The sequence below is a fragment of the Grampus griseus genome (assembly GCF_964374135.1).
Source record: "Grampus griseus genome assembly, chromosome: 3".
NCBI classification, from domain to species: domain Eukaryota; kingdom Metazoa; phylum Chordata; class Mammalia; order Artiodactyla; family Delphinidae; genus Grampus; species Grampus griseus.
In genome coordinates, this window is record NC_139019.1 from 65,317,454 (window position 1) to 65,856,957 (window position 539,504).

General features: G+C 37.0%; 3 protein-coding genes across 6 annotated transcripts; 2 read left to right on the forward strand and 1 right to left on the reverse strand.

The window, feature by feature from the left end:
* Window positions 1–64,752: 64,752 nt before the first annotated feature.
* On the forward strand, window positions 64,753–65,058 carry LOC309820175 (cytochrome c oxidase subunit 6A1, mitochondrial-like; the record flags this gene model as incomplete). The annotated part of the gene is made up of 1 exon (XM_082650768.1): window positions 64,753–65,058. The coding sequence occupies one exon, from the start codon at window positions 64,753–64,755 to the stop codon at window positions 65,056–65,058; it is 306 nt and encodes a 101-aa protein (XP_082506894.1).
* A 68,241-nt stretch (window positions 65,059–133,299) lies between these two features.
* TMEM167A (transmembrane protein 167A) lies at window positions 133,300–169,049 on the reverse strand. Its single transcript, XM_082651024.1, has 4 exons — window positions 168,953–169,049; window positions 149,579–149,688; window positions 145,176–145,210; window positions 133,300–137,488 (listed from the first exon to the last, which is right to left on the reverse strand). The coding sequence occupies exons 1-4, from the start codon at window positions 168,953–168,955 to the stop codon at window positions 137,418–137,420; spliced, it is 219 nt and encodes a 72-aa protein (XP_082507150.1). The 5' UTR covers window positions 168,956–169,049; the 3' UTR covers window positions 133,300–137,417.
* Window positions 169,050–169,156: 107 nt separating this feature from the next.
* On the forward strand, window positions 169,157–449,032 carry XRCC4 (X-ray repair cross complementing 4; the record flags this gene model as incomplete). Of its 4 annotated transcripts, none has more annotated exons than XM_082651921.1 (8): window positions 169,157–169,246; window positions 196,331–196,479; window positions 203,266–203,441; window positions 281,730–281,896; window positions 289,091–289,243; window positions 290,133–290,230; window positions 332,466–332,613; window positions 426,363–426,997. In XM_082651921.1, the coding sequence occupies exons 2-8, from the start codon at window positions 196,341–196,343 to the stop codon at window positions 426,472–426,474; spliced, it is 993 nt and encodes a 330-aa protein (XP_082508047.1). In that variant the 5' UTR covers window positions 169,157–169,246; window positions 196,331–196,340. The 4 variants fall into 4 exon arrangements, with proteins under 4 accessions (XP_082508047.1, XP_082508048.1, XP_082508046.1 ...); XM_082651922.1 differs by lacking the exon at window positions 426,363–426,997 and adding an exon at window positions 448,926–449,032 and having other exon boundaries at window positions 169,242–169,359; XM_082651920.1 differs by having other exon boundaries at window positions 169,242–169,359.
* Window positions 449,033–539,504: the final 90,472 nt, after the last annotated feature.

Sequence of the window (539,504 nt, forward strand, 5' to 3'; positions counted from 1 at the left end):
AAATGGTTGACTGGATAACCAATGCCAAGCTTAAACTTATTATTTTTGTTGATATGCTGTTTCTTCTCCTTGAAAACTACTAGGATAGTCTTTCGCCATGATATGCTGAAAATCTATGACAATATGACAATTAATCTGGGCTCTAATACGTGAGGCACTTCTGGATTCACTGGACTTATTTAGTCTGAAGACTTTTGTCTTCTACTCTAGGATATCTCTGTTTTTGTTTCCTCTCTTCTATCTTTTCTGTTCTCTTTCTAAAATTCCTATGAACAGGCTGTTGAGCTTTTGAATAATTATATATGTGAATATATATCTTAAAGCTTTTTTCTCATATTTTCTTTTAGCCTTTTGATTTTTATTCTAGAAAGTTCACTCAATACTCTCTTTTAACCCTTCCATTTTTTTGCTTTTCTATTTTTTAGCTTCAGACAACATATTTTTAAGTATCTAGGGATGTCTTTGGTCTCTGATTTTTCTTTTTCATTGCATCCTGTTTTGTTTTATGGATGCAGAATCTTCTCTGACTTCTCTATATTAATTAGAAATGTTTTGGGGTTTTTTTCTGAATTAACTCTATCTCCTCTAGGATCATGTTTTCCTATTTGTTAATTTTGACCTTTCTCTTTTTTTGTTGCAGGGTTTTCTCATGTTCAGTGTCCCTTGTTTTTCATTTATAGTTAAGCACGAGGCCACAGAAGAGTCAGTCTCTCTGGGGTGAGTGGGGCTAGTCAACTGGCCAGCTCTCACACCAGAGGACTCTAAAATGACAGAACAGAGGCATTTGCTCCAGTGCCCTTCCTGGCTGTCCTGGTTCTCCTTAGATTGTTCATTCAATACGATGAGAAAAGATCTTCCTCCTTTTTTCATTGGTGGGTTTGTTTGTTTAAGGAGTGTGTGCCTAGCTTCCAGGAGTGCTGTGTGCAGGGGAAGGGAAGGCTGCAGCAGGGTAGTCTATATTCTGTACTTCAATTCACTCCCTATTCAGTGCCCCCTGCTTCACCCCTACTCTCCACTATCCCTGTGATTCTACGAGCCACATTCTCTAGTGCTGGGAGAGCTGATGAGTTTCCATCTGACCTGCAGCTCTCCCTCCCCTTTCAGCCTTCAGCCTCCTCTCTTCCACATCAACAAATCTCAGTCATCCTTGCCCTTCCAGGAAAGTATTGAAATGTCTGTTCCGATGATGATGGCTCCCTTCCCATTCTCTTCAATGTTGAGAGTTTATACTTTCACTATTAATGTTCAGACCCTGCAGTCTTCACTAACAGAATGTGCTGAATGTTGTGGTTTGGCTATTAAGACATTTTATGTCGGCCCTTTTTTCTCAAAATATACCTCTCTTCAGCCTTGCAGGACTGAAGATATTCCTTTCTGGTTCTTCCACCACAGTGTAATGAAACCGGAAGTTCTGGAGTGAGCCTTAGTTCTGGGTGTTTTTAGGAAGCTCTGAGTGACCAGAACATGCAGCTGGGGCTGGAAGGACTGCTCTTGCTGGAAGCACAGAGGAGGCAAGCTGTAGTCCATCTCAGTGCTGATAGGTGTCTCTGCGTGACCTATTTCAAATTTTCTGCTTTGGAAGACATTTTTGAAAGACTTACTTGATAATATATTAAGTCATTAACTAAAGTTGAGAGAGTGCCATATCAAGCTCCTGAAGTGTTATCATCAAGTTCTGCTACTTGTCACGTGCAAGTAACTGTGTATGTAATAGTTATGGGATCAGGACGTTGCCGACTCCTACTCCTCCGTGGTGCAATGGGACAGAAACGCCTCCTGTGACGCACGTCCACTAGAATGCAGGTCTCTGTGGGCGCTCATGCAATAAAGTCATGTTATGTCACTTTTAAACTTCCCATAAGGAAAAGTATGTATTTCTAAGTTAAGCATCTATCCCAGTTCAATTAATCCTGCCAGTAAGTTACCAGTATGATAAGTGCCCCCCAGATACTATTAGAACTGTTCATTTTTAATGTGCAAGTGTATAAAACTTCTTGAAGCGTGATTGTGTCCCCTTGGCCAAAAAGCTCTGAGTTCCCTGCCCATGCCCCACTTTTACATTAAAGCTGCCACTCCTTGGAAGATACGTTTTCCCAATATGAAAGAATTTTGAAATTCTAGTGTGTATCACCTGATGAGTTTATTAAAAATACAAAATTCTGGGCCTTGAGCTCAGAAAAACTGATTCAGTAGATGTGGCCCAGGAATCTGCATTGAATAAATTGTGCAGGTTATTCAAATGCAGGAGATATTGAACCTTCCTTTGAGAATCACACTCTGAGGCATAGAGGAGAAAGAGGCAGATTAATTAACAAGCCAGTGTCTTTTGATAAATACTTGAAGAGGAAACAGAGCAGAGAAAATCAGTATGTAAAGGTCTCTAAAGGACCTGAGTCCCACTAGAGCTAAATAGATGGTAATTCTTCACATTATACATGTAAATGAACAAAAAAGATACGGAAATCATTATCAGGTTAATTTCATTTTTTAAAGAAAAACTCATTCACTTAAGTAAAGAACTTTTAGTTATCAAAATGCCAAACTTTGAAATGACAGTATTTTCATTTGCTTTGTGAAACCCTAATTCTACAGAATCATGCTTCTTCTGCATGCAGGATTGACGTGTGTCTCCCAAACACAGAAGACACACAACCTCAACCTGCCCTTTTAAAATAAATAGCAGTTTTCATACTTGTCTCTTCCTAAGAATATCTCTTAGTCTCTGAACCTCTATGTGTTTGCTCGTTGTGTCAGGGCAAACCTCAGACTCAAAGACAAAAGTGAACAGGTGAACATGTTGAAACTGGAGGCCTTTCTTTGCTGTCAACTATTTCACTCGGAGGAAAGATCACCAAAGGGGGCTAAATGGTTGAAGACAAGTATTCAGATGAAGTCAGTATTACATTCAGGCCGCTCTATTCTTTTTTTAAAGAACCTGAGCTATTTTTCACTATGTTATCATAAATGTAGGCAGGTAGAAACCTGCAGACTCAAACTGTGAGGGAAGTAAAAGTGACAGAAGTATTTGTTAGATACTTAAGTAGCTTGGCCCATCTTCCTCTAGTGTATATCCACCAGACAAGCAGTTATGATTGCTTTACAGATATTAAATTCTGCAGGAAAGTGACTCATTCTGATTGAAAAGCCTAGCATGATGGGGCCCAAAATAACCATGGCCAGATGCCAAGTGAAATTTCCCCTAAACATGACTGTCTTGCCCATTTCCACAATCCCAGACAAGGGTTGCTTCAAATCGATTCACCCCCCACCCCATCCCTCTACTGGTTAGAGCAAAAGTCCTTGACTTACCTTCCCAGTCCCCTAAATTGTCCCTTCTAGCCTGCATTTCTCATCTGGCTGTAAGTTTGTGGCCAGTATTTAGTGGCTGACCTGTGGACGGACTTAGCAAAGCTCAGATCTGCTCATCTTGCAGTTTTAAAGATATTTTGATTCCCAAAATGATTAGCTTCTTTTTATACATAGAAATGTCCTCAATTACTAGGCTTGTCACACAAGAGGGAGGAGAAAAGAGAGGAGGTAAAGGGAAAATAAAGGGGTCCCTGGAAGATGTCTGCTGTGAGCCAGCACTGGTTCTGCCTATGAACCCTTCACCCTCCTCCTTCAATAGGGTTTGGAAATTGGTACAAGTCTTTCCATTCTATTATTTACCTTGTGATTCATATTTTTTTTAAAAAAAGGATCAGTTTACCTATAACATATTGTGACCAAAAATAAAACTAAAATCAAGAGAAGTTTGCTAGTTGACTTATATTTTATAGGGTGATGAGAATATACTATGCCTTATGCCAAGTGAGTATCAGTGTATCAACCATCTTCATTAATTAAAACTGCATGTACTGATGGCCCATTCTGTGCCAGGCACTGAGTTGAAATAAAGGTCCCACTGTGCTCGCTTTGGCAGCACATATACTAAAATTGGAAGGAAACAAAGATGATTAGCATGGCCACTGTGCAAGAATGGCATACAAATTTGTGAAGCATTCCATATTAAAAAAAAAAAAAAGCGGTCCCACTGATCATTACATACATATCACCCAAACTTAAAAAAAAAAAATGCAGTCTTAATTTCTACATGCCACTTGAGTTTATTTATTTTAATTTTTATAAAAGTTTTTCATTTCTTGCCCTTTATTATCACTAAAGAATATTTTCAATGTTTTCAAAATCTTCTATGATGGTTCATATGTCATCAGACTGTGGTTGGTACACACTGGGATGGAACTGCCATCCAGGGGCTTAGAGTCTGGTTGGCGAGAGAGATTAATCAAAATATGATGATCTAACGCAGTAACCATGTCTGTGATCCTAAGTTGAGATTTCACCTAATAAGTAATAACAATAATTATTTCCTCATTTTTTTCCTGGGTATTAATGGTCAACTTTAGAGAGATGCTGTATTAGTACAATAACACAAAACACTCAAAATATCTCCATTAGATTTTAATTTTTTTCTTTTAATTACAGTAGAACATAGGTTTAGCTTTCTTCATTTCACAATACTTTAAATTATAATACATCTAATGAATGAAAGCAGGTGGTTCTCCCTGGCTCTGTGATTGAGTTTTCTGGGCCCAGGAGTAGAAACAGGCTACCCTGTGCAGACAGCTGACAGCACCACAGCAAGTGAAGCTGAGAAGAGGAATTGAGGAGATAATTAGGCCTATGAGAGTGAACCAAGTAGTGTCAAGTAAATAATTTAATTCTAGCCTTTTTTCATTAATATTAAAAAATTAGACGAAAGGGGAGTTTTGGCTGTCTCCTTCTAGTACCCATAAATTACATGTGTAGCATTAAAAATGTCTATTGCTGGTCTAGGCTTTTAAAAAGTAGCTCAGGGATTAGATTAGCCATAGGAGGTCTGAGACTAATACCTAGGATTCTGACTCCTAAGGCAATGTTTTTTCACTACCATATACAATAGCCTGATCGTCAGCAAGAGATATCTTGCTGAAAGGGACTTTCTTATAGGACATAAAGGCAAATAATGATCTGTTCTGGAATGCCCAGCAGAATCCTTTAGCTTTAGTCTTCAAGATTCAAGTGTGAGCAGCTGTCAAAAAGAGCGAGTTCTCAGCAGAAACAAGGGCATGGGCACAGGGCGAGGCAGTGGTGGGAGGGGTAAGGATTGTCTCTTTCTTCTCCCCTGTCCTGCCCCAGGCCAAAATGTTCCCTTGACTCTCATTTCAGAATCAGAAGTCAGAGGCAGCACTTGTAGAATGGCTGGATATTCACAAAAGCACTGCTCTTCCTTTCAGTACCCATCCAATCTGAAAACCAGAATGATTGTAATCTTTGATCTCTGGATTCAGCCACGGGGTTTAGAAACAGCTGTACGTGAAGAGAGACGCTAAGCTGATCAATTATTTTTCTAAGTCATTTTCTAACAGTCATATGAGAAATCTCATGACAAAACCCGACACAATTTAAACACAACTTTAAAAATTGCTTTCAGATATTATTATAAAAACACATCAGTAATTAGTTGATAAAACTAACAATGTAATAGGGAGGTCAGAAATTGAGTTTTTACAATTAATAATAGAAATCACAGAAAACACACCATTCAAAGAAGGTAAGTGCTATTTAACACATTTTTCTCCTTTTCTGGAAATGAAGGATGACAGTCTCAGAACTTCAAGAAGTAGAGGTATTTCTGTGAAAAACAATCAATTAGATGGGTCAAATTAAGCTATCAATCATTTACATCTAGGTATTTCCATTAACATTTACAATCTGATCAAAGTTTTGGCTCTCCAGCTGGTCCCCATAAATTATATTCACAACACCCCAAATTTGTAAAGTGTTCAGTCTCAATTAAAAATAATTTGAAATTAAATTGGCAAGGGTGTGGTGGGTGAGGATTGAAATGCAAAGCAGTGCAGGCCAGAGGGTACAGTTAAATTTGAACCAAAGCCACAGCATCTTGTTATAAATATGCTTAAAATGTAAAGTCTTTGTCTTTGCCAAATGATGTGGGAAACTGAGAACATTCTGTGGGGATAATTGAAAGAAAGTAAAGAGAAATCCAAAGTTACCTTTGATTTGAGGTATTCAGAAAATGCAAAGCCAAAAAGATTTTTGATTTTGTTTTGGCTTGAATTATCTAAACATAATTGCTATAAATTTCTCCACTTCAGTTATTGTGTTTCCCTTAGAATAAAAGATACAAGGATACTATTTAGAAGCATGTTTGTTGAACAACAGCTAGAGTGAATTAATAAGTATAGTCTATACAAACACGTAAATCCCCACAATATTTCCTTTCTTCTTCTCACTTCTTTCTTGAGAATATCTGGAATTTTAATTGCCAATTATTCTTTTTTAAAGTAATCAAATACTATTTACATTTAACTATAAGTTCTATAGTTTTCCTTGCTCACTTATTATTTTTTTAACTCATAGTTTTTCTTAGACTCATTTTTTTAGTTTGCTGTAACCTATCCTCTAGAAATTCTTTCTGAGAAATTCTGTGGGTGGTAAACTTCATGACTTATAGGTCTTAGCATTAGTTTGCATTCTTGATTCAAAATTATTTTCCCACAGAAATCTTGAAGAAATTGTTTCACTATTTTCTTGCATTCAGTGTTGCTGATGAAAAGTCAGCAGAACATATTGATCTAGCACCAAGTAGGTAGGTTATGGAATTTAAACAATGAAAGAGATAAAGGAGTTCAGGGTTTTTACAGTGAGTGATTAATCTGAGCAAGGAGTGAAGGGTGGACAAAAGGGGGGTGATGAGAGTTTGAAAGTGGTAGGATCAATGGATTGGACTTCTTGACAAGGTCAAACGATAGATGGAGTGGGCATACAGAGGAGGTTTGATTGTTAATTTTATGTGTCCATTTGACTGGCCCATGATACCCAGATATTTGGTCAAATGTTATTCTAGATGTTTCTGTGAGAGTGTTTTTGGATGACATTAACATTTAAATTGGTAAATTTAAGAAAAGCAGATTTGAGTAAAGCAGATTGCCCTCTGTAATGTCTGTCGGCCTCATCCAAGCAGTTGGAGGCCTTTGGACTTGAATTGCAACATCAGCTCTGCCCTGGGTCTCAAATCTGCCAGCCTACCCTGAAGATTTGAGACTAGCCAGTCTCCATAATTGCATGAGCCAGTTCCATAAAATCTCTCTCTCTCTCTCTTATACCTATCTATCTATCTATCTATCTATCTATCTATCTATCTATCTATGTATCCAGGTTCTGTCTATTTGGTTTCCCTGGAGAATCCTGACTAACACAATAGGTGAGCTGGAAGGAAACACAGAAAGTCATGGTCAGAAGGTAAAATTGAGGATTTCTGATTGAATTATCTGAATAAATATATGTAATCTCTGATAGATTAAAAACATTAGTGAAATTTTTCTAAAATGCTTAACCCATTCACAGGGCATTAATAAAGCAGAGGGAGTGTTTAGTTATATGCAGTATCCCATTTCCTTAGGATGTACTTAAGGTTAAGCTCTGTTCTTAAGGTTATACTTCAGATGATAAAAATAAATAATAGTAACAGTGTTAATGGTGATGACATTGGTAGCAATAGTGATATTAACAGCTAACAATAACAAGTGTTTTGTCTATGTCAGGCTCTATGTTAAGCACTCCAAGTGCATTACCGCATTTCAATTTCACAGTAATTATGAGATAAGCACACTAGTTAGCGTTATTTTAGAGATGAGGAAACTGAAACGTATAAAGTTGAAACAAATTATCTAAGACCATATAACAACTAAGTGGTGATGTGGTCCTGGAAACCAGATCTGCTTTATCACTCCACTTACCTCTTTGTATATTTAACTTGGACACTAAGGTAGAATAATCTAGAATCACTACCTTATTCTTCTTCCCTTCCCCTCTACAATATCTTGCTCACGTGTTATCCTGTCCTCAGTCTTCTTCCTGGACTCTAGTGAGCCCGTGTCACTAACTAGATGCTCATCCTCGGGCAATTCACATCAGCCATGCAGACCTCGCCGTCTCATTCTACAATGTGAGGCTATCTTGGCCTCTGTGCCCCTTCTTGCCCCTCATCTTGTGAGCCTGTGCATTTGCCTAACATTTATTTCAGTAGCTGTACTTGTTTTCTTTCACTGCGTAACAAATCACCACAAACTTAGAGGCTTACTACAACACAAAGTTATCATCTCAGTTTCTGCGGGTCAGGAATTTTGGCAAAATGTAACTGGATGCTCTGTTCAGGGCCTTACAAGACTGAAATCAAGAGTCACCTGGGGCTGTGAGCTCATCGGAGGCTCGGGTCCTCTCCCAAGCTCACCAGTTGTTGGCAGAATTCCGTTCCTTGTGGTTGTAAAGTCCCTGTTTTCTTGCTGGCCTGTGGTCGGGGATCACACTCAGCTTCCAGAGGCCACCTGCAGTTGCCTGACATGTGGCCTCTCCACAGCCACAGTTTGTGTTTTCGAATCCACCAGGAAAATCTCTCTGATGTGTCTCCCTGTCTTCTAGAACCTCTATTAATACGGCTCATCTGATTACATCTGACCCACCCACACTCAAGGAGAGATTTTTTTTTCCCCAAGCAATATGATTTAGAGGGCCATCCATTCTGATACATGTTGTTTTTGCTCATTTATTTTTATTTGCTATATTGAATCCCATTGTAGGAACATACCAGTCATCCTTTGGATCTTAGTTCACACATTTCTTCAGGAAGGACTTTTCAGATCTGACAAACTCCCCCCAACACCTCATTGCCATGTAAATAGATAGATAGATAGATAGATATAGATCAATCAGTTCCCCTGATGAGGCACTCTCATAGCACTTGGTGGTTTTCTTTGTAATGCATTTTTACTACTCATCGTTATTTGGATTACTTGGTTAATTTCCCTCTTCCCCACCAGTTTATAAGCCCCATGAAAGAAACAATCATGTTTATTTTGCTCACTATCATGCCCTCAGTTCCTAGCATGAAGGAGTTCAAGACATATTTGTTAAGACTGTTCTGGTGCAAACGTTTCTAACAGCGTGGTTCTGATAGAATTATATGGCCGTGGGCATTGGTGAAATGTGGAAGAGCACTTCAAAGTCAAACCCTCTGTCAGTGAGAGCAGGAAACTGGAGGTTGGTGCACACAGGGCAACAGACTTTGGAGCTGCAATAATGCTGGGTTCCTGCAGTGGAGGGACAGTCATTGCTTCTCTTTTCTCCGTCAGTAGAGAATTAAGCGTGTGTTTATGGGGCTCAAGGTTATTTTCTTTTGAGAGAGTTAACTGATGGAAGGTCAAATAAAGCCACAAGTTTTTACTTAAAGAAAATAGAGAAAATGAAGAATTACTTTAATTATGAACAATGTGTCAAAAGACATGTTTCCGAAATTAATCTTTTTTGGGAGTGTAAAAATTCTTCCTATAATTCATTTTAACTCCTCTTAAAAAAGGAGGGGGCTACGTTCTACCCAATCCTTCTCTTGTAGACACACACACACACACACACACACACACACACAGTGTTCAGTTAGCTCCCGCTCAGATTACAACAAACAACATGAATTAATTACAGGCATTAAAGCTTTTCTTTCCAAGGTGTTTGTTTTCCAAAGATTAGTTTTTTCCGTTAGCTGCAGGAGGTACCCCTTTATGGTTAAAGAAGAGGCTCATTCTGGAAAGTGACTATAAAAGCCTTAGCACTGCTCCCCTCCTTAAAAACACCCCAAACCCAAGAGGTCAAGGGTCAGAAATGTTACACATCCAATTGTGTCTTTTAAAGACAGCTCAACTGAAATTCTCCTGGAGAAAGAGAGCAGAACAATCTTGGAATGGCTTGACTGTTAACATTTGTTCTTAATATATCAAAATTCTCCTACTCCTGTTCACAGAGTTTCTGAGTATTCTGTGAAGACTTTTCAGTTGAAAATCAGTCTGATCCCAGTAGTAGTGGAGGATTTAAAAGAATGGAGAAGGTGTTCCGTTGGATTTCTTTTTTCCCTTCAATGTAGATTAGTGAGAAAACCCTAAGACGTTGTTTCTTACAGGTCAGGGTTTGTTTGTTTGTTTGTTTTTCCTTCTTGGTCTCCCTAAGGGGAATGTGTTGGTAGGGGAGGAATTGTAGAAAAACAGGAAGGAGGAAGCGAAGTGTGGGAAGAGAAGGATCTAAGATTGAAGATGTTAAGTGTAAAGTGAAATTGTCAGGATTTAAGTAGCTTCATCTAACTAACCTGCCATGAGCTCTGTGTGGTGACATTATAACGGTCCTGCAATCTGAAACCCAGGAAAGGCAAGGAAAAACAGGGGGAAATTTGAGGTTTCCTATACAATAAATTCTGGCCAAGAGTCAGAAGCTTTGAGGGTTTTGCAGTCATTTTCAGACTGGTCATGTTTCTTTTTTGTTTTAACTTTACATTCATGCAGATTTTCTGGAAGTTCAAGGAGAGAGTTCACGATATATTGGCCTTGGCTTCAATGATTTGTGATAAACAGTAACCTTCTGCAGGATTTAACAACGGTGGGACAAAGCACACTGTAAAGAATACAGGGTAACTTCATATAGTATTAAGGAGTCATCGACATAAAAGTCCATGAAATGTTAGGTCTGTGAACAATGGCAGAGCAGAGTAGCAGAAAAACAGTTACTGAAGATAAGTGGCTAAACCTAACGCTGGATGTAAGGCAGGCAGCAGGGGATACAATGTCAAAAGAAGCAGGTCATAGATCTCTATCTCTTGTCTCAGCAGAGGAGGTCAACCAGATGTATAAAAACAACTAAGGATTTGGAAAGAGAACAGTGGGTCCTTTCCTTCTCCCCACATGCAAGGGAAATGGATGTAGTTTTAATAGAAATAAGTGAGGAATAGATATTCCCAGCTCCCCACATACCAACCCATTGTACTGACACTGATGATTTGCTCAGGGTCAGATGAATATCTTTAGAAGCTCTTAACATGGAAAATATTATGAGGTCCTTCCCACTGGCAATTTAAAACAATACCTAAAGAGTGAAACACAACTTGCAGGAATGCTGAAATTAAAATAGCCTCTTTCTAGATCTTTTTTTATAAGAAAAATAGCTTTATTGAGGTGTAACTGACATACAATAAACCAGATGTGGTTTTTTTCTTGTTTTGTTTTGTTTTGTTTTTTGCGGTACGCGGGCGTCTCACTGTTGTGGCCTCTCCCGTTGCGGAGCACAGGCTCCGGACGCGCAGGCTCAGCGGCCATGGCTCACGGGCCCAGCCGCTCCGCGGCATGTGGGATTTTCCCAGACCGGGGCACAAACTCGTGTCCCCTGCATCGGCAGGCGGACTCTTAACCACTGCGCCACCAGGGAAGCCCAAACCAGATGTTTTGATTGCAGAATCTGGCTGAGTTCACTGGAGCTTGACTTCTCTTATTGGTGTGGGGCTGGTGGCTCAGCTTTGTTGGTGCCCTGGGCCCACAGTGAGTCTGCTTGTTGGTTGACCCACCCCTGGACTCCTTCCAGATCCAAACAGGGGCTGGAGAAGGCAGAGGGAGAGGACCGGGGCACAGGAACAGAGCTTACACTGGATAACTGTGGAAAGCCTTCCAGAATCATCTTCCCTCTGAAGTGGCCACTGGTCCCAGACCTCAGCCCTCCTGGCCAGTGAGGAGGGTGTGAAGCAGTCCTCTTCCCCACATGGGCTGGGCTGCTGCATCTGAGGTGGGGTGAGCGAGGGGAGAGCCCTGATAGTGCCATGGTGGTCACTTAGCAGTTGAACTTCCAGACTGCAGAGTCAAGCCACTGAAGGGAAAATGTCTGTACTTGAAGTAATCATAGGCTTTCTCCTCTAATACCAGCCTGTCCTGCCAGAGTGTCAGCAGCACAAAGGGCCCCAGTATTCTTCCTCCATCACAGAGTACATGGCACATCCCCCTGCCGCTTGGCTCCCAGCTCCCTGTCTGGACAGGAACACAGCTGGGCTTTCATCTAATAAGGGGCGGATTCAAGCTGATTACTTTTGTTTGGCCTTCACTGAAGACAACAGAGCAGGAGGCATTTTACATTTGCCTTGTATTCGAAGCCCCAATGCAGGAAGACTCAAGAACATTTTCTTCTCAGAGCAAAGGCTCCTAGTGAAAAATCGCATTAAGAAAATGCTCAGAATTTTGTACAGAAGGCATGTATTACTTGCATCGTCAGAAAAGTAAAACAGGATTCATTTAAAAGAGGCAAAAAGAGAAAATCATCTGAATATTTTCAGTAATTGCCCAAAAGATAAATTGCTCTCTTTTCCTTACTCTCTCCTTGGTAATATCCTCTACCCCCATGGCCCCAACATTCACCCATAGGCTGATGGTTCCCCAAATCTATATCCTCAGCCCAGTCTTTCATATGAACCCCAAACTCATATGTATCCAACTGACTGTTTGTTGTCTCAATATATAAATATATCACAGCTTCCTCAAACTTAACACCTGAGACACTGAAATTCTTTCTTCTTTCATGACCTTCCCCAAATCCTCACCTCCTTCTATATTCTTTCCTTATTTATCATGCACTCAATCAATAATCCAGTTGTTCAAGGTATCCTTCTCTCCTTTTTTCATTTCCCTTTAACCTAGCATTTCCTGTATCCCATCAATTTTCTCCTTCTGGTAAAATCATACTTTCCTGTATAATAATACTAACACTTACTTAGCACTTGTGTTGTTCCAGATACTATTCTAATTGCTTTGTATGTATTAATTCATTTAACCCTCACAATGACTCTAAGAAGCAAGTACTATTTTAATGCCTATTTTACAGCTGAGGAAACTGAGTTACAAAGATGTTGTATAACTTGCCATATAATATCATACAACAGGTAACTAAAGGAGGAAGGGCTCAGACCCAAGTGAGTAACGCCAGGGCCTATGCTCTCAATCCCAGTGCTGTTCTGCCTTCTCAAATTATTTATTATATACATTATATACATATGTATTTACATATACACCCTCCTCTCCATCCTCACCGCTTAGATAAAGCTCTGACCATAATGTATCTGAACGATTCCTCCTCCAGAATTAAGTTCCTAAACCACAAATGTGCCACACGCCTGCTTAATCTCAATGGATTCTTAGGAATGATTCTCCATCATTTTCTCAACTGGTCATTCTCACAGATGTGTTGCTGAATTTGAGGCAACATGCACATGTTTTGCCTTATTGGTTCACCAGGGCTAATACTGTGGCAGTGACATCTGTCACACAGAACACTGAATTGAAGTGATGATGAAATGATGGAGAAGGGATGTGAGTTGCTAAGTAGCCTAGAGAAATGTTAAGTTGGGCCAAGGAAAGCACATGTCCATGGAACACGAGGGAACTTTGCCATCTCTGTATAATCAAGGCAGGATGCAGTTCTACTCAAACAGTTGACAGAAAAGATCTGCCATAAATATGGAGGCAAGTTCATTTCTCTCAGATGCCACCAGAAATCCAGTGTACAAACAGATGTGAGAAACTCAGACCTGTTAGGAAAAGCAAGTCTAGAGGATAAAGTTCAAAGTCCTTCTCACATCGACAATGCCATTTGTCTATTCTCTGGTCCCATCTACCATCACCCCACTTCTCCCTTCACCCCAAACTCTGCTCCAGCTGTAAGGATGTTATGTCTGAGCACATATTCGTCCTTCATGCCTCCCCGCCTAAAGATTCTATCTCCTCTGCCTAGACGGCCCTTTCTTGTCTTTCTGGAAGGTGTGTTTTTGTTTTTTAGGGTTTCACTCAAAGATCATCTCCTGTGCCTCGCCTACATTTTGCACTGCGTAGATAAGCTACTATTCTCCCCTATACTGTGTTCATATACTCACCTAAATCAAATTCGATTACAGTGTTCCACAGAACATCGTAATCGTTCATTCTTATGTCTCCCTCACTAGACCGGGAGCTCCTTAAAAGTAGGGTCTTTGCTCTGGTCATCTTTATATAGCAATTCCAAGCATACTGAATAACATATTGTAGATGCCCCATAAATACTGGAAGGGAGGAAGATACACTGTTTCTAAACTATTTAGTGAATCAGGTCACAAATGTGTTGTTTTGGCTGAAATGACCTGTATAGCACATTCTCTTTGAATTTATCATTTTTATGCTACGAAGGAGAAAACACCAGAAAGCTTTATTTCAGCTAGTTGTCCTTTTTCCTCAAATAACATGGAAATACCTATTATAAAAAGTGCCAGTGAAGGGCCAGAGATGCTTTAATGGAATCTGAGGATGAAGGGAAGGAGTTTCCGTGTGCCAGCAACTTAAGATTTTCCTGCTTCAGCTGTCCTGCCAGAGAGTATAATTCGGGAACTGATCTCAAGCTGAGCAGAGGAAAAAATTAGTTGCTTCATGAAAATGGCCAAATGTTATCAACAGCTATTTTGTGAGAGGAGCTGTGTCAGGAGCCATCCCCAGGTAAAATGGACTTCTGCTGAATTCCAGCCATCTGCAGGCTTAGGAAGCCTCACAGTACATCTCCTGAGGGAGCCTTTTCAGTTTTGTGCTTTTTCTGATGCTAAGAAATCAGACCCTTGTGATTTACTACAGGGCAGTTATAGGGATGAAGTCAACTATTTCCTAGGAAATCTGGAGACTGAAATGAGAAATTCAGAAAATATTTTCTATGTTAGAAAAATATATATCAGAAAGCTTGAAAAGTAGAAAAGAAATAACTGCTTAATAAGATGTAGAGTAATGAGAGTCTGAAAATCCTTTTGTTTCCAGTATATTTTTGAAATATCTAAGCTGTATTAGTTTTCTTTTTTGCCTGGGGAATTACAATATTGTGACTGTGTAAAAGAGTATCATTCTAAATAAATATTGTTAATTTCATTGAATATATCTTTGAAGGTTTAGTGTTTTGATGTTTGAGGTCTCCATAGCCTATTATAGAGAAGGAGTATAGCACAGAAGTATTAAAGGGCTCCAAGTAAGAAATGCTAGAGTCTGGCTTTATCATTTACAAATTCTGTGACCTTGAGCAAGTCATTTAGTCCCCGCAAAGTTTCAGGTACTTCATCTATAAAATAATGTTTTAATAGTGTTTTTAAATTAATTTATTTAATTTAGTCATTTCTGGCTGCACTGGGTCTTCGTTGCTGTTCATGGGCTTTCTCTAGCTGCTGCAAGCGGGGGCTACTCTTCACTGCAGTGCGCGGACTTCTCATTGTGGTGGCTTCTCCTGTTGCGGAGCACGGGCTCTAGGCACGCGGTCTTCCGTAGTTGTGGCTTGCGGGCTCTAGAGCACAGGCTCAGTAGAAGTGGTGCACAGGCTTAGTTGCTCTGCGGCATGTGGGATCTTCCCCAACTAGGGCTCGAACCAGTGTCCCCTGCATTGGCAGGCGGATTCTCAACCACTGCACCACCAGGGAAGCCCCTATAAAATAATTTTTAAAGATATCCCTACCATTCCACTCTCTATGTTCCTATCTCAGCTCATAAGGTGGAAATTGACCAGTACTTCTCAACTCATAGGCAATTCTTTGAGGCCAAACACAACTATTTTCTCTGCATTTTACTTTTCCTTCCCCTGAGAGGAAGAAGAGATGTAATTGATTGATGCAATTAGGGAGAGTCTAGTATCTATTAGCCTTGGTTCCTTTTTCGGAAGGGATAATGCCTTATTTTTTTCTGTTTAAATGTGGCCACTTTTTCGAGGTGGAAGGCTATTATCTTTGTTTTCAATTGTTTCAGAATCAAGAAGAAGGGATGCATAATTAACTGCTAATCTCCGGGGATTCCCAACAATAATACTTGTGATGTTAGTTGCAGATCAGGAGGGCAGAAGGAGCAGCAAACCTGCCATTGCTCTAAGGACTCGATGGAAATCCCGGTGATTTTAAGATATAATACAGCAGTACAAAAAAAAAATAATCTTATTAACAGAGAAGTTAGTGAGGGGTTAGAGGTGGTAACATCAGAACAGAGACTCTAACAAATTTTTGAAAATCTGAAAGGGTATAAAAGGCAATTGACATATGAAATAGAACACAGCAAAATGCAGGTCCAAATCCACTAATCCCAGACTGCAGTGGAGATGGAAGTGGGAGTCAGTTTTCGCATTGGAGGCCCCAGGCTGAAGGTGGCAAATAAGGAAGAGTGTGGGAGAGAGAAACAGAGCAAACAAAGATTATCTGGAGGTCTGTGAACCAAATCACTGCCCGGTGTACCTCTTGTCTCTCCTTCCTCGCACCAGAAATAGAAGGTCAAGCGACCTAAATTGCTTGAACTGCTAAGGCTTGTGTTGTGGTATACAAGTTTGAAACCTCTTTGTCCTAGCATTTAGAGAAACTGCAACCTATCAGCTGATGTCCAGATCACTCACCCTGAATCACCAAATCATTTTGACACACCCTTGTCCACATACATAAAACTGTCAGTCAAATTTCAATGTAGTGGAGGGTGCTTTTTGGGAAAAAAACCTATTCACACACCAGCAGATGACACTTATACCAATCACTTAAAGAGCCTCATTCTTTTTTTTTTTAAATCAATTTATTTATTTATTTTATTTATTTATTTTTGTCTGCATTGGGTCTTCATTGCTGCACACGAGCTTTCTCTAGTTGTGGCGAGTGGAGGCTACTCTTCAGTGTGGTGCGCAGGCTTCTCATTGCAGTGGCTTCTCTTGTTGCGGAACAAGGGCTCTAGGTGCGCGGGCTTCAGTAGTTGTGGCATGTGGGCTCAGTAGTTGTGGCTCATGGGCTTAGTTGCTCTGAGGCATGTGGGATCTTCCTGGACCAGGGATCGAACCCGTGTCCCTGTATTGGCAGGAGGATTCTTAACCACTGCACCACCAGAGAAGTCCAAGAGCCTCATTCTTTATTCTTAAAGTGGTTGAATAACAAAAAATATAGGAAAACTAGAAGCACAGAAGTAAAAGGACAAAATAATAAAACAGAAAATTCAACTTGGCAGAAAACAGAAGAGTTTAATAACAGCACTTGTATAGCACTTGTTTGATGTCAGGCATTGTTTTAAGAACCTTATATATATTAACTTACATATTCCTCACAACTGCCTTGCCAAGTATGTATCATCACCATCCTCATTTTACAGATAAGGAAACTGAGGCACAGAGAAGTGCGGTGAGTTCCCCAAGGGCATCCAGCTGGTACATGGTGGAGGCATGATTCTAACAGGGGAGCCTGGTCCCAGAGTTTGCTCTCTTAATCAGTCTGCCCATTCTAATTAATATCCTACTGTGATGTGAGAAGACATTATATTCATGTAATAACAATAGAATGCAATATTTTAAAGGAATCTCCCCAAAAGTTGTCTAAAGATACAGAGGCAATCATGAGCAAGAGATACTGCAGCTCCAATCTATTTGCCCAATTATATTCACAAAGTGAATGTACAGACATTTTAGAAAAATTATGAAGTACTCTATTTAAACCATCCTACACAAGTGGAATCCATCCTAATATGGAAAGGTTGCCACAGAAGGAAACACAAATTTCCTTTGTAAACCTTTGCAATATTTAACAACCCATATTATTAAGAAATTCTTCTTTATATCTAACCTAAATCCCTCTCGCTACATTTTTAAACATTTCCTTGTTTCCTTATTTGGTGGAGATGGAGAACAGCTGGCCAGCATTTTGCATATTTCACCTTTAGGCCAAAATAATGACAGTTGTTTTAACTCTTCCTGGAAGGCTGTGCTCTCTATCCCTTTATTCCATTTTCGTAGATCTCTTCTGAATCCCCCTTCCATCTTCTCTGCATTTTCGATTCACCTTTAGGGCCCGTCTGGGAATTGAGCAATGCGAAAAAATTAACTCAGTCCTTTTTCAGCATTATCAACACCAATTTCTAATTTGTAAACAACACTGTTAGAAGTACTTGAATTCACACTGAGTCATAGTGAGTAAGTTACATCCTGAGAACACGGATAATGAAAGAGAAATTATACTGACGCCTCCAGGACATGGGAACATTATTAAGGGGCAAAACGGACAAGAGGGCAGCAGGAAAGAGCAAACCGTGGGTGTAGAGCAAGGACAATGAGTTGTGTTGGATGGGGCTCTGCTGAAAGTGGGAGCAAAGCTACACTCCTATGTCCTGGGTGTGTGTGCTTAGGGAGGGAAGCTCTGTGTGTGGTGAGACAACTGGGTCACTTCCCTGGGGTGATAGCATCTGCTCACAGCAGATGGGAGCTGGCAGAGGTGGGATGAATGAGCCATTTGAATGGGAAACACCAGTTCTGAGGATGACTCTGTCTTCCGGCTGCCAAGGAGAGGGCTCTGCTCCTCTGTTGGGGTGAGAGCAGGTGTAGACGGTGGTGGTGTGGAGAGACTCGGATCAGCCAGGCAAGGGCCTCCGTGGAATCCAGGACCAGTAACACCTGTGTTTGCCCAGCACAGGATGGCCAACAAAGCACTTCCACATTCTTGATTTATGTCACACTTCGCCCTGTGATGTTAACAGGCCACACATATTATCACCGCTCTACTGGGAAAGAGAGGCACGCACGATCACATGACCAGAAAAAAAGTGAGGAAAGCCCCTTGCCTTTTTGCCTCCTACTCTGGTGCTGTTTGCTCCACACCACCCTACCTTTCCTGCGAGAGTTCTCAGGGCAGGTATCAGTGAGCATTTTGTTGAGATTCTTCTGTAAGGAAGAGGGTGCCGCTTAATTAGCTAAAGACTTCTGGTACCTGAACCCAAGATGTGCAAAGGGCATGCTCCATAAACACTGAAAGGAGGTAATAATTAATATGATGAAATGGCAAGGAGGAGGTAGTTGTTTCATTGGCACGTTGAATGGCAGCCTGTAGACTCCCCCCAAACAACTGATTACCCTCAGGAGACACCGTTTACTCTGGTTCAGGATTGGACGAAGCTACCTTAACCACTGTTATACTCCTTGGTGAATAAACACTGAACAGAAAGAAGACAAGTTCTTTAAATACATGTGCTCTTTAATCATGTAAAAGAATATATTCAAAGAATTATTAACGTTATTTCCTATTCACAATACCCTAAAACCAAACATTATCCCCATCAGGGTAAACTGTGTATATTGAATTGTTCATCAGTCAAGTAAGAACTGAATACTGTGTTGAAACCAAAGCAAAATTAGTTTTTTTTTTTCCCCACGGTAAGAAAGGGCTTCTTCTTCCCACTCCCAGAGTTTCCACACAGATTAGAGAATGGTCTATTTTATTTTAACAAAGCTTTTGGCAAAATGTTAACCAGCCACAAATGTGGCCTCCAAGCCCAGGCACCAAAGAAACTGATACTGTTCCTTTGAGAAATACATAGTTTGTCCAACAGGTGAGAGAAAGTAGAAAACCCTAGTTTGTAACACGTAGTAAATTAGTAAATCCAACTATCCCAATTATAGTGTGAAATTTCTCATAAAGCAGCGGCCGTTAAGTCACGTTACACAATATCTCTTTTTATTTTTACCATATTTTGTGATGCTTCCCAATGTAAATTAATGACTAGCTTAGTGTGCTCAGTTGTTTATTCATTCAATACTCTTACAGAAACATGGAAACATTCGGCCTGTACAGGTCAATTAGACCACATGCAACCGCCAGTAAAGAGCAAGACAGATACATCTGGTCCCTGCTCCACAGGGCAGTCATATAGGTGGCCAGATCCAGCTCTTCCTGCCCAATCAGAAAGAACAGCTATTAGACATCTTGGAACCAACCATGGAAGTATAACTATGAGCGATAGAATAGAAAACTCATTCTAAATCCCATGAGGCTATCCATGGAAAAGTACAGACATTTTTTGTTTTGTATTTGACTTCATAGTTCTGCCATTTTAATCAAAAATATATTCTTGGTCCTAAGAATATAACTTCTCTAAATGATATTCCTTATTCTGTACAAATGTTCTTCATGTATTCTGATTACTGTAGGCTTAAAACTTCAATCATGAGATGATGGTGTTTATGGTGGTTTGTGGACCTACGTTCTCCATCTCATATATGTCTGAAGAATATTCAGTCTTATTTGCTCAGGGCGTCAATAGTTATAATCTGTCTACGCAGTGTATCAAGGCATTCATTTATCTTAGTTCAGGGTATAAATAAGGCCAGGTAGTATGTTTGGTCCCTCTAAGAGTCATTCATGCATTTTACACAGTGACAAACTCCTGCTTGGTCACCCTTGAACAGACCACAGAGGGAATTGGGCATCTTTGGATGGTTCATTCCAAGACCTATTGCCCGCCAATGAAAAATGAGCTCTTGGGATCCACTAAATGTGGATTTTGTTCTATTATGTTCATCTGTAACCTTCTAATCTGCTTGTGTAGCCATTGAAATGTTTGCCCATTTCACACAGCCAGTGACCTCACAAGGAAGGCCCTTGGAGGGACCAGGAAATCAGTGTGGGTCCAGAGCTTCCACAAAGAGCCATCTTCACTGGCTGCACCACTCCCCTGTCCTGGCCTGGACTGGGTACCCTTTTTTGAACTTAGGCTGGGATGGCAGAGTTTCTCATCCCCTGTGATTATTTTTCTACACAGCTTTTATTAACTGAGCAGAGCAGAGAAAAGCAACTTGCATTACAGCCAAACTAATATGTGGTAGAAATTCCCTGAGGGATTAAGGTGAACATGCTGTCCCCTCCCTCTGAGAGACAAAGTCAGGAGAGTGACAAATCTGAGTTCTGCTTCATTACGCAAAATATACAATCCCCAAGGGCCTTATCTGAAAGGAATCTAAAGACTAATGAAATATCTTAAAATTCCACCCTATAAATGAAGAAACTGACAAACCAAGAAGTTAGCAAAGTGATTAATGTAGCTCAGTGGTGGAATAATGTATTAGCTTCTTATTACCATGAGCTTAAAATACAAATTTATTTTCTTAGAGTTCTGGAGGTCAGAAGTCTAAACTGAGCTGGCAGCGTTGTGTGCCTTTTGGAATCTCTACAGGAACTTTTAGAGGCTACTGGCATTCTTTGGCTCACAACCCCACAGTCCCCCTTCAAAACCAGCTACACAGCATTATCAGGTATCTTTCCTCTCTGACCTCTGCATCTCTTGTCACCTCCCCTTCTCTGAGTCATCCTCTTACAACGACCCTTAGGGTTAATAATTTCCCGACTCAAGATCTTTAACTTAATCATGAACGCAAAGTTTCTTTTACTGTGTAAGGAAGTATATTCACAGATTTTGAGTATATGGGGTGGAGGTCGGGGGGGGAGGCAGGATATTATTCTGCCTACCACAAATAGCAACCAAAAAGTCTAAACCTCATTAGTGACTAAGGATCTAGCAAATACATGTGTTAATTTTGTTTTAAAAAGTTTAATAATTATTTACTAGATCTGGAATACTGTGATTGACAAACATGGCAAAGCAAATAATAGACCTGAAATTCTCTTTATTTACTTTGCAAAGGTATATTTTAAATGTAATTCGCAAGTAGAGAAGCCTTCTTAAGATCCTTAGAAAGAAAAAAAAATTAAGAATAAAACTGTGCTGACATATAGGAAACAAAGACCTCATAATCCCAATATTTTAAAAAATGATCTTACAAATCAAAAAGAATGGGATGGGGCTTCCCTGGTGGCGCAGTGGTTGAGAGTCCGCCTGCCGATGCAGGGGACACGGGTTCGTGCCCCGGTCTGGGAAGATCCCACATGCCGCGGAGCGGCTGGGCCCGTGAGCCATGGCCGCTGAGCCTGCGCGTCCAGAGCCTGTGCTCCGCAACGGGAGAGGCCACAACAGTGAGAGTCCCGCGTACCGCAAAAAAAAAAAAAGAATGGGATGAACAACACAATAGAAGACATGGATAAAATGAGCAATTTACATAATAAAACACACAAATAGAAAATGCATATATAATAAGAAATCCTGTTTTACTTCTCAGATTGGCAAGATTAAAAAGATAGGTGAAAATAATCTTTACAGTGGCCTACAAGACCCGCATGATCTGCCTCCTGTCCCTCTCTCTGATCTGATCTCCTTCTCATCTCCACCTCACTTGTTTGCTCCAACCAAAAAAAGATGCCCTTTCACACACTGTAATAAAACAACCTTGCAATATCTACTAAAACTCAAATCTATATACCATTTGACCTAGCAATGCACTTATAGGAATTTAACTTTCATAAATATTTACACAATGAGGTTATATTACAAAAGTGTAACTAAAAAAACTTGGAAACAACCTAAATGTTCCTAACTAGAGATTTGGTTAAATAAATTAATATAGGTTCATAAAACAAAGTACTATGTGACAACGGATTTGAGTGGGTGCATGTGTATGTGTGTGTGTGTAAAATATTTCTCAAATATACCGGCACGGGAAGATTTCTGAATTGTGTCATTTAATATAACTAGTAACATGTCTATTTTAGTCCTTCAGGCTGCTATAACAAAAATATCGTAGTCTGGGTGGCTTATAAACAACAGAAACTTATTTCTCACATTTCTGGAAACTAGAAGCCTACGGTCAGAGTACCAGCACGGTTGGGTTCTGGTGAGAACCATCTTCCAGGCTGTAGGCTGTCCGTCTTCCCATTGTCTGCTCACACAGTGGAAAGAGAGATGAGAGAGCTCACTGGCATCTCTTTAATAAGGGCACTAACCCCATCCATGAAGCCTCTGCCTTCATGACCTTATTACCTCCCAAAGGCCTCTCCTCCTAATACTATGTGATTAGGGGTTAAGATTTGAAATTATGAATTTGGGAGGGGTACACAAACATTCAGTTCATAACAATGTATGTTATGTATTATATACTTATTATACTTTGTATTACTTACAAAACAACTGTATCCTAATACACGTCCTTTCCAAAATACCTGAAAATGGCTGTAAGAGGAATGAATATTGTTTCCCATTTAGCTGATTACTGACATATATAAACTGTCTTAGTCCATTCGAGTTGCTCTAACAAATTGCCACAGAATGGGTGGCTTATAAACAACAGAAATGTATTTCTTACAGTTGTGGAAGCTAGAAGTCTGAGATCAAGGAGCCAGCATGGTCAGGTGAGGGCCCCCTTCTGAGTGGCTGATTTATCATCATATCCTCACATGGCAGAAGGGGCTAGAGATTCTCTGGAACCTCTTTTATAAGACACTGCTCCTATTCATGAGGATTCCACCCTCATGACTTAAGCATCTCCCAAAGGCCCCATCTGGTAATACCATCACATCACTTTTGGGGATTCGAATTTCAACACGTGAAGTTTGGGGGGACACACATATTCACACCATAGCATAAAGCCAGAGGAAACATTTCTTCAAATCATTTTTTTAAATTTTCCCTTCCAGTCAGAGAGAAAAGACCTAGCAAAAACTGGCTTTGTCAAAATATTGGAAGAACTCATTCCTTGTAGTCTCTGTTTTACTAGTCAAAGTCACCACCGTCTGTTATACACATTATACTCAAAGCCCTTTGGATGTTTTTATTACATTACGTATTACATAGAGAAGACTTAAGCATCCTTAGAATTTTTATAAGCATATGTTCTTCCTTCCTTATGAGGAAATGTAGATCTCATTAAAGTAAATTTTTCTAAAATGAAATGTTTTGATGTATAAGCTTAGCAAGACTGCATCTGAAAGCCACAACTTTTGCTACAATCTTAAGTATGACCAAATTGACCTACAGCAGATTTTATTAAAGACAGAGCAAAAACAACTTTGTCTTATTCTTTAAGAAAACTCAAAGACAGTGGTCTTTGTGTAATTTCTTCTAGTTTTCACATGTATATTATTTTTGTTCTCACTAAAATGGTTTCTAATCATTAGTGTCACCAGTTAAAATTATTTTAAATAACCAAATTCTCTATTTTTACATTTAATGGAGTCATTTCCAAACAATCATTTTCAAGGTTGTTTTTAACTTTTTTTTCCCTGCAAATCCATACATGCCATGTTATAGACAGTTTCCCTCTGGACAACATCCTCCTAGCCATGCATGTTCAGTTTGGTCTCAATGTCCTAAAACAAAAAAAGCACTGTGTAAGGTCAAGTTGAAGCAGATTAAATTTGAATTAGAAGCACTTCTGTATTAACATGGAAGTGTTAGTCATATTTTCCCCCTTCTACTCTTGGAAATCAAAGAGACAAGAAATATAAAAAGAACCCACAAACTCCATTTTGGCAACACTAGGTAGCAGATTTAAATTACAGTCTCAAAAATAAATGTGAAGGCTACCAAAAGCAGCCAAGACCAGGCAGAAGCCACACATAAAACATGAGGAAAATAGCAAAGAGAGTCACAAGATGATCCAATGGCAGCAGATTTCAAAAAACACTTCCTGCAGGTGAGAGGTTCATTGAGAGGTGAGGAAGCTGTATCCATGTTGGCAGAATTGGATGTAGGACCTGTGTGAGTAGGGCTGGCAGCAGAAGTCTTCATGAACACGGTTAATTAGAGAGAAGCAGAGAAGGCAGGGTTACATAAAAAACAACCAGCTAAGCCATATTAGAAGGAAGAAGTCTGTCTCTGAGGAAGCAGAATAGGAGAGAGCACTGCATTAGGAAGCCTGAAAAGCTACAGTTGTTTTTCTTCTCCTATAGGAGCTTTCTATGAAAAGTTGCTCAGGAAAATTCAAATGGTTCATTAATAAAAGGAATTGATACAGTATTGATACAAAGGTTACATAAGAGAAGATATGGAAAATAGCACTAAAACCTTCAAGTACGAGTAACATTCACCAGAAAATGTTGCCACAACGCAAATGAAAGTTGTAGCCAAATGCTTCATTGTGAATTTAAAAATTTAATAAATCAGTTTTCTCTATGAAAGAAAATCATAAAGCAGAAATAAATAAGTAAATAATAAAAATATGGAAGACTGAAGTAACATGATGAATAAGACATCTCGTCAAATCAACTGATAAAGTGCTATATGCAAGAAGAAATTTCTGACTATGGTAAACAAATGACTAACCTTTCTTTATATCATTTAAACATTTTTTCAAACATCTGTTTTATTCATTAGATTATTTAGTTTTCTCAACAAAGAGATTATTTTTAAATAGTTAATATTTCTGTTTGGTTTACCATCACTTTGAGGAATTTGGTGCACCTAGGTCAGTGTTTCTTGAATTTCAGTAATATAACATTTTAAATGAAGAGAAAAGTTCTTGAAGCATTAATGTTAACTATAATTTTTATTATATTCTTTAATTGTACATATACCAAAAAATGAACTGTAAGCTTGTTGTCTCACAGTTGTGCTACAACTATAAAACCAAAGCAGACAAATCAATGTAAACAAAATTACAAAAATGAAAAAGTCAAAATTGAAATTAACAGATTATGTGATAAAGTACATTGTGTGGAAATGAAGTCACCATTCACAAGACCAATAGAGAGTTCACATGCCAACACCTCTGCGCGCCTTTTGAAGATTTAAGTTTCCTTCCAAGTCTTTTTCAATTTCAAATTATGCCTAATGCTGTAATTTGTTCTTTACTTAGTGGGAAGCCATCATTTCTAAATTAAGTTATCTTTTGTTCTTTTTCTAACTAGCACACAACAATGACAAGGTACTTTTTGGTGCCAATAAGAACGTTGAAAAGAATGCAACTGTAAGCACTAAAATCAGATGGTGCTAGTCAACTATAATCATTCAGAATAGCAAACTAAGCTTCTATTAATTTTATTTTAGTTTTTTGTTGAATACAAAACAGAACTTTGAAAGTTATTTTTAGTGTTCTTTCAAACCCCTGTTTGAGAAACATTATTCTAAATTTTTTAGAAACCTAAAAATTCCATATAACCACCTCTAGATAACCATACTTGGTATGTTCTTGGCAATCCAAGTGTGATTTTATAACATCCCAGAATTCTTGCTGCCTGAGTCTCACATTACACACAAGAGTACTGTTTTGTGGCTTGTTATAAGACTTAACATCAGTGTGGAAATCTCAGGAACTTAATGTTTCACCTTTTCTGAGAGTAATAAAGACTCCAAAAACTCAGGGTATGATTCTTTAGATTTGAGGGGGAGTCAATTAGAAGACTTCAAGATTCCAGAATACGTAGTTAGGGGTCAGAGTCTGAACCCAGTGGACAGATGGAGAACTTTGGAGCTGGGAAAGAATGAGAACGTTAAGAACTATAAAGACATATAGTTTTATCTTCAGTACATATTACATACTATAGATGTAGAAGGGGAGATATGCAAATAATCAGTGGTAGACTCAGAGTCACCCCCCAAAATAGATTGAGATTCCACCAGTCTCTTCTCCAAGCACTGAGGCTATAGAGCCTCTAAGCTTTCACAAGGTGTCCTCCATATAGAAAATTCCCCTGGATACAGGAACTCACAAATCACTTGCTGGTCACCATTAAGTTTTCAAAGATGCCTCTTTATGAGAATTATCATGCTCTCTTCTGTACCTCCCAGACTTTCTCTGTCCACTTGTTCTAGAAAGAACTGTTCTGGAAATCCCTTCAAGGTACTGTCTTTTCTGAAGGAAAATGGATAGCAGCAGGTGCTTGAGAGGTGTTTTCCCCATGAGAATAGACGGGAAATATTCCAGGTCTCTCTTCAAAACTATAATAGAATTAAGTTAACATTTAAGGCGTGACTAAGAGCTATAGGCAGAATCAACTAGTTCTTGACCATATTCTACATGTGCTTGTAACTGACTATAAAAAAGAAAAAAGTGTGCTCAGGTTAAGAGTTCCAGGAACTGGTTAGTCACTGCTTTCCATGCTTTGTCATGGAGAGCACTTTTAAGCAATGAGAACAGATAAAAATACTGATCCCAAACCATATTGTTTTTATCATAAAAATATGGTAAAAACAGAGCCAGTGCAGTAAAAGTGAAATAACTATACAAATGTTATCATGCGACTCTGGTTTATTGAAGGAAAACCTCAACAAAACTATCACGTCTAGATCCAGAATCTAGGTTTCCTAGTCATAATGCACTATAACTAACAGAAGTGAGGGTTTATCCCTGCATTTTCTTAAATTTGCTACACTAACTTAGCTTTTTGTTTTTTTTAATGGTGTATCAAAATAGGTTTACTCCCTTTGGGCTTTATCTCCAAATTATGGTATTTAGTTCAGTGCTATACCCAGCCTATAATACACTAGCAATAACATGTGATGTACTGCTAATATCCTGGAGAATTCTACTGGCTGTGTTCTTGAAGCAATGTAGCAACTTAGCACCATGCATGTTGAATAGTTATGGATCACACATGGGAGCAAATATTATCCTGTTACGTTTTGTTCTACTTTAAGTTTTTTCATCATGATGTCTCAAGAAATTTTACTATGAACTGCAAGTTTTCTTCTTTTCCTATTCTAGATGAGGAGATATTGTATGACACAGGTGTTTTCAGATGCATAAGTACACACATATATTTCTCATCGCCACAATCATTTTAACTGTCTGGATGGTATACTACCCCTGCACTTTACTCTTGGAAGTGGTCCTTGCTAACTAAGAAAATAGCTTTGGTTCATGTATTAGTCTGCTAGGGCTGCCATAACAAAATACACAGACTAGGTAGCTTAAACAGCAAAAATTGACTTTCTCACAGTTCTGGGGGTTGGAAGTTTAAGATCAAGGTGTCTGCAGTATTGGGTTATCCTTTGGCCCTTTTCCTTGGCTGGCAGATGGACATCCTCCTGCTGTGTCCTCAAGTGGTCTTCTCTGTGCATCTCTGGTGTCTCTTCCTCTTTCTGTAAAGACACCAGTCCTGTTGGATTAGGGCCCCACCCTTATGACCTCATTTAACCTTAATTACCTCTTTAAAAGCTTTATCTCCAAATACAGTCACATTGAGGGTTAGGGCTTCAACATGTGAATTGCTGGGGGCATACAATTCAGTTCATAACGGTTCATAACCTTAAAGAGATAATGGGCAGGTGTCTCAGTAATAGATAAAAACAGCCACACATTTCTCCTCTAAAGTCTCCAGATCTTTTCATGATATGTATAATCTTAACCCCAGGGTACCGCATCACGTCATGTGTCTTTCCAACCAACGTTATAATGGACACAAACACTTCCAGATGTTCACTGCTGGCTGAATCAGCCTAGAGCTGGATTCATGAGCCCTTTTCATGCCAGAGATTGGAGAAATAATTCTATTCTGTGCTCCAACTGGATCAATGCGTAAGTGGCTGGAGTTATTTCAACTGGTATCATTTGGTCTAACCAAAAATTAAAATATGGCCTCATGAAACAAACAAACAAGGAAAGAAAGTTGAAACTACTCAGGTTAGAGGCTATAGACCACTTGACAGCATGATCTCTGATGGAAGGAATGCTCAGGCAAGCAGATAGAGCATCTCTAGTTATGAGGGTGTTATAATATCACTGTTATAATATCGCTGTTATAATATCACTGTCTAATTATGAGGGTGTTATAATATCACTGTCCTAACAAGTGTCCTTTAAGTTAGAACTGGAAAGTCTCCTCTTGTGAAAATGGAAAGTTTGCTGGGATTATTAAATTTTCATAACATGGTAGAGTTAATCCACTTGTTCTAGAGGGCAGGGACTGGGTAAAACATGAAGACAAGGATGAAATCACTCAGTAGCCTGACTGAAGTCAGGAGAAGAAATCTGCGCTCTAAAATAAAAAATTTTCTCTGAGTACCAAAAAAATGTAAACTCTGTAGACTCCTTCTATCCCTTATCAAAGTCCACTGGAAGATACACAGTGGACAGAACAGGTCAGGAAAACAGAAAAGAACAAAGGCAAGACTTCAGTTCCTCTTTATTAACCACCTGAGTTTCATTTTGAAGTAGAAGAGAAGAGGAACCTCCTCCAAAACAATTTCACCATTGTCGGTGACTCTTCAGATCTCAGCCTGATTCCCTCCTCAGTTCTCTGAATCAGAAAAGAGCCACATAATACCGTGAGTGCAAATAAAATCACACAGACCAGTAGGCTGAATGTTGATTTGGTGTACTTAGGCAGTCCTGAGAGCTCTCAGTAGAAACTGCTTTGATTTTTGACTTTTAGAAAGTTGTTCTACCAAAGGATTATTATGGTAATTGAAATTAGGAATAGAATTATGGTTGGACCCTAAATAACACGATGTGCATGCTAAAGCTGCTATTTAGCTGTTACACTGAACAATTTGGAACAATGGGAGGGACAGGGTGTACTGGTGAGGGCTCTAATTTTAATTTGGGGATTGCCAATTTGTTAGCCTTTCACTGTTTCCTTAAAGGAAATGCAGGGTCTTAAGGAACTTGCTCAAGACCTATATTTAAGTAGAAAATTATGAGCTTCACTTCCTAAGGAGGAGATACTTAACTTTTTCTTTCTTTGAGGGTAGTTCACATTCACAGTTCTCAAAATCTCTGCTACAAAATGAGAGATACTCTATGATAGATCAGTTGTAAGAGCTCATTACTTTGGGAGCAATCCGTTTTACAAGTGTTTGCATAAGCCATTTTTCTGCAAGAAGAGGGTACGTAGGGGTGCTACTATAAAGACATGATTTATAGGCAAATGTATGATAGAAGATCAAGACTAAAATTCGCTTGTCATAAGGCATAATTCTGACAGTTAATTTGCTCTTATCTTCACCTGCAGACATTTGAATGAATGTATATCAATGGCAAAGAGTTGTTATATATCTTCATTAGATGATAAAGAGGATTATTATGATAATTGAAATCAGGAGTCACAAAGAATCAGATTAGAAATTAGAGTCACAAGGAGCAAATCAGTGAAAAGTACGGAACATTTGTTTTGAAAAACAGAATAGGCGTGGCCTGTTATGTTTTCCCCAAATTGACAGTGCATCTCCCTTTTGTCCCTACCTTTTAAAATAATAATAAAAAGAAATACATACATGTTGTGATATTCATACACAACAAAGCTAGGGGAAAAGTCCTTGTTATCTCAGCCTCTGAGAGAGAAGCACTATTAACAGTGCAGTGTGTTATTTTTTCAAATTTATTTTATGTATATACTATCATATTACTATTGCTGTAAGAATGGGAGTATATATAGTACATGTTGCTCTGTGATATTTTGTCACTAAACGTATCATGGGTGACTTTCTATGTCATTTGATGAGAGAGAAATGTACAAATCACAGACATGTACTAATAAATACATTAAAAGTTTTTGGATGGGCTTCCCTGGTGGCGCAGTGGTCGAGAGTCCGCCTGCCGAGGCAGGGGACACGGGTTTGTGCCCTGGTCCGGGAAGATCCCACATGCCGCGGAGCGGCTGGGCCCGTGAGCCACGGTCGCTGAGCCTGTGCGTCCGGAGCCTGTGCTCCGCAACAGGAGAGGCCACAACAGTGAGAGGCCTGCGTACCGCAACAAAAGTTAAAAAAAAAAAAAAAAGAAAGTTTTTGGAACAAACACAGGAAACTATAAACTGTGCTTTGCTCTACAAAGTGAAAGTAGAGATGAGGACAGTGACCGCAAGACTTTTAATTCTCCATTTTGTTTTCTTTTAAATTATTAAAGTTTTATTTATAGCCATGAATTATTTTTATCATAGAAAGCTAGAAAAGCAAGTGAGCAAGAAAGAGAAAAAGAGAAAGTCTAAATTTAAAAGGATAAAATAGAAAAACAACCCAAGTTGATTGGTTGTGATTTTTGTACTAAAAAATAATGAAAGATCAAATATTTAATCTATTAAATCTTTGGCTACTTCTAGAAAAGTCCATAAGCAGTAAAATTTTATCCAAACTCCCAGTGCAAAGCGTTAGCTTTGGTACAAACCAAATCGACACCCCTCTCGTCCTCTGAGATGTGTTTTCATCGTGAGCTGCCCGATCTTGCTTTATTCATGTACTCTCCATGACAGGGAGGGATAATTCTAATACAAAGCATTGTTTTTTTGTGGCCAACCTAACTAATGACTCTAATGAACAGAAGGCCCAGTAAATTCCCTGAGAAGTTTGATTTCTACAGCCTACTTTTGGGTTCTTTTTTATTCCAGGGTAATGCCTGGACCCAGTGGAGGGAAATCTTTGTTTATTTCCTTTGATCTTACTAAGAGCTCATTTAAAGCAAAGGTCCCAACTGGGGACCTGCATGTGAGAACATATATACTAAAAAGTATGATTTCTTGGCATTGTGCATCTTTCCGGTACATTGCACAGCGTCTCCTCTATGAAGACTCCAGGGAGAAATTTCCTTCTGGTCTCAAGAACAGATGAAAGCACCTGAGCAATTGATTTGTTTTTACATTATGGACAACGTGGATTTTCCAATAAGGCCTGTTTCTGGGTTTTATATTATTTAAAATATGTAACCTAGATGTCCCTAGATCACACTAGCCTAGGGGCACAAGTGGGTCACATTAAGATTAACTCCCAGATACTACTGGCTGATGAGCCTCAACCCATTGCAGAGAAGACCCCATGCTCCAAGCATTTCTGCGTATCCCTCAGGGGGAATCACATGTGTTTACATTCATCGATTTTTTTTTTTTTTTTTTTTTTTTTTTTGCGGTACGCGGGCCTCTCACTGCTGTGGCCTCTCCCGTTGTGGAGCACAGGCTCCGGACGTGCAGGCCCAGCGGCCATGGCTCACGGGCCCAGCCTCTCCGCGGCATGTGGGATCCTCCCGGACCGGGGCACGAACCCGCGTCCCCTGCATCGGCAGGCGGACTCTCAACCACTGCGCCACCAGGGAAGCCCCATCGATTTTTAAGTAGAAGAAACCAACTGTGTTAGTTTAAGCAAAGAAAAACAAATTTATTACAAGCATTAGGACATGACCCGTAGAACCTAAGGGCAAGAATGTATCCTTGCCTCAGAAAAGACTGGAACCAGAGATTCCAGTGTCATCAGGATGTTCCCTCATCTCTGTTTCTTGCTGGCTAATATTCTCTCTCTCTCCCTCTCGCTCTCTCTCCCTCCCCTGCCCCCAACCCCTCTCTTCCTCTCTCTCTCTCAGCTTCTCCTGCTGATCCAACTCAGTAACAGAAAATAAAGACAACTGAGGGCTCCCAGGTTTATATTATGCGCATCCAGCTACCTGGAAAGAGACTGAAAAATATTTCTGTGTCCCAATTCTGAATTTCTGGGGAAGGGATTGAGAGCTGATAGTCACAGCTTGAAGAGAGTACTCACCTTTGTTTGCTCACTGTGGCAATGGTGACAAGGACATGTGACCTTGCAATGGCCTTGTGGCTAGGTGGGTGGGAGAGTAGTTCCCAGAGAAGGGGATGAGCAGAGCTATGCTGACAGCAGAAGACAGCTTCGGGGGAAAGAGACTGCCGTCTGGGTATGGCCACCCTGCCCCGTGGCCCCAGAGTGAGCTGCTGGGCTCATGCAAAACTCTGCTCTGCATTGCTCATCTGATCCAATTGCTGAGCAGTTTTAAAAGAGATTTTTTTTTAAATGAAAGCAATATTTACTGAAGATGTGACCTTTGATACTGCTGATTGGTGAAAAACCTTTCTGGAAGAAAATTTGGAAATAGGTATTTAAGAGCCTTAAAATGCAAAGATCTTTCAACCCATTTCTGGAAATTTATCTAAGAAAACAGACAGATATATGTAGAGGTTTATCACATAATGAAATTGTTTATAGTGGAAAATTGATATGATGTTAAAGTGTTATAGTAGTTGGATAAATTATAGCACATTCGTATCATGGACTATAACATCCATCTAAACATACAGTATATTTATTGACCTGGAAAGATGGTTGTGTATAATAATAGATATGAAACAGAACAGAACACACAGCACAAAGTTAAATAGTCATTTCAGGTTGAGCAAGTATAGTTGATTTCTATATATTTTCTCCAGATTGGTTTATTTATGTTTTCTAATTTGTCCTCAAAAATCATGTCACTTGTATAATATTTTTTTAAGCTTTTGAAAAATCACACTAGTGATACAAGTTTTTTCAACACATAAATGTTACCCCAGCATTAGAAATAAATGTTTGTACATCCTTCTTCAAAAAACAGAAAGGGCAGCTCTCATAGTTATAGAGACTATGCTATGTAGCCCTCTGTATATTAATTTCATAGTCAGCATTCAAAAATAGGAGAAGGAGGGTGAGAATAAAGAAAAAGTGCACAGAAATCTAAGGAAAAAACTTCTCCCTTTAACACCTTTGTCAGCTCTCCATCCTTCCATGGTTCTCCAGCAGGGGTGGTACCACTCCTAGGGGCTGTTGGGAGATATTGGGCAGAGGACATTATTGGTTGTCCAGGGACTAGTGAGAATGACTGACATTTAGTGGGTCGAGGGGAGAGAGGCTGGCTACCCTACAAGGCTCGGAAAATCCAGAACAAGAAAGACTTGTCCTGCTCAAATGTCAATCACACCCTCCACTGAGAAACCCTGCTAAACTAAACCTCTCTGAATAAAATCCAAGGCCTTCACTCGCTAACCCCTGCCTATTTTTCTAATCTCCTCTCTCCCAGCTTCCCTTCCTGTTTTATACCCTGCTCTGTCCCACTTTAATTCCTTTTTCCTCTGTTCCATGCCTTAACCATATCAAATTTCTGGCAATTCTCATAGAGTGCCAAGAAGTATTATGCTTCTCAGCTTTCATTTGGTTTAGATTATTTGCTCTGCCTAGAATACTCCTTTCATAAAGTCCTACTTATTCTTGAAGATTCAGCTTAATCATCTCCTTTGTGGAGCCTTTTTTGGATCATAATTCTTCCCCTTTTTTGCCCTCATTGTTACTTCTGTGCATCGCTATTGTAACACTTAAAACACAGTACAGTATTTCATGTCCGTATTCTCCTACTAGAGGTACAAGTTCCTTGTGGGCAAGGAGAGAATACTTCTTCATGGCTTAACCCCAAACAAGAGGAAAAAATCTCACGTTGCTCAACAAATGCTTGTTAGCTGGGAGAAAAAAATGGAAATCAGCTTTTCTTTCTGTTGCCATTGAAAAAAAATAGAAAATTAATTCAATCAGTAAAAAAAAAAAAGTTTGATTTCTGCCTTCAAATTATTTTCCATTTCAATAAAAATAATGTTGACATCTGCTTCATTACCATCGCACAAAATGATTGGGGGAAAGAAAGGCAAGAAAATATATTTATTGGCTCCAAATGTGTCCAAAGGCTTAAATGCTAAGAAATCCACATTTGTGTATGGTATGTGATATATATGTGTATCATTCTATTGGTAGTACAGTTTATTCTATTATAATGTAGACCTGCTGGCAAATGCAAAGCAAGTTTAGGCTAAGAAGAAATTTCAATAATCTTTATGATTGAAGTTCAAGGAACTCCGAGGAGATTCATTTTTACTGACAGTTGCCTCTTTTTGCTTACAGAACATATGCTATGTTATTGTGATCACTGAATTTAGGGAACTGAGCTATAAAAACATATTGAGCAAATTAAAATTAAGAGTCGGGGCCAAAGACAGTGATCTCACTTTTGTTTTATGTGTCTTGATCTTTAAGGTTAAATGTTTTCCTCCTTCTATTAATATAAAATGTTTAGAAATATATTAGTCATTTATTAATAGGGCATCTATTAATTATGTTCATATTTTAGGAAACAAACACAGTTCTCTATTCTTTTTTTTTTTTTTTTTTTTTTTTTTTTGCGGTACGCGGGCCACTCACTGTTGTGGCCTCTCCCATTGCGGAGCACAGGCTCCGGACGCGCAGGCTCAGCGGCCATGGCTCACGGGCCCAGCCGCTCCACGGCATGTGGGATCTTCCCAGACCGGGGCACGAACCCGTGTCCCCTGCATCGGCAGGCGGACTCTCAACCACTGCGCCACCAGGGAAGCCCCAGGTCTCTATTCTAATTAACAACTTGAAGCAATTAAAACATCAGATTTGTGAAGGGTGTCATAACCATCTAATGTTTCAACTGGCTATTTTATTCCACATCAGACACCACTCTTCCCCCTTGAAAATGATATAACTACAATGTACTAAGCACTGTGTATATTACTGTGGCAGAAGCAAAAAATAAGAATCTGAACCCTCCCTTCTAACTGTTCAAACTTTAGTAGAAGGAAGAAAATATACACATAGATAAAGTAAAAAGAGTAATGACAAATCAGAGGAGAATCTTCTGGTTGCAGGAAACGTGAGAACATCTGAGGTAAAAATTGAAAGGTGGATAAGTTTTGGACTGCTTCATTCATGTGGATGAAGACTATGACAGATTCAAAAGAAACAGTCCTTGCAATCATAAAGATTTCACAAATAGTAAATTATTTTATTTGAAAATTAGGATGTATCTGTTCTTTATTTTAAAAATTATGAGTAGGATTTTTGCTTCAGGTCAAAATGGAATAACAAGGACTGGATCTACCCTCCTGCCTGAAACAACCAAAAATCAGAAAATACCTGAAACAATGGTGTTGAAGACACTGAACATCTATCAATAAAATACAAAGATTCCTGAGAGATGGGAAAGAAACAAAGTGAGCAAATTGCCCCAGTTTACTGCCAGGGACCACAGCACAGAGAAGGAGAACTTGGGCGGAGTACTGCAGATTCCCTGAGTTGAGGAAATAATGAGAGTCTGGGGAAATAAAAGCAGCAAGACCTTGAAGGACAGAAAAACAAAGGAGAAAATTTTACAGAAAAAGAACTCCGGAGGCTCTTCAGAGTATCTCCATTGAGTATTCAACAGAGTATTGGTAAGTGCATGCATGAGGAAACCACCCGGAGCTAGGGAAAAAACTACCCCCAAAATAAAAAAGAATAGTACGTGGCACTCACACAGGGCAAGAAGTATTGTCTGTCCCACCAGTCAGACAGAAAAAACTCATAATTCAGAGGGCATCACAGAATACTTAGAATAGTCTTACTAAATGAGTGAACAGTTAGTCCTAGTTTAAACATGGATCTAGTCCTGTTAACAAATCTTAAAATCAAGACCCAAAGGGATCATACTATTTCCTAAGTAACTTAACAGCACCCCAGAACAAACTTCAAGAATATTCATAGGGGGCTTCCCTGGTGGCGCAGTGGTCGAGAGTCCGCCTGCCGATGCAGGGGACACGGGTTCGTGCCCCGGTCCAGGAAGATCCCACATGCCGCAGAGCGGCTGGGCCCGTGAGCCATGGCCGCTGAGCCTGCGCGTCCGGAGCCTGTGCTCCACAACGGGAGAGGCCACAACAGTAAGTGGCCCGCGTACCGCAAAAAAAAAAAAAAAAAAAAAAAGAATATTCATAGGAATATAAAAATGTCTAACGCCAAACACCAACTTGACCTAATTAATATATGTGAGATGTTGCTAAGGAAAATATATATACTTAAATGCCTATATTAGAAAAGAAGAGAGGTCCATCTTGGAAAAAGAAAAGCAAATGAAACTGAAAGAAAATGATAAGAGAGTATGAGAGTGGAAATCAATGAAAACCCAAAGCTAGGTTTTTAAGGTGTTTTTTTGTTTGTTTGTTTGTTTGTTTGTTTTTTGCAGTACGCGGGCCTCTCACTGTTGTGGCCTCTCCCGTTGCGGAGCACAGGCTCCGGACACGCAGGCTCAGCGGCCATGGCTTACGGGCCCAGCCGCTCTGCGGCATGCGGGATCTTCCCAGACCGGGGAATGAACCCGTGTCCCCTGCATCGGCAGGCGGACTCTCAACCACTGCACCACCAGGGAAGCCCCGGTTTGTTTGTTTTTTTAGGAAGATCAAGAAAAGTGAACTTCTATCCAGACTGATTAGGGAAAAAAAGAAAATATAGATATTACTGATACAGATATTACCAATATTCTGACAAGATTTGCTCTTTTTTTCAGTGAAACTGTTACTTCTTACTTGGTAGTACATGCTAAATGATCTTTGAACACAAGTATTTTCCTACTTGTCTTGCCTCTTATTGAAAACAGAAATGTCTTTACGTTTGTGTGTACTAAAAACATTTAAAATATATAACAGATTGTCTTATCAAAGAAACTGAAATCTCCCAGCACCAGGAGATTATGTCTGAAAATGAAACTGCTTATGACTACCATCATTTCAAAAAATAATTGCTCTTCATCAAGTGACGGTAGTTGAAACCTGATTTTTCTTTGAATGTACATATGCTTTACCTCAAAAACCTATGACACGTTACTATGAATTGAAGAAAGTCTTTAAGTGCTCAGACCTCAAGTATAAAAATATGTCCACATTTTCCTCTGATCTTGAAGATTGACCTGTACATCTTCTAACTGTGCTCTAAACATTTCTATCTGTATTTGATTGCTCCAAATAAAAAAAGAAAAGAAAAGAAATCCTCTGAGATTAGTTAAATAACAGGCAATCTGTTTAGGGTTTATTTCCGTCTTTTGGGCTTTGTGAGGATGGAAGAAGCTTGTGATGTAAATTTCTCAAGTAAATATTCCTTGATTATCAAAATGAGATTTCTCACCAGCATTTTGCTTTTAACATCAGAAAGAAAGATGAAGGGAAGAAAGGCGATGTTTATACAGGGAAGCTGGGCAGTTGTTCAGGAATGAGTTCCAGATGCTATGGCCTTGAAGACCTTGGCTTCCATGGAAGGCCTTATGTCTTTCATGGTATGAGAAGCTCAGGAGGATAAATTTCCTTTCAAAACCAAATAACTCAATCTCTTCAATAGTTGCAGCTTGATGGAAGAGGGTTTATTTACCCTGTCAGGTAATGTCAATACACCGAACAGGACCATGGTGCAGGCAGGTTATCGGAGAAATTGGAACATCTCCAAGGAATCTAGATATATATAATATCAATTATTATAGATTCTGCTGCTATTTCATTCATGATGCTAATTTATCACAATTCAAAAGAATGAGAAGTTTTCTCTAAGCTTATGTATGAAAAATGGGAAAATCCAGACTTTTTTGGATGATATAAATCTTCAAAAATTTTTTGAAGATTTTTTCCTTAAAGAAGAGTTTAATGGCTCTATAGGTGCTTGTTAAATAAAAGATTATAATAGATACAAACACATTGAAATGGCAAAGACTTAATCCTATGAGAAACTTTCTGTGAATTATATCTTGTCTACTATGAATTTTGTGTATATTATTAGGTTTAGATGAAACATTCTTTGTGTGACTCTATAATTTTGTTAAGAAGAAGGCTTTCTGTTATCAGTTTTATACTGCCAAATCATGACAAATGTACTGAGCAGTAACTGTGTGTGGAGCACTGACCCTTGAACTTGTAGCTCATCCCTCATCTCTCAGTTTCCACCACTGCTCCCTGACAATTGATTCTCCAAACAAAAACAGTCAGGGGCTTCCCTGGTGGCGCAGTGGTTGGGAGTCCGCCTGCCAATGCAGGAGACACGGGTTCGTGCCCCGGTCCGGGAAGATCCCACGTGCCGCGGAGAGGCTGGGCCCGTGAGCCATGGCCGCGGAGCCTGTGCTCCGCAACGGGAGAGGCCACAACAGTAAGAGGCCCGCGTACTGCAAAAAAAAAAAAAAAAAAACCAAAAAAAACCAGTTTTTAAAAATTGGTTTATTTCTTATTTTATGTTATATAGATCTTTTCTCAGTGGTTTATGTCTACCTTCACAGATTGAGATTCATTCCATAGGGGGATGGAAATAAAGATTTTGAGAATCCTGGCCACATTACTCTCATATTATTTACATTCTGACTGGTTTGCATTTGCTTACATATGGGGCTGGGAGAGGAAAGGGCAGTGTCAATTTGCCTTTAGGTTCATTTCTTCCAACTCCAAATATGAAAGATACCTGTCTCCACATTTGTATTTTAACATGATCTGTTTTGCTATTTTAAGTTTCCTATACATTAAACAGCAAACTTCATTTTTCAGTTCAATCTCCACCACCACTTCCAACTGTCGATTATTGGGCACTTGCTTAGAACTGGAATCTGACCTACGTGGTTTAAATGAAGCAGCTCACAAGTGTCCTGCAAGGTCAAATCCTGGTGGCCCTTTTACACTTGAGGAAACTGAGAGTTTAAGTGGTTTATCCAAATTCATGCATCCTATAAATACAACTGGACTGAACAACCAGGGAACTTTCTTTTGTCTTGGCTGGTAAAGTATTTGTGGCTGGTTAACTGGTTCCCTAACAGCTGGTTAGAGGTTAAAGTTCAGTGCTAATGAGTTGAAAGTCATAAACGGGAAGTTTAAGTGCAGGCTTTCCTGTGATTCATAACTGAAAGTTCAACATTTAACCCTAGGCAGTCAACGTATACTGTTATTCACAAGGAGGACAGAGTGAAGGGTGTGTGGCTTAGTATAATTCCATCACAAATGCAGGAAGCAGTACTCAGAAAACATGTTTCCTGATGAATAGCCAAAATCGTCCTCTTTTTCCAAAAACAACAATAAGTTACATTTAAGCTAGGAAATCATTAATAGTTTTCACTCTAGTAGCCAGGCAATGGAAAAACCAGAGAATGGTTGAGCTGGATGCTACCGGCAGATCTCTCTGGTACAGTCCCTTCATTTGACAGATAAGAAAACAAATTAAAATTCAAGAGCAGGGACAGGGGCAGGGATTACTCGATTATTTCCCCAATGTCTCTAAATCAGAAGTACAGAGCGGAGAATAGAACTTGATTTCTCTGACTCTTGGTTTATGTTTCTTTCTACCAAACTCGGGAGAGGGCATGCTTGTAGCCCCAGCCTGAGCCTGAGAAAAATTATTTTCTGGCTACTTCCTGAATGTGAAGAACACATAACTAACCTGCCTCCAGATGTAAAAGAGAGAATGGAATGCATTGTTTCCCTTAGGGAATGGCCAAATCTAGAGAACACTTTTTTTTTTTTTTTGATTCCCATCGAAAGCCTTTACTTTTCCCTTAAAGCTTATTGAAATTTACATTTCAAATTTTTCTTTCTTTGCCTCATTAGTTCCCCTTTCTTCCTCTCAGAATCCTAAACCACACCATTCTCTGTGAGCAATGATCCCAAAGTTGTCTTTCATGGATAAAACACCAACCAGCCTCTCCTAATGTCTGTGGGCACTTCAAGAACAGTGCCTGTTCCTTGTAGATTTCTTCTCTCTCTTCACATAGAAAATAAAAGAAATTTTCTAGAAAGAGATTGACTTTCATAGAAATACTGATTTCTAGTATATGTCTCTCTGTGTAGGTAAATTCTCCTTTCACCTTTAAATTGTGTAACTTGGCAGGATGTTGACAAAATAACAAACACGGAGACCAGGAAATTGTATAGAAAGAAAAATAAAGTAAAATAGGAATCTAAATATTTAGTATACATATATGATTCACCCTGTTTTCAGCCAGAGTCAACTTTTTATTCTTTGACTAAATTGAAAACAAGTGAAAAGAAAGCAATGTGATGGTGTAATACAGTTAATAAAGTATTTTGTTTATATCACCATCACACTTTTAAATTATACTTTCTAAATTTGACTTCACATCTCCATGTTCCCTAATGAAAGCTGTAAATCAAGTAGTTGTGTAGATTTTATTCAGAATTATAACACTGTACTCTTAATATTACTCATAAGCTTAAAACAACTATGATGGAATTCTTTGTGATTTATTTAGACCAGTGGTTCTCAAATGTAGTGAGCATCAGGGTCACCGAGAGGGCTTGTTAAACACAGATTGCTGGGCCCCCATCCCCATATTTTCTGATTCAGTAGGACTATGTGATATCTGAGAATTTTCATTTGTTAAGAAGCTTCCTGGAAAGGCTAGTCCTGCACACTTTGAGAACCACTGATTTATACCAATACAAGTCTGAAATTCTTTCTTTATGTTGGTGTAAAGAGACACCTTAACACACAAGCAACCTCAGACACAGACCATTTAGCAAGAATCAGATTTGGATTTTTCAAGTGTCTGGAGAAAATGATTGTGGACAATTTCACTTTGCCTCTTTTCAGCAAAGTCTCTTCATCCAGGTGAGCCTCAAGTGACTCCCAGCCAGACTGTCAAATCTAATTCCAAATCCTAGGGTACTTGGAAAATACAATAAAATGTTTGTAAATGCAATTGATCTTGTGACTACATAGCAAGTGTCCTTAGAAACTAGCAGTTCATAGCTCAAATTATGTAAATGCTGCTCAGTGTTCATAATGTGCAAATGAGAAATACTGAAAGAAAGAAGCCCCGCTCAACAGTTTGGTTATTAGGAACTACCTGGGTGGCACCCTTCATTCAGCCTTGTTCTCATCCTGAATGAAGTCAGTCCCTTTGCCCAGTAGTCAAAACAAACATTAGCAAGACAAGAAAAGAAGGAAACAATGAGGAAAGACGTAAATAATTACCTTATAGCTACTTGTAACATTGCTGCAGTTTTTATGCACAATAGAAATAGTCCCAGTTTTTCTTCCATTAAAAAAAAAAAAGACCTGAATCATAAATATAAATCGTGCTCATTTACTTCCTCCGTGACAGAGTCAGCTTCAACTACACAGCTTGATGAGATTTATTGCGCTAGACAACTGTTTGAGATCCATGGAAGCCCTTTGGGGAGCAGATAAGCACAGCCTAACTAGAGAAACACTAGGTTTACTTCGGTGTGGTCTAGTTGGTTACTCATTCTTCCTGGACTATTTCCTGAATGGAAGTAATCTATTTTGCAGTCGGTCTGAGTACCTTTTGTGAGAGACACTCTATGTTCTGAACCTTAAGTGGGAACTTCAGGCTTCACTGCCATCAGGCCTCCCCTGAAAGGCCAGTAACAGCTATGAAAGTACTTGATAATTTAAGGTGAAAAGGCATGATTATGAGTCTCTAAACCCTAAGTGCCAAAAAGCATTTAAACAGAAGACTGACAGGTTTGTCAAGCAGTAATGCATCTGTATTTGCATCTGACCTGAAAGTACTTTCAACATCTGCAAAGAAAAAAAAAAAAAATCAACTGAAGAAAAAGTTTTTTGGAGCAAAAGGTCACCCCAGCTCTTCAGTTGTCACCCAATATTAGACGTTGTTTATAGCTCTGTCTTTAGGGTTATATATTTGTTTTCTTGAAGGATAAAGTAAGAGCAAGAGGGACAAAAAGAATGCATTTCATGTCCTTTAAACTGCAGTGGATCCACAGGCACTGGTTCAAAGATGGAGACTGAGCTGTCTGTCAACTTGGGTAGACATCTCCTCTATCAACACTTTTGTCACCAACTTCCGTCTGGTCTGCTCGTAGCATTTGTAATCATTTCCTAGTATAAGGGGTTGGAAAAAGGTCTTAGTTTCATTACATCAACCATAGGTCAAAGTCTCCGTTGATAAAGTGTGGATATTAGAAGCCAAAAATATTTTAACCTTGGACTTTTAATTTTGTTCCAGCATAATAAACCTATGTATGAAATCAATCGAATGGGTCTAGCAAAGGCCTATGCCAATTAGAGAAAAAAAATTAAACCTTTTCTCTTACTGTTATCTGCCCATTATTCTCAACTGGCATTGTGTCTGTAACATAATGTGGATTCACTGGGTTTAACTGGGAATTTGAAGGTAATCTTATTACACTGTATATTGTAAATGTTGTAAATTGATCAAATATATATGCCTTTGAGCATATATATTTCTCTTAAGAAAGAGAACTTTAGAGTAATTTTACACTATTTTCCAGATATGCTTAAGTCCATTTTCTGTTGTAATTAACATAAGGAGAGCTCTCTTGAAGCTATTTACAGAATGCAATGTCTCTAGGGGTTAGTAAATTGCATGCTTTTGAGGTAATTTCCTAAGGAAGAAGCTTTTATACCTCACGATGAAATCTCCTGGACACCTCCCGTGGAGCTACAGTCGACTTTCATATACAACATAATGACTACATGTCAAAGAAAGAGTGATAAACTGTACCTCTTCAAAGAAATAGGAGCCCATAAGCTTGCTTTCTTTCTTTCAACACATTTAACATAAAGTTAGCCCTCAAAGACATTTGAAAATGTATTTTCTTTTGCAAAGGTGGGTGATTGTTTTCAACATTACAAAGCAACTGTAGCTTCCTTGTTTAAAATGTTTTGTTTATTACTGTTTTGTTGGGGAAGAAGAAAATTCTTCAACAAAGTAAGGATTTTGTAAAAATATAGACCTTAATGAAAAATCATATTATGTTTTATGAAGAAAACAAGCAAAAAAAAATCTCTTGGTCAAAGTTCCCAGGAACTTAATAATTATAGGCTATTTTATATATATATATATATATATATATATATATATATAATTTATATATATGAGCCCAGATCCTATTTATCAGAACTTTGGAAATCTTATCATTCTTCATGTTTTCAACTAGCATCATGATGCAGCTCTGTCCTATCTTCTATCTGTCCTTTCTGCAATGATTTTTAATTTATACTCATTAGTATAAATGAGTGTCACTGCTATTCATGAAATGTTTCAATATCTGAGGGTAGCTTAGCGTAGATACATATATATATAGTTATATTACAGGTCTGAGAGTTTTGTTTTTTAATTACTGAGCTGTTCTAAGCATAACCAAATACTGTAAAAGGAGGTTTTAAGAAATAAATTATCCTGCTAAAAGCAATTTATATAAAAATATAAAATATTTTGAATGACCTTGCTCAATAGTAAATATTTCTAGCCATAATAGAAGCCAAAGAAATAATCATATTTTCTTGGGAAATTAAGTCAAAATAGGATAGGTTTTAGCTTCCTGAAGTTTAAAAAGAAAGTTATATTTAGAAACTGGGCATCATAATAATATTAACTTTCTGTAGTGCTTTTTGAGTTTGCAAAACACCTTCAGATATATTACCTTTTCTATCTTCATAATAGCTTCATAAGACAGACAGTGCAAGTCATCGTTTTCCAGATTGGGAGATTGATGCCCAAATTAGTTACCTGTCCAGGTTTATGCAACTCTCAGCCATGCCTCTGATTCCAGCCAAGTCATGGTGAACACTTGAGTATATATTTTGAACCACTTCCTTCTGCCAGTGCCCATCATCAGATATAAGCTCCTGAATGCTAGCTTCCTTCCAGGGGCTTCTCTGACTCATGTGGGATGTCAGTTTCAAGGGAGTCCACCCAGCATTGAGTTGAACCACCAGAAGCATGAGGGAATAAACACCAAGTGGGGCAATTCTCAACAAATGGGGTAAGGCAGACAATGGATAAAGCCTCTTCCTTTCATGCTCTGTGTGGACAATTCTGAGAAGCCTTTTAGAAGGAGTTTTGTGTGAGCCTTTATAAGGCTCCTGAGAAGACCAACGCAACATAGCATTCTCCAACACCCTTAAAATAGCATTTTCTCCTTCCATTTCCCCTCTGCCTGGTCTCCAACTTCTGTTCACATCCCCAAATAAACTACCCTGTCTCAGACTCTACTTTCCAGAGAGGATTCAAGTTAAAATAATCACCTACATAGTCAGAGTAGGTAGTGGGAAGTAGTACGGTTTTGGACCTCAAGGGAGGAGTAGACATTTGAGATACGTAGTTGGAAATAATTGTTTAAAAATAGTATGTAGGGAATTCCCTAGCTGTCCAGTGGTTAGGACTCTGTGCTTTCACTGCCGAGGGCTCGGGATCAATCCCTGGTCGGGGGAACTAAGATCCCGCAAGATGCGCATCTTGTCCAAAAAAAAAAAAAAATAGTGTGTAAAGCCTTAGGAGTACATGGCAGAAGAAGAGAAAGAAGAGGGAGAATCCTGAAAAGAGAGAAGAGCTACAGACAGAACAGTAGGGAAGAACATCAACAAGAGACATAAAGGAAAAATATCTAGCAAAAGAGAAAGAGAAAGAATAGTCAGGGAAGTAAGAAAACCAGAAGAAGGTAGTCATGGAGGCCAAGAAAAGAATTTCTACAAGGAGTCATTTTCCACCTGGTTCAGTGCTGTGTTCCAAGATGCCCAACATGAAAGACTAAAAAAAAGTAGGAAAGATACAGAAAGGGGAAACAGTGTGCTATACTGGACACATGTTTGGTTTCTGTTGCACTACAGAGTATAGCACATGAGCACACAGACAATTCCAGTGCTTCTTCCCAGTGGCTGGTAGATGAGTTTCTAATTGTGACCTCCTATAGCCTCAAGCTGAAAAACACACTTCACAGTGGGTATCTCTATGTATTTTCCTGAGTATCCTTTACAAAATAAAATGCCAGTTGTCCAGGGAGCTTATCATCCTATATGGATAACCATAAAATGATCTAGAATACCATAGCAAAATAATTTTTTAAGATTATTAGTTTTCTTCTTAAAAGCATTTGCTGCAATCCTACATGTGTGTATGTGTGTGTGTATGTGTGTGTGCATTTAAAAAGTTTGGAAAAACATATGCCAACATAACAGTGGCAATCATTGGGTGTTGGGATTACTGGAATTTTTTAGTTTTAAAAAATATTTTTATTTATTTTCTGAGATTTGTGGGAAGGGTATGTTTTTCTCTTAGAATTAATACAAAAACTATCAAAAAAATTTTAACCTAAATTGAATTATGTAAAAAATATTTCCTTCATAAATTGTTGGCTACTTAAACCATCTCATCTTCAATATGTTGTCAACTCTTCTATTTGCAGCCCAGATAAATGGGGTTTTCTTCCAAAGCAGTTACCTGTAGATGGAAGTTAAAGTGGTACAGAAATGTCTCCCTGCTGGCTTAGTGCAAATAGATCAAGGCAGGAAAACTGCACACTGATGCAGCTCTTGTTGTCTGTGGATTAAAAGATATTACTCTTTATTGTAAATATCTGGGACATCAACTGTGTATTAATTTTCCCCTTTAAGGAGAGGTGTGAAGGGAAACTCACAAAATTTAATCCTAAAACTACCTAATTCTGAATCAGAGGTATTCTCCTTAGAAAGTGATGGTTGGATTTATTTTGGGTTTTTGGTTGTTTAATTTCATTTCTTTAGGCTAACAGATGTGTCAACTTTCATGCTATCATTTGAAATACTGAATGGATTCAACAGAAGCTGGTTTTTCTCTGATAGGAACCTGAAATGTTTTCTCTTTTGAGGGTTTGGAGTATATAAAATTGATTATAAGAAGGAAAATTCTTCAGCAAAAGGCTTTAATATAGAAGAAACAGCTTGCATCTCCAAAGACATAACTTGGAACCCTGCTAAAGATTTGGTGTTGGGTGAACCCTGAGGGCAATAAGAGTCTATCTGGTTTACTGTGCAGGGCACCAAATCCCTTCCATCAGTGGTTTCCAACTCCCCAAGGTTAAGAACTCATTCTACCAAAACTAAAAAAAGACAAAACTCTCTGTAATAGTTGCTGATTAGGGAAATATATAATGTCAGAGAGCTATTATAAATTCATTATGTCTTTGAAATAAATGTTTTATTTTTTAAAATTCCATCAGCATCCACACACATTCGAATATATAAGTCATTTATCTGGGAGTCTAAACAAAGAAAGCATCAAAAATGGAAATTTCCAATTTTTCTCTATGACCATAATTTTTTTTAAATCTCCATTATAATAATTGAAGGATAATTTGTTATAATGCATAATATGCAAGGAAGACATCATGCTGTAGGAGCAAATGAGCAATATTGACAAATGTGGTATGATTCAAACAGGTGAAATGCCCACACATTGGTCTTGCTGTTTGTATATTTTGGCAAGTAACAAATGTTTTAAAGATTTAAACTGCAATGGTTAAAATGCTTATTATTATGCATCTTCTTTCTTAACCTATATAACAGAAAGAAAACCCAAAAGAATACATCCAGAAAATTTGGGGTATACTTGTTTTGAATTGACGTATCTAAATTTTGGAAATGTCATTAATTTGAAAGTGGTTATTTACATTTAGTCTGAATAAACACCCTTCTACTGGGAAGATGTATGTGGAAGGGTAATTTTTTGAGATCTTAGCATCTGTTTTGTTTACTCTTTGATCTTTCCCTCCCCTGCATTGTGATCATGAAGCACAGTGTATCAGTAAAGACCATGAGTAAGGACTCTCAGTCACAGTGCAAAGTGAAATCACCACAAAAGCTTACAGATTGGCTTCCCTAGAAAGTCCAAGCATGGCTAGAACCAAAGCTCAGATGTTGCTACCTATCTCTGCCTATCTCTGCTCTGCTTTTCTTTGGACTGTTTCCATTATCTTGTGGGCTCACACCCCAGCTCTCAGCAGCTCCAGAAAAAAAGCTTCTATCCCCATAGTTTCATCTATCCTAGATTGGGTCTTACTGGCCTGGCTTGGGTCTTCTGTGCATCTCTTACCAATCACTGTAGTTAAAGAGATAAAATACTCTTATTGGTCAGGATTGGGTTCTGTGTCCAGCTCAGCAAAAATTCTTCCCATATAAGCCAAACAAACTAATATTGGGGACGAGTTGTATTCCCCAAGGAAACTAAGGTGCTGTTACCAAAATAAGGAAAAGTTACAGGGCAGACAAAAGCAAATATATTCAAATCTCCCTGTCTCAGGAATTTTTACAGAGATGAAAGCAGATGTTGCTTGAAGACCACATTCCGGCAGGTCCTGAGCCCTTAGGGATCCAGGCAGCCTGGAAGCCAGAGAGCAGTAAGCCTTGCAGGGAGACCAGTGAGAAATGCAGGGGCCTCCTCAGGCTTTGGTGCTACATAAAGACTGAGGACTCTGATACAACCAAGGGGAAGGAAACCCAGTGATGATTATGACAGAATTTCCCATCAGCCTAGTATGTTGGGTGCTTGGTATTTGATGACTAAGATTTATGTGACCACCCATATTATTCAGGAAACAGAAAGTACTTAGAGCATATGGACTCATGCCATCTTTGACAAAACTATGACACTCTAGGAGCCTGTGAGCTCTGGGTTGGAAAGTAAATTCCAGATCCACTTCAGCAGTATTATGCATAAACACACTGTTGTGAAACAGATCTCCAGAACTTTTTCATTTTACAACTCTGAAACTATACCCACTAAACAAAAACTCCTCTTTTCCTCCTCCCAGCCCCTGGTAACCACAATTTTACTTTCTAGTTTCATTCCATTTGTGATTGAAAAAAATACTTTGTGTGATTTTAATCTTCTTGAGTTTGTTAAGATTTGTTTTGTGGCCTAACATGTGGTCTATCCTCGGGGATGTTCCATGTGCACTGAAGAAGAATGTGTATCCTGTTGTTGAATGGAGTGTTCTGTATATTTGGTCTAATTGGTCTTTCCTATTGTTTAAGTCCTCTATTTCCTTATTGATCTTCTGTTTGGTTGTTCTAATTAACCTTTGTAAGTCTCAGTTCCTCATCTGTAAAATGATGAAAAAAGCAGTACCTACCTCACAGGTTGATATAAGGATTAAAAAAGCTACTCCTCATTAAGTGTTAATACTTGACATGTAGTAACTGCTCTTTAATGTCAGTTACTATTATTAATCCCAAAGAAAGCATGAAAAGGTCAGAGTATATCCATCACCATATTTCAAACATCAGTGCAAGATGCTTAGCCAAAAGACCAAAAGGTACAATTAGTTGAATTATTGAAGGACAGATTTGCCAAGCAGTGGAAAAGAGGAATATTACAAATTTCGTTTGTATTTATTGTAACCCAGTTGTCAGCTGGATGCCTTCCTACCTCCACCTGCAGCCATCTACCAATCAAGAAGTCTCCCTGCCCTCACCTATATGTTCTCATCACAAGATTTAGGAATACTTGACATAAACTCCTAATTTTCATGATCCAGAAGGGTCAGAGCCCTCCCCATACTTTCTACCAATTTGTAACAATTTGAATTCTAATATTTTCCCTGAAACTGTATAGGATGCCTTGTTTCAGCCTCTGCTGACCCAGATCCAAAATTCAATTTCTTAGCTGATGTCCACAAAAGATCAATTTGAACTAACAATTTCATGCATTCTAAAACTTTCCTAAAGTTTCACAAGGTCATGGGAAGAGGTCACATCTCACTCTGCCATTTTGCTAGACCTACCCTGTTCATCCTCTCCTTCCTTTGCTCCAGCCTCTCTAGAGTAATAAGCAATCCTTACTCATATCCCTTGGAATGAACTTTTTACTTTCAAGTACAATTATCAAGATATATTTTCCAAGCAAATGTAGTTTTCTTATTGAGGAATTCTATTGCAAATGTTACACAAATAATATTTTTAAGCCCATGACGTTCAGTTAGGCTCCATTATATACTCCCATTCAGGAGACAGAAATTGTGCCCATTCTTCATAAAAGTTATAGTGCAGGAGCGAGACCTTTTTTTTTTGGCCACACTGCTTGGCATGCGGGATCGAACCCGTGCCCCCTGCAGTGGAAGCGTGGAGTCCTAACCGCTGGACCACCAGGGAATTCCCAGGACTGAGACCTTGAGCAGAAATGCTACTACCTAATCTACCACAAATGAAATAACATTACATCACACTGTACCAATAATGAACACCAGGAGTGTAATGAATCTGCAAGAATTTTAAAACTAAATATTACTATGTTTAAAACTCCAAATTATTATGACTATGTAAGTGTTTATAATTGTAGACTTACTTTTATCTCTATTTTCAATGCTGATATTTTGTATAATTTGTATTTATTTCATTAAACTCTGGGGATTGCAACTAAGACAAAGAACGTGATTTTCTGGTCTATAAGAGATTAAGATTCCTTCAAATTATCTGTGTTTCCAAGAGAAGATAACTCTCAGATTACAGAAGTATTTACTTAGAAAGTTAATAATAGATATAAACTCCAGGAAGGCAGGAACTTTTGTTCACTAAAGTATCCCAAGCTCATAGAATAGCATCTGGCAGGAACTCACTTCACTTTGGAAAAATTAATTAACATGTAATAATTTATAGAACTTCATTTATCCAACTTACATTTATTATGTGCCTATTTTATGCATGGCTGCTTCTAGGTGAATTAGACTTTAAATTTATCCAATTTTATTTTATTTTATTTTATTTATTTATTTATTTATTTTTGCTCTATGCGGGCCTCTCACTGTTGTGGCCTCTCCTGTTGCGGAGCACAGGCCCCGGATGCGCAGGCTCAGTGGCCATGGCTCAAGGGCCCAGCCACTCTGCAGCATGTGGGATCTTCCCGGACCGAGGCACGAACCCATGTCCCCTTCATCAGCAGGCAGACTCTCAACCACTGAGCCACCAGGGAAGCCCCAATTTTATTTTTAAGGTCCCCAAATATTGAAACTTCCATCACTTTCTTAGAGAGATTAACAGCTCTTATAGTTAGGAAGCTTTCCCTGACAATTAAATATTTTATTTTTCTTTTTATTCTTTCACACAGCTCAATCCTTCAATTTCCTTCTCAGGTGATCTTTACTGACCTGTGTGCAGCATCTTTTCTGCACTGTAGGACTTGTGCTAAACAAAGCATCATGTTCCAGATGTGAACTCTTGAGTCATTTTGCAAGGAGCTACCAGTTCTCTGTTAAGCACAATAATTAAGTGTAGTTTTTTGTGGCATTCAATTTTTATATTTTTATTGATATAATTGCTACTGAGAATTACCATTCTTTTTTTCCCTTCATTTGGAACTTTTTCAGGATGACTGTCTTTTGTGTTTTCATCAGTATATTACTAAAGCTAATATCTAAAAAACTTCTACAGCTAACGTTGAGGGTCATTTTACCTACATTTTCTCATGTAATTCTCACAATAAAATCTCAGTGACATAAATATTATTATTATGGCCACGATATAGGTGGAGGATGGGGTCACATAGCTATATTGAACTGAGATTTGAATCTGTCTGTTGTGACTCAAACTCTTAACCACTCTGCTGTTGTTGTCACATGTTAGATTGAGTTTATTTACACTTAACTACTTTTGGTTTAATATTCAAACTTCTCTGCTTATTGTTGGTCTATATCTCAGGACAAAATCTTGGGATGGAAAGGTTCTTATTTTTCTCCACACTCGGTACAATAATACACGTTCAATTTGGAAGTAGATGTTTATTGGTAGCCTATCAGGTATCCATTCCTGTCTTTCCCCTTCCTAAGAGCAACCAGATTTTCCTCTGGGGGATCAATCTTCCCCCATTGTGCAGCAAGCATATGGTTTGAATGAAATTGACCCCACTTCCTGCTCTAGGTGTGGACTGTGATATCAATCCACCTGTTCATCCAATCCCTGATGGTTGAGGAAGGAACAGTCATTTAGGTTAAAGTCAATCAGAACATGACATTCATTTGACTTCAGAGACTGGTTTAGCTTGGTCCAGGGTGAAATTCAGGTGTTTATGATATGGTGGAGGGAAGAAAAGCCCTCTCTCTTGCTTTGGATAGTGTCATGAATGCCAATGAGACCTGGAATTGCTGCAACTGTTTGGTTATCATGATGGAGGCCAGTCTAGATAAACCAATGCATAGAGTGAGACTGAGCCAGGTGAACTGATGGGAATTTCAGCCAACTTCCTGGTTAAACCATGACTGAAGCCCACTCTGTACAGATGAACTAATAGTTATATATGACAATAAATTTCTTCTGTCTCTTGTTGCTTGGAACTGACATCATCCAAACGGGTAGAACTACTCTCATTTTTATTTCTTCTTAATTTTCCTTTTCTTTTACTTGACCAAGAAGTTTCTCTCAAATTTCTACTTTTGAAGGTTATATTCTGTGTTGAACTTTGTCCTTGGAATAACATAAATTTTAAAAACTCATTTAAATTAGTTTCTAGATTTCTCTAATTTCATAGTCATTTCCTTTTTTGGTGCTTTATTCACTGGAAATTATTGCCCTGAAGTCCATTTATTAGTGTACTGAATTATCACAGTTCAAGGTCACCGTAGCAAAGTTGCCTCTTAACTTCACATTGCCAATCAATTAGTTCCTGCCAGTAAGCTGTAAATATACTATAAATATTCCTGTCAATCAGCTGTGGATACAATATGGCTTTGCATCCATTCAGACCACAAAAACCATATAATCTTAGTGGTGGAAGGAACCTTAGAAGGCATCTACTCCTGCTTAATTATTTTACAGATTGGAAAATTAGAGCCAAAAGAAATTAAATGACCTGCCTAAGGTCACACAGCTAATGGTAGGTCTCCTGTGATTCCTGGTTCTTTCCATTAAATCATGCCTCCCCATGTGTAATGAAGCCTACCAAAATTATATAAATATAACCCAGTATTTCAGGAGACTAGTATAATTCCATAATGTCTCGTGTAACCAGTGTGCCATAAACCTTGGAAGCAACATAAAAAAGGGCACTGAATTGAATTGATTTTCAAGTCTCAGTGGAAATTAATATAATTTTCTGTGGTTAAAACTCTATTTGAAATTTGACAATCACTGAAGATTGATTTTTAATACATTTTGGATCATAAAGTTGACCTCTTAATGCTAAAAAATTTCACTAAGATACAATGTAGATTGTTTTCATAAAACAACAGAAATTTTAAGTATGAAAGAACATGACTTTGGGTGGACTCTTCTTTCCCTACTTGAAGACAGCGATATTTATATATTAAAATTATTTTTCACATACTTCCTATAGAGCAGATACATTCCTCTGTTGTTCTCCTCATCTGTAGCATGGCTCTCATCAGAATCAGCCTGGGAGAGTTCTAAAATTACAGATTCTCAGATGCATCTACAACCAGAAACTCGGAAGGAGAGCTCAGATATCTGTATTGTTTTCAAAGTTCCTCTGGTGATTCTGCTAGTTGGTCAAGTTTAGGAAGCACAGCTCTATAGCATTCTATAAAATATGTGTCTAGAAATGTTTTACTGTAAAAACAAACAAACAAAAATACTCCAGTGTACAAACACACACACTCATTCTGTGAACAGTGGATGATGACTACAGTACTTAACAAGATAAATAGTCACATCTTCTGTGTTGGTGAAAATAAGCATGCAAAACAAAGCCAAATTTCATTGACTCCAAGATACCATTGACTGCAAGATGCACCATTATTTATGTACCACTTGGGGGAAAGGAAAGTTACTAAGCTGACATGCCATCAGTTGTAACATGCCTTGTGATTTCAGAGATGATAAAAAACATGCATCTTAAAGTGGATGAAGTACAGTAAGTTCTACTCTTGTAATTGGAGTTATAATGGTGCCTGCCAGGTTGAAAGTGAACAAAAGAGGGAGATTAACTTCTAGAATATTAGGATAAGGGGAAACCATATTAATGATCCTAGCAATGCTACTAAGAAATCTCTGTGGATCTTATATGCATCAACTTCCAAGGCTTTTCTGATAACCAGAAATCCATCCTGCTGAGATATGAGCTCGCATGACGTCTTAGGGAGCTTTGGTTAAAATTGATGGTGGGACAAGGCCCTTCATCTACAGATCTGACTCGATGCACACCACCTCCACCCACACCCTGCCCCCCGCATTCTTCTCAGAGGGGCACAGAGAAGCAAAGCACTGAAAGCAGAACATGCAAAAGAAAAAGAAAGTGACTTTTCATAAGGGTGGCACTCAATTTTTATTGTTCATGGAGGTGAGAGAATCTAATTTTAAAGGGTTTCATATTATTGTTGCTTGCACCAAAATTGTAGTTGTATTTTCTGTTAGGCTGCTCAACTTGGTTCCTATAGCCAACTCTAGAAATGCTTTTAGTTTGTCTCACAAAAGAAAAGCCAAGATTTATTGAAAGTTTTTGGTGTTAATAGGTGAATAGTGACTGAAAAATATGGACTGAACTTATATTCTAACCAAAGTAAACCTCTTATCCTTCTCTCTCCTTGATATTCATTGTAAATAATGATGCATTTGGATTTATCTGTCTTCTTTGTTTCAAAACTACCTATACTAATTTCATGGACATAATATCCTTCCTTGTTTATAATATTAATGTCATATATTTTAGCATTCCCTCTGGCTGCCCTGCTGACTCGGTTTCCTTTGGTCCTGAGAATACCGCCTCCCTTTATGCTGTTGGCTTTTCTTAAGTGTGCCTTAAGAAAGGATTTTTTTGGATTGTGCCTTTATGTTTACCATTGGGAGTCCTTATTAGATTGTCTTGACACATCTATTCATGTAGTTTCTTTGGGAGAATGTGGGCACTGCTGTTGCAGTTTGCATGCCACACTGCTTTTAGTGAGAAAGGGGGTAGGGCAAGATATGCCACTAGGCAGAAGCTGTTTTCGTGAGCTGCAGTGATTCCTCCTGTAATCAGAGTGCCCGTTTTCGTTGTCCCTGACTGGAGGCAGACTTTATGTTTAGATTTTGTGGTCCAAGGTAGGAACGTGAATAGAGCTCAACATTCATTTCTACTCCTTACGACTGACTCCAAATAATGATCCTATCCAATGTCCCAACTATGCTTGGCTTCCTCTCACTCTGTCTGTGACCCACCACTAAGTGCTCCCCTGCACTCATCCTGGCCCACAATTTCTCTATTTAACTTGATGTCATCTGCTTTCTAACATTCATGGGTTCATCACAGGTTTCAGTCATCTGAGTTTTATGTCTTATTTTCATGAGCAGTCATATATTTATGCATGTTGTATGTGTAATTTTAGAGGTTTGGTAAAGGAGGGTTGAATGTTAGTTTGCCAGATTGGAAGATTGGAGGAGGGGAAAAGTCAGGGTATTTCCCTTCCGTTTCCTCTGAGTTTTTTTGGGCATCTCTAGCAATAGTTCTGTTTTCTCTGTGGCTTCAATACCCATTTACCCCACGTTTAAGGATCCCAGACCAAGGCTAGACCAATAGCTATATGGTTCTACCCTCTAAGCTCTGTTCCCAGAGCTTGTAAATAGTGGTTTCCTGCTATCATATGCCTTTTATTTCTCTTGCCATCTCCTCTTTTCCTTGTCTACATTTTGATTGTGTGGTAACCAATCACCTGTATTAAATTCCTTTCATTTAAAATGCCTGGGACTTTCCTGGTGGTGCAGTGGTTAAGAATCTGCCTGCCAACACAGGGGACATGGGTTCAAACCCTGGTCTGGGAAGATCCTACATGCCACGGAGCAACTAAGCCCGTGAGCCACAACTACTGAGCCTGTGCTCTAGAGCCCAAGAGCCACAACTGCTGAGCCCGCATGCCACAGCTACTGAAGCCTGTGCGCCTAGAGCCCATGCTCTGCAACAAGAGAAGCCACTGCATTGAGAAGCCCGCTCACAGCAACCAAGAGTAGCCCCCGCTCACCGCAATTAGAGGAAGCCTACAAGTAGTAACGAAGACCCAACGCTGCCAAAAATCAAAAAATAAATAAATTTATTAAAAATAAATAAAATGCCTAGAATGGTTTGTTTTCTTGCTAGTCCCTAAATGATAGAGTGGAAGACCAAAGCACATTCTCAATCACCATATTAAAATAAACATTTAGAAATGTTAATAATATTTTAAGAGCACAGTTGAAATGCTATTTAAAATCATCTAGGAAACCACAGATCTATTTTCTGTACCAGGTCCACAACTCCCTAGCTGAGTAATTTGACAGAGCAGTTGGGACCATTCTGGTCATTACATAGTCTGCCATTTCCAGGCATACCTGCGGCTGTGCTTTAGTGACAATGATTATTGTTTATCTAATACTGTTTATTCCCATTTTTAATTTGCAACCAGAAAAACTGTTTTCAACCTGCACTGCACCTGTTTTTATGTTCAAAAGAATTTTGATGTCAACTCCAGCCAGCTGATGCAGTTTGGTGTTGCCATGCTTGCCATGAAAGACATTACTTCAGCCACCAAAAGCCTTTAATTGTCTACATATTTTAATTTCTTTGGCAAGCACTTTGCCCATTTAACCCAAGAAATCAAAATTCTTGTATTTTCTTTGTCCAACGAGAATTTCCTCCCTGCATTGTCGTCTCATGGCAAGTCAGGAAGAGACAGTTGCCAAGGAGCCACTGTATGCAACTCATATTTCTCCAAGGCCCTGTTCTTCTCAAGAGCCATCAGTAGCTCTTCTCCCAATGTACTCCTTGCTTTCAATTAAAATTTTAGGTTTAGATCAGTAATTACATATTATTTTATATAGAATGATTTAAGATTACCCATTAACAAGTTCAGCATGATGTTTTTTAACAAGAGATTTTTACAAGGCCTAACTTCTTTTTTTCTCATGAATATTTATACCTCTGAACTAAACACAAGAGCTTTAAGTCATCCAGGTGATGGTTTGTTCACAGGTAGTTGTAATTAAAGCAAATCTATTTTTATTTTATTTTTTGTGGTACGCAGGCCTCTCACTGCTGTGGCCTCTCCCGTTGCGGAGCACAGGCTCTAGACGCGCAGGCTCAGCAGCCATGGCTCATGGGCCCAGCCGCTCCGCGGCATGTGGGATCTTCCCGGACTGGGACACGAACCCGTGTCCCCTTCATCGGCAGGCGGACTCTCAACCACTGCGCCACCAGGGAAGCCCTAAAGCAAATCTATTTTAAAGTGACCTTCCATATGTGGACACATCTTGTACCTGAATTATAAACATTCATTATAATTAAATAGGACAGCTAAAATTTTCAGTTTGGATCTTCCTTCTCTAAATTTCTAAAGCAACTCAGATTTTTTTTATAGGCCCTGAGAAAATGCAGTTTGATAACCACATAGCAGCTTTTGAAAAATAGGCCTCTGACAAAGCAGATTCCAAGCACAGTTTCGCTAGAGTTTTAAGAGGACCATCATTTCTTTGTGAAATCACACACACACACAAAAAAAGAAAACCTCAGTCTAAAATATTTCATAACTGTAGACCCTTTGAAGATGGATGAAGAACAGCTACAAGGCAAGAAAACAAAGTTTTCATTTCTTCTGGAACTTAGAATAGCTGCTTCTTCGTTCTGCACAATCTCACCCACTAGTAGTTTCACCCCCTGGTCTGACTGAGGCAAAATAAGTCATAGGCTGTATCTCAGATATTTGTTCTGATGGTCAATGTCTTACTTCTCAAACAAGCTAAAATAAGGCACCATGAACTCTCTACAGAGGAAGTAGACAATATATATCACCTCTATACTGGTTTACTCACCCTTCCCCAGATTTCCATCTGGAAGCACCATTTTCAAGCAAGCATCACAGATATGTGGAGAGCCAAATTGGCTAGCTGTGTAAGTACTTATGCCTCAGAAAACCCTTTTATTCATGGCAAGGCTGGATTCCACTGGGACAGCCAACGTGGGCACATTTAGCATTGGCTTTTAGTCCTGGCTCATTCCTTCCCGCCTGAGTTTCTGAGCCACATATACTTTAATCATTCCAGCACACTGATTCATTGAAAAATAAACACTGAGGCGATAATTCATTAGAAAGCCTGCATATTCTTCTCCTACAGCAAGTTGAGTCTCTTCCTGCCAGAAATTGTCGGGAAAGGAGGTGTGTAATATCCTTATGTTTTGGTTTACATTGGTTCATTTTTCATCAGATTCTCCAAGCTTTGATACCTGTGGCTTAATATTCATAACATTTTGCTTGGATTTTTGACTTTATTCAAAACCCATATAACTTCCACAACCAATTGAGACAAACCAGATGAAAGATTTCAACCACATCCACTCATCAAACCAATTTGTTGCTGTTTTCTTAGGTTTCTTATTCCCCCATCTGTGTGGCTTGGTTCATGTGAGGCCAAATTCAGAAATGGGTGGGAACATATTGGCTAACTAAAGGAGTGTTAATCATTTCCACTAATAGAAGGAACCTTTTTATTGCTACTTTACTGATGGAATCTTTCCCCCAAGGCAAGAAACAATAACAAAATCCCTCCTACCTTCCTGTCTCAAAAGAATTATAATCTGTCTGGGAAACAGCCATCCCCAAGAGCTGTTTACTGAATGCCCTCAGCGGGTGGTACTCCTCTGGAAATAAGCAGCAGGTCAGGAAAGATTAAGCACTGCACTTGGAGGCTCTGGGTTCCAGTTCTGGTCTGCCATTTATATCCGTTCTGACCTTGGAGAAGAACAGTCATCCTTTACTGAACAGCTCAAATTTGCCAGGTATTTTCCATCCCTTTTAAAAATGTCAGTAATGCTACAATAATGATTAACCCCCCCCCCCATTTTATAGACTAAAATGAAATAAGGCACAGAGGTTCAGTGACCTGCTCAAGTACTAATAGCTAGCTAGCAATTTGCAGAGCCAGGAGCTAGCCCTGGGTTTGATTTTTGAGACAACAAAGCCTACTGCCACTTCACTATACTATGACAAGTAATTTTCCTTTGCTGGGTTTTAGTTTTGATTTATTTTAATCTGAAAAAATAAGATAATTGGACTAAAACTTAAAAACCCCTTTGAACATGGATACCATATGATCCTATAATTGAGCCTAAGCTTTAAACGTGTAGAGATTATAGTTTGGTTCAGTTCAACCCAAACAATACACATATTTATAAAATAAATTTGGGTGGCGGTGGGGAGGGGTGGTATGAGATTAAGGGTCTGGTATTAATCTGGGAAAGCTTCCGGCCTAAAGGGTTTTCATCTGGTACAGGCAGGAAGAGACACGATGTAGGATGGCAGATGGGAGGAGGTCAGCTCCAGCCTCCGAGGGTCTCTGGGTAAACACGGTCGGGGAGGATTCAAAGTAAGAGAACATTAGCAGGTCTGACTGGCTGAATGACAGAGTCTCTGGATCAAGGCATCCATGCTGAGGAAAAGGAAAATGGGTCCTTTACTCAGTATTCTTCCCTCCATGGGAATTCAATAAACATTACTGACTGACTAGCTGAGGTGAACTGAACTGCAGAATTGCTTTGAAGCCCACAGTTACAAGCTATAATTGAGAAACTGTCAAGAGATTCAAATTCACGGAAAACCAGGAAAGAATAATGTTTCCATGTTTCAGAGCTTGCCAAAATATAGTTTCCTTTCTGCTGTTCATTTCCTCCCCCGCTTCTAATTCATTTTTTAAAACTTTTCCATCAAGGAGAAGTCTATTTTGTAACTATGCATAATTAATGTTTAGCATCTTTCTTTCTTTTCAAAATGTTGGGAACTGTAACTTTTCTAGTACCCTAGGGGGAAAGGGGCACTAGTTGTAAAGACTGTTCTATTTGTTTTCCCTGATAAAGGACCCTATTAAGAAAGGAATACTAATATCCACAGGATCGCTAGCTACCAAATAACCATAAATAAATGCAGGTTGAGAACTATAGCCCAACTCTGTACAGTGAGTTCTTCCAGTCTTTTTCCTCTAACACAGTGTTAATCGTCGGCTCCTGAGTGGCTTGAAATATGCGATCTTTGAACCTATAAAACAATCATATATACTATATGCCAGGCACCTTTTGCTAGACACTTTATGTATATTACCTTTAATCTTTGAAGCAATTCTTTAAGGAAAAAGAGATGTCAGGGCAGAGTAACATGCCCATGGTGGTAAAGCCAGGTCCCAACGCTGGTCTTTTTGACGTCAATCCCTTTCTCCTTCCCCTCTGCACCTTACAGAAGACAGGTATCGACCAGCAGGTACCTGTGCTTGTCCTTCTGACAAAATCACTGATGTGATCTTTTTTTTTTTTTTTTTTAAATATAGAATGATCCCTTGTATACTTTTCTCTGTATCCACCAGTGGTAACATTTTGAAAAATTACAGTATAATATCACAGCCAAGACAGTCACATTGATACAATTCACTGATCATTAGATTTCCCCAGTTTCACCTGTCATTTCTATGGGTCTGTGTCTCTGTCTCTGTATGTACTAAATTCTATGCAGTTTTATCACCTGCATAGGTTTGTGTATCCCCCTCCAGTCATGATACTGAACAGTTCCACCACTATTAGTATCTCTCCTTGCTCTTTTATGGCCACACTGACTGCGACTGCTGTGATCTTTAATCATTCTTTCAGAGTATCTTTGGACTAGTCCTTTACAGAATCATGTGAAATGTGCCGTAAAGCACAGCCACTTATACCCAGATATGTCCCACACCTTAGTCTGGAAGGAAATTTTCCATTTTGAAGTTAATGGGTGAAATTTTAAAGAAAGGGCATAGGTGTGAAGAACTGTTTACCAGAAAGTTAAAATTACTGTTTAAACAGACCTCTTCGTTAAGCAATAAAGGCAAACCTTGGGATGGGTGAGATCCTGCTACATTCTCACGCAGATTAATAATTGCCTTACAAACGGAGCACAGCACACCAACACTCAGTTGCTCCAGGTGAATTTCCTGCAAAGATAAACAATGACGTGGGCACTACTAAAATCAAATGCATCTGCTTAAACATATATGCTTATATGCCCATAAATGTGTACATATGGTATATTAGGTTGTTTTCATTCGACAATTTTTTAATTAATAAAATTCACTCACAATTTGACTCTCTAAGGAAAACCCAATGATTGATCATCTTCTAGGTTATCTAATTAAGTAGGTCTAAAGAAAAGTTTGCTTTTCTCAAAGGATCCATGTAATATAAATATTAAGAAAAGTACAGAGTGGATTTGTCAGCTAACTCATCTTAAGTGAAGGAACAAGAGGTCTCGGAAATCACAATGATGTGTTCATTTCACTTTGTTGAATAAAAATGATAGACGCCATGGCAATTTCAACAAACAAAGCTAAGGAAACAGTGTGAGGGCAGCCCATGAGGAAATTAGTAGAACATGGAGAACAGTCTTCTTGATCTCCTGATTTTTGATCCATTGCAATTTATTATGTATCTTCATGCTCTTTGAATCTGTGATTCTCTGTGAAAGTTGTTTCTTTGTTCTTAAAGCAGAAGTTAGGTGCAAATACTAGGAATGAGACAGAAGTAAACCGATGTGGTTAGCCCATGAGCTCAGGGCTGAATCCCAAGCTATAAGTTTTTCAAGTCAAAACAAATGTGTAAACTAAGAAAAATGTCTTGGTAAGTGCCACCAACCCAGCTATTCCCACAGGCACTCAAAAAACCTCAGCTACAAAACTACTGCGGACGAGTTGAGTATTTGGAGACGTTAGCTAGGATAGCCTCAGTCAGCAGATAGCATTTGGATCAATAATCACTCCAAAAATAATCACTCCAAACGCAGTCAAAGGCTTCTTACTGTTTATATTAGATTTATTTGTGTATTCGCACACTTACTCTTGCCACTAAAATAGCAAGTCTTTTGTTCAAAGTAGAAAACTGCCATTATTTTATTTATTTCATGCCTTCATGATTAATACATTGTCCTCCTTCTATGGCACCACTAAGAAACTTGGTATGTTCTTTTCTGGCAAATTCTTGAAGATAAAAATTCAATAAAGACAGAAATGTTAAATTTCTTGAAATCAATTTGGACCATTTTTCAGTTTTTTTCTCTATAATTCCTCATTTTTCTTGCTTTTTAAAAAAACATGACACAAAGCTTAGACTCAGAAGAATTTTATTTTCAAATTCCAAAATTTAATTAGAAAACCTTACTTATTAAACAGTAACTGGATATCAGTTTAGAACCATTTTCCCCCAAAGGGCTGGCAGTATACGTGGGAGTCTTTGAAATTTTCTGGCACATCAAACACCTAACACCTTTAGCCTTTCCTTTCAGGGGAAGAACTTGCCCATAGAACTGTTTCACTACAGTTTTATTAAGCAACTAGTGACAAATAATATTTTTATATCAACCCAGGGAGATAATCTAAATACCTTGAATTATTGGCTCACTGTTCTGAAAATGTTAAATATATATTGCCCTCATGTTTTAAAATGTATCCTAAGAAACAGACTTGCCTGGTCATTGCAGTGGACAATCTCTAGAGTGTGGGCCCCATTCACAGAAGTAACTGATATAATTGTCTGATATCTAAGTTATTGGTAACCTCCACCAGTAGCATACAAATGAACTTATTTACAAAACAGAAATGGACTCACAGACGTAGAAAACAAACATGGTTACCAAAGGGGATGGGGCGGGGGGAGATAAATTAGGGGTTTGGGATTAACATATACACAGTACTATATATAAGAGAGGTAGACAACAAGGACCTACTATATAGCACAGGGAACTCTACTCAGTATCTTGTAATAACCTATAATGGAAAAGAATCTGAAAAAGAATAGATAGATAGATGTGTATAACTGAATCACTTTGCTGTACACTTGAAACTAACACAACATTGTAAATTAAGTATACCTCAGTTTTAAAACTGTAATTATAAAGAAGAAAACCAAACCTTCACTTTATGTTACTGGATTAGGCACCACACAATCATGTGCAATAGACACAATCTGTTCCTGCCACTAGCTCCAGAAATAAAAATGACTGTGTCTTCATGTTATCACATATAATGTATGTTAATTCCATCAATGTGATTTGAGTCCTGATTTCTAGTCTGCCTTAGTATAAGAAAAAAAATGAAAAAAAAAATTGTGTTGACCAGAATTCTTTTCAGGGAAGACACTGAAATTCTGCAGAAAAAACTTTCATAGACTCTTGGGATTAAAGGTACAAGTAAGGCTGCTCTTCAAACTGTTCTGCAAGACCAAGTGGAAGAATTTCCTGGTTATATCAGAGTGGTATGGACAGGAGTGGAAATTAAAGGAAAACGGAAGAAGAGGAGAAAAAAGAGTGCTAACAAAAGTCTGTCACTCCACAGTGAGACCCCATTCACCTAATATCTTCCATAAAGTTACAGAACCCCAAGCTGCTTCAGTTCATGTAGATGAATCAGTAAATTTATTCACTTTTTAACTTAGTTATTAAAACAGGTGACAGAAGGGCAGCTGGGACTGCAGGTTTTAACAGAGAAGTGAAGTAGACAAAGAAAGAGGAGATAAACTTTAAATCAAATTTTACTAATACCCCAAGGGGAAAATAGGCCCCAAATGGAGTATGGGTTGCATACGGTTTTTCCAGACCTTTCCAAACACTGCACATTGAACTTCCCAAGCACAATAAATAGTCTCATACTGTATATAGAAAACTATCTCCTGAAGGACACTACCGTTTGCCCTAGTCTCATATGAACTTCTTTACTGAATATTCCTATATCATATAGACTTAACTTTTATGCCTATAATCCTGATATTCTTCAGTTAGATTACAGCAGAGTTATGGACAAATAGAGGTATTTCAGGTGTCCTTTTACACACAGATTTCAAAATAATGTACATCTTTCAAAATGTTTAGAATTTATCATGAATTACATATTTTCAAAGTATGAAGGAGAAGTAAATTAAAAATTCTCTTTATGCTATTACCATGTGGAAATCCCCACATAGGGGCTGATAAAGAGAAATGCTTGTCACCGTTTTTGAATGATATGGGGAAATTAGTCTTGAATAATGCAGATTATTCAGGGTAGTTGGGAATGTTTCTCTGGCATAGAGTATGATCACCCTGCTGTTAAAGAGATTGGAAGAAGCATCAAAGAGTAGCTGGCATGAGATATGGAACTTGAATGACAGGACTATAACAGGCAGAAATGAGAAGATATCATTTAGAAAGAGGGAAGACATGGGGACAAGAAATCAGATGTGTTTGGGGGAAGAGCCTACAGTCCCATTCATCTGTAGGGTGAGGTTCAGGAGTCAGCCTTGGGAGCCAGCTCTTGGCAGGAGTGTCAGTGTTCTCGTGATTGAACAGTGGTCAGCTCCTTCATTGAGCTTTTTATGAAGCAGGCGTTGACAAGAGGAAAGCAGAAAGGAAGAAGTTGGAAGATGCTAAGTGTTGACTACAGCTGGCAAATGGGTGTGATTGGGCTCAAAATTATTAATGTATGACTGTTGCCAGCCTTTCCCATCCACCAACTGGCTCAAGAGGAGTCTTGCTTTTCTATGCCATTTCTTCCCTTTCTCCAGCCACCTAGGAGGCCCTTGTCTTGTCAGTTTCATTCTGTAGGTTCTCACAATCAAGAATGGAAAATAGACAAAAGAGCACATAATCAGAGAGCAGAAGAAGGCCTGTGCTATTGTTATTGGAATATAAAGGAATACAGCAATCTTCAGGAAAACCCCATACACAAGCTGAAAACAGCTTTCTTTTTCTTTTTCTTGTTTTTTTTAAATCCAAAGCAAAGTTAGATAATAAGAACCAGAAGTTTAAGGAATATTCTCTGCAGGGGGTAGCTCAGCACCATTGTAATTTGGACATAAATATAAATTATATTCATTGGTTAGTGGGATCAGGGCTATTATGGTAGGCATAAATAACAGACTGGGGAGATTTTGCTTAATTAGACAAAGACTAGGGAGACATTGAGGGCTCCTGAACAAGGTGGTGATGTGATTAGTATTCTTCTTTAGGAAGAATTATCTAACAGCTTTATCCACATAAATGAGAGAGGAAAAAAATTGAAGACAAGTAAAATCAGATAGACTTTGCAATATGCCAGGTTAAAGGGAGTGAGGAACTAAAAGGGGAGAGTGAGGACAGAGAAGAGAAGATGGCAAGGTATTTGGAAAGCAAGCTCAACAGTACCATTATGAGAGGAAAAGGAAAAGAGATGACAATTTCAAGTTTGAGGCCACAGAAATTGAGGGAATAGAAGTGCCATTAACAAAAGTGAGGCTACCGGAAGGAAAAGCTGACTTCAGGGCAGACACCATTAGGTCAATTTTACATACATTGTTTTTTATGTACATCTGGGTGAGACTGCCCCGTGGACAAATGGAAATGTAAGCTCCAACAGGAAAGGCCTGTGTCTGTCTTGCTCCCTTTGCCCCATGGTATCTCTGAAGCCCAGCATATAACAGGTGATCAATAAACACTGCTGAATAAATGAAGAATGGCTGAAAGTCTACCCAATACTCTGAGTTCTTATGATACATGATTACAGTTTTTCATGCTTGTTTCTCTTTATTTATAGATTCTGCTTTATACACATGCGTCTTAGATCTCCATTTCTGAGTGCCCTCAACCCTTGTTTGTTGAATTAATGTTAGTAGATGCTCTTTAGTCGTAGTTTATGTACAACCCCATTCACAATTCTCATCTGCTTTTAGCATATTCAAATAAGATAAAACTCACTAAATGCCATATTAATATAAATAGAGAAATATACATATCCCTAATACTTAGTTTAAGGAAAGAGCAATACATATAAGTAACTACAGGTATAACTACGTAAATAACCATCAGCATTTCAACATTCGGTTATTCTGTTTGGTTAAGAGCCTACTTGAAGTTGTCAAATATTACATTTCCTTTCAACTACAAAGAGCCTGAAAAAGACTGTTGGGCAACAACCTGGAAAAGATTATTTAAAAGGTAAATATGGGTCCTGGTCGAAGATGGCAGCGGCAGCTGGAGCCCAGGTTTCTGGGCTGCTAGGTCGTTCCCGGCTGTCGAGCCAGCCTATGTCGAGTGGTGCCCACAGTGGCGCCCACAGCGAGGAGGGCTCAGATCGCCTGTGGAAGGCCCTCACCTTCTTCGTGGCGCTCCCCGGGGTGGGAGTGAGCATGCTGAATGTCTTCCTGAAGTCGCACTACGGAGAGGAGGAGAGACCCGAGTTCGTCGCCTACCCCTATATCCGCATCAGGTCCAAGCCCTTTCCCTGGGGAGATGGTAACCATACACTTTCCATAACCCTCATGTGAATCCGCTTCCAATTGGCTATGAAGACGAACAAAGAGAACCTGGACCACTACCCAGTGAAGACCACAGCACTGGTTTGAACCATTACTCTGCACACATGGACCAGAAAATTGTACGGGACCTTAAGCTCACCTCCTTGTATCCAGTGATGACCATTATACTGATCTTCCATCCCTTTGCTTATAGCAGGAGATGGCTTAAATAAATAGCTTAGTCACGAGCTGAAAAAGAAAAAAAAAAAAAGGTAAATATGTTTTAATTTCATGAATGGCTGGAGATTCCCTATACTCAGCAGTAACATATGACTCACATTTGTCCATGGCACAAACTTGTAGAGTAAATACAGATCACAAAACTGACTGTCTCACAAGGCTCCTGTGATACAAACTTTTCCCAAGGTCCTCTCTCTCCTGCTGCAGTGTGTGAGGGCCTCCATAAGGAACATGGTGTTTCTATTTCAGAAAAACTGCACATCCCATATTCTATTTTAAAAGATTTGACAATGTATGAGCAGTGTATATATTTATATTGAAAAGGTCTCTTTGGTCATTATGGATGATTCACTGGAGATGTTCCTCATAAGCAGGGTTTAATAGTAAAATATAAATTCAAAATTTTAATCTGCAGTGATTCGCCCTACCCCTTGGACTGAGATGGCTTCATGAAAGTTAGGGGTTTTTTTTTAAAGGCAAACCTTGAAAACAACATCTGGTGTTGAGTTCAGAAATTAGAACCAGATATGCTTCCTTATCCATATTTCGGTTCACATGAGTAGGCTGCCAGAATGGTGAAAGGGAAAAGGTTTGCTAATTTAATTTTTGTCTTGTTTTTAAAGAAATAATAGAAATATTTTTATGCTCAAAGTAGTTATGGGTCTTTTTAAGTATACAGAACATCCCTGAATATACATAAAGAAATATTAGAATTAATGTAAATTTTAGGTAATAGTTAGCATTGTAACAATTCACATTCAAAGGATTCGCCAAGGGTTTCCTCTAAGTAACAAGAGCTAGACAGTATAAAGGCCTCATAGATTGCTTTTAAAACCAGTTTTCCAAATAATTTATGGTATATGTATTCCTCAAGAAAACTGAGACAGCTAATAACTATTTGATTCAGCTATATTTCGAGCATTAGTATACATCCCATTCAGAATGCCAACATGAAAGAGCAACTAGAATTTTTGTTTTCTAAAACTTCAACAATAACTAAAGGTATGCACAGAAATGTTGGGGATGGTGATTAATAGAATTCTAATTTGGTGTTTATAATTTACCAAGCACTACAGAGCCTATTTTATTTTGCATTTATAATAAGCTTAAAGTAAACCAAGCATATATTGTTATTTCCATTTAACAGATGTTAAAATTGAAATCTTCAAACATAATGTGTTACATAGTTACTTTCGTAGATCCAGTAAGTACTAGAACCTAGATCGTCTGTATCTTAGAGCTTTTTCTATTATTTCATAATAGCTTTCTGCATGATGATAATCCAACAAACTGTATCCCTTATTGGCTGGTATTTGAAACCTAGGTTTTAACTGCACTCAATTCTAGAAAAATCAATCTGAGCGAAACATCAGCATTAAAAAACAGACATACTAACATTGCACTTGGAATATCTGTGTGGTAAGGAATCCATTAGATCCGGAACTCATTACTTTGACAGGATATCTCTATTAATGAATTGTTCTAATTGACTTTGTAAGTATGATTTTTATCTTCTACTTTTTTTCAATTGTTTTACATGTAAGTTTCTCCATAATCTTTCCATTTCAAGCAATTCTACATCATGAAAATATGTCCTTTGTTCATCCAAGTGTAGAAAGGGTATAACATTGTCTAATGCATTTGCTACATCAATAAGATTTATTTTCCTTTTTTGGTGGGGTGGGGGTGAAAAGGCATCTTTTAAATTCTGCTCTACATCTTACAAATGAGAAAATTGAAATGGAATGTTTCCCTTTTTTAAAATAGGGTTTTTCTTGGTGGCATAGCCCTTTGGCTATTCTGTTGAGGTCAAAGTCTTATTCCAGCACTAGATTATCGGGTTTCCCAAAATGAGCATGAACCCTGGAACATTTTGCCTTTTTCTTACTCCCTCCCCAAATAATGGATAGTCAATCCGTCTCTTTATATGTGATTAATAGCAACAACAACAACAATAATAGATGTCTTTCATTATAAAATTTAGTGTTTCCAGGTGTGGAAAAACAGTAAGAAGGGATGAGAAAATTACAAAATAATAATGATAATGCATACTTTTTTTGTACTTTACAGTTAATACAATTTGGCTGACTCCTCAAAATCTATGATGTAGACAGTGAAATTTTTATTCTCTCCATGCTCAAGAGATAAGTAGGGGCTCAGAGAAGATAAATAAGGTGTGCAAGTTGATATGCTCAGTAAATGGCAGAGGTGGATTAAGAATCCAAGCAGCTCTGCTCTGCTACTGATTTGCAGTGTTTATGCTACCAAGTTCTCTAATTCTGAAGCTACATTCACTTTGAATAGCCAGATGAGACAAGTGCAGACCGGTCTGAAATTCAGCAGCTCTGAATTCCTGTCTCCACCCCATTTGGCCTGATTTAGTATTCTCAAGTAGCATGACATCACAGTTAAGTGCATGGGCTCCAGAGGCACCCAGACCTGGCCTTACATCCCCATTCCTCCACTTAGCATCTCAAGGAAGCTTCACAAGTTAGTTTCTCCAAGATTTAATTTCCTCATCTGTAAAACAAAAATTGTTATGAAACTTAAATATAAGAAATGTAAGTCTTGGCCACAATAAGTATTGGATAAATCATTGCTACTAGCACTTCACTTTATGCTGATTTCTCTTTTCCCATTAATACATATATTTCTTGGAGGAAAGAAAGTGAAAACCCATATAGGTTTCATCACACACAAAATGCTGACCACACACAGAGAGCCCTCCCCCAGGCACTTACGTTCTACCTTGGACACCTTGGAAGTATTGCAAAGGTTCTTGAATCCAGATGTACAAGAATAATTTCTTTGAACTGAATAAGTAGTATGTCTTACAGAGCTATGTGACTCTATTTCTTTTATCTCTAGGGTTTTGATCTCATAATAAATAAACTGAAAATTTACTAAAAAGGTTTATTGAATTCCAGTATAGATTTTCTTGATCAACAGATGGTTAGAGCATTACCATAATTGTAGATGGGGTAGGAAAGCATTGCTTTGTGAAAATATCTGACATTATTCAAAAGGGATGGGAATCAATGTTAGCTTTCAAACCTCAATCAGCATGAATTCATAAGTATTTCTAAAGTCAGATGGTACAATTTGATACTGATTCCTAGAGGTGAGAGGATTCCTTTTAATTTATGGCTTGGATTTGTTTCCTTGAATGTATCCCAATGACTAAAAAAAGGATCATGTTTGATGAAATAATCATAGGTAACAATGAATGCCCTGTTTTTTCCTTGTCTCCTTTTAATTCTGTTACCATTCCAAAAATGTAGGATTGGAATACAGTAGTAATAAATGTAAAGGTGAGAAACTCAATTATAATTCCAAGGGACTCATTCAAAGACACCCCAAAATCTTTACACAAATATTAGATGTTGATAACTGCATTAATATACTTATGTACATAAATTCAGAGTATTTCTGTATCATTTACCATGTTCTCAGTCACAAGTAATAGGAAGCTCAAAATGGATTAAACATTAAGGAAACTATTGGCTTTCATAGCTGGAAATTCAGAGGTCAGGTGAACTTTGGAGGAGGCATTATCCCGTGGTTCTGGTTGGGTTCTCCGACAGTTTTCTCAGCTCTGTCCCACTCCTCAGGATGGAGCAGAATAGTTTCAGAAGATACAAACACCACAACAGCAAATGACCACAGCCAAGAGAAGAAAAAAGTAGCTTTCAGAACTCTCTCATAAAAGAGAGAGAACTTCTTTCTGAATCCCCCAGCAAATTCCCCCTCAAATGTGTTTGGTTGAAATTGAGTTGCATGCTCATTTTTGTTCCAGTGTTTGAGGTGGTAGAGTGATGGAATTATGGCCACTCAAGGTCAACTTTCCCTGAGGTACTTGGCTGCATAATAAAAGGGTAATGAATGAAACAAAACTGAGATTCTCTTGGGTAGGAATAAATGGAGAATATGTACCTCTACATAGGCAACGATCAGTGTCTTCTGCCTCTTTCAATATCTACCCATTCATTTTTCTAAGAGGTATTAACTGAGATAGTTAACAATATCTACCCATTCATTTTTCTAAGAGGTATTAACTGAGATAGTTAAGATCCTGAAACACAAATACTCCTTCTGATATACTCTTGGAAGAAAAGTACAAATATTTTAAGTATTAAATAAATTGGCTTGAGCTATGAAATTCTTATATTGCTGGCAAGCAACCATGTCACAAGTCATGGACAAGATTAAACTTTAAGTTTAATGGCTGGGATAAATCCAAGTATAAGAAAGGAGCACTCTGCAAATATGTTTCATGCTCATACAATGGTGCATATCACCTCTTAAAAATGTAAACCAGAAGATTTCATGCAAACTAGCATTAAAGAGGAAAAACACATTTTCTCGTAGAAAGCCCTCAGCTTTGGGATAGGCATTCAGGAGTGGGATGGTATTAAGATTCATATAATGCCAGATGCTACTATGATCCACAAATTAATTTTAACCAGTGATCTGTCCAGAACCCAGTAACAAAAATACTTCCCTGGAAATGAGATTTTACTTACAAAAAGAGTTGTATACCACTGTTTACCAAATGTTTACCGCGATTTTTAAAAATGAAAAATGAAGATTTTCAGAGGTCTAATGAAGCCAAGAGGAAAATAAAGACTTTCTGGAAATGGTATTTTGGATAGTGTTGACTGCGTCAAAGTAGGAAATATTTTTTTTATTTTAGAATTTCTTTTTATTCATGCCCTATAATTGTTCTTAAAGCACTTACAAATCTCTTCCCCAAAGAATTTTGGGCTTTTCGTTATATATATATATATATTTTTTTAATGTGACTTTATTTGGAAATAGGGTCTTTTAATTTATTTAATTTATTTATTTTTGGCTGCACTGGGTCTTCGTTGCTGCACTCAGGCTTTCTCTAGTTGTGGCGAGCAGGGGCTACTCTTCCTTGCGGTGCACAGATTTCTCATTGCAGTGGCTTCTCTCGTTGTGGAGCATGGGCTCTAGGCACGCAGGCTTCAGTAGATGTGGTGCTTGGGCTCAGTAGTTGTGGCTCACGGGCTCTAGAGCTCAGGCTCAGTAGTTGTGGCACACATGCTTAGTTGCTCTGCAGCATGTGGGACCTTCCCAGACCAGGGCTCAAATCTGTGTCACCTGCATTGGCAGGCGGATTCTTAACCACTGCACCACCAGGGAAGCCCTGGGCTTTTCTTTAAAACTAATTTAACTTTGAAAAATTATTGTTTATATTAATTGATTAAGTATTTATAAAACGGGTACTATACCCAGAAATAATTAAAATGCATAGTCCTGCCCTCAAGAATTTAAAATCTATTTGAGGACATCAATCCAAAAATATAAGAAACAATTAATAAACAAGATATGATAGCATTTAATTAACCACTAAATTGTGAATCAAGGCATAGTCATATAGAAAAGACCAGATGAGGAAAATCATGTACTTCAGAAATATTACAGAAGCCTTATTAACATCATACTAACATCTATTGAATACTCACCATGTATCAGATATGTTTAATAACATATCATTTAATCCCACTACAACCCTATACATTCCAATCATTAGCATCAATATTTTACAGACAAAGAAATTGAGGCTTAGAGAGATTAACTTGCCCAAGTTGAAAATTTAGTAAAAAGCAGAATTGGGATTTGAGCCCATATAGTCAAATCCTACCATGTGGTTACTTAGTTACTAAGGTATTCTGCCTCCATGGAATATGACAAACTTGGTGAGCACTTTCAAGACTTAGAGGTCCTTCTAAATCAAGGAGGATAGAGAGAGGTATTTTAGGAAGGAGGACCAATACCAGTGAAGGCATAGTTGCCGGAGTGTCCATGGTATATATTAGGGCTCTTAAAAGAAACTGTGCAGACTGAGTCTAAAGTTTGAACCAAGTCAAAGAGAAGAAGAGATTGGACAAATTCAGTGGAGTTGGGTTACAGAGATTAACAGAGGCATTGATGAGTTTTACAAAACAATTTCTCAATATAAATTAACCGTTTGAAGGACTTCCCTGGTGGCGCAGTGATTAAGAATCCGCCTGCCAATGCAGAGGACACGGGTCCAAGCCCTGGTCCAGGAAGATCCCACATGCCGCAAAGCAACTAAGCCCATGCGCCACAACTACTGAGCCTGAGCGCCACATCTCCTGAAGCCCACGTGCCTAGAGCCCGTGCTCCACAACAAGAGACGCCACTGCAATGAGAAGCCCGCACACCGCAACGAAGAGTAGCCCCCGCTCGCGCAACTAGAGAAAGCCCACTCACAGCAACGAAGACCCAATGCAGCCAAAAATATAAATAAATAAATAAATTTATAAATAAAAAATAACTTTTGAACTCTTTCCTCCCCTCTCTTTCTCTTCCTCAGCTGCATCTTCAAATTCCAAAAGACTTGAAATGAATCACCAGAGACCACCCAACATCTTTCAGACATTTAGATTAAACTCAAAAGCATAGAAGTGTTCATAATAGCTAAAAGGTTAATACTTTTCAAATCCTGGGTCAGCCTACCCCAGGGAGAAAGCAAGAGACATCCTGGTGACCTGGAAAGCCCCCAGGCCCCCAGGTGACCTTCCAGGGAGCTCCTCCACATTCCACATATTTTTCAGTCTAGCCTTGCCTTGTCAGTTCGAAATGGAATGCAGACTCACACCGTGTCAGAGCGGAGGGTCTCCTAAACTGAAATGGAAATAGCTCTAAAACTGGAATAGCTTATACCTGCGTGTTTATAAATACGTGGTTAATCTCTGGGGTAAAAACTGGCCATTGCGATTGCCTCAGGGAAAGATAGCTGGATGGTTGGGGAACATTCAAAGAGAAGAGACTTGCTTTCCTTTTCTCTACCAACGCCTTGGACTTTTTCAATTTTGAAGGCTATACATGTTTATGCAATATGTCTATTGCAAATGAATTAACTTTTTAGTGGCCTTTTTGCCTGTCTCACAATGCATTCAAAGCACCATTGCCAGCCAAATTCCCAAAAGCACAGTTCCCATCACATCCTGCTCCTATCCCAAACCTTCAGTTCATGCCCATTACTAATAATAACTAACTCACAAGGTTCACAAGAATTGATTTACTGACATCTTTTATGTTTCACACCACATTTTGAAGTAGGTTATGCCTCATATGACAAGTAGTAAAATGGCATGTAGTGAATTTAAAAGATTTGTTCAGAGTTACACAGCTAACTGGTAAATGCTGCTGAGACTTGAGCTTTTAATACATGCCACTTTCTGTGATATCATGCAGCCTCTCACATACAGCACAATCAGATCAAACCTCTTTAGCCTACCATTGATTTCTAACCTTCCTTAGAAGTTTTCTCATGCAAATCCCCAACACCTATCCTTTGCTCCAGGTAAACTAGTACTTAAACACTGGTTCCCCAAATAACCTCTCACTCTTCACTGTATCTTTTCTCATGTTCTCTCTTTCCCCTTAGAATGTCTCCCCACTTCATTTGTCACTGAAACTCTTCCAGTTAACCACAAATGGTCCCCCTTAATGAACCTTTCCCAGATTCCCCCAGTTTTCAATTATTCTCTTCTCAATACTTTATTATATCTCCCACAAAACTACATGTTAGTCTTAAATTGTAGTTGAATTGGTGTTTATCTTAACCTCACTACAAAACTGTAAACGTTGAGAACAAAGATCATTGCTATCCACGTTCGTTTTTCCAAATATCTAGGAAACTATTTTCACTTATTAGAGGCTCAGAAACATTTGTTGAATTCAGTTTGATAACTGATTTTTCTGGAACACCAGGGGTGCGTTTTAAGATGAACCAAACTTTGGAGAGAACCTAGAAACTGATTTTACAGTAGAGATCACGAACTGGTAGTTTGTGACACTCTGAAAGACATGTGTGTTGTTAGCACAGGGTTTGTTTCTTTGGGGGTTTAATTTTTAATTTGAATTATTTGCCAGCATTTAAAATCAGAAGATCTCATGTAAAAATCTGAATTTCTAGCTTTTCTTGAAAATGGGAAAATCTAGCAACACTGAGCCTGCCCTACCACATGACAAAATTGGCTACAGTTGGTAAAACCTGCCCGTTTTCAATAAGATGCAGGCTGTCTGGTGTGCCACAGCCCACCATTCATGGTTGTCTCACACCGAGGGGGCTATACTGATTTGTGATACCTGTTGGATGCTATACATTTACGTTTGCAATTCCTACCAGAAATGTTGATCCTTTTTCCTTCAGAAAAAAGTCCCTAAGGCTCATTACCTCTACCCAGAGCTCTACACCTATTTCAACAGTGGCCTGGTGAAAGCAATTTTCTCAACCATCTTTGAAAAAGTAGCTTACCCTCCTCATGTAGGAAAACCTCAAGGAGAAGTTAAGTCAGTTGTTGCATTCAGGTGTATTAATGGAAATACAGAGAAATTCTATACACAGAAAGATAACTGTCGTTTGAACTACAGGATGTCACACTGAGACATTGCCAGGGAAGCTATTTACTAGTGTCCCACAATCGGGGGGAGCAGAATACAATGCAGGTGACGGAATCCCATAGCAAGAAGGGATCTAAAGAAAGGCAATCCAGTGCTTTAATTATTTTTATGATATTCCTACCAGATTGATTTTTTATATCTTCAGCTGTCTGATGAGGGCAAGCCCATTTAAATGTTTACAATTTGTACTTCATAAGCATTCTTTTTCGCATGTAAGGAAAAGATGATTTATTGTAACTTTCCCCCATTAGTCCTTCAATTTCCCTCTGGGGTAACAATAATCACATGTGACAAACTTTTTTTATATTTAAAGACAATTATCATAGTTTCCTCAAAGTCTTCCATTCTTCAGGTGAAACACATTTGGTTTCTGGTTAGTAAGACTGTCTTCACCCTCTGGTTATTTCTTCTCTGGTTCGTTATATTCCATCAAAATTCTTGGTGCCCCAAACTGGCCAGAACATTACAAGTATTTTCTGGTCCAACAGAGCATAGCAGAGAATACTGCATCACTTTGTTACAATAACTTTATTTATGCAGTCTTGAAGTTTAATTAGTTGTTTTGGCAGCTACAAATCTCTGTTGACTCACAGGTGGTTGCAGTCGACTGGAACCGAGTTGCACCACCAGGTTCTGTTAAAGCTCATCTTCACCATCGTGTGCTTCCACAATTAGCCTTCTGGACTTCATATTTATCCCCATTAAATCTCATCATGTTTATATTGGCCCATTAGTCCAACCTCTCAAAGTTTTCTTGGATTTGATTCTAGAACTCTCTCTCCTTGATTTCCTTTTTTTTTAAAAAAACATCTTTATTGGAGTATAATTGCTTTACAGTGGTGTGTTAGTTTTTGCTCTACAACAAAATGAATCAGTTATATATATATACATATGTTCCCATATCTCTCCCCTCTTGCATCTCCCTCCCTCCCACCCTCCCTATCCCACCCTTCCAGGCGATCACAAAGCACCGAGCTGATCTCCCTGTGCTATGCCGCTGCTTCATACTAGCTATCTGCCTTACGTTTGGTAGTGTATATATGTCCATGCCTCTCTCTCGCTTTGTCACAGCTTGCCCTTCCCCCTCCCCATATCCTCAAGTCCATTCTCTAGTAGGTCTGTGTCTTTATTCCTGTCTTACCCCTAGGTTCTTCATGACATTTTTTTTTCTTAAATTCCATATATATGTGTTAGCATTCGGTATTTGTCTCTCTCTTTCTGACTTACTTCACTCTGTATGACAGACTCTAGGTCTATCCACCTCATTACAAATAGCTCAATTTCGTTTCTTTTTATGGCTGAGTAATATTCCATTGTATATATGTGCCACATCTTCTTTATCCATTCATCCGATGATGGACACTTAGGTTGTTTCCATCTCCGGGCTATTGTAAATAGAGCTGCAATGAACATTTTGGTACATGACTCTTTTTGAATTTTGGTTTTCTCAGGGTATATGCCCAGTAGTGGGATTGCTGGGTCATATGGTAGTTCTATTTGTAGTTTTTTAAGGAACCTCCATACTGTTCTCCATAGTGGCTGAACCAATTCACATTCCTACCAACAGTGCAAGAGGGTTCCCTTTTCTCCACACCCTCTCCAACACTTATTGTTTGCAGATTTTTTGATAATGGCCATTCTGACTGGTGTGAGATGATATCTCATTGTAGTTTTGATTTGTATTTCTCTTATGATTCGTGATGTTGAGCATTCTTTTATGTGTTTGTTGGCAGTCTGTATATTTTCTTTGGAGAAATGTCTCTTTAGGTCTTCTGCCCATTTTTGGATTGGGTTGTTTGTTTTTTTGTTATTAAGCTGCATGAGCTGCTTATAAATTTTGGAGATTAATCCTTTGTCAGATGCTTCATTTGCAAATATTTTCTCCCATTCTGAGGGTTGTCTTTTGCTCTTGTTTATGGTTTCCTTTGCTGTGAAAAAGCTTTGAAGTTTCATTAGGTCCCATTTGTTTATTTTTCTTTTTATTTCCATTTCTCTAGGAGGTGGGTCAAAAAGGATCTTGCTGTGATTTATGTCATAGAGTGTTCTGCCTATGTTTTCCTCTAAGAGTTTGATAGTTTCTGGCCTTACATTTAGGTCTTTAATCCATTTTGAGCTTATTTTTGTGTATGGTGTTAGGGAGTGATCTAATCTCATACTTTTACATGTAGCTGTCCACTTTTCCCAGCACCACTTATTGAAGAAGCTGTCCTTTCTCCACGGTACATTCCTGCCTCTTTTATCAAAGATAATGTGACCATATGTGCATGGGTTTATCTCTGGGCTTTCTATCCTGTTCCATTGATCTATCTTTCTGTTTTTGTGCCAGTACCATACTGTCTTGATTACTGTAGCTTTGTAGTATATTCCGAAGTCAGGGAGCCTGATTCCTCCAGCTCCATTTTTCGTTCTTAAAATTGCTTTGGCTATTCGGGGTCTTTTGTGTTTCCATACAAATTGTGAAATTTTTCGTTCTAGTTCTGTGAAAAATGCCAGTGGTAGTTTGATAGGGATTACATTGAATCTGTAGATTGCTTTGGGTAGTAGAGTCATTTTCACAATGTTGATTCTTCCAATCCAAGAACATGGTATATCTCTCCATCTATTTGTATCATCTTTTATTTCTTTCATCAGTGTCTTATAGTTTTCTGCATACAGGTCTTTTGTCTCCTTAGGTAGGTTTATTCCTAGATATTTTATTCTTTTTGTTGCAATGGTAAATGGGAGTGTTTTCTTGATTTCACTTTCAGATTTTTCATCATTAATGGGTAGGAATGCCAGAGATTTCTGTGCATTAATTTTGTATCCTGCTACTTTACCAAATTCATTGATTAGCTCTAATAGTTCTCTGGTAGCATCTTTAGGATTCTCTATGTATAGTATCATGTCATCTGCAAACAGTGACAGCTTTACTTCTTCTTTTCCAATTTGGATTCCTTTTATTTCCTTTTCTTCTCTGATTGCTCTGGCTAAAACTTCCAAAACTATGTTGAATAAGAGTGGTGAGAGTGGGCAACCTTGTCTTCTTCTGATCTTAGTGGAAATGCTTTCAGTTTTTCACCATTGAGGATGATGTTTGCTGTGGGCTTGTCATATATGGCCTTTACTATGTTGAGGAAAGTTCCCTCTATGCCTACTTTCTGCAGGGTTTTTATCATAAATGGGTGTTGAATTTTGTCAAAAGCTTTCTCTGCATCTATTGAAATGATCATATGGTTTTTCTCCTTCAGTTTGTTAATATGGTGTATCACGTTGACTGATTTGCATATATTGAAGAATCCTTGCATTCCTGGAACAAACCCCACTTGATCATGGTGTATGATCCGTTTAATGTACTGTTGGATTCTGTTTGCTAGTATTTTGTTGAGGATTTTTGCATCTATGTTCATCAGTAATATTGGCCTGTAGTTTTCTTTCTTTGTGACATCCTTGTCTGGTTTTGGTATCAGGGTGATGGTGACCTCGTAGAATGAGTTTGGGAGTGGTCCTCCATCTGCTATATTTTGGAAGAGTTTGAGAAGGGTAGGTGTTAGCTCTTCTCTAAATATTTGATAGAATTCACCTGTGAAGCCATCTGGTCCTGGGCTTTTGTTTGTTGGAAGAATTTTAATCACAGTTTCAATTTCAGTGCTTGTGATTGGTCTGTTCATATTTTCTATTTCTTCCTGATTCAGTCTTGGCAGTTTGTGCATTTCTAAGATTTGTCCATTTTATTGGCATAGAGTTGCTTGTAGTAATCTCTCATGACCCTTTGTATTTCTGCAGTTTCAGTTGTTACTTCTCCTTTTTCATTTCTAATTCTATTGATTTGAGTCTACTCCCTTTTTTTCTTGATGAGTCTGGCTAATGGTTTATCTATTTTGTTTATCTTCTCAAAGAACCAGCTTTTAGTTTTATTGATCTTTGCTATCGTTTCCTTCATTTCTTTTTCATTTATTTCTGATCTTATTTTTATGATATCTTTCCTTCTGCTAACTTTGGGGTTTTTTTGTTATTCTTTCTCTAATTGCTTTAGGTGCAAGGTTAGGTTGTTTATTCAAGATGTTTCCTGTTTCTTAAGGGGAGCTTGTATTGCTATAAACTTCCCTCTTAGAACTGCTTTTGCTGCATCCCATAGGTTTTGGGTCGTCGTGTCTCCATTGTCATTTGTTTCTAGGTATTTTTTAATTTCCTCTTTGATTTCTTCAGGGATCACTTCGTTATTAAGTAGTGTATTGTTTAGCCTCCATGTGTTTGTATTTTTTACAGAGCTTTCCCTGTAATTGATAGCTAGTCTCATTGCATTGTGGTTGAAAAAGATACTTGATACAATTTCAATTTTCTTAAATTTACCAAGGCTTGATTTGTGACCCAAGATATGATCTATCCTGGAGAATGTTCCATGAGCACTAGAGAAAAATGTGTATTCTGTTGTTTTTGGATGGAATGTCCTATAAATATCAATTAAGTCCATCTTGTTTAATGTATCATTTAAATCTTGTGTTTCCTTAATTATTTTCATTTTGGATGATCTGTCCATTGGTGAAAGTGGGGTGTTAAAGTCCCCTACTATGATTGTGTTACTGTCAATTTCCCCTTTTATGGCTGTTAATATTTGCCTTATGTACTGAGGTACTCTTATGTTGAGTGCATGAATATTTACAATTGTTATATCTTCTTCTTGGATCGATCCCTTGATCATTATGTAGTGTCCTTCTTTGTCTCTTCTAATAGTCTTTATTTTTAAGTCTATTTTGTCTGATATGAGAATTGCTACTCCAGCTTTCTTTTGGTTTCCATTTGCATGAAATATCTTTTTCCATCCCCTCACTTTCAGTCTGTATGTGTCTCTAGGTCTGAAGTGGGTCTCTTGTAGACAGCAAATATATGGGTCTTGTTTTTGTATCCATTCAGCCAATCTGTGTCTTTTGGTGGGAGCATTTAGTCCATTTACATTTAAGGTAATTATCGATATGTATGTTCCTATTCCCATTTTCTTAATTGTTTTGGGTTCGTTATTGTAGGTCTTTTCCTTCTCTTGTGTTTCTCGCCTAGAGAAGTTCCTTTAGCAGTTGTTGTAGAGCTGGTTTGGTGGTGCTGAACTCTCTCAGTTTTTGCTTGTCTGTAAAGGTTTTAATTTCTCCATTGAATCTGAATGAGATCCTTGCTGGGTAGAGTAATCTTGGTTGCAGGTTTTTCTCCTTCATCACTTTCAATATGTCCTGCCACTCCCTTCTGACTTGCAGAGTTTCTGCTGAAAGATCAGCTGTTAACCTTATGGAGATTCCCTTGTGTGTTATTTGTTGTTTTTCCCTTGCTGCTTTTAATATGTTTCCTTTGTATTTAATTTTTGACAGTTTGATTAATATGTGTCTTGGTGTATTTCTCCTTGGATTTACCCTGTATGGGACTCTCTGTGCTTCCTGGACTTGATTAACTATTTCCTTTCCCATATTAGGGAAGTTTTCAACTATAATCTCTTCAAATATTTTCTCAGTCCCTTTCTTTTTCTCTTCTTCTTCAGGAACCTCTATAATTCGAATGTTGGTGTGTTTAATGTTGTCCCAGAGGTCTCTGAGACTGTCCTCAGTTCTTTTCATTCTTTTTTCTTTATTCTGCTCTGCAGTAGTTATCTCCACTATTTTATCTTCCAGGTCACTTATCCGTTCTTCTGCCTCAGTTATTCTGCTATTGATCCCATCTAGAGTATTTTTCATTTCATTTATTGTGTTGTTCATCATTGTTTGTTTCATCTTTAGTTCTTCTAGGTCCTTGTTGAATGTTTCTTTCATTTTGTCTATTCTATTTCCAAGATTTTGGATCATCTTTACTATCATTATTCTGAATTCTTTTTCAGGTAGACTGCCTATTTCCTCTTCATTTGTTAGGTCTGATGGGTTTTTATCTTGCTCCTTCATCTGCTGTGTGTTTTTCTGTCTTCTCATTTTGCTTATCTTACTGTGTTTGGGGTCTCCTTTTTTCAGGCTGAAGGTTCATAGTTCCCGTTGTTTTTGGTGTCTGTCCCCAGTGGCTAAGGTTTGTTCAGTGGGTTGTGTAGGCTTCCTGGTGGAGGGTACTAGTGCCTGTGTTCTGGTGGATGAGGCTGGATCTTGTCTTTCTGGTGGGCAGGTCCACGTCTGGTGGTGTGTTTTGGGGTGTCTGTGGACTTATTATGATTTTAGGCAGCCTCTCTGGTAATGGGTGGGGTTGTGTTCCTGTCTTGCTAGTTGCTTGGCATAGGATGTTCAGCACTGTAGCTTGCTGGTCATTGAGTGAAGCTGGGTGCTGGTGTTGAGATGGAGATCTCTGGGAGATTTTCGCCGTTTGATATTATGTGGAGCTGGGAGGTCTCTTGTGGACCAGTGGCCTGAAGTTGGCTCTCCCACCTCAGAGGCACAGCACTGACTCCTGGCTGCAGCCCCAAGAGCCTTTCATCCACACGGCTCAGAATAAAAGGGAGAAAAAGTAGAAAGAAAGAATTAGTAGAAGTAGAAAGAAAGAAAGAAAGAAAGAAAGAAGGGAGGGAGGGAGGGAAGAATGAAGGAAGGAAGGAGGGAAGAAAGGAAAAAAGAAAGAAAGAAGATAAAGTAAAATAAAGATAAAATATAATAAAGTTATTAAAATAAAATAATTATTAAGAGAAAAAAAAAAACGGACAGATAGAGCCCTAGGACAAATGGTGGGAGCAAAGGTATACAGACAAAATCTCACATAGAAGCATACACATACACACTCACAAAAAGAGGAAAAGGGGAAAAAATCATAAATCTTGCTCTCAAAGTCCACCTCCTCAATTTGTGATGATTCGTTGTCTGAAGGAGGGAAGGAAGGAAAGAAATAATGAAGATAAAGTAAAATAAAAGAAAGGTATTAAAATAAAAAGTAATTTTTAAGAAAAAACTGGCGGACAGAACCCTCGGACAAATGGTGGAAGCAAAGCTATACAGACAAAATCTCACACAGAAGCATACACATACACACTCACAAGAAAAGGAAAAGGGAAAAAAATCATAAATCTTGCTCTCAAAGACCACCTCCTTTATTAGGGATGATTCGTTGTCTATTCATGTATTCCACAGACGCAGCGTACATCAAATTGATTGTGGAGCTTTAATCCGCTGCTTCTGAGGCTGCTAGGAGAGATTTCCCTTTCTCTTCTTTGTTCTCACAGCTCCCAGGGGCTCAGCTTTGGATTTGGCCCCACCTCTGCATGTAGGTCGCCGGAGGGCGTCTGTTCTTCGCTCAGACAGGACGGGGTTAAAGGAGCAGCTGATTCGGGGGCTCTGGCTCACTCAGGCCGCGGGGAGGGAGGGGCACGGAGTGCGGGGCGAGCCTGCGGCGGCAGAGTCCGGCATGACGTTGCACCAGCCTGAGGTGCACCGTGCGTTCTCCCGGGGAAGTTGTTCCCGGATCCCAGGACCCTGGCAGTGGTGGGCTGCACAGGCTCCCTGGAAGTGGGGTGTGGATAGTGACCTGTGCTCGCACACAGGCTTCTTGCTGGCGGCAGCAGCAGCCTTAGCGTCTCATGCCTGTCTCTGGGGTCCGCGCTTTTAGCCGCGGCTCGCACCTGTCTCTGGGGCTCCTTTAAGCAGCGCTCTGAATCCCCTCCAGGTACGTGGGGGGTTTCTTGCCTTTTGGGAGGTCTGAGGTCTTCTGCCAGCGTTCAGTAGGTGTTCTGTAGGAGTTGTTCCACGTGTAGATGTATTTCTGGTGTATCTGTGAGGAGGAAGGTGATCTCCGTGTCTTACTCTTCCGCCATCTTCCCGGAAGCCTCCACTTATGCTCTCTCCTTGATTTCTGTCTCTGCAAATTTCATGTGTACTCAATTATTTCCTCCAAGTCACTAGAAAATAAGCAGAGCCAGAAAGGACTTTGCTTCAGGTCCTCCTTCCTGGTTTCCAGATTCAAGCTGGTCCCTCAGTATGTTTTGAGAAGAGTCATTTACCTGTCAGTGATCCACCCAACTCTATTGTTAGTTTTTTTTTATCTGTCTTTAAGAATACTGTGGGAAAAGAAATGTTGAATCCCTCAAGTGCACATGCATACACATAAATATATACTTTCCTCGGGAGAGGATTCATAGCTTCCACTGGATCGTCAGAAAGTTTCCTGACCTAAAAAAGATTAAGAACCATTAACTTATTAATTCTCCAGATATACAATATATTAAAATAGTTCTATTTTTTAAATCTCTGATGATCGTTATTTATTGAGTGCCTACGTTGTGCCAGGAAAGCTCTAAATATTGAGATATCATTGTGAACATAATAGACCAATCCTCTGCCGTCTTGGAGTTTAACGTTGGCCATAATGACCAAGATTAATAAGGAAGCCAATAGTATGTTTAATAGTGATTAGTACTAAGGAACAAAAATAATATAGAGTGAGGGGATATGAAGTGTTGAGTGAGAAGGCTGCCTCACTGAGAAGATGACATTTGTGTAAATACAGCAGCAAGTGCAAGGCACCCTGTTAGCAAAATTCTTAGTCTACCCAACGAACAGCAAAACTGCAACAGAGTAAGCCAGGGGAAATAGTAGAGATGATTTAGGAGAGGATTCTGTGTAGGGAAGCCAAAACATTTTTCCGACGTGGAGGGAGTTCCCCCTTAGGGTGCAGCTGGAAATGTGGGAGAGAGGTGTTTTTAGTTGTCACAAGGACTCCGGGACCCTACTGGCACTTAAGGAGAGCAGAGACACTCTGTAGGACTCTTTTGTATGGTGGAAAACTGTTTTGCCCATTGGCAACAATGGCCTTTACTCCGAATGAGATGGGAAGCCATTAGAGATCTCAGTGCAGGAGAGTGAGTGGTCTAACATATTTATCAAGGCTCAGCCTAGCCGTCGTGTTGGAGGTGAAGAAGACCACAGCAGAAGCACAGAGACCAGTTAAGAGGCTGTCTCAATAATCCATGTAAAAGATGATGATGGCTGAACCAGGGTGGTAGAAAGGAGGACATGACAACTGGTTGGATTCTGAATAAATACTTAAGATTGAGTCAACAGGTATGCTGATGCAGTAGAAGGGATGTGAGAGAAAAAGAAAAGTAGAGGATGAATCCAAGATTATAGGCCTGATTAGTATCTATTGTTTGGAAGGATAGAATCGTCATTTGTGGTTGTGATGGAAAACTCAGAGAGAACACAATTTTGGTTGGAGGCGGAGGGATTAGGAAGAAAGGCCATATGGCGTAGCCACTTAGACTGATGGATGAATGCAAGTATATAAGGATTTGTATTGTACGTAGATACAGTTACAGAGAGATAAAGATACAGATATGAGTACTGACATGGAAATAATATAGAGATGGGGATGTAGGAAGAAATCTAAGAGACCAAAAATGTTAACACCAGCTATCTCTAGCTTTTTACTTCTTATGAAGATTTTTCTCTTACATGTTTCCTAGATTATTTACATTAAGCATGTCTTAATTTTGTGAAATGTAAAAATTTTGAATATCTACAGCACTCATTTATGAAAGCGACAGAGCTCTGATGTGATTTTTCTTTTCAGTAGACTCTACTCCTCCCTCTCCAACTGCTTAGGCATCAGTTAGCAATGGACTCCCCACTTGTGAGGCCACTTGTAGGGATTTTAAATCTCAGCCTTACTCTACTGTGGTCATTATAACCATGCAATACATTTCCAGACCCCCAGGATTTTCATTTCAGGGAGAAACGGTGGAATTGTTAGCAGCTGGATCCTCTTTGAAGGAGCAAGCCACACATATTTATAGAGCTTTGGGGGATTGTAGGAGGAGCGAAACAATTGTCACTCAGGTCCCCTTTCCTGGCAGCACCTCAAAGGTTACCAAGTGAGAACAGCAGTGCCCAGCTGCCCTGAAAATCCAGAGAGAGTGAAATTTAAAACTTGAATTGCCTCTCTCTTCTCATTATGTATTATTTGTCAATCATGGATAAAAAGTGGTTTTTGCCCTCCAGCTGCTAGCCCTGGGGTACACATATCACTCAGTGGTGCCACTTTCTTGTGGAACATTGCAAGAAAAATCAATGATTACACCTTTCTTTGAAAGGAAATGTGGTCTTTCTTTTCCTCATTTTTTTTTTTTTCATTTTAACCTGATGGCTTAAACTAAGAAGGCAAGTCACTTGGAAAAATATAAATAAACTTTGTTGTTATGGTGATAGACATCTTAGATATGGAAATAATGTGTATTAGAACACATGCACTTTCCTTTTTCCTATTGGAGCCAACATGTCTGAAATGTACTGAATGACTACAGCCTGGTTGGAGAGGGATACCGTACTCCTTTGTACCGGACCTTGCAAATGAGCAATAAAATGCACATTATCACTCTGTATGAAATTCGGGCCTTTAAAAATAGATTCATTTTGATGCCTGCCTTTCAAGCTTGTTTTACAACATCAAAACACATCGCCCTCGTTTGTACATTTCACTCACTCATGTGACGATGGAGTGCTTTTTAAAATTTTTTAGCACCATTTTAGGACTCAGTAACTTTTTATTGTACTATGCAGGGGGTGAAGATACAAAGCTCAAATACGTTTTCAGTTGATGTGATAAATACACATTAAGCCATACTGCACACAACTTTCTGTCTAATGTTCTTAAACAAAGTACCAAAGCATCATCTCAGTTATTCAAGCATATTCAAATAAGAAACATTAGCATCTGTTTGTTTCTAAAATTTGCACCTTTGGCTTGTATAAAGGAGAAAAGTCCCAATAGAGGCAATGCTGAACTTTTTTAAGATTTATTTAGCCAGGAAAAGTACACTAAAGGCATCAGTTGTCACAGTTTTATTCTTTTGTAAGTTAAATACCACTCACCAAACAATTCAAAATTGTGGTTAAATGTACACATTTTACAGGTGAATCAAAATGCTAAACATAATTGATAACCTACAGTGAAACAGATCCTGTGAAATTAAGATAAGACGATATCATCTCCCTCTCATTCTTTTCTTTTTGTCATAATTCCACCTAGGCACAGACATTGATGCCAACTGGAAAAATCCAATAATGGAAGCCCCAGCAGGTTCAGCTTCCCCTTTCATGCTCTAATTTACATGGAAATGTGAGGTGATCACATATGTCATAAATTTTACAGAATGTAGGTTTGGGCAGTAAGGACAATCCAATAGTTTGGACCCACCTATTTCTTCAAGCTTCTTATTTTCTGTGGGCAGGATATGCACCCTGCAGTAAGCTCAGGTTCAGATGGAACACACTGAACTGACTGGGCTTCTGGCCAAAGCTGTGCATTGCCATGGCATTTCATATGGTTTCCACCTGAGTACTGAAGGATGTCTGTCTGTACCTATGAATGTATGTATGCAGGCTTCCACCTCAGCTGGTTCTGATTTACACCTAATACTCTACAGGATCCCTAGAAGTGAACTTTGGTGAACTTTGTACAAGTTCGACCTTCAGAACAGACCTGAAATCCCAGTTTTGTCTGGGATTCAATTTCAAAGTGAGGACGTCTTTCCAAGGTACGTGTTTCCAACTATTGTTGATTATTTGGCCCCAGTATCTATCATGTTTAATATTGTACATTCCTGAATATCTAGACAGTGTAAGAGAATTGGAACTTAGAGGACCAGCACCATGGAATGGGTGGTTGTAGAACACCTACAGTTTCAATGTGTGTCTCATTAAAGAAGCTTCCAAATACGTGAGGATTTTGTGGTGGTCCATGACAAGTATCTACTAGTTGCTTTTAATGCTCCTCTATTTCTCTTTATACCTCTTTACTCTTCCCAACTGACCCATCAAAACTGAGATAAGTCAGCCAAACTGAATGCTTGCTCTTGCTTTGTTGATTGTCTCTGAGTTCCCAATTTTATGCCTTTGTTCTCCTATCCTTTACATGGGCATTAGTGAGGTTATGAACACATGGCAAAAAGAGAAAGGTATTCTCTTTTTGCCATGTGTTCATAACCTCACTAATCATAAGGCTACATTTACAGCCCTCTTCATCCATGAAGACTTTCCTGACCCTGTCAACTGGAAATAATCCCTCCTTTATCTGAACTTCCATAACTCGGATGGAGTGCTATCATCATCATCATGTATATACATATATTATCTCCCACACTAGACTATAAGATGCTTGAGGGCAGGACCAATTTTAAAATTTTTTTTTAATTGAAGTATAGTTGATTTACAATGCTGTGCCAATCTCTGCTGTACAGCAAAGTGATCCAGTTATACACATACACACATTCTTTTTTTTTTAATTCTTTTCCATTATGGTTTATCACAGGATTTTGAGTATAGCTCCCTGTGCTATACAGTAGGACCTTGTTGTTTATCCATTCTATATGTAATAGTTTGCATCTGCTAACCCCAAACTCCTAGTCCATCCCTCTCTCTCCCCCCTTCCCCTTGGCAACCACAAGTCTGTTCTCTGTGTCTGTGAGACTTTCTGTTTTGTAGATAGTTTGATTTGTACCATATTTTAGATTCCACATATAAGTGATATCATATGGTATTTGTCTTTCTCTTTCTGACTTACTTCACTTAGTATGATAATCTCTCGTTGCATCCACGTTGCTGCAAATGGCATTATTTCATTCTTTTGTATGGCTGAGTAGTATTCCATTGTATATATGTACCACATCTTCTTTATCCATTCATCTGTCGATGGACATTTAGGTTGTTTCCATGTTTTGGCTGTTGTGAACAGTGCTGCTATGAACATAGGGGTGCATGTATCTTTTTGAATTATAGTTTTGTCTGGGTATATTCCCAGGAGTGGGATTGCTGGATCATATGGTAATGCTATTTTTAGTGTTCTGAGGAATCTTCATACTGTTTTCTATAGTGGCTGTACCAACTTACATTCCCACCAACTGTGTAGGAGGGCTCCCTTTTCTCCACTCCCTCTCCAGCATTTATTGTTTGTAGACTTTTTGATGATGGCCATTCTGACTGGTGTGAGGTGGTACCTCATTGTAGTTTTGATTTGCATTTCTCTAATAATTAGTGATGTTGAGCAGCTTTTCACATGCCTACTGGCCATATGTATGTCTTCTTTGGAGAGATGTCTATTAAGGTCTTCGAGGGCAGTACTAATTCATCTTCCTATCACTCAATTGTTAGAAAGATGATAGAGTCACTCAAATGATTTGTTGAAAGAATAATGAATGGATAGATGAATATTCATTATATTCAAATATAAAGTGACAGGAGGACTTAAATACAGGCAATAAGTATCGTAAGAGAAGGTTGCAGTGATAAAAAGTATTTAAAGAGGAAAGACATTTTCAGGGCCCTCACTGTTCTTGTGTAGTGTCAAGTTAGTGCCAACGTCACCACCACTGTGAGCCTCAGAAGGACAAGCACCTCATGGTCCTCATTCAAAGCTACATACCCAGTCCCTATGCCCAGTAACTGGCATATAACAGACACTCAATAAATGTTTTTTTTTGGGCTTCCCTGGTGGCGCAGTGGTTGAGAGTCCGCCTGCCGATGCAGGGGACGCGGGTTCGTGCCCTGGTCCGGGAAGATCCCACATGCTGCGGAGCGGCTGGGCCCGTGAGCCATGGCCACTGAGCCTGCGCGTCTGGAGCCTGTGCTCCACAACGGGAGAGGCCACAATAGTGAGAGGCCCACGTACCGCAGGAAAAAAAAAAAAAAAAAAAAAAAAAGTTTTTTTCAATGAATAACATGTTGAATTTTTAAAAGCAAAGACTCTTTATATAATGTAAGCCTCTGGGCTAGAAAGAGAAATTTTAGGGACATCAGAAGGAGAAGATTTAAAAAAAAAAAAAAAAAAAGAAAAGAAGAAACCTAAAGCATCTTAAGGCAAAAAACTAAAAATGTTTTCCCAATTTTTACCTGTCTGACCTTGTCTGAGCCTCCTTGAGCTTTCAGTTCTCCCCCTGTTCAATGTCAAGTTGATGAGACAGCCACAAATGATAATCTGTGTAAACTCAACCACTCTCTCATTAGCCCAGAAACAGAGTAAAAAAACTGATACCGGCTCTTGAGAGTTCTTCTGTAGAGCACTCTCTTATTTCCAGAGTAGCTCCAAATTTGATAAGATCCAAGCCTTTGGAGGAAAGATTAGCATCAAGCCCAGTGGGGATTTTTAATCACATTAAAACAAGATAACATGTTATCTGAGAGAAAATTAATCCTCACATCTAGGCCATGTTATTTATGCAACTTGACACATGGGTATTCTTTTAAACAGTTATCTGGTCCATTTCATTTCATAGGCTTTATTGCCTTGTCACCTAAATATCTTTAATTTATGAGCATTCAAATGTTTCTTGATTAAAATAAGTAAAAATTTTATTATTTCTTGCTTCATAAAATAAGTCATATAATCAAACTCCTAAAGAGAGCATGTTGACATCATGTTTCCAGGCTTATAACATCAGGTACCCAAAACTGACAACATAAACAAATTCATTTAGTTCTGCACTTACAATTGAATATTAGCTGGAAAAGATCTACAGAAAATTACCTGGTGGCTGGTGCTTATTCATGAAGTGATGAAGAAAGGTGTTTGAATGAACTTTGTAAAACAACTAACTGCTTATTTTGGTATCATATCCTATTTCAAAATACGCAAAACCTTTATTTATGTATTGAACTAGCTATTCAGACCTCTTTCCACAAATGACTTTATTTTTTTTTAACATCTTTATTGGAGCATAATTGCTTTACAGTGGTGTGTTAGTGTCTGCTTTATAACAAAGTGAATCAGCTATACATATACATTTATCCCCATGTCTCCTCCCTCTTGTATCTCCCTCCCACCCTCCCTATCCCACACCTCTAGGTGGACACAAAGCACCAAGCTGATCTCCCTGTGCTATGAGGCTGCTTTCCGCTAGCTATCTATTTTACATTTGGTAGTATATATATGTCCATGCCATTCTCTCATTTCCTCCCAGCTTACCCTTCCTCCTGCCCGTGTCCTCAAGTCCATTCTCTACATCTGCATCTTTATTCCTGTTCTGCCCCTAGGTTCTTCAGAACCTTTTTTTTTTTTCAGATTCCATACATATGTGTTAGCATATGGTATATGTTTTTGTCTTTCTGACTTACTTCACTCTGTATGACAGTCTCTACTTCCATCTACCTCACTGCAAATAACTCAATTGTGTTTCTTTTTTATGGCTGAGTAATATTCCATTGTATGTATGTGCCACATCTTCTTTGTCCATTCGTCTGTCAATTGACACTTAGGTTGCTTCCATGTCCTGGCTATTGTAAATAGAGATGCAATGAACATTGTGGTACACGACTCTTGAATTACGGCTTTCTCAGGGTATATGCCCAGTAGTGGGATTGCTGGGTCATATGGTACTTCTATTTTTAGTTTTTTAAGGAACCTCCATACTGTTCTCCATACTGCATCAATTTACATTCCCACCAACAGTGCAAGAGGGTTCCCTTTTCTCCACACCTTCTCCAGCATTTATTGTTTGTAAATATTTTGATGATGGCCATTCTGACTGGCGTGAGGTGATACCTCATAGTAGTTTTGATTTGCATTTCTCTATTGATTCTCTGATGATTAGTGATGATGACTGTCCTTTCATGTGTGTGTTGGCAATCTGTATATCTTCTTTGGAGAAATGTCTGTTTACGTCTTCTGCCCATTTTTGGATTGGGTTGTTTGTTTTTTTGATATTGAGCTGCATGAGCTGCTTCTATATTTTGGAGATTAATCCTCTTTCACTTGCTTAATATGCAAATATTTTCTCCCATTCTGAGGGTTGTCTTTTTGTCTTCTTTATGGATTCCTTTGCTGTGCAAAAGCTTTGAAGTTTCATTAGTTCCCATTTGTTTATTTTTGTTTTTATTTCCATTTCTCTAGGAGGTGGGTCAAAAGGATCTTGCTGTGATTTATGTCATAGAGAGTTCTGCCTATGTTTTCCTGTAAGAGTTTTATAGTGTGTGGCCTTACATTTAGGTCTTTAATCCATTTTGAGTTTATTTTTCTGTGTGGTGTTAGGGAGTGTGCAAATTTCATTCTTTTACATGTAGCTTTCCAGTTTTCCCTGCACCACTTATTGAAGAGGCTGTCTTTTCTCCATTGTATATACTTCCCTCCTTTATCAAATATAAGGTGACCATATGTGCGGGGGGTTATCTCTGGGCTTTCTCTCCTGTTCCATTGATCTATGTTTCTGTTTTTGTGCCAGTACCATACTGTCTTGATTACTGTAGCTTCGTAGTATAGTCTGAAGTCAGGGAGCCTGATTCCTCCACCTCTGTTTTTCTTTCTCAAGATTGCTTTGGATATTCGGGGTCCTTTGTGTTTCCATACAAACTGTGAAATTTTTTGCTCTACTTCTGTGAAAAAGGCTATTGGTAGTTTGACAGGGATTGCATTGAATCTGTAGACTGCTTTGGGTAGTATAGTCATTTTCACAATGTTGATTCTTCCAGTTCAAGAACATGGAATATCTCTCCATCTGTTGGTATCATCTTTAATTTCTTTCAGCAGTGTCTTATAGTTTTCTGCATACAGGTCTTTTGTCTCCTTAGGTAGGTTTATTCCTAGGTATTTTATTCTTTTTGTTGCAATGGTAAATGGGAGTGTTTTCTTGATTTCACTTTCAGATTTTTCATCATTAGTATATAGGAATGCCAGAGATTTCTGTGCATTAATTTTGTATCCTGCTACTTTACCAAATTCATTGATTAGCTCTAGTAGTTTTCTGGTAGCATCTTTAGGATTCTCCATGTACAGTATCATGTCATCTGCAAACAGTGACAGTTTTACTTCTTCTTCTTTGATTTGGATTCCTTTTATTTCTTTTTCTTCTCTGATTGCTGTGGCTAAAACTTCCAAAACTATGTTGAATAGCAGTGGTGAGAGTGGGCAACCTTGTCTTCTTCTGATCATAGTGGAAATGGTTTCAGTTTTTCCCCATTGAGGATAATGTTGGCTGTGGGTTTGTCATATATGGCCTTTATTATGTTGAGGTAAGTTCACTCTGTGCCTACTTTCTGGAGCGTTTTTATGATAAATGCATATTGAATTTTGTCAAAACCTTTTTCTGCATCTATTGAGATGATCATATGGTTTTATCCTTCAGTTTATTAATATGGTGTATCACGTTGATTGATTTGCATATATTGAAGAATCCTTGCATTCCTGGGATAAACCCCACCTGATCATGGTGTCTGATCCTTTTAATGTGCTGTTGGATTCTGTTTGCTAGTATTTTGTTGAGGATTTTTGCATCTATGTTAATCAGTGATATTGGCCTGTAGTTTTCTTTTTTTGTGACATCTTTGTCTGGTTTTGGTATCAGGGTGATGGTGGCCTCACAGAATGAGTTTGGGAGTGGTCCTCCATCTGCTATATTTTGGAAGAGTTTGAGAAGGATAGGTGTTAGCTCTTCTCTAAATGTTTGATAGAATTCACCTGTTAAGCCATCCATTCCTGGACTTTTGTTTGTTGGAAGATTTTTAATCAGTTTCCATTTCAGTGCTTGTGATTGGTCTGTTCATATTTTCTATTTCTTCCTTGTTCAGTCTCAGAAGGTTGTGCTTTTCTAAGAATTTGTCCATTTCTTCCAGGTTGTCCATTTTATTGGCATATAGTTGCTTGTAGTAATCTCTCATGATCCTTTGTATTTCTGCAGTGTCAGTTGTTACCTCTCCTTTTTCTATTTTCTATTCTATTGATTTGAGTTTTCTCCCTTTTTTCTTAGTGAGTCTGGCTAATGGTTTATCAATTTTGTTTATCTTCTCAAAGAAACTGCTTTTAGTTTTATTGATCTTTGCTATTGTTTCCTTCATTTCTTTTCATTTATTTCTAATCTGATCTATATGATTTCCTTCCTTCTGCTAACTTTGGGGTTTTTTTGTTCTTCCTTTTCTAATTGCTTTAGGTGTAAGGTTAGGTTGTTTATTTGAGTTGTTTCTTGTTTCTTGAGGTAGGATTGTATTGCTATAAACTTCTCTCTTAGAACTGCTTTTGCTGCATCCCATAGGTTTTTGGTTGTCATGTTTTCATTGCCATTTGTTTCTAGGTATTTTTGGATTTATTCAGTGATCTCTTGGTTATTTAGTAGTGTATTGTTTAGCCTCCATGTGTTTGTATTTTTTACAGATTTTTTCCTGTAATTTATATCTAGTCTCATAGCATAGTTGTTGGAAAAGATACTTGATACGATTTCAATTTTCTTAAATTTACCAAGACTTGATTTGTGACCAAAGCTATGATCTATCCTGGAGAATATTCCATGAGCACTTGAGAAGAAAGTGTAATCTGCTGTTTTTGGATGAAATGTCCTATAAATATCAATTAAGTCCCTCTTGTTTAATCTGTCATTAAAGCTTGTGTTTCCTTATTTATTTTCATTTTGGATGATCTGTCCGTTAGTGAAAGTGGGGTGTTAAAGTTCCGTACTATGATTGTGTTACTGTCAATTTCCCCTTTTATGGCTGTTAGCATTTGCCTTATGTATTGAGGTGCTCCTATGTTGGGTGCATGTATATTTATAATTGTTATATTTTCTGCTTGGATTGATTCCTTGATCATTATGTAGTGTCCTTCTTCGTCTCTTGTAACAGTCTTTATTTTAAAGTCTATTTTGTCTGGTACGAGAATTCCTCCTCCAGCTTTCCTTTGATTTCCATTTGCATGGAATATGTTTTTCCATCCCCTCACTTTCAGTCTGTATGTGTCCCTAGGTCTGAAGTGGGTCTCTCATAGACTGCTTATATACGGGTCCTGTTTCTGTATCCATTCAGCCAGTATATGTCTTTTGGTTGGAGCATTTAATCCATTTACATTTAAGGTAGTTATTGATATGTATGTTCCTATTACCATTTTCTTAATTGTTTTGGGGTTGTCCTTGTAGGTCTTTTCCTTCCTGTGTTTCCTGCATAGAGCAGTTCCTTTAGCATTTGTTGTAAAGCTGGTTTGGTGGTGCTGAATTCTCTTAACTTTTGCTTGTCTGTAAAGGTTTTAATTTCTCCGTTGAATCTGAATGAGATGCTTGCTGGGTAGAGTAACCTTGGTTGTACGTTTTTCCCTTTCATCACTTTAAATATGTCCTGCCACTCCCTTCTGACTTGCAGAGTTTCTGCTGAATGATCAGCAATTAACCTTATGGGTGTTCCCATGTATGTTAATTGTTGTTTTTCCCTTGCCGCTTTTAATATTTTTCTTTGTATTTAATTTTTGATAGTTTGATTAATATATGTCTTGGCATGTTTCTCCTTGTATTTATCCTGTATGGGACTCTCTGTGCTTCCTGGACTTCATTAACTATTTCCTTTCACATATTAGGGAAGTTTTCAACTACAAATCTCTTCAAATATTTTCTCAGTCCCTTTTTTATTCTCTTCTTCTTCTGGGACCCCTATTATTTGAATGTTGGTGCGTTTAATGTTGTCCCAGAGGTCTCTGAGACTGTCCTCAATTCTTTTCAATCTTTTTTCTTTATTCTGCTCTGCAGTAGTTATTTCCACCATTTTATCTTCCAAGTCATTTATCCGTTTTTCTGCCTCAGTTATTCTGCTACTGATTCCTTCTAGAGAATTTTTAATTTCATTTATTGTGTTGTTCCTCATTGTTTGTTTGCTCTTTAGTTCTTCCAGGTCCTTGTTAAGTGTTTTGTGTATTTTCTCCATTCTATTTCCAAGATTTTGGATCATCTATACTATCATTACTCTGAATTCTTTTTCAGGTAGACTGCCTATTTCTTCTTCATTTGTTTGGTCTGGTGGGTTTTTGCCTTGCTCTTTCATCTGCTGCATATTTCTCTGTCGCCTCATTTTGCTTAACTTACTGTGTTTGGGGTCTCCTTTCCACAGGCTGCAGGTCTGTAGTTCCCATTGTTTTTGGTGTCTGCCCCCAGTGGCTAAGGTATGTTCAGTGGGTTGTGTAGGCTTCCTGGTGGAGTGGACTGGTGCCTGTGTTCTGGTCGATGAGGCTGGATCTTGTCTTTCTGCTGGGCAGGATCACGTCCGGTCGTGTGTTTTGGGGTGTCTGTGACCTTATTATGATTTTAGGTAGCCTCCCTGCTAATGGGTGGGGTTGTGTTCCTGTCTTGCTAGTTGTTTGGCATACAGTGTCCAGCACTGTAGCTTGCTGGTTGTTGAGTGGAGCTCGGTCTTAGTGTTGAGATGGAGATCTCTAGGAGAGCTTTTGCTGTTTGATATTACCTGGGACTGGGAGGTCTCTGGTGGATCAGTGTCCTGAATTTGGCTCTCCCACCTCAGAGGCTCAGGCCTGACACCTGGCCAGAGCCCCAAGACCCTGTCAGCCACTTGGCTCAGAAGAAAAGTGAGAAAAAGAAAGAAAGAAAGAAAAAAAAAAACTTAATAAAATAAAATATAATAATTAAAATAAAAAATATTATTAAAAATAAAAATATATAAAAGTAATTAATAAAAGGAAGAAAGAACAACCAAACCAAAAAACCAATCCAACAATGATAACAAGCACTAAAAACTATACAAAAAAAACCCAGAAACAAAAAAATGAACAGACAGAACCCTAGGACAAATGGTAAAAGCAAAGCTATACAGACGAAATCACGCAAGGAAGCATACACATACAGCCAAATCAATAAACAAATCTACCAATGATAATAAGCTCTAAATACTAAACTAAAATAAAGGTAAAACCAGAAACAAATTAGATGCAGAAAGCAAACACCAAGTTTACAGTTGCTACCAAAGTCCACCACCTCAATTTTGGGATGATTCGCTGTCTATTGAGGTATTCCACAGCTACAGGGTACATCAAGGTGATTGTGGAGATTTAATCGGCTGCTCCTGAGGCTGCTGGGAGAGATTTCCCTTTCTCTTCTTTGTTCTCACAGCTCCTGGGGTTCAGCTTTGGATTTGGCCCCACCTCTGCATGTAGGTCACCTGAGGATGTCTGTTCCCCGCCCAGACAGTACAGGGTTAAAGTAGCAGCTGATTAGGGGGCTGTGACTCACTCAGACTGGGGGGAGGGAGGGGTACTGTATGCGGGGCAATGCTGCAGCGGTAGAGGCCAATGTGATGTTGCAACAGCCTGAGACGTGCCACGTGTTCTCCCAGGGAAGTTGTCGCTGTATCACGGGACCCTGGCATTGGTGGGCTGCACAGGTTCCCAGGAGCGGAGATGTGGATAGTGATCTGTGTTTGCACACAGGCTTCTTGGTGGCTGCAGCAGCAGCCTTAGCATTTCTGGAGTCTGCGCTGATAGCCGTGGCTCATGCCAGTCTCTGGAACTCATTTAGGTGGTGCTCTGAATCCCCTCTCTTTGTGCCCCCCGAAACAATGACCTCCTGCCTCTTAGGCAGGTCCAGCCTTTTTCACGGACTCCCTCCCAGCTGGCTGTGGCACACTAGCCCCCTTCAGCCTGTGTTCATGCAGCCAACCCCAGTACCCTCCCTGGGATCTGACCTCTGAAGCCCAAGCCTCAGCTCCCAGCCCCCGCCCGCCCCAGTGAGTGAGCAGACAAGCCTCTCGGGCTGGTGAGTGCTGGTTGGCACCGATCCTCTGTGTAGGAATCTCTCCTCTTTGCCCTCCGCACCCCTGTTGCTGCGCTCTCCTCCATGGCTCCAAAGCTTCCCCCCTCCGCCACCCGCAGTCTCCGCCCGCAAAGCGGCTTCCTAGTGTGTGGAAACCTTTCCTCCTTCACAGCTCCCTCCCAGAGGGGCAAGTTCCGTCCCTATTGTTTTGTCTCTGTTTTTCTTTTTTCTTTTGCCCTACCCAGGTACGTGGGGAGTTTCTTGCCTTCTGGGAAGTCTGAGGTCTTCTGCCAGTGTTCAGTAGGTGTTCTGTAGGAGTTGTTCCACGTGTAGATGTATTTCTGATGTATTTGTGGGGAGGAAGGTGATATCCATGTCTTACTCCTCTGCCATCTTGAAGGTCCCTCCCACAAATGACTTTAAATGGATTCTTCCCTGATATGATTTCATTAGAAGTGAAAGGGAAAGTTTACCGTTATTTAACAAACTTTATCTGGTTAGTGAAAATGAAAGGTATAAATGAGATTATAAAGAAAGAGTTTAAGATATGTCAATACCTCAAATACCTTTAACAATTTAATAAATATCATTCATATATCAACTACCTAGCCAGGAAACATTTCTCAATCACTAATATTAAATGAAGCAAGTACAGCCAAAAGCTGTTTAAATCCAATAATATGAAAATTAACATTATTACATTATAACCAAATTACATCCAATGAACTACCAGTTATTCTTATTTCCTTATTATAAAGAAAACTAGTCCCAAAAGCTCTCTGTGTTACCTGGGTTGTTACTATTTATAACTGTAGCAATCAAGCTCCTATAAAGTCACTTAAAGCATATTTAATATCACATTCTCAAACTAAAATTTTACAACATCAATTACCAAAAAGGTGAGAGTACAAACAAATTTATTCAGTTTAGTCACTTATTTTACTTTAAAATGTTCTGCTTTGTGTATGATATGCATTCTAGCAAGCTACTCATAGGATGCATTCTAATTTTCAGATACAAACTACAAAGGCCTGCATAATTACATTTCTGATTTGGACTAATACAGTAAAACAGTTTCAAAATTCTGATAAGGAAATCATTCACTCAATATTTTAGGTAATCATTAATTTTTCACCTGAAGACACAAAGTGACTACCTCCATGATGAGTTCAAGCTTAATCATAGGTTCCAAAGTGTTACGTTAGTTAAAACATGACAAACAACCACAAATCAGCGTTTCTTTTCTACCCTCACTTATTCATGGAAATGCTATCACCAGGCCAAACCTACACTATCACATATTCCCTCTTTTTTGAAAATTAAAACCAATAAAGTAGGCAGAACAGGCACTCTCACTCCATTTAACATATGAGAAATTTGAGACTCGGAAGATCACACAGTTGGTAAACAGCAGACCCAGAGAGCCAGATTGCTGGGGAAAGAATTTGCCAGCAGAAATTAATGAAGCATTTTGCATTCAGGTCAGCCATAACCACTAGCTCTTCATTTCCTATATTTTTCCCAAGAACCCTTATTTGCTGTCCTATGGATCAACCTAATTTGTTTCTACTCTACTCATATAGTAGCATGTCTTCTGTATGTGATCCATTTATTCCAGTCAGATTTCTATTTTCCGTTGTCCTTGGACTCAAGTGTTGGTATCCTTACACAGTTTTGGGTTTTTTTTAGGTTGTCAATAAAAGGTCTTATAAGTTTTTCTACCTTTCAAAGTATCCTGTACCTGAGAAAAATTAGAAGAGCAGAAATAAAATTCAGCCAGGTCAAAAACACATCTTAAGAAGAAATTTGCTTTGTGTACTGCCATTTACCAAGTACTCACTTGATTCCTACCATGTATCTGACAATGATTGAGGGAGTCAGTACCTAACAAGGAAGACATATAATAAGCCAAAGATGACTACATGTACCATGGTGTGTGCTCTAATAGAAGCAACGAGTTAGAGAGCTTCCAGGAGTGGATATGTAACACTGGGGGAGTTAGGGAAGGTTAATAGAGAAGGGTCATTGAAAGATGAAAAGGAATGAGCAAAGAAGGCCAATCCAGGTGAAGAAGAGAGTTGCCCAACCTGGTGTGGCACTTTTAAGAACCTGCCCCTTTCTGGCAGAATGTGATGTGTCCCACAATGTAGAATTTCCCATTGCATGCTCAATTTTACTAAACTTTTCTTCTTGAAACTCCACTTTTCGCCAGCTTTGTATGACCCATCTGCTACTATTCTGTACCTTGACCTCTACCCCGTTGGCTCGATAAAGGAGCCAATCTGTCTTACACTTTGACCCTAGCAATGGTTCATATCTCAGCATAATTGTGGAAAATTCTTGGACAACACCACCTCTATTCAACCCCAAGTCTAGCACCTTCCAATGATCCATAGATCCTTAAATCACTTCTCTATCAAGTCTGCCTCTTCCTCCTGGGCAGGACCTGAAAAATGGTGGGAAATCACAGGATATCCTCCAGAGACAGACAAAAGTTGAATACGGCTAGAAAATGTTTGGGAAAAAACAAATACTAGAGCTAGAAAAGTAAAAACAACAACAGTAATAAAATTTTTCAAGCATTGAGCAGTAGCTATCTGTCATGTCAAGAATTTTTGTGTTATCTAATTTAATCCTCACAACAATTTCATAAGGTAAATCCTGTTACTTTCCCTATTTTACACACGAAGTGACTGAAGTTCAGAGTGGTTCAGTAATTCCTGAAAATCACACAAATGGTAAAGGAAACAGTCAAGCTTACCCACACTCCAGAACCCACACTCTTAAGCTATATGCCTCCCAAATGTAGATCAGGTTAGCTTGTAAAACCCCATTTCGTGCTTCATTAAAAATCTGAATTTGATTCTTATGCAATGAGCCATTGAAGGTTTTTAAGCAGGGGTGTGTTTAGACTTGAATTGTAGAAAAGATCATTCTGGGGACATAGGATAGGATAGAGAGAATGGAGAGAGTTCAAAGAGTGCTGCAGGACCCCATGGTGATGAAATGAGGCCCTCAACTTGTATGGTAGCCATGGCAAAAGGAAGTGACAAGAAATATTTGAGAAGTAACTTACCATGTGTGAATGGTTGAGGAAGGGGAATCAAAGAGCATTCCAAAGTCTTTCATCTAGCTGGCTATTGGTGGCTGTGAACAGTATCAACAAAGAGAGAGAACACAGAAGGAACTGGTTTAAGAGACAGGATAAGGAGTTGTATTACAGCCCACCACCAGACACACTTCCCTCCATGATCAAGCTTGCTTGGTCCAGATTGTTCTTCCAAGTCAATTTTATAGCTGAAAATTTTTTTTTAAATGTAACTTTCTTGGAGATCTTTCAAAGAGTATAAAATCCATGGAGACTAAGAATTTGTGGACAGTCTGTTCTGATGGGTCTGGCTTCACATTCCCTTCCTACTCCATTTTCTAGAATATTTGTAGGCACCACAAAGAGAATCCACTACTATCTTCCAAATCAGCATCCAGGCCTTACAGGAAAAAGCCCACCCAGCAGGTTTTTAATTACCTCTACATCTAACCACCCAAATATCCTCCTTATCTTCTCTTTTTTTTTTTTTTTTTTTTTAAATGCCATGACTCATCAGACCACCAGGTAAAAAGCCTCAGGTCAGCAAGCCAGCAGCGAGGAAGAGAACAGAAAGGAGAGAGAATGGCTCTTAAAGTCTCTTATTTCAAAAAGCTTTTGTAGCTTATTCTTGCAGAGCAGAAAGCAACTTTTGAGTGGTCCCATTTATTGAGATACCACAAGGCTGACACAGTTGAAAATCAGTCCTAATATGAAAATATAAATTGGCTTCCCATGCTGAGAAAAACATTTCCACAGAGCCAAATATTTCATCACAAGAACTAAAGCCTCTGTCTTAGTTCTAGGTCATGTGTCAATAAGAGGGTTGCTTATTTTTCAAACCTTGTGTCATGTCACCCAACTGCACCATCTATAATAATTTTCTGGAGTGAAACAGACAACCAAGACCCTCTCTCAAACACAAATACTGAGGCCAAGTCAAATCAGCAGCTGCTCTGTTTCTGAATGAGCTGTTGTAATTTAAACGTCTCATTCCATTGGGAACTAAGGGAGGTGACATAACCCAGAAGAAGCTCGGAAGTGAGAGTGTTTGTGGGGGTGGCTGAACTATGTGACCTTTAAGGTCACCTTTAAGGTCTGCCCTCCAATTCTGTCTTCGGGAGTCAATGAAAGTACTTCAGGAGTTTTTGGTGCTCAGGACAAGCTCCTTGAGAGTTTAATTTGAAAGAAAAAGAAAAGTGAGGCTACAAGTAGGTGGATATGATGAAAGGTTTTTCTTTACATCATCTTCCATGGAAAGTATTTTTAAGTAGCTAGTTAAACCGTGGATGTCTATTATGCTCTGTATTATGAGAAAAGAGGAAGTTCATTTTCTTGGACCAAATCCATACTGCAATGAAGAGTGCTTGAGCAGCAGTAACGGGCAGAGATCAAGTTGATTCTAGGACTGTGCTTCAACTCAGCTAAGACTATCACTAAGCACTCTATATTCTATTGTTTAAAAAACAAAATAGAGATAGTTAAAATGGACTTGGAACATGATACACAGACTGTCACTTCAGTACTGTGGTGAAATTTTCTCATGAAAGGTGGATCTCAGTTTTTATTCTAAATTGTACACTGAGTCCGTTTTTCTGTTTACTAAATGTTATCATTCAGTTAGCATTCAATAATGCCTAATTTAAAAGATCATATAATTAGCTCAATAGATGCAGAAAATCATCTGACAAGATGATAGGATTCAACACCCTTTCAGGATAAAAATCTTCAACAAACTAGAAATATCATGTAGTCTTAAAAAGAAGAAAATCCTTATTGTTTGCAATAATATGGTTAAAACTGGAGGACATTATGCTAAGTGAAATAAGCCAGACACCGAAAAATAAATACTGCATGATCTCACTTATATGTGGAATTTTATAAAGTCAAACTCTTAGAAGCAGAGGATAGAATGGTAGTTACCAGAGGATGGGGGTGGGAGAAATGCAGAAATGTTGGTCAGAAGGTACAAAGCTTCAGTTATGCAGAATGAGTACATTCTGGAGATTGAATGTACAGCATGGTAACTATTGTTAACTATTGTTAACAATACTGTATTGTACGCTTAAAATCAGCTAAGAGAATAGATCTTAATCTTTCTCACCAAAAAAAAAAGATAACAATGTGAGGTGATAGGTATGTTAATTAGCTTGAGTGTGGTAAACATTTCACAATGTATACATTTATCAAAACAGCACATCGTACCCCTTAAATACATACAATTTTAGTTTGTCAATTATACCTACATAAGGTTGAAAAAAATAATGGTAAGAATGGCTAATATACTTCCACTTAGAATTTGGCTTGTTGTATTATATTCCAGTTTGGAGAGGAGGGTACAGTATAAGATATAACTCTTCTTATTGACTAAACATTCCAAGCAGGGTTTTTACCATTTATTTTTAATATTCTTTAGAGAAAATTTATCAGCGTGATCTTTTAGTTGAGCCAAGAGCATTTTATAGATTTATATTCATTACATTGAACAGTAGTATGTACAATAAATATCTTAGAAATTTTCCAGCTAGTTTAGGCCTCTTATCCTAAAGTTAAGATTGCTATCAAAGCTAACATTTATGGAAAGATCATGATGAGATTAAGAAAGTATTGAGATTCTGTCTTTGTAAAAGCATATAAGGTCCCTGGGTATAAGGGTCTAATTATCATGGTATAAGGTCATGTGCCATATCCTAGACCTTACCATGAACTCTGAATTTATGTCTCAAGTGATATATAGTGCTAATTTCAATTCCAAAGGATCTAGAAGTTACTCATATTTAATCATTTATGTTATATATTGAACCAATTTCTCACCCTCTATGAGAACTGCCTGGGATGTTTTATGAGCCTGAAATTCCCCCATAGGCCATCTAGTGTGTATCCAAGTGTTCTGTGTTACTTGGATCAAGGTGCTCTATTTACAGCCTTTGGAATACCACACAGCTTCCAGTGATTTCTGACCTTCTGTGGAAGTTTGGATATGGGAGTACTTGTCAAATCTGTCTAGTGGACACCCCCTAGACGTGGGGTCCAGTCCTGCTCTGTCCTTGCCCTCCCTTGACCCCCAAATCCAGGATTGCTGGCAGGGTAGTTCATACATAGCTCAGCTTGGAAGTGGAGCACACCCATCCAAGCCTTAAGGACTGCTTTCAAAATGACATTTTGAGAGTAAATTTGGGAATCATCTGAGGCCTTCAGCTGGGACTCTTTTCCAAACTGCTACTGCTGCTTATTTGGTGCGCTCGAATTGGAACAATTTCTCAAGTACTCTGAGGCTGTCTTTGACCACGAGGAGAGAAGCAGAAATGAAACCACTGCCTCCACTGATCTCAAAGACAGAAGTATTCTAACCAGCAGAGATGATTCAGCCACACCAATCTCTTCCTACCTCTTCTGGCCTCTGATCGGCTTTAGTCTTGGGTTCTGGTTTCTTTCTTGTTTGGGCTTTGTTTCTATTTCCTAGCTCTCAGCTTAGCTTGGCCCTTGTTTTTTATTGCTTAAATAGAGCTGTTTAAAGAACACTGAGTAATGGATTAATGTGAAACTGGAGGGAGTTTTTCAGAAACCTGTGCAGAGTATCCTTTGCCCTATTGTCATATTCACCTATTCCAATGGCTTGGATAAGACATTATGCTTGTCAAAATTTCAAACTCTACATGGTAGAATTGATATTAATATTCTTTATATTTATTCAGGGCTTTGCTGTTTTAAAAAGTTTCTGCATATAGTATCTCATTGGATTCTAGGAAGGATGGGTGCAGACGATAAGATAAATTTCAGTTCAGTATGAAAGACAGCTTTCCATAAATTGACCTGTCCAAAAATGAAACAGCAAGCTTCACAAAGAAATGAATTCCAGACAGTGGAAATGTTTGAGTAGATGGTAAACAGTCAACTTTCAGGGATTTTGTAAAAAGATCCTTGGTTTGGGTGAAATCTTGGATTAAATGACACTATGATGAGAAAGAGAGAAAATGAGAGGAGATACATATTAATTCAAATATATTGTCTCGGGAGAGAGAAAAAAATGAGAACACAGGCTACAGTTTTTTTAAAATCTTTGCTAGATTATAGAACTCCCAAATACAGCTTTAATATAGCACATGTCGTTGAGCAATTCATCATTTTTTAGGTTTTGTTTCAAAAGTTCAATAAGAATCTGAAATAGTATAAGCTTAAATCATGGTCTCAGGATTACAACAGGGATGTGTGATTTACTTCTCCTCAGACCAAAATGACCTAAAACTGAAGAGTTAATGGGAATATCTGAAGGGTTAAGTGTAAGTGGGAGCAAGATGCATGTGAAGACTAAAGACACTGCCCGGGTACAGATAGAAGGATGGGGGTGGGAAGGGCAGCTGGCTGTGGAAAATGCTGGGGTGGCCAAAACGAAGAGTGTAGAATTACCAACCCAACATAGGGCCGGGCTAGAATGAGGTCACTGCCCTTTTGAATTAGAAGCAAAGGAATCAAACAAACAGCAGAACTGGTTTGCATTAGTGCTTCCATAGTTGGAAGAAATGCCTCCCTTCTTTCCTCCAAGACCGGCTCCAGTGGAATGTTTTAGTAAAATATTCACTTGGCCTAGTCCAACGTTACCTTAAGAAAAAAATCTTTTTGTAAGTTCTTAGAAAAAAGTTCTTAATGATTGTGTGGTACTGGGATGGGCAGGTAGGGCAAGGGACCAACACATTTTCCTTTCTATTTTACTGAGGTGATTTTTTTGGGGGTGTAATATAATGTAATGTAACATAAATAACATTAAATTCAAATCACTTGCTGTCTTTCATATCTGACTCACATCACACACACAAAAAGATTATGAAAAGTGTTATTTGCTTGGCTTGGGTACATTTTCTATCCTACACCTGGATTGCCATTGACAGGAATGCCAGGCTAAAGATGCTCTTCAAATTTTACCATGTGTAAATGTGTAACTTGGAAAACGTTCAGGATAGTTGCTCACTTTTTTCAGGGGAAACTGATTATAAATTACTAACAATGCTTTATAAAATGATAAGTACCTAGCAATCAGATCTTGTTGTTTTTGTTTTGTGTTTTACCATTCTCCAATAAAAGAAACCAGGGCTTCTCAGAGGAACATCTGATTCTAGGACTAGGACAGGAAATATATAAAATGATCCTGGAACATAGTGCCAGAAAGTAAGGAAGTTCTCAAAAACAAAACAAAACAAAACAACAAAACAAAAAGAATCTAAAAAGACCACAATGATGTGGGAGATGTCAAAGAAATACAGACACCAACTGAAAGCTCTCCCAATAGCCCAGCCAAAGCAGAAATGATTTGAGCAGCCAAGTAAATAAAGTTGTATTGGATAATAACCCAAAGTATAAAATAAATATTCATGAGTCCAGACAGCTATAAGAAAATAGGGTTGGTTAAAAAATAATAATAGGGGCTTCTCTGGTGGCACAGTGGTTGAGAGTCCGCCTGCCGATGCAGGGCATGCGGATTCGTGCCCCGGTCCGGGAAGATCCCACATGCCGCGGAGCGGCTGGGCCCGTGAGCCATGGCCGCTGAGCCTGCGTGTCTGGAGCCTGTGCTCCGCAACGGGAGAAGCCGCCAACAGTGAGAGGCCCGCGTACCGCAAAAAAAATAAAATAAAATAAAATAAAAAATAATAATAATGATAAATTGGGTAAAGAGACAAATCTTTCATGCAAAAATAATTCCAAATAATTTATGAAGCTATTCTGCCCTCAGGGAGGTGGAGCATAATTCCCTACTATTTTAGTTTGGACTACGCATAGTAACTAACTTCCTGCCCAAGTGTACTGTATGGAAAAGGTAAAAAAGAGAAGCTTTAGAGTGTAGAAATCTGACAAACACCGCCTGAACCAAGTGGTCAAGGTTAACATCACAGTCATAAGTCATATGCATAGTGTGTGATGAGAAGGGCACTTTACATCTGTGCTCTTCCTCCCCCAAACTCATAACCTCAGTCTAATGATGAAAAAAAAAAAAAATCAAAGAAATCCCAGTTGAGAGCCATTCTACAAAATGCCTGACTAGTGCTCCTCTGAATTGTGAATATTTTTAGAAACAAGAAAAGCCTGAGAAACTGTCACAGCCAACAGGAGCCTAAAGAGACATGAAGTCGAAATGTAATGTGGTAGACTGGCACAGAAAAAGGACATTAGGAAAGAACTAAGGAAATCTGAATAAAGCATGGACTTCACTTCATAACAATGTATCACCATTGGTCTATTAATTATGACAAGTGTACCATACTAATATAAGATATTAATATTTGGGGAAACTGGGTTCGAGGTGAATGGAAGCTCTCTGTACTATCTTTACAATTTTTCTATAAATCTAAAAATACACCCCAAATAGCTGGAATTGTGCTACACTAAAGCAATTTCTCTGAGATGATTTTTGCTGCCATGAAAAACCACCTACAGAGATAAGAAGCTTTCTTGACTTTTCACGCTTATTAGCTTGAAGATTACATGTAAAAAGGGACGCTGGAGACCCACTTCTTGAAGGACTTGTCAGTGAGAAAATTTAAATGTATAATGAAATATGTGCCACTCTGTAGAGCACTTATACCAGTGCTTTTATGGGTTTACCTCTGAAGTGGAGATGTAGCTTCTTTCATATTCCACTTGCAACATTTTTAAAAGCATGAAAGTGTTCTAAGGCAGTAGTATCCATATTACAGCAAAGCAACCTGTCGAAAAATAAAATAGTGACATATCAATTGTTTGGACTGTAGCAGCTATCAGACAACCAGGGCAAACAATTAACAAGAGCCAGCTTAGTTTGCTAAATGTAAATTTCTTCTTGAAAGATGAGCGAAGAACAGGTTTCAGCTGGTATGGAAGGCAAATGTGTGTGCTTTTTCATTTTGAACAAAATTTTGGCTTTCAAATTATTCTTCCTTGAGTGCATTCTCTTGAGAAGAAAGAAATGAGAGCCACACAGAATGTTTCAGTTTTACATAGCAACATAGGTAGATCTGATCATAAAATTTCTAAATTTAATTAAAGTTTATCACTGTAAGCAAGATAAATCAGTTGCCAGTAAATATGGTCACCCTCTGCTCTGAGGGGCTCTTAGAAGAAAATTATCCAAAAGGAGAGAAGGCCCTGTCTTTTTGTGGAAGAGCCTTGGGAAAAGAGGTTCAGTGAAGAATTTGTCTTACTCTGATGGGTAGAACTGAGCATAAGACGTGAGAAGGGGACAGCATAAAAACATAATTTATGTTACAATTTATAACCTGACTATTCATACAATGGCATCTACACTGGCACTGCAGGAGATTCATCTTGAAATTGTAGGCAGGAACCCAGTAACCAAGACTAGCAGTCTGTGTACCTAACACACACAGGTGAGAAAACAGGCACAGAAAGCCCAAGTTATTTGCAATCATACAGTCATGCAGGGGGTCCTGGACTGGGGCTCTGTGACCTTGGGTTTTTCCTAGGAACGATCCCTGCCTCTTTTACAAATATCAGCAGATAGACCTAACCAGTGTTCTGGGAGACTACAGAACACCTAATGTCAGGTTAATAAAAACCTGCTCACAAAGTTCAGGTTGATTGATCCTGATTCTTTTTTTTTTTTTTTAATGAAGGTGTACTTTTTCAAACGCCGGTAGAAGGCTGATTTTTTTTTTTTTTTATTGAGTGCAGTGACTTTATGAGGTAGGTGCTATTGTCCCTGGTTTACAGCTGGGGAGACTATTACTTTTTTTTTTTTTTTCAAGAAGATGTTGGGGGTAGGAGTTTATTAATTAATTTATTTATTTTTGCTGTGTTGGGTCTTCGTTTCTGTGTGAGGGCTTTCTCTAGTTGTGGCAAGCGGGGGCCACTCTTCATCGCGGTGCGCGGGCCTCTCACTATCACGGCCTCTCTTGTGGAGCACAGGCTCCAGACGCGCAGGCTCAGTAGTTGTGGCTCACGGGCCTAGTCGCTCCGCAGCATGTGGGATCCTCCCAGACCAGGGCTCGAACCCGTGTCCCCTGCATTAGCAGGCAGATTCTCAACCACTGCGCCACCAGGGAAGCCCCGATCCTGATTCTTTTCTTGAAGCAGAAGGAAGAAAAGATGCTTCTACCCTTTCACTGTGTCTCTCACTGAGACCTCAGAGTTAGGAAAGCTCTGTCTGAATGGTGTCACTCTGCCTCAGAAGTTCAATTTGATCAGCTCATATACCTATGCAAACCCCACCAAGCTTCTGAAGCAATCACACGAGGGAGTCTAGACATGTTCTGATGCACACGAAGAGCAGGAAACGTGTCCTGCGCATCTCAGCATCTGTGAGGGACGGATACGCTCACTACCTCTGGCAGAAGCCAGCTCAGCGTGCCCCCTTGATTCCAGCTCTGAAACCCAAGTCCTGTGTTAAGGGCCAGAGGAGGGGGGCTCCGTGCTGCATTAGGCCAGCCCTGCCGTGCACGGCTGGAGAAGCACATCAGTAATAATTTAGCACTCAGCAGCTGCAAGAGCAGGGGTCCCTGCCAAGTGCCAGTCTTTGATTCTCCTCTCTACCAGGCAGTAGCTAGTTCATTTCCTGGGCACCCAGCCACATTTCAGAGAGAGCAGGACTGGTGATGGCTGGGACAGCACAGACACACAGCCCCCTGAACAAGTAACGGCTATGAACCAGCCTGCACCATTAACAGTGTTGAAGAATTGAGCTATTAGCCATAACTAAGAGGATACAGGGAATGATTCATTTAAAGAATTGTAGAGTCAGTAAAAATGTAAAAAGTTCTAAATAAACGCATTATAATAAGCAGAACATGATTTAGAGCCCCAGCTTACAGGGTGGCTTCTAAGGTAAGATCCAATTTTGTTTACATGGATTCTGGAGCTCAACTGGTTTTATAATTAAAAAATAAACAATCCACCATTTCCTGTCAGATCCCAGGGTGGTTCCTCGGAGTCAAAGGGGCATCAATCATTCCAAACATAAGATAATCAATGGATAGGAGTGTGTATGTGGGAAGTAGGGTTTATGAAACAATGGCTGCCTCGGCAGTGTGTGAAAGGCTCCTCGAATTACCACTGCCCAATGGAAAATCTCATTCATATCTTCCCTAGTTTTTCACTGCCAATCTCATCTAGATCAGATCTGTGATTTCAACATCAAGTCCTGTTCGTGGTGGCATTATTGCAGCACTCTGTTTTTATTGGAAATGGCAGCTCTTATTTCAACAGACCCCCTGGCTTCTGTTTGTGGCAGTCTGGGTTTGTGTTCGTTGTCAGCCTAAGGGGTTAAAATTCATTTTAAATTACAGCATGATGGATGCAATCCTTCTTTCCACTTGCTTCAGGAACCATTTGGTAATTTGCATTTAAAGTCACAGACTCTATTTGGGTTTAAAAGCAAATTGTATTACAATTAGACTTTTTTTTTGAAGGTACAAGGAAAAATAAAATCATTATTTAATCGACAGTGAGCTAACCTGGCGTGTTGCTGAAAAGTTTTTGAATACTAACGATAATTCCGTAATTTAAGATAGATGACAATGCTATTGCAGTCACCATGTTTTGAACATCTGTATGCATATTTTTTCAAGAAAGAAAGAACCTTGAATCATCCTGGCCTTAACCTCTTAGAAGTCCTAAGGGATGCTTGAGCCAATTAATAAGGAGCCCCTTCACTTGAAGTATTTGGAAAGCCAGCATTTGTGGTTAACAGGGAACATCAGTTAATCACATATTAGGGATGATTCCTTTGTTCACTGTATAAAAGTGGTTTCTAGCAGATATTCTTATATTCCCATACACAATATTTATCTTCTCAAAGCCAAACAAATTCCAACAGCCAATGTGACCTTTAAATAGTATTTTTTTCTGTCTCTTAGAAAACAATTTAAGGGGTTTCACTGTATTAGTTGAATTTTCCCTTTTTTTCCTAGTCTTCAAAAGATTTTACTTTCATCTTCTTTTGCTTTCTCTCCAGCTACAAAATGTGCTCATTACGGGCCTGTCTGCCAGCTACAAAAGGGAGGAGACTCCTATTTCAGCAGGTCTGAATCTCAATAGCCACTTTCATCTCCCGAGAGTTCAATTCTGCTCTATTTAATAAAACCCAACACTTCAGTTATCAGAGTCATTAGGAGGAAGCAGGATTGGAAGAAGGAAAGCCTTCATTTATTTCAGTGCCATATATAATTACACCATTTATTTCCCTAATGGGGTCTACACTTTTCCACTACCTTTTTTTTCCTTTCAGAATATTTCTAAGGAAAGCTCATCGTTTAGAAAACAAAGACTAAGCAGTAACAAAATTTTAAAAAAACACTCCTTCAGAAACCAAAGTAGTTCTAGTACCAGGCAGTTAACACCAAGTAAGTGTCAGGATGCTATTCAACCCTAAATAAACCAAATCCCCCTGAATATCATTGTCACTTTGTTTATTGTCTTTTCCCTTCAACTAAGGTGAAGTATTTTGATGAGGCAAGTTTCCCCTATGACACAGAATAAAAGGGATTTAAGTTTGATAACTCTAAAGGGCTACAAGTCTCTGTGGACTGCAGATATGACCGATAAAAGTTATAAAATGCATCTCCTGCAGGTGCAATCAGAAATCCAGTATTACATTAGCACATGAAAACCAAGCTCAATTAATTAATTACTTCTAATCAACCGTCCTTTGTTTAAGAAACTAAAAGTTACAATTAATTGAAAGTGCAAAATATCCTGAAAATTATCTGTTAGGTCTATAGGGAAGTGGTTTTCAATGGTTTTCCACCAAGGTCATCCATATCCTGACTCCCCAGAGTTCTGTGAGCTATGAGATAAGCCATCAGCTCTTCCTGATTGATATTAACTCAGATGATTTTAAAAATGAAATCACATCATGCTAGAATTTTTTAAGCAGAAAAAACCCCCAAAACCCATATAGTTTGGAAATTGCTAACCTGGAGCTCATAACCTCCTGAATATATAAGCATAATAGTTTATAGGTATGTGCATACTTTTGGGAAGAGGATCCTTGGGTCAGCTTTCTTAAAAGATTTATGACCCAAGGAAATGTAAAAATTATTAATCTAGTTCATTCTCCATCTCTGCAAGAACTTGCTATATAGTAAGGCTGTATTTTTTTCTAATGTTCTAGGCTAATCCATGATTGATGATCAATCTGCATGCCGTCAGCCAGAATTGTGTAATATTCTCCACATACAGTTGTTGGTTCAGTGCATTTAATGAACAGAATCAGAAACTTTGCAACACAAAGCAAAATGTTCTCTAACTTGCCCTTGGTCTCCTAGGTCAAGAGCTTTATTATAGTCGTATAGATTAATCCGACAATTTTCTTTCTTCAGAAATCATTGCTGGTACTTATTCAATCTCTCTATAAAATATAATAAAAACTAATTTTTGTAACTTTTTCATATTTTTTCAAAGCCTTTTAAAGGTATGCCGAGCTATAATTTCTAGTCTTGATGGACTGAAACCGGAAATGTGAATTTCATTGAGGAGTGAACTGGAAACCTGTAAAGATTATGGATGACATGTGCACCATATGGAAAACATTGTTCAAAATTCAAATTGTCCCTTTCAAGTGTCTCTCACATCTCAACATGGCTTTGTTTTTCTAACATAAAAAGGTCAGATCCCTGGTATGAGGTGTCTTTTGCCTAGATTTGACATCCTGCAGCACCAAGAATCTTTTTTTGTTTTGTTTTTCTACTTCTACTTTTCCTGGTGTTAGTTTACTCCTCATCTCTTCCCCACCTTCCGCATCGCATGTATTCTCCCCTTATTACTCAGCCTTACCGACCAGAAAAAGAAAATAAAACTTGTAATGTCATGTAAAAGTAGACCAAAATGAACTATCCTGACAATTATGTGAAAAACAACAAAATCATAAGTCATTACAATCTATATAGTAAAGTCAAAGTCAAAGATTCCCAGGCATCTGAAAATGAAAGGGAGGGAAAATCTTACTTTTTAAATTTATGTGAAATGTAGGAAGACAGAGAAATAGATTTTAACTGGTGGTCACAAATGGTGGTTTCCTCTAGATTTACTCAAGAAAAGGCTACATGTCTGGTTTAGCTGAAGCTAGTTCCCTGGCAAGAAGAGAATGGAGTTATAAGTGCCTCTACTTTGTATAAATGTATACACTGATTCCAAAACTGATGGTGTTCATGTGTCACTTTACTTTTTCAGTAACACTTCCATTTATCTAGCTCACAGAATTCAGAGTCATATCACATGAAAATGTCTAACCCTGGTGTCAAACCATCTAAGTCTCAGACTAGAGCCACCACTTACTAACACTGTAACTCATCTCTTAATCTCCTGAAGCCTTCATATATTTAGCTACAAAATGGGGATAATAATAGCAACTACTTCACAGACTTTTTGTGAGGTTTTAATAAGATCATGAATGTAAAGCAAAATGTCTGACGCACTCAAGTTTGCCATAATCATTACCATTATTAGTACTGTTATTTTTATTATTATTAAGTTCCGTGCCTTGTGCTCTTATTTCAGAAAACAAGCCACAGTGCCCTTCTCGTTGGGATTCCGTCATTCAGATCATTTTCATCTTAACATCCTTCTATACCAGTGGTTCTCAAACTTCAGCCTGAATCAGAGTCACCTATCTGGCTTGTTTAAAAACACAGATTGCTGGGCTCTATTCTCATTGTTTCTAATTCAGAAAGCCTGGGTAAGCCCAAGGCTTAGCATTTCGAACAAGTTTCCAGGTGGTAATGATGCTGCTAGTCCTGAATCATACTTTAAGCACCAATGCTTCTATATCGGGGTTGGCAAACTTTTTCTATAAAGCACCAGGCAGTAAATATTTCAAAAGCAACCCTGGACAATCCATAGATAAATGAGTGTGACTGTGTTTTGGTCAAAGTTTATTTAGGCACAGTGATACCCTGCATTTTATACAAGGAACTTGAGCATCTGTGGATTTTGGGATCTTGGGGGGGGGGGGGCGTTTCCTGGAACTAATTCCCCCGTGGATACAAGGGATGACTGTATTTGAATTTTATATAATTTTTATTTCATGAAATATCGTTCTTTTAAAAATGTTTTAGTCATTAAAAAAATTAAAAAACATTCTTAACTTGTGGGTCATATGGAAATAGGCTGGGGGCCATTTTTCGCCTGTGGGCCATAGTTTGTCAATCCTTATTCTATGGAGACCCATGTGCTCTTTACCTGCCCAGTCTGAGGCAGAGTCATCGACCTTCCTCCCTGGCTCAGCCTGAGCCTGGTGGTTTACTCACTACCAGTTGGCATCTCACCAGCAGGTTGGATAAATTACTGGTGTTTTAGCCTGCTCACTACTGCCCTTCCTAGAAAGTGCTACTCCTATTACTCTAGCTTATTAGCTGCAGCTTTGGCCTCTCAGAGCATATACTTCAGTATGTGTAGAGGAATCGGTTGTCTCCAGCGCTGATATCCCTCGTCTTTTAACAAGTTTACACCAATGTCCTTTAGGGTGTGTGCTTAATTTCCTCCACTGGTAATGGTCTTGTGATCTGGGTAGGTTAGGCCAATCAGAGCATCTGATTTCCCCTGGTCATGGTCATTGGTTTAGGACCTCATTCTGGCCAATGAAACGTGAAAGGACTTTTGCTGGGGAATCATGGGAAAGGAGTCCATCCTCTCTTCATCAGGAGCTAAGGAAGAGGTCCTTTCTTTCGCTGTGGACTGCATGGTAAGGAAGCAAATTCTGTAATTGCTGTAGCCATTAATGTTATTATGAAAGAAATAAGGGTGAGGCAAAAGCAAAAAATATGGAGGATAGAGCTGAGAAAACTATATGTAAACAACCAGAGTCTTATTCACAGTTCTAGATCACACTTCTGGATCAAGCCACATCTGAATCAATTGGATTACTTATTAACTGTGATTAAGGTTTTTTTTTTTTTTTTTGCGGTACGCGGGCCTCTCACTATTGTGGCCTCTGCCGTTGCAGAGCACGGGCTCCGGACGCGAAGGCTCAGCGGCCATGGCTCACGGGCCCAGCCGCTCCGCGGCATGTGGTATCTTCCCGGACCGGAGCACGAACCCGTGTCCCCTGCATCGGCAGGCGGACTCTCAACCACTGCGCCACCAGGGAAGCCCCCTGATTAAGGTTTTTTATAAGATTCTCTGATTTAAGCAGCCATTGAAAAACTTCATCAATTTTTCCCCTCCTCTTTTCTCTTATGGGATATACTTCAATTAGGCGTTACACCCAGGGGTAAGGGATAAAAGAACAAGTAATTAAACCATTGCTATAATCTTAATTACCGCTAATTGAATGAACCCTTGGTGTGGCAGAATAAGATTGTTTCTTGCAGTCTTTTATATCAAAATGCTATTTGATGGAGTGGATGGATAGTCAAGGCAAAGCTGGCAGGAATTATAAGTATCCTTTGATTCCTTTTCTCATTTGTTTCTCATTATAGAAAGATGACCTATGACTTATTTAGAAACACCTGGGTATCTTGAGGCATCTTCTAAGAACTCTCTTAGAAGGACTGAATATATACAAAGTGCTTGAGAAATAAGAAGCATAATTATGACTAGAGTCATAAGTAGCGTAGATACCACTTCAGTCATGTCTTACGTTTTCCAGTGTTTAAAAAGATAAGTTAGCTGTTGTTTGACTTCATCTGGGTGTCCCTGTCCTAGTTAGAAGATGGGAAGCGTTCAACCAGCCACGTATTCTGGAGGATGTTATTAGAAGGAGCACTTGACAATGAGCTCTTCCTGGATTCTTTAGTGGGTATAAAATAACACTGTGTAATTGTGAGAGTCTGTGGGTAACTTGCATGTCCTTGAACCCCAAGAGGAATGTGTTGGAATAGTTACTTTAGTTTCAAACAACAGAACAAAATATAGCTAATTTAAGCAAAAATAATAATAATATTAAAATAAAAGGAGTAGGAAAGTTACTAGAAAGCTTTTGAGGGTTTTCATGAGGATCTCACCGGAATGCTGCCATTAATGCACTTTAACTCCACTTACTCCAAGACTCACTGTTTCTCCAAACTAGATTTCAGATACCTGGGGGAAAAGAATCTGGAAGTCTCTCCTGGCCAGGTGTCATCCGTACCTGGAAAATTCAGCCCTTTGTGGAGTATTCCCAGAGAAGCAGGAAAACTAAGCTAGGCTGGCAACCAGATAGGGTCTAGCTCAGGTAACTTGTGTCAAGTACACATCACTCAAACTCACCTGATCTTCAGGAAAATGCCCGAGTTGGGGGCAAAGGTCTAAATTCCATAGAAGGAACAAGTCTATTTCTTGTCGAATTCAATCAGACTTAACATGTTTGGTTTTCTGTGGGGGTGTTTTTGTTTGTTTGTTTTTGTTTATTTTGCTAAGGAAAAATTCAGTATTAGGCATACATCTGCATTTTGATGGCCAGGCCACAGCCTGTTCCTCATTGCCTTGGTGTTCGGTACCTCATGTCCATTGAACTGGCAGAAAGATAGAAGCTGTTTAAGATGCTCCTTAGGAAGTGGGTGATGTTAATGAAAGTTTTGAGCCTATTTCCTACCTAGAGAAATCAGTATAATGTATGGTCATCAGTAGCAATAGCAACGGCTACTTATTTACAAATTGACCTCTCCATGAGTCACTTTTGCCATACCAGTAGCAGTATAATACCTGGCCCATCTCTAAGCCTAGCAGTATTTTCCAGTGAATGACCCTGTAACTCTCTCCAGCAACAAGCTAGGTGGACCTAATCCTGATGGTGGGGAAATGATCTGAACTCAACTTCCCGTGGGAACTTGGATCTGCAAAGTCTCCAGGAGCTGAGCAGCTAGTATCTCTTAGATCCTAAACAACTAATGGCTTTTTTTGCTTGGCAGCTGAGTCCAAATCATGTGATTCTCCAACCAATGTTACTTTCAAACCTGACCTATGAGAAGGAAGAGCAACAGGGGTCAAGGTCCCTTTCCTGGAGCACCCTTTATATTAGCTATGCACCAGCCCAAACATGCCCCCCTGAAGGATGTGGGGTAACTAGTTACCCATGGACCAGCTCACCTTTCTGCCTCTACATTCTTGTCTTCACCAAGTAATACCACTCGAGTTAACTCTAAACTTTTTTCCCAACACATAGATATGCCTGAAGTTACATTCAAGAAAGTTGTAGAAGTCAAGAGACTAGAGGTAAAATCAGACTAGATTTGCCCCAGATTTGTTTTCGTTTCTATAGCGATGCTATCAACCTAATGATTGTTAAAATTCTTAAGAGAAAAGTGGTGTTTGGCGGTTTTTTTTAAGGAGTTTAACTTTTGCTCCTGGGATATGTGCATGTGCAGAGAATTGAACACCTTCATAAATGAGAGTGTTCCTTTCTTCCCTTTTCACATATATTTACTTCCAGTAAATCACTTGGGGTGTGAGGATGAGAGAAGACTAGCATATTGATTCGGGTTCTATGTAAAGACAGGGCAAAGGTCTTACAAGTATGATCATCTCATTGTTATTATTCTATCATTATTATTTTCCTTCATGTAGCCCAAATCTCCAAATTCCTACTCTGATTTAGTCTCCACTTTCCAGGTATGCCACTTCTTTACTGTCTCCTGAAACTCCATGGAAGGGAATGGGAAAGCGTAATGACTGGGCACTTTTCATAGATATTTGTTGCTTTGATACCTGCTTAGCATTTGAACCCCCTCCCGGTAGGGCCCTTACTCCCCTACAGAAGTAGAAAGGACCAGATACTTGCTCTACTCATCTGCATGGCAGCCAGGGCACTATCAGAAGGCCTAAACTTGACCAGTAGTAATTGTCACTGGAATAAATTGAAATATTAGCCCCAATTCTTCATCCCATCCTGTGTGTGTGACTTCTGCTATGTCACTTCACAGCTCTTCTCATTAGAGGTGGGATGTTTTTCGTTGTCCCCTTGACTTTGGACTTGCCATGTGACTTGGATTTGCCAACAGAATGTTAGTAGATTTGATGTTGCAGAAATTTGAAACATACAGTTTGGCTTGCCATCTTGAACTTCTGCCATCACCGTGAGAAGAGATGTCAGGCAGCTGACTGATGCAAAAAAAATGAGAGATAAGGAGTTTTAGTGGCACCCAACTTGAGGTTTGGAGCCAAGTACAGCCAAGTATAGCTTAGATCAGCTAACCCCTACCTCACCCACAAATGAACAAAAATAAAATACTGCTTTTTTAAGCCACTGAATTTCGGAGTGCTTTGTTATGCAGCTCTGGTGTGGGAAGAGTTGACCAATACACTCAGCTTGGCACTTTGAATCTATAGCCCATGATGCATAGGGACAGACACTGAAAAATTTATCTCCTCCACAGAGAGACTGTATTCAGGGACAAGTGATGAAGTGCTGAGGACAAGGCTCAGTGTGCAACCAGGGCATTAACTTGGCTGAGATTTTGGCTACCCAGCTTCCCTGTGTTCTTGTTTGATTTCCTTCCCTGGTTTATTGGTCTTCTGGGTTATTCTATGAGATAACAAATATCCTCTCAGTGAATTTATTTTCTGCTTAACTTGGTTTGGGTCAGTATGTAGTGTTTGCAAATAAGAACCTGTCTGAATCAGCCCTTATATTTCACTGGAAGTGGAGGATATGGAAGAGCAGAGAGTGGAACTGGCCAAGAGTGGAGGAAGCAGGGACATTAGTTCATGGGTCCACAGTTCTGATGGCAGGGTGTGGAGAATTTCTGCATAGTGTAAGGTGGAGTTTTTATTTTATGTTTCTGAGAACTTTCAATTATTCCTACTTTCACATAGAGCATGTGAGTAGTAGAGTCAGTGAGTAGGCTTTCTTTCAAAAGGAGTGATCAAACTTTTTCAGTCAGTAAACTATGTTCATCAACAATCCTAAAACTAATAAATTATGTCTCACTGACACTTCTATTCCTTATCTAATTGTGTTTTTTTCACATCTTTATTGGACTATAAATGCTTTACAATGTTCTGTCAGTTTCTGCTGTACAACAAAGTGAATCAGCTATATGTATACATATATCCCCATATCTCCACCCTCTTGAGCCTCCCTCCCACCCTCCCTATCCCATGCATCTAGGTCGTAACAGAGCATTGAATTGATCTCCTTGTGCTATGCAGCAGCTTCCCACTAGCCATCCATTTTACATTTGGTAGTGTATATATGTCAATGCTACTCTCACTTCATCCCAGCTTCCCCTTCCCCCCCATGCCCTCAATTCCTTTCTCTATGTCTACGTCTTTATTCTTGCCCTGCCACTAAGTTCATCAGTACTGCTTTTTAAAATTCCATATATATGCGTTAGCATACAATATTTGCTTTTCCCTTTCTGACTTCCTTCGCTGTGTATGACAGATTCTAGGTCCACCCACCTCACTGCAAATAACTCAATTTTGTTCCTTTTTATGGCTAATACTACATTGTATATATGTGCCAGATCTTTATCCATTCATTTTTTGATGGACATTTATGTTCCTTCCATGTCCTGGCTATTGTAAATAGTGTTGCAGTGAACATTGTGGTATATGTATCTTTTTGAATTATGGTTTTCTCAGGGTATGTGCCCAGTAGTGGGATTGCTGGGTCATATGGTACTTCTATTTTTAGTTTTTTAAGGAACCTCCATACTATTCTCCGTAGTGGCTCTATCAATTTACATTCCCACCAACAGTGCAGGAGGGTTCCCTTTTCTCCACACCCTCTCCAGCATTTATATTTGTAGATTTTTTGATGATGGCCATTCTGACTGGTGAGAGGTGATACCTCATTGTTGTTTTGATTTGCATTTCTCTAATGATCAGTGATGTTGAGCATCTTTTCATTTATTTGTTGGCCATCTGTATGTCTTCTCTGGAGAAATGTCTATTTAGGTCTTAGGTCATCTAAATGTCTATTTAGATGTCCATTTTTGGATTGGGGTGTTTGTGTGATATTGAGCTGCATGAGCTGCTTGTATATTTTGGAGATTAATCCTTTGTCGGTTGCTTCAGTTGCAAATATTTTCTCCCATTCTGAGGGTTGTCTTTTTGTCTTGTCTTTGCTGTGCAAAAGCTTTTAAGTTTCATTAGGTCCCACTTGTTTATTTTTGTTTTTACTTCCCTTACTCTAGGAAGTGGGTCAAAAAGGATCTTGCTGTGAGTTATGTCATAGAGGGTTCTGTCTATGTTTTCCTCTAAGGGTTTTATAGTGTCTGGCCTTACCTTTAGGTCTTTAATCCATTTTGAGTTTATTTTTGTGTATGGTGTTAGGGAGTGTTCTAATTTCATTCTTTTACATGTAGCTATCCAGTTTCCCCCACACCACTTATTGAAGAGGCTGTCTTTTCTCCGTTGCATATTCTTGCATCCTTTGTCAAAGATAAGATGACCATATGTGTGGGGGTTTACCTCTGGGCTTTCTATCCTGTTCCATTGATCTATATTTCTGTTTTTGTGCCAGTACCATACTGTCTTGATTACTGTAGCTTTTTAATGTAGTCTGAAATCAGGGAGCCTGATTCCTCCAGCTCTGTTTTTCTTTCTTAAGATCGCTTTGGCTATTCGGAGTCTTTTGTGTTTCCATACAAATTGTAAAATTTCTTGTTCTAGTTCTGTGAAAAATGCCATTGGTAATTTGATAGGAATTGCATTGAACTTGTAGATTGCTTTGGGTAGTACAGTCATTTTCACAATATTGATTCTTCCAATCCAGGAGCATAGTATATCTCTCCATCTGTTTATGTTATCTTTGATTTCTTTCATCACTGTTTTATAGTTTTCTGAGTACAGGTCTTTTGCCTCCTTAGGCAAGTTTATCCCTATGTATTTTATTCTTTTTGTTGCCGTAGTAAATGGTATTGTTTGCTTATTTTCTCTTTTTGATATTTTGCTTTTACTGTATAGGAATGCAAGAGATTTCTGTGCATTAATTTTGTATCCTGCAACCTTACCAAATTCATTGATTCATTCTAGTAGTTTTCTGGGGGCATCTTTAGGATTTTCTACATATAGTATCATGTCATTGGCAAACAGTGACAGTTTTACTTCTTCTTTTCCAATTTCTATTCCTTTTATTTCTTTTTCTTCTCTGATCACTGTGGCTAGGACTTCCAATACTGTGTTGAATAATAGTGATGAGAGTGGACATCCTTGTCCTGTTCCTGATCTTAGAGGAAATATTTTCAGTTTTTCACCATTGAGAATGATGTTTGCTGGGGGTTTGTCATATATGGCTTTTATTATGTTGAGGTAGGTTCCCTCTATGCCCACTTTCTGGAGAGTTTTTATCACAAATGGGTGTTGAATTTTGTCAAAAGCTTTTTCTGCATCTATTGAGATGATCATATGATTTTTTTCTTTAATTTGTTAATATGGCATATAACATTGATTGTTTTGCATATATTGAAGAATCCTTGCATCCCTGGGATAAATCCCACTTAATCACAGTGTGTGATCCTTTTAATGTGTTGTTGGATTCTGTTTGCTATTATTTTGTTGAGGATTTTTGCATCTATGTTCATCAGTGATGTTGGTCTATAATTTTCTCGTTTTTGTGATACCTTTGTCTGGTTTTGGTGTCAGGGTGATGGTGGCCTCATAGAATGAGTTTGAGAGTGTTCCTCCCTCTGCAATTTTTTGGAAGAGTTTGATTAGGATAGGTGTTAACTCTTCTCTAAATGTTTGATAGAATTTGCCTGTGAAGCCATCTGGCCCTGGACTTTTGTTTGTTGGAAAATTTTAAATTTCAGTTTCAATTTCATTACCTGTGATTGGTCTGTTTATATTTTCTAATTCTTCCTGGTTCATTCTTGGAAGGGTGTACTTTTCCAAGAATTTGTCCACTTCTTCCAAGTTGTCCATTTTATTGCATATAGTTGCTTGTCATAGTCTCTTATGATCTTTTGTATTTCTGTGGCGTCTGTTGTAAGTTCTCCTTTTTTATTTCTAATTTTGTTGATTTGAGCCTTCTCCCTTTTTTTCTTGATAAGCTGGCTAAAGGTTTATCAATTTTGTTTATCTTCTCAAGGAATCAACTTTTAGTTTTATTGATCTTTGCTATTGTTTTCTTCGTTTCTATTTCATTTATTTCCACTCTGATCTTTACGATTTCTTCCTTCTACTAACTTTGGGGTTTCTTTGTTCTTCTTTTTCTAGTTGCTTTAGGTGTAAGCTTAGATTGTTTATGTGAGATTTTTGTTGTTTCTTGAGGTGAGTTTCAATTGCTATGAACTTCCCTCTTAGAACTGCCTTTGCTGCATCCCATCGGTTCTGGAGCGTTGTCTTTTCGTTGTCATTTGTTTCTAGGTATTTTTTAATTTCTTCTTTGATTTCTTCAGTGATCTCTTGGTTATTTAGCAATACATTGTTTAGGCTCCATGTATTTGTGTTTTTTACTGTTTTTTTTTTACCGTAACTGATTTCTAATCTCATAGTATTGTGGTCGGAAAAGATGCTTGATACAGCTTCAATTTTCTTAAATTTTCTTAAATCACAAAGGTTGATTTGTGACCCAGGATATGATCTATTCTGGAGAACATTCCATGTGCACTTGAGAAGAAAGTGTATTCTTGTGCTTTCTGGTGGAATGTCCTAAAAATATCAATTAGGTCTATCTGGTCTATTGTGTCATTTAAAGCTTGTGTTTCCTTATTTATTTTCTGTCTGGATGATCTGTCTGTTGGTGTAAGTGGGGTGCTAAAGTCCCCCACTATTATTGTGTTACTGTAGATTTCTCCTTTTATGGCTGTTATCATTTGCCTTATGTACTGAGGTGCTCCTATGTTGGGTACATAAATACTTGTAATTGTTATGTTTTCTTCTTGGATTTATCTCTTGATCATTATGTAGTGTCCTTCCTTATCTCTTGTAACATTCCTTATTTTAAAGTCTATTTTATCTGATATGACTATTGCTATTCCAGCTTTCTTGTGATTTCCATTTGCATGGAATATCTTTTTGCATCCTCGCACTTTCAGTCTGTATGTGTTCCTAGGTCTGAAGTGGGTTCCTTGTAGACAGCCTATATATGGGTCTTGTTTTTGTATCCATTCAGCCAGTCTTGTCTTTTGGTTGGAGCATTTAATCCATTTACATTCAAGGTGATTATCGATATGTGTGTTCCTGTTACCATTTTCTTAATTGATTTGTGTTTGTTTTTATGGGTCTTTTTTTCTCTTCTGATTCCTGCTTAGAGAAGTTCCTTTAGTATTTGTTGTAAAGTTGGTTTGGTGGTGCTGAATTCTTATAGATTTTGCTTATCTGTAAAGCTTTTGATTTCTCCATTGAATCTGAATGAGATCCTTGCTGGGTGGAGTAATCTTGGGTGTAGGTTTTCCCCTTTCATCACTTTAAATATGTCCTGCCACTCCCTTCTGGCTCGCAGAGTTCCTACTGAAAGATCAGCTGTTAACCATATGGGGATTCCCTTGTATGTTATTTGTTGCTTTTCCCTTGCTGCTTTTAATATTTTTTTCTTTGTGTTTAATTTTTGGTAGTTTGATTAACATGTGTCTCAGTGTGTTTCTCCTTGGGTTTTTCCTGTATGGGACTCTCTGTGCTTCCTGGACTTAATTGACTATTTCCTTTCCCATGTTAGGGAAGTTTTCATCTATAATCTCTTCAAATATTTTCTCAGGCCCTTTCTTCTTTTCTTCTTCTGGGATCCCTATAATTCGAATGTTTGTGCATTTAATGTTGTCCCAGGGGTCTCTGAGACTGTCCTCAATTATTTTCATTCTTTTTACTTTATTCTGCTCCCTGGCAGTTATTTCCACCATTTTATCTTCCAGCTCACTTTTCCATTCCTCTGCCTTAGTTATTCTGCTATTGATTCCTTCTAGAGTAGTTTTAATTTCAGTTATTTTGTTGATCATCACTGTTTGCTCTTTCATTCTTCAAGATCCTTGTTAAACGTTTCTTGTATTTTCTCCATTCTGTTTCTGAGACTATGGATCATCTTTACTATCATTACTCTGAATTCTTTTTCAGATATGTTGCCTATTTCATCTTCATTTATTTGGTCTTGTAGGTTTTTACCTTGCTTCTTTGTCTGTAACATATGTTTTTGTCGTTTCTTTTTTTTTTTTTTTGATTGGTGGGGCTGTATTCCTGTCTTATTTGTTGTTTGCCCTGAGGCCTCCAGCACTGGAGTTTGAAGGCAGTTGAGTAGAGCCAGATCTTGGTGCCGAGATGAGGACCTCCAGGAGGTCTCACTCTGATTAATATTCTCTGGGGTCTGAGGTTCTCTGTTAGTCCAGTGGTTTGGACTCAGCGCTCCCACCATAGGAGCTCGGGCCTGATCTCCAGCCTGGGAACCAAGATCCCTCAAACTGATAAGAAACGGTGTGAATAATTTTTCTCCACTGGAAGTATAACTTATTGTCCAATATGCCAGCTACTAGCCACATGGAGCTATTCAGCATTGAAAGGTGGCTAGTTCAGATTGAGATGTCCTTCACTCTGTTCAGTGGCCACCAACTGGAGCCTTAGTTTCACTTAACTTCTTGGAAAATGCATGTTGTTGCTCACAAAGAGAACAGGAAGGCATTGAGGAAATGTATCGCTTCTTCTAACTGTGCTCCTGGCACTGGAATCCCTGCCTCACCCCGTGGGCGGCCAAGCAGGCCCCTTATCTAATTGTTAATACTTAGATGCCTTTTTGATATGCTAAGAACTCCTAGTGAGGAAGGTGGAATAAATCATTAAGTGAGAAGGAAGGCTTCAATCATTAGCCACAACTTCTGTATAATAGGCTTCTTCAACATGCCATTCATTAACCTGGTTTCAGTAATTAACAGAATTATAGAAAAATGTTTTAAATGTCCAAAGCTATACATAACTGCTACAAAATCATTCATGCTCAGATTTTCTTACTAAGACTTGTCAAGTGCTTCATTTTTTCAAAAGCCTGAAAGTATACATAATTGAGTGGTGTAATAAATACTAAATTCTCTAGTATTGTATTAAGTATGTAATGTAGATGGAGATATGTTTGCCATTATTTTCATAAACCAGAGAGTCAGGAAATTTTATAAAGTTGACATCTTTGTGTCATGTAATTGCAGATAGATGCATATAATTCCATTTAAGATAAAAAAGAATTGAGTTTCATCACTTAAAAAAATAAATTCATTTACTTAGCATGAATTTTACATTCAATGCAAGGCATTTATTTCTGGAACTTGGATCACACTCACTGTGTTGTATATGTAAAACCTTCATTGACTAGTATATACATTTTAAGTTTATTATCTTTTGCCTTTACACAAAACCCTTGGCAGACTAGTCTTAATGCATACATGTTGGAGATAACTGAGTCTGTTTCTTGTCAGTTCTAAATTTAAATGATTTACTTTTCTTGATGGTTGAAAATGCTTGAAGTTGGGGCATTAGGGGGTAAATTCAGGCCATTTGTGCTTCTTCAAAGAATTTAGAATTTACATGATAGATGAAAGGTTACTAAATACTGTTCACATTCTGGATTTAGAGAGGCAAATAGGAGTGCCCATCCTTAAATACATTAAATTCATATGTAACATCTAGTTTGAGAAAATGAGCGTGGGAGGAAGTGGGAAAAAGGGAAGATTAGAGCAACAGATTTGGAGATAAAATGACAAAGACCTTTTATATTCTCATGGGAATGAAACAAAGAGGGGAAAAATATCAATAAAGCAAGTTGCAAAAAAAGTTTGATGGCCTGAAAATAAAGGCATGAAGAAAAAAAGTAGAGCATGAAATTCAAATGTACATTTGTTGTCATTTATTTTATCATGTATGTTTACCATAAAAATGCAGATTTAAAAAATAAAAGGAAAGAAAAAAACACTGTCATTCCTACCCCTAGAGAAAGTTATTCTTAGCATGTTGGTATATATTTTTACAGTCTTTTCCTAAAAATGTGTGTGTGTGTGTGTGTGTGTGTGTGTGAGTGAGAGAGAGAGAGCACACATGCACATACACACACATAGAGGACTTTTTACACTAAGGAATCTCATTCTATCAAGTGCTTTGTAACATATTTCATCACTTAATATATTGTGTGCATCCTTTCATGTCAAAAATCGACTTCAATATAAATACACTTAATGGCTGCATAAATATTCCATTTTGTAGAATAAACAAATAAATGAATTCTATCAAAATATTCTGTAAATTGATCCCTCACAACTTCCATTATTAAAATGGAGCTACAGCCCCCCTACACCCTGAATGACTGAAAAACTGTGGAAGCAGAGGCATCAGTAGGCTAGAGTGCTGTTGCAGCCAGGAGTGCTTTGCTTAGTCTGAAGGATCTACAGCACTCCCACAGCCTCAACTCACTGTTCAGTTTCCTGTGTCTGATGTTATTCAGTCTCTCTCACTTCCCAGATGCCTAATTTCTTTTGCCCAGCCTGGGGAACATCTCTGTTTTTCTCAGTGTCCTGCAATGTTTGATAGAACTGGATTCAAATATGGTACTTCAGTGGCTGATTCCCCCATCTAATGCATGCACGTACTTCACTGAAGACCCATGGTCTTGGGGGAGGGAATAATTTAAAATCCATCCTGTCCAACTCTAGAGAACACTGATAAAATATGAATGTTAAGCTTTTTAACGGTGTGATTTCAGTTGCAGGTAGAGGTGAAGTGGGGAGATACTTCCAAGTGACCTGAAATAATCAGAAGTAAGCAGTCAACTCTTTTGCATACATGTGCCTCTTATCTTGAATAAGAGACCTGTTCATGCAGACCTAAGTGGAACTTTGGAATATCCATTTAACTTAGGTACCTGTGTAATATACATTAATCTTAGAGGACACTGATATGATTTGTGCCATGCTGTCCTTTTAAATATGTCATTACCAAAGTGGAAACAATCCAATAACAGTCTATGGGTTAGATAAATTATGTTGTATTCTATAGCAGAATACTCTCCAATTATTTTTAAATGGTATAATAGCAAAAATCTATAATTTATGTAAAGATGTTCATGATGTATTTTTTTATGTTTTAATTTTTTATTATTAAAATTTTTTAAATTGAATTTTCATTTTATATTATAGTTGATTTACAATGTTGTGTTAGTTTCAGGTGTACAACAAAGTAATTCAGTTATACGTATACATATATTTATTCTTTTTTTAGATTCTTTTCCTATATAGGATATTACAGAATATCGAGTAGAGTTCCCTGTGCTATATAGTAGGTCCTTGTTGGTTATCTATTTTATATATAGTAATGTGCATATGTAAATCCCAAACCCCTAATTTGTCCCTCCCCCCACCTTTTCCCTTTAGTAGCCGTAAGTTTGTTTTCAAAGTCTGTGAGTCTGTTTCTGTTTTGTAAATAAGTTCATTTGTATCATTTTTTTTAGATTCCACATGTAACTGATATCATATGGTATTTGTCTCTGTCTGACTTACTTCACTTTGTATGATAATCTCTAAGTCCATCCATGTTGCTGCAAATGGAATTATTTCATTCTTTTTTATGGCTGAGTAATATTCCATTATATATATGTACAACATCTTCTTTATCTATTCTTCTGTTGATTGACATTTAGGTTGCTTCCCTATCTTGGCTATTGTAAATAGTGCTGCAATGAACATTGGGTTGCATGGATCTTTTCAAATTATGGATTTCTTCAGATATATGCCCAGGAGTGGGACTGATGGATCATATGGTAGTTCTATTTTTAGTTTTTTAAGGAATCTCCATACTGTTCTCCATAGTGGTTGTACCAATTTACATTCCCCACAACAATGTAGGAGGGTTCCCTTTTCTCCGCACCCTCTCCAGCATTCACTGTAGACTTTTTTTTTTTTTTGGCGGTACGCGGGCCTCTCACTGTTGTGGCCTCTCCCGTTGCGGAGCACAGGCTCTGGACGCACAGGCTCAGCAGCCATGGCTCATGGGCCCAGCCGCTCCACGGCATGTGGGATCTTCCCGAACCGGGGCACGAACCCGTGTCCCCTGCATCGGCAGGCGGACTCCCAACCACTGCGCCACCAGGGAAGCCCTCATATAGACTTTTTGATGATGGCAATTTTGACCAGTGTGAGGTGATATTTCATTGCACTTTTGATTTGCATTTCTCTAATAATTAGCAATGTTGAGCATCTTTTCATGTGCTTTTTGGTCACCTGTATGTCTTCTTTGGAGAAAAATCTATTTAGGACTTCTCCCCATGTTTTGATTAGGTTTTTGTTTTTTTGACATAGAGCTGCTTGAGCCATTTGTATATTTCAGAGATTAATCCCTTGTTGGTGGCTTCATTAGCAACTATTTTCTCCCTTTCTGAGGGTTGTCTTTTGATCTTCTTTATGGTTTCTTTGCTGTGCAGAAGCTTTTAAGTTTAATTAGATCCCATTTGTTTACTTTTGTTCTTATTTTCATTACTCCAGGAGGTGGATCAAGGAAGATGTTGCTGAGATTTATGTCAAAGAGTTTTTTGCCTAAGTTTTCTTCTAAGAGTTTTATAGTGTCTGGCCTTACATTTAGATCTTTGATCCATTTTGAGTTTATTTTTGTGTGTAGTGTAAGAAAATTGTCCTAATTTCATTCTGTTACATGTAGCTGTCCAGTTTTCCCAGCACAACTTATTAAAGAGACTGTCTTTTCTCCATTGTGTATTCTTACCTCCTTTGTCATAGATTAATTGACATAGGTGCGTGAGTTTATTTCTCGGCTTTCTGTCCTCTTCCATTGATCTATATTTCTTTTTTTTTTTTCTTTTTTTTTTTTTTTTGCGGCACGCGGGCCTCTCACTGCTGTGGCCTCTCCCGTTGCGGAGCACAGGCTCCGGACGCGCAGGCCCAGCGGCCACGGCTCACGGGACCAGCCGCTCCGCGGCATGCGGGATCCTCCCGGACCGGGGCACGAACCTGCGTCCCCTCCATCGGCAGGTGGACCCTCAACCACTGCGCCACCAGGGAAACCCTGATCTATATTTCTGTTTTGTGCCAGTACCATACTGTTTTGATGACTGTAGCTTTGTAGCATAGTCTGAAGTCAGGGAGCCTCATTCCTCCAGCTCTATTTTTCTTTCTCAGAATTACTTTGGCTATTTGGGGTCTTTAGTGTTTTCATAAAAATTTAAAATTTTTTTGTTCTAGTTCTGTGAAAAATGCCATTGGTAATTTAATAGGGACTGCATTGAATTTGTAGATTGTCTTGCATAGTATAGTCATTTTGACAATATTGATTCTGCCAATTCAAGAACATGGTATATCTTTTAATTTGTTTGTGTCATCTTTGATTTCTTTCATCAGCATCTTACAGTTTTCAGAGGACAGATCTTTTGTCTCCTTAGGTAGGTTTATTCTAGGTATTTCATTCTTTTTGATGTGATGGTAAATGGGATTGTTTCCTTAATTTCTCTTTCTGAACTTTAATTGTTAGTGTATAGGAATGCAAGAGATTTCTGTGCATTAATTTTGTATCCTGCTAACTTTACCAAATTCATTGATTAGCTCTAGTAGCTTTCTGGTAGCATCTTTAGGATTTTCTATGTATAGTATCATATCATCTGCAAACAGTAACAGTTTTACCTCTTCTTTTCCAATTTGGGTTCCTTTTATTACTTTTTCTTCTCTGATTGCTGTGGCTAGGACTTCCAAAACTATGTTGAATAAAAGTGATGGAGGGGACATCCTTGGGTATGCTTTCAGCTCTTCACCATTGTGAATGATGTTAGCTGTGGGTTTGTCATATATGGCCTATATTATATTGAGGTAAATTCCCTCTATGCTCACCTTCTAGAGAGTTTTTCTCATAAATGGGTGTTGAATTTTGTCAAAAGCTTTTTCTGCATCTATTGAGATGATCGTATTGTTTTTATTCTTCAGTTTGTTAATATGGTGTATCACATTGATTGATTTGCGTATATTGAAGAATCCTTGCATCCCTGGGCTAAATCCCACTTGATCATGGTGTATGATCCTTTTAATACATTCTTGGATTTGGTTTGCTAGTTTTTGTTGAGGAGTTTTGTGTCTATGTTCATCAGTGAAATTGGCCTGTAATTTTCTTTTTTTGTGGTATCTTTGTCTGCTTTTGGTATCAGGGTGATTGTGGCCTCATAGACTGAGCTTGGGAGTGTTCCTCCTGCAGTCTTTTGGAAGAGCTTCAGAAGGATAGGCCAGAAGGATAGGATAGGATAGTTTCAGAAGGATAGGATATCAAACATTTATCTCTTCTCTAAATGTTTGATAGAATTGGCCTCTGAGCCATCTGGTCCTGGACTTTTGTTTGTTGGAAGTTTTAAAATCACTCTTCAATTTCTGGTGGGCAGGGCCATGTCAGGTAGTGAGCTGTGAGGTCAGTAAGGCTCTAGACAGCCTGTCTGCTGATGGGTGGGGCTGTGATCTTATCCTGCTAGTTGTTTGGTCTGAGGTATTCCAGCACTGGAGCCTGTAGGCTGCTGGGTAGGGCCAGGTCTTGATGCCAAAACTGCGACCTCTGGGAGAGCTTACGCCCATCAATATTCTCTGGGGCCTCTGTCACCAGTGTCCTTGCTGCCCCAGTAAGCCACAGCTGATTCCCTCGTCTCCAAGCGACCCTCCAAGACTTATAGGTAGGTCTGGCCCAGGATCCTATGGAGTTACTTCTTTTTGCTGGGCCCCAGTGCACATGAATCCTTGTGTGCACCCTTCAAGAGTGTATTCTTTGTTTCCCCCAGTCCTGTGGAGCTCCTTTACTCAAGCCCTGCTGGCCTTCAAAGCCAAATGCTCTGGGGGCTCCTCCTCTTGATAGCAGATCCTTAGGTTGGGGAGCCTGACATGGGGCTTAGAACTCTCACTCCCGTGGGACAACCTCTGTGACACAATTATTTTCCAGTGTGTGGGCCACCCACCCAGTGGGTATGGGATTTGATTATATTGTAAAAGCACCCCTCCTACCATCTCGCTGTGGCTTCTTCTGTGTCTTTGGGTGTAGAATATCATTTTTGTATGTTCAAGCTTTTTTGTTGATGGTCGTTCAGCAGTTATTTGTGACTTTGGTGTTTTCATGAGAGGAGGTGAGCTCAAATCCTTCTACTCCGACATATTGTCCAGGAATCTCCCATGATGTATTGATAAATGGGGAGGCTACAAAATAACATGTGCTATTTTATAAAAATAAATTGCATGCTTTATCTTTACATGGCTATCTTTGCATGAATATCTTTACATGAATTGTTAATGGTGGTTGTTTTAGACTGATAGGATTATTGGAAACTTCTATGTTTTTTCTTTTTGTGTATTTATATTTTTTAAGTTTTCTGTAATTCATAGATTTCAACTTTGTAGTGAGATAAAAAAATTTGAAGGGGCTTATTATACCATCTCTCAAGCAGATGGCTTGTCATTCAGAGGTTGCCATTCTCTTAAAAGGCAGAATCAATAGCAGAAATTATAAGTATCTCCTGCTGAGTGACTCATACTGTGCTAGGGTGATGAGAGGTAAGGGGCAGCTACATTAGCATGTTTCCTTGGATTATCATGAGTAAAAACATTTGGACAGCAGAGAGTAGGGGGAAGTGATTAGCAATTCAAGGCCTAAAAGTTATTTTCTTTCTATTTTTTTCCTCCTTCTTTTCTTTCAAGTTGATGAGGACATTTCCCTTTGCATGGTGTAGCTAATGGGTGAGCTGATTCTTGCTGATATTCATAGAATAGGTTAATCTCAGGATTAGGTTAAAAAAAAAAAAGGAGCAACAAGCACATGCTCCTTGAATATTTCCTACTGAAATAACCACTGTTCAAATCACAGAATGTCTGCTGTAAGTCTTTAAAATGATCGAAGTGAGTCTTTATAGAATTTCTGGCAAGGTGAAATTCCTGGGTACATTTCACAAAGTAGAATTTCCAACCACAGTGGGATTTCCAAGAATATGCCTAGAAGAAAACAAATGAATCTTCATTCTCTAAGAGCTCTTTTTCTTTGTTTAACCAACTGCTGAGAAATATAAGTGGGGGCCAGTGAAGAACAACTTGTACTATGAATACAGGATAGTCATCGGTTTTTAGAGCTGGACAGGCTTTTAGAGATCATCTAACTCAAATCTGAGAAAGATGAGGAGACTCGCCCCAAAGTTTTGTATCTATCATACAGATGGCGGCTCCCTTCTCACCACTTTCCCATTATATAAGTGGAAAAGGAGGACTGCATTCAGTTTCTTAGGCTGAAGCTCTATTCCTTACTCATATTTTCTCATTATGCCTTTTGGCATTTGTGCCACAACTGCAACTACATATGCTTCAGTTGATGGAAGAAGTGGGAGTAGGATTTGTAACATGAGCTATACCTAGATTATGTCGAGAATATTAAATAGAATGTACTCAGAGATATTTGTCCCCTTTCAAAGAAAATTAAGCATAAGAATTCAGTTTCAGTTTTAAATCTCAACAGGTTTATTCTCTGAGAGCCAGTTTCTCTAGATTTCCGTGACATTTTTGGATGGAGCAGAAAAAGTCCCTATGGAATAGATTAGAGAGTGTTAATATGCTTAAGTAGAAAGAAAACCTCTATAGAAGAATTAGTGTACATGACTAGGGTTCTGTGAAGTCTGCTGATTGTACCAGCACCAGCTCACCAGTACATTCCAATGACCACTTCTTTCCTTGTAACTCCATTGGGTATGATTCAGATTGACCAAGATCATCTATCATTTCGTTGGACTTCTTCACAGCCCCTCTGCTTCCTAGCTGAGTTATTTATGTAACATTATTCCACATGGGAAAGCCCAGCTGTTAAAGTTTTAGAATCGGGAATAAGAACAGATTTTTATTAGATCTTTCATCTTGTCTACAGTGTGTTTTTCTTGGTTTAAATAATGATAACAGCATGCTAGCACCTCTGCCATAACTCACTCTCCTGTACGTGTCTTTGGAGGGGAGAATGCCCTTGTACTTCTGGGGTTCCAGAATAAGGCTTTTATAAAACTGAATCTGAAATCAATGTGTGGGATGGTATAGTCACCTGGTGAGTCTGAACTCATATGCCTGGGGTGGGCACTGCAGAGGTAAAAATGATAGAACTAAACTACAGATTGGCGGGAGCAAGGGAGGGATATGAGAGAGAGGAAAAAAAGGAGTTTAGGGGGTTAGAAAGTTTCTATCATAGAAGGAAAGTTGTACTGTTTACAAGAATAAGGAGACCCAGACAGAAGCAGATTTAGAAGGGATAAACAGTTTTGTTTGGCATGTTTTTGACTTGCTGGGAGGCGATCCAAGTGGGTCTTTAAGAGGATGTGAGGCCCCTGTAATGTGTCAGATTGGTTAGGCCATCCTACATTTCCCAGAACTCCATTTCCTCTAAGGTTTGGTTAGAGTGGGCCACAGGAGAGTCTCGTGTGAAGTTTGAGGGCAGAGGTGCAGCAACCACCGTTTTGTTAGCTCACACATGTTGTCCCAGGTGTGCTAAACTTTTTAGCATGAGGCAATGGCTGGGCCTATAACTATTCCACTTTCTCCTTCAGTTTTTCTCTAACCCTTGGCCAGATGTGTGTTTAGCTCCAAGGTGAAGGGCACTGGCTTCTTTCTGCAGGACGTCTCCAGCACCAAGATCAGAGCAATAATAACTGATGGGTTTCAGTCCATCCTGAAGCTTCTAGCCTTTCCTTCCCAATTACCTGCCCTGTGGATTTCAGTTCCAATACGAGATCCAAGGACAGCCTGATAGACACTATACCTGCTCCAATTTTGCAAGCAGGTATTGACTCATCCTTTGCATGAGTCTGCCAGTCTTCTCTATGGCTCAAAGCACTGCATAATTTGGCTCATTTTTCTATCCAACTTATACCATTCTTTGTCTCATTTAGTTCATGCTAGTTTCCTATCAACTTCTCCACTTGCTCCAGAGCAAGTCCCAAGCTCTTTCCCATCTCTGGGTCCTCAAGTATGCTGTTCTTCTGCCTCCTGGCTCATGCTCTTTTCGTCTGCAGGTCTTAGCCTAACCCATCAACTTTATGGACTGGCCATCTCAGACCACTCCATCTAAAATCATCCTTTGTTTGGTGTCTTCAAGGTCCTTACTAGAGGTTGTGTATGCCTATCTATTTTGGTTAGTTGGTCTTCATTAGAATCGAGGTTCTGTGACAGGAGGAGCTGTCTTGTTCCACATTGTATATGCTGATGCTGGCACTGTGTCTGGCACACAGCCAGTTCTCAAAGGATTCTTCTAGAAATAGAAAGGAAGATGTGGAGGAACCTACTTTGTGGGACAGCCATGTCAGAGGGACTAATTTTCCATTCCTTGGAGGCATAAAGATTATCCTGAATTCTACCCTTATTTCTGTTATTCATGGCAAGTCAAATAATTGCCTAGGGATTCAGGAACCATCTCAATAGTTTCCTATGTCCAATTTCTCTTAACAGATTCAATTACGCCTCTTTGAAAGGATGCCTGTGATGGTAATACTTAAAAATAAAAACAACTAGGATTGGAGTTGCCAGTAGTATGAATGCAGTTTTAAGTTATGGGTTTTAAATTCTGTTACTGTATGTTATTTTGGCTTTGATTCACTTAGAGCTCATAACAGTGACCCATTAATAGAGATCTGAATGAGGTTTAGATTACATACTCATAAAACTAACTTTTCTGAAAACTCATCTAACTTTATTACCCTATATTTTGTGTTCTACAGCTCTCTTAATTTCATACTGTAAACCTCTTAAACATATTTTATAAAAGTACTCTCATCACTTTCCAAGATTTAATAGAGGTTCCTCCATTTGTGAATAACATTAGCTAAAAAGCAAGCAAAGAATAAACAATACTTTTATTAAATAAAATCAAAAGGAAAATCCTATCTTGTTTTTCTAAGGCCCTAATGAAATGTTATTGAAAGAGTGTTCTATCTTCCTTTCAATCTCCAAGATCAAATCATTTGGTGTTACCCTGAGTCTGCAGATCATTTTTCTTTAAAACTTCACTACTGCAAATATTCCTTCTTTGAGGCCAGCCTTCTTGAAATCCTTCATGCCTTAAATGTGTCCTTATTTCTTTTTAAGCAGTCTAATATCTTTGCACATTACTTTTCCAGCATTTAGCCTACACATACTACGTGATCAAAAGTGTTGAAGTGGCTCATAAATTAGACGTTTTGGGCAATTTGGGTACAAACCTTCAATTACTACACATTTGCTCCCAGGCTACTTCCCTTGCCAAATAAAGCTCAAACAGTAGTGGTGTCTGGGTATTTTGAAATTCCTAAGTGCTCTCATCCTCTACAGGGTGTGTGTGAAGTGACGTACCCGATTTCCAATATTTATGTTTCTCTCTTTTTTTTTTTTCTCCCAGCAAATCTGTTATGGTTCAGGATATTAATGCAAACCCTCCGAATAGAAAACAGATTTTGCTTTCCTACTGTGTTAAACTCATGGTCTCAAGCAAAGCCATTTTGAATTCTTTTGATCTAAGTTAGAAATCAGAAACTTAGTAATTTTTCTCTATAGTCTCACATCAACTCGTAGTTACAATGGAGCAGTGAGGGAAGGTTATAATATACACTGAGGATACAACTAAGATACTGTTTTTCTATTCGTATATGAAGTACTTTTTGAATTCAAAACTCAACTAAAAATATAGTTGTTGCAATTCACTTGGTTAAGTCAATTATTTCCGGTAACAGGTCTAACGAAGGTTTGTCTGTGTTAACTGGGTGCTGGGAAGATAACAGTAGAAAGACCATGCTACCCAAAGCAAGGTACACAGTACATATATTTTTTTTCATATTTCTCAATAAATGGTATAAATTGGCTAAATAATCTCACTCTGATGGTCACTGCTCACAGATTTTGATAGCTACTTGCCAGAAGGCTTGGGCATCTGAAGGCTCTCAGTTGAGGACAAGTTGAAAGTCACTGTCAATAATTAATTGTCACTTTCACTCAGAATCAGATTTCCACCATCTCTGGAGGGAATTCATGACTTCACATCTAAAGCTCATTAGACTCTTGAAGGCTCACTCAAAGAAACAGCAATATAATAGATTGAACAGCTTTAAGATGCAAAACAATATAAAAATAAAACTTCCCCAAACCAACCTCGACCAGCCATGACTTAAAATGCAGGTAAAACAAATAGAAATATTTCTCTATTCCCATCTTACTCAAAACATGGCCATTTCAATACTCTAACCAACCCCTAAAAAACCTTTCACTCATCTGACAATAAGACAAAACTAGGAGGCTCTTGCAAGTTCATTTTGATTTTTATTACATACCACAGACATATGCACTAACCACAGAGTAGGATGATTTTTTGTACTCTCAAAACCACAGGAAATATATTTCCACCTACCCTTTTTTTCTGATATTGGAGTGGCATTTCAGATTACCATTTTGGGACTGGTTGAGGGCAAAGTAAAAGAAACTGTGGAAGGCAATGTATAGATTACATAATCATGAAGCTATTTTTGGAAGCTAGTAACTTGCTGATTGAGAATAACAGGGCTGTGCAATACTCACAATGCTGATATATTACACAAGTACTTATATTTTGTACATCTACTGTTACTGGATACCAAAGAAAGTAGAGGCGTCCCCAAGAATCTTCCGTTCTTGTTTTCAGTTTCCTATGATCCAGTACTTCTCAAAGGCTTTGAAAGGAGCACATGTCCTTGTTTATTAGAAATCTTTTCTGTGCACCCAGGAAATGTAGAAATTGCAACCACTTTCGCTTCTTATGCACATGTGTGCTTTAACAATCCTGACTACTTTTGGCACTGATAGAGTATGAGCTACTCAGAGTTCCTGAAAATATTTGACCTGACTGGTAAGTTACCTTGGCTTGCCTCTGGAGAGGACAGTAATGTATTATTCTTGGTCCAAAATAAGGTTGGCATGGATATATTTAACCTTGTTTACACATACACCAAGGGAGAATTTTATTTTTATTCTTGAATTTTTTTGTCAGGCAGGAGGAAACATATTGAACTTCAATTCTGAGGTAGATAATAGACAGCAATGAGAAAAATACAAGACCCTCTAGGATCTAACCTCTCTCCACATTTCTAGGCTTATATCGTAGTGTAGTTGACCCTTGAACAATGGGGGTGAGGGGTGCTGACCGTCTGCGCAGTCCACACTCCAGGGATATCCTACAGTCAGCCATCCATAAGCGAGGTTCTGTAGCCACAGATTCGACCAACTTGGGATCGTGCAGTACTGTAGCATTTACCACTGAAAAAAACCCAACCTATAAGTGGAGCTGCACAGTTCAAACCTGTGTTGTTCAAGGCTCAGGGGTACTCCCCAAGTGGCTGGCACGACAAGCTAGGTACTGATGGTCCATAATATACCCCTGGTGCTTTTGCATATTGCTCTTAAATTCAGCTTAAGCCTTGCTTCTCTGGAAGGAAGTTCATATCCCTGACTGAGCTGTCACCTTTTTATTTTCTTCTAGAATCCTGGTGTTATCTCAATAATAAATGCTATCACACTGCACTTCATATAAAATAACCTAATTTCTCTCTCACCCACAATATTATGAACCACTAGAGGGAAGAAACTGTGTACTTGTGTTCAGTGATAATAGATTGAATGCACTCTCTTAATGCCTCTTTAAAATGCTGAAATATAAATATTCTATTTGTAAGTGGTAGGTCTTTTTCACAAAACCAGGCAGAGATCTGTTCATTTTTGACTTTGTGAACTTGAAGAAGTTACTTCACTGAAATCTCAATTTTGTCCTAGGTTAGAACTAGACTGATCTGCATTTTACTAAGATGATGGTGTCTGTTACAAGTTACATATTACTACTTTTCCCAGCATAGGACTGTTTTGAATCTGACGATGTAAGAACATTCAGGATAGTAGTGTCTGGCACAGCAGCATAGGCATTAACAAAATACTGGACTTGAATCTAAACTTTTTTAAGCCACAGAGGGAATTCAGCAGACTATGTCTTCTTTTGATTGAACATCTTTTAAGACTGCCTGGAAAGAAGGCATGCTCCTGCCATTGGCACAGCTGAGGCCAATCAGGAACTAAACATCAGCACAAAACAAATTCCAGGCAAGATGGAATCAAAAGATTTTGGAGCCAGGAAGGAGCTTAGGGAGGGTATTTGAATCTAGCAAGCTGTGGACTTTAGTGCCCATCATCCCATCTGGCCTTGCACCAAGACTGTGTGACAGAGGCAGTCCATCCGATGTTTAAATTGATCCTTAATCCTCTTCTGCATCTTACCACCTCGCCAAGACCACAAAAGGAATATCTGAATATTCTGTGGGCTTAAAACTACCTACGCCGCCCTTTGGGTTAGAGAATAGGATTTAGTGGTAATTCTTTGAAAAAAAAAATACATTAAAGAAAATGCTCATTGGGCTTCCCTGGTGGTGCAGTGGTTGAGAGTCCGCCTGCCGATGCAGGGGACATGGGTTCGTGAAATAAGAAATAAGCTGCTTCCTATTCTGTTCAGCATCTACACACAGTAAAATGTTTATATGTTGCCACAAATTTTCCAAAAAATTATTTCTTCCTCTACTTTCCACCTACCTCCTCTGAAATGCCAACTTAAAAGAAATGTCCTAGAACTGATTATCTAGAATAGTCCTCCCTTTTTCATATTAGATTTGTGTTAGTATATAAAAAATGAGTTGATATAGCTTTTGGAAAGTCTAGTTGGCAGCAGAGTTGGACAACAGATGGCCATTCAAGAAACTAGACCCAGAAAGGTGACTTACTCTGCATGTATATTCTGATAAGAGTCCTATTTTGGGGATACCCTGAAAATCCTTGACCTAATGCAAAGCCCAAGGGACAGTGCAGAGTAGGAACAATTATAACCTGATTAACCTGTTTAAGGCAAAATATACCATTTTAAAACAGCTATAGATAAGCCAGAAATGTACAATAAACAAATATACTGACAGCCAAACAGCAGCTTTTATCTTTTGCAAAAAAAAAGCAGGCAATGTGTAACAAGATTTTCTTACGTTTCCTAGAATTCTAAGTACTTTAAAGTGGTCCTAAAAATAGGTAACTTTCAGTTCCATACTTTGTTTCTGCAGAAACAGCTACTGGCAGGCTCATTTAAAAATAATTCTAAACAATTTTTTTTCTTAAAAAAAAAGTTTATTCTTTTTATCTTTATGGGGAATTAACAGCCGACAATATCAAATTAATACTATGTATAATGGGCAATTTTTAGTTAAGAAGTTTTCCTTCGCTTTGAAACTTTAACTGAATTTTGAAATGTTAACCATAAATGTGTAATAACTGCTCTACTACAAAATTTATGTCACATTTCCAATGTTCCTCTTGCCTCAATGAAAATTACTGAAGGTCCTCCTTTATCATCAAAGCTCAAAGACATTTATGCCATGGCATATGGTAAGTAGATGTGAAAACTGTTTATCATCATGTAGTAAGTTATACAAGATTCTAGTTCAAGTTTATAGGCAAAACATAAACTAGATTTAAAGTGCTGTATTAAAAAACAAAAACACAGTTTGCATTTTGGGGTAATTAAAATGTAGAGACCTAACACTAAAAAGAATGAAAAACGTGTGTAAGATTATCATTCCATTTAGCTCTTTTTTACTCTAAGCATGTAGCCTTATTCCAAAAACAACAGTTAGCTGGTCAAATTTATGCTTAAGACATTTATCCATACTTAACCAGAGGTTTCAGAGACGATAACACCAGTCAGGTATTCTGAATTCTTTTATGTTAAATAGGAACATTTTCTCAATAGCACTCTTAAGTCACTTCTCATTTATCTTCCTCCTTAAGAACTGCATAGCCTTGTTTTAAATAGTTTAAATACCTGTAATAAACTACAGTTTGCTAACAGTAGAGGTACTCTGGTTAATGCTCAAAATGATGTGGCCAGAGGAAAAGCAAGCATTATTAAATATGAATGCAGTCCTTACCAACACGAATTGAACCTTTTTTTTTTTTTCCAATAAAAAAGCTAGTCCAAAAAGTCTCATTCTATAAAGATTTATCGTTTCCAAATCACGGTGAAAGGAACTTAAGTAATTTACCAATTTTGTTTTCTCCTATGTGCCTTAAAGATACCTCACTAAAAACTGGTATCTGACATAATAGAATGACATATGCAGAATGTAATATTGTAGTGACAGTACTGAGGTTGATGTTACAGACATATTTAAGCTCTGAGTATTAAATGGTTACATCCTAATTATTTATATAGAACATTGGTCCAATAACAAAAATAGAGAACAGCAGCTGAAAATTTATGTCATTCAATGTTCAAAGATAAAAGGGTTAACCATTCTTTCCATTATTTTCTGCAGATAAGTCCTTTTTTTCATATTTAAATCTGATTGCAACTGAATTCTGGCATTTTTCCAAGCTACTGTATGAAGAGGATGCTGAAGGCCATCACAATACAGCATACCGCAACATAAGGACTCTTCCGTTCACCTGTTGGAAAAAAGGTAGATATATTCACGTTGATTAACTGAGTGGTTAGCAGTAAGGTTATTACTTACTACAGGAGAGGGGCATATAAAAAACCAAGATAAAATTCTTGCCTATGAAGCCCATATATTTAGGGGCAGGGGTGGGCAAAACAAACTACATGCAACATAAAAGTGAGTATACTCCAGAATGAGCTAAACTATACTGATCTATTTCTAAGACCACCTCCTTTTCATGCCTTTAGAAAACATTTCATGAGCCATTTCAGTGTCACTGCATAAACCCAGATATTAAAAAATATAACACAGAATGTAGGCTAAAGATCCAAATGAAATTATCTCGAAAACTCAATTAAAACCAAAGAAATATTGCTTGTTTTTTCCCTATAAAAAAGGGAAATTTCCACCTATAAAGAGAAATTCAACATACAGTTTCTAGCCATACTTTTTTTCTTCATTGATAGCAATTCATGACAATTATAAGGGGTAAAAAATAAGCATTCCTAGATGAAAATAAACAGGGTGTTCAATCAAACTGCATTTAAAAAATCAACATAACATAGAATGCTTAATAAAAACATATCAGAGAAAACTATTTCTGAAATGGATTTCATATCAAATCTTTTACAGTATAATTACTCTGGGTTAGAGATGTAGAACTTAGAACAACCACTTCTGTATTAGTCAATTTTCACATGTGTTTAAGGAGTGTTTGTTTATACTTGGAGACTTTCCTTTGCATGAAGTAGATCTGGAGTTGGCTTGTGAAACTCCTACAAACAGATCCTGTAATTGTGAGCTAACTCAAACTCATCTTGTTCTTTCCTGTTTCTTCAGTAATTGCAAGGCTGCACAAAGCAACAGGCATTTTTATGCTGCCTTGAGGGCACATAAGAAAGGAAGAAGGAGAAAGAGTGATGTGCTACTTCTAGGAATAATCCTGGGTATGTACCTGGTTCCTTTACAGAGATGGTTTATACTCACCTCACCTGTGTTTTTCTGTGATGTTTAAAATAATCTTTTCTAGTAACTAAGTTCCATATTTCACTAGCAAGTTCAGTTAACTACTTCTGGAAAATGTCAATCTTGACCACTCTTATCAACTAAAACCTTGAAGGTCATCTTCATTTTCAGAGCTTCCTCACTGAGATCATAGTGATACAGTCAAAAAGTTTATATATTTGTTCAATGGCAATATTCACAGAAGACATTACACACATACAAATAAAATAAACATTTGGTGTTTTTCTGAAAGTTTTTTCTATCCGTAGACATTTGATGGACTGCATTCCAGCTAAAGGAAAATCTAGAAAGTGAGAAAATACAGTGTTTTTACAATATTATCTCAACTGGAAAAAAAAAATCTTTTGAAACTAAAAAACACCGTGGTTCCTCATTTTTTTAGCCATGCTGATTCTTTCAGGGTAAAAAACTCAAGTTATCCAACAAAACAATCAGACCAAAATTTCTGGTAGATCTCATAAGGAAGCCTGTCACTCACCACAGGGCTAGACACTCTGTCTAATATAGTCTTCTTAAACACTAAAAGAAGAAACTAATATTGTCCTAAATTTTCCATCTGCTGGAAATTAATTTTTGAGGAAGTTCTTCTCTTCCTCATCCTCCAACTTAGAATGCTATAATTTACATATGGGTTTCATTTTCCCGTTTTTAATTTTCTTAAAAGAGACTGCCATGTGGTAGAGGCTAAACATCTTTGGTTGAACTTGGGTAAGAATGTTACTTCTTGTCTGGTCTTAGGTCTCTATAAGTGAATGTGAAACAGTTGCTGTAATGTGATGTGTAACATGATAAGATGATTTGGCTGGGCCTTTTCCCATTAAAACTGTTTCCTTTCTTTGTGGATATATTCTGTGTCAAGATAAGAGAGGAGCATGTGGTTGAGAAAGCAGCATATCACCATCAACATTTTCTAAACCACTTTGCCAAAATGAAAAGCTAATGCTTTCCACATAATTGGCAAAAATGAATAATTGAACCATTTAACCTATGGTATTCATATAGTCAAGACAGGAAAATGGAAATACATGGGCAAGCAAAAAAGGGCACAGTTTATAATTAGACCAAAAAATAGGTAGTACTATAGGATAACATGAAGAAAGCTATAAACTAGATGTCTGAAAACTTTAGCTATACTTTCAAGTAAAAATTGTGAACAAAAGGATCACCTGGATTGGCTACTAAATGGAGTTGTACATCGTTTTCTAATTTATTACACAAAAGATGGATTTAAAATACCTTAATATTTTATTCATGAGCTAGCAACTTTAATGTTAGTATGACTCTAATCCAGTGATATTCTCTACTTCCTCAAACTGTCTTGCTCTTCCATATGTTCTCTCTCTTTTTTTACTGAATAGTTGACTCAATGTTTCAGGTGTTCAGCAAAGCGATTCAGATAGATACACACACACATATATTTATACATATACTCTTTTTCCAGATTCTTTTCCATTACAGGTTATTACAAGATATTGAATATAGGTCCCTGTGCTATATAGTAGGTCCCTGCTATTTATCTATTTTATATATAGTAGTACATATCTGTTAATCCCAATTTCCTAATTTATCCCCTTCCCTTGCCCCTGCCTTTCCCCTTTGGTAACCATAAGTTTGCTTTCAATATCTATGAGTCTATTTGTTTTGTAAATAAATTCATTTGTATCATTTTTTTTAGATTCCACATATAAGTGAGATCATATGATATTTGTCTTTCTCTGCCTTAATCTCTAGATCCATCCATGTTGCTGCAAATGGCATTATTTTACTCTTTTTTATGGTTGAGTGATATTCTACGACTGCAATGAACATTGGGGTGCATATATCGTTTCGAATTATGGTTTTCTCTGGATATATGCCCAGGAGTGTGATTGCTGAATCATATGGTAACTCTATTTTTAGTTTTTTAAGGGTTCTCCATAGTGGCTGCACCAATTTACATTCTCAACAACAGTGTAGGAGGGTTCCCTTTTCTCCACACCCTCTCCAACATTTATTATTTGCAGACTTTTTGACGTTGGCCATTCTGACCAGAGTGAGGTGATACCTCATTGTAGTTCTGATTAGCATTTCTCTAATAATTAGCGATGTTGCGCTTCTTTTCATGTGCCTGTTGGCCATCTGTATGTCTTCTTTGAAGAAATGTCTATTTAGAGCTTCTGCCCATTTTTTGATTGGGTTATCTCTTTGATATTGAGCTGTACAAACTGTTTGTATATTTTGGACATTAATTCCCTGTTGGTCACATCATTTGCAAATATTTTCTCCCATTCCATAGACTGTCTTTTCGTTTTGTTTATGGTTTCCTTTGCTGTGCAAAAGCATGTAAGTGTGATTAGGTCCCATTTGTTTATTTTTGTTTTTGTTTCCATTACTCTAGGAGTCGGATCCAAAAAAATTGCTGCGATTTATGTCAAAGAGTGTTCCGCCTATGTTTTCCTCTAGGAGTTTCATAGTATCCAGTCTTAAAATGGATTAAACACCTAGATGTGAGTTTATTTTTGTATGGTGTTAGAGAATCTTCTAATTTCATTCTTTTACATATAGCTGTCCAGTTTCCCCAGCACCACTTACTGAAGAGACTGTCTTTTCTCCATTGTATATTCTTGCCTCCACTGTCCTAGATTAATTGACCATAAGTGCGTGGGGTTTATTTCTGGGCTTTCTATCCTGTCCCACTGATCTATGTCTGTTTTTGTGCCGGTACCATACTGTTTTTGACCATACCCTTGTAATAGTCTGAAGTCAGAGGGCAAGATTCCTCCAGCTGTTCTTCCTTCTCAAGATTATTCTGGCTAATCGGAATTTTTGTGTTTCTATACAAATTTTTAAATTACCTGTTCTAGTTCTGTGAAAAACACCATTGGTAATTTGATAAGGAATGCAGCTGAATCTGTAGATTTCCTTGGATACTATGGTCATTTTAACAATATTGATTCTTCTAATCCAAGAACACAGTGTATCTTTCCATCCGTTTGTGTTATCTTCAATTTCTTTCATCAGTGTCTTCTAGTTTTCGGAGTACAGGTCTCTAACCTCCTTAGCTTTATTGCTAGGTATTCGATTCTTTTTGATGAGATGGTAAATGGGGAAACTATTAGAGCTCATCAATGAATTTGGTAAAGTCGCAGGATACAAAATTAATATACAGAAATCTGTTGCATTTCTATACACTCACAAACAATGAAATATCAGAAAGTGAAATTATGGAGACAATCCCATTATGTTCTCTCTTTGTAGTTTACGTGAGGTATTCTTACCAGCCTGTTCCTTAGCGAGATTACCTTTTTCCTTGAGTGACCTGGATCTTGAAGCAAGGAGTTTGGTGTATATATATTTACATTTACCATTAGCTATCAGCATTAGCCCTTGAGGGTGCTTTTTTGTCTCTTTCTCTCCCTCTTCTTGGTTACTTTTGAAGGGCTTAAGATTTCTTCTGTTGTTTCAGGGTTTGCGTTGGGACTCTGCAAATGTGATCTAAAAGCATCAGAAAATACTATCTCTTGGGGAGACTGGCCAAGATGGTGGAGTAGAAACACCCTGAGCTCACCTCCTCTCACAAGCACACCAAAATCACAACTATTTGCAGAACAACCATCGATGAAAAAGACTGGAACCTACCAGAAAAGATCTTCTACAACCAAAGACACAAAGAAAGAACCACAAGGAGACAGGTAGGTGGGGAAGACTAGCTGTATAGTCAAGTCCCATACCACTGGGTGGACAACCCACAAACTGGAGAATAATTACGTTGTAGAGATTCTCTCAAAGGAGTGAAAGGTCTGACCTGAACATAAGGCTCTCCAGCCTGGAGGTCCTGCACTGGGAAGACGAGCCCCCAGAGCACTGGCTTTGAAGGCCAGTGGGCCTTAATTTCAGGAGTCCCATAGGACTTCGGGGAGAGAGACTTCACTCTTAAAGGGCACCCACAAAGTTTCACACATTCCAGGACTCAGGGCAAAAGCAGTAATTTGATAGGAGCCTGGGTCAGACCTACTTGCTGGTCTTGGAGAATCTCCCGGAGGAACAGGAGGCAACTGCAACACACCCTGGGGACGTAGACACTGGTGGCAGCCATTCATAGAGCTACTTCTACCATGGGGACACTGGTGCTAGCAGGCGCCATTGTGGAATCTTCACTCTAGCTTATTAGTGCTAGGACCCAACCGTGCCCTGGCCCAACAGTCTATAGGTGCCAGTACTGGGACACCTCAGGCCAAGCAACTCACTCAGTGGGGACAGAGCCCCACCCATCAGCAGACAGGCTGCCTTAAGACCCCCTGAGCCCACAGCTGCCTCTGGACATGGCCCTGTCCAGCAGGGTCCCAGCACCCAGTTCCCCAACCAGTGGGCAGGCACCAGCCCCAGAAACTCCTGGAGCCCAGCCCTGCCCTCAAGGAAGCCTGTTCTAGCCTCTGGACCAGCCTCACCCATCAGGTGGCAGACACCAAATGCAAGAAAACCACAATCCTGCAATCTGCAGACCCAGCCTGCCCACACCTCCCAGTAGGCCAGACCCTGCCCTGGGACCAGTTGGGACATGGTCCTGCCCACTAGCAGGCCAACACAAGTTTCAGGACACCCTGGACTCCATACAAAACTGTGTCAGGAACCGCTCCCCACCCCTCTCAGTGGTGCTGAGAAAACAGCTACAAAGAATGAAAACAGCTAAAAGAATGAAGTCAGAATAGTTTCTCATACCACATATAAAAATAATCTCAAAATGGACTGAAGACCTAAATGTAGGACCGGAAACCATAAAACTCCCAGAAGAAAACATAAATGGAACACTCTTTGACATTAAATCATATTTTTTTTGATCTGTCTCCTAAAGCAAAGGAAACAAAAGCAAAAATAAACAAATCAGACCTAATTAAACATAAAAGCTTTCGCACAGCAAAGGAAGCCATCAGCAAAACAAAAAGACAACCTACACAATGGGAGAAAATATTTGCTAATGATATGACTGATAAGGGATTAATATACAAAATCTATAAACAGCTCATACAACTCAACATCAAAAAAACAAACAACCCAATTAAAACTGGGCAGAAGACCTAAATAGAAATTTTTTCAAAGAAGATATAGAGATGACCAACAGGCAGATGAAAAGATGCTCAACACTACTAATCATCAGAGAAATGCAAAAATGAGATATTATCTCACACCTGTCAGAACACCTGTCATCAGAAAGAACACAACAAATGTTGCTGAGGATGTGGATGGTGGTGGGAATGTAAATTGGTGCAGCCACTGCGGGAAACAGGATGGAGGTTTCTCCAAACAGTAAAAATAGAGCTACCATATGACCCAGAAATCCCACTCCTGGGTACATATCCGACTAAAACAAAAACATTATTTTGAAAAGATACATGCACCGTAATGTTCAAAGTAGTATTACTTAGTATTACTTACAATTGCCATGATATGGAAGCAACCTAAGTGTCCATCAACAGGTGAATCGATAAAGATGTGGCATACACTCACTCACTCTCATTCTCTCTCTCTGGAATACTACTCAGCCATAAAAAAGAATGAAATTTTGCCATTTGCAACCACATGGATAGACTTGAAGGTTTTTATGCTAAGTGAAATAAGTCAGTCAGAGAAAGACAAACACTGTATGATATCACTTATATGTAGAATCTAAAAAATAAAACCAAGTAGTGAATATAGGAAAAAGTAAACAGATTCACAGATCTAGAGAACAAACTAGTGGTTACCAGTGGTGAGAGGGAAGGGGGGAGGGGAAAGACAGGAGTAGGGGGTTCAGAAGTACAAACTGTAATGTATAAAATAAATAAGCCACAAGAATATATAGTACAACACAGGGAATATAGCCACTATTTTATAATAACTATAAATGGAATATAACCTTTAAAAATTATGAATCACTACGTTGTACACCTGTATCTTATGTAATATTCTACATCAACTATACTGCAATAAAAAAAGAATACTAGCAAATAAAATGCATTTTAATTCATTTACTTACCAATCATTTGAGAGTCTACTATGTGCTGGGCACTGTGTTAAATGTTATTGTATACGTAGTGTTATGGGACAATGTATAGTATATACTGTTATCTAACCATAAACACACTTAAGGTGCTACTAATCTTATTATGAAAAGTTAGAAGATATCCACATTTACACAAAGCTCAAGTATGACCACATACATGGATTCAAAAGATGAAATAGTTCATGTTTTCTAAAAGCAACCAATAAGATTCTATGACCTAGCAGAGGGCAATTAGATAGTTGCTCAGCAAGCCTTTCATTAAATGGAAAAATCATCCTCAGTTATCAAAATGGTACACATTATACAGAATTGCATGCTCTATACTAAAGTATGTGTGCATAAAACTATACACATTTGTCTGAAATCTCCCCAAAGCCAAGAATGCATAGTATTTGATATCTGAATTAGAGAGACTTTTGTCATATTTTCCATCTCCCTGCTAATGAAGTATTATTAGCTATCTATGAAGTCTAGTTTTAAATAGTGTCAGGAAAAGAGTTAGGTGGAACTCTACAAACTACTGCAAAATGCACATAGTTGAGAAGGCTGCACTTTAAAAACTGACATTTGATTTGTTTGAACACAACAAGTAAATTGGCCAACAATTTACAGATGAAGAAGTGGAGAGAGATTATAGATAGATACTCACCAATTCTGGCACACTTCCAAAATATACCCAACAACCTGCATAGAATAAAAAAAAGTATCTACTGTTTACTGGGAAAGGTGAATTATTCAGAACTATATGGAGAATTTATTATATACTAGTATTTTAACTGCTGATGCTTTGCTTTAAACTGAAATGTAGTTGATGTTGAGCCACCACTTATGGAGAAAAGTAGGACACAGTAATAGCTTATCAACCATCAATGTACAGAAACTGTCAGAAACTGAACATATGTTGTCTCACAGGTTAAGCCCAAAGTAAATTAATGTGACAGTGGCAAAAACTTGCACCAGGGCTTACTATTAGAAGATTGATTCCGTCAACTTCAAGTGCTTTACCTTCAAAAGCAGAAAATACATATGCCCATTTAAATAAATGTTAACTTTGAGAAAACAGTAAATGGGAACAGTTGGTTCTGGATAAATTTTTACATTAAAAAATAAAACTCTCATACTGAATAAACTTACTTCTTACTGAATATAGTTCTTTATTTAAATGATCTATAATCATGAACTCCAATGATAGCATTTACATAACTATAACATTAAATAAGGAGGAATACAAAAATATGAGCCTATATTTCAGTGTAATATATTCAATATATTTCAACATATATATTTCAATGTAAGTGGAAAACCCTAGTTTCATATAATTGTATATGCAATTAACTAAATATGCCATTTAAAACACATATACTCTGGAAATAAGAAAAATTAGACTAATATGTCCATTTCAATTCTATGAATGAATATATTATGAATACATATTATATGGATATTCACTTATTTTGCATGCATTAAAAATACCAGCTCAAAAAAAAGGACAAGTCATTCAATGAATAGAGATATTTGGGAAAAAACACACATTGTAGACAACTATTTTGTTGGTGTGACAAAAGAATTATAAATAGTGTTACACATGGTTACAAATCAAGATAAATTAACATTACTTATTAGGATTGGGATAAGAAAATCATAATGTTTAAATTACAGGGAAATTTATAATTTTTTTTTTTGCCCAAAGAGATGGCTGGCAATGAATCACTGTATTTGAATGGTTAAGACTGAAAGAAAATGCTGATTCAATCAAGTTCTATACACTTTCCTCCTTTGAAGTATACAGTGAATTCCTGACATCAAAGCAAGAAGTCTCTTAGTACAGATTAAATGAAATGGGCAAAAATACAAGTTTATTGTGAGGGATGGGCATTCTGACAGGTGAAACAATTTTCTTCTTATAGGAATAAAAAGGACAAAAATCGTAAGCACTCTTGAAAGCAAAGGATCAGGGCTAGATTGTGCCTAAGTTCAATCCTACTTAATTGGTTGCATAACTGTGGGCAAGTTATTTTACCTCTTTTCTCTTTATCTCATCCTCATAGGGTTGTTACAAGGATTAAATGAGTTATTACACAGAAAGTCTTTAGAATAGTGATTAACATGCACTGTGTTCAGTATTACGCAGGCTAAAGGTGTATGTGACATGACTCCAGGTATCACTTACATTGGCTTACATTTCATCAAAAAATGAAAGACAACTGGTTAGTGATCTGCAAAGCCCTGGATGCTTGATTCTAAAAGTCTATTGATTATAAAATGCATTATTGACTTAAAGCTCCTCTGGCTGAGGTACTCAGAGGCAGGACACCTGAAGTTCCTCTGTGGAAAGCTTAGGGCCCCACAGAATAATCTGAAACCACATGACCATAGTCAAGGTCTTTTCAGGTCTTATAGTCTAGAAATAACTAAAAGCCTCATTAGGAAATTGGTATAACACACTTAGCATACTGAAAGCTATTTAAATGAAAAAAATTTCCCAACTTGGCAACTTAAGAGATTAATTGGTACTGCTTTGGCCTTTTTCACATATTTCCCTACCTAGACATTTCTGTAATATCCCAAATGCTAAAAGGAACTTTATTAGCTGGTAAAAACCAATGCAGATATGCTGCTTAGTTTCTAAGGATATAAGCCAATAAGTTTATCTGCTGATAAAACTATTAAGTCTATGAAAATATGAAGCAAGACAAAGTAGCAATCTTTCTTTGCTGCTTTTTAGTTCTATATTATTTGAAGCAGCAAAAAATTAATTTGTTATTTTCAACAGTGAAGTTATCAAGAACTCATTTTATCTAATTGGTCCAGATTATCTTCACTTTAGCATGGAATACTCACTATAATGAAAGGAAAGCTTTTTTTTTTTTTTTTTTTTTTGCGGTACGCGGGCCTCTCACTGTTGTGGCCTCTCCTGCTGCGGAGCACAGGCTCCAGATGTGCAGGCCCAGCGGCCATGGCTCACGGGCCCGGCCGCTCCGCGGCATGTGGGATCCTCCCGGACCGGGGCATGAACCGTGTCCCCTGCATCGGCAGGTGGACTCTCAATCACTGCGCCACCAGGGAAGCCTGGAAAGCTTATTTTGAGTCTCATAAAAATACGTATTACAACAGAACAATGACCAGTAAAAATTTCTTCTACAGAAAATACTTCATATGTACAAGTCAAAATAAAAGGGGCTTAACATTTATATAAATAGAAGCAAAGTTTTAAAAAAAAGCTTTGAAACAGTTGACTATATCATTATATATTTTAAAATGTGAAAATAGGCGTGTTATTTCTTTGGTTTTTATGTAGGAGAAATATACTACTACTCAACCTCTACTGTAAGGTTGGCAGCCCTGAGAACTCCTTTTTTAATGTAGCATGTTATGGATGTGTTCCTGCTTCCAAAGGAATGAGGAGCAGACATTTCCACATGCAATCTACTTTTTTTGTCGCAGCATCAGAAAAGTACAAATACACTGTTCTGCCACGATGAGATTGTTCTTCAATGACATAAACACTTAAATTTCTTATTAGACATTATGTATTACATTAGAAATCTAAACTAATGATCAATGATACTGTTTACTGGATTCTACCATATGCTTTAATTATAAGTTAATCGTTGGGGGTTGCAGAAGAAGGGTAGGAGGAAATAAAACTGGCTGGCTAGAAAGGCTTCAGGCACAACTAAGCAACAAATAAGATTATATAATTTCAACAAAGGGACAAAGTATTGAGTGCTGAGTTCAGAGAAAAAGGTGGACTGATGAGAAGATAATGTCTACAAAGGAAGTGAGGCATTGTCAGAAAAACTGATGGACAAATAACATCTATTTTCACCTTCAGTAGGTTAAATAAAATCCCTCATGCCAATAGAGACAATCAGTTTATTGGAACAGGATTATAGATTTTCATTATTCAAAACTGGTTAGGGGTTCTATTTATATCTTTATAGATGTTCAAACAAACCTATGTAATAAAAAGAAAGGAATAGTAACAAAAGCCAAATGATTTAGATAATAGGATGTTTGAATAAATGTTAATTATGACCCCAAAGATATAATGGAGTTGAAGAAAAGAGAATTATTTCCTCTCATGCTTGAGTATCTACTACCTGGCCTCTTGTAGGGGCTTTTTATTAGTGGAAAAGCAGAGTTTGACCTTGCAGGATCTTAATTTGGCCCTTTTCCTTTCATCAAAAACAAAAAAGGTGCTGGAGATAATTAATTATTCCTATGTGAAGTATTCTACTATTTCATCCTATTATTTCTTAAGATGATTAAGTGAGGTACAGGATCTTACCACAAAAGAATTAAAGACAATTGTGAATTCAAGAAATTAATAAATCTGTAAGGTGAAGAAAGTCTGCATAGTTTTCACCACATGGTCTCTGTTTTTTTACATACTTGTCCTGGTTGAACTCAATATGTATTTCTGTATTAGGAACATGGCACTTAAAAATTTTAAGTCTTTGTGGTATCATATTAAGCTTAAATGTTTTTTAGGTGTGAACATATAATTAAAAGTGATGTGACATGCCCAAGACTGAATTTTCATTACTTTTTTAAGTAAGCTAAATAAATTTCTCCAAAGATGTTTGCTTTATGATACAGATGAGGAGCCTGTATGATTAGACCAGTCTGGGAATGAAGAGGCAATGTCTATATTATTATTTTTATGGACACAGTGCTTATAAGATGTTTAATGCTTTCAAAATATGATAACCAATTTTACTAATATTCTATTAAATACTAAGGCCAAACACTGTCTTTGAAAGTACTAAATTGTAGCTTCAATCTCAGAAAAAAATCTATCACATCTTTTAAAATACACTTTTTTTTTCAGTCCAACACATTTCAGGTCACTTCTAATATTTATATTTTTATTTAGTAAGCTTCTGTGAATATAAAGATTTGGATTTTTAAAAACAGGGAAAAAATAATGTAAAAAGTTATTATAAACTAAATTACATATAGGAATTAAATTATTTAATGACTTTCAGTAACTGACATTCAATATCTCTAAGAACTAATTTGGGTGATTAGACATTATTAGTGACATACCCAGTTTTATTCCTGTCCAGGAGGCTGGGTGCCAAGGATCGGATATAAGCACAGGTACATATAAGCAGCAAGATTGCAGTCAACAGACTCTGAAAATTGAAAATGGCAGACTAAAAAGAGAAAAAGAAAAATTAATGTTAGAAGATAAACTGCACAGGTAAAAAATGTCAAATTCATATTAAGAATCATACTTTTTTCTTCAACAAGGCAAACAGATGTGTCTGAGAACACTTTAAAAGCAAAATCACAAGGTATTTTGAGAGCATACTTTCCTCTCCATTCTTTGGGCTAAGGAATTCAGAAGATGCAACAAAAATTCTAAATTCAAGAACTTAAAAACACTACCAAAAATGTCATGAATCCAAAACAGCTCACCAAAGCTTAACCAATAATTAATAGAGATATTCTAGGATCCCAGACTACTAGGCAGGACATGGGGTCTCCAAGCTCTGCAAGTAAGCTGGTTATATGACCTCAGTTGAATATTGGCTTCTCTAAATCTCTGTTTCACATCAGTAAAACTGGGTGGAGAATGGAGAGACAGACTCAATGCTGGCTCAAGTTTCTTTCAATTCTGAAATTCTTTTAGAATAAGAATGCTTTAAATTTAAGTAATCATGTTCCATTTGTTGACTAATACTACTAGCCTATTAGATTTTGGTGAAAGAAAAGCACTTGCTCATTCACTGCTGATTTTTTAAAAGTCATTAAAATAAAATTTAACACAGGATTCTGTTCCCGAAGAAAACTGTTACATGTTTATCACAATACTCATCCCTGAAGAGTGGACATTGTCTATCAACTCTGAATCTCCAGCACCTATGTGCCAGCCGCACAGTGGGAGCCCAATAAGAGATGATTGAATAAAATAAAACAATTTTTAAAAAGTGCAGGAATACTACTGTACGTATAAGAAAGAATAACATTTCCATTATATACAGGTAGCTAAAATATATCAGTCTCACACAGTAGCCAGCAATATGCTTATTTAGTAAATTCAGAAGTACTTCCCGAGGGGGATCACGATGGCAGAGTAGGAGGATGTGAAGCTCACCTCCCCCAACAAACACATCGAAAATACATCTACATGTGGAACAATTCTCACAGAAAACCAATAGGAAATGGGCAGAAGATCTCCTATATAACCAAAGCTGCACGAAAGACCTCCATGTAAGCAGGTAGGACAGGAAAAGAAAAAAAAAGGCATCAGGATGGGACCTGAGCCTCTGGGGGGGATGTGTAAAGGAGAAAAGGTCCACACAGGCAGGCTTAGGGAACCCCCTTGCCTGCTGGGACAGACAGAGGGGCTAGAGAAGCCTGGACTTTACTTGAGAGGAGTGTGCGCAGACTGGCTTGCTAACAGTCACGGTGAAGGGAGACTGGTGCTGGCACCTGTACCTCACCACACTTCCCAATCAAAGTGTGAATCTGGTGGGGCTACAAATACCTACAGCAGCTAAGCAGTGAATCTTGGCAGACAAACCCTAGGGAAAGACTCCATTTAGCTGCAAGGAGCTAGTCCTGAGGGTCTGGGGTGTGGTCCAGGTCTAACAACAGAGGCACTGTTCCGATGTCAGCACTCCTAAGGTGGGGGTGGGGGGAAAGGGGGTGGGTCTGGGCTTTGTCAGCAGCACCTGGTGGAGCACAGAAAGGCATGTATCTGGTACAAAGCCTCTAGGGAGGAGTACTCAGTGCTCCAGTTCTGCCCACCCCACACCTCTGCTTGGAGTTGGATCTGGGGTGGACAGGTCCTGGGAGAGGCCTGCCACAGAGGCAGTCAAGGTCCCAGGCAGCAGCCCAACCATCTCGATTCATGCAGCCACAGCACCCTGGCCCCCAGCGCCAGCCTACTCCGTATCACTGCCTAGCACTACATCTAGGGCGAACACAATGGAAAAAGGGAAGCAACTTTGGACTGCATGGGAGGCACATAGGTTCACCGTGACCACATGAGCCTCACCTGCTTCAGCGGTCACCTCCTTTGGGACAGGGCACGCACTCAAGGGCAATGGAGCCTCATCAAATCCAACCCTCAGGGCTTCTACTCCAACAACTGGGGAGGAGGCCCTGACTCCAACAGGCCACCGAGCAATGAGGGGGTTCTGCCTAACACCCAGTGCCGGCCCTGGACACCAAAACACCTATCACATCCCCATCAAGGGGATAACAGCCAGCAGACTCTGGGGAGAAGAGGTCGCTGGCATTCATACCAAAACCAGCCCTCACACCAAAAATACTGGACTCACACAGAGTACACATGATGCTCCCACGTTGAAAACACCCCCTCAAGACCACAGTAGAAAACGTTTCTCCTAAACTCAGACAGAAGAAGTTAAGCAAAATGAAAAAGGAGAGGAGCTACTCCCAATTAAAAGAATGACAGACATCCCCTAAAAGAAATGAAGCAGACCTCACCAGTCTCCTAGACCCTGAGTTCAAAAAGAAGATAAGGAAAATGCTAAAGGAATTAAGATTATCAATAGAAATGCAGATCACTGTAACAAGGAACTAGAAACTACTAAGATGAAGCAATCAAAATTAGACAACTCAAGTGCTGAGATAACAACCAATCTAGAGCAATCAACAGCAAACTAAATAACACTTAAGAACAAATAAGTGATCTGGAGAACAGAACGATGGAAATTAATCAGAACAGCTAAAGAAAAAAAAATTAAAAAATGAAAACAACTTACAAGATTTCTGGTATAACATTAACCATACCAATGTTCACATTCCAGTGGTCTCAGAAGAAGAGAGGTAAAAGGGGATTGAAAATTTATTTGAGGAAATTAGGGCTAAAAATTTCCCAAGCCAAAAGAAAGAAATAGATATCCAGGTACAGGAAGCACAGAAGGTCCCCCAAAAGATGAACCCAAACAGACCTATCCCAAGACATATCATAATTAAAATGGCAAAAGTCAAAAACAAAGAGAGAACTCTAAAGGCAGCAAGAGAAAAACAAAGAGCTATATACAAGGGAATCCCTATCAGGCTATCAGCTGGATGAATTCTCTGCAGAAAATTGCAAACCAGAAGGAAGTGGCATGATATACTCAAAGTCCTGAAAGGGAAAAACCTGCAACATACTTTACCCGGCAAGAATATCATTTAGAATAGAAGGAGAGATAAAGAATTTCTCAGACAAGTAAAAACTAAAAGAATACAGCAATACTAAACCTACCCTAAGGTCTCCTCAAAAGAGAAAAGGAGCAAGAATTTATATGAAAGTGAAAATTACAATAGGAAAGGCAAATATATAAAAGGATTGAAGATCATTTAAATAAGACATTACATTGATTAAAAACAAGAAGGGACTTCCCTGGTGGCAAAGTGGTTAAGAATCCACCTGCCAACGCAGGGGACACAGGTTTAATCCCTGATCCAGGAAGATCCTACATGCTGCGGAGCAACTAAGTCTGTGTGCCATAACTACTCAGCCTGCGCTCTAGAGCCCGCGAGGCACAACTACTGAGCCTGCATGCCACAACTACCAAAGCCCACACACCTAGAGGCTGTGCTCCGTAAAAAGAGAATCCACCGCAATGAGAAGCCCATACACCGCAACAAAGAGTAGCCCCTGCTCACTGCAACTAGAGAAAGCCCATGTGCGGCAATGAAGATGCGATGCAGCAAAGACAAAGACAAAAACAACAACAACAAAAATTGTAAAAGCAAGTAGAGATAGTTATGGTCAACATACTTGAAAACCCAGTTAACCACAAAATAAAAAACATACGATACATTCAAAAAGAAAGGAACTCAAGCATAATATGAAAGAAAACCATCAAACCACAAAAGGAAAAAGAAGAAGAAACTAACAAAGTACAAAATTAACTGGCAATAAGCACATACCCATCAATAACTACTTTAAATGTCAATAGACTAAATGACCTGATCAAAAGACACAGAGTGGCAGATTAGATAAAAAATAAGAACCTATAATATGCTACCTACAAGAGACTCACTTCAGGGCTAAGGTGACACATAGACTGAAAGTGAGGAGATGGAAAAAAATATTTCAGGCAAATGGAAATGACAGTAAAGTGGTGGTAGCAATAATCATATCAGACAAAGTAGACTTAAAGTCCATAAAGAAAAAGAAGGACATTAGACAATGATAAAGGGATCAATACAATTAGAGGATATTACACTCATTAACATATATGCACCCAGTATAAGCACCTAAATATATATCAATAGAACACTAACAGACATAGAGAGAGAAACTGGCAGAAATACAATAATAGTAGGAGACTTTAATATCCCACTGACATCAATGGACAGATCTTCCAGACAGAAAATCAGTAAGAAAACAGATGTCCTAAATGACACAATAGACCAGTTGGACTTAATTGACATCTACAAGACACTACATCCCAGAAAACCAGAATACACATTTTTTTTCAAGCGTACATGGAACATTCTCTAGGATAGACCACATACTGGGTCACAAAACAAGCCTCAACAAATTTAAGAGCATAGTAATTATTTTAAGTATCTTTTCTGACCACAATGGTATGAAACTAGACATCAACCACAGGAAGAAAAATGGGAAAAGAACAAACATATGGAGACTAAACAACATGCTACTAAAAAAACCAATGGGTAAAGGATGAAATAAAAGAAAAAAAATCAGAAAATACCTTGAGACAAATGACAATAAAAACATAACCTTACACAATCTATGGGATGCAGCAAAAGTGGTTCTAAGAAGAAGTTCATAGCAGTACAGGTCTTCCTCAGGAAACAAGAAAAATCTCAAATAAACAACCTAACCTACTACCTAAAGGAATTAGAAAAGAACAAACAAAACCCAAAGTGAGCAGAAGGAAGGAAATAAAGATGAGAGAAGAAATAAAGATTAAAAAAAACCCAAACTAACAGAAAAGATCAGTAAAACGAAGAGCTGGTTTTCCGAAAAGATAAACAAAATCTACAAACTCTAGCCAGGCTCACCAAGAAGAAAAGAGTGGGCCCAAATAAACAAAATAAGAAATGAAAAAAGAGAAATAACAATTGATACCACAGAAATATAAAAAATCATAAGAGAATACTATGAACAATTATATGCCAAGAAATTGGACAACCCAGAAGAAATGGACTAGTTTCTAGAAACACACAGCCTGCCAAAATTGAGTCAAGAAGAAACATAATTTTAACAGAATGATCAAAGTGAAATAGAACCTGTAAGAAAATACTCCCTGCAAACAAGAGTCCAGGACTGGATGGCTTCACTAGGAATTTCTACCTAACCTAGAAAGAACTTAAACCTATCCTTCTCAAACTGGTCCAAAAGGTTGAAGAGGAGGGAACTCTACCAAATTCATTCTATGAAGCCACTATCACCTTGTTACCAAAGCCAAAGACACTACAAAAACAGAAAACTATAGGCCAATGCCTTTGATGAATATAGATACAGAAATACTCAAAATGTTAGCAAACCGAATCCAACAATACATTAAAAGGATCATACACCATGATCAAGGGGGATTTATCGCAAGGATGCAAGTATTTATCAATATCCACAAATCACTCAATGTGATATACCACATTAGCAAATGGATGAATAAAAATCACATGATCATCTCAATACATATAGAAAAAGCAAACAAAATTCAACATCCATTCATAATAAAAACTCTTGTGAAAGTAGATACAGATGAAACATATCTCAACACAATAAAAGCCATTTATGACAAACCCACAGCCAACAATACTCAACCCTGAAAAGCTAAAAGCCTTCCCACTAAATTCAGGAACAAGACAAGGGTGCACACTCTCACCAATTCTATTCAGCACAGTACTGAAAATCTTAGCCACAGCAATCAGACAAGGAAAAGAAAAGGTATCCAAATTGAAAAGGAAGAGTAAAACTGTCTCTGTTTGCAGATGATATGATTCTCTATTCAGAGAACCCTAAAGTCTCCACACAAAAATTAGCAGAATAAATGAGGCTTCCCTGGTGGTGCAGTAGTTGAGAGTCCGCCTGCCAATGCAGGTCTGGGACACAGGTTTGTGCCCCGGTCCGGGAAGATCCCACATACCGCGAAGTGGCTAGGCCTGTAAGCCATAGCTGCTGAGCGTGCACGTCCGGAGCCTGTGCTCCGCAATGGGAGAGGCCACAACAGTGAGAGGCCCGCATACCGCAAAAAAAAAAAAGCAGAATAAATGAATTCAGCAAGGTAGCAGGATACAAGATTAATATACAGAAAGCCGTTGCTTTTTTTTCTCTTCGTTGCTTTTCTTTACACTAACAATGAACTATCAGAAAGAGAAAGTAAAAGAACAATCTCGTTTAAAATCATCTCAAAAAGAAAAAAAAAAAGAAAACCCTAAAAATAAATTTATCCAAGGAGGTGAAAGACCTATATGCTGAAAACTATAAAACACTGATGAAGAAAACTCAAAGAAATGGAAAGATGTCCCATGCTCTTGGACTGGAAGAATTAACATTGTTAAAATGGCCATACTACCCAAAGCAATCTACAAATTTAATGCAATCCCTATCAAAACACCCATGACATTTTTCACAGAACTAGAACAAATAACCCTAAAATTTACGTAGAACCACATAATTCCCAGAATTGCCAAAGCAATACTGAGGAAAAAGGACAAAACTGGAGACATAACACTTCCAGACTTCAGACAATAGTACACAAAGCTACAGTAATCAAAACAGCATGGTACTGGCACAAAAACAAACATACAGATCAATGGATAGAACAGAGAGCCCACAAATAAAACCACACACCTACGGTCAATTAATCCAGAACAAAGGAAGCAATATATAATGGAGAAAAGACAGTCTCTTCAATAAGTGTTGTTGGGAAAGCCGGACAGCTACACATAAATCAATGAAACTAGAATGTTCCCTCACACCACATACAAACTCCAAATGGATTAAAGACCTAAATACAAGACCTGACACCATAACTCCAAGAAGAAAACATTGGCAAAACATTCTCAGATACAAATTGTAGCAATATTTTTTTTTATATCAGTTTCCCACGGCAAAAGAAATAAAAGCGAAACAAACAAATGGGACCTAATCAAACTTAAAAGTTATTACACAGACAAGGAAACCATCAACAAAATGAAAAGACCACTTATGGAATAGGAGAAAATATTTGCAATGGATGAGACCTACAAGGGGATAATATCCAAAATACACAAACAGCTCATACAACTCAATATGAAAAAAACAACCCAATCAAAAAATGAGCAGAAGACCTAAAACTAAATAGACATCTCTCCAAAGAAGACATTCAGATGGCCAATAGGCATATGAAAAAATGCTCAACATCACTAATTAGAAAAATGCAAATCCAAACCACAATGAGATATCACCTCACACCCATCAGAATGGCTGTCATCAAAAAGTCTACAAATAACAAATGCTGGAGAGGGTGTGGAGAAAAGGGAACCCTCCTATTCTGTTTGTGGGAATGTAAATTGGTGCAGCCACTATGGAAAACAGTATGGAGGTTCCTTAAAAAAGGAAAAATAGAGCTATCATATGATCCAGCAATCCCACCCCTAGGCATATATCTGGAAAAGATGGACACTCCAATTTGAAAAGATAGATGCACCCCAGTGTTCATAGCAGCACTATTTACAATAGCCAAGCAATGAAAACTAGTCAAGTGCCCAACAACAGTGGATTGGTTTAAGAAGATGTCATACATACACACATACACACACACACACACACACAATGGAATATCACTCAGTCACAAAAAGAATGAAATACTGCCATTTGCAGCAACATGGATGAACCTAGAGAATATCACACTAAGTGAAGTAAGTTAAAGACAAATATCATATGACACCACTTATACGTGGAATCTAAAACATAATACAAATGAATCTATATACAAAACAGAGATAGACTCAGAGACACAGAAAACAAACTTATGGTTACCAAAGGGCAAAGGGACATGGGGAGGGATAAATTAGGAGTATGGGATTAGCAGATGTAAACTATTATACATAAAAGACATAAGCGATAAGGGTTTATTGTATAGCAAAGGGAACTATATTCAATATCTTGTAATAACCTGTAATGGAAAAGAATCTGAAAAAAATATATCTGAATCACTTTGCTGAACACCAGAAACTAACAGAATACTGTAAATCAACTATGCTTCAATTAAAAAAAAAGTATTTCTTGTAAAGTCAGGAGTTAGACAAAAAATAAGAGTTATAAAAAAACTATTTTAAGGTGAAATTGTTACTTGCAAATATAAAGCGTTACCTGAAAAGCCAAAAAGAATCTAGTGAAAAATGATTACAGACCATAACAGAATTAAAACTGAGTAAGGTGGCTAGGCACATATTTAAAATACTTAAATCAACAATCATCAAAATTACAATATCAACCAGTTGAGAAACAAAATGGAAAAAAAGGACTCCATATATAACAGCAATTAGAACAAAACGCTAAAATATATAAGAATAATCTTAACAAGAAATCTGTAATATTGGCATCAAAGACCAATTGACAAAGCCTTAAAACATACTGAAGCATACAATAGTAGAATGGAGTGTATGCCAGGTTCTTATATTGAAAGGCAATACTGTAAAGCTAATCTATAAATTTAAAATGAACCCAACTGCAACAAGTTACTTTTGTTGAAATTGACAACTGATACTGAAATTCATATGGAAAAATAAGTAAGCAAGAATAGCCAAGAGATCCTAAAAAAAGAATTAGCTATCAGAAACTGTCATAATATTTTTTAACCTTTTACACATTTAATGATTTTTATTTACTAACTATTCAAAACATTAAAAAAATTATACATGTTATTTGCCAATATTTTAAGAACCAAAAAATGCTTCTGTACAATGCTAAGTGATGGAAAAACATAATTTCATAATCGGTATATCTGTAGCTATGTAAACCTTTATGCAAAGAGAAGACAATGAAGTGATTATCACTGGAAGGTTTTCAACCTAATTATCAACTTTTCTGGATTTCTCAAATTTTCTAAGTGTTATGATTATGGTCTGAACAAGGTAAAATTGATTTGTAATTACTATTTTAATAGCTGTTCTCTGTGAAAATCATTTCTTCATGGATATAATAAGGATAAAGTTTAATATGTCTTGTTTTTAATTGAACTGGATTTTAACCTTGCATCTGTGAAAGCAAGTAATATATATTTTTAAACTTGAAATAAATCAATAAAAGAAATGGTGATCAACTCTAGAGAGAAATCATAGTATCTCACAGTGCTTATTTTTAAAGGTCATATTTTGAACATGTATATGAATTCGTCGATGAATAGTATTTGATAATAATCTAATGAAATATAAAGCACAGGTTTCCTCCTAGCCAACATAACTAAACATGTATTTGATATCTACTTTGTCTGGAGCATGAGGGTAGACACTGGATTAAAAAAAGTACATAGCAAGACAGGAGACAAGATGGCAGAGTAGAAGGACTTGAGCTCATGTACTCTCACGAAAACACCAAAATCGCAACAAACTGCTGAACAACCATCGACAGAAAATACTCCAATCTACCAAAAAAGATATTCTATATTCAAAGATGAAGAAGCCACAACGAGACAGTAGGAGAGGTGCTTTTGGCAGGTGGGTGACCCACAAATAGGAAAATACTTATATTGCAGAGGTTCTCCCACAGGAGTGAGAGTTCTGAGCCCCACGTCAGGCTCCCCAGCCTGGGGGTCTGGCAGTGGGAAGAGCAGCCCCCAGAGCACTTGGCTCTGAAGGCCAGTGCGGCTTTAATGTAGGAGCTCCACAGGACTGGGGGACAGGACTCGACTCTTGGAGGGCAAACACAAGGTTTCACGTGCACTGAGACCCTGGACAAAGCAGTGACTCCATAGGAGCCTGGGTCAGACCTACTTATGGGGATTGGAGGGTCTCCTGGGGAGGCAGGGAGTGGCTGTGACCCTGAATATTCAAAGCAATCTTGAGAAAGAAACAGAGCTGGAGGAATAACTTCACTCTACTACAAAGCTAGTCAACAAAACAGTATGGTACTGGCACAAAAACAGAAATATAGATTAATGGAACAGGATAGAAAGCCCAGAGATAAACTCATGCACCTATGGTCACCTAATCTATGACAAAGGAGGCAAGAATACACAATGGAGAAAAGACAGTCTCTTCAATAAATGGTGCTGGGAAAACTGGACAACTACATGTAAAAGAATGAAATTAGAACATTCCCTAACACCATACACAAAAATAAACTCAAAATGGATTAAAGACCTAAAGGTAAGCCCAGACACTATAAAGTCTTAGAGGAAAACATACGCAAAACACTCTGACATAAATCACAGCAATATCTTTTTGGATCCAACTCCTAGAGTAATGCAAATAAATACAAAAATAAGCAAACGGGACCTAATTAAACTTAAAAGGTTTTGCACAGCAAAGGAAACCATAAACAAAACGAAAAGACAACCCACAGAATGGCAGAAAATATTTGCAAACCAAGTGACTGACAAGGGATTAATCTCCCAACGTAAACATCCACCAACAGAAGAATGGATAAAGAAGATGTGGTACATAGATATAATGGAATATTACTCAGCCATAAAAAAAGAATGAAATAATGCCATTTGCAGCAACATAGATGGGCCTAGAGATTATCATACTAAGTGAAGTAATTCAGACAGAGAAACAAAAATATTATAATATCACTTATACATGGAATCTAAAAAGATGATACAAATGAACTTATTTACAAAACAGAAACAGACTCACAGACTTTGAAAACAAACTTATGGTTACTAAAGGGGAGAGGTCGGGGGGAGGGATAAATTAGGAGTTGGGGATTAATATATACACACTACTATGTATAAAATAGATAATCAAGAAAGACCTACTGTAAAGCACTAGGAACTCTACTCAATATTCTGTAATAATCTATATGGGAAAAGAATCTGAGAAGAATGGATATATGTACATGTATAACTGAATCACTTTGCTGTACACCTGAAACTAACACAACATTGTAAATCAACTGTACCCCAATATAAAATAAATATTAAATTTAAAAAAAGGACATAGCATGATTCCTTCTTTTCAGTTTATAGCTGACAACAAAAATAACTGATATTCACGGAATTCTTTTTTTTGGTTATCCTATTTATCCTCATATTTGAGGCAGTTGTTATTAATATCCTTCTTTTATACATGGGACAACTGTAGCACACAGCAGTTATAATTGAGTTAGAATATTAAACTTTAAAAACTCAATAGCAACTCATAGCATATGTAAATGATAACTCAGCAATGCTCACAAAAAAAGAAAAAGAAAGAAAAAACGGCCATTTTCCCAAAGAAAAGTCAGGAGAATCTTCAAGGAGAAGGCAGGAACTAAGTCAAGCCTTAAAGGGCTCAATCACATGGCAAAGAATAGAGAGCAGGCTCCAGAGGAGACAAAAGCATGGAAAACGTCCACACAGAATCAGGAATTAGCAAGTTCAGGGAATAATGAGCAGACTTATTGTTTTAAGCAAAGGATTCACTTAGTTAAGTGGTTGGAAAAGAAATTTGCAAAGTAGGTTTATCATCTTCCTAATGGAGTATCTAAATTCATGATTTTGCAACGTATACTTTTTTTATTCCTTGAATGTCTTGTTAAAGAAACATGCTTAAATGAAATGTCTGGGATTGGTTTCTAAATAATCCAGTGTGTATGGTGGGAGGCGTGGGGCTGATGATGAAACGCTAAGTATCTGAGACTTAGTTACACTCTTCTTTCTTCCTTTGTATGTTTGAATTTTTTCAAAATAAAAGATTTTTAAGAGGCACTTAAAAACATACTATTATTAAAGAAGTGGGGTATGTATATATACATCTATCTGTGTGTGAAACCGTTTACAACTGAAAACCATTTACAAGTATGCACTATATGATACATACAACTTTGTTCCTGGGGTTTATAGACCCTTAAATTTAAACAAATAATCTTAGGTGGTACAGTCTTTTATACTCAGTCTCTGGTCAAGAGTGTTTCAAACTCACGGACATTAGCCTACCACTGCTTAGCCTACCTAAGCATTCCTCTTAATGCTTAGCATCTGTTGCCGACTGATAAAATTTTAGTCTCAGAGTTAAAGGAAACAGATGTTACTGTTCTTTAGAAAAATAATTGAGATTTTCAATATGAAAATGTTATTAAAGGGAAGGGAGGAAGCTAAGAAGCAAGCAAACATATTCGATCACAATATAGAGGGAAAGATGATTAAAACAAAGGTGATAAGGGAAGTAAAATTCATTTACTATGTTTTTTTCTCAGATCCTTCAAATCATGCAACCTTTTTCAAGGTACTCTGTGTTTCTGTACATGCTATCTATTTTTTTCAACCTTCTGGTCTCAACTCAAGAGTCATCTCTTCTGAAAAGTGTTCCTTGTCCCTACTCTCCACACCAAGCAGAGTCTGGATCTTTGTACACCTATGTGTTACACACATACCTGCCACCCACCAAATTGTAATGTAATTGTCTCCTCTATTTTACTGAGGTTCTTATCAGTCCCCTGTGCCTATTAAACAAAATAGTGCACAGTAGTCACTGAAAAATGCTGAAATAACAGGAACTTGACAACAATTGCAAATAATGAGCGTTTTAACAAATACAAGAGAACATTTTAACAAATTCAAAAGCACACTTAGATTACAAATTAAAAATGCATGCTATGTTTTCTTTATTTAAGAGAAACCGCCACACATTGCTTTGTATTTATATTTACTTATCAATGATATTTTGGAAAATTCAGAATGAAGAAGCAAATATATTTATGTTTATGATAAAGGACCGGGCTGTAGGGTAAAATAAAGGTCTGAGAGAATTTCTCCTCAGCATCCAAATCTTTTATCACTAACTGGAATTCGGAGAAAGTTCAATTGAGCAGCCAGCCTCGAGGTGCCTGCATATGGGACAGTGTGTGTTTTTCTGAGTCCACTTAATTTGTAAGAGAGACATCCTCAAGAGTTCTGGATGCCTGAGTAGGCAAGCTGGCTGGCAGAAAATTCTTGGACCTCAAATAGTTCTCAAACCTAAGGTTTACCTAATTTTCATCGAGTACACCCTGTGACAATGCCCTGTGACAATGCCAGGGAGTATACAATGGCACGCTATTCAGTTTAATAAATTTAGCTAACTATTAAACATTAAATAACACACATTGGAACTAAGGAGTTATAAAACACAAGACAACTTGTTTCTTCTGGAGGCTGTAGGGAAGAATCTCTTTTCTTGCCTTTTCCAGCTTCTAAAGGCTGCCTGATTCCTTAGCTTTGTGACTTCCTGATCACTCTGACCTTGACAACTTTTGTTATGACTGTCCCGCCTCCCTCTTACAAGGATCCTTGTGAATAAACTGCCCTGTCTCCCCATAATTCAAGATAATCTTCCCATTCCAAAATTCTTAACTTAATCACATATGCAAAGTCCCTTGTGTCAAGTAAGATAACATATTCACAGTTTTTTTTTTTTTTTAAACGGGGTTGGGGAGAGGGGCATTGTCTACCACACCTACATTTCCTTTTTATAAAGAGGTATCCAATAACATTCCCTAGACTCAGGGTTGCCTGTAGCAACATCTGGAGCACATCCTCAAATACGATCAGAATGGTAACCTTTGGGGTCCTGGAATACAGGAGCCCTGCCCTGACCCTAACTGGCAATGAAAATCCCAAACTTTTTTTTCTCCAAAGGCCCCTTTTACTATCCCTCCATATTCCAGACCCATCATACTACTCCTAGCTGATTAGAGCTTCTGATATGCTTCAAATCATTGTACTAAACTAACTTATCCAAACCAGAGGAAATACACTTAATGACTTAGTCATTTTTATAATCAATCTGAAGTAAATCGCAATTTGTTAGGCCACTGAAATAAAAATAATTCAGACTTTCAGTCGGTCACCACTAGATCAAACTGTTCATCAATGAAAGATAGAGACTGGTCAATGCAAAGCTTAGTTTCCAAACATGAAATAACCTCTAGTGTTGACACATCTCTTTAAAATTCTCTATTCTCAAGTCAATTTGAAAAGTTAAGAATATTTATTTCAGATTCAATTTCTATCATTTTATCTATAAAGATATAATTTCTTATTTTCAGAGTCATTCCTGAACGTTAAAACTATATTAAGTATGGATATAAGGGCAAGAATTCAATACAGAGTTTTGTTTTTAGCTGTATAAATAAAAATGCGTCTAAGTAAAAGAATACCCAAAACATTAGGAATAGAGGAAAAAACAGGGAAAAGATCCAAGCAACAGAACATAACAAAGAAGGAAACACTGAGAAAAACAGAAGAAATACACATATTGATATGCTAAACAGTGCTCTGCCCAAGAGGCTAAATTACTGGTTGCTAACTGTAGTTAATCTGCAGAAAAGACTTCGACTAAGCCTCCAGTATATTCATTAGTCCTGGATCACTTGAGCTTCATGGAGCTTATTTACTTATTTTTAGGATTAGCAACACAAATTATTTAACCAATGTATTGATTACGGCCTGCTTTTATGCATATGTCTGGGAGCTTCAAATGTTGACTATGTGGGAAATACATTTTTACTGACATATTAACTAATTCTTCCAGTTTAACTGAATACCAAAATTTTTTAAAACTCCAGACACTAACAATTTTACTTTTTTAAAAACCTACTGTTTTTACACAAAACTAAAGTCATTGATCCCTTTCTGGAGGTGGAAGGAAACCCAGAAATGACATTCCTGACCTAATTGTGATAGAAATTATACAGCACTGGAAATGTGGGTCAGCATTTTATCATTTACAAATCTAGGTCAGGTCAGCATTTCCCAACTAGTTTCTACTTGTAAATTCATATGCACCACTATTATCTCTTAAAATGGAGAACGTGGAAATACAGGGACAAATGTAAGGTAATATGTGAACGTGCAAAGACACCCAACACCCCGTGTGCCCAAGATAAGTGACCACAGGTGACTGAAAAGATTTCTAATAACACACAGAAATAATAACATTTTCTTTTGCACCTCAACTCTGTTCTCCACTGGCAACATCCGTGGTCATTTGTGCCTATTTTCATCTCATTGTCATGGTACCTAGAGTGCATTTGCTATATTTGTGCTGCTTAATTTGAGCTATTTTATGGACACCTCACATCTAAATATGAAGCAACAAGAGTGTCACAGGTATTAACAAGAGAAAGCATACATATAACTATGATTAATAGACTTAAGAAGATGAAGATGTAAATGCTTCACATGTCCTTGATAAATGATTGATAAGAGAAACTATTCTGAAGGAAAAGTGCAAATTCTGCTATGAAAAAAGTACTCTGATCATGGAGTCAGAAAGAAAGAATGACAAAATGGAAAAACCTGCAAAAATATCGAGTCAGGGTACTGGCTACTCATTAGAATCACCTAGAGCTTTTAAAAACAATCAATGCCCAGAAATTTGGACTGAATTGGGTGGGCATATAGTTTCTCAAAGTTCCCTGGGAGTTTTTACTTGCAGTCAAGGTTACAAGTCACTATGCTACAGAAGACCAGAATCTACTTCAGATACCTACCTAATTAGCCTGAGGTAGTAGTTTTCAAAGTGTAGTTTATGGAATGTTTTCATGGGTTTATGCAGTCAAAACTACTTTTATAATGCTAAGAAAATACCTGCCTTTCTACTGTGATGCCATTTGTATTGATGGTGCAAAAGCAATAGTAGCTACAGAATTATCATCTTAACAAACTCCCTCCACCCGCAACCACTGAGGCATACAAACGCTGCTTTTCCTCTTGAATTTCCTGTGGAATTATCAGCATTGTTGTATAATAAAAAGGGCTCAAGATTTGGTGACAAACAGAGCTGTTAAGTTTAAATTTGAGCTTCACTATTTATCAGCAGTATGGTCTTGGGCAAGACACTAAAATCATTCTGCGCCTTTTTCTTCATGTGGACACTGTGGCCAATAATGCAAGTTTTCAATAAAGCTCTGTATGTAAAACACGTGGCAGAGTAGGTGCTTAATCAATATTTCCTTGCAATCCAAACAATTATCTAAACTGGAGTTGTGCTTCACCACTCCTTACTAAGCACCATCAAAATGATTTTATTTATCTTTATCTTTCAAACCTAACTACTATTGTCAAGAGTTAAGGCATTCAATCATCTACTATCACTGTATTTGTTTCTAAACTAGTCTTCCAGATTTTAATCTTCTATGTAAATAGACCCTGCACATTGTTACCAGTTGGTTTTCCAAAATGCACACCATTCTTTTCCCTGCTCAAAGTCTTTATCAGGTACACAAACATCATCAAAATATAAAGGCCTTGAAATGACTTCAATATCTGGCCCCAATCTTTCTTGTCTCATCTCTCATCATTTCACTGCTTAACTTCTATTCCTGCCAGTCCCCAAGCAACTATTCAACTTCATGCACTTTGTGTCCATAACTACCATTTCCTTTATCTGTCTGAAGGATAGAAAATGCTTTCCCAGCTCTAGCTAATGATTCCTTCCCTAATCCCTACTCACTCCTTAATATACAGGTCAGAGTGTTACCTCTTTGGGGATGTCTCCCCAGCAGTTCTGAGCCACAATTACTCTTTCCTCTGTTTCTAACATATTTCCTATGTATCTCAGCTACAAGATGAGGGAAACTATCTCACACCCTTTCTCTGATATTTGATTTAACTATAAAATGGGGGCAATAGATCCTACTTTGCAGGGTTTATGAGCATTAAATGAATATATCTGTAAGTTACGTAACACATCAACAGAGGAAGAAATGAAGACAAACTTCCTCAGGTTGATCAAGCAAAGGCTGGGCACTGGGAATGATTCTAACCCTGTTTGGCTCAGTCTAAAGCCCATGTTCTTTCCACCACACATGTAGTCTCTCTACATCCTAGCAGCTAACATAAAATTTACTTATTTAATACTCTCCCCCACTGTACTGTAAAATCCTTGAAGACAATGAGCACGTTTTACATGACTTTGTATCCCCAGCCTCTTATTCATTTGAGTACCAACTCTGACACTGTGATGTAGAGATTAAAAGACGTAGTTTCTACTTTAAGAGCTCTGCCTAGAGAAGGGAGCAGTAAGGCAACACCTTACTGCTGTTTTCTATGCAAGAGAAACACTGGGGGTATATACGTGGAGTACAGATGTCCAAATAGATACCTAAAAGCAGTAGAAGTAAACAGAAGGTACAGGGAAGGCCTCTTGGGAAGAGACGAAATTAAAAGTATTAATTCATAAATGATATAATTATCAGACTGTTTATGCTTTGATAGTTGTAAATTATTATTGCTGATAAACATTTTATGGTCTGCAAATGCATTTTAAAAAATGGATTCATTAAAATGCAGTAATTCAGATTTAAGTCATTATCACGGGGCTACCTCACAAATATACCAAGTGTAGGTACAAACTCAAAAAGAAACCTCATTGTGTAGCTCTTCCAACTACAATGTACATTTTCTGACATGTGGACAACTTAAGCTCACAGGAACAGGGCAGGAATGAAAAATTAACCACCGGGCAGTTGTTTCTATTTTCCCCCATGTCTGATTGACATGTTATATTTGAGAGCAACAAATCATTACGACATATTTTATCCTCAGTTATGTTGTTTTTATTAACAACAGCATGAGGACTTCTGGCATCTGGACATTAAAATAAGTTTGAGTTCTGGCTTCACTACCTACTAGGTGTATAACCCCCAAGCACGTCAGTCTCCTTGTGCCTGACTTCCATTGCCTGCAAACATATATTCAGTTTCGAGCCTGAAATAAGACAATGCTTATAAACTGATTTTTCAAATGCAGCCTGGCACATAGCAAGTGCTAATAAACGAGAGCTATTATAGTTACTTTGAAAAAACAAGTATGGCCAGATAATTCAAATACTAATAATCTTAAACACAGTATGTCTTGCTTCTAGATAGTACATAAGACAGTAAGGTGATGAAAAGAATAATCTATCTCTGACTGTTCTATGAGCAAAATAACCCAACTTCAGCCTCGAAGAGCATATGCAAGAATTAAGAGTAACAGTCTTTTTACTCTTTTTGAATTGAAAAAGGAACCATATTTTCTAAGTTAAATAACCGCTCACTCATGACACAAGTGTATCCGTCCTATCATGTGGTAGGTGGAGAAAGAAGCTGGCCAAGGAAGGAATAACCCGCTAATAAACTGCCATCTCCTCTATAAATGGTAAACTTCTCCTGGGAAGACACTGTGACTTATGCCCCAGCTATACCCAAAGTAGCTGGCATAAAGCAAACAACAATTAATGCGTTTTCGATTAAATGTCTAAGGGTTTTGTGCTGTATGGGATTCTGCAGGAACTTCTGGGAACACAAGCTCAGCAACTTTTCACTGTAGAAGAGCTTTTTTGTCATGGTTGCTTTTGATACCATAATAAAAGGCATGCGTCTTTTCCCCATAAATATGCTCATAAACGCAAATCTGGCACATGGACCTCATACATTCACCGCGAGGCCTGGTGTAGAGGCTGTTGGCATTTACCGTAACAAAGGTGAAATGCCTGCAGACATAGCTTGGGAGCTTTTTGCTATTACTACTGATTATTACATCTGTCCTCTGCCTATGCTGGCTTTATTTTTCTCAACCTGGAGACGTAAGCATTTTGCGAACTTTTGTGACTTATTTCAAGCTTTTCTAAAAGACCCAAACTATTAAAGGAATCTGCAATAAGACGAAGTAACACATAAAACCTTCTTAATGTGTGGAAGGGGAGGAAGGCCCGAGGCCAGACACACTCCAAGCACATTAAGCTCCTAGAAGAGAAGCCACCTCCGCAGACAACTCCAACCATTAAAATATAGCTCATAAAGTAAAGCAGCATCTCTAAAGTTGAGAGAATGGAGTTGGAGGAACCTAAAAGGCCACTAATTCAACATGTGAAAATTAAGGTGTAGCACCTGGGGTTTATTTGACAGCAGGGAAATAAAAACCTGGATCAGGCCCGCAAAGAGATAAGGCGCCGCAACATAACAAGCGCAAACCCGGGCAGCTCTAATGCCTCAAAATGACCACAAAGAGTCTGAGTAACTGATGGGTTAAACCAAACCAGCGAACTTCTTCGAAACAAGTCAGGAAAGTGGCCTCGGCTTGTGAGGAGGGGTTCCGCGGCCCCGGGGTCTTTCTTGGGCTGCCGGCCCTGGTTCTCCCTGGTTGGACGTGGAGGAGCCACATGGCTCCCGGGCCTGTGCATCCTCCGAGGCCTGGGAAAATCAAGTTAGTGACAGGGTTCCCTAGCCGGGGACCCGGGATCGCCGCCCAACCCTCCAGCCCTTGTGCGGGCCCGCAGCCCCTTCACAAAGCTCAGCCGCGACCCCGAAGCCCCGGTTCTTACCATAGTGAGGCCGGCGAAACCCCAGCCACATCACCCTTCCGGGCCCTGGGCGGAAGAGGCGTGCAGACCCGACTTGCCTTTCTCGCTCCTTCCGCGGTCTGGTTGGGCCTGTCAGGGTACCTCCTCCGGAGCCGCACGTCTCAGACTCTACGATAGGCTCCTCTCTACAGGAAAGGGCGGGGTGTAAATGACGTCATTCAGCCCCGCGGAAGTAAATGACACTCTCATTGGCTGCTGGATGTCTGCCCGTGGAGCGGGCCTTTTGGAGGAGACCGGAAGTGGAGTTACTGACAGGTAGGGTCCGGAAGTGGCGATTGCCTCGGTAGTCCGGTTCTTTTCTTTTTTAGCTTTGTAGAACTCCGCAGCGCGCAAATTTATTCCTGCTTGGATTCCCCCCCATACGATGTGTAAGCTTTTGGCCCTTCTGTTTATGGACTCTTCGGGAACACCTGGGTCCCCTGGGCTTACACGCAGGGCGTTCATCTCCTGGGCTCCCTTTTCAGTTTCTCCCTTTGCACCTGAGAGATTCTTTGGAATGTAAAGCGCCTTTGAAATGCCCTGTAAAGTCGTGGGATTAGGAGGACACTTGAATTCGGTGGGTTGTGTTGAGAAGGTGTTGGATCATTTCTCTAACATTGGCGTTTTGTAAATGGGTTCCATCTGGGGCTGAAACGTACTAGGCCCGTTGGGGTCAGGAAAGAACTTTCTGTGGTAACAAATGGAAAGGAACTGCGTTTCCTGAGTTCAGTAGTTGATTAGGTACTCCAGAGAAGGAGTCCAGCTGCAAGATCAATAACATGCCAACTTTTTCTTTTAATCAGTAGTATTATTCTTTAGCTTTCTCTAATTTTAATAATCCCATTAGATAAGGCTTTATTCTCTCCCACCCCGAGATTCTTTTTAAAATGTTATCAGTTTTTTAATGCTTTGACTTAAAGTGGGATAGAGAAAAAGAGGAAAGGAAACTCACATGAGGTGTTGATTTATGTGCTGTTCTTGGCCAAACTATGAGACCCTTCTATATTTAGGGCAACACAGTGATTAGAACATTTGGGTTTCTCCTGTGATTACATCGTTGGCCACAGCCCAACACGTTTTCTTTTCTTTTTTTTTTTTTAACCATAACTGACTTTACTTTTGAATCTATTGAATTGTGAAGAGTTGGTCCAAACACAAATTTAGCAAATATTTAACTGAGCTTTATTCATGGGATCATGAGAGTGCAGCAGAGGAATAAAGATGGCCTGTTCCTTCCAGAAATTTAATGGGCATGGGAAAGAGGGGAATAAGAAATGTATAAAAACGTACTGTACCCTCCTCCTATCAAAAAACAAGCCATAATGCTCTGGCTTGTGATTGCTTTAGAGTATATCTTGCAAGTCTTGCCATTCAAATTAAATAACCTTGGCTTAGTTATGGAAATTATGTTGTGCAACTCATCAAGCTTGGCTTCTAAAGTAGTAACTGTGTCTGCAGACGTTTTGCTTTCATGTGAAGATTGTCTTCATCTTTAGGAACGCTTAGGGTAATATGTAATACCTGAAGTGCAGCAGGAAACTGAAGTTGTTAGAGATCACAATTGATGTACTATATTTATGGATTTGAATTAATTTTAGGCCATGGGCTCTTATGTACTTCAGCTTCAAAATAGGAAAGAACAATGTCAGTTATTTTAAAGTTACCCATAGAGGAGCCCAAATAGCAATAGATAAGGTTGAACATACATAAATGTGTAGTTTGTTTTTCATGTATCACAGCAAACGAAGTTAATCTGATGTGTGGCAAGATCTCTAGGGCGGTGGTAATTGAGCTATATGGTCATTAAGCACATAAACTCCCTGCTCTTGGTTTCACTGCCAGTGAACTAATATAAGTACTATTTTACACTGCTGTTTCAAAAGTCTACTTTCCATAGCTCTGCTGTGGATTCTCATTTCAAACTATCTTGGATCATTTTCTTACTTACTAAAAATGAAATCTGACTCTATCATTTCCTTCTTCAAAAATTATTCTCTCTCCTGCATCCAGAAGAGTATTTTTAACTTTGGTTTCATGGGTTCAGTAGGATTGTATGCAAAAATAGTATGTATTTATGTTTTTTTGTGGAGAGAATGCATAGGCTTCCCCAGTATTGTAAGGATTAAATGAGTTATTACAAGTAAGTCATCTAGCCAGGTATTGGACATACACTAAGCACTCAGTAAGGGTTGCCTGTTGTGTGCCTGGCTTGCTTTCTTCACTAAATTAAAAACTCTTTGAAGGGAGGGATAATGGTGGAGGGCTGATTGACTTGCATGTTAGGCACTCAATAAAAGATTTTTTTAAATTAATGGTTTTTAAAATTAAATTGGTATCACTTTTATACCACCAGACCACTTTCTTCCCTCTTCTCTTTTTACTTTGTGTCTAGTATTGATAGCGTTGATTATTTCCTTTTATCTGACTTCCTTTTTTTCCCTCATTCAATGATATTCACATATATTAAAAGACAATGGTTTTACTTAACTCGTTTTCTTTGATCCTCAACTAGTCTCCATAGACTGAGGTTGAAGTTCTTTGTTACCTAGTGTTCGTCTTTGTCCTTTTTTTCCTCCCTCTTTTTTTTTTTTTTTTGGTGGTACGTGGGCCTCTCACTGTTGTGGCCTCTCCAGTTGTGGAGCGCAGGCTCAGCGGCCATGGCTCACGGGCCTAGCCCCTACACGGCATGTGGGATCTTCCCAGACTGGGACACGGGTTCGTGTCCCCTGCATCGGCAGGCGAACTCTCAACCACTGCACCACCAGGAAGGCCTTCCCTCTTTTTAAATTCTCTTTCCCCATGGCTCTTAGATTAAGACCCATAAAATTTTGATTGACCTGCATGTTCTTTCTTTCACCTTAAGAAATGCTTCTTTTAACTTTTCTCTACTTCCAACCCCATTTATTTGCTCCTCTGAGCAAAAATCCTTTAAGGAGTTTCTATGCTCCAAGTCCCAATTTCCCTTCTACTGTTCTTTCTTGAGATTCCTTCAACATGGCTGTTGCTCCCCCAAATGCTCTTGTTAGTGTCAGCAGTCAGTCTGAAACTGTGAATTGTTCATTTCCATATATCATTGCTATTTCTTGTCTCCAAGCCTTTGCTCGTGCAGCTTCTTCTGCCTGGAATGTGTTTCCTTATCTTTTTCCTTCCACTCCTAAACCTTTTCCACCTTTTAAGATTTACATCAGATATAACTCAAGGAAGCCTCCCCTGAAATTTCAGGCTGGTTAACGTGCTACTTTTCAGATGAGCTCCCACCCTGCCTCTGCACTTTACAAGCTTGTATAATAATTCTCTTTGGGTGTTTCTATCTCACCAGAGAGCTGGGGATATGTCTTACTCATCTTTGAGATATGAAAGCCTGGTACATAGGATGTAGTCAGTGAACATTTTAATGCATTGATGGCATGCCCAAAGTCACTCAGCTATGAAGCCGTAGAGTTTTGATTTCAATCTGGGTCTTCTGAGTATAAAATCAGTGCTTTATTTGCAATACCTTGTTTTCAAGAAAGAAGGTGGCTATCTTCAAGCTAGTTCTTTTTGTACTAGTAGGAGGTAATTAATGCATTTTATAGCCCTGGGCAGTTTGTTCCTTGTCCTTTGTGAAGCTGATGAGAAAGTGAGTTGTGTCTTTTTCTAAAACACTGGCAGAAATCAGTGAACAGAGGGTTATTATAGTCAGCAAATTTTTTTTTTTTTTTCCCGCGGTACGCGGGCCTCTCACTGTTGTGGCATCTCCCGTTGCGGAGCACAGGCTCCAGACGCGCAGGCTCAGCGGCCGTGGCTCACGGGCCCAGCCGCTCCGCGGCATGTGAGGTCTTCCCGGACCGGGACACGAACCCGTGTCCCCTGCATCGGCAGGCGGACTCTCAACCACTGCGCCACGAGGGAAGCCCAGCAAATTTTTAATATTGATAAAATTGGGCTCTTTCTAGAAGAAAAACTCCACTGAGACTTTCGTTGCCAAAAGAAAAAATCTGTGTGAGAATTCCTAACTGTTGATGAGGCATTCATGCTTTTACTAGATGCCAGTATTGCCAATAGCTTTAAATTAAACTTTTGCTTTTGTGCTATTGGGAAATCCCAGGGTATTTACAAGGTAGTGCACAGATTTTCTCCCAGTGATGGAAATTTGCTCTTAAGATTGAGTTAATGATGGTTAGTTTGTTAACATGATTTCTGATACTTGACACAAAAGTTAGGTACACTAATTTTGCATATAAAACATTGTTTAATTCTAGATAATGAGCCAGACTTTCCAACTACCTTTTATGGCAGGCATTCTGGATTCCAACTTCTCTCTGAATATCATCATCATTGTTGCAGTCTGTAAACCAATCTTTTATAAATTTGTCTAGCTTTTAGCTAACAAAAAAGGAAATAATTTAATTCTATAAATTCTGAAAAGGCTTCGGCAGCTTTCACCCTTAGCAATGGGGTTGAAAATGATGATTAGGCTTGGAATTGCTGCAGTCAAAAACAAGTATTACTTGGAGTACACTCCTGAATTTGTGCCTTGTTTCTTTGAGCTTTACTAACCCTGCAGAAGTGACCAAAATGTTGAAATAAGCAAGGAGTTCAATCTGGTCTTTGTGTGAGAGGATGCTATTAGCTTACTTGTAATTTTGTCTGAACAGTTAGTGAGAATTTTATTGAATAAAGAAAGATCTTGCTCAGTTGGAACAGAAACAAGTGGCTGCCAAGAAATAAGATGCAGCCATTGTTGAAGAGGCTCATCAAAGTGTCCTGACAGTATAAATATTGACATGCTGAGATATGTCAATATTTACCATAGAATTTGGAAGTTGCCAAGTTCCTGTTTAAGAAATGTGACACTAGCATTGAACACAGTATATCAATAAATAAGGAGCATGTCCAAATGAACAGCTGCTCAGAGAAAATCTCAGAGAAAATAGGATAACATCTGTCTAAACTTTAGGGCACTTCAAAAGTTAAATTTAAAAAATTTATTGATGCTTCTTTGATAATTTGTAGGTAGATACATGTATAATATAGTATATTAATATAGTTCTATATGTAGGTTTAACAAGTGTTTTTTTAAAAATTACAGCATGGTTGCAATTTATAACTTTGTAAATTAGTGGTGCTGTGATACTCATCTCTAAAATGAATAAAAAAAAATCTTGCCATAATATTGTGTTTAGGAACCAACCTCTTCATTTTAAGCATTATTCTTACAGAAATTGGCTCGCCACGCCTTAGGTATTACTTTTGGGAACAGAAAGTTTGTGCTCTGAGAATTTAGCAATAGAGAAAACATGAGCTTCTGAAGTTTAACTGTAATGAAGAAATTTGTCCTGGTTATTATCTGAAAACTATGTCTCAGAAGAAAATCTGTAGGGTAATGAGCAAGTAAAGTCAGTATGTTTGATTGAGTATCACAGGTCACTGCTGTTAATTCCCATATGAATATCACTGTAATATAACAGAGCACTCGGTTAAAGATAGATGCTTGAAACCTTTATATCAAGTCATTGGAACCACACAAACAATGTTACATCTATTTTGCAGACTTTTAGAAGGTTAAACTTAACATTCTTAGAATAATAATAGTCCAAGCAGTCCTAGAAGAGCATAAACCATGGGTATTGGAACTGGTCCTCTCACTGCTTCTCTTTTCTGATAGCAAAGATTGATGGCTTTTGTACAGTAATCTAATCATGTTACCATATTGTAATGTTATGTTTATATTGTGAACAGTGAATCCAAAGTACAATTGAGGTCATATATTCTTGCAGAATCTACATTTGTTTCTATAAATAACTTGATAAACATGAAGAAACAGCTTTACTTAGAGGTTCATAAAAGGCTTTTGATCTAATTTCAGTGCATTAAAGACAGAAACAAAAACACAATTTTAAAATTTAAATTGATTGGATCCCTCTTTTGGGGAGGCTTTGCCAATATTTTGAGGTAAGATGTTGAGTTTTAAGGAGAAAACATTAGAATATTAATTAATGATTTTTAAAACTTGGGAAACATTTTTTGCCCTGTAACCAAGACTTGAACCTTTGTTTTGAATAGACATATTATGATTTTTTTTTCTAGAATCATTAGCGCCTTATGCAAAACATTTACCAGTTGTCTTCTTGAACCACCTGTTTACTGGTTATTTCTTATGTAGTGACAACAAAGTCCCAGTGTTTTTGAAATGCCATGTGTTTTGGATTTGATAAGAATGGAAGCATATAAAGCTGAAAATGTAAAACTTCCTGTTTGGTATTGAATATTATGTTTAATAGAGTGTTTCCCAAAGTGTGTACTTATACCACTGATGGAGTATATACATTTGCTTACTTACAACTGTTTTGCACGTACTTTGAGATAATTCACATAACCAATGAATGACAATGAAGATTTGTCCTGAAATATGCCTGATTCCAAAGACTGACACAGGTAGCTTAAGGAAAAAGGAATTTCTTGGCCTCACACCTAAAACATTCACAGTTAGATCTAGATTCTGGTGATGCTGAAATCAGATCTGACCACCCCTCAGTTCTACTTTCTGCTCTCTTGGTTTTGTTCCCAACAGCTCCAGTCTTACAGCATCATAACACCAAATCCAGTAGAGAAGAGTATCTATCCTTTATATGCAAATAAAAGTCCTGAAATTGAGCCTTACTGGCCTTAGTTGTCCTAACTTGAATCACGTGCTCATCTTTGAATCAGTTACTGGGGATTAAAATGTAATGTTGGTTTAGCCCGGGTCTGTGTTCTGCTGGAACTTGGGGCCAAAAGTCAGCTTGCTCATAGCCTGTGGATAAGAATAGCAGATGTGAGGGGGGTCACTCGAAGTTTTATTGCTACCAGTAGGGAGTCTGTATTGGGTAACAAAAATCAACAAATTCTCTCTAAATGTTGGGTGAATGAACAATTTTAACCTGAATTGTGGTGGGGCATGGACCAAGACACTGATGGCATTCTCTGACCAATGTTTAGTGACAGCTAATAATACAGAACTCTTCAGTTGAGAATGGAGGAGGAAAAGTATAAACTAGAGTCATTCAAATTGGGACAGATTAAATGAATTCAGCCATTTAAGTTAGAATCGTTTATTGATTACGAGCCAGGAACTATAATAGGTATTTGACTTATATTGTTTAGATAAAAAAATCAAAGATGTCATGAGTCTAATGATGTGCCATAGGATGGGAAATTTTGGAAAGTTTCAGTACAATTATTACTTCTGGTTTCTTTATTGTGGATATTCTGTGCAATCTTGGAATATATTTATGATTCATATTGAATATTTTGTTCAATTAAAATTTTTTACACATTTTGGCCTTAAGACCAAATTACTATTTTTTAAAATATTTGTTTATTTTATTTTATTATTTATTTTCTTTTTATTTTTTGGCTGCGTTGGGTCTTAATTGCGGCACGCGGGATCTTCGTTGAGGCACGCAGGATCTTTTTCGTTGTGGCGTGCGGGCTTTCTCTCTGGTTGTGGTGCATGGGCTCCAGAGTGCATGGGCTCTGTAGTTTGCTGCACGCGGGCTCAGGCTCTAGTTGAGGCGTGCGAGCTCAGTAGTTGTGGTGCATGGCCTTAGTTACCCTGCGGCATGTGGCATCTTAGTTTCCCGACCAGGGATCGAACTCACGTCTCCTGCATTGGAAAGCAGATTCTTTACCACTGGACCACCAGGGAAGTCCAAAGACCAAATTATTAATGTATAGCTGATAAATATTGAAATAATTTAGGTATTTTTATTATCAGCTTTTCAGTTGATTATGCAAAACAGATTTTTTATCCTTAGTATCTTTGATTCATTATTGTATAATAAAATTCAACAATGCATTATGCACTAGTATCCCTAGTGTAATGTTTATCAGATAGGAGTATTTACTAGGACCAATAATGAGTTCCATACTTCTTTAGATAGGCTCCTAAATTTTGAAGTATTAAATTATATATGTAAGAATAAATTTCTAATAGATGACTTTTTCTTTTTTACAGAAGTACCCTATACAAACAATTATCCTGATGGTCAAAGAACACTTTTTTGAAAACACTTTTCTTTTTCCCTCTTTTTCTTTTATTTTATAACATCTTTATTGGAGTATAATTGCTTTACAATGGTGTGTTAGTTTCTGATTTATAAGAAAGTGAATCAATTATATATATACATATGTTCCCATATCTCTTTCCTCTTGCGTCTCCCTCCCTCCCACCCTCCCTATCCCACCCCTCTAGGTGGTCACAAAGCACCGAGCTGATCTCTTTGTGCTATGTGGCTGCTTCCTACTAGCTATCTATTTTATGTTTGGTAGTGTATATATGTCCATGCCACTCTCTCACTTTGTCCCAGCTTACCAATTTTCTTTTTATACATTTTATTATGGAAAATTTCAAACATATGTAACAGTAGAGAGAATAATGGGTTCCTATTATCTAGCACAACAATTATCAACTCATGGCCCATCTCATTTCATTTATATCTTACTCAAACTTCACTCTTCTTTTCTAAATTATTTTTAAACAATCCCAGACATCATATCACCTGTAAATATTCTAACATGTATCTTTAAAAAGTAAGGACATTGTAGAAAACATAACCACAATTCTATTAACATAGCTTAAAAAATTAACAGTAATTCCCTAGTACTACCAAGTACCTAATCTGTCTTCAAATTCCTCAAATTACTACTTCATAAATTTTAATAGTTTGTTGGTTGAGTCAAGATTTAAATAAGATCTTTAAATTGCAGTTGCTTGTGGCTTTTAAGTCTCTTTTAACTTAAATAGTCCAACCCTCCTCTCCCTTTTGCACTGAAGTTTATTTGTTGAAAAAACTGTCAGTTGCCCCATGAAGTGTCCCAGTGTTTAGATTTTGCTGATTGCATCCCTTTAGTGCCATTTAACATGTTCCTTCATCCCTTGTGTTTCCTATAAATCGGAGGTTTGATCTGATTCTGTTGAATTGTTTTTTTTTTTAGCATGAATATATCATAGGTAATCCTATGTAGAGGTTTATGGCTTTTACCAAGGCAACCAATGGGCTATGAGTTCTTTTTTGTATTGGTTAAGCCAGGGGGTTATGAATTCTTTTCTATTTATATCTCAAAATTTGGCTTTAAGACAGAATTTGTATTAGGAAATAAAAGAAGTCAGAATGTGGGGAAAGGGAAGAGGAATACTTATATATATAGATACGTTTACTGGCCATAAATTTGTCATTACCCTAGTAACTCTTCACTTCTCTAATTTTAAAACAAGTGATGTTAGGAGTTCCTGTCTTGAACAGGAACTGTTCAAGAATGACTCAAAGAATGTTTAGACTCAAAGAATGTTTTTCTTTAGAAAAACATTTTTCTTTAGAATTTCATGAGTTCTCATTAGTAGAAGACGGATTGGCTCTATACTTTGAAAATTCTGTTTGTGGTTAGAATAATCTAAAATAAGGCAGTTGTTCGTAGAGAAGGTATAGTAAAGTTGTATAAAGAACTTTCCCTCTACTATTTGAAGTCTGTACCTGGGTTATTTTGGGTTATACATCGGGTCATGATTTAGATTTGTGTTAATACATTGTGATACTTTGTTCATAGGTTAAGGAAAAGCAATTCAGTACCTTGATAGTATAAAATGAGAAAATTCAGAGAGAGGCTGAGAGCTAAGAAGTAGAGTTAAATATGAGACTCATAAAGAGGCTGTCTAGGGTTGAGACACTTTTAAGGCAGTGTGTTGGATAGACCTAGTTTTGAATACACTTCTATCTTTACTACACCTGCTGAATTTCAGTTTTCTTGTTTTTAGAATGGTTCTGAAGATTAAAACAATATATGTAAAATTCTCAGCACAGTTCATGACATATGCTTAATTCATTTTTGTTCCACTCCCTCACTGACAACCATATACCTTGAGTTTTTAGGATAAATTAATGACTTAATAAAGCGCTATCTGTATCATACATTTTAATTAGCTATATATGTACCTTAATTTTTCTGTGTTTACCTAGTTGTTTTTGTTCTCAGATTATTACCACCTTCTTTTTCATTTTGTCCTGAGTCTAAGAACCTCCTTAGATATTAAACCAGATATACCTGAACTGAATGTTTTCATCTAACTCTCTAACCATGATCTTCATGTCCTAGAATAGTCTAACTTGATTGAATCTTATTGGCCATCAGTTAAATAGATATCTCTATTACAGATAATTTCCAAACAAGGTTTAACCAAAAATTAGGCATTTCCAAATAACAGCAGTTCTGTAAAATTGGTCATGGTCATCATTTGTCTGTGTTTTCTGAGCAAGCAAGCTACCATACTAAAAGACACAAAAAATTTAATATGATTTTGTTTTTGAAAATTTGATCATTTATTTTGATGTACATCTTTATTTAGTTTGGAGCTAGGTCCCTTTTTAAAATCAAAAGCATTTATATCAGTGGGCATCTTCGTGGATATTTTCTGTTATGTTTCATTGGACATTCTTGTATCTTGGCCAAAGAGGAGTATTCATGCAGGAAGAAATGAATTTACTAATATGTGTTTCACTTGTCAATTAAAGATAATTTTCAAGGCATTGGATTACATTGTTGTTGTTTTTAGTGAATCTACTAGTTTATTATTGGAATTTTATTTTATAAACATTGGATTCCTCATATGGACATATTCTTAATATCTCTTGTTTTTGTTTATTCTGGGCCTGTAATTTTTTTTTTTTACATTATAAAATGTAGCAACTTCATATATCATCTTCCATGTATTTAAGGTATCTCTTCCTTACTTTTTTTATTATTACTTTAGTTCCCATCTAGCAAAATTATATACTACCTTGTATTTTAGTTATAATTTTGTAGAACTCTATTTTATCGTGTTCTTGTAACCGGATTAAAAGCTTCTGAGGGAAGGCATTATTCCTTTTTTTTTTTTAATCTGCTGGAGTTCTTATTGGGCTTCCTCAGTGAATGTTTGACTGGTAATGGAATGGACTTTTTTTAACTGGCTTCCCTCAAATTGATGTCAGTTCATTATTTCAATTTATGGAAAAGTTTTGGTTTTGTTCTATGTACTAAGTGACTCTGAAACTAACTTTGAATGGCTTTTCAGATCAGGTTTTTAAATTCTTCATTGCAAAATTAAACTTCTCTTCCACAAAGTAGCTTCATTGGTTACTATTTTATTAATTCTTTGGGAAAAGTGTTTGTTTAAAAAAAATTATTTCTTTTATTTTCTAAAGAATGTGATATTTCCAACTTCTTCCTAATGAGAAAAATCATCACTGATGACTCTGTAGTTTGAATTTTGTTGATGACTTTCATTGTTTTATAGGATGAACATCTCTGATTCAGTGCTATTTCAGAATCTTTTTAGGATTTAGTTTCAAAATTGATGTTTTGTTGTAGTCAGAAAAAGACAATGGATTGATTAATCTTTCTGATTAATATGGTAATGCAAAGAGGCTCTTTCTTAGCTATGTGACCTTATTTTTTTGCTGCCTGCTACAGATATTGGCTGCCAGACACTGCCATTCCACACTGTAGGAGCACAGCCTCCAAAATTCTGATACCTTAATAACAAATGACTTTTAATCTAGGTCAACTTCATTGCTTGCTTTATTCAAATGTTGTAGAGGTCAAACCATAGGAAGTCAGCAGAGTGGTACTAGAATTCTGAAGCTATCAAAATTCCATTTCAGAGTCAGAAGCTATATACTCTAAACTCACTGTTGAGTGATTCAATGGGCATAATTCAGCTCAGGCCCTCTTCCATCGGGAGGAAGAGCTGGAAGAATCTCTCTGAACACGATGATCCTGATATCTTCCCTATATTAGACCTTCTTTCTTTTTTCTCCAGTTGGGGAATAAGATGATTGACAGCTGGGATCCTTGGAGGCTGATCATAACTGCTTTCAATGCTTCTGGACCTTGAAAGGATGGATAGATATTCACAGGTATAGACTAGAGGTAGATATTTTAGGAGAGGGAATAGCGTAAGCAAAAGGGCAGTTGCAAGGGTGGATTCAGAATTCCTACTCAGCCTTTAGGTCTTAGATCTCATTTCCTCTAGAAAGCTTCCCATGACTGGCAGTCTGGGTGTGTCTGATCTGGGTTCCCCTGTTGCCTCTTACTACCTCTTTATGGCTCTTAACCTTAATGTTTTGTAACATGTGTTTATTTGACTTTCTATTCATGAGAGTATAAATGTTCTGAGGTCAGGGGATATGGCTATTTTATTCATAGGTCTATTCCCAGCACCTAGCATAGTACCTGTTGTCTGGCAGGATCTAAATAAATATTTATGCATGACTTGTCATATTTCAAAAGTCACTTATTTTGTGAGAGGCCAATCTGGGCCTCTTTATCCAGTGACATTAGAAAAGACCAGATTTCTCAGGTAAAGTTTCCCTATTCCAAGAGCTTGGGGACAAAAGACTTGATTTCCGATTTAGTAGAGGATATACACCAATAGCCTTAAATAAAGCTGGACTAAGGCTATTTTGTTTGGCACATTAGGGTGTTTTCCAGCACCAATAACCAATTCTCCAGTTCTCCAATACCAACTAGGTGTCCAAAAATTCAATTTAATTCTTACACTGCCTACCTGGAGTTAGTGTCAGTTTTCATAGGTTAAAGAGTTCAGTCCCACAAGACTGCCTTCACTTCAGATGCCAGTTGCAAGTCCCGAGTCATCCATACTTCTGACCTGCCATAAATTGGGGGTTCCCATGACCATCTCCTCAGGTTTGATAATTTACTAGAATGGCTTACAGAACTCAGGAAAACACTAAAACACTTTACTTTTATTTACTGGTTCAGTAAAAAAGATACGGCTGAGGAACAGCTGGAAGAGATGCATAGGACAAGGTATAGGTTAGGGTGCAGAGCTTCAGTGCATTGACTGGGCAAGCCGCTCTCCCAGTACTTTGATATGTTCACCAACCCAGAAGCACCCCTCCCCCAATTTCTTTGTTCCAGAGTTTTAATAGAGCTCAATCTCCAGCTCCACACTCCTCTCTGGAGTTGGGGTGGGGGTGAGGCTGAAAGTGCCAACCCTTTAATCTTTTGGCCTTTCTGGTGACCAGCCACATCCTGAGGCTATCTAGTGACCCCACCCTAAGTCAACTCATTAGCATAAGCACTGGTATGATTGAAAGGGGCTCTTCATGAAAAACAAAAGACACTCCTGGTGTTAGGACTTGTACTCTTCTAAATTGTACAAGGCTTGATTTAAATTTTAGGGGTACAAAGTTTCAATTCAATTTGAGAATGCATCACATAAGGGGACTCAGAATTGAATCTTTTCTTTGATCTTGGAATCTCCTCCCACTAGAGTTATCCACAATATGTTCAGGGATGTGCTTGAAAATGACTCAGACTCAGCAATTACAGCATGGGAGATAAGTATGTAATTATTTGTCCAGTTAGGTATGTTAAGTAATCATGTGCCATTTATAACTTAGTATTATTTGAACCATGTGAAATTGCCATTTTTTTATAGGTTAAAAAATGTGCAATTTCATATGGTTCCTAAATATTTTTGTTTGGCTGAATTAGGTAGAGTCACCAATTGAGGATATGTTGTAGGTTTTTTTTTTCAGGGTTAACTCTCATTTGTACCCCAGTCTTACCATTCATCCCCTTGTTTGCCATTAGAAAATAGGCAGATAAATGGGTGTAGTTTTAAGTAAATGGTGGATTTGTGAGTGGGGGAAACGTATAGTACAAGTCTTGTTTCTTTTCCATGCAAGTGCTTTTAGTTACATTTCAGTTCTGAGCAGCACATTTTTCTAGTAGAAAAGGCTTGAATCTTTTGATCTTTTTGATCAGGCCACCCAAGATGTCTATTCTCTTGATCTGTACATCCCCTGCTTAACCAGTGCCTGCTTCACCTACACCCTCCTCACAGGACTAACCTTCTTACATACGTGCCCCTGCCCCAGCTAGTGATTGTTCACATCAAGGGGCAGTGAGGGGCCGGTGCCCCTCTGCTAGTTTCCCTGGTCGTTGAGGAGCCCACCTGATGTCAGTTTCCCTTATAACTGGGAACCTCCCCCTTCCTACCCCGCTGGAGCGAAGCCTGCCATCACATCCTACCTGCTGTCTGCCACACTTGGTGAGGTGTTGCTCCAGGATCTTGCTTCAGACATGTAAGCTCCCCTTATACATTAAACCACTCATGTCTCTGTTATTGACTCCAGGCTCTTTCTTCGGTCTTGAAGCTGGGCAAGTACAGGCCTTGCAGGCCTGCATGGTGTAGCCCAACAACTGTGTGTAAGCTTAACTGATGGTGTTTCATAGGAACCTCTTCACTCTTTCTGAAATTAAAATATGAGAGAGGGTCAAAGTTTTGAGGCTTAAGAAATCATAATTGTTAAATTCTTAATGAAAAATACTGTTGCTTAAGCTAATACTATATGTGAGGTACTGTCTTACTTCTTCATTTCTGTTAAGTGTCTTTCTCATATGAAACTGCAATCAGAATGGAAGTATTGTTGTGAACATTTAGAAAGTTTCCAAAATGTTAAGTATACTCTCATTCTTTCTGCCAAGGTTGTTTGTAATCAAGAGTGTCCATTTGATGAATATAAAGGAAATCATAGTCTTGGAACTTTGAGTCCAATTCTAGGTGTTAGATTTTATGTGGGAAATTTATTCAGGCCATTTTATTGTTTTTTAATACTCACTTCATTGGGTAAGAGAAAAGAAAGGAGAGGAAGTGGAATTTGAACGAATCACTGAAACTAATGATTATTAATGGTGTTTGTAAAAGATAAGCAGAGGAAATGAACAGTAATATATTTGGAATGCCAGCAGCTGGCATTCCATACTCATAAGAGATAATTGAGAATAGTCTGTAACCATGGCAAAGATACTTTAGGTTTAGACTTATTTTATTGTTCTAATGCTTTATTCCTGAAGCATCAGATTGTTTATTTAATGTCTTCCTTGAATATCAGCTGTATATTATAAGTGTTTGAACAAGTTATACCAACAGTCTTAATTATATTTTGCTCTTACTTAGGTTAACCAACCATCCTAGTTTGCCTGGGGTTGTTGAGAGATTTCCTAGGACATGGGACTTTCAGTGTTAAAACCGGGAAAATCTCAGGCAAGCCTGGACAGATGGTCACCTTACTTTCATTTCAAATTTAATCGAATGGAGAAAATCCTGACATAATTAGAAAGGTATTTAAGAATCCTGTAAATTCTTTACCCTTAAAGTTTAGAAAATTCTAACTTGAAAACATTATTTCAGGAAAGCATTTCTTCTATAGAAGGTTAGTTTTGTTTTAATTGCTTTGGAAATTTAAAGGTAAATTGATTTTGTGGTCATTTTTCAAAAAGACCTTAATTTACCCTTTGGTCACATAGATAACAACCAGCAAATCGACATGCTATTAATAATGAAAATGCTAGGAATAAATTATTAATTAAAAAATACTCAGTGTGGGAATTCTGATAAGATAAACAGGAATTGTCACTGCTTTTAAAGAAGTTCTGAACAAATAAAATAGTCTTCTTTTCTGAAATTGTTACGTGATGTTTGTCTTTAAGTAGCCCAGTCAGTGGCTGTTGTATAAACCTTTCTTTCCTTTTTATATATCCTTGAATTTTTGTAACATGATAAACTTTAAAAAAATTTATCACCACACTTTTGGTTTACAATTTATATTTTTTTCTTTTCCTCGTTTTTAAAAAAAGGAAGGTCAAACAAAATAATGTGATCAGGAATCTAATTACAGACTATTAACAGCATGTGCTGTGTGCTAATCTTTATTCTGAACTCACTTTAGTTATCAGCCTACTTTTCTCAACAAGGGGGCACTTAAGTTAATTGCTTCATTAGAAACATGCTTTTAGCCCTTTCTGATCCATAAGTAGGACTCCTTGGCAGAGCTGCAGAAGTTTGAACACCTGCAGCCCAAGCAGCTTGAAAGGAAGCCATAACTCACTATAAAGGAAAATAAAAGAAGCTCAAGTTCAAAATGGTGTTATCAATGATACAGTGTTGTCACTAACTTGAGCTGACCTAAGAGAATTGGCTTCTGCATTGCTTCTTATCAGCATCCAAAAGGGCATACAAAATTCTTTGTAAACTAATTTAAAAAGTGTCTTGTTTATTCAGAAGCAACTGTGAATGGTATTTGTTCAGAGTCTAGATCACATCAGCCAACAACTTATTTCTCTTCTAAGAGAGAAGCCAAGTATCAAAGACACAAAGTACTAAAGATAAGCTTCTCAATTCTCAACTGTTCTGAGCTCTCAATAAAGCTACTGATGTACAAATTGGGGTGGGACCCAACTGTTTCCACCTGCAGGCTTGTCTTAGATCCTTGGCTCTGGCTGGAAGAGGTGCTGATACTAGTCTGACCTTTAGTGCCCTTAGAAAACAAAACACAGGCTTTCTTATGGCCCTAATCAATCATTCCTTCTGAAAATTCCATCCCCTTTCTTCAAGTACTAGTCTTGGGGCAAAAAACCCATGGCTGACTATTCCCATTTACAGTGCTGGTGAAAGCAAAGAGATCCTTGATTCGCTCTTACGGAATCTTAAAAGACATTACAAGTCATCCTTTTTCCTGTTTCTATGGTGGAGTCTTAGATGTTTTGTATTTGATATTTAATGAGAGGGTGACCTCAGTAAGTAAAAGAATGAAGTGCTTTCAAAACTGGTTCAAATCGTATATTATCAGGAAATTAAGACTCAGTTGATATAAAAAGAACATTTATAAGGCTATTGAGGCATAAAATACTTATAGGATACTGAGTTGTCACATTTGAGCTATTAATATGTTAAGTCCCTAAGCGTGGCCCACAGGTAGCATCCAAAATTTCAAATCTGAGTTAACTAGAATAGAATCTTTAAAATAAAATCGTTTAGTTTCTGTGATGAGTATCTAGAGTTAATCAGAAAATTGGAAAATATTTGAAACATGAATAATTCAAAGATGTTAGAACTAATCTGACCCCTAAATGTCTTTTTTAACATTATTATGATTAAAGCCTTTTATATCATTGTGAAAGTAGGATTTACTGATAGGCATCTGGAATACTGAATTTCAAATTAACTTGTTTCTATAATTAGAAATTTGTCACTTGTTTCAAACGTGCTAAGAAATAACAGTGAAACCAATTGCTGTTTTAGAGTAATTCTAAGTTTCATTAATGCTAAAAATAGCCAGGGTTCTTCCGCCACATTTAAGAAAAAATAATCTGTGTAAGTGTGTGTGTATCTTTGTGTGTGCATATAAATTCTATACAGGCAAAAAACTTCATCAGTAGTTTCCATTACCTTCTTCCCTCCCAGAATTGTGGTTTTGGGCCCATTAGAATTATGTAAGCCTCTAAGTATGCCTTTTTCAATGATTGGCATAGAAAAACAGTAACACATATTTTCCAGTAATTTTCGAATTTAAGAATTGCAGACCATGTGGATAATTTACTGCATGTTAAGTGTATTGACTAATTGATCTAAAGAAAATATTTACAAGTGGATGAAGCATTTCAGAATTAAGTACATCTAGGCAAAGAAGACCTCAATGTAGGAAAAATTTTTGATTAAGTGAAATATTTAAAAATAATTATATTTTTTCAGTAATTATGATGTAAAATCTACAAATTTCATATTTAAAAACTATTAATATAATTGATGTGGCTACAAGTATGGTTATTTTATAACTCTTTTTCTTCTGGGAAGAAGAATAATTTTCTGAGTAAACGTTAGGTAGATATTAGAATTATTGCTAACTTACCAATTTAGAGGTATCTTACACTGTTTTTTTTTTTTGGAATTTTGGAATTTTATTTTATTTATTTTTTTATACAGCAGGTTCTTATTAGTTGTCCATTTTATACATTTTAGTGTATACATGTCAGTCCCAATCTGCCAGTTCATCACACCCCCACCCCACGCCCACCCCACACTGCTTTCCCCCTTTCGTGTCCATACATTTGTGCTCTACATCTGTGTCTCAGTTTTTGCCCTGCAAACCCGTGCATCTGTACCATTTTTCGAGTTTCCACATATAGGCGTTAATATACGATATTTTTTTCTCTTTCTGACTTACTTCACTCTGTATGACAGTCTCTAGATTCATCCACGTCTCTACAAATAACCCAATTTCGTTCCTTTTTATGGCTGAGTGATATTCCATTGTGTATATGTACCACACCTTCTTTATCCATTCATCTGTCGATGGGCATTTAGGTTACTACCATGACCTAGCTATTGTAAATAGTGCTGCAGTGAACATTGGGATGCACGTGTCTTTTTGAATTATGGTTTTTTCTGGGTATATGCCCAGTAGCAGGATTGCTGGGTCATATGGTAATTCTATTTTTAGGTTTTTAAGGAACCTCCGTACTGTTCTCCATAGTGGCTCTATCAATTTACATTACCATCAACAGTGCAACAGGGTTCCCTTTTCTCCACACCCTCTCCAGCATTTGTTGTTTGTAGATTTTCTGATCATGCCCATTCTAACTGGTGTGAGGTGATACCTCCTTGTAGTTTTGATTTGCATTTCTCTAATAATTAGTGATGTTGAGAAGCTTTTCATGTGCTTCCTGGCCATCTGTATGTCTTCTTTTGAGAAATGTCTATTTAGGTCTTCTGCACATTTTTGGATTGGGTTTGTGTTTTTAATATTGAGCTGCATGAGCTGTTTATATATTTTGGAGATTAATCCTTTGTCCATTGATTCATTTGCAAATATTTTCTCCCATTCTGAGGGTTGTCTTTTCGTCTTGTTTATAGTTTCCTTTGCTGTGCAAAAGCTTTGAAGTTTCATTAGGTCCCATTTGTTTATTTTTGTTTTTATTTCCATTACTCTAGGAAGTGGGTCAAAAAAGATCTTGCTGTGATTTATGTCAAAGAGTGTTCTTCCTATCTTTTCCTCTAAGAGTTTTATAGTGTCTAGTCTTACATTTAGGTCTCGAATCCATTTCCATTTTTTTTTTTTTTTGGGTTACGTGGGCCTCTCACTGTTGTGGCCTCTCCTGTTGTGGAGCACAGGCTCCGGACGTGCAGGCTCAGTGGCCATGGATCATGGGCCTAGCCACTGCGCAGCATGTGGGATCTTCCCGGACCGGGGCACGAACCCGTGTCCCCTCTATCGGCAGGCAGACTCTCAACCACTGCGCCACCAGGGAAGCCCTCGAATCCATTTTGAGTTTATTTTTGTGTATGGTGTTAGGGAGTGTTCTACTTTCATTCTTTTACATGCAGCTGTCCAGTTTTCCCAGCACCACTCATTGAAGAGACTGTCTTTTCTCCATTGTATATCCTTGCCTCCTTTGTCATAGATTAGTTGATCATAGGTGCATGGGTTTATCTCTGGGCTTTCTATCTTGTTCTATTAATCTCTATTTCTGTTTTTGTGCCAGTACCATATTGTCTTGATTACTGTAGCTTTGTAGTGTAGTCTGAAGCCAGGGAGTCTGATTCCTCCTGCTCTGTTTTTTCCCCTCAAGACTGCTTTGGCTATTCGGGGTCTTTTGTGTCTCCATACAAATTTGAAGATTTTTTTTCTCGTTCTGTAAAAATGCTATTGGTAATTTGATGGGGATTGCATTGAATCTGTAGATTGCTTTGGGCAGTATAGTCATTTTCACAATATTGATTCTTCCAATCCAAGAACATGGTATATCTCTCCATCTGTTTGTATCATCTTTAATTTCTTTCATCAGTGTCTTATAGTTTTCTGCATACAGGTCTTTTGTCTCCCTAGGTAGGTTTATTCCTAGGTATTTTATTCTTTTTGTTGCAGTGGTAAATGGGAATGTTTCCTCAATTTCTCTTTCAGATTTTTCGTCATTAGTGTATAGGAGTGCAAGAGATTTCTGTGCATTAATTTTGTATCCTGTAACTTTACCAAATTCATTGATTAGCTCTAGTAGTTTTCTGGTGGCATCTGTAGGTTTCTCTATGTATCATGTCATATGCAAACAGTGACAGTATTACTTCTTCTTTTCCAATTTTTATTCCTTTTATTTCTTTTTCTTCTCTGAATGCCATGGCTAGGACTTCCAAAACTATGTTGAATAATAGTGGCAAGAGTAGACATCCTTGTCTTGTTACTCATCTTCGAGGAAATGCTTTCAGTTTTTCACCATTGACAATGATATTTGCTGTGGGTTTGTCGTATACAACCTTTATTATGTTGAGGTAGGTTCCCTCTATTTCCACTTTCTGGAGAGTTTTTATCATAAATGGGTGTTGAATTCTTTCGAAAGCTTTTTCTGCATCTATTGAGATGATCATATGGTTTTTCTTCTTCAATTTGTTAATATGGTGTATCACTTTGATTGACTTGCGTCTGTTGAAGAATCCTTGCATCCCTGGGATAAATCCCACTTGATCATGGTGTATGATCCTTTTAATGTGTTGGTGGATTCTGTTTGCTAGTATTTTGTTGAGGATTTTTGCATCTATGTTCATCATTGATATTGGTCTATAATTTTCTCTTTTTTGTGATACCTTTGTCTGGTTTTGGTATCAGAGTGATGTTGGCCTCATAGAATGAATTTGGGAGTGTTCCTTCCTCTGCAATATTTTGGAAGAGTTTGAGAAGGATTGGTGTTAGCTCTTCTCTAAATGTTTGATAGAATTCACCTGTGAAGCCGTCTGGTCCTGGACTTTTGTTTGTTGGAAGATTTTTAATCACAGTTTCAATTTCATTACTTGTGATTGGTCTGTTCATATTTTGTATTTCTTCCTGGTTCAGACTTCGAAGGTTATACCTTTCTAAGAATTTGCCCATTTCTTCCAGGTTGTCCATTTTATTGGCATAGAGTTGCTTGTAGTAGTCTCTTAGGATGCTTTGTATTTCTGTGGTGTCTATTGTAACTTCTCCTTTTTCATTTCTAATTTTATTGATTTGAGTCCTCTCCCTCTTTTTCTTGATGAGTCTGGCTAATGGCTTATCAATTTTGTTTATCTTCTCAAAGAACCAGCTTTTAATTGTATTGATCTTTGCTATTGTTTCTATTTATTTATTTCTGCTCTTACCTTTATGATTTCTTTCCTTATGCTAACTGGGTTTTGTGTGTTGTTTCTCTAGTTCCTTTAGGTGTAAGGTTAGATTATTTAAGATTCTTCTTGTTTCTTGAGGTAGGCTTGTATTGCTATAAACTTCCCTCTTAGAACTGCTTTTGCTGCATCCCATAGGTTTTGGATCATCGTGTTTTCATTGTCATTTATCTCTAGGTATGTTTTAATTTCCTCTTTGATTTCTTCAGTGATCTCTTGGTTATTTAGTAACGTATTGTTTAGCCTCCATATGTTTGTGTCTTTTACGTTATTTTCCCCCTGTAATTGATTTCTAATCTCATAGCGTTGTGGTCAGAAGAGATGCTTGATATGATTTCAGTTTTCTTAAATTTACTGAGGCTTGATTTGTGACCCAAGATGTGATCTATCCTGGAGAATGTTCCGTGTGTACTTGAGAAGAAAGTGTAATCTGTTGTTTTTGGATGGAATGTCCTATAAATATCAATGAAATCTATCTGGTCTGTTGTGTCATTTAAACCTTGTGTTTCCTTATTAATTTTCTGTTTGGGTGATCTGTCCATTGTTGTAAGTGAGGTGTTAAAGTCCCCCACTATTACTGTGTTACTGTTGATTTCCTATTTTATAGATGTTAGCAGTTGCCTTATATATTGAGGTGCTCCTATGTTGGGTGCATATATTTTTATAATTGTTATATCTTCTTCTTGGATTGATCCCTTGATCTTTATGTAGTGTCCTTCCTTGTCTCTTGTAACATTCTTTATTTTAAAGTCTATTTTATCTGATATGAGTTTTGCTACTCCAGCTTTCTTTGATTTCCATTTGCATGGAATATCATTTTCCATCCCCTCACTTTCAGTCTGTATGTGTCCCTAGATCTTAAGTGGGTCTCTTGTAGACAGCATATAGATGGGTCTTGTTTTTGTATCCATTCAGCGAGCCTGTTTCTTTTGGTTTGAGCATTTAATCCACTCACGTTTAAGGTAATTATCGATATGTATGTTCCCATTAGCATTTTTCTTAATTGTTTTGGATTTGTTTTTGTAGGTCCTTTTCTTCTCTTGTGTTTCCCACTTAGAGAAGTTCCTTTAGCATTTATTGTAGAGCTGATTTGGCAGTGCTGAATTTTCTTAACTTTTGCTTGTCTGTAAAGCTTTTGATTTCTCCATCGAATCTGAATGAGATCCTTGCCGGGTAGAGTAATCTTGGTTGTAGATTCTTCCCTTTCATCACTTTAAGTGTATCATGCCACTCCCTTCTGGCTTGTAGAGTTTCTGCTGAGAAATCAGCTCTTAACCTTATGGGAGTTCCCTTGTATGTTATTTGTCGTTTTTCCCTTGCTGCTTTTAATAATTTTTCTTTGTCTTTAATTTTTGTCAGTTTGATTACTATGTGTCTTGGCATGTTTCTCCTTGGGTTTATCCTGTATGGGACTCTATGCACTTCCTGGACTTTGGTGGCTATTTCCTTTCCCATGTTAGGGAAGTTTTCGACTATAATCTCTTCAGATATTTTCTCGGGCCCTTTCTCTCTCTCTTCTCCTTCTGGGACCCCTATAATGTGAATGTTGTTGCATTTAATGTTGTCCCAGAGGTCTCTTAGGCTGTCTTCATTTCTTTTCATTCTTCTTTCTTTATTCTATTCTGCAGCAGTGAATTCCACCATTCTGTCTTCCAGGTCACTTATCCGTTCTTCTGCCTCAGTTATTCTAATATTGATTCCTTCTAGTGTAGTTTTCATTTCAGTTATTGTATTGTTGATCTCTGTTTGTTTTTTAATTCTTCTCGATCTTTGTTAAACATTTCTTGCATCTTCTCGATCTTTGCCTCCATTCTTTTTCCGAGGTCCTGGATCATCTTCACCATCATTATTCTGAATTCTTTTTCTGGAAGGTTGCCTATCTCTACTTCATTTAGTTGTTTTTCTTGGGTTTTATATTTTTCCTTCATGCAGTACAAATCTGTCTGACTGTTCATGTTGTCTATGTTTCTGTGAATGTGGTTTTTGTTCCACATGCTGCAGGACTGTGGTTCTTCTTGCTTCTGCTCTCTGCCCTCTGGTGGATGAGGCTATCTAAGAAGCTTGTGCAAGTTTACTGATGGGAGGGACTGGTGGTAGGTAGAGCTGGCTGTTGCTCAGGTGGGCAGTGCTCAGTAAGACTTTAATCCACTTGTCTGCTGATAGGTGGGGCTGGGTTCCCTTCCTGTTGGTTGTTTGGCCTGGGGCGACCCAACACTGGAGCCTACCTGGGCTCTTTGGTGGGGCTAATGGCAGACTCTGGGAGGTCTCATGCCAAGGAGTACTTCCCAGAACTTCTGCTGCCAGTGTCCTTGTCCTCACGGTAGGACACAGCCACGCCCTGCCTCTGCAGGAGACTTTCCAACACTAGCAGGTAGGTCTGTTTCAATCTCCTGTGGGGTCACTGCTCCTTCCCCTGCACCCCGATGCGCACACTACTTTGTGTGTGCCCTCCAAGAGTGGAGTCTCTGTTTCCCCCAGTCCTGTCAAAGTCCTGCAATCAAATCCCACCTGCCTTCAAAGTCTGATTCTCTAGGAATTCCTCCTCCCATTGCTGGACCCCCAGGTTGGGAAGCCTGACATGGGGCTCAGAACCTTCATTCCAGTGGGTGGACTTCTGTGGTATAAGTGTTCTCCAGTTTGTGAGTCATCTACCCAGCAGTTATTGGATTTGATTTTATTGTGATTGTGCCCCTCCTACCTTCTCACTGTGGCTTTTCCTTTGTCTTTGGATGTGTGGTATCTTTTTTGGTGAATTCCAGTGTCTTCCTGTCGATGATTGTTCAGCATTTAGTTGTGATTCTGGTGCTCTCGCAAGAGGCAGTAAGAGCATGTCCTTCTACTCCACCATCTTGAAGCAATCTCATTACACTGTTAATTTTAGATTTTTTTCTATCATTCTGGAAGTTTCTCTGCTTCCTTGTGCTTTTTTCTGTAAGATAGTACAGCTCTAGCCTTCTATAATTAAGCATGCCTCTCATCCCCCAGAAGATAGAGAAGTTAGTTTTGTTTTGTGAAGAGTTCTGACAGAATGAGTTGTTTTGATTTTCATATTCATTCGTTAATTGAGAAAAATATGATGCTTTATTTAGGAGAACATAATAGTTTTAAATTGAGAAAGCAAATTAAAATGACTTAAAAATTTGGCTTTTATTAAAACTTATTAGTTATCAATGAAATGTCAATTAATAATTTACCTTTGGATTGTCACAACATAGTATTTATATTGGTCATAAAAATTTGAGGCAATTTTATACTCTTACCTTTTTTAGGGTCACCTAGTAAGAGATTCATGCTATGTGATTAAAGAATAATTCTCTCTAGTTTTTCATCTTTGAAACGTGTGCTTTGTTCCTCATTTTGACTTTTTATAATGTTTTTTCTTTGCATATTTGTAATTTTTAGGGTATTCCTTTAGTTTTGTTAGCATCTATAGCTTAAGTATCTCTTAATGAAGTGTACATGGGCAAAGAATATTCCAGTATTAGAAAAAATATAGTTTTTTGCTTTGAACTAAATAGTATGTGGCATATCGTAGTCTGGTAAGTTTGAGGTCAATCTGGGCAAGATTCTAGAGTGAATTACTGGAAGAATAGTTTTCGAATTAATAGGAAAATAACTTGTAATCAGTAGAAATGAGAGTGGGATCACTAAGAAAAATGTCTGTCTTAATTTCTTTCCCCTCCCCTCCCCTCCCCTCCCCTCCCCTCCTCTTCTTTTCTTTTCTTTTCTTTTCTGTACGAGGGCCTCTCACTGTTGTGGCCTCTCCCGTTGCGGAGCACAGGCTCTGGACGCACAGGCTCAGCAGCCATGGCTTATGGGCCCAGCCGCTCCGTGGCATGTGGGATCTTCCCGCACCGGGGCACGAACCCATGTCCCCTGCATGGGCAGGCGGACTCTCAACCACTGCGCCACCAGGGAAGCCCCTTCTTTTCTTTTTTTTAATAGCACTCCTAGACTTGCAGAGTAAGTAGGTTTTATGAAGGACCATCTTGATATCCTTGTGACTTAAATGGAGGTGTCAGCAGTACACCCGCCTAGTAGTAGTGATTGATGTCTAAGAGAGGCTTGTTTCTAATGGCAAGCCACAGAAGTTTATGCTTGAGCTTGTTCTGCTCAACATTTTACATAAATGATTTTAATACTCAGAAGCAAAGTTTATTAAACTTTTAAATGGCAGGGTCAGCAAGAGATTATAAATGTGCTGGATCACAGTAACAGAATCACTATTCAGTGTAACCTTGACAAGCCAAGTGTATAATATTTGAAATTGCACACCTGCAAAGAATGAACAAAACAAAAATTGAACCTTGTACACATATTCGGACAAATGATTTATGACAAAAGTAACAGCATTGCAGTAGGAAAGGGTAGTCTTTAATAAATAATACTTGGTCAATTTGATATCCATGTGGAAAAAATATATTTTGACCCCTCCTGACAATTGATGTACAAAAATCAATTCCAGATGGATTGTAGATCTAAGTGTGAGAGGTACAATAATAAAGCTCTTAGATAAACATAGGAGAACATCTTGGTGACCAAAGAGTTCTTAAGTAGTACAGAAAAAGTATAACTATAACATACAGATTTTGATAAATTTTAACTTCATGAAAATTAAGAACTTCTTTTCATCCAAAGTTACCATTATGAGAGTGAAAAGATAACTTACAGAATGGTAGAACTGTACATATATCTGTAAAAGGATTCATAATCCAAAAAGTAAAGAACAAAACAAAAAGAAAATTATATATCAGTAAGAACATCAATAAGAAAAATACAACTGAATAAAAACATTAGCAAGATTTAACAGATACTCCACAAAACAGGATGTTCAAATGCACAATCAAGATATGAAAAGGACTCAGCATCATTAATTATCAGGGAAATGTGAATAAACCATTGTGTAATACTACATACCCACCAAAATGGCTAAAATTAAAAAGATGAGAGTCCACCTGCCCATGCAGGGGACACGGGTTCGTGTCCCGGTCCAGGAAGATCCCACATGCTGTGGAGCGACTGGGCCCGTGAGCCATGGCCGCTGAGCCTGCGCGTCCGGAGCCTGTGCTCTGCAACGGGAGAGGCCACAACAGTGAGAGGCCCGTGTACCGCAAAAAAAAAAAAAAAAAAGATGAAAAATGTTTGTAAGGATATGGAGTGATCAGAACTGACATACCAAGTGTTTAAATTGGTACAAACCTTTTAGAAAGTTTTTGGTTGTGTACTACTAAAACTGAACATATGCATATCCTCTGGTGCAGAAATTTCACTCATGGTTATGTATCATAGATATATGCCCAACAGAAAAGCCTGGATATTGCTAGCATATTTATGGAAGCACTATTTATGCTAGTCAAAACCTGGAAAGTACTCAAATGCCTGTCGAATGGATAAATAAATTGTACTATACCCACATAATGGAATATTATACAACTATGAGCATGATCTACAATTCTAAGAAGCATTTCTGAAACATAATGTTCCATAAAAGAAGCCAGACACAAAATAAAATGTGCTGTATGATTATATCTACATGAAAGTACAAAGATACTCAAAATTCTAATCTGTTAGGAAAGTGGTTATTTGGGGACACAGTGACTGGAAAAGGGGTGTTGTGAGAATGAGTTCTGGGGTGGTAATGTTCTGATTCCTGATCTAGGTACTGCTTACATGGATTTGCTCAATTATAAAACTTCCAAGTTAGGTTTTAGATATCTGTACTTTTGCCTGGGTATAATACTTCAATATAAAGTTTTAAAAATGCAAAAAGTTTATTAGCCTCAGGCTGTAATAGCTTGATATAATCCATCTCCATTACAGGGTACTTCTATCTCAGTGGACAGAGTGAGTCCTGGGAGCCCCTTTCTTAGAGAAGATGTGATAGATATGGCCAACTCTTGGGTTCTGAGATTTTCTTTTCCAAATCTTTATGCTACTCTCCTTTTTCATTTACACAGTCTTTCTCCAGACAGAGACTAAGAACTTGATCCAATTTATCCTCACTAATTATAATCAGATTCCAGTCCTGCGATTATTCCCAGATCACTCACACAAGTTCTTGTGACTATTTGTCGTAGAGAAAGAGGTTTTGGGGAAAATGTGATCTTCATATTGTTGGAGATGGTAATTTTTATTCAGCTACACAACTTGGGCAAATCATTTATGAGCCTCTGCTTTTATCTGTAAAAATTGTGAATCAGTATTGAACAGAACTGTGATTTACTGAGTTTGATGGTTGGCTATTATATAGCTTTTTGTTTTACTTGTTTCCTTGGTGCTTTGTATAGCTGAGAGACCAGTACAGAAAGCATCATTATTTGATAGTCACAGTTTCTTGCAAAAATATTTTTTTTCTTTTATAACAGGTGATCAGAAATGGAGAGAAAAGTAAACAGAATCTATCTTGCTTCTGAACCTGATATAATTCATTTTCTACAAGTTGCTTGGGAAAAAACACTAGGATCTGGTTTTGTTATTACACTTACTGATGGTCAGTCAGCATGGACTGGGACAGGTAATGTTAAAAGCAAATTTTTTAAAGAAAAATTTCAATAATGTGCTATTCTTCAGTCCTCAGTGATACTTCAAATTAAAGTGTTTCTTTAATAGATATTGGTTAAAATGAACATGATTGCTTTTACTTGTTATTGCTGTCTGATTTACACACAGATTTGTAATATTAATATTATTTTCTGTAAGTAATATTAATAGAAGGATAGAGAAATAACCATTTGAGTCTTAGTTCTTGGAGTTGGTCAGAGTTTTTAAAATGATCTCTTTATACAAAACATAAATAGTACTTTTTATATATATCTTTTCTTAGGACCCCAGGGAAATATTGGGAGGCACAGGAAGGTGGATTGGCTGGGCCAAGGCTTGGGAGAGTGGGGTGGTGGTGGTGTTCTTTTTATTTCATATACTTATATTGTTGAATTATTTTCCAGTGAACATGTACTACATTTGTAACAAAATGAAGCAGAACTAATAGCCTAAAACTTTGTAAACCAAAGTTCAAACCCGTTTATGGGATTTTGGCTGTTATTTTATGAAATAGACTTTTGCTTTTTTTTATCTTTGGTAATAATCTTTTTAAAGAGGTTAATGACCCTGAAATCATTTATGGGACATTGCAGGTGTAAAGTCAAAATATCTAGAATTATGTTTTACTCATATAGCAAAATTTTGTTCATAATATACTTCTAAAGTGCTTTATTGAAAGATTTAAAAAGCTATTTCTACAGTTATGAAATAGTCATTTCTAGAGTTATGTTGTAAATGATGTTTTAGGTAAAATAATTTTGTCATGTTAATTTATGTGCTATTTGTATCTTCTATCAACTTTTGAAATATTCCCCTAAAATTTATTACTGTAATAATTATTATATCACCTTTTAAAATCACAATACATTGTGAAGTTTTGTTTTCTTCTTGAGTGTTACAAATTCTGTTATACAACGTAGTCAAACTGAATTTGTATTTACAGGGTTTTGGTTTTTAATTACTCATTTTTTTATGACAGAGAATGAGGAATGGTAATATAAGTATTACTGTAAAATAAAGAAATTTCAAGGATAATGTTTGTAGTACCTGTTATGGTATCTATTTAAGCTGTAAATTTCTATGTAAGAGAATTCAGTGGTTGGTTGGTTATTGCAGTGCAGGACTGGAGGAAAATTTGTCAGGTTAGCTCTATGTATGCTGGTGAAGGTATACCCAAGTGACAATAACTCTGTTTTGGGGTAAATGGTACACAGGGTTGAAGACCATGGCAGTAGTCTAATGCCAGTTTTCAGGGAGAAAAGAGCAATTCCAACAGCACAGCCCAGGAGGCAGGTCCTAGGTGATGTGGTTGGTTGTATGTAAGGAATTTATAACTTAGATATTTCCAATTAACAAATGGTTTATTCTGTATAACAAGAAGTTGTGGTCAGACGAATGACCTTGAGGTATTTTAAGAACCTTAATTATCAAAGAAAAATATTAAATTTTGATGTAGTCAGTAAACCTCATTCACCAGGACAAAGAACAATAATACGTTGTTTGAATTTTTTTTTATATCATTAAGGACTGGGAAAAGAAAAAGAATACCGTGGTTAAATCTTAATTTAACCAGAAATTTAAGTTAACTTTACATTTATGGAACATTTTGTTTATGTCATACAAAATGTGCTGGCAGTTGTTCTTAATATTGTTAACATGAATATTGTTTCACTAGCCTACATTCATTGAGAGCAAAGTCCACATCTGATTTGCCAACCACTGTTCATAAGTATTTCTATCAGTACATAGGACATACATGCCTTGATGGATATTCTCTGAAAGAAAGAATGAAAGGATGCCTGAAATATATAAAATTGGTTAGGAAAAAGAAGAAAGGAAACTACTCATTTTAGAGTTAGCATATATTTTAATGAAAACTCCAGTTTCATATTTACTTGTTGGCGTTGATCATAAATGCAGTATGTTTTACCATTTGTTTTTCAGCTAATGAAATTTAGTGTGACAAAAATGTGATATCTAACTTCTGTATCCCTTGGTGGATTGTTAATCTTTTGGCTTCCTGTACTGAACAAGCTTTCAAACAGAAAATTTTATAGTGCACTGGATCTGGTCATTTATTTTCAAAGATATTGAAATTTTAAATCTCACAAATGTTTAATGCCTTTTATTACTCACGTGTGAATTTCAGGGACAAAATACGTAATCAAATAATATAACATTGTTTCCATGTTTAGTTGTCTTATACATAAATATAATTTGGTTTGGCACTTTACAGATAGACAATAAGATAATTAAGAAATTGAAACAATTAAATAATTGAAACATGAAAATGAATTTCCTTCCTATACCTCATCCTGTTTTTTGTACAACTTTTTGATTTCTGCAACCTTCAATTTGGATAATTTTTTTTCTCTTTTCATTTGAGTGAAATTAAAAGGATGTGGGGTTCCTTTTAATCTCCCACACACTAAACTCACTGATTTCTTTTCCATTAGCAGTGTTTTATCTAATGAATGTTTTGGGGTCTAATTATCATGTGGTCTATCATCACTTCAACATTATAGAGGATTATATCACAGGGTTAAGTCACAAAGTGGGTTAATGATCGATGACTGTTATTTGACTTTCATAAGAATTGCAGTCAGCGATAAGAAACTTATATCACCCATCTCTGGGGTAAAGTTCATTGAAGAGTAAATTAAACTTTTTAATGCATTTATTATCAAATAATTATATCCACCTATATTTGTTCTAAACACTGATATGTTTGGTGACCTATATGGAGATTATGTGACAGAGCTCAGTAGAAAAATGATTTTTAAAGAATGAAGTGGAAAAGTGGGTCCGTGATATGATGACTTATTAGGTCTGTGTGTCTTCTCAGCTCTGACACAAACTTAAGATATGCAGTCTTTTGGTTCATTATACATAAGGATCCAAAGTAAAGAATTTTCTTTCCTTACTTACATCTTCACCTACCCATAAATGGTGTTAAAGTGATGCTTTCTTGGATTCTACCTGTCTGAGAACAATTCCTTGCTTTTTGGTCATGTTGGCCTGCTCACTTTTTATGCCATATTATGTTGCTCATCTGTATCCTTGCTGAATTTTAATTATTTTCATGGCTTTTATCCCTGGTCACTGAAGTTTTTAAAGGAGCATTGACTGCTTACAGCTGTGCTTCCTGCAGCACAAAATTCAAAACCGGTGACCAAATTGTTTTTCTAGGATTGAAGTTCTAAATAGGCAGTCAGAATTTCACATTGACTGTTATAGGAAATGTTCAAGTAAATTTTTCTTCTTAAACTAATACCTTTTTTTTTACAAAACATATTTTTTAAAGGAGAGGCACAAATAGAAATAATTTCCTTTCACATGTTTTTTTCCTCTCAAGAATGAAATATTTTGAAACACTAACCAATGCAGCATTCACAGATGGAGTAACATACTAAGAGGGTATCTGAAAGGTTATCTAAGATGTCAGCACTTGAATCAAGGCTCCATAGGCTGGCATTTTTGTCTAATGGTTGTATCCCTCGTGCCTAGAATAGTGCCTGGCACATAGTAAATGCGCATTAAGCATTTTTGGACTAAATGAATTGAATCAATAAATTCCATTAAATATTTTCAGACAGGCATCTTTTCATTGTAATGAAATTTAGAATACTTTTTACTAGATGTTTTATCAGTAGACATACTTTATTATTTTTTTAATATATTTATTTTATTGGAGTATAGTTGATTTACAATGTTGTGTTAGTTTCAGGTGTACTACAAAGTGATTCAGTTATACATATACATATATCCATTCTTTTTCAGATTCTTTTCCCATATAGGTTATTACAGAATATTGAGTTCCCTGTGCCATACAGTAGGGCCTTGTTGGTTAGCTATTTTATATATAGTAGTGTGTATATGTTAATCCCAAACTCCTAATTTATCCCCCCCATCCTACCTTTCCCCTTTGGTAACAATAAATTTGTTTTTGAAGTCTGTGAATCTCTTTCTATTTTGTAAAGAAGTTCATTTGTATCATTTATTTTTTTGCATGTTTTCTTATAAGTTTTTCTATAGTTTCATTAAAGATAGTTTCTACAGATTATTTCCTATTTCTCTGAGAAATAATTTCTCTCTCTAGGTACTTATAACTCTTCAAAATTATCCAAACACAGAATATGAAATTATTCCTCAGATAAGATGCATTTGCCTTCTTACTTTTATGTTTTTTCAGAAGAGCTAATAGGGTATTTGAAAGGTCAATAGATTTGATAGTGGTGATCATCTTAAATATGCATATGCTTCAGAGAGAGAAAAAAATATGTTGAAATATTTTAGAAGCTGTAAAATTACACAAGCATATTTTTATTCTTACCTTTTTTCAAAGGCTGTGTTGAGACTCATATTTCAATATTAGAATTTATCAAAAACTGATCAGGAAAAATATATGGATGCATTCCTGGACTCTCTTCCTCATTGCCTGTCATGGGGCTTCCAGACCCTTGATAGCACATGGACCAACGTTATGCAAAGCTGTTATATTTTTAGGGATTCTTTAATCAAGATTTTATTGTTTCTATATTATTTCATACCAGTGTGTTTTTTTAATATTATGGAAGTAAATAATTTAGCTAATGTCCCATATCTCTGCTTCACCTCAAACCAGAACAACCAGAGAGATATAAGTATGACCCCAGTTTTACCACTTACCTACTTCATGACCCTAGACCATTACTTGATCTCTCTGAGCCTCACTTTTGTCATTTGTAAAATGAGAATATCTATCTTTCAGTGTTGTAAGGAATAAAATAGATAAATGTAACCTTTAAGTAAAAAAGTATAGAACTGTATGAGTCTTTCATCATTGTGGTATCCTGAGTTGATACAGGAAACCACCCAACCATACGTACATTCCAAATAAATATTAGATTAAATCTTGTAATTTTAAAAGCAAATAAACAGACACATTGCAGCCTTTGAATGTAAGAAAGGGAATCCCCAGGTGCCATGTGTGAAGAGGTATCTGAAAACCGAAGTGGTTAATGGGAACTAAAGAACTATAAGTTCATGGAATATCTGAACTAGATACACATCTAAGCGACTGTGGTTGTAATACCTGAGTGGAGTGGCCTGTTGAGACTGCAGGCCTCTTAAGGAATTTCTTTATCTCTAAAGATAAAGAAAGTAACCTGGAAGTGATCCTGTTAATAAAATCTTTAAAAAAACAGACAAAAAAATTACTCTGGCTTGGAGTTGTAGAATCAGAGTAGTCACTAAGGGTTATGAGTAAATTAAAAGTCCTAACAGAAATCAGAATCCTGTCTGTGTTTTATAAGTGTGAGGGTGGGGGGTTTAAATTTGAGCTGTCTTAAATTTGCCACAAGTATAAAAACCAAGTGAAGAAATTAACTTTCAAAACTGGTCCAGAACTGGTGAAACCTGTAGGGACTACAAGAAAGGCCAACCAGCAACCTTCATTTAAAGCCTTAAATGAAGGGCTTCCCTGGTGGCACAGTGGTTAAGAATCCGCCTGCCAACGCAGGGGACACGGGTTCGATCCCTGGTGCGGGAAGATCCCACATGCCGCGGAACAACTAAGCCCATGCGCCACAACTACTGAACCTGCGCTCTAGAGCTCATGAGCCACAGCTACTGAGCCCACGTGCCACAACTACTGAAGCCCGCGCGCCTAGAGCCTGTGCTCCACAACAAGAGAAGCCACTGCAGTGAGAAGGCCACACACCACAACGAAGAGTAACCCCCACTAACCACAACCAGAGAACAGCCCACGTGCAGTGAAGACCCAACGCAGCCAAAAATAAAATAAATAAAATAAATAAATTTATTTAAAAAAATAAATAAGTAAAGTCTTAAATGAAGACTTTCTGCTGTCCAGAGCACTTGATACTCTGGCTAGAGGAGAGTCACGTTCACACCTCACAAAGCAGGAAAGGAAAAAAGGCAGAGCAAGAATGTGTCAGCAGCTAGAAGAAATGGCATTCATACCCTAGGAACCACGCAAAGAGAGTGATCTGAATGAGATCTTAAATATATTTAAATCCTTCAAATATTGAAAAGAAGGGTGTGGCAAGAACAAGATATTATGAAAAAGAAACAGAGGATATCTAAAATTGAACATGTAATCATTGAAGTAAAAATCTCTACGGATGAGTAAAACATCAGCTTTAAACGTACCTAGATGAGAGAATTGGAAGCCAGATATATAATATAACGCAAGCCATAGAGGAGACAATAAATATTAATTCCCTTCCCTTTCCTTCCTCATCGACTCCCTTCATCTACCATTTTTATTGTTGGCACATAATGAGATGAGAAGAATGAACTCCATTTTTACTTTAATTTGACTCTGCCCATGTGAGTGAGAAATAAACTATAGACTATTTAATCTCTTTAATAATTGAGGCAAGGAAGAAAGCTGTTTTAAAATATTGAGCTTATTAATCATTATAGGAAATAATTGCTATGACCTAGGAGCAGGTACATAAGACGGTTGTTTCTGTGGTAACTTATAATCCATGTATTTGATCTGAGGACAGAGAAAGAACACAAGGAGTCTAATGCTTTCCAATGAGATGTGAGACTAAATTAATGTCTCAAAAATTGCTAGTTCAGTTAAAAGGTATAATTTGACTTAAAAATGTGTGGTGCAGACATTGATTTTACTTTTTGTTTAAATTTCTGTGACATAAGTAATAAATTAGTAGCAACAGGTAAATATGTTTATTCTTAGGTTTAGAATTTGTTTTCAAGTAAATAAGGCTTTTATTACTGTTTCTCATAGTTTGTGAATCAGAGATTTCCCAAGAAGCTGATGACATGGCAATGGAAAAAGAGAAATATGTTGATGAACTGAGAAAAGCACTGGTGTCAGGAGCAGGACCAACTGACACATACAAGTTTAATTTTTCGAAAGAGTCTTGTCACTTCTCCTTTGAGAAAAACTTGAAAGATGTTTCAGTAAGTAAAACTTTCCATAATGTTATAATTGGTAAAATGTTAGAGAATACTTATTGAGAAATTATTTAAGTAACTAGCATATTATTCCCAGAATAGCTCAGAAACAAAAGTTTAAAAAGTACTTGGTTTCCAAGTTGGAAAAATGCTTCAAAGTTATAGTCATTAAATGCTTTATGTTAATGAATTGTGAAAAAAACTATTGGAAAATATATTTCATTTTTAATGCTTTAAGACTAAGTATTATTGAGATAATTACACGAATGAGCAGTATGAAAAGTGGCGTCAGAAGTTTTAGACCATGAGACAAGGCTTACTGAAATGAGTTTGGGGAAATACTGATTTTTGAGAAAGAAAATAATATATTTTTCTTTGAATATTTAATAATTATAACCTATTTTCTTCTTTATTAGCATGTATTTGCAATTACAAAATTATATAGATAAGTGTAGTAAGACATTTGATTAGAAATTAAGGTATTTTATTTATATTATCAAACTTAGAAGTATTAAAATAGAAAGAAATAACTTTCAACCCAAGCTTTCTTAAATTTAGAGACAGTTATTGAACAGTTTGTGCCGGAACTAAATTGAGTTTAAAAAATTCTTTTAAAAAAAAATCTTTAATTCAGAATGATTAAAGGGATTTCACCAATTAGAGAAACATTTGAAGCAACAGATGGAATCATTAATTTGAAATATATATTATCCTGTATAGAATAATACAGAGCCTGGCTTCAGTAATTGTTTCTGAAAAATTTAGAATTATTCTGAATTGTTTAGAAGATACATACTTATAGTACTTAGCTGCCAATTTATGTAAGTTTCAATAAGCTGAGGTTCTTAAGATGATAATTTAAATTAGGGTAAGGTTTGAACTGACTACTGAAATTTTGTTATTTATCGCAAAATACTCTTTCCTGTGGCTCAAGTACAATCAAATGATGTTATATACTATGGAACTGCTGACTGTTGCTTCTAATATTTTGAAGCAGATCATTTTCAAATTGGTTATAATACCATTTCCCACTCAACAAGCATATGTATGTAATGACTAACATTATTTCATGCCTCCAGTTTCTGGTTTTCATATGTGTTGTGTTACACTGGTGCATAACAAATTAAGAGTGTGAGAGTACTTTTGGGTACCTGAAAGGCTTTTGGTATCTTTGACATGGTGAAAAGGAGGGTTTGGATGGAGTACTTGACATGCTTAGCGATACATCGGATCTTGCTGCCTTTGTGAAGAAAGTCCTCATGACTTCAGTTGTTTACAGTTGGCTTGGCATGTATCAGACTCAAAAACCGTGACAATAATCCTGAAAGATAGCTTGCTTACTACCCTGATATTAATCAACTTTATCAGAGCCAAAGGCTTGAACCACTAGCTTTTCAACAGGTTTTCTCAAAAAAATAGAAACAGATTAAGAGATTCCTAGTAAGGCAGATGAGTGTTGGTTCCCTAACAAATATGCCCTAAAGCACTACAATGCAGTTTAGATTCCTGCCTCACTATTTATTCACTTATTAATTTGCGTATGAGAAAAAGAAAGGCTACTTTCAGAATGGTTTGTTGAGGAGGAGTTCATGACTTGGCTTACTTGAGAGATATTTTTGGATGTTTGAATGAGATAAAACTTTCAGTATGAGGTGCTACAGTCAGCCTTACGGATGCAGATGAAAATCACAAGTTTATTTGGCCAAATTTCCGTGGGAATCTTCTAGTGCTGTAGAATGTGCTTCTGCAAATTGAATTTCAGAGTGACAGTATCTTTTAAATTCATCTGCTGGCAAAAATATGCAGACAATTGGAAACATGGCAGAATACTTTTTAAGGCTAATTTTGCTTTGGATGACCTAAAACTTTAAAAGGAGTTTGTAATCCATTCCTTGATGACACAGATGTCTGATTGTTGCCAAAAATGACCTCCTACACTTAGAAGAAAAGAATGAACATAGATTCACCTCAAAAGGTTATAGTGAATTCTGTTCTGTTGTTGACATAAGGTTACTCTCCCATGACAAAGAATATTCCATGAGTTCTAAGTACATTAGCTACCAGTTTCATACCTCTTAGAGTCAGGGTTTTTGGGCATTTGTTGTCATCAATTCAAAAAGTTTTATGTGTCTAATTCTGTGTTGAAGATCACTGCATAATTTGAACACTTTGAGTATTCAAGTCATATGACTTATTTGAAATTTACATTTCTATCAAATTTTCTCCTTTTTTTCCTATTTTTAAAAAGGAAATAACTACTAATTTTTATATTCAAGAAGACCTGTTTTTTTTGAAATATTACCTTGTGTTTTAATTGTCCATTTCCAAAGCAATGAAATATTTAATATGTATAATGTGTATGTTGACGTTTATATACATTCTTTTTGAGGGATGGATCCATAATTTTCATGAGATTGCTTTTGAGCTCATAATACTCAAAATTTCATTTTTGCTCTCATTGGCTTTTCCTTACAGATAACATAGACTTCTAATTTTAGCTTAATTCTCATTGGGATAAATGTTGAATGGCCAGTTGGACGCTAACTCTTTTTCTCCGTACAGTACAAACCTCTGGGACCCTTCCTGCTCCATCACCAGGACACTTCAGTTGGCAGTAGATTGTTCTGGATGACAGCATACTCTAGTACAAGCATTTAGAACTCATTATCTCTTCACTATAAGTACTGTTGCCTACTCAAGAGATTATCATGTACTTTGTGTCACTCTTTTCGCTCTGCCTTTTACAGTTCATATGGATTTTGCAGTATATACTTTGTCATGCAAATAATACATCTTAATTAAAAATGTCTTCCTGGGCTTCCCTGGTGGTGCAGTGGTTGAGAGTCCGCCTGCCGATGCAGGGGACACGGGTTCGTGCCCCGGTCCGGGAAGATCCCACATGACGCGGAGCGGCTGGGCCCGTGAGCCATGACCACTGAGCCTGCGCGTCCGGAGCCTGTGCTCAACAACGGGAGAGGCCACAACAGTGAGAGGCCCGCGTACCGCAAAAAAAAAAAAAAAAAAAAAAGTCTTCCTCTTCTTCTCTCATAATTTGCTCTGTTCCTTCAGAAAACATTTTCATTCATGAGCCATGTAAAAAAGACCTAATTTTTTTTATAAGAGTAACCCTGGGGGGAGACAAAATACCTGTATGCAGAAAACTATAAGACACTGATGAAAGAAATTAAAGATGATACCAACAGATGGAGAGATATACCATGTTCTTGGATTGGAAGAATCAATATTGTGAAAATGACTATGCTACCCAAAGCAATCTACAGATTCAATGCAATCCCCATCAAATTACCAATGGCATTTTTTACAGAACTAGAACAAAAAATCTTAAAATTTGTATGGAGACAAAAAAGACCCCGAATAGCCAAACAGTCTTAGGGAAAAACATGGAGCTGGAGGAATCAGACTCCCTGACTTCAGACTATACTACAAAGCTACAGTAATCAAGACAATATGGTACTGGTACAAAAACAAAAACATAGATCAATGGAACAAGATAGAAAGCCCAGAGATAAATCCACGCACCTATGGTCAACTAATCTATGACAAAGGAGGCAAAGATATACAATGGAGAAAAGACAGTCTCTTCAATAAGTGGTGCTGGGAAAACTGGACAGCTACATGTAAAAGCATGAAATTAGAACACTCCCTAACACCATACACAAAAATAAACTCAAAATGGATTCGAGACCTAAATGTTAAGACCAGACACTATAAAACTCTTAGAGGAAAAGATAGAAAGAACACTCTTTGACATAAATAACAGCAAGATTTTTTTTTGACCCACCTCCTAGAGTAATGGAAATAAAAACAAAAATAAACAAATGGGACCTTATGAAACTTAAAAGCTTTTGCACAGCAAAGGGAACCATAAACAAGATGAAAAGGCAACCCTCAGAATGGGAGAAAATATTTGCAAACAAATCAATGGACAAGGGATTAATCTCCGAAATATATAAACAGCTCATGCAGCTCAATATTAAAGAAACAAACAACCCAATCCGAAAATGGGCAGAAGACCTAAATAGACATTTCTCAAAAGAAGACATACAGATGGCCAAGAAGCACGTGAAAAACTGCTCAACATCACTAATTATTAGAGAAATGCAAATCAAAACTACAATGAGGGGCTTCCCTGGTGGCGCGGTGGTTGAGAGTCTGCCTGCCGATGCAGGGGACATGGGTCCGTGCCGCGGTCCAGGAGGATCCCACATGCCGCGGAGTGGCTAGGCCTGTGAGCCATGGCCGCTGAACCTGCGCGTCCGGAGCCTGTGCTCCGCAACGGGAGAGGCCACAACAGTGAGAGACCTGCGTACCGCAAAAACAAACAAACAAACAAAACTACAATGAGGTATCACCTCACACCAGTTAGAATGGGCATGATCAGAAATCTACAGACAACAAATGCTGGAGAGGGTGTGGAGAAAAGGGAACCCTCTTGCACTGTTGGTGGGAATGTAAATTGATACAGCCACTATGGAGAACAGTATGGAGGTTCCTTAAAAAACTAAAAATAAAATTACCATCTGACCCAGCAATCCCACTACTGGGCATATACCCAGAGAAAACCATAATTCAAAAAGACACATGCACCCCAATGTTCATTGCAGCACTGTTTACAATAGCCAGGTCATGGAAGCAACCTAAATGCCCATCGACAGACGAATGGATAAAGAAGATGTGGTACATATATACAATGGAATATTACTCAGCCATAAAAAAGAATGAAATTGAGTCATTTGTTGAGACGTGGATGGATCTAGAGACTGTCATACAGAGTGAAGAAAGTCAGAGAGAGAAAAACGAATATCGTATATTAACACATGTATGTGGAACCTAGAAAAATGGTACAGATGAACTGGTTTGCAGGGCAGAATTTGAGACACAGATGTAGAGAACAAACGTATGGACACCAAGGGGGGTAAGCCACGGGTCGGGTGGTGGTGGTGGTGTGCTGAATTGGGTGATTGGGATTGACATGTATACAGTGATGTGTATAAAATTGATGATTAATAAGAACCTGCTGTATAAAAAAATAAATAAAATAAAATTCAAAAATTAAAAAAAAAAAAGAGTAACCATGGGTTCATAGTTTAGCTTGCTCATACATCTGTTTTCTCATCTATAAAGTTTTGAAGTGATTTCTTGGATTCATTCCAGGTCATCTAACATACTGCAGTTTTATGTTTCTAAAAATAGTCCTAATGAAGGAAAGCCATGAGGTTTGAAAGAAAATTAAACATGATAAGCACACATACACACCCTCCCCCACACACTAGAATCATACATGAAAATTGGCTTTAGGTTTCTGTTAGAATTAAAATAAAGTCTTTTTGCATTTTCTTTCCCTTCCTCTCTCCTGCCCCACCAGCAGATATTGGCTTCGGATACAGTTAGCCTGAAAATTTGATGACTTAAAAAGCATGGAAGTTTGCTTTTCTCTGATGTAATGATCCAAATAGGCAGGCCTGGGTTAATACAATGGTTTTATGATGCAGGGGCCCAGGGAGTTTTTATCTCATTGTTACTGTTATGCTCACCTTTCAGGCAACAAGACTGAGTTAAAGAGAAAATAAAGCACACATGCATTTTCTTTGACTATCACTGTAAAATTGCAAGCATTACTTTTGCTTGCATCCCATTGTCCAGAACTGTCACATGGCTTCACCTAGCTGCAAGGGAATCTGTGAAGTGTGATCTTCAGCTGTGTCCTATGCCCAGAAATTTTCATTACTGTGTAAAAAGGGGAAGGTGGATATTGAGGAACAAGGAGCAATCTCTGCATGTTACATTTTAGGAGAGATTGAAGTGTCATTCAGTCATTTAGAAGGATTCACTTTTATTGTTACAAGGGTCTTTCTCTAGAATTTTCATTATAAATAATTGTTTCAGTTGTTTAAAAAATGTTACAACATATAGTAAGGTATAGGTTAGTTTGTATCTTACTATATGTCATAACTTTTTTTAAGTGGAAGTTAAAAAAGTTCAAACAACCTCTCTATATTTATTTAACTTACATTTCTCAGATATATAAAAATGAAGTAAAATAAGTTAGCCCAAACATTCAAAGTTGTTTTTAAAAACAGCAGTCTAAAATCCTATATTATTGCCATGTGTCCCTGTGGTTTGGGGGACTTTGAAATCAAATGGGTATTTCCAGATGAAATATCAGAATTGGAGCATTTGTTATGGTACTCTGCCAAAGAGTTTGTCAAAAATAGTAATGATTTTCAGGTTTGTGGGAGTATGGGTTGCAAATGTGTTGCTTGAATGCCTCAAAAAGAAATTGCAGTATTCTTTATTTCTATGATAAAAATATTTGTATACGTCTGCCATTTTTGTATTAAACGCTTTATAATTCCTGACCTTTGGGAATGTGGGAACTAAATCAGTAATGTAAGTGGTGCAGAAGTCCTGCTCAAAGTATATGTTTTGTAGTTCAGCCATGGAAAAGACTTCAGAATTATTACTTTAAAAAATTAATTTTTAGTTATACAGTTTTGTATTTGAGAACTCATTTTCCTTTTCTTTTTTCATATTGCTCTGCTTTGATTTAAAGTGTTTTCTTCTTTTATAAGAAACACCTCAGTCATTATATTTTAATTTTTTCAGTTATTCCAGGATTTTTCAGAAAATAAACAACTTAGAGCAAAAACAGAAGTAGGAAGTAGCATGTAAAAACTATGCTCTAAGAGAACTTTTGAGTATTAATATTTGCTTATTATTTTCCAGTTAATCTCCTTTTCAGTTAACATGTACTCTCACTTCATCATGTGGTGTTGGCATCGTCACTCTCTGTATGTGAGGAAACAGTTGCTAAAAGCATAAGCAAGTTCCTAAGGAAAGCACAGGTAGTAAGTCAGGTAGGGTAGAATCCAGGTTTCTGTCAAAATCAAGTAAAACTTTTCTTGTTGTTTAGGTGTAGTGTACATACAATAGAATGTACCTATGTAAAATTCAGTTTTCATTACTCTAGACAGTTCCTTTGTGCCTCTTTGAGGTCAATCCCCAATTAGCCCCTTTCTTCCTCACTCTGCTTACTCTCCAGGTTCCAGGCACCCACTAAACTTTTAAATTTATTTGGACTTATACTGAGGCTCCAAATATGGTCTCTCTTGTTCAGTGGTCTTTGACCACTTGAAAGAAATGTTTATTCTGCTGTTGTTTGGTGGATTGTTCTATAAATGTCAGATCAAGTTGGTTGAGCTTGTTGTTTAAGTTTTCTATATTTTTGCTTATTTTCTATCTACTTGTTGCACCAATGACAGAGAATGTATTCAAATCTGTAACTGTAATTATGGATTGGTTTATTCTCCTTGAAGCATAATCAGGTCTTGCTTCATGTATTTTTGAATCTTTGTTATAAAGTGCAAAACATTAAGGTTTGTCTTGTCCTCGTGATGATTTGATCCCTTTATCATTATGAAATGACCCTCTAACACTTAAAATTCTTTGATCTAAAATCCACTTCCAGCTTTCTTTTGATAGGAGTTAGCATGACATATCTTTTTCCATCCTTCTGCTTTTGACTATTTTTATCTTTATTTAAATTGGGTTTCTTTTAAGAAATATATAGTTGGATTTTGCTTTTTTAATCCAATCTGGCAATCTGTGTCTTTTAATTGGGGTGTTTAGGGCACTTACAGTTTATGTAATTATTGATGATGGTTTTAAAATCTGCTGTCTCTTTCTGTTTCACCTTATTTCCTTGTTTCTCTTATTGTGTCTTTTTTTGGCCTACTTTAGTATTTTTTTATGATACTATTTAATCTTTTTGGTTGGCTTATAACTCATTTTTACGCTATTTTAATGCTTGCTTTAGAGTTTATAGCATGTATCTTTACCTTATCACAGTCTACCTTGAAGTGATATACTGCTTTACAGATAGTTTAAAACTCTTATAGCAATATACATTATATATACACACACACATTATGCATCCATTTTTCCTCTCTTAGCCTTTATGTTATTTTGGTCATACATTTTACTTCTGTTGATATGTATGTTATAAACTCCACAATATATTGTAATACTTTTTGTTTTTAACAGCCAATTAACTTTTTAAATCTATTTTGAAATAATTTTAGACTCACAAAAAGTTTCAAAAATAAGACATAGAGTTCAGGATACCCTGCACCTGGGTTCCCCAATGATAACAATATATAACCATAGTACATTATTAAGAGCAGGAAATTGACATTGGCACAATATTATAAACTACAAACCTTATACAGATTTTGCTACTTTTTACAAGTAATCTGTTTTTTTGTTGTTATGCTTTTTTGTTTCATTTTTGTGTGTTTATAGTTGTATGAATTTTATTACATGTATGGATTCATATAACCACTACCACAATCAGGGTGCAGAACTGTTCTATTATCACAAAGAAACCTCTTTGTTCCTTTGTGCTACCCCTTTATAGTTGTACCGGCTCTCCAATGTAACCCTCAGCAACCACTTATCTGTTCTTCATCACTGCGCTTTTGTTATTTCAAGAATATTACATTAATGAAATCATATAGTATGTAGCCTTTTGAGATTAGCTTCCCCCACCCACTGAGCATAATAATGCCCTTGAGAGACATTCAAGTTGTTGCAAATATCATAATTTATTTTTATTTATTTCTGAGTAGTCCATTGTATGACTGTATCAGTTTGTTCATCCATTAATGACTTAAGAACATTTGTGTCATTCCCACGTTTTGGCTATTACAAAGCTGCTTTAAACATTCATGCATAGGTTTCTGTGTGAATATAAGTCCTCATTTCTCTAGTGCAGAGATTGGCAAACTATATCCTGTAAATCGGCTGCCCATTTTGGTAAAGTTTTACTGGGACATAAGTGTGCCCATTTGTTTGTGTATTGTCTGTGGCTGCTTTTGTGTTATAATGGCAAAGTTGAATAGCTGCAACAGGACATTGTGGTGTGCAATGACTGAAATATTTACTTTTGGTCCTCTTAGAGTTTGCTGGTCTCTGCTTTAAGATAAATATCTAAGATTGGGAATACTGGCTTGTATGACAAGTATGTGTTACCTTTATAAAGAAACTGCTAAACTGTTTTCCAAAGTGGGTGTACCATTTTATATTCCTACCTGAAATGTATGAAAGATCCACACTCTTTCCAGCACTTAGTGTTGTCCGTATTTTTTATTTTAGCCATTCTAATAGGCATGGTATGTATGGTATCTTATTGTGGCTTTAATTTCTATTTCCCTAATGGCTGGGGATGTTGGTTTCATGTGCTTATTTGACATCTGTATAACCATCTTGGTGAAGAGTCTTTTCAAATTTTACCCATGTTTTTAGTTGCATTGTTTGTATTTATTTATCAGATATGTGATTTGCAAATATCTTCTAGTCTATCACTGGTATGTTCACTTTTTTTTTTTTTTTTTAGAGAAATTGCAGAAGAAACCAGAAGTTTCTAGGAGGTTGAAATGAGTTTTTTTTGGTTTTTTTTTTCTTTTAAAATTTATTTATTTATTTATTTTTGGCTGCATTGGGTCTTCGTTACTGTGCGTGGGCCTCTCACTGAGGTAGCTTCTCCTGTTGCAGAGCACGGCCCTAGGGCGCGAAGGCTTCAGTAGTTGTGGCTCATGGGCTCTAGAGCGCAGGCTCAGTAGTTGTGGCGCACAGGCCCAGTTGCTCCACGGCATGTGGGATCTTCCCGGACCAGAACTCGAACCCATGTCCCCTGCATTGACAGGCGGATTCTTAACCGCTGCACCACCAGGGAAGCCTGGTATGTTCATTTTATTAATAGGGTCTTTTGTAGAGCAGAAGTTTTTATTTTTGATGAATGGTCCAATTTGTGGATTTTTAAAATTTTTATGGATTATTCTTTGGTGTCATGTGTAAGGACTCTTTACCTATCCCTAGGTCATGAAGATTTTCCATGATTTTCTTTAAAAAAGTTTTATAGTTTCATGTTTTACATTTAGATCTATCATCTGTTTTGAGTTACTTTTGTTTAGGTTAAGGTTCATTTTCTTGGATATGAATGTCCAGTTGAACTAAGACCATTAGTTGAAAAGACTCTCCTTTCTCCATTAAATTGCTTTTGCCCCTTTATTAAAACTCATTGGCTGTACTTGTGTGGGTCTATTTCTGGACTCTGTATTCTGTTTCATGAATCTATGTATATATCCCTCCACCAGTACCACACTGGCATAATTACTGTAGCTACATTATAAGCCTTAAAATTAGGTTGTGTAATTCCTCTAACTTTATTCTTTTTTTCAATGTTGTTTTAGATAATTTAGTTTCTTTGCCTTTCCGAATACATTTTAAAAGCAGCTTTACTCTATTTACAAAAAAACCACAATTGAGTCTTCTTGTCCATAAACACAGTATTTTTTAGGTTTTCTTTGATATCTTTCATCAGTATTTTGTAGTGTTTATTAGCACACAGATCCTGTACGTGTTTTGTTAGATTTATTTCTAGTTATTTCAGTCTTTCTGGAATTATTATAAGTGGTTTTGTTTTTTTAAATTTGAGTTTCCAATAGTTCCATTACTCATATATAAATATAGTTTATTTTTCTGTGTTGACCTTATAATCCCCAACCTTGCTAAATTTCCTTATTTGTTCCGGAGTGTTTTGTTGTTGTTGTTTTATTGTGTGTGTGTAGTTTTGTTGGTATCTTTTACTTATATAATAATGTCTGCCAGTGAGTATAGTTTTATTTCCTTTTTTCCCCCCAATCTTTATGCCTTTTATTTCCTCTCTTTGCCTTATTTCACTGGCTAGGATATGAAACTACTATGTGGAATTTTAGTGGTGAGAACAGAAATCCTTGCCTTATGCCCCATTTTAGGGGGAAAGCATTCAGGCTTTCACCATTAAGTATGCTGTTAGCTGTAGTTTTATTTTTCAAATGCTCTTTATCAGATTATGGAAATTTCTTTCTATTCTTAGTTTGCTGATGGTTTTATTATGGATAGATATTGAATTGTCTTAAATGCTTTTTTCTGTATCAAGTCGTGGTCATATGAGTTTCCTTTTTTAGACTGTTAATATGGTGGATTACAAAGATTGAGCTTTTGCCTTGCATTCCTGGAATATACTTGATCATGGTGTATGTCTGTGGTACTGGAGAGAAGAGTGCCACCTGATTAGTGCAGGGTGAGAATGGCTGGATGTTAAGTCCCTGCCCACCATTTCCATGGCCACAGCCCCAAGTAGAGAGAGGAAGGGACTTCACCTTCTGAGTTCAGGGTGAGGGTGGTAGACGAGGCTCCACCTACAGCCTCCTGTCTTTAGTACAGGATTGGGATCAGGATGGGGATAGGCATGTTTCTTCTGGGTTCTTAGCCTGAACTGAGAGGGGAAGGGTTTTAGGCAAAAGGCTTCTGTCTTTCCTGGCTACCCTTTTCTACTTACCACGGCCAGACAGAAGTAGTTTTTCTTTTTGTTTATTTGTACCCACTGGTGTTTTCATGTTGCAGGCTTCTTTAATATCCAGGTTGGATATATGAAAGTCAACAAAACAAAACCAACCAGGGAACTTTCTGCCAAGTCTTTCCTCAAGTTCCAAGGTTCCTAGTAAATCTGCTTTCTTTTCTCTACCTTAAAGAATCTTTTAATAGTTGCTTTAAGTCTTTCAGGATTTTTGTTTGTAATTAGTGAGAGTAATAGAATGTAATGAGCTATCTCCATCTTGTCCAGAATCAGAATTCTGAGTTGTCTTCTAAAGTGATTTAAATATTTTGAAAGTCTTTTATATTTACCCACAAATTTACCTCTTCTGGAGCAATTCATTTTTCTGTGTAGATCCAGTTTTCCATGTAATATTATTTATGTTCTGTCAGAAGGACTTTGTTTAATGTTTCTTTTCATGCAGGTCTGCTTGTGATGGATTCTTTCAGATTTTGTGAATCTGCAAAAGTCTGTATTTCACCCTTCTTTTTAAAAGATATTTTCACTGAGTAGAAAATTCTAAGTTGACAGCTTTTTCTTTCAGTACTTTAAAAATGTTGCTCTTTTGTCTTCTGGCTAGTCAGTTGTCATTGTTCGTATCTAAGCAATGTGCCTTCTTTCTCCAGCTTCTTTTAAAATTTTTCTCTTTATCACTGTCTTTGAACAATTTGATTATGATATGCCTTAGTGTAGTTTTTTTATCTTTATTGAGCCTCTTTGATCTGTTAGTTTATATTTTTAGTCAGTTTTGGCAAAATTTGGTCATTATCCAAATAGTTTTTCTGTTTCCCTTCCTTCCTGTTTGGAGACTCCAATTATATATATCAATACATGTATATTATGTTGCTTGAATTTGTCCTATAGCTCCTTGATCCTCTTTTCTTTCTTCCTTTCTTTTTTTTCTCCCCATTTATATTTTTGAATAGTTTCTATTGCTCTGTCTTCATATTCACTGTTTCTTTTGCTATGTGTAATATGCTGTTAATTTCATTCAGTGTATCTTTTATCTCAGAAATTGTGATTTTCATCAAAGTTTGATTCACATCTATTTAATGTCTTTTCTAACTCTTCTTACCATGTACAATCTTTCTTTTACATTCTTGAATATATGGAATAAAATTATAGTCACTTTCAATGACCTTGTCCATTAATTTGGTAACCTGTATTATTTTGGCATAGGTATTGATAGATTTTTCTGCCCTATCATATTTTCTGTGTTATATTTTCTCTTTTTGTTGCATGCTGCTAATCTTTGATTGGATGCCAAATATTGTAAATCTTACTTGGTGCTGCATATTTTTGTATTTCTATAAACTTTTGTTTTGTTCTGGGACACAGTTTAAGTTACTTTGGAACAGTGTAATCCTTAGGGTCTTGCCTTTTAAAGCTCTGTTAAAGAGGACCAGAACATTTATTTTAGGTCCAATTTTATACCCTATTGAGGTAAAATACTTCCAACTCCCTTATCTGATTCCCATTCTTTCTACACAGGGTAATAAAATGAAGAATTTTGCGATTATGTGTAGCATGTTAGCTTTGTCTGTCAATTACAGTACCTTGAGTTAGATCACATGTAGTGATAATGTCTCTTAGATTTGTTACTTATTTTGCCCCTACAGAAACTTTTAAAATTTGAGATGGTATTTCCCTCCTGAGTAGGATGGCATGGTCTTCTAGGTATCATTGCTTCATGCCATGCACTTAAGACACTAAGGTTAGGAAGAAGATTATCAAGGCACCCGAGTTGTGATAATCTTCATTATTTAGTTACTTTTTTTGAATTTGGATTTTCTTTTAATTCTCATGATGCTCCAGCTTTAACTAAGTCATTAAGTTATCATCATTTAAAATTTGAGTCTACTAAGGATAAAGTACTTAAGGTGATTCTAGGCCTTTGACATTCTCACTTTAGAATTTTAAATTTGCAAAATATTTTTAGATCACCTACATTCTTTTTTTTAACATCTTTATTGGAGTATAATTGCTTTATAATCACCTACATTCTCAATACTGTTTTAAATTATTGCATAGAAAAAATTAAAATTAGTTATACTTTGACAACTTGATTTTCTGAAGCTATAAAGACCTACAGTCTTCTTTATCAATTTAATCAAATTACGTTCAGTTGTTTGTTTTCTTAGATAGGCATTGCTTTTTTATTTCTAGAAGAAAACTGTTTATTATGAAATTCAGTCAAGAATCAGATTTTCATTGACTGTTACTATCCTGAAATTGTAGGTAAATAACCAATTGAGAAGATTAATAGAATCTAAAATATTTGAGGAACATCTAAAATCAGATGGTGATGATGATGATGAAGGCGGTACATACTTTTGTATTAGCAGGAAAAATTGTGGAACATAATTGCTAATTAAGTTGATATTAAAACTAGGTATTTTAAAAATGAATGCAGAACAGAAATCTTTAATGTTGATAAAAAATCATAACTAATGTAATAATTAGACCACCTAGGATATTTCAGTGGTTAAGTTTGGAAGAGATGCAGTATAGTATAGCTGTATGTACCTCTTCAAAAAATATTGAATTTAGGAAGTTTATAGAGAGAGAAATACTGTTCAAATGACATTGAAACTATTATACATTTTTTAAAGGCTATACTTTTATACTTTAAAAATTCACTACTAAAACAGTTTATAGCCTACTGCACCTGTGTAACCCATTCTGGACATGCTACTGTCCCATTGCCTGATGACTTGATTTGGATCTCAGGTGTCAGACTGTGGGCAGCTTATTCAGTTGTTTGTCCTCAGTTTTTCTCTTATAGTTCAGAAATAATACTAATACCTGAGTTAGTGATTGTAAGGATTTAATGAATTAGTGTATAGGTGTGTGTGTGTGTATACTTTTTCTAGGACAGTTCTTGCTTATAATAGGCACTTTATAAATATTCGTTGTTATTAATTATTTACTTGGGTGTCTCTTCCATTATACGGTAAAATCCTTGAGGGCAGTGACCATGTCTTAGCTGAGTTTGAAATTCCAGCAAATCTGGGTGTCTTGGGAGTGACCTTTTTGTTGAGAGGAAATGTGGCATAATGGAAAGAACTTAAGATCTTGTCTTGAGTCTTGTATCTATTTCTAATTATATGGGTTTCAGCAAGTCATTTGTCTTTATTTAATGATGAAAAAACTGAGTTCAAATAGGCTAATAATGAGAACACCCAGAGTTTATGGCTGTGGGCAGTAAGATTGATGCGTGTGTACAGATCTTTGTTAACTGTGAATTGTATGGTTTGTGACCTGTCCCAAGAGGCCATCAGGTTGATGCCTTGTATTCAGAAGGGCCTCCAGCATATACTTCTGATATTATCTATAAATGGGTTTATACATTGTCTTAGCAGACATTCTTTATGCCAGTTTAAAATTTTATCCCATTTCAAGCTATATCATTTGAAGCACACTATAAATAAAATCAATTTAAATATGATTATATAATTTTTGTAATCTTGATTTCACTTTTAATGTGTCTGGAGATTAAAAAATTGGGAGTGACTTAGAACTCCCTTGACCTCAGAGAAGCCTTGTTAAACACATGTTATTGTTATACTGTATGCTCTATCAGATGTAAGTTTACTGGTGGATCCAGAGCTTCATTTTCTCTGTTGAATTTTCTGGTATAGTAGCATAACATACATTGATTAAAATTGGCCACATAGTAAATAATTTTATTCAAAACTGGAAGCATGCAAAAAAATAATTGTTTAAAAAGGTATACCATTATAACAATTAAAGATTAATTGCTTTATTTGTGCAACTTCTGGAGAGGATGTGATATTTCTGGCTACAAATGATCCAAAACCAGTCCAATAGTGGAGATATGCCCATGTGACTAGAACCATAATGGTGGATTATAATGATGTTTTTCCTGATTTGTTATGGTTCTTGATCAGTTTATATCTTTTGACAGCTATCTTTTTTAATACTTTAATTTTAGGCTTATAGAGAAAGTGGAAAAATACTAAGGAGAATTCCTGTATATCCTTTATCCTATATTCCCTAATATTCACATTTTATGTAATCATGGTACAATTATTAACAATCAGGACATTAACATTGACACAGTAATCTACAGATCTTATTTGAATTTTCCCATTTTTACCACTCTTAGTCTGCCGTGGCTTCTGTAACAAAATACCATAGACTGGTGGCTTACATAGCAGGAATTTATTTCTTACAGTTCTGTAGGATGGGAAGTCCAAGATCAAGGAACCATCCGATTCAGTTCTTGGGAAGAACCTGCCTCCTGGCTTGCAGTCGGCTGCCTTCTTGCTGTATTCTTATGTGGTGGACAGAGAGCTAGCTCTAATCTCTTCCTCTTCTTTTTTTTTTTTTTTTGAATTTTATTTTATTTTATTTTTTTATACAGCAGGTTCTTATTAGTTATCTATTTTATACATATTAGAGTATACATGTCTTCCTCTTCTTATAAAGTTACTAATCCTATCAGGGGGGCCCTGCCCTTGTGAATTCATCTAAACCAAATTACCTCCCAAACACCCCACCTCCAAATACCATCACATTAGAAGGGGTTAGGGCCTCAATGTATGAATTTTGGGGAGAAACGAACATTTCAGTTCATTATGCTCACTAAAGTTTTTTTCCTGGTCCAGAATAAAAGTGTCTCACATTGCATTTGATGGTCTCCATTATCTTTTAGTCTGTGAAAGTTCTTCAGTCTTGGTTTTCCTACCTTTGAAGAACACTGGCTGGTTATTTTGTCTTATGTTTTCTCATGGTTAGGTTGAATTTATGGATTTTTACAAGAATATCAAAGAAATGATGCTCTATCCTTCTCAGTGAAACATATTATGAGGTACATGTTATCTATCTGCATTATTACTAGTGATATTAACTTTGAATACTTGATTAAGGGAGTGTCTGCCAGGTTTCTTTCCACTGTAAACTTGCTATTTTTTCCTTTTGTTGTTAATAAGTATCTTGTGTTTAAATAATTTTGAGAGTATACAAATACCCTATTTTTCATCATAATTTTTCCCACTAATTTTAACATGCATTGATGATTTTTGTCTCCAACAGTTATTAGTCTGATATATCTAATTATGATTTTCTAGTTTCATCATTCCCTTACTTCATTAATTGGAATTCTTCATTAATTGGAATTCTACTGTAAGGAAAATCTGTTTCTTCTCTTCCATTTATTTATTCAATTATTTATTTATATGAGTGTGTACTCTTATCAGTACATTTATTTTATTCTATGGGTTAAATTGCTCTCATTATTTATTTTATTGCTCAAATTGTCCTCGATTTTGCCATTAGGAACTTCTTCAACTTTCAGGTCTTTTAGATATGTCTCCATTACCTTGAGCCCTTCCTGACTTTCTGGCACCGCAAGATGTACCAGGCTCATCTTGTCTTTCCTGACTCAGCCCTGGAATCAACCATTTATCCAAAGAGCAATAGTTCCTTTTATTTAAGATTATATTTTATAATCAACATGTGGGTACTAGGTGGGCTTCTTGCTACTGCGGTGCCATTGCTTCTGGGTCCCCTCAGTGGACTAGCAGAGCTAGCAAATACATGTGTAAACTTACAAATATATGTGCACACATCTGCATTTCTCCATTTGTATATATGTTAAAAACCTTTCGTTCAACCCAGTGTCACAGAGTTTATTCTAGCCTTCCCCTCTTGCTTATTTGCCACTTCCTCTGGCAGTGAAAAGTCTGGCTCTCATTATCCACAATATGTTTACTTATTTACTCAGTCCTAGTGTAAATGTAAAGTAGTTTCAGAATTGTTTACTTGTATCCCAGTGAAAAACAAATTTTCTAAATATAGTGCACTATTTGTATATAGTTCTTTTTGTCTTTATCCTTACAATGTACATTTAAAATATGATTTTCCAGAATGTCTTAAATTAGTTTTGTGCCTTCCCATCCCTTCAGTGTTCCTATTCCATTTTGGGTTCAACTCACATTCTGATTGATATTATTTATTTGGTTTTTGGGATGTGAACAATTGCCAAGAATCAGCTATATACAAGGTATATTCAGAAAAGGGCTACTTCTCCCTCATCCCTACTACCCTCTTCCCATTCCTATACTTTTTTCATTAAGTTCCCAGCAGCTCCTCTAGGTAACCAAGCTCATTAGTTTCTGGTTTATATGTCCCGTATTTCTTTAGTACAAATGAGCATGTATATTTTTTCACATTTTATTCTTTCTTATATGAAGTGTAGTATGCTGTAAACACTTTTTTTTTTGCATTTTTTATTTTTTCACATAACAGCGTGTCCTGGAAATCACTCCACATCAATTCATAAAGATTTTCCTCTTTCATCTTTACAGGCACTTCGTATTCCATAGTGTGGTAATATAAAATTTTCAACTTCTCTCCTATGTATGAGCATCTAAGTTGTTTCCAGTATTCTGCAATTCAGATAGTGCTGCAGTGAATTATCTATGTATTTTTGCATTGTTGGGGGTTTCTCTTCAGGGTAAATTCCCAGATGTGTGATTGCTAGAAAATAAATGCATATATTGTTTTCTTAGATATTGCCAAATTCCCCTCCAGAAGAGTTGGACCAGTTTGTATTACCATCAGCAACATATGAAATGTCTAATTCCCCAGAGCCTCACTAACAGAACGTACTGCTAAACTTTTTAATTTTTTCCAGTCTGATAGGTACAAAGTGGTACCTCAGTGTTAATTTGCATTTCTCTAATTTTGAATGAATTCGAACACCTTTTTATATGTTTATGGGTCATTTTTATATCTTTTTTTAATATATGGTCTGTTCATGTATTTTACATTTTTTTCTGTTGGATTTTGGTCCTTTGTACTTGAAATGTTAAGAAGTCTTTCTGCGTTAGAGGCATTAGCCCTTTGTATGGGTATTCTTTTAAAGTGTTGCAATGAGATTTATTCAGTCAGTGTGCTTCTTTGGTGTTAAACTTCCCAAAATACTAATCTGAAACAGATAAATATATTAATAGCCTTGTGCTGAAAAAATAATGCTATTTCAATCTCTTTGTGACAGAAATGAATCCGATATTTTGATCACCTCTGTAAGGCCGTTGTTATTCTCTAAATATCTTTTACATATACTATCTTATGAAAAGTGCATATTCTTGTGGGTATGTGGAAATGCCTTATTCTTCAAGAAGTTTTCACTTACCTTCTCCTTTTTTTTCAAAACTGGTGTCACCTTTCTTGTTATTCCTATAGGTCATCGAATTATTTCGTAATTCGATTTACACTGGATTGAGTTCAGTTTATAGCTGCATAAGGTCTGGGACATTGTAATTGTCATATTTCATTCTTTTACTGTGCTTAATAATGAGAATGACCTCTGTATGCCATACATTATGCCACATGCAACCCTGATGATTTTATGAAATAGGTCCTGTTATTCTCTCACTATTATGGATGAGGAAACTAACGTTCAGTGGTGTATAACTTAATTCGGAGCCAAATAGCTAGTGAGTGGCAGAGCTAGTGACTTCAAAAGCATGTGGGCTAATTACCATGCTCTATATAATGTCTCTTAATTTTGGATGTAGTTAATGTGCTCAAATTTTTATTGAATTGATTTATTAAAGTTCTAAGGCATTCACTATATTCCAGGTGTAAAGTTGGGAGGGCCTTGGCTAAAGGAGCAGCAGTAAATGGAAAGAGTCATGGCAAGACAAATTGCACATCCACATGCAACCAGTATATACTGAGCTTATGTTGCCAAGTTTGTAAGGATCTTTGAAGTTTTGTCTGGGTAAGCTTCCTTATTTTTAAAGAAATTATCATTAATTTTGATTACACTGGTAAAATAGCTCATTCTGTACATGGCAACTGGGTAGATGACATCCCTGAGATGCCCATTTCCCTTGTATGTTATTTCAAAATTGTTATTTAGAGATCCCAGCTGTGATTTTATTTTTATTTCTAAGTGCTAAATGTTAGACATTATTAAAATCTCCTTCAGATAAATTACTTGTTCAAATAATTTTTACAAATCCTGTTTAACGTAACTGTTTTTCAATAGGTTTGTTTGTCTATTTGGGATGCAACTTCATTTATATCATGTGATCTTTTACACTTCATGCCACTTAAATATAGAGATTCAAATAGTTATCGGTGACAGAATACTTTTTGATGAAAAGTGACAACCTTTTTTTATGTCATTTTACAGCCTCCTTATAACCCTGTGGAATAGGTATGATTATTTGTTAAGGTGATTCAGAGATTAAATGGTTTACCTATTCCAGTGCTGTTTTGAGTTTTGGAGAATCACTTTTATTAGTGTTTTTTTTTTTTAATTTACCATTATACTTAAGTATAGTAAAGTCTGTTGAACATTTAAATTAAATGAAAATATAGAAATGTAATGTAAAACAGCTGTTACTTAATTTTTTTGGGGGGGAATAGCTGTTACTTAATTTTAAAGATATTCAGTATAAGTTAATATTACAAGTTCACTCAACTTGATTAACTTTTCCTCTTAATTAAAAAAAAATAAGACTGCTAAAAGCAAAAATTTTAACATTATACTGTGGGATAGATATTTACCATTTCTTTTTGCTCCTTATTCCTTCCTGCTCATCTGTATTCTTATCTGGTATCATTTCCTTTTAGCCTAAAGATGTTGCTGTAGCATTTTTTGTAGTGTAGGTTTGTTGACAATGAGTTCTCTTAGTTTTATTTTATCTGCAGTTGCCTTTATTTTGCCTTCAATTTTGGAAGATCTTTTCGTTGGGCAAAGAATTCTAGATAGACTTTTGTTGTTGTTTTAGAAATTTCAGTGTGTTAATTTTCTGTTTTTCAATCTGTTGTTTCTGATGAGAATTTAGCATTCATTTGAATTATTGTTCTCCTGTTTATAATGTGTTTTTTTCCTGGCTTCTTTTAATAGTTTCTCTTTATATTTGGTTTTAAACAATTTGACCATGATATGCCTAGGAGTGGAGTTTAAAATTACTTCACAGGGGTTCCTGAGTTTCTTGAATCTGTAAATTTATGTCTTTCACTAAAATTGAGACATTCTGGCCATTATTTCTCAAAAAAGTTTTATTTACTGTCATTCTCTTTCTTCTTTCCTTCTGAGACTTCAGTTAAAGGGTCTTGAGGCTCTATTTATTTAAAAAATCCTTTTTCTTTCTGTTCTTCAGATTCAGTCATCTATATTGATCTTTCTTCAAGTACATTGTCTCATTTTTCAACTCAATCCAGTAGTTTTTGAATTTAATATTTTTTATTTGTAATATTTCCTTTAGGTTCTTCTTTATAACTTTTATTTCTCTGCTAAGATTCTCTGCTTTTTCATTTATTATCATCATATTTTACTTTAAATCCTTGATCATAGTTATATTGGCTGACTTAAAACCCTTGTCTGCTAATTGCAACATCTGGATAAACTCATGTCAATCTTCATTGATTGTATGTATTCTATTTTTAATATGTTTTTGTTTCTTCATTTGTTGAGAACTTTCAGATTTTGTCCTGGACATTGTGAACAATATATTATAGAAAGTGGATTCTGTTAGACTCATTTGAAGAATATTGAATTTTTTTTTGCCTGTTTGTTTTTTAAGTCATTTAACTTGGCTGTACTCCAACTTCAAATTCTGTTTCCCATGTGGTGGGTGTTAGCTGAAATTTCAGGTCAGTTCTTTTAACCTTAGGAAGGCTGCTTGGAATCTTTCTCTTACATACTTGTTTTGAGGATTAGCAAGAGACTTGAACAGTTTATCCATAGAATTTAGAGCTTCCCTTCTCTGGTTCTCTCCTTTACAGAATTCTTCCCCTTACTTTCTTGCTGTGGTTTCCCTGGATTCTGTCTTCAATTCTATAGGAGAGTAAGACTACTGTTTTCTATTAAATTTTAACTGCTCTTCATGGCAGGGATTGGGGTCCTAACTCAGGCCATAAAAATGAGAATCTTATTCAGTGCAATTTCCTTTTTTTCCAGATTCAGCCTGCTTTTGTTCACTTTCCTGTGCCTTCAGTTTTGTTTTTCTTTTTCCTAAACTATTTTATTCAGAGTGTAATTGTTATCTAGGGTAGGTTTGGTTTTATGGGAACTATTTGACCATGACTAGAAGTAGAGATCTGTACTTAGCTTTTGAGCTCTCCAGTCCCTTATGGTCTTGTGGCTTTTCTCCATATTTCAAAAGAAATGTGTTTATATTGTTGAACTTTACGCTTGTTCAGAAATTGGTGCTCTGGCCTAATTTCTTAGAATCAGTCTCTCTGCTGTCCTAGTTTATGCCTTGTCTAATTAAAGTCATGCCTGTATTTGAAAAGTGGACAATTTCCAGGGAAAGTGAGCAGCTGGTATTGACACTCAAAAGAGTTATGAAATGAAAGTAAGCAAAGGGCCAGTTCGGCTGAACCTCAGGAAAAAATATCTAATGGTGAGATTTGTGAGACTAAACAATCTGGCAAGGGGACTTTCTCTGAGCTGTTTCAAACTGAATTGGAAAAGTCAGAGGAAAAACAAGTAATCAGCCCAGGTCATGTATTGGCTGATGGACAGTTTATATGATCTCATAGTTACCTTTCCTAGTGGCTATTTGACTGTGTGGTCATTATCAAGAAAGCCTTTTAGGTTTTATTTTATTAACATGCGTGTCTGCATTGGGGTGACAAAATGGATTCCTCTAAAAAGTTTATAATTGATAGTAAAAATACTCCTGGAAAGGAGGAAACACTATGATATTAATTTTATATGTTCTTTATATAATTTTTTGATATCAAGGACTTGAACTGTTTATCATTGTATTCCCAACACCCAGGATAGTGCCTGGCTCATAGAAGGAATTCAATAAGTATTAGTATCCTTTGTGTTTTTATTATGCTTACTAAAAAACAAACTAATTTCAAATGAATGTCAGTTATTGAAAGTGACAATTAAATTTGATGTTTTCTATTATTTCTCTTAGTCTTCTCTGTTTCTGTTTCCAACCGTAAGTCCAGAGGCCTGAATTTAAGATGTTTAGGTGTGCTTTGTAGTTTTGGTCACAGGAAAAAGCAAAAGGTTAATTTTGTTGTAACTGTGAAATGCACTGCAGGAAAACAGAAAATCAAAGTTTTTTTGCTGGAAGAGAGAGTATTAAACAAAGTGGTTAACGGTACCAGATATGAAGTCACATAGTTCTGACTTTAAATTCTGGCTACATATTACACTCGCTTGTGACCTTTGAAAACTTCCTTAACCTCTCTGAATCTCAGTTTCATTATCTTTAAAAAATGTGGATAATTAATACGTATTTCATGTGGCAGATGGGAGTTTAAGATGAGATTATTGCATAAAATTATTTAGCATCGTACCAGATACACGATAGGCACTCAGTAAAAGCTGCTATTTTGTGGCAATTCTTCTGTTCATCTTAATCTTCTTTGTAGTTTCTTCTTTCTTGCTTTTTAGGTAATTTTATATTTTAACATGGGACCACTTACTTGCTCTGTGACCTTGAACCTTTTTGGCTTACTTTTGATCCTCAGTTAAATGTTTATGAAATGAGGAATTGAATTAATTCAAAGTCTCTTCCCTTGTGCCATCTCTGATTGATGGGAGCTTCTTGGAGCTCTATTCTTCAGAATACTTCTGGAGCTACTTTCATGGTTCACTAGAGGACATCCTGTAATGATATGAATCTGAACCAGATTTGACATCACTTATCTATTCATAGCCTCAATCTTCAGCTTCCAGTAAAGGAGAATGTAAAACAAGTCCTTAAAGACATGTTTATGTAACTTTACTTTTTTTTTTTTTTTTTTTTTGCGGGCCTCTCACTGTTGTGGCCTCTCCCGTTGCGGAGCACAGGCTCCGGACGCACAGGCTCAGCGGCCATGGCTCATGGGCCCACTGGCCCAGCCGCTCCGCGGCATGTGGGATCTTCCCAGACCGGGACACGAACCCGTGTCCCCTGCATCGGCAGGCGAACTCAACCACTGTGCCACCAGGGAAGCCCGTAACTTTACATTTTTAAAAACAAATACTTATTGAGTGCCTGCTTTATATAATGCCTTGTGTTAGGTACTTACTTTGGGTCTGTGAGGGGTGAAGATATCAGTGAATAAATGACTTTCCCTGGAATAGATAGCTTAATTAGGACATTCAGTACAATAATAATAAAGAAATTGTAGTAAAGACACAAGAAAATAGCAACGAAATTGTATTAAATGTACTCTAAATAGATATGCTTTTTAACAGAATATTTAACAAGCTGTAAGAACTTTAATTCCTACCAGCAAAAACAAGAGTTTATGATATTTTATTTTTGCAGTGTTGTACAGTGAATAGCCCTATCTAAAACAAGAAATTTACTATTATCAGAATACTAAAATATAGTGCATTTTGTATTTAATTATCAGATCGTATAGTTGATACATCAATATGACCATATTGATTTATATTTTTATTTCCTAATGGTTTCTGCAGCCAGGCAGAGATTTGGATCAACCCATTGATGGTTCTTTTTAATGGATCTTGAAATGTGAGAAAAGTATCCACTTTACATAGTATTCTGGTATTCATAGAGTTTATGTTGGGTTCTTGTTCTGTTTAGTTAATCAGGGTTAGCATGTATTCTTCAAATGACTGAACCACATTGAAATGTGTTATATTACCTTATTCTTGGTCTACAATATTTTTATTTTTATTATTTTTGAGATATAGGAAACGTGTAATGAATGTGTCATTGCATGTTACATTGTGTTACATGTTATACTTTAATTAATTATTTTGTGTTGGGTCTTCGTTTCTGTGCGAGGGCTTTCTCTAGTTGTGGCAAGTGGGGGCCACTCTTCATCGCGGTGCGTGGGCCTGTCACTATCACGGCCTCTCTTGTTGCGGAGCACAGGCTCCAGATGCGCAGGCTCAGTAGCTGTGGCTCGTGGGCCTAGCTGCTCCGCGGCATGTGGGATCCTCCCGGACCAGGGCTCGAACCCATGTCCCCTGCATTAGCAGGCAGACTCCCAACCACTGCGCCACCAGGGAAGCCCCACATGTTATACTTTAATAGCAGCGTAATGATTAAAGGCGGCTTGAAAGCAAAATGAATAATTTATTCAATACAACAAGAAACTCCAAATATTTTTTAGTATTCTTGATTATAATTCTTGTTCTCCTTTTAATTTTTTGAAGCAGTGATCAAAGAAGTTGCATTTCTGTGTGATTCAGTATTTTGAAATATTTAGTCCCAACCAAAGTAATATTTCATCAAAAGAGATGTTGTTAGAACTGATTTATAAATGCACTGATATGCTAATCCTCTAAGCTGCTATCTGGCAGGTTGTAAATGTTCTATATAGCAGCACTTTTTTTGGGTTTTGAGTAGAGTGAGCAGAGGATGTTGTTATTTCTATTAATGTAACAGTTTGTTTGGTATACTGTGGCTAAACTGACGGCAGTGTCAAAATGGACCGCCCACAGAGAGTCCAGTGAGGGCTTATTGAGGATTGGCTGCTTAAACTGCTGCCACTTACCCAAATAGCATTGCTGATTCTGTGACTTAGTGCTTGATCTAAGTTAGTGATTACTTAGAAATGAATCTTTCCAAGTGCCTGAGCTGCTAATATTCTATATTAAAAAATATAGGAAGAATCTTCTTTCGTATAAATCTAAAATCTGATAAGTAAATTGAATCTTCAAATTGTGGCTATTCTCTTAAATATTAGCATGGAAAACATCTTATTATTTTAAATAATGTCTAGCTTTCTATGTAATGCTATCATTCTTCATAAAATATTATATTTGTATTGTCTGTCTCTGTGTTTTGCCACTACAGTGGGATTTTTGAGAATATTAAAAAAGCAGTTGTCTCTCTGATACCAATTTTATTTGGTGTCCTTGAGTGATGCACATTCATAGCAATCTATCATAATGAAGTAAGTGTTCTACTTTGCAGGGGAATCCTCTTGGTGTTAAATCTTCCTAAGGATGATGTGGTAGGTCAGGGTTTGAGTGGTAGTATAACTGGTCTAAGGATATAGTGTTTGGAATAGCAGAGGTCACTTGGAGTTCAGAGTGTTTCTCAGGTAATTTAACTAACTGCTCAATTAAGGGAAAAAGGCATGCTCTAAGATGAACTTGTTTTCGTTAGTCACAGAAAATATAGGTACAATGAAGATATTTGTGAGTATTACTACTTACTGAGGGTTTAACATAAATACACACACACACAAGGGCTTCCCTGGTGGTGCAGTGGTTGGGAGTCCGCCTGCCGATGCAGGGGACACAGGTTCGTGCCCCGGTTCAGGAAGATCCCACGTGCCGCGGAGCAGCTGGGCCCGTGAGCCATGGCCGCTGAGCCTGCACCTCCGGAGCCTGTGCTCTGCAACGGGAGAGGCGACAACAGTGAGAGGCCCGCGTGCCGCAAAAAATCAATAAATAAATACATACATACACACACACACACACACACACACACAAGTCCTCGCACTGATGGTATATGAACAGTGAGAAAGATTATTGGACTTGTGTGCTATGATTTTTTTCCAAAAATTATTCTGTGCTCTGTCACACAGCTATAAACTAGTGTGAAGTATTTCTAGGATTTAGTGTGGTTGGAATTGTTACTTTCATGATAAACATAAACCTAATTATTCAGGGAATTAGGTGTTTGTATAATTCATAGTCTGCTGGTCAAGAGAATTTTTTTATATTGAAATATATGTCATTATATAAATAGAGCTTGTGTGTTTTTTTAATATAGTAAGTTTTAAAATAAGATTTGTTTAAAATAAAAACAAAATTCCTACATAAACATTCTTATGTAAACATAAGCATATAGCACTTTTTTATTTTTAATTTTTTAAAAATTAATTAATTTATTTTTGGCTGTGTTGGGTCTTCGTTTCTGTGCGAGGGCTTTCTCTAGTTGTGGCAAGTGGGGGCCACACTTTTTTTTTTTTTTTTTTTGCGGTACACGGCCTCTCACTGTTGTGGCCTCTCCCATTGCGGAGCACAGGCTCCGGACGCACAGGCTCAGCGGCCATGGCTCACAGGCCCAGCCTCTCCACGGCATGTGGGCTCTTCCCAGACCGGGGTACGAACCCGTGTCCCCTGCATCGGCAGGTGGACTCAACCATTGTGCCACCAGGGAAGCCCGGGGGCCACTCTTCATCGCAGTGCACGGGCCTCTCGCTGTCGCGGCCTCTCTTGTTGCGGAGCACAGGCTCCAGACGCGCAGGCTCAGTAGTTGTGGCTCACGGGCCTAGTTGCTCCGCAGCATGTGGGATCTTCCCAGACCAGGGCTCGAACCCGTGTCCCCTGCATTGGCAGGAAGATTCTCAACCACGGCGCCACCAGGGAAGCCCCGCATATAGCACTTTTTAAGTGGTTTGTCTGTGGCCCTCAATGTAGAGAGTGGTAAGTTAAGTGAAAATGAGTTAGTGTAAATTATTGTAATTTATGTTACAATTATAGTGGAGTCTTGAATGAGGGCTAAGTTTTAAAGTCAGTTCCTAAGGTAATAATTGAATGTAGTAAAAATTACCCTCGAAAGTCCTTTAAATTCGTCTTAAGTATAACATCTATGGCACTATCTAAAATAAGTGCAGCATAGGCAGTTTTTTCCTCTAGTGATAAAAGATATTACTGCTTCTTTCACTGGCCACCAGGTAAAATAGTAAAAGCTACCTTTAGTTTAGGTGCTTTGTACTGAAAATATTTGTTTGTATTTTTTTACATAAGCACATAGAGTTGATTTTGTGTATCTTAAGTATGTGTATGATGTAACTTCACAGTATTGCTTGTGGTGATAGCCTAAGGTAAGTATTTATAAAAAGTTGCCAAGAAGAAAGGAACATAGAGGAGCTAAAAAAACAGCCAGAAAACAATTAATAAAATGGCAATAAGTACAAACCTATCACTAATTACTTTAAATATAAACGGACTAAATTCTCCAGTCAAAAGACATAGGGTAGTTGAATGGATTAAAAAAAAAAAGATCCTGCTATTTGCTGCCTACAAGGGATTTGCTTCAAACCTAAAGACACTAACAGACTGAGAGTAAAGGGATAGAAAAAGTTATTCCATAAAAACGGAAATGAAAAGAAAGCTGCTTTGCTAATACTTATGTCATAGAAAATAGACTTGAAAACAAAGACTGCAAGAAAAGACATAGAAGAGCAGCATAATGATAAAGAGGTCAGTCCAACAAGAGGATATAAAATTTGTAAACATGTATACACCCAACATAGGAGCAACTAAACATATAAAGCAAGTGTGAACAGAAATAAAGGAAGAAATAGACAACAATATAATAGTAGGAAACTTCAGTACCCCTTTTACGTCAATGGATAGATCATCCTGACAGAAAATCAGTACGGAAGCACTGGCCTTAATCAACACATTATAGGGGATTAACTTAATAGATATATGCAGAGCATTCCATCCAAAAGCAGCAGAATACTCATTTTTTTCCAAGTGCACATGGAGTATTCTCCAGGATAGATCACACTTTAGGCCACACACAAAAAAAGTCTCAGTACATTTAAGAAGACTGAAATCATATCAAGCATCTTTTCCAACCACAACACTTTGAAACTAGAAATTAATTACAAGACAAAAACTGGAAAAAACACAAAATATGGAGACTAAGCAACATGCCACTGAATAGTCAATGGGTAAACAAAGATATAAAAGAGATCAAGAATACCTTGAGACAAATGAAAATGGAACCACAACTTTCCAAAATCTATGAGACACAGTAAAAGCAGTTCTAAGAAGGAAGTTCATAGTGATATTGGCCTACCCCAAGAAACAAGAAAAATCTGAAATAATCTAACTTTATATTTAAAGGAACTAGAAAAAGAAGAGCAGATAGAGCCCAAAGTTAGTAGAAGGAAGGAAATAATAAAGATCAGAGTGGAATAAGTGAAATAGAAAATAAAAGTAAAAAATAAAGAGATCAATGAAACTAAGAGCTGGTTGTCTAAAAGATAAATAAAATTGACAGACCTTTAGCCAGACTTATCAAGAAAAAAAGAGAGAGATGCAAATAAATAAAATCAGAAATGAAAGAGAAGAAATTACAGTCAGCACCACAGAAATATAAAGGGTCATAAGAGAATACTATGAACAATTATATGCCAACAAATTAGACAACCTAAAAGAAATGGATAAATTCCTAGAAACATACACGTTTCCAAGACTGAATCATGAAGACATAAAAAATCTAAATAGACCAATTATTAGTAATGAAATTGAATCAGTAATCAATAAAACTCCAACAAAGTCCGGATTCACATGGCTTCACAGGTGAATTTTACCAAACATTGAAAGAAGAGTTAATATCTGTCCTTCTCAAATTATTTCAAAAAATTGAAGAAGAAGGAACACTTCCAAACTCATTTTATGAGGCCAGCATTATTCCTGATACCAATACCAGACAAAGACACTACAAAAAAAGAAAATTACAGGCCAATATCCTTGATGGAAATGAATGCAAAAATCTTCAACAAAATATTAGCAAACCAAATTCAACAATATATTAAAAAGCTCATCCACCATGATCAAGTGGGATTTATTCCAGGGAGGCAAGCATGGTTCAACATCCACAAATCAGTCAATGTGATATACCACATTAACAAAACAAAGGATAAAAGTCATATCATCATCTGAATAGATGCAGAAAAAGCATTTGATAAAATTTAACATCTATTCATGGTAAAAACTCTCAATGAAGTGGATATAGAAGAAACATAACTCAAGATAATAAAGGCCATACATGACACACCCATAGCTAATACACTCAGTGGTAAAAAGCTTTAAGGTTTTCCTCTAACATCAGGAAGAGGATGCAGATGCCCACTCTTGCCACTTTTATTCAACATAGTATTGGAAGTCCTAACCATAGCAGTTAGGCAAGTAAAAGAAGTAAAAGTCATCCAAATTGAAAAGGAAGAAGTAAAACTATTACTGTTTACAGGTGGCATGACACTGTACATAAAAACACCAAAGACTCTACCAAAGATATGATTTGAACTAATAAATTAATTTAGTAAAATTGAAGCGTTTAAAATTAAGATACAGAAAACTTGCATTTCTATATACTAACAATTATTAGAATGAGAAATGCAGAAAACAATCCCATTTATAATTGCATCAGAAAGAATAAAATGGGGCTTCCCTGGTGGCGCAGTGGTTGAGAGTCCGCCTGCCAATGCAGGGGACACGGGTTCGTGCCCCAGTCTGGGAGGATCCCACATGCCGTGGAGCGGCTAGGCCCGTGAGCCATGGCCGCTGAGCCTGTGCATCTGGAGCCTGTGCTCCGCAACGGGAGAGGCCACAACAGTGAGAGGACCGCGTACCGCAAAAAACCCACAAAAAACAAAAAACAAAAGAATAAAATGCCTAGGAATAAATTTAACCAAGAAGGTGAAAGACCTGTACCCTGATAACTATAAGACATTGATGAAAGGAATTGGAGGTGACACAGATAAATGGAAATATATACTGTGATCATGGATTGGATGAATCAATATTGTTAAAATGTTTATACTACCCAAAGCAGTCTACAGATTCAATATAGTCCCTATCAAAATACCCATAACATTTTTCACAGAACTAGAACAAATAATTCTAAAATTTGTATGGAACCACAAAAAGATCCTGAATAGCTAAAGTAATCTTGAGAAAGAACAAAGTTGAAGGTATCACATTCTGTGATTTCAAACTACACTACAAAGGTACAGTAATCAAAATGGTATGGTATGGGTACAAAAACATACATGTAGATTAAGGGAAGAGAAATGAGAACCTAGAAGTGTAAAATGTTGCCAATATGTAATCAGAAGAGCTTGGGCTTTGGTGATAGATAACTCCTGTTATCTGTCACCAAAGCCAGCCCATTCACTCAGTGTGTGGCCTAGGGCATTTTCCTAAACTTCTATGCCTCAACCTACTTATAATGGGAACAGTAATATTTCTCTGATAGTGTGTGAAAGTGGTCTAGTAATAAGTTAACAATAGCTACATTTCTGTTTTCTTTTTCTATTTCCCCATGAATGTAACTACAAACACTTTTGAAAAGTAACTAGAATTACATTGGTTATTTTAAGTGCATCTAATTTATAAAGACTTTTTAAAGCCAAATAATTTGTTATTAGTCGTAACACATTCTGTATCCCCTTCCTGCTTAAAATATTTTAACAATTCTCCAAAGTTTTCTGATAAAACTAAAGTTTTTATCATGGCATATGAGGCCCTTCATGATCTGGTGTTCTCCAACTTTCCCTGTCCACTTTCACGAAGAAACTCTTTCTGCTGGTGCTGCTAGTTCTCTCACTATCCTTATCCTGACTAACTGCCAGCACTTTGACACTTATCAACATATGCCCCTTGGTTTCTCAAGCCATCTTACCTCCACCCCGTCTTCTCTTACAGGTCTGAATTCTATTCCTTCTGTGTATTTCCACAACACCCTGTATGTTGACATAGGTATTGTAAATATTTAACCTACCTCCTAAAATGCTGTGCTTTACTTTATTTGAGGTTGTGGACCATGTATACACAATACGTAGCATAAGTATGTGAGATCATTAACCAATCTTTGGCTCAATTAAAATGTGGAATTTTGAAAAATAGAGAAGGGTTTATTTGAGCACTGCTCTGTTCCTTTGAAATAGTTTTTGAGACCCACAGTTTTCAGTTGCACACTAAACTGTGAATTTTTTCATGGACAGTCAAGATTCCAACTATGTCATATTTTTATGTTACAAACAACATTGTTGCTTTTTGAGAACTGGTGGTTTCCCATGAACAATACAGTGGGCTTGAAAATGTCTTCTATGCTTTACTCAGAGGATTTATCACGCTTTTAATTGTATTGGCATCAGAAGATGAAATAATCATCATCAGTAGTCAGTTTTTGTCAGAGCATCTAGACATATTAGTCAGAAGCACTTGTGAGAAACCGATGCACCGCTGTAATTAACTAACTGGGTGTTGCATGGAAGCAGCTGGCAATGCCACAGTCAAGAGATTTCAACCGTGATAGATCTGCAGAGTGGTTTGCTTGTAAATATGGGTGCTATTTTAGAAAAAAAAAATTGAGAACTGCTTTTCTAAATCAATGCTCTAGGCCAGGGTGGCTAAACTAGTCTGTTGGCCAGATCCAGCCTGTCTGCTGTTTTTGTAAATAAAGTTTTATTGTAATATAGCCATGCTGATTTGTTTCCATATTGTCTATGGCTGCTTTTGTGCTACATGGCTGAGACAAATCATTGCAACAGAGAACTGCATTGTCCTCAAAGGCTAAAATATTACTATCTGACCCTTAGCTGAAAAAGTTTGCTGACCTTTGCATTAGATATTTTGCCAGTTTTACAGTTTGACAATTGTAGAGTGAAAAATTTATATCTACGTACTCTAGCAAGGAATGTAAACTCCCTCAGATGCAGGTTAGTAAAATGAAACCTACTTTTGGTTTTTATTATATCTATTAAAAGTATACCTTCAAAATGTAAAAATCATGACTCTCCTATAAATATAAAATGAACCCATAAAAATTTCTACTTAACTCATTAATTAATGAGGGAGCCTATGTTAAAACTATTTCAAAGGAGAATATTATATATATATGTATATTTAATCAGTAATTCTGAAATAAATTTACTAATCCACATAACACTGCATAATATTTTATAGGGCAATGTAATATTTAGATTCATATTTTCTGTGGGTGAAAATGAGTGTATTTGTTCCAGACAAAATTCATTTCTGTGTACAAAATCATTAGCACTGTCACTTTTCTATAACTTACCAAATTATAAAAGAGCCTGTCTAAGACAGTTATGTTTGTACACCTCTATAGAATCAGATAACTTGGAAGGCTCTCTAGAGAACATCCAGCATTCCATTGAAAAGACTGGGAGGTATCTCTTTGCCTATTTCAAAGTCTTTAACAATTTTCCCAATCAAATGTAAGCCAGTTAAAAAATACTTTGAAACAATAAAAATGTAGGAACTAAAATAAAAAATAATGCTATTCACTGTTGTTCCAAAGAAAATGAAATACTCAGGTATAAACTTACTAAAACATGTATAGAATCTATATCAGAAATCAAAGAAGATCTAAATCAGTGGAGAGATATATTATGTTCATGGATTGGAAGACTCTACGTAGTAAAGATTTCATTTCTCCCCAAATTGATCCATAGATTTAATTCACTTTCTATCAAATTGCAGTAAGTTTTCTATAGACACTGTCAAATTTATAAATTTTATTCAAATGGAAAGGCACAGACCCTAGAATATCTAAACAATCTTGACAAGGAAGAATAAAGTGAGAGGAATCACTCTACTTGATATGAAGGCTTGCTATAGGCTACACTAATCAATACAGTATGGTATTGGCAGAGACATAGACACAGATCAATGGAACAGAATTGAGAACCACTGAAAGACCCACACAATTATGATAATTGATGTTTTCAAGAAATGATTTTACTTTAATTCATTAAGTGTTGTAATCAAAGTAGATATAAAGTCCTGAGGCAGGAATTATCAGGGAACGGTCAACTGTGGGTCAGGGAACCAGGAAGTGCCTCAAGAGGTGAGCATAGTAATTAAGATGGCTTTGCTCCACTTTGCATCATTGTTTAAGATTTATGCTAATCTAAAATTAGCATAAATTAGACTTTTTTTTTTTGCTCTGGCTCTCCTTGAGGAAGATGGTGAAAAGAAGTGAAGTGGCAACTACTACAGCCACCTGGGACTGCTCCCCCACCTTTTTTTTTTTTTTTTTTCCCAACTGATTTTGATAGAAGTGCAAAAGCACGTAAATGGAGGTAGGATAGCCTTTTCAACAAATGGTGCTGGAGCATCCATAGGCAAGAAAATGAAGCCCAACCTAAACCTCATACCTTATACAAAAATTAACTCAAAATGGATCACAGGTTTAAATGTAAAACATAAGACTATATATATTTAGAAAAGGTGACATAAGGAAAAATCTTTGGGATATTTTTGGGATCTAGGTATAGGTAAAAAGCTCTTAATCTTGATGCCAAAAGCATGATTCATGAAAGGAGAAATTGATAAAATGGAACTTAAAAAAATTTAAAATACTTGCTTTGCAAAAGACCTGTGAAGAGGATGAAAAGACAAACTATAGACTGGAGAAAATATTTGCAAACCACATTTCCCACAGAGGACTAGTGTCTAGAATATATAAGGAACTCTGAAAATGCATTAGAAAAAAAACCAAATGATTAAATTATAACAATGGATAAAAGATATGAACAGACATTTCACTGTTTTGTTCACTGAAGAAAATATTTAAGTGGTAAATAAGCACATGAAAAGATGTTCAACATCATTAGCCATTAGGGAAATGCAAATTAAAACCACAATGAAATATCACTGCACACCTATAAGAATGACTCAAATAAGAAATAGTGACAGTAGCTGATGCTGGAGAAGATGTGCAGAAACAATCAGGTGCATGGCTTGTGTGCATATAAATTGTCACAGTCACTCTGGAAAACAATTTGGCTGGTTATTATAAAACAAAACATACACTTATCACATGACCTACCAATGATACTCCTGGACATTTATCCCAGAGAGATGAAGACTTATCTTTACACAAAAACTGTTCAATAATGGTCCTAGTAGCTATGTTCTTAGCCAGAAACTGGAAACAACCCATATGTCCATCAACTGGTGAATGGTTGTACAAACTGTGGTACATCTAAAATGGAGTACTACTCAACAATAAAAGTGAATGAACTATTCCTATACACAGCAACTTGGATGAATCTAAAGGGAATTATGCTGAGTGAACAAGGCCAATTGCAAAATGATGCCATTTATATCAAATTCTTGAAATGACAAAATATAGAGATGGAGAACAGATTAGTGGTTGCCAGGGTTTAGGGACAGAGCAACATGAAGGATTCTTATAGTTGAAGAAACTGTGGTAATGGAATGTGTTCTTGATTCTGGTGATGGATACAGGAACCTACACATAAATACCAATATTTAGAACTTAATATACACACAAAAATGAATACATGTAAAACTGTAGATATCTGGATGAGTAGAGTATAGCAGTGTCAGTTTTCTGGTTGTGATGTTGCACAATGGTTTTCCAAGATGTTACCATTTGGGAAACTGGGTAAAATCTACAGAGGATCTCTTTGTACTACTCCTACAACTGCATACGAATCCACAATTCTCTCAACATTAAAAATTGAATAAGAAGAAAAGAACATGGATCTTTCCAGAACATTCTTTTAAACTTAAAACATTTAAAATAAATATGTTTGAAGCCCTAGAACAATTGTACTTCTATATACAGGTAAATATTCTTAGGTATTAAGTTTAAATTAGGAAGGGGGGGAATCTCTTAGTTCCTTGAAAATTAAACGTGGATATATATTTTTTAATTTGAATAATTAGAAATCAATATTTAACTATCATTAACAGCAGTGAAATTAACATTTTCAATCTTTTATAGTTTGGTAACAGCTAATTCATTACTTTAGTTACCAAGAACTATTATATCATATAAAAATTTCTATAAAATATTAGTTATAAGTTAGTATGTTTTGTACTATATAGGCTTAGAAAATAATAATTTTAAGCCATTCTTATGGAATTATAAGTAGTTCTGTGACTACCTGGCTAACTATAGCTCCATTTTGGAGTACTCCTTGGGATCAGTCCTAGTGTCTGTAGTGACAAAGTGCTTTAGCAAGGGAAACGATGCATATAGAAAATATTGTAGTTATGTGTGGGTTTGGATAATTTCTACTGAACTGAATATGTATTATAAAGCTTTACTGTTTTTATTCCACATTAAACCACATATTCAGGTTACATTATTATGTACTGACATTTAATTTTTTCTCTGAGTGGGTTCCTGACTTTTCCCTAGTGGTGCAATTTCAGCAGAAATGTATTAATCGGAAATAACAGTGCACATAGACCCTTGGTAATCAAAATGGAAAAATGTGTGTCACTGGTTTTAAATGAAGTTTTTTTTATTGTTGTTAATAGAAGCACAACTAAAATGAAAATAGCTTCCTTCATTTTTATATTAACTGAAGATTTTATAGCTTTCTTGGGAATAATGTCTGTTCATCAGCTTTTAGAGTTTGATAAAAAATAATATACATTTAAAAACTTTTCATTGATGAGATTTTCTGTAAACCTTCTACAAAGGAAAAGATAATTACTTTTGGATTCAGTTCAGTGACAGTTCTTGTTCTTGACATATCACTTTTTTGACAGCAGGTAAACCTGGTATACCAGGAAGAAAGCCACCTGCATGCTAAATATCATTCTGGTCTCTCATCTTATTTTCTCTAATTGTGACAGTCAGTGGCTATACTATTCTCATAAAATGCTACCTTGTGAAGAAAATACTGTCATGATTATGATATATGTTTTCCATAGAGTTCTGAATCTAATTTCAAGACACTATGTTTATTCTGAAAAGTAAAATACACATTAATGATTGTTTTAATTTTATGAAGACAATTGTTATCTTTTCCATGTTTGCCTGTGTCTAAAATTTATAGTTAGATAGGTAGATACATAGATATAGATATGTAGATATCTTCTTGCTACTTTACAATACAAGGTTTTTGCATATAGTAGGTATTAATTTCCTATGGCTGCTGTAACAAATTACCACAAGCTGGATGGCTTAAATCAAATTTATTCTCTCACAGTTCTGGAGGCCAGAGGCCCCAAATCAAGGTGTCTGTGTAGACAGGGCCATACTCCCTCTAGAGGTTCTGGGGGAAAATCTTTCCTTGCCTCTCCCAGGGTTTTTTTGTTTGTTTGTTCGTTTTTCCAGTTGAAAAAAAACTTGTGGTGAAAAATCATGTAGCATAGTTAACCTCTAAAATCTGTTTGTACGATCAATTTTAAATGCTTCAAAGAAGTCAGATTGGGTTTGTCAGCTCTAGGACCTTGGATGAGCTACTTACCTCTATATGCCTCAGTGTCTTATAAGGTGGGGATTATAGTAGCACATATCTCTTAGGCTAATAGGGAGAATTAAATGAGTTAATTCATAATTAACTATGAGCTATTATTATAATTATTATCTGAAATGTACACAGTTCTTAGGGGTCTACCCTCCCAACTAGAACATAAATACCACGAGGACAAGAAATTTGTCTTGTTGGTACTCCAGAAGCTAGAACAAAACCTGACACACACTAGACCCTCAATAAACACACCTTGTTATGTTGTCTTTTGCCAGCAAACCTATTCTTTTAAAATCAACATTAATATTTTTGAAATTTAACTTTTATTGTATCTGCATATGAACATCTAAATACATTTACTACCTCCATCTGTGTCAGAGTTTCTCAGCCTAAGTAAGCACTGCTGACATTTTGGGCTAAACAGTTCTTTGCTGTGGGGGTGGTGGGAGCTGTTGTTGTAGGATGTTTAGCAGTATCTTTGACGTCTACTCACTAGATGCCAGTAGCAACTTCCCAGTTATGACAACCAAAAATGTCTCCAGGCATCGCTAAATGTCCCTGAGGGTCAAAATTGCTGCAGTTAAGAACAACTGACTTTAATTCAGATGTCTCTCTCTAGCTGGCATTTCCCTTCTCAAGTGTCCTGCTTGACCACAGGAAGTCTTAGTCCCACTAGCTTCCCCTCCTGCAGCTTCCTAGAGAAAGTTTCTCAAACATTGGCATGGTCCCCTGCCTTAGTTCCCTATGTGATAACCAATATGCTTTACAAGGAATTACACAGAGAAAACCACTGAGTGCTGAATATGGCTGTTCTGAATAAACACATTATCACATTGCAGGAGTTAACAAAAACAACAAAAAAATGGTGAAATACATGTAACATAAAATGTACCATCTTAACCATTTTTACGTGTGCAGTTAAATGACATTCACATACATTCACATTATTTTATTTGCCTTTTCTTGCTTTTATAGCTGCTGTTCCTTGTCTTGTGGCCACATCACTGTAGTTTCTGCCTCATCTTCATATTACCTTCTTTGTGTGTGTGTGTGTATGTGTATGTGTGTAAACTCTCTCTCTCACTTATAAGGAGGATAAGCTCTTTCTCTCAAGACCTCTAACTTAATCACGTATTTTGCCATATAAATTAATATTTACAGGTTCCAGGGATCAGGAAGTGAATATATTTGGGGGAGCCCATTATTTGAGACTGTCACAGTAGATATTCATTAAATATTTAATTATAGACAAAATATGGAGTTACTTTTAGGATTATTATTATTATTATTTGCTGTACGCTGGCCTCTCACTGCTGTGGCCTCTCCTGTGCGGAGCACAGGCTCCGGACACGCAGGCTCAGCGGCCATGGCTCACGGGCCTAGCCACTCCGCGGCATGTGGGATCTTCCAGGACCGGGGCACGAACCCGTGTCCCCTGCATCGGCAGGCAGACTCCCAACCACTGCGCCACCAGGGAAGCCCTAGGATTATTTTATGTAAGTGATTTCTTTACGTACCAACTTTACAAATCAACTGGATAAGTCATGAGGTAACTACAAAGTGCCTCTTGGTCCCCTACAGGATATGGCTCAAACTTCTTCACATAATCTTTAAGGTGCCTGTTACTTGGCTTGTGTCTTCATCCCCCTTCATCTCTAATCATTCCCAGTCTTATGGATTCTTATATATCCAGACAGATGCATGTGGTCTACCCAGAAACCACTCTGTTATTTTATTCTGTACTCTTGCTGATGTTCTCAACTGATCCAGAATTCTCTTTTTTAGCCCTTCATGCATTCTTTAAAACAAATAATTCTTAGCTTTAGGGCTGAGAAACAAGGAAGAAAATGGATATAATTTAAACAAGCATATCCAGTATTATAATAATCACACATTTGGAAAAGTAACAGTTTGTTTCTTTGTTTTAAATTTAAATTACCACAGTTTATTTATCCAGTCACCTACTGAAGGACATCTTGGCTGCTTCCAAGTCTTGGCAACTATAAATAAAGCTGCTATAAACTTATGTCCACACAAAGACGTGAACAGGGATGTTTATAGCAGTTTTATCTATAATTGCCAAAACTTGGAAGCAACCAAGATGTCCCTCAGTAGGTGAATAGATAAATTAGCTGTGGTACATCAGATAATTGAATATGTTGATAATGGGGGAGGCGATGCATGTGTGTGGGGGGGTAAATGGGAAATTTCTGTACCTTCCTCTTAATTTTGCTGTGAACCTAAAATTGCTCTAAAAAAGAAAGTCTTCAAAATTTAATTTCTAAAAACAAAGCTTGTCAGATCTTGCTTGCTAAAAGTATGCTCAAGATTTGATTCTCGATCAGACCTCCTTGGGGGAGTCCTCATTAAACTCTGAAGAGAACTTTGATGTATTTCTAAAGAGGGAAAGGATTAAAATACTTTAACAAATATTACTTTTGTCACCTTTAGACAGTTAACAGAATATTACTTTTGTCACCTTTCCCTCAGTTCTTATATTCAAGCAAGTAGTATACAAAACTATTCATTGCTCCATACATACCAGTCACCTGCCAGTTGTATTTACTAGCCTGGTTACTAGTTTACTAGTTTCATGTGATCTTACATGATGTGAAATTGGAAACTAATAAGTTATATGTAAAGTACAAAATAAATGTTTATTGAGTCTCTAACTCTGTCCTCAGTGGATTTCATTCCAGCAGGTGAAGATTCATTTTAAATTAGCCTATTCTAGAATTATTTAGAGTTGAAATCAGGAAGCAGCTCTTAGATGATCATAGTTTAGGCCTTTTTCTAATACATCAAAAAATGCACCTAAAAATGCTGTTGAAGCTGTAAGAATAGACATGATTAGAATATGATTAACTAATAGTAATTTAGCATGTAGAATGCTTTAAAATCATTTACACAATTTGAATGTCAATATTCATTTTGGTACCAAGAAAAACTTAAGAAAATTCGTTTTTAACACAACGATTTCTTTCAAAAATTATTTAAAAACTAGGAACTTCTAGGATATTTTGTTTGAAACTTTTAGCTGTTTTTTCTCTAGCTTTATACAGGCAATATGAACTGTAATCTTCATTTTTTTTACATGTTAATTTTACTCTCATTAGTTAAATGCTTTCTGGAAATTGGTAGCTTTAAAATGGAAGAGTAAATTAAACAAGTTATTATAACTGATAGGTCAGTTGTGAATGAAATATGTTCAGTGCCAGAGAACTGTTAACTATTTTATTTCAAAATTTTTAGAAGGGCAAACTGAAAAGGATATAACCTTTCATTCTGAAATGAGGTCTTCAAGCATCATTTATTTACAAGTATATTCTTCAGGGAATGTAACCTATCTTCTTTGCCTTTTGAATGACAAACAGTTGAAAATTTAAGACATTCATCAAAGCAATTCCCCGGCCAATAATGGTCTGGTCCAGATGGGATTTTCTCAAGTGCTTTGTCTGGGCTAGTTCTCAGATGTGATCAGGCTTAAGTGAAGGGGCGTTCATTGCATACCTAGGGAGATTATTGCATCATTTGATAGACTTCACTTTAAGAAAATGTTTTGCTTTGTTCAGGTTTATATTGTTATTGTAGTCATGCCCTTTAAGCCACTTCTATTTTTTCCTTTTACTCATCCTCTTTTTTGCCCCTACTGCTATATTTACATTTGTTTCAAGGTGATTTATTCATTGTATAGAAAGCAAAAAAATGTCTTATGGAATGATTCACATAGTACATGTGAGTCTTAGGAACTGAATTTAGGTTTCTAGAGGACCTAAATGCTAGTAATAGTAATTTGTACATATTATTGTTTTTAAATTATGTATACTTATAGTATGTTTCATAGATCTTTTTCAGCTATTTAATAAGTAAGAACTTTTATTTTTTGAATTATTTGAATGTTTTATATTTAGGAATACTCATACTTATTTTGATACATGGAATACAAACATGGAAGAGAAGGGATTACGGCAGAATTACTGAAAGTTTCCTAAACAGGCATACATAATGTTATTTAATTTTGAGTATGTATTGTGAAATCATATTATTACTATATTATATAATTATGTAATTATATTATGAGTTTGTGCTAATATCATCTAAAATAAATGAACAAATAAGTTACCGTTGTATTTTTGCTTGTGCGAAATGTACATTTTGTATAGTTGAGTAAATAATAATTACATAACAGACATCTCAGTCCTAGTTACTGTATATGTCTTTACATTATGTATTTCATGTAGTAGCTTATTTCTGGCTGAGGGTTTTATGCACTTTGATTTCTTTTTGTCTCATCTTTCTAAACGTTGTTCTTTTCGTGGATAATATGGGGTACGAGTAGTTTAAAAAAACTAACTGTGTATTCTATTATCTTAGTGTTTTTAGTGTAATTAGAAAAACTTAATAAAAACATTAAAACTAAATGATAAAATTCTCGATGAAGACTGACTAAAGGCCTATAGCTCTGAGTGTATCCTTGGTATTCAAGAATTTACATTGTTGTGCTTCCCAAATTTGTGATGTAAAATAATTTCTTTCCCAAGGCACAAATTCAAATCCTGTATACCGCAAAGGATTTTCTGTGGAAGTTAAGTCACTAAGTGAGAGACTAAAATTGATAAATTGATAACTCAAAACAATTTTGTTTTTTTGCGACCCACAATGTTATAAACAAAAACTATTATGAAGTAATAAAACTATTTCTTTGTGAAAATGGTTATTCACAAGGAAATGAAAATGTGCTGAACTGGCATTAAGAAATAACATATAAAATGTAAAAAATAAAAGTTAGGCAAACTGAGCACCACCATGTGAACATGCCATTTATTACTTAGGCTAGGTAGTTATTCTTTAAAAGGTTACAATATGTCGTGAGCCTTAAAATATTAATATATTCTCAGTGATATACTTTTTTTTAACATCTTTTTTTTTTACATCTTTATTGGAGTATAATTGCTTTACAATGATGTGTTAGTTTCTGCTTTATAACAAAGTGAATCAGTTATACATATACATATGTTCCCATATCTCTTCCCTCTTGTGTCTCCCTCCCTCCCACCCTCCCTATCCCACCCCTCTAGGTGGCCACAAACGACCGAGCTGATCTCCCTGTGCTATGTGGCTGCTTCCCACTAGCTATCTATTTTACGTTTGATAGTGTATATATGTCCATGCCACTCTCTCACTTTGTCACAGCTTACCCTTCCCCCTCCCCATATCCTCAAGTCCATTCTCTAGTAGGTCTGTGTCTTTATTCCCGTCTTACCCCTAGGTTCTTCATGACCTTTTTTTTTCTTAGATTCCATATATATGTGTTAGCATACCGTATTTGTTTTTCTCTTTCTGACTTACTTCACTCTGTATGCCAGACTCTAGGTCCATCCACCTCATTACAAATAAATCAATTTCGTTTCTTTTTATGGCTGAGTAATATTCCATTGTGTATATGTGCCACATCTTCTTTATCCATTCATCTGTTGATGGACACTTAGGTTGCTTCCATCTCCTGGCTATTGCAAATAGAGCTGCAATGAACATTTTGGTACATGACTCTTTTTGAATTATGATATACTTTTAAAATAATCAAAAGTCATAACTGAGAAATACTATCATATACATCAAATTAAGTTCCTTACCGAGATAATACTTTTAGGTAGTGACGAGGTCTAAGAAATTGATGAATCTTACTTAAAAATTAGTTTTTATTAGTTGAACAAGGAAATGTTGAAACTAAGGAGTATCTCTCAGATTTATGTCTTAAACATATCTAAAATCGAAATCCTCAGTATTTATTTGGTAAAATATTAATTATTGTAAAACAACCTATTTTAAGGTAGATATAATCTTCAATATGAAATATATCACTAATCTTATGGCAAAACTTTTGGTTATTTAACTAGCTGGAGATATATATACACACATATGTATTTTCTCTCTTTCTTCCTTTCTTTCTAATAAAATTTATATGCAGTGAAATGCACCGATTTTAAAGGTACAGTTTGATGCCTTTTGAAGATGTATACACCTATGTAACCACCACCTCAATCAAGGTGCAGAACCTCAACATCACCTCAGAATGTTTTCTTGTGCCCCTATCCAGTCAATCCCCAGCCCCTACAGGCAGCCACCCTTCTGATTTCTCTCAAGGTGGAACAATTTTGCTTGTTCTTGCACTTTACGTAAATAGAATCATACAGTATGTAACCTGATACGGCCAGCTTCTTTTGCTCAGCATACCATCTGTGAGATTTATCCAGTTGGTGCCTGTATCAGTAGTTCATTCCATCTCATCGTTGAATAATACTCTATTGCTTTCATATACCACAATTTGATTACCCATTAACCAGTTGTTGGACTTTTACATGGTTACAGTTACAACTAGATTTGGTTTATCTTATTTCTTTAATTGTTTATTTTTCTAATCAATATTTTTAGAGAAGCTGTAGGGTCACAGCAAAACTGAGAGGAAATTACAGAGATTTTCCTTATATGTACAGCCCCATTCCCACGCATGTACAGCCTCTTCAGTGATCAACGCCATTTGTTACAATCAATGAACCTTCATTGACACATCATTTCTCATCCAAAGTCCATAGTTTATGTTAGGGTTTAGTCTTGGTGTTATACATTTTGTGGGTTTGGGCTAATGTATAATGATATGTATCCGTCAATTACAGTATCATGTAGAGTGTTTTCACTGCCTTAAAATCCTCTGTTCCTCTGCCTACTTATCCTTCTCTCCACTTCAGTCCCTGGCAACCACTGATCTTTTTATTATTTCCATGGTTTTGCTTTTTACAGAATGTCACATAGTTGGAATAATACAGTATGTAGACTTTCAGATTGGCTTTTTAAATTAAGTAATATGCATTTAAGATTCCTTCATGTCTTTTACACAGCTTGATAGCTCATTTCTTTTTAGCACCAAATATTATTCCATTGTCTGGATGTACTACAGTTTGTTCATTCATCTACTGAAGGACATCTTAGTTGTTTCCAAGTTTTGGCAGTTATGAATAAAGCTGCTATACACATCTATGTGCAGGGTTTTTTTGTAGATAAAGTTTTCAAGTCCTTTGAATAAATACCAAAAAGTGCAATTGCTAGATTGTGTGGTAAGAGTATGTTTAGTTTTGTAAGAAACCCCCAAACTCTCTTCCAAGGTGACGGTACCATTTTGCAATTCCACCATTCATGAAAAAGTTTCTGTTGCTCTATGTTCTGTCAGCATTAGGTATTGTCAGTGTTCCAGATTTTGTCCTTTCTGATAAGTATGTAGCGGTACCTCATTGTTGTTTTATTTTGTGGTTCCCTGATGACATATGGTGTGGAACATCTTTTATATGCTTATTTGCCATCTGTATATCTTCTTTGGTGAGGTGTCTGTTAAGGTCTTTCCCTTATTTTTAAATTGGGTTGTTTGTTTTCTTATTACTGAGTTTTAAGGGTTCATTGTATATTTTCGTTAACAGTCTTTCATCATATTTGTCTTTGCAAATGTTTTCTCCCAGTCTGTAGCTTGTTTTTTTATTCTCTTGAAATTATCTTTTGCAGAACAGAATTTTTTGTAATGAGGTTCAGTTTATCAGTTATTTCTTTGGTGGATTGTGTCTTTGGTGTTGTATCTAAAAACTCACTGCTGTACCTGAGGTCATCTAAATTTTCTTCTATATTATCTTCTAGGAGTTTTATAGTTTGCACTATACATATAGTTCTATGATCCACACTTTGAGTTAATTTTTCTGATGTGTATAAGGTTTGTGCCTAGGTTTTTTTTTGCATATGGACATCCAGTTGTTCTAGCATGATTTGTTGAAACCAACTGTCTGTGCTCCATTGTTTTGCCTTTGCTCTTTTGCCAAAGATGTTTTTCATTAGTTTTTCAATGTCAGAGACTATGTTTATTTAACCACTGTTCCTCAAACATTTCCATTCAATTATTCTTTTTGGCTAAAGGGAGTGAACTGGGTGTATGGCCTATTAGCTAGCATAAATGCAAAATTTCCTTGAAGTGTATTGCTTTAAATATTTCATATGATGCTTTCTGTTAACATGGCAGAAACTCAGTATAAATTCACAAAGTTAAGAAGAATAGCAGAGAATATCTAAGAAATAGATCAGCTCGGTGCTTTGTGACCACCTAGAGGGGTAGGGTAGGGAGGGTGGAAGGGAGATGCAAGAGGGAGGGGATATGGGGATATATGTATATGTATATGTATAGCTGATTCACTTTGTTATACAGCAGAAACTAACACAACAATGTAAAGCAATTATACTACAATAAAGATGTTAAAAAAAAAAGAAATATCTATACAATTTTTGAAGATGGGAGACAAACGATTTGTAACTCAGTAAGTGGAATGGAAAAAGAGCCTAATTCTTTTAGGAGAGGTTGCTACAGAGGCAAACAGATTCCTAAACAGAAAGCCTCAGGAATTGGAGGTACCAGTTATATACCTCCGAAGCTAAGGGTATAGAACAGTGTTAAAACCATGATAATTTGTTTAAGGCTAATAAGGGACCCTTAGACCACCCAGGTAGCCATGCACCTAATTTTCCCTCTTCTCATTCTCAGAAGAAAAAAAAATGGGTTTACAGATACCAAACAAAGCTGAAGAAAGGTTGAGTGACTTTACTAAAAACATGAGGATTAAATGAAAGTCTCCATAATGAACAATGGGAACAGGCTCCCTTCCCATGCTTAATTGCAAGAATATAAGCAGCCAGTCTTATAACTCCTAAAGGACAAGGATGAGCTGATCAAGAGTAAAGACTCTCAGATATCAGCATGTAGGGGGGTGGTCTTTGAATACAGTGTCTCTGCACAACCACACTATACAGAGACCTCCCCATACAGAGATTTAGTTTTTCACTGTCAAATACAGATGGCTAGCAAAGATTGCCAGACATTGGGGGAAATCCTGTAATATAAAACATAGTGATCAAATCAAATAAAAAATATAAAACAACTTTGAATAAACAGAGATACTGAAGGGGAAAGAATAAATTTCTAATAACTTATAATTAATATGTTCAGATAAATAAGAGAAGTTTGCATTAGTAAGGCAAAGATAGGATATATGCTATTAATACAGAGCTGTCAGAGAAAGGGCAAAGGTCTGGGAAATTAAAATAAGTTTAAAAAAATATTAGAATAGTGGAAGATAAACAAAGGCCTGGGAAATTAAAATAAGTTTAAAAAAATATTAGAATAGTGGAAGATAAACAAAGGCAGTCTTCTAGGAAGTAAAATTATAAGAAAAAGAGAATGAAATGGGAGAGGAAAGAAAATTTGATCATCAATCCAGAAATTGCATTCTCTAGTAAGGGTTCCAGAAAGAAAGAAAGAGGAAAATGATAAAGAAGAATTTAATTTTTAAAAGACAAAATACAAGAATATTTGTTGGATACATGGGACATATGTAACATATATGAAAGTGTCCAGCACAATGAATGTAAAAAGACCCATACCAGCTCACTTATCATTGTGAAATTTCAAAGCACCAGTAATATATTGATGAACTCCCAAAAATCTGGAAAAGGAAGAAAATAGATAGAATAAATACACACTAAACATTGGGAATGAGAAAATATTTGTAATTTTCAATAGCAATACTGGAAGCTAGCAAGAAGTAGACCAAATTTTGAGGGACAATAATATTTAACCGGGAATTCTTTCATAACCAACCAAACTGTCAGTTGTCAATAAGGATACTTGCAGATATTCAAGCTCTCAGAAATTTTATCCAACAAAAATTCCTTCTCATTAAGTTTCTTAAGAGTGTGTTTCACTAAAACAGGGGAGTACACCAAGGAAGAAGGAAAATACAGGTAATTACATAAATAGATATCCAAGGAGAGAAGCAAAGGGAAAGATAGGTTGATGGTGATGGGGTGAAATCCCAGGATAACTGCTTTGTTTCAGCCTTAGGGAGTAACCACCTGAGAGTTGACAAGATGATGGTGGGCTTTAGGAAGGTTTTACCCAGGGGAAAATGTATTGCCTAATTAATGGTTGTCCATGTTGAGAGACATTTATAACTCTGTTGGAGACTTTGGGGATGAATTAGTGATAAGCATGTAGAATACAGGTGCAAAAATGAGGCAATAATTAATTCAGAGAAAACAAATAAAGTTGACCCTTGAACAGTGTGGTAGTCAGGGGCACTGACCTCCTGCCCAGTCAAAAAATTTGCCCGGAATTTTACAGTTGGCCCTTTATATCCACAGTTCCTCCGTATTCCCGGTTCCTCTGTATCTGCAGCTGTGCATCCCTGGATTCAACCAATCTTGGATTGTATAGTACTATATAAGTGGACCCATGCACTTCAAACCTGTGTTGTTCATGTTAACTGTTGCTGTACAAGGAAGAAAATAATAAAACATAGTGTATTATGTAGTTCAGCCGTGAACAGTTTTATACATTGCATCATTATGTAAACACTGAAATGATTTATTGAAAAGTTTAACTGTGGTGAATGAGTGGAAGCAGAGAAAATGAATTAGCGGTGAAGAGTGGTAAAAAGAGTTAAATTCACATCTTGCATAGTGAGGAGATTGAAGAAAGACTATAAAGGAAATAATTAGTGAATGGCTAAAATTGACAAGTTGTGAAAAGTAGCTAAAAGCATGAAAAGGGATGCTTCTGTGGAGTTGGAATCTGGGTGTGGGAGTGGAATGGGGCTTTTTCAGAATAAATCTTGTAGAACTCTTTGACTTTTTAAATTACATGTGTGCATTATTTTCGTTAAAAATGGAATTAAAATATACCCATGACTTCAGTATTCTCTTCCATATTGTACTTGTGATAGTTTAAATATTTATAAAAATTTCCACCTCTCAGAATGCCTGAGTTAAGTGTTCACTTGATGTGCCAGTTGAATATGTGGATTGCTGTGCCCACTTCCTTGGACATAGCCACATACTTCTAATACGATATAAAACCTAGTCTGAGAAGTATAGATTTAAAATTTTTTTTACATAAAAGTTGTGCTGTGAACATTTAAGAACATGAATACATTTTTAATAAATAAAGTTATGATAATGGCCACTAGTGCACGAATGAAAGCTGTTAAGAAAAACACAACACCCCCAAACTTTGGATATTCTGTGATTGAAAACACCAATCTTTGTTTTGAAATTTGTTGTCCATCCAATCAGCTGTTTATCAAGAACCTACATTTAGGTAGATAGTACATTGTATGGTGAAGAGTTTGCTTATTCAAATGCAATTTGGAAGTTTTTGTAAATAAAGATATGACTGCTCTATAATAATCTCATTGTATTGAGGAAGCACTCCCTAAATCTAAATGCTTATGTGGGATTTTTATCTCTTGAAAACAAATTGAGAAAAGCTGACTTCAATAACTTCAAATTTGTGAAACCATGGGATTTCTATCAAGTAAAGGACTAGGACATCATCTTCTGTAACGATCTGTCATGCTTCAGGGCTAGGAATAAATCCATGACAGGAGATGGATTAGATGATCTAATAGTTATTTTTCCATTTAAAAAGAATTCTTGTTTTCTTTTTAATAAATTAAGAAAAACAACCACCCCTCATATGACAGGGATTAGATCTTCTAGACTGTGAAAGAATTATTGTCTATATTCTAGAAGCAATATGAGGATTTTATATTGATAATTAATGTAAAATCATTGCCAATCTGTGAAAGAGACTTTATCTTGAATGTATTTAAAAAAATAAACCAATAAAATTTACCTAATATACACAAAATAACAGTTATTTCATGCAAAGATGATAGTAATGTCAACTACTGTAAAGTCATCATGAATTTTGAGAAACAAAAGAGGAAGGTAGGGGGAAGTAATTTATGAATGGGCAAAGACAACTAGATGTTTGTCTTTTATGACTCATAATGAATATCACAAATTTTTTTTTCATAGGACTGGCATATTAAGCTGGAGAACTGTAATAGATTTTAATTGTAGGAGACAGAAGGGAATGTTGCCCAGTTTTGCTGAAAGAAACTGTGCTATTTTCTTTAGTTATGAAATAGAAAATATGATAATCATAAAGAACTAATCTTGTGTGTACAACATTGAGCAAAAAGTATAAAGTATTTATTTTTTAATTCATATAGTTATGTTCATTCCTTTCATAGTTTTCTTATACCGCTCACCAAATTGCATTACTTCTCCAAGTAAAGATATATATAGTTCTCCAAGTAAAGATATACTTCTCCGAGATATATGACATAGACATCCAAATTAAGAGAAGACAAAGTATTGAGTAGAGTTCCCTGTGCTATACAGTAGGTCCTTATTAGTTATCTATTTTATATATAGTAGTGTATATATGTCACAAACTTAGATTTTTTTTAACATCTTTATTGGAGTATAATTGCTTTACAATGGTGTTAGTTTCTGCTCTATAACAAAGTGAATCAGCTATACATATACATACATCCCCATATCTCCTCTCTCTTGCATCTACCTTCCACCCTCCCTATCCCACCCCTCTAGGTGGTCACAAAGCACTGAGCTGATCTCCCTGTGCTATGCGGCTGCTTCCCACTAGCTATCTGTTTTACATTTGGTAGTGTATATATGTCCATGCCACTCACTCACTTCATCCCAGCTTACCCTTCCATCTCCCCGTGTCCTCAAGTCTGTTCTCTACGTCTGCGTCTCTATTCCTGTCCTGCCCCTGGGTTCTTCAGAACCATTTTTTTTTTTTTTTTCAGATTCCATATATATGTGTTAGCATATGGTATTTGTTTTTCTCTTTCTGACTGACTTCACTCTGCATGACAGTCTCTAGGCCCACTTTAGGTCCATCCACCTCACTACAAATAACTCAATTTCGTTTCTTTTTATGGCTCAGTAATATTCCATTGTGTATATGTGCCATATCTTCTTCATCCATTCATCTGTGGATGGACACTTAGGTTGCTTCCGTGTCCTGGCTATTGTAAATAGAGCTGTAGTGAACATTGTGGTACATGACTCGTTTTGAATTATGGTTTTCTCAGGGTATATGCCCTGTAGTGGTATTGCTGGGTTGTATGGTAGCTCTATTTTTAGACAAACTTAGACTTTTTGATGACATTTTCAAATAAGAGTTTACCTACAGTTCCAGAGACACCCTGACAGGATAAAAAAATAATATTCTTTTAATTCTTAAAATTTGAGTCCCATTGTCAGATTATATCACCTATATTGCACTATGAATATTGCAGAGCTTCTGTTTATTATTGTAAATGCATGATTTTATTATGATTAGAAGTGCATAGAATTTTATATTAAACCGTTATAAAGGCACGTAATTTTATGTTAAATCAATGATTTGTTAAATGTAAACATTTAGAAGAGTTCCTTATATTTAAGACTGTGTTTGATATTTCTCATTTTCAATATGTCATGAGCTAAAATTTTAAAAATAAAAAAGAAGTGGAAGTGGCTCTGAATCTTATCTTCCAAATTTTACCCTATTTCTGAAATTAAAGAAAAAAATTAAGCTTATTAAATAATTACATTTCTGAGAGCCCTGTAAAAGACTAACTTTTAATGATAGGGTATGCCATTTGAATTGTATCAATCAGAGAATATTAAATTATTTCAGGGAACACAAAAGAAAAAGCTCAAGGAGCCTATGCTTGTGATTGTACAGCAGTCAGCTTTCAAATTCATGATCAAATACATAAATCATATTCTATAGATCTTTGATGCATTATTATTAATTATAATTATGTATGTGCAGTGTCTATTTGGCAAGTAGTCTAATCAATTCTGTTTCATTTACTTGTATCTTCCTTGAAATGTTCTAGTAATAGCCTCTTTGTTCCAAGTTATCAAATTTTTTATAACCAAAATTAGATATTAAGTATGTGTAGTCAACTGTCACCAGTGTACCATATAGGATGATTGATAACTTTTGTTTATATTATGCTGTGAAGTTCTTTTGTTTATTATTACTTCAGATAGTGTTCTTTCAGAATTCTAATCAGATGGCATTTTCATGTAGGAAGTCAGATTGCCTGTCATTAGAGTGTTCCTGCTTTTCTTCTCAAGGTATCTTCATGTCTTATCTTTTGGTTGTTTACAGACTGCTGTCACCTCAGTGGCATAAGAGATAGTGTAGACCTCTATGTCTTTTGTCCCCCCACTTAAGAAGACCAAATATAAATTTGATTACTTGGAAACAGTTATTTTTAAAATTTGTCACATGATAGTCTATAAGTTGTCATTTTTCAGGCACTTAATATAGCATTTATATGAGCTAGTATTGTTATAAGTGCTATGTCAGCTAATTTAATAATAACAACAACTGTATGCAGTTGATACTGTTTATTTATTTATTTATTTGACTGCACGGGGTCTTAGTTGAGGCACGCGGGATCTTTTAGCATGCGGGCTTTTAGTTGTGGCATGTGGGATCTAGTTCTCTGACCAGGGATCGAACCCGGGCCCCCTGCATTGGGGACACAGAATCTTAACCACTGGACCACCAGAGAAGTCCCTTGGTTGATACTGTTATCATCCCCATTTTGCAGATGAGGAAGCTGATACACAGAGAGGCACATAGCTAGTAAATGACCATTGTGCCCTCAGTTATTTTTATTTTTATTGGATGAATAATAAGAAATTTTTGACCTTAAAAAGTGTCCCTATGATTACAAATTATACCTTTTAATAGATAAGAATAAAAACAGTATCTGATTAAAGAAGTCTAGGGAATCCCTTTAATACTTATTAATATACTCAACTTCCATTTATTTTATTTCAATTCAAATCAGTTGCAATTTTTTAAACCTCAGTAGAATTATATGCTAGTAGAGCACTGGGTTGCTCCACGTTACTCATGAAGTACTGTTCTTTCCTTCACTAAGCGTATTTGTTCATTTTTCTTTTCTATTAGAAGTATAAAGAACTTTAATAAGTAGACTATATTTTCTATATTGTCCTTGAATGTGGACTCATAATTTCATGTGAATTTGCTACTTTTGGCTTACTTATACCAGCAACTGTTTTGCACTCTTACCTTAAATTCTAGTTTGGCATATGCCTTTAAATCTTATTCAGTCTCTATGAGTAGATATTGAAGTCCAATGCTTATGTATAATTTAAGTTCATTTATTTTCTGCAGTGAGGATGCTAATTTGCTCTTATGTTGGGTTACCCTGCTTGCTGTTGTCATTTTTAACTAAATAGCTATGAACTACTTCGCTTGGCTAAGCATTAATCAGGGGAAAAAATTAAATTAAATTGCGTTTTATTTCCTGTCTTATCTTTGGATTTCTATTTTAATGACAATCAATTTGTAATAGTGGAGTTTATGGAGTTTACCGGTTTCAGTAAACTCACAACCACCTCTTCAGCTGCTTTGCTTATTGACAAAGGAAGGAAGAAATATATGGAAGGCTTTTGCTTAACTCTTGGTTATATACCTACTAAAATGTATCACACATTTTGCCACTGGGACATTTTATAGCTGTCTCCTTTTTGTTTTTAATACACTTTTTTCCCCATGTGAAGACATCTCTAAAGTTACTGGGTTTCTAGAAACATAAATAGAGAACAGATGGCCACTCACACCTTATGACGAATACATTGGGGACAGAGGACTTTCATCACGTCATGGTCAACATGCTAGCTGTCATGTGGTGGACACCTGTGACTGTTTGAAATAGTCCGTGCTGCTGTTGTGGAGTCTCTCAGGTCTGTGTCAGTCCTTTTTATAGTAGCTTATTTTCAAGCAATTGGGTTTCTCAGTTGTTTATTAGTGTGAAAAAAAGAAAGATAACGGAATAAATAAGAGTTAGGAAGTGTCCCAAATAAAGTTATTTTTCTTTTAGATTGTCCTGTAGTTGTGCAAACTGATTTGTTAATGTTGACTGATATCTCATTACTCATCAGCATTGCCAAATTTGGGATCGTTTCATTAATGAAATGATCTTAATGGACACATTGCTATACTTGTATACCTGTGGACAGAGCACTGTAAAACAAAATAAAGCATTGCAATTTAGATTAACTCAGGGAGAAGACCAAAGGTAAAAGTTAAATCATGAATTATATCTGTAGGCTTCCAATATTTATAACTTTAATATCGAAATCATGAACAATCCCTAAGGGTCTATGACAGGACAGAAATGATCAGTAATTTTCTGTAACTATGAATTTTAATTTTGCATCATAGATTCTTAGATGGGAGAGTTGCCTACTTATCCACATATAATATGATATTTTGTTACAGTAGCCTTTGAAGTGTCCAAAACATTGTGTCTTTATGGAAAAATGGTCATCAGATCAGAAGGAAAATTTTGGTGAATATTGAAAATGCTCTTAACTTGTAACAAAACATATCTGAAACACATCTCCTGAGAGCAGTGTGGCTTTGAAAATGTTAGGAGCTATTAGAAAGGTTTATGTTTTGTAAATGTGAATTCCTAAGGTCTTAGAAAATCTAACCATCATGTCAAAGGTCTTCTTGTATGAAATTTGTAAATAAATGGTATAATAGAGGGCATTAAGGTTCTTAAACAAAACAAAGCAAAAACAGAGACAAAACCAAAAGTTACTGATTGTTAACTTAAAGGATAATTTTTAAAAATTACCTGATTCTTAGAAAGAAATTTGAACTGTTTGGAAGTCTTATCCACTCTAGTGACCTCTATATAAGAATTTACTAAACAGAAAAAAAAAATCTCAGTTTTATACTTTCTAAAGTAGAATTTGAAATTCTAGAATATATAGTAATTAATTTTATTCTGTCAGCAGAGCCTGTGAATGAATTTTACATATTTAAGCTGTTCTTCAGAGAAATTTTTGTTACACATGTTTTACAGTAACATTTTCAATAGATTATTCTTTGGAAAAGTCAAAAGTCATTACTTTTTAGATAGTACTGGGATTAAGGACAGGAAATTTTAAAATTTTACACTTTGGAATATATTTTGGGCATGTAACATATTATATTAAAGTATTTCCGTTAAAAAAAAAATTCTTTCGATCTGTCATATCTTCTCCCAAGCTAAATAAGTCTGCATCTATGAATCACATTGATTTTATTTTGTTAAAGACTGTAAGAAATTATTAGGAGTAAACTCATAATTATAGCTGGCAATATAAAACTTGTTAGGAATATGAATTTACTTTATGGAGGACGTATAAGTTATGATAGTGTATCGTCTGATCTGTTTATTTTGATATGTTTAATTAATTTTAAATAGTAATTAAAATTGTTTTTCTCTCAATGCTCTAAATAATGTGAAATGTTAAAGAAACTATGACCTGATTAGGTAAGGGTTTAAGATAATTCTATTATACAATAAAATAACATCCTAGAGCTTTAAAACTTTGAACAAACATGCAGAATTAGTTATCATTTTTCAATTCAAAATGAAAACAAATGTGAAAGTTTCCTGATCCAGGGAATAATGAAATAACCCTCCTTTCTAAATAGGTATAACCTCTGAAAGTAAAATTAGTTTCTGTGAGGAGATATTCTTTCTGAAGTCTCTAGCATTTCTTGAGGTGATATACATGTTTATGATTAGGGTAATCTCTAGACGTAATTGATTTTATTAGATTTATCTTAAAATATTATGAAGAAGACACTATGGAATTAGAGGATTTTATGTCCTGGATAGAAAAACTGGAATCGTGGTAATACTGCATGTTGAAATTGCTGAGGACAATGATGCATAATCCACAGGCCTTTTGTAAATACAAGTGGACAGAGAACATGACCTTCTTGTCATTCACATTTGTGCTGAGCTGAGCACTCAATAAAATACCAAATGATATTCATGAAAGTAATGTGAGTGATCAGAAAATTGTTATATGGATTTCTAGGACTGACCTATGATATGAGCCTCCATCCCATTCCAGGTACATAGAAATGCTGAGACATGAAAAGAGGGGTGAAATCTCCAGGGGACAGAAATGAAAAGATAACTTGAAGCTGGAGTTATGCTGCATTGGCCAGAGAGGTCATTTGGCCAGTATAGTTCTAGAGGCTTGAATTTAATGTCTACATGGTGATAGGATACTAGGGATTCACTGTGGGAGGCAGAGCAAGGGTGAAAAGGGAGGGAGCCTCTTGTGCACATGTCTGAATGGAATCAGTTTATACTGTCCCCACAGCACAGGGATCTCAGGCCAAGAGATTGTCATAAATAATTTCTCAAACTCTTGCAAAAGCAAATGCTAAGCTATATAGAAGCTAGTGCAAAGCCCATGCAGATGGGAATCTTATGAAGAGAATACCCCTTCTGAAGACAAGTTCAAAATAAAAAATTCCAGCCCACATGAATCATCTAACATGACTAACATGATACAGTCAGCAACCACAATAAAAAGGACAGTTATTACCATGAAGTATGAAATAATATAAAGTAATATAAACTAAGCATATTTTAAGTGATTAAGCATATTTTAAAGGAATATGAAACATAATAAAATGGAGCAAAGGAAACGTAAAGACATAGAAAATAGAGGAACAAAGTAAGATGGTAGAAATAAATTGGTAAATCAATTATGTGAATATAAACTCTTATTGAAAGAGATTTTAGATTCTACAAAATGCAAAATCCAACTTTATGCTGTTTATAAGAAAGACATCTAAAACATAAGGATCAAAATGATTGAGAAGAATGATAAAATTAATACACCAGACAAATATTAATCAAAATATAATTTATGAGGGAATTTTATTATTATACCAAAAATATGCCTGAAGCCAATAAGTGTTGCTGTGAATAGGGAAGAACTAGGAAAACATAATAATTCTGAGAACGTATATTCACCAGACAACATAATCTCAAAATACATAAAGCAACAATTGACTCAGTTACAAGTTGAAATTTAAAAATCCAAAATCATATTGAAAGTTTCTAAAACATCTCTCTCAAAAATCAATATATTAAGCATATGAGAAAACAGCAAGAAAATAGAAGACGTGAATAGTGTATTTTAACAAGATTACTCGGATGGATGGATGGATGGGTGGATGGGTGGATGGATAGATAAGCAGATAAGTAGATAGATAAATGGATAGATGGATAAATAGAGCTATCTAAATGGGTAGATGGATAAATAGATCCCTTTATCTAACATTAGAGAATATACACTTTTTTCTTCTTTTTTTTTTTTTTTTCCGCATTACACGGGCCTTTCACTGTTGTGGCCTCTCCCGTTGCAGAGCACAGGCTCTGGAGGCGCAGGCACAGCGGCCATGGCTCACGGACCCAGCCGCTCCGCAGCATGTGGGATCTTCCCGGACCGGGGCACGAACCCGTGTCCCCTGCATCGGCAGGCGGACTCTCAACCACTGCGCCACCAGGGAAGCCCACATTTTTCAATCTTACTAAAGCATGACAATATTTAACTACGTACTAGTCCACAAAGGACTCTGGTAAAGTAGAGAATCAACATGCAGTTCTAGTTTTCTATAAATAGTTAATTATGAAAAGATTGTCTCTGCCACAAATATAAAGCATACACATATAAGAAAATTCATGGGCCAGAGAAGCAATTTAAAGAAAGATTATGTAATATTTAGAATTGAACAGCAGCCAAAACACTGCATATCAGAACTTGAAGCTAAAGAGTTAGCATAGTTTTTAAACGCATATTTTAGCAATGATTGAAGATTGATGAGCCAAGCTTTCAACTCATGCCACATGATCTGAGAAGCAGAGTGTACAACAAAGAGAATCCTCAAGATGATGCTGAAGGGAGATCCAGGATGACTGCACTACAGTTGACTTAGAGAGCATAGGTCCATCTTGGAGTAGGGGTTGGTCAGAGAGCCAAGAGGGATGAATCTGAGGGGGCTGGTAGTGGGTGTGATTATTTGATGTGTTGGATTGTTTTGAGTTAAGAGTTGAAATTTGCCAAACGTAAGTTGTTTTTAATATTTCCCCATTATCATTTAACATCTGTTTTATCCTTCCATTTTTTTAAAGAATATGTTTCAGATTTATGTTCTAATTTTTTGTAAAATAGTCATTTTTTCATAGTTCATTTCCTTTTTAAAATTATGGATGATTTTATGTTGTTTGGCTAAGTTTAAATGTGGTTTAGAATATATGCTGACTGGATAGCAAAGAATACCTCCTTGAAAACTGTTCATATGAGGACAACTCTAAATTTTAAATACTATTTTCTCAAAGATTGATTTTCTTATATTCCTTGATTTGGAGTAGACTTTCACTTTTAATCGAGAGAGAATTGTTTTGTTCTCTTTAGGGAAAGAGAGTTGAACTTTTACAAGAGGATTATGAAACACAAAGCGAGTGCTGTACTTGCTAACATAAAATGAACAAAATGGACACATCGTGTCACAGGCTGCTTGTCTCCCTCAAGAGACAAAGACTAGGCCAATCTGGGCTATCCTTCTATGAAGTTAGAACAGCTGGAGTTTGACATTTTTCTTCTCTACATCTAAAGACTGGATAATGTTCATATTGGATCTTACTTGTCTTTCTCACTTTTGGTCTCCTGTGTTCTTTTTGGCTTGGGATCTTGGTTAGTGTGCAGGATAAGCTTGAGAAAAAAAAAATCTTTCTCATTTCAGGATGAAATATTTAAAATAAACAGGCTGTGTGTTTATTACTGTGGAAACCAGACAGTAAGTATGACTGTAAACAGAGTGATTTCAAAAGACTAAGTGATTAAATGCCAACAGGACTGCAATAATGCTATCATTCTTTCATAACTTTTATTTCTACCGTAATTATTGAAATGCTTTCTGAAATAATTTTATGAAACTTATGTTAATCTTTTGTCATACATACATGATTTTTTAAAGAGTTTTATTAGAAACGTCATTTATTTTACTGAATGGAGAAAATTGAAGGTATACTTGTTTTCAGCAAGTATGATGGCTAGACTCTTCTGAAAGTGTTAAATTCTCAGGAATCACTTGATAACATTTTTCATGTTTGTTAACCACCAGTGAAGTAGTGATTTTGTATCTTGTGAGTTTGCTGCATCCATCTGCTTTCTTCTCCAGTCTTTTCATGGGAATGCATTCTGAAAACCTAGTTGTAACTGTCCAACTCCTCTGATATATAACTTAAGATTTTATATAACATAGGTTATTTCTCATTCTAGTGAATCATTTTGTGCCTAATAGGACATTTGTTTTGGGTAAAGCTTAATGAAAGCAAAGTTGCTATAAAATGAATTCAGCTTGACTCACTCATGGTAGTTGCACCAGCCTTATCTTGAAGCAGTCCCTGTTGTTTCATTCAGAAAAACTGTATTTTCTATATACTAAGTACATTAGTTTTCTATTGTTATATAACAGATTGTCACAAATTCAGCAGCTTAAAGCACCATCCATTATCTCACAGTTTCTATAGGTCAGAAGTCCAGCCATGGCACAAGTGGGTTCTCTGCTCAGGATCTCACAAGTCTGAAATCACAGTGTCAGCCAAACTGCATTTTCACCTGGAGCTTAGATTCCTCTTCCAAGCTCACGTGGTTGATGGCAGCATTTATTTCCTTGCTGGCTGTTAGCCAAGGGTTGTTCTCAGCCCCAGGAAGCCACTCTTATGGCTCCCTCCATCTTCAAATCCAGCAACAGAGAACTTCCTTCAAGTTGACTCCTTGCTCTTCACAAAGATCCCAGTCCATTTTGAGAGCTCATGTGCTTTGCTCAGGCCCACCAGAATAATCTGTCATTTAATTAATTTATTTTAATTTTAATTTTATTTATTTATTTATTTATTTTGCGGTACGCGGGCCTCTCACCGCCGCGGCCTCTCCCGTTGCGGAGCACAGGCTCCGGACGCACAGGCTCAGCGGCCATGGCTCACGGGCCCAGTCACTCCGCGGCACGTGGGATCTTCCCGGACCGGGGCACGAACCCGCGCCACCTGCATCGGCAGGCAGACTCCCAACCACCGCGCCACCAGGGAAGCCCATAATCTGTCTTTTTAAAAGTCAGCTGTGCTATATAACCTAACCTAATCATGGGTGAGACTATCTCATTAAATTCTCAAGTTCTCACATACAAAAGGAGAGGATTACACAGAACATGTACACCAGAGGACTGGAATCTTGAGGTGCATCTTAGAATTCTGCCTACCATTAAAATAATAGAGGCTGTTAGGTATGTATTTCTTCAGTTTCTTTTTTCCATCTTCATATGTGTCTGTATTCTTTTCTTCTTCTAGTTTCAGAAAAGGAAGACTTTTTATTTGAAGTTTAAATTCTTCCTTCCTGGTCTTTCCCACCCCTCCTTGAATTTACTCTATTAGACCTGCATGTGTTCTCACCCTCACACTCAGCTTTACTCTTGTATTTTCATTTCTCCCTGTCTATTTGCTCCTTCCCTTCAACTTACATGTTGCCTGGTCCTCAGTTCTCTTCACTCAAGTGAATCTGACTGCACTTTTCTGTGGCTCAGGTATAAGTCCACTATCTTTTTTGAAGGAACTTGTCCAAACAGCTGATTTTTCTGTCTCTGGTCCTCCCTACTCTCATCTACTACCAGAGGGACATTCTAAAATGCAAATCTAATCACACTATTCTGCTTAAAAATCAGTGGAAGTCCCACCTTGTTGCCTTTACCAGAGGACCACATATGGACTATGGACAGGTTATGTTTGGCCCTTATATGCAGAAAACACTTTAAACGAGTTTCCAAGAATTTAAATCAGGAGCTTATACCTAAAAATACGGATTTCTGGCATCTCTTGAAAAATTAGAAATCTGCGTAGTCTGGCCTACATTTCTACAAGGCGACTACTCCTTCCACTATTATTACTAGTAGCTGCCCCTGTAGGTGGGAAATGCTCTGTATAGTTTTGCCAACCCATCAACTTTATTCATTTACTTTACCTGCCTAGCCCCTGAAGACAGTGACTTTACAAGCCCTGACCTAGAGAATAAAGACTAAATGTCTTAGTATTTATCATTTTTTGTAACATCATCCCATTCATAATTTTCAAATCATGTTGAATCTTAGTTGACTGATTACGTTTCAGTTTCTCCTGCCAGATTATGATTTCCATAAGGACAGGAAGTATGCTTTGTTTATGCTTTCACTCTCAGCCCCTAACAATTTCTAACACATACCAGAAACTCAGTGAAATTGATTTAAATGGTGCTGTTTGTACTTTCACACATAGTGATTTTGTGTGTCCATATAAATTGCTAAAAAGGCAATACAGACAAAAGTAGGTATCAGCTCTCTAGCACTATTGGAAAATCTTAAAGCATACCTTTATGGTCTACCAAAAGTGAATCAATAGAGTCATTTTGATTGACAAAGAATAATCCATTGTAATACTGTTATAGTGGCAGTGATGGTGGAAACCCTTCAACATTTTCAATGTCTTGTTCCTTTTATACTTTCATTGGAGTATAGGAATTTGGACTCCCCTGACGGTGTTTTATGTTCAGAACATAGAGAAAATAGGGCTTCCAGTTAGCTCTTGTTCCTTTCTCTGTAAGATACTGAAAGGCTTTCTCTTTGTTTACATCCATCAATAAATATTTATAATTTTTCGAAGTAGGTTTCTTAACCATTGCTATTCATTAAAGAGCATTTTAAACTATGATTTTTTAAGGTGTTTTGAGAATGATGGTTTTGGTTATTGGAGGTGATTAATAGAATTTCCACTGATTAAAACATGAAATGTAAATGGGATTATTGAACATACATAAATCTAGAAGGATGAAGTTTGTAGTGCTTTGTGTACTTAAATTTTCTTGTTAGAGTTTGTCTCTGCAGATTTTAGTTCTGTTTTTCAGAAATGTCATATTGAACTACTTTAAAAAAATCTTTCTCTCCAGTATCCCACAGAAGCATACTTGCATGGAATTAGAGGTAGATACTCATGTTAAAAAGAATCATAGATTGTTGTTGGCAGTGAGAGGGAAATCATATTTAATCCAAGACAGGGTGGTTCCTCTAGGTTACTCACTGATGAGACAAAAACAATGGAAAAATTTGCATCATTGCTCTTTTTCTCCCTCTCAGTAAAATTGTGAACAAATTCTTTTTGTGATCCTGTTTTTGTGTTGATCTCACAAGTTGAAAACATTCTGGACCGTTCCCTATTTCAATGGTAGTTCACAGTGATGACATGAATTGTCTACAAGAAATTGTTTTCTGCATATGTTCCAAAAACAGTCATTATTTGCGATATTCTCTGGTTTTATTTTTAGATATTGTTTCAGTATTTCTTTATTTTGTTATTTATAATGTTCAATCAACACTCATTAAAAAAAACAAAAACCTGGATAAAGGTAGTTCTTACCCACTTCACGTTTTTCTTTTTTTTAATTGAATTGGCCAAAAGATAATCAGGGCACAGTGGGGGAATTTAGGAAATGAGTTATCTTTAGGACATAACCATAGGCACTATAAGACTGAAATACTACCTATATTAGAGTTTTCCAGAGAAAAAAAAAATATATCCTATATAAAGTATCTATCTATATAAATACAGATATCATAAGGTATTGGGTCACACAAGTATGGAGGCTGAAAAGTCTCACTATCTGGACCCCCAGGAAAGCTGGTGGTGTAGTTTAAAGGCCTGATAGCTGGAGAGCTGATATTGAATTTCCAGTCCAGGTCTGAAGCCCTAAGAACCAGGAGAATCAAGGGCAGGAAAAGATCCATGTTGCAGTTCAAGTTGTCAGGTAGAGAGTGAATTTAACTTTCCTCTGCCTTTTTGTTCTATTCTGGCCCGCAACTGTATGGATGGTGCCCGCCCACAATGGGGAGGGCAATCTATTTTACTTAGTTCAGTAATTCAAATGCTAATCTCTTCCAGAAACACCCTTAGAGACACACCCAGAAATAATGTTTAACCAGCTCTCTGGGCATCCAAATAAAATTGACACATAAAATTAACCATCACACTAGCTGTTGCCAATCTTGATATTGAGAGTCTGATTATGGTCCTATATATTGATATCATACTTAAAATTTCACGCTGCTACTATAATCCCCAAAATGTGCTCATCTATTCTGAGATTGATGAACTTGTGAAAAACATTGAATATAATGAGCATTTAAAAAAATTGAAGTATAGTTGATTTACAGTGTTGTGTTAATTTCTGTTGTACAGCAAAGTGATTCAGTTATATATATATATATATATTCTTTTTTATATTCTTTTTCATTATGGTTTATCACAGGATATTGAATATAGTTCCCTGTGCTATATAGTAGGACCTTGTTGTTTATCCATTCTATATATGATAGTTTGCATCTTAATGAGCATTTTTTTTTTTTTTTTTTTTGCGGTACGCGGGCCTCTCACTGTTGTGGCCTCTCCCGTTGCTGAGCACAGGCTCCGGACCCGCAGGCTCAGCGGCCATGGCTCACGGGCCCAGCCGCTCCGCGGCATGTGGGATCTTTCCGGACCGGGGCATGAACCCGTGTCCCCTGCATCGGCAGGCAGACTCTCAACCACTGCGCCACCAGGGAAGCCCTTAATGAGCATCTTTAATAACACTTCTCATACTATATAACAGGTACCTTTTTATAAGAGTCACTTTGTGGGCAGGAGCACTGTATTATTTCTTTGTACCTTTGATATATATATTAGTATTTGGTGAAAAATTCCTTTAAACTGTTTGTTGGATTAAAAGTGTGAGAATGAACAATTCTTTGAAGTTACATAGTAGTTTTTCTTTTTCTTTTTGAATGTCACTCATAAATTACCTGGGAATTAGGGTAAACAGGTTGGATGATAGTATTATTTCAAATTTTTGAAGTTCAAAGATCAAGGTCACAGCTTGTTGGTAAAGCAACCTCATCCTAGACAGTAATATTTATATTCTGTATATCTTGTTCTGGAATTTAAGTACCAAGAATGCGGATAACATAAAGAAGAGAATTTCAAATTTTAGAGCCATTTTGTGACACATCCCGTTTTTCTTCATATTTTTAGCTTCAGCCAAAAGGAAAATATACATAGGAAGAAAGAAGTGTGTTAAGAAAAACCAGAATTCACATCTAATTGTCAATCTTTGATATCACATTTGGGTCTAAGAAATGGCTATTAAAACCAATTTAATTGTTACCTTTGACAACGTCAAAATTGTAAAGTAGACTTTGAATTTATACTCAATAAAAACAGTTGCTGCTAAGATACAGTGTTGTTAAAAGTAAAAATCTCAGTTAAACAAATGCTAAACAAATAGGAATTTACATTTCAGTTAGCTATTCCAGTAGCTATTCAAGTTCACAAAATCTTTCTAGATTGCAGAGTCAAGGTGGCCAGATTTCTTAAAATCATTAAGAGGAGATCTACACAGATGACCTTTGAGGGTGGAAGTATATTAGGTATATCCATATGGATGAGAGTATTTTGCTTAAGGGGAAGACAAGGACAGAATAAAAAATAGCCTTTTTTATTCCCCCAATAATGCCTGGTTTCTATTTCCTATGAGACTAATGTACAATGAACTGAAATATTAGCTCTGTCCAGTTTAGGAAAACAACCTAACCTTATGGGAGCCATCTTCTATTTATTTGCTTAAAGTTACTACTTCCGTAGTGATTCTAAGGAACATGGAATGTGACGATTGCTGTCACTTAATATATAGAATCCCTTTGGGAAGAGTTTAGGTCAAGTCATTTCAAAAGCAGTTGGCCATCCCCATATAACTTTCTTTGGCTTATGCATTGGCCCAGATAGCAATATTTCAGTGGCAAATTTGAGTTTATCCAAAGCATGAACTTGTAAAAGCTTGTCATGAACTTGAGAAGTGTACTTACCCAGTTTAAAAATTAAATAAACCTGTCAGAGCTCCCTTTCCAATGAGGAGCCCTGTATGTGCACACCAGGCATTATGGCCTCCTTCTTCAATTTATAACCAAACACTGATTTATAAAATTAAGTCATGATAATTTTTAAAGAGTCTACGTTCTGTGGTTTTCTGAACTGGCTTATTAAGGGGAGTGCTTTTTTTCTCCCTTAATATGTTGTAACCATGACAATAAGTGCCAAAGCATTTCTCATAGCTAAACATAAACCTTTGATCTGACCTTTTGAGTCATACAAAGAAAAATTATTCTTTAAAAATTTTATGAAATATTCATTTTGTGTCTGACATTATTTCCCCATTGGCTATGACTTTTCATGTAACCATATATCTCAGTATACACGGTATTTTCAGAATGCCACCCTCCCTTCCATTGCTCCCTCACTTGAGTTTTAGAGATTCATCCCTTAGCACCCCATTGAATGAATGGAGATTACTACATTGTCAAAATACAATAACTGCGATACCATTTGGACATTTTTGGCAATGGGTAAGTGTTCTCATTTGAGATTGCTTCATAAGAAACAGTTCACAGAAGTGGAACTACAATATGCCAAAGCAGTTGATTTCTTTTGGACTTAACTAAGTTTCTGGTTTTAATATTTGCTAACAGCCAGGTGCTATTATATGTAACATGACTTATTTACATAATTACCACAAAACACTTGGTATTTCATCTAGTAATGACATTACTTCATTGAAAACAGTAATTTTACTACTGCAGTATTTCGACATTTTTGTCTGGCTACATTTACACTTTGAGCTTTTAATGGCTGAAAATTCATGGTTGTAGTATTATAGTTTGTATCAATTTTTCTAAAATTAATCTACTAACATTGTAGGCCTTATAAAATACTACTACCCTCTTTACATTTATGTAAAGCAGCTATTCTATCTGATTCATCTTTCCATAATGTAGATTGCCTTGTACATATACATGGTAGGAACTAAAGAAAGAATATTTAATTGAATTTCAAGTTTTCATGTAGAATTCTACAGAAACTTATTGACTGTATTTCATATATTCCTTGTACTACTTTAGTCTTAGATCCAGAGCTCAAAATCTGAATTTATTACAATTAGCCCAGAGAAATATAATTTGATTTATTTCATCACATTGAGTGGTGAAACATATTCTCTGAACATGTCTTTATTATTTTGAGGACATTAATTCATTGACTTCTGGTATCCAACATTGCCATGGAAATCCGGTGCCATTCTAATTCCTTATAACTCATTCACAAGTAACCTATTTTATTGCTCTGTAATCTCTTAGGATTCTCTTTTTGTCCCATATGTTCTGAAATTTGATGATGCCGTGCCTTGCTATGAGTCCTCTTTTGATTAAATGTGCTGGGACCTTAGTAGACCCTTTCCATTTGGAAATTTAAATCTTTCAGTTCATGTATTCTGCTTTTTAAATTCCTTCTCTGTTTTGTTGTCTCTTTTGGCTAATTCTATTATGTGGATGTTAACTCATCCTGTACTGTACTGCTCCTCTCATTTTCTCTCCTATTTTCCATCTGTTTACTTATTTGTGTGTGTATGTGTGTTTGTTTAGCCCAGAATTCCATCCTTTGACACCTCAAGTCAGGAAGAGAGGACTCTACTTGTTCTACATGAGCTCTAGGACTGGACAGTGCCATGTGAGGAACAGTCATACAAACATGGATCTCACCCTATTTGAGTACTTTCTAGTTGCTGCCTGCTTTCTGTCATTCTTCAGTCTTTGAAATAGAGTTTTGTTTCTTGGGTGTTCTTTTTTTTTTTTTCCTGAAGGGTGGGGGGGCGTCAGAGTTTATAATTGTTATCTCCAGGAGGGCTTAGTCTAATACAGCTTACTTTGCTATTAGCTGAACTAGAACTATCTCAATGTTAACTTTTAATTACATTTTTCTTTGTGAGAAAATTCAATTAAATGCATGGTTACCATCCATTGTACTCTCCAGTTCTTCTCAATCTCATTAAAAATAGTTGTTAATTTTTATACTGTACAGGCAGTTTTCCTATTAGGTAATTATCACCTAAAAAAAACTACCTTGAAAAATTTAAAATGTTTTTTAGACCAATAATTTCTTTTTATCTTGTCTGTAGGTCAATAAAGAAATAAATCAAAGTAAATATTACTAGTTTTCTATATAAATATTTTAGATTGGAATTTGGTTTTTAGAGATCGGCCATTAAATTATAATAAGTATGCTTGTTAGGATTCTTAGTAAATATATTTGGATGAAAATTCTGACAGAAGAATTATTTTATTATTATTTTTTAAACATCTTTATTGGAGTATAATTGCTTTACAATGTTGTGTTAGTTTCTGCTGTATAACAAAATGCATCAGCTATATGCAGACATATATCCCCATATCCCCTCCCTCTTGCGTCTCCCTCCCACCCTCCTTATACCACCCCTCTAGGTGGTAGCAAAGCACAGAGCTGATCTCCCTGTACCATGCAGCTGCTTCCCACTGGCTATCTGTTTTACATTTGGTAGTGTATATATGTCCATGCCACTCTCTCACTTCGTCCCAGCTTATCCTTCCCTCTCCCCGTGTCCTCAACTCCATTATCTACGTCTGTGTCTTTATTCCTGTCTTGCCCCTAGGTTCGTGAGAACCTTTTTTTTTTTTTTTTTAGATTCCATATATATGTGCTAGCGTATGGTATTTGTTTTTCTCTTTCTGACTTACTTCACTGTGTATGACAGACTCTAGGTCCATCCACCTCCCTACAAATAACTCAATTTCGTTTCCTTTTATGGCTGAGTAATATTCCATTGTATATGTATGCCAAATCTTCTTTATCCATTCAACTGTCGATGGACACTTAGGTTGCTTCCACGTCCTGGCTATTGCAAATAGTGCTGCAATGAACATTGTGGTACATGACTCTTTTTGAATTATGGTTTTCTCAGGGTATATGCCCAGTAGTGGGATTGCTGGGTCATATGGTAGTTATATTTTTAATTTTTTAAGGAACCTCCATACTGTTTTCCATAGTGGCTGTACCAATTTACATTTCCACCAACAGTGCAAGAGGGTTCCCTTTACTCCACACCCTTTCCACAATTTATTTGTTTATTTTCTGATGATGGCCATTCTGACTGGTGTGAGGTGATACCTCATTGTAGTTTTGATTTGCATTTCTCTAATAACTGAGCATCTTTTCGTGTGTTTGTTGGCAATCTGTATATCTTCTTTGCAGAAATGTCTGTTTAGGTCTTCTGCCCATTTTTGGATTGCATTGTTGTTTTTTTTTTTGATATTAAGCTGCATGAGCTGCTTGTATATTTTGGAGATTAATCCTCTGTTGGTTGCTTCATTTGCAAATATTTTCTCCCATTCTGAGGGTTGTCTTTTTGTCTCGTTTATGGTTTCCTTTGCTGTGGAAATGCTTTGAAGTTTCATTAGGTCCCATTTGTTTATTTTTTTATTACCATTTCTCTGGGAGGTGGGTCAAAAAGGATCTTGGTGTGATTTATGTCATAGAGTGTTCTGCCTGTGTTTTCCTCTAAGAGTTTTATTGTGTCTGGCCTTACATTTAGGTCTTTAATCCGTTTTGAGATTATTTTTGTGTATGATGTTAGGGAGTGTTCTAATTTCATTTACAGCATTTGCTGTAAAGCTGGTTTGGTGATGCTGAGTTCTCTTAGTTTTTGCTTATCTGTAAAGGTTTTAATTTCTCCATCAAATCTGAATGAGATGCTTGCTGGGTAGAGTAATCTTGGTTGTAGGTTTTTCCCTTTCATCACTTTTAATATGTCCTGCCACTCGCTTCTGGCTTGCAGAGTTTCTGCTGAATGATCAGCTGTTAACATTATGGGGATTCCCTTGTATGTTATTTGTTGCTTTTCCCTTGCTGCTTTTAATATTTTTCCTTTGTATTTAATTTTTGATAGTTTGATTAATATGTGTCTTGGTGTGTTTCTGTTTGGGTTTATCCTGTATGGTACTCTCTGTGCTTCCTGGACTTGATTGACTCTTTCCTTTCCCACATTAGGGGAGTTTTCGACTATAATCTCTTCAAGTATTTTCTCAGACCCTTTGTTTTTCTCTTCTTGTTCTGGGACCCCTAGAATTTGAATGTTGGTGCATTTAATGTTGTCCCAGACGTCTCTGAGACTGACCTTAATTCTTTTCATTCTTTTTTCTTTATTCTGCTCCTTGGCAATTATTTCCACCATTTTATCTTCCAGGTCACTTATCCGTTCTTCTGGCTCAGTTATTCTGTTATTGATTCCTTCTAGAGTATTTTTAATTTTAGTAATTGTGTTGCTCATCACTGCTTGTTTGCTTTTTAGTTCTACTAGATCCTTCTTAAAAGTTTCTTGTGTTTTCTATATTGTGTTTCTGAGATTTTGGATTATCTTTACTATCATTACTCTGAATTGTTTTTCAGGCCGTTTGCCTATTTTGTCTTCATTTATTTGGTCATATAGGTTTTTATCTTGCTCCTTCGTCCTAAACAAATTTTTTTGTCGTTTCTTTCTTTTTTTTTATGGGTGGTGCTGTATTCCTGTCTTACTGGTTGTTTGGCCTGACACATCCAGCGCTGGAGTTTGCAGACAGTTGTATAGAGCTGGCTCTTCGTGCTGAGATGCGGGCCTCCGGGAGGCCTCACTCTGATTGATATTCCCTGGGGTCTGAGGTTCTCAGTCCAGCAGTTTGGACTCGAGCTCCCACCACAGGAGCCTGGGCCCCACCTGTGGCCTGGGAACAAAGATCCCACAAGCTTCATGGCACCGTAAAAAAAAAAAAAAAAAAGGATCAGTACAATATCAAAGAATAAAAAACAAAATAAAATTAGAAAGATAAAAAATAAATTAGAAAAGTAAAACTATAATTGAAACAATTGCAACAAGGTAAGATAAAACCACAACAGGAAAAAGAAAAATAAGGTGGGGGGTGGGGGGCGGAGAACAAGCCAGAAGGAGAGATCACTAACAAAGTATAAAAATAAAATAAAATTAGAAAAATGAAAGGTTTATAAAAGAATCAACAACAATGAATCAATAAGGTAAAATGACCCCAATCTAAAAGAGGAAAAAAGAAAAAAAAAAAGCCTTGGCTATAGGGGCAGAGTTTAGGCAGGGGGTGGAACTTAGACAGGGGCAGGGTTTTGGGTGGCAAAGGACCTAGGCGGGTGGAGGGGTGATGGTTGACCATGGGGTGGGGTCTCTGCTTAGGACCTACACAGAAGGGGAGAGGTGGCGTGTTGAAAGGAGGGCCTTTGGAGTGTGGAGTTCCGAGTTCTGGAGTTTGGAGGTAGGGCCCCGGGTGGGGGTGTGTGGGTGGGGTTTAGGCCCAGCGTTGGAGGGTGTCTCCGAGTGTAGAGGTAGGGCCCTGGGTGGGTGGGTGTAGGGGCGGGGCTTGGGCTCTGTGTGGCAGGAGGGAGGCAAGAGGGCAGAGGATTAGGCCCGGGAGCCTAATAGGCTTCCCGTTGCCTAAGTGGACAGGGAAAGCACAGGCCCCATTCCCTTCCGTTCCTCCGCACCCCTCCCCCACTGTCTCCCCCAGGGTCTCCCCGTCGCCGCTGGACCCCTAACCGTGGGTGGGTCCCGCTGGGTGTAGGAACTCCTTCCCTAACCCAGCCGCCCCTCAGAGGTGCTAGTCCTAGGGGTCCGGCCTTTACTTTTGCTCCCCTTCCCCTCCCTCAGGACCCATTCGGCTGGAGGGAGCCTAGGTGGGCAGAGGATCAGGCCCGGGATCTCAGCAGGTTCCTGGGGGTCCAAGTGGGCAGGGGAAACCTGGCCACGCTCCCTTTTGATCCTCTGACCTCCCAGTTCCCCAATTTCCCCCCTTCGGGTGTGGGATCCCTTCCCCTCACGCAGCTGACCCCCCAGGGCCTCCAGTCCCGTCCCGCCTCCACTTCTTCTTCCCCTTCACTCCCCCCACACCCCACGTCCTACCCGGGGACCTACTCTGGGAGTTCTTCCCGTCCCCTTAGATGTCTGTGGTCCCCCACTGGTGCCTGGTAGGTGCCCTAGTTGTGAGGAGGTGCGAATTCCGTGTCCTCCTAATATGCCATCTTGATTCTGCCAAGATGGAATTTTTTAATCCATAGTTTAAAAAGACAGTTATTAAACTTTGTGAAATTTTTTTGAAAGAAATTCATATACCAAACAAAAAATGGACATATTTTTTCTGGATTCCTATATTTTATCATTTCATTTAAACTAGGATTTTAAAATACTTGGTACTTCTATGGCTTTTTAAAGATCACCCCTTTTGAGTTTACTAGTTTATGATAACTGATTTTAAGGAAATGCAGTTATAGTTAACACAATAAGTGTTTATGATTTTCTTTGTTTGTTTCCAAAAATTTCTAATGTCAATATAATGCCTTATAACCAGTCAAGCTGTTTCATCAAACATATATAGTTCAGTGCTTTGGGATTGGGAGGTTGGAGGTTGGCTTTAAGTTTCTGTAATTTTTAACTACGAAAGTCCAGGATTCATAATCAGAAAAAAATGTAAGATTCTGTTGTTTTCGTTTAATTTTCCTAGAGAATGTTAGAGAGACCTAAGCAGTTGTTACTAAACAGTGTAAACTGGTTTAAATTCAGAAATAAATAGTCCATGATATTTTGTACTATGTCCTATTAAGATATATTTCCTAAGTTTCTCATAGTAGATATTTTATCATATTGTAAGTGTTTTTTTCCCCAGTGTTGGCTTGCTTATTGTTTCTATGAGGCCTTAGGAGCTAAGCAACAGCACACAGTGATCCCAGCCCCAGTGAGATTTTTCTCTGTCATAGCCACTCTGGAATGCTACTGTGTTAAAGTAATCAACCGTTTTTAGAAGACAAGTCAATTTCAAACTGACTCGAGAGTGGAGTTTTTTGTGCCGTTTGGTATTATTTCTGTTGTGGCTTATTTTTAAAATCCGTCATGCCCAGCCCTTAGATTGTGTTCATGAATGTCTTATAGGATAAGTCATTATTTTGAATACAGTGGTTATAATTGCTTGTTCACGACCCACTTTCAAATAAATGTCAGTATTGGGATTCTAAAATAGAGATTGCTAACTTTCCCAAATACCATATAATCCTTTTGGTATGACCAAGGAATTCAAAATAACAAAAAATAAGACTACTAAGTAGGCAGTTACATTCATATTTCTACCTACACATCATTTGGGAGTCTTATCAGCTACAGTGTAGGGAGTTTGATTTAAAAATAAGCAATTGGTACAGCTACTATGGATATAAGAGTATATACATTCCTCAATAAACTAAAAATGGACCTACCATCTGATTCAGCAATTCTACTCTTGGATGTATATCCAAAGAAAACGAAAACACTAATTTGAAAAGATATATGCACCCCAGTGTTCACAGCAGCATTATTTACAATAACCAGGATATGGAAGCAATTTAAGTTTCCATCAAGAGATGAATGGGTAAAGGAGATATGGTACACACACACACACACACACACACACACACACACACACACACACACACACACACACACACACACACAGGAATATTACTCAGCCATAAAAAGAGTGAATTTTTGCCATTTGCAACACCATGGATGGACTTGGAGGATGTTATGCTTAGTGAAGTAAATCAGACAGAGAAAAACAAATACCAAATGTGTTCACTTAAATGTGGAATTTAAGAAATAAAACAGATGAATGAATGTAACAAAACAGAAACAGACTCACAGATACAGATAACAAACTAGTGGTTGCCAGTGGAGAGAGGGATTGAGGGAAGGAGCAAGATAGGAGATGGGATTAAGAGATACAAACTACTAGGTATAAAATAAATAAGATACAAGGATATAATGTACAGCACAGGGAATACAGTCAATATTTTACAATAACTTTAAGTGGAGTATAATCTGTAAAAATATCAAATCACTATGTTATACATCTGGAACTAATATGACATTGTAAATCAACTATACTTCAATAAAATTTTTTTAAAAATGAAAACAGAAACAAAAAATTAACAATGAGAAACTTAACCAAAGGATATAAAAAAACCTCTTGATTATATAAAGAAATCCAGTGGTCCTGAATGGAGAAATTACACTGTAATTCATGTTGGAAATAAGTTAATTCCTTATAAAATAACTTGAATGAGTGTAATTCCAAACCAGATTCCTAGTATATTTTTTATGCTTCTTTGTTTGTTTTTAGTTTGTCTGAAATTCTGATATGTGTCACTTTTGCCATATTCTCTTGGTTAGAAGCAAGTCAGAGACCTGCCCACACTCAAGGAGAGGGAATTACATGGGGCCTGAGTACCAGGAGGTTGGGATAATTGGGGGCAATCTTAGAGGAAATGCTGAGTACTCTGTAAACACTTGTTTTCCTGCCTGTAATCTTCTGATGGCTTTTTGTTAGAGTAAGTTCTGAACTTGTTACTGTGGCCTACAAAATCCTATATGATCTACTCTCCTGTCCACCTTTCCAATCTCATCTCTGTTCTCTACCTCAGTTTTTGCAGGGACTTGTTCCCTGACCACTATATCTAAGCATACTTTGCCCTCTAATAGCTATCTTATGACTCATTTTATTTTCTTCATTGAATTTACAACTGTGTGAAATTATTATTTGATCATTTGGCATCATCAACCTCCTCTACTAAGATATAAGGTCCAAGAGAGTGTACACATTTTCTTGTTCACAACAGTATCTCCAATGCTTAACATATAGTACATACTCAGAAAGTCTGATAAATGAATACATTCTATGTTTATCCATGTAAGAATGGGAATACTAATTTGAGTAATATGTAGCCCCTATCCCTTTGCAGCTTTCAGACTAGTATGAGAAAAAAAAGTTAATATTGTAATGCTATGATAATTGTCCATGTTCACCCACTAGACTACCCAAGTGTAACTGAATGAATGTCTAATGGAAAGTACAGAGAGGAGTTAGTTTAGTAGTGAGAGGGATGGACAATGAATTCTGTCTTAGCATTTGAAGTTTCAGGTCTGTATAGGACATACTGGTGACATCACTCCAAAAATGAGTTAAATGTTTATAGAAGTCTGGACTTTAGGAGAGGTACCACCTGTAGATACACATTTGGCAGTTTTCAGCTTATCTGTAATGGAAGCTGTGATTGTGGATAACCCTAAAACTCTACAGAGAAAAAAGAGAAGTAGGTCAAGGGACCATTCCAAGAAATATTACCATTTAGGCTGTAAGTGGAAGACAGAAGCATACTATGAAGATATGATTAGATGAGTATTATGAGATCTAGTAGAGTGTCAGGAAATCCAAGGCAATATTTCTTTTTCTAATATCAAAATTAAAGTAACAGGCAAATAATAGGCAACCCCTGCCTTCTACCTACCCCACTACCCCCAATTCAGTTAACTGTGGGAAAAGCCTTTTAGTTGATTCTAAATCCATGTATAGTAAAAATTTTCATTGTTAATTATAACTCCTAATTAGACCAGATAAGTCTTCTAGTTTTTACTATATTTTCCGTGAACCAAAAGGCTCATCATCTCTATTTCAAGACATAATGGAGAACATTTACAGTCATTCAAAGTAAAAGTAACTTCTGAGATAGTCTTATCACATGGACCTTTGGGCGTTTCATTCTCAAGGATTCTCTGACTCCCACCAATGAATTTTGCAATTATGAATACCAAATAATTCTTAGATGGTACTTAATATATTAAAGCATATAGCATGTCCTTAAAATCTAATAATTTTTAGCCCTATAATTAGAGCTCAGTGTATTTTCACTTTTAGAAGATTGCATTTTAATTGTAAGAACCTATAGGATCTACAGATCTACAACTCTGCATATGCAGAGCCTTGTTTGATCATATAATCATCTTGAGATATTTAAACATTTTTAAATAAGCTTTAAGAAATTTGGTCAAGAAAATAGTTGGAAAGGTGAGATTAATAGCCTCACAATAAAGCTCTCTTATCTGCTTAGAAAGTCCTTATCAGTATTCTTTTCTCAGTTCTAGCTACCTTGGAAGTTAAATGTGACCAGTTATCAACCTAGGTATGTCACTGTTTTAGAAGATTCATTTGTAATATTTTTTATTTAAATCTAAAATAACATTTCAGCAGGTCACAAAACCAAAGAGTTCATGATACTAAGACCTTAGTAAGAAATAGTTGATTCAGAATACTTACAGTTGATGATTAACATAACTAGGCCAAAGTAATACAGTTTAGTTTCTTTTTTACTACATAACTTGACTGATTTCCTTTATTACTAGAATTTTACAACTATGTATTACAACAATGGTATATTTACAACTATGTATTTGTCTACAATAGACAAAATATCCTGTATTACACACTATAATGAATAGGCTTTACTTTTTTAGTGTATACATATCTAGGCACAGCTAAACTTTTTTTTAATACTAATAAATTTAAAAACACATACTGAAAAGAACGGAGTTCCTGTGTGACCATTATTGCCTAGGAATCACATCAAGATATCTTTATTCCTCCTTTTCCTTTACCTTTACATCTTGGTTCCCAGGACAGTAACAAATATTAATTTTGTAAGGTTATTTAGACTACTTTGATAACGTATCAAAATGCAGCTCGTTAGTTGATATATTCTAAGCAGAGTATCAACTCACACCTTGATAATCCTCCTATCCCCAGAAACATGTGGAATGGCCATAAACAATTCCCCTGGAATTAGTGTTTATTTAGTGTATTTTACCAATACTATATATTCTCTTTTATCTGTTTGGCCACTCCAAAGAACCTGATAACTGAGTACATATATAACTTTATACATTCTTTAAAAAAAAAGTATCTTTTTAGGTTTTATTAAACATGTATTATCACAGTATTGAGAGCTATTATGCAATATTTAAACCATGCCCTTTTGGTTGAAATTATACTATTCAATAAAATAAAACGGTTACATCCTTAAACAGATTAAAATATTTCTTAATTTGTATTCAGAGAATCACTGTCCCAATTATTTCCTTTACCCTGCCACATTATAATTGTATTCTCTTATTAATAAGGATCATTGCAATTTTAAAAAATTCAAGTCTTTATTGAGCACTTAATATATGTCTAGAACTGTATAAGACACTGTGGAGACTAAGGAAGACATAAGATAGGGTCTCTGACCTCAAAGAGCTAGAAATTTAAAGGAAAAGACTACATTTCTGAAACAAGAGAAAAATATAGGGAGGATGAAACTGGGTGAAAAATTGTGTGAGACAAACTCTGAAGTATCAAGAACAGAGAAGCCAATGTAGGCTAAAGTAGTTTTAAGAGAATTTGTTCTGGACTTTGAAGTGATGAGTAAGGGGGTGTGGCATTTAATCTTGGATTTAAAGAATTGACAGATAGGTATCCAGAATAAAAGCCTGGCTAAAGAAAATGGATAAGTTTTCTGAAATTGAGAATTTTTAATGCAGATCAGATCAAAGATGCTATCTGTTTTGCTAGCTAAAATAATGACAGTTTAGAGTCAACTAGTGCAACCTACTATGATTACCAGTATTTAAGAAGTTAATTGTTTTCAACTTTTTTTTACATGGAAAAATAAAAACATAGCTTAAAATCTTAGATTATAGACTGAATGAGATGCTTAGTATAGGTTTGTGTACACTGAATTCTCCATACGATCTTGAGAACTAACTACAAAAGAGAAATTTTTTTGCCCATGTCTCTAAAGAAGAGATATACTTTCAAAATGTCTTTAATTTGTGGTTTCTGACTCTGGTGTACCATTTGAAGTCCTGATTTCATATTGCAGATTATTTTGAAATTACAGAACTAATAAAGAACATCTGTGTTAATAGCCTTACATGTCCAACAAAAAACTAAAGCAAAAGATTTTTAAATTGACAAAAACATACAGTGTAACTTTTGTTGGAATTTGCTAGTTTTAAAAACAATACTTTTCTAAAGTTGCCACTTCATTTGAGGGATGGTATAAAGATGGGCTGAATATAGAGTTAGAGCACAGAAATATTTCATGCTTCTCAATTCATTAGGCCTGATTTGAGGCCCTTCTCTAAGTCCAGTTCACATGCGCGTGTGGTCCCTTGCATCTATGAGGTAGACAGGCTGGAACAGAGGTAGTGAGAGTGGAAGGGTACTTCCTGCCTTGGCTCTGAACCATGTGTATACAGACAGGATGGTCCAGCAGACTCACTCTCTCATACATTCCAGAATTTTTCTACAAAATAAGCAGAATATCTCAAGTTAAATATTTTTCTTGGATTGAGTTTTAAATACTTCTTGATTATTTTTATTGTTTGGAATAACAGATGTTCACGCCTGTTAAAGGACCCCAAACTAGTGAATATAATTAGAAAAAATAGAAACTGAAAAATACTTGCCTACTCTTAAGAAGAAATGACATTTTAAGTTTATTCTATACTAAATAGCCAAGAAGAAATTTAAGAATTCTCCTTTGGAATTTTGGATGTAAGGATTTGAATGATATTTTGAAAAAAGTTTCTTGTTATTAGTGATTTAAAATTGTTCCCTTTTTCTTTTGCCATCTAAAATAGAATGTTAGGAGGCTAGACTTGTGTTTATCTGTGCATTTGTATTTTACTGATTACTGTATTCAGGATCAGCGTGTGATCCTGAATATCACACTTTGAAATGGATAATGGATCATTATCCATTTGTCATTTTTGAAACTTCCAAGTGATGAAAAACTCTTTTCTTTCTAAAAATGTCTATCTTAGTCAAAGCTTCCTGACAATTGTGATAATGCGAGAATACAAAATCACAGTGTGGGTTTATGTTTTACTGATAATGTAATCTATTGTCTAAAAATAAAATAAGCTTAATTTTTCTTCTGCATGGACTCAAAGAAGTAATATTCTACAGCTAATCTTAATTTTTGTATGTTTGTTTGCATAAGAGAAGCTTTAAAAGGTTAGTGCTCAAATTTACTTTCAATTTATATATTCTTTACATAGATAAAACTTTCCTATTTAAACTTATATACTTGTTAAATGGACTCATTATATGCACTTATATGCAAATGTTTTTGGCCATTTGATTCTAAGTATAAGAGAAATAAATCAGATGTGACAAATAGTCTGAAATAATTTCAAAATTCTTAGAATTTTTCCAAGTCTTTTTTGGGTAAAGGTTTAATAATAATAATTATACTATTTTAAAATAATAATTTTACTATTAAAATTAGAATTAAGCTCTAATTTAGGTTTTATATATCTATCTACACAACTGGATGTACTCATTGAAATATTGAAATAAAGGACAATTTTTCTTAATCTGATTCCCATTCTTTTGTTAAGAAAGAGAAAGAGGTGAGATAAAACAGATAAAACAAATTAAAGGATTAAGAAGACATTGTGACCTCCTTGGATTTCAAAAAAAAAATACACAAATACATACTCAATTTCTTTGTGACTAAACCAGTACTATTCAGTCCTCTAAAGTGTGCCTATAATACAAGAATATAAATATCTTTTGTTTTCCTTTACATTTTAAGCAAGTATATATAAATGTTTTTCAACACCTAGGAATTGTCAGTGTTTAGGTCTTTTCACAGGGTTTCTAAAATATTAAGTAAAATATCTACCTGTGTTTTCGATCTGAAAATTTAAAATAAATTGGTAAACATAATTCATCCAGAAAAGTTTACTCTGTGGGGTTAAACAACTAAATGATTCTAAATTATAGGAATTAACTGAAATGTTTTATAAATTGCCACTCAGATTGCAAACATTGGATTTTTACTGTAGTGACTTTTAGTTTTATTTGTAAATCAACTAACAGTGATTTGTCTCAGAATTATCAATCACTATTAAATATTTCTCAATCTGTATGTAACATATTTATAGAAATACTCCTTTACAGGCAAGACACTTTAGAAATATTCCTATTAGTGAATGCCATAATAGAAATTACTGATCCAGGAGACAAACAACAACACAAAACCAAAAAAACCCTTTTGTACCCTCAATTTTGCTACCTACTTAATGTCTTTAAAATCTCTCTTCAGAATTATGTGTAGGTTCTGAACCTAATTCTTCCTCTTACTTGTTTGTTTACCATACTCATTTATGTCAGGAAACAGTGTAACAGGATAGTATAGTAGGATCTTGATTTTATTCCTTCAGTATATTAGATAACTACTCTGAACCTCACTTTACTAATCTATAAAATGGATATAACAGTTCCATTTTAGTGATGATTAGATTAATTTGTATTTGTGCTATGCTTGAGTTATACTTCAATTGTAAGGTATGGTGGCTATATAATTATAATTGTCATTTAAAAGCTTATTTTAGTTACAATAATTCTAATTTTAATAATAAGGATATTATAGTTATTAGTAAATCATTGTGTTTCAGTATCTTTATCTACCAAATGAGGAGAGCCTGTGTTCCTTTCAGAATTCCTTAACTATAATAAAATTTTATTACACGGTTTTATTTTGTAGTGCCCTCTAACAGAGGAATTAAGATATTTTTATGTCTTACCTTTATGCAAAAGTACTCAAGTTTGACATGTGACATTATTATTTATAATTTATAGTAATAAATTGTTGGTTTTTGATAAACCTGGTAACAGTCATTACTCCTTTATCTGTTTTTTAAAACCCTATATTTTTCTTAGGTATTACAAAAATTTTTCTCTTTCTTCACAGGTAGCTTCTGTCAGTTATTTGATTTTACTATCAGTACTAACAGAAACCAGAGTTAAGAATCTTCATGTAGGGACTTCCCTGGCAGTCCAGTGGTTAAGACTCTGCGCTTCCACTGCAGGGGGCACGGGTTTGATCCCTGGTCAGGGAACTAAGATCCTGCATGCATGCCACATGGCCAAAAAAAAAAAAAGAGTCTTCATGTATAATTTCTTTCCTTATTCTGAGCATAGTGACTTAAATTAGGTAGTAGCAAACAGATGGTAGTATGCTTATATGGTATTTATGTTGTTTTCTTTTCTGCTAGCAGGTGGGAGAATGACTTACCACTTAAAAAGAATTATTCTTAGGTTATATGTTGATTTATCTGATAAGCTTTAGTAAGAAAGTAGGAAGTTGCCCAGTAATTTTGTTCATTGTATTTATATCTGGTAAGTGAGCTATATTTAAATCTTAAACTTTTTTCCCCTCAGAAGAAAATATGTGTATTTAAAACTGGGCCACTCAATCTTGATATTCTCCCCCAAAGCTAATCATGTTTTCCTTTCATCCTAGTTCAGACTTGGTTCCTTCAATCTAGAGAAAGTTGCAAACCCAGCTGAGGTCATTAGAGAACTTATTTGTCGTTGCCTGGACACCATTGCAGAAAACCAAGCCAAAAATGAGCACCTACAGAAAGAAAATGAAAGGCTTCTGAGAGACTGGAATGATGTCCAAGGACGGTGTGTGCATAATGTGCTTATATCATAAAAACACTAAGCTCTTTATATCATTGTAGCTGTAAGTTAATGATTTATACATTTATAATATATGTAGACTAGCATATATTTAAAATGAAATCTGTCATTAATTGTACCTTTACTTAATGTGATTAAACTAAATTATTGGTCATTATTATACATTATATGAGTACATTAACACTTTTAGGTCCTTAGTATTTGGTGGCCCCAGCAAACTAATAACAATAAGGAGTAATTGGACAATGAGAATCAGAACTCATTAATATTAATCAAAGTTTAGGAAGTTGATGTTTATAAGGATTAATTGACTTCAAATTATAAGATTAATAATGAATAAAAAAGACATGAAATATAAATAAGCATAGTTGATTCCTTATTTGGAATCTTTTTATGAATGGCATCTATTTCAGGTGAAGTTTGTGTTTTGGTTCCTAATAAAGACTTATTTTTGCTGATTGATTGAAAATTCATACTATCAGCATTTTAAAAAGAAGTAATTGTTACTACTGGATAAGACATTGAAAAGCCTTTATTTTCCTGATTTTGCTCCTTATCTTTTAAACGATGAAGAAGAAAGTGACCTATCTTCTCAATTATGCATTTTTCTCAACTATATCATAACCTAGGCTGGTCCAGTGTGTAGCCTGTATTACTCTATTATGTAAAAGATGTTTGAAGGAAATAAAATATATGTTGTGAATATTTGTATCTCTATAAAGATATATTAATATAATATGCATGCATTTGTATATATATACATTGCAGCATTTGAAATAATTATGTAGAATATATAAAATAATAATAATTATTATTACATCCAGTATGTAAAGTAGATTTTTTATCTTTCATTCAAACCAGTTGCTCTAAAACATAAGAACATTTATCCAATTTAGAATCTTTTTAGGGCACTCACTAAGATTGTTCTTTATGGACATTAGTAAGTATATGGGGGAGTGCATGAAAAACGTGAAGGGTTTTTTCATCGTCAATATATGTATGTGAAAATGAGGTTGACTAGAGGATATTGTTTCTATACATTTACTTATATTTATTAATTAATGCAAGGCATCAACTTAACACCTATCACCTAAAACTTGGTTCTATTTGGCTCTCATTTATTATATTAATAAAATATCTTGTTTTCTTTTAGTTCTGAATTAATTTTTATCTCCAATTATATAAAGTAATTAGACCAAATCAAAATTATATAAATGTTAGGAAACCATACAGAAAAATAATTTAACGTTTCTCTTTCTCTTTAAAATTCATGTTCTTATGAATTAATACCAAATATTTGTTCTAGAAAGCATGTTTTGGGGCTCATATCAGTAGTTTGAGTGTGTTTTTCTATTTTATATACAAAATAAATCAAATGAAATGAGACATACCCTGGTCGTGATAAGCCATTATATTAAAAACTCAAAATACCCTCAGGATGATCGGAAATTTGATTCACAAATTGCCCACAAAAATGCAGACTGGGTACTTGGTACTTGAGCAAATTGCTTTAAAATGTCTGCAAGAGGTTGAAAGAGGTATTACCTCATCAGTATTCAACACCACTGCCATAGGATGGAAAGCAGCAGGGAACAAAGATGAGACAGTGGAGACAAATATACCTTGTGCTGTAAAACAGCGTATGAGGGTATATATAATATGTGCCCCACGGATGCTTGATTTGCTGTTTCGGAATTACCCAGAAAATTCTTTTGTGTTATTGTGGCAAAAAGTTACCTATTTGATCAAAAGCATAGCCATGTAGCTTATCACCAGTCTTATTATGCTCTAGCTATTCTTTTTTTTTTTGTAAATACTGGATCACATATCTTCTTCAGGAATTGAAGATGTGTGCCTTTGGAGTGGCCCTTCAAACAGAGGAAACAAAGTCCACTCCAGAGAATTCTAGGCTCTTGGTTGTATTCTAGATGTTGGATTAGTAGATTTATCTATTTTCCAAATTTGGTTTTCTTTCCTATCACACAGAAAGTGGCCATTTTAAAGAGCTGTAAATACACCTTGGTCATGGTCAAGCAGTATTTCCTGAAGTGTTCCCTCTCCAGAGCCTTAGTACACTGGGAAATGAGCAAAGGATTTACAGCTCCTGCTTCCGTAAGGCAGTAGTACTGATCAAGAGTCTTTAGAGAGATTAGAAATAGGATACAAACATACTGAGTTAGGTAACTGACCACATAGATAGTAGAGTTGAGGTCTTCTCATTAGGCCTGGTCACAGTTCAGTTTCTGTGCTGCTTCGGATTAGTCTTATATCAGTGTCCATTCATGATCCAATCATTTCTTCCTTATCGTTTTTCAAGACTATGTGTGCCTGGGAGAGTGGGGGTGTGGGTCACAAAATAGGTGCTGAGAATTCCCTTAGAAGCTATGGTAGATAGGTCTGAAATATATTTAATACACACTAGGATATTATATGAGCAAAAAGCAATCATATACATGATGCTTATACCATGGAAAATGTTTATGATGTGTTGAGGCAAAATGTGAACTTCCAAAAATATGAAGAGTATCTCATTTTTTTTGGTAAAATATGTCTTCAGATAGAGAGTATCTAGAAAGAGAAAATTAAATGATAATAGTGTGTGTCTGGAATTGTGAATTAAATTTTCCTTTACTTCTTGGGAGTATTTTTTGCATATATTTTTGTATTTAAATATGTATCATTATTATAATCAGAGCCAAATCTAAAGCTGTTTCCATTTGGGATGACAGTGGAGAAATAAGGTTTGAGTAAGGAGTGAGGAATTACAGTAAGAGTAAAAAGAATGAGCTTTAACGTGTAGACTTTTAACATATATATTTGCTGTTATTCTTTTATTTGCTATTTAATAATTGCAGTCTTAGCTCCATTTTAAACAAGTGACATTACTGGATTAATTTAATTCTGTATAGTTTAGATAAAGGAGAAGACATTAGAAATATTGTATGTAAATCCTTAGGTCATTAGCTATATTTATTTCACTGGTTTTTCCTATTTAGTTTCAAATAACAACTCTCAAGTTCCACGTTACTGAATAGGTCTTTTGTTTGCACTCAGACATCAAGTTAGAAACTCTCTAGCTTTACTCTGAGTTATAGTTATTAAACCTATAATTGAAGGCAGTTTTCAGCATTTTGAATTGGGTTGACACTCATGGAATCATTAGAATAGAAGAGACCTTGAAAGCTCTTCTACTTCATCTCTCTGCCTTCAAGCTAGGATCACATTATAGCCAGATGAATTTAGTCCAATTTTTAAAGACCTCAAGAGATATCTTCAACTCCTGTTGGTAGCCCATTACATTGTTTAAGAACAGTCACAGGCAGAAAATTCTTCCTTCCATCTATTGGTAATCTGAGTCCTTCATGGTGTACTGAAGGCCATTTCCTCTTGTTCTGTCATCAGAAAGGATGAGGAACAGCTGTTTACCATCTTCTTCAGTACTTAGAGGCTTATTAAATCTCTTTACCACTGCTTGCTTTTCCATTTCTTTTTAGCATTCTTTGTCCTCTGAACTCTGTGAAGATTTTCTTTTGCTGCACAACCCTGACCTGGATATAAATTTGATCAGAGCTGTAAATACAAGGATTACTGCACTGTTTCTAAGTATCACATGTTCACATTTACATAGCTGTTGTTTTATTTTGGGTTATCATTTACTCTCTTATTTTGGATGTTATTTCTCCATGAAATTACCTTGTTTCTGCTCTCATTTTTGTTGTTTTTTTTTGACATTTATTCTTAAATTCTTTGTTTTCCCATCCAGAAATATTTTATTTGAATATTCAGTGTTTTCCATATTTAGTTTTTACTCTTTTAGTTTAGTGTGTTTTTTTTTTTTTAAGTACTGTCATTTGGTCTGAGTTCCTAGATACCTCAGTCCTAGGCTGCTAATTAAACTTTATTGTTCTGTTGTCCCAGTCACTGTTAAAAGGATAAAGCATCATTAGGCCTTTCCCGTTTGATGTTATTTATGGTTTCATCAGGTTTGAGCTTTGCTTTAGAGATGATCCTTGGACCAGCTGTGGTCTGATCTGGTTGTATGTGAGTTCTCCTTTAGTATTGCTAAACTTAGGAATGAATCCCGTATGTCTCACTTACTAATACCTGTTCAGTTCTTGATGTGGAGGGTTGGCAAGAGGCAAGTATCAATAATATGGAAGGCATAGTAACATCATAATGCTGTAAGGGAGGAATGGCATTACAAATGTGATGGGAGGATGGTATGTACCTGTTAGTTACTGAATATTAAATAAAAAGATAGAGTTCTCTGAATTTGTTAATCATTAATAATCAAGAGTAAATTCATATCCTGAAACTATTCACAATAATACTATTTCCTAGCCAACCCCCACTCCCCAGCTTTGTCTAGGAAGTGTTATTCAGTTTAATGATTAGAGGTTTGGTTGTAACAAAATCCTAAAGCTTTGCTAAAACCAAGCAAGGTTAACTCACAGAATGCCATGCATTCTACTGAGTTTGCTTTCCTATCACAGAAATGTTGTTACCTTTGACAGTGTAGCCGTGACACTATCTATTTAGATTAATAATATTCTTTAGACAAAAAAGATATATTTCATTTTGATATCTATTTTTAATTCATGAGTTATACCAAATGTTAATTTTAATAAAGGTTTGGAAATTTGCTTGATAGTTGATAAGTACACATAATCTTTCAATCAAGAATTATTGATTTATATAGAAATTAAATATGCCTTTAAATCAGATAAGTTACTAATTGGTTACTATAGTTATGGATTTACATATTGAATTATTATACAAGATTTTTATTGTAAATTTTTATAACTGATTTTTACTTTGTATATGTTTAAAGTATTTTATTATTGTACACTCAGGTGTATGTTCTAGTTATCTTTTTTTTTTTTTTTTTTTGCGGTACGCGGGCCTCTCACTGCTGTGGCCTCTCCCGCCGCGGAGCACAGGCTCCGGACGCACAGGCCCAGCGGCCACGGCCCATGGGCCCAGCCGCTCCTCGGCATGAGGGATCCTCCCGGACCGGGGCACGAACCCGCGTCTTCTGCATCGGCAGGCGGACTCTCAACCACTGCGCCACCAGGGAAGCCCTCTAGTTATCTTTTAAACTTGTGTTACATTGGAAAATAGTACAAGAAAATAAGAATATAATGTTTACAAACACTTTGCATCTGAAATATAAATGCAGTAACATATCCCAGCTTAAAATAAGCCATCAATATTGGCAGCTTCTCCTCAACTTTGGCTCTGTTTTTTTCCCCACACCTTTTGGAGTACTTCTTTCTCAGAGAGCTTTGCTTATGATAGAGGTACTGCTATATTAATATTTATCACAGTTTTTTTTGCAAGTGGATAAACAATTTTTTAAATTAAAGTTAAGCCTGTATAAAATGTTCATCAAGTACAGATGAGTATGAAATTAAAAATCCTCTATCCTTAGCCTACCCTTGGAGGTAATTAATTTTTAGAATTTCTATTTTCATTCTTTTGGTGATTTGCTACATATACTTATTCACTCTGCTTCTTAATGTTCTGAAATTTAAGATTTACTTGTGTGCTCCCTGCTATAAGATGAGGAATTTTGATCACTTCCCCTGGTCTTGTTTTTCTCCCCTGACCCACATCCCAGGTTTCATTTTAATTTTACTTTCATGCATCTTTTGGTCACATTTATTTATTTTTAAATCCATTAGCCTTTTAGGCAATGTAATTGATTCCCTCTTTATAAAACATAAGCATCCCTACGCTCTTTCATTTATTTTCTTCCTTTCTATTCCTAAACTCTTTTAGCTGTACCATTATGTGCATCACTTAAATATCACAATTTTTTAGAAGCTTGAAGAAGATGAAAAATATTACTGTTACAATAGTGAATAGCTATTAAAGGAGTGAAAAATATAATATTCAGAATCACTGGTTTTACATTTCTTCATAAGATGTCCATATTAACTTGCTCACTTCATTCATTTATCTAATAAATAGCTATTCAACATCTGTTGACTGCCAAACACTATGCTAGGCACAGAGGATAAAGCAGCCAATAAAACATACATGCTCTCTGCCCTTACGGAGTTCACAGCCTTGGCAATGACTATGGTATAAGACTGCTGTAATTGGTCCCAGAAAATATAATGCCATATGTTCCCTTTCATCCCATGAGAGGCCCTAATTCTTTGCATTTCTAGCTAGGTAGTCTCTTGAAAGTATAAGGACGTGTATATCAAATTTTGACATTTTTGTTTCTATTTCACTGAAAAATATATATAGTTAAATAATATATATAATGAAAATACTAGAATACCTGTATAGAACAACAAGTATAATTAACAGTATGGTAAAGAGAAAACCAGGCAGAGCTAAACTCCTTTTAAAAGAATATATTACATGAAATAATTTATATTTGAATCTTTAAAATAGAGGTTTATTCATGGTGTGTGTGTATGCACATATCAAGTATATACAACCTCTGCTAGTTTGCCTTCTTTATTTTATATATATCTGAGAGATTAAAATTAGTACAGTCTCTTGTTAGCTCATTTGAACATTGTAGGAAGAATTATAAATGATAGAGAATTTTATGTTTTGTCTTATATATCTAAACTTTAAAATGTATAGTGTTTCACATTTGCTGTTTCATTAATCTCCTTGGAAATTTCAAGTTGGATAAATATATGTATGTGTGTGTGTGTGTTTGCTGGGTTATAAGATACAACTGGGTATGTCATGTTCTTGTTGTGGAGCAGTTCATAATCTATTTGGGGAGAACTGATTAAGTAAATCACTTAATCACAAAACAAGATCATGGTTGCTATTATAGTAATATTAACAAAGTACAAGAAACATAGGCTATAGTTACTCTTGTTTGAAATTTCTCCCACAAATATGTGCTTTGGAAATAAACCATAGATGTGAATAAGTTATTACATTTAGGCATTTAGATGTTTTAAAAGCTTTTTTGCTGTCAGTTTCCAATTTCTATCCTTTTCTCAGTATGTAAACTACAAACGCTAATGAACAGTAAGTTCTAATTATTTGTTTACCTATATAAAACTTTAAATCAATGAAAACATGTTTAAATGGTTTTAATTGTATTTTTCTTGAAAAACTTTCTTGAAATTGTCTTCAGTATTAGATTGAATACTAAAACAAAACCTGCATGATTTATTTATTTGTTTGTTTATATTTTAGATTTGAAAAATGTGTGAGTGCTAAGGAAGCTTTGGAGACTGATCTTTATAAACGGTTCATTCTGGTGCTGAATGAGAAGAAAGCAAAGATCAGAAGCTTAAATAAATTGTTAAATGAAGTTCAAGAACTGGAAAAGAACATCGAGCATAAAAGGTATTTTGACCTTTCTGTTTTGGGATGGCAGATGCAGACATTTTAGTGCAATTTCTTCCCAAACTTAATGAAAGTTAGATGCCAACTTTTTAGTAATATGAGATCATTTGATAGTCTGGGGTTGGATGCTCTGGTTGTTAGATGCAGTGGACTAGAGAATACTCAACATGATCTCTCCATGCCTGCCCAACTGTCACACCTAGACTTAAATCATAAAACTGGCATGAGATTTACCTAAATAATACTAGTTTAATTCTTAGGCATCACTAAGAAATATATTAATTAAAAGCTTTCATCTTCTGCAGAACCATAGAGTTGGGCACACATTTGTAATCTCGATGTCTAAGCAATGCTTAATTTTAGAATCAGGTGACTCTAAGTGTGAATATGTACTTGATTTTTAAGGAAGAATCATAGGTGACTTATGACTGTGGTATGGCTTGGACAATCCTTAAACTCTCTGTGCCTTACTTGGATATCTTCGTAATAAGAATAAAGGTACCCATCTCAGAGTTTTGGGGAGACCAAATGAAAGGCAGAACTGCTTTGAGATCAGTAAAGTACTGATTACTCTGTGACCCACAGAAGGTAATTTAGAAGAATAGTATTGTGATTTGATAGATAAATAATAAATGATAATAAACTGACTCAAGAATTAATTATAGTGAGAACTAAACCACATTTATATAAGGTAGAAGAGAAACTTGTTCTTAAGAGAGTTAACATATAGTCTTTAAAGTGCTTTCATCTTAATTATATCTATTTCAATATATATTTGTTTAATTATAATGTTTTTCCAGGGATATTTTCTATAATTACTTACTGGTGAATTTGATACCTAGCCAGGAATGAACCAATAATTTATAAGTCTGCCTCTCTCTGTTTCTAGGGAAACTCCAACATGTTCTGAAATGACTACTGACAGAGATGCAATCTATGATGAAAGTACTGATGAGGAAAGTGAAATCCCACCTAATCCCAGTCCAGGTAAAGTAAATACATTTATTTCCTTTGTTGAACATCTCACTTGGGCTTATTATTTATTACTTATTATGATAATAAACCTTAAAGAAAAATGTTATAAAAATAATTTTTTCTACACACATTCTTTAGGGTTTTTAGTCTAAAACCTCAACTACTTAATGTTAAAAATTCATATTTATTATAAAATCCAGTAACTCATTGGCAACAACAAAACAAGCAAGCATGCACATGTATATACATACACACACACATGTACATCAAGGTATACTATTCCTCATTAAACAAAGATGCATAAACGATAAGCAAGATATGTCTTCATGTCAAATATGTACCAGGAACTCTTCTGTGCAGTAGAGAGCAAAACACAAAAATTTCCTCTTTCGTGGAGTTTAAATTCTAGCCAGGGAAACAGACAATAACAAGATGAGTAAATTAAAGTATGTTAGTGATAAATGCTGAGGAGAAAAATAAACCAGGGAAGGATGATAAAAAATGTCAGGGTGGGAATAGGGATGAGGGTTGTGATTTTAGCTAAGGCACCAGAAAAGACCTCGGTGAAAAGGTTTAAGTCTACCTGTGGGAAAGCAGAAAAAGCAGTTAAGTACAAACGCCCTGATGTGGAAGTTTGCCTGATGTGTTCAAGTAATAGCATGGAGAGCAGTATGCATAAAGTGGAAAGATGAAGATAGGGAGTATTAGGAGATAAGGTCAAAGAGGCCAGATAATGTGTAAGGTCTTCTAGGCCATTGTATGGATTTCAGTTTTCAATTTGAGTGATACTGGAAACTGTTACAGAATTTTAACTAGTCAAGTGGCATGATGTGATTTAAGTTTTAACAGGATTAATCTGTTGTGTTGAGAATATAGGATGATAAGTGCAGAAGATAGACAGAAAACTAGTTCAACAGTGATTGAAGGATGAGAGGGCCTTAGACGAGAGTGAAAGTAATGAAGGTGGTAAACAAAGGGCAGATTCTAGAAATGTTTAGAGGCAGCAGGATTTGCTGATGAAGTGGGTATGGGTCATCAGAGAAAGACAGCGGTGATGGTAAGCTTTTTGGAATGAACTATTGAAAGATGCAGTTGACCTAGCAAGGTGGGGGAGACTGCGAGGGGAAGGGCTGGAACTCAGTTTTGGAAACATTAATTCTGAGATATTGAGTAGAGAGATGGATATACAAATTGGGACTTTGGGGGAGGGCTCCTGCTGACAAATAAGATGGTATTTAGAGCTGGCTGAGATCTCAAGGGAGTTTGAGAAGACCGAAAAGAGCAGTGGTCCAGGGACTCAGCCCTGATACACTTGAGTGTGCAGAGGTCAGGAAGATGAGGAGACCAATGCAGAAGACTGAGGGAGCAGCAAATATTGTAGGTGTGGTATCCTGAAAGCCAAGTCGACAAAGTGTTTCAAGGAGGAGACTGATCAGCTGAGTTGAATGCTGCACATTGGTCAAGGAAGATGAGGATGAGCACTGACTGCTGTATTTAGCAATATAAATGTTATTGGGGCTCTTAATAAAACATTTTCAGTGGAATGGTGGGGAATAGAATAGGAGCCTCAAAAAGAATGAGAAGAGAGAATTGGAGAAGAGATAGCAAATATAAGCAATGCTTTTAACAAGTTTTACTGTAAAAAAAAAAAAAGGAAAGACCCAGGTCAAGAGCTCGATGGGGAAGTGAGGTCAAGAGGGTTTTTTTTTTCTCTTAGATGAGAGAAATACTGCCATGTTTGCATACTGATGGGAGTACGTAAGGAGAGAGAAAAAAATGTCCAGGCAGTAGACAGAGGTAAGAATTGCTAGAATACTGTCTCTAAGTAGATAAGATGGGATCAGATGCACAAACGGCAGGATTCATTTAGCTAGGAGCATGGGCACTTCCCCTAATGACAGGAAAGAAGGTAGAATAAATGAACAAAGATACAGGAAAGTGTCTAATTACATTCATGGAAACGTTCTGTTGTTGATTAAATTAGTTGATTGATTAATCTGATTCTAATTAGATTTGAATTGGGTCAGTCATACACAGACTCTCATTTTGCACGTGAGAGTAAAATTTCATTTGGAGGCTATGCTTGGTTTACATTTGTGGCCCATTTAAAATGAAATCCTTTTTTAAAATAATCAGATGTAATTGAAAGCTCACAAAGAAAGAGAATCTGTACTCTTTCCAATTTGAACATTCTGAATTTTTATTAAACACAATGGCCTTTGATTTTGTTCCCTATTCAGAGTATCTCACGAAACTTTGATGTAGATGAAAATTATTTTTGAAGAGAAAGTATACGGTTAAACATGGGTATATGAGAATGGGGTCCTTTATGTGTTGTCTCTTTTAAGCAAAGCTTTACGTTATAATTGTACTCTTAAATTTGGCAAAATTTCTCTTCAAAAATGTTTAAGTCATTGCGTATTTTTTCTATATTTTACATGGAATTTTTTCTTTAACTCATATCTAGTTCACAACATATTTGACCATAGGTCTCTGATTCTAATTTTTTTTTTTTTTTTGCATTTAACTTGCTTTTGGCAAGTTTTCTATGTCAAGAATTAAGAGCATTTTTATTAGAAGTTTTAACTATTCTTTTCTCTCTGCTTCAGCAAGAAGTGTTCATGAAACTGGTTTGCTAAAGGAAAAAAAAGTGAATCTTAGATCTAAAATGCTTAATTTTGCATTAAGCACTAGATTCCATAGATCTGAGGAAAAATATATGTTAAACAACAAAATCAGCCTCATAATTTACCAGATTCTATAATCTATTCTTTTATGGTGACAAAATATATTCTTAGTCCATGAGATTTTTTTTTTTTTAATCACAGTTTAGTCTTTTGGTATTTTATATATTACTACTATGTGTTTGGGGTACAGCAGTGAGAATTTCTTCCTTATTCTGCTGTCTTGACAATAACTTCTTAGAGTACAAGTAAATACATGAATTTATTTTAGATACTGCGGGTTCATGTGTGCTTTCTGTACAATAAAAACTAGAGGAAAACAAATCGATGGGATTTAATACATTTATCTTTCAGAAAGCCATTTCTTTAAATGGCTAGATCTGTAACTTGATAGTAATTTTTATTATATAAATATATTTTCATCATTAATTATTAAAATCACCAGATTTCCTCATGAGTTGTTTACATTATTACCTCATTCCTGCATGATGAAGAGGTTTAGTGAGCCCAGAATCATTTAGTGATTCCACAGTATTCATTCAAGTAAAAGATTAGAATGAATATTGTGGAACCACTAAACAATTTTTATGCATATACCCAGAAGTAGGGAAGGAATATTATAGTTTGTAGGAAACTGATAGGTAACATTTTTATGAATAAGCAATCTGTTTTATTACTTTTTTCCTCCAAAGTTTTTAAATTTCCCTCATCGTTAGGATTGTTGAGGAAATAACTAATGACAAGTAGTTCAATCCAATAAGTGACATCATGTTCATATGTACTACACCATCTTCAAAGGTTTAAGAAAAACCTTTAAAGTATTCACTAACAGTTTATTAGCTAAAAGTAGATCTCTGAAGTATTCTAAAGCTTGAACATCACAGTCGATACCACCCCACGACTACATTTTATGTTTTTCTCTAGTAAGATTTGCTTTCTCTATGTCTTAATTTCCAGAATTTCTAGAGAGGTAGCACTTGTTTTACAGATTTTATTTCCTAAACTGTGACTGAATACTAAAGCCCTAGAGTTCATAGATACTCACTTTGTTTCAGATTAAGATTATGATAGATAAACTAGTTGCTGTGTTCCCTGTTTATAGCTCAATTCCTGGATTACAAAGGAGGATGGGTCACTTTCATTCTCATCTAGTTGGTATTAACTCCTTGTGGCTTTAAGGATTTCCTGATTAGTCTGGACTCCTCCTACCTCCAAAGTTGTTTTTGTTTTTTAATTCAGTGGAAACGTATTGGGTTATTATAGATATTATTAAACAACCTTCTCTACAGGAAATCCTCTGTTTCTTTAGTTACAGTTCAAGGTAATACCTGAGGTCCATTGCTGTGGAGAAACTTCAAGTTGAGCTAGGTCCACTGAATAACAGAACCTCACCAAAATATACAGAGATATAAGTGTAATTGGTATAGCATTTTAGTGACAAAAGGCTACTAAGCAGCAGTGCATGCAAGTGGCCTTTCATTTGCCCCAACAATAGCTGATCTAACCTAAGAAATAACTTAGGATTATGCAGATTTTTATATTGTTTCATAACCATTTTGATACTGCAATAAAAGTAGAATTATGTGAAAACAATTTTTAAATTTATATGAATGTTCTAAGAATTTTGGCAATTATTACAAAGCACTTCTTAGTCTTAACAGAATTCAAAATGCATGTGAATATTTAGGGAAAAATTGGGTTTATTTTATAGAAATAGGATCTTTATGTGAAGCATTTTGAAAAGATATGGTTAATTGGCTCCTACTTAGCCACCACAAGAGGACTTATTTTAATGTGTCATTAATTATTTTTAATATTATTTAAAATTATTTTAATGAATAACCAGTATTTTAAAATTATAGTTATTTCTATCAGAAGTTGACAGATTTATAACATTTAGAGAACAATTAAATCAGCCTTACCAAAAGTTCAAATAAGAAATATACTTATTCTAGAATGTTTTAGCCTTCTTAGCTTCATATTAAAGGTGCACAACCACTAAAAACTGATAAAATAAGCTTTCTTACCACTTTTCTGCATAATTATTAGCCCGAGATTTAGCGCATTAGTTTAATTAGTCCTCCTTCTTAACCAACAGGAAGGTCCCTGTATAACTGCTATCAGTAATTCAGGCTTCTCTTAGTTGGTAGGCTTCCTGAAAGGAAGGGTAATTATAGAATAGCCTTTTTGAATATAAATGAATGGCCATGTCAAACAGTTGATGAATACTGATATAGTAGCTTTTAAAAATAGAACAGAATCCAAAATTTCAAAGTATCAAAGAGCTCGTTGCTTTGAACACTGAATGTCTACTCACAGAGGGGATAACAGCATGTCCTGCCAAAGAGATTACTCAGAATTCAGCTTTGGAATCACAGACGATGCCCTTAATATTATCCAGCTTGTTTATCATAGGCACATTTGTTTATAAATTCTAAGTAAAAGCTTGATTTAGTAGAACCTATCACAAAACTGGAAAAGCAATTTGAGTGTCTTTCCTAGCGATCATGGGCTCTTATACATAAGCAACGTTGCAGAGAAATGATGGCATATATTTGAGAAATCTAGATCTAATATAGTTCTAGATCTTCTAGTACAAGCCCATCATTTTTCAGATGAGGAAACAGAGGCCTAGTAATGTTAAGTACATTACTGTTGGCCACACAGGAGAAAAGAATGAGAAAGTATTTGCCTTCTGTAACAATAGATTGCCCACATTTGCACATTTCTTTTTGAGGTATTGTAAAAACCCTTGGGACTTTGCTAGCACTAAAGAGACTGCCACTCATGCAATAGAATAATGAGAACATTTTTTTCTTCTAAAGAGAAGAAAGATCCTATTTATACATAAATTTTCCATAGAGGTAGTCAATATCATTAGATTAAACAAGCTAGGCTTTATGATGTAAAGCTTGTGGAGAAAATTCCAGAATGTACATATTTCTATTGAGGTCATCCCTCTGTATATTTTTTTAAATTAAGATATAATTGACATATAACATTGTGTAAGGTGTACAATGTGTTGATTTGGTACATTTATAATTGCAGTGTGATTACCACCGAAGAGTTAGCTAACACCTCTATCACATCACATATTTATCATTTCTTTTTTGTGGTGAGAACACTTAAGATCAAGTCTCTTAGCAACTTTGAAGTTTATAATACAGTATTATTGACTGCAATCATTCTGCTGTGCATTAGATCTGCAGGATTTATTGATCTACTAGTTGCAAGTTTGTACCCTTAAACAACTCCCCAATTTCCCCACCCCCAGCCCCCAGTAACCATCATTCCACTCTGTTTTTATGAGTTCGGCTTTTTTAGATTCCACATATAAGTGAGATCATACAGTATTTGTCTTTCTCTGTATGACTTATCTCACTCCCTGTGTATATTAATTGCTTTAGATTTTGACTTAGTATTTTATTTACCTGAGAACTCTCAAATGTCCCAAAGGTACTTAGCAAATTTGTGATAACTTCTCTATACCCCACTATTAAAATATAACTTTGATATAACCTCCTAGGCAACTATTTCTATATTTTTTTATGTTCTTGGAGAGACAAAAATAAATACTGTTAAGAATATTTGTCTCTGGCTATGGGTGATGAGAAGGTTGGCAGAATCTCTCCTCCAAAGGTAATTATGTATCTAAAATTGTCAAAAAAGAAATAAACATATACTTCATTGCTCTGGAAGTGAGCAAAAAGCAAACAGCAATATTAGAAGTATTTATGCTTAAAAAAATTACTGAAATTTAGGTAAGTATTGGGAGTCTGTGGAGTTCTTGCCCCAGCTACTATTGTTCCTGTTCCCCCATCCTCTGTTTCCTGAACTTGATAGGTATGGAGTTCTGTCAGGACCTGGGAGGCCATGAGGACTGGAAACTGTTATGCCTGGACCAAATCGGTCTCACTTAATTATCAGTGGAAGGTGATACCCACATCCAACAGTGTTGTTGGTGGCAGTAATGATCTTGCCAACAGTGGCTAACTGGGTTGGGCCAGTGAATCTAAATAACGTGAGGTTAGCCTGCTCTGTGGCTACATTTATACCATCTTTCTCCAAGTATGTATGACTAGGATTTTACAGAGTATGGCAACTTGACATAAGTAGTCATCTACATGATGTGTCAATGGGTAATACATATGTGAGAAAAAACTATGTGGTCACTTATTTAACTTAAACAATTTTTTTCTTTCCTGCATAATCTCTCCTAGTCTTTAATATGTTAGTGTGCATAACAATGAAGGATAGAATGTATTGTGAAACAGATCGCAAAATTATAAGACCTTGGGAACTTTTAAAATGGGCTTTATTATTCTATGGAACCCAAGTGAGAAACCCTGCTTTATATGGTTTTGACTCGTATATGAATTAGGTGAGAAAAAGGGAAGTATCTAAAGAAAATAAATATTTTCCCATATTTCTGTATGTCCCAATTTTAAGAGGACATGTACTAAACATGAGCAGAAGATCATGTAAATAAGGTTATAGTCTCAAAGTGTAGCATAACCCATGAGAATCATATTAAACCTTAGAACATGCAGTGACTTGCAGGAATTCTGAGAACAGTTTAAAAATGTTATTTTACCATTCTTGTGATAAGAAGCCTGATCTGAGAATGAACTTAGGACAAATGTTGGTTGATATAATTAATGTTAATAAGTGACAGAAACACTACATAAATGCTTTTTAATTTGTTCAATCCAAAGTGAGTTCTTAACCTCTGGTTCTTGTTTGTTTTTGTTTTGTTTTTATAAATTTATTTATTTTTGGCTGTGTTGGGTCTTCGTTGCTGTGCGCGGGCTTTCTCTAGTTGCGGTGAGCGGGGGCTACTCTTCGTTGCAGTGCATGGGCTTGTCATTGTCGTGGCTTCTCTTGTTGTGGAGCACAGGTTCTAGGCACGTAGGCTTCAGTAGTTGTGGCACGTGGGCTCAGTAGTTGTGGCTCGCAGGCTTTAGAGCTCAGGCTCAGTAGTTGTGGCGCACGGGCTTAGTTGCTCCGCAGCATGTGGGATCTTCCTGGGCCAGGTCTCGAACCCGTGTCCCCTGCATTGGCAGGCGGATTCTTAACCAGGACTCCACCAGGGAAGCCCAACCTCTGGTTCTTAAAGAATGTTTAGTGGGGAGATCTTTGAGCCGTTTGGAATTATATGTAAAATTATATGTATGTATGCATGTATTAGTTTGCTAAGGCTACTGTAACAAAGTACCACAAACTAGGTAGCTTATACAATAGAAATAAATTGTCTTAAAGTTCTGGAGACTAGCAGTCTGAAATCAAGATGTCAGCAGGGTTGGTTCCTTCTGAGGGCCATGAGGGAGAAGGATCTATTCCAAAATTCTCTCCTTGGCTTGTCAATGACCATCTTCTCCCTGTGTCTCTTCACATCATCTTCCCTCTATGTATACCTGTGTCCAAATTTCTTCTTTTAATAAGAACACCAATCATATTGGATTAGGACCCACACAGTTGAGCTCATGACTTTATTACCTCTAAATACTCTATCTCCAAGTGAGGTCACATTCTTAGGTACTGGGGATTAGGACTCTAAAATATCTTTCTGGGGGTGGGGATACAATTCAACTCATAACAATGGAAATGTACGTTTTTCTGGAGCAAGGACCCAAACTTTTTATCTTTTCAATGGGGACCATGTTCCAAAAAAGATTCAGAACCATTGACCTAGGAGAACGGAGTTTAAACCAGAAAAGATGGAATAAGACTCATTAAAAGGAAACTTAAGCTTAGAATAAATGAGAAATTGAGATGAAAAGAAGAGAAAATAGCAGTGTTCAGACAGAAGCTAAGTCATCATCTATTAACATTGGACTGGAGGTTTGTCTAGAGCTGCGTTGTTCAATAAAATAGCCATCAGTCACATGAAGCTTTCGAACAGTGGAAATGTGGCTAGTCCAAATTGAAATGTTCTGTAAGGATAAACCACACACTGGATTTCAAAAATTTAGTATGAAAAAAGAATGTAACATGTCTAATAAATTTTGATATTACATATTAAAATAATATTTTAGATATATTTAGTTAAATATAATATTACTTTTAACTTCATCTGTTTATTTTTTACTTTTTAAAATAAGGCTAATAAGAAATTTAAAATTCTCTATGTGACTCACATTGTATCTCTATTTTACACACGTAAGATCTATTTGATCTTAATGTTTAGAAACCTTCCATCTCAGGCTGATTCTGTGGCTCTAGAACAGATTTAGAATATTGTGAAAAAGAAGTCAGATTTTACTACCAAGTTTTTATGAAGCTCTTAATGTAAGTCATGAGACCTTTGGGTGGGTGTAGATGATTGTGGGTGTAATTGAGTATTGTAACACCTAATAAACGCAAAAGGTGTTACACTGTTTTTTGGATTCATTGTAGTAAAACAGATTTCAGAAATCTGTTTTACTACATTTATCAATTTGACCGAGAAAAATGAAGCTAAACATTTTCACTGGCGCTGTAAAACTGCAAACCCCTGTTAAGACAAATGGGTGTAATGCATCAGCAATCTCTAAATCAGCTGAATGTCTATACTGTAATATGTAGGATTCTCGTCTCTCTGTGACTGTGACAGGGATCTCTACCACAGACAGCACATCTGGTTCCTTTAGCCATTTCATCAATATCACCTATAAGCCATATTTAAGATCAAAAGGATAGAGAAGGTTACCAGTGATGAGGTTCTGGAATGTTGCCAGCCCACCAGCATTGACAATGATATTTGCTGCGACTTAACTCTGAGGGCCTGGGGATGTGTGAAGGATGGATATCAGCAGGCTTGCTAAGCAGAGTCTGAATGCATGATGCAGTGAAAGAGAACAGTTACAAGTAGGGTAGGCAAAAGAAATACTCAAACTGAGACCCTAAGTGCCAAATTCAAGCCTTGTAACGCTCAAGAATGCTGAGAAATAGTAGCTGCAAATATATACCTATTTGCACTCAGGATTTTGTGGGGAGAGGGGAAGGGTTATAACTTGGGGGATGACAGAACAAAAAAAACTTAGGGTACTTTCAAGCACAATGACTAGCTATATTAACAACCATATTTTTAAAAAAATTTAAATGCATAACTTGGACTAAGTCAGAGGTTGTAAACTGTTGATCCTTGTTACAATCTAGGTCTCATACTTTGTTTTTCCTCGGTGATATCAGTGTTTCAAATAATAAATTTGAATGCATTTAAACAGGGCATAGGTTTCCTGTTTTCTGTAGTCCTCAACACTTCTCTTAGATCTGGCTTAGTTCATTCATTGATATCACTTGCATGATTTCTGCAAGTATTTGAGTGTGTGACCCCTGGAAGTTGGTGGTTATACTGACAATGAAGACTATCACAATAGTTCTTCTATCTATCATAACTATCATATCATTACTACTACTACTACTGCTACTACTATCACCACTACCACCACCACTACCATGACTACATCTACTTCTATTACTATTACTGTTCTGTTATGGTTCCACTACCATTATTACTGGTAGCATCATCACCACCACCACAACGACTACAGACTCATAGTTATTTTACTCATAGCCCTTATAAATGGGTGCCAGAGTCTATTCTAGGTTTCTTAGATGCATTGTTTCATTTACATCTAATAACAATCCTACAAAGTGTGTACTGTGATTATGACCATTTCACAGCTGAGAGAACTGAGGCACAGAAAGATTAGAGAACTTGCCCAATGTAACAAGCCTAATAAGTTATGGAGCTGAGGTTCTAACACAGGCATCTAACCACAGAGCTCATCTCTGAGAACGCTTCCTGTGCTAAAATTCTTCATGTTCAGTAAATAGAACACTAATTAAAATCTTAGAGTTCTGTGAGTATGATTTCATATTTTCAATTCAAGTATATTTGATGCCTTCATTTTTATAAAATAATTTAAGGCTCCTAAAAATGGAAGCATGGAATATTTGACCTCCTTCTTACTTAATAGAGTGGGCACACATTCTACTAGAAAAGCTATAGCTTGGTGACATTAATGCACCATTAAGATGAATGGGAATGTTCATGTCTCTGTTGGAAGTTGTGTTATGATTTGATGGCAAAGCAAATAAGGCAGGAGAATGGTGATTTATACTCAGTCCTTGTTTAAAAGCCTTGGGTAAAGAGGTGCTAAATAAATATTAAGTAACACTATCAAATGTCCATATGAACATTAAAAAAACATAGATTTATAGTTCTAAGTATAAACTTATTCTATATGCTGTTTATATATTATTTGGTGGATAGAAATTTTAGAATTGTTTTATCTCTCTGATGAATTGACTTTTTCTTATCATTATGAACTCTCCTTATGTCTAGTAATGTTTCTTTCCTTAAAGTTGTCTTTGTCTGATAATAGTATAGCTATAACTTTCTTTTCCTTGCTGTTTACAATGGTTTATCTTTTTCATGTTTTTCCATTTTTTTCAACCTTTCATATATTTAAAATCTGTCATTTGTTAGCAATATATAGTTGTTTTTTAAATCTACCCAGAAAATCTTTGTCTTTTAAATTGGTTTGTTTACTCCCTTTATAGTTCAAGTAGTTACTTATATATTTAGATTTAGATCTACTAAGACACTATTTGTTTATTATTTAACCTTCCCCCTTGTTAATTGTGCATTAACTTGTTAATTATGCATTCTTGTATCTTCTTTTTTTTTTTTGTATCTTTGTCTTAGTGGTTACTCTAGAGGTGGCAACATACATCTCTGACCTATTACATTCTAGTGTAAATTTAACTTTCATACTTCCTAGATAATGCTAGGACTTAGGGCACTTTGACCGCTTAGCCGCATCACTATTTTGCATTATTGTAACATGTATTTGAATTTGTCATATATTCTAGACCTCATAAAGTATTATTGTAGCTTTGAAAAGTTAATATTCATTTATGTTTATCCATATCTTTACCTTTTACTTTGTTCTTTATTCTTTTCTATGCTTTCTGTTTTCATTCCAGATTATTTTTCTTCAACTTAGAGAAATGCCTTTAATATTTCTTTTAGTGTACTTCAGATTTTGACAAATTCTCTTGGTTGTGGTTTTTGTGAAAGCCTTCAGTTTTTTAAGGAATTTTTGCTGTTATGGATTTCTAGGTTGACAGTTGATTTTCCTTCAGCACTTTGAAGATGCCGCTCCATTGTCTTCTGGCTTCTTTTGCTCCTTGTAAACGAGTCAGCTCTTAGTTATATTGACGCTCCTATGAAGTTAACGTCTTTTTTTTTATTCTTGCTGATTTTATCCTATGGCTCTGGTGTTTAGCAAGTTTTCTCCGATGTACCTAAGTGTGGTCTTCTTTTTATTTTTCCTGCTTGAAGTCGTAGAGCTTCTTGAATTGGCAGCTTGGCATCTTTTGTCAGTTTTAGAAAATTATTGGCTGGTAATTTTTCAGATATTGACCCTATCCTGTTCTTTCCCTTCTCCCTTTCTGAGAATACGATTACACTGATATTAGAGTTTTCCACATGTTAGAGTTTTCACCATGTTTCACACGTTTCTTATGTTCTTTTCCATAATTTCAATCCTTTCAGATTTCTGTGCTCCAGCCTAAATATTTTCAACTGATCCACTTTTGTTTATTAATATTTCCAATATTTGTTAATTTGTTCTTTACTTATCTCCCTTTTATATCAGGAGTCAATTAGGGAGGTATTTTAATCTACTATGAAGATATGTTTCTCTCCATTAGGTTGTTAGCTGTTCGAAGGTGGTGGTCCCTCATGGCACCTAGTTCATTCAGTGTCTTGCAACTAAAAGAAATGTAGTAATTTAAAAAAAATATTTGTTTAGTAAATTCAATTATGTGTGTGCCCCATATTGTTTTACTGAAGAAAGATGTATGCAATGTACTTTGAAAGTGTTTTTTCTCCGTTGATGATATAAAAGTGCCGAAACTAGTAGTAAGCATGTTGTAGTCATATACTAAATGGGTTTGTAGTAAACTGTTCATATAATTAAGAAGTAATTGTCTTAAATTATCTATATGTTTTTCTCTGGTTAATACTGTGCTCTGTGACATGCATTTTCAAGATTGTTGTCTAACAATCTAACAGATATTAGCTTGTTTTCCAGTTGGGATGATTTCAGCTGCAAGTATTACAAAGACTCAGTTTTAGGTAGCAACAAGGAGTTTATTATCTCAATAGCAAGTTTGAACATAAAGAATTTCCATGGTTGGATAATTCAGTATGTCCACACTGTCATCAAGAACTCAAGTTCTTTCTATCTTTCTACTCTATTCTCTTCAGGCTTTTTCTTTCATGTGGTAAAATACAAGACGGCTGTCATTGCTTCAGCATATCTATCATATGTTTATGTACATTTCTTCTCAGGGCTTCTTAAAGAATTGCCACAAACCCTTTTCTGAAACCATCACTTGTAGGGAGAATGACATACCTTCAATGATTGGCTTAACTAGTCAAGCCTTCATCCCTAAGGCTCCCCTGTGGAAGGTGAACAAAAAGTGTATCTGTAATCAGATAAGAAGGGATGGTGGAATGGCTATTGGCTAGACGTGGAAAAAAGCAAAACTAAGAGTCATCCCTGAAAAAGTTATATTTTCCATGCCACTGTCAGGAATCCTTCATGCTTGGTGAAGTGGATTGGTCAAGGGATTTCCTAGGAAAGAAACTGGGTATCTATATTTTACAACTCTGCACTTTATTTATTAAAAAGTTCTTTATTTAATCTCAGTTCTGTGATCATTGAAATAATGTATAACAATTTTTGCAATGAAGTATGTCTGTTGTTCATAATTTTGAATGTATGTGGTAGACCAAATGTTGGTTTCATGTTGAATCTCATTGTGATACTACTTTTAGATATGTCATCTTGATTATAAATAACTCGAGAGCAAAAACCAGGGACTTTTCTGCTTCCAAAGTTTCTTTCTGAAGTGGGACTTGAATAAAGGTTTTAAAGAGGTAAAACTAATCTCTAGTCTAAGCCAACACTTGAAAAGCAATTATTGATAATATTTTCAAGAATAACTATAATAAAATCACCATTGCTCAGTTGCTAAAAAGTTGAGTCCACATCTAGGGTTTTAGATGCTGGCCAATAATTAATGAGCATCCATTCATAATAGATATCTACATTTCACTATTTTAAAAAACACTATTGAAAAATTTTCATTGTTTTATTTTTCATTTATAGCATGTAAACTTTGGTGGTTAACTTCCTTCATTAAAAAAAAGAAAAAAATGTTCAGAACTGAGGTGCCCTAGATGCTGGTTTTTCAGGTCATCAGTTTTGGCTACATTCTTTTCCATGAGGCCCTTTATGATATTCTGCTTTTTCCTTTACCTTAAACATTTACAGTCTCTTTTTTTGATTAAGATATATTTAGGCACAATACACCTTACCATCCCTATATTAGCAATATGGGATTTATGTGTGTCAATAATAGCCAAATACTGGCAATTCTGTGTGTTTCAACCGAATATTACAGCTCCCTTGGTGCAGAAAAACAGAGACCAGCTTGATTTGCAGAGGATTTGTCAAGTGCAAATTAGCACCTTAACTGAATCCCAGCAAAAGATAATTAAAATCAACAGAAACTACTCCAGAATTTAAACACTATTGTTCATCCTTTCCATGTCTCTTGATGTAATGCTCCACTGTTTATCATTGGAGGTGGGCTTTATGGCATTGGGCGGGAACTAGGAATGGTGTTGCAATGTAAATGGGAAGTTTTAAAAAATTTGGTGTGTGAGCTGGCCTTGATATGAGGCTTTGACATATACCATGATACTCTTAGGCATTATGATGGCAAATATTGTGATGACTACAAGATGCATTAACTAAGATTATACAAGTCAGGCTGAACTCTTTCTTCAATATATCACTTTGGTGACTCCAAGGTTATTAAAACTGCTGAGGCCAGTAGTGTTAACAATTGGTGATAGGATTTCAGGGATAATTCTATTATTGTTGACCCAAAAGGCCAGTGACGGATTCTGAAGAATGCCTTCCTTTGAATACATTTGTAATGGTTTTTATTTGGAAGAAATCGTTCAATTGAGTACTAACAGGCAGATGAATTTGAACTAGAGAAATATCTTCTGACAAATGACCTTCATTCCCTTAAAACTATTCTAGCAAGAAATATTAACATATTTTTTGCTAAAAATGAGTTTTGTGACCAAATAAGTTTGGAAAACACTGAGTTAATAAAAATTAAGCATGTTTCTTCTAAATTGTTCAGTCTTTAATATGGTAATTAGTATGCACTTTTTACTACAGCATGCACTATTTTCCACATTTTACCATTTGAATGATTAGAAAGTTAATTTATTTCCAACAGAACGTGAGATTATTGAAAATTAAATAAAGTGCATAACAATATTTGATATACTTTTTAATTTGCCTTCCTATACTGGGATTAATTTCATTGATACTAGATTAAGTTTTTAATAAGTATTTACTGAAATAGAGGATCTGTGCATTTATCTTTATTTACTTTTATTGGTTATTCTTTTTCATAGATATATTTGTAGCATACTTGATTTGGAAGTGCAAAATTATGAAGTTAGGTAATATTACTTTTTAAAATAAAAATTTTAATAGTATCAATTTTTGAGAGATTAAAAAATATCAAATTGGTTTAGTTTACCTGACAAAACACTTGGCACTTTCCTTAATAAAAAAGACTAATTTCAAAGGCTAATTAATGTGACTTTCTTCTTGAAAACTCTGAAGGCTTCTTTTCATGACTTTTCAACTGCAGATCAAGACATCACAGGAGATCTTTCTCTGCTGTATTATGGTATAGCTTTCCAAAGTGAAATAAAATTAGACTTTGCTACCATAAGAGTCAGAATTCACGTGAACAATATCTTTAAAACATGGTGTGCAAAGTATTTTATACTTGCTGTAATTTCCATTACAAAGGAGATCAGCAATAATGAGTCATTTCTTTAAAAAATTTAATTGCTTTTTAAGTGACAGCCTTTCTTTTACATTTTATTTTAAACTCAAAGATAAACAAAACAAAAAAATAGCATCTGATAGTTAAATGGAGAACCTCCCATAGTCATGCTGTCAGTTGGAAAGCCTTTATTTTCAAGCCAGTTTCTTATAGCTCAAGTTACAAATAGTGTGATTGGCAGCTCAGTCACTTGGTAACTCAGAATAAGAAGTGTGTCTCTTTAAAAACATAAGATGAAGGTGCTGCCACTTTATTAGCATCTTTGTGTTGCTTCATTCACTTCATGCTTATTTAGGACCAGAGAATTAAAAACCAAAAATTAAATACTTTAAGAACTAATCTGTGTGGCTCACTTAGAAGGAAATTTTGACATTTGAATTCTGAAAAGTCACCCTCTTGTAAGAATTCCTTTTTGCCTAAGGTTGCTTGTGTATTGTTCTATCTGCTTATTTAAATATCACATAAGTGATAACAACCCACATGTTTTAGATGGTACCTCATTTTAGTGCTACTTCTTTATTTGATTGTCAGCATCATGTAAATAAAATACATGTTCATAAGGAGAAGCATAGCCTATTTTAATGGAAAAGATTTAGACAGTGAGCTGCGAGCTCATGTCTAATCTTCCCTTTATTATTGTGGATAAGGATACATGTCCCTTACTTCTGTATCAGGCAGGGATTCTGGAAGCCATGTATCAATAATATATATGAAAGTGTTTGCACTCTCTAGAGCACATGGACTAGTATTATTCTTGTCAATGTTACTCTTTCATTTAGGAGATAGCGTTTTTCTTTGTTTCCCATACTCTTTGTTCTGTGTTCTGAGAGGTAGATGAGTTAATTTTCTGTTATTCCTGCATCACCTAACACAGAGCCTTGCTCAAAATAGAATTTTTAAATTTGTTTATAAAGTGGTGAATGCATCCTTTACAGTATAATTGAATATATTTGACATGAACACAATAAATGCTGTTTACATTGGATTATTATTTTTAATTCATTTTACCTGTCATGTTGTTTAAACGTCATTAGTAAAATTTCACAAATTTGGTCTTTTATTGTTGTTACCTGGCATAACATCAGGACTGCCTCAGAGTTTATTTTAGCATCGTAATATTGCTAAACAAAGCCCAGCAGTTATGACTTTTATTTGGTGCAATTTCCTACCTATTTCAGAAGGATAAAGTATGGTTTATTCAGTTGTTTTTCTCTACGCTTCATAACACTTATTTAAACATTGTGTTATATCAAATTAGCTAAAAGACTCCATTCATTTTCTGTTCTTTGGCTGGTGTGCCACTTACTCACAGATTCATTGACTATGATTGATTATAAACTGCCTGTGAGACCCACTTACATGGATTCGTCATTTGTTAGAGTTTAAATGAGTCACAATTCCCTCTGCTATTGGACTTTACAACGTGTTATAAGGTGTTTTTAATGACTTTCCCTGCAAAATACACTTCTTTCATCTGCAGGTCAGCTTGGTTTAAATCTCTATTTTGTTGGACATCACCCCAAAGAAAACTTTTATTCTTCATTATTCTTTTCTCTCCATGAAATATGTTCTTTCCTAAAATGTTTTAAAAGCCAAAGTGCAAACTAATCATGCTTCCATAAAATATTTTCACATAAAAGTTGCAATATTCTACATCAGGCTTTTACATTTTCTGCATTCCTGATCAATTTTAAAATGTTCAGCAATGCCACCAATTTAATCAGTGGTCTACTTGCCTGAACATGAGCTCCTAAAGAAAAGGGATAATACCATGGTTTACTCTTGCTTCCCAGCATCGGCATAGTGCTTTGTACCTAAGGGATAACCAACATTTTTTTGTCACACTGAATTGTCCTAATATTTCTGTAAAAAGTCTATGAAAAATCTTACTAGGGAGAGCTCCACAAAAGTCTTTAGTAGAACTATTGCCTCAAACCAAAAATTCAAACAGTAGCTGAGCTGTTCCGTTTCTTAGGTGGCTGTGCAAAAGACTAGGCATTAGAGCATTAGGACTTTCATCTGAAACTACTCGTACAGTTTGAGGTTGAATATGTGGAGTTTTGTCCACATTCATCTAGATAACCTCTTTTATGCCCCTTTCATTCTAATATCTAAATTAGGATACCTAGGATTATTTTAATCAAATTCTGTTCAAGAGCAAGGTCAATGAGTCTGGTAAGTTTCTGGTCAAAAGAGTAATGGGAAAGTGAACTAACATTGATTTTGTGCTGCTCTGTTGGGATGCCATGCTGTGTGCTTTACGTAATTTATCTCATTTAATCTTGACCACAATCAATATTAGGCCTTAGAGCTCTCAATTCAAGAGAGGTTAAGTAATTTGTCCAAGGTCATTCACTTAGTAAGATAAACAGCTAAAATTTGAACTCACTTGTGGCTGACAACAAAGTCTATGCTTTTTAATTACTAACTCTGTTATTCAGGTTCTTTTATTGTCAAGTAATAACTAGATTTGGTTGTTAAATCTTATTTTATATGGGTGAACTGACAAGATTTAATGTAAAGAATATTGAAGTCAGAAAGCTATTTTGACATTTATTATACTGGAAAATAAACAGTTACTTAGACATTATTTATTATTTAATTTGATGCATAAAAGGATCAATCTGTAAAGAACCCTTTATAGTTGAATAATTCCATTGTCAATATAAATCTTATTTCTCTAACTTTGACCTGCATACCCATGTGTTCTGTGTCTGTCTGTGCAATAGGCAAATGGAAGTACCCAACCGATTCAATTCTGATTTTCTCTGGACGTGAATCCAGAGAAAGAATAAAAGCCTCCTCTACTCTTCCTTAATCTTCAGCACTATTGCTGTTGTTAATAATTGACTAGAGTCCTTCCTCGGTATCTGTGGGGTATTGGTTCTAGGACCCCGGTGGATACCAAAATCCAAGGATGCTCAGTCCCTTATATAAAATGGTATAGTATTTGCGTATAACCTATGCACATCCTCCCATATACCATAAGTCATCTCTGGATTACTTACAATGCCTAATGCAGTATAAATGCTATATAAATAGTTGCCAGGGTGCAGCAAATAAGTTTTGCTTTTTGGAGCTTTCTGGGATTGTTTTGCCAAATATTTTTAATCCACAGTTGGTTGAATCTGTGAGACCAACTGTACATCACTTTTGAAGCATTAATTTAGTATAGTATAATTGGTTTTTTGCTTACTGACTGCTGCATTAGGGGCAACTCATTCTTCCCCAGAAAAGCACAGATCTCTCTTGAATTTATATATTATCGAGAAACGTTTATTTCCTATAACTTCCATTAAAAAAAATTTTAGTTACCAATAATAATTATTGAGTGATTTATACCGCAATTATTTACAGCACTATGAAACCTAGGATTCCACTGTAGTGCTACCAATACCTTAGTTCTCTCATCAGGGCATTTTTTGCTAGCCTCTTGCATCTCATTTTTCTCCTCTATAAAATTTAAGGAGAAAATTAGATAATCTCTGAAGTTCAGCCAGCTCTAAATTTATGGTTTTCCAATGCATTTAAAGTCTACTGTTTGTTCTACAATATAATGAGGTCAGGGAAAGTCTGTGGTGGCCTAGGAGATAACTATGTAATGCCATTTGGTAGAAGGGTATTCCTAAGTTTTCTTCTACCTATTGCCATCCCAATAATTCTGAAAAGAATTATATAAGTGACTCACTGCTGAAATCACAGCTTTATTTCCCTCCATCTGATTTTTGGAAAGTCCTAAGGTATTTGATAATTCTTCCCATCAGAAATTATAATCTAGAAATATAATCAAGGGGAAACTTAAAATGTATAAAATTTATCAGTCTGGGCTAGAACATTTCTCCTATGTCACTAGGAAAATGTATGTTTTACCTTATTTGTATTGCTAAGTCGGGGCAGGGGATTAATGGAGACTACTATAAGTTCAAAAAGGTTTAAATTTAAACCTCTTTAAATAAATCTTTATGATTTACATATTTATATAGTATTAATTATACCTTTAATATAGTATCCATCAATACTCAATAAAAAATAGCTGAAGCTAGCATTATTATTAATATCGCTATTACTATTGGTAGTGGTCACGGTAAGATGTACCACTGTTAAATATTATATTTTATTTAAATTTTCAAAAAATATCTAAAGAAAATGTTGCCAATAGCATTCATTCTAGAAATTCAAATATTTATTAAAAATATTCCTGGAATTTAATCTTAGTAGAATTTGATGAGATTTATGAAGAGTTATAGTGGCAGTACTCAGAAATAAGAGTTTGCCTCTTGAACAAATAATTTTGATTTTGGGAAAGGATCTGCCAGGCTTCAGAGAAATGTAAATTGTTAGGATAAACAATGAGCCTTCATCCCTGTGGGCCTTTCAGAATTTGGACAAAGCTGCTGTGTGCTAATAATCTTTTAGTGCTTATTTGTATCAGTAGATGTTATTAAATGCTCACAAAGCTCTTTCTTGAGCAAATTCTGTAATTTGCAGATTGATTTTAAATAACACAAAGATAAATATTAAAGGATGATCTATGAAATAAAATAATATACACTAATAAATGCCAGTAGACACAAAGCATTCATCTATGTGTGTATATGAGCAAATAAGAGAGAATTGTATTTACATGAGAGATTTTGCTGATGTTGAAGTAAGTTTGATTTTTCCATGAGTCAATTTATTCTTCATAAAAGAAGCAAGCTTACATCATACCTTTTAGCTATATGGCTCCCAGGTTCATTAGTAATAAAAAAAAAATTAAACCATTTTCTTAGGAAATGTAAAATTTTTTAAGATACAGAATTTTTGAAGCACAGAAACTAGGCAAAATAGGGTTAACTTTTTCTTTCAGAAATAGTTAGTTGCTAAGAGACCACCAATAGATGTAATGATTCCAAGTTTCAGGCATCTCTTAAGTAGGCTTGTATCTCTTTATAAAAGTTGTTTAATTCCTGTTCACACTAGACTATGTCATTAATAATTAAATGCCTAATGATTCTGTTCTCAGAAAATTTTAAATTTTGTTGGGGAGAAGAAAATAGTGTGTTAGAAAGCATCAAATTAATTTATTTACTTCAACATTTGTTAAAGTGCCTGTTAGGTGTTGGGCCTGATGTCTGGCTCCAGGGATGCCACATTGAACAAGATGTTGTTTCTGCCTTTTAGGAGTTTAACTTCTATTTGAGGAAAGGAACAGTTAATTACAATGTAAAGTAACAAGCGTACATCATAGAAGGTACTTAGTATATGGTAAGTGAATGAATGATTAATGAATGAATGTTTAAAATGCTATGTAGAAAGTGCCCTGAGGTAAAGAGGATGGTTTACAGAGATGGTGAGGTTTGAGCTGTATATTGAAGAGTGAGGAGTAAAACTAAAGAGTGAGAAGGTTGAGAAGGTAGTACAGGACATTCCAGGTAGAGAAAACAACATATGCAAAGGCATGAAGGTACTTTGTTTTTTGTTTGTTTGTTTTAAGAAGAATAAAAGAGTAGGACAAATTCAAGGAAGGGAGACAAGTTGTATGTGACTGGCTCCGAACATGTGTGGCAGAGTGGTGAGAGGTGAGCTGGACAGAAAGTCTGAGAGTGTTAGGATTAGACTGACATTTTAGAAAGAAAACTCTGGTTAGAGTGGTGTGGAGGATGGACCGGAAAGAGGAAACCCAGAAGGCAGAGATGAATTAAAAGGGTACTGAATAAAAACAAGAGAAAATGGTGTCCTCCAAAATAGAGGGGGGAGAGACAGCAGGCTGTCGGAGATAAAATTTGACAGAACTTGGTGATTTCTTCCACACGAATGGGAGCATCCTGACTTTTAGGTTTCCATCGTAATTTAGTAGGTAGATGGTAAAGCTAGAAATCAAAACTAATGAATTAAAATTTTCACATACTAAATTTATGTTTGGGAGACCTCATATATATATATATATTTTGGCTGTGTTGGGTCTTCGTTGTCGCGCATGGGCTTTCTCCAGTTGTGGTGAGTGGGGGCTACTTTTCGTTGCGGTGCGGGGGCTTCTCTTTGTGGCGGCTTCTCTTATTGTGGAGCACAGGTTCTAGGCACACGGGCTTCAGTAGTTGCAGCACGCGGGCTCAGTAGTTGCGGCACACAGGCCCTAGAGCACGCAGGCTTCAGTAGTTGTGGTGCATGGGATCAGTAGTTGTGGCACGTGAGCTCTAGGCTTCAGTAATTGTGGCATGCAGGCTCAGCGGTTGTGGCTCATGGGCTCTAGAACACAGGTTCAGTAGTTGTGGCGCATGGGCTTAGTTGCTCCACGGCATGTGGGATCTTCCTGGACCAGGGATCAAACCTGTGTCCCCTGCATTGATAGGTGGATTCTTAACCACTGTGCCACCAGGGAAGTCCCGAGACCTCAGATTTTTCAAAAATATACTGGAAACAGTTGGAATCCTGTATCCAGAAAGCACACAATGGTAGATGCTTGTGCCTTTGTGTGTAGGTGGTTTCTGAAGCTGTGAAAGTGGGCAAGGTCTCTAGGGATAACCAGTACCATGAGATACTGAGAGCTCTGAAACTTACCCTCTAAGGGCACTGTCAGAAAAAACAAAGATTATTTTTGAGGGGTTTCTAAAGTAACCCAAAATAAGTAATACAGATGTGTGAAAACCAATCTTTATATTTGACATCTGGTTAATGTCCCACAGGACTTTCAAAGAGTGATTCATTTACTGTGTTAAAAATTCAGCAATAAAAAATAAAGAAAATAAAAATTTGAGTTGTAAGATTTTTAAGTTAATACATTTGTTAAATTATTGGATTCATATTATTTATTTTAAAATCCAAACAGCACAAGTCTGTTTTTCTTGTAATGAATATAATATACATGTGAATTAATTCTGTGAAATAGAGTAATACTTTCCCAGTGCCAGTTCACTGACCCTTTTTTCTTCTCACCTCAGAAGAAAAGTCTATCTCTTTCAAAGATGCCTTATGCTCTAAAATAAGTCTTTCAACTTTTACTTATACAATAAGAATATATTTCACATTTCAACTGAGTAAACACATTTGTCTGTATGTGTGTGTAAAGCTGACACACACTTTATGAAACACTACTTACGCTTGTTATATCTTATGATCTCTGATATTCTCTAAGATATTTTGTTGTAAAAAATCTGAGTACCGGGCTTCCCTGGTGGCGCAGTGGTTGAGAGTCCGCCTGCCGATGCAGGGGACACGGGTTCGTGCCCCGGTCCGGGAGGATCCCACATGCCGCGGAGCGGCTGGGTCCGTGAGCCATGGCCGCTGAGCCTGCGCGTCCGGAGCCTGTGCTCCGCAACGGGAGACGCCACAACAGTGAGAAGCCCACGTACCGCAAAACAAACAAACAAAAAAAAACCCTTCAGTTTTGCTCTACTTATTTTTAAAATTATTTTTGAATCCAACCTTCATTTACCTCCAAGTGTCTCATATATATGTGAGACATTTACATATATATACATACACTATACTTACCGATATACGTGTGTAGACACACACACACACACACACACACACACACACACACACACACACACATTACACTTAGTCCCTTAGCAGTCCCATCCAAAATCATTTCCTTTGATAATATCAAACACTTATATAACAGTTAATGTGCCAGGCTAGGTGCTTTACAAATATTAACATATTTAACTTACAACAACAGTATGAAGTAGGTACTGTTATTATCCACAGTGAGATTAAGTAGTTTGCCAAGGTTACACAGACAGTCAGCAAGGAAACTGGGTATCTTAAAGTAATTTCTGGGGCTTCCCTGGTGGCGCAGGGGTTGAGAATTCGCCTGCCGATGCAGGGGACACGGGTTCGTGCCCTGGTCTGGGAATATCTCACATGCCGCGGAGCAGCTGGGCCCGTGAGCCATGGCCTCTGGGCCTGCGCGTCCGGAGCCTGTGCTCCGCAACAGAAGAGGCCACAACAGTGAGAGGCCCCCGTACCGCAAAAAAAAAAAAAAAAAAAAAAAAAAAGTAATTTCTGTAACACCACATGGCTGTTTGTATTTGCAAACAAGACACCTCTCTCTCTCTCTCTCTCTCTCTCTCTCTCTCTCTCTCTCTCTCTCTCTCTCTCTCTCTCTCTCTCTCTCCCCCGCCACCTTTGTATATTGTTTCCATTCAAAATCAAACTTATCTTTAAAGTCTGAGATGTTGTATTCGAGTAATAGTCTAGAAGTAGCAGTAGTTGGTAAGTGTTCTGGTTATACACTTGTCTTCGAGGGATAAGAATGATGTTTTAAGGGATGTAGTGTCATTAAGTTAGTTTTGCAATGATGAGAAGGTTGAGTGAATGTTCCAGCAAAACATGAAAATATATTCAGGAGTGTATTGGTTTGCTAGGGTTGCCATAGCAAGCCTGGTGGCTTAAACAACAGAAATTTATTTTCTTACATTTCTGGAGGCTGGAAGCCCCAGATCAAGGTGTCGGCAGGTTTAATTTCTACTCTCTTGTTTGCAGGTGGCTTCCATCTCGCTGTGTCCTCATGTGGGCTTTTTTCTATGTGTGCGTATCCCTGGTATCTCTCTTCTTGTAAGGACAACAGTCATTTTGTATTAGGGCCACTCATACAATCTCATTTAACCTTAATTACCTCTTTAAATGCTGATCTCTAAAATCAGTAGCATTCTGAGACGTATTGGGGATTAGGGCTCTAAAAATATGGATTTGGGGGGGGACACAATTCAGTACATAACAAGGAGTTTCTTATCATGAAAAAAAGGTAATCTCCTGCACATAGTTACCTGGATTGTGGATCAATTTAATGAAAATGAGAGCTAGCAAAGAGATATTGACAGATAGGGCATTGATCCTGAATACTGATGTCAGCAGGATAAAGGAAGCAATAAGTTAGGAAATTGGAAGCACATTTTAATGATGTGGAGAAAGGAATAACAAGACAGGAGGATGTGCTAAATTTGTTAGCCTAACCAGCCTCCCTAGATGCAAGCATAAAGTTGATGTTCAGAGCTCTGCAAAGCTTACATCTTGCTTCATGCCAGACACTGAGAAAGTCTAAATTAATAGAGCAGGGAGTACGTGATAGTAGGGATGTGGCAGATGGAGGCAGGCTCTCAGAGTGTATCTTTTTGAGATAATACCTAAAGTTAAAATGTTTGGAATATGGGTGTAAGTTGAAGATATTATTTTTCTAAAATTCCAAAGATTGTATTATTTTACGATGGTGAATATAGTAGAAAACTGAATATAACTCTCCTCATCATGTACTTTAAGTATTAGTTATTTCTTCCTTATTATGGATTAAATTTTCCTATTGTACATGTTTAGTAATTTTTTTTATTATATACTAGGCACTGCGATCTTTATGTTGTTGGGAGTCTAGAATCTGTTGTCTTCCTTTAAAGAGTGTTGAGTTTTGTTCTGGCAGGCAGTTAATTTTCTGGCAAGCAAGTTTGACCCTTCTCTTTTCTTTTTAAGCTTTCTTAAGGTGGGTTTAAACATTTCAGGAGTATCGTTGAATGCTCAGCATTTTCAGTGTGGTGTTTTACTCTGCCTGTCAGAAGTTCTACATCTCTCAGTATATGTTTAACATCTGGAGTATCTATTCAGCTCACAGCTTTGGCTCATCAGCTATTTTCTGCTGGGCCTCAACAGTCTTGCTGTCTGCACTTGCAGCTTGTTATTCATCCAATAACTTAAGGTGACCCTTGTGGGGGCTCATTTTTGGGGCAGTTATTTCTTTTTCAGTACCCAGCCCCGCAGGTTCCAACTATTTAAATGACACCAGACTCTGATTTCTGCCTCTTCAGTTGAGTGAAATCATTATGCCCGACTTGAGTTCCATCTACCTCCCTGTGCTGCGGCCTGGAAAGTGCCACCAGTCAGAAAGACAGAGTGGTCCTGGGCTCACCTCTTGTATTTCTCTTTTTTCTGGAAGGATAGTCCTGCATTAACTACTGTCCAATATGGAAACCAATTATTTCTTTCTAAGGAATTGAAAACACCTTTAACCTGAGTTATGATAAAATTAAATTCAGCTTTGTAGAGGTTATTTTTTTGCTGAGGTCAGTTTCATATATTAATACTAATATTACTACTGTGTTGAAGAAGTTAAACATGGCTATATGTTAGCAACATATCAAAGATAAATCACACCAGTTTGAAATATTAATGTAAACCACTTTATAGGAACCCCATCCTGAGAAGGAGCAGCATGTAAAAATCACTTGTGTTGAGATAAGTGTTCTGAGAATGGTTCTACTAAAGAAAGTTTGTTTTCTTAGCTTTTGATGTCCTTGGGTAACAAAGTCAACATTCTTCTGTATTTAAGGAAAATAGGTTTGGAAATAGCAACAGGTGTTTTGGTAATAAAAAACTATTCATGGCTTAAATCATTAGGGTGCCCTGTTTTCTTTATTATAATTACTGAAACAAGAGATTTTGAAATTAAACTGTTGCCGTGTAGACTTGAAGAAGGGAGTCTAGGAAGTGACCTTATTGATCTTTGGACCTATCATGTTTAGTATAACAACTTAGAGTTAGTAGATTTTAAAATAATTTATTGTCCAAAAAACGTAAACAAAACAGAAACATGTAGCTACTAGAAACCTAAGAATATCATTTGTATTGTCATCATAGAAATAACATATTAATAAATATAAAATAAATATGGAAAAGTTACACAAATTACTTTCTGAAAGACTGTATAAGTTTTTTTCATGAATGTCAAAATGTGCCAGTTTATTTAAATTTCCAATTTTAAAATGTTAGGTGATATCTGTATTTAAAATGAATGATTGTTTACCTTAAAATTACATGGATAGAAAAAATAATTGAGAGATATTTAAAAATATTTCATGTGATCAGTGAAGAAAAACATATAAATTAATTTTAGATAGAGGTTCAATAAATATTTCCTTCTTGGTCTGTCTTCTCTCCCTCCCCATCATTCTCCTCCATCCTCTCTTCACCCTTTGTGTTTCTCTCTCCCCCTCCCTGCTTTCTGACTTTATTTTAAAAATAAATACATAAATTTGGATCTAATATTATTGTGTGTTACCGTGATCTACTGAAAAAAAAAAGCCTTGAGGCCAGGTCTCCCAAAGTGGTGAGATAGTGATCTGGGTAATCAGGCAGAAGTTCCAGTTACTTCCCTAAGAGATAACATTTGCATTTTGCCAGTGTATCTGGATAATTGCCTCTAAAGCCTGATTTTCTGTAACTGTAGAGGCATGGCATGAGGGTGTGTTCATACCATCCTCCTTCCCAACTTTGATACTTTATGATTTAATTTCTTATTTTTCCTTGTGTTCTTTCTACTTCCCTAAATTCAGGATTCAAGGCAATTGTTTTGAGTGTCATGATGGGCTTGACATCTATGTTGTTACACTGGCAGCCAAGGTCCAGCTCTTGGCAAGGTCTTAAATCCTGAATGATTATAGTGGGAAGCAGCAGCATAGCACAGGGAGATCAGCTCATTGCTTTGCGATGACCTAGAGGGGTGGGATAGGGAGGGTGGGAGGGAGGCTCAAGAGGGAGGGGATATGGGGATATATGTATGCATATGACTGATTCACTTTGTTGTACAACAGAAACTAACGCAGTATTGTGAAGCAATTATACTCCAATAAAGATCTATTAAAAAATAATAGTAAAAAATAAAAGTTTTGACAACATACAATATGAATGCACTTTAAAAAAAAGAGAAAACTTTAAACCTTACAGAATTTCTAGTTGCTGCTTAAACCATTTAAAAAATGTACCAACTGTTAAGAAAGGAAGGTGATTTTTTTTTTTCTCTCTATTTTCTATTCCATTGTTCCTAGATTATTATCCCTTATGGGTAGAGATTGTGTCTATTAATTTTTTTAAGGGCAATTTTATAAAAGGCTGGTATCTATTTAATGCATGGTTTTCATGACATATACATTTAACTAATGATCTATATTAGTTTACCCATAAAGAACAATTACAGGAGTCTGTATACTGGCTCAGCCATTTATTAGCTTTGTGATCTTGGGTACTTAATGTCTCTTGAGTGATTTCTCATATGGAATATAAAGATGATAATAGTGCCTATCTCATAGAGTTGTTGAGATTAAATGAGTTAATCTAAATGAAACACTAGAATAATGTAGCTAGGTATTTGCCATTATTATTAAAATAACAGCTAATTTATTCATATGCTAATATGTCTTAAAGTCTACTGTTATCAGTGTTCTATGTAAGCAATCGTAGATCCTATGTGCTTCCTTATATAAACAGTAAATGCAAAGTATATGCATTCTGCTATGATCACAATGTTTGTCCCCCCCAAATTCATATGTTGAAATTCTAATGCCCAATGTTTGGAAGTGAGAGCTTTGGGAATTGATTAAGTCATGAGGGTGAAGTCTTCATGAATGGGATTAGTGCCCTTATAAAAGAGGCCCAAGAAAACTCCCTTGCCCCTTCTACCATGTGAAGAAGGAGAAAAAAGTCAGCAATATGCAACCCAGAACAGGGCCTTCACCAAAATCTGACCAATCTTGCAAAATCAGAATTTAGAGGCAATTATTCAGATACACTGGCAAAATGCAGTCTTCACCAATCTGACTAGCCTCCAGAACTGTGTGAAATAAATCTGTTGTTATGAGCTACCCAGTTTGTCATACTTTGTTATAGCAGCCCTAACAGACTAAGATACATTCCCATTTTCTTACATAATATTATTTTGTTTCTGTTTGATTAAAAACAATAATGCATTTTCATTTAATAGTCTTATTAGAATTTAGAAATGTGACCTTTCAAAGTTGGTTTTCTACTTTTGAATTTATTGCAATATATATTGCAATATATTTAAATGTTAGTACACAAAGTGACCTAGACTTAGAAATTAGATCACTTAGAACACAATGATCTAGTCTAACCCAATAATTTTTGAGCTTAGGAAATTTAGGACTAGTGGAGTTATTTTTTTAAATTTCACTATTAGATGGTGTCTTAGCTGAGGATTAAACTGTGATCTCCTAATTCACATCTAGTGTACTTTTAACTACTCTGTGCTGATATTATAGGGCTCAAAAAAGGGGGAGAAGGTCTTTGCTGTCCAAATATTTGAACAGAAATATATTTCAAATTGTCTAAAACATCTGATTTGGATGATAAAGTTTGTGGGTATGTATCTTTCTCCTGCCTGGTAACTACTCTCTGTGTCACTACCCTTCTAATAGCTCACAGATTACCATACATATCTAAGAAAGAATTGTATATTGTGAGCAAAGAAACACATGCCTAATTGCTTTTGCTGTGTAAAAATGTACTCTTTTTAAGATGTGAAATATTTATGAATTGACAATAACAAATCTGCTAGAAGATTTAAAGCACCCGAACTTTGGTTCTTTGACTCTACTCTGAAGTTATCATTGGTAACTGGTATTTGAGTTACTCATCATTAGCACTATTGTGCTAATGGATTAACACCTGTTGAAACTTTTCAAAAACATAAGTAATAACCTATGACTTATTGCATCAGAATTTTTAACAGGTGAGAGCTGGGGTTTTACATTTTTTACGTGCTGAGGATTATAAAATGCACCTCCTGTTGAGAGCTACTGCTATAAAAGATAGTTTTGGTGGTTATGGGAAACGATTTAAAACAACCCACCACCTAAAGAAAGTATGGTCCCTAGGTAATCTTTTATACTATTGCTACACCTGTATAGGAATCTTCCAATAATATCATTCCAAATATGTTGTAAAGAACACCAGTTTCTCAATATGTTAATAGGTTTTAGTAGGGAAGTTGGGGATGTAGTCTATAAAGTTTTAGAATTACAAGTTTCAGAAAATACAAGCTTCATATGTTTAAGATCTTCAGAATGTTAAAATAGAGTTGTTTCCCAATTCATTTATGGATTCTTTTATGGTGGACTCCTTTGTATATTCTACATACCAGAAAAACATAAAACAAAAAAGCGTGGGGATATTCAGACTTAAAACTACATTAATTCTGAGAAATATTCCCACCAGAGGGATGACTGTGGGCAGGGGGACGCATTAAGGTTACTGAATAAAAAATGTTGACATTTTCTCTCTATTAATACCAACTTAATTTGCCTACTTCTGAGTAATTATTTGACTCTTTTCAGTCATGATGAGTCAGGATGGAACTCAAAACCTTACCCTTGCCATTCCTGTTTCTGCTGAATCTGTACTCATCCTGAAAAATCATTCTTATAAAATACTCTAAGATACTTTTACTAAACTATTAGAGTTGGCATTAAAGCTGATATCCAAAAATAGTAAGTATTTTTTTTTATGTTTCTGTTGAATCAGTACCTGAACCAGAAGTTTAAACAACCATTTTGTGCTGAGTCCACTCTAAGACAGTAAACATCAGCTTTTACTCAAATGATTTATGAACTCATTACATTTACCTTTTTTTCCTCTGCTCTTTGAATTGGTAAAATAAATCCAATGGCAATTATTTAGACAGTGAGTTTAAACCTCTTTGTATAGTCATCTACAATAATCATATGACCAACAAGAAATGTGTTACTGTCTGTTGAATACTCATTCTTGAAAGTCTCCATTTCTTTCACCCTCGTGTTTCTATATTTTCTCTATCAAGTTATTTGTCTAAGTTTCTGCCCAGTTATTTTTTTTTTTATCTTTGGCCTTGGTTAGGCATAATACTTCTCACTTTTATTTAGGGCATTTACAGTTTTTGGTTTTCTAATTTATGTATAATCTACATGTATTTATATAGATATGGATCCATTTATCTATCTGAATAAACACCAACACAAGTACAGACTTTTTTTCTGCTTCTGTACTTTCCCGGCTGTGTTATGGTAACTTCCCTCTGTAACTGTGTTTCTTGGCTAAGATGTCTGGTAACCATTATTTACAAATAATATACTCTTTTGTACAAGGTTAGAATATTCTCCACAAGGGCATTAAATGCCAACCGTAGTTTAATGTATTAGGTTTTGAATTCAGTGTTTGCTTTATAATGAATATTACAGGCTTTTTTTTTTAGAAGTTATGTTTATGGATAAACAAATCAGTCAAACTTTTATGTTATTTTTTTAAAATTATTTTTATTGGAGTATAGTTGATTTACAATGCTGTGTTAGTTTCAGGTGTATGGAAAAGTGAATCAGTTATGCATATATCCACTCTTTTTTAGATTCTTTTCCCATATAGCACAGGGAACTCTACTCAATATTCTGTAATGGCTTATTTTGCTATCTTTGTTTATGTTTAACTACAAAAGGTTTGCTCTCTTTTAGAGTCTATTTATAAAATCTTCAGTATTTTCCTTGGTGATATTTTCATTCAACAATGATACTTTGAGCACCTACAACATACCAGGCAACATGATGAACTATTTTCCTAAATGTCAGTTTATTTTGCATTAATTATAAACATAAAAAATGTGGGAATACACAGCATTTACATCATTGGAAAGACATTACTTATATTGGTAGTTTTATCATTTTTTTCATTTTATACAAAATTATAATACCTAAAAATTTCTAGCTCTTCATAGTAACAGTTTGTCCATTTTCATTTTTGACTAAACATTATGGTAAGTGCATCTGTGCAAAAGCTTGTTTTATGAATTTCAGGGAGAGTAAGACGCATAACTCTGTGAGGCCCACTATGGTATGATGTCCCTACTTCCCATTTCATGATTAAAATACCTTGAAAGATTGAAATTTGGACTAGTCGTTTATGAATTATAGTGAAGTGGCATCATATATATACTTAATTTAACCTTATTTAACTAAATTTTCTAGATAAATATAGATTTTACAAATGAAGAAAATCACATTTTTAAATAGTTCTGCTGCCTGCCTGCTATTCTACTTAACAAGTATATGTCTACAGTAGTGGATATAATTAAGCCTGACAAGAGTAAATACCATTGTGAAAAACCTAGGAACAAGTATGACTAACTTTAAAGTTTGGGGCTATTGACAAGGAAACCGTAATTACTGATTTAGGTAGCCAAGCAAATAAGGTGATAATGTGACCCAGGAAAGAAAACAATGAAAAATTAATTTGGAACCATAAAGAAATCTGAATAAGGAAGCATCAGAAGAACTGATACATCTTTCATAGAAGGTTAAGATAATGACATTAAACTAGAATAACTAGGAATTGAATCTTTCTGTATTGATGATGTGTTTAGATTATTGAAAACCTGGGGTAATTTTCTTTCTGAATGTAATTTCTCTATGAAACTATGTACTATGGTATTCATTAAGTAGTTTTGCATGAACATTACCATACAGAGTTATATATACTGTGTATTATTGTACTTATTGGACAATTTAAGGAATTTTCAAGGGTAGTTTTGCTTAATTGTGATTGTTTGCCTTATTCACTGACTTTACAATAAAATTTAACCCCACTTTATCTACTTCTCCTTAGGAAAACCCAAAACAGTTTTTCTCTATTTTCCTTCATCTGTGACCTTAACCACTCTTCTATACTGCAGTGACAGAAGGAGTAAAACGTACTATGAAGGCACATAGAAGGGATATCTAATTGACACTTCTAAGGCCTCCTGACAGAGTAATATCTTTACTGAGATATCAAGGATGGGTGTGAGTTAGCCAGTGGGTGGTAGATGGTGGAACACTATTCCTAGAAGAAGATCACATGTGCAGAATTCAGGAGTAGAGAGAGAGGTAGAATGGAACATCAAACAAAATTCAATAAGGCTGTAAAAGTAAGCTGAATCAGGAAAAGTAGGAGACAATAAAGTTTATTAGGAATTTTATCTTTGTCTTCAAGGCAGTAGAAGATTACATGACTTGATCAAATTTGTATTTTTAGAACAATTCTCCTAGATGTTTTGTAGGGAATGAAGTGTAACTGCTTTGGCCATTTATAAGCTATAGCAATAATCTAGGTAAGAGATTATGGACGTACTGGGGATGCAGAGAATTATTAGACAAATTTAAGAACTTTTTAGGAGGTGCTGATTGGATGTGTAAGATGAAGTTTTGGAAGGCATCAAGAATGATTGTTTGGCTATTGGCAAGTTGTAGGGATAATGGCATTATGAAGGCTTTGTCCTGAGACTGCACATTACTGAGCAACATGTTGAAAATGATTGCAAGACAAACTTCATAAACATGTGAAGAGTATACATTCTAACGTGAGGAGTATAGATTCATAATAAACTAATAAATTTCTGAAGTATTATTCTCTTTGTCAAATCAATGCCTAAAATATTTTTTGCTCTTATTTGTTTACTTTTGAGTATTAAGATGAAAGAATATACAAATTATTTGTTTAAAAATAAACACTTTACAGGGTTTTTATTGAAAAATTAAAACTCTGTAAGCATTATGAAACAGTGTAAAATGTTTGGAAATGAAATTTCTGAAGAAAAACTTTCTCATTTGGTTAAAACATTTAACCCCAAACTAACTTAAAAGTGCTTCAAAATGGTCTGAAAGCACATTTCTTTTTCTTACCAAATAATATTAAGGTAATCATTTTTAAAAAGCATAACAACTTAAATTGTAGAATCAGGGCATTTTTTTTTCCACCGGAAATAACTATTTGGTCTAACTTCTCCACACCTGATTTTGTGGATTAAAAATAAAAACCTTCACAGAATTGTTACGGGATTTACACTAACTCATTAAGATGTTGATTAACAGAGTCAGGTTTAGGATCCTTGTGAAGTATTTTGCTAATTCCATGTAAACGTTATCTTAGTTATTTGACCATTTGGCACATATTTTTTCTTAATCCTTCTTAGTGAAAGTATTACTTTAATCACATTTGGTTTGAAAGATAGTTGGCACAACATGCCTAGCACCACAGATCTGGGGATCTCCCTTTTGAAAAGCATCCCACAGTTGTCAAGGGACACCTCAGAAATTTAACTTCATATTTGCTTCTTCATACAACTACTCCAAACTGGCTAAGTGATACCAGAGAGGCATTTACCTTATTGTAAAGGAGTTTAAATAAGTGCAAATATCAAAGTTATTCTAAATCTAAGATTAAGCAAATACTAGCAAAATGAAGTGGGAAAGTCTGTCATGTCACAGAACCACAGTCAAGTTCTTCTTCTTACCCCTGTGAATATTCAAAGAAAGGGTTTGTGCTGCAGGTTAATGACTCTTACCTACCCCGTTCACCAGCAGAGGAAAAAGAGGTAAATTTAATGAGTTCATAAATCATTTGAGTAAAAGCTGATGTTATTGTCTTAGAGTGGACTCAGCACAAAATGTTTGTTTAAAACTTCTGGTTCAGGTACTGATTCAATAGAAACACAAAAAAAATCCTTACTTTTTTTGGATATCAGCTTTGATGCTAACTCTAATAGTTTAGTAAAAACATCTTACGAGTATTGTATAAGAATGATTTTTCAGGATGAGTACAGATTCAGCAGAAACAGGAATGGCAAGGGTAAGGTTTTGAGTTCCATCCTGACTCATAATGACTGTAAAGAGTCAAATAATTACTCAGAAATAGGCAAATTAAGTTGGTATTAATAGAGAGAAAATGTCAACATTTTTTATTTTGACTTGCTAGTTACACTAGTGATCTTGTCCTAGTTCTAACCAGTTCACCTAGAGTCACTGAAGATAATATAATGGTAACACATTATTAAAATAGAAACAAACTGGAAGATTCCCTGTATCATTTCATTAGTTTTTGTATTTCACTTATTTTTGTCCATTTTTTTCAGTTATACTAGTTCAATAAAATCCTCTTGAAGCTATGTAAAATGTCCAGGTTATATTAAAAGTTGGCCAACATAAAAGAGGATGAAAATTTTAAAAAGCTTTAAATCTATTAAGAAAATGCTGGAAAAAAATGTCTTAAGTTGACAGAAGTCCATACCTGACTCATGTACAACAATGAAAGCTTTATGTTGGCTCCAAACATTGCATGATGTAGGTCATAGGCAGAGACCCCTTCATAAAGCTGGTGAAAGCTGAAAAATTGTGGTTTTGTTTTCTGAAAGCTTATTAACCATTAAAATGACTTTCCAGTGTTTGTTATTTTGATTCATAAAATAATATAAATTGAAGGCTAATGTTGCTCTTTCATAAACTGCTTTTCCCTACTAATATTTTTATTTTCTTAATGTTAACTGGACTGGCAGCAGCAGGCATAGCTAATCGATAGTGTAGTATTTTATGTAGATTTAAAATAATATTTTTAAAGTTATTATTAACTCTATTCATACTTTAGAATTTATGCCTATCAACTAATATTTATTGAGGAATTATTATGTATTAGAGACCATGCTCGTCCGTCTTATACCAACAGTGAATTAGACAAGCTCAGCCCCTGCCTTCATGGAGTTTTATAAATATTAGATAAATTATTAAAAGTATGATGAAATCTACTAAGGATGTTGTGGGGACTTATGAAGGACTACCTATAAAGGTAATTTTACAGTTTCAGTTCAGATATGTTGTTCGAGTTCATTTTGGAACATCCTTAAAACTTAATTTTGAAACCTAGTCTTTTCTTATCAGGTTGCTCAGAGTGAGCTAGTCTTTTGATTTTCTCCTTTGGGAAACCTACTTCAGAGCTGGTTGATACTAACAATTATGCTTTCAAAAGAAATACCCATACAAGAAAAAAAATAATAAAACCAAAAACCTGGAATAAGAAATCAAGTTATAATTGGTGTTTCATAATGAAAAAAGAGGAATTAAAGCTTCACAGATTAATTTGGAAAAAATAGTAAAAGGCTGGAAAGTTCTGCCTACCTTAGAACTTTCAAATCCGTGCCTTTATAATTGCTTGTATAAGTTATGGTTTTCTTGCAAAAATAGTTGTGTCTTTCTGCCTTTCAATTATACACTTTTTGAGTACATGGTGATGGTGTCTTTGGGATAGTGCCTGACACATAGAAACTACTCAATAAATATTTGTTGAATAAGTGAAAGAATAAATGAATCCTTAAGATTTCAAGAACTGAGTTCATTTGATATTAGAATTCTTAGAAATATATTTTTAAGTGGATTGTTTTGTAGATATGGAACAAAACTTAGTACATTCAACTTATATTTTTTCTACACTGTGAACACTTCTGAAGCCTGTATTTTATCTTTAGTGGCCCACCCTGCCTCTGACATTGAAAGTATTGGATTTCCAAAGATGACCTTTTGGGTTACCCTAGTGTCAGTAAGTGTTTGTCATTAAGTCTGACGCCCATCTGTGCTGACTTTTGGAAAAGTGTATGCACATGGATGTGCGCACATACATACACTTTTAAGTGTTTAGTGCGATGTTAATTATCAGTTTATTTGGTGATTGCTAATAATAGGTTAGACCATTGACCTTCCGTGTAAGATGGTCATCAGTTATTCAGGTTAGATTGTGAAAGCTGGGTAGAAACTGATTACAGATTTAGAAAAGGGCTGTTTGACGAACGGTGAGGGAAAAATAATGTTTGCTTGTTTGGTCAGATTAGAAATTTACTACCTTAAGATAAGTCACTTTAAGATACTGCTTATTGAAGTATGGTGTGACTAACCTTATCTAAGCTTTTTTTGCTTATCTTTATACCTGTCAGTAAGACAAACTACAGAGGCACATTGGTTGGTTATTTTCCTTGGTGAAAGAAAGAGTATGTTTTTTGAAGTTTCAGATTTACTTAGGGTAGTATTTTAAGGTTTGGATTTTGGTTTTTCCCCTCAATATTTTACATCTTTCAAAAGAAAACACAATGACTTATTGATTCTAACACTTAATAAACATTTATGAAATGAATAAAATAGCAAAAAACAGCCACAGCAGACTGGCTGATCTATATTCATAACAGATGATAGTTCTGTGACAGTTGGGTTATTTTGAATTTGGAAAACCATGAATTTATCTTAATTTTTTAAATTTAATTTTTATGTGCCTAAGAAGCTATAGAAGATAGCCTGAAAGTTCTTCAGATTCACCTAAATGAATCTCAGTACACAGGTGTTGAATTATAATGCTATATACCTGAAACTTACATAATAGAAAATAATAATAATAAACATTTAAAATTAAAAAAAAATGAATCTCAGTTTGATCTTTTGTAAGGACACACACATTTTGTTAATAATACTTATTGCTGATATCAAATATTTCTGAAAATATCAAATATTTCTGACAATATCAAATATTTCTGACACTATGATTTATAAAACAGTTTATATTATCCCATGTAATCATGGTTAATATACATTTTTTCACAGAGGAACTTAGAGATTCTGTAATACATCAAAGGTAAATGGCAGAAATAAAGATCCCAACCCAGGTCTTCTGATTGGATTTTTCCCTATACTTCTTTTGAGTTCCATAAGTAAATAAGTTTTGATTAAAAAAATAAGATACACATTTCAAAATAAGAGTTCAAGTCATCACATTTCTCATGTATAACACTATTGGGTAATACATTAGGAATATAGCAAACTATAAGGCATGGCCTCTAGCTGTTGGGTGTTCATAATCTATTTGGGAAATAGGAGATATATATAAAAAGAATAACAATACAAGATAGTATGTGGAAAATGAGTGGTTCAAGCTATAAGCCCTATAGAGAAAGGAGAGATTGCTATGGATTGGAACTACTAGGGGTGACTGAAATGACTGAAATGGGCTGTGCTGATTGGAAGACATTTAAGACAAGGAAAGTAAGGAACAAAAAAGGAAGATGTAGGAAGCCTGGAGCCCTTGGAATAGTTTATATTCTATGGTAGAAGGTTTGTGGGAGGTATGGTCAGAGAGGCAGGTGAGGGTCATGTTGTAGGGAGATTTGAATGTAGGACTAGGATCTTAGGACCTTATTTTATAGGTGATGGGGAACCACTCAAAGTTTTTTGTTTGGATATGGCATGTTGTAAATAGCATACATTTTTTTTCTGGTCTAAGGACCTGAAGATCAGAGCCTTCTTCTTTCAGTAATTTAAGAGCTAAGGAGCCATTGCCATGAATAACATGTCTCAGGACATTAATTTTTTTGTGTGGGAGGGAGGTGGGTTCGGGGGCTGGAGATAGGTGTATATGTTTGGCGGGGGACCAGAAGGAGAATGGTGACAATCTCCATTACAGTTCCATAGACTCTTTGTGTATATGAAGATATGTATATTATGAAGAAGGAAAAAAAATCCATAGATATGAGATAATAAAGAATTCCTAATAAAATTAATTATAAATCTGAAAAATGATTTTTTAAAATATCAATATTTAGGTGTTTAATCATCAGAGACTTAAGTTTACCAGGTAGTTCAACTCATGGGGCTTAGGCAGTTTAGCCAACAGTGTCATTTCACTTCAACATTGAGAGCACCCAGGAAGGCCAACACTCTGCCCCTCTCATGTCTGAACTACTGCTGCCAAACTCCTACAGTTCTTCTGTCAGATGAGAAGAAGTGTGGCTTTCTGTGGAGCCTCGTTTTACAATAACAAGGCTTGTGTGAAGATTCCCCATTTTCTAGAGGCAGTGAAGCTAATTAGAACTTGAAATTCATCCCACAGCTCTGCCAATCAGTATTTCAGCTGTAGTAAGTTAATTGGCAATAGTTTTTTCTTTTCTTTCTTTTTTCTTTTCCTTTCTTTTCTTTTCTTCTCTTCTCTTTTCTTTTCTTTTTTTAATTTCCTGGAAATGGTGAAAGACACATTGTTATGACAAAGGGACTGATGATAATATTAAAAACTGAGAATTCTGGTTGTGGAATCTCAGAAAAAATCTCCCCTGTCAATATCAGATTCATACTCTTCTGCCTGGATTTGAAAGCTTGCAAATTTATTTAACATGTCTCTCTATCTTCATTTTCCTTCCTCTCTTTACCTGCTGCCCATACTTATCCAGTCTCATTTCCTGCATCTTTTTCTCTCATGAACACTCCTCCAAACAGGCCACACTCCTTCTCATTACCCTTTGAACATTTGTTATTCTTTCCAACTATATTCAAACTCTTCCTCACAGCTAAAATGAGTATGTATTACCTGGTAAACTTAATATGAATTGATTTTTTCCCTTAAAAATGGCATACAAAACTTGAAAGTGAAAACTTTGTCACCATTAAAAATATCTAGGGTTATGAATAATATAGACATTTTGGAAGTTCCATATTTGGCTTTGTGTAGATATAGTTCAGATCTCTTCTTTTGTATATAAAACAGCTTTGCTTGTTTCAAGATCCAGAATCATTGTTCAAGGTATCCAGAGTCAGAATAGAAATAAAGTATACAGCCTTGAGACCAAATAGAATGTGAGGACCAAACATCAGCAGAAGTAGTGGAGAGAGGTGGGATGGCTTGAAATTTGAGGAATGCTCGAGCTGAGCAATTTAACACGTAGGTACCAGATGTTTGGAGTAGCGCCTCATTTTCCTGGTTACTGGCATTGCAGTGTGAAGAGGAAAGGATAAGATGGAATGTTTTCCTTTTTTAAAAGGCTGTATAATTATTATCAAAACTTCATGTTAAAGACATATATATTAAGTGAAGCTATTACAATATGATTCGCTATTGCATGTATGTAGTAAACTGAAGGGAAAACTGTTTCTCATGGTGCAAGCACAAACCAGAAAAGATATATTTGGTTTAACCAGTAATTAAGCTTATATGGTAGTCATTTTTCCTTACGGCAGTGTTACAGAGAGCTACACTGTAACTGTAAAGAGAAAGGAATAAAAATGGTGCAGTAAACTGACGTGAAACTCTTGGTTATACAAAACTCTTAAGTTCTTTGTGGTGCATAATGGTAGCCACCAAGAAGTTTAAACTGTAGGAATAATAATAAATTATCAGATTAGGTTTTCCTACATATACAATTATCAGCTAAATACTTATTAACAAGTAAAGACAAAATAATTCATGAACTTGTTCTATAAGCTTGAAGAAGTTCCAGCTGTGTGTCCTTTTAGGTGTTCCAGTCACCCCCTCATATAAAATGTTCACTTTTGACAAATATAAAGATTCCTGAGGTAGGAATGGCAATTTTTCCTGGCATCAGGCAACAGTAATCATCCAGAGTTCACAACTAGACACAGAACTACTTGAAGATTTAGCACAGGGCATCATCTCTAAGAGTAAACAAACCGCATTGGATTCTTATAGCCTGTTCATAAAATGGTGGGGAGTATCTCTAAAATACTTTAGCCAATTTTTGTATCTTAAATGCCTTTATTTTTACTCATGAGAGCTCATATGCAATATTCATTATGCACATTTTCATACATTGTTTTCACCAATAGATACACATTTTTGTCGTTCAGTATACTAATTAGTAAATCATCAGTTATTGAGATGCAAATAAAATAAGTGCCTCTAGTAGCCCCCTCAAGTATATAGACTTTATTATTAGAATCCCAGAAAACTACTCCTGGTCCGTAATTCTTGAGTAGATGCCACACTCTTACTAATACACACCTTTAATCACATTGCATTTTAAAGTAAATTCTAGGCATTATAACAAATAATATAACCATTTGATGTATAAAATATCCTGTTGGGTGCCAATGCGTAAGTTGTTATCCGGAGTTTTGAAATGAATGGCAGAACTTTTATGTAACTTTATTTTTTAAAAGTTCACCTTACCTTTTAATTTAAACTTAACATTCTTCCCTCATAAATGTCCAACATGTCATTAAATGCAATCTTTCTCCATTTTACAAGTCTATCTACAGTTGAAGCATCCTCTAACTCTGATAATTTTGCTAGTTTTATTCATAGACAAGATTGTACTTTGTTGATTGCTTATGTGATTGAGTAAACCCCGTGTAAGAGCTGACTGGGTAAGAAATCAGAATTATCTTCCTTAGTCACCTCATAGCTTAATAAAAATCAGGGAATCATTCAGCTGGAATACGTTCAGAGAAAAAACCCCTTTTTATTTACCTTTCTTTACTCCCAATACATTTTTAGAGGTTAATAAAATAATGTATAAGAAATCTAATGGAACTTACATGTCTTAATAACTTAAGCAGCTTTGGAAAGTAAAATATGCTTTGATGAACATTCAGTTAATATTTTATCAATAAGTAATTTGCCTACCAGGCAGAAATATTTTTTAATTGTCATAATGATAAAATATAAAAGCAAAAGCTGTGTGATTTGGGCAAGTTACTTAACCTCTCTAAAGTCTTGGTTTCCTTGTAAATAAAATGAAGTTAGTAAGTACTTCACAAGGTTAAAGATTAATAAGATAATATTTATAAAACCCATAGCAAAGTGTCTAGCACATACATTCTCAAAAATGGTAGTTATTTCCAGGGAAAAAAAATCAAAAGAAGCATTTCAAGAGAGTGGTCAGTAGTGTCCAAGTGATATCAGGTCACTCAGAGAAGCCTGGACTGCACAGAATGAGAACTCAAAATGCAGACTTTTCTTCTAGAATGTGATACATGTGTGCCTGAACAACTACTCACTCTGCAAATTAGCACACTAAAATTAATAGAGCTTATGGGGGAAAAAAGTTAAGTTTTGGGCAGAGCACTTAAAGTCTATGCAGCTTTACATTGTTGTTGTTAGTTTCTCCAGTTACAATCCTAATCAAAACATTAACTCCATTAAATCTCTAACAACATTTGCACCAAGCATCACAGTTGGCAACCCTTTGCATCATCATACTTCCTCTTAAACGGAGGAGATAGGAGGTATTGAATGCATTTGATTGCACTAGTTTCATCAAAATTAAACATCTGATTTGAGATACAGGGAGAAATGTCTTCACAGCTCTTTAGGTATAATTGCAGCTTCAGCAGAGAGCTTAACCTTTGAAAAGTATAGGGTTCTTGACTCCACTAAACCAGCCCCTGTTTGTGCTAACGGGATGGACTTGTATAGGATTTTTAGACACTCATCTCCACTTTTTAAGGCCTTTATACATTGCTAAGGTTTTTCTCTTTAATTGGGGTGAAAGCTTGCCCCTGATCACTTTTAAACATTAACAAGCTGGAAAAAAATCATATGAACCAACAGGACATCCAGAGTCCACATTATACTGATATTGTTCATGATTTACCAATAGCAAAGGAGCTCTTCTCTTTTACAGAAACATGTGTTATAGAGAATATACTGTGTATTGGATGGAACAATGAATATTCTGAACTCTCCTAAAGCTCTTGGCAATTAAGTTTTTCATAGAGAATAAAGGAATATAAATCAAGCCTGTTTCTATTGTTGCTTCTGTTTCATGTATATCAAACATTTTTCAGGGTAATTTAATGGTTTAGCCACATTAGAGACATCTGATAGTATTTTCTTACATTTTTCTTGTGCTTATTCCCTACAGTTGGCTAAAAAGTTTATGAAAATTATCTCTGGATCTCTAGAAGTCCCCATTCCTGCTAACAATTACTGTTTTGCTGTCAGTTTGATTCATTATTCCCATAGCAGTATCCCCCCCACCAAACACCTTTTAGAGGTGCCTCTAATTCAGTTTTATCTATGCATTTGAGAAGGTTGTTGCTCAAGATAGGCAAAGACCATTTTGATCAAGTTGTTCCGTGTGTACAATATACTTCAGATTTTATATTGGTATTAAAGTATTATATACTATCTAACTAGCTCACTTCACCAAACCTGAATAAATAAAAAAAATAATTTTGCTATATTTCAATGTTGATACTGTGCTCAAAAATTATATGCATAATTTTGTTTGGTCACATTTTTATGTGATTTTATTTTAGCTGCTGTAAGAAGAGATGATTCCATTATTTCAAGTCCTGATGTCACTGATATTGCACCAACTAGAAAGAGGAGGCAGCGGATGCAAAAAAATCTTGGGACAGAGCCTAAAATGGCTTCTCAGGAGCATCGGCTTCAAGAAAAGGAAAAGTAAGTCATTTTATTCTTTGTCAAATAGTGAGATGACATTTAAAAATCTAATATATAATCTTAAAATTATATTTTTATTTCTGAATTTACTTACAGCTATTTTTAAGAACAAAAATTATGATTTTGGAAATTGTAAAATGTTTGAATCAATTTATTCTCTGGTTTTTGGGTAATTCCTATTAATATTTAAAGCAGAAGTGCTAAAAATATAAGTAAATTTTTTTTCTTGTGGTTTTTATGGATTAATTAGAAATGGCATGTAGGATACTAAAAACATTAGAATCCAGCTTGTGTTCAGTAAAGAACTTCGATCGAATTTACTGCTTTAAAGAGACTCATAGAACATTCAACTTAGCCACTTGATTTGATTATGCTTGGTATTTTTTCAAGTAAAATATCTCTTTGTAGTAATCTATTTATTTCTATTAGATTTTGGAATTATAAACTGTATTTTCACTGTTTTTCACTTTTTGCTTCAGACTGCCCTCCTTCAGTATACATCCCAATTTAGTTGTCATATGTTGAGGTGTTGGGATAACTAACATTTCATTGCAGTAAAACAGTCTGCATTTATACGGAATATTATCAGTTGAATCCAAAATGAATGTACAAATCATTTGTACGTGTGTGTGAGATATATATATATATACCCTAAGATTTTATTTCTTTTTCTCTAAACTTTTGATTAATTTAGCAAATGGTAGTTGAACAATAGCCTTGTGACAGATGATATTACAGACCACTGGTATTCAAAGTATGGAATGAGGATCTGAGGGTTCCCAAGGCCCTTTGTGACGATCCACAGGGTCATCCCTTCTTCAGTTCCATAGCTATGTGAGGCCAGATTTTCTTCGTATATTTTAATTAAAATAATAGGTCATATCTGTTTGAGTGCAGAAGCTAATGAGAATCTAACTGTTTTCATTCAAGCCAGCCATCAACAGATTTGCAAAACATTGACCTCGCAAGATTTTTTGTTTGGGAAATATAATGATTTTTGTAAAGAATATGTTATTCATGTTATCATATACTTGGTTTATTATTATTTTTAAAATATTTAATACATATTTTAAGTTTTTTCTCAGTTTTTATTTTGAATATGGCAAATACAGTCCACATGAATAAAAGTTCTTGAGATCCTCAAGAACTTTTGAAAGTGTAAAGGGGTCCTGAGAGCAAGAAGTTTTAGGATTCTGTTATAGACAATGAGGATGCCAAGACAGGCACAATCCATGCATTCAGGAAACTGAACCTGATAGGAGGGAGTTTTCAAGTTTCTTGCATAAAAGTTTGCGTTGTACAGTTAATAGTGGCATTGTTTTGTTGTCTGTTTATCATTGGGTTTTGAGTTTATAGTTGCATTACCATGGCTTATTAACCATTATATCCCATTAAATTTAGCTAGGAAGCCTGACTTCATTACTTGTTTTCAATTCTAAGCATATGCTGGATTTCAAACATTTCTGTCAGTCTCTCACAATGGTATTTCCTCTGTATCTCCTGCAGTAGCCTCTCAGTAGAATTTACATTCATTGTATGACTACCACATGATTTCACATTGTCTAAGGAAATGCCCAGTAGTTACTGTTGTTTGTTGAGAACAAAATAATTGTAGCTATGGCTTTCCCTCATTCATTCATTCATGTATCATTCTTTTAACATATGTTTACATGCTGAGCAGACTTGACACAGTCCCTGATGTCATAAAGCTTAGTCTACGTGAGAGAAGACAAACATTACTCATACGATTACATAGATATGAGGAGTACAGTAGTGGAGTAGAGAGCAGAGATTTAGGCAGAGGAAACAGCCTGTAAACATGCGCTGAGGTGGACTGTGTGAGGGTGATGGCAGTGGAGGGAGCAAGGAAGGGAGGGCTTGCGATGAGGCTGAAGGCTGCTCAGAGGCCAGTCCAAGCTGGGCTGTGTGACCCTTGTTAAAAATTCAGCCTTTTCTCATGTATATGATAGCATTTCTGGTTCTCACATCGCAGAGGACTTTTCTTCTTGTTTTCCCTACCCTTTGATATTGCTTTTTGACTCTTATTAAGGGTTATCAAAATATTAGATTGACTAGAAATCTCTGATATTTTAGTCATTATTGTGTCTTCTTAGATATAGTCATTTAAAATTATCTAAAACTATCGTCCTTCCTTTCTTTTTCATTTTTTAATTCTGCTTTCAAACTGCTGAATGTTGTACAGTTTTGGATTCCCAGTAGTAAAACTTTCATTCTTTTGGAATACAGGAAACTAGAAAATTGAAAACATACTGAAACTTATGTAGAGTACTCACAAGGATAATAGCCTAAATTGGCATGTGTTAGCAGTCCTGGGGTGCAGAATTGTACTGACATTTTGCCTTTTTCTTTGGTAAATATAAATTTTTTTCAGGAATATTTTTAGATCTTTGATGATCTCCCACTTTTAGTAAGACTCTGAAATCCTTGAATCTGGTACCTATTGATAAATATTCATTAAAAATTTCAGTGTGACCAATCCACACAATATGATTATACTTGGGGAACCCTCATCCTGTCTGTCAACTAGCATCAACACTAAGAGTTATTATTCAACATAACAATGTACTATACATTCCTTGCTATTTACTATCTTACATTACTTGAAATTATGATTTGTAGAGTTGTTTGGTATGTCCTTTTAATTCTACATATTAAACAAAATGAACCAGCTGACAAAGACTACAGAAACTGTGAACTTATTTTCATCCTTATATACTTTATAAATATCATCAAGTAAAATTCTGAGTGTAAACAATGTAAAATCACTTTCTATAAATATACAATGGCATGGACTTCCCTGGTGGCGCAGTGGTTAAGAATCCGCCTGCCAGGGCTTCCCTGGTGGCGCAGTGGTTGAGGGGACACGGGTTCATGCCCCGGTCCGGGAAGATCCCACATGCCGCGGAGCGGCTAGGCCCGTGAGCCAGGGCTGCTGAGCCTGCACGTCTGGAGCCTGTGCTCCGCAATGGGAGAGGCCACAGCAGTGAGAGGCCCGCGTACCGCAAAAAAAAAAAAAAAAAAAAAAATTGAAAAAAAAAGAATCCGCCGGCCAATGCAGGGGACACGGGTTCGAGCCCTGGTCCGGGAAGATCCCACATGCTGTGGAGCAGCTAAGCCTGGGCACCACAACTACTGAGCCTGCACTTTAAAGCCCGTGAGCCACAACTACTGAGCCCATGTGCCACAACTACTGAAGCCCATGTGCCTAGAGCCCATGCTCTGCAGCAAGAGAAGTCACTGCAGTGAGGAGCCTGTACACTGCAACGAAGAGTAGTCCCTGCTGGCTGCAACTAGAGAAAGCCCATGCGCAGCAATGAAGACCCAATGCAGCCAAAAATAAATAAACAAAAGTAAATTAAAAAAAAAAATAGATATATATATATATACAATGACACAATATGTATTTAAATTAAATAACACTATATTTGGGCTTTATTAGACACCCAGCTTAAAGTTTTAATGCTTTATCATATAACATAATAATTGAGGAAGAATTTTCATTTCAATTTTTTAAATTTAAGAGCTCTTATTAATTCTTTCAACATCCTCAGAAAGCTAATATAATAAAAGTCTATTAATACCATTTTGTTGGTATGACATGAAATCATTATGGTTAGGTAGACTAGTTGGATTATTTTAACAAAATGATTAATCCAGTCATTATTCACTTATTTGTCTAAATTGAATCAACGTCCCAGTCTGTTGAAATTAGCAACCAGTTAACAAAGTCAGCCAATAAACAAAATGCTCAGTTTAAGTGATTTAATCAATACTTTAATGTCTGTTACTCCTTCAACTATTTCAGCTCATTTCTCCCTACCTACAAATTCTGCTTTACCTTCTTTTGGCTGTTCTGTTTCTCATTTCTGTAGATTTTCTTTATCAAAAGCAAACTACTTTTTTAAGAGATACTGAAATTTGTATCTGAACAAGGGACCTATAAATGAAAACTTTCTCTTAGAATCAAGGCTCCAGACCCTGGGAGAGGTGGCCAAGAAGAGAGCCAAACCCAAGTTACAACCAAATCATGTTTGTACTGGAGACCAAGACAAGGAGCCAAACACAGGGCTACACCGTGCAGACCTAGTTACCAAAACCGGGATATGAAGTTCTTATTGGAGCAGGAACAAGGGTTATCGCAAATCTCAAGCAACTCTAACTTAATTCTGAGCTCCTCCTTAAATGACTCTTGACTAGAAAAAGCATTAGCTTCTGTGGTCAAAGGAGCTGCTAAATATATAGGTGGAACAAAATGCCTCTAGCTCTGATATTTGAATAGTGGGGGGCAAGAAAGCTCAGACGTTTATTGAAGTTAAATGATATTGAGTACAGAATTTATTCTTTATGGTAACATTCACAGACTGCATTCTACAGAATTATATAGAAGGAGATCTTAATAGGTACCCCACAGAGGATTTCATATTCAAATAAGTTTAGAAATTGCAATTTTTAAATTCAGTTGGAATTTCTAAACTTATTTGAATATGAAACCCTCTGTGGGATACCTATTAGGATCTCCTTTTACATAATTCTGTAGAATGCAGTCTGTGAATGAGAAGGAAATCCAAAAAAGAGGGAATATATGTATACGTGTAGCTGATTCACTTTGCTGTACAGTATAAACTAACACAATATTGTAAAGCAACTATACTCCAATTAAAAATAAATAAATAAAACTAAATTGCCCTCTCAACAAAAAAAGAAATTGCTGCATACCACAGCTACCACGCTCCCTTATGCTCCAAACCCTAAAACTTGGAGATTTATATGTTAAAGGATCTAAAAAAATCCATAGTAAATAATTCATTTGACTTGTTTAATCATTTTTCAAAAGTACTCAAGCATAGCACTGTCATGCAGTCTGCTTTCCTCCCTCCCAAAAAGGGATTAGTGACATTCCAAGGGATAGCATTCTTTAGGGCCGTAGTTTGGGATACGAACTCTCAAAATTCTCAAACATTAGTGATTTTAAGTATATAAGATCCTTTCAACCATAATTATAGAGTTTTAGGCATTAAATGTATCTCAAGAACAAAATGTTAGTTTGTATATAGGACCTTCCTCCCCATCTCCCCACAATACTACTGCTTAGAAAACCTCCTACTTGTCCGACCAACTGCCCTTCTGGGAGCAGCAGGGTCATTTTCTAAGAGAATTCTAGTGATTGGAACACATTCGACAGCCCTAAAAGAAGGAGTTCAACATCATCTCAGCTACAGGATAAAATCATTAAAATAGTTTGGGCCAAAAGTACAAAAAAATACTTGTATAGTCTTTAGACACTTCTATGTAGTCTTTCTTTCTGCAGGAAAGCAAGTAAAAATATATAGGTTCACATCTCTTGTGTGAGGCACACAGACATGATTTAGTCTTCTTTGTGATGGATGTCTTCTGAAAACACAGAGTTCTAACACATTGTTCCAAACAACCTTAAAAATAATATCAAATTATAACTTTTCACAGATGTTGCTTCTTGAACTGTAAGGAAGAAGTTTTAACTCTGTGTTCTGAATCAACCTTTAAATGGTCCCATTAAGTAGTTGTGTAGCCGCAATATTTTAGGTGAGTGTTAGGTTGTAAATCAACACGTGAATCCGCACGCACATGTGGACTCACGCACCCCTACGTTGTTCACGATTTAATTAGCCAAGGTTGCACAATCTTATAGTCCATGTGGCTACACAGAGCAGGAAAAGGTGCAGCACATCTTAGCATAGTATTTCTTCACCTCCTTGGAGTGGGGTGAGGTACTACACAGCCACCACTGATACAATTTGTTTAAGATATAATCTTCCTCGACTCAGAAAAGCTCAGTCTTTCCTTTTTATTCTAGAAGCTTACAGCATCATCCTGGATGAAATTGCACAATCCATGCACTTTTGTTTAGAGGAATAATTATACACATCAGGCTCTCCTGGCTCTGCACCAAAGTTCTCATGTCTATCAGAGCCTTCCAGGGTCCTAGAGAGTCCACTTCCCCACTGTAGCCCAATTGCAGTCAAATAGAGTTTAAATAGAGTTTAAATCAGCTATATGCATATGTATATCCCCATATCCCCTCCCTTTTGCGTCTCCCTCCCACCCTCCTTATCCCACCCCTCTAGGTGGTTGCAAAGCACGGAGCTGATCTCCCTGTGCTATAGCTGCTTCCTACTAGCTATCTATTTTACGTTTGATAGTGTATATATGTCAGTGTTACTCTCTCACTTCATCCCAGCTTACCCTTCCCCCTCCCTGTGTCCTCAAGTCCATTCTCTTCGTCTGTGTCTTTATTCCTGTCCTGCCCCTAGGTTCATCAGAACCATTTTTTTTAGATTCCATATATATGTGTTAGCATACGGTATTTGTTTTTCTCTTTCTGACTTCAGTCTGTAGGACAGACTCTAGGTCCATCCACCTCACTACAAATAACTCAATTTTGTTTCTTGTTATGGCTGAGTAATATTCCATTGTATATATGTTTTAGAGTAGTTTTAGGTTCACAGCAAAATTGAGTGGAAAGTACAGAGAGTACCCATGTACCTCTGTCCCCACACATGCACAACTTCCCCACTCTCAGCAACCCCCATCAAAATAGTACATTTATTACAATTGATGAACCTACCTCGACAAATCATTATCACCCAAGGTCCGTATTTTACAGGTTCACTCTTGGTGTTGTACATTCTATGGATTGGACATATATATAATGACAAGTATCCACCATTGTAGTATTATACTGAATTGTTTCATTACCCTAAAAGTCCTCTGTGCTCCACCGATTTATCCCTCTTTCCCCTTAACCTCTGGCAGCTACCAATCTTTGAAATATCCCCTTAGTTTTGCCTTAAGCAGAATGTGTTATAGTTGGAATCATACAGTATGCAGCCTTTTCAGATTGCATTCTTTCACTTAATATACACCTGGGCTTCCCTGGTGGCGCAGTGGTTGAGAGTCCGCCTGCCGATCACGGGGATATGGGTTCGTGCCCCGGTCCGGGAAGATCCCACATGCCGCGGAGCGGCTGGGCCCATGAGCCATGGCCGCTGAGGCTGCGCGTCCGGAGCCTGTGCTCTGCAACGGGAGAGGCCACAGCAGTGAGAGGCCCGCGTACAGCAAAAAATAATAATAATAATAATATACACTTAAATTTCCTACATATCATTTGATGGTTTGACAGCTCATTTCTTTCTGGTGCTGAATAGTAATCCATTGTCTGGATGTACCACAGTTTATCCACTTACCTACTAAAGGAATCCATTTATTTCTCAATAAAATGAGGTTCATTTTCTTTGTTTCCCAATTGTAAAAGCACCGCATGCTTATCTCCCCCGCAAAAGCAGAAAGTATACAGAAACAAAATGGTAGCTAGGAAATGCATAATCCCACCCACACGGAGACCACCGCTATTAACACCATGGTATTCTGTATATTTGCAGATCTCTTCTCTTCCACACTTTACGTGCAAAACAAGGCTCATACTGTTTATGATGTAGCCTGCTATTTTAATATTTAAATATGTATTTCTACTTTAATAGATACATTGCTTCAACATCATTTTATACTTATAGTGTCCCATTGTGTAAATGTATCATAATTTCTTTAACCATTTCCCATACTGTACATTTAGGCCTTATCCACATTTGTACTATCACAAAGAATGTTGTATATACTTGTACATAAATTTGCACATATGACTGATTGTTTCCTTAGTATGAATTCCCCAAAGTGAAATTACTAGGTTAGTAATGTACTTATTAGGTATATGTACTTGTTAGTCCTTTGTTATGTTTTGACAGAGTTCCTCCAGAAAGCTATCATAGCTGGTACTCCCACAAGCAGTGTTTGCCTTTTGTTCTTTTATTTTCCAATTCATTCTGATCATTGCCAGGTCATTTTAATCGTTTAATCAATAAATAGTATCTCATTGTTTAATTTTTGTACCTAACCTTTAGAGACATCCTTCTTCTCTGGCATTTATTGATTATTGACATTTCATCTTTTGTTTATTACCTATCCATAACCTCAGCTGATTTTCAGTGGAGGTCTTTGTCTCCTATTGCTTTATATCTAAGAGTATTAATTTTATTTTACCCAGACTATCATTTGCCTTTTAATTTTTGTTAATGATATTTTGTATTTACATAAGTTAGTAGTTAATCAAATCCATCTATCAATAATAATGATAATATTTAACATTCACTGAATACTTATGTCCTAGATACTGTGCTAAACCCTTTATATATGCCCTTTATATGTCTCACTAAACTATACCCATTTTATAGATTAGGAAGCTCAGTTCTAGAGAGATTAGATAACTTGCCCAAAGACAATGCTACATCTGTGATTTTGAATCTAGGATCATCTTATTCCAAAAACCATAGTTTTTAGCTACTTTATTATACTGCTTCAATAACTAATATTTAATACGATTAGTGTGCGCCAGGGGTTGTGTTAAGCACTTAAATTCCTTTAATTCATTCATTTAATTCATACAATTCTTACAGAAACTCAGTGAATTAAGAGCTGAGTAAATATCAGATTCAGTGACTTTCGACTGTTTGTTCAAAATTTCTACAATATCACAGTAGAGATAGAACTGCAGCTCTGTGAGTACAAGGACTGGTTCAATAATACCTCCTGCCTGCCTTTCAACATGTATGTGAGGGTCAGATGAGATCACATGAATGAAAGCACCATCGAAGTAGGAAGCTCTAAGACTGTGATACACTGTTATTTTTAAAGCACTGTTTTCCCAGGGCTTTTGGCTAAATCTTGGAAATCTCTTCCTGAAAAGGAAACTTTGTTTATGGAGTCTTTAAACCTGTAGTGTTTCCTTTCCTCATAATTCTTATGGAAATGAGGATTGCCCATACCTTTCTCAGCAAATCTTCTTTCCTTCCAATTAGCAGTCAATAAGATTATATTGAAGGAAAATAACACAATTGGAAGACCGGGTTTTAAAAGCAGTTGATAATAAGTAAGTAAATAAATAGATAGATATTTACATTATATATATGCATTTGTATTCTATCATTTTGTTTCATTTAAAATTTAATTTCAAACTCATTCAAACATTTACTCATTTTTTACAGTTTATTCATTTGCATCTGCCAATTTAGAATATGGTAGTTGACCATCCTCTTCTTTCAAAAAGAACCTATTTTCATGTTTATACCTTGATTGCTTTTTTTTTCTAATTTAAACCGCAACATACTTGATGTGTGTGTGTGTGTGTGTCTGTGCGTGTGTGTATTTAATTTTCATGGATAATATAATTTATCAGATTTAAATATCTAATTCTTGAAGGTTTTTAGTAACTGAACTTTAAACTTCTCTAGTGTCAAATTAGGGACATAAAATGTATGTGCAATTGCTATATATTTGCTTTGGTCATCATTAGCAAACCTCATTTTTTATACAACTTTAATTTTATCATAATGTTTATCTTAGTTGCAAAAGTAAACACAGTGGTGGTTTTAAAATGAGATAGGTTTTTATTAACTTCACTGTGTGTTTACCTAACTCTTCAGGCTGCGGCTCTCACTTTCCTTGCTGCATGTTTTGATTAATGGCCCCCTGGACTTGTTCCAGAATATACTGATTATGGTCAGTGCATTTCAAAGATGATTTATTAGTTGTGTTTGCAACTCAAAATAATTAAGTAAAGATTGATCATATGCATTATTATAGGTTTGCCAATAAAATCAGCAGTTACACTTTAAGATACCGGTTGCCTGAGTGGACTTTTTTAGCTATACAGAAAGGACAAAATATTAATATTTTTAAAAAACATATTCAATATCAACCACAGCTTTATGACCTTTTAAAGCATGATTATTAAATGTGTCCAAAGTTTAGGCTTATAAGTACATGCATTTTAAGTTCTTTTTTTAACATAATTTCAAAATAATATGTTTCAATGGAGATTACATAGATGTTTAAATAGAGTATTTCCATGTTTATAGCTCACCCTGGGAACAACCTGTACTACAATTCCCTCAGGCTATTACATGCATTTAGATTTCAAATTACTGACAGACTTGGATTTCTGTTTTAAAACAATTTTAATAAGAAGCTGTTATAATCTTTCTGTGTTTTAGGTAAAGGGAATTTATCACATATTTCATATATACTATATTTCTGTCACTTGAAAGACTTTCTCACATAAAATTTTTCCAAATTTCACTTGATAATCATTATTATTTCAGGCATTTTAAGTACTCTACCAACACAGAATAATGTGTAAATATTCATTATACCTGGTCAGAGGAGTTATTAATCAAAGGAAGTGACTCCCTGTTCATAATTTATAGTTTAATATTCAAAGAAAGAAATAGAGGTGCATTTATTTTTTATTATTTGGCATACTGTATTCAAAATTTACATTTTAACAGTGAAATTCTATAACTTAAATCATCTACTATGATATATAACTAAATGTTAAATAGGTATTTGTTCTGTATTAAACATCCTGAAATGAAATAAAATGGCTGTTTCATGTTCTAAACTTGTGTGAAGGAAATCGAATATGAGGATAAAGAAACAAGAAATGAACAAACAGAAAACCTAAATAAACTAAAAGTATATAACTATTCATAAGTATTATTCAAGGATTTTGTTCAGTTTTGGTAAATCATTATGAAAGGACAAAGAATACAGACATGCTTTGTTTAAACATCATTATTAAACGTTTTTTCAGTAAAATTTTAAGACATTGTTTACTTGAAAATCTTTTACAATAATTTTGTTTCTAAGTAATTCCTTAAATTATAATTTATCAGTGAATTGAATAAGGCAGTGTTATCATTACCAGCATTATTGAATGCTGTCTTCTGCATACACCACTTCTAGAAATACAGAATAAAGACTGTGTCTTCTACAATCTTTGTATAGGAAATAAAAGAATGAAGGAAGATTAATCAATAGTATACATTTATCTTTTCCTTTTTGGCCACATTATATTTCCTGACAGACTATCTTTAATATGTATATAGCTAAAATGTGCTAAACTCCATAATAGGTACAAGAAGTTTGAAATTTCAGAGAAGGGAGAGTTGATATTCCATTCAGAGGACAATGGAATAAGCTGATGTGATAAGATCAGAGAAGACTGGCTAGAAGAAGGTGATATTTGAGTTTAGCTTTGTAAAGTAAATGGGGGTGTCTATAGACAAAAACTGAAGAAGGATAATGCAGAAACTGATAATTGAATCCAGGCTCCCAATTCCCCTTCTTTCTTTTAGTAATAGAACCCGTTCTGCCATCCCATGCATCTGCATGTTTTAACAGGGCACATGGCTCCCAGCCTAGAGGATACATTTCCCAGCCTCCCTGGCAGTGAGTTATGGCCATGTGACACAGTCCTTGCCAATAGGATGTGAATGGGAATGATATGTACAATTTGGGGATCTTGCCCATAAAATGATTTGACATACATTCTTGACAACCCTGTCTCTTTCTCCCTTCTCAGCCCATCTTCTACCAGGCATTTAAAGAAAACATCCTAGGAGATGGTAGAGTAAAAAAAGAGGAAGAATTGTGGTCCCTGGACAATCTCATGGGGCAGGGCAGCATATCCACCACGGACTACCCACTACCTTTAGACTATTGTGTGAAAGAGAAATAAATGTCTAGCTGGATTGAGCCATGGTGCTTTTGGGGTCTGTTTGTTACAGAAATGAAATATCTCCTGACTAAGAAGGGCCTTCCTGTCAGAGGAACAGAGTGCATAAGTAAATGTGTGGAGGAAGAGTCTGGAAGATAGGGAACCAGTGACCTTATCATGAGATGCAGAGAAATGTGAATAAAACTAGCGAGGTAGATGGAATTTGGTACTTAAATGCTAAGCTGATTTATTTGGACTTCTTTTATGAAAGCAGCAAGGACCTGTTAAACATTTTTAGCCAAAGAATATCATAATGAACAGTATGTTAGGAACATTTCTTTGGAAACCATACATTTGATGGAGGGAATGTTTACAGATTGGCAGTGAAGCTAGGATATTACAGTAGTCCAGGAAGAATGATCTAAAGAAGAATAATGATTATAGGTGTGAGCGTGATTGAAAAAAAGGGAAGGGATGGATTGAGAAACACTTAAGGTTGCTATCCTCTTACTATGGAAGAACTGGGAAACCTCATCAGTTATTGAAAGCTATTTGTTAAACATTGTCTTTATAAAAGTAAGTCATCTGTCTTACTTTAGAAATCAGCCTACCGCAAAAGCTGGATAAACAAAACTTGGTGGTCATGGGCATTGACTTCCCAGAAGACTGGAAAAGTTTTCTTTGTCAGGCTGGGATATTTGTACACTCAAATATATAGACATATACTACACTAATTTTATATTATTTTACTTCTTTTTATTCAATTTTTTAAAATTAATTTTTAGCATATAGGAAAGTATTTTAATCAGTAAACTATGTCCAAGTCACATTTTAAAAAATTATTTATTTTTGTTGTTGTCCAAGTCCCATTTTTAAAAAAGTTGTCATTCTGGAATGTGTACTATAGCCTCTGAAAGCCTTCCTTGATGTAGGTGGGGTTCTTGTTAGCTCCAATCCCAGGAAGTATTCCTTTTGGACATGTACTTTCATTGCAATCTGAAGTTACGGGATTTTTCTTGCTTGGAGATATATTCTACTTATGGACTACAGAGAAAATCAACTTTTTCACTGTCACAATCTGTTATGGATATAGTGCTGATTTTATAAAGTGTTTTGCCTAGGGCCAAGATATATGACTTTGTAGGAATTTCCAGACTATAGGGGATAAAATAGGAATTGTACTCACAAGTGAATTTGGCAAACTAATGAAGTTATGAGATAATGATATAAAGCCAAACAGACCTATATATTCAGAAACCATGAAAATAATACTTTTTAATTTATTGAGGTTTATTTTTGGTTAAGCAATAAATAGCACCATATAAAGCACAGAAACCGTTAAAGAAAATATTTCATTTGTTTTCAACTGCTATGTGTGCAAGTAAGACAAATGAACATCTCCATATTCTTACTGAGTAATAAGATGGTCTTTCAGTCTAAAGTATACTTTTGGAGTCTTCCATATAAACTGTTAGGAACATACACCAGTAACTTCTAAAGGAGGAAAATAACCCAGCACAGGAAAGAAAACTGACCATTACAGATTATCATTAGATATGGTTATAGGCCTCTGTCTTTTATATCCTCCTTAATATAGGAATGGAGTACCTATTATATATCAAGCACTGTGCCTGGTGCAGGGCTACAGCACCAAACAAGATAGAACAGGTACTTCGCCTTTGGAAGGATATGATATAGTTGCAGAAACAGATCAGTAAATAATTACAATCCAGTGTGATAATGAGGCCATGTGATATGAGGTCCAGATACATTTGGAATGCCTAATTAAAATGAATACTAGAGGTAGGCACCAGTAACACAAAGGAAAAATTATTACCTTTTTTCCGTTAACCCAGGATGGACATGCAGATAAGTGACTGCAAATAAGAAAATATATTACATTTAATAGTATCATGCTCTGAATGACCTTGCCCCTGCCACTTGAACTAATTGTGTGATTCATTCATTTGTTTAACAAAGATTTGGGGGACACAGGCATATACAGTCAATTCTCATTCACAGTAGTTATGTTCTATAAAGTTGCTGGGGACACTGAATTAACAAATACTGTGTCATTGTCTCTAGGGGTAATACAGGGTTAAGTTCCTGGAGCCTCTGGTCACATTTTTGCCAACCAATCAATACATAACCTGGTTTTATGTACATTTCTGTTTAAAGACACCATATTTGATATATATTGTTGATTTATTAACATTGAACTCATGGCCAACAGCACTATAACTCATGCTTGAATGAAGCTTATCTAACACACAGATTTTCTCCTATAAGGAACATCATAGCCTTCTTGTGATTGGGAACATTAGGTAGCACTCCAGTTCTATGCTTGGGGGCCATTTAAAAAAGCAAAATCTGCAATAAAAAGGGCAAAAATGCAAAAAAAGGCACTAAATACACTGCAAAAAGGACACTTGTGTTTACAAGTATGAGCGGTGAAACTGGAAGATGCTAACCTTGTTCCACCTCAGCTGGGCACATGTACTTCAGGGACTCAAATTTTTCACTTATCCATGCATGTGCATGTCTGCAAATGACTGAGAGAACACTTTAAGTATTGATTTGAAGGTTGGAAGTTAATTTTAGCTAGTAGGTGAATTTGGAATTCATGGATAATGAGGATTGACTGTAATTAGTATTTAAACCATGGGATCAGAGAAAATTCTGAACAAAGGATACCCATGACTGAGCCTTTAGAACGTTTGTTTCAGGATTTGGGGATTAGGTTCTACATATATCACCAATGAGAGGCCAAGCTCTGAGAAAGGGGGACTATTACGTAGGAAGAAGATGAGGTGATTATGATTTAATAGAAGCTAAAAATATGTTTCAAAAAGAAAAGATCAACTCTCAACTGCTACTGAGTAATCAATAAGGACAGAGACTCTACCAGGGTCTCAGGGGGAGTTTTGAGACAGATGACTAATTAGAGTGGAATGAGGTGAGAATTAGACACACAGAATATGGGTAAAACTTTGAAGGAGTTTTGCTCTAAAAATGAGCAGACTAGTAGAGATGTAGCCAGAGAGGGCTGTAGGCTTGCTTGCTTGCTTGCTTATTTAATATAGGGAGTAAGAGAATGTGTTGTTATGCTTTTGTTAATGACCAAATCAAGTAGAAAATAGTGATCTTGACCAAGTTATTCAACATTTCTTGGCCTTAGTTTTTCTTTCTAAAAAATGTAACCAGACAAAATTATCTTGATTTATTTTATATGTAGTGAAACACCATATTATAGTGATTTAGAGTATGGATTCTGAAATCCAACTGCCTGGGTGTGTGTTTTAGCTTCACAACTTACACAACCTGTCAGCTTGTGGACATCGCACTCAACCTTTATATGCTTTGATTTCCTTATCAGTAAAAAAAAAGGGGTAATCATAGTGCCTACCTAGATTTGTGAGAATTTTTAGATAGTGCGTGTAAAATGCTTAGCACAGTGCCTGGCACAAATACTAGCACTCAGTACATGTTAACTCTTTTCTATTTATCATCATTTTTATCATCTATCTCTAATATGCTATCATCTGTGAATTTCATGTTTATATCACTTGTTCTTTCAACTCTCTGCACATACTCTATAGTATATACATAGTGTGGAAATGTCTTCCACCATTTTCTATAATACATTTATAAACAATGATAATTTCTATTAGTGAACCAGTAGGAAGTCCCATATTTAAAGCAGGACTCTTTGGAGGAGATAGTTTTTCTAATAAAAAAATTATTCCGCAAATATTTGAAGGCCTAATATTTGCCAGGCACTGTCTTAAGTGATATAATAGTGAACAAAACAGAGTCCTTGCTTTCATGGGGCTGAAGTCTTAGTTGAAAAAGAGAAATCTTGAACTCATCACAAATTTCAATTCCTTTTTGAAGTCCTATAGCATGTGTCTTTGAAAATTTAGAAAAGCATGTCTTAAAAAAAAAAAGGAAAGGAAAGGAAAGATTTTTGGAAAGAAACAAATGTCAGAGGAAGAAGGAGAGGGAGTAAAAGGGAAGAAAAGAAAAAGGGAGGGAAAGAATCTCAGTATGATAATATGTAAAGGTTAAAAGTTTATTTTTCTGGTTGTCTGGAGTCTTGTGTATATCTGCCAAATCCTCCTTCAGAAGTTTGCTATTAATAATTATTTTTCATGCTTTAAACATGCTGTCATTTAAAAAAAAAATCATCTTCTAACTCTAATCTTAAAGTTACCCGGTCAGTGGTGTTCGCTAATATGTCATATATATCTCATCTCAGAATTCAGGCCCACATTTATTGAGTACCAGGCACTGTACCATTCCTTTTTCTCAAGGAGCTAGCAGCCAAGTCATATAGTTAAAAAGATAATTTCTACATAATATAACAACTTTTAAAATACAGATATACACAGGCTACATATAGGAAAACAGAAGGAATTTTATTTAGCCCTTTATAATCAACTGCTGACTCAAATGTATTCCTGAATTATGTTTCAGAGGTAGTATTATACCTTGTCTTTTCAGTGAGCCCACCTGAAATTTTCTTTTTGTTAAAGTCACCTGAAACTTTGAAAAATCTTGTTTCTTTTGGCATTTACATTATTTTATTTCGTTTTCTACTGTCTTTTGCACTTTTCTTTAAACTTTATAGTTATTGTAATTCTGTTCTTTATTTAAAATAATTTATAACCATAAGACATCCAATCCAGTGACTCATTCAGTCTGAACTTTAGAGATATCATAGATCACTGATTTACTCTAAGATTCTTAAATTTATTACTTATTACACTCCCATTTGGATTTCAGGCAATGAAGGGGACGCTATTGTGCATGATCTAAAGTAGCAGACTGTAATTCTTTTCTTCCTACTATTTTATTTTCATTTTGCCCACTTGCTTCAGATAATTATTGTATTAGTATTGGAATAGAATTTATTATCTAATCCAAAATATATGGTCACGTAACCTTTATATAAATATTTTGTGGGACAAAAGTCTTACTGCTTTAAATGAAAGCCTGTTTCACATGCCAATGTCTACCTGTTAGCCCTACTTCTTCTGCCTTCTGTGTCATATGAGATATTCTACATTAAAGTCACTCATATAGTATAGTGGAGTTGTGTTCTCCAACTATATGACAGCTTATGCACATTCAACATACACTCTCCATTCCCCTCTCCCACCATAAAAAGGGGAGGAGGAGAGAGAGAGGAAAAAGAACAATTTAAATAGTTCGGGGCATTCTACTCAAACATGCCCAGGAGTGGATGTCAAGTGGGAAACATATCTTCTTATCCCCTGTTTTCTCATTATCCTTCCATAATATGAGGAGCACATCTAAAGAGAAACCTTTTTCATACAACTGACCACTAAACACAAGATAACTACTTCACAAAAAGCCATTTATCAAAATAGCAGGAAAACCCCGTGGTGCTGGACCAATTGAAATTGGTATATCGTGATGGAGTATAATATTTTCCGAAGAGTTTTTCAGGATAATATGATTTTCACATTAAGATACCATTAAAACCCATACCCCTAACTATCACTCCATTTAATTTGGAGACCATTTCATCTTCTGAGTTTTCTCCTCTGCACACTGGAAGAGCCTAAGTTTATCAGCACTCCCCAAGTATAGCATGGTTTTACATGGGCAGTCTCTTGGTTGGGGTTGCCTTTCACTGAACGTGTATAGTTTGCCAGTGTTCCATTAAAGTCGTGTTCCCAGAGTCCCCTTATATTTCAGATGTGGTGTGATCTATACAGAGAAGAATGAGACACCACACTTCTGTTAATATAGGATGTTCCGTTGCTGTTACACCTTTTATTCTTCAGATGTCACTAATTTTTTTTTTGAAAACCTATTTAAAAAGATAAGTATGAATGCCTTGAATTTCCTAAACTTCAGTTGTGCACGGGCCACCATTTGGATTTGCATTGTATCTGAGTTTCACTGCCTCCTTCCACGAGTTTTGCCACTTCTTGGTAACACTTTCACTATGAGTTAATTATTGATTAAATCACTTTACTTTTTAAATTAAATAAGCTTATTTAAAGAAGAAGCCACACTTTATCTTAAATGGAGGACCAGTATCACTTGAACGTAAATGTAAAATTTCATACAATATAAAGTTAATGAATACAGTAAAATGTGATCGTTATCTGAAGGCTCTGCACCTGTCTGTGGTTCCCTCTCTATTAAAAGGTCTACCAGGGCTTCCCTGGTGGCGCAGTGGTTGAGAGTCCGCCTGCCGATGCAGGGGACACGGGTTCGCGTCCCGGTCCGGGAAGATCCCACATGCCGCGGAGCGGCTGCGCCCGTGAGCCATGGCCGCTGAGCCTGCGCGTCTGGAGCCTGTTGCTCCGCAACGGGAGAGGCCACAACAGTGAGAGGCCCGCGTACCGCAAAAACAACAACAACAACAACAAAGGTCTACCAGCCATCAGCTCTTTGAGAGAGAGATCACTAATTTTACAGCTGTAGCAGCTGCTGCTCCTCAGTCAGGACTCCCCAGGCAACTGCCTTCTGAGGGCATGCCATGGAGTAAAGAATTAGAGATAGATTAATATCCTAACTCTGTTCCATGCTGTGTGATTTGGGGCAAGATACTTTATCATTCTGAGCCTTAATATTCTAATTCCTAAAGTGGGAATAGTAATACCCACCTCATTAAAATTGATGAGGGGACTAATATAATGTGCCAGTCACGTGGTAGATGCTCAGCATTGGTTACTACTGCTACTCGGTTCTTGTTCATTTTCTTTTTCCCTTTCAGTGTCTGACTGTCTAGGTTTGAATGCAAATTGTCTTCCAAGTTAACTACTTGTGATAAAATTATACTATGAAAGCATTTAATTTATGTATTAGTAGGTTTAATAATTTATAATTAATAATTTTTATCACTGGAAATTCCAGAATAATTATAAAGTGGCCAAAGATGAATTTAGAAGTGTTATGTTAGGTAACATTTGTATCTTGCTTGCTGATACCATGTACCTTGTACATACTCAAATCATAAATACCTTTTCAACAGATATTTGCTCAGTACCTAGCATGAGCCAGGCACTGGTCTCGTCACAGAGGATATGGCACAGCACAAAATAGCTGACGTTACATTCTAGTGGTGTGAAATAAGCAAACAATAAACAAACAAGGACACATCAGATAATAATCAAGAGATATGCAGATAATTAAAAGAGGGTGACGTGGGCTTCCCTGGTGGCACAGTGGTTGAGAATCTGCCTGCTAATGCAGGGGACAGGGGTTCGAGCCCTGGTCTGGGAAGATCCCACATGCCGCGGAGCAACTGGGCCGGTGAGCCACAACTACTGAGCCTGCGCGTCTGGAGCCTGTGCTCTGCAACAAGAGAGGCCGCAATAGTGAGAGTCCCGTGCACCACGTGAAGAGTGGCCCCTGCTTGCCGCAACTAGAGAAAGCTCACGCACAGCAACGAAGACCCAACACAGCCAAAAAAAAAAAAAAAAAAAAAAAGTAACAAATGTTCAAGTACAATTGGTGTCTTAAAAAAAAAAGAGGGTGACGTAAAAGATAGTGATTAAATGGTTCCTCTTTATATAAAGATGTCATGGAAGGTCTCTCTGAGGAATTGATATTTAAAACGGAACCTGAATGACAAGCAGACATTGCTGCAAAGACTGGGAGGAAACAAGTAATGCAAAGGCCCTAAGGTGAGCCAAACCTGGCATGCTGAAGAAAAGAGGGCCCATGTAGGGCGAAAGCGAGGGAGTGGTATGTATTGATAATATAACTGTGTGGTCAGTCAAATGGATTCAGTCAGATCATGCAGGGCTTTGAGGGCCGATATTCTTTAAATTTTATTCACAGTGTAATGGGAGATTTTAAGGAGGGAAATGTCATGGTCTGATGTTTGTTTAAAAGATTGCTATGACCACTATGTTGAAAACGGATGTAGAGGTGGGGGTTAGTGAAAACAGAAGATCAGCTAGGACGTTTTACAGTAGTCCAGGAGAAAGTCGGTCACGGCTCAGGCTATTTGGGGGAAGAGCGAGGCGTTCTTAGACCGCAGGTATGCTTTAGCAGTAAAGTTGCCAGGACTTGCTTCTAGGTTTGACTTAGAAGAATAAGGGATGGAGGGGAATCAGGAGGATTCCTATGCTTTTAGCTTGAGGAACTAGGTTAGTGGTGCTGTTTTCAGACACAGGAAGGACTAAGAAAGCAGATTTGCAGAGCAGAAAAATGAAAAGTTCTGTTTTGGCTAGGTTATGTTTAAAATACTTAGTAGACATCAAAGCAGAGATAGCAAGATATATGATTCTGGAGTTCCTGGAAGAAGTGAGGTCTGGAGATAAAGATTTGAGAGTCCTAAACATTTGGGATTTATGGCTATGATCTTAAAGTGAGAACACTTGGCATGAGAGAGTGTTTCTCTTCAGCAGTGCTTGAGTGGTTCCTAATGTGAAGCTTTAAACAGTAAATACAGTAAAGGTAAAGAGAGATAATATTGTAGTGTCAGAGTTCCAGGCTTTATTCTTTAATAGATTGTAACATCTGTGGAAAAATGAATTCAGTCCATTTTTGATTATCTATTTTATGATTACACCTGGCTTGCATAGCCAGGTGATTACTTTCTGGGCTTGCAATTCATCTGAATAATTTTGTTATCTATTTCTGGCAACTTTACTGTATCAGAACTGAACTTTAAAATATAGTATTGGGGGAAAAGTTCCAAAAGGCCATAATTACTTTATTGAAATCACACTTTAATCAAGCTGTTCTCTTCATGTACTGGATCAAAAGAATTTGTTGGGAGCCTTTTAAGTCATAGGTTCTAACTTCACAGTCCAGCCAAGTAGAGGAAAAAAAAAGATACATGAAACCATAATAGACCAATTATTTGGGTGACTGTGATAGTCATTAGTTCTGTTCACTAAATATTTCCAGTTCTCTGTCATCTGGGCACATGGTAAAATTGAACTTCATAGCTATAGCTGAGTGCAGCTGTGATTCTAGTTCTCACTGGCAAGTTTTGATTAAAAGTGAGCGTCATGTGTAATTTCTGAGCCGGAGAACTTTCTTTCCTTCTGCCATGGTGACTGGCAATGCTGCTAACTGCCCTGTCATCCAAGGTCCTAGAATGAGGACAGCACAGAGTGGAGCCCCCAAGCTACCCGTGATGAACGTATGGCACTAACGAGAAATCAAAGCTTTGTTGTTTCAAGCCACTGATTTATTGGGATATTTGCTACTGTGGTGTAACCTAACCTATTCCAACCGATAGAATACAGAGTCTAGTCTACATATAGCATATTCTTAGTACCATCACAGTACTGCTTTAAAAAAATAACCATAAGACAACATTGGTTGAAAGTTCAATACCACTCCCATGAAGTAAACATTGACACCCTTGCCATAAACAGAGTAGAGGGTCACAATAAGCCACTGTTTAGCTACATCATTACAAACTTAAAGATATATAACATCATTCCAGATGTTATGATTTGGAAGTTTTATTTTCTCTCTGTACCAATGTAATTGCGTAATATGGAAACTTTAGGAAACATCAAATTCTTCAACAACTTTGCAAATTAATATCTTGTTTAATAAAGAAAAATACAGCATTTTCAGCTTTTTGTCAAGCAGGTAGTAGGGGTAGATTTTATTATTCACAGAGCTATTTAACAAATGCTCTTCTATAAACTCATCTGTGCCAGTCAGACAAATGGAGTCCAGCTCCCATCCAGAAGGTTAGGAGAGAAAACACTCAGAGATCTGACATCACTTCACCCCACCTAATGACTTCACTTTCCACTTGACTTGCTTGTTGTCTGGCTCCGTTATTCAATGAACTAAAAAATGTACTAACCAAATTAAAGCTGTAGTCTTCACTTGCACTAAGTGTGCAGGGATTAACCACAATGCTGATGATACAGAAACTCATTAATTGAGTAATTTTTAGTCATAGAATTTTTGAGGCAGGAATGCAGTAAGATAGTCCCTTCTTTTCCTTTACCAAATACTTAATAATATCTTCATCCATTGTTTAGTTGTAAACTGGCATAGAATGTTAGCCAGTGAAGCATGGTAGATGGGCTTTATTCACGGTCAGTGTCTATGCCCACTGTCTATCTCCTCGTGATTTCTCTGTATATCCTCTTTCCTGGAGTTTACTTTAGTGTAGAGTTTGCCTACACTATACTAATAGTATCTATAGGAAAAAATTCTGGTGTTTCAAGGTAATGTTTGCAAAGAATCTCCCCTGTAACTTATTAATTGCAAACCAAATAGTATTCTGCTCAAAAAGGCATCCTACAATGTTGGTATAGTTATAAGAATATCAAGCAAGGGAGTAGGAGACCTACGTTCAAGTTTCAACTGTAATTTACTAAACTGTTTGCCTTGTTTAACATCTTTCAAATCTGCCTCCTCCTTTCCGTGTCCCTGTCACCACCTTGGTTTAAGCACTTGTTACATAGCAACCTTCCAGACTTCACACAGCTGCCAGAGTGACCCTTCTAAGATGTTAATCACTTCAAGTCTTTTAATGAGTCCCTACAGTTTTCAGGATAAAGTCCAAACCCCTCAGCTTAGTACACAGAGCCTTTCATGAGCTGCTCCTGGCCTAACTCTCTAGCCCTGAGGTTGTAAACTGGCAGGCTATTAGCAAAATTCAACTCACATATGTGTTTGGTCTTGTTTGTACCATGTTTTCTTTAAAATTTGGTACCAACACTGATTTAAAAATTAAAAGATTTCTGGCTTCTCTTCAGATTATAAGATTATCCCCTCACATGGTGACAATTGGCTATACTGACATTTGCTCTTTAGAGAGGACATTAATTTACCAGAGACCTAATCCATGAAGTTTCACCCATTTATGTAATTTGTGTGCATTCAAATTTTGACCCCCTAGTGTCCTCCTCTCCAGCCACTTTTTAAGGTTTATCCTTTAGAGTACTGAATTATTCCCAGTTCTTCCAAAGTTTTATGCTTACCCTTGCCTAGAAGGCCCTACTGCCTTGCTATTTCTTTATCTCACTGGCCCATTCACTTCCTTCAAAGTACAGTAAAACTGTTGCCTTCTTCAGAAAAGTCTTCCAACCTATCCTTCTGAGGTACCTGCGTTACCTTATTCTCCCATAGTATCTATCACACAGGATAGTGTTGTTGATTTGTTTGTTGGTATTCCCGCTAGGCGGTCAACTCCTTGGGGACAGAGATAATGCATAATTTGTCTTTGTGTCATAATTTGGGCTCTAGGAAGCCACTGTGGGCCTTAGTATCATCATCTATAAAATGAAGAACATAGATAATCGCCAGGTTCTCTTCTTATTTGAAAATCTGCTTTATACTGTTCATTTTTGGGAATCTGGGGTCAGAGGCTGCTTTGAATAGATTTTAACCAAAGCTTAGATATAACAAATAAGACTTAAAGTAAGGCATGTTGTGCCCTAAGGCACCAAGTAACAAAGATATTCCCCTCCAGAGGGGTCTGTATGCTTTGGTTGGTCATTCCTATATAGAAGCTGACTGCTTGACTGATCATTGTTCGAAGAAAGCAAAAGACTAATCCATTGGGCATCTGGTGGCATTTAACAAAAACGAATTATTGGTGCTTCGAAGAGGGCACTTATTTAACCTTAACAGCAACCTGTTTGGTATCATGAGGAAGAGACAGGGAAGAAGAGGAACTATGTCAGAGAGAAATAGAATCTGATTCAAATGTTACACATGGGTTAGTGACTGTTAAAAGCAGAGCAGAAAATGGGTACCTCCTCCTGGTGTCAACTGGTTTGGGTGTATTGCTAGCCTGAATTGGATCGAAATAAATATACTAGCCATTATCCCCATAATAATAAAAAAAAACTTTAACCCATTAGCCATTGAAACCTCCACTAAATATTTCTTAACACAAGCTACCACATCCATGCTACTTATAATAGCAGTCATCATTAACTTACTATATTCCGGCCAATGAACTATTACAAAAATATTCAACCCAACAGCATCAACAGTAGTAACAGTAGCCCTGGCCATAAAACTAGGACTATCCCCTTTTCACTTTTGAGTGTCCGAGGTAACACAAGGCATCCCATTAATGGCAGGCCTAATTCTATTGACATGACCAAAACTTGCACCTCTATCAATCCTTTAGCAAATCTCACCATCAATCAACCTAAACCTAATACTATCCCTATCCATACCGTCCATTCTAATCGGAGGGTGAGGTAGATTAAATCAAACCCAACTCCGAAAAATCATGGCTTACTCATCAATCGCCCACATACGTTGAATAACAGCTGTCTTACTATACAACCCAACTATAACAACTCTAAACCTAGTAATCTACACTATAATAACCCTCACTATATTCATATTATTTATTCACAGCTCGGCCACTACTACACTGTCACTGTCACACACATGAAACAAAACACCTGTTATCACAACCCTTACCCTAGGCACTCTACTATCAATAGGGGGACTCCCACCACTATCAGGATTCATGCCTAAATGAATAATTATTCAAGAAATAACAAAAAACAATAATATTATTTTACCCACACTTATAGCCATCACAGCACTACTTAACCTGTACTTCTACATGCGACTCACATACTCCACAGTGCTGACCACGTTCCCCTCCATAAAAAACGTGAAAATAAAATGACAGTTTGACTCTACAAAACAAATAATCCTCCTACCAACTATGATCGTAATATCCACAATACTTCTGCCCCTCACACCAATACTATCAGTGTTGGAATAGGAATTTAGGTTAAAACAGACCAAGAGCCTTCAAAACCCTAAGCAAGTATAATTTACTTAATTCCTGCCTAATAAGGATTGCAAGACTATATCCTACATCAACTGAATGCAAATCAAACACTTTAATGAAGCTAATCCTCACTAGATTGGAGGGATACATCTCCCAAGAATTTTTAGTTAACAGCTAAATACCCTAGTCAACTGGCTTCAATCTACTTCTCCCGCAGCAGGAAAAAAAACAGCGGGAGAAGCTCCTGCAGGGTTGAAGCTGCTTCTTCGAATTTGCAATTCAATATGAACAATACACCACAGGGCTTGGCAAAAAGAGGACATCACCTCTGTCTTTAGATTTACAGTCTAATGCCTACTCTGGCCATTTTACCTATGTTCAAAAACTGCTGCTTATTCTCAACCAACCACAAAGACATTGGTAGTTTATATTTGCTATTTGGTGCCTGAGCTGGAATAGTAGGTATAGACCTGAGCCTACTAATTCGTGCTGAATTAGGTCAGCCTGGAACACTGCTCGGAGACGACCAAATTTATAATGTGGTAGTAACAGCCCATGCACTTGTAATAATTTTCTTTATGGTCATACCCGTTATGATCAGTGGCTTCGGGAACTGGCTACGCCTCTAATAATTGGAGCACCTGATATGGCTTTCCCCCATATGAATAACATGAGTTTTTGACTACTCCCTCCTCCTTTCTTATTGTTGCTGGCATTGTCAATAGTTGAAGCTGGTGCAGGTACAGGCTGAACCATATATCCACCCTTGGCTGGAAATTTAGCACATGCAGGAGCTTCAGTTGACCTTACTATTTTTTCCCTACATTTAGCTGGTGTGTTCTCAATTCTAGGGGCTATCAATTTTATCACCACTATTATTATATAAACCCACCACTATAAACCAATATCAAACACCATTATTGGTATGATCAGTATTAATCACAGCAGTATTACTTCTATTATCCTTACCTGTACTAGCAGCCGGAATCACTATACTGCTAATTGAGCGAAACTTAAACACAACCTTTTTTGACCCTGCAGGAGGGGGAGATCCCATCTTATATCAACACCTGTTTTGATTCTTTGGACACCCTGAAGTATATATTTTAATCCTGCTCGGATTTGGAATGATTTCACACATTGTAACCTATTACTCAGGAAAAAAAGAGCCTTTCAGGTACATGGGTATGGTATGAGCTATAATGTCAATTGGATACTTAGGGTTCATTGTATGAGCCCACCACATATTCACAGTGGGTATAGATGTTGACACACGAGCACAGTTTACATCAGCCACTATAATCGTCGCTGTCCCAACAGGAGAGAAAGTGTTTAGTTGACTGGCAACACTCCATGGAGGTAACATTAAATGGTCCCCAGCCATGATGTGAGCCCTGGGTTTCATCTTCCTTTTCACAGTCAGTGGGCCAACAGGTATTGTCCTAGCTAACTCATCATTAGATATTGTCTTTCATGATACTTACTATGTAGTCGCATATTTTCACTATGTACTTTCAATGGGGGCTGTTTTCGCTATCACAGGAGGGTTTGTGCACTGATTCTCACTATTCTTAGGATATACATTCAACTCAACATGAGCAGAAATTCACTTTGTAATCATATTTGTGAGTGTCAACATAACTTTCTTCCCACAACATTTTTTAGGTCTATCTGGCATACCTCGACAATACTCCGACTACCCAGATGCCTATACAACATGAAACACTATCTCATCAATAGGCTCATTCATCTTATTAACAGCTGTCATGGTGATAATTTTCATTATCTGAGAGGAATTCGTATCCAAACGAGAAGTCCTAGCAGTAGAACTTACTACTACAAACTTAGAGTGGTTAAATGGATGTCCTCCACCATATCATACATTTGAGGAGCCAACTTAACGTCAGTCTAAAATAGTCAAGAAAGGAAGGAGTCAAACCCTCTTTTATCGGTTTCAAGCCAACATCATAACCACTATGTCTTTCTCCATAATTGAGATACTAGTAAAATTTTATGTAACTTTGTCAAAGTTAAGTCACAGGTGGAAATTCTGTATATCTCTATGGCATATCCTTTCCAACTAGGGTTTCAAGACGCAACATCACCCATCATGGAAGAATTACTACACTTTCACAACCACACACTAATAATTGTCTTCTTAATTAGCTCTCTGGTTCTTTGTATCATCTCACTAGTGCTAACAGCTAAGCTAACATGTACCAGCACAATAGATGCACAAGAAGTAGAAACCATCTGAACCATCTTACCGGCCATTATCTTGATTTTAATTGCCCTGCCATCTTTGCGAATCCTGTACATGATAGATGAGATCAACAACCCGTCTCTTACTGTAAAAACTATAGGCCACGAATGATACTGAAGTTATGAGTACACTGACTACAGAGACTTGCATTTTGACTCCTATATAATCCCAGCATCAGATTTAAAACCAGGGGAGTTACAACTGCTAGAAGTAGATAACCCAGTAGTGTTGCCCATAGAAATAACAATCTGAATACTGATCTCCTCTGAAGATGTATTACGCTCATGAGCCGTACCTTCCCTAGGCCTGAAAACAGACGCAATCCCAGGGCGCCTAAATCAAACAACCCTAATATCAATACGACCAGGTTTGTATTACGGACAGTGTTCAGAGATTTGTGTATCAAACCTTAGCTTCATGCCAATTGTCCTTGAATTAGTACCCTTAAAATACTTCGAAAAATGATCCGCATCAATATTCTAAACTCATTAAGAAGCTAGGTAGCGTTAACCTTTTAAGTTAAAGACCGAGAGCTGAGACTCTCCTTAATGGCATGCCACAGTTAGATACATCAACATGATTCCTTACCATCTCATCTATGTTTCTAACACTGTTTATTATATTTCAACTAAAAGTCACAAAGTACACTTATTACCCCAACCCAGAATCAACACGCACCAAAGTATAAAAACAGTCCACCTCTTGAGAAACAAAATGAATGAAAATCTATTTGCCTCTTTCATAACCCCAACAATAATAGGCCTCCCTGTAGTTATTTTAATTATTATGTTTAAAAGTATTTTATTTCCAACATCAAAATGACTAATAATCACATAATTTCCCTTCAACAATGACTAGTCCAACTTACATCAAAACAAATAATAAGCACCCATAATCACAAGGGACAGGCTTGATCATTAATTCTAATATCACTCATTTTATTTATTGGGTCAACCAACCTTCTAGGACTACTTCCCCGCTCGTTTCCACCCACCACGCAACTCTGAGTAAATGTAGGAGTAGCAGTTCCCCTATGAGCGGGCACCGTGATTACAGGTTTTCATAACAGAACAAAAATATCTCTAGCTCACTTCTTGCCGCAAGGCACACCCTCCCCCCCATCCCCATACTAGTGATTATCGAAACTATTAGCCTGTTTATCCAACCAGTAGCACTAGTCGTGCGATTAACAGCCAATATTACAGCAGGACATTTATTAATACATCTAATTGGAGGGACAACTTTAGCACAGCATCAGCACTACCACAGCTTTTATTACATTCATCATTCTTACCCTACTTAACTATCCTTGAATTTGCCGTTGCTATAATTCAAGCCTATGTGTTTACCCTCCTAGTAAGCCTTTATCTGCATGACAATAATAATGACCCACCAGACCCACACATGCCACATAGTAAAGCCCAGTCCTTGACCCCTTACAGGAGCCCTTTCAGCCCTCCTAATAACATCGGGCCTAATCATGTGATTCCACTTCAACTCAATAATACTACTAATATTAGGCCTACTAACTAATACTCTAGCAACATATCAGTGGTGGCGAGGTGTTATTCGAGAGAGCACTTTCCAAGGCCACCATACACCAATTGTCCAAAAAGGGCTTCGATATGGGATAATCTTATTTATCGTCTCAGAAGTCCTCTTTTTTTACCAGCTTCTTTTGAGCCTTTTATTACTCAAGCCTCGCCCCTACTCCTGAATTAGGTGGGTGCTGGCCACCAACAGGCATTTGCCCTCTAAACCCCCTAGAGGTACTGCTTCTCAACACTTCCGTGCTACTAGCCTCTGGCGTGTCTATTACTTGAGTCCGCCACAGCCTTATGGAAGGAAATCGCAAGCACATACTCCAAGCCCTCTTTATTACAATTGCCCTGGGCGTATATTTTACACTCCTACAAGCCTCAGAGTATTATGAAGCTCCACTTACAATCTCAGATGGAGTATATGGATCAACTTTCCTCATGGCCACAGGGTTCCATGGACTGCACGTAATCATTGGGTCCACCTTCCTTATTGTCTGTTTTCTGCGCCAATTAAAATTCCACTTCACATCCAACCCCCACTTCGGCTTTGAAGCCGCTGCTTGATACTGACATTTTGTAGATGTTGTGTGACTATTCCTTTACGTATCCATCTATTGATGAGGCTCATAATTCTTTTAGTATTAATTAGTACAACTGAATTCCAATCAGTTAGTTTTGGTACACTCCGAAAAAGAATAAGAAACTTAATAATAACGCTACTAACAAATACAGCACTGGCCTCGTTGCTCTTACTCATCGCCTTCTGACTCCTTCAGCTAAACACTTAAAACAGAAAAAATAAGTCCCTATGAATGTGGATTTGACCCCACAGGATACGCCCACCTGCCCTTTTCTATAAAATTTTTCCTAGTAGCAATCACATTACCCCTCTTTTTTTTTTTTTTGCGGTACACGGGCCTCTCACTGTTGTGGCCTCTCCCTTTGCGGAGCGCAGGCTCAGCGGCCATGGCTCACGGGCCCAGCCGCTCCGCGGCGTGTGGGATCCTCCCGGACCGGGGCACGAACCCGTGTCCCCTGCATCGGCAGGCAGACTCTCAACCACTGCGCCACCAGGGAAGCCCACATTCCCCCTCTTTGACCAAGAAATTGCCCTCCTACTGCCCCTCCCTTGGGCAACTCAAACAAATAATCCAAAAACAATACTTACCATAGCTCTACTTCTAATCTCATTATTGGCAATTAGCCCAGCCTATGAATGAACTCAAAAGGGGCTAGAATGAATTGAATATGGTATTTAGTTTAAAATAAAACAAATGATTTCGACTCATTAGATTATGACTAAACTCATAACTACCAAGTGTCTTTAGTGTACATAAATATTATTATGGCTTTCACAATATCCCTTGTAGGGCTGCTAATATATCGATCCCACTTAATGTCCTCACTGTTATGTCTAGAAGGCATAATATTATCACTATTCATCATGGCAACCCTAATAATCCTAAACTCAGACTTTACCTTAGCCAGCATAATACCAACCATCCTACTGCTGTTCGCAGCCTGCGAAGCCGATTATCCTTGTTAGGAATAGTATCAAATACATACAGCACTGACTACGTACAAAACCTTAACCTCCTCCAATGCTAAAATTTATTATCCCTACGATTATACTATATACAATGGGTGATCCTTAGGATAAGCTGGTATGACAATAAATACCTTAAAACCAGTTGATCCAGAAATTTAGCCTCCAGGAATTATCCTAAGGAAATAACCATGACTGTGCACAAAGATCTGAATGTTATTTATAAAAGCAAAAACAAACACACAAACAAAACCACAGAAATAGTGTAAATGTCCAGCATTAGGAAATTAAGTCAATGGTTTTAAAGCAGTACTTGTTTGAGTACAGGGCTCCATAGAAGTGTGTTGACAATCACCTCAGAAAAACCCTGGCCCTTCATCACCATTTCAGAGTATTTTCACTTTCATTTCTTGTACATATTAAAGTTACATGTGAGATTTTCTTTAGAAAAAAATGATTCTGCGCATAAAAAAATTTGAAAACCACTGGATTCAATACATTACAGTAATTGATATAACAATAGATATGGAAACAGGTATGTTAACAGATCAGGTTATCTTTGGGTAGTGATTATAGGTCATTCTTTTTCTTAGTTGGGTTTGTCTCTATTTTCCACATTGCCTACAGATAACGTGTAATTATTTCTGTAGCCAGACCCCAAAAAAATGGTTTTTGAAAAAAAGAATTAGTTGACAGCAATAAATATTCCACAAGCCATTAAAATTTCCCAGGTTACCATTTTTGGCATTCAAATCATAGGTTTTATAAACCCACTACCATTATGAAATTTTTCCCATGAAATATCATAGGCTGTAGAGAACATTGAAGATATAGTCCAACCTCCTCATTTTATATTTGAAGAAACTGTGATCCAAAATGTTTTAGTATATTGAAGCTAGGGCTGGGAGCCTGTGGTCTTCTGAGATTCCATGTGCTTTTTCTGCTGTTCACCTAATTTGTAGAATGGATAGTTATAATTTTCATTTCTCTCATTTTTGTGTACCTAGTCTGAGCATCTGTCATTGTTTTATTGCTTACTTTTTCCTATGAGTGAAAATTTGAAGTACCAGTGGTCAGAATTTCTCTATTTAGAAAAATTGGCACAAACTATAAAACATTAAAATGGGTCCTAAAACTGTTACATGACTCATTGTTCTGATTTATACAATTAGAGTTTTATAATCTACTTTATTCCACTAACTCATTAAATGTGTATGCTCACTTAGATTTATAATTTAGAGTTGGATTAAATTGACCTCAAATAATTCTTACAGTTCACCTTCACTCTTGGCATCTAAAAGGTAGACATTAGATACATGTTCCATCTGCCCCGCCTTCCTTCTCAGACATGAATGTACTTGGAAATCACTCTGACTTAGTTGTGTTTCAGGATCTTAACTCAGCTCTGAGTTATCTTGCTATGATCACATTGACACCCCCCAAAATGTTATGGCTTTATGTAATATTTTTTACATATATGTATATACGTCGGTACTTTCCCGTTCTTTTTTTTTTTTATGACTCCGTGTGTTTGGGACTTCGTTTCTAGGGCTGCTGGAGACAATAGTGACACCTCCCATTGAGAGGTGTGTTTGCCAATTTAGTCATTTTCCAAATCAAACCAGGTCCCTCTGGGAGCCCTTTGTGATTCTTTTATTTATTTATTTATTATTTATTTATTTATTTTAACATCTCTATTAGAGTATAATTGCTTTACAATGGTATGTTAGTTTCTGCTTTATAACAAAGTGAATCAGTTATACATATACATATGTTCCCATATCTCTTCCCTCTTGCATCTCCCTCCCTCCCACCCTCCCTATCCCACCTCTCTAGGTGGTCACAAAGCACCGAGCTGATCTCCCTGTGGTATGCGGCTGCTTCCCACTAGCTATCTGTTTTACATTTGGTAGTGCATATATGTCCATGCCACTCTCTCACTTTGTCACAGCTTACCCTTCCCCCTCCCCATATCCTCAAGTCCCTTCTCTAGTAGGTCTGTGTCTTTATTCCCGTCTTACCCCTAGGTTCTTCATGACCATTTTTTTTTTCTTAGACTCCCTATATGTGTTAGCATACAGTATTTCTTTTTCTCTTTCTGACTTACTTCACTCTGTATGACGCACACTAGGTCCATCCACCTCACTACAAATAACTCAATTTCATTTCTTTTTATGGCTGAGTAATATTCCATTGTATATATGTGCCACATCTTCTTTATCCATTGATCTGTTGATGGACACTTAGGTTGCTTCCATTGTCCTGGCTATTGTAAATAGAGCTGCAATGAACATTTTGGTACATGACTCTTTTTGAATTCTGGTTTTCTCAGGGTATATGCCCAGTAGTGAGATTGCTGGGTCATATGGTAGTTCTGTTTTTAGTTTTGTAAGGAACCTCCATACTGTTCTCCATAGTGGCTGTATCAATTTACATTTCCATCAACAGTGCAAGAGTGTTCCCTTTTCTCCACACCCTCTCCAGCATTTATTGTTTCTAGATTTTTTGATGATGGCCATTCTGACCGGTGTGAGATGATATCTCATTGTAGTTTTGATTTGCACTTCTCTAATGATTAATGATGTTGAGCCCATGGTTCTTTTTTGTTTTAATATTAAGCAGTGAAAATTAGGTAGCCCTTTGAACTTGGAGATGCTGAAGAAATAGTGTGAAGTAATGTGCTTCAAATAAAGGAAATTGGAAAGGTTGAAAAACATATCACTCCCCCAAAACCTTCTCTGAACCCCCAGCTCCCTCCTCCCCACTAAAAGTGAGTAATTCATAATGAAAAGCAAACAGAACAAATACATGGCAGTTTTCAGTTTAGGTGAAGGTGATATTGTTTGTTATTGAAAAAAACTAGAAATGAGGGGGACTTTGTAGTGCATTCTTTTTTAACTATTTCCCCCAAGAATCTTAATGTCTGAATTTGCTTAAAATGCAGACCTTCCAGGCTTATATCTTATAAAGAGTATTTTGCTAAAAAGAGTTGAAACTTAAACTGAAATAATTTACACAGTTGTTTTTACTAAAATAGTAGATTTGGGATAAATTTTAAAATATTTTTAAATGTCATAGTTTTGCAAATCTGTTTTCTGATTTAGTTATTCTAACTGTTTTAATACATTAGGGCTGCTGTTCATTTACTCTAGGAATCAAGCACAGAAGCTCACAGAATTAAAAATTGAATCAAATTTGTAAACAGTTTAATAACTTGAGCTTACATGCAAATTTATTTTCTCATGATTAAACCTTTGATGTAATGCTTCCAATGGAGCATTCAAAGCTAGGAATGCTATGCCACTAGCTAAATGTTTCAGTATTGTGGCACTTCTTGGTTAAAATTTTGAGTTAAATACCTATAGTGTATAGTTTTAGAATAGTAGCACTACCTGATTTTATTTTCCAGATAATATTTAAGAAATCACATTTTATTTATATATAAAACTGTACAGCTTTTAAAGCACACACACATATTACTTCATTTAGTTTTTACACAAAACCTGTAAGAGAGGGAGATGGAAGATTATTCAGAAATGAGGATAGTGGAGTTAGTAACATACCCAAAATTTCATGGTTGTGCACAGGTTCTTAGAACCTGCTGTGTGTCCACCATTGTTTCCACTAATCTTTTAGCCTCCATAAATGAATATGTGTACCCTAGAATTTCTTACAACTTAATAAAAGCAAGTTGCAAGATTGTGCATACCTTATAATGGCAATTGGTAAAAAACAGAACAGAAAATAGCAAGTATTTTCTATTGATGAATAAAGGTTTTGAAAGGTTACATATACACTGTTAATAATGGCTACCTCTGATGCAGATGGGGATTGGAATTGGGGGCGGGGGTGAGTATCTAAAAGGAGATTTTAGCCTTATCTAAAGTACAGTCTAAGTACATTCGTGTATGACTTGTAGAATTTAAAATAATTGTTAAAAACTGTAAAGAATGTAGAGTTGGATTCTGGGAGTTATTGGACTATACCAGAAAAGAGAAGGGATAGATTGAGAGGTAAGTGGGGGAGTTACTACGTTTTGTAAATAAAAACAGGTCATCAAGCTCTCTTTGGAATCTCTGTGTAAAACAAAGGAATGGAAAGTAACTATCTTTTCAGAATCATTCTGATTTGTTCATAGTTTTGGGAAATACTCTACAAAGAGAAACTGGCTGTGGTGCTATATTGTGCAACAAATTAATATCAATCAAAGTGAGGGGGGATGTTTGTTTCATCACAAGAGCTTTGGTAAATTGAAAGTAATAAATCCCACTGAGAACCATGAGTATGTTCTTGTAATTCTGCACTGTATAACTTTTTCTGGTCCTGTGGGTAATTCCTTTGGGCTTTATTCAGAGGGGCGGAGGCATGGACTGTGGTTACCTCCGCTTCTCTCCACCCTCCTGGGATGTAGCGTCTGATTTACAAGAACTTAAAAACATGACTTTTCACAGGAGCTCGCTATTACCTTTTTCAAAGTTTGCTTGAATCAGAAGTGGGATTCATGTAAAAATATCCCCTGACCTTGTCATGGGTTCCTTCAGAAAAGGCAGCAGATCCAGCCCTTAATGCTTGGTTAGTAAGAGAATATCCATAGCTGGGTGAGGTTCTAGAATAATTTAGCGCCCACCACACATCTCTGACTGAAACCTAAATGTGACTCTTGGGACCAATGGACTATGACTTGGTCTGTCTGTGTGAATTTCAGTATCCTTTCTCCACTAATCAACTTCATGCCTAAAATCTCTAAAAGAAGCTCCCTGTTACAGTTCTTCTTTGACCTTTCTGACTCACACATTCGCTTTTCCGTCTGACAGCATGTCACCTCTATTCCACGCCCAAAGCAGCCAACTGTGGTCTTCACCCTCACTTAGTGGCTCTCTGAAGTGATTCTCCAAGATCTGCTCTTTATAATACAGGCAACCCTCTACATTTATTTGTGATAACAGTAATAATGATAGCAATAATAACAGCAGCCATAATTTATTTAGCACCTACTGTGTTTTCACCATTCACTACATAGATTCTCTCTAGTCTTTACAACAGTCTTGCAAGGTAGGTCTTGTTATCCTCATTCAACTCACGAAGAAACTGAGGTACAGGGAGCTTTCCCAAGCGAACTTTCCCAAAGATATGGCAAAGTAAGGATATAGATCCATGTCTAAATAGTATACTCCAAAATAAGCTTGCCTAATAGCAGATCTCACTCTATAGTGGTAACTATGAGGTTCCAATGAACACATATTGCTATCAAAATCAGTTTTTTGCCACGTATCAGTTTCTTGTTAATTTTGATGTTTGCTATAAATTAAACAGATATGAGTTAAACTGTTGAAAGATAGTTGCTATTACCTTTTCCTGGCATTTTCTGCTTCAAAGACTGTATTAAATGCTATTTTCAGATACTTATACTAATCTGATTATCTGCTAGTCACATTCCTATCCTAGAAATTGTTCAAAAGAATTGCGTACCACTGACCTCTGTTTTTCAGTAACTACAACAAAGTCAACACATAGTCAGTCACTGGTTTGGAAAGGTGCAATGAATTCTATTCATTCAAAATCATTTCTTGGTTAAATAGCAGTTAAGAACCCAGGCTTTAGAATCATGAGCTCCCAGCGTTTTTGACCTCAGGCAGATTACTTCATATCACTAAACTTTTTTCGTCTCTGTTAAAGGTCATATTAAGAGGTCATAGCTTATAGTTTTTTGTTTGTTTCTTTCCTCTTGTTTTGATGTTGAATGAGATAATCCATGTAAAACACATAGCATAGTGTATATCTTATGATAATAAATGTTTCTCTTTATTATTATGTAATTTTTATTTGAAAATAATTGTTTAACATTTGTAGCTATGTAGCATAACGACTTAACACATACTGTAAAACTTTGTTGATTTAGATCATAAAACATTGCAAGGTTTTGGTGAAAGTTTTTATTATTCTTAGCTAGACTGCAAATACATACTAATGTGTAGTATATGTCTTGGAGCCCTTATAAGAAGGCTTCCTTAAAAATTTCTTAGTTGGTAGTAAAGATGGAATTAAGAACAGAATTCGTTGTTTGGGACTTTTATCATGTGAAAACGTATTTTCCCATTGCTGCTTAGATCAGATGAAAATAAAAAGTTATTGAACATCATTATTCCAGGAACATGAGCCATCTTCTTGGTCCTAAATGTCAAAGACCTAAGCATTGCATCAGTGTCACTGGGAAGCTTAAGGCAGAAATGAACAAATAGAAAATTTTGTGTCAGTCAAGCTTCTCCAGAGGAACAGAACCAACTGGAGAGGGGTGTGCGTGTGTGTGTGTGTGTGTGTGTGTGTGTACACATATACATACACATATACACTTTCATTCATACATATATACACACATATGTATATGAATTGTGTGTGTATATACATAATATATGTATGTATACACACACAGTTCTAGTCAACACATTCTTAGATAGGCAATTGGAAATGAAAGGCATACATACTAGATCTGTCAGTGGATTTGGTATTTGGTCCATTCATAAGGTTTCAGGGACAATATGAGGAAGAAAAAGAAAAATCTTCAGTGCAAAATTATTGGCAGAAGCTTATCCATCTGACAAGGAAATCTGTTTTCAAACAATGTACAACTCAACATCCCAGGGTAACAGGGAGAAGATAGCACAGCTCTCTAGACCTTATTCTGCAAAAGTTAATCCAAAGGGTTGTAAAATAAAGGTGAGTTAAATTTTATTGATGTTGATGTTTGATTATTTCAGCCTGACAACTTACAACACCATTTTATAATGCAAATAGTTTTCTTTGCTAATCTTATAGATGATTCAGGTTGGAAGTGCAGGCAGGTATCTAGAATCTAATCATAAAATCCTTGTGATACATCTCATCCATAAATTACGCAAAAGACTGTGGATTGCTGTCATTGTTTTCACCATCTGTACTATGTTCAGTTTTCCCCCAAATGTTTAATTTTCTTATTTGGACATATTTTAAATTAATGAATAAATTCAGTATTATATAAAATATTTACAGTTTACAAGGTACTTCCATATACATTGTCTAATGTAATAATTTTTATTCATCTTTTCACGAAACAGCTTTTGGTTTAATTGATTTTCTCTATTGCTATTTTGTTTCCAATTTTATTGTTTTTTGCTCTAATATTTACTGTTTCTTTCTTCTGGTTGTTTTAAGCTTAAGTTAGTCTTCTGTCTCCTCAAATGGAAGCTTAGGTTATTGATTTTAGATATTTCTTCTTTTCAAATATATGCATTCAAAGCTATAAATTTCCCTCTAAGTACTGCTTTTCATCCGTCCCACAAATTTTAATAAGTTGTATTTTCCTTTTCATTTACTTCAGAGTTTTAAAATTTCTCTTGAGATTTTTTATTTGACCTATGTGTTTAGAAGTATGTTGTTTGGAAGTAATTAGAAATATGTTGTTTAACCTCCAAATACTTTGGAATTTTCCAGCTGTAACGTTTCTGTTACTGGTTTCCAGTTTATTTCCATTATGGTTTAAGAACATACTTTGTATGATTTCTGTTCTTTTAAATGTGTTAGGCTATGTTTTATAGCCCAGTGGATGGTCTATCTTTGTGAATATTACTTGTGAGCTTGAGAAGAACGTGTATCCTGCTGTTGTTGGATGAAGGATTCTATAAATGTCATTTAAATCAAGGTGATTGATAGTGCTATTCAGGCCCACTGTATCCTTACTGATTCTCTGCCTGCTTGATCTGTCAATTACTCAAATAAGGGTATTGAATCTCCAACTCTAATAGTGGATTTGTCTTTTACACCTTTCAGGTCTATCAGTTTTGCTTCTTGTATTTTGACCCTGTTATTAGCTGCATACACACTTAGGATTATTACGTTTTGTTGTCTATTATATCTTTTTGATGGTTTTCTGAGAAAAGCATTCTTTCTCTGATTTTGAAGGATAATTTCACTAGATATAGACTTTTAGGTTTTTGGGCTTTTTCTTCAACACTTTAAATATTTCACTCCACTTTCTTTTTGTTTGCATGGTTTCTGATGAGAAGTCCACTGTAATTCTTTACTTGTTCCTCTCTAGGTAAGATATCTTACCTGCTTTTGCCTCTTTCAAGATTTTTTCTTTGTCTTTAGTTTTCTGCAATTTGAATATGATATGCCTAGGTGTATGTTTTTTGTTTTATTTTTTTTTTCTGGTGTTTGTCTAGTTTGGTATTTCCTGACCTTCCTGGATATGTGGCTTGTTTTCTGTCTTTAATTTTGAAAAATTCTCAGACGTTAGTACTTCAGATATTTCTTCTACTCTGCTTCCTCTATATGTTATACTTTTTGAAATCGTCCCATAGTTCTTGGATATCCTGTCATTTTTCATTCTTTTAATGTTTCGTATTTCAGTTTTGGTACTTTCTGCTTACCTGTTTTCAAGCTCACTGATTTTTTTTCCCTTGGCTGTGTGCAGTCTGTTGATGAGCCCATCAAATATATTCTTCATTTCTATTATAGTGCTTTTGATTTCTAGCATTTCATTTTGATTTTTTTCTTAGAGTCTTCATCTCTCTGCTTACATTGTTCATCTGTTCTTGCGAATTGTCTACTTTTTCCATTAGCACCCTTAACATGTTCATTGTAATTATTTTAAATTCTCTGTGTGATGATTCCAACATCCATTCCATGTCTCAGTCAGGTTCTGATGCTTGCTTTTACTCTTAACACGGTTTTTTTTCCTTGCTGTCTATCATGCCATGTAATTTTTTGTTGAAAGCTGAACATGTATTGAGTAATAGGAGCTGAAGAGGACTTTAATGGGAGGATTTATGTTACTGTGCTAGGAGTTGTGCAGTATCTAATGTTTATTGTCAGAAGCTTCAGATTCCCCCGGTGCCCTTGTTTTTGTCTCTCCTCTTATCTTTGGACTTCCCTGAATACTTCTCCTCAAAGAGAGTCTGCATCTTCCAGCTCTTCCGACTCTAATCAACTGTGTTTTACTGAAACCCTATTGGTGTGATGGTATGGTGCAGGAGAAAGGCATTCTACCTTTTTATGATTAAATATCAGTCTTTCAGCAGGCCTGTGTCTTGGGGCTGTGAGTTTCACAAGTGTTTATCTGGTGTTATAGCTCTTTTTTCCCCTCTCCTCTTAAGTGAAATAAGAAAGGGAGGGAGGCTGGAGCATGAGAAATATCCTTACCCCATGTGGGAAGAAACTCAGATCAGATCTTTTTCCCTGGAGAGTAGGCCTTTGCTACAGAGAGTCTCTGGGTGTATTTCACAAAGATGACTCATTCCCTCCCCCCTGCTAGAATCAGGAGAGGATCTTTCTTGGATCTTTACTATGAGAACCTGGTGGGATTCCTGGAGGCAAAATCCAGGAAAGGGTGGGGATTCTCCAAAACTGTGCCCCGCCCCCCCCCCCCCCAGGAGTTTCTTAATCTCCATCTGGTCTACATTCAGCCTCCAGCAATGCATTGCCATTTAACCAATTTATGGCTCCCAGGTCCTCAACTCCAGTGAAACAGATCTCAGCCTTGATAATCTGGATTAACCTATCTCTCCAGATTTTGAGGTGGTGGTTTGCTCTCCAATCTCAATTATCTGATTGGTCCAACAAACTGATTTTCAGTTTGTTCAGCTTTATTTTTAAGGATAGGAGTGATGACTTCCAAGCTCGTTACATATCAGAAATGAAACTGGACATCTCCCTTATGTAATACATTAAATTTACTTAATCCAAAACAGAGAACTGAAATATTGTTGACTAAATTCAGCTTTAACAATTGAGAAATTATAAAAATGTGGTTATGTATACATTATATAAGAATGATATATAAAGTGGATACTTTTATTAATTCTGTTTAAGAAAGTCAGAACTTAAATGTCTATCTGTATTTCATTCATTTTATAAATACTTATTGCATGATAACTACATTACAAGTACTCTGATTATATTCTGTACCATATGATTTATAAGGATTCTCTGCTAAAAATAAATCTTCATTACTTGGACACTTAAAAAGCACATTATTAAGGCTCAAGCTAGCAGTTTCTTGACTGAAAAATAGTTGGGAAGAATCTGTTTCACCTTATTATTTGCATAAAAGGAAATTTTTCATTATTTGTGACTTCTTGTTTAAGAGCTCATGTAGTAATTTAGAGAGCTCAGGGATTTTCTAAATTAATACAAAGAAGTCTAAGTTCTCTACAGTTTTCTTTTCTCTAATCTAAATAAATTGAATTTTTATCCTTTTGTCAATAGTCACTATTCAGAGATTTGTAGAATGCTACAAAATTACCACCCCTTGTGAATATTGGCCGGTAAAGATGTGCTTTTCTTTGGGCATGATAATAACAGTATCACTTTTTGGGGGGGGGGGGCTGTGTTGGGTCTTAGCTGCAGCACCTGTGATCTTTGATGCGGCACGCGGGATCTTTTGTTGCGGCTCCCGGGCTCTTCGTTGCGATGTGCAGGTTACTCTCTAGTTGTGGCATGCGGTTTTTCTCTCTCTAGTTGTGGCATGCAGGCTCCAGAGTGCATGGGCTCTGTAGTTTGCGGTACGCAGGCTCTCCTGTTGTGGCATGCAAGCTCAGCAGTTGTGGCATGTAGGCCTAGCTGCCCCGCAGCATGTGGGATCCTAGTTCCCCAACCAGGGATCGAACCCACGTCCCCTGCACTGGAAGGTGGATTCTTTACCACTGGACCACCAGGGAAGTCCCAATAATAGTATCACTTTTGAAGGAGAAATGTACACTCACAAAAATCATTACTTTGTCATGTTTCAGCTTAGGTAGGTTATGCATGTGTTGTCAAGACTTCAAAATCAGCAGATGAATATGAATAAATTTAGAAAGGAAATAAAATAAACATTGTTGGTAACTTTTAATATTTAGATATGTAAGTACATAGAATACAAGCACAAAATGTATTACTATATCTTATTTTTCTGCAATGTGTGAAGATTTTCAAAAGCAAAACAAAACAAAAATGTGGGAGGCACTCTGGTGAATTGGAAAGCCTAGGGGACAAAGAGTTGAAAGATTTGGGTTTTAAGCTCTGGTTAGGCCATGTGTTTGTGTGACTTTGAGTTCATTTATCACCTCTCCTTCCTTTTAAAATTTCATACATAAGTGAGACTTTTGGATCAGGTCATCAGTAAGAGTAGTTTTAGCTCATAAATTATATAATTCTACGTCACAGTTCACACTAGGATTATGCAATTATACAATTTATAAAATATGTATAAAAAAAGTTTTGGGGCTTCCCTGGTGGCGCAGTGGTTGAGAGTCCGCCTGCCGATGCAGGGGACACAGGTTCGTGCCCCGCTCCGGGAAGATCCCATGTGCTGCGGAGCGGCTAGGCCCGTGAGCCACGGCTGCTGAGCCTGTGTGTCCGGAGCCTGTGCTCCTCAACGGGAGAGGCCACAACAGTGAGAGACCCGCGTACCGCAAAAAAAAAAAAATGTTTTGTCATTTTCCTATAAAATGTGCCTGAATTTTCTTTCTCTATTTCTTTCTTTCTCTATTTTCTGTTTCTTTCTCTGTTTTTTTCTTTTGTGTTGGGAAGGGTAGAAGAAGAACATTGAGAAATTTAAATACTTTTCCCAAAGAATAATAGCAGTGCTTTCCTTGGATAAAAATTTGTTACTGGACTTACACGTAACAAGGTGGATAGATGCTTATGTAGCATAGTTGTTGAATCAGCAGAATAGAACATCTTCCCTCTGACTTAATCCACCTTCAAACTTCATTTACTGTTTATGGTTTATTTCTTTAGGTTAAGACAGATAGCCCTATGCTTTTAAAATTTCTGTACACCTGATTATTACCAACTTTATCTGCCAAATTATGTGCTTTTCTATGACACCTGATTCAGAGGCACTATGTGTTAAGACTTTTGATTTGGGAGAAAGGGAAGGAGAAAACAACTGGATCCTGGGGCATTGCTCAGAGAGGGTAAATTTTGATAGGTAGATAGATATGAAAGATACATATTTAAAATTTTGTATTTGTATAACTGCGGCATATATATTGTGTGTATGTGTGTGTATTTATATATATTTGAGGTATAGGGCAAGATGTGGGACTTGAGGACATTCTGTGAATAAGGCGTAAAGAAAGGTTAAGCGAAACTACCAAAGTTTGTAGGGAAAACTGAATCCCATCATTTCTCATAAAGCAGCATCTCAGAGTTTGTTCCTTGAAATAGTAAAAAAGAACTGTCCGGCAAGTAAGAGGTTCCCTAGCCATCTGCTTTGGGGAAACTTTGCAGGCTATAGCCCTTCCCTGAGATTCACAGTGAACGTTTACGTGTTAGCTTTATTGAATCAACATTTCCCAAATGTGTTTGAATTTAAAACACCTTTTACTGGAGTGTCTCATGGGATTTTGGAAAACACTTGCAGAGAGCACTTTCTGTTTACAATTATTACCAATTCTAGTAAGTATCCTCCAGAATAATTGGGATTGACTAAATGTTTTTCTGCTGAAGAATTCAGAGTGTTTTGTGGTATTCATTAGCCACAAACTTAAGCTCTAGTATCTAATTTGAAGTAAATCTTTAAATATGTATTCGACTTTCCCACTGTTTGCCTTATGGTAATGAAGTGGCATTATTTTATTTCATATAAATGAAATTTTGAATTGTACCATATTTCCAAAATTAATGAAATGATTTATTTTTGTAGATAAAATAATTTATAGCTCTGCAAGTTAAACACAGCAGGACTCTTTCTTTATTCTCATACTTACAGGCTACTTAACATCCCAGTGAACTTAATGGACCAGCAATTCTTTCTTTCCTCCCCCCCACCTTTTATTTTTTTGGTTTAGTTGTTTGATCAATTGCATATTAATGAAATTATTTTTTCATAAATTCACAATTTCATCAAATGTGTGTCTTTTGTTTATTTTCTAGACTAGCTGACAAAAAGTATATTTTGGATTTTTCTTAGTTCACTAGAAAAGAGAGGAACTTAAGTCTTTATTTTATTGTAGATTTAGTGACAGGATAAAGTGATCTTTTTAAACTCAGTATATAGTATATTATAGGAACTGGAATTAGTTCCTATTGTCATAAACAATAGAAATAATAGTGAGATTTATTACTGGCCCATTTCTTGCTCAATGTAATTTTATTTAACAGTTATAATTTAAAATGTAAATAAAGATATGGATCTCCATTTTTGTCATCTGACTAAGCTGTTCTTTGCATGGATACATTCCCACCACACCAGTGACTTTGTCTCTAGTCATGGACCCAGTAGAAGATGTTCTCCACTCATTATTTGTCACCAGTCATATTTGTCTTATATATCACCATAGCTTCTTCCCTCCTCTCCCAAAGACAATGATGTCCTTTTTCATGACCAAACCTCCACAGTCTTATCTCCTAATACTACCCTATGATTTACTTATCAGTTACTGTTCTCAAATCAGACTTACTGAAATTCTGCAAATATTTCTCATCCCTTCACTTTTATGTTTTTGTTTTGCCTAAACTCTCTGCTTGAAAATTCTTATTTCCTACTTCTTTTATAGTCCTAGCCTTTAAAAGTCACCTCTTCTACCAGACTTTCCTGGAAATCCTGAGTACAATCTTTCCTCTTTGAGCTTGTAGGCTATTAAGTACATCATCTAATTTTTAATCCATTTTGCCTGGTATTTATGTATGTGAATTACCTCCATACTAGGTTTTTAAGCTGCTTGAATGCTGAGGTAGTGCCCTGGCACCTTCTGTATTCCATGGCACTTAGCAATATACTTGTACTTTGTTAGACAAACATGAGATATTTCTTGAATTAATAAATGAGTGAATGAATGTGATTTTACATCAGATTACCTAAGAAAAAGGTTAGAATATACAAGAATTTATAACTACAGAAGCAATTTTGAACAGAGTAGGTTACAAAAGTTTCTTTTAAATTAACACTGTAAAAGCAACCAATGTATAGATATTTTAAAGTTGGTTTCACTTATAAAATTGTAGATATTAATAATGTCATTAGTATCTAACTTTAACTCTTTATATCTCTTTTCCAAAATGGTCAAAGATGTTTAACTTTTGTCTTTTTCTCTTTTTATCATAAATAGGTATAAATAATACTTTAAACACTCTGTGGACTAAAGAATAAAATATAACAACAACAAAAAAATGACCATGACTATTTACACCATCTGTTGTTAGGCTAACAGACATACTTGTGCTTAACCAATGGCATGTATATCTACAAAAGTTCCTAACTACAGAGACGAAACTTAGAGATTTTTTTCTACTCAAATAGTATTTTGTGCCAAAGAAATAATCAAAAGATAATGGGAACAACAAAAACAAACATTCAGTATAGTTGAATTCAAGGTTTAAATTTTTGGTGTTTTGAACCAAAATAGTTCAAGGAGTAATAAAAATAGCTTCACCAATGGAAATTTATCTTCACTATATTATGCTATAAAAAGTCATGTACTCCAAGTATTTATGACTATCAGTGAAACTTGTAGTGAACTGGCTAAACAAAAATGTTTAGGAGCAGTGGACATCCAAGTAACACTTACATTACTTCAAAGAATATGTGTGGCCTATAAAAACCATACCCAGAGATTACCAGTAGCAGCAAATTCTACCTGAATAGCTTTGTAGGAATTAATTGAGAGGACTTCTGGTTGCCTTATTGGATCACAAGAAAACAAACAAACAAACAAAAATAAATAAAATAATAAGAAGAACAATAACATTAAAACTAGCATAATTATGGTTAAAGGACCATGTTTTGAAAATAAAACACACAAAATGGAAAGTCTGGATCTAGGCCTGAATTTTAGGTATGCGTAAATTATTAGTGATTTATTACTAGTTCATCTAAATTTACTTAGCTTTAGTGATCATGCTTTTCTTCCACCTCTTGACATTGTTTTAGAACTTTTAAAGGCATTTTTAGGACATTTAAAGACATTTTTATAGAATAGGAGGGTTTGGGGGAGAACCATTTGGTGCTGTGATGAAATCCTTGAATACATTTAGGTAGGTAAATAGAAAAGACGATGAACAAACTGTTCTTCCCTGGAACTCTATAGGATCATTTCTCAAAGTTTCTTATGTTGAACACTAATACCTCAAGAGGTTAATAAATGCTACTAAGTAAGAAAATGGAGAAGGAATTTGCAGAATCTATAAATACAGTAATCAATGGATTGAGTAAAACTAAAAGGATTCCTTTACTTCTCGAAGCTTTCAATATCCTAATGTGCATTGGGGACCCTCAAGAAGAACATATAGTTTGTAGCACTTGCAAAGAATTGTTTGACCTAGGACCACTTTTTCATCAAACGTCATGTATTAGTATGGAGCACACTTTTTAATACACTGTGCTATTATTTCAAAGTAAAAAAAAAATGATGTGCCTTACATTAGAATAATGTAAGATTATTATAGAATAATCTACCTTACATTTCTGTAATAAAAAATTGTACATAAAAAGATGCCATTAGAAAAGATACACACCACTCTGTCATCATAGAGCTTCCATGTTAGGAAAGTAACTTTGTAAAAAGTTGACAAATATAAAAACTAATCATACATTATGATGTATGCTAAAAACAGGGAGTTGAGATACGTGGTCAGGAAAGACTCGAGGCAGGTAATATTTAAGCTTCATGTAATCTGTTTACATAGGCATGTAATCTGTTTATATAGGAATAGGCTTTTAGAAGTAAGGTATTCCGTGAAGAAAGAAGGGTATATGCAAATGTTCTAAGGTGGATAGAAACTCGGCACGGTTGGGTAGTAACATACACAGGAGTTTAACACACACACACACACACACACACACACACACACACACACACACACGGAGAGTTAGGCAGGCCAGATCATGCAGAGCTTAGAGCCCAAAGTAAGGGAGGTTGGATTTTATTCTTTGTGCTTTGGGAAACTTGCAGGGTTTTAAACAGTGAATTTTGTTATTTGATTTACATTGTGAGATCACTTTTTCTGCTCTATGGTAGATTGATTGAAAGTGGTCCCAAGTGGAACTCTGGAAGACCAGTTAAAAGGCTGCTCTAATCCAGATGAAAGATGAAAGGGGTGATGTATTGTCAGATTCAAGATACAGTTTGATGCTTTGCAGTGGAAGATAAGAGAGAAGTAGCAAATAAACATGACCTTGATCTCCTTTTGCCCCTCTGCTCTTCTTTCCAGATAGCAGCAGCAGTGATACTTAGCATTACTTTTTGCCAAAGTGTAAATTATATAAATTACAAATCTCTCTTGAGATAGACTTTATTCGATATAACGTTTGGAAGAGTTCCAAAATGATTGGCAGAAACAATGTGTAAAATCGCTTGGAATCACATCTACCTCTTTGCCTGTTCCATCCATCTTATTCTGACACTTTATTTCAGCACACCCTTTCATTTTGAATGAATCTCATTTTCTTTTATGACACTCTTGTATAGGACATGCAGATGAAAATTAATTTGGTACTATGAGAAATGAGAACTCTTTTAGCAAGGATGTGCCACAATGGCATTCTCTGCAATAGCTGTCCATATCAGCACTATAATTTACGTTAGCCAACTGTTATTCCCCCTAAATTTAAATCTTGCTTCCTACCACTTATGGCCTTTGAGTCCATGATAAAAAAAGCAAAAGCAAAACTAAGTTGGGGGGGACCTCTTCCATATAGAATGCTTATGCTACACAGACATATTATTCAGACTAATTTTAACTTCACTTACTCAAATTTAAATTACATATACTTTTATATGTTAGCCAAATTCCAAGTAAATGAAAATTATAAAGAAAATAGAGTTTTCTTTAATATTCGCTTCATTTGTGTTAACAAACTGAATGGCCTCAAAAATCTGTGCATAGAAATATTTTCTCTTGAGTTTTCTAAGATTATTTAGCGAATACATTAATAGGCAAGTATTTTAAGTATCTGTTAATAGCAGGTAACAGAAATATGCAGTGTTTGCTTTGGGGGATTGGCTGTGAAGAAATACCTAACAGTGAGGATTATTAAACTTTAGACGATATTAAAGAGTGAGATCAGAGAATACTTTAAAAATAGACTTACTTAAAAAATAAATCTATATCTGTTATCTATATAATATATGTATATACACACAAATAAAATATACCATAGCTCAGTTGCTTTTCCGTGTAGGTCATAGAGACATTTGCCTTAAAGATTGTGTCTTAAATTCTCTCTATTTAATGAATGAAAAAATTATGTGCTTTAACATTTTCAGTTATTCACCAAAGAATTTTAAAGTAATAGCTATACATTTAGTAGACCTAGTTTCTGTTAGTTCTCTTTGGCACTGAAATTGTAAACAGGAAGATAAATATCTGTGAAGATATGTCCTTTCACACGCTCTTCAAGCCCTCATTATTTCTCATCTGATGTATTATAATTTTTCCTAACATATCACCCTGCTTCTAGTTTTCCCTTTCTCTAAGCCATTCTCCATCTTGCTGCCAAAATGATCTTTCTAAAACATATTTAATCATGCCATTCCTTGTTTAAATTCATTATTTTAAAATCTAAACCATCTCTCATTGCGTGTAGGACCCGTCAGTGCATCATCTCTTTCTGTTTCTGGTTACACAACTGACGTATACCATTGTTACCCCATTTTGAAGTTAGGAGACTGAAGCTCAGAAAGGCCAAAGAACTTCAGCAATGTCACAAAGCTAATAAGTGACAGAGTTTAGGTCAAATGTTACATGGATTCAGTCCTTTGAAGTTTGTTGAAAATTTTCTTAGGCACCATAAATGTTCTATATGTGCTAGAAGAGAATATGTCTGCATTTGTTGGGTGAAGTGTTCTATATATGTTCAGTGGGTCAAATTTGTTAATCTTCTTATTAAAATCTATATCCACATCCATTTTCCTCTGGTTATTCTATGAAAAGAGATGTGTTAAAATCTTTCACTAGCATAATAAGCTTGTCTATATCCTATGTAGTTGTTAATCTGAGTCTATGTTATTAGATAAAATAGTTTTATCTTCCTGAAAAATGGAATCTTTAAATTATTGTAAAATCACTCTCATTATTTCTAGTAATGCTGTTTATCTCAATAAAAGATATTAATATAACCACATGAGTTTTCTTTTTGTTAGCATTTACCTGGTATACATGTTTTTCCATCTTTGCTACTTTCTACCTTTAGATATCCTTACGTTTTGGAAATCTCTCTGGTATACTGCATTTAACTGCATTTTTTGTTTGTTTGTTTTTGTTTTGTTTTTTTAATCTCATCTGATAGTTTTTGTCTTTCAACTTTTGTCTTTTTACTGTTTTGGAGTAAATATACTGTTTCTCTTCTTTTAGTGGCTACTCTACAATTCCAACATGTTTTCTTAACTTATGAAAGTGTAGAAGTCAATCACATACCCTTTTGCTCCCATCAGAGAACACAATATTTGGAACACTTGAATTCCTTTAAACTTTAATTCCTTTAAATTCCTTTAATACCCAAATCCCACAAAGTTATATGTTATTTTAATGTATTTGAGGATAGTTAAATTCTGTCTTTTTTTTTTAAAGACATTCTTCTTATTATTTCATATATATAACCAGTGCTCATTTAAATTTATCTACAAATTTATAACTGTCACTGTTCTTATTTTCCTTCTTGGATTTTAGAACTACTTGCATTTTAGAACTACTATCTGGGATTATTTTCCATTTATCTGAAATACATTCTTCAGAATTGCCTTTAATGAAACTCTACTAGAGGCAAATTTTCTCAGTTTTTAGTGGGTTGAAAAATGTCTTTGACTTTTGCTCTTGTGAAAATTCTACTGGAGCTAGAATTTGGGTTAGCAGTTATTTTCTTTCAACATGCTAAAGATTTAATTTCATGGGAAACTGAACATTTGCTGACAGTCTCACAATCACTCTTTGGGAGGTAATCTGCCTTTTCTCACTAGCTACTTTTAAGATTACCTCTTTGTCTTTGGTGTTCTGAAGTTTCACTCTGGTACATCCAAGTGTGAGTTTCTTTTTGGTTATTTTGCTTGTGATTTGTGATTTTTAAGGAGAATGATTGGTCACTTTCATTGGTTCCGAAAATTTCTCAGTCATTATTTCTTCAAATATCTCTTCTGCCTTATTCTCTCTGTCCCTTTCTTTTGGAACTCAAATTACACTTAGGTAAGGCCATCTTACTCTATTTTCTATGTCTCTTAACCTTTCTTTGGCTTCCTATGCTGAATTCTGCATAATTCCTTCTAGTCATGTTTCAGGTTACTAATTGTCTCTTCATATCTGAAAGCCTAATCTCTGTTAAGCCTGACCATTGAATTTTGAATTTCAGGTATTATATTTTTTCTTTCTAGAAATTGTATGTGGTTCTCTTTCAAACATGCTTTATCATTGTATATAGTTTCCTGTTACTATTCTTAAGAGTATCTTTTATTTCTTGAAATTTAGTAAGCATTGTTATTTTATTGCTGTCTGTTAGTTCTAATATTTGAAATCTTTGCAACCAGTTTCTGTTGTTCTTGTTTCTACTGTTCTTGTTCATAAGTGTTGTTTCTTTATGAGTGAAGTAATTTTTTACTGTGTGATACTCATTTTTCTGTAGAAAATTACTGGTAGGAGTTCTTTGAGACCTAGTATAAAGGTGTTTTCTCTGAAAAATATTTGTCATTGCTTCTGCCACAAAGAGGCACTAATGATCTTCAACTACTTTAAACTACCTGGTTTGAGGTGTTTTTGTTTGTTTATTTTTCAGTTTTATTGAGGTATAATTGACAAATGAAAGTGTAATGTATTTAAAGTGTACAACATGATGATATGTGTATATTGTGAAAGAATTACCACAATCCAGCTAACACATTCACCATTGAGGGTTTGGTTTGGTTTGTTTGTTTTTTAAACTACCCAAGTCACATTAATTTGAGCTGCAAATATACCCAAGGGTAGGTTTGTGGTTACTAAATGAATCTCGGGTGACCCACTTCTATGGGGGAGGGTCTCCTCTTTGGGCAAGCCCTAAGCTTTGTCTCTGTACCCCTGTGCCCCGCAACTGTGTGAAAACTGCAGCTTAGGGTCACAAAGTTCCAGTAAATGTCCTCAGGCAAAAAAAGGCTTTAGTGCATTTTAAGCCTCTAGGGTCCTGCCTTCCTTAGATTGTATTCTAATAATTTCCCTAGTACTTTATCAGCTCTCCAATGCTATTAAGAAAAATAACAAATGTATGTATATGTGTACACACACACACACACACACACACACACACGCACGCACACACTCACACTCCAGCATGTTTAGTTCTTTTAAGCAAGAGATATTATGCAAACACCTAGCCTTTCAAATATTGGAAACAATCATTCAAATTTATAAGCTAAAATTTAGCAAGATTTATACTAAAGGTATAAGCAGAATAACTTAATGGGTAAAGTTAATCAGATGGCTGTAAGGCAGCTTATTGTGACACACAAATTTCATCTTTAATAGAAAACAAATTGTAGAAGACCTAATTCAAGGAGAAATAGCTCATAAGGGTTCTTGGGAGGCTGAAAAATAACACCAGCAGAAATAATAATAGCTAATACTATTAAGGACTTAAAATGTAGCAATTTTTCAAAGTGCTTTACATGCATTACCTTAGTTAATCCTTCCATTAAATCTATGACATACCTAGTATTTTTATCCCCATGTTATACATGAGAAGACTGAGATGCAGAGAATCACAGATTATAAGTGGTATAAAAGGGAGTCAAACCTGGGGAGTAACAGTCTAAAATCCATGCTTTATCTATTGATATATTGCTGCCCTAACAGTAAAGGAAAATGATGGATATATATTTTTAAATTTATGTGTGAAGAAAGGTTTCAACTATATCTCATTGTGGGTAAAATTAAAGCAAAACATGCATTTGAAAGAACAGTTATTACATAGTATAGGAGACATCACATAAATGTTGGCTGGTGACTGGATGTTCTTATAAGAAAGCTTTGATTATTATTGTGGTAGTATAATATAAAGTATAAGGAAAATAAGTAACAGCAATAATCTACTATACTTCCAAATTGTAAAAAAGAGAGATTATTTTCATGGCAAATTTTAAAGAATGGGTCAATTAAAATAACTTTAATTTTATACTGCAATGACTTGTGAAAATCAAGTATAATCTAGCAAAAAAACCTACAAATAATACAATAGAAAATTCAATTAGAGAGACAAAGAATACCACATACCCTACTTATATTTAGTTAATATTATGTGGCGTAAACTATTTAAGAATAAAGGATTTGAGGGAATGATTCAACTGAGTGCAACTTCAAGTTAAAAAATGGTTACAAATATAATTAGGGAAAACTCTGATAATATTTGCAGATGACACATGGCAAATCAGGAAACAATTTGAGAATATGGTAAAACTAATTACTTGGAACTCAACTACATTCAACCCTTGTTTAACTGGCATAAATGGGGTGGTGAATAGATAGAAAGGAAACCACAGACTACCCAGAATCATGGTTAATACAAAACTGTAAAACTAATAACAATATGACATAAAACAAATTTATGAATAATCTAGTAGTTCAACACAGTCCACAGATGTTACCCAAAAGTGTAAAAGAAATACAAGTACTTGGATTCAAGACCATGTAAATTATCTGCCAAAAAAGTACTGGGCTGTTAAACAACTCTTAGTAAAGATCCTTGTATTTATGAGTCTTGAATTAAGCAGACACATGCCTCCTTTCTCTTTCATTACTACCCTTAATTAGAAGTTCAACTAAAATTCTTGCTCAGTGGTGTTAGAATACAGGCATACCTTGTTTTATTGAGCTTCACTTTATTACACTTCTCAAGTATTGTGGGGTTTTTTTGTTGTTTTGTTTTGTTTTTTACAAATCGAAGGTTTGTGCCAACCCTGTGTCAAGCAAGTCATTTTCCAATAGCATTTTCTCACTTCATGACTCTGTGTCACATTTTGGTAATTCTCAGAATATTTCAAACTTTTTCATTATCATTATATTTGTTACTGTGATCTATGATCAGTGATCTTTGATGTTACTATAGTAGTTGTTTGGGGCTGCCATGAACCACACCTATGTAAGACAGCGAACTTAATCAATAAATGTTGTGTGTGTTCTCACTGCTCCACCCACCAACCATTCCCCCATCATTCTCCTTCTCCTTGTGCCTCCCTATTCCCTGAGATACAATACAGTGTTGAAGTTAGGCCAATTAATAACCCTACAATGGCCTCTAAGTGTTCAAGTGAAAGAAAGAGTCTTACTCTTTCTGTAAATCAGAAGCTAGAAATGATTAAGCTTAGTGAGGAAGGCATGTCAAAAGCAGAGATAGGCTGATAGCTAGGATTCCTGTACCAAACAGTTAGCCACACTGTGAATGCAACGGGGAAAGTTCCTGAAGGAAATTAAAATCGCTATGCCAGTAAACACATGAAAGATAAGAAAGCAAAACAGCCTTACTGCTGATATGGAGAAGGTTTTTGTGGTCTGGATAGATCAAACCAGCCACAACATTCCCTTAAGCCAAAGCCTAATCCAGAGCAAGGCCCTAACTCTCTTCAATTCTGTGAAGGCCGAGAGAGGTGAAGAAGCTGCAGAAGAAAAGTTTGAAGCTAGCAGAAGTTGATTCATGAGGTTGAAGGAAAGAAGCCACCTACATAACATAAAAGTACAAGGTGAAGCAGCAAGTGCTGATGTAGAAGCTACAACAAGTTATCCAGAAGATCTAGTTAAGATTATTAATGATGGGGGATACACTAAACAACAGATTTTTAATTGTAGACAAAATAGCCTTATACTGGAAGAATATGCTATTTGGACTTTCATAGCTAGAGAAGAGAAGTCAATGCCTGGCTTCGAAGCTTCAAAGGATTGGCTGACTCTTGTTAGGTAGAGGCTGGTGCAGCTGGTGACTAACTTGAAACCAGTGCTCATTTACCATTCCGAAAATCCTAAGGCCCTTAAGAATTATGCTAAATCTACTCTGCCTGTGCTCTGTAAATGGGACAACAAAGCCTGGATAATAGCACATCTGCTGACAATATGGTTTACTGTTTTAAGCCCACTGATGAGATCTACTGCTCAGAAAAAAATTCCTTTCAAAATATTACTGCTCGTTGACAATGCTCCTGGTCGTTCAAGAGCTCTGATGGAGATGTACAATGAGATTAATGTTGTATTCATGCCTGCTCACACAACATCCATTCTGCAGCCCATGGATCAAGGAGTCATTTTGACTTTTGAGTCTTATTATTTAAGAAATACATTTCATAAGACAATAGCTGCCATAAAGAGTAATTCCTGTGATGGATCTGGGCAAAGTAAGTTGCAAACCTTCTAGAAAGGATTCACCATTCTAGATGTCATTAAGCATATTTGTGTTTCATGGGAAGAGGTCAAAATATCAACATTCACAGGAGTTTGGAACAGGTTGATTCCAACCCTCATGGATGACTTTGTGGGGCAAAAGACTTCAGTGGAGGAGGAAACTGCTGGTGTAGTGGAAACAGCAAGAGAACTAGAACTAGAAGTGGAAGATGTGACTGAATTGCTGCAATCTCATGATAAAACTTGAGCAGATGAGAAATTGTTTATTATGGATGAGCAAGAAAGTGTTTTGAAATAGAATCTAGTGCTAGTGATGATGCTGTGAAAATTGTTGAAATGACAACAAAGGATTTAGAATAAATATTGCACAAACTTATTTAATAAAGCAATGGCAGGGTTTGAGAGGATTGACTCCAACTTTGAAAGCAGTTCTACTCTGGGTAAAATGCTATCAAATAGCATTGCATACTACAGAAAAATTGTTCATGAAAGGAAGAGTCATTGATGTGGCAAGCTTCATTGTTGTCTTATTTTAAGAAATAGCCACAGCCACCCCAACCTTCAGTGACCACCACCCGATGAGTCAGCAGCCATCAGCATCAAGGCAAGACACTCCACCAGCAAAAAGATTGTGACTCTCTGAAGGCTCAGATGATGGTTAGCATTTTTTAATAATAAAGCATTTTTAATTAAAGTATATGCATTTTTTAGACATAATGCTATTGCACACTTAATGCTATTGCACACTATATTGTAGTGTGCAATAGCATTACAATATAGTGTAAACATACTTTTATATGCACTGGGAAACCAAAAATTTCATGTGACTCGCTTTATTGCGATATTCGTTTTATTGCAGTGGTCTGGACCCCAGTCCACAATTATCGCTGAAGTATGCCTGTACCCCACAAGTACTGCTGTATGAACTGAGGGATAGGGCCTAGTCTATCAGGCTATCTTAGATAGCTCTGTACCATTTATTTATTACTACAAATATCTTTTGGTATATAGTTGTTTTATTCATAGTAATTTTCATTTCTTTACAAATGTACTCTTTATGATTAATTATTACTTTATCTTCTACCAGATAATCAAGAGTTGAGTGCCCTCCCAAATATATAATCATTTAGGTATTGTCTAGAGAAAATTTACCTTTGCTTTTTTGCTGTAAAAATTTCACATAAACTATAGATTTTTGCATAAATTGATATTTAGATAAAACTCTAGGAGTAATGTTTCCTTTGTTTCAGAAAACAAAAACTTTGTTTCCTTTAAAGACACACTCAGATTGGTTGGTATGATATAGCAACCTAAAAATATTTATTAAATTGAATTACTGAACTGAAGTTGAATTTCTGAATTAATAACAAACATGGAAATAAACTAATTCTAACTAATTCATATCCTGAGAACATTTTATAGTGATTGGGGAAAAAAGAAAAAAACCCAAACCTTACTAATCATTTTGCAGCTGAGAAGACCATTATACTGAGCTGACCAAGACCTCACAACAGCAACCTATTAGAACGGAATCTTCAGCTCCCAAATGAACTTTTTTTTTATGATGGACTATATTTTTTAGAATAGTTTTAATTTAGATTTACAGAAAAATTGAGAAAATAGTACAGAGTATTTCCATATATACCCCCCCTCATCTTCTATTATTCACATCTTGCTTTAGTGTGATACATTTATTACAGGTAACACACCAATACTGAAACCTTTATTGTGAACTAAGTCTATAGTTTAATTCTGAAAATCACCCTTTGGAAAATTCTGTCCTACAACATACCATGGCCTACCACATTAACTTAGACTGGTTTAATATATAAATCTAAAAGCATTAAAACTCAGTTTCATTAGAATTATCTCTGGAAGTGTAGCTAAGAAATTGATAATAGCAGTTAGTTCTTAGAGAGAGTTATTGGCTGAAGGTATAAAAATGAAGGGAAGATCTGTTTCTTGTGTACCACTGTGTACCTTTTAAAGTTTTTACCAAGTATATATATTACCTATTTAAAAATTTACAAAAATTAACAAAATGCTATAAATTTGATTACTCTGTAATTCAGTCTGTCCTGGAAAAAAGGGTTTACTGTGTAAATATGGATTTTGTTACCATAACTTTTATAATACATGTCCACAGCAATAAAACATTGTTGCTAACTAAAATCATACACATATAACCTGTTCTCAAATATAAGATGGTAAATTGTTTAACATAAAGCAATCAGTATAGGAGTATTTTAGAAAATAACTAACACATGATGTTCTTAGATAAGATAGTGAGAAATCAGAGAATTATACTCACAAGACATGCATGTCTATAATTTAATAAAATAAGTAGTATAGTATGCCTTATTGATTTTAGTTTTTAACTTAATATGAGTAATATGTTTTTAAAAGTTGGTTATTCTGGAGAAATTAACCCAAATTTGTCAAAGAAAATCAAAATAAAAGTTCATTAAACAATATGTTCTGCAAGGAGGGATTCATCATAATTTAGCCTCTATGCAAACAGCAACTTTCTCAGCCATTTCATTGGGAAATGTCTATCTAAATAAAATTGTTGTAAAATACTTGGCTAGTGGGGTCTGTACTATAGCATATTATTCTGATTTATAATAATAAAATTATAACCTACTTTCATTTATTTTCCATATATTTATACTGTTATTATCATTATTATTATTTTACCCTTTCAATAGTCCTGGGAAGTATACTGTTGATGCCACTTTCCAAAGCAGGGGATGGACACAGCAATCAAAGGTCTTTTTTCTAGGTTACCCAGAGATCTCAGAGCATTGTCAACTCTACTTTCTTGACCCAGGTCAAGGTACCCCCTCTTTATATTATACTCCCTGACTGTAACTACAGCTTAATTATACAAAGCCTTAATAATTAGAAATTCAAGCAGAATTAATTAAAAAAGAGAAAGATGATATTAAGTATTTTTAAAATAACAGTGTCCAAGGAGCTTCAGAATAATCTCTCAGGATCACAACGCAGTGAGAACTGATTCTCAGGATCATCACATGATGGAGATATTAAACTTTAATCTGCAGGCTCTATTAATTAAATCAGGAAAGTAGGATGTATTTCACAAAAGTTTTCAGCGAACATCTTTTGCATTAGTGCTCAGTTATCCCGAAAAAACTCAAAACTATTAACCATACCAATTTTATCCCTGAACAGTCCAGTGAATTTTCTACAGAAGACTGCAAATTCTTAGTGAGCAGAAACCATGTGGTCCTCATCAAGAGTTGTTATGATACCTATATGTGCTGTTGCATAATCAGTGCTTGTATCTATACATCAGTAAATATTCATGAGGACCAAGAAGTAGGAAAATGAGTAGTTATTAAAAACCATGGAATTTGTCATCACATTAAAATTTATTTAAGATTAATTTGTCATTCTGTGTTCATCTCATTTTAGACATGTAAAGAAAAATATTTCAGTAGACGAAATCACAGATTATTGAATTCCCATGTTAGGCTTTATAGTCACAATTTAAAGCGGAGCCAAACTTAAAAACATTCAAGTAATCAGGTAAATCTCTTAAGACTGTGGACTCTTAAGATTGACTTCGGGTGCCAAATGTTTAAGATTTTATGTTAACAAAAATAATTTTATGATCAAAGGAGTGTCAGTGTCATAGAGATGGAGTGATACAGTTCCCAGCCATTGTTGTTTTAGACTTTGTATAGTTTAGAATTTTCAACAATACCTGGCACTGGTGGCGAGTGGATGATGCGTGCAAAGCCACAGCAGCAATATCCCTCCCCAACTCCTGTGAGAGGGCCGATTAGGCAACAGGAATCTGCATCACTGAAGTGCTTCAGCTCAGCCAGTGTTTCTATCACAGAGGCTGGAAATCCTGACTCATCTTTGTGCCTTCTTTTCTTCCATTGTGAGGCACAAAATACAGAACAGAGAAGAGAGCACAACAAAAAACAGGGGAAAGGAGAAAGGGAAATTTTGTAACTCTAAAATATTTCATTGTTCAACGCTTTGGTCAGACCTTATTTCTGCGGCAGTAAGTAGTCAGAATTGCTCGTGTTGGGGATTCAAGGCTATTACTACACCAGAGGGAGGGCACAGTTTCCTTTATTCCCGCTCCCTCTGTTATGTATTCTAGCCTCACCCTGGCCAGATATTGAACAGAGGTACAAGACTTTTTCCCAAAGTATTTCAGTCCAGCACACTTTTTTGCTAATGGAAGAATTCGAAAAGCACTCAGGGAATTCTGATGGGATTTTTAATTTTATTAATTCAAACTAGTAATGTTTACTCACTTTTTTCTAAAAAGTGGTTATACATGGTTTCTGCCAGTTGTTTGGCATTTGGGGGCAGTGGAGGAGTTGTAGAGAATAGGTAATTTTTCTATCTATGGCCCTTCCATAAGCAATTCTGAAAGATCTCACACTATACTCAACACTGAGGGGCTACCAGCTTTCCTTAATGTAACTCCCTGGACATAGCTATAATTTAGCTGAGAGATGAACAAGTACACAAAATCTATACTTCAAGGCAAAATAGAACAGATATCTTAAGAAAACTATAAGAAAATATTTTTATTTGTTAAGAGAATCATAAGCAGGGTGTTGTAGACCAGGTGGAGGGCACACTGAAAGTCATGACTATCAGGAAGCTTTATACCAAAGTGTTAAAGAGCTGGGTTTGTGAATGGTGAAGGCAAGGCAGAATCCCAACAGAGAATGACAGATGTAGAAGCACAGGAATAGAAAAACAAAAACTATGCATGAGGGGCAGAAAGCAGTTAGCAGTTCTTTTTTAGTTGAAATGTAGGGCATAGCAGGAAGATTGAGAGAACTGCATAAGTAAGGTGAAAGCCAGGAGGCATTATGTGGTTATGTATTCAGTTCTTTACTACATGTACATGCTATAAAGGATTGCCTATCTAGAACCATGTGGAATTACAGATAGAAAATTCCAGATCAAATAACTATAAATGATTGAACCTTATATTTTAACTTTTGTGAAGAAAGCCCTTATGAAACACGCAGTATACTTTGTGTCTCACTAAAGCACGTTATATATTCCCCCCTTTCCAACTGTGTTTCATGAAGCCCTAAAAATTTGTCAGATATATTTTGGAGGACCAAGGGAGCTGGTGGTAAATGAGACGGTCTTCCTCCTACCTCCTCTCCCTCATTCCCAGAGCAGTTTAACTTTTTACTGTTTTTCTTGTTAGATTACTTCTACAAGATTTCATTTGAAGAAGGAGTTCCACCAATAAAATGAAGTTTGAGTCCAGTGAGAAACCCTTGTGTAGTCAGATTACTAAGAAAGCATTGACTTATTGTAAGCAGTTTATTTCCTTTAATGTAATAGACATAAATGTCATGGATAGATGAATAGATAGAAGCATAGGCACATGGATGGAAGTAGTAGTACATGGTAGGGGATATTTGAATGAAAAAATATGTGTGTGGGAAGAACTTAATATATTATAGAAATAGACAACTTTTTCTTTTTTTTTTTTTCCGGTACACTTTTTTTCCGGTACACTTTTTTTTCCGGTACACTTTTTTTTCCGGTACACTTTTTCCAGCCTCTTACTGTTGTGGCCTCTCCCGTTGCGGAGCACAGGCTCCGGACGCGCAGGCTCAGCGGCCACGGCTCACGGGCCCAGCCGCTCTACGGCATGTGGGATCTTCCCGGACCGGGGCACAAACCCGTGTCCCCTGCATCGGCAGGCGGACTCTCAACCACTGCGCCACCAGGGAAGCCCTAGAAATAGACAACTTTTAACCATTTATCTTTTGGAGAACATAGAGATCTTGTTTAATATATGGATACAGGCATTTTACAGAATAATTACCTGGTTTCCTTAGAAGGGTCAGTGCCAAAAGTCCTCCACACTTTTGAACATGTTTTTTGTCCTTAATTCAAAAGTTCTCTTTGAAAATTATTTACATCCTGAGAAAATGTAAGTACTTGTAATATTTGGCATGTTTGTTACCTAATAGAAAAAGGTTCTTATTAAATAATATCTCCTGAACTTAAAATAATAGTAAATAGAATCCTAGTTGTGTTTTTTAAATGAAATGTTTCTGACTTTTACTCCTTGTATAATCCACAAGCCATTCTTTAAATTTTAACTTTCATAATCATTAAATCTTTGTGCAGCTTAGTCTTCATTCATAATTATTTCAATTAATATTTTTATCCCAATACTCAAATCTGATTTGAGTTGTCCATAGTTCCATGTTTAGGAATTCATGATATGGAAACCATCCTTTTCATTTCTTGCATAGTAAGATCAACTCTTAAGAGAGTATTATCCGTAGAAAATGTAATTTGCCCTTTTGAGATGGCTATTTATGGCGATCACATTAAATTACAAACATTGAAATATTAAAATTGAAATTTTATCCATGCTCTGTTAAGCTACTTTTGTTAATATTTAGAGGAATGCGATTTTCTGTGCTTTTTGAACAGAAAGAATTATTTTGGGTCTTTTCACAAATGGATTAAGGATTTAGGAAAAAGGAACTTTTACATTTCATCTACTGTCATCTCTTTGCAGTTGGTGACTGGTCTAAGTACAAAGTGAAAGCACAGGAAATTAATAAGAATTTTAAAACTAATGTTTATGTAATAGGAAGTTTAGAGAACAAATACACATATTCTGTATATATAAAAATAGGAATATGGTAATAAATAAATGTATTAAACCTCCATGTTGTACACCTCAAATTTATACACTGTTACATTCAGTTATGTCTCAGTTTAAAAAAAAATCACTGTTGGGCTTCCCTGGTGGCGCAGTGGTTGAGAGTCCACCTGCCGATGCAGGGGACACGGGTTTGTGCCCCGGTCTGGGACGATCCCACATGCCACGGAGCGCCTAGGCCCGTGAGCCATGGCCGCTGAGCCTATGCATCCGGAGCCTGTGCTCCGCAACGGGAGAGGAATCACTGTTTAAAAAAGGTAAACATGTTTTTTAAGCTTAGTAGCATGAATTTCCTTTTGCTGTATTCAGGAATGACAAATAGTTAACTGCCTGTGAATGCAAACTAGAGTATCTGATGTCCAGGAGCTCACATTCCTTCTGAGGATAAAGATATGGTCATATGTGAAGATAACTGCACACAGTCATAAATCTTATGATGGTAAAGGCAATATTACAGGATCCTAAAACTCTCTTTAACTGAAGTGATGGGGGAAGATTTTAGGGAGTGGGAAGGATTTCTGTTGGTCCTGGCAATAATGAGGGAGAATTGAGCTTTAGGGAGAGGAAGGAGGAGGCCATTCCACCTCCTTCCAGAGGGGGGAAGTCCATGTGGCCACCTGTGGACGCTTGATATGCTCTAGCAGGAGGTTTATCTAGTAGAGCAGCAGGAGTCCAAGCTAAATAGGAAGGATGGGCCAGATGTGGGGAAGGTGATAAAAGAAAAAAATTCTCCTGGCAGCATTAAAAAGTTTATTATTTTTTTTATTTTATTTTTTTAATTAATTTATTTATTTTTGGCTGTGTTGGGCCTTCGTTTCTATACGAGGGCTTTCTCCAGTTGTGGCAAGCGGGGGCCACTCTTCATCGCGGTGCATGGGCCTCTCACTATCGCGGCCTCTCTTGTTGCGGAGCATAGGCTCCAGACGCGCAGGCTCAGTAATTGTGGCTCACGGGCCCAGTTGCTCCGCGGCATGTGGGATCCTCCCAGACCAGGGCTCAAACCCGTGTCCCCTGCATTGGCAGGCAGATTCTCAACCACTGCACCACCAGGGAAGCCCAAAAGTTGATTATTTTTATATCATGTTTTCACATGTGTTCTATACCTTTCTGTGGTAGGTAGGATAATGCTTTTTCCCACTCACCATCCCAAGATGTCAGCTTCCTAATGCCTGGAACCTGTGACTGTGTTATCCCATGTGGTGACATGTGAAAGAGGAAGGCGTAGTGTGGTAGGCTGAATAATAGTCCCCAAAGACATCCAAGTCCTAATCCCTGGAACCCATGAACGATATCCTATATGACAAGTGAATTTTGCAGTTGTGATTAAATTAAGGATAATTAGATGCAGAAATTTTTCTGGATTGTCCAGATGAGCCCTAAATACAATTACAAGTGTCCTTATTTAGGAGGAGGAAGAGGGATATTTCAAACAGAGGAGAAGGAGGCTATGTGACGGAAGCAGAGTCAGAGAAGATGCTAAGGTGCTGACTTTGAACACACAGGAAGCGGACATGAGCCAAGGAATACAAGAAATGTATTTCTATACACTGGAAAAGACAAGGAAATGGATTTATTCTAGAGCCTCTGGAGGAAGCTTAGTCCTGCCAACACCTTAATTTGAGCCCCGTAAGACTCCTTTCAGACTTGTGGCCTCTAAAACTGTAAGAGAATAAATTTCTCTTGTGTGGGTCACCAAGTTTGTCATAATTTAGCCACAGAAAATTAATACACACAAAGTCATTGGAAAACCTGGACTGTGCTCTAGTGGACTTATAAGAATGGTCTACCTCACGCTGCCATGAGAACACAAGAAGTCATTACCATAACTCTAATCCAGTTGCCAGGAACCTCCTCTGCATGACACCCTAAAATTGGTGAATGGCCACTGGAACTTGTATTCTGACCGTCACCTCAGCCACAACTGCCTCTTGACACACAGCCGAAAAATGGGCACAGGAATCTGCTGCAGGAAAAAAACAACAAAAAAAAACCCACCTCTTAATTTTCCATTAAGACTTTGCTTTTGGGGGTATGGGGGGACAGTAAAATAAGTCAAGAAGGTGTCCTTTGCCGCCTTTTCACCTTCTAGATAGCTCAGTAGTTTTACAAAGGAGACAGAAATACAGTTTTAGCTTTCCAGCTCCTGCAGTAGTAAAAAGTTATCCTAGAAAGAGAATGAATGAAAGATGAGCAGAAAAATCCACAGAATTTACCACAAAGGCTTTGAGATTATTTACATGACCACTCTGGGCTCCATCATTCCCTATGCTTTTATAAAATTACAGTTGACCTTTGAACAGCATGAGTTAAAACTGCGTGGGTCCATTTAAATGTGGGGTTTTTTTCCAATGGTAAATACTACGTGATCCGCAGTTGGTTGAATTTGCAGATAGAGAAAAACTGCATTTGGGGGGTGGATTTTGACTATGCAGAGGGTCTGCGCCCCTAACTCCCCATTGTTCAAGGGTCAACTGTACTTTCTAAGCAATGTGAATTAATAAAATTGCCAATTAATGCAGCAACATGAACAGAACATCTGTGTGCAGAGTATCATATGAGGTCAAGATAGGAAGATACTAAGGAAAGGAAAGACTTGGTCCCTGTTCTTTCAGAGAGTACATGCTTAATGTGAAACAGAACTGATGTGTACATATAGTTAATACAGGATAAATTGTGTTTGGAAGTTCTGAATGAATTCAGAGAGTCGTCATGTGGGAGGAGAGTTTTGAAAGAAGAGACTTTCTCTGAGAAGAGTAGAAAATGCACCTCTGGATGATTGAGGACTTAGCTTATCTGTAGGATGGAGGCAAGAGGGAATGTAGTCATATGTGTGATTCTAGTTGGCTGGCACACAAGTAAGCATGGAGAAGTTATGGAAATGAAAGTGCTAAGGTTGACATTGTTGCTAAGTAGCCAAGAGGAAATTGAGGAACTGATTTTTCTTAGTGAAGTTATTATGACCTGGTAAAATCATTGGAATAAGCTCTGAGAAAGGAAGTTAGGAAACAAGAACACTTGCGAAATTCATTTAAGGATGCTGAGATGGCATCCAAACTACAAAAGGCAAAACTCTTACCTCAACTGCTGATGAGGTTTGACTGAAAAGAGACCATGCTGCAGATACACAAATAGCTCTTTTTCTTGTATTTTTAGAGTAAAAGTAATATGTAGAGATGGTTTTTTTTAAAGTACAGAAAAGTGTAAAATGAAAAGTAAAAACCTCTCTCATACTCCACTCCACTTCTGGATCTTCTGTCTAAAGGTTCCTGCTATTAACCGTTTCCTATGTATCCTTTTGGAAAGCATTTTTCTGACATAAAGACCACATGTAAATATACACAAATAGGATCATGGTATTATACAGTGCTTACCCTGTCCATTGAGATCTTTTAATACCAACACATTTAGATCTAACCTATTCTTGGTAAGACTCTAAAAGTATCTCATTGTACAGAGTTCTCATGATACATATAATAAGTCTACTACTGCAGGATATTTATGTTGGTTTTCCCCCCAGTTTTTACCTATCTGTCCCATTTACCTCTCTGAGCTCATCTACTCTTCTCTCTAGGGCTCACTCTGCTCCAGCCACACCAGCCTCCTGCATATTCTTCAGACACATCAGTTGTAGCCTCGTTTTGCACAAGCATTCCTCTGCCTAGAATGCTCTTCCTTTACATATCGACTTGCTTCCTCCTTCACACCTTAGCTCATATCTCAACTTCATCTTTGATTGTGCTATATGATATTGTAATTCCATCACACTTCCAATCTACTTCCTTTTTAAATTTTTCTCCATAGAACATTTCACTCTCTAAAATATCATATGCTAATTTATTTTATTTGCCTCTTTTTTTCCCTAAAATTTAAGTTTCATAAGGAGAGTGATTTTTGTATGTTATTTGTTACTAATACCTTTAGAAGTTAAGAATTGCTAGACATCTTATGTCTAGACAAGAATATAATCTTAAATAAAATCCTATTCTCAATCAAATTATTGTTTAATCACATCTTTGCTCCACATATCTCTCTTTTGATTTTCAAATATCTCCTAACACTGTAGACTTTTCCTTTTAGTAGATGTTACTTTAATATATATTCCTTTAAAGTGGATGATCTTAGCACATAGCAGACACCAGTTTAAAAACAAAAAAAAAACTGTATTAGTCAAATAAATAAATCATACCCCTTGCTCTAATAAAGGGATAAAAGTAATATAGTCCCATACTCTGATAATTATCCGTTACCACCATTTTTAGGTAATATCTGACCTAGTGAAAGAAAATCATTTGATTGCACAAAAGAGTTTTAATTGCAGATAAAATTGTTATGCGTAATAGTCTGGATTCTCTGTACCCAAAATTGAAAGAGGGGGCAATTTAAATGATGTAAATGATAACAGCTTTCAATGGACACTGTTGTTCCAATATTCAGTAAACAATAGTTTTGAGCATTATGGGTGCTATAAGTTTATACCAGTTTCACTTCATTTTTTTCAAGTTGCAGAATTTGCCACAAATTTCATCAGATATTTTGGAATGACATAGCAGGGTGCATCAACAAAATACCCAAATCTTTTGAAAGTAAGTGCTTTCAGAGATTTTAGATCCTTCTCCTTCATGGAAACTTTTATATTATTAACAAAGAGAAACTTAGGGGCTTCCCTGGTGGCGCAGTGGTTGAATGTCCGCCTGCCGATGCAGGGGACGCGGGTTCGGGCCCCGGCCGGGAAGATCCCACATGCCGCGGAGCGGCTAGGCCCGTGAGCCGTGGCCGCTGAGCCTGTGCATCCGGAGCCTGTGCTCCGCAACGGGAGAGGCCACAACAGTGAGAGGCCCGTGTACCGAAAAAAAAAAAAAAAAAAGAGAAACTTAGATTAAATTATTTTCTTGGTAGCTTGGTATGTTCTATTAAGCCACAGCAAATATTTGTTAATAAGGTTAACAATAATTAAATATTTGTTAACAATATTCACTTTTTTATTTTTCAAATTGCTGTTAATCTCAAGTACACTTTGGAGAACAAACATACAAACAACTTGATACCTCATAATATAAAGTATGTGGGTAAGTTAGATCTGTCTACCTTACAGGCACAAGTATGGAGGGCTTATTTCATGGCATTAACTGGAATTGTGGAATACAGGTAGGAACATTAATGTAATTGCAGAGATGTAGTGATCCCTGAAGAATGGGCTCTATCATGACATTTATCATCCTTGATCAAGGTGTAAAGAAACTGTAATGTGTTGTGATATTTTCCCTTATTACTCATGATTAAGTCACACCAAAATGGCACGAAGACCAGGAAACCAGTTAGATGTTCACCAGTGGCATTCATATTTAATCTCTGAGAGATCCAATTGACTTCTATGAGTTAGTTAATAGTTCATTACCTAGTATGTATGATTTTTAAATAAAACAACCCTTTTAAAGATAATAATTGCAAATATGTGAACTGTATTTTTAATTAGAAAAATAGTGAGCTTGTACTGGTAAGCTATTTCTTATCATATGTTTGGTGCTGTCACACTTAACAGTTATTTAATTATTTGTAAATTTTTCTGGTTGAAGAATTTTTTCCTATTTGATGTCAGCATAGTTTTTGAGTGTTGTTAGACATTAAATGGGAACCTAATTATAAAACAAATTCAGCTATTCAATATATATGGCCACTAATAACATTACTATTAGCCTGTGAAAGCCTCTAGTCAGTTTTTCTCAATACTGAATTCTACTGAACACTATAAACTTACAATTTTGCATGACTTTATATACAGATAAAACCTCAGTGAAATTATGTATTTGTTTATGCAACAATTATATAGCATTTACTCTGCGCCAGGTAATATACTAAGGACTGAAGGTATCAACATGAATAAGATACCTCTCCCTCACTGAGTGTGATAGACTGAATAATTGCCCCCTAAGATGTCCATATATTAATCCCTGGAACATGTGACTGTTACCATATATAGCATGGCACAGACTTTGTGGATGTGATCAAGTTAAGGATCTTGGGATTATCCAACGATTATCCTAGAGTATTGAGGTGGACCCAAATGCAATTACACATATTCTTTTAGATAGAGGTACAGGGAGATTTGACACAGAAAGAAGGAGAGAGAGCAGTGTGACGGTGGAGGCAGACACTGGGGTGATGTGCCTCCAAGCCAGTGGATGCTGCAGCACATATAAGCTGGAAGGAGCAAAGACCAGATTCTTCCCTAGTGAGTATGGAGGGAGCTAAGCCCTCCTGACCCCTTGATTTTGGCCCAGTGATACTGATTTTAGACTTATCGACTCCAGAACTGTGAGAGAATAAATGTGTTTTGTTTTGTTTTGTTTTTGGCTGCGTTGGGTCTTCATTGCAGTGCACGGGCTTTCTCTAGTTGTGGCGAGCAGGGGCTGCTCTTTGTTGCGGTGTGCGGACTTATTGCAGTGGCTTCTCTTGTTGCAGAGCAGGGGCTCTAGGCACGTGGGATTTAGTAGTTGTGGCACGCGGGCTCAGTAGTTGCAGCTCGCGGGCTCTAGAGCGCAGGCTCAGTAGTTGTGATGCACGGGCTTAGTTGCTCCACGGCATGTGGAATTCTCCCGGGCCAGGGCTCGAACCCCTGTCCCCTGCATTGGCAGGTGGATTCTTAACCACTGTGCTACCAGGGAAGTCCCCAATGTGTATTGTTTTTAATCATCAAGTTTGTGATAATTTGTTGCAGTAATCACCAGAAATGAATATACTGAGGTACTCAACATTTAGTGAGAGACAGACACAAAAACTAGTAATTATTGTGCAGTGAGAGCGCTATGGGAGGTATGTGGGAGAAAGGAAGTGGGAGGACAGGCATGGAGCACTAACTCTGACAGATCAAGTTCTTATAAAGCTACTTAGAAGATCTGGACTGAGGCTTGAAGTAAAAATAAGAGTTTTCCAAGCAAGGAGAGGAGTGCAAAATGGCAAAACAAAAAAAGTGCAGTGAGTTGTATAATACAAGACCGTATTTTGAATTGCATATTTTATTTCAGGAAATACTAAGCGCTAACATAATTTTCATTGACTTTTAATATTTTGATTAGTTGTCATATTTATCAAAGAAGAGCTGTAAGGCTATATGAAGCATTCTTGGAAAGAGTAATATATATACTACAAATAAGATAAAGGAATAATCCAGTGTTACAGAAGTAAAGAATAATTATTATTTCCTGTCATTGCTAGTAGCTGGGTGTTTTAGAGAGGTTATTAGATGGAAATTTTGATTAAAGTCATCTCAACAGTGTTGTAGTGTGATCAGTTGGAGAGAGAGATCATTTATTCTAGTTATACAAATAATCACCAGCCACTCAAATCGTAGTAAAAATAAGGCAACAATTTTAATTAAATCTTTCTCTTATCTTCTTTCATTTTATTTGGATTATTAAGTTTGCCTAGAAGTTTTGGGCCAAGTAAAAAGTAGAGAGAGGTCATTTCTTTGTATTCTCTTGTCAAAATTAAACAATAGAAGTAGTGATGATGACTGAACAAAACACCTGATACTGTGTTGCGGACCTCTAGAAATTGTGCAAACTGAACAGAATCTGCATGAGTTTTGAAATCTATTTTCAAAGTTGGATTAAGTATTAGAATGGTAACAAAAAGAGATCATAAATCAAGTGGATATTTATTATAGCGTGCATCAGGTATCAGTGATTTGGCTGTGAGAACAAGGTAAAGACAGATAAATTATAATATAAAGGACAATTAGATTATCCAGGGATGACAAGAAAAGTAAAATTTAAAAAGCAGCTGTTGGTTTTAGTTATTTTCCCAGAGCCAAGAAACTGTATTAGCTGATCACTAGATACTGAGAATTTCATTCCCACACCCTTCACAGCATTAGGCATTATCAAACTTTTTAATTCTGTAGGGAAAGAAGCCAAATACTGGCACTTCCCAAAACACTAGGGAAAACATTTTTTTTAATAGTGTTTTGGCCATATTCACTAGGCTTGCTCCCCTCCTCAGCATCTCCAGCTCACCTGAGGGCCGTGGAGCTCACAACCCCTCCCCAGACCTTCCTGGGACTCTGACCCAAACCCTAGGTAAAATGAACCATGTCTACACCCCACTCAAAAATAGATTTGTAAACTCAGCCACTCAGGGAGGTCTAATTTCACATTTCATTTTGGCAGAGAGTTTTCTGGGATAATTGCCTCCAATACAGTCTAAACAACTTTGCTATTAATGGAAATCGAAGCAGAACTGAGAAGGAGATTAGATTTCATTTAGATGGCAATATTCTGTTTTGTTTTGTTTAATCAATGGTCCAAGAGAGCTTTCCCATTGATACAACTTTAAAAATACTTCAATCATATACACAGTAACTAGAATAATGGATGGGGCTTAGTCTAGGAAATCCTCTTTCTCATTATTTCTGTGAGCATAGTTTCATTTTTTTCCTGTATATATCATTTTTTCCTCTATATCCTATAAAAATAATCAAGATAATAGTATAATAGTATGATAACCTATAGGAACAGTACATATGCTAAAATTCACTTATAGAAAAAATTTATTTTAAATATTTTACAATTTCTACTTCTCATTTTACTGCAAAACAAAAGATTTCTATGATTATCCTAAAAATATACTTATCCCTTAGTTTTGTAATGAGATACCCAAGTGTTTCATGTACATTGGTAGTATCATCTGTTTACAGAGGCATATACCTTTCCATTAATTTTCAAGGATTTTTCATAAGTTATGTCTGTCAGCTACTCTGTTAACAAAAAATATAGTCTTATGCTGTCTCTATCTCTCTGGTTTCTATCCACATCAACCTAAGCCTGGAAACCAGTCATTCCAAAATTATTTAGTCTGCTAGTCTCTAGACAACAAATTATTTCAGTTAGTTACCATTTGACAATAATAGGGAAACTAAGTTTAATCAGCCAATATACCAATGTGAATTTTACAGAAGTCACAGTTGTACTTGGGATACTGTGTTAATTTATTTAGAATGTTAACAGGTCTTATCCTTGCCCCAGCCTAACAGATGTAAGAGAGAAACAGTAAGATGTCTGCATCAATGCTTTTTTTTTTTTTCAGTACATAAGATGGGGTTGGCTTTTGCTATCCCTGCAGCTTTTTATGCAGCTGGAAGAAGGAAAATACAGTTTTTATTATTCTAGGAAGAATAAAATATGCTCTAGTAAATGGGATCTATTTGACATGAGGTAGTCACCTTAAGAAGGTAAAGATTTTGATTGACTAAAGATAATATACCTACTGTCACCATTTAAATTCAAAAACAAACCCACTCTGTAAAAACAGACTAAAAATCATTTGAAAATAGAATTATTGGGAACTCACAAGATTGATTTGGTCCCGGGTCATCAACTATAATGGGATCTCTCCCCACTTTTTGCTACTTTCACAGATAAGATGGGAGCCCTTCAGGTGATTTTTTATGAAGTTGCTTCCTAGAACAATGTAGAACAGAATAGTCTTTCTTGACATGTAGGCATTTCCTATTCTATTCCCTACTACGATCTAATTCCAAAGTCAATATTCCCTTTTTGCAGTGAGGCTGGAAATGTTTCTGCCTCATAATCAAACTACCACATAGTTGAGCTTATTGTACTTTTAGAAATTGTGACTTTACTTGCTTTCAGCCAGATTCTCTTGTTACTAATAGGCAGTTTTCCTCCAAATTCCATTTTATTTATTCATGATAGAATCTGTGTCTAATTTTTTAAGTATGATTGAAATAAATTAAGTAATCCTTCTAACCAGGCGTGAGCCATTTCACATTTAATATTCTTTATGGGAAAATCCGTTTTGTATCTATATATTCTATTAATACCACGTTTTCCACTCTTCCATTTTGAACTACAATATGGTTTATTTCTTGGAGTTGGCTTTGACAAGTGTAATTTTGTCATTGCATAACATTAGTTTTTAGTACTGTACATTTCGTTTGGTCTTATAGCAAGTAATTCTTGCCAGAAAGCATCTCATAATCTATGTCTTAAAGAGTGTAGAAAGAAATAGAAAATCTTAAGAAGAAACATATTAAACATCCCTTGACAGTTTGAAACTAACAAGCCCCTTTCCTTAATCACTTTCCTCCATTACCAGAGGCTTGGTAAGGAACTCTTATTGCTATTCCATGGATATGTGTTTCACAACTAACAATACACTGTATTTTTTTAATCAGTAGATTTTAAAAATAATTAACAGCATAACTCTGTATGTTAATCAGAGATGAAAAGCTCATCGTGAATATAGCTTGAAAATGCTCTTTCAGGGGAAAGATTGCTACCTGTTTTTAATTTGTATGTTTTGCTTATTGAGGTAAAATTACCATAAAGTAAAATTCATGATTCTTAGTTGTATAGTGCTATGAATTTTGACAAACAAACAATAAAGCTAGGAAATATTTCCATCATCCCAAAAAGTGTCTTCACGCCTGTTTGTAGTCTGTACTGTCTTCCCACAGTCAGCCCTGGCGACACTGATCCGTCCCAATTTTTGCTTTTTCTGGAATGTCATATAAAATCATGCGGTATGTAGCCATTTTTGAGTCTGTCTTCTTTCACGTAGCATAATGCCTTTGAGATTCTTCCATGTAGAACTGTGTCAATATTTCATTGCTTTTAATAAGTAGCACTCCATATGTGGATGTATCATGATTATTTATCTATTCACCTTATAAATTCTCCCACTATTAATTATATTATTATTGTTGTTATTATTATTATTATTTGGCTATTATTTTAAAGTACTTATTATGTGCCAAGTACCATGGCAAACTTTTTACGTAATTTGAATGATTTAATGCTTCAAATTATAGCACAGTGTTTTTTTTAACAACAGAGTCAGACTTTAGGTTTGACTCCTATCTCCTCCACTTATTAGTTTTATGGCCTTGGGAATTTACTTAACACCCTTTAATTTTACACAACTATGCAAAGGTGATGATAATACTACTACTTCACAGGGCTGTTGTAAAGATTAAATGGGTTAATACCTATAAGTACCTGTAAGAGTGTTTGACTCTTAGTGTTCAGTAAATATCAGTTATATTTTGTAGGGGTTAGTCCCCAATTTGAAGAGGAGACAAGCTCAGAAAAGTTCAGACTTCCTCAAAATCACATGATAACTAAAGTGGAAGATCCAAGATTTTAATCCAACTTTATCTGACTCCAAACTAGGTACCTCTTCCATGACAAGACATTACTTATTGTCAAATTGAAATCACTGGATCTTTCTCTGATATTATGGCAAACTAGACATTCTGAGATCCACTAAAATGTAAAATGCTGAATTATGAATATACATATTTTTTCTAGTGCACACAAAAATGAGATGAAAATTATAAGAATCTTCAAGACCAAAACAGCAAGCTGAAGCCAAAGCAGGCACCTTGCTACAAGCAGTAAACAAACTGAAAAATTGTGTTGCCCTGAGATAAACATGCTGATTGAATGCAGCCACTGAAGGACTACATTAGGCCCTGAGCACCCAGGGGTAGTACCCCCTGCTCTCATTAGAAATAAGCACAAATCCTCTCTGGAGGAAGGTCCTCAGATTTTGCAAGGAACGAGTCATTTTAATATTATCAAACTTTTCTGGCAAAGTGAATGGGAGAACACTCCCAACTCATTCTATAAAGCTAACATAACCTCAGTTCTGGAACCAAAAAAAAAAAGTAACAGCTCGACACAGAAAATTACAGACCCATATTATTGCTGAATATAGGTGGAAAAGAAAAATCCTGACTGGTATTAGAAAACTAAATCTAGCAATGCATATTTTAAGCATAAAAAATATATGATGAAAAAGTTGGGTTTATTTCCAGAAGGAATAATTATAATGTATCACATTAGTAGATAAAAGGAGAAAAAACATATGATCAACTCAATTGGTGCATAGAAATTTAATGAAATTCACCACCCAAGCATAACATTTCCTTGAAAATTAGGATTTATAGGAATTTCCTTACATACCTAACAAGAGCTCATGAGAAATAGAAGCATTTTTTCAGATCAAGATTCCCACGATCACTACTTCAATTCAATATTGTATTGGAGATCCTAGCCAATGCATGTAGAGCACAAAAAGAAATAAAATGTATAGATCTTAGAAAGAAAGTTTTCAATACTCATAGTTCCTATGACTGACTACGTAGACAATCTAAAAGCAATCTACAATTGAATTTTATACACTAGCATCAAATAATTAGAAAAAAATAATTAGAAAATGTAATTCAAAACATACAATGATTAGGGGCTTCCCTGGTGGCGCAGTGGTTGAGAGTCCGCCTGGCAATGCAGAGGACACGGGTTCGTGCCCCGGTCCGGGAAGATCCCACATGCCGCGGAGCGGCTAGTCCCGTGAGCCATGGCCGCTGAGCCTGCGCGTCCGGAGCCTGTGCTCCGCAACAGGAGAGGCCACAACAGTGAGAGGCCCGTGTGCCGCAAAAAAAAAAAAAAAAAACAAGAATTAAATTATTAAAAGGTGGAGCAAATTTTAAACTTTGAAGGATAGGAAGATTCACTATCATAAAAATTTCAGTTCTCTCAAAATTGCCTGTGGATTCACTACATTTATAATTAATATCCCAACAAAATTTTGGCAAGTTGTTTCTGAAATTTACACAGAAGAACAAAAGGCTAAGAATAGCCAAAAGTAGTGCTGAAGAAGAATAAAATGGGGGAACTTTCTATACCAAATATCATGACTTGTAATAGAAGAAGAGTAAGTAGTAAAGTATGATATTGACACTGACATAGACAGTTGTGTAAACTAGAGTCTAACAGTACACTCATGCTTATATACAGATTTTGTATGTGACTAAGTAGTAATATAGTTCACTAGGGAAAAGATCAACTATTTACTAGGACAGTTGGTTTTCTCTTTGAAAAATAATGAAATTTAATTCCCTCGTCACACCTCCATGAAAATAAATTTCCAATGGATTAAAAATGTGAATATAAAGGACAATAGTTTAAAATTTTGGAAGAAAACACAGGAGAATATTTTTAAGGTCTGGAGGAAGAGTTTCTTAAATAAGGCTGAAAGAGTGTAACCCATAGAAGAAAAGCTATATTAATTTCACCACATTAAAATAAAGAGCTTCTGTTCAAAAGATATCATAAGGAAAATGACAAACTACATACCGAGATAAAATATTTGTAACCTATATAATTGGAAAAGAATTTGTGTTCTCCTCCTAAATCAGCAAAGTAAAAGGCAGGCAGCATTAGAAAAATGGACCAAAGACTTAAGCAAGCATTCCAGAGAAGATATGCACAAATAGCTTTCAAACATGAAAATATGGTCACCTTCATTATTGCTTCATAAAACACATTAATGACAAAGGGGGAACAAGAAACTTTATAGTAGAGAAGCATGGCAGACAATACCTTGTGATCAAAGTGAACAGCATCAGTAATGGTACAAACTGAAATTATACACCACCTGAGCAGATGCGATAAGAAGAGCACAGCAGCACTTCTGTCATTGTCCTGCCAAAGGTCCATAACTTGAATCAAACCACGAGAAAAAAATCAGGCAAATTCAAATTGAGTACATTCTACAATATAACTGGCCAATAATTGTCAAAATTACCTCAAGAAATGACTGAGGTACTGAGAAAGGAGTCTAAAGAGATGTGATTACTAAAGTAATGTGTGATTTTGGACTGGATCCTTTTGTTAGAAAGGATATTGTTGGGACTCTTGGAACCTAAATAGAGACTGAGGATTAGATGGCAGTAATGTGTCAGTGCTGATTTTCTGATTTTTATGGTTATATTGTGGTTAAGTAGGAAAATGTTTACAAGGACATTTGTGCTCACCAAATACTCACTAAAGTAGTGAGGTAGCAGAGGCAACACATTGGCAACTTATTTTCAAATAATACTGTTCCTTCAACTTTTTCTTTCAACCTCAAAAATAAAATTCTTTTAACATGCTACAGAGAGGTACCATTTAACATCGTTTTGGCAAAAATTTAAAGTTCTGACGGTATCAAGTGTTGGAGAGGAATTGATCAACAGGAACTCTTAAACACTGCTAATAGGAATGAAAATTAGATCAAACACTTGGAAAAACAATTTGTTCTGTAAAAAGGTTAAAACGTTCACATGCAGTATGACCTAGAAATTTAGATTCTAGACATATTACCAAAGAGAAATTCTAGTATTATGTGCTCTAAAAATTTCATATACGAATGTTCATAGCAGTGTTGTTTGTATTAGATAGATAGATAGATAGATAATGTGTGTACATACACAACTATAATATGTATACATATGTATATAAAATCACACAATATAATATACAACAGTGAAATGAATGAGATGGAGGAATCATAGTTACTTAATGTTGAGTGAAAGAAGCAAGTCACAGAAGGCTAGCAATAGTGTGATTCCATTTTTATAAAGCTCAAAAATAAAGTAGGATTTATACATTATTTAGGAATCTGTACATGTGTAATAAAACTCTCCTTTTATGGCAAAGGAATGATTAACACATAATATAGGATACAGTTATAACTCTGTGGGGAGGCCAGGGGATAAGGTTGGGGAAGGAGCATGTTGGATGTAACAATATTGGTAATTTTGTATTCTTAAATTAAGCTGTAACAATGCATTAGTTTGATTTGTTATGATGATTTTTATATGTATTTATATAGTATGTATCAAATATTACATAAAACTATTTTTAAGTTATTGAAAACACTGAGTAATTTAAGGTAACAGGTTTGAGTTTTCCCTTTTGATGCTGGAGAGAAAGGGGAAGACAAAGCAAATCAATCTGCCAGAACATTTTTGACTATGTAGTCAAACAATAAAAGAAAACCCTGGGGCTAAAGCATTAAAATACAGCTCAGTATTATGTCCCAAGGGCCCAGGTTATTTGAGAATACTTACAACTGTTTCTACCTCAGCCTTAAACTACAACAGGGATGGTTGGGTACAATATTCTAGATACCTTTGATGCTGTGTGCCCACCTCGTATATAGTTTCCTAACCAAAGTGTTCCATAAAAGTAGACTTTGGCATGCTGATTTTCTTTGTTTTAAAGTGTCTCCTCGAAAAAGAAAATTAAACTCTTAAAAGGCTTTGCTGTTAACTAGAGAGGTCCATCTCTACTTGTCAGATGGTGCTCTGACACATGAAGAAAACAAGCAATCGATTATGTAAATAGGTAGACAGCTTTATGAAACACAGACTAGTGACCCTTGGAGCTCAGAGAATCAATGTTGTAAAACATAGATGATTCCTGACAGCTTTTACATGGGTTTTGTTTATCTGCAACGAATCCATATATATTGAATCAACATTTAAACTATATGCAAAAGAAAACATTTGTAGTAGTTTAATACTGAGCTCACATTCTGAGGTACTGTACATGAATACTTACCCTAACAATCATTAATTAGATCTATAGGAGTTGTACGGCCACTAAACATTTTATTTTCTGTTGAAGTAAAATCCTTTGAAAAGGAGAGGATATAATGTAAACTTTATTGGCACAATCTTTACTAATAAAATGCAGCAATAGACATCTGTCCCAAAGATATTTGACTGAACACATATAATCATCACTTACCTCACCACAAGGATAATATAGCAAAGCAGCAGAAGAAGAGTTTATATTTTAACATCTCAAAGTACCCATTTTTGTATTTTCCACTACTTCAGGATGGATAGTACCATATGGCTTCCACATAAGTGAACCTGTTACCAATAAACTAGGACCAATGTGTAATTACATTTTCAGTGATTCATCTGTGAAACACCCTGGGTTATTTTACATGGAAGCATCTGGTTCACATGTGTACAGTGGTTATTCTGTGGTGATTGACATCTGTATTCTTCTAATAAAGTCCCAGTCTCCCAGATGTGAGCCATTGCCTTCTTTCTTATACAGACAAAACCTGCGTTTGAAAAATCCTTACCTCAACCCTGAATATGAACACTTCAGCCTTCCACACACACACACACACACACACACACACACACACACCCCACTTGCACTGTGACTAGAACATAATGTAAATATTTCATGCAGTGTATTTCAATTGTTGAACAGATGTATGTGAGCACCTTTATCTCTTTCTATGTTTGTTTATACCATGACATCTGTTTTAGATTTTAAGGTCAAAGAGGGCAGTGACCATGTCAATTGACTATTATGCAGACAATGTCCAGTAAAGCATAATTCACTCTCAAATGTTTATTAAGTATTTGTCCATTAAGATGGTGATGTTAAGGACTTTAAGGAAAAATAGAGCTTATAATCTGACTGTAAACACCTTTTTGCGCTTTAAGAAATATTTGCTGTAAATGGCCCTGCTTTCAATTTCACACATTATAATTAACCAGGTAACACATAAAGCTATGTTTTTTTGAGCAGAATTAGTTTACTTTATGTTAGAATAATTCTGTAGTGATGCGTGATATGAGATTTCAAAGAGGCAGAGTTCAGGGCAAGTTTCATGAAGGTGTAGAATTTTAGCTGAGCCTTCAACATTAAGTAGAATGTGGGCATGTAATAATGAAGGAAAAGACATCTGAGGCAAAGGGAAAAAGGGAAAGAGGCACTGGTTAAAAGCATGGAGGAGGCCAGCAGGCCTGGGTTCAAGTCTTGCATTGGCCATTTATGAATTGTGAGAACTTGGGTGAGTTGCTCAAATATCTAAACTTTTGGTTTCCCATCTGGAAAACAGAGACCATACAGGACATAAGATTATCGTGACAATTACATGAATCAGGAGTTTAACACAGTACCTGGCATAAGGAGAACATTTAACAAGTGTTAGCTGTTCTTCTCAGTGATAGATTAGCAACTTTGAATAGACTTTCAACAGAATTTTGAATATTGAATTTGAAAAAAAACAAGACAGGGAGGGCAGCTTCAGACTGTGTTGGAAGATCTAAAACTTCCAGGTGGGATTCTTATTTGTACCAAGAAAGGTCAAGTTTCTCTTCTAAAAAAGTTATCTTTTTCTGTCTTAAATTATTCTCTTCAGTTACGTATGTGGCAGAGTGACATCAGAGCATGATTATGTATACTTGAATTAAAATATCAATATCTCAATGAATAAAAAACTTTTCAATGAGTTGTCACCTTTGTTTTTTGTCCTTTTACTTATCCTCTGCACACGAGGCTCAGAAACATTGTAATGCTCTGACTCTCCCTGAATTCTGTGAAAAAACTCTTTGCCTTATCTCCAAATTGATAATAACCATTTATTTCATGTTTAAGAAAGAGAGTTTGGCCCACACGTCAACTAGCAGACACAAAACACTTATCTTCTGTAATAGGTCAGATGACCTAATCTAATTTCCCCAAGGAAAATAAATAAAAATAGCAGTCAGTATATAATATTTATGCGGTCCACCTCTGAAGTCCAATAGCAAAACCTTTTGACTTAGAAGCAAAGTGAGGGTGGTCTTCAATGAAAAACATAAAGAATTTCTAACTATTTTCTATGTTGGTAATATTTTATTTATTTTATTTTAATGAGTACTCTCTTCACTTTCCCAGGTTTTTTTTTCTTTTTTTAATAAATTTATTTATTTTTGGCTGCATTGTGTCTTCATTGCCGCGCGCAGGCTTTCTCTAGTTGCGGTGAGCGGGGGCCACTCTTCATTGTAGTGTGAGGGGCTTCTCATTGTGGTGGCTTCTCTTGTTGCGGAGCACAGGCTTTAGGAGCATGGGCTTCAGTAGTTGTGGCTCATGGGCTCTAGAGTGCAGGCTCAGTAGTTGTGGCACATGGGCTTAGTTGCTCCGTGGCATGTGGGATCTTACCAGACCAGGGCTCGAACCCATGTTCCCTGTATCAGCAGGCGGATTCTTAACCACTGCGCCACCAGGGAAGTCCCACTTTCCCAGGTTTTAATCACTATTTTTTTCCAGGTTTATATGTGTTGTTACTGTGTTTGTTCTTAACATAGAACTTTTATCTAAAATTAATTTAATTTCCAGGTAGTTAAAATACATATATGCTACTTTCTTCGTTGTGAGCTGTACTTTTCCCCTGAGCATTCCTAAGAGTAGGAAATTTCAGGAACTATAGTCTTATAGTCAACCATTTTCGATTAGAATTAAATAGACCTGTTGTCTTAACATTACTTAGAAAGAGTATATTTAAGGATGTTCATTGAAATGTAATTTATAACAAGTATTTAAATTATTTCTAGTATTTGTCTATGGATCAAGATTAGTTATAATTTTAAGGTAGCTCAGTGTGATGGAATACTATGAGGCCATTAAAAATGATTATGTAGACCCATAATTCTTGACAAAGAGAGGTATTCCTCAATTAATTTTTAAGAAAAATATAATAAAAAGTACTTTTCATAGTATAGTTATTTTAAAAAGACTTTGTATATATAATATCATGTATATAAATTCAAAAAAGGTATACACTAAAATATCAACAGGTGAATAGACAGAGGATAATCTTTATTTTATTCTATTTTGATGAAATTTTTGAAGTCTTTGTAATAGGCATATATATTACTTTATATACCCCCAAATAAATAATTTTTTGTTGCTTGCATCTACTAGGATTGTTAACAGGATTTTAGAATTTCTATATTTGAAGTCTAAGTCTTCTTAAGAAATGATTAGGAAACTTCATTATTTCTTTTTACCAAATGTTTAAGAAGTAAAAATTTCATGCTAAGGAATTTTTTTTTATTATGATTCAACACCCAAAATAAGTTAGGGAGAGAAGGTTATACAGAAAATTTAGATTCATAACTTTGGATGAAACCTAAAAGTTACACTAGTCTCTTCTATCCTGAAAATACAATACTAGAATTTTGGACCTATAAGGGAAATTCAGATGTGGAAATAGCCTTTTAACCCCATCCGACCTAAATGTTGGCTATTTGGATTGGGTTTGTCTGGATAGTGTCTATCATTATTTTAATAAAATTCTCATGAGTATAAATAAATGTTTCCCTTAAATATTCAGTGTTCTGGGCTTCCCTGGTGGCGCAGTAGTTGAGAGTCCGCCTGCCGATTCAGGGGACACGGGTTCGTGCCCCGGTCCGGGAAGATCCCACATGCCGCAGAGCGGCTGGGCCCGTGAGCCATGGCCGCTGGGCCTGTGCGTCTGGAGCCTGTGCTCCGCAACGGGAGAGGCCACAACAGTGAGAGGCCCGCGTACTGCAAAAAACAAAACAAAAAAGAAAAAAAAAATATTCAGTGTTCTGATACAGCAATCAATTCCATTTTCTTTATGAGAAAAGTTGCTTAAGGAAAGAAAACAGTTATTGCTATTGTGAGTAAAAATTACTTTTAATCGTTAATAATCAAGTATCTCTTCAAGAGTTATGGGAAATTACCATGTAGTAAACATCAAAATGTGTAACATGTTAATTTTTATGTGTACAACTGCAAATACAAATAAACCTTCCATAAGCACAGATGTGTTCCTGACATCTACATTTGGAAAGTAAAATATTTTTTTAATCTTATAAATCAATACTTTGTACATACTTCATCACACATGTTATATTTAATTATTCAAATACATTTTTGTTCAACTGGACTGTGAGATTTTCAAAGTCTGGGATTATGTTTTATTTGTTCATCTCAGAAGCTGGCACAGTGCCTTATACTGAGAAAATATTGCTTGAAGTAAGGAATGTATGAAAAACAGATTCTTACAATTATGTTGACCACTAGTTCTCATCATTAATACTTTCTAATAGTTTGTCTATATCATAGGCTAAATAGTCTTAGTGGAACGATCTGAGAAAATCTATTATGTATAACATTTCTAAAAAATGTATCCTGAGTTTGTTTAAAAACAAACTCTATTAAGAACAATTCTTTCCTAAGTTGTAAATCTCCTATATGTGGTTAAACTATACAAAGATAAACATGGTTCCTGCCTTCTGGAAACTTAATACTCTTAAAAATGGAATTTTTAGGTGGTCCTTCTAGTCACTTCCAAATTTCTTAGTTATAGAAAAGTGTCCAGTGATAGATTAGGAAATGTCAAATATCTTTCTTCTTTTGCAGTATGATAAGCGGGCCTATTTTTACAGAAAGCAGTAAAAGAATGCACTGTAGACAGCAATTTAAATGAATTAAGATTTAAGATTTTCTCTGATTACCCATCCGCAGAGGCCTAGTAACATTTTGAGGGGACTTTGGAGGTTATATATATTTTAAGGGAAATTATGATCAGACTGTAGAATCTAGCTGAATATTTTCCATGCATGGTTATAGCCTGTTCAATTTTCATGGTTGTCTTTTGGGGCTGCATGTGAATTTATGGGTGACAGCTTTCCTAATTCCAAACAAGTGTTAGAATTTCTTGGTTTAACATTTAATTTCTGTTTATGGTTTCTGATTTTTGAAATCTGATTCTTTTTCTTCATTGGTCATTGAAGGTGAGATTGTTGGTGGTAATTCCGTGTTGCTAACAGGGGTCACGTTTCTTCTCAGAATAAAGGATGTTTGGAGATGAAGATTTTATTTCACTTCTGACTTTTACTTGCATTAGTAATGAAAGTGTGATTGCTTCTTACTGTTGTTGTTTCTCAATAACCAGATAGAAGAGGTTTAAATTAACTAACACTCCTAAAGCTTAAGTAATAATAATAATAACTTAATGAAACTTAAGTTACTAGAAAATCCAACTACCTAGATCCTTCTAGTAGTTGGATTCTGAGTGCGTGTTTATTTAGAAGTTGACCAGCATTTGCTAGTGAGGCTTTTAGCCATGAGGATTGAAACACCATTCATTTAACCATAGATCTCCCTTCCCAAACATTCCAGTGAAGTGGAGTATAACTAAACTAATGGTATTGTGTGAACTTGTAAGCATATAAATTTATAAACATCCAAAACTACTTGGAAAAGTAAATAAGTTACTTCATGATGGAAAGTGAGCTAACTAGTGGCCAGCAAAAGTTGTCAGAAATTAAAATTTCCTTGCTGAAGTATAAATTTTATGTGATTGTATTTCTAAAAATCTATATAGTTGCCCTTCTGATCTGGAATGGTTTTTATTCTGTGTAAATTGTATATGAAACTAGCTATAGCTTTTTCATACTCAGCTCTTAGAGAAAAAAGGCAAACACCCTCAATAAGACACTTCTTAGTCAGTTTCAGTGCACATAGTTCATTATTCTAGGAATTGTGCCAGATTCTGAAAGAAACGGTAATTCTAAATCATAGTCCTTGTTCTCTGATTGCTTACAATATAAGTGACAAAGATGTGCAGAATTAAAGTCTGAGGTTGATATTCCTTCCTTTGAGAAGTGGTTTCTATATCCCCTCCCCTTGTATCTAGGTGGGCTTTTGACTCTTTTGTAAACAGTAGAATGCAGGAGAAGTGATGCTCTGTGATTTGCAGAGAGGCTAAGTCAACAAAGGCACCTCATGCTTACAGCCCTAAGCTTTCATGTAAAAAGTCTGACTATCCTAGGCTGCCAGGCTGTAAGGAAGCCAAGCCACTGAAGAGTCTCCAGGAGCCAGTCCTACTCTTTCAAGGTTCCCAGCCAAGCACCAGATATGAGTGAATGAGCTTTTCAGAGGATTCCAGCTCCCAGCCATCATGTCAGCCCCAGTTTTTCTGGTATCCCCAGTTAAGGCCCGGATACCATGGCACAATGACAAACCATCCTCACTGTGCCCTGTGAGATTCATGGAAAGTATGAACATAATAAAATTGTCATTGTTTTGTGCCACTAAGTTTAGGGTCGTTTATTACACAGCAATAGGTATAGGAACAAAGAGCTGCTTGATTTAAGATGTACTATGGGAGAATAGGAGACAATTAATTCCTCTGCCTAGGAGGGTTTCCCAGAAGCAGTGACATCTGAACTTGGCTTTTAATGATGAGTAGGAGCCTGCTAAGTAAAGAAGGCAGGAGAAAGAGTCCTCAAGCTGAGGGAACTGTATGGAAAAGAATGGCAATGAAGACAGAATGATGCATTTGGTGGATGACAAGAAGTTTGGTGTGGAAGAGCATTGGATAGCTAGAACCAGAAAGGCAGACATGAAGCTAGAAATTTTGTGATTTTTTTTTTTTTTTTTTTTTTTTTTTGCTATGCCAAGGGAGTTTCAACTACAGCCTTGTAGGAGTACAAAGTAATAATCAGACTTGTGTTGTAGAAAGCATTTGCAGCAGTTGGAAGATGGGCTGAAGGAGAAAACAATAAAAGGCAAGGAGAAATGTCAATAATTGTACAGTTCAGATGGCAGATGATCAAAGCTGAGATATATAGCCTTCTTATAGTAGCAAAATAAGATCAGTTAGGTAACAGTGGTTATTTAAATTGCTGATCAGTTATTTACTGAATGTGTCTGTTCCAGCCTTAATAATTAAGTGCTACAGCCAGTCCTGCATTTTGGCAAATCAAACCAATGCCTTTACAAGACACTGATCTCATTACATTTGTTAATTATAGTTCAGTGCCATGTAAAAGCTTCCTCCACTATGAATTTTGGAGAATTATGACTAAATAATATTATTTTTAAGACATAGATTGCAATGGGACATTTAAACGAATGAGAACAAACTGTACCAGTTAATACACTAATGGAACCATATGTAGCACTTACTCTACTTCCTCAAAATAAACATTAGTTCAGTAAAAAATCTTGAAAAAAATGGTAATTTATGTAATCATAAAGATATCACAATGAGAAAGGTATATAGTGCACTTAGTAAAGATAGTTATCTAGACATAACACACAACTGCAGTCAACATCTTTTTGTGTAGATTGGATTGCAGCTTAGCAGTGACATTTGAACTTTTATTGAAATCATAAAACCATACATGTAATAAACTTTTCCAGGGCAAAAAGTTTAGATAGGTCTTTCTCCAGTCATTCTGAGCATATAGACTGAATCCTCCATGGCTTATACTGCCTTATCTCACAGTGACTTGCCACCAGTTGTGAGGTATAGTGATTTGTTTTAAAAACATTCTATACAACTTGGTTTTACTTTACACTTTGGTTATATTTTTAAAGTCAACTGAAAAATCTAATCTTTTTAATTCAAAATCAAAATCCACAGAATTTTGTAGATTGTTTCCATCTGCCTTCTTGCAGTGCTCTGACTCCTTTCTGGCATGTTTCTTTAAGACAGAACATCTCCCAGAATTTGAGCAGAGACTGTCTTTACATTTGCCAATAATACCACATTGAGTTAGTATGCTTTGTGAAGAGATGTTTTTTGTTTGTTCATTTTAGGTATCAGTTATATGATACTCATTTTATCTAAAAGTTCTATGATGGTGGTGGTGTTACAAAGTAGTCTGTCTTCTTTAAAATGTCTGACTGCCACATGGTCCTTGGTCACCCATTCCATGAAAAGCTAGGAAAATATTCAGGAAGGCTTTGGGGCAGACTGACACTCAACACATCAAAAGGGAAAGAGACAGGTAGGCCACAGCACAGGATGGCACTGATGAGAGGTTTGCTGCTTTGCGAGCCAAGGAATTAATTAGAGTGGGTAGTTTTGAGAACACTAAGAATCAAGTCCACTAGCAAGGACTAAAATAATGGAAAAATCTGTTAATTAAAATAGAAACTGAATTCTCTTACTATAAAACAAAAGACAGTGGAGCTTTAAGAGAGAGAGAGAGAGAGAGAGAGAAGGCAAGGGAGGAGAAGGAGAAGCCTAACAAAGCAGAGTATTTATTTGCCGGGAAACTACATTCATTCTTATTTATTTACAGGTCAAAAAAAAAATTACCAGTGAAAAAATTCACCAAGTATTTCCCTGAAGAGAAAAAGCAAGTGCTTTTCAAGTGTTAAGAAGGAGGTTTACTGGTGGTTAGGCTAATTAAGGATCAAAACTCCATTCTGAATAGGACAGAATGAGTCCATACATCAGTACATAATTAGTTTAAAAAAAAAATCCCATTGTTTATTGGTCCAGAATAAGTGTGAGCAATTGAGCAATTGTTTAGGTTCAGTTTGGGCCTGGTGTATGAAGGTCACTGAAAGTGCGTGGTCTGGACACACTACAATAATTTGCAGGACCAGTGTAAAATGAAAATGCAGAGCCCTTTTGTTCAAAATTATTAAGAATTTCAAGACAGTGACAACAGAACATTAAAGCAGGGATGAGGCCCCTCTAAGCTTGTGGCCTTGGGTGACTGACAGCACAGTAACACACCCATGAAGGTAGCATTGTCTGTGGAGCCTCACTCGTTAGAGCTGTCATAGTGAAACAGTCTGTGTGTTATCCCCTAGACAAGGGTTGTAGTTAGTGTATGTTCAGGGGAGCTCAGCCGCTCAGGGTTACCTCTGCCTTGGACCGTTTGTTTGTTCACTTTATATCCCAAGCATCTTGCACAGTCTCTGACCCTCGGTAAGCACTCAGTAAATAGTAGACACGGTAGGTGATGGATGATGTAGTTGACAGCCTATCTCAATGATTCTGGTTCAGTTCTTCTCTAGATAAGAAGGCCCAGTGTGGATTCTTTTGAGTTTCAGGTCATATTGCACAGACTTTGCAGATGCCTCCTCCAGCCAGCTTGAAGGTTTCTTTTAACTCTGGGCCTTGTGGGTCCTGCTCTTACTCAAAGCCTGTTTCTCTGTTAAGTGATCCTGAAACATTTAAACTGATAGATTACAGTTGAGCCCTAACCAAGTTAAGCCTGGAGCAGTAGGCAGAATACTGCGTTCCCCACCCCCTGCCACCAAAAAAAGGATGTCAAAGTCTTAATTCCTGGAACCTGAGACTATGTTAGAGCACATGGCAAAAGGACATTAAGGTTGCAGATGGATTAAAGTTGCTAATTAGCTGACCATAAAAGTAGCTAAATTATCCTAGATTATCCGGGTGGGTGCATTGTATCACAAAGGAAGAGAGAGGCAGAAGGAGAGTCAGAGAAAGATGTGACAAAGGAAGCCGGCTCAGAGTGATGTGATGTGAGAAGGTGTCCACCTGCCATTGCTGGCTTTGAAGATAGAGGATGGGAGTAGCCTCTGGAAGTTTCTCCGCTAGAGCTTCCAGAGAGGAGCACAGCTCTGCCAACACCTGCATTTTAGCCCAGTGAGATGTGGGTCAGATTGCCGACCTCCAGAACTGTAAGATAATGAATTTGTGTTGTTTTAAGCTGCTATGTTATGGTAATTTGTTACAGCAGCAGCAGGAAACCAACAGCTGGTTCCACATTGTGGTGAAACTATCACTCCTGGTTCCTGGTTCATTAGAAGTCACTAACCTCCATGGCTGTGTATTATTTTCTGCCCATGTTTTTTACACTTCTCTTGGTAGCCTGAAGTAGAGTTCTTTTTTTTTTTTTTTCTGTGTTTTTATTTTCCTTCATTGGACCACTACATTTTTGGGTGCAGGCTAGTATTTATTATATTCTCAGGAAAGCAAGCAATGCAGGCTGTTCTAGAAACACTTGTTTCTTGGGATATTAGTAATTGAGAGATAGTGAGAAAAGAGGCTTTGACTGCCAAATTCATTTGTAAAACTGAGGATAAACAAGCTATTTTTTTCTTAAAGCACTTTAAAAAGATATAATCTGTGTATAAATTGTTTTTTTAATCTCAACAGTTTAAGAGACTATCCAGCAAAAATTATCCCTGGCCTTCAGCCAAAACTCCTCTCTCCAGAGTCGGCCATTGCTGGTTTCTTGTGAATCCTTCCAGAGATATTCTGATATTCTATATACATATAAATGCACACATACACACACACATATAAATTTGTACATATATTTATGTGTGTGTGTGTGTGTGTGTGTATATATATATATATATATATATATACACTCTAATTTTCTACACACACTCTCCTGCACCTTGCTTTTGTTTTACTTAATAATTTAAGAAGTTTATGGAATGACTTTAATAGCTTTAAATGTATAATATGCACATGAAACACTTAGAGGACTTAATGGAGAAAAATAAATACTTTCCAAACATTTTAGACTGCAGATTTTATTTTTTAGAGTGCCTCATGGAATTACTTTTTCAGACACACTGCACAGCACCAAGTTACCTTTCTCTGCAGTAGAAATAAGAATTAGTGACTCCCATATACTGCTATAGTAAGAAGGGTATGGATTTCGGAGTGAGGGAAACCTAGGCTAATACCCTGGCTTCACTGTTGGCTTGCCTGCCTGCTCACGTTCATGTTTACTGGCTGTGTGGCTTTGGGCAGGTTGCTTAACTTTATTGAGGCTTCTTGTTAATACTGTCTACTTCATTCATTCAATCATTTGTTCATTAATTAATACATGCAATCATTGGAACGTTTATGAGCCAGGTCGTATAAAGCAGAGTCATTCTACTTGAGAAGCTTCTAATCTAGTGAGGGAGGCTTCATTTGTAGCACACCAAGTAGCAAAGAGCAATGGCCTATCTTAAAAATAAAGTTGTGGAAAATAATTTTTTATTAAGATGACAGTTTTCTGCTTTTATGCGCACAGATCACCAGTAGCAAATGTCACCTATACCGTTTCAAAACTTGTAAGGGATGCGGGAAGTTTAACATAGGGTTTTTCAGGTATTGAGTTTTTAAAGCATGTATGGGCTTTGATATTGCTGATCTAATGAATTACCACAGTAATGTTATTTATCTAAATAAAGTAGAGTAAGAATGACAAAATCTTCCAATTTATTATTATGAAATTCCTACATAAATTCTGGCATCCTTGTGGATTATGGACATATTGATCCTAATGTTTGTAACTTTAAATGTTAACTTGGATAGAACTAGAGAATCTTATTTTCAAACCCATAATATGAATATTTTACAGGGAAATTTTATAATTATTCTTTCCCAATATCTATAAAGCATGTAAGTGCATTTTAACATTGTATATTTACTCTTCATAATTCTCTATTCTATGTTTTATTCAAAATTACTTATTTCAAAAGCCTATTTCTATTTTATTCTTGTTCTTGATAAAGTTAAACAGCAAAAGAATAGTCATTAAAAAAAATTTAGGAATTTAGTTGAAAATAACTAACACAATTTATTTATTTGCCATTTTGGTTACCAGAAAGAAAGTTTCAACTTCTTTTCATTTTCTCAGACTAGTGAAATGCTGTCTAGGCCTATTGAATTCCAGACAATGTTTAGAATTCACTTGTTTACTGAATCCTGCTGACTTCAGTCTGTTAATTTATTTAGGAGATGCTTTTGGTTTTTATATGGTCAACTAGAAATGTGTAGCTATTTTCCCATTTATTCAAAGTTCAAATATTTTTTTAAATACTAAAATTTAATTTGAAAATACCATGGTAATGTTGGTGATGTCAAATCTTTAAGCCCATTATTTATAACTTTTCCATTTAAAAGGTGTTTCTCTAATTGAGTTTGTTCCATAATGAGAACTCTGTTAAGGCCAGTGCGATAGCTGTCTAGTTATTTAATAGTAACAAGCACATAATACTCTGACTTGGCTGTTTTTGTGGTCATTTTGATGAAGGTTTGATTTGTTACATCCTAAAAAACAAACCATTAGATATTTGGCTTTTATTATTACCAAATAATGTATGTCTCAACCAATGTTCAGGTCTGTTTCTCTCCTAATACATTGCCCTTACCTCATTTCTCATCTTCATCTCTTGCCACACATCTGACCTCTACCCCAGTCCCAGGGGAAAGTCAGAGGTGAGGTGGATAGATGCCAGGGAAGTTGCTAGTAAAACAAAGCTCTCTTTCTCTCTCTCTTTTTGTCTCTATCTGTCTCTGTCTCTCTCTCCCACTCTGTCTCTCTATCTATCTATCTATATACATATATATATATAAAATATATTTTATCCTAATGTGAGAGAAAGAGCTACTTAAAAATGCTCTGCTTTGGTGGCCAGGCAGGAGTTGACCATTGACCATTTTGCTAGATTTTTGCTCTGACGGCTGCAGTCCAAGGGTTTAAGACTTTCTTCCTCCCAAAGAAAACATTCCCTGTTCTTCTTGTCTGTAACGAATCACAAGCATAGCAGCATCCTTCCAGCTTATTCTTCTCAGCTCCAGATAATTCTTAGTGGGTGAAAATAATTTACCTAACATGCGTTTACAGATTCAGCAGTCAAAGTTGTATAGAAAGCCAGCATTTGGGTGGCAAATGGGAGTAGCACAAGCTGTGGGCACACAAAATAAACTTGGTTCTTGGCTGCCACAACAACTCTCTTCCCTGGTTCTCCCCATATCTCTTGAATCGTTCTATTTCAGTCTCCTTTTATTCATTTCTCTCTCTTTCCATCTGCCCCTGTAATTTTAACATTTCCCAGGATTCTATATTAAACGTTTTTTCTCTGGTAGACTCTCTCTGGGAGTTTCTTCAACTCATTTGAAGATCTCTTCAACTCATTTGTCTTTAGTGGCCAGTAGTAATGGTAGTGACTGCTATCTCTGTACATGTAGTCCAGTCATCTCTCCTGAGCTCTACATCTATACAAGCATTTACCTACTCAACATCTATCTCCATTTAGATATCCTGCGGTCACTTCAGAGTCACCCGTTATATCTGAAATGGAACCCTTTATGCATAGTACTCAACCTGCCCCTTCTGTAAAACCATCTTCACAGTTGCCAAAGTTACAAGACTCAGAAATCTGAGAGCATTGTCTTGGAAGAGCAAATAAGATCCAGAACTATTATGTACATACACAGATACACACACACACACACACACACATCAGTGTTCAAAGAGTAATATTATATAGTTTTGCATGTTTTTGACTTTAAGTAAATAGAATCATATTGTGTATTATTTTGTGCCTTGCTTTTTTGTTTGTTTGTTTGTGTTTTTGTTTTTTGTGGTACGTGGGCCTGTCACTGCTGTGGTCTCTCCCGTTGCGGGGCACAGGCTCCGGACGTGCAGGCTCAGTGGCCATGGCTCATGGGCCCAGCCGCTCTGCAGCATGTGGGATCTTCCCGGACCGGGGCACGAACCCGTGTCCCCTGCATCGGCAGGCAGACTCTCAGCCACTGTGCCACCAGGGAAGCCCTGTGCCTTGCTTTTTTGCTCACCATCATGTTTGAGATTCGTGCATGTGTGTAGCTGCATCATAGTCCATGGTGTGAAAATTCCATAATTTACTTGCCCATCCTGTGGAGAGACATTTGGGTAGTTTTCAGTTTTTCACTATTATAAATAATGCACCTGTGAACATTTGTGCACATATCTCCTGACACACATATGCAAATATTTCCTGGAGTATGTAACTAGAAGTGGAATTCCTAGTTATAAGTACATAAATCTTCATGTACATGGACAGTTATTGCCAAATTGTTATCTAAAGTAGTTTCAAATGTTTATACTCCAGCCAGTAGTAATTCATCTTGTCATTTCATGTTCTCTGTGATCTTTGCTATTGTTGGACATTTTCATTTTTGCTAATCTGGTATAAAATACTTCATACTGGTTTTTATTTGCACTTTCTTGGTTTCTAATGAAGTTGAGCTAATTATCATATGCTTATTTGCCCTCACTGTTCCCTCTTCTTGGAAGTTCCTGAAGTCTTTGGCATATATTTTTTAATAATGTTGGGGTTTTAAAAATCGTTTGTAGGAATTCTTTAGATAATCCTTTGTTAGTAGCATATGTTGCAGTATTTCCTCTCAGTTTGGGACTTGTCTTTTCACTGTCTTTAAGATGTCTATTGATGAATAGGAGTACTTACTTCTAATCCTTCTAATGTAATTGAATTTATCTATCTTTACCTTTATGGTTTCACTTTCCGCCTTAAAAAACTTTCTATCCTAAGATCCTAAAGAAATTCTCCTCCATTTTCTTCTAAATGCTTTAAAATTTTGCCTTTTCTCATTTAAATGTTTAATTCACCTGGAATTGAATTGTATGTGTAGGTAGAGATATAGTTAAGCCACATACAAATTGACTTTTGGTTTTTGACTTTAGAACCATTGTTTGTGTCATAGTCAAAGGAAAATGATTTTTCAAGTGTCACAGTGCCATCAATCATTACACCTTTTCCTGGACCTCTCAGTCTGCTCAGACTGGCACCTTGACATTTTTCAGAAATATTATTTTCAGAATATGTTATAAAATGCAAGTAATTCACTCCAAACAATACTAATGATTCTCATTTAAATAAGAAAAGGTTGATACTCCAGCCATGGTAATACCAATATTAAACGTGGCTGAGAAAATGTCTTTACAAAATGAGCCAATAACTGGAAATAATCATTTTAAAAGATGCTGATAATTTAACTCTCAGTAAGTTAGAAGTCAATCATTCATTCTAACATTTTAGAGAAACTTTCCCAGGGTGAGATATTTCTTTTGACAAATCTAACTTCTGATCTACACTATTTACTGTTAATTAGATGGTGGTAATGCAATTTTGATTCAAGTTATAGAGTGTGTGTGTGTGTGTGTGTGTGTGTGTGTTTGTGTGTGTGTTTTAATGCAGTGTGAAATCAAGTAATAAAACATAAAACTCTCTGCAAATTATCGAGACTATAAGCCATTTTTTAATAAGGCTGTCATCTGGAGAAGTTTCATTTATTCACTTTATTTGAAAAATCCTTATACTTTAGCCTTTAACTCTACAAAGACAATTTCTTATTCTCTCATTAACCTTTCCTTTTTAATTCACCTTTTTTCATTTATTCCACAGGTATTTATTGAGAGCCTGTATTTTGCAAAGTAGTCTATTTGAGTATAACTGTCTCAGAATTTAGGGACTGAAAGAACTTCCAAGATCATTTATAGTAACCTTAACTTTCTACAGCTTAAATCAAGACAGAGATCCAGAAAGGTGCTGCCACCTGACCAAAATCTTAATGTTGTGAAGCATAAATAAAGATTGCCTAACCTTGGATTCAGGATTCTTCCTTTTGAACTATGTTGTCCATAAAAACTATCTAAAAGTCTACTTGAATCCTATATACTGATGTAATATTTATAGAAATTCCTAAAGGGATATATCACTGTGAACAAATTATATTACACAGTCATTGCCTTAAAGCTACTTATAAAATGTTTAGGGTGAAAAAACATATTTGAAAAAAATTAGAGAAAGTAAAAAGCTTAGCTGAAAGATTCCTTAGGGCAGAAATTATGTGTTACCTTTATCACATTTGTTATATTTCCCTAACACAATGACCTGATCATAGTACATACTTAAATATTGATTAAAGGCAAAACTAGTATTGAAATATTGGGTGCAGACATTCGGTACTTTAAATGATTAGAGAAAATGAAAATCAGCTTCAATGTGGAAAGTTTAAAAAAAATGGAAAAAAAAAAAAGTCTTCTTGGAAGATTTAGAATTTATAGTGGTCCATAACTAGTGGTTGTAACTTAGTTAGAAAGAGAGGAACTCCCAAGTTACAAGTTGCTTCTTTAGCTCACTTTCTATTAAGACTTCAGGTACAGGTTTCTGAGTTATTTGCTTTCAAATTTCACCTCTAAGCGTGAATGCTTGGAATAAGCATGCTCGTGAAAAAATAATATGATAAATATACTAAGATATAGGTATAAGGTTATTGATCATTGTGCTGTTTATAAGAGCATTAAGAAATGGAACCAACCCAAATAGTCATCAGTGTATTCTTAGTATAAACAAATTAAAATTAATGAGTATAGATCTAAATATATTTTTCAACATGCAAAGACATTTCTAATATATTTTAGAGTAAAGACATCAAGCTGCAAAATTATATATATAATCTCATATTTGTAAAAAATAAGACATGAAAATACAAATGATATAAAGTAGGATGATGGACATTTTAACTTTCTTCATGTTTTTCAGGAGTTTTATAAAGTCTTACAATAAACATTTATTACTTATAAAAATGATTAAACTATTTTTTTGGTTGTGGGGAGAGTTTTAAATTTACTCTGTTGACTTACCACAGATATGAAAGCTGTAGAACAATGATCTCCATTCATGGAACAACTTTCATTGAACACCTATTATGTACTAGACACTAAGAACAAAAGAGTCAAAATCTATATCTTAGGCTCCCCATGACTTTAGAAAAAGATGGGAATCTTAAATGGAGAACCAGGGATCTATTCCCTTCAGACTTGTCACTTCAGAGTGGTCCTTTTGTCATATGCTGATTTTTTTTTAACTAAATTGATCACTCTTTGTGTTCTGGTTGTACAGTGTCTAGATGACGAATGAAATTACAGAGGTTTTTCCATATCTGGCTTTTTAATTGAAATAATTCAATTCTGTCTTTTGCTAGGAGGAGAAAAAGCAATTCTAAGATGTATAATGTGTTTTGAGTTGACATTGAAACTTATACATGTAATAATTATACTTCTGTACTGTATCATTTTCTCCTTCTATGGAATATATTTTTAGATATTTAATTACATGTTACAGTAATTATGTCAGTATTTATTGTTAATTTTAGCATTGAAACTCCCAGAGGGTAGTACTTGTCATCTTGACAATGCATTAATGCATAGCACCTCCGCATTCCTGTGAGGGTTATGTTATCTGAACTTGGCTTGCTCAGGATAAGACAGAACATGTCCCAGGCCTAGTAGCAGCCAACCATGGTTAATTGTATGCAGTCATGAGGCCAAGGAGGACCCTGTGGTGGATTCATTTTTAATAATCTGTGCAACTAAGTATGGGTGCAGGCTTTTGGAAGTACTCATAATCTAAACATAACATTTGGGGATCTTTAGTTGATTAGTCTTTTAAATTAAAGAAACTATTAGCAGGAGCTCTTTTGTAATTTATGCAATATTAGGAGCTAATAATAATATTTTCCAAATGTTTTGTGGGAATTTACAAGCACTTTCATTTATAACATCTCATTTAATCTTTAGACCACCTCTGAGGTGAGAGAACAGAAGTCCGGTTAGGTTAAATGACTTGCCTAAAGTCACATGGCTAATAAGAAATAGACCTAGATTTAAACCCTATGTGTCCTGACTTCAAGTCCTATTCTTTTTGTGTGTGTGTGTGGCTGTGTTGGGTCTTCATCCCTGCACGCAGGCTTTCTCTAGTTGCGTCGAGCAGAGACTACTCTTCGTTGTGGTGCACAGGCGGTGCATTGCGGTGGCTTCTCTTGTTGCGGAGCATGGGCTCTAGGCGCATGGGCTTCAGTAGTTGTGGCATGCGGGCTCAGTAGTTGTGGCTCATGGACTCTAGAGCACAGGCTCAGTAGTTGTGGCACACGGGCTTAGTCGTTCCACGGCATGTGGGGTCTTCCCAGACCAGGGATCAAACCCGTGTCCCCTGCATTGGCAGGTGGTTTCTTAACCACTGACCCACCAGGGAGGTCCCTCAAGTCCTATTCTTTTTTAGCTGTACCAAACTGCTATGATGCTTCTGCCTTTGTAGTTGGAAATATGGGCATTTTACTGAGTATTACTGGGTTGATTCAGACCAGGTTTACACAAGGGTATAAATATACATTCCTAGGGTCTTCTTCTGACTGAGCTCTGTTACCCTCCAGCTCACCAGTTTTGAAACACCAATTATCCGTTAGTGATCATGCCTTTTATCCTAGGACTCAGAGAACATTTACATAAATATAGAGATCAGTCCATTGATGTAGTAACTACAGTACTGAAACTGAATAAATTTACTTACTAAATGAAGATATGTAGATTCAGTAAAAGAATGGACCAACAGCATTTCATCAGCAACTGCTAAAAACGTGAAGTCATTATATACACACTTACAATCAAATGACCACTAAAAGTAATTTATGTGATAGAACTTCCCGCTGTTGAGATTCAAATGAATGTTAATAGTTAGAACTTAAGGGAGCCGAAGGAAAGTGTAAATTGTGATGGAATTATTAAAGAAATGGCTTGAGAAATCTTCAGTATCTTGGCATAAAAGTACAGCACAGAGGATATTTTATTTCTTGACCTTAATTATGAATATTGTTGTAGGCCCTTGAATTTTCGTTAGCTCAGAATAGAGGCAGATTAATTCCAAAGCAGTTAAAGAAATTAAATGCCTTTCATCTCTCTTTATGTTAATGCAGCAGTTTGGAAGCAGGGTTTAACTTTTATTTCACTTATGTATCTCTTAATTTTCTTTTACTCTGTATGTAGTTTTTCAAAATAAAATTGTCTTGATTTTTCTTTTTACTCCAGGCTTGATCCTCCACTACCTGAGATGCTGAAAAAGGATCACAGCCCAGCTGAAAACATGTCTTTAGAAACTCTAAGAAACAGTAGTCCAGGAGACCTCTTTGATGAGATTTAATTGTCTCAAAAAGTACTTTGATGTTCACAAGACTGTGTTTTCTATTCATTTCCTTAAATGACAAAAGAAAAATTTCAACTCAGCAGCAGCTCTTAGTGTGCTTTACAATGTAATTACATACACACTGAGCTGAAACCATTATGCAAAATGGATTACACATGTATATGAAGATATGATTTGATGACAGTAGTGCATTATTCTAAACTATTCATTCAGCATGCCTAGAATTAGATAAAATCTCAGACCTTTTTGTTGCAAAGGTCACATTTACCTTATTCAGTTCACACATATTATATGTAGTAGCTATCTATTCTGTCTCAGAAGATTTTGAAAATAGGACAAAGAAAATGTCTACAAATTCTTTTTTGAATAGTCATATTCTGAACACTGATGTTTGAGCATTTTAATTTGTGGAATGATGTGTAAAATCTATTTTTAGTTTGTACACAAACAACCTGAAAATCTGATGATAAAACTTTTGATTGAAGATTTTGTGTCCTTAATAAAAGATGTTATTTAGTTAAACTTTTTCCTGCAATATAGTAACAGGTCTTTATAGAGTATATATTAATATAAATGTAACCCTGTTTTGTATCAAAGAGTGTTTTTCAGAGATTGTTGATAAAAGGTTTATCTTATAGGTACAAGAGCCCTCTTTGAAGACAAGGACCTTTTCATATCCACTTATCTATCCCCATTTACATCTGGCACAGATTTGTTTTTTAAATATTCATCGTTTCTACTTCCTGACCTCTCATTCACTTCTATCCAGCTGAACATCCATTCCCTCCATGCCACTCAAGTTAACAGTGACCACCATGTTGCTAGTTGGTCCTTTCTCAGTCCTCATTTTACTAAGCCTCTCAGGGAAACATTTGACAGCCAATCACTTCTCCTTAAGAAACATTTTCTTCACTTGACTTTTGCAGTAACATATGCTGTTTGTATTTCTCTTCCATTCTGGCCACTAATTTTTTAGACTTCTTGGCTGAGTCCTTCTCCTTGTCCAACAGTTAAAAGTTTCAGTGTCCTGGGCTTAATCTTTAGACTTTTCTTTTCATTACTTACATTGTCTCCCTAGATTATCTGTGGTTTTAAATACCATCTATATGCTAATATCTCCAAACTTTAAATACTTCCCTTTCTTCTCTTCCCTTCCCTCCTCTCCCTCTCTCTCTTTCTTTCTCTCTCTCTCCCCAACTCCCCCCTCCCCCCCACCCCCGTTTCTCTGTCTCCCTATAGAAAGTAAGCCCCATCATAGCAGAGGCATGGCCCTCTGGTTTATCTCTCTACCTTCCAGTACCTAGGACAGGGCTGGATTCATAGAGACTTAGTAAGTGTTTGTTGAAGGAATAAATGCATTTCTATCACGTAGTAGCCCCTCAAATCATCTAGTTTCTTTAAGTTACTAGATCACTTTGAAAAGAAACTCATTAAAAGATTGAAATTTAGCTTGATGATTTGATACAAAGAAATAGTTGTTCAGAAAGCTCAACTACCTTTTGTGATTAATTATAAATAAATATACATAATGTTTACACATAGGCTTGACTACAGAGAGAGAATGAGGAGGAAATTATACATTATTGTTTATATCAGAAATAGGATTTTATTAAGTCAATAGAACAACAAAATATTTTAAATAGAAATTTTACTGCATTTTTATTTCTATACTAGCTTCCATTTAAGAGGAAAAATTTTAATTAAATGTAAATATAAATATGTGAAATATAATTATAAAATTCTACTCAGTCACCTAGGAAATGCACTATAATAATGAATTAATATAATCCAAGATTTACCTTGGATCTTTCCAAGGAGATTGTGTACATAAAGTACCAGAATCTCAAGATAATGCTACCACATATGAATAGACCACAAATGACTAACCAAAATTAGCATACATCAGTGTATATATGTATGTATATATGTATATGTTATATATATGTATATATATATTTTTTTTTTAAGTGAAAGAGAAGAAGAAGAAAACAGAATTTTGGCTGTTAACTCACTAGTGGTGAGAAAGGGATACATGGAAAGTGTTTCCTAAGTAATCATAACAAGAGAATCTATAAAGTTCATGGTACAGTTGATCCTTGAACAGCATAGGTTTGAACTATGCAGGTCCACTTATAAGCGGATTTTTTTCAATAGTAAATAATATTGTACTACACAATCTGCAGTTGGTTGAGTCTTCAGATGCAGAATTACAGATATGGAGGATCTGAAGATATGGAGGAGCCACAGATAAGAAGAGCTGACTATAAATTACACTCAGATTTTCGACTATCTGAAGGGTCAGCACCCCTATCCCCCATGTTGTTCAGGGGTCAGTTGTATTTTTTCAGGGCAGTGGATCTTTTCAACCACTGCTATGTGTCAGATTAATTCAGCTGGTTAGAACAGAACAGAATAAGCCCATAATCGTAGTTTCCTCTTTTCTATCTCTTGTGGTTTTAAAGTTCTTGTCCTCTATAGACAGATATCTGTAGATTTGGTTAAGATGTCCAGATTCTATCATTCCATGCCATGATTTTTTTCCCACATTTTTCCATTGTCTATAGTCTAAAATAGATTGTTGTGGAAGACACTGAAATGGAAGGAACAAGAATTGAGTTGTAATGCAGCATGGCTTTTTTTTTTTTAACATATATACAATTTTATTTGCCAGTTATACCTTGGTAAAGTGGGAAAATTACCAAAGGATTTGAATAGTTATGTTTACAAAGAAGATAAAAAAATTGTAAGAAACACATGAAAAGAAGCACAACTTCATCACTCATTAGGGAAATGCAAATCAAAACTATATTGAAACCCGCATACATAAAATAGATAACTAATAAAGATCTACCCATAGCACAGGGAACTCTACTAAATACTCTGTAATGACCTACATGGGAACAGAATCTAAAAAAGAGTGGATATATGTATACATATAACTGACTCATTTTGTTGCACAGCATAAACCAACACACATTTTAAATCAACCATACTCCAATTTAAAAAAAACTATATTGAAACCAGATCACACATACTAGGATGGCATAAAGACTATGCCATATTGTCCTTATGCTGGCATAAGGACTCCTGTACAACCAAGGCTATAAGATGGATATGCACATAATTGGGAAAAATGGAAAGAAAAGCAATTGGGTCAGGACTTGTGCTCCTGTGAGGGGATTCAGAGAAAAAGGGAGATTGTTTGGGTGGGCACCCTCTCTGGGTAGTGGGTGGGTTGAGAGCCACAGACCCGGTGTGTCAGTTCCTGGGTCCTAGGTAGGAGACCAGCACCCTTGGCTGGTTGAAGAACCTCTGGAACAGATAGAAAGGCTGGAGAAGCCTGGACTCCTTATTAAGGACTGCACACATGCTGGCTTGCCACCAGACAGGTGCTTCTTGTATTTCAAACATTTGTTCAGTTAAGATACCTTTGACATCTTCAGCATTATTATTTCTGGAAATGTATTTTGTTTTGAAATTGATTTTATTTGATGTTAATATAAAGACTCTAGCCTTATTATTATTATTACTATTTGAATTGTACATCTTTTTCTGTCAATTTAGTTTTAACCTATATTTTATGTTCTATTGTGGTAAGCATAAAGTTAAGTTTTTTTTTAAAACACATTCTGTTAATCTCTATCCGTAGATGGTGTTTAGGCCATTAGCAATTAGTTTGATGTGATGGTTATGATTTTGTTTCAGTCTACCAATTCATTTTTTGTTTTCTAAATTATTTTCTTGATGATGATAATGATTATGAATATGATTTTATTCTCATTTATTTATTTAATACCTTCATTGGAATATAATTGCTTCACAATATTCTGTTAGTTTCCGCTGCACAACAAAGTGAATCAGCCATACGTACACATACATCCCCATATCCCCTCCCTCTTGAGCCTCCCTCCCACCCTCCCTATCCCACTCCTCTAGGTCATCACAGAGCATCGAGCTGATCTCCCTGTGCTACGCAGCAGCTTCCCACTAGCAGCATGGCTTTTTTGATCTTGGTGCCCTCACTTCTAAAACAAGGTGATTGCATTTCTGAAGGTTTTTTCAGCTTAAGATTTATAATGATTGACCCTGGCATCAGATGGTGTGCGTCAGGCTTCATTAGGGAAGTTCATGGAAGAAAAAAATCCCATCCCAGGAAGAGACATCTTTATTATGTAGTTTTAAAAAAGGTCAAGAAACTATTTAAAACTTTTTTCTTAGTGGTGCATAACTCAAATTTATAAAATACTAGATCCCATGTTTTGGAGCCAAGCAGCTCTTGGGTAAGTTTGTTTCAACAAATGTTTTTAAGGGATTAGTTATGCACAGAATACAGAACTGAGCCATGTGGAGAATTTAAGGATAAATCCATCCATTCACCAGATATTTGTTAAGCGCTTGCGTCAATCTCTGTTCTGGGCACTAGATGAGGCAATGAATAGTACAACTGCTCTGTTACTGTGGAGTTTATAGTGACGTGAAATTTGGGGTCTGCTCTCCAAGAGTGGAGTATATGAGTGAGTATATGAGAGCGGGGTTGAGATTGGGGCTCGAAACCGCTGTATGGTGAACTATAATATCAAGGAGTAGTAGGATAAGTGGCTTAAAGAGAAGGATAAAAAATTTAAAGTTGTGGGTGAGGATCCATAGAAGATAAAGGATCCAGTTGGGGGCTTAAGAGAAATGGGTAGGGGTTGGGGGAAAGTCAGCTGAGGGTGAAGCTGTCTTCCAGGTCAGAGGAGAGTACAGAGGGTCCTGGGGGATCAGGTGTGAGGTTAATTTCCAAGTCTGTAATTGTGAATCATCCGAATGAAGAAGACAAGTTAAAAGGTATCCCAGGAGGAATGTCGGCCCGGAGCATTTAGGAGTGTGAAACTAAGTTATATAATAGAGATACGGAGAGAATTGAGCTCCACAGTTCTAACTGGCACCTCCTTGGGAAGGTATGGGCTTCCAGAAAACTTCAGGTCATGGAACCCTTCCTGGGCATCTGGGAATGGGAAAGGAAGGCCAGTCAGTAGGCCCCTTAGCAGACATTTCCCAGAGGTGCAGCCAACCCTCATTCTTTTGTGTCTCTCTCATTCTTTTACTCAGTTATATTTGTATAGAATCCTTTTTTAATAAAATGAAATTAAATAGCTGACATCTAAATTCATGAAAGCCCTCATGAACTTACCTATAAATCAGGAAATTTAAAAAAGTATGTAGTTAACACATTTTGTAAGGGAGAATGATATAGTCACAAAAGAACTATTCATGCATCCATGTGTAGCTATTGTCTGAATTAAAACTTTTCACTGCTGATCTGACAGCTTCTAGTAAATGCTTCTCAGGAGGGCAGATTTCATTTGCAAGTGTTCTGTGCTCAAACCTGAAATGATTTCCTCTATTTTAATAACTGGAAAAGGATACCTTGGAAAATACATGACAGGCAAGCACCATCTCCTGTCCTGTCTCCCAGCTCTCTTCTACCTACTCAACCTAAAACACTCTCCAGCCTCCCTTTTACTCATTTTCTCCCTTTCAAATATACACATACCCTCTCATTTACCAGCTATGATCCTCACTTTTTGATTTTCCTCTCCTCTATTTGAATAAAATTCAATATGAATTTTATTGTTCATATGTTGGTTTTTCTTCTCCCTTTTGGAGGCCCTTCATCCTAAACTCTCATCTCACAATCTCACTGAGAACTATGCTTTCTGAGTAAGGGTCTCTTTGTCCCTAAAGGCTCTTGGTTCTACAGAAAAAGGAGAGAGATTTCCTTCTTGACAGTAGATGTTCCTGTTAATGGCAGGAGCAATTTTGGTGGCCACTGTTCCAGTAAATAGAATGTAGGTTAGTCCTGAAACACTTACTTTTTTTAAAATTTATTTTTTATTGAAGTATAGTTGATTTACAATGTTGTGTTAGTTTCTGGTGTACAGCAAAGTGGCTTCTCCCTCTCTCTCCCTCTCTCCCTCTCCCTCCCCCCCCTTTCTCTTTCTCTTTCTCTCTTTCTCTCTCTCTCTCCCTCCCTCCCGGCCTCTCCTAAATTAAGTGATCCGATTGAAAACCTCATGAGACTTCTAGAATCCCTACTGGGACAAAATGGTGGTAGAGATGATGAGAGAAGTAGGCTTGAAAGAGATGGTTTTGTCCTTATGCTTTGCAAACATTTAGGGAATTCAAGCATGTGAAAATTTCCAGAGCCCCTACTAAATAATATTGGAAACAATCTTGTTCCACTCCCCTAAGAGAGATAATGTATCTCTCTGAGGAACTAAGTTTACAGAGGAGTAATTAGATTACTATGAAAGGTTAAAATATTGTCAATAAATTTTTGCTCTTCACCACCACCACTCAGTTGACTTGCTTTGGCTGATAAAATGTGGATGAAATAACAATATACACGTTTTTGAGCCTAGGAGTTAAGAGGCATTACATTGTTTCTGCTTTTCGCTTTGGGAGATGCTGATCTCCGCCATGAGACAGACACGCCCCGGGTAGCTGCCACCCTTCCTGCCTGGGCCCCTCATGAGATACAGAGTGGAATTGAACTCATTGCCAAGCTGGAGCCAAGCTCACTACCCTGAAACCTAGAGAAGAGCCTTCCATCTGAGCCCAATCTAGATAAACTGAACTATAGTCAACCATGCTGATTGTGAGCATGAGAATAATTGCTTTCTACTCAAAGCCACTGAGATTTGGGATAGTTTGTTATATAACTGTATTTTTGTTAAGCGCTGTATTAACTGTATTAAAATTAACTGTATTTTGATAAGCGCTGACTAAAACAGCTAATCACATAGAATCACAAAGACAATTTTGCATTTGTAATAGCTTTCAGTATATACATGGCACAAAAATCTGGTGTCTTCTGGCTAGAACCTGATAATAGAATAAATAGGAATTAGTAATGTGAATTTGGGGACTTGAGCCAGGTTTCTACTCTGTGTCTGCCAGCTGTTAACTGTCTAACCTTGGGCAAATTCTCTGAACTTGAGCTTTCTTATCCATACATTGAGAATCAAGTAAGATAATGCAGATAAAGCATTTAGCACAGTGCCTGCTTCACAGTAAGTGAAGCACATATGGAAGATCGTATGATTGTTACTGTTGTTCTGTCTTATGATGGTTGTGTTGCACATAATGAATCAGCACAGTTATGCACCACCAGATTATCAGTTACACTGACCCTCTCTTTGAAATTTATTAGCTCAAGCTCCTTGTCCCTGATCCGTTCTAAAGTCTGATGCTCTTCCCAAGAATTTTGTGAATTCCTGCGGGATTTATTTTCATGGCTACCTCTGCTCTGAATTCTGTGGGGCTGAGCCTCATGTTTTATCAACCCCAATTTTCTTTTTTCTCCCATCCATGCCAACTCAGCCATGGAACTCACTTCATTTCCTTTGATTTACATGACAAAAGGACTGAGAAATCTCTGTGTATAGCAGAATTTATTGAAGGTGTGGGTCAGAGAGAGGCAGTTTACCTCAAAATGAGCACTTATATTTGATTTTACCATAACTCTATTCTTTAAAGTCTTCTGGCTTTCCCACTCATGAATCTCCCATTGGCAACTTGTCTCCATTGGATCCAGCCTCCTGCCACGTTGTCCATCCATCCCTTCCCTCTCTCCTCCCTCCTCTCCTCTCCTCTCAGCTTTCCCCCAATTCCTCTTATTTTCTCATGCAGAACCACTCAGCTATTATCTCTTTCTTTTAATTGTTCCTTGTTTTTATCAGTCGGGGAACATGTTTTCATATTACATTTTCCCTAGTGTTAAATGTTAAAATAATACTGTGTACCATACCTGCAATGTCATTTTTAAAAGATGGCATGACTTCTAGGCAAAGCAAGACCTGATTGAAGGTATTGACCTTTCTAAAGAAATAATGTAACTGTCAGAAGGGAGGTGGAGTGGCCACTGAAATATAAAAAATGAAGAACTCCAGAGGAAAACACTTTAGGTGTCTGTACAAGTGCTTTCTAGGGAAGAGAAAATCTATCCCAGAGCTTTAAGTATGTTCATGTATTCACTCATTAATTCATTTATTCATACTCTCCCTCAAAAGATAAAATTGCAGTTCTTCTGTATCGGCCATAACTGGTTATCTTTCCTTATGATTAGAATGTCAAAATTCTGACTTGGAGACAGATTTTCATACTTAACAATATATCATCTGAAGGCCATGTTTGTTTAATAAGAATTTTATATTCTGTAAGAATTATGGCATTTGAGGAAGGTGAGAGAGAAAAAAAAGTATATAATAAAACAAATACTAGTATTTTCTTGAGAAATTTTATATAAAATATTGACATTTCTGAAGGGCATTTCTTTTTTTAAAATTTATTTATTTAATTTATTTATTTTTGGCTGCATTGGGTCTTCATTGCTGTGCGCGGGCTTTCTCTAGTTGCGGCGAGCAGGGGCTACTCTGTTGTGGTGCGCGGGTTTCTCATTGCGGTGGCTTCTCTTGTTGTGGAGCACAGGCTCTAGGCACGCGGGCTTCAGTAGTTGTGGCACATGGACTAAGTAGTTGTGGCTCGCATGCTCTAGAGCGCAGGCTCAGTAGTTGTGGCGCATGGGCTTAGTTGCTCTGAGGCATGTGGGATCCTCCTGGACCAGGGCTCGAACCCATGTCCCCTGCATTGGCAGGTGGATTCTTAACCACTGTGCCACCAGGGAAGTCCCTGAAAGGCATTTCTTTGTTTTTCCTATTACAGCTCTAACCTGTCATACATGACATCAGTAACTTTCATAATTTTAAAAAAATTTTTATTGGAGTATAGTTGATTTACAATGTTTGTTACTTTTTGCTGTACAGCAAAGTGAATCAGTTATACATATATATATATATATATATATATACACACACTCTTTTTTAGATTCTTTTCCCATATAGATCATTACAGAGTACTGAGTAGAGTTCCCTGTGCTATACAGTACGTCCTTACTAGTTATGTTTTATATATAGTAGTGTGTATATGTCAATCCCAGTCTCCCAATTTATCCCTCCCTCCCCTTTCCCCCCGGGTAACCTTAAGATTGTTTTCTACATCTGTAATTCTATTTCTGTTTTGTAAATAAGTTCATTTCTACCATTTAGTAACTTTCTAACTGCCTACAATCAGCCAGTGTTGAATTTCTTTTGCTGATAGTAACCCAGTGGTACTTTCACTTTTACTATCCTTTGTATCAGTCATCTTATTAAACTCAAGAATTTGAAATTTGGATTCTGAACAAGGATATGGTACCTTAAGTTTACACACAGTTCTCACTTATAGTTAGAACACAAGTCCTAACGTGTTATGTGTTCATTCACTCATCAAATGTCTACTCAACACTTTGTGCCAAGCACTCTGCCAGGTACTGGGGCTAGAAAAATAAATAAGACATCACTTTTGTCTCTCAGTGTCTGGAAGGCAAGACTAAGAAAAGGGGCAGAGCTGTACACAGACAATCAGGGTGTGGTAAGTGCTGTGAAAGAGCTGTGCCCCGTGTGCTCAGTGCACAGGGAGAATCAGCCTGATCTTATTTTGTTGGGAGAGTACAGGGAGAAGAGGCTGTAGCCAAGGGAAACTTGAAAGAGGAGACAGAAGTTTGAGCTGAATTCTGGGATGACTCTGGCCTTGCCAGTTGGCTGAGGGATCCAGAGGCTGAGGCTCTGAGGAACGGGTGAGTGTGGCATCTTCTGTGCCTTGAGACTTCAGTGAAGGGAGAGAGAAAAAATGAAGCACGAGGCTGAGAGGGTAGTGCAGGCTACCTATTGATTTTGACTTGAGTGAACGGCTATAGAAGGATCTTAAGGGAAGTAAGGGATGACCTGATTAGATTTGTACTTTGAAAGGGAGCACATAAGGGCATAACCACAGGCACCCAGAGGTCTCCCATCTCTTTGCGGTTTGTATAACTCCATGATGCTATTCCCAGTCTGTCTGGAAAATTGTCAAAACCCACTGCATACCGCCACAGATTAAACCTTTCGATAATCTTTGGAAGTTGCGAGTCTCCTGTTAGAGCGACACGACGCGCTCACAACAGAGTGAACCCCTTTCTAGTGCCTGGGCCCAGGCCTTTGGTACAAGCAGAAATGGTTTCATCATTTCCTCTCAGAGTGATTTCAGGATATTTTTAAGCCTCTTGTGCAACTAGCCTCTTTCTTGAACATTCCCAGCCCTGCTTTGACATCCCCATTTCCTGCAGAATGCGGCTCGTATACAACTTTGGAGGAGCTGCCGTCGCTGTCCTCATTAATTCACTTCTTGCACCTCTTCCTGGAGGCTGTAGGTGTAACCACGCTATTGGAAGCAATATTCGCATTTATTTCCTAAGGCTTCAGCACTTTGTACCTGTTCTGGATCCAAACCTCACTGGGGGAAGGAGGGCGTGGATTTCAATACACTGGTGCCATTCAGTGGATGTTAAATAACATAAAGCATCATGAAAGAGGGGCTTAAATCTTGGAAGGAGACATTGTGAACTAACCCTTTATTCCCTGGGATTCTGATCTCAGGACAGTGAAGAGCTATAGAGTACCTTTTCCCTAAATATAAAGTGGCAGAAATAACACTTTTTGAAAAATCAAATTATATTTAGTTTTCAAATTTCAACAGAAAACTTGAGACAATATTTCTCACTGTCTTTCTAGTAGATACATATTTTGGCCACTATTTCTGCACAGATTTCAGTGGGCAAGTGCGTGAAGAGGTACTTTTTCCACCTCACTGATGATTTTCTCAGTAACTGAACTTTATAAGAATATAGAAAATCTTCACAAGTCAATCTTCCAGTGCACTTGAAAATAATTAGGTGTTCTATCACTTTCCTTTATCGCCTTATCAGAGAAGCATTTGCAACCAGGCCTTCTATGAATGGGGCTAAATCATACCATAGAATCATTGAGAATGTCTTAAATATTAAAGCAAGTATCAGCGTCCCCACATCAGTCCTGCTAATGGAACAACCCAGCAGCCTGTTATAAAGAAATGTGAGGCTTAGTCCTTATTTTAGTCCATTTAATTAGAGAACAGCTGAAAATCCTGTCTTGCATTTTCAACACATGTTTCCAATTAGTGTAGCCGAGCAGGACCCTGAATGTGATAAAAGCACTGATGTGTACCTTTGGTGCCTGTACAATGTACTCTTTCATTTTACAAGGTGGCTGAAGTGCAGTTTTAAATATCTTTTTTTAAGTGTTAACAAAAACCCAGGGGTATAAACTTAGAAAAAAGTGAAGAGAGGCAAACACAATTTTGTTTGAATTGCTTGCCTAGACTTTTAGAACCCTGTACGCAGAAGGAAGCTTATTTGGTAAAATCTGCACTGGGCATTTACAGGCTTGTGTGCAAAAAGCATTATGGTTTATGCGAATTGTGCTCAGAGGCCATTAGATGGGATATCCATCACCTCAGGAAATACCACTTACCGTACTGTAAATTTGCTTCATGTGACCGATCTGCTTAAAAGGCAATGGAAATCCCATTCAAATAAATTGTTTCAGACCATGCTATAACGGATAGGACATTTGCCTTCGGTGAAACTCTTTCTGGGTAACTTTTGGAAGTTCATATATCTTTAAGTAGGAAAGTAAAACTGGTGTCCAAGAATCTGGGAATTAGATGTGGAAAAGCCTAATTTAGGTCATCACATCCCACCTCCTGCCAAAATAAAGGGAACTAGCAAGAGGAAAAAATAAGATAAAACAAGTAAAATATTTTATGACTCCTTCACATGGTGTGTGTTCCAAGCTGTGCCAGGAACAGTGGAATGATTTTCCATTTTGTGTCATGGGAAAGCATGATGTCTTTAGTTCAAGAAGGTAGAGACACTTACACTGTTATAGGGTCCTACATGAAGATTAAAAACAAACTTCTTTATGCCTGAATTTTATTTTCAGAGCTACCATTCCATTTTTGGTCCATAATTCACAAACTAGAGAAATGTGCCCATCAAAAACAATAAACTCCATCTCCTAGACTCATTACCAATTGCTTTATTCAGAAATAACCCAAAGTGCCAAGATAATAACAAAAATCTGAATAGAATAAAACTGAGTAACTGGATTCCTTATAACTAACTTAAACTTAAGAAAAAATAACTCAAGTGAGAACACTTAAGATCTACTCTCAGCAAATTTCAAGTATATAAAACTATTATTAACCATAGTCACCAAACTGTATATTAGGTCTCTAGAACTATATATCTTATAAACTGAAAGTTTGTGCCTTTTGATCAATATCTTCCATGCCCCCCACCAGCCTATTATAACCACCATCGTACTCTCTGTTACTGTGAGTTTGGCTTTTTTTTTTAGATTGCACATATAAATAAGATCATATGATATTTATCTTTCTGTGTCTGGCTTATTTCACTTAGCATAATGCCCTCCAGTTTCATCCATATTGTTGCAAATGGCAGCATTTCCTTCTTTTTAAAAGCTGAATAATAGTCCATTCTATATATATATATGTATATATATATACCACATTTTATTTATTCATTCATCTTTTGACAGACACTTTATTTCCATATTTTGGCTACTGTGACTAATAATGCTTCAATGAACTAATTTTCAACAAAGATGCCAAGAATACACAATGGGGAAAAGATAGTCTCTTCAATAAATGGTGTTGGGAAAACTGGATTACCACATGCAAAAGAATGAAAGGAGTCTTATCTTGCACCATACACAAAAATCAACTCAAAATGGATTAAAGACTTAAATGTATGCCCTGAGACCATAAAACTCCTAGAAGAAAACAGGGGGTAAGCTCCTTGATGTTGGACTCGGAAATGAAATTTTTTTTTGGAATTGACATCAAAGCACAGACAGCAAAAATAAACAAGTGGAACTGCATCAAACTAAAAAGTTTCTGCACAGCAAAGGGAACCATCAACAAAATGAAAAGGCAACCTGTGGAATGGGAGAAAGTATTTGCAAGTCATACATCTGATAAGGGATTAATATCCAAAATATATAAGGAATTTCTACAACTCAATAGCAAAAACAACAAATAACCATATTTTAAAATGGGCAAAGGTCTTGAATAGACATTTTTCCAAACAAGAAGTAAGACGCCCAACAGGTATAAGAAGAGATGCTCAACGACACTAATGATCAGAGAAAGGCAAATCAAAACCGTAATGAGATGTCACCTCACACCTATTACAATGACTATCATCAAAAAGTAAAAGATAGGGACTTCCCTGGTGGTCCAGTGGCTAAGAGTCCATCCTCCCAATGCAGGGGGCCGGGGTTCAATCCCTGGTCAGGGAACTAGATCCCACATGCCGCAACTAAAAATCCTGCATGCAGCAACGAAGATCCCACGTGCCTCAACTAAGACCCAGTGCAGCCAAATAAATAAATATTTCTTTTTTAAAAAAGTAAAAGATAACAAGTATTGGTGAGCATGTGGAAAAAAGGAAACTTTTGTGCACTGTTGGTGAGAATGTAAACTGGTTCGGCCATTATGGAAAACAGTATGGAGGTTCTTCAAAACATTATAAATACAACTGCCATACGATCCAGGAATCCCACTTCTGTATGTATCCAAAGAAAATGAAATCATTATCTTGAAGAGATATTTGCACTGCCATGTTCATATTAACTTTAAATATCCAAAGTAAAGATCTGAGCCTTCACCTTATGTGACTGTTGGGCTCTTCTCTCTACAGATTCTCCCTGGTCACCATTTATCATTTCAGCCAACTATCTGGCTCATGCTTTAGGTCCCACTTCTTTCTGTGGGCCACTGATCATTCCTTTATCTCCCTAGAATGAGTTTCCTTAAACTGCCACTGCCCCACCATGTTGCTTCATCCCCAAAAGGGGCATCAAGCCTTCTTTGATTCCCCACAGTGCAGCAGAGACCAGGCTGTTACTTTAAATAAGTCTTTATCAAGGACCCCAGTGAATTCCATACTGGTAAATTTCGTGGTCATTCCATGCTACAACCCTGATTACTTGAAAACCTAAAAAGTTGGCAACTATGCAAGGGAAGTACACCACACTGACTAATTTAGTTACCATAGACAGACCTATAGGGAGTCACCAGTGACATGCGGCCATGTTGCAAGAACCAGCTTATCATCACATACCCTCCAGCACACACATATGCACCCCCCTCAATGGGAGTCTCCTCTAACATGTCTCCCCTCCTGGCCCAATTACCTTGAGGCCCCAAAGGAAAAAGAAGTGCCTAGTCTTATCTCGTCATCTTATGTCAGCTTCCTGGCCCATCACTGCATATCCCAGGATCTGTCTCTTTCCAGGATGATTGTGTTAATTCTCCAAGGGAAGCTCCATACTCTACCCAAACCAGCCTTAATCTATATACTTCAGCAGACAAATTTTTCAATATCAGTATATTTCTCCCAAACTGTGACTATTGAGTCGTTTATTACACCAAGTATGGACATCTGTAACCCAATCAAAAATCTTTTATAAAATGTCACGTTCAGACATACCCAACTTCCCTGCAGTCTTCAGATTCTCTGATACAAGATCTTGTATGGGAACAGTAACGCATAAACACATGCATTTATGTACACAAACACACACACACACATACACACCTGCATGCTCTGAGAGGGTCTTCTTAACAATAAACAATATGCTATTGTAAAGCAGCATAAATCTATATAAAGAAAAAGAAAAGTTTTCTGCCCTGGATTCTGCCCTCCTCCACCACAAAAAGTATCTTCAGAGAAAGAGAAGTCTGTTAGATTATATTTGATTTATGTGACTAAATGGACCTCTGGGTTTAAGTGTCTGAGTCCAGGTTATTATTTCTCCCCCAAGAAGAACAGAGGGTAGTTACTTCCTTTATTTTTCAGAACTGAAAGCCATATTGGATCGCTTTTCACAGAATCAAAAATCTGTCTGCTCTAGGTCTCACTTCTTGGGATATAAAAAATTACTTGCAGCATCAAAGTGGCAGATTCCTCAGCTTCTGCCTTTTGGTGTACAAGAACTTTGAAGTACAGACATACAGGAAATCCCATTGCATTTGATTTGCTGAGTGTTTGTGGTTTATACACATTACTTCTCTATAATCTGGGCTTCCTTTATCTATTAGATAATAGTGATGCTTTGCTTCCAAAAAGTTTTCATGCCATACAATAAATTCTCACAACATCTTTTCTGAACTGGGAAATGATAGCTGTCTCTAGAAGGAAGACAATAATGTTTTTCTAATTGTAGAACTGTCATTAGGAAAAATTATAAAGAGACTTGCCACGTAGTTTCTTAGAGTGGCCACTAAGAAATTAAATCTGATTAATTGCCTTTCAAATAAACTGCAATGCATCAGAGCCACCTTTTTTTTTTTTTTTTTAATTTCTGCTATGTGGGACTAGCCCATTATGGAGAGAAAAAAAAAAAGCTTTTCCCTCATTTGTCCCACTTGATCTCTCATGAGCTCTTCAGTGGGTCCCCACTGTTGTAACTGTCTCTGGCCTTCCCACTAACAAAATATACCGGCCCATGTCTCCTGTCCTGGGACATTCCTGAATGACAAGGTGGCTAATAAATTGATGCCAAAGATAGATGGGAGTTAATTTGTACTGGGCTACCCTTTGTCTTGTCATATGATCAGTTTGACAGGCCTTCGTTGATCTAACCCAGAGTCACTGACATAAGATTTTAGGCTTTGTAGCCAATCAGTAGGGTTTTTCTTTTCATCAATCATTTAGTGGCCCTCAAGTGCACAATGCGGGCACTTCTGGGTTCCATGTGCAGTAGAACTGCTTCAAATGCTGCCCAGAGACAACGGAGCCAATGCAGGCCCTTCAAACTGTTTTTAAAACATGGCTGTGGACCCTTATTTTAATAAGCTCTACATTGAACCTCAGTATATAAAACAACAAAAGAAGAGTTGCTTGGTTGGCATAGGATCCTGGAGCTCTGCCCTTTCATCCTTTGGGAACAAATTTGCAAGCCATTGGTCCAGTGATTAAGGGGACAGATTCAAGAGTCAAACAGTTGAGTTCAAACCCCAGTTCTGGATGACCCTTGGGAAATGTCTTCCTCTCCCTGAACTTCAGTTTTGTCATTTCTAAAATGCAGCTAATAATCCCACATTGCAGGTGGTTCTAAGGATTAAATGAGATCATGTAAAACAGCGTTTAGAACAGCGCCTGGTGCACAAGAAGAGGTGCATTAGGGGTACAGGTTATTAGTGTTAAAATGCCACTTCCATTGCAGCCAAAACTGTTACAGAGGAAGGATGGAGACTGTATGATGTGGGACCAACAAAAGCTGATCCTGGTGACTAACTAAACACTGAGCATAGTGGAACAGTCTTATAAACTGAGTTAAATCACTCTCTGGTGTGGCTGACAATGAGTAATTCAGCAGAAGGGAGTTGGCCACCCTTGTCAGGAAGTTGACCGGACTCTGTGTATAGAAATTCAGGTCACCGATGAGCCCATATCCCGTAGCTCCTGCCACAGTTCTTAACTTAGAAGAAATTTGCTCATTTGTAGAAGAAATTTCAACTCTTAACATATGCTAAATAGAATTTTTCTGGGCGTTCCTAACAGACTTCCAAGAGTGAAATACACTCAATTAATGGTGTATTGATAGCCTGTTGACGAGGCAGGTTATGTTGGAAATATTTTATGTGTAAAAATTATAAATATTTATATTTATATTATTAAAATATTTATATTTATTTTATAAAATTACAAATATTTATTTATAAAATATTTTATATTTATATAAATATTTATAATTATAAATAAATATTTTATGTGTAAAATATTAGCATGGAGAGAGACAGAGGATGTGATAGATGATAAGTAATGGGAACATGAACTGGAAAACTCATGGTGAAAACAGAAAAATGGTCCCCTTGCACCACAATATTTGAATTCTTTCATTTTCGTCCTGCTAACAGCACAGAAAAGCACAGTATTTCAACTAAGTGTGTTAGAAAGGTATTGGCATTAAACAAATATCTAGCAATTTGAATGATTTCTTCAAAGTGACTGAAATACATTTCCTCATTTTTTCTTTCACTTTTACATATTGCTCCAGATAGGATTGCACAAGCGATGATCTTGCAAGAAATAAGACCTCCACTGCAAATGGTTTGTGCCATTAAAATACAAAAGAAAATTCACAAGCCAACAAAGCTAAGATGAGAAAAGTTAATATTTTTCTTCCCATACATCCAATCTGTCTAGACTCATTTCACCTTGGTCTGATTTGCTGATCCCAAACCTGGATATATTGCTTAGACCTTGCCAGGATCCTGAGAAAGGACAAGAGCCCCCACTCAGGTTATAGCTATTTCAGGGCTGCTTCTACTTCCCCAAACTCCTTACCCCTATGACCACTGAAGCCTATTAAAGCATATTGCTGAGAACTTGGCAATGAGGTCATGTGAGCTTTGGCACTAAGTATCTGATTCTCGTCGCAGAGTCCTGATACCCCAATTCTCAAAGCCATGGCTCTTGAGCGGTGGCTTCTGTCTGACTGTCATGGGAAGTGTCCTCCCACTTAGAAGAAAGGTAGATTCCCCCTAGAAGCATGTCATGCCCACTCTCCACATCATGCATCATGGGTCCCTCAGATGTACTCCCTGAGATGGGTCCCAGGAACAGAGACATCATCATTATTTCCTCCTTCCTTTACTTATACTTGAAAGAGACAGAGGAGAGCCAGTATCTTTCAGGGTCCCCACTGCCTATCTGTGTCTCTGCTTGTGAAGAGTGTCAACGGAACTCATAATCTCCCTTCTGCCTTTAGCCACATCTTGTTCCTACTTGGGTGTTTTCCAGATGGGTGAAAGGCACCAACCTTATCAGGATTATTATTGACTCTTACATCTCCCTGACCAGATGTTGTTCCCTATCCTAGACCCCAGCCAATCACCAGATTTTGCTGTTTCTTCCTTTGTAATGTTTTTTCTGTTCCATGAATACTACCACCATCTGTTGCCTGGATCAATGCGACAGACTCCTAACAAGTCTTCCTTCCTCTAACCTTGCCGCGTTCCAATCCTTTTTTCCACTTCAGTCATTTTCCAGCTCAGCATTCTCCAGTGTCTCCCCACTGCCTTAAATGAAAGAGTCCAGTCTTCTTAAATTGTCTTACAAGGGCTGTCATATGATTCCTCTTCCCTCTGGTGACATTTTTATCATTCCGCCTTTGTTACCCTTTCCCCCAAAATACCCTACATTTGACTGGCATTAAACTCCTCCATCTCTCCACAATCTCTCTTCACCTCCAAGCCCCTTCATCTGCTCTTTTGTTTCTCTTGGGTCCCCTTTCTCACTTCGCTTTCTCCATTCTCTTCCCCTCCTGTTCATCTTTCAAGTCCTGAATTAGATTTCACTTCCTCAGGAAAGTTTCCATGCCCATCTACATCCTGATTAGGCATTCCTCATAAGTCCTTTCTTTTTTTTTTTTTTTTTTTTTTTTTTTGCTGTACGCGGGCCTCTCACTGTTGTGGCCTCTCCCGTTGAGGAGCACAGGCTCCGGATGCACAGGCTCAGCGGCCATGGCTCATGGGCCCAGCCACTCCGCGGCATGTGTGATCTTCCCAGATCGGGGCACGAACCCGTGAGCCCTGCATCGGCAGGCGGACTCTCAACCACTGCGCCACCAGGGAAGCCCATAAGTCCTTTCTTAACGCAGTGTTTTCCCCACCCTAATATTAATATCTAGCACACTTTATTGTAACTGTGTATTTCCCTCTCTGTCTCTCTCACATTGTCATTCATAAAGACAAGAACCCACTCCTTCTTTCTCACTGTTCTATTCATTGTACTTAGAACAAGTCTTCCTGAATGAATAAATGAATGAGTATAGTTGATACAAACTTAGGTATTCAAAAGAGTGTCAACATGTCAGATGAGTCTTAGAAAGCAAGTGAGCTGAGAACCAAAAAGTGACCTTTGGGCTCATATGGAAGTGGCTTGTGATCATGACAAGGGCACTTTCAGTGGGACAACAGGGACAGAAGTCAGAGTAGAATGGGTTGAAACCGGCTAGGACGTGAATTCATGTAGACAGCAAATATAGACAAGTTTATTGGAAAGTCGTGCCATGGTAAGGAGACACTGTTGATGCAGGAGGGAGAGGGGGCACCTGCAGGAAGATACCCATGAAAGACTGGATAAACTGCCTGTGAGAAAGTCAGAACTGTCCTTAGGGTCACACACAAGGCAGCCACAAAAGAAGGGAAGCACAACTGAGCTAAAGTCTACAAGCACATTTTGAATCCCAAGTTCTGATGCCATTTGCTAAGACAAATGAGTTGAAATTCCATAAAGCACTCAGAAAGAGGTTTACAGTGTTGCTTAGCTCTGCTTTGTATAGCAAGTAAGAACGTTATTGGTAGACTTTGTTGGCCTGTGGTGATAATATATATATTTATTTATTTATTTATTTATTTTATTAATTTATTCTTGGCTGCGTTGGGTCTTCGTTGCCGCGCGGGCTTTCTCTGGTTGCGGCGAGCGGGGGCTACTCTTTGTTGTGGTGCGCGGGCTTCTCATTGCAATGGCTTCTCTTGCTACGGAGCACAGGCTGTAGGCGCACGGGCTTCAGTAGTTGTGGCATGCAGGCTCAGTAGTTGTGGCTCACGGGATCCAGAGCGCAGGCTCAGTAGCTGTGGTGCACGGGCTTAGTTGCTTCGCGGCATGTGGGATCTTCCCAGAGCAAGGCTGGAACTGTGTCCCCTGCATTGGCAGGCAGATTCTTAACCACTGCGCCACCAGGGAAGCCCTTTTTTTTTTCTTTTTTTTTAACTGAGATGCAGGAAATCCTTGTGCTTTCATTTATTATTAAATACAGATGCTACAAAGGTATGGAAAGTCGTGCAGCAAACAACCGTGTATCACCACCTGCCTTAAGGAAGAACATATCGTTAAATGCAGTAGTGGACTGGTACATCTTGAATTTAAAATAACTTTTCTCCTAGTTGTTCAAGTCTCTATTCAAAGCGCAAATCATTTTTTAGCATGAAAGAAAAAAGTTTCCAGTGCGAAAGTCATAACCAACTTGTTGAAGTTTATACAAAAAATATTTTCAGTAAACAAATCCAAGTACAGGGTTTCAGGAAGAAAGTGTGAGGGTCATGATGATAAAACGAATGGAAGTCCAGCAGATGTGCCCCAGGCTTTCCTCATTGTCATCAGTCATAAGCCTGTCCTACCCTGTGGTTCCCAACCAGTAGGTCTTGGGCCCCTGGTGTAGCAGAATTTATTGTAAGGGGCCTATATATCCATATGCACAGTTAGTATAGTAGACTAAATAAATAATATGTCATATACACACACACTACTATTTTTTTAGATGTCTATAGATGAAATTTTGAATAAAATACCAATTTGCTTACTTGCTTTGCTGAATTAATAGCAGCCTTTGATCACTGTGTGTTTTCTCAAATCGTAGACATTGAAAATATAATGTATAGCATGATACAGTTCTCATACTCAAAAAGGTTGGCCTCTTGATATAGTTATTTGCTAGAAAGCCACTGGATGATGATTTAAACAGGAGGCAAAATGTGTTCTTTAATATTTTAAAAATTGTTGGCCTTATAAAAATCTGTTCTTCAAAATACTTGCAGTATGTTTCAACACACAAACTTGTTTTATTCACAAACGTATGGACACCAAGGGGGGAAAGTGGCAGGGCAGAGTGGTGGTGGGATGAATTGGGAGATTGGGATTGGCATACATACACTAATATGTATAAAATAGATAACTAATAAGAACCGCTGTATATAAAAAATAAAATAAAATAAAATTCAAAAAAAATTGTTTTATTCAGTCTTTGCTTCTGCAGGATGCTTTTGTGCTAAAGCCCACCTTAGTCCATACTCAACACAGCAAACACCATCAGATCTTGCACCATCAGAGCATCCAAAGGCCAATTCTTTAGGAGTCTGAGTAGGGTTTCTCTCCTTCTTTGACCACAGATAGTACTTCCAGGGGCAGAAAAGTAGGATCAGAAATCCCACCTTCCTTTTACTTGCCTTCTGCTTGCCATGCCCTGGGTCCCACTTGGCTGCTTCTATCAGACATGACTCATTTCTGATTTGCCCAGAAGAAGCACTGTTTTGTGTATTATTCATGCAGAGGAGCCCAGGGACTTCTTATGTGCGTTCATCTGGCCAGATACTTGGATAAGAACCCTTCATTGAGCGTTGATTTGTTTAGTCATTATTTGTTTCAAATATATTTGCCCCTCCTCACCAAGAGAACAAGCTACTCGAATAGCTGAGCATATAATTCATATTGTGTGTCAAGTGGCATTGACTGTGGAGGAAAAGCAACACCCAACGTTGTCTCAAGTTCTCTTCCTCATGAGCATCTAATTGAGCAGCAGAAATGCTCTTTCAATCAAGGCAAGTTTTACAAAAACTCTTCCCTACAGTATTTCCCAAGTTGAGAGAGCACACAAGATGGCACAGTGACCCAGCATCATTACTCTGAATCCTATAATGAAAAACTGATTTCTTTATCAATTTTCTCTCAATCCTCTGATCACACAAAAGAGATCTTAAGTTAGTGCTGGCATGTGTTTGACTTTCCTTACATTGTGCCCTGCCCTCTCTCCACTTTTCTTTTCTTTTCTTTCTTTCTTTCTTTCTTTGTTTCTTTCTTTCTTTCTTTCTTTCTTTCTTTCTTTCTCTTTCTTTCTTTCTTTTCTTTCTTTCTTTCTTTCTTTCTTTTTGACAGAGAGAGTATCTAGGGCTCACATTCAGCGTTTTTAGCACGAGGTAACAATATTTACCTAAACTTTAAAGCATTGTTTTATATTCATTATATATTTTATAGCTACCTCCTATTTAAGGCAAATAATATACTCTAACCATTTACAGTAGTGATGTAATCTTTTAAAATAGTAGAAAACATGGGTCAATTTAAAGAAAAGTATTATATAGATATTGGTGGTTTCACAGTACAGCAAAAACCATGTGAGTTATTCAAGAGCAAAGTTTGTGAGATCCTGTCCTATCACAAAGCAAATAGATTACTAGGAGACACAGAACACTAACCTGTGAGCACGAAGCAGTTTAACAAGGTAGAAAATCCACTCATCACCCAGCATCCTTAATAAGAGGACCCAGAATAAGTCAGTGTTATGGCCATAAGGCTGTGAGTTCTGACTTGACCCTTTCTGCCACATTAGCAGACGCTGTTACCACTTGCATTGGCCCCAGCATCTCTGAAAGTGATGAAGAATGATAAAAGCAGTTTTTCATCATGTTTTTAACCTGGCAGTGTATCATTTTTCCCATGCCACAGTGTCACAGGCTCCATTAATATAAGGGGTTAAAGATTATGATCTGAGTGGCTGGCAAAACAGTTCTCAAGTGCATTACTCAGCTCAAGGCAGACGTCACAAGGGGAACTGGCTATCGTTTTCAAGCCAGTGGGTGTAAAACTTACTGTTCCTTTCTATTTGTCTGTGAGATAATTCTGGCTCTCCCTTTCCCTCCAGGATATGGCTGCCAAAACGAATTAATCCCATACCCCATTCGTGATGACCTCCACAGCAAAAGTAAATGTTTCTCACTGCTAACTGGGAACATTTCCCCCAAATGATCGCAAATAACGTGAGTGCCTGTTCCATAATTCCAGCAACAATTTTTTTTCAGCAGAGTGGAGGTAGCGTCACAGTGGGATCAAATGGGCTGGAGCCACTAACTTTGACGTTCCAATCCTGGCTCTCCCGCTTCCTAGCTCTCTCCTCTCCAGCCAGCCACTTAACCTCTTTTTGGAAGGCAGCTTCCTCCAGAACGAGACCTGCTCATATGTACTTCTTGTCTGAGCATGGATAAGGCAGATGCTGTACAGAGGCAGTAGTCACAGCCTAATCCACAGTGCAAAAGTGCTTTCCAGAAGTTTTTATTTTCTAAGTGATTTCTTAGATCACTTAATTTCAAATACTCCCCACCAGTGTCCAAGACTCCAGCCAGACAGAAAACCCTTGCTTGTACTGAAGAGCATCCCTTTGCCTGGTTGTGGGCTCATTAACCACATAGCATGATACACTTATAGAAAGAGTGGACTTGCTTTTCTTACTATCTCTGTGTTCGTGGATATCATCTAAGTGGAAAATTTTTCAGTTTTTTTGTTGTTGTTTGTTGTGTTTTTTGTCTTTGCTTTTGTTTGTGCTTTGAGACTCTGAATTTCCAGATATCTGCAGAAACCGGAAAAAATATGCCTTACTTCCCAGAGAAATAGTTTTTATAAAACAGAGATGTCTAGGACTTCCCTGGTGGTCCAGTGGTTAAGACTTCGTTTTTCCACTACAGGGGGCGCAGTTTCCATCCCTGGTCGGGGAACTAAGATCCCACATGCCACACGCCATGGCCAAAAACAAACAAACAAACAGAGATGTCATTTGTTATCCACGAAACATGCTTTGCCTTTTGACATCACCTGGAACGTTGAGAAGATGTACTCATGTGTCTACTTGGGCTGAGAATAGATAGCCAAAGTTGATCTTGGAAATACATAAAGATGTCACTGTTATCTTTCACCTCAGCCATTACCAAAGAATTGGATTGGGTTGGGATAGGTATTTGCTGAGCAGTAAGGAACACTGAGAGAACAGATTTTATTTAAAAGTGGCAAGCTAGAAGTGGTGTCTTGCATGGACAAATTAGTTTGTGTGCTTGAGCCAAATAGTTAGCAGAGAGCAAGAGGCACCCAGTTTTTCAGAACCCTGCCCCATAGGCTATTGACTCCTGGTAGCTATTTCCTACATGATACTCTAGTGGACTGAAAAAGCCAAGTGACTTCCAAAATTTACCCTATGTTTGCATAAAAGCACAACATACATGGAATGTTTTAGTCACACTAAATGCTTTGGTGTCTCATCTTTAATAAGGAGCTAACTGGATTAAATTTAAATCTCTCAGGTATAAAGTAAAACATACATTTAGAGCATTTTTACAACTTTTGTGACTATAGAAAGCAATAAATGTTTATTTTGTAAACCAATTTGTGAACCTAACCTTGATGCCCAGGGTTCAAAAGAACAGGTTATAATGGACAAGACTGATGAGAAACCACATGTGTAGAAGATCTTGGTGAAATGAAATAAAAGAGGCCTCAGAGACATTTTTTGTACCTGATTTGGCCCAATCGATTGACCACTTTGGCTTTTCATCTGTCTCACTGGAAATAGTTTTCAACAAATACGTCCATTAGGCAAATTACAAATGGTGTGTTAATGTGTTTGATGAGGTTTTTCATTTTTCTTTCTTCGAAGCTCTGAAAACAACTTTCTGGTGATTATTATCATTGAAGTCCACTTGCACACTGGATTCCCTTTATTTCTCATTAACCATGGTTTTGGGCTGAATTTCCACCAAGGGAAAGTAGCACTGGTGCTAATCCCAACTTGGCAGAATTACTGGGATCCACCCAGCAGTCACCAGAACATTTGGGTTTAGTCAGAACACCAATTCATCACTTCCTAAAACCAAATCTCTTCTCCATCCTTCAGTAACCTGTTCATAGACCATAGGGAGAGTGAGAGAGAGGTGAATAGACTCATTGAATAATAGGGCCCAGGCCTCTGAGGCGTCAAGAGAGATCTGAGCCACTTTCATTTTTTTGAGTCTCCTGGAATATTAAAAAAGAAGAAGAAGAAATGCCAGAACAGGATAGCAGAAATTGTATCACATTTTAAGTACTTAAAAGCATGCTTTAAACACATAAAAAATAAACTAACCTTTTTTGGAATGCAGATCAAAAGGCCAGATTTGAGGCCCTTTGTGAATATAAGGCCCTGGCTGAATGGCTCTCCTGAAGACACCTATTTCCCAGCCATCATGGCTCCTGCTCTGATCTGGATGGAAGTTCCAGGATCACTTAGCCTCATTTGATAAGAAAACTGAGGCCAAAGAGTGTAAATTATGTGCTTTGCAGCACAGTTAGTTGATGACATCATATTTCGGTGTGCTCTGTATGTAGACGGGAGGCACAAGAGGAGGTCTTGCTTGGGTGGAGTGACTACCAGCAACTGATCAGGTGACGCGTATTGAGAGCATTACTGCAGGGAAGATAAAAATATTCGTCAAAGGCACTATAAAATGGACTGAGTCATGGCCAGATGTGGCTAATCAAGACTCCAGATTTAAATATCCACACAATTTCGGTGAGTGCTGTAGTTGTAATGCTACTCCGTAAGTGGAACCCAGAAGTCCCTTATTTCTAATACTCTTACTCTGTTTTTAGTCCTCTGGTTGGGAATCTATGTGAGATCCCTGTGTGGAGAGGAGACAGCTTTTTCCAGTAAATGTCTAAGCTAGGAAGCAGGAACATTAGGAGTTGATTTTGACTCAGTCTTTTGTGAGACACTCTCTTCTCTGAGTCATGCATTGATAATTTGGATCTCAGCAATGATTTTATTTATTTAGGGGAATTTTACTTTGCTAGACAGCCAGAATAATTCCTCCCTTGTAGATAAAAGAAGCAGACACTGGAAAAGCTGCTTTCTGTGTCTTTCTCGTAGTGCAGGGATTCTGGGCTCCTTGATAACTTGGCCAGCCATCTTGAATCAAATGTTAGACAAGTATTATTGGCTCTATCTACTCAGAGATCATTTCCAGCTGTTAGCACAACACGAATATGAGATCTTCTAAGCCAAGTAAACTTGAAATTTTTATTGGATCCCCCATACAAAGGTTGGATGCAATGATTAAAAGGAAGTGTCAATCCCCTGTGTTTTGAGGGTGACAGGATACAGGTATCATAACACTGTTAGTGGAAATGTAACTTGATGCATACACTTTAGTAGGCAGATTAGCAATATGTATCAAAAACCTCAAAATGCATGTATTTTCCAATTCAAGGTGGCAGACTGAACACATGCATTGGCCTCCCATTTCTTCAAAGACCTCATTGAATTAAAAGTATGGAAATATAGAATAGAATATCCCCTTTATATCTGTATCTCTCAGAATTCAGCCAGAAAACGTTGAGCCAAATAGTTCAATAGAGAGAACTCACCATGCGGAACTATTTATGAAGGTGTAGGAACATGTTTAAAAAAACAGATAAATTAGCAACATTGGGTGCTACTATCAGCACCAGGACTAGAAAGACCAGAGAAGAAGTTATTACCCCTGGAGCCCAGGAGCCAGGACTATGTGGCAGGAGCTGGAACCATGCGAAAAGGGGCTGATTGGGGTCAGGACATATTGGACAAGATGGAAAAATGTAGCCACTTCTAGAGATATTGCCCAAGGCAGAAAGAGAAGAGAGAAATATCCTGCCTTCTCTCTTCTTCCTCCTCTCCAATATCCATCCTATCAGTCTCCCGCTGGCTGAACCTAGGTGGAAGCCAGTTGGCATGGACACGTCATTTGCAGGAGTCACTTCCCTGTGATGGAGAGCAGAGCAGAGGAGTGGTGAATAATGGCTGAAAGCAAAGCAAAAAGGCAGCTGCCTGGCACAACAGACAGGAGAGCATGTGGGTGTGTCTGTGTTACTAAAGGGTGAGATATTTAATAACTTCAGGACTACAAAATATAGACAGGGGCCATTAGAAGAAAAGGGCAGAGAAATCATCAGCTTGGAGGAGACTCTGTCAGCTCTGTACGTAGAGGAAGAAAGCTAATCTGCGCCGTGGAACCCCAGATGCCTTTGGTACAGAGTCAGCAGACATAACAGAAGGAGAGAGTGAAAGATGGAGCTAAAAAGAGAGAGATTACTTAAAGGTCTGAATATGTTCTGAATTCTTCCAGTCAGCACCCCATCTCCAACATGTACACCATGAGCAGGCGGCCAGCATTTTACCCCCAGGCAAAACATGATTACTCCTCTCTAAAATTAAACAAACTGGGTAAGATAACATTTCTAAATTTGTTGGTGCCTCAAAGGGAAGCCATTATCATTGGGGCATTTTGCAGGCACTCAGCCTGACAGCCAGTTCTCACTCCATTGATCCTCAATCAGAGTTCACCAGTCAACACTGCCTGACCCATCCTAGGAAGAAATTTCAGAAGGGAAGACACCCATTAGGAAAACAGTGTTATTCACACAGAAGCAGAAACATCTATTCCATCTACCCAAGCCTCCTTTTTTAATGACGGAGACGAATCACTAGAATGTAAGGAGAACTAGCAATATAAAAAGAGAAATACCAAATTCTATAAAACACAAAAGCAAAAAAGAACTTTAAAAATCATCCTTATGTCCTCAAAAAGATTCAAGGAAGCATTACATCTACAAAACAAGAAATAGAACAATGAGGGAACGAGAAGAGGTATTAGCAATTTAAAATGTAATTGCCAAAATTAAAAATTTAGTAGAGATACTAGAAAAATAAAAATCAAAGAAATCTTCCAAAATATTAAACAACAAGCAAAAGAGGGAGAACATGAGGAACAAATTGAGAGGACCTATGTTCAACCAATAAACACCTGGAAAGAGAGAGAGAGGCAAAGAAGTGTTGAAATGATCCAAGCAAATGATAAAAAAGATACGTACCAGAGCCAAAGAAGGATAGAATCTTTAGTTTGAAATGGCCCACTGAATGTTTAACCCAATGAATGAAAAAAGACCCCCACCTAGCCACATTGTGGTGAAATTTCAGAACAATATAATTAGAAAGAAGAATCTAAAAGCTTCTAGGAAGAAAAAGTTCATGAGTTATTACAAAGCTGCTTGAGAGTGCTTCAGCAGAACAGATCAGCAACCTAGGAAGGGGAGAACAATAGATCTGACCCAGGAAAGGAGTAAAGGGATGTCCCAGGTTGCCACAGGGAGTGAGACCATAGCCCAGGGATAGGCTTCTGGGACGATCCATGGAATAGCGAAGTAGAAGTAGAAGTAATAATATAACAAACATTGAAAGAATGTTTCAACTCCCTGCGCCACCGGGGAAGCTCAGACCCGAGGTTTTGACATCACCTATTAGAAAAGCCGAACCTCAGCTCCTCCCACCCCCGACCTCCTGCAGAACTACTGAAATGGAATCTGCATTTTAACAAGTTCCATCAGTGTTTCATATGCACGTTAGAGTTTGAATAGCACTCCTCCAAAACAGTGAGTCTCAGGTTTGGCTATGCATTATTAGAATCGCCTAGGAAGATTTTTAAAATATTATTTAAGGGCTTCCCTGGTGGTGCATTGGTTGAGAGTCCGCCTGCCGATGCAGGGGACATGGGTTCGCGTCCCGGTCCGGGAAGATCCCACATGCCGCGGAGCGGCTGGGCCCGTGAGCCATGGCCGCTGAGCCTGCGCGTCCGGAGCCTGTGCTCCACAACGGGAGAGGCCACAACAGTGAGAGGCCTGTGTACCGCAAAAAAAAAAAATTAATTAATTAATTAAATAAAATAAAAATATTATTTAATAAGGGGCAAAGCCCAGACCCCACCTTAGGAGATTATGCTTTAAATGGTCTGGGATAGAGTCCAGAAATAAATAATTTTTCAACAACCTCTAAGGTGGCTGTAATGTATAGTTATGGTTGAGAACTAGTGATCTAGAATGACTGTGGTAACTGACCAAGAGAATGGAAAAAAAACAATTTCGAAAATTTGCTTCTGGATCTATCTGGTCAATGGGCTGAGGATGGGGAAGCATGGGAAAGAGCACGATTATTTTGATTGTAAGAAATTTTGTAATGTTTGATCTGTACCTTGTGAATGTATTACTTTGAAATATAAGTTAATTTTCCATGCATATACCCTTTGACGCAGCAATTCTACTTCTAGGAATTTTCTTAAGAAAATAATTCACCAATTATACAATTATTTATGTTCATAGAAGTTCATTATAATGTTCATAATTTTAATAATTTTAAACTATAAATACTGCACACCCATATTTATAGCAGCACTGTTCATGATAGCTGAGAGGCAGAAGCAACCCAAGTGTCCATCAGTGGGTAAATGGATAAACATAAAGTGGTACATACGTACAATGGAATATAATTCAGCCTTATAAAGGAAGGAAATTCCTTTACATGCTGTAACATGGATGAACCTGAAGACATTAAGCTGAGTGAAATAAGCCATTCACAAAAAGACAAACACTGTATGATTGCATTTATATGAGGTATCTAAAATAGTCAGATTCATAGAAACAGGGAGTGGTACTTACCAGGGGCTGGGGGGAGAGCTGATGATTCATGGATATAGAGTTTTAGTTCTGCAAGATGAAAAAGTCCTGGAGATCTGTTTCAAAACGATGTGAGTAAACTGTACACTTAAAATGGTTAAGATTGTAAATTTTGTGTTATGTGTTTTTCATCACAATATAAAGGATGTATTTTGGTAAACAACGCTGTGTGTTTGAATGCATATTAAAAATTACAGAAGGGTATGCAACAAAATGGTTGTAATGCCTAGCACAGCTACAGTTAAGACCTCGTCTTACCTTTCTAGATTCTCTAATATTTACAGAGTAAGCACAAAATATTGTTGTAATTATGAGGAAAAGACAGAGTTCTTTTGATTTGAAAATATAAAACAAAACTTCCATTGGGGCTTACTATGAGTGAATGACTCATGTACTGCAATCAAATCCCTTATTTTCCAAGGGAGCAATTCCGTTCTCCTGAGAAAGTCAAGGCTTCACAACCCTGTAGGAGATCTTTGAACAGTGTGTGGATCTTCTGAGACTTCTGCAGTTCTGTCCAGTCTTGGGAAAAAGAAGCAAAAGCTAGTTAGCCCTTTTTCACGTGAAGTAGTAAAACTCATTATGTTCAAAGAACAAATCGTGTTTCATAAATTGCTTTAACTTCAAGGAACCAGGAAACAGAGGTAGACATTGGGGAAAATAAGAGGTGGGGGGCCTAGGGAGGACATTAATTGCTTTGGACAAAATGGCCCAGCCCAAGTGTAAGTTGACATTTTAGCTTTGTGTTAACAGCTGTTTTATCTTGACCCCACCTGTGTATCCTGAGCCACAGTGACAAACAAGTGGGTCATTACATCACAATTGTTTTACTACTATTTGTGTATTTGCGCTTTTGGCGCTTGAGGCTGTGGTCCTTTGCTACATTATATTGTGCTGAAAGGGGATTGTTAATCATTTTTCTTTTATTTTAAAAGATTGGCCAGATGAAGTATCTATGAAAGTATAAGAAAGAGTTAAAGATTTAAAGCAAGTTAAAAAGTTCAAGTTTATTAAAACCAAATGTTCAGAAAAGGAGTTTCCTGTGAATGTCAAAGTCTCTCTGTGGCTCTGTAGTGCTTTTATATTCTACCAGATATTAAAGTTCATCAATAAGACAATGTATATCTCAATCAGCAAAATCCATGGATCATACCTGTGTGGGACTTCTCTTGTGATGTTTTAAGCATTCTAATACAAATGGCTCCAGACACCAACACTGAGTGCTTTTTAACCTTATAAAAATCAGATGGTATGCAATAATCTTGGCAATCAAGAGTTTAAAAAAATTGATAAAGGTATCATAGAATGAATATAGCAGTTAGATATATTTGAATCAAAGAATTTAACAAATCTTATCTTCAATCTAACATTAGAATTGTGATCCTAGACGACTTCTATCCTTGTTATTAGGCCTGAATATACAGCTTTGGTTTGTCATTCTCATTTTTTTCTCACTTTTATTTTTAAGGAATAACCCTGAAATATCACATTTCTGGTTCATCTTTTCCTTCCTATAATCCATTACTCAGTTTAGAATACAGCTTCCATTTTTTGAAGAGAATGAATGTAGTTGCTGAAGGTAAAATAGTTTCAATAATTCAGTAATGATTTTTGCAGTATAAGTGACCCAAGTTTTTATATACTTAGTAATCTTTCATGATATTGGTTGTTGATATTTTAGTCATGAAAAAAGAAGGGGAGGGGGGATAAAAGTAAATGAGAGAGAACAGAAGTAAAGAAAGGAGGGAAATGAGGAAAAAAAGCAAAATAAGAAAGAAAGAAGGAAGGAGAGAGGGAGGGAGGAAAGAAGGCAATCAGAGCTGACTTTTCAGATATGTGTTTCTTCCGATACTGGTGCTAGTCCGGAGTAATCAATTGAATTTCCGCACTAAGTCCAATTTGAATAAATGTTCAGATCTGTAGAATAAAAGCAAAACACATACAAAAATAGCCCCAAGTTGTTTTATTGAATCTAAGAGAATTCTTTTTTAATCTTAGAGGTAAAATGTTGCTACAGTTTTTCAAAACAACATTATAATTTTTAAATAATGTCATGCAAAGGGAAAATAAATTTTCTTATTGCCTCCAGGATAATTTGGGTAGCAAGCCACACAAAATTTTTGAGTGGATTTGTGCTGACTTAGAAAACATTCTCAATATCTGGGTCTTAAAAAAATTGTGCTAAGCTTGCAAGTCCTTAGCAGATCAAGAATAAGAACTGTCTTAAGACATTTGTTGGTTTTTCTTTAGTTTATATGTAGCCAGCTGGTTTCTGACCTCCTTGTGTAAATATCCAGCTTTTCACATAATCAGACTCCATATTACCTTGTTATGACATCATTCGGGGCAGACTTTGATCCCTTACTAACTTTTCCAAGCTGTACACAGAGACTTAAATAACAATAAGATGATTGCTGCTTATCCACTAAATGCCACTGCTGGTGGTGTAAAAAAAATGTATATATGTATACATACACATACTGAAAAGTATATCCTATTTGATACTGAATTTTCAAAAATGTGTATCTCTAGTGAAATATACATTTAAGTTCCCACTTTCTGCAATAGTAACTGATATTTTTGTTCAACTGATATTTTTAAAGCAGGTGAATTGAAATATAGGATTCAGAAACCCTATCACATATTATTTTTCTACATGGATAGATGAAAGTAAAGGTTAAGCTGTATTCTTTGGTGATACAGGAACCATGGTATAAAACAATGATCTCGTTAAATTATTTAAAAATGGCTTATTTAGTGTCTGATCAAGATAAATGACACAAGGCAGGTGTAAAAGGATTCCCACTAGCCACTGACCCATAAACAGTAGTGTCATTTTTCATTTTTAAAGAAGAATCTAAATCAATTTAAAATAATACCAAATCTTTAGAGTTATAATTAAATGTCCTAAATTCTGCTTCACAGGATATTTTAATTGATGTTATTTGTTAAGTTAAAAGTACATTAAAACATTCTGATTTCTATAGAACTTGGATGGCTATTAAATATGAATCATCTTTCTCTGGGCACACTGTATCCCCAACACCTAGAACAGTGCCTGGTACATAGTAAGTGTTCAATAAATATTGTTGAATGAATGAATATGAATAACATATTAACTCATGTGGAGGTTTGGATACTAAAAGTGTTGTCACACACACAAAAGATAAATATACAGAATTAATAGACACATAATAGTAATGAATACATATTGGCCACTTTTTATGTGCCAGGTATGATGCTAAGTGCTCTACCTGTCTTCTCTTAAATAATGATCAAAATAGCCTTATATAAAGTGGTAGTTAGGCTATCTCACATGAAAAACTGTGGCTTAGAAAATAGTGATAATGTGTTCAAGGTTACACAGCTAACAAATGGAGCCTCAGTAAAAATTCACAGCATCTCGGCTCTAAGGCATACATGTTTTTAACAAGTAGGTACCACTCTCTTCGACACACTGTGGTTTCATGGTGACTTTATGTTCTCTAGGATCAGACATAGACTACAGCTACAAAGAAAAGAAAAACTACATTTTCTACTTCTAGAAGAATTAAGGCTCTCATGAAGTATTGTTTTCCATCAACAGATTAAATGTTTCCATTATTATAGTATGTAGAAATTTTAAAATCGATTGACCATATTGTGCTTTTTCTGCTCAATACATAGGAATTTATCCCGTAAGTACATTTGCACAAATGGGAAAAGAAGTAGGTATAAGGATTTAATGGTTGTGTTTTTTCGTAATAGCACGAAACTGGCAACAGCCTCAATGCATCTCAGTAGAAGTCTGATTAAGCAAATTATGAATGTGTAGTGGATGGCTACACAGTTATTAAAAAGACTGACAAATGAAATTCCAAATTTGAAAAAGAAAATAGCAAACTGCACATGGGTACCACAGACGTGGAATCAAGTGGATCTGGGTTCAATCCCAGCTCATGCCCACTTACCAGATGTGTGACCCAAAGCAATTATTTAACCTTTGTAAGCCTCATTTCTTTCATCTGTAAAATGTGGATGCTAATAGTATCTACCACATGGAGTTGTAAATGGCACTGGGGAAGAAGGTGTGGGGGGTTGTGGGAGGGAGTTTAAATGCTGATCCAGCATATATTTTTCTGTCTCCATGCTGCATTATTTGAAGTATCTGAATCAATATCACTAGGTAATTACCAACGGCAGTCATAGGGATAGATGACCAAATTGCTGGCCAGAGTTACAACATTCTCAAATTCCTTTTTATTTTTATTTATTTTTTTAAACATCTTTATTGCAGTATAATTGCTTTACAATGGTATGTTAGTTTCTGCTTTATAACAAAGTGAATCAGCTATACATATACATATATCCCCATATCCCCTCCCTCTTGCATCTCCCTCACACCCTCCCTATCCCACCCCTCTAGGTGGTCACAAAGCACCAAGCTGATCTCCCTGTGCTATGCGACTGCTTCCCACTAGCTATCTATTTTACGTTTGGTAGTATATATAAGTCCATGCCACTCTCTCACTTTGTCACAGCTTACCCTTCCTCCTCCCCGTGTGCTCAAATCCATTCTCTACATCTGCGTCTTTATTCCTGTCCTGCCCCTAAGTTCTTCAGAACCTTTTTTATTTATTTCAGATTCCATATATATCTGTTAACATATGGTATTTGTTTTTCTCTTTCTGACTTACTTCACTCTGTATGACAGACTCTAGGTCCATCCACCTCACTACATTTCCTTTTATGGCTGAGTAATATTCCATTGTCTATATGTGCCACATCTTCTTTATCCATTCATCTCTTGATAGACACTTAGGTTGCTTCCATGTCTTGGCTATTGTAAATAGAGCTGCAATGAACATTGTGGTACATGACTCTTTTTGAATTATGGTTTTCTCAGGGTATATGTCCAGTAGTGGGATTGCTGGGTCATGTGGTAGTTGTATTTTTAGTTTTTTAAGGAACCTCCATACAATTTACATTCCCACCAACAGTGCAAGAGGGTCCCCTTTTCTCCACACCCTCTCCAGCATTTATTGTTTGTAGATTTGTGGATGATGGCCTTTCTGACTGGTGTGAGGTGATACCTCATTGTAGTTTTGATTTGCATTTCTCTAATAATTAGTGGTGTAGAGCATCCTTTCATGTGTTTGTTGGCAATCTGTATGTCTTCTTTGGAGAAATGTCTACTTAGGTCTTCTGCCCATTTTTGGATTGGGTTGTTTGTTTTTTTGATATTGAACTGCATGCACTGCTTGTAAATTTTGGAGATTAATCCTTTGTCAGTTGCTTCCTTTGCAAGTATTTTCTCCCATTCTTAGTGTTGTCTTTTTGTCTTGTTTATCGTTTCCTTTTCTGTGCAAAAGCTGTGAAGTTTCATTAGGTCCCATTTGTTTATTTACTTTTTTAAATTTCCATTTCTCTAAGACGTGGGGCAAAAAGGATCTTGCTGTGATTTATGTCATAAAGTGTTCTGCCTATGTTTTCCTCTAAGAAAACATAGTTTTCTTATATAGTCTTTATGATTTATGTCATAGAATGTACTGCCTATGTTTTCTTATAGTATCTGCCCTTACACTTAGGTCTTTAATCCATTTTGAGTTTATTTTTCTGTATGGTGTTAGGCAATGTTCTAATTTCATCCTTTTACATGTAGCTATCCAGTTTTCCCAGCACCACTTACTGAAGAGGCTGTCTTTTCTCCATTGTAAATTCTTGCCTCCTTTATCAAAAATAAGGTGACCATATGTGCATGGGTTTATCTCTGGGCTTTCTATCCTGTTCCATTAATCTATGTTTCTGTTTTTGTGCCAGTACCATACTGTCTTGATTTCTGTAGCTTTGTAGTATAGTCTGAAGTCTAGGAGCCTGATTCCTCCAGCTCCATTTTCCTTTCTCAAGATTGCTTTGGCTATTTGGTGTCTTTTGTGTTTCCATACAAATTGTGCAATTTTTTTTTCTAGGTCTGTGAAAAATGCCATTGGGAGTTTGATAGGGATTGCATTGAATCTGTAGATTGCTTTGGGTAGTATAGTCATTTTCACAATGTTGATTCTTCCAATCCAAGAACATGGTTTATCTCTCCATCTGTTTGTATCATCTTTAATTTCTTTCATCAGTGTCTTATAGTTTTCTGCATACAGGTCTTTTGTCTCCTTAGGTAGGTTTATTCCTAGGTATTTTATCCTTTTTGTTGCAGTGGTAAATGAGAGTGTTTCCTTAATCTCTCTTTCTCCTGAACTCGGACATTGGTCCACCACTTGGCTCTCCCACCTCAGAGTCACAGGCCTGACACCTGGACAGAGGACCAAGACCCTGTCAACCACATGGCTCAGAAGAAAAGGGAGAAAAGAAGGAAGGAAGGGAGGGAGGGAGGAAGGAAGGAAGGAAAGAAAGAAAGAAAGAAAGAAAGAAAGAAAGAAAGAAAGAAAGAAAGAAAGAAGAAAGGAAGGAAGGAAGAATGATTAAAAGTAAAAAGATTAAAATGTAATTAAATGAAAGAAAAAAAAAAAAACACGAAGAGGAGAGCAACGAAACCAAAACACAAATCTACCAATGATAACAAGCGTTAAAAAGTGTACTAAGAAAAATAAAAAAACGATAGAACCCTGGGACAAATGGTAAAAGCAAAGCTATACAGACAAAATCATACAAAGAAGCATACACACACACACTCACAAAAAGAGAGAAAGGAAAAAATATATATATATGCCTATATATTAAAAAAAAAAAAGGAAGAGAGCAACTCAATGAAAAAACAAATCTACCAGTGATAATAAACTCTAAGTACTAAGGTAAACATAAAACCAGGAACAAATTAGATGCAGAAAGCAAACTCCAAGTCTACGGTTGCTCCCAAATTCCCCTGCCTCAACTTTGGGATGATTCGTTGTCTATTCAGGTATTCCACAGATGCAGGGTACATCAAGTTGATTGTGGAGATTTAATCCACTGCTCCTGAGCTGCTGGGAGAAATTTCCCTTTCTCTTTGTTCGCACAGCTCCTGGGGTTCAGCTTTGGATTTGGCCCCACCTCTGCGTGTAGGTTGCCTGAGGGCGTCTGTTCTTCACTTAGACAGGATGGGGTTAAAGTAGCCACTGATTAGGGGGCTCTGGCTCACTCAGGCTGGGGGGCGGGAGAGGTACGGATGCGGGGCGAGCCTGCGGCGGCAGAGGCTGACATGACGTTGCACCAGCCTGAGGCGCACCGTGCGTTTTCCCGGAGAAGTTGTCCCTGGATCACAGGACCCTGGCAGTGGCAGGATGCACAGGGTCCCGGGAGGAGAGGTGTGGATAGTGACCTGTGTTTGCTCACAGGCTTCTTGGTGGCAGCAGCAGCAGCTTAGCGTCTCATGCCCATCTCTGGGGTCTGCGCTGATAGCCGCGGCTCGCGCCCAACTCTGGAGGTCATTTAAGCGGTGCTCTGAAACCCCTCTCCTCGCGCACTCTGAAACAATGGTCTCTTGCCTCTTTGGCAGGTCCAGAGTTCTTCCTGGACTCCCTCCCATATAACAGTGGCGCACTAGCCCCCTTCAGGCTGTGTTCACGCCACCAACCCCAGTCCTCTCCCTGGGATCTAAGCTCCGAAGCCCGAGCCTCAGCTCCCAGCCCCCGCCCGTCCTGGCGGGTGAGCAGACAAGCCTCTCGGGCTGATGAGTGTCGGTCGGCACCGATCCTCTGTGCGGGAATCTCTCTGCTTTGCCCTCCGCACCCCTGTTACTACGCTCTCCTCCGCGGCTCCGAAGCTTCCCCGCTCTGCCACCCGCAGTCTCCGCCCGCGAAGGGGCTCCTAGTGTGTGGAAACCTTTCCTCCTTCACAGCTCCCTCCCACTGGTGCAGGTCCCGTCCCTATTCTTTTGTCTCTGTTTATTCTTTTTTCTTTTGCCCTACCCAGGTACGTGGGGACTTTCTTGCCTTTTGGGAGGTCTGAGGTCTTCTGCCAGCATTCAGTAGGTGTTCCGTAGGAGCTGCTCCACGTGTAGATGTATTTCTGATGTATTTGTGGGGAGGAAGGTGATCTCCATGTCTCACTCCTCCATCATCTTGAAGGTTTCCTCCTCAGATTCTTTTTTAAAAGACTATTTCTGGTAGAAATTTTAAATTTTACTAACAACTGTATGTTTTTTACTTACCAGTCCGAGTGCTTCTTTATATGGCATAGTCAATGGACCTCCAATCAGATTCTTTTACTGAATGAGGAAAATGTTCATGAAATACCTTTTTCAAGGGAGGAAGAGCTGTCTGACAATGCCTTTTTTTTCCTTTTAAATCATTAATACTGTTAATTACATGTCAGTAAACAAAAGAAGAGAGACAAACATTTCAAGCACAACAAGATCAACGCTCTACATCCAATACTTAAACTCCATTTTCAGTTGCAGCTCTCTGCCTATCAGTGTACAGTGAAAACATTCAGACTTTGGCCATAGAACTGGCTTCAGAAAAAAAAAAAAAATCTAAATAAGCCAGCTCTCCGAGCCAATCTTATTATCAGAAGCACAAAGAACTCATTAATCTTATTCAGAGTTTTACCTTTTGTCATCATGTTTTTTGTTTACTTTCCTTCCCGAAGAAAAACATATTTTCAGTTCTGAATCCAAACTCTTGATCATCTCCTCCCTTAGGACAAGCGAGTCTGCATCTGTATAAGGAAAGCAGAGCTTCAAAGGAACTTCCTAAGTTCACTTCAACCTCAAAATAGGAAAATTAAAATTACTACATTTCCAAAGTTTACTATTTCCCTGTGGTTCACACTAAAAAATTGGGAGATAAATGGAGGTAAGATTGGGAGCAGGTGAGACAAAAGCTGCTGGGACTCCCAGGCCTTATTGTAGGCAGTTTACCTGAGGACAAAGTCCACAAACTTTAACGTGGCATACACAGCTATTCCTGATGGGCCCCTGACACTTCATTCTAATTTCAGGTTTTGACTTTTCTGAACATACTTCATTTCCTCACATGTTTTATAGGCCTTTCAAAGTGCAATCCCTATTGCCTGGAACTATTTGCACCCTTACCTGTTCTGTGTGACTTCTTCTCTTAACTCCTACTTATTATTGTTTCTTTATCCTTCAGCCAAGATGTCACTTCCTTTGTGAAATCTGCTGGGGCCGTGACTGGCTGAGGTAGCTCTTCAGTATGCTTCCATGGCTCTGCATAGTTTTGCTGTCCTGATACAGTTATCACAATATATCATAGTCCTTCCTGTTCACTGATGAATTCCCAGGTCTTAGCATAGTGTGCTGAGCCCAAAGGAGGAGTTTAACAAGTAGATGAATGAATACTGCATTTTCTAATACTGAGCAAATAAAATATGTCTCTACTCCAGACCTGCAGAAGAAAGCATAAGACAGGTCGCTGTTGAAAAATAGAATTCTTATGTAAACTATTGATTCACACAACAGCATGTATGAATCTTAATTGCATTTTGTTAAGTGAAAGAAGCCATACATAAAAGGCTGCATATAGTGTCAATATGATTTCACTTATATGTCATTCTGGGAAAAGCAAAACTATAGGATCAGGAGATAGATCAGCCATCTCCAGGGGTTCTGGGTGGACAGATGGGGAAACTGTAAAGTGGCAGCCCAGGGAAATTTAGGGTCATGGAGTCGGTCGGTGTGGCACTGTGGAGCTGGATGCATGACTCCATGCATTTGTCAAAAATCATAGACCTGTACACTGTGCAACCTGTATGCAAGTGTAAAAGGATTAATCAGGATGTTGAGAGAACCCAGGATGGGATGCAGAGTGTGACAAATGAATCTAACCATTAGAACACCACAGTACCTGCACTGCAGGCAGGATCCAGTGACAAATGCCGAAATTAGTGGGTGGAAACTTTAAGGAAGAATGAAATGTTTGCATCACTTTAAAGTATCTCCTTTATTTATTAATTACTGTGGTGGTTTTAACATATGTCCATAAATTCAAGAAGTTGAAACTTAATATCCTCCTCTGGCTGAACATGGTGACTTGCTTCTAACAAACAGAATATAGAAAGGGAAAAATAGTAACTTCACATTGGAGATATGTAACAAACACTAGGTTAACCTGCATGTCACAGTCAACAACATTGCCAGTGATAAGACCTATCAAAATCCTGTACCTCGTTTTTTTTGTTTGTTTGTTTGTTTGTTTTAAGGCTCCGGACGCACAGGCTCAGCGGCCATGGCTCACGGGCCCAGCCGCTCCACGGCATGTGGGATCTTCCCGGACCGGGGCACAAACCCTTGTCCCCTGAATCAGCAGGCGGACTCTCAACCACTGCGCCACCAGGGAAGCCCCTACCTCGTTTTTTTTAAAAATATTTTCTTGGCCGCGCCATGCGTCATGTGGGATCTTGGTTCCCCAACCAGGGATTGAACCCACGCCCTTTGCATTGGAAGCACGGAGTCTTAACCACTGGACCGCCAGGGAAGTCCCCAAATCCTGTACCTCTTGCCGTGATGTATTGAGAAGGCACATCACTTCTGTGGACTCCTCTTCCAGGATCCATAAGCTCAGTCTAATCATGAGAGAAAAACACCAGACAAAGCCAGATTGAGGGGCATATTGCAAAATACCTGACCACAAATGTGTCACAGCCATAAGAGATGAGGAAAGACCAAGAAACCGTGACAGACTGGAGGAGACTGAGGAGACAGGATGAGTGCATGTAGTGTGGTGTCATGAATTGTGTCCTGAAACAGAAAAAGTCGCTAGTGGAAAAACGGAGGCAACCTGAATAGAGGTTAGTTAATAGTATTGCACCATTGTTAATGTTGATAGATGTACCATTGTTACGTAAGATGTTAATATTAGAGGAAGCTGAGTGAAGGGTATATGGAAGCTCTGTTTACTGTTTTTGCAACTCTTTTGTAAATCTAAGATAATTCCAAGGAAAAAGATTTAAAAAGGATACCAGATAGTTCATTGATTTGCTGAGATCATAGGAGTAGCAGGCTCAAAGGCCACACAACCAGAAGCACTGTCCCAAATGGTGTGGTGAAACTGACCTCCCCAGCATATAGCTCTCTCTGCTGTTTGAACTGCCAACACCACTGGCACTGATTCACCCAGAGGGAGCCATGGTCCCTGCTGCCCTGGGAGTGGAGTCTTGTTGCAATAGTCACTGACTCTAGAAAGAATTCCCTGAGCTCCTGCTTTGTATCAATAGCCTTCTATTCAAAATATGGCATATGTATGTGATTAGTGGATGTCAGGTCTTATGCCTATATCTTGCTTAGAGAAACTGGGAAAGTGAGAGTCTGGCCTTTTTTCAGTTTGTCTAATGATGAATAGATAATAGATGAATATAGGAAGGGAGTTCAGATACTTGGCAGCCAAGGATAATTGAAAAAACCTGCTATATTTTGTGAATATAATGTTGGTACAATTAGAACATTCAAGCTATTATAAAAGAAGTCTAAGAGCAATTCGATTCAGCATGTCTAATTGTATAAAACAGAAAACTAGGTAGAAAGACAAGGTAAACAGAAGTGTTTTGTTTAAGCTTTGCAAGATATGTATTTTGATTTAAGTTCCTAGTATTCAGTCTCCTACAACTCATCATTTTTCTTTATTGGCAATCCTGCCCCTTCACTTTAAAAAAAAAAAGGTGGGGGGGGGGAAGTGCAAACAAAAAGCTCTGCATCGTCTGTTTCCAAGTGAAAATATTTATTCCTCTCTCACTGAAGACAAGTTTTTTTTCACAAAAGTTCTTCTTAATTTTAAAATATGCATCACCTATAAATCACTAATAAAATATTTCAGGGATTTAATTTATGAAACAAACCAAACAGATAATGATTTGTACTCAAGCTTTAAAAATCAAGTGAGCATCTATGCTTTCTTTTTTCTTTTCCTTTTCTTTTTTTCTTTTTCTTTTCTTTTTTTTTTAAATCTTCTGTGAGCAATGAACTCAGTGCAGACAGTGTGGGCAAGTCTGAGCAACTATCGTCATCCCAATATCGACAAGGTTCCCTTTGTTGTTACCATGTACCTTTGGTCACATTCATGGTCTCTGCTTCTACCCCATCTGTTCTCTTTTTAAACTTATGGACAGTTAACTGACTTTTGAAATGGAGAGAAATGGAACTGAAACACTCTGGCCAATAATTACTTTTTAACCTTCATAAGCGAGTCTGGCTGCCTCCATGATAAAGTGTCCAATGAAAGAGAAAGGGCAGCAATGTCCTTTCAAGCATTAATCATTACCTATTGCCAGGGATTTGGAAAAAAAATTAAGAATGTCTTAATATGTGAAAATTCATTATAAATTCCACTCCCCTCAACCAAAATCTTGGCTCATGATGGAGCTACCCATTCCTTACAACCATGATAGGAAAACTGGCCTTGAACTTCCCACTGTAACTCAGCCACACTGAAAAATGTGGCAAAGACTGGGTAGGCTTGGGCAACAGAAATCTGAACTCAGATTCATGCCTTGTAAAAATGCCCTTTCAGCAGCAGGAAGGGGACAGACACATCCACCTGGACCCAGATCTCACCTCCAAGTTATTGTTGCCTGTGAGTGTCTTAAGCCAATTCAAATTTAAAAGTTTTCTTGGGATTTCCTTGGTGGCACAGTGGTTAAGAATCCACCTGCCAATGCAGGGGACACGGGTTCGATCCCTGGTCCGGGAAGATCCCACATGCTGTGGAGCAACTAAGCCTGTGCGCCACAACTACTGAAGCCTGTGCGCCTAGAGCCCGTGCTCCACAAGAGAAGCCACTGCAATGAGAAGCCCACATACCGCAATGAAGAGTAGCCCCTGCTTGCCACAACTAGAGACAGCCCGCACGTAGCAACGAAGACCCAAAGCAGCCAAAAATAAATTTAAAAAAATAATAAAAAGGTTTCTTTTTTATAAGTCTGAAAGTAAAAAAACCAAAAGATTCTTCCCTTCTGACTGTGTGAGAACATAGAAGAGTGAACTCAAAGAATAGAATTATAGTAAAAGAAAAACTTTATTACTGCCTCCCAGCATCCCTAGACATGGAGAGAAGAAGAAAAGGTGAGAGAAGGTCCTTTGCCTAGAAAAGATGTGAGAGTTATAAGGCTTAATATTCCAAGCAGGAGGGGAAGAATGACTCAAGTATTATGATAAAAACGATAACAGTAATAACTAACATTGACTGAGTGCATACCATGTGCCAGATACTCTTTTAAATGCTTTATATTGCTTAACTTGTTTAGTCCTCAAAACAACTCTATGATATAGGTATTATTATTTTAATGACTTAACAGATAAGAAAGATGAGCACAGAGATGTTAATCAAATTGCCAAGTGACACAGCCACTAAGAGGTGAAAGCAGGATTGAACTCAGGTAGTTTACCCAGACTCCATCGCGTGAGTCTTTAAGGAGTCACAGGTCCATGGGACTTGAGAGGAGGGCAGCAGGTCCCTCAGCAGGTTCCAGCAGATTTAGTGGAGAGAGAACCAATCTGACTACTACTGGGCCAGAGTGGTTGCTGGGAGCAGTCATGACTCTTAACAGGATCAACCAGCCCTTTGCAGGTGAGGCCACGTGTACAAATAACACACCCATTTTCCCCAACACACATCACTAAATACCAATCATTACCTTTATTTAAAATGCAGCGTTCGCCCCAGTGTGCATACTCCAGGACTGTTTTAGTTCAGAAAAATAATGTTAGGTGCTGTTAAAATCCCAGTGACCTAATAAAGTAAAAGCTTATTCTCACTCTCGCCATTCTCTGATGCAGGCTGTCAGGGAGCCCCTGCCCCACCCACTTGATCAGGGACCTAATTTGCTTCCTTCCTCAACACAAGCTTGCCTAGTGTCATCTAGCAGGTGGATGAGGAAAGAGAATGAGAATGGAGGATCCCAAGAGAGGTTGTTAGAGACCAGGCACATGGCTTCTACTCATGTTTCATTGGTCAGAATGTCAAGAGGCCAGGAAGTACGGTTTAGTGTTGGTTCCAGGTAGAAGAGGAAAGTTGTGTGTATGTATAGGCACTGGCATTCTGTGCTACAAAATTTCTAACTGATTTTACCACTATGTTTATGTGGTAGGGTGCATAGGCTTCAACTAATTTAGGAGATTATCTGGGAACCAAAGGGAGAAACTCTCACTGCAAAATAGCTTGAAGGATCTGCAGTGCACACTTGTCTTCTGACCACTCTTCTTTGCTATGTTCTCTTGTTTGCTCATGGGATCAGCTTATGACCTGGCTTCTGGCTTTACAATGGTTTGTTCTTCAAGCTCATATTAATCCCTTAAATTCTGTCAATGAAATGTCCCACCATAGATTTCTCCACCAGTAAAGTACCCATGATTATATTTGAGACTGTGTGTTTTTGTCTCCCCAACACTGTCTTAGAGTGAATTGCTATTAACTACACAAATATTTCTTATTTTGATTTTATTAAAAATAAAATATGACTGATTCCTTAAAAGGTATATTTTATCACTAACTTTATAAAATACCAATGCATGACAATATAAGATATTCTGAAATCATAATTTTTAATATTTGTGCTGAGTGATATGGGCCATATCCAAACCTTCAGAAAAATTCTCTAAAATTAAGAAATCATGAATATGTTAGGAGAGCAGAATGACTCATAATGGATGGGTCACTCCATTAAAGCATTTAGCATTTCTTGTTATATTTGCTTTGGAAAGTATCAACCTTGCTTTCGCGATGAAAGAACTTAGCTGATCTCCAGTGATTACAGGAGGGAGTAAAGTTAAGAGCTTAGACTCTGGTGACAGACTTCTTGAGTTTTATTAGCTCATGTTCTGGGGCAAGTCCCTAACCTTTCTGTGCCTCAGTCTCCTCAGCTATAAAACAGAGATAAGAATAGTACTTACCCCATAGGGTTGATGTAAGAATTAAATAAATTCAATCCTCATAACAACCTAGTGGGGTGGCTACTATTATTTTATACCAACATGTGAAAGCACTTAGCGTAGTGCTTGGCCCATACGAAGTAACCAATAAATGTTAGCCACAATCATCATCAGTAGTATCATTATTATTATTTATTATTACCCCTCCCAATCAAGAAATAATTTTTGCATTTTTAGATAAAAGCTTTATTTTTATTTTGAGATAGTTGAGAGCCAAAGTATTAGACTGTGGTCCAGAAGAAATACTGCACTGAGGATTAGTTGTTAATACACCCAATGGTCAATAGTCAGCCAGCTTGAACCCTCATTCTCAACCATAATTTATTCATTCGTTTATTCATTCAATCAATACTTATTGCATTTCTACAATGTGTCAGTATTATAGCTCTGCCACTTAGCAGCTATGTGAACTGGAGCAACTTTCATTACCTCTCTGAGCTTGATTTTTTTCATCTGAGAAGTAGAATAATAATATCTACTTTTATCTCTGTTGTGGAGAGTAAATTAAGTAAGAAATTTTATGAAGCACTGGCATAGTGCCTGGCCTCTAATAAGCACTCAAAAAATAAATTATTATTTTTACAAAAATTAATATGAAAAGGTCTTTTGTCCTGAGATATGGTTCTTTCATACAGTTTTTCAAAGTGAAGATCTTGATCCATTGGTAGGTGGTAAAATCAATTTTTAACATAAAATCAGCACTTTTAAAAAACAAAATTTGGGGGCAGAGTCAAGATGGCGTACTAGGAGGACACAGAATTCACATCTCCTCACAACTAGGGCACATACCAGGCACCGGTGGGGGACCATGGACACCTAAGGGGATGGGAGGAACCCCCAGAGCCCGGGTAGGACGTGGGGCGTGGGGGGAGTGAAGGGGGAGGAGAAGTGGAGGCGGGACGGGACTGGAGCCCCTGAGGGGCGGCTGGGAGAGGGGAAGGGATCCCACACCCGAAGGGGGAAACTGGGGAACCATTGGGAGGGCAGAGGGTCAAAAGGGAGCGTGGCCAGGTTTCCCCTGCCCACTTGGACCCCCAGGAACCTGCTGAGATCCGGGGCCTGATCCTCTGCCCCCCTAGGCCCCCTCCAGCCGAACAGGTCCTGAGGGAGTGGGAGGGAGGGGAGGGGGAGCAAAAGTAAAGGCCGGACCCCTAGGACTGGAACCCCTGAGGGGCGGCTGGGTTAGGAAGGAGTTCCTACACCCAGCGGGACCCACCCACGGTTAGGGGTCCAGCGGCGACAGGGAGACCCTGGGGGAGACAGTGGGGGAGGGGTGCGGAGGAACGGAAGGGAATGGGGCCTGTGCTTTCCCTGTCCACTTAGGCAACGGGAAGCCTATTAGGCTCCCGGACCTAATCCTCTGCCCTCGGAGCCTCCCTCCTGCCACACGGAGCCCAAGCCCCGCCCCTACACCCACCCACCCAGTGCCCTACCACTGCACTCAGAGACCCCCTCCAACGCTGGGCCTAAACCCCACCCACACACCCCCACCCGGGGCCCTACCTCCAAACTCCGGAACTCCACACTCCAGAGGTTCTCTTTCAATACGCGACCTCTCCCCTTCTGTGTAGGTCCTAAGCAGAGACCCCGCCCCATGCTTAAACGTCACGCCCCCACCTGCCTAGGTCCCATCCCTCCCAAATCCCCACCCCTGCCTAAGTTCCACCCCCTGCCTAAACTCTGCCCCCATAGCCAAAGCTTTTTTTTTTTTCTTTTCTTTTTTCCTCTTTTAGATTGGGGATCTGTTTTACCTTGTTGATTCATTGTTGTTGATTCTTTAATATTTTTATTTTTCCTAATAAATCTTTCATTTTTCTAATTTTATTTTATTTTTATACTTTGTTAGTGATCTCTCCTTCTGGCTTGTTCCACACACCCACCCCCTTTTTTTTCTTTTTCCTGTTGTGGTTTTATTTTACCTTGTTGCAATTGTTTCAATTATAGTTTTATATTTCCTAATATATTTTTTATCTTTCTAATTTTATTTTGTTTTTTATTCTTTAATATTGTACTGCTCCTTTTTTTCTCTCTTCCTTTTTTTTTTCTTTTACGGTGCCATGAAGGTTGTGGGATCTTTGTTCCCAGGCCAGAGGTCAGGCCCAAGCTCCTGTGGTGGGAGCTTGAGTCCAAACTGCTAGACTGAGAACCTCAGGCCCCAGGGAATATCAATCAGAGTGAGGCCTCCCAGAGGTCTTCATCTCAGCACCAAGACCAACTGCCTATCCAACTGCCTGCAAACTCCACTGCTGGACATCTCAGGCCAAACAACCAGTAAGACAGGAATACAGCACCACCCATCAAAAAAAAAAAACAATGAAACGACAAAAAAAAAATTGTTATGGACAAAGGAGCAAGGTAAAAACCTACAAGACCAACTAAATGAAGATGAAATAGGCAATCTACCTGAAAAACAATTCAGAGTAATGATAGTAAAGATGACAAAAGACCTGTATGTGGAAAAATATAAGACACTGATGAAAGAAATTAAAGATGATACAAACAGATGGAGAGATATACCATGTTCTTGGATTGGAAGAATCAAATTGTGAAAATGACTATACTACCCAAAGCAATCTACAGATTCAATGCAATCCCTGTCAAACTACCAATGACATTTTTCACAGAACTAGAACAAAAAATTGCACAATTTGTATGGAAACACAAAAGGCCCTGAATAGCCAAAACAATCTTGAGAAAGAAAACCAGAGCTGGAGGAATCAGGCTCCTGGACTTCAGACTATACTACAAAGCTATAGTAATCAAGACAGTATGGTACTGGCACAAAAACAGAAATACAGATCAATGGAACAGGAAAGAAAGCTCAGAGATAAACCCATGCACCTATGGTCACCTTATTTTTGATAAAGGAGGCAAGAATATACAGTGGAGAAAAGACAGTCTCTTCAATAAGTGGTTCTGGGAAAACTGGACAGGTACATGTAAAAGGATGAAATTAGAACACTCCCTAACACCATATAGAAAAATAAACTCAAAATGGATTAAAGACCTAAATATAAGGCCAGACACTATAAAACTCTTAGAGGAAAATATAGGCCGAACACTCTATGACATAAATCACAGCAAGATCCTTTTTGACCCACCTCCTAGAGAAATGGAAATAAAAACAAAAATAAACAAATGGGACCTAGTGAAACTTAAAAGCTTTTGCACAGTAAAGGAAACCATAAACAAGACGAAAAGACAATGCTAAGAATAGGAGAAAATACTTGCAAACGAAGCAACTGACAAAGGATTAATCTTCAAAATTTACAAGCAGCGCATGCAGCTCAATATCAAAAAAACAAACAGCCCAATCCAAAACTGGGCAGAAGACCTAAATAGACATTTCTCCAAAGAAGACATACAGATGGCCAACAAACATATGAAAGGATGCTCAACATCACTAATTATTAGAGAAATGCAAATCAAAACTACAATGAGGTATCACCTCACACCAGTCAGAATGGCCATCATCCAAAAATCCACAAACAGTAAATGCTGGAGGGTGTGAAGAAAAGGGAACCCTCTTGCACTGTTGGTGGGAATGTAAATTGATACAGTCACTATGGAGAACAGTATGGAGGTTCCTTAAAAAACTAAAAATAGAAGTACCATATGACCCAGCAATCCCACTACTGGGCATATACCCTAAGAAAACCATAATTCAAAAAGAGTCATGTACCACAATGTTCATTGCAGCTCTATTTACAATAACCAGGACATAGAAGCAACCTAAGTGTCCATTGACAGATGAATGGATAAAGAACATGTGGCACAATATATACAATGGAATATTGCTCAGCTCTAAAAAGAAACGAAATTGAGTTATTTGTAGTGAGGTGGATGGACCTAGAGTCTGTCATACAGAGTGAAGTAAGTCAGAAAGAGAAAAACAAATGCCATATACTAACACATATAAATGGAATCTAAAAAAAAATTTGGTTCTGAATAACCTAGGCGCAGGACAGGAATAAAGACACAGACGTAGAGAATGGACTTGAGGACACCGGGAGGGGGAAGGGTAAGCTGGGACAAACTAAGAGAGTAACATTGACATATATACACTACCAAATGTAAAATAGGTAGCTAGTGGGAAGCAGCTGCATGGCACAGGGAGATCAGCTCAGTGCTTTTTGACCAACTAGAGGGGTGGGATAAGGAGAGTGGGAGGGAGACGCGATGGAGGGGATCTGGGGATATACATATGCACATAGCTGATTCACTTTGTTATACAGCAGAAACTGACACAACACTGTAAAGCAATTATACTCCAATAAAGATGTTAAAAACAAAAACAATATTTAAAAAAATAGGCTAGGCTACTATAGAATAGTATACATGAAAGGAAGAGGTTCATATAGAGCAATACAGATAACAGTTTATCACATGTACTGAAACATTAATTTTACCTATGCAATGCCTACATGTATATGGATGTTGATTGCAAAATGTATTTCTTACTATGGGTTGCAGTCAAGAAACTTTGAAAGCTTTTTAACAATATATGACAGTGCTATGTTGGTACCTTTAATTGCCCAGAAGTCAGAAGATTGTGTTTGTTATGAAGCTAGTTCGAAGAAATATCTTTAGCAGCATGTGGCAGAAACTGCACGTATAGAATTTTTAACTCAGTCAGTGCCAAGCTTGCTTGGTTTGGTGGAAAGGATTAAAACCATTACCTAAAAAGGAAAAATCAGGATTATTGATAAATTGCATTTTTATGTGCTACTTCTGCCCACTGTCATTCTGTAAAATTTAAAAAGTCATTTATCATGGAGATAAGTCATATGAATGTATGATACCTTTGAAACATTCTGCATTAAACCTGCCTTCTCAGATGCGAGGGGAAATCCAGCAGTCCTCTGTTGTTCCTCGTGTTTAGCCATGTAGACTACAGGGAAGAGAGCTGTCACCAATCGCCTGAAAAACTAGGTGAATAACTGCCACCTTCTCAGGAGTGTCCTTTGCCCTAAAAGCCTTCAATTCCAGATCATCCGTCTTTAGTTTCTTGGCCACAGAGGCTTCCTGTCTCTCTTTCCAAATTAAGGGCACTCAACAGAGCTGCCACACTGGGCACTAATGAATTCTCTGAGACTAATCTACACAGTAATGAGAACTGGTATCTGTCACTCACTCTCCCAGGAGGTAACAGTTCACACGCCATTACATCACCCTATTAAAATAACTTATTAGCTGTGTTGCTTGTCCGCTACTATTCATTAAGAAGGTGCGACCAAAGAGACATGTATTTGCACAAATGATGAGATTTAATTTGATTTGTTCTCCATTTTGTTTTTATGGCTGAGTGCACACATGCTGTAAGTAAATGTAAGCATTTTATACAGATCATCTGTACCTTAGGGAAGCATCAACACAATTATGACTTTTCACCAATTAGATGAAAAACAAGTTAGATGAGACTCTGCATCCCATTCAAAATGTGTGAGGAACTCGTATACTCCATTCCCTGCATGTTTGTATCCCAGGAAGTATTTATATTTTCTCAGAGGCTTTCGTTATAGGCATAATACCATGAAACCACTGATAAATGATTCTGAGAGCTAAATTAGGGAGGGTAATTTTGGATGGAGTAATAGAGAGTTGGTACAATTTTTATCACAAACTCGCCAAATTATGTAAGCATTTCTTTGCTGTTTATTTTTGTCAGTGTAATATCTCAGTAAGAGCATGGGCTTTTGTCCTTATATGGAGGTTACTTAAGTCCTGGCTTTTCCTTTTGGTGGTTGGTTGTGTGATCTTAGAGGAAATTACTTAGCTTTTTTATCCTCATTTACTTCATCTGTAAGATGAGAGTAAAATAATATCTATCTCATACCTGAGGTCATTAAGAGGATTAAATGTGTTTAAACAGTGCTTGACCCACAGTAAGTACTGAATAATACCAATTATTATTATCATTATCCAGTCTTCCTCCTTAAAGAAAAAATCAGAGATTTTTTTGCATTTTTGCTATATTTAAAATTTTTCTTTTGATGCAGTTGTCTGAAAACTATCGAGTGTAGTTAAAAAAATATTGGAAAGCAACATCAATGCTTTAGTAAGCTCAGTGGCCCCAGCAGTTGCCCTGCAGGTCCATCCTCCAACATCGTTCTCTGAAGAAAAGCATTTCTTCCACGTATTGCTATGGCTCTGCCAGTTATTAGCTGTGTGATTATGAGCAAGCTTCTTTAAATCTCCAAGCTTCATGTTCTTCTTCTTTGGAAAGGGGATAATAATACCTCCTTCATTGTATTGCTATGAAGATTAAATCAAATTAAACACACTTTGTAAAACATCTATCACTGTGTCTAGCAGGTGTAAGTATTCAATAACCTGCAATTGTAATGATTATTATTACTCATAATGCCACTCACTGACCCATCATCTGTAAGAACAGTTCTGAATTACTTTCTAACAGTTGCATAGATTCAGGCTCTAGCGTCCCCACCCTTGCCTAGTCTCTCTTGTGTCCTCCAAAGCCAGCAGTCCCAGGAGGCTGCCTGGAAGTGCACTTATTATAGAACAGAGCTTTTCAAACTAGACCATGTCATACTTAAATAGAATCGATAATTTTGGCCTCATTTGCTCAACATTAGAGCAAACTATACAAAGTAGCCTATGTTAGTGTCCTAGTTGTTTTATTATTATATCATTAATTGGATTAAGTACTATTTTTAAATGTTTTAGAATAACATTTGTATTCATATAATCGGTGAACAACATAAATCACTCACAGGCTTTCAAAACTACTGGAATTAAAAGGATATTCCAAAAATATCAATCACATAAGGACAATTATTCTATAACATAATAGGTTGAAGAAGAGATTTGATAATTTTGTATTTTTCAGAGTCAAGCTAAATTCATGAACAACTGGCAATTAAAATTGTACTCAAATGCTATTTAAAACAAACCAGATTCTTTCCTGCACTTTGGGACTTGGCATGAGAATGTTCTGGGGAGTTTTATAGCCGCATGGTGCATACAAAATGAGGTGCTGAGTTTCCGTCATTCTGCATGAAATATGTCTTTCCAGATTTGTGTTTCCCACAAATCTTATCATAGTTTTCTAAAATGCAGTATAGTTTGGTTAAAAGCAAATTCTTCATAACAATCTTGAAAATACATATAAAGAGTTATCTCCACTTTTATTTTTCTTGTCTAGACTAAAACATCCTTAATAGATAGCTCACCATCTTAAATTGGAATAATAATAATAATAGTAATATGGTAATAATAGCAAATACTTCTTCCCTACTTCTACATCCTGCATAAGCCGCTTACACATATTAAGTCATTTAATCCTCATAGCAACCCTATGAGGTAGGTACTATTTTTGACTCCATTTTACATTGCACGAAAGTGAGCCCAGAGGAGTAAAGTAACTTGCTGAAGGTCACACAGAAAGTGGAAGAACCATGACTCAGATATCAGATTTTTACCCTAAAATATCATCTGGCTAAAATTGTTATGTGGTCAAAACTTACTCATCAATGTCACTTGTGGCACATCAGTTGGTGATGAAGAGCCCTGTCTTGGAATGCAGTACTTGTATATAATTCCTAACTAGGAAGAAAAATTCCTTCTTTTCTATGGCCTGGTTTCTCTCAAACTAAGCTAAATTTCTTTCCTGTTTGCATGATCTGGGCTAATTTACATGACTAGTTTAGATAAAGCAAGTAAGAGAAGATACTGTTAAAAATCACATTAGTATAAATTTCTAACTCAAAATTGAATCGTTTATTGGCATTTGAAAGCAGCATGGTGACTGTATCAAGCTAATCAAAAAACGATATAGGTCTTTTAGAAAAAGCTGGTTACAGGGATAGTGTAATTGACCCTCTTACATGCAGCAGCCATGTGGTTTGGGAGCTGACCCTAATTCTGGAGGCAGGTTCTGATTTGACTAAGCCAATTATAATAATCCCATCTTCCTTGCCAGCATTTCTTGAGGAACCAGTGCTTAAACCAATCAGAATACAGCATTCCCCTGGCTGTCATTTGCTGAAGAATGAGTGACCTAAGTTGGCCCAGTCAGACTCAATGGAGGGACTTACAGTTGAGAGGAGCTGCCTTTACTCCCACTGGAGAAAGAGATGTGGGATGAAGTTAATACTGTGGACAAGATAGAAGAACGAGAAAGAACCTGGATGTTTGATGACATTCTTTTTTTTTTTTTTTTTGCGGTATACGGGCCTCTTACTGTAGTGGCCTCTCCCGTTGCGGAGCACAGGCTCCGGACGCGCAGGCTCAGCGGCCATGGCTCACGGGCCCAGCCGCTCCGCGGCATGTGGGATCTTCCCGGACCGGGGCACGAACCCGTGTCCCATGCATCAGCAGGCAGACTCTCAACCACTGCGCCACCAGGGAAGCGCTGATGACATTCTTAAGTTGCTAAATCCACCAGCCCTGAAGGCCACACTACCTTGAACTTCATCTTGAAGGAAAAAATACATTTTTTATTACAGTTTAAGTTTGTTTTAAGTCTGGCTTTCTGTTAATTTTTGCAGCTCAAGCACAGCTAGGAAACACATTTTCACCCCTTAGCACCTGCCCGATAGTCTTGGTTTGAAAGGGGAAGTTGGATCTGTGCATTTTACATCATTGATAATTTGGTTCAAACATATGAACTGACCCAGATTCATATCTATATTTATTAAGCACATAATGTAACACATGCCAATAAAACAATGTAGACACTTCCGTATACATTATCTAGAAGTACCTTCGCAACAGGCTCAGGGAGAGAGAGATCATTATCTGCATTTTTTAGGTGAATAAGTAGAATTCAGAGTGGTTATGTTACTTTCCTCCCATCACACTATTACTTGTTGGAAAATTCTTACTTGAGTTCAGGTCTTTCAAATCCAGTTTCCATTACCCTGGCACTTTGATTCAGTGCAGGAAAGATTGGGATGCATGAAGAACTCCACATTGTATCATTTGGAGGCAATTTCTTTTCATGGGATAGACCCCTACTTACTACCATGAACCTTATACTCTAACACGTTTTTTCCCCTGTTGTATCTTGTGGAAAATTACCAAAATCATCGTGTGTGTAACATTCTATAATTCTATGAAAATTGAAGTAGAAATATCTATTCTGGCATAACTAACACATTTCTGAAGTTTCTTTGCAGTCACATAATAAAATTATGTGTATATATATGTATGAATATATATATATAATATATAGAGAGAGAGAGATGGTATATCTGAAGCATATTTAATTTAGCTTTAAATTTCTTTATTGTCTCACCATTCTCCCTTTCTTGGATTTGCTAACTTAAAACATTCTAATGCCATTCTAAATGGGAAATATTCCTTACTCATTCTAGGGCCGCATGCTGAATTAGGTTTGAATAACATAGTAAATAAAGATGATTATCACACAAGAGAGTGAAACAACCCAGTGTCAATCTCAGATGACAAGATCTCTGTAGAGCTCTGCTTTTAAAAGCCTGAAGTTCTTCAGAAAGTGCTACTGCAGATTCTCTTGATTCTTATAAAATAATTTGTCTGGAAAGATAAAAACTCAAATAATCAAAAATTTTCCTCTTCCTCTCCCATCCAGCACTTTCTCTTGAGTGTTTCTTTTAAAGCCAAGATAACTTGCATTTGTTGCAGTTTTGGACTTTAGCATGAAATTAATTTTTACCATAGCCAACAACTGGTGTTCAAGCCCAAGTGTGGCATGCAAATTGTCCAGAGATGTTGTAAACCTAGATCTCAACCATAAGGCTGGGGAAACATAGAACTTGGGGAAGCAGGATAAGTTCAGACTTTGACCAGTCATACTAGCAATGATTTAACTCAGCGGTCCCTAACCTTTTTGGAACCAGAGACCGGTTTCCTGGAAGACAATTTTTCCACGGACGGGGGAGGGGGGATGGTTCAGGCAGTAACGCGAGCGATGGGGAGAGATGGGGAGCCATGGGGAGCGGCAGATGAAGCTTCCCTTGCTTGCCGCCGCTCACCTCCTGCTACGCAGCCCCATTCCAACAGGCCATGGACCAGTACCAGTCCATGGCCCGGGGGTTGGGGAATCCCTGACTTAACTTCAAGGAGCTCAGTACGAACTAAGAGGCATTGTAAGGCTGCCCAGAGTGTGCTGGGCTGAATAGAAATTCCATTGGATATTGATAGGTAATATGTATTCCATGGATAGTAAATACTCTATGGATAATAAGTATTCCATGGATACAGGATGTAGGATTGCCTACATTTATTTATCTGAAGAACCTATGTGCGTGTGTGTGTGTGTGTGTGTGTGTGTGTGTGTGTCTGTGTGTAGCATCTTAGCAGACCAGTGCTCTGTAAAACACACGTGGGGAAGTGTAAAACACACCGTACAAAAGGACTCCATTTGAAATAGGTTAACTACATGAAAATGAAGAGGATACAATGGAGAAAACTTATTTCTTTTTAACTATTTTTGTTTGGAAGTTTTACTTTGAATCTTTTCATTGAAATAATAGCATTTTGTATAGTGTAAATACTACTTTTTTCTAAATAAACCCCTCTCCATTTCTTCTTTTTACTCTTAAGGAAACTCTGAGCGGATAATTAGGACAGTTGTATTCTATTTTACAGTTGAAGAAACTGATGCAGAGAGAAGTAAATGCCTTTTACACTTAACATAGGCTAGGTAAGGGCATCGGAAAACTAGGGCCAAATCTGGTTTGCAGCTTATTTTTGCGTAGTCTGGAACTAAGAATTGTTTTAAGGCTTGTTAAGAAAAATAAAAAGTGGAATATTTGCTATCTGGCCTTTTACCAAAAAAGTATGCCAACCTCTGGACTAAGTTATGCTGTGGTAACAAACAATACTTATATCTCAGTGGTTTTGTCAGGCAAAAATGTATTTCTTGCTGACACTGCATGTCCAACACAGGCTGCTGGGAGTCTCTGCTTCCAGATCACTCAGGAAGCCGGACTGACAGAGACCTTGTGTCATTATATGCTTCTACGGCTGCCACAGCCGCTGGAAGGGAATATGATGAGATGAACACTGGCTCTCAAAACTTCCACCTGGGCGTTAAACATACCACTTCTGCTTACATTTCACCAGCCAAGCAAGTCACATGGTGTCATCTCACTTCAAAGAGACAGGGAAATGCTGTCCTACCTTGTGTGTACAAGAAGGAAATCTAAAAATATTTGGTGAACAATCGCACTAATACAGGGTACACATACTCGCACACACACATGTGTGTAGAAAGCTAATTCAAGAAACTATATCCTGTGAAATTTGATTTATTGATCATCTCTCTCTCTCTCTCTCTCTCTCTCTATATATATATATATATATACACATACATATATGTATGTGTGTAGCTATCTCTATTATATATATAGAAATCTCTATTATATATAATTCTTATCCTATGTATAATTCCATATATATATCTCAACATATAATAGTTATCTCTTTATATAGGTAGACCTATGTATCTATCTGTTGACATATTAACATTAGAAGGAAACCTACAGCTGATTCTAAGGAAACTTTTTATTTTATAAAGACAGGTGAGGTTAATAGTGACAGATCCAAAGTGCAAGACTCATCAATTTTCAGGTTCCCGATAATCTCTTGAGTACTTCTTCCTGTACATTAAACTTCTTCTTTTCTAAGTAAAACCTTATATCATTTTGAAATCATGCTAGATAGATTTTTATATGGTCTCATGTTGGAAGTATTTGCTCTGTGTGACAAAGAGAAGTCTGCCTACCCCCAACCCCCGCCCTCCCCACACACACAGCGAAGAACAATCTTGGTTTCCAAGAGTCATTGTGAATTGACAGTGTCCTTACTACATGCCTGCATGCACAAGGTCAAACTGTGCTCTGAAATAATCCCACACCTGAGAGCACAGTGGCCACACCCTTCCTGGCTCAGTGGCAAAGCAAGAAAATTTGGGGTGATAAAGAAGTGAAGGAATCATTTTTTTCCTCTTCATGTATGTGTCCTTCCTTCAACCAGAGATTATTGGTGGGTTTGTCTCCTTCCATCTTCAGCCCTTTCTCTTTACTCAGGAGATGCCAAATGAGAGAAACATCAATTGTGAGGTTTCTTAACCATACACTTGGCCATTCCATCCTTATACACTTTGTCCCCAGAGAGCTATTACTTCCAAAATGGCAAGTTACAAATAACCAATTCCTGGTGAGGGGGAAAACTGCTGAAAGGGACAATTTCTTTTCAGGAGAATAAATCATAATATTTAAAAAGGGGAGATCTTGGAAAAAGCCATCAGTGGAAGAGTCCAAACAGGTCTTCCATCTGTGTTTGGGGAACAGTTAACAGCAATATGTGGGAAGTCAAACAAAAATGGAGAGCAGAGATTTTCTTTGCTTATTTTTTTTTTTTAAAGGATGTTTGTTTAAGGAAAGTATGCGTGGGGGCAGGAAGGGGGAGAGCCATGGCTCCAGTGAAAGAGATGAGTCTTGGTGAGACAAATACCAGCAGTAGTTCAAAGGACTTCTTAGCATGAAGATAGTAAATAAACTAAAAAGGCAATTTTCGTAAAAAATATTTGCCCAGCCATAGAGGGAAGACAGTGAAATTGTAAGGTTGCTGCTGAATAATTAAATCCATCATGTAGGGCTCAACTCGTGAACATCACTGATATCCATCTCAGTTGGTCTCTGGCCTTTTCCGTTTTTTTCTCTGAAAGTCTCTATATTTCCATTGAATTTCTTCTGGAATTAACCTGTACCTCTGAGAAATGTGATTAAGCTGCTTTTAAAAGCCCCTGGTTTCCATCAGGAAAGAGAAAATATAAATGCAAAGAGAGTGCAATAGCTCCTAGCTCTATTTCCAAGGCATTTGGATGTCAGCAAGTTGGAGAATAAAGTAAGGAAGGCATTTTATCAGACACTATGGAAAGTGATGCAGAAATCCCAGAGAAGATGGCAACTTTTTTTTTTTAAAGGAGCACGAACATCCAGTTATAAAGGCTACATTTTGGTTAAAGATTATGTCTGCTGAAATGAAAAGAGTTGGAAGAATCATTTTACATGACTTTGTTGGCTCATGAATATAAACAACTTAAATATATTGTAAGCTTTTACTTTGAAAGGAACCAGTAATACTTTTATTATTTGTCTTCAAAGAGAAACAAGATTAAGATTCTCAGTTTTTCACTGATAAAATTACAGGCTATCCGGTTCTCTATGAAGATGATAAAGGAACTTATATAAAATTTTATCCCCACATATTTAAACCTTTCTTATTGTTATAAATTCAAGTCAATATATGAAAGTTAAAACATAGCTCATATTTGGACTGAAATTAAACTTATTTCAAAGAAAATATTCAAATATACAATGTATCATTCAATTTCAGAAAATAGAAAGTCTTCAGACTTTACATATTGCAGGCTTTATATGTTAGTGGATCATACTTAATCACTGAAGGGTTAATATTCTATGCATACTGTAATTAAAAATAAATAGATATCTAAGCCACCTTGTTCTCAAATGTGCCAGATGAGGCAAACATTTCACTTCTGTAAAAATAACTTTCTAATTTTGAAGCATTAGTTGAGCTTCAAATTCTGTGGTGTTTGTTCATTTATCTAAGGTACTTTTTTTCAGACTCATGAATATTTATGAACTACTGGGTTCAACTGAGTGTTATAAGAAGTGAGAGGTAGTGTCTTCCAGATGTAAAGGGTGCTTTTAATTCTATTGCTTCTCCAGATATTCACTGGCATCTTGTCATGCTTGAATGAGCCATTCAAAGTAGAGCTGCCATCTAATCGAAGTACCTGAAGTGCAAAGACGAGAGGAGAATTTAATGAAGCATAAATTGTCTGTTCGTTTGGAGATACAGACTCCTTTACCATAGCACAATTAAATAAAGCATAGTGAAGGCTTCCATTAATCAACCCCAGCCACCTTCTGTTTTGCAGACACGAAACCTACAAGATCAATTAATGTCTTTATTATGAAGTGTGATGCATGGACAGTAAATGTATTCTCTGTGTGTGTGTGTGTGTGTGTGTGCGTGTGTGCATGTGTGTGTGTGTGTGTGTGTGTGTGTGTTTATAATCAAGAGTGTACTTTGGGCTTCCCTGGTGGCGCAGTGGTTAAGAATCTGCCTGCCAATGCAGGGTACACGGGTTCGATCCCTGGCCTGGGAAGATGCCACGGAGCAACTAAGCCTGTGTGTCACAACTACTGAGCCTGCGCTCTAGAGCCCGTGAGCCACAACTACTGAAGCCCGCGTGCCTAGAGCCCATGCTCCCCAACAAGAGAAGCCACTGCAATGAGGAGCCCATGCACCACAAGGAAGAGTAGGCCCCGCTCACCGCAACTAGAGAAAGCCCACAAGCAACAACGAAGACCCAACGCAGCCAAAAATAAATTAATTAATTCAAAAAAAAAAAAAAAAAGAGTGTACCATGACAAAATGTACCACTCTGGTAGGGGATATGTGGGAGGATAGTGGGGGGAGGTTGAACATGTAGGTTCAGGGGATAAAAAGGAATTCTTTGTATATTCCACTCAATTTTGTTGTGAACCTATGACTGCTCTAAAAATGAAGTCTATTTTAAAATATGAAAAAATAAATAAATAAAAGAGCCTACCATGTATAAGACACTCTGTTCAGTGCTGGTAGAGGATACTAAGATTAATCAAAATGGTCCCACCAGCTATAGGAAACAGTAGCCCTTATCAGGTACCAACAAACTGGCTTATTGTTTAACAAAAAAAAAAAGTCATTATGCAGCTCTTCAGGCTAAGGCTGTGAAAAGTGCAGGCATTGGAATTTGGAGGAATGGCAACTAGAGTGGCTCAATGGAAAAAACCTCAGCTATTTTTGGGATAATGAACTTTCTTCTGGTTGTGAACTGTATTGAATTTCTTAGTCTTATGGGTGTGTCCATGGGTAACTATGAGCAAGAAAGTCAGAAGCTTAGTCATTAAGGGGAGAGAAAGCAGAGGGCTGTGGGAGGAGTAGCAATGGTCAAGTACACACTCTCCCCACTTGTAATTCTACGGGAACCAAGCAGCTCAAGACATGGAAATGACAACTGGCTGAGAGACCAACCAAGTTCAGAAAATGGGAATGGCAACCAAGAGATCTAAAAATCTGCCAATAACATGCTATTCATTCATATATTCTTTATTTTAAAAACTATTTCTTGAGGACCTATACATATATGTAAAGCATTTGGGGTGCTAGTCACCAGGTATATAGTAGTGAACAAGATTGACATATTTCCTGCCTTTTTGTCATTGATATCTACTTGTGAATGGTTGGCTCTTTGTGCCAGGAGGCTGTATCACCTGCCACTTTTCCTTTTACCATCACAGAGCTCCAGGATCCAGTTCAGGATCATTCATTGCATTTAGTTGTTATATCTCTTTATAGACTTCTTCCGTCTCGAATAGTTCTTCACTCTTCCTTTCATTTTCTTGACCTTGACTCTTTGAAAAATACAGGCATGTTATTTTGTAGAATGTCCCTTAATTTTGGTTGTCTCATGTTTCCTTACAATTAGAATCTTGTTTTCCTTCCATGGCTATATAGATTGGTCCTCAGCCTAAGACTCAAGGGGACACTTCTGCAGATCCAGAGCTTTCTCTCTGTGCAGTTCCTTCCTCTGCTAACTCTGTCACATGAATTCTAACTCCTTGGCTTTCCTAAACTCTGATCTCTATCTCCTGAACTCAGTGAAACCAACATGCTTTGCACATTGCACAATGTACTGTGCTGTAACCTGTAAACTACCTCCAGGAAATAAGCTCTCCCCTTTCTTGCCCTTCTCTGGGATAATGGTATGTTGATTCCTGTTGTCCAATGTCTTAAAATTATTGTTTCACATGTTTTATCATGTTCTCTGATTGTTTAAGAAGAAAGGATTTATTTGGTTCTTATACCCTATCATGACCAGAAGACGAAGTCTATTATTATCTTCTGACAATTGAAACTACAGCATAAAAATTTAGTGAGTTGACAGATGCTAAACGCCTAGGATGACTGTAGTTTCCTTCTTCAAGTGTATGTGTCTGGAACCTAGATCTTGCTCCTGATCAGCTACTCCAAGCCATGCTCCCATTTTACCACTACATTCTCTGCAAATTGCCCCAAGGGCCCACACCTCCCAGATTAAGCAGTAGCCAACTCTTCTCAGTTACCTGCCATTGTGACCACATCCTCCTTGCAGGTGCCCCAAAGCACCTCAGGACTGCAGAACCAAAAATGTGGACATATTTGCCTCAAGATATCAATAAAGCCAGCCCTGATGATGGGAGAGCAGGTTGATCACAATGGACTGTGCATAACACCCAGACAATGTGTGAATCTATTATTGCTGGAACTACAAAACTGGCTACAGACAAGAGTGACACCCATTTGTTTGACTTCCTTGAGACTCATTTCAAGCAGATGAAATCCATTTTAAAAATGAATGATTATATAATAAACTTGTGTAAGACAGGGGTTCAGGAATCTGGCATCACGGTATGTACCTTTGACAAGCACACCCTGGGAGACAGTGACAATAAGCATGAAGCCTCAGGCTGGCTTCCTACGGCTAATGGAGATGACTTTCCATGGTGAATAATGCCGTGCATTCACATTTGTGCCATCTTTACACTTTCTGTGAGCTTTACCAAAGGGACCACCTCTGCTTTCTTCCCATGTTGGAAGAAATTGGAAAAATTGGACGAGTCTTTTCAATAAAGAATTATGGTACAAAAAAAATGTCCTGATGGGTCCCAACTGTGTGGCAGGGGACAATCCCCCATTCCAACACCTGTGGATACATGCACAGAATGCCCGTGGTGCCAGGGAGCTCCTGAAGGGACTGCAGCAGCCACAACCACAGGACAAACTCTAACCATGTGGCTGACAGGGTCTTGGTGCTCCAGCTGGCTGTCAGGCCTGAGCCTCTGAGGTGGGAGAGGGAAGTTCAGGACATGGGACCACCAGAGATTTCCAAGCCCCATGTAATATCAATTGGTGAGAGTGCTCCCAGAGATCTCCAACTCAACACTAGGACCCAGCTCCACTCAATGACCAGCAAGCTCCAGTGCTAGACACCCCATACCAAACAACTAACAAGACAGGAACACAACCCCACCCATTAACAGACAGGCTGCCTAAAATCATAATAAGTCCACAGACTTATTATGTCCACATGATAAGTCCACAGACCCCAAATCACACCACCAGATGTGGTCCCACCCACCAGAAAGACAAGATCCAACCTCATCCACCAGAACACAGGCACCAGTCCCCTCCACCGGGAAGCCTACACAACCCACTGAACCAACCTTAACCACTGGGGGCAGACACAAAAAACAACGGGAACTACGAACTTACAGCCTGCGAAAAGGAGACCCCAAAGACAGTAAGTTATGCAAAATGAGAAGACAGAGACATACACAGCAGATGAAGGAGCAAGTTAAAGACCCACCAGACCAAACAAATGAAGAGGAAATAGGCAGTCTACCTGAAAAAGAATTCAGAATAATGATAGTAAAGATATCCAAAATCTTGGAAATAGAATGATGAAAATACAAGAAATATTTAACAAGGACCTAGAAGAACTAAAGAGCAAACAAACAATGGTGAACAACACAATAAGTGAAATTGAAAATTCTCTAGAAAGAATCAATTGCAGAATAACTGAGGCAGAAGAACGGATAAGTGACCCGAAACATAAAATAATGGAAATAACTACCACAGAGCAGAATAAAGAAAAAGGAATGAAAAGAATTGAGGACAGTCTCAGAGACTTCTAGGACAACATTAAATGCCCCAACATTTGAATTATAGGGGTCCCAGAAGAAGAAGACAAAAAGAAAGGGAATGAGAAAATATTTGAAGAGATTATAGTTGAAAACTTCCCTAATATGGGAAAGGAAATAATCAAGTTCAGGAATGACAGAGAGTCCCATACAGGATAAATCCAAGGAAAAATACACAAGACACATATTAATCAAACTATCAAAAATTAGATACAAAGAAAAAATATTGAAAACAACAAGGGAAAAGCAACAAATAACATACAAGGGCATCCCCATAAGGTTAACAGGTGATCTTTCAGCAGAAACTCTGCAAGCCAAAAGGGAGTGGCAGGACATATTTAAAGTGATGAAAGGGAAAAACCTACAACCAAGTTTACTCTACCCAGCAAGGATCTCATTCAGATTTGACACAGAAATTTAAAACTTTACAGTCAAGCAAAAGCTGAGAGAATTCAGCACCACCAAACCAGCTTTACAACAAATGCTAATGGAACTTCTCTAGGCAGGAAGCACAAGGGAAGGAAAAGACCTACAATAAGAAACCCAAAACAATTAAGAAAATGGTAATAGGACCATACATATCGATAATTACCTCAAATGTAAATGGATTAAATGCTCCAACCAAGAGACATAGACTGGCTGAATGGATACAAAAACAAGACCTGTATATATGCTGTCTACAAGAGACCCACATCAGACCTAGGGACACATACAGACTGAAAGTGAGGGGGTGGAAAACGATACTCCATGCAAATGGAAATCAAAAGAAAGCTGGAGTAGCAATTCTTATATCAGACAAAATAGATTTAAAATAAAGACTATTGCAAGAGACAAAGAAGGACACTACATAATGATCAAAGGATCAATCCAAGAAGATGATATAACAATAGTAAATATTTATGCACCCAACATAGGAGCACCTCAATACATAAGGCAAATGCTAACAGCCATAAAAGAGGAAATCGACAGTAACACAATCATAGTAGGGGACTTTAACACCCCACTTTCACCAATGGACAGATCAACCAAAATGAAAATAAATAAGGAAACACAAGCTTCAAATGACACATTAAACAAGATGGCTTTAACTGATATTTATATGACATTCCATCCAAAAACAACAGAATACACTTTCTTCTCAAGTGCTCATGGAACATTCTCCAGGATAGATCATACCTTGGGTCACAAGTCAAGCCTTGGTAAATTTAAGGAAACTGAAGTCATATCAAGTATCTTTTCTGACCAGAACGCTATGAGAGTACATATCAATTACAGGAAAATAACTGTAAAAAATACAAACACATGGAGGCTAAACAATACGCTACTAAATACCAAGAGGTCACTGAAGAAATCAAAGAGGAAGTAAAGAAATACCTAGAAACAAATGACAATGACAACACAACGACCCAAAACCTATGGGATGCAGCAAAAGCAGTTCTAAGAGGGAAGTTTATAGCAATAAAATCCTACCTCAAGAAACAAGAAAACTCTCAGATAAACAACCTAATCTACCCCTAAAGCAATTAGAGAAAGAAGAACAAAAAACCCCAAAGTTAGCAGAAGGAAAGAAATCATAAAGATCAGATCAGAAATAAATGAAAAGGAAATGAAGGAAACGATTGCAAAGAGAATAAAACTAAAAGGTGGTTCTTTGAGAAGATTAAAAAAAATGATAAACGATTAGCCAGACTCATCAAGAAAAAAGGGAGAAGACAAATCAACAATTAGAAAAGAAAAAGGATAAGTAACAACTGACACTGCAGAAATACAGAGGATCATGAGAGATTACTACAAACAACTGTATGCCAATAAAATGGAAAACCTGGAAGAAATAGACAAATTCTTAGAAAAGCACAACTTTCTGAGACTGAACCAGGAAGAAATAGAAAATATAAACAGACCAATCACAAGCACTGAAATTGGAATGGTGATTAAAAATCTCTCAACAAACAAAAGCCCAGAACCAGATGGCTTAACAGGTGAATTCTTTCAAACATTTACAGAAGAGCTAACAGCTATCCTTCTCAAACTCTTCCAAAATATAGCAGAGGGAGGAACACTCCCAAACTCATTCTATGAGGCCACCATCACCCTGATACCAAAACCAGACAAAGATGTCACAAAGAAGGAAAACTACAGGCCAATATCACTGATGAACATAGATGAAAATAAAATACTAGCAAACAGAATCCAACAGCAACTTACAAGGATAGTACACCATGATCAAGTGGGGTTTATCCCAGGAATGCAAGGATTCTTTACACAAATCAATCAATGTGATAAATCATATTAACAAATTGAAGGAGAAAAACCATATGATCATCTCAATAGATGCAGAAAATCTTTCGACAAATTCAACACCCATTTATGATAAAAATGCTCCAGAAAGTAGGCATAGAGGGAACTTACTCCAACATAATAAAGGCCGTATATGATAAACCCACAGTCTACATCGTTCTCAATGGTGAAAAACTGAAACCATTTCCTCTAAGATCAGGAACAAGACAAGATTCCCACTCTCACCACTATTATTCAACATAGTTTTGGAAGTTTTAGCCACAGCAATCAGAGAAGAAAAAGAAATAAAAGGAATCCAAATCGGAAAAGAAGAAGTAAAGCTGCCACTGTTTGCAGATGACATGATATTATACATAGAGAATCCTAAAGACTCTACCAGAAAACTACTTGAGCTAATCAATGATTTTGGTAAAGTATCAGGATACAAAATTAATGCACAGAAATCTCTTGCATTCCTATACACGAATGATAAAAAATCTGAAAGACAAATTAAGGAAACACTCCCATTTACCATTGCAGCAAAAAGAATAAAATACCTAGGAATAAACCTACCTAAGGGGACAAAAGACCTGTATGCAAAAAACTATAAGACACTGATGAAAGAAATTAAAGATGATACAAACAGATGGAGAGATATACCATGTTCTTGGATTGGAAAAATCAATATTGTGAAAATGACTATACTACCAAAAGCAATCTACAGATTCAATGCAATCCCTATCAAGCTACCAGTGTCATTTCTCTTAGAACTAGAACAAGAAATTTTACAATTTGTATGGAAGCACAAAGACCCCAAATATCCAAAGCAATATTGAGGGAAAAAAACGGAGCTGGAGGAATCAGGCTCCTGGACTTCAGACTATACTACAAAGCTATAGTAATCAAGACAATATGGTACTGGCACAAAAATGGAAATATAGATTAATGGAACAGGATAGAAAGCCCAGAGATAAATCCATGCACATATTGTCACCTTATTTTTGATAAAGGAGGCAAGAATACACAATGGAGAAAAGGCCGCCTGTTCAATAAGTGGTTCTTATTGTCCAGTGGAAAACTGGACAGCTACGTGTAAAAGAATGAAGTAGAACACTGCCTAACACCATACACAAAAATAAACTAAAAATGGATTAAAAACCTAAATGTAAGGTCAGGCACTATAAATCTCTTAGAGGAAAACATAGGCAGAACACTCTATGACATAAATCACAGCAAGATCCTTTTTCATCCACCTCCTAGAGAAATGGAAGTAAAAATAAAAATTAAAAAATGGGACCTAATGAAACTTAAAAGCTTTTGCACAGCAGAGGAAACCATAAACAAGATGAAAAGACAACTCTCAGAATGGGAGAAAATATTTGCAAATGAAGCAACTGACAAAGGATTCATCTCCAAAATATACAAGCAGCTCATAAAGCTCAATATCAAAAAAAAAAAAATCCAAAACAATCCAGTTAAAAAATGTGCAGAAGACCTAACTAGACATTTCTCCAAAGAAGTTATACAGATTGCCAGCAAACACATGAAAGGATGCTCAACAATACTAATCACTGGAGAAATACAAATCAAAACTACAATGAGGTATCACCTCACACCAGTCAGAATGGCCATCATCAAAAAATCTACAAACAATAAATGCTGGAGAGGGTGTGGAGAAAAGGGAACCATCTTGCACTGTTGGTGGAAAGGTAAGTTGATACAGCCACTATGGAGAACAGTATGGAGGTTCCTTAAAAAACTAAAAATAGAACTACCATATGACCCAGCAATCCCACTACTGGCCATATACCCTAAGAAAACCATAATTCTAAAAGAGTCATGTACCACAATGTTCATTGCAGCTCTGTTTACAATAGCCAGGACATGGAAGCAACCTAAGTGTCCATCGACGAATGAATGGATAAAGAAGATGTGGCACATATATACAATGGAATATTGCTCAGCTCTAAAAAGAAATGAAATTGATTTATTTGTAGTGAGGTGGATGGACCTAGAGTCTGTCATACAGAGTGAAGTAAGTCGGAAAGAGAAAAACAAATACCTTATGCTAACAGATATCTATGGAATCTAAAAAAATTAAAAATAAAAAAAAATGGTTCTGAAGAACCTAGGGGCAGGACAGGAATAAAGATGCAGAGGTAGAGAATGGACTTGAGGACATGAGGAGGGGGAAAGGTAAGCTGGGACAAAGCGAGGGAGTGACATGGACACATATACACTACCAAATGTAAAATAGATAGCTAGTGGGAAGCAGCCACATAGCACAGGGAGATCAGCTTGGTGCTTTGTGACCACCTAGAGGGGTGGGATAGGGAGGGTGGGAGGGAGATGTAAGAGAGAGGAGATACAGGGATATAAATATACGTATAGCTGATTCACTTTGTTATACAGCAGAAACTAACACAACAATGTAAAGCAATTATACTCCAAAAAAGATGTTAAATAAGTAACTAAATAAGTGCAAATGAAAAAAAAAATCTACTAACTTACTGTACAAAAAATGTTAAACAAATTTGTAGCAGAGGTTAACAAATTTTACATAGTAGTTGATTATTGGCAGAAGAAAATTTGATCTATGTATCCTGATTTCCAGCCTGAGCTTTTTTATATAAACTAAATAAAAGTTATTTCATAAAGTTTTATGACAGTGAAACACTTTATAAGTAAGTATTAGGGACTAGGGTTTTCTCTAGTATTTTAAGTATGTAAAATTATAAACTATTTTTGAATGTTTTAGACTTTTGTTAAATACAAGTGATTTTTGTCAAGTACATTTTCTTTGTGTTTCTTTTTGGATTCTTCCAGGCTGTATTTCCTTAAAATGAATGTTTAACCTACTAGATTCAGTCACACAATGACAATTGGCTTTCTAAGAACTATTAGATGGGCAAGAAGCCTTTGAGCCTAATAATAGTTCATTCTTAGAAATAGGAAACAAAACTTTGCCAAGATTAAACAAGACCAAACACCAAAGGTTCCAGGTCAGTTTGAAACAGAAACCACAAATTTTGATTGGATCTAAACATGGCAGTGTAAGACTCGCAAGGATTGTTTCCAGTATTATATAGAGGAGATATATATACACAGTCTAACAAAGGGAGACAGGAAGGCCAGTTTAATCTAGCAGAATGTTCAGGGAAGGATTGAAAACTCAAGTGTGTTGTAATGAACATACACCTGAGCCCCAAGTCTCATGTTCTGTCACTAACACACCTGGAGTAAGTTAACAGAAGGACAAATGCTTTTGGAGACGTCAGCTAACTTTTCTGAGGTGAATGAATGACATGCAGCACTATGCCAAGTACACCCTCCTCCTCAGAGAGAAAGCAAAGCTAAGAAATGAGAGTTCAAAAGATAGAGTTTAAACATGAAAAAATTAATTTCAGAATTCTCATTTTCTTAATTTATATGATGTAGTTAACTGGGCCAGCATCCCCTCATCTGGTTACCGGGAGGCCAAGAAAAGCAAAAAGATATTCGTGAAGTGTTTTTGAGTCACTAAAAAGAAAGTGGAAATATACATTAAAATGCTTTACTTTTAAAGTGCAACTATAAAAGAAATTGTTATTATACAGCTGGAAGCCAGTTTTTCATTGTCAGTGGTTCTCAGTGAATAAGACTATTGGGTTCATTAGCACTTCTCTGTGTTTCTTAAAGGGCCTCACAGATTCAAAAACACAGAGCATAACATTTTTTAAGCTTTTTCTTTTACTATGAAATATAATACACATAAAGAAAAGTATAATATATAAAATAACATTATTATAAAACAAACAAAATAACATGGAACCACCACATACGTCAAGAAATAGAACAATGTCAGCAACCCACCGGCCCTGCCCAAGGTTTGTGACACATTGAGTTGTTCGTTAAAATAATCCCATAAGGTTTTCAGAGGATAAAAACATCATAAATCATGTCTTCAAAAATTCACGTCCCAGATAAGAGGCATATTCCAGACTCACTTGAACACGGTAAATTCAAACCAACAATAAGCCAAGATTTGTATTTGGTTTGAGTGAAACATGTCAAGTTAGGAGTTAGAGATAATGAATACAGTCAGCGTCCAACAGAAAACTCAGCTCTACCCTCCTGGTACTTTGCTTCACGATGAAATTATGCTGTTAGGATCTGAGACCCACCTACAGCTTTTGGGGGGGAGGGGCGCCTCAGAAAACAGGTAAATATCATAAGGCCTGGAGGCAAAATTTGTGTAGGAGTAGGTTAATATTGGCCTGATCTGGCATTCACTTTCTAGAGTAAAGGAAGAACTTGTCTTTCTCACAGACAATTTACTTGGTGTTCTTGCTTCCATCTTTCCCAGACCCAATGCTTCCTCTCAATTGGAAATTGTTTCTAGCAGCAGGTATGTGGTCACGCACAGCTAGAGATTCTTCACAAATGCATTCCAAGATAGCTTCTCTTCAAAAGAGGCCATGTGCCTACTATAATATCTTTTCCTCACGTCTTCTTCACCAGATCTTCTCCTGTATGTTTTGAGATGAGCATAGATTTCTGAAATTTTGCATAGCAAGTTTGTTAAATTCTGATAAGGATAACTCCGTAGCTGGGTGCAATTGTTAGGTGAGTAAACTCAATCTCTCTCTGTATATGTAGCTTCATCAAGAACAACAGAAAGAATAAATGAATAAGTGAATGAATGAATGAATGGAGTCCTACTTGTGTGTGCTTTCCAGCAGATTCTGGGCTGCTCACGTCTTGGAACGATTTCTTATCCCAGCAGAAAGCATATTAGAAGCTTCCTGACTAGGACAAAATTGATTTGCACACCAGATTCTTGTATCCTTACTGGTTACCTGATCAACTGCTGCCCGTCTTCGCTGTCCAGGTGTTTTCCTCATCACCTTGCCTAACCTCTGGCTTCCCTCATGATTGCCTCATGCCATCTTCCTGGTCTCTACTCACTTGCCTGGGCTTTGGCCTGTGTGGCATCTGACTCCCACATGGATCCTGCAGCTAACCTGGTTACGGCACAGCCTTGCTGTTAACCCCTGGCACTTATGTTTTACATTTCTAACCAAACTGCCTTACCTTTGCCTTTGTTTGAGTCCTTGACCAACTTCTGAACTCACCTCCTCTCCCACACCCTCAGCCTTGCCTCACTTTTCTCAAGGCCTGCCTTTGCCTTGTCACATGACACATTCTGTTCGGAGCACCAGGCACTGGTCATTGTTTAACGCACTCTCTGTATTTTTATGGCCATGAGATTATTTGTTTCTCCAGCTATACTATAAGGGCTGATTTAAGACAGGTGCCATTTCTGCACCCTCAGCATCTAGCTTTGTGCCTAGAGCTTAATGTGCCTATATGTACATTTGTTGACGAAAGCTTTTAACCGGGACCAGGATGATGCAAGTGACATGGAGCCTAATCCCTATCTAATACTATCACCTTAGGCAAGAGATTTGATATCCTTGGTTCTCAGTGTCTTCACTTGCAAAACGAGGATGATGATCGGGATGTCCAGCTTCAAAATTCTTCAACTGTGCTTGATACTCAGAACCTTAATTATGAAATCTTCCATAACGATAGTACTCAATTTTCATCCTAAAAGGGGGAACTGCATTGTTCTCACCATTCTTCAAAACTGATTTTCATAGAAAAGTGATTTTTAAGGCAAACAATCCATATTTACCTTTCTCACGCCCATCACAGTGCTTAGCAGACAGGTTCTTCCATCCTAGGACTAATGTAAGAGATGAATCGCCACCTAGTGGACATGTCCCTCGCCTGTGCACTCCCCACCAGAACAAGAGGGAGCTTTGTTCTCTGTGGCTGATGGATCCTACCCATAGCTTCTCCTTCCTCCACCTGACATGCATCTCAACCTTGTAACTGCTTTTGCTTTCTAAAAATAAAAAGTAAAAGACACGTTCATTTTGGTAAGAAAAATGTATTTATTTTGACCATATTTGATTTAATTTTTTACCTATTTGTGTTTCACAGTTACAGTGTGGTAGGCATTTTAGGGAAAAAAGATAATGTCCAGCAAGCTCAGGCTGAATCTTTTTAGTCTCTTATCAGTTTGGTTTGAAAACAGTCCTTGAGCATTCAAAGACATCTTGGCTAGACACGCAGAAAAGGGGTAGTAGAATTCACACGTCTCCCAAGCAGAAGGACTATATAGGTAGCCCAACTTTTCATCCAGTTCATCACCAAAGCCTCAGAGTTTTACAGGCTTTTTTGTTTAAAGGAAGACCATTCAGAGGCTAATTTAGGGCTTTGGATTAGTAGTTATTTCTGTGTGGAGTGGAATCTTCACCTGGATAATGTTTTCACTGAGCTTAAGGAAATCTAAGTGACCACTGCTTAGAATGAACAAAAGGATATAACTGCACTAGTTTTTCTTTCTCCATCTAGGAAAAATTAGCCATGAGTTCTGTCAGTGGAGGTTCAAAGAAACTTAGGAGAGGGTGGTCTGAGTTAATTAATGCAATAGCAAGAGAATTGCTACAGATCTTCAACACAGCTTCTGATGCCTCTAAGGTACTTAATTATTTTAGCAACAGAAACATATTCATTTAGCCAGCGCTAATGATTTCTTCCAGCAGCCCCAGATTGTCCAGCTATTCATACTGTAATTGCAGCACAAGGCTCTACATTTCTCCAGCCTTCTCCACAAACACATTTTCTCCCTTTTCATTAGTTTTTCTTTGCCACTAAGTACCTCCAGCCAGCTCATGACCTTCTGAGAATTTAACTCCTGTTTCCTACAACCAACCACCCAGTGCAAAATTTCTTCACTTCTCCACAGACTTTTGTTTAATTTCTCTCTCTTTTATCTCTTACTATGTCTCAAAAAAACCTTGGAAGTTCTTTGAACCTAAAAATAACTTATCTATTGATCCTAATATCTATTCAAACTAAAGTTCTCTCTACCCTCCCTCCTTACCCACTTCCTTCCTTCCTTTCAAGATAATCGTTCCAAACAGTTCTAACCAAGGTATTAATACAGTCTCCCTGAGTTCTACAGACATATTGCCCAGTGGCAATCCTGTAGAGCCTCAGTCCTAACTAAATCAATCAAAGGATTTTGTCAAAATTTCTAAGCCATGATCTTGTAACTTGCTCTTGAACAGACTTTACAGGCTTGCTCTTTTTACCTGTATTTTCTAGAAGCAGGTATGTAAGTCAATCCAAATAACCAAATAGAAAGGACTCAATAGGGGGTGGAGGGAGGAATGAAGAAATTATCAGCCTAGAGCTAGTCTTGGTCATGCTTTCACACCCGACCCCCGAAGGAAAATATACTGTCCTACAAAAGCTATTCTTGTTCCTCTGCTACATTCATACTCTTAGCAAAATCTCTGCAGAGATCAGAGAAAAAGACTGATTTCAAAATGAATATACTAATTGATAAGCAATCAATAAATATCTGTCAGTGTGCGTTAGGCTGTCTTAGGTGTTGAGTAGAAAAGAGAAATAAATATAAAGCACTGTGCTTGGATTCTCAGAGCTTACAATGTTATTTGAATGTTGAACTAACATTTAAATATTCATGGAAGCCATGTCATAAATCACATCTAATTTTTTCTATAGAAATCATGGCAGAATTAAGCCTTGTGCTGTTGACCAAGGACTTGATGCTCAGCCCTTCATGGAATTTAAAATGAGAGCCACATTAAGTATAAATAGTATATCTGTATGGTATAAATGTTTCTAAGAGGTGTATCAGGAGATCAAACAGTGAAATGTGGTATATTCTGTCAGATGGTGGACTGACAAAAAAAAATATGTTCACATCTTAACCCCCGGAACCTGGAAATGTGACCTTATTTGGAAAAAAGGGTCTTTGCACGTGTAATTAACTTAAGGATCTTAAAGTGAGATTACCCTGGATTACCCTGGTGGGCCTTAAATCCTATGACAAGTATCCTTATAAGAGAAAGAAGAGAAGACACAGACACAGAGGAAAAGCTTATATGAACACAGAAGCAGATATTCAAATTTTACAGCCACAAACCAAGGAACCCCTGGTACCACAAGAAGCTAGAAGAGGCAAGAGAGGTCCCTTCCTAGAGCCTTCAGAGGGAGAGATGCCTGGCTAACAACTTGGTTGCAGACTTTTAGTCCATAATTGTGAGAAAATAAATTTCTATTATTTTAAGCCACTAAGTTTGTAGTAATTTGTTGTGACAGACACAAGATTTTAATACACATGGTAACCAAGTACATAAAACCTTTCGATGGTCTTATTTTACTTACCATAAATTCTGCCTGACCTTTACTGTAATTAGTCAGAAATTAAAGGTATAGCCATATAGGATTAACGAAATTCAGTAGATTTTCTCTGGGGAGTGTGATAGCGTCTTTGAAGAGACGTGTGGGGATGATAAAAAAGATTTACAGAAACTTATCCATGTGTATCTGCTTTGCTGTCACCTTTTCTTTTTTTCTAAGTTCTGGGTAACACCGAAAGGAATTAGGGAGTAAGCTTTGGCTCATCTGTCACTCTCAAACCCAAGTGTGCCTGGCTTCTTGAGGCAAACCTAATTTTAAAAATTGTATTGTTTTTATTATCTGCAACACAGTTGAGAAAACCAGATCACAAATCTTTAAAATATTTGAACCAATCCTTTAATTTACCACAGCATTACTTCATCATTTTGGAATCCTTAAAGCTATGCTTGGATTTGATGACCAAATCGTTGTCGAAATTTGATCCTGAATGTGTATAATTAAAAGCGTTTGTATCCTAGTCATAAGACTAACTCTTTATCAGATACCGTTTGTAATCATAATCATTAGTCAATTTAAGGGAAATCCAAGATATAATCCTGAAGTAATGACATTGAATCCTAAACAATGCCAGGTATATAGTAGGCACTCAATAAATATTTGTTCAGTGAATGGATTTATTCCGCTAAAAAAGAGTTTGACTTCAGGTAGTCCTCTGGTTAGAATTGCATAATTAAAATAAACCCATTAAAGCTGAGGATACCTATAGAAAGTCAGAGACAGTGATAAGATAATACAATATAGAAGAAACAGCTGCAAATCCCTGAAGAGGCTGGAAGAGTGACGCTGCCTGGAGTGAGATAAGAGAGGGGTTGGGACTGGGGTAGCTAGAGGGCACACACACTGTCTTGAGGCAGCAGCCACTACTCAGCTGTAGCCAGTTGTCGCCATGCAGAAATTTGAAACTAATTAGCCATTCGTCTGTATTTTCAAGAGAAGTCAGAAATATAGATGAGAACACTTGCCATTTTAAAAGTTGGCAATGAATTCACTTTTTAAAAAAATGCTCTGTGACGACCAAGCAAAACATCTGCTGGCCAGATAGGGCTAGAGTCCTCCAGTCTGGGTCTCTGCTTCCCAGCATCTTTCCCTTTCTCTACCTCCCTCGGGTTTCTCTCTATTTCCTCTTTCTTTCGCTTTCTCTCCTCAGCCTCTTGAACCACTAATTGTCTAGAAACGAATGTCTCCGATAAAAGTTGTGCAGGGCAAAAAGACCGGAGAACTGGATGGGTTCTGAATGTCAGAACAAGGCTTACCTTGTGCAAGTCAGAAAACAGACCAGGAAGCAAGTAAATGGGCTTTAGCTGTCATAAATGCTGGGGTTTAGTCCCTAATCTAATGAATATCTAATCACTGGAACATTAATTCTTTGGTTCTTAGTTTCTCCATCAGTAAAATGGGGATAATTGCACCCATGTCAACTGCACCATTATTGTGAAACCAAATGAGATAATAGTTTTAAATGAGCCGCATCAATATAAAGGGCTGTACAGCTAGTAATCATACAGTAGTTACTAGCAATGAGAGGCATATTTATGTGCTGCATGTTCGTTATCATATGATGGTTATATTCACAGAGCACCAGAAATGTGGGCAGCCAGAAGTCAGATAGTCATAAATCAAACATGCTGTAGTGAATTCTACAAGACAGTGTATAATTCAGTGCTAAATTATGTGGTAGAGACTAAAAGTGCTATAAAATTTCAGAGAAGATTGATGACAACTAGAGTAATAGGAGAAAGAGTCCTCAAGGAAGCCAGACTTATACTAGACTTTGAAGGCTGCAAAGGATACTCATAATATTATTGGGTTGTTTCAGATGTCAAAACAAATTTTACTTTAGAATTATGTTTTTATGAATATATCCTATGTAGAGCACCAAACAAATTTAGTTGTCGGTTTCCCAAACTTCATTCATTTGTTCATCCATCCATCCATCCATTCATTCATTCCACTGATACTTATTGACATCTATATGTGCCAGGAACTTTGATAGGTGCTAGGAACACATTGTCTGTGTCCTTGGGGAGCTTACCATCAAGAAGTTTGGAAAATGCTAGGTTAATCAAGATAAAACCTTTTTGGGTGAGGTTACTGTGTGTATGTGTATGCATATATATATATGCGTGTGTTTAACTGAAGAATTTTCAGATCTTTTGATATCCTTGAGTCTGAAAATATATAGAAAATGGTGTATTGAGAGTTATTTTACAGATTAGCAATTGGACCCGGCGTTTAGCCACCTGAAAAATTGTCCAGAGGTTGAAGAAAAATATTGTGAGTATCATTTGAAAACATAATATTAGACTCTTCAAACATAAATTGATCTTCTGTTTCCTGCATGTATAATAATAGCCAATTTGTAGATTACAGAGATATTTGAAGTTATCCAGGAACTCATCTATAGTGAGGTATCTAGGAACTCATCTAGTGTCGCTGGTTAATAGGGCTTGTACATATGTATGACCACTGTGATCAGCAAAATACAAAACCATTTAAAATTGTTCAGTCATATTGTTATCATGTACTTTGTCAATTTTTAAGATGTCTATCATGGAGTTGCGCTCAATTTTTAAATTTTATTTTAGAATAGGATTCTCTGACATACATTACCACCAGTCTTACAGACACATTACAATACTTGTGTAGTTTATTTTGCTCTACTGTTTTCTTACTAAAATAAAACCTCAACTTTAGGAGCTTCAAAATTTATTTGAAAAAATATTGGTCTCATATAAAGCTGACTACAGTGGCAGGTCTATATCTTACCAATAACTTAAATTTTGAAACATGGGATTTCTGTGAGAGATTTTGAATGAAACTATTGTTTCATTCTTCTCTAAATCCATAATTCATTCATTATCCCATGCAATCACCAATAAACAAGCACCTAGTATGTGCAAAGAGTACCAAGCTTCAAGGTAGCTTTATTTCAATAACGACCATGCATTTTAAAATAAGCTTTCTACTTGTTTGCTCTAATTTCAACTTCATGACTTTGTTTTTTATAAAAAATGCCAAGTATCTCTCCATTTTTGAGGGATTAAATAAAGAAGCATTTAAGTGATAGTGTTTTTAAAGTAGAAAAGTAAGTTAGATTTAAGAAAAACAGACCCTAAGGAAAAATACAGAGAAAAAATAGGCATAAAACATAAGCAGCCTGAACCAATGATTTTCAAGCAAAATTGTTTTCCAAAAAAATAATTTGCGAAGTTTTTCAAAAGGCATCTAGGTTTCTTGAAGATAAATTATATATTATAACATTTAAGGTAAAATTCAGCTGCTTTTTTTTACATTAACCTTTATCCATTAACACAAGTACTAATTGAGTTTAGTTTACTAAACTCTAACATTTTTTGAAAATTAAAAAAAAATTTTTAATTAATTTTAAATAGAAAGCTTTATAATTTCTTCAGTAATTTAAGCTACTTTGAAGCATAGTAGTATTCTCTTTAAATTCCTTTAAGAAACTATCTTGTTTGAAAGCAGAATGCAGGAATGCAGTCATTTTTGTCTCTACTTTTCCTATAACTGCAAGCTCTTTGCTCTAGCTATCTCCATATCAATGATGTAGGTTTCTAGTAAGGCAACCAGCAGGTTTTTATTCCCACTTAACAAATGTTAGTAGTAAAAATGGTAATTGCCAATACATAAATAAATACATAAAACAAACAAATCCACAAATCAAACCAAACCTAAACAACAACAGTAACAAATAAAGTTTTCACCTGTTGAGCCTAAAGGTGACGTATGAGACTAGTAATCAAAGATGTGCTTATTAAAAGGAGAATAAACATTATTTATCACCTGACAGATTAGTGTCGATTAAAAGTAATATTTTATCTGATGTTTCTGAGGGCACAGAGAAACAGTTGCACTAAGTAAGTAAACTTCTGGAGGGAAATGTAAAATGTGTGCATCTTTGCTACCTGGTACTGAAATGTCCATCCCAGCTTTGGTTTCAGCAGACACCAGTTGGAACTATGCAAATAACCAATAGCAGAGGACTTGAGTACTAAATCACTGTACATCCAGACAGAAGCTTAAAGCATTTTTAAAAATGTTCAGTGAAATTGGTTTTGCATGAAAAATAAGTTCTTTTCAAATTATTTTAGTTATTTAGTATTACTAAATATTCTTATATTAATGATGTTAGTATTTAAATAATTTTACTCGGTGAAAACTGAGTAAAACATACTACAGAATACTTAAGATGCTAAAGTACATTACGGATTTTCAAAAGGAAGGTTAGTATTTAATGTTTATGGGATCAGAGAACCCTTTTTCCAAGACATAGGTAACGGAATTAGTGCTCTAGGAAACTATATTCTCTGCTTTCTACCATATAACCTCTTCTTTTAATTCTATATCCCTGTTATTTCAACATTTTAAAAATTATAATATTTTTGAAGGTAAAAAAATCATAAAACATTGTATAAGGTGTAGTATTATTGTTATTTAATGCACTTAAAATATATGAAGTACATATGAAAAAATATGTATATATACATATATATGTAAATAAAAATGTCTAGAAAGCTATGCATCAAAGAATTTGCAGTGCTTATCTCTGAAGAGTGGCATAACTGGTAATATTTCTTTTCTTAATTATATTAATATTTTCCTGTAAAGTATATGTATCGAGATAATAATTTATTATTTATGTTCTTTAAATGATTGTTTCAAGAGTATAGCATATAAAGATTAGGAAGGTGAGGAGTATGGGCTTAAACTTGAGATTTATAGCAGAGCATTAGGAGACCCATAAGAACAAGATAGGGGGCATTAGGAAGGCAGGTGCCTTAACAGGAGCGTGTCAGAGGGGAAAGCTGTATCTCTTGCAGAAAATGTATAACTTATTCACATTGGAACAGTGGTTCAGTTGTATCCATGTGTGAGCTGGATCTGGCTTGTACCATCATCACAGGGCCAATTGTGTGCACCTCTTCCCAGGAACTCATTCAGTGATACCACACTGATAACTCAAAATCGGCCACAGTGAGAGTATTTAAGCCATGAAAATTGGGAAACACTATAAATCAGGGATCCTGCACCTCTGCAGAGAGCCAATTGTTAAACACTTACCATCACAGTACTGGTTATATGCAAGTTGTTCATGCACCTAAAGTATGCTTTTCTTTTTAATAAATTTATTAATTTTATTTATTTACTTTTGGGTGTATCTTCATTGCTGTGCACAGGCTTTCACTAGCTGCAGCGAGTGGGGGCTACTCTTTGTTGTGGTGCATAAGCTTCTCATTGCAGTAGCTTCTCTTGTTGCAGAGCATGGGCTCTAGGTGTGTGGGCTTCAGTAGTTGTGGCATGCGGGCTCAGTAGTTGTGGCTTGCAGGCTGTAGAGCACAGGAGCAGTAGTTGTGGTGCACAGGCTTAGTTGCTCCATGGCATGTGGAATCTTCCCGGAGCAGGGGTTGAACCAGTATCCCCTGCATTGGCAGGCAGATTCTTAACCATTGCACCACCAGGGAAGTCCCCACAAGTATGCTTTTCTTACTGCTACCTACCACACATGTATCTCTTATGGTGAACCACCTCTGCTTACACGACTTAAAATCTTTAGAGGAAATGATTAGGTTAGTTTGGTCAATTTCAAGTTGATAAAGCAGGCTTAGGAAAAAAACTTTGAAGAGTGCTATCTACTAAATATAGAGATACTTTTTCCTCCATCCAACCATTCATCCAGCCAGCCATCATTATAACCCTCAGAAGTAAAGAAAGAAGGGGGCACTCAACACAGAGACTAATCACCTTGGATTATTTCCACCTGGAATACCTGAGGATCTAAGGGTGTTTTCTTTTACTTGGCTCTGTGAATTGACTCTTATTTTAGATTCAAGTTATTTCTGTGGCCAGAGATACTTATTTTATTTCTATATTTGGTGTTAATATTGGTATCTAAACTAACAACAGTCCTAGAAAAATTAAGAAAGCAATTCTATTTACAATAGCATCAAAAAGAATAAAATACTGAAGAATTAATTTAACCAAGGAGGTGAAGGACTCGTATGATGAAATCTACAAAACATTACTGAAATAAAGGAAAGATAGATAAATGGAAAGACATCCCATGTTCATAGATTGGAAAACTTAATATTGTTAAGATGTCAATGCTACTCAAAGAAACCTACAGATTTAATGCAATCCCTATCAAAATCCCAATGCCTTTTTCTGCAAAAATAGAAAAACCCATCGTAAAATTCATACAGAATCTCAAGGACTCCAAGAAGCCAAAAAATCTTGAAAAGGAAGAACAAAGCTAGAGGAATCATATTTCCTGTTTTCAAAACATACTACAAAGCTACAGTAATCAAAATAGTGTGGAGTTGGCATAAAGACAGACATTCACTTACGTGAAATACACAGAATAGTCAAATTCATAGAGACAGAAAGTAAAGTGGTGATTCCAGGGGCGGGAGGGCAGGGGGGAGGGGGAAGGTGGACAGAAGAATGAGAAGTTACTGTTTAATAGGTATAGTGTTTCAGTTTTGGAAGATGAAAAGAGCTTTAGGGATGGATGGTGGTGATGGTAGCACAATAATGTGAACGTACTTGATGCCACTGAACTGTACACTTAAAATGGTTATTTAAAATAGTAAATTTTATGTTATGTGTATCTTACCACAATACAAAAATTGGGGGAAAATAGTAAATTGATTTTTCAATAATTATGATAAAACATTGACTTTGTAGTTTTTAAAGACTTCAGCCTACACCACTTGAGCTTTCTCTTCTTTCTCACTCTTCACTATTGTTTTTGTTTTGCTTCACTTCAGGGCCTTTGTATCCAAAAAGTTCATGTTCGAAACTCTTGAAACGTGGGCACACTTATTTACAGGCCTTTTACACACAGTGAGGGTGTTTCACTTGCCCAGTTCCATCACCAGTCTGAACCTGCACTAGAGGGATTTATTACAAATGAACACCTTGTAGTCAGGGCCTCCTCTTTGCCTCAGGACACTCACCATCTTGAGAGGCTCCCCCAGAGGTTGCTCAGCCTCTGGGAACCATTTTACTTGCCCCAGAAGGCTGCCACTTTCAATGCCACCACCTCCGACATGTGCATGTCAGTGGTTTCACCCAAAGGCTAGAATAATTTTCTCCTCTGAATTGGCTTTCACTTGAAACAATATAAAGATGGAAGAATAACATGAGGAGAATGGATACTTAAAATGTGCACTAACGAGAACCCTCAGATCCACAAGTCCGTGAACTCTCCACTCTGTGACTTCCCAGAAAATGATAGCCAGTGACTCAGATTAGAGCGTCTCAGGGCTGACCTTCCTTTTGAGTTGTCAGAGAGTGGCATTTAACTTGCCCTAACTCCCCAAAGCTAGGAAATCTACTCTTCACAGACAAAACACCCTGCTGACACCAGAAAAGTCACGAAGCATAATGTGATCTGTTAATCAGCCACCAGAGTACCTAGGGCAAGAAGGTTCTTTACAACCCCTATTTAATGAGAGTTGCTTGATAAACTGCATCAGATGTAAAGTATAATAAAGTGAAAAGGTCCTTAGAGGTCTCTCTTGCAGTTTAGCTGATGTGTAACTGGGTTTCTAAGCTACCCATCTTCATTTAGTAAGTTCTTACAGTTGACTGGGTGCAGCACTTTTTCAATTCTGGACACATTAATATGTTTGTCACTCATATTTCAATAAAGCTGTTGGAGGAGGGGGAGGAGAAGGAGGGGGAGAGAAGGGAGAGGGGAGTCGCCACAAAGCAGGGATTTTCTTCTTAGATTTTAAAAATGAAAATAGATTGTTAGACACTAGCCTGATAATTGGTCATTGTTCCCATGTTCTGGGCCTTGGGCAAAGTCCTTTGTGTACGTTATATCCTCCAATACCCACAAGAACCCTATGAGGTAAGTAGGGTTATAATCCCTATTTTACAGATGAATACATTGAAGACTTCTCTTTTGGGGAGATGGTAGAATTAATTTACTTTTCCAGGTTTATTTGGCTAGTAAAGTGGTGAAGTCACATTTCAAACCCAGGCAGTCTATTGCTGTTTCAACCTTTATATGTCTATGAATAATTTTTTAATGACAACAAAATAGGTGCCCTAAGGAATTTATTTCATTTTGAGAACTGAGAAGGAAACAAAAGAATCTCTGAAATAGAAATCAGATGTTCTTTCTCATCATTCATTGTTTTCACCAAATAATTTTTCAGGTTATCTAGATGTCAAACGCTGCTCCAGAAATCTGGGACACAGGTATAAAACAAAATAAAATAAAACAAACAAACAAAAAAACCATGATCCTTGCTTTATAGTTATGTAACCCATGAATTTTAGCCTTCTGGGATAAATGTAATAATGGAAGTACATACAATTTATAGTAGCAGATTCCCTGGTTAAGAATCCGCCTGCCAATGCAGGGGACACAGGTTCGAACCCTGGTCCGGGAAGATCCCACATGCCGCGGAGCAACTATGCCCGTGCACCACAACTACTGAGCCTGCGCTCTAGAGCTCGCATGCCACAACTACTGAGCCCCCGTGCCACAACTACTGAAGCCTGTGCTCCTAGAGCCCGTGCTCCACAACAAGAGATGCCACCGCAATTAGAAGGCCGCGCACTGCAACAAAGAGTAGGTCTCGCTCGCTGCAACTAGAGAAAGCCTGCACACAGCAACGAAGACCCAACGCAGCCGAAAATAAATAAATAAATAAATAAATAAATAAATAAATAAATAAAATTTATAGTAGCTACCTCTTCAGAGAGGCAGCAGGGGTGAGGTAGGGGTAAGCGTGGGACTACCTCAGAAAAACTTCATGGAGCACTATAAACTTAATCTAGGTCTTGAAATTTTGATCAGTTTTTTCCAGATAAACCAAGGTGGGAAGCAGAAAAAGAAGTTTACAGGCTATAGAAACAACATATGAGGCAGGCAGGATGGTATAAAAGAGCAGATGTTTTCAAAGGTAGAAGCCACAAGGAAATTAATTTTTAAGTCAATTTGTTGTAAGAAAAATCATCCATATTAGAGTTGGAAATTTCTGGAACATGAAGAGTGTCCATTAGGCTATAGTAATTTCCAGAAATAAACATGAAACCCATTGTGCTTTGTGGCCAAGATGTGAAAAAAAAAAAAAAGATGAACTTGAGGAGTTTAGCTGTGATAGACACTTCAGGTCACAATGTGTGACCTAGGATTGCTCAGTGCGTGGTATCTCTAAGTGGTATATCAGTAAAATGAAAATAATTTGGGTCTGGACTAAACTTTTTCTGGTAAACTAAATTTTACATGGCAACAAGACCACCTCAAAGATATTTTAATAAATGAACTAATGTTTATTAAACCTGCTCTACAAACATTACACTTTTATGAAAATGTCATAAACTACTTTTCTAAATCCCACTTTCTCTTTAGGAAAATGGAGCACTTGAAATGCTCAAACTTTTAATGCTCATTTTCCCCTTACAGAGTCTTATTCTTATGAAGTTGCTGTCTTACTTTTGTTGGAAAATTTTAAGTCTATCATTTTTAGTACCATATAAACGGACGTCTCTTAGTTATCTTCTTAAAGAATTTCTGGTTTTATTTTTATAGATTATTGACTTAATTTGTAAACATTGCATTAACTTTAAAGAAACCTCCAAAGACAGTTTTTTTATTTTTGTTTTTTTTTAAGGCCAGAATTTCCTGAAGATTTTGAAACTTCAGTTCATGTTTATTATGACTACCTCAGGGACTGATAGGAGTCTGAGAACACGGATAAGTTATTACAGAAAGTCCTATTGAGCTTATTTCAAGAACATTTCTATCTGTGAGGGCTAATACCCAAGGCTGATGCTATCACGTCATGTTACTTTGAAGCTTGGTAGGGAGAAAAAAAAAAGGTAAAAAGAAGCATTTAATTGACTAAAAGCAATGGAACAAAACACCAATTGATTTTTCTGTGTTCTTGCGTAAAACTGAATGAGGCAGAAGACAAATTATCAAAATCAAAATAATATGTCCCCAGAATAGAGTTTATCATTACGTCCGGGATGGTAAGGATTTACAGAGCACTTAACTAAGTCTGAGGCCACTTAAATGTGATAAGCAGTTTTGCCACACACTTCCCTCCCTTTTTCTCTTTTTTCTTTCTCTTTTTTTTTTTTTTTTTTTTAAGAGGGTGGGAATAGGGCAGTCCCTGTTCTGTTCAGCTTCAGTTTAGAAAAGAAAAAGGGGAAAAAAGTGGCCCTCTATCTAGACCGTAAGAGCTTCCTGGGAAAGTTAAAGAATACTTATTCTTTGGAAATTCAGTTGTAACCTTTTCCTAGATTAAGTTTTGCTTTGGACCTGATGGTATCTCAGGTCTGAGAATAAAAAAAAAATTTGTCACAATAAATCCACACTGTCATGCTCTCATAAGACATATATGAGCTTGCTTGCTGTAATCTCACTCTTTCTCTCTCTGCCCTCAGTCCCTTTCTCTATCTCCTCCAAAAACTGTATAGAGACATATATGGTATGTTGTACATGGACATAGCAGGGGGGGATCAGTCGTATCTTGACTGCTTGAGGTAGTGTCTTTTTCCTCTGAACTTCAGGTTTCCCTTCTGTAAAGCTAGAGTAATCATATCTACTCTTCAAGATTATTATGAAGATATGCTAGGCTTATATTAAATACTCAGCAGTTGGTGGTCATTATTACTGTTATTTTTATTATTGTCATTATTATTCTTTATCACTACCATAATCATGTTTGGAGAATGAATGAAAGAAATTTAGAGCTCATCTGAGATTGTAGTACCTATTGTTCTTTTAGCCAAACACTTTCCTGGAAACAAAATATTTTGGTTTCCATAACAGGAAGATAGTATAATGATTAGACTTATCACCAAAACAGAAGTAAGAAATCAATGCCAGCCTTGTACATTTACCTTAACCAAGAAGAACATCCTTTTTCAAACTTAATGGTGGTTGCCCCATTCAGTTTAAAAACTACTTCTGGCTGCAAACTTTTTGCATGTAACTTTAGCCAGCATTTTAGGTTAAAATTGTTCTAAAATCATTATTTCAAGATGGCTAACAGTACTGCCCCATGCCAGCCACATGAAGCCAGCACTCCCAGGGGACTTCACCTCAGGCCACAGGCCCTCCTGCTTCGCTTCTTGCTCTCAGGAAGAACTGGAGACCATGTCAGCCATACAAAACGCAAAGCTAATTTTCAAGTAATATGAGAGTATATGAAAGCACTTCTACTAATTACAACTTATGACATAGGAGATATAGTAGTATTTTGCTTATAGTAATACAGAACTAGTTAGAGTAGGAAAAGTTCTGAATCAATAAAGAATGCTTGCTTTTAAGACTATTTCATTTCCTATGAAACGTACTTGAACAAGAGGGAAAAAAATATGACTTTTCAAGGAAGGGGAAAACTTGTAAATTAAACTATGAATTTTAAGGTGTTTTTAGAAAAGTATCTCTTAGGTCTGTGGAGGCGAAATTCAGTTTGTTTCTTTGTTTGTTTGTTTGTTTTGCGGTACGCGGACCTCTCACTCTTGTGGCCTCTCCCATTGCGGAGCACAGGCTCCAGACGCACAGGCCCAGCGGCCATGGCTCACAGGCCCAGCCGCTCTGCGGCATGAGGGATCTTCGCGGACCGGGACACGAACCCATGTCCTTTGCATCGGCAGGCGGACTCTCAACCACTGCGCCACCAGGGAAGCCCCAAAATTCAGTTTTGTAATTGCTACTATTATACACGTGTGTTTTAGAGCAACTGGCAGATAATTGCAGAATATTGTTACAGTGCATATAAAATTTTGACACTATTTTTCTTACAGCTGCAGAGTTGATATGATATATCCTACTGATGAAAATATTTTATACTTGTTTTCTTGTTACAAATTAATTATTTCAATCATCACTTAACTACATCTCCCAATTAAAGCACAATTTTAAGTACTGAAAATCAAATTGAACCCTTCAAATAAATGAATCCCCAAATATCACATGTTCTAAATAAACTAAATTTGAATCCAACATCTAATCTTTCTTTCATAAAAAAGTCTCTAGTCATTTATGTCAAAATTGGACCTCCCCAATGGAGTTCCTATGTACCTATTTCCATCCTCAAACTACTCATTTGGTTCACAAATCACGTAATTATGAGTACAAAGGGATCTTGGGAAGTGCAATCACTTTACTGGCACATGTAAGTAAAATATGGCTGCTCAATTTCCATCTTAATGCATGCAAATGATAGACCCACACATCCAGGCATCGTAACTGCCCCCGTGCACAGCCGGTCATGTTGGCTGTCGAATTTAAGGAGATAACCCTGCTCCTCTGAACATGCTGAACAACATTCAGCAGAATTGTCTCCAACTCTATTTTTGTTTAAATGTCTTACTTTTATTTCTAAGTAGGTAAATGTTGAATTCTAGTACTTAACATATTTTTATCTTTTGACTAAGAAAGTTAATGTGTTACTATATTTTATTTTATAATGAAACTACCACATTGTCCTCTGTCAATTCTATAATCCTTGTAGGGCTTTGGGTCTAAGATTTGCTAATGGTGTGCCCTAACCTCCTTGAGCTTTGCTGTCCTCATTGGAGAAATGGAACTGTATTTAGAGTGCCATGTGCAGCACAGAGGCTGTATGCTGTGCAGTGTGAAAGATGCTTGCACAACTGGACACCACAGCTCAACTATCTACGTTAGGATACAGGTTTAATCTTTGTAACAGAGGCTCAAAATTAGTGACTTAACAAGGTATCAGTTGATTTCTCTCTCATGGGTCAATCTGATTAACTGAATGTAAGCAGATCAACACTGTCACAGCAGAGTCACAGGTCCTAGGCTCCTTCTCCATTGCTTCTCTGCCATCCCTAGGCTGTTGTCCTATACACATGATCCAAGAAGGCTAACTGCAACATCTGCATTTCAGGCGGCAGGATGAAGGGAGGAGGGAAGAGGGGCCATGTTGCCATCCTTGAAGGACATGTCTTAGAATTTGCTCACATCATTTCCCCTCCTGTCACATTGGCCAGAATTTGGTCATGCGGTCCTTTGTGATTGCAAGAGATTCTGGAAAATGTTGTCATTTTCCCAGTAGTGATAATCCAAGTATGCTATGCAAGAAGGAGTGACTTATTGGACAGTTAGTTGGGGAGGAAGTACACTGACTATATTTCCTTGTTTTCTGTGTTCTTGACACTCTGGTATTTGGGGCCTTGATCCTGGAGGGACTGCTCCTCCTGGAGCTAGCTAATTCCTAAAGAAGAGCATGCCTCCCATTCAGAAGCCAACCAATCCAGAGCCCATACCCTCAACCATCTCTTTTATCAAATGCTCACACACCAAGCTAACACAATCCCTACATCTTCCCGGAGCCAGGGGCTGGACAATTAGGGACCACCTCTACAGCCCAGGGCCTGCCAAACTATTCAAACCATCCAACCCCAAAGTTACTCAGTGAACCTACCCCGTCTTGTCCATACCTCCCACAAAATAATGATAATAATTATAATAATAATAATAAAAGGCTCTGGATCATGTTCTGCTCTCGCTTCTCTTCTGGCTTTTGACCATCCCTGGTCCTTCTCCAGGTGACCCTGTGGGGCATGCCGTTCATCTATTTCTAGGGATCTGTGAGTACAAACTTCTTCCTTCATGACAATCATTTCCATATCTGCAGTCTTACCATATCTGACTAAAACTAATTCTGGGTACATTTTTTTTTAACAGCTTTATTAGAGTATAATCGCTTTACAATGGTGTGTTAGTTTCTGCTTTATAACAAAGTGAATCAGTTATACATATACATATGTTCCCATATGTCCTCCCTCTTGCGTCTCCCTCCCTCCCACCCTCCCTATCCCACCCCTCTAGGTGGTCACAAAGCACCAAGCTGATCTCCCTGTGCTATGCAGCTACTTCCCACTAGCTAGCTATTTTACTTTTGGTAGTGTATATATGTCCATGCCACTCTCTCACTTTGACCCAGCTTACCCTTCCCCCTCAAGTGCATTCTCTAGTAGGTCTGCATCTTTATTCCCGTCTTGCCCCTAGGTTCTTCTGACCATTTTCTTTTCTTTTCTTTTTTTAACTCTTTTTTCTTTATTCTGGGTACATTTTTAACATAGGGAGCAACTAGGAGTCTCTGCCAGAGGGCCTGTTACTATCTTTCATATATACTACACAGGGATAGTTCAAGGATTAAGTCACTAGTGAACACTAACTTTGTAACTTTGTAAATACTAACATTCTATACAAATATAAAGACAGTTATACAATCCAAGAGTAAAAGATCTTTAATATGAAAATTTTTAATATTAATATTTATTGTGTCATGCAGTTGAAACTAACATCCCTCACCACTAACTTTTATTCTGATTTGGCAAACACTGTAAAAAGAATGGCCAGATTTGCGATGTGGGAGATGAAATCTCATCCCAGTGCTTGATGGTGAAGGGGCAAGTAGAAGCTAGATCCCCCAAGCTTTGGACACCTTCTATAGAGCCTTCTTGTCTTTATTTTGGTTGATTGTGGGGACAATGGTAATAGAAATTTCTTCCATGAATTACTGAAATTTTCCTTGGTTTTCCTTGTATTACCTTTAATTTTTATCACTGAGCACACTAATAAGAAAACTAGAAAGACAGAATCTTCCATTTAGTCGCCTTTAACTATTAACACTGAGAAAAGAGGTTTATTTTGTCCAAACTATTTCTCAACTGTTGGACTTCAAATGTATGTGTATTACAAGGAAAAATCTCCCAGCAAAAGCTGCAACACAGATATAATACAATTCATTTGTAGGACAAACTTTTTGTGTGGTTGACAAACTTGATACAAATGAGAAAAACTCAGTGTACTTGTTTATATTGGACATTCCTGAATTTCACTCACAGAAATTCCAATTTAGTGCGTTTGAAGAAGGGCTCAGGCACCTGCAATTTTACAAGCATCACAAGTAATTTTTTGATATACATTTTTGTTAATACCTTTTGAGATATAATTCATATACCATACAACTCACCCATTTAAAGTGTACAATTAAATGCTTTTTATTGTATTCACAGAGTTATGCATCCATCAGTGCTAACATAATCCATAACATTTTCATTACCACAAGAAACACCATACCCATTAGCAGTCAACCCCATTTCCCCGTACTCCCCAGCCCTAGGCAAAGCACTAGTCTATAGTCTCTCTATATACATTTGCCTATTCTGGACATTTCATGTAAGTGGAATCATACATTATGTGATCTTTTGTGTCTGGCTTGTTTCCCTTAGAGTAATGTTTTCAAAGTTCATCCATGTTGTAACATGCATATATCAGTACTTCAGTCCTTTTTATTTTTGAATACTATTCTTTTATATGGATATACCATATTTTATTTATTCATTCATCAGCTGATGGGCATGTAGGTTGTTTCCACTTCTGGCTACTGTGAATAATGCTTCTATGAACATTTGATTATAAGTTTCTGTGTGGACATACGTTTTCATTTCTCTCAGATATATACCTAGGAGTGAAGTTTCTGGGGCAAATGAGTAACTTTATGTTGAACCTTCCGAGGAATAGTCAGACCATTTCCCAAAGTGGCTGCACCATCTCACATTCCCAGTGCCGGAATGTGAGGGTTCTGAATTTCAGCACATATCACCAACACTTGTTATGTGACATTTTTTTTTTTCCTTTTTTCTTTTTTTTTTTTTGCGGTACGCGGGCCTCTCCATCGCTGTGGCCTCTCCCGTTGCGGAGCACAGGCTCCGGACGCACAGGCTCAGCGGCCATGGCTCACGGGCCCAGCCGCTCCGCGGCATGTGGGATCTTCCCGAACCGGGGCACGAACCCATGTTCCCTTCATCGGCAGGCGGACTCTCAACCACTGCGCCACCAGGGAAGCCCTGTTATCTGACATTTTAATTCCAGCCATCTTAGTGGGTGTGAAGTAGTATCTCATTGTGGTTTTGAATAATATTTTCCTGATAGTTAATCAGCATCTTTTCATGTGTTTACTGATTATTTGTATATCTTCTTTGGAGAAATACCCATTCAGACACTCTGCTCTTTTTAAAAAATTAGGTTATTCGTCTTTTTCTTATGGAGTTGTAAAAGTACTTTATAGACTCTAGATACAAGTTCCCTAAGACAGATGATTTGCAAAAATCGTCTCCTATTTGTGGATTGTCTTTTCACTTTCTTTAAGCACAATTGTCGTGCAGCTCCATGTTTTCATCTTCCTGCTATTGCTTGTGATTTTGGTGTCAGAGCTATAAATTCCAAATGATTTTTTGCAGTGATACAAGATATAGCTTGAGAAACGCTGACCTAGCTGCAGATGGTCCTTGACTAGTTCATTCTTTTTTTAAAATAATTAATTAATTAATTAATTTTGGCTGCATTGGGTCTTTGTTGCTGTGTGTGGGCTTTCTCTAGTTGTGGCGAGCGGGGGCTACTCTTCGTTGTGGTGCGTGGGCTTCTCATTGCGGTGGCTTCTCTTGTTGCGGAGCACGGGCTCTAAGTGTGCAGCCTTCAGTAGTTGCAGCACACAGGCGCAGTAGTTGTGGCGCATGGGCTTAGTTGCTCCGCGGCATGTGGGATCTTCCCGGACCAGGGCTCGAACCCGTGTCCCCTGTATTGGCAGGCGGATTCTTAACCACTGCGCCACCACAGAAGTCCTAATTCATTCTTTTGGAGCCTGCTCTTGTGGATGTATTGAGAGCTATTCTCAAGGAGGGCTGGGAAGATTAGCCTAAGCACCCCCGTTACAAGACAGTCTTCCATTTAGTCATTCATCTAGTAGCTATTAAAGTATTACAGACATTATGAAAATTAGAAAGAGGTGCCAGCTGTGGGAAGATAGAATCTTTGGTACAAGTCTCAGTGGTAGGCTTGTGTCAGATGTGGAAGACAGTTTGCCCCTTTCTCCTGTCCTGTGTAGCCCTGTGCTGGGTCAGTGGCTTAACTAACAGACCTTGGGAGCTATTTCAAGCCCTGCTTATTCGCTTGGCTGGACGCTTGTATAGTGCACAGCTGTACGTGGTGGCCTGGCCACTTTATTGGGTGCTTTATTTTGTTATCTCATCAAATCTTTTTGTTAACACCTCTGTTGTATAGATATTGTTATCCCCATATGGCCAGTGAAAATACTCGGGCAGGTCAATTGGCTTCCTTAAGTTTACAAAACTTGTACGTAGTAGTAGAACTGAGATGTACACCCCCATCTGGTGACTTCGATTCTAATGGTCTTTCCATTATGCAACTTTCTTGTATTCTATGTGTCACTCAACTTTTAAGACCTTAAAGCTTAGTAAATTCCTCTATCTGAAACAGATCAGAAACTACTTGACGTGTCGGGAACCTATTTACCTTGCCTGAGTCTGAACTGAGATCACTACTACCTTCCCGTTGCTTCCCTACATCAAACACCTGCCCTTTGAATTCAGGAGCTTGGCAGTGTTCCTCTTCCTGTACTGCTGAACCAGAGGAAGAGCTCTTCTACTTTCATGGAGTTGCCAAAATGCTGTGAATCAGAAGAAATTCTGGAATTTGGTATGGGATTACCTAATCTCTGGAATGCCTAGAAGGTTTTTATTCAAATGAGACATAAAGGTCTGGGATATGAAGCTCATGAACACACACAGGTACACAAGGGCACAGAAAGAAAACCAAGGGGCTATGGCAGAGGAGACTGGAGGAAAGGCTTTTATAATTCCTTTCTTTGCAGGCAAATCTTTTTTTCACCCATGAGATACATATGGCTGCATCTCTGGACAACCTGACAACTTGTTGTTCACCTCACTGATATCTCTCACACTGCTTTCCACCTATACTATGTTTCACTGTGTGTGTGTGTGTGTGTGTGTGTGTAGAGGGTTGTCTATTTTCTCTCTTCTCCTCAAGGGAGAAATAAAAAGGAGGCTACAAGAGAATAATTCACAGAAATTCAGGATGTCTGTAGGAAGTGGAACTCAGCATAGGAAGTGGATTTGTTGCTCATCCTTGTACCTACCTGAACAGGAGCAAAGATATTTGGAGAGAAGTGATTGGAAGGACAGAGGGCATGGGTAGCCTGTGTTCCCACTGTGTGGTCTGGGAAGAACCAGGGTTTGGAGTATTTTGATGGGCTAAGTAACAGAGCAGGAAGTAGCTGCACTAAGCTGCCTTGCTGGTGTCCCAAGGGTGGCCTGTCAGACTAGGGGACCACCGCACCAGGGGATATGGGGCATATCAACTGAGGTCAAATGGAGGAGGGTGAAAGAAGCACAGCTGTATCTCCTAGGGCAGGGAATTGCACAGGGGGATGTCCCTTAGAGACTCTTGGAAAGTACACATGTGTCCTCGGTGGCCAGAGTTGAGATACCTGCCACACCAAGGGCATCAGCTGTCAGTCACTGTTATCCAAGGAAGCTTTCACGATTCCAAAGAGGATTATAACAGCAGCCACTTAAGTAAGAGGGTCTTGTTCCTTTCCTTCACCCTCTCTTCTGCCATTTCATAACAAAGATGCTGAAGCCAGGAAAAGACCAAAAGCAGGGTCTCAGAGCAGCCTGCTGGGTCACATCCTCCCCTCCCCGATTCATGTCCCTCGAGCCACAGAAATAGAAGCTTTGGTAGAAAGAAAACCTTAATTCCTACATGAGGTTAGCATTTTAAACTCTGTAAAAACAGGCATATATTAATGAAAAGTGTACAGATTCTTATGAAATCTGCCCAAGATTCAAGAACTTTATTCTCAATGTGAAGGGGACGTTTGATATAGTAGTTTGGGTAGTGACTGGAAAAATAAAACCCAATAACTTCCAGGTTTTTATTTTTTCACCTCACTGAGTAGAGTCTGCCAAATAACCTGGTTTTAAGCAACCTAATTTTGTTCTCACCTCTGCTCTTTACTACTCCCCCACTGTTTTCCAAACATCATCTACTCGTCTGTTCCCAAGTTAACACTGTCCTCCCTCAGGATATTCTATTTGTGATCAGTCCCTTCTGTCTTCGTTAGGCATCTCTGAGTCATCTTAGGAAATAATTCCCAATTACAATCGCGTTTCTGGCTTATTGCTCAGGTGTGGGCATTCTTGATCTCTACTTCTCCACTTCCTCCGCTTCTAAGGACACAATTATCATTCCCACAGGAGGTATCCTTTCCTATTTTGTTTACAGTCTGACGTGCCAGTCTCTACTTATGAATAAGGTAAAATTGTTCTTTCAGATCTCAGAATACATCGTCTCAAAGATTTTAAGTCATGTGGCGCCTACTCATTGAGAGTATACATTGAGGAAGGCAGAATTAATGGTATTATTGTTTACAATTCCCTTACGAAAATGAAGCCACTGTTTCCACTTGGTTTGCTGGGGATTTGGATTCCTCAACTGCAAGAGGAAAAGGGGCTCTCTTGGCCCCTGGAACTGGGGCCCAGGTGGAGTCAGGGCTGCTGATGGCACATGGTGAGGACAGATGGCCCAAAAAAAGGGGAGCTGGGTAGGTATGGGGAATCTTCCCTGCCTGCTACATTTTGGCCCCAACTTCCTTATTTCTCAGGGCATAGAACACACTCAGCAGAGTGTTCATTCCACATCTATTCAACACATATATGCTGAGCACCTACTATGGGTCAGGCACTGGGCTAAGGAACTGTATGTACAGCGTGAACCTAACATATAAAGGCCCTGTTCTCACAGAACTTCCACCAGCGACTACACGTCTGAAGTAAGAGGACTTTGCAGAAAGTGAATTTATAGTCCTTCTAGACTGTAACTTCCATGAATTTAAGATTCATTTACGATTTCCAGGACAGCAATTTTTGGGCCTCATCTGGCTAGTTCTTCCTGGGGGTTGAGTTGTATGAGGGAGTCAACCTAGATCTGTGGGCGGGAGAGGAGGCACTGAGATTCAGGCTGGGGATCCTGTTAAGACAGCGCTGAGTGTGGGAAAGGTAGCAGTAGGGATGATGCTGGTGTGGGTGGAAAGTGGCCTAAGAAGGAGGAGCTTCTGGATGGATTCACACTCCTCCCTGATATCCTAAGACTGTCATCTCATCTTACCCCAACCCAGGTAGAAAACCTGTTGTCAGCCCTGCAGTCCTAGCCAGTGCAGGTGGTGATTAGAATACGGAGAATTACAGCAGCAGTAATTGGTACCCCACCTGTATCCACTTACTGTTATCATTTCTGTGCATGCTGGACCAACTTCTCATTGCAGACCCAGCATCATTTAACCTGAGAGCTTCCTCTGGCCACCAGAGCCCAGTCTGCCTGCACCCATGCAGAAGTGGCAGACTTACCCCCTTGGAAAAGCCCTCAACCAATGACAGGTGTATAAATATTCCAGCTCCCTCTCTCTCAGATGGGATACCACTGAGGTTCATGTTCTGCATGGTTTCTCAGCATCCCCTGGTGGGACCAAGCTCCAGTTGCCCGTAGTGCCAATCTACTTGAAATGTACCCTTCATTAGCTTCCTTCCCTGCTCTGTCTCCTTCCCTACTTCTCTATAGACATTTCTTGGCCTTGCCTCCCAAATAAACTACTTGCATTCAAATCCTTGTTTCAGGGCTTGTCTCAACGAGAGCCCAAGCTAAGATAGACATTGTGTTTTTCCTGTTTCTAAAAAATGTCATTGAGGTTTTGATAGGGATCCCATTGAATCTATATATATCTTTGGGTAGTATGAACAATATTAACTTTTCTAACCATGAACACAAGCCATCTTTCCATTTATTCGTGGCTTCTTCAATTTCTTTCCTTAATGTCATTTAGTTTACAGTGCATAGAGCTTTCACATCCACAGTTAAATTTATTCTTAACTAAATATTTTATTGTTTTTGATGCTATTATTTTCTTTTTCAGATAGTGGTTACTGTGTGGAAATGCAACTGATTTTTGTGCATTGATTTTGCATTCTACAACTTTACTAGTTTATTAATGCAACAGTTTTTTGATGAAGTCTTTAGAATTTTCTATAAACAAGATTGTATCATTAATAAACTGAAACAATTTTACCTCTTCTTTTCTGATTTGGATACATTTTTTTTTCTTTTTCTTTCCTAATTGTCATGGCTAGAACTTCTAGTACTATTTTGAATACGAGTGGTGAGAGTGGGCAAACCACTCTCACTTTGTCTTGTTCCCAATCTTAGTGGGAAAGCTTTCAACCTTTCACTTTTGAGTATGATGTTAGCTCTTGGATTATCATATATGGCCTTTTATGTTGAGAGTAGGTTGGTTGTTGCCAGTGGATGAGAGGTGGGGGAAATGGGGGGAGATTGGTCAAAGGGTACAAACTTTCAGTTATAAGATGAGTAAGTACCAGGGATCTAATGTACAGCATGGTGACTATAGTTAACAACACTGTGCTGTATACTTGAAAGTTGCTGTTAGAGTAGAGTGTTAATATTCTCACCATAACAACAAAAAAAAGGTAATTATGTGAGTTAAAGGATGTGTTAACCAAGCTTATTGTGGTAAACCTTTCACAATATATGCATGTATCAAATCAGCACATTTTACACCTTAAACTTATACAATGTTGTGTGTTAATTATATCTCAATAAAACTAGGGGAAAAAAATAAATATTTTGTGAAATGGTATGGGAAGGAGGAGGTAGTCACAGGCAGCTACCAACAGAGAGAAAAAGAGATAAAAATTCCCCAAAGGAGTTGCAGAAATAGGGCACGGGAAGGGCCATTATACATTCACAACTGCAGTTTTGAGTGAAACTAAATTTGATACTATATTTAAAATAAAATTATTTCAACTTTCTGAGGACTAAGAAGAATAACAGTTTTTAGCACAATGTTCTTTTTTCTAGTTTTTTAATGTCTACATTTGATACTCATGTTCAACAGCCAAGGGCCCTAGTGTCCTTGGAGTGAGCAATTTCCTTGAATTCTTTTCTTGTTAGAATGACATTTAATGCTTTCCTTCCACCTTTTAACTTGTTTTTTAAACATCTTTATTGGAGTATAATTGCTTTACAATGGTGTGTTATTTTCTGCTCTATAACAAAGTAAATCAGCTATACATAAACCTATATCCCCATATATCTCCTCCCTCTTGCATCTCCCTCCCACCCTCCCTATCGCACCCCTCTAGGTGGTCACAAAGCACCAAGCTGATGTCCCTGTGCTATGCAGCTGCTTCCCACTAGCTATCTATTTCACATTTGGTAGTGTATATATGTCCATGCCACTCACTCACTTCGTCCCAGCATACCCGTCCCCCCACCCCACTGTGTCCTCAAGTCCATTCTCTCCATCTGCATTTTTATTCTTGTCCTGCCCCTAGGTTCTCCAGAACCTCTTTTTTTTTTTTTGGATTCCATATATATGAATTAGCATATGGTGTTTGTTTTTCTCTTTCTGACTTACTTCATTCTGTATGAAGGGCCATCCACTTCTCTACAAATAACTCAATTTCATTTCTTTTTATGGCTGAGTAATATTCCATTGTATATATGTGCCACATCTTCTTTATCCATTCATCTCTCGATGGACACGTAGATTGCTTCCATGTCCAGGCTATTGTAAATAGAGCTGCAATGAACATTACATGAATCTTCTTGAATTATAGTTTTCTCACTGTATATGCCCAGTAGTCGGATTGCTGGGTCGTATGGTAGTTCTATTTTTAGTTTTTTAAGGAACCTCCATACTGTTCTCCATAGTGGCTGTATCAATTTACATTTCCACCAACAGTGCAAGAGGGTTGCCTTTTCTTCACACCTCTCCAGCATTTATTGTTTGTAGATTTTTGGATTATGGCCATTCTGACTGGTGTGAGGTGATACCTCATTGTAGTTTTGATTTGCATTTCTCTAATGGTTAGTGATGTTGAGCATCCTTTCATGTGTTTGTTGGCAATCTGTGTATCTTCTTTGGAGAAATGTCTATTTAGGTCTTCTGCACATTTTTGGATTGGGTTGTTTGGGTTTTTTTTGATATTGAGCTTCATGAGCTGCTTGTATATTTTGGAGATTAATCCTTTTCAGTTGCTTCATTTACAAGTATTTTCTCCCATTCTGAGGGTTGTCTTTTTGTCTTGTTTATGGTTTCCTTTGCTGTGCAAAAGCTTTTAAGTTTCATTAGGTCCCACTTGTTTATTTTTGTTTTTATTTCCATTTCTCTAGGAGGTGGGTCAAAAGAATCTTGCTGTGATTTATGTCATAGAGTGTTCTGCCTATGTTTTCCTCTAAGAGTTTGATAGTGTCTGGCCTTACATTTAGGTCTTTAATCCATTTTGAGTTTATTTTTCTGTATGGTGTTAGGGAGTGTTCTAATTTCATTCTTTTACATGTAGCTGTCCAGTTTTCCCAGCACCATTTATTGAAGAGGCTGTCTTTTCTCCACTGTATATTCTTGCCTCCTTTATCAAAAATAAGGTGACCATAGGTGTGTGGGTTTATCTCTGGGCTTTGTATCCTGTTCCATTGATCTATATTTCTGTTTTTGTGCCAGTACCATATTGTCTTGATTACTATAGCTTTGTAGTATAGTCTGAAGTCCAGGAGCCTGATTCCTCCAGCTCCATTTTTCTTTCTCAAGATTGCTTTGGCTATTTGGTGCCTTTTGTGTTTCCATACAAATTGTGCAATTTTCTGTTCTAGTTCTGTGAAACATGCCATTGGTAGTTTGATTGGGATTGCATTGAATCTGTAGATTGCTTTGGGTAGTATAGTCATTTTCACAATGTTGATTCTTCCAATCCAAGAACATGGTATATCTCTCCATCTGTTTGTATCATCTTTAATTTCTTTCATCAGTGTCTTATAGTTTTCTGCATACAGGTCTTTTGTCTCCTTAGGTAGGTTTATTCCTAGGTACTTTATTCTTTTTGTTGTGGTGGTAAATGGGAGCGTTTTCTTAATTTCACTTTCAGATTTTTCATCATTCGTGTATAGGAATGCAAGAGATTTCTGTGCACTAATTTTGTATCCTGCTACTTTACCAAATTCATTGATTAGCTCTAGTAGTTTTCTGGTAGAGTCTTTAGGATTCTCTATGTATAGTATAATGTCATCTGCAAAGAGTGACAGCTTTACTTCTTCTTTTCTGATTTGGAGTCCTTTTATTTCTTTTTCTCCTCTGATTGCTGTGGCTAAAACTTCCAAAACTGTGTTGAATAATAGTGGTGAGAGTGGACAATCTTGTCTTCTTCCTGTTCTTAGAGGAAATGGTTTCAGTTTTTCACCATTGAGAACGATGTTAGCTGTGGGTTTGTCATATATGGCCTTTATTATGTTGAGGTAAGTTCCCTCTATGCCTACTTTCCGGAGGGTTTTTATCATAAATTGGTGTTGAATTTTGTCAATAGCTTTTTCTGCATCTGTTGAGATGGTCATATGGTTTTCCTCCTTCAGTTTGTTAATATGGTTTATCACATTGATTGATTTGCGATTATTGAAGAATCCTTGTATTCCTGGGATAAACCCCACTTGATCATCCACTTTTTAACTTTGGTTTGATTTATCAACTCTGGAGGACTTTCAGAAACTTAAAATGAATTTGAGTACATATCATCGAGCCAACTGTTTTTATAATGGAAAAGTAAGAAACACAGTTTCTTCATCTATAACTAGATTAATGCCCAGGATTCAATGTCAGTAGAATGTGTGTGTGAAGAGATTTTCTAGTAAAGGAAATAGATTTGTTGGGCTACGATTCTTCCCTAATCTATTTGTAGTCAGTGGCGTGTTTTTTTTTGTTTTTGATTTTGGTTTTTTTTGCGGTACGCGGGCCTCTCACTGTTGTGGCCTCTCCCGTTGCGGAGCACAGGCTCTGGACGCGCAGGCTCAGTGGCCACGGCTCACGGGCCCAGCCGCTCCACGGCATGTGGGATCTTCCCGAACCGGGGCCCGAACCCGTGTCCCCTGCATCGACAGGCGGACTCTCAACCACTGCGTCACCAGCGAAGCCCCCAGTGGCGTATTTTTAAATGATGGCTGAGTGAACCAGCAAAGGACACACACACACAAATACTTTTTTCCCCCTCTAAGTTCATTTGTCATTATGTAGGTCATAAGCTTGACTACTCTAATAAATTAATTTTTTTCTATAGAAATTATAAGCTTCTTTAGGATGGGAAGCAATTCTTACCTTCTGAATTATTCCTGAATACCTAAGGTCTAAAACAGTGCACATAGAAGGTGCTCAGTAAATGTTTGTGGACTTGAGCAAAGAAAATAGAAGCGAAATTGAGAGCAGTCTGTTTGTGACAAGTATTTGCTGAGTCTATAAATGTTCTTCTCTTCTTTTTTTCTTGATGAGTTATAGCAAATACTTAATCTCGTTTGTATCACAGGGTTAAAATGTGATCACTCATATTTTGTGACAAGAGCCTAAAGTCCCTGACATTCATCTCGTCCTTCAATTCTTTTTACTGATAGAATAAAAATAACTGCTGTTACTTCTACTCCCTGTTCTGATACCTGTACTAGAGTCCTCCAAACATTCTTCTCACTCTGCAGAACGTCCTTTGTTTTCTGTCTTAGTTCCACCTTTGCTCACAGGAGACAGTAATGATGCTATGTTGGCTTTTTGCCCCAGGCATGGTGCTTTCATTAAGTTTCTTGTCCTCTGGGTCCCATTGTCCTCTAATTAAATACATGGAGCCTGGTACTCACTGAAAATACACAGCAACTGCTAAAGTTTTGCCTCTTAAGAAAACCTCTGCGTTGCTCTCTGCCCTGCCGCATAGATTCTAAGATCTTTACCGCTTCCTTGTGTTCAGAAACAAGATTCTTCGGTTTGCCTTGGTTCAGTCAGACAGATGCTTTATAAAAATAAATTAAAAAAAAAAAACACCTTATACTTGTCAGTCTGTGGGGAGGAAAAGAAAAGAGATTGAGAAAGTGACTAAGGTTGCTATCTTTGACTCAATTTAGTTGGACTGCTTTATTTATGCCTTGATCTTTCCCTTTACAAAAACGATGGCATTTTTGATACTCTCCTCCAGGCAGCCTCCCCAGGGCAAGTGCAGATGTGCTGAGCCATTTGGCTGCAGCGTGGACCTACTCAGAGAGCCTCCCTTCTCCCCAATGAAGTCATCTCCTCTCAGCAGCCCAGCCTTTCCCATCACTCCATGTTGGAACTTGGCTTTGGCTTGCATAGTTCTGTCATGATGTAGATGGTCTTCCAGTTAAGTTCTGGAGAAATCTACCCAACCATGAACAGGACATTTACAGCAAAAAAAAAAAAAAAAAAAAAAGAACTCTTTTATTGAAAGAAACATTTTACTGTAACATTTTGATTTGGAGGTTGGGGAGCAAAGGCTTGGTATCTGATTTCTGGGGGAAAAAATCGCATTCTTCATGGCTTTCTAAGGATATTTGTCTGTATTTAATTTCTCTGAGTAATTTATATACTTCAGGCTAAAGTGTAATGAGCTTGTCACCATCACTTTGCCTTTTGTAGGCTTTCTTTTATTTTTTAAAGAAAGCAACAAAGACCTTATATTATTGAATAGTTCTGCAGTTCCTAGAAACCAAAGAAGATTTGAAGTGTTGGGTAAAATGTCTTTCCCTAATCTGTAAATTTTTTTTTTTAAAGCAATCTTAAAGGGTTGACTTCCTTTTTCTAGGGTCTTTGGAATTCATTAAAGGTGCATTTTTAATCTTTCACATTCTTTCACCACCCAGAGAGGATATTTGCTTCATTGTGCCTAGGATCAGCCAGATCAGGGACTTGAAATGTGAACTCTGTTTTCGGAGTGTGGATGGGACTGGAACCTTGTCATTCCTAGTGCAGCAACAGATAATACGATGTCTAAGAACACTTCACCTGATCAATAAAAAAGGAGAAGACTGAAATGTGATCCTAAAGGACCTCAGAAGGAGGTTTAGATAAAGATAATGAAATTCTCTGGAGACCCACCTGACATCTACACCTTTCTTCTCTAAGTCTTTGGCTGGCTGCCCTCTGACCTCAGCCAAGTTCCTAAAGACAAGATCAAGGCAATGAAGCAAGGCACGTAGCTTCTGGCTTCTGGTTTCTTGTAGACACCAGCGCTGGGAATGAAGAGCTTGTTTTATCTACACCTGGGACCATGGAGTTTACATACAGAACATCCCCAGTACAAGGACATGATTTAAAGGGGGATGCACAGAATGATATTTTAATTACTGTTTAATTCAGACAAGTGTATTGGGCAAATATAGTTTTAGTTATAAAAGCTGCAAATATATATTTTCTCATTCAAGAACTTTTGATGATTTTTCAGACATAGGAGAATAAGAAATAACTTTCTCTCATTCTCTTTTTCTTGATTAAAGAAAGAGAGAAAGGAAGGAAGGAAGGAAGGAAAAGGAAAAGAGAGGAAAGGAAAGGAAAGAAAAGGAAGGGAAGGAAAGAAAAAACAAAGAAAGAAAGATAAAGATGTCCTCAAGGAGAGTTACATAGAAATAATACAGCTGTAGACTCTATCCTGGATGTACCAGGTATGCTTTCCTTTTTGTTCTTTCTCTATCATACATAGCTAGAGGGCGAAATCTGCCTTAGAGAAAGAAAGCAGATATTCAGGGGTGTCATTTCATTCTGGTTATTTGACAGCTTGAAGAAGCATTTAATTTTCTAAATAATAATGTTACAAGCCAAGGTAAAGAAAAGGCATGCAGTTTAAAGCTTTTCAACTTTGTCCAAGTTCTGACTAGTTATGTCTGCCTGAGAAAGTGCCTTTGCCCCGTAGAACTACTCAATCAAGAGTTGTAATGTCTATGGGCACTACAAGGAACCAAAACGTTGGAGGGCTGGAGAAACACATTTGGCAAGATAAAGGAAAATATCTCAGTATATAAGGAGTAGCTGACCCATAATTTTAATCATGTTCCATTATGTACAGATGGTATTATTTGTAATGAATGTTAACCATTAACATTTGCTTGAAAATGGATATTAATCTGCTATTAGTTTCTTGTTTCTGCTCTAGGTCTCCTTTGTAGAAAAGTTTTACTTAACTGTATTATGAAGGGAGAACAGGGTAATGGGGAGATAATAAGCTTTTCAGATTGGGAGATCTACCACTTAAAAAGTGGCTGTGGGCAGGACACTTAAATTCTTTGGAACTCAACTAGGTTCACTCAAATTTAAAAATGAGAATAATAATATATACCTTGAAGTGTTTCAGAGAAAGATCTAACCTAATGCCTGGGTATAAACTTCAATAAAGACTCTTTTATTTCATTTTTCTCCCTTTCTGAGTGAGCTCATCTCGGTCATAAAGATGCTATGAGGAGCACTGAAAAGACCACTGGACCAGGAGTCAAGAGTTGTGTGCTGGTAACAGCTTTGTTATTAATCGTGTAATTTTAGGAAAGTCACTTTCTGGGCCTTAGTTTGCTTATCTGTTAAACGTAAAGGTTGAACTCCAATTCTGTTCTATGACTCTGTTATTCTAAATATATTTTAATGGACTAGAATCTCAATGTTGGAAATGGTCGTATAATAACTGTACTAAGAATAAATAAATCATTTTGAAAACAAATAAGTTGATTTCCAAATCCTAGAATTAATAGTTACATCGTTCACTGTAGTGAGCTCATAGATAGATAGGTAGATAGATAGATAGATAGACAGATAAATAAATAATGCACATTTTGAGGACTGAAGTTCTCCTAACAAATCTTCTACCTGTTTATTAATTAAAATCTATGATCATGCAGAACACATACAACTTTCAAAAGAAACATTACAACAAGAGTCTAGGCTGCTACAAGTTTTAAAGTATGAGCTTAAGCCAACCTACTCAAAGAAATTCAGAGTGAAAATGGACTTTCTCCTTTAATCATCACTCTGTGAGGTGTTGTGTTTGATATAATTTTATAAGTAGGGACTTCAGAGAGAAGAATTATCTCATTTTCCATATTTGGAATACTTCCATATTTGTGTAGAAAGAAAAGTTTGCTCTCCACTCCAGTATCCCCAGTGTTAAACTGATATGCACCTTGGATTTATTTTGTTTCCATTGTATAAACTCAATAGTTGACTTCAAAGAAAAGTAAGATACAAAGTCCCTCTTTTCTAAGGGGCAGAAATCCTTTGTGTCAACTGGTTGACCCTTGCTCTGTCAGGTCCTATTGGAAGTCTTTTGTAACACAATGCAGGGGACTCTTCCATGTGTTGATGCTATTTACATAGTCGGGTGGACCTGGCTAGATATAAAAATCACATAAACTCATGAAAGATTATGGTCCCGTTTCCTGACCACAAGGATGGTGATTGATATATCCAAGGAACCTCTGCTACTCAGAAAAATTGCTAAATGTTCTACCATGAGGGGCACTTTGCAACACTGAGGGAAAGAAAGAAAGAAGAAAGCTGAATCTAGACTTCTGTAGGTTTGTGGCAGGGGAAGAGGATCTGTTTGAATCCGACAAGGGATTTGCTTCGGGGAATTTCCTGTCCGGCCCATTATTACCGGGGTCTTTGTAGATTGCGCAATGACGTTGGGTTCCCCATTGGGCAGCTCCCGGGGAAAGCAATGGGGAATTCTTACGCTTTCCCTCTAGGTCTCAGAAGGATCTCGTTTTCTCAGTGTCTCTTTCAGGTTGGCAGAAGCCAGGAGCCTGACACTTCCCTCAGATGGGACAGGCAGGCTCGGGGGCCCCGTAAACACACTGTAACCAAGTTCTTTGCTGATTTTACAGAGTTTCATTTGCTCCCAAGAAGCACTGACGGTACTCAATTGTCTAGTGCTGGCCTGCCCCACAGGAGCCTGGGGGCTCCTTTCCCCTAACCCAGAACTAGCAGCACGGGGGGCGGGGAAGCAGGGGTGGGGAGGGGTGGGAAGGCAGTGGTTTCCTTGCGCACAGCGCGATGTTACTTAGTGAGTCGCTGAATGGGGAGCGCTGCTGTCCCCAAGCCGATTGGTACTTCTTGTCAGGAAGAAACGCCGAGAGGTGGGAGTGCCTGGGGAGGGAGGCAGGCGGTCCCTACCGCAAGCGCGGGGAGCTGCCTTTCCGCTCCTTTGCCTGCTTTCCAAGCCTGGGCTTTTAGGAGTGGCTGAAGCTGCGGAGCGCTCGAGGAGCCTGTGAATGAACCCTCCTCCTCTTCCTCCTCCTCCTCCTCGCTGAGTCTCCTCCTCGGTGCTGACGGTACTGTGATATAATGATGATGGGTGTCACAACCCGCATTTGAACTTGCAGGCGAGCTGCCCCGAGCCTTTCTGGGGAGGAACTCCAGGCGGGCGGGCGCAACAGCCGCGAACATTAGGTGCTGTGGACAGGCGCTGGGACCGGGCTCTGCGGTCAGCCCCGCATCCTCCCGCATCCTCCAGCACCATCCCGCACCCTTCCCCAGGCCACCGCGCTTCCTATGTGACCCGCCCCGGCAACGCCGAGCCCATTCGCGCAGCGCTGAGGTGAATTTTTCCCCTCAACTGCAGTAAAGCCGCCTTTCAAGGTAATCACGTTTCTTTTGTTCCCCCTTAAAAAAAAAAAAGAAAAAGAAAAGAAAAAGAAAAACTTATAGGGAAAAAAATCGAGTTTAGAAAAAAAGAAGTACGTTGTAATTGGTAGAAGGCTTTAATTAAAGCTAAGAGAACTAGCTCTGAGAAATTAAGAAAATATGTGCACTGTAAAAAATGCAGGTAACTTTCAGAAGGATGTTTGGAGAGAAGAATACAGGGGAACCTTGGTGCTGAAAAAGATCCAGACAAAAGAAGCCCGGGGTGGGGTGGGAGTAGAAGGACAAATGGAATTGGGGGAAGGGAGGGAAGGGAATGCAGAGAACCCCTAGAAACGTCGTGGGGTCTTGAGCTGGAGAGGAGGGACCCGTGGCACCTTGATCCTTTTTTTTTCTTTCTCTTTTTTTTTTTAACCTGCTCGAGGCAAAAGTTTGAATGGGGACCACCGAGACTTGCTCACATACAAGTCCCCGAAGCCGCCTTGGTGCAGGCCACCTGGCTCCCGGCCCCTGATGTGTGGTCAGTGCCCGGCGTTCCTGGAAAGCTGTTCCCAAGCAGCTTCTGACAGGGCGATCCGGGACCTGCGCGGACGTGACCCCCTCAGCCCGCGGGCGGTCTGGGAGGAGGTCCGGTCGGGGAGGTGCAGGGTCCCCGGTCCGCGTCTCTTCGGCGACGCGGGGGCTGTCAAGGCTCTCTCCGGTGCCCCTGGGTTCTTTTGTCCTACGCGCGGTGCGCCGGAGCCGGCCGGGAGGGAGCAGGGGATGGGGGTGGGGTGTTTGGAGCGACGCGGAGGTCTGCGAGGCGCCAGGGCGGGAAAAGCTTGCCCCGAACCAGTAGGGATGTGCAAGAATTTTATCTCACCCTGAGGAGCGAAGTGGAGGCTTTTACTCTGGTCTCAACGAGCAAACCAGCGCTCAGATCGCTCTTCAGACAAAGGTGGCGCGGGGACCCGAATCTGGGGCCTCTAGGACCAGCCCTCTCGCCCGGACTACTGCAGTCCTCCTTTTCCTTCCATTTCCCCACCCCCTCCCAGCCCGCGGCCCTAGTTGAGCAACTTTACTGGCGGGTCTTGCGGCGGCGGAGAGCGAGTGGCGGCAGCTCCGGGGGACGCCCTCGGCTGGAGCGCCCCACCTCCCTGCGGAGGCGTGGGCGCCACCGGTCTACATCCCTGGTGCGTGAGGGCTGGGGGGCATCAGGGTTGTCCAGGCTCACTGTCTGTGTCACTGGGCGTGGAGCAGTCAGTGGGTTAGGCAGCGGAGAGCGAGGTAGAAAACTAGTGTCATAGCTTAAACTATTTGCTCTCGGATCCAGCTGCGCCGTAGCAAGTCCTGCAAGTCCCCGGGAGATGCTACGGGAGGGAGGAGAAATCTACGCGGCGCCTGGAGAGCTGTCCCGCGGTGCGCACACCCACAGGCGGAAGGACAGTCTCGCTATCTGTGTCCGTTTCTCATCTTTGTCTCTCCCTCTCTGTCTCCATCTTCTCTGCCTCTCTTCCCCTCTTCCAGCCTCTGCTTGGTCTCTTTCGCTCCTGCGTCCCCTCCCCCCACGGCTGACAAATGAATGGCTAGTGTGAAATCCCTGCCTCCTCTGTCCGCGGAGGCTGGCAAGGAGGGAGGAGCGAGGGAGGCGGTGCGCTCCTTCGGATCTACCCCCACTTGCTGTGCTTCGAGCTTGCAGAACCCAGATGTCTAGGAATAGGGAGTTTCTTGGTGGGTGTGGGCGCCCCCTGATGGAGAAATGCAGCACATGTGGAGGACAACGAGCCCCCCCGCCACCCCAAACCAAATGAGCCGCTTTCACAGCCATGTATTCAAGGATGGAGCACCCTAGCTTCCCCTTTAGTTGTTAGTGTTCTACTTCGGAATCTGCGACGTAAATCTAGGGATTTGGAGGGCCCAGGAAGAAGACTTGTCTTTAAGGGCCGAAGCGCCTTCTCCCGAGTCAGCTGGGACATGCGCGGCACTCTGGGCCAAGCCTGCAGTTTGGTGGACTAACGCACGTGGCCAAGGGAGGATCCAGGTTTCGGGGGGCTTGGCGCTCAATCTTGGACGTCACTTTAAGAAAGATCATACAGAATGCCTTACTTTTGGAAATTTTATTAAGGCCCACGACCACTCGAACCCAAAGCTAGGGTCCCGCCCCAGACCATTGCCTAAGAAGGGACCCTAATCCAACATTTAAATTTCCTCAATTTCACAACACTCGCCGAACGTGGAAATTTGGGAGGAGGGCGCCGCGAGGAAAAAGGAGAAAAGGGAAGGAAAGGGACGGTGGAGAGAAAGGGAAGAAGAAAGGAACAGAGACGGGGCACATGCACGCAAACAGCCGGGAGCGGACCGGCCGGGTTCCTTTCAAGGTTTTGGACTAAATTTCGCGTCTCCTTTTAAGCCATTGTTTAAATTCCCAAAGCGATAACAAACCCTACTGAAGCGGCGTGCTGGGAGGGAAGGCGGAGGAACTAGCCCCTTAGAGAGGCTGGGGCGGGGGGCATCTCTTCACGCCTCAGCCCGCGCGAAGAGAAGAACCGCACCAGGCGCTTCCCGCAGCGCCGGGGCTCATCAGCCGCCGCCACGTGGGCTGGGGCTTCAGCTCCCGGCCCGAGACGGGTGTGACTTCTTGGGCTCGGAGACAGCTGCACTACGGGACCGGCAGTCGCTCAGCGCAGAGGCTGGCGGGGCGCCGCCTGGGTCCCCGCCCAGAGGCCAGTGGGGGCGTGGCTTTAGTCCTTCCGCGGGACAGGGGCGGGGCGGGGAGAGCGGAGCGGCGGCGCACCCAGCGCTTAGGCTCCGAGAGGCTGCTGGAGCCGACCAGACTTCTATCCTGACGGCGCTAAACACTCTTATTAAATAAAAAACCATTTGAATTTTTTTTTGCCTTGCTTCTTGGGCGTGGTAGGAGGAGTTTTCCCCTTGCGACAGAAAAGAAGTAAAGATTTACTCCAAGCAAACATTTTTGGCAGAAATATGAGACGAGTTTATCCTGTGATCCATATATTGACTTTAAAGGTCACTTTTAGTCAATTGCAGGATAATCACCTTCCATACGTCCTAAAGAGTTCGTCTAGCGTGGCAAACAATTGCCATTGAAAGGACTGATAGATTCCATGAGCGCAGACCTTAGGGGCTGTGAGTGTAAATCTGGTACCTTTACATGAGGAGCTTTAGCTCGGGCCCGGCCCATAGTGGGAGCTCAGCTCATATTTATGAAATGACTGAACTAGTGACTTGGGGGAATGCGGCCCAGAGTTGATGCCGCCACTTAGTGCTACATTTTAGACTCTCCTACTTCTTCGCTTTATCTTGGAAGAACAGAGTTTTAATGATCTATTCCATCTCCAATTCTGACATCTAATTGATCCCCTTTCCCTTCCTTTTTGACTCCTAAAAGCTGTGACCTAAATTCTTTTAAACACTGCTTGGCAATTGTGCCAATCCTACAGTGAAAATATTCCTCTAAAGACCTAAAATGGGATGTTTTGAGTCTAATATAAAAATAGGAAGGCGTCAATGGAAGCAACAACTAGTTTTCTGAGATAAAATCTGTGCCAGTTTGGGGAGTATGTAACCTGGGATGTGAGGGCATATCAAGCAGAAGGTCTCGGAGGCTGACTTCAGGTTCTGAGTTCTATGTGAAAAAAGGAAGATTTTACAATTGTATGTGCCTGTCCCAACTAAACTGCAAAGGGTTCCACGGATTCCAAAGTGGCTGAGCAATTACTTGCTCCAGCAGGAAGTCCACGGTCCTTCGTCTTGTGGGTGGTGGGAAGAGGGAGGAGAGTCAAGACATTTGCTAAAGATTTGTGTAAGAATTCAAAGTTTCGCTTTGTTTTCCTTAGTAGATAAATATATATATATATAAAGTTAGCCCTAAATTGTATCTCCTGCTTTTAATTTCAAGTTTAAAAAGAATTTAAATTTAATTTTAACTTTAATTCAAATTTAAAGTTTGAAAAGAATCTCCCTAGATTTATATATGTTTACAAACATAGGTTTCTTCTTTTTCCCTGTGCCTACAAACTGGAAGGAAATACCTGTGCTATCCTAAGATACCTATATCTGCACCCTTGTAAATTGTTTGGAAAGGACCTAAAAAGTTAATTTAAGGCTGAATATGATTAATGTTAAAGATATAGTCATTGTTCTTTCTTTCCTCACATTATTACTCTTAAATACTTTGTGGTTAATGATTGGTCAGTAATTGAACATCAGAGCCTTTGAGAGCACAAAGATCAACCAGCACTGTCACCCAACAGCCATATAACTAAGCTCTTTTTGCCTAGTGGGATTCAAACATTTTTATTGACTTTATTCATGGACAAACATCACTAGATACTGTATTTAAAATGGGATATTGCCCTGTGACTGAACAGAACTTCTCCAGACCCATGGTTCTTTTGAGGAAGAGAATGAATGACTGTAGTAGGCTATTATTCCACCACCCACCTAGAGAAACCAGTTAGGACTCACAAATACTCATTGTTGGGGGTTACTGGCTCTGGTATGAGAAAACATGCTGATTGTTGCATAGGTCTGTACTTTACCAGAAAACACAAGGCCCGTACTCTCTCTGATTTGGAATCAGAACAAGGAGAAGTAGAGATAAATGTCTTGGCCAAGCTCCACTTCAGTTAGTGAACGTTTGCCAGTTTCCTCTGTTAGCCTAAATGTGGTTAATTACTTATATATACATTTATACATTTATATTATGTATATGTTCTCCAGGGCATTGTGTTCTTATCACTGAATGTGCCAGGCGTGGTTCTATTTCAGTGGTCAGTGCAAAGCATCTTTATCTAATGTTGTTTGTTTGTTGTGTTTCCCTGAAATGCCTCTGGATAGATCTATCATCTTTAAAATTGTGTAAATGCAGATCTACACTTAAGTTTACCTTTTTCTCTGTATACATCCTTCCTTTTTCTGTGTACATCCTATCTCATTCTTCTTAAGAATTTTAAGAGGTGTTTATGTCTATAAACATGAGATTACATAGTTTATGATAAACACATATATAATATATGTTGTAATGTTTTTATTATTAAATTACTGAGCTGGTATTACCTGTGGTGTAGTGGAAGGAGCACTAGAATCAGAAAGGGCTTGGAATCAGAAAGCTTGAGTTGCATTTCCTAGTTGAGAAAACCAGGTTAGACACAACTTTTAGACATTTGGTGTCAAAAATCTATTAAATGGATATGCAGTTATAAACATCAAAAGGGTGAATACCTGTGAAAGGGCTTTGATAAATGAGAACTCCACAAATAAATGGTGTTAAGATATATCCCTGGGGCTCATATTGATCTAATTCTATGATCTTAATAATAACAGCATTACCCAAATCATGTATTTCCTACTAAACCTACAAAATGTGTTAGAGAGGGACATACTGTTTTAAGAATTGTCTAATTTCACACTTGTATGTGGAATCTAAAAAAAACAATACAAATGAACTTATTTACAAAACAGAAGTAGACTCACAGACATAGAAAACAAATTTAGAGCCACCAAAGGGGAAAAGGGGAAAGGGATAAATTAGGAATTTGAGATTAACAGATACACACAACAATATATAACATAGATGAACAACAAGGACCTACTGTATAGCACAAGGAACTATATTCAATATCTTGTAATAACCTGTAATAGAAAAGAATCTGAAAGAAGAATATATATATATGTGTATATCTATTTCTATATATCTGAATCACTGCTGTGCACCTGAAACTGACACAATATTTTAAATCCACTATACTTCAATTTAAATAGAAAAGGAATTGTCTAGTTTAATTGAACAGAAGACAGAGTCCAGAAACAGGCTCAAACGAACATGGATATTCAGTGGAAATGAAGAATTATTCAATAAATGGATTGGGCACAATGGATTGGTTCACTCAAGATACAAGTCAATCGTTACCTCATCTCTTATCCCAAAATAAAGTTAAGATGGATCTAATATGAAATGTAGGGAATGACATTTAAAAAAATAACTAGAGGAAATTATAAGATTTTTAAAATAATAAGCTAAGAGTAAGGAAACCCGTGCTAAGGAAAAGGTGAAACCCACGCTAAGGAAAATGTAAAACCCAGAAGCCACACTAGAAAAGATTAATAAATCTGACCAATAACAATTAAATTATTTACACGGAAACAAATAACACATCTGGAAAATATTAGCAACATATGAGAGACAAAAAACTAACAACTCTTTTGATATGCCAGGACCTTTTACAAAAACTAAACCACAATCTATCAAAAAGAAAAAGTGGCAAATATTTTATGCAGGCTGCTGGCAGAAAGAGAAAAATAAATGTTTTAACATCATCTTAAAAATTGCTCCGTTTCATTCATAGTTAAAGAAATAGTAATTAAAACAACAATGATATTCTGCACCATTTTTTCATCAATCAGAGCTGTAAAGATAAAAATAGTTAATGAAAGTTTGTGTTGGGTCAAGTTGTGGGGAAACTGGATCTCTCATATATGTGAATAGGTTCATCTTTTTTAGAAAGTGATTTGGTAATAGCTATCAAAATTTTTTTAACTGTATATACCTTTTGACCCAGCAATTCCTCTTCTAGATATTGTCATATAGACATTGGTATGAATGCCACCCAAAACAAATGGCCAAGGATGCCCTTTGCAGCATTATTTCATAGGAAAAATTTGGAAACACCTTAAAGACTCATCACAGGAACTGGTAAAATAAACGATGCTACATTTATCTAGGGGAAAACTATGCAGCTGTTAAAAATGACACAGACACACTGTATTAGCTGATTCAGAATATTCTCCGAGATAAACTGTGTTTTAAGTGAAGAAAGTAAGGTACCAAATAGCGTAAAATATGCACCCAATTATGTACAAAATGGGCATATTCATTCATTCAGCAAATATTTACTGGGTGTCCTGGGCATTGTGGATACAGCAGTGAACAAAACATCAAAGGCTACATCCCTGGAGCTTATATTATGGAGGGCAGAGAAAGGCAATTCCCAAATATACATATACAATGGGGAGATGTGCTATGATGTAAATACAGCATGAGAATGGGAGTGGAGAGTGCAATGTGTTGTAGATCAAGGAGGAACAGGTTCACCAGGCAGAGAACAGGGCAGTGCTAAGGAGCAATGACATGAAAAAGCTTAGCCAAGTCCAGGTGCAGGAATCCAGTCACATGTTAGCGGTATATCCACATGGTGCCATTATTCCTGTGAAGCAAATTCATGACACTTCATGTTTAAACCATGATATCTCTCTCTGCATTACAGCGTTTCCTCCTTTGAGAAAGCACTCCGTAGCAACGTGATAGACAATGCTCTTTACATCTACTTTGTGGCTGAGGTATCCTGGACAATTGGTTGTCTAGGGTAACTAATTCAAAAACTAGAAGACAAACCACTGTGTCTGCATCCTTAAGTCACCCTTTGCTCAGTGGAGCTTCCCCAAGATCAAGGGAGAATGCTAAATATCTGTTCACTAGAACCTTGGCTCTCTCTTTCTCTGAGGCAGCCCATCACTGGCCTGACCGTTATCCCCTCTGCAGACATCTCTTATGGATAGGATTTCTGTTGACCTTGTCTCTTGTGTCTCCCAGGCAATTAAACAGCTTCAGTCAGCTGTGACTTGATTGTTCAATGACTTTTTCCTCTTCTCATTGACTTCACTGGAATAGAAGACTAAATATAGGCACTGGCTGTCATATCTCCCAGGTCTTTCTGTGCAGACAGACTCGTTATCACTAACAAACAATGCTTACAAGACCCACACACAGAAGAGCAGAAGAATAGAGATGGGGGTCGGAGTGGTGCTCAAAACAAAGAAGCTCCAGAAAGTTTCTCAATTAGTAAAATCAAAGAAGGCAAATGGTGTGTTTAACAACCATGACCATGAACACAGTCTTATAAAAACTAGAGAAACGGAATGACATCCCTGGACTCTAAGGAAGAGGCAATGGAAATATAGTTCTGAGGTCAGAACTTTGGGCATTTGAGGTATATGGAGTGGAAATGGATGAGAGGCCAAGCGGTGCCAGTGCTAAGCTTGAGTGCACGGAGCCAAGGCCAGAGGCTGCTGCCTGCTTAGTGCTAATGACTGGCCAGCTAGAATATGGACCTTGAGCTGCCAGGTCTGATTTTCCAAAAGAAGTCAGAGATCTGGGACTTAGTGTGAACTCTCCAATTTTTAAATGTTGGCAACTTATTTAAACATATTTTTGCAAATATATTTAAAACATGACTGATCTCTCCCTTGCACTTTTAATGCACTGGCTCCTTCCCTAGCCTTGTCTTAGGGACAGTCTTACTTGGGCAAGTGATGAGTATACTTGTTATATAGATGAAGAACTGTTTCCTCCCCTCCCTCAAAAAAAAGCCACTTTTATGAGGATGAAGTATGGCACAAAGAGTTAGACTTTTGAGTATCTGCCTTAGACAGGAGATCAGGATGCAGAAGACCCATTCCTGGTCAGGATTACATCTTCCCCTCTGGTTTTGTTATAAGATCCAACACTCTAGATATTGACAAACATCAGATATTACTGAGTCACAGTAAATATTAAATGTATTTCAGGTGTTAATTGGCCCACTCACCCATGTTTAAAGAGATTGTTGACACTTCTCTTCAAAATGTATTTCTGAATAGGAAATAGGGGCATTGGTCACACATTTGGTCAACAAACCTACCTCAAGGGTCTACTCTGAAGCTGGCACTGTGGGTGAAATATTGTGGGAATTAGTAAGCTGAATGTGATACCGGCTCTGCCTTCCGGAAGCCTACTGTTCTACACAGGAGATAAAACATGTTTCTAAATAATGATTCAGAGCACATAGAAATAAGTTATAGGACAATTTACTGCGAGCATGAAGTTGTACACAGCTATAGTAGTAACCCAGGTTATAATTTTCAAATCTAAGAGCTTTAAATACTTTTCTTTTTACTACTAGTGATATGAAACGAGGAAGAGAACACTGGTAGAAAGCTTCAATTAGAAATTTTAATAATAAATATTGAGTACTGAATATGCTGTGTATCACTGAGCTATATTTTATATACATTCTTTTATCAGTTCTCATTGTACTGCTTTTCATTATTAAATAACTACTGGAAATGAGAGAGTTAGTAACTTACCCAAAATCACAGAGTATAAGCAGAAGATTTGGAACTTGAATTCAGGGCTATTTGACAATGGAAATAGACTTTTTATTATTATTATTTTTTAAAATTTTATTTTGGAAATAGACTTTTAACATTAAGCTTATAAAAGTTTCCTGAAAAAAAGAAAAACAATTAAGAAAAATTTTTCTTGAAGGACAATAGGAAATTATTGTTTGTAAGCACAATTACAGAAAAGTTTCTTATTTGGATTCAGTTAGTACTCATGGAATACACTGTCTTTAATAGCATTGTATGATACAATCTGAAATTCATTTTGTTGAAAACTGTAGGGTATGTGAAATTGATATCTTAATTTTTCCCTGAAATATTGTTATAGTATTGAGATATGGGTATATACTTCCTGCTTGCTGTGGTATCTTATTAATAAAAAAGAAATGTAGAAACATAATTTCCCAGTTAGTGTGTAACAACATCTATTAGCATATCTCAGTAATGATATGATAAATAAACTTAATTATCAAGGTTACTTTAGGATTATCAACTGTATACTTTTCATCGTGAGTTGTCAAATGGCCTATTGATGGAAAATATAAGACATACAATGTATTAGGTAAAAAAAATGGTCTTCAGGACATATCTAGAATTTTATAATTTTTTTAAGAAAGGTTCTAACACTGATTTCAATATATATAAAATAAAGCAATCAGGTAGGGAAGAATATCAAGAGTAAAGGTATAGCTGTCATAAATTATGAAATTGAATTTGAGCCCAAATTGGACTTGGATTCATTCTTACAGCATTTACTTCTTTTTAATCTAGGTTTTCTAAATCATACACAATTTAGATATTTTCTAAGGCAGTTATGCAGGGCACCAACTCAAATATGTGTCAGTTAGGATGCCTTCAGTGACAAGCAATAAAAATCCTTGATTTTATTGGTTTAAATAATAAAGGAATTTATTATCTACTATAAAGAAAGTTCAAGGTTATGGTTGGCTGTAGGTCTAATGCCTGAGCACTTCAGCCCTGCCTCTCCTGATTCTTTCTCAGCTTCATCCCAGAGGGTATCTTATATACTCATGGGTGCAAGATAGATACAACAGTTTCACGAGGTATATCCTATTTTGATAATGTCCAGTGAAGAAAAGCAACCATCACTTCCTTTTTTCTCTTCTTAAAATGAATATACCTTTCCCAGGAGCAACCCCTTCACGCAAGATCCTCTCACATCTCATTGGCCAAAATTGCATCATATACTCACTCCAAAACCAGTCATTGGCAAAAGAAAT

Excerpts from the sequence above, each read along its gene's own strand:
- TMEM167A (XM_082651024.1), bottom strand. Across the intron at positions 145,211-149,578 it reads CTGGACAGGAATAAAACTGG|GTTGTTGGGTATATTTTGGA; the intron begins GTATGTCACTAA and ends TATTCTATGCAG. Across the intron at positions 137,489-145,175 it reads TTGGAAGTGTGCCAGAATTG|GTGAACGGAAGAGTCCTTAT; the intron begins GTGAGTATCTAT and ends TTTTTCCAACAG.